Source organism: Sciurus carolinensis, chromosome 4, assembly GCF_902686445.1.
Source record: "Sciurus carolinensis chromosome 4, mSciCar1.2, whole genome shotgun sequence".
NCBI lineage: Eukaryota > Metazoa > Chordata > Mammalia > Rodentia > Sciuridae > Sciurus > Sciurus carolinensis.
In genome coordinates this window covers 123,158,293-123,710,285 of record NC_062216.1, presented here as the reverse complement: position 1 = coordinate 123,710,285, position 551,993 = coordinate 123,158,293, and the positions used below count along the sequence as shown (strand labels likewise).

General features: G+C 37.1%; 3 protein-coding genes and 1 pseudogene across 6 annotated transcripts; 2 read left to right on the top strand and 2 right to left on the bottom strand.

Annotated features, from left to right (window-relative positions):
* The first annotated feature begins 41,235 nt into the window (after positions 1–41,235).
* Positions 41,236–66,384, top strand: Kics2 (KICSTOR subunit 2). 2 transcript variants are annotated; one of them, XM_047551290.1, is made up of 4 exons: positions 41,236–41,754; positions 47,756–48,041; positions 60,003–60,814; positions 64,704–66,384. In XM_047551290.1, exons 1-4 carry the CDS (start codon positions 41,520–41,522, stop codon positions 64,727–64,729), a joined length of 1,359 nt encoding a protein of 452 aa, XP_047407246.1. In that variant the 5' UTR covers positions 41,236–41,519; the 3' UTR covers positions 64,730–66,384. The 2 variants fall into 2 exon arrangements, with proteins under 2 accessions (XP_047407246.1, XP_047407248.1); XM_047551292.1 differs by lacking the exon at positions 64,704–66,384 and having other exon boundaries at positions 41,238–41,754; positions 60,003–63,164.
* A 25,447-nt stretch (positions 66,385–91,831) lies between these two features.
* Positions 91,832–370,022, bottom strand: Srgap1 (SLIT-ROBO Rho GTPase activating protein 1). Of its 3 annotated transcripts, none has more exons than XM_047549489.1 (22): positions 369,097–370,021; positions 243,437–243,632; positions 237,717–237,879; positions 212,960–213,022; positions 188,353–188,535; positions 187,748–187,876; positions 173,432–173,653; positions 171,222–171,323; positions 159,281–159,478; positions 158,721–158,805; positions 152,211–152,238; positions 148,073–148,175; positions 144,412–144,472; positions 144,182–144,259; positions 142,042–142,176; positions 121,117–121,222; positions 118,027–118,251; positions 114,911–114,990; positions 108,477–108,657; positions 107,173–107,307; positions 106,703–107,042; positions 91,832–93,709 (listed from the first exon to the last, which is right to left on the bottom strand). In XM_047549489.1, the coding sequence occupies exons 1-22, from the start codon at positions 369,161–369,163 to the stop codon at positions 93,332–93,334; spliced, it is 3,258 nt and encodes a 1,085-aa protein (XP_047405445.1). In that variant the 5' UTR covers positions 369,164–370,021; the 3' UTR covers positions 91,832–93,331. The 3 variants fall into 3 exon arrangements, with proteins under 3 accessions (XP_047405445.1, XP_047405447.1, XP_047405448.1); XM_047549491.1 differs by lacking the exon at positions 148,073–148,175 and adding an exon at positions 147,525–147,558 and having other exon boundaries at positions 369,097–370,020; XM_047549492.1 differs by lacking the exons at positions 91,832–93,709; positions 106,703–107,042; positions 107,173–107,307; ... (6 more) ...; positions 144,412–144,472; positions 148,073–148,175 and adding an exon at positions 147,594–147,711 and having other exon boundaries at positions 369,097–370,022.
* Positions 370,023–409,120: 39,098 nt separating this feature from the next.
* Positions 409,121–426,448, bottom strand: Rxylt1 (ribitol xylosyltransferase 1). Its single transcript, XM_047549904.1, has 6 exons — positions 426,133–426,448; positions 425,128–425,286; positions 422,718–422,820; positions 415,386–415,700; positions 412,832–413,002; positions 409,121–409,550 (listed from the first exon to the last, which is right to left on the bottom strand). The coding sequence occupies exons 1-6, from the start codon at positions 426,299–426,301 to the stop codon at positions 409,133–409,135; spliced, it is 1,335 nt and encodes a 444-aa protein (XP_047405860.1). The 5' UTR covers positions 426,302–426,448; the 3' UTR covers positions 409,121–409,132.
* A 33,319-nt stretch (positions 426,449–459,767) lies between these two features.
* On the top strand, positions 459,768–541,437 carry LOC124982931 (protein FAM76A-like; annotated as a pseudogene).
* The last annotated feature ends 10,556 nt before the right edge of the window (positions 541,438–551,993 follow it).

Sequence of the window (551,993 nt, the reverse complement as noted above, 5' to 3'; positions counted from 1 at the left end):
AGCTAGATTTGCCTTCGTTGTATAGTATAAGTATAGTTACAAAATTTGTTGAGGATTTTTAGCAGATTCTTATCACTAATGTTCTGCAATATTTAAACTATTCTATAATTTCAAATTTCATAGACATAACATTTGTATTGTTTTTTACTGATTTCCAAGGCATTTCTTAGATTTAACATTTACATAGCTTTCTATACAGTCTATGTAAAAATAGACCTGCTCTGAACATAAGACTTTATGTGAAAATTGTACACACACATATGCTGTTAGTTTTTAAAATTTCTATGCTGAGGGGCTGGTCAGCAGATAAGATGAAAGTTTATACATTGTTCTGCCTCTCAGACGCATCAAAGATGCACATGTTCCTGCTCTTAGCAGTGTCAGCTGTGGCCTCAATCATGGACACCCTGTAGGCTGTCCCTACAGAAATGACTTAATCTGCCAGCAATACAGGTTCCCATCATTTATAAGCTCTTATATGTTTGTATTGTTTTTAGGCCAGTATTTAATGCATAAAGGCAGAATTATAAGATTTTTCAAAAAAATGTAAACATAAATGAAGTACTGACTTAAAACTAAGACTGGTGTAATGTTACTTTCAAAAACAATGGTAAATTATTTTTTGTATATTGTTTTGTTTACAAATTATCTGTTACTCTTGTTTGTTTCTATGAGATGATTATAGTGTGACTTTTAAAAATGTCTTAATAATGAAAGTTTTGCAAAAAGTAAGAGGAAAAATATTAGGATATCTTATTTCTTATTCCTGGTTCTAAGCCAAAAAAAAAAAAAAAAAAAAAAAGATTTTACTTCAAGCAAGTTCAATCCTCTTTCCAGGTCTTACCCACTTCTTTCTGGGCTTCCTTCTGATATGTGGAATGGTGGAGATGGATGCTAAGTTCCCTTCCAGCTCTAACCTTCTCTGCAAAACAATTTTTGACACTCTGAAATGGGATAGTGTTTTTCTCTGCTATCCTGGCTCAGTAGATATCACACCGATTCCAAATAATCCTGCTTTCTTTGTGTCACCAACATCGTCCCACAAAGTTTTCAAGTCTTCTCCTTCTCACCCAATAAAGAGTCCAAGGCATCTACTTTGGGGGCTGGAAAGAGAGCAAAATGAGCATCCCAGGCTGCTAGATGAAGGATTATTCCCAAGAGATGGTCAGTCAGAGGACTATGACAAGATTCTTAGGACACCAGCATGCATCACTGTAAACTAGACAAATGATATATTGGTGAATGGTGGAACCCACAGGACACCACCAAGAGGATCAACTCAAGTCTGCTTCATCTTCTAGAAATGCCCTGGCTAGGAGGGTGCTTCTACCTGGGGTGGGAGTAGTGCACTCTGCCGAGGGCCTGGAGTTTCTCTCCCATGTGCTGTCCTGCTGCTATGCAGCTCCTCTCCCACTGGAATCATACTTTGTCTAATTTCTGGTGACAAAAGTTCTGTCAGAATGTATATGAATTTTTCCATGTAGGGCTAAAGTCAGTGGCTTTTTTGAGAGCTAATGGTTGGATTTGTCACCTTGATTTTCTTCAGTTTACTCTGTATGATTCATGTGTATTCATTTGAGAGTCAGAGAAGCAGGAAGGAACCAGAATTTAAAAAAAAATTTGTTTAGTTTTAGATAGACACAATACCTTTATTTTTAATGTGGTGGTAAGGATTGAACCCAGTGCCCCACATATGCAAGGCAAGTGCTGTACCACTGGGCTACAACCCCAGCCCCAGGAACCATAAATTTTAATAACTTTAAAGGGTTATTCTTCCATATTTCTTTTGTGCTTGTGAGTTTTGTTTGCATTGTTGCCCAATGCAAGAAAATCACCTAATAAGCCATTTCTGTTGGTGATCAGACACATTTAACATTTTAACTTAACATTGACCTCAAGCACAAAAAAACTTGCATATGGAAATCACATATATTTTTAAGAATACAAATGTCGCCAGAAAGGCAAGCATACAGAGCTAGTTTTCAGGCTGGGTTCAAGATTCTAGATCCTTAGAACACCTTAATGATATGAGTGTAGTCATTTGCCACCCCTATTGCCACAAAGACAATACCTTTAGAATGGTATTCTTTTAAGTTTATTTTTTCATTTTAGATATAAATGACAGTACAGTGTATTTTGACATATTATATATACATAGAGTATAACTTATTCTACTTAGTATCCCATTCTTGTGGTTGTACATGATGTGGTGTCTCACTGGACATGTATTCATATACGAACATAGGAAAGTTATGTCTGGTTCATTCTATGTCTTTCCTATTCCTATCCCCTACTCCCTTCCCTTCATCACTCCCCTTTGTCTAATCCAATGAACTTCTATTCTCCCCCCCTCCACTCCACCCCTTATTGTTCATTAGCATCTGCATATTAGTCAGAACATTTGGTCTTTGGTTTTGTTGGATTGGTTTATTTCACTTAGTATGATAGTCTCCAGTTCCATCCATTTGCCAGCAAACGTCCTACAGTCATTTTTTTTTTGTTTTCTTGATTCAGTGAATTTTTTTTTTATTGTAAACAAATGGGATACATGTTGTTTCTCTGTTTGTACATGGCATAAAGGCATACCATTTGTGTAATCATAAATTTACATAGGGTAATGTTATTTGATTCATTCTGTTATTTTTTCCCTTCCCCCCCACCACTCCCACCCCTCTTTTCCCTCTATACAGTCCTTCCTTCCTCCATTCTTGCCCCCCTCCCTAACCCTAACTCTAACCCTAACACTAACCCCTCCCACCCACCATTATGTGTCATCATCCACTTATTAGTGATATCATTCGTCCTTTGGTTTTTTGAGATTGGCTTATCTCACTTAGCATGATATTCTCCAGTTTCATCCATTTGCCTGCAAATGCCATAATTTTATCATTCTTTATGGCTGAGTGATATTCCATTGTATATATATACCACAGTTTCTTTATCCATTCATCAATTGAAGGACATCTAGGTTGGTTCCACAATCTGGCTATTGTGAACTGAGCAGCTATGAACATTGATGTGGCTGTATCTCTGTAATATGCTGATTTTAAGTCCTTTGGGTAATGGCCAAGAAGTGGGATAGCTGGGTCAAATGGTGGTTCCATTCCAAGTTTTCTAAGGAGTCTCCACACTGCTTTCCAGAGTGGCTGCACTAATTTGCAGCCCACCAGCAATGTATGAGTGTACCTTTCTCCCCACATCCTCGCCAACACCTGTTGTTGCTTGTATTCTTGATAATCGCCATTCTAATTGGGGTGAGATGGAATCTTAGGGTGGTTTTGATTTGCATTTCTCTTATTACTAGAGATGTTGAACATTTTCCCATATGTTTGTTGATTGCTTGTAGATCTTCTGTGAAGTGTCTATTCATTTCCTTAGCCCATTTGTTGATTGGATTATTTGCATTCTTGGTGTAGAGTTTTTTGAGTTCTTTATAGATTCTGGAGATTAGTGCTCTATCTGAAGTATGATTGGCAAAGATTTTCTCCCACTCTGTAGGCTCTTTCTTCGCATTGCTGATAGTTTCCTTTGCTGAGAGAAAGTTTTTAGTTTGAATCTATCCCAGTTATTAATTTTTGCTTTTATTTCTTGTGCTATGGGTGTCTTGTTGAGGAAGTCTGGTCCTAAGCTGACATGTTGAAGCTCTGGACCTACTTTTTCTTCCATAAGATGCAAGGTCTCTGGTCTGATTCCGAGATCCTTAATCCATTTTGAGTTTAGTTTTGTGCATGGTGAGAGATATGGGTTTAGTTTCATTCTGTTGCATATGGATTTCCAATTCTCCCAGCACCATTTGTTGAAGAGGCTATCTTTTCTCCATTGCATATTTTTGGCCCCTTTGTCGAGTATGAGAAAATTGTATTGATTTGGATTTGTATCCATGTCCTCTATTCCATTGATCCACCTTTCTATTTTGGTACCAATACCATGCCGTTTTTGTTACTATTGCTTTGTAGTAGAGTTGAAGATCTGGTATTGCGATACCCCTGCTTCACTCTTTCTGCCAAGGATTGCTTTAGCTATTCTGGGTTTTTTATTCTTCCAGATGAATTTCATAATTGCTTGCTCTATTTCTGTAAGGAACATCATTGGGATTTTAATTGGAATTGCATTGAATCTGTATAGAACTTTTGGTAGTATGGCCATTTTGACAATATTAATTCTTCCTATCCAAGAACATGGGAGATCTTTCCATCTTCTAAGGTTTTCTTTAATTTCTTTCTTTAGTGTTCTGTAGTTTTCATTGTAGAGGTCTTTCACCTCTTTTGTGAGATTGATTCCCAAGTATTTTATTTTTTTCGAAGCTATTGTGAATGGGGTAGTTTTCCTCATTTCTCTTTCTGAAGATTCATCGCTTATGTATAAAAATGCCTTAGATTTATGTGCATTGATCTTATATCCCGCTACTTTACTGAATTCACTTATGAGATCTAAAAGTTTTCTGGTGGAATTTCCTGGTTCCTCTAAGTATACAATCATATCATCAGCAAATAGGGATAGTTTGAGTTCTTCTTTTCCTATTCGTATCCCTTTAATTTCTTTGGTCTGTCTAATTGCTCTGGCTAGAGTTTCAAGGACGATATTGAAAAGAAGTGGTGAAAGAGGGCATCCCTGCCTTGTTCCAGTTTTTAGGGGGAATGCTTTCAGTTTTTCACCATTTAGAATGATATTAGCCATGGGCTTAGCATAGATGGCCTTTACAATGTTAAGGAATGTTCCCTCTATCCCTTTTTTTCTAGTGTTTTGAGCATGAAGGGGTGCTGTATTTTATCAAATGCTTTCTCTGCATCTATTGAAATAATCATGTGATTCTTGACTTTAAGTCTATTGATACGGTGAATTACATTTATTGAGTTTCTGATGTTGAACCAACCTTGCATCCCTGGGATGAAACCCACTTGATCATGGTGCACTATCTTTTTAATATGTTTTTGTATGCAATTTGCTAAAATTTTGTTTAGAATTTTTGCATCGATGTTCATTAAGGATATTGGTCTGAAATTTTCTTTCCTCGATGTGTCTCTGTCTGGTTTAGGTATCAGGGTAATATTGGCTTCATAGAATGAGTTTGGGAGGGTTCCCTCCTCTTCTATTTCATGAAATACTTTGAGAAGTATTGGAATGAGCTCTTCTTTAAAGGTTTTGTAGAACTCGGCTGAGAACCCATCTGGTCCTGGACTTTTCTTTGTTGGTAGGCTTTTGATGACTTCTTCTATTTCATTACTTGAAATTGGTCTATTTAAATTGTGTATGTCCTCCTCGTTCAGTTTAGGCAATTCATATGTCTCTAGAAACCTGTTGATGTCTTCGAAATTTTCTATTTTGTTGGAGTATAGATTTTCAAAATAGCTTCTAATTATGTTTTGTATTTCAGTCATGTCTGTTGTGATATTTCCTTGTTAATTCCGAATTTTAGTGATTTGGGTTTTCTCTCGTCTTCTCTTTGTTAGTGTGGCTAAAGGTTTATCAATTTTGTTTATTTTTTCGAAGAACCAACTATTTATTTTGTCAATTTTTTGTATTGTTTCTTTTGTTTCAATTTTGTTGATTTCAGCTCTGAGTTTAACTATTTCCTGTCTTCTACTACTTTTGGTGTTGGTCTGTTCTTCTTTTTCTAGGGCTTTGAGCTGTAGTGTTAGGTCGTTTATTTGTTGAGTTTTGCTTCTTTTATTAAATGCGCTCCATGAAATAAATTTTCCTCCAAGTACTGCTTTCATAGTGTCCCAGAGATTTTGATATGATGTTTCTTTGTTCTCATTGACCTCTAAGAATTTTTTAATTTCCTTCCTAATATCTTCTGTTATCCATTCATCATATAATAGTATATTGTTTAATCTCCAGGTGTTGGAGTAGTTTCTGTATTTTACTCTTTCATTTATTTCTAACTTCAATCCATTATGATCTGATAGAATACAAGGTAGTGTCTCTATCTTCTTGTATTTGCTGACATTAGCTTTGTGACATAATATATGGTCTATTTTAGAGAAGGATCCATGTGCTGCTGAGAAGAAAGTGTATTCGCTCTTGGTTGGATGGTATATTCTATAAATGTCTGTTAAGTCTAAATTATTGATTGTGTTATTGAGATCTATGGTTTCTTTGTTCAATTTTTGTTTGGAAGATCTGTCCAGTGGTGAGAAAGGCGTGTTAAAATCACCTAGTATTACTGAGTTATGGTCTATTTGGTTTCTAAAATTGAGAAGGATTTGTTTGACATACATGGATGAGCCACTGTTTGGGGCATAGATGTTTATGATTGTTATATCTTGCTGATTTATGCTTCCCTTGAGCAGTATGAAATGTCCTTCTTTATCCCTTCTGACTAACATTGGCTTGAAGTCCACATTATCTGAAATGAGGATGGATACTCCAGCTTTTCTGCTGAGTCCATGTGCATGGTATGTTTTTCCCCATCCTTTCACCTTTAGTCTATGGGTATCTCTTTCTATGAGGTGAGTCTCTTGCAGGCAACATATTGTTGGATCTTTCTTTTTAATACAATCTGCCAGTCTATGTCTTTTGATTGATGAATTCAGGCCATTAACATTCAGGGTTATTATTGAGATATGATTTGTATTCCCAGTCATTTGGTTCATATTTAAAATTTTATTTATTTATTTATTTATTTATTTTTTGACACAACTTGGTTCCTCCTTTATTTGACAGTTCCGTTAGGATGATTCCTCCCTTTGCTGATTTGCTTCTTTGTTTTTTATCTCTTCCTCATGGAATATTTTGCTGAGAATGTTCTGTAATGCTGGCTTTCTTTTTGTAAATTCTTTTAGCTTTTGTTTATCATGGAATGATTTTATTTCATCGTCAAATTTGAAGGTAAGTTTTGCTGTGTATAAGATTCTTGGTTGGCATCCATTTTCTTTCAGAGCTTGAAAAATGTTGTTCCAGGCCCTTCTAGCTTTTAGGGTCTGGATTGAAAAATCTGCTGATATCTGTATTGGTTTCCCCCTGAATGTAATTTGGTTCTTTTCTCTCACAGCCTTTAAAATTCTGTCTTTATTTTGTATGTTAGGTATTCTCATTATGTGCCTTGGTGTGGGTCTGTTGTAATTTTGTGTATTTGGAGTCCTATAAGCCTCTTGGACTTGATTTTCCATTTCATTCTTCAGATTTGGGAAATTTTCTGATATTATTTCATTGAATAGTTTGTTCATTCCTTTGGTTTGTTTCTCTAAGCCTTCCTCAATCCCAATAATTCTCAAATTTGGCCTTTTCATGCTATCCCATAGTTCTTGCAGATTCTGTTCATGATTTCTTACCATCTTCTCTGTTTGGTCAACTTTGTTTTCGAGGCTAAATATTTTGTCTTCAATATCTGAAGTTCTGTCTTCCAGGTGTTCTATCCTATTGGTTATGCTTTCTATGGAGTTCTTAATTTGGTTTATTGTTTCCTTCATTTCAAGGATTTCTGTTTGGTTTTTTTTCAATATCTCTAACTCTTTATTGAAATGATCTTTTGCTTCCTGTATTTGCTCTGTTAACTGTCGATTGGTGCGATCATTCAATGCCTGCATTTGCTCTTTCATCTCATCGTTTGCTTCCCTAATCATTTTAATTATGTACATTCTGAACTCCCTTTCTGTCATTTCTTCTGCCATGCTGTCATTGGATTTTATTGATGTAACATCTAGATTTGTTTGGGGCATTTTCTTCCCTTGTTTTCTCTTATTGTTCAGGAATCAGTGGGTCATTACGATATTGCAGATTTCCTCTATCGACTTATAATGTCCCTGAAGATTGCTAGTATATCCCCTCTTATCCTTCAGTAGCCTGAAGTCTTGGAGGAAGTTGATAATGCAGAGCTCCACGAAGAAGCTGCCTCTCTAGGGGTGGTGACCCTCAGGTGGGGTATATTCCCTGCTAGTGGGCAGAGGTGCCTCCACTTGTTGACCAATGGTCATCCAAAGGGGAACTAGGCTGCGGGCTGAGGCAAGGCCTGTTTGTTCCTGTGTGTCTGGTTTTACCGTCCCTGTGGGAAAACCTCACCTGGCAGGGAAGACTCACCCAGTGGGGAGGTCTCACTGGTCAGTTCCCCTCTTAGAGGTCCCCTCAATCTACAACTACCGCCTGGGCTGGGCTGTCTTTCTCTGCAACGTTCCCAGGGGCCCGGACCTACGTCCTGGGCCTGGGAGCGTCACCCTTCGCAGGGAGTCTCCTTAGGCTGCCCCTCCTCAGAGAATCTGCCCACAGTCCTGGAAACTTCGCTCCGCCCCTAGGCGTGTCTCTGTGCGGCTCTCCCAGCAAGAAGCCGCCTAGCTCCTGGGACCCTGCTCTGCACCTAATCGCCTGGCTATGCGGCCCCTCCTCTGAGCCGCCACCTGGAGCCCCGTACAATAGCTCTGAGACCCAGAGACCCGCCACACACCTCTTCCTACGGATAGCCGCCCGGTGTTCCGACTCAGTCACTAGGAGTCCAAGCAACTCACTTCACGTCTCCTCCTCCCACCAACCACCCGTAGCCCTAGGCAGTCACTCCGAGTCCAAGTGACCCGCCCTGTTCCTCCTCCTCCTCCTCGGGGTAGTCCCCCGGGTGTTCAGGAGCGGTGGCTCCGAGACCAAGTGACCCACCACGCTCCTCCTCCAGGCAGGCCACCGGTGTTCAGGAGCGGTCGTTTTTAGTCCAATCAACTCACCACTCACCTCCTCCTCTGGCAACCACCTGTGGCTCTGATGCAGTCAATCCTAGACCAAGTGACCCACCACACTTCTCTTCCTCCGGCCACCCCCCCCCCCCCAGTGTTCAGAAGTGGTCGTTCTGAGTTCAAACAGCTCGCCACGCAGCTTCTCCTCTGGCAACCGCCTGTGGCTCTGATGCAGTCACTCCTAGACCAAGCGACCTGCTGTGCTCCTCCTCTTTCTCCGGGCTGCCCCTCGGTGTTCAGAAGTGGTCGTTCTGAGTCCAAACAGCTCGCCACTCAGCTCCTCCTCAGGCAGCTGCCCGTAGCCCCAGTGGTTGCTCTAAGTCCAAGCGCTGTGCTGAGCCGCCTCCTCTACGATGATCCTAGTGGTCTGTGTTTACCGCTCCAATGGGGGGAGGGGCGTCTCGCCGAGCAACTCTACTTCACAAAGTTCCCTGCGTTCCGAGGCTACTGCCCCATCCGGGACGCCTCTCCAATGGGAGAGACTCACCCAGCAGCTTTGAGTTGGTCCCAAACCTCTCACTATCTCCTCTTTTGAATCTTGCATCCTGGAGCAATGCGAAATGCAGCCGCCCTCTAGTCTGCCATCTTGAAAAACTCCATAAAGTCATTTTTTAAAAAGTATTTTTGAGGGCTGGAGTTGTGACTCAGTGGTAGAGGCACTAGGTTTGATTCTCAGCACCACATAAACAGATAAACAAACAAACAAATAAATGGTATTGTGTTCATCTACAACTAAAAATGTTTTTTAAAAAAGTATTTTTGAAAGTACACACACATACACAATTTGTATGTGTAACTTAAAGAGTATTATTGATTTTGAAGGTAAAATAGATGAGTTTAAATCCCAGCTCTGCACCTGATGTGGAAGATATGTCATCTCCAAACTTCAGTTAAAACATAATAATACAACCTACTGCAAAGAGTTATATGAGACTTGACTGAAAAGTTGTTGGTGAAGCACTAATTATAGTGTCTCGCATGTAGTAAGAACTCAGTAAATAGTATTCTTTTTTTTTTTTTTTGTACTGGGAATCAAATCCAGGGTTGTGATACTACTAAGCCACCTTTTTTATTTTTTTTTTTATTTTGAGACAGTGTCTCACTAAGTTGCTTAGGACCTACGCTAAGTTGCTGAGGCTGACTTTGGATTTGTGATCCTCAGCCTCCTAAGCCATTAGGATTACAGGTGTGTGCCACTGAGTCCAGCTTAGTATTTATTCTTATTATTAAAATATACCAAAGGTGGCTGAGAATTTAGAGACTAATAAGTTCTGCCCCTTTTGTGGGTCTACTCTAGAGACCAGTCACTACAATCAGAGAACTCCTGGCCTATATAGCATTGGAGACAAGATTCATTTGAATATTAAAAATTCAACTTTGTGTTAGTAGGAGTGTGATTTAACTGGCAATTTCTTCTGCTTAGTGAGAACCTGTCTCAAAATAAAAAAATAAAAAAGGGCTAGGGATGTAGCTCAGTGGTAAAGTGACCCTGGGTTCAATCCCCAGTACCAAAAACCAAAACAAAACAAATAAAAACAAAACCCAAAATGTGTATTTTATACATTTCTATATTGAATCTTACTCCTTGCTAATGCTGTCTTTAATTGTGACAGGAGATTTATGATTACATTAATAAATGAGCTATAAAGCAGTTGATGAGAGTAATTAAACTTGTTAACTGCTGATATGCTCCAACCACTGGTGTTCTATTTTGCTTTTCTGAGTCTAGAACCACTTGTTTTATATTTAACACATTTGCAGAGTAGAGAGGTTTAATGATAAATATGGAAAATAAGCTGGAAATTTTTTAAAGAGATGAATTTGACAGAAAATATTGAGGAACCCATAATAGTGTTAAGCCACTGATTTCTCTTTGGTTGCTGTATTTACTTATAAATGCAGTACAGGCTTGTAAGGTCAACTTGAATTTGCCTCTCTACTGGAAGGAAACTACAATTCTCCATCCAGTCAACACTTTTGCGTTGGTATATCTGTGTCTTTTGGATCTGAAGCTTTTCCTATTTCAAGGAGGCAGTGTGATTTCTTGGTTAGAAATCTGACTACTATAATTTTGTGGATGAGTACAAATGCTATGTAAGACCTTGTTTTGAGTCTTGCCTACCTACCTACTTCTCATAACTCAGAGCCTCTGTATAACCAATTATGCAATAATAAAATGCCTATCTTTAGGGTTTTTATGAATATTAATTTTAATATAAACATCTAGTTTTTGTGGATAGTTTAAAGTAGGATGAAATATATGACATTGCCATTTTCTGGTCCAATACTGCTGAGATCTGCAATCCCATATGGCTTAAACAAATAGAAACCACTCAATAAATGGTAGCTATTACCTTAACAGAAACACTAACTTACTTAATGCCCTTGTATTTTAATGTATACAATTTATTCTAATTTCCCAGGTAGCATGGCACTTTGCTATAACATTACTTATTCTTGCACAGATTTGGATAAACCACAAATCAAGTCAAATCATTTAGTTATAAGTTACTGCATAGGCAAACTATATGTAAACATGTTCAAAACAGAATTTTTAAGGACATATTAGTTATACAGAAGAGTGGGTTTCATTATGGCATATTTGTACATGCACATAACATACTTTGATCGTTTCCGCCCTTCATTACCTCTTCCTGTTGGTCCTCTTCCTCTTCTCTTAGTCTCCCTTCTCCTTTGATGTCCTTTCCTCCCTAGATTCCACATTTGACTAAAATGATATTAATTTTCTTGATTGTCTTACTCAACAATAAAAGTCTGTTCTTCAACCAATCTTCTTCCCCTTCTATTTAATCCGCTGCTCAAGAGACACCTGAGAGATTTGTTTTTTCCATTCTATTCATCCCATAAATATAATCCATATGAAGTACTTATTAGCAGTCTCTTCAAAATATATTCCTGACCTGCTGGTTTTCCATAATCTTGGCTATCACTCTAGCTTAAACCATCATCACCTACTCTAATAGCTTATTTAGTCACCCTGCTCTTATCCTTGACTCCTACAATCCATTCTTTAAAATGGGAGTGATATTTTGAATTAGAGAATCAATAAAATTTCTACCCGAAACCTTTGTATTGGCTCAATGGTGGAGTACACCTGGGTTTAATCGCTAGTACTGCAAAAACAAAACAAAAACAAAAACCTTTGTATGCTTTCTACCTCACAGCATTAAATCCAAAGTTCTTACCAAGGACCTTCATGACCTGGACTACTGACTATCTCTGTGACCAAATCATTCTCCTTACTGGTTATTCTCCAAACATATTGGCTTCTGTGCCATGCCTTCAAATGAACCCCGAGCTCTTTCAGACTGTGGAAATTTATAGTAGCAAATGCCTTTCCTCCAAATTGTGAAATGTCACTTAAAAGAGGTCTTCTGCGAGCACTCTGAAGTAGCCTCCAACTCACATACATCACCTTTTAATATGTCCTGATTCCCAAACACCTAGAATAGTGCCTGGCATGAAGCACTACATTGAATAAATGAATAGATTAAAAAAACACTAATCAGGTGGAGAATTACTGGCTTAATATTTCATTATAATTGTTTTTAAAAAGTCAATGTAGGGGCTGCGATTGTGGTTCAGTGGTAGAGCACCTGCCCGGTATGTGTAAGGCAGTAGATTCAATTCTCAGCACCATATAAAAATACATAAATAAAAGATATTGTGTCCATCTACAACTAAAAAAAAATTTTTAAAAGTTAACGTAACAGTTGATCTCAAAAGATATCTCAACAATGCCACCCCCTCCCCTTTCATTTGGGCTGGTCTAGAACACTCTGACCAAGAGAATGTGGAGGAAGTAAAGTTCTAGGACTTCTGAGCTCAGACAGTTTTTGCTTTTCCCCCTTGGAGTGCGAGCCACCGTAGGTTTGACACCATGTGCAGAGCGAGATCACACAGAGGAGCACCAGGACCAGCTGCCTTTTCATAGCAAATGTGTGAAAGACCCCAAGCTAAAGATCCCATAGAACTGTTTAGCCAATCCAAAGAATTGTGAGTATGATAAAGGGTTGTCTTATGCCTGCAAGTCTTGGGATCATTTATTATACAACAATAAACAAAACAGTCAAGAACAATTATTAAAAGTATATTTGTAGCAATGTTAGAGTAATTCCAAATTAAATAATTCACACCACCATCAGGTCACCGTAATGAATCCAAGTGTTTTACTTGTTCATGTTTTTTCCCATATTGCTAAAATCATGATATAGATTTTTTTCTTTTATCACTTTGAATAGATTTGATAACCTTCCACAGAGTTTTTCTAGTCTCTTTAAGATGGGACTTCCTTTTAAAAATATCTGTTTAGACACAGTGGGGTCCCTGTCATCACTGTCTCTTACTGAGAAGAGGGGTCCTAAGAATTAGAAAACACAATAGCAGCTGACCATGTTAGGTAATCAGGGGATGATTTTATGTGATGTGCACCAAATAGGCTAGGATTGCTCCTTTTTTGCAATCCTTCTTTCTTTCCCAGCCCTAGGCAAAGCTGATAGGGAAAGTTTTATGGAGCTGGGAAGAAACAGTCTTTAGAGGTTTTTTGGTTGTAAATCTGAGACATTTCTGGGTATGGGGAGACCTTAGGTTGAAGCGTTTCTCTCCTCTTTCCTCACCTGCATCCCTGGCCTCTACTTCCTTTTTTGTTGCCTTCTTGGAAGGTGATTTTTGTCTCTGCACAGGGCAAGAAAGATGAAAACAAGATTTGCTAATATTTGCTCCAGGATTCTGAAAGAGGCAAAGAAGACCTTTAAGTCTCCTTCAAGGTGGTCCACTCCCTTGAAGGCCAAGGATGGGTGTAGGGTTTCCGAACAGGTCTGATGAAACCACAAACCCTCTTTCTTTCTCTCCTCTTTCTACTTCTGGTGGTAATGGAATCAGAGTAGTCGTGGCGGTAGTAGTAACTGTGTATGGCTATTGTTTTTGTTTTACCAAAAAGGAAAGACAGTGGAAGAGGGAAAAGGGCGGTGTAAATCAACCACATGGTGCTAGTATCAATACTATTTATATGGGTTTGGGTGGGCTGTTCTGAAATATATGCCATTATGTATAACACTGTTTCTACAGGGGATTTATCCTATTCCACACTGCTGACCTACAAATGAATTTGGAAAGGGAACATTTTACTTCTATTAGAAACTATAACCACCAGAGGGCATAGTTGTATTAGAGAAGAAAAGGCAAAATTATGGTCTAACCATGGACCATATTTTTTTAAGTGTAAAAAAATAACACTGGATATGTTAATTTGATCCAGTCATAACCATTTACACACACATATTTGTAGAAACTATTTTACTATATATATATACATATATACATGCATTTGTATATATATTTTCTTTATATGTAGTTTATCTTATATATGTCTTATAACATCATGCTGAATATCTTAAATATATACAATAAAATTTTTAAATAACATGAGATTTACCCTCAATGTTTTATGTATATACTATTTTTAACCGTATGCATCCTATTATGTGCCAGAACTTTTTCTTTTACATGACTGAAACCCTTTAACCAATGAGTAGTAACTAATTTCTTCAGTCCCTGGCATTCTTGTTCTACATTTTGCTTCTGAGTTTGATTATTTTAGATACTTTATATAAGTGGAATCCTGTAATATTTGTCATTTTTTGACTGGCTTATTTCACTTAGCACATTGTCTTCAAAATCTATGTTGGAGAATAAAACAGGAATTCCTTCTCTTTTAAGATTGAATAATATTTCATTGTATTTGCATATCATATTTTCGTTATTTACTCATTCAATCATGGACATTCAGGTGTTGCTACATCTTAACCACTGTAAATAATGCTGTACTGAACAGGGGAATACAAATGTATTCTCAAAACCGCTTTTCAATTCTTTTGGATCCATACCCAGAAGTGGTATTGTTGGGTCATATGGTAGTTCAACTTCTTTGAGGAACCTCCATTATTTTCTATAATAGTTACACCATTATTTTGTCATGTTGATAAATATAAAGAGAGATCTCATTGTGATTTTTACGTTTCTAATGATTAGTGATGTTGGGTATCTTTTCAGATATCTATTGTCATTTATATGACGTTTTTGGGATAATGTCTATTGAGGTCTTTTGACTGTTCTGATTTTTTTTTTTTCTCGCTTTTGAACTATGTGTTTATTTTCTTGTATCTTTTCTCCCATTCAGTGGTTGCCTTTCCATTTTAGTGTTTTGTTGTGTGGAAGCTTTTTAGTTTGATGTCATTTTACTTTTCTATTGTTGCATTTGTTGCTATGCTTTTAATATCACAGCAATGTGGATTCTTAAAATTCAAGCAAACCTTTAAAATGATTTTTCTCTCATTCTTTTAAAATATGTACTAACATAAATCTGGATGTAAGAAAACTCCTTATGCTATTATAAAAACAAATTTATAATTTAAGTTTATGCAATTAAATGCAAATTAATGTCAATGTAATAAATGATGTGTTGCTGAAACTGTCTCTTGTAAAGTGAATATAACAGAATGCTGTAATATGGATTCTTGAATTCAGCATCCTGCTATCATGTTGCACTTTTTCAGACCACTGCAAGTCTTTGACTCACTTCTCTTGAACATTTCACTGTGTCAGTTTTACCTGTTTTCTGTCTGGACCAAGGACAATTAAAGTTTTCCCATGTAAGGACAAATAACAGACCAATGTAAACAATGAAAACAGAGGTACTTAAATCACAGGCATTTCACTGCAATGAAAATAAAAGTTTAATTTTCAGATTAACCTCGCAGACTTTCAAGCTGAAATCTACAGATCCTAATTTGAAGGCTTGGCCATAGAAGATAAGAACTCAAGTGTTTTATATATGGTGACCTAACATCATGTTTTGCCTATATGGGCCTTGATTTATGCCTTTTTTTCCCCCCAGCACTTCCTTTCAAATTTCCAGTGTCCTGATTTGGGTATAAAGTATAAGATTATACACTCTGGTTATAACCAGTCCTGTCCTACGAATTTTCTTTTTTTTTGACTAAGTCTTGCTAAGTTGCCTAGGTTGGCCTTGAACTCATGACCCTCTTCCTTAGCTTCCTGAGTAGCTGGAATTACCCAGCTGACCTAGGGTTTTAATATCAGGAAATACCTGTGTCATAGCAGTAGGAAATAAGAAACAGAGAATAAAAAGTCATTTATAGAAATTTCATAGCTCTCCCTCAGGAAGTACATCTATACCAAACTGAGAGATGCTTTGGGGGTCAATACAAACTTCAGAAATATTGTTCTGATCTCTTTTTTGTGGCTCAGAGACCTAAATGGTTCCCCCTACTCCAAAACATCCCTCAAAATGCAGGATCTAAATAAGAAAATAAATTAAAAGTTTTTTTGCAGTTAGGTTCCTCTAATAACTGAGAACATATAAAGTCATTTTAGGGTAGCAAACAACCTCTGAAAGGGTCACATTTACTGACAAAAGCTGGAATATAGTGCAGCAGTTTTGTAACCATATGACATAATTTAGCTGACATTGAAGATAGGGGTTGCTACACAACAAAATGACTCCTCGATGCCAAGTCTCAAGACCAAATCAGTTGCCAGCATGACTTCAGATGGCTCAGTGTGAACAACAATGAGAAGATGGCATGAAATAGTGATTTTTAAGGAGATCAAGAAAGATTTCTCTAAAAAATGTATAAAGATTTATGAGAAAAACTGTGTGGGTGTGTATCTGTGTGTGGGTGTGGAAACTGGACCAAATCCAAGAATCCAAGTGGTTCACAAACTGAAATATGCTGAGACTGGTTTGTTGGAGCAAAACTAATGTGAGCATTCTGGCAATATTGAGTCCTCATTCCTTCAGAGGATGACTATTATTAGTATTATTTTGTGTTTATCAAGCTCCAAACTGGGGCAACTTGTCATAATGGGCAGGGAAGAAAGAGGGGGAAGTGCACCATCTGTCCCTGGCACTGGCATTCAGTGCATGGAAAATATTTAAAAGTTGTCAGTCACAAGGTTTGGGAACTTTCATGATTTCCAAAGGTCTTACTGCCCTAGAGAGAAATCAATTCAATTCAATAAACATCTATTCTGACTTTGTTGGATGCTTGCAGGATACAAAAATAAATAAAACTGGGTCTGTTGGCAAGGATTTGCATTTTAGTAAGCTAAATTTTTCTATGTGCAATTACTTGAGCACAACCTTCAAAATTTTTGTCATATCATCTCTATTCTTCACTCAATATTTTTCTAATATTATTTACTCAATATTTTTTCTAATATCTATATCTACTTTATCTTTTTCCTAAAGAATATCTGGGAAATCCCCGAATTTATGTTTTAGAAATATATTATTAAGTATATGTGTATACATACTTCCAATGTATATTTATAAATAAAACTTTAAAAAACATTTAAATGTCTTTCCTTGGATTATCTAAAATTATTTTTGCACTATTCTATGGGAATGATCATGGTAATGAAACCTGAGTTTGAGGTTAAACTAGATTCTCCACTTCTGTTGGTGGGTGAGGTCTGCATAAACTGCAGGCCTCTGCAGCTGAGAAATATGTTGCAGCTCTTAACGATAGGCAGGCTATGCCATCCAGTGTTGCATAGGAGACCACTGCCAATTTCTTCTTTCTGGGTTCTTGTCTTGCAAATTTGAAAAATGAAACCCACAAATGAGGATGAGTGAGTGTAAGAGTAGGACTTATTCAAGGGGGAATAGAAACAGAATTCCCAAAGGGTGAGAGGGGTCCCAAGAGGAGTTGCCCCTTGTGTGCTAATCTAGGGTTATATATAGCAAGTGGGTCAACACTATTGGCCTAAATTTTTGCTAATCAGGGTTTGGAAAGTACCAATGCTATAGATCCAAAGGTATGCTAATCAGGATTTGGAAAAGTTCCAACACAACTGGTTCAAATTTATGCTAATCAAGGCTTGGAAAAGTACCAACGCTATTAGTTAGCCCTGCAATCCCATTTAGGTCTGGCCCATTTCCACTTTCCTGCCTGCTTGTAAGGGAGGCAGAAGTTGAGGTCATCATGGATAGGAATGCTAGTGGAGTTCTGGAACACTGTGCTATGTGGAGCAGGCATCTGCACTGGACCAGCTGGGCTGCCTCTGCATGACAGGTTGACAGGCTTGCTGCAGGTCCATACTGGCATGGTGGGCTCTGCTTGGCCTTAGCCCTTACTCTTTGCCCATGTTCCAGTCTGCTGGAGCTGCCACTCTGCTGCTCCAGGATAAGGGTTTGGCTTCAGTAAAGAACACTTGTAGAAAACATGCAAGAGCAGAGCAAGTCAGATGTTATAGGTACAAAGAAAGTGTTACAAGAAACCACAGGAAGTACAGTTTAACTCTGACGAAATAGATCAAGGAGACCTACTCAGAAGATTTGGTATTTGAGGAAGTTTTTAAGAAATATTAAAGTCTGTGATATTTTTAAAAACTAAAGCACCATGGAAAAATTGTAAGATTTGACAGAGCTTGGTGGTGAGTTCATAGATATTTCTATATTAGTCTCTTTACTTCTCTGTATGCTTGAAATATTTCACAGTAACAATAAAATGTGTCTATAATTTAGAGAAGACAAAAACATTACATTCCAAGTGGAAGAGAAGGTATGAACAAAAACACAGAATCCTAAAATTCAGGGTTAGGTGTCTGTTCTACTGCAGATGAGTGCTGGGAAGCAACTAGAGTGGTAAGATAAAGTCAAATCATGCATCATCCTAGCTAAGTGGTTCTGGATGAGAGGTTTGTAGTACAAGGAGGGGACCACTGAAAGTTTTTCATGAATAAGACAATATGATCAGAGCAGTAGATTAAGATTTGCAGCACAGGAAGAGCTCAGAGTCGAAAGGATTTTATAATAGTTCAGGTCAAAATGTGGTGATCTATCTAAGTTCCATAACATCTTGATTTTCTCCCTTGCTCTGTTTGCTCACATTGTTTTTATAGGAAAAAAAAAAAAAAAAAAAAAAAAAAACATTTCCACTGGGCAGTCACATTTCTTTCTTTCTATCCCAGATCCTTGTAGTCTCATCCATCTATACTATAGAACAGGGATTGGTAAACTTTTGCAAGATAGTAAATATTTAAGCTTTGCATGCAGTATGGGCTCTGCTGCTACTACTCAACTCTGTCACTGTAGCAAGAAACGCAACTAAAGAAGATTCAAAATGAACGGATGTAGGAAGCCATTTTTATTTAGGCTCAGACTAGGTTGAGCCATGGGACACAGAGGCCTGGCTAGGAACTGCCAAGAAGCATGTGGCGCTGCATGGAGTGGTTCCCTGTCTCCTTCTGAAATTTTCCCCCTTAAGAGAATGGTTCTCCTAACTCTACCCTAGCCTGTCCATCACAGAAGAAGCTCCTCCTGGTCCTGGCCTCCTTTATCTGTGTGTCTATAAATGAAAGAGAGTTGGGTGAGTTGTAAGAGACCAGAGCTGGTATGGCCAGACCCGTCATGCCCCCTCTCATTTAAAAAGAATATTGGCTCTTGTGTGTTTATTAAGTAGAAAAGTTTTTTGGGTAATTGAGTGAAAACCGCCAACATCCTCCTCCAGCAGTTAACCCTTTTCTCATCTACGCAGGAAGTGGCAGAGAGGACCCCCACAAGTGGATATAGCTGTTTTCTGATAAAATTTTATTTATAGTCACTGAAATTTAAATTTCAGATAATTTTCATGTGTCATGAAACACTTTTTTATTTTTTTGCCAATAATTAAAAAATTGTAAAAAGAATTCTCAGTTTTCAAGTGGTATAGAAACAGGTTAGGAAAATGCAAAACAAAAATTGCAGGGTTGGGGGTATAGTTCAATAGTAGAGCACTTTTCTGTGTGCACAAGGTCCTGAGTTCAATCCCTAGCACTGCAAAAACCAAAAAGAACCCACGAGTGTGTTAGTAAATTTTGTTACTGTAACAAAATACCTGGTATAATTAAATTTATAAAACTGGTTTATTTTGGCTCATAGTTTTGGAGGTTCCAGTCCATGACCAGTTGGTCTCATTGCTTTGGGTTTGTGGCAAGACAACACATCATGGAGGAAGTGTGTGTCTGAGTAAACTGCTCAACTCATTGCCAGGAAGCAAGAGTGAGAAGGGTGCTGGGGGTCTCACAATCCCTTTCAAGGGCATGTTCCCAGTAACCTAAAGATCTGTCACTAGGGGATTAAAAAAAAAAAAAAAAGGTCTCTCACTAGGCCCTCCACCACCATCTAATAGCACCACTGTGAGGACCAAGCCTATAACACTTGGACTCTTGGGGGACATTTAGGATCCAAACTGTAATGAGATACAAATTCTCATCTTGGATGACTGTAATTAAAAAATGTGGGTAATAAAAAATGTTGGCAAGAATAAGAAGAAATTATAACCTTCGCATATTACTCATGGGAATATAAAATGTCACAGCTGCCTCAGAAAAAATTTGGAAGCTCCTCAAACAGTTAAACAGAGCTATCATATGCACTAGCAACTCTACTCCTAGGTATATATTGAAGAAAAATGGAAACATTGTCAAACAAAAACCTGGACATGAATATTCACAGCAATGTTATTCCTAATAACCCCCAAAGTGGAAATAACCTACAGGGCTATCAACTGATGAATGGGTAAAGTAAATGTGAAATATCTATATAGTGGAATATTATTTGGCATAAAAAAAGAAATGACACATTGATGTGCCACAACATGGAGAATCAAAAAACCATGCTAAGTGAAAGAAGCATCACAAAGATCACTTATTATATAATTTCATTTATATGAAATGAACAGAATGGACAAATCTATCAAGATACAAAGTAGATTAGCTAGGGCTGAGCAGATTGTGGGGACAGGGGAATAACTGAAAATGGGTGTAAGGATTCTGGGGGTATGTGGCATGAAAATATAAAATTGATTGTGATGGTTGCCCAAGTCAGTGAACATAGTAAAAACTATTGAACTCTACACTTTAAAAGGGTGAATTGTGTAGTATGTGAATTATATATCACTAAAGCTGCTAAAAAATAAATAACAGGTTGTAGGTCAATTAGTCATATACACAACAGTTTGCCAGCCTCTCTTGTAGACCCATTCATGCCAGATGAACTCTGAGAGAGCTTACTGGTGGATTCAATTTAAATTCAATTTAAACTTGAAAAATTCAGTTTAGGATATCTGGAAGATGGCTATAGTCATAAAAGCTTTTGTTCTTGGGTCTTACTGGTGAGGGGATCTGTATGTTTTATAGATGTGTGAATTCTCATTTACTTGGTGGCTTTAAACCAGTTCAGCAAACAAACCCAGAGACACAGTGTTATGATTTGGATGTGAGGTGTCCCCCAAAATATCATGTGTGAGACAATGCAAGAAGGTTCAGAGGAGAAATGATTGGGTTGTGAGAGTCTTAACACAATCAGTGAATTAATCCCCTGATAGGGATTAACCGAGTGGTAACTTAAGTGGTAGGGTGTGGCTAGAAGAAGAGGGAATTAGGCGTGGCTTTGGGTACATATTTGTATCTGGCAAGTGGAGACCTCTCTCTCTGCTTGCTGATCATGATGTGAGCTGTTTCCCTGTGCCACATTCTCCCGCCATGTTGCTCAGCCTCACCTTGAGCCCTGAGGAATAGTGCCAGACTTCTGTGGACTAAGACCTATGAAACTGTGACCCCTAAATAGACTTTTCTACCTCTACAGTTGTTCTAGTCAGGTCTTTCAGTCCCAGAAGCAAAAAAAGCTGACTATAACACTCAGACTGACTGTGATTTCCAGTATTGGGTTCTTACATAGCCACTAGGTTGTGAAGACTTTTTCTTAGTCCCAGCCAAGCTTCCCCCAGACATGCAATCACTTTCTCCATCTCTCTTTTTATAGACTACTTGGTTAATATTTTAGTCCATTGAGGCTACTATATCAAAAACACCATAGACTGAATGGCTTACAAACAACAAACATTTATTTCTCACAGTTCTAGGGGATGGAAGTCCAAGATCATGGCATATGAAGATTTGGTGTCTGCAGGGAGCCTTAACAGGCCCACACATGTCCATCATCTCCCTGTGTCCTGACATTGTGGATGGAGGGTGAAGGAACTCTCTGGGATCTCTAAGGGTATCCCTGTGGTTTGTTCCCTCTGAAATTCATGTTGAAGTTTAATTTCCATTGAGAGGTATCAAGAGGGTAGAAACTTATCAGACCTTGGTATTTAGAGGTAAGGCCTTTGCAAGGTGATTAGATTAGATAAAGTCATAAGATTGGAGTCTCCATAAGTATTTCTGGCCTCCTAGGAGGAGAGAGAACAGAAGATACACAGATATGAGCTCCCCGTCTGTTGTTAGTTGACACTGCACCACCTTAGGACTCTACTAGCAAGAAGGTCATCACTGGATATGGCCTTGAACTTGGATAACTATGAGCCCTAATAAACCCGTTTTCTTTATAACTTATCCACTTTATGTTTGCAACAGAAAATGGATTAATACAGGTGCTATTCCATTTATGAGGGCTCTGCCCACATGACCAAATTGCCTTTTGAAGGCACCACCTCCACACCATCACACCGGGTTTAGGTTTAACATTTGAATTTGTGGTGATGGGGTGTGGGGCAAACATTCATAGCATAGCAGCTATTTAATTTAATCCTAAACTTTTTGCCAGTTTCAAACTTTCCAGGTTTGAAAAAAGAAGTTTCATCTCATTGTCCTCTTGGAGAGTTAATGTGAGGAGTTGGTGGAAGAGTTCACTCTAAAATTTTCTTTTGAAATCAGTCTTGGGCAAGGCAACTTAGCCTCTGTATTGCACTGGAGCTTATGCATTCATTCCATTAATACTTATGTAGTGCCTACTTTGTGTTAGGCACTATTCCAGGTACTGGAGATATAGTAGTGAACAAGAAATAAAAACCCCTGATCTGGTGGATTTATACTCTAATAGTTAATCTTCCTTTATCTGCTTTTTTCATAATGAAATACTACATTATCAAGACTTAGCTTTGAATCAGGCTCCTATGTTCCATAAGAGGCTGCTTCATCTCTTCCTCTAGGCAGGATAGATCCAAACTCATCCCAGATTAAACTGTAAAGTTCTGTGAATTCTGTCCACAGTATGGTTAAAAAACACTAATTTTTCTCCAACTCTAAGTCTGAGCCAACATCATTACACATTAAGACTATAGCAATATATATTTTTAATGGTCTCTGAATCTTTGGTTACCCCAAATTATTAAAATAATCAAACCTTTTTTTTTTTTTTTTTTTTTTTTTTTTTTTTTTTGTGGTGCTGGGGATCAAACCCAGGGCCTTGTGCTTGCAAGGCAAGCACTCTACTGACTGAGCTATCTCCCCAGCTCACCATTTAAAAAAAAAAAAATTTTTTTTTTTTAGTGGTAGGTAGACATCTTTATTTTTATTTCTTTATTTTTATGTGTTGCTGAGGATCGAACCCAGCGCCCCACATACTGGGGCACTCTACCGCTGAGTCATAACCCCAGTCCCATCATATGTTTTCTTTACTTACAACCTTTCAGAAGCTCTTCTAATTTTCTTAGGATTAAGTCCAAAACAATGAATGTGGTTCTTGGTAGCATTCCATGTATTGGTTTTTTGGTTTACCTAACCTCAAATCACTCTACCATTAGCTTGCCTACATCATTCCTTCCACACTGGTCTTTCCTCTTCACCTTGAACATGCCAAGACCCTTCACAACTCAACTTTATTGTACACTTGCTGTGACCCCCTTCCTTAAATGCTCTTACTACCTTCACTGGGTTTATTTCCATTTGAATCCACAAGATGAAACTTAAATGTCACTTTCTCAATAAGGCTACTCTGATTCCACTCTATTATACACTGAGTTACTACATGGCTATTTATGTTATTATTTAATGAATATCACCTCCCATCAACTAAGAGTTCCATGAAGCAGGGCCATGTGTGATTTGTTTATCACTGTACCTCTTTACCTAGACCACAAGTTGGCTGATAGCAGATGCTCAATAGTTATTATTAATGAGAAACATGTTCTGAAAAAGCTCAATTAGAAGATGATGACTAAGAAATTACCTTAAAAAGTAAGAAAGTATTTTGTGGCTAAATATTATGATACAGTAGAAATTAGAATAAAAAGATGAAAAAAAGAAGGATATGATTAGGGTGGAGAGGGGAGTGACAAAGACACAGGAAAGAAACTGGCAGAATCGGAGTTATTTTGCAAGAGGAGGAGATGGGGAAAATAATTACATTTAATATAAAAACTGGTGATATCTCGACTGGAAGAGCATTTATTTTAGAAATAAAACTTTCAGGAGACCTGGAAAGTTGAAATCCAGGGCTGCTACTCACACATGAGCCAGAGTAGAGTTCCAAATTTTCTTTTTATATTTATTTTTATTTTTTGCAGTGCTGGGGATTGAACCCAGAGCCTTGTGCTTGTGAGATAAGCACTCTACCAACTGAGTTATCTCCCCAGCCCAAAATTGAGTACAAGGGAGGGATCTCCCCAGCCCAAAATTGAGCACAAGGGAGGGAGGGCAGGCTCACCTGCTCACCTCGCCAGCGCCAGGGACTCAAACCCGGGTCCGTGCACGCGCTGGGCGAGCACTCTACAGGATGAGCTATTTGCCCTCCAAACTTTCTAAGGACAATTTTGTCCACTTCTATCTTTTGCCTTGAGCCCTTAAAATATTCCCAGTGACATATTACAAACCCCCGTCAGGAAGACATTTCAGGAAATAAAGCATATAGCAGTTTCTCTGTTTTCGTGAGTGAAGCTTCTCAGTAATTCACTGACAGGCTCAATTCTAGGAAAATTTATTTCATCTCTTCCCTCTTTATGCTGCACAGGTGGTGATAGCCAATTAAAAACAAAAAAGGAAAAGGATCTTTGGTTTCATCATTAAGTGTCAGGAAGAGGACATTTCTAGAAAGAAATGTTTAATAACATGCAGAAAGCAAGGCCCCAAGGGTCAATGCAGACCTTTGTCTCGTATGTAAATAGATGAATGAATGGAAATGCCACCCTTTAGTAAAGCAGATAAGAACGATAAGGGCAAGTGTTCAGAGGAATTAAGAATTTAATGATATATCCATGCTTAAAAAATACTCAAAAGATCTCAGAAGTGCACGATATGAATTTTAATGATGTTACTAAAAAAAAAAAAATCCGTGATCATTTAAAGCACAAAGGGAGTCCTAATGAATGCTCCAATCTTCTATAGAAATAATTGTTAAGAAAATGTTGACAAAGGTTTATTTCCAATACAGTACTGAAGTTCAAATAATGTCTGTATATGAGAATAACACTCATATTTTAAGAAAAAGACGAAAACAAGTGTTATTTGCTAGGGTACCATAGTACAGCACTAGCAAAACAGATTGCTATAATTACTTCAATGGCTAATTCCAGAGCTGTGTTAGGCACTTCAAAAACTGGTAAGACCCAGGGACTATCTGTAAGAAGTTTCCAGTGTAGCAAGGTGAATAAGTTAATCACAAAATGTAACAATAACACATGACCAGGTGATTCATAGTTTTATGAGAAATAGCTTACACTTCATTCAGACAAACAGTAACATTTTCATGAAGGAGGTAACCCTGGAGATGAGGCTTAAAAATTAGTAACATATTCAAAGTTTGGGATATGAGGAAGAGCATTCTAGGTGGTATGCAACTGCAAAGGTATGGAAGTGAAAAAGCAGGAGACATTTTTAGGAAACTCAACAGTTATTTTATGACACTATAAATTACATGTATTTGGGAAGGAAGGTAGTAGAAACTACAACTGGATAGGTAGGAATTGGACTGCGAAGAGCTTTTCATTCATTTGTTCATTCACTCGTTCAACAAATATTCACTAAGCATTTGTGCCTAGCACTGTGCTAAATGTAGGGAAAAAGTAAAAAGCACCGAGTGCCAGAACCACAACTGTGTATTCAGACTTTTACAACTAGAAGCTTTCACATTTCTTTTGATAAAGCAAAGTCATATTATTTGTCTCCTCCCCAACTTAATATTAAATTGAACTTATCGGTGGTGGAGGTAAGGTCATGTAAAGAGAAATACCTTCTCCCTGTCTCATAGGGGTTCAAAAGCACACATTTGCAACCAGTTTTACTTTCAAGTAACATTCTAGTTTCAAAGAACTAGGTCAAATTTCTTAGCAGGTTTGCAAGGATTTAACCTGTTCCTTTCTAGGAAAAGTAGCTTCTCCAACTTGTTCTGTAAGAGGCTGATCTGGTTTAGTTTGTCCCAGTGAGGGTGATAATATGCTGAGGATACTAACCCAGTGGCTGATCCACTAGACTGGCCAAATTTTGCAATGGAAACTACTTCTCAAGAATTCCAAGGACAAATTCTTATAGCTGTTTTCAACCTTGAACATGACTAGAATATCAATCTATAAGCTGGTTATGGCACAGCCTGAGGGTCTTTTGAAACTACAGAAGCCCAGATCTCAAAATAGCAAATAAAGGTGCTACTAAAATAAAGAGGGTGTGTATACATTTAAGCTCTTTTAAAAAGAAATGTGAAACAAAATACTAAAAATAGATATGGAAGTAACTGAAATGTTGAACAATTATATACCTAACAATTAAAAATGAAATGTAAGAACATATTAGGGAAAAGGCTATATAAGAGATGATCATTAACTCTAGGAGATATAATGGGGAGGCTTCCCAGGCTGAGTGCTAATTGGACATAAGACAGAGGCAGGGGCATAAAAAGTTTTCTCAGTTTGAAGTCCTAGTGGTAGAACTCCTTGTCCTTAAGATTTTAACTCAGGCCTGATATTAAGCACTTCAGAAACTGATGCCAAACTTGTCACAAGTCCTTACACAAAGTTTCTGGGCCTTGAATGGCCTGATGACTGTGAATTTAATTACTATTTGACTTACCACTTACATGTGAGCTTTCCAATACAGTATTTCTGAGTACCTAATTGCTGTCCTTTTTTAAAAATATTCTTTTTAGAGGTTGATAGACCTTTATTTTATTAATTTATTTATATGTGGTGCTGAAAATGGAACCTGGTGCCTCACACATGCTAGGCAAGCACTCTATCACTAAACCACACCCCCAACCCCTAATTGCTATCCTTTTAACCCCTCAACATGAAATCCATGTTGGGTCAGTCAGGAAAATGATTTGATATGATCCCCCAGACAAGTGTAGGAGCCATTTTTAAAAATCAAACTGCTGCCCAGGTAGCTTGGAAAGGAAGACAGCAGAAACAATCATTCATTTAATTCAGTCAGTAAGTATATATATTGAATGTCAACATATTCTTAGTACCATGCTTGATGGTATAAGAAGTGTCAGAGTCTAACAGTCAAAGATAAAGGATCAACACAATTTCATAAAAGTATAAATAGTACACAATTAGCTGTTAATCTTGCTTCTTTGTATGCACTGTGCTAAAAGGCACCCTTATCAAATTGCCCTGCTACCATGGTGACAGTTACTAAGAGATGCACATATGAACAAGTTACAGAGTTTTTTTTTTTAATATGTAGTTTTTTCCAGTCAAATGAATAATTCTCTTGTTTATTTGCTTGTCTTTTTTGTGCTGTTGTGAATCAAACTTGGTACCTCACGCAAGCCAGGCAAGCACTCTACTACTGAGCCACATCTCCAGTTCAAATGAAAGGTTCTTAGTGTCAGTTTCCAATTTCCTTTATGGATTCTCTATATTCAACTTAAGATGAAGGGCATGTGGATCCACCCATGCTAACTCTACACAGTTTGGGGCTTTTGCTGCAGGGTTTTAACACTTTAGGTTAATTCAGGTTAGAAAAACCACCGAAAATTTTGTGATTCTCTGATTGTTCTATGATGGGAGGCAGAGAATTGATTCCCTGTAGAAAATTCCCTACTATATCTTCATTGTCCACAGGCTGGGACCCTTTTACTTGCACTCAGAATAACCATTTCCAAAAAGGAAATCTTTCTGCATTCAGTTACAGGGCTAGATGCTTGGGCAAAGATAACAGCTCTGCTTTAAGGATAAGAATCTATAACTCTAGAATAAAGGTTTCCAAAAGTGCTGAGTGCTGATTTAAATTATATTTGAATGTCATTCCAAAAGGAAGGTAACATGACAATAACACAGCTTCTTATGAGATGGTACTTCCTTGACAAATCTCAAACTATATCTATATAATTACATATATACACCTATCATGAGAATGTTATATACTATACAGAGCAGTGGATGAGGTATCAGGGAAGATGTGAGAAAACTATAAAACAAAATCAAGATCCCATAGGAGCTCATAATTCAGAGGGTGAGTCAAGTTATCCTTATATGGAAATAATAATTATGTAGTAAAAAACAAAGTAGAATTCAGAGTTCTAAATTTTTAGAACTAAAAGTACTTTAAGGATTATTCTGTTTTGCCTAGGAGAAAATTATAGCCCAGTAAGATCAGTAGTTTACCTGAGGTCACAAAGTAAATTAGTGGTAGAGTCAGGAATAGATCACAGATATCAAGAGCTGTGTTTACCTCACTGTATATAACAACTATTAACCATTAGTTCTATCCAAGGTCTGAAATCATTGGTCGTGATCACAATCATCATCATCATAATGGTGAAGAGTATAAATCTGTATTAGCCAGATCCTGATGTGAGTCCAGTTTTTGTCATTTACTCTATAATTATAGATAGGCTACTTCTCTAAGGCCTAGTTCCTTAATCTACAAAATGGGAATAAAAATAGTATCTACTTATATGGTGTATATATCACATGAGATTTAAATTTAGTACATTACATGTATATTACATGTTGAAACTGTTCAAACATTAGCTCTTTCATAGCATTTAACCTAAATAGATATAGAAAGTCAAAAACACACATACACAGAGCATTGGTGGAACATCTCTTTGCCATGCCAAAAAAGAAGCCAATCAGTTAACATTTACTGAGCTTTCACTATATACAGATATCATCATGCAATTATATAAAACAAAGAACACAGGGGAAGAAAAGTTATTTGGGATGTTATAATACAGTAACTATCATTCTTAACAAGTGCAAAACCAATCACCTACATAATGATGTCAGTTCACTGTGAGGAAAGAGCCAGTTCAGTGGAGTAAACAGCAGAAACCAGGTAATTATGATATGGAACGACAGGCCCATAGTAGAGCTAGAGCTAAGAACTAAGTTATGAAGTTCACAAAAGGGCAGCCAATCCTGTAAGGGTGGAAGTGATGAAGGGAGTGTTAGGGAAGGCTTCTCAAATGAAAGGGTATGGAGTTAGCCAAAGATGAGACCTGAAAAGAGCCTAAAGTCACAAACCAATTGTGTTGTTCCCTATAGACTGGATCTCAGCATCCATGTCAATCTTCAATGTGCTTTCTATTTCTCTCTCTTCTTCTTTGTGGTACTGGAGATTGAACCCAGGGGTTCCTTACCACTGAGTCACATCTCCAGCCCCTTTTAAATTTTTAAAAAATTTTTTTATTTTGAGAAAGGGTCTTGCTGAGTTGTTGAGGCTGTCCTCAAATCTGCAATCCTTCTGTCTCAGCCTCCTGAGTTGCTGGGATTCAAGGCCTGTGTTCTTTCTTACACTGCAGAGGCCAAAAGAGGGAAAAGCAACATTTCCTTCCTTTGGAGTTCTGCTTCTGCCAATTAGATGCACTTGGAAGGTGAATCCCAGGCCCAGCCATCTGTTAGGTTTCTGCTGGAAAACTCAATTATAGACACATTGGGCTTTTCTGTAATAGTATTTTGGTGTCCAAGTACTAACTCTGTGGGTGCTGAGAGGTCATTGTAGGGCAGAAATGATTCCCTTATTTAACTTAGATCACTGCTATAGTGTGGGGAACTCAACAGTCCAGTGTATAACCCTGATTCCCTGCCATTCTAATTATCATAGAGGTAGCAGCTCCCCAAGGAGACCATCCAGCAGTATTGTCTTAGAAATAATTTCCGGAAGCTTGTTAAATGATCATTCCTTTAAACTTTCCAATAATTTTGTAAGCTCCTGATTTCTTTTATCAAATCTCCTTTTGCTGAAAGTGGTTTTGAGTTTTTCCTACTTCTTCACCTAATACACTAACAATAAAAAGATGCAAATGTATTATAAATAACATAGTCTTCAGGGGTCAGAAAACTAGAAAATTTTTTCTACAAAGAGCCAAGACGATAAATAGTTTAGGCTTTGTGGGCCATGTGAGATTTCTTCTCCTCCTTCCTCTTCCTTTTTCTCTTCTTTGTAAATAACCTTTTACAATATAAAACCATTCTTAAACCCTGCAACCCAACAGGTTGTAGTTTGCTGACCCGTGATGAGTGTTGAGAGCATGATAAAATGTCAAAAATTCAAATACTGAAGGGAAAAGCTCCTATTTTTTCAACCTGAAGATAACGTTTAATGACGTTACCATGCTAGGATGCACATCACCAAGTCCAAGAGCATGATCAACAGGTGCAGAGGCAACAGAGTCAGGTAAAGAAGTTGCCCTCTGCCTACCCAACTCTGATGCCCCAGCTAATTATTTTTTAAAATAAAATTTTAAATTTCTGATTATAAAAACTACATAAAATTTGTCATTCTAATCATGTTTAAATGTATAGTTGTAAAGCATATTTGCGTTTTTGCAAAACATATCTACAGAATTTTTTTTTAATCTTGTAAAACTGAAAACACTAAACCCATTAAACAACTTCCCATTTCCCCCTCCCTCTAGCCCAGCCCCTGGCAACCACTATTCAACTCTGCATCAATAATCTGATTACTGTAGATACCTCATATAAGTGATACCTAATTTTTGCCTTTTTGTGATTGGCTTAATTTAGCATAAATTCAAGGTTCATACATCTGTAACATGTGACAGAATTTCTTTCCTTTTTAAGGCTAAACAGCATTCCATTGTATGTAAATACCATGTCATTCATTTCTTGAAAGGACAAGCGGGTTGTTTCTGGCTCTTGAGTATTATGGATATCAGTGTCTTACGAACATAGGTGTGCCAAGTACTTCTTCGAGATCACGCTCTCAATTCTTTTGGCTATCTACCCCAAAGTGGAATTGCTGGATCATATGATAGTTCTATTATTAAATTTTTGAAGAACCTCTGTACTGTTTTTCCACAGTGGCTGCACCAACTTACAGTGCACAGAAGTTCCAGTCTTTCCACATTTTTGCCAACGCTTGTTTTTTTTTTTTTTAATAGTAGCTATCTTAATGGATGTGAGGAAGTATCTCATTGTAGTTTTGATCCCCATTTCCTAAGTGATTAGATATGTTGAACATCTTCGCAAATTCTTGTTCATGTGTATATCCTCTCTGGAGACATATCCATTCAAGTCCTTTGTCCATTTTTTTTTTTTGATTCAGGTTATATTTTGTTGAATTGTATGATTTTTCTAATATGTTTTGGTATTAATCAGTTGTCAGATATATGATTTGCAAATAAATTTTCTCCCATTCTGTAGGTTGCTTTTCCTCCCTCCCTTCTTTCTGTGGTGCTGGGGACCAAATCCATGGTCTCATGCACGCTAAGTAAGAATCTACCACAGAGCTACCCTCCTGGGCCAGGTTGCTTTTTCACTCTATTGACTGTGCTAGTCCAGTTTTAATCTGTGCTCATGAGTGAAAGCCTACAGTCTGGAGCAACTTCCTGGCAGTCTGGCAGGACTGTAGCTGTCTCTGTCCTAAAGACATCAGCAGGAATGAGCCAGCAGCACCTCTATCTTGGAAGCTTCAAGTCTAGACACTTGGATTCCATACACTATCTGAAAGCATCCCATGCCTTTCCTTTGGATCAGAATAGCCAACTTAACATTTCTGGGGCTGCAGAATTAGAAGCAGCTTCAAGACTGGATGAGGAAGTGGGAGGTATGGAGGTATATTCAGGTTTTGCATTGTCAAATGCCTGCTAGTTACCCAAAATCAAATAATTTCAGTATCTCTTTGTCAATCTGGCACTGTTCCTTTTTAATTCAAATAGTTGTTTAGCTCAGATTCTTTGATTCACCATAATTATCCTAAAAAACAAAACATCCCAACCCTGACAATTTATTGATCCCAGGCAAATAAATGAAGAGCTCACTCATGACTTAGTCTAGAATGTAATCCAGTTCACACAATACTTGCTTCAAAACAAACACCTTGCTGATTATGTCCTAGTATACATGAATACCCATGGTGTCAAATATTTGCTAAAAGACTATTTGAAGAGAAAGGTTCTGATTTACAAAAGGTCTACTTCCTCTTCCAATCACTATGACCTTTTGGAAGTACAAAATTGGAGAAGCTAAGTATATTGACTTCAATACTACACAGAAAAAAAGTTTTTTATTTATATAAAAAAAGACCGATTAGCTAGCTAGGTATGGTGGCACACGCCTATAATATCAGTGACTTGAGAGGCTGAGGCAGGAGGATAATAAGTTCAAGGCCAGACTCAGCAACTTAGCAAGACCCTATCTCAAAAAGGGGAGGGGTTTTGCTGGGGACGTAGCTTGGTAAAGTACCCCAGGGTTCAATCCCCAGTACCAACCAAACAACAAATAAAACAAAAAATGATTAATTGCCTCACTATTCAGAATATTATTCCTATCTAGATTTAATTTGTCCAACACAGCTTACAGAAATAGAAAATTTTAGGAAAACTTGTGTGCCCTATTTTTCTGACCCCATTCCTAGGAAAAAGAAAATATGAAGGTTAAGGACAGAGCTGCACAAAATCACAGAGAAATGCTGGAAATGTGCAATCCTAAAACTTTAATGACTTTTATGTTAAGTTGACTTTTATGTTAAGTTGTTGCCATTTAAGTATTTATGTACACTGATGCTCAGTGCTGAATTACTTCTATAAATGAAGGTTAGGAACAGTGAAATTTAAGCTTCAAATAACATGAAATCTAAACAAAGTAGGCTAAAGGATATTCTCATCCTAACAAGAAATACAGAGGTAGGCAGCTGCTGGTACTGGTTTAAATGCTCAAGGATCTTATCAAGGCCAACTGTCTAATCTTGACTTTTCTCTCACAGTTTAAAGACGGGTATTACAACTCCAAACACCACACTTCTTACCAAGAAAAAAATAAATAAATAAGAGATGATACCCAGCTTTGGCTGTCCCATTTTATATGGAAGGCAAACAGTTTTCTGGAACTTCTCACTCAAGCCTCAGAAAACTTCAGCTTACCTCTCAATTGCTTTAACTTGTAAGTGAGGCCATGAAAACTAAACACTTGGGTATATTTCATTTCCTATTTCAGAGGCAGGCAAGTGGGAAGAAGGGTGGGAATGGTGTTTGTCTGACAAGATTCAGGGTCTGCCACAGTGTAAACCAGGACATTTCAAAACTGCTAATAATACAAGATTGACTGAATATGATGTGCCATATGAATTGCAGGTGGCTGTTAAAAATTCCACTGTAGAAAAATACTTACCTACAAAGTTATTCATAAAATATTCTCAACTAAAAATCAACTTACAAAACAATAAACAGATAAGAAAATTTCCAACCTGTGGGTTGGAGTAAAAGAAATTTAGATTTTAAAATTTAAAATACATACATGCAAAAAGATAAAATTGGAACTTATATCCCCCAAGTGTTGGAAATTTCCAGGAAACAGATTGTGAGGAAGAAATTTGCATGCAGGTGGTTTACTGGGGAATGTGTTCGGGAACGGCACCTGTAAGAAAAGCAGAATGGGGCAGAGGGAGAGGGTGAATTGCACTGTAATTGCTATAGAGGTTTCAACTGGTCTCATGAGATGCTCTAACACTGGGATGTTTTGTATTGTCTCATTTGAGGGACTGCAACTTTGTACTTCCAAAAATGACCAGACATTGGATTTGGGCTCTCCCCAAGGAAAGGATATAACCTTAGGTGAGGTAGTTTCCTTTACCCAAGGCAATTCTGGAGAAGAATTCAACTGAGCCATCAACAGCAAACATTCCTGGCAGCTTCCCTACATCTTGGGATGTAGGGAGCATACCATAGCATCTACTTAGAAACATCAATAGTGATAATCTTTGAATTTAGAGATTAAGGGTATTTTTCTTTTTTCCCCCAAATTTGATATAAAAAACACAGAATTGTCCTAAGAATTGAGTTGATTCATATGAAGCACTTAGAACAATTCATGGAATTTATTATGTACTCACTACATTAATCTATAATTATTTTGTATTAAAAAAATTTTTTTTTTGATGGTACCAGGGACAGAACCCAGGGCTTTATGCATGCTAGGCAAGTATTATACCACTGAGCTATATCCCCACTCCTACTTTGTATTTAGACTTATAAATACAAAATAATCATAGGTACATTTATTGAGTACTTAATAAATGTATACTCACACATAGATGATGTATAAAGAAAACACATGTAGATACCGTCAAGAAGAATGAGAGTATTAAGATAGAATTCAAAATAATACACAGACTTCACTGTTATCATTTTGATTTATTTTGTTTTATCTGACCTGCTAAATTCTTTGTTATAACATTGTTTTTTTCCAGCACTGTCCTACAGAATGTTTTATAATGAAGGAAATTTTTATATCTGTGTTGTTCAATATTAAACATCTATACCCACATTTACCTTGACTCATAGAAAGATTAGTGATATGTAAAACACCTGGCGCATAGTAAATGCTAAAGCAGTGACAGTTTTATTACTATTAGTATTATGTTCACAAAATAAATCGGGGGGAAAAAAGAAGCAAGTCTAAATAACATAAAATTTCAGTGGTAATTAACTGTCATAATTATTAAATTGTAAAATCATTTGTGACATATGTTACCTTTGTAAAATGACCACAAATAAAACTTGGCCCATTATTTTCAAACAAATGGTAGTTGGAACACCTTTCTCTGTTCTTAATGTCCCTTTGCCCCTGAAATGGATTGTTGCTAACTAAAATTATTTTGTCACTGGTATTGTCACTATGGATATTTTCAAAGACTTGTAAAAAAAATCGTTAAATCAATGATAGTGAGCAGAATTGTCTTCTAGACTTAAGAGATTTTAGTTAAAATTAAGAAAATTCTATTTTATTTTATACCATTTTATCTTATTTTTTGGTGCTGGAGATTGAACCCAGGGATGCTTTACTACTGAGCGACATTCCCAGTCCCTTTTATTTTTTTATTTTGAGATAAGGTCTTGCTAAATTGTTGAGTCTGGCCTTGAACTTGAGATCCTCTTGCTTCAGCCTCCCCAGACACTTGGGATTACAGGAACAAGTCACTGTGCCCAGCAAGAAACAACATTTAAAAATGCTACTGAAGAAGAAGTTAAAGTTTCAATCCTAGATATTCTTAAGATGACAGACAATTTCTGCGTTGGAAATTCTATCATCTGCAGTAGCCAGTCTCAGAGACAGCCTCCAGTGATATTGGCTTCCTAGCATTCATGACCTTCAACAGTCTCCTGCTTAAATTCAGTTAAGGCTGGCCCTAAATACAGTAGAGATGATATGTGAATTCTAAGGCTAAGTCATAAGAGGCAGTGCAGCTCCTACTGTTGTGTTGGAGATTAATCACTTGTTCCAGGATAAGTCAGTGGCCATGCTGTGAGAACACTCAAGCAGTCCTGTGGAGAAGCCCATGTGGCCAACAGCCTGTGCCAACTCACCAAACATGTGAGAGTTAGTCACCTTGGAAGGAGCTTCTTTAGCTCCAGTCAAGCCTTCAAATAACTACAGCTCTCATCAATATCTAATTGCAACCTTTTAATCTTTTACAACTGCCTAACTGAGGCACTCATGAATTCCTGACTCAGTGAAATTGTGAGAGATAATAAACCATTTTTATTGTCTTAAGTCACTAAGAATTTGGGGTTGTTTTATGACAATAGATACCTAACACATCATCAATAACAAATATTTACTGCTGCTTTTCAAAGTAACCTGCTTATTGACTAAATCATATGATCATTCAATGTAACCTCTTTCTTTATAATGTTAATGTTTTAACAGCTTAATATATCAACTCTATATCTTTTATTATAACATTCTCACAAAGAATCAAATATTTAATGAACATCCATTAAATTCAAGATATTATTCTAATTCCTAGAAACATATGGCCTCCTAAGACTGAATCATGAAGAAATAGAAACTGTGAATATACCAACAGAGTAAGGAGATTGAAGAAGTAATCAAAAACCTGCCAGTAAAGAATGATCCCAGGACCAGATGGTTTTATAAGTGAATTCTACCAAGCAATAAAGAATAACGCAAATCCTTCTCAAACTCTTCTAAAAAAACTGAAGAGGAGGGAACACCTTCAAACTTACATTATGAAGCCAATATTACTACTACATCAAAGTAAGACAAGAGATACTATAAAAAATTACAAGCAAATATCCCTAATGAACATAGATGCAACAGTTTTTTTTTTTAATAGGTAGATGCAACAGTTTTTAACAAAATACTAACAAACTAAATTCAATACCACATTAAAAAGATCATACACCATGATCAAGTGGGATCCCTAAAATAAAAAGATAGTTCAAGCTAGGCACACGCCTGTAATCCCAGCAGCCTGGGAGCCTGAGGCAGGAGGAATGTGAGTTCAAAGCCAGCCTTGGCAGAAATGAGGCACTAAGCAACTTAGTGAGGCCTTGTCTCTAAACAAAACACAAAATAGGGCTGGGGATGTAGCTCTGTGTTCAAGTGCTCCTGAGTTCAATCCCTGGTACCAAAAAAGAAAAGAAAAAAAAAAAAAAAAGACAGTTTAACATACAGAAAATGTTATATCGTACTGATAGATATAAGGATAAAAATCATACAATCAATTCAATCAATGTAAAAAAGGTATTTGACAAAGTTCAATATCCTTTCATGATAAAAAATTTTTAAATGAATTAGATATGGAAGGAATGTACCACAACAATTAAGCAAGAAAAAGAAATAATAATCAAGTCAGAAGGAATTTAAATTGTCTCTAAAAATGGCATATATAATGAAAACTCTGGGCTCACCAAGAAACTTGTTAGAACTAATTAATTCAGGAAAACTGCAGGATTCAAAATCAACATACAAAAATTGGTTGTGATTCTATACACTAATAACAAACTATCTGAATGAATAAGAAATTAAGGAAACAATTTCACTTATAATACTACCAAAAATAAAAATATAATACTTAGGAATAAATTTACCTAAGAGGGTATACACTAGAAACTATAAGACACTGATTAAAAAAACTGAAGAAAACACAAATAAATGAAAGATTTTCCATGTTTGTGGATTGAAAAAATTAATATTGTTAAAATATATATACTACCCAAAGTAGTCTCCAGATTGATTGCAATCACCATCAAAATTCTAATTGTGCTTTTTCACAGAATAGAAAAACAATCCTAAAATTTGTATGGAACCACAAAATACCTGAAATAAACAAAGCAATCTTGAGAAAGAAGAACAAGGGTAGAGTTGCCATACTTATTGATTTCAAATTATAGTACACAAAGCTATATTAATCAAAATAGTACAGTAGGAGATATTGAGGAATGAAATTGACCAAATTATGTTGTGTGAATGTATAAACATCTAATAACAAATCCCACTGTTATGTGTAATTATAATGCTCTGATAAAAATTTTTTTGCCAATATGTCTATCTAGAGGCCTGTTGCCATTTCTGTCTTCAGTGAAATTTTTGTCCCCAAGAAAGGATAAGAGATTGAGTTGGTATAGTGTATTCTTGGTTATCAAAAATACTCATGTAGCTTTGAGATTTTGAATTGGAGAATATTCATGATGTGTGGAAAAGCATGATACACACTATAATCTCAATCACACAAAATGGAATATAGTATATATATGCATTATCTGGAGGGATATGTCCAACTAAGCTGCTTGTGACTGGATAGACTTTGTTCTTTGTTTGTGTTTTTATTTTTCCTGTAATGTACACATTAACTTTTAAAAAATAAATGCCATTTTAAAACAAAGCAAAAAAAAATAGCATGGTACTATCAAAAGCACATATATGAACCAATAGAACAAAAAAAGAGCCCAAAAATAAACCCCCAAATATAGGTCGGTTACTCTTTTGACAAGGGCACCAAAGTATACAATGAGGAAGGAAAAGTTTCTTCAATAAATGAGTGATATTAAAAAACTGCATCACAGGAGTGAAAATGTACCCTTATATAACACAACAAAAATCAACTTGAAGTGCATTAAAAACTTAAATTTAAGACCCAAAATCATAAAACTTATAGAAGATAACATAGGGATAAAGTTCCCTTACTTTGGTTTTGCCAAAAATTTTTCTGAAAATGAAACCAAAAGCACAGGCAACAAAAACAAAAATAAGTAAGTGAGGATATATCAAACTCATGAAAACAAGAAAAAGAAATAATAATCAAGTCAGACAGGAAAAATTTCATTAGCAAAAGAACCTCAACAATATGAAAATGCAACTCACAGCATGGGAGAAAATATTTGCAAACCATATTATCTCATAAGGGGTTAATATCCAAAATAAATGAAGAACTCATACAACTTAATAGTAAAAATATAAATAACCTGATTAAAAAAATGGGCAAAGGACCTAAGTATAATTCTCCAAATAAGACATCTAAAGGGACAATATGTACATGAAAACATGCTATACATTACTGATCTTCAGAAAAATACAAATCAAAACCTGAGCTATCATCCCACATCTGTCAGACTGGGTACTATCAAAAACATAACAAGTATTGAGGGTGTGGAGAAAAACCCTTGTGCACTGTTGGTGGGAATGTAAACAGGTATGATGAAAAACTGAATGGAGGTTCCTCAAAATATTAAAAGTGAAAAGACAGGTGTGGTGGTGTACACCTGTAATTTCAGTTATTTGGGAGGCTAAGGCAAGAAGATCAAAAGTTTAAGGCCAGCCTTGGCAACACAGTAGTGAGACCAAACCAATCAAACACAAAGACCACAAAGAGATGGAGATGTAGTTCAGTGGTAAAGTACTTGCCTAGTATGTGCAAGGCCCTGAGTTCAATCCCCAGTAATACAAAAAAATGAACAAAAATGAAATAAAAATATAAAAAATAGAATTATCATATGACTCAGCAATCCCACTTCTACGAATATATCCAAAGGAAATCAATATCTTGAGAAGATATCCATACCCCTAAGTTGCAGCCTTATTCACAACAGGTTGAGATAAGGAAACGATGTAAGTGTATAGAGATGGATGAACAGATAAAGAAAATGTGGTGTATATATATACATACACACATATATATAATTGGATATTATTCATACAAAAGAGGAAATCTTACTATTTGCAATAAGAGTGAACCCTAAAGGATATTATACTACATAAAATAAGCCAGACACAGAAAGGAAAATATGTGTGATCTGATTTATACATGGAATCTAAAAAAGCTGAACTCAGAAGTAGAGAGTAGAATGATTGTCAGAGTTGTAGGGTGGGGGAAATGGGAATATGGTGGTTCAAGGGTATTAACTTTCACTTATAAGATGAATAAGGTCTAGAGATCTGATGTGAATCATGTAATCTACAATTAATACTGTATTATATAAACACTTGAAATTTGCTAAGAATATAGATTTTAAGTGTTTTCTCTACACACACACAAGATAACTATATGAGGTGATGGATATATTAATTCACTACATATATTTTATATATGCATACATGAACATACACATATACACAAACAAAGAAAGGTAGACTGCTTTGCTGAATGAAAGGTCTGATGTTAATAATAAAAAATAATAGGAATGATAGGTATTACTGATATTGGTTAAGCATCTACTTTGCTTTACTCTTTCAGATACTTACATGCATTCTCATTTATTGATATGCATTGCCAAATGTTTTCCAGAAAGTTTGTATCAAATCATATTCATAACTTTAGTATAAAAGAACAGATTCACTGCATGCTTATCACTTTAAAATGTTTCTTTTGCTAATCTGATAGTTTAATCTGCATTTCTTTGATTACTAGTGATGTTGGGCATTTAAAAGAATTAAGATTTTGTATTTCCTTTAGGGACCTGTATATCCATGTCCTTTTAATCTTACTGATTAGAAAGAGATCTTGATGTGTTAACACATTAAACTTTTGTTTGATATATATTACAAATACCTTTCCCATACTGACATTGTTTTCTTTGACATGTAAAAATCATAAATTTTTATTTAGTGAAGTCAATCAGTTTCTTTGTAAGTTCTACTAATTCTTTCATGATTATAATATGACTTTTCTCCATCTCTAGACCAATGAAATATACACTTGCAATTTTTTTAGTTTCTTTTTTTTAACTTCATGTGTTGCTGAGGATTGAACACAGTGCCTAGTGTGTTCTAGGCAAGTGCTCTACCACTGAACCACAACCCCAGTTCCTTTTTTAGTTTCTTTATGGTGCTTTTAAAATACATTTAATTTTTTTTTTGTTGAGGAAACAAGTTGATAGTCCCTTTTTTCATATAATCATGTCTCTTTCACTATTAATTGAATAGGTTTCTTTTAACCACTTATTTATTATGCCACCTTTACTATCTAAGGAATTCTTATTTACATGGGTAGGCTTAAGAGCTTTGTAATCTCTTTGTTAGTTTGGGGGCTAGCACTATGCTTTCTTTGATTACTAACTTCTATTCATTCATTAACAACCACATTCTCTTTCAGGAAGCTTCCCAGATTCTTCCAAAAAGGTATGATTGCTCTCCAAATGGAAAATCACCTTTAGCAGGTACAACATTTTGCCCTATAAACACAGTTAATAGTACTGATCTTATCCAATTACATTTTTGGTGGGCGGGTAACAGGTGCACAACATGCACAACAAATGTGCATTAAAATTTAAATTAGTGGGACTTGGATTGAAAGTTAGTGATGGCAGCACAGCTCTAGTTTAAGTGGAAAAAAACGAAGAGTCAGTTCTCTCATTTACTCAACAAACATCACTGTGCTGTCTGTTACACAAGGATTGTAATAGTTAAGTGAACTCAGTCTCTGTTCTAGATAGCTCACTAACTAGAGAAAAGACAAATGTACTCATTTAAAGGCAGTGTGACTAATAAGATAAGCATGTACAAGGAAGGAATGAGAAAAATCAGTGAGTAGTGGGCAGTGTTTCAAAGAAGTGGACATAAATATGGGGCGGGTTCGTAGTTACCCACAAATGCCAAAGGAACTTGCAATTAGTCTTAACGACAAGGTGCACCAATTTACTTAATTTATCCTTCATTCTGAGAACTCCTCGAGGAAGCTTGATGGATTTTGGGTAGGATGGGCAAGCCTAACAGACGCGTCTGGGAGCACTCCGTGGGAGCTGGTTGACACAAAGCTGACACCACGACAGAGAGCGGGGTTAAGGGGTTAACCCATGGTGTGTGACGGGATGGAAACTGGACGATGGGGACAAGACAGAAACCTTTACCTGTCGGGCTTCTCATCTGCAAGCCACTTACTTGAGTTGGTTTAACGGCAATACATACTGACAAACGACCTTATTATATAAGTGAGCACAATTCCAGGCACAATTCTTGTCTTCCGGCTCCGCCCCTCAGAGTTCTGGCCAGATGTTAACGCAAGAACTGACGTCACGTTAGCGTGGCGTCATCAGCACGACGCAGGCTCACAGGAAGGGGCCTCCGGCTCACCTCAGAACGTGGTCGGCTCCACGCAGCAGCGAATTAGCTGCCTTGCATACTAGAAGGTCCGACCGGTCAGAGCCGCGGCGAAGGTGCTCAGGGGCTGCTTTCTCCCTCTCTCTTTGGCTCTCGCGCGTGTCCTCCCTGAGGGCCAGGAGGAACCTCGGCAGCGGCGCGCTCAGCGGGGGGCGGTCACGCGCACGCACGCTGTTGCGCACGCTCGTTCCTTCAGAACCCGGAAGTGCGAGGGGGAGGACAGCCACGTGGGTTGAGCTGCGGCGCAGCTCGCATGGGGGAGTCTATCCCGCTGGCCGCCCCGGTCCCCGTGGAACAGGCGGTGTTGGAGACGTTCTTCTCTCACCTGGGTATCTTCTCTTACGACAAGGCCAAGGACAATGTGGAGAAGGAACGAGAGGCCAACAAGAGCGCGGGGGGCAGCTGGCTGTCGCTGCTGGCGGCCTTGGCGCACCTGGCCGCGGCCGAGAAGGTCTATCACAGCCTCACCTACCTGGGGCAGAAACTAGGTACCTCCGCCCCGCCCCTGTTCCCCTTGAGGAGGAAGGAACGGGGGTATATTCCCCATTTGGCAGTGGCTTGGGTTTCCTGTCTCGCTCCTAGCGACAGGCTCAACTAGGCACTCCCAGGTCTCCTCCCACTGTTTCTTTCCTTTCCTTCCCTGTCTTCCACAAACCCCGCCCACCGACCTGCGTCGCATGTAGATTGACCCTCTGGGCAGTTGTTCGTAGCAGAGCTGTGCTTCAAACCGATGAGTTTACCATTTTGCTTCGTGCTTGGATAGGTCCCATAAATGAGAAGTTAACCAAACTCCTTTACCCTCGTTCTTCCAACTAGTGACACTGCAGTTAGTGGAGCAAAACTTGGCAATACAACCATATTATGTTAATGAACACTATTTGGCCTCTTAAGGGTAAGGCTCCGAGTGTTTTGCAGAGTCCTATCCCTTCTTCGTAGTCACTCAGTACATATTTAATGAATGAAGAATAGATGAGTATTGGGCAGGAAAGGCAAGAAATACGCCAAACGCTAGCAAGAGGAGACTTAAGAGGAAAATGGTAAATACTCCATTTAACTCTTGCGTCTTAGAATAGATGCAAAAGCAAATTCAACTCATTTTCAGTAGTAGAAAAAAATATAGGTCTGAGTAGATATGGAAATAATAGATGTAAGAGCTAAAGGCTGTATGTACAAAGTATTACTTGAGATACTTTGGGGTGTGTTAGTACTTGGGGTATTTTACTCTATTTAATTATGGGAGGCAAAGGGGGTCTGGTATGAATGAAGGATATACGTATACAATATAAAGAATAGAAAGGTAAATTTGCGTGTAAATTCCATTTTGATTTACCCCTATATTGTCTGAAGGTCTCTACATATTGAGCTTTTGGTACACACTCAAGGGACAGGGCTTTGTGAGATCCTTAAGCTGTTGCTATTCAAATATTTAGCATGTTGATTTGTTGGCAAAAACTGGTCAGGTAGTTTGACCTTGTGTGATTTTTTTTGCAGTGGCACCTTTCTAAATTGCTGTTACAGTGTTATTTCACTTTTTACAGATGAACAAATTGTATGCCATTGTTCGTAGGAGAGTCCAAACCTGAACTGCCTTTGAACTGTCAGATTGAGCTATCCTTACAATGTGTTAAAAATATGTATGTTATGATTTGTACATATTATGTCATATAGACATGTATATATCTATGTTTATGAAAATGGGGGAGAATTCTAGCTATAATACTCAAGGTAGGTAATATTTTGACAGTTTTGGTTGTTTTCTGACTCTCCCACCTAAACAAAATAGTGATTGATCCAAGTGCCATGATTCTTTAAACTTTTTTTTTTTTAAGCTCATCCATGGGAATTTGATGAAAGCTATGGCCTTATAACAGAAAAATATGTGTGTACATAAAAGTTTGCATATAATCTGAGAGGGTGCAGTTGGATTTCCTGAAACCTACTTGTGGACTTCAGTTTTAAAAAATCTTGTATTCTAGTTATTCATTGTATAAACCAGGTTTTATGTAAACAGATGTGGCTGCCCTATGTGTAAGAACATGTGTATGAGTCTTCTACTGTTTCTTACTTGGGTTCTCTGAAGTGGCCCTTTTATAAAGTGAAGAGTTCTGCTTGAACTCCACTTGGAATGGATGAACCTGAGGACTGTCGTTGGAATTGACCTACCCAACAGTTCACACTATGTGACATGCCCAATCACTGTTAAACTGCCAGGCGATGGCTTCACTTCTGAAAATGGTGTGTTTAACTTTAATTCTTGATAACTTACATGTACAAGTAATAGCGCAGTAAATGTAAGTTATAGAATTTAAATTTTAACTTTGTGAATAGCTTAATTTTTTGTACATATTTATGAACATATGTGATGTCAGTGTAATTATAATAGGACCTCATAATTATTAGTTTGTCCATTTTCTTAAAAATTAGGAAAAGAATTGTGTTTCAATTTAAAACATTTCCATGTTCTGCAACTATTGTGCTAATTAGAAGATTTATATGATTTTCTTCATAAAGTAAAACAAAAAGATTATACATAAGTCTTTTTTCAACTTTATTGAGGTATAATTCACAAATAAAAATTGTATATAATGAAGATGTATTACTTGATGTTTTGATATACATAAACATTGTGAAATGATCACAGTTAAGTTAATTAATGTATATCACCTCACATGCTTTCTCTTCTTTATTGTGGTGAGAACAATTAAGATCTATTGTCTTAGCAAGTTCCAGATAAAAAAAAGTGACCTGTCTTGTGACTGGTGTTTGTCTGAAGCTATAGCAGTGAATTCTGACAAAGGAAGCCTGTGGACAAAGGACAGACCTGACAGAGGCTTTGTGTTCTCGTTGTGGCTGTTACTGAAAAACTTTGGGTGGGCTCCTTATCTTAGCACCTCCTCTTTCCTTTGAGGAAAGAATAATACCTGTTTGGGGAAGGATAAATGATTAAAATGTGATGACTCAATGCCTGTGGAGGATTTTAGAAGGCCATACTTTACTTCCCTTTGTTTTGTTACTAGAGCCTTTCCTCAAATCTGATTGCTAAAATTTGGCATAGTAGTAAATGATTTGAAAACTGATTTTTAAAAATTATCATTAGCAAAAAGTTATAGAGTAAAATACACAGGATTTTTTTTTACATACTCCTTTTTTAAAAAAAAATATATTTAGTTGTTCATGGACCCTTATTTATTTATGTGCAATCTGAGAATCAAACCTAGTGCCTCACATGTTAGGAAATCACTCTACCACTGAGCTACAACCCCAGCCCTACTACATACTCTTAATGTTCTTGAAATTTCATAATGAAAAATGAACTGTTGGGGGAAAAAAAAACAAAGATGAACTGTTGGAATCTTGAAAAATATTAAACATTCATAACTAGAGTCCCCTGGGAATAATTCAAAACAATCATATTTTGTAAATTTAAAATAGTGGCAAGATAAATCAGGTGTTTCTTCCTGGTGTGGAGGAACACCAGACCTGATTGGATATTCCAAACCAGGATACATAGGACTATATTCCTGAGAGTTTTGAGAGAAGAATCCCTTTTAAAAGAAATGCATTGTTGGTCTCTTTCTTCCTTATAGTGGTTTTAATTTACTTGGTTTCATGTACTGGTGGTTTTTGTATATTTATAAGATTTTTAAAATATTTGTTTTTATGTAGTCTTTCCATTCTCCCCGATAAGGGTAATCTGATGAAGGTATGTATGTTTTTCAATGAAAAGTTAAAATTTTCACCAAGCCCATCTGTTTAATACTGGAAGTGAGTACACAGTTAAGGTCATCTGGCTATTTGTCCAATAGTAATTTGCCATAGAGCCTTCAAAACTCAGTAATACATTATTGGGAGTTTTCTTATATCAGTTATAAGTGGAAGGGAAAGAGACTAGCATTATTGAGTATGTTTTCCAAGCATTTTACAAATGTTATTTCATTTTGTCTTTTTAATAGTTTTGCTAGTTTTATGTTAACAACAATAATTAAGGCTCTGAGTGGCTAGGTAGTTTGAACATCACACAGCATTTTAAGCTTGGGAGCTGGGATCTGAAACCAAGTCTTTCAGACTTCCAGAGATTTGTTGGTTTATATGATACTTTTATTACCTTCCTAACCTAAGAGAGTTTGTCCTACACACAGACACAGAGGCCTATTTATTTCTTCTCATCACTATAGAAAATCAGAACTAGACTGAAAATGAGCATGGGAGGAATACAGACCCTCCAGGGTATAGTCCTGTATGAAATGCTTAGTGTGATGATTGATCTTACTTGTATCATGTGGCCTTTGCAGCTATTAGTAGGAGAAAAGATGTGCGTGATCCTCCTTGTTTTTAGACAGTATTAGCAGTAGAGTTAGTATTAATAAGGGTGGCTACCATTAAGTTTGTCCAGAACCAAGGATTCTCAGAAGTCAGGACTTGGTTTTAAAACCTAGACTTAAGCTGAGTGTGGTGGCCCACACCTGCCCAGCTAGCTACTCAGGAGGCTGAGGTGGGAAGATCGCCTGGGCCCATGAGTTTGAGACTATCCTGGACAACATAGCCTGATTGTCTCAAAAAACCAATACCTGGACTAAGAGTCTCCCCGGAAACCAAACTTTCAGTGCTAAACTGAAAAGGTCCTGGGTAAGCTGTGACAAGTTGGTCACCCAACTTGGTAGTGAGGGATGTTAAGATTCATTTTGTAGCCAGGCATGGTGCCACATACCTGTAATTCCAGTGACTGGGGAAGCTAAGGCAGGAGGATCACAAGTTTGAGTATAGACTGGACAACTTAGACCCTGTCTCAAAGAAAGGGGTAAGGGACTGGAGATGTAGCTAAGTGGTAAAGTACCCCTCTAATGCTTCTAACTCCTTGACAGGGTGCTGAATTGCTTAATAAAACATCCCCAAAGCTGACTTTATAATTAGAAATATAATTGATAATTATAAATACAGAAGTAAGTAAATGGTATCTATGCTGTTTGAGCCTTTTTGACTGATATATAGACTGTAGTTAGTCTTAATTTCTGCTTATTTCTTTGGAATCTCTGAATTACAGCAGCAGTTACTTATAATTGGTTCCCGGTCTTAATAATTCAGTGTGTGGTGCTTATCATATCATAACCTAGTACTCTCCCTAGTACTACAAAAACAAAACAAAAAAAGATTCTTTTTCTTCTCTTTTTGTTACTGGGGATTGAACCAAGGTGCACCAAACCACTGAGCCACATCCCCAGCCATTTTTTATATATATATATATATATGTGTGTGTGTGTGTGTGTGTGTGTGTGTGTGTGTAATTTTGAGAGATGGTGTCACCAAGTTCCTGAGTCTGGCTTTGAACTCATAGTCCTCCTGCCTCAGCCTCCTGAGCTGCTGGTATTATAGTCATGCACCACCAGCAAAGATTCATTTCTTGAAGCATATACAATGCAGTGAACTAAAAACAATACTGTGACATGGTTTATTTATTAAGTGAGTATTTTACAAATTTCTTGATAAATGATTTTTACCCCTATTTAATATGTTTAGAATAGTACTTCATTCATTATAACATTCTGGGTTTATCAGAAATTTTCAACTTACCCATCTCTGAATTTAAAAAAAAAAAATATTCCTATAAGTCATTGTTTTAAACACGACTTGCCTCTAACTCCTTGATGGGGTGCTGAATTGCTTAATAAAACATCCCCAAAGCTGACTTTATAATTAGAAATATAATTGATAATTATAAATACAGAAGTAAGTAAATGGTATCTATGCTGTTTGAGCCTTTTTGACTGATTCATAGACTGTGGTTAGTCTTAATTTCTGCTTATTTCCTTTGGAATCTGAATTACAGCAGCAGTTACTTATAATTGGTTCCCGGTCTTAATAATTCAGAGTGTGGTGCTTATCATTATCATAACCTATATTATCTAGAGTGCTAAGATTTTCTTTTCTCCCCCTGGGATTCCAATAGGTGTTCATGCAGAAAAGGGATATATATGTGGGTATTCCATTTTGTGGTACAGCCTAAAAAATAAGAGTCAAAGGAAAATGGAACTCTAAAGCAGAAACAGAAAATTCTAATGTCCCACAAATAACAAAAGTGTTAAATGAATGATTCAGGTGTTTTGTTTTTGATTTATATATATATATATTTATGTGAGAGGAGGGCTTTTTAGGTTCAAGTCAATATTATTTTTAGGTTAATTATGCTCTGAAATAAATCTGAGTGCTTATTGAAATGGAATGGTAGAATGGGAGAATTGGAATGTGGGTGAAAAAATCCTGTATAGGTCCATTGCTACACCAGTGAATTGCACAAGATATTCATTTAACTTATTCCTCAGTGAAATTATGAATCATGAAGAATTTGTATCTCAACGTAAAGTCAGAAAATGGTAGATGCAAACTCGTTGAATTCTGTGGGTTCTGGTTCTTTCCTTTTGGATGCTGGGAGGTGATTGGCACTTTTGGTTTATCTTCTTTATCTGTCACGTGCTTATGTCTTTTGCCTGCCAGGGGGCCAGTCTTTCTTCAGTCGGAAGGATTCCATCCGCACCATCTATACTTCCCTGCATAATGAGCTGAAGAAGGTGGTGACTGGCCGTGGGGCCCTAGGGGGGACTGTGCCTCACTTGGAAGAACTCCTATCCCATCTGTCAGAGCAGCTCTGCTTCTTCGTTCAGGCTCGGATGGAAATTGCAGACTTCTATGAGAAGATGTACATGCTTAGCACGCAGAAATTCATCAATGCCGAAGAGCTTGTTGGCCTTTTGGATACCATCCTCAAGAAATACAGCTCCAGGTCAGTGTAGGGCAGGAGGGAGGGAGAGAATGTAGTAGCTCTCCCAATACCACATAGGCTCTGAATTTTTTTCCCACTCTTAAGAAGATCTATGGAGAAATAACTGTATCACATTTTATTCATACTATGAATCAACAGGAATACATTAGGCACCTTTGGACTTAACACCATGTTGGATGGATATTTCTCTAATCAATAGCAAAAACTGAGAATGAGTAATCCTTAAAGGTGTATGATAAATTGATTTTACTGCTTATGAAATAGTTCTCAGAGTAAGAGAATTGCATGTAAAATAATGTGACTTTTTAACATACTATGTATTGTCCTTTTCAAAGTAAACAGCTCGGTTAATTATCTACTTGTTACTCCTTTGTAGCTATTACTTAACACGTGTTGGGATCTCTTTTGTATTTGCTTTCAGAGTCTGGTGTATAGTTTTTTTTTTTTTTTTTCAAACTTCCTTAGCATAGGCAAGCATCTGTTTTTGAGGGGGGCATACTTATTTTTTTTTTTGATAACTAAAAAGTTATTTGGAGGAGAATATTGTTTTTTTTAAAAGATGTTGACCATTTGGAAAATTACTTTTGTTTGAAGGAAACTGCTCTTTATACAGAAATGAAACCAGTTGTGTTGCATTGCTCTCTGCAAAAGGACCTGAAATGCAATGCCAAAAGAATTTTAGAAGCATTGTGAATATCACTGAAGCAAATAACCCAATTTTATTTTTGTTTCCCTGAAACCTGGCATAGTGCCTTTCACATAATAACTGCTTGATAATTGTATATTGGAGTGATTGGAAGTGAATTCTTTGAAGGATGCCACTCCTTTGGATATATGAATTCAGAGGTTTGCTTAAAAAAGAAAGGTGGATTTTTAAAAATTGTGAATTAGTTTTAATTTCAAGCAAAAAGTAGACATCTTACAAGTTCAGGTAGAATATCTAGATTACCTGGAAATGAAAATAATTAAGGCATCATTTTTTTCCTTTCTTAATTTTAAACTCTAGAAGAAAATGCCCAAGAGCCTGTTTCTGGGGTTGGGGGCTATAGTGCACATGAGAAAATTGCACAAAACCATCCCATTACAAGCAAATACTTAACGTCCATCTACACTGTCCTTCTTAAAACACAATTGTGATGAATCCTTCTACCCACCAAATAAAGATTTGAAAAATAAAAATCCCAAAGCCTGAGGAGATGTCATATGTAAGAAGAGGCAAAGAGTACTGTAGGGTGAGTGTGAACCTGAGAAGAAGGAACAGGCTCACAAAGCTAAGCAGTGGTCACAGGATGTTTTGGTGACAGAGGTGGTCTGTTTACACTCCACTAAAATTTATTATGTCTGTCAGTTACCAAATGCCCATTGTGCAACTGATATCTGTCTAAAATAATGTGCTCACTCCCACATTGTCCTCTTAGTAACCCTGATGATGAGGTACTTGCCTCCTCCATGTTACCAAGTAGGAAACCAAGGTTGAGAGCAGGTTTTTTCAACTTTAGCACTATTGACATTTGAGGCCAGATAATTGTTTTGAGAGGGGTTGTCCTGTACATGGTAGTATGTTCAGCAACATCCCTAGCACTACATCAGGAGTATTTCCAGACGTTAGAAAGGTGGATATGTTAATTGATTTTACAGCTTGTAGGAATGAGGGTGGGGATATTTATATATATTTATAGTTTAAGGAGACTGGCACATATTGAGCAACTACTCTGTGCCAGTCACTAAGGTATACTAGATTCTCTTATATATTAGTAAAGAACATTTGATTAATGGACTAGGAATTTTGAGAAAATTGGGAAAGTTAAAAGAGACGATCTTTTTTTGTTGTTGTTTCCCTTTAATGGGGATTCTGAGAATTGAACTTAGAGGTGCTCTACCATTGAGCTGTATCCCTAGCCCTTTTTATTTTTTATTTTTGCACAGGGTCCTCCTAAATCGCTTAGGCCACAAATTTGTGATCCTCCTGCCTCAGTCTCCCCAGTAGCTGAAATTACAACCATGTAATGACATGCCCAGCTCAGATGAGCATTTAAGGGCAAGTAGGATTTTGAAAGCAAAAACAGGAAAGAAGAGAACAGGTGCTCAGAAATGAAAGAGTGTTTTCAGAATGCAGAAAGGCCTCAGGGATTTGGTACTTCGGTGCTCTTTCTTCCTGAAATGTTCTTGCCCTAATTGTCCTCTCATCTTTAAATCTTGGTTCAAATGTCACAGAAGCCTTTTCTTAATATTGTAGCAGAATTATCACGCTTTTAGTCACTGTCCTGTTCCCTGTTCTGTATTCTTCACAGTACTGATTGCCATCTTAAATTACTGCTATTTGCTTAGAGTGTTTCTCTTCCTCTAAACTAGAATGTGAGCTCTGTGACAGCACCTGGAACACAACCTAGCACAGTAGGTGCTTAGTAGATGTTTGCTGAATGAATGAGTGCATAGTTGTTTTCCTGATTGAGAGTTTATACTTTAAAGTAGTGGATAACTGTGAAAAGTTTTTCGAATGGATAAGTATAATGCCCTTATCTTTATCTTAGACTAATGACGGTGGCACTGGAGTGTGTAATGGGATGGTGAAAGTGTGATTTCAGAAGAAAAGGGTAGAGTAGTAGGCCATTGGGGTAGATAGTCTGATAAGTTGTAGTGGTTTTACATGGTTGCAAGACAATAGGAAATAAGAGGATGACAAGTCATCTTTGGCTATCTAAAGATGATTTGGAGGTTTTGCTCCAACAATAATGATATCATTTACCAGATTGAGAAGTCAAGAGGGGTGGCAGTTTAGAAAGAAAAGCAACAATTCAGGGCAAGTTGAGTTAGAGTTACATATTTTCAAGTAGAAATTCAGCAGGCAGTTGGAAATTAGGGTCTAGGGCTCAGATGAAAGGCCAGAATTGGAGAAAACAATTTGAAAGTAGATCTATGCATTTTTTTTCTGTTTCAAAACTAAAATGTCAATGTTTCTTTAAAGCAGCAACTGATTCTACAGCTTGTACAAATGGAGGGTGGAAAAATTTTTTTTTTTCGAAGGAATCTGGCATATATTGAGCAACTGCTGTGTGACAGGTACTATGATATATATTATATATATTATCTGATTTAAATCTTAGGGATAGATAATGATCCTTTTATGGAATCTCATAGAAATTAAGCACTCCCCCCCCTTCTGCCTTTAGAATCATATTCTATTTTTCTTTTTTTCTTTTCCTTTTTGGAGCTAGGAATTAATCCTAGATTCTTCTGCATGCTAAGTATGCACTCTTTGGGATGCTGAGCCACATCCCAAATAGAGCTTATATTCTTTTATGGATGCATCATTGCCTGTATAAAATAATTAAGATGTTTCTTATCCAGTCCAAATAAGTAATTTCCCTCTTGATCATTTTGCAAGTCACTAAATAAAATTGATTCTTCAGGAGTCATAGTAATCACTTACTACATTCCCTTGCTAGGAGTAAGAGTTGTATACTACATAGAATCATGTAATGTACATATTGTCAGAGCACAAGATGGTTTCGTTAATGTATTTTTAATTCTTACTATTTCTTTTCTTTTTTTTTGAGAGATGGTACTGGGGATTGAAATCAGCTCTATTTTATAATTTATTTTAGAGGCAGGGTCTTACTGAGTTGCTTAGTTTCTTGCTTTTGCTGAGGCTGGCTTTGAACTTGTGATCCTCCAGCCTCAGCCTCCCAAGCTGCTGGGATTACAGGTGTGTGCTTATTATTTCTTTATAAAATTTTCCCCTGATTTTTTATTTTGAAGTTTTTAATCCAATAGAAAAATTGCAAGCATAGTGTAGTGACCACGATTACCATATGGCTAGCAATTCCTCTCTGAGGTATATACCCAAGAAGAATTAATTGTGGTGATGGTTGCACAGTTCTATGAATATTTTAAACCATTTAATTATATACTCTTAAAGGGTGAATTTTATGGTATTTTTATGGTCCATGAATGAAATACCAGTAAAGCTGTTATTAAAACTACAAGCAGTTGTACCATGCACGTAAAAATCTTTCTTTTAAATTTCCATATTGTTAAAATTTTCCATTTTGTTTTCTCTCTGTATATAATTTTAGTGTTGTTTAGGAGAGACAATCATCATCTTGTATCTTATTTCCAAACAACAATAAAATTATGTACAAGAGATAGAAATAATCAGGGGCAAGGAATGTAGGCCAGAGGTAGATCATTACCTAGCATGTGCAAGGCTCAGGTTTCAAACTACAGTTACTGGGAAAAAAAATCAAATTTTATCTGATAAATATGTGTCATACGATGATAGAAAACCAGTGTTGATAGCATACGTCTATAATCCCAGCTATTCAGGAGGCTGAGGCAGAGGGATTGCAAGTTCAAGTCGAGGCTGGGCAACATAGACAAGAACCCTGTCTCAATGTTAAAAAAAAAAAAAAAGGAAGAAAATCAGTGTTGAATTTCCTGAGTATAAAAACTTTGTTATGTTTACATATGCTTCTTAGAACATAAAATATATTTCTATAGGTTTCTTTTATAAAGATGTAAGCATATAATAAAATAGTTCATATTCACATTTTCCCAGCTGTCCCACAGATGTCCTTTACAGTTGGCTTTTATTTTTAATTTTCATATCTCTTGATCTTTATTACAGTTGTAAATTTTCTTTTTATTATTGTTCAGTAGGTAATATGTTCACATGACTCAAAATTTATGAAGTACTGAAGAACACATAGCACAATCTTTCTCCTGTCCCTGAATCTTAGCCACTTAGTTCCCCTCTAAAGGGGCAGCAGATGTTAGCGAGTTCTTTTATTTCTGAGATATAGTCTATGCCTACAAATATATGCACTTTCTTTTTTAAATATTTACAAATTTTACATTTTTTAGAATATTCACTTATTTACTTCTTCCATGAATCTGATTAATACATATTTTCTTTTAGTAATTTTTTTTTGGCAAAACCAAAAACTTATATAGTTGGGAATGTGATACTAAGAAGAAATGTCATGTGGAGATGTCCAAATGCTAATGTGATGTGCAGAAGTATCGGGGAAGCTTAAGAAAAATAACCACTCTTGGGCCCTTTTCCTTTTCCCCAAGAGGGTAAAATTTAATGTTTCTGGGTTTTGTGTCCAGAAGCCTGTGTTTTCAGAGTTCCCAGTGATACATAGTTTGCACAAATAGATAAGAGAAAGGTGTCAACTCTAGGATCTACTGGGTATTAAGCCCCTTAGTATTATGAAAGCATGTGTGTATCTCCTATGAATGATTATTGTTATTTAACCATTTTCATTTGATTAGATTTAAAAAAAAATTTGTTTTTTAGTTGTAGAGGATACAATACCTTGATTTCATTTTTACATGGTGCTGAGGATAGAACCCAGGGCCTCATACATACTAGGTGAGCGCTGTACCACTGAGCCACAACCCTAGCCCTGATTAGATTTTTAATCTGTTTTCTTTGAACTTTCTTGGAAACCCTCCATTTTCCAGAGACTTAAAATTTCTGATGCAAGCCCAGATTTCATTCTTGAAGCTCTTAGGGTACTGCTTGGTTGTACCTTTCATCTTTTTGAGTGGATATTGATGGAATCTGATGGAATTGGATTGCAGTATAGCATATGCCAATAGATATTTTCTTTTCCAGTCTCTTTCACCCATGTTACCTTTCTCTAATTAATAGGGAATTTGTGATCACAGACACATGCTAGTTTGAAAATGGTCTAAGTTCGGGGGTTTGAGTTAATTTGAACAACATAAATTCCTTAGTAAAGAAATTCTGAGAAGTTGAGATTCTGTATTGATTCTCTTTGAGAAGTAGGATTAATTAGGTGCAAATTAACATGGTTTCCATTGTTAACAAGGTTAGCATCCTTTTTTTCTATAGGCTTTTTGATTTGTTATCTGTACCACATCAAACACATTTCTTTTGTGGTTCCAGAGCTCTAGAGAAATAATTCATATCTTGGTGATCTCTTGTATTTAAAGAGTTAATCTTCCCAAAGGATCTGTTTCTCTGACAAGGAAGGTTTATTTGCCCCAGCATAATTAATACACGTCAGAACTCTCATAAAATTTTTTGTGAATAGGGTTATCTTTCAAACAATAAAATGTCTTTGTATTAAAAAATTAACAAGTGTGAGGAATAACATGGAATCTAATCCTCTGGCCTTGATTTGAGACCTATGAGTTATTACAGTGTCTAATCTGCTTTCAAAGATGAATGGAAAGCAGGTTTTTTTCTTTTTTTTCTTTTGGGAACCAGTTGTGTTCAGAGTACAATGGTATTAAAAGTTTCCTCTTTTGGTAAACCTATGTTATTAATCAAAAGTAAATTCTTATTTTAAGAATCACATTCCTTTGTGATGGTGCATTTTAAATGAGATTATTAACAAGTCGTGTTATATTAATAATTATTAATGACACAAGAGTTTCATTGTGTTCCAGTTAGAAGAAGAAATATGAATTCTGCTCTTCCTTGAATATTTTGGAGAAGAGGTAGAACTTGGTTCTATCTCCTGATGCTGTAGAATTTGTTTTGAATTTACCTACCTGTTTTGTACAGTGGGCGTAAAAGAAAATTTTACCTAGCTAATATTTCTGTTTCATGGTTAAAAATGGAAGATGAATTATAAATGGAAATTAATATGTACTGTCCTAAATCAAAAATATAATTTTAAGAAATAATGCTTGAAAAGAAAGAAGTTAACTATCACTTATGCATTCTAAATAGTTTTTTTTTTTTTTTTTTCCAGTCCTAGGGATTGAATCCAGAGCCACCCACATACTAGGCAAGTGCTCTACCACTGAGCTGTATCTCCAACCTGGCTTTTTGTTTGTTTTGTTTTGTTTTTTGTTTCTCTTGAGACAGGGATTTACTAAGTTGCCCAGGCTGGCCTACTGCTTCAGCCTTCTGAGTATCTGGGATTATGGGCATACATCACTGTGCCTGGCTTCTAGATAACTTTTTTTTTTTTTTTCTTAATTTTTAGTTGTAGATGGACACAATATCTTTATTTTATTTATTTTTATGTGGTGCAGAGGATCAAACCCAGTGCCTCATACCTGTGAGGCAAGCACTGTCACTGAGCCACAACCTCAACCTCTAGATAGCATTTTATGAAATCCTGGGGCTAGGGATATAGATTAGTGGTAGAGCTAGCATGCATGAGGCCTTGAGTTCAATCCCTAATACTGAAAACCAACCAACCAACCAACTTCTGGTATGGGGATAATACATCATTCTGTGGTTTATATTCTGTAATCATACATTTATAGGTAGAATTTAAAAAATTTGTTTAAAATATTGACCTATATAAGTTTTTATTTCATTTTAGGAAGCATAGGTTCTTGATCTTACTTAGGGCAGAACTATGATTTATTTAGGCTTTTATTTAGACTTTATGTCCTTTTTTCTTCAAAAATGATTTGTGGTGATAAGACTGTTAATGAAATAGTTTGTTAGTTTCATGTGTATAGTTCAACATGATCAATTGTTGCCCACTAAAAACTCCGTAAGCAAAACCAATAATAGTACCATTTCTGTGGTAAGCATCTCTCTAGGCATTTGACATGCCTAGATCTTAACATGAAGAATTAAGCAAGTATTCTGTGATTTTGTCCAAGTTTACCTTTCCAAGTCCATTTACTACTGTCCATCAAATGCCTTAAATTCCAGCAAAATTCTTTTTTAAAATTTTTAAAAAATATTATAGACCTTACATTACTCATTTATTTTTTTGTGGTACTGAGGATTGAACTCACTGCCTCACACTTACTAGGCAAGTGCTCTATCACTGAGCCATAACCCCAGCTCCTGCAGCAAAATTCTTAAAGAAACAAGTTACAAAAAGAAGTTATTGAAGATTTTAAGAAGTCAAGAAACAATCCATAATCTAATGTTTCTCATAATTATTTGTCATTTCCTATCTCTGTTTTAGCTCCTTTTTTTGTTGTTGTGTTTATAATGTATATTCATTTTCTGTAGTCTATCAGTTAGCTATTGCCACAATAATTTCGTGTAACAAGCCACCCCCAAATTCACATGTAGTTCTGCCCCTAGAGGGATTGTCTGAACTGGGTTCTTCTGTGTAGTTCTGCTTATTAACACTGTTGGTGTTACTGGGCTTATTTCTTTGCTGTGAGCTTTGGGCTTAAGTCCCTTCCACATGTGTTCATTCTGAGTCCAGGGTTGGAGGGGACACTTCTGACCAGGAGCAGTGTTTGTGCAAAAGAATAAATTCAACCAAACTCATTAAAGCCTTTGCTTGCATTGGATCTGTTAATATCTCTTTGACCAAAGCAAGTCACATGACCTAGTAGTCATAGGAAGTCAGAGTAAGATAGTACTCTCCCTTGCTGTTGGAAATAGCTGCAGAGTTATGTGGCAAAGGGTGTGGAATCAAGGGTGGTAAGAATTGGGGCCAGAAAAGCAAGGCTCCATCTTCATATGGCTAAATCCTACCTATTCTTTTTGTTTCCCCATTTTTTATTATGGTTTAAAAAAAACATAACATAAAATTTACCATCTTAATCTTTCTTAAGTTTACAACTCAGTAATGTTAAGAATATTCTCATTCTTACACAATAACTCTTTGGGATTTTTTTTTTCCCCCAACATTGCTGGCTGGGGATTGAACCCAGGGCTTCCTACCATTGAACTATGCCTCCAGTCCCTAGAATTTTTTTATCTTATAAAACTGAAACCCTAAACTCATTGCACAGAGCCTCCTCATGCCGGGCATTGCCATGCAGCTAAGCATCCTGTGCCCTTGACAGAAACATTCACAGGCACCAGGCACATCACAACCATGAGGTCATCAGAAACCCCAAATCTCAAGTCTCTGCTTTCCTATCCTCTGTCACCGCTCTCCACATACCTCTTAGATGCTTCTACCTATTTAAACATGGCAGAATTCAAATGCCATTTCCTCTATGGCCTCTATACTCATTCAGCAGAAAGGAATTAGTCTTTCCTCTAAATTATTATTTTACTTATATTCCTCATTATAAAGATATTAGTTTCTACTTTGTATTATAAATACCTCCTTCCTGTGGAAGGTCCTGTAGGGCAAACCTCTGGCTAATTCTTCTTTGGTAGTCCCTCCTTTTCCATGGTTTTGCCTTCAATTGCCCATGGGTCAGTCATGATCTAAAAATATTAAATGGAAAACTCCAGAAATAAACAGTTTTTAAGTTTTGACTTGCATGCTATTCTGTGTAGCATGATGAAATTTCTCATTATCTGCCTGGAATGAGATTCATCCCTTTTCCCCCACATATCCATACTGTATAAGCTACCCACCCTTTGGCAATTGAGAGAGAGCAATAACATTTACGTGATTTGTGTTATGGTATATTGTTATATTTGTTCTATTTTAATATTAGTTGTTGTTATTATCTTGCTGTGCCTAGTTTATAAATCAAACTTTTATCATAGGTATATATAGGAGAAAACAGTATACATAGAGTTCAGTACTATCTGAGGTTTCAGGCATCCACTGGGGGTCTTGGAACATAAGCCCCACAGCTAGAGAAACTACTGTATCTTCAATGTTTTGACTTCCAAAAATCAATAAACTAGTCATTTTAAATGAAAAGAGGTTGTAGATTTCTTTTTATTATAGCAAAATGGACATAACATAAAACTTACTATTTTAACCATTTTTAAGTATGTAGTTTTATGGCATTTAGTATATTTATATTTGTACTGTAGATTTATTTTTATTGGACTTCTGACTTCTCACATGCATGAGACCATCAAAGATCTTTTGAAAGGAACTCCATGATGTAGATTTGTGAAGGAAAAAGGTAATGTTTCTCAAGTGTAGTTTTTTTTCTTAATAGAATATTACATAAACCTTTTTTATACTTTCCTCTATTTGTGGAGCATGCCAGCTCACCCTCCCTCATCCCTTTCCTCCCTTCTTCAGAGCAAATGTTTTCTGCAAATAATTGTCAGTTTCTTCTGTATCCAGACTCTTTTCAAGCTTGCTGCTGTAGCTTAGGTGTCTATTTTTGGATTACAACCATTTAACAGATTCCCCTATGAGTTGTGAATAACTATGAGGCACACAGAGTAGAAACAGGGAAATGATGCATCATAATACTAATCTCTGTGTCTTGGCAGACTAATATTAACATGAATTTTTAGCTCTTCTTGAAAATGAAAAATAGCTTTGACATTCACATTCATCTTTAATAAATGTTGAACATTTAAACACTTTTAGTGTGTTTGTGAAAGATCTTGTTCAGAATTCTTTCTGAAGGTTATACAGAGAATCCATGTCCTTTCAAGGACAGCTTTGGATATAAATGATGACTTCCAACTGAAAATAGAAGAAAAGTATCAGAAATATTGTTTTATAGATGGTTCCTGAGTTATAGTGATTTGATTTGACTTGTGATTCTTTAACTTTACACTGATGCAAAAGTGATGCACATTCACTGGAAACCATATTTCAAATTTTGGATTTTGATCTTTTCCCAGGCTGGTAATATATAGTATAGTACTCTCTTGTGCTGGACACTGGCAGCTTGCCACAGTCTCAGCCAGCCACATGGTCACAAGGTAAAAACCTATACTTGACAGTACACTGTTACATAGAGGTGATACTCTATAGGTTAGATGTATTGAATGCATTTTTGACTTAAGATATTTTCAATTTAGGATGAATTTACTGGGATATTGACACTGTAATTCAGGGAACATCTGTAGTAGGGTTTTCTCCAATGGCATACGATTTTCTTCTGATTAACTGTTCTGTGTTCATAATTCCTTGGCAGATTTTTCTTGTAGCCGTGTATAGAATATTGTGATATTTAATGCTCATAAGCATCAAGGGACCTGAAGACTGAGGTGATAGGAGCCTTTCTTAGAATTCAAAACTTTTGAGACTTATTCTACTATGTGTGTGTGTGTGTGTGTGTGTGTGTGTATGTGTGTTTGACTTCCTGAGTGTTTATTCCCAAACATATAATGTTTGAAGAATACAAATTAATTAAGCATGTGAGCTAAAAGACTTTGAAATCTGGTTTATCTTTATAATTATTCTAGTATATTATTAGACTTGACCCTCCATTTGTGTTTTAACTTCTACATTTTGAAGGATGTTGAGGATAAGTGTGAATAATAAATGAAAGTAATGTTATTTTTATATGAATAACTATTCTGTTTTGATATGAAAATCAGTGTCTATTTTATAATGTCCAAACTGGTATGTGATTCTCTTAATCATAATCCCTTTAATGAGTATATAAATAGAATTTTAAAAAACTCCAGATATGCTTGTGATGATTTTCTTCCAGTTAATTTGTGATTGTTAGAGATCTCTCATTTGATCACTGTTTAGCTTTTATCCAGGATTAAATATGAAGGGAATTTGGAACTAGGATTGAATAAGGGCTGACTGGTAAATATTGTCTGTTTTTCTTTAATAAACATGATTGTCTGCTAAGTTACATGTATTGGTTTATGGCATATACTCTTATTTGCACAGTGGGTTTAATAATGCCTTGTGGAGTTACTGTGAACAATAAATGACTTTATCTATTTTATGTATGCACTCAACAGATATTTTAGTCACATTTAAAAAAAAAAAATTCTACCTCTTCAGAACCACACTCTGAAAAGAGGATGCCTTGTTTTGATGATGTTTGTCATACAATTCCACAATAAATAAGAAAGAATAATAGCAAATTTGATTTCTCTATATTTCTAAAAAGGGTAGTCACTGCTCTCATTAAAAAAAACAAAAAACAAAAAACCAAAAACCAAAAAATAAAACTCCAGGCTATTTCCATAGAATATGATATTAACATAATTCTGAAGTGGTGAAGTTATATCAGAATTTTAAAATAAATCAATGTGGAATTATTCCATCTTTCTTCCCATGCCCTCATGTCTGACCAAGTGAGCTTTTTTTTCAAGGTAGGATATATCAATGTGGAGTAACATTCCCCTTATTTCTAATCTCTTTCCTGTAGGTTTCATCACCCAATCCTCAGTCCTTTGGAGAGCAGTTTCCAGCTGGAAGTTGATGTCCTGAGCCATCTTCTGAAGGCCCAGGCCCAGGTCTCAGAGTGGAAGTTCCTCCCATCTCTGGTTAACTTGCACAGTGCTCACACTAAGCTACAGACTTGGGGCCAGATCTTTGAAAAGCAGCGGGAGACCAAGAAACATCTGTTTGGAGGACAGTCTCAGAAGGCTGTTCAGCCCCCACACCTTTTCCTTTGGCTGATGAAACTCAAAAACATGCTACTGGCCAAGTTTAGCTTTTACTTTCATGAGGCACTGAGCCGACAGACAACAGCTTCAGAAATGAAAGCCTTGACTGCAAAGGCTAACCCAGACCTTTTTGGAAAGATTTGCAGCTTCATCAGGAAATATGATGCTGCCAATGTGTCCTTAATTTTTGATAACCGAGGTTCAGAGAGCTTTCAGGGTCATGGCTATCACCACCCCCATTCCTACAGAGAGGCCCCTAAGGGTGTGGACCAGTATCCAGCCGTGGTGTCTCTGCCCAGCGACAGACCGGTCATGCATTGGCCCAATGTCATCATGATCATGACAGACCGGACAACAGACTTGAACAGCTTGGAGAAAGTGGTTCACTTCTATGATGACAAAGTTCAGAGTACTTACTTCCTAACCCGCCCAGAACCTCACTTTACCATTGTTGTCATTTTTGAGTCAAAGAAATCTGAACGAGACTCCCACTTTATTTCCTTCCTCAATGAACTCTCACTTGCCCTTAAGAACCCCAAAGTTTTTGCAAGTCTGAAACCTGGATCCAAAGGTTAGCTAGTGATTTGCATGAAAGATTTTCAAGACTGCAAATTGTGTTCTTAATTGCTCTGATGATCTGTCGTGGTCTGTGACTAGAATTTACATCCATTCATACTTCTTTCAGAGTAAAATTAAAGACAACTCCTCCCTGTGTTGCACACTTTGTAAGCAATTAAGGCCAATTGAATTAAGTATCCAAAGAGTAATCTGGGAAGTGATCATGGGCTACCATGTATCTTCATGGTGCAGCAGAGTAATTCTGGTATTTTCTCCTGTATTTTTCCTTTATTTCATGTATACCGAACATTTATTGGTCTTTGGTTTTTCTTTCCAGATATTTTATTATTCTAAATATTGAGTTCTAATGCACTTCCAAACACCCTCTCTTTTCTTCGTTCTTGGAAGAGTAAACTGGGATAAGATATTAAATGGGTATGTTTTCTTTCTCATGAATTAGCCAGTTAACATGGAGTTATTTGTTTTATAATTCTGATATACAAATTAATTTTTTAATGTCAAAATTAGGATCTTGGTAAGAAATTTCTGCCATTGAAGTTAAAGGTGAATCAGTGGTAGTGTAATGTTAGGTTTTAACAGTTCAGATGACCCTCATGGCACCTGTAATGGCCATCGGTCCTTTTAGGGTGATCTTTATGCCTAACTACATTTGTTTTTATCTTTTTAAAGTTTGAATTTTTCACCATTTAAAAGTCAGCATAAGCCATCATGTGGGGTTTCTTCCTCCTTCTGTGTACTATCTCCTTGACTCTGTCACTTTTTTGCTGAAATCTGTGTTCATCTTTGGCTCCACTCCTTGGTTATTTTTAGGCTCAGAAAGCATCACTGTTGGTTTTTCAGCCACTTTTAGTTTCTCATACAATGTAGCCTGCTTTTTTAAAATCAAAATGAATTGATTTTGCTAAAAATCAATTATGCTTTCAGAAGACCTCTTCATAGTTGAGTAATCAGCTCAGTACTTAGTACACCTGAACTTGGGTTTCATGCCTGCCTCCTGCAAATTATGTTCAGTAGCAGTGCTACATCTTAGAACTTTCTTAGTTTCTTTCTTAAAACTTTCATTTTTCCTTTAGTAGGTGTTCATGGGGAAGTAGGTGGAACAGTGAAGGCATAATGGACTGTGAAGACCTTCATTTCTGTTACTAATTCAGAGTAAAAAGAAACAGCAAAGAATAACTGAATTGTTACTACTTGGTAATTCTTTCAAAGTTTGTGTAAAATGTAACAGCCAGATGAGTCCTGTTTCTCATGATTCTGCAAACCCACTGTTGAACTGGTGTCCATAGCAGCCACACCAGCAACATCAGCAGATCCAGGGAACCTCCGAGTCAGTGGGAGGACTGCCCACCTAGTCTGGACTGCTTGCTCAAAGAACACACCCGCTTACTTTCTGGGGAAAACGTGTTTTTATTTCTCTCTCATCATATGATTTGTAAAAAGCCAGTTTGCTTTAAATAGAAAGTAGTGATTTATCTTTACATTTTATTCACTCAGGTTCTATAAAAATATGAACAGATTTTACAACATTGACCTTACTTAAAAAATTGAAAACAGTTGGAACTAAAAAGTCAAATCATTTTTCTTCCCTTTTGTGCTTTGCCAAGGAACTGAAAAATATTCCTCAGTGTTTGTATATATTTTTCCCCCTAGATAAAACCACCATTAGCCTTAATGATAGGATCCCCTATGTACCTAAAAGAAAGTGTGCTTCAGTGGAACACAGGGGGGTGTAAATAAAACATATGCAACACTTAAACGGTCAAAGGTATAATACATCTTTGAATTGTGTATTTTTTAAACAAAAAAATTTACTAGGAACAGAAGGCAGATGTAAATACTAAAACTCTAAGACAACATGATTCATAAATTACTGTAACTATCATAGACTGAAGGAGTCTGAAGATTAACTATTGATATTCTAGTCATTTCTTAAGCCCATTTAATAAAGTTTTCTTACTAAAAAACATTTGGTTCAAGTGAAGAAGCAGTCATTTTTACTCTCAGGTTTATTCTGTAAGTACAGTAAGAAGATGATCTCTAACACCTGTGTTTTTCTAATTGAAAGAGTAAATCTGCACATTCCCTGTAGACTGCCTACTTTGAAATTCATTTCTAAAACCACAACCTTATAGATTTTCTGAGTAGCTGGGAGCATGATCAGCGCCTAGTCTGCCAGAGGAGTCCCTCAGGAAGTGTTTCTTTTGAGGCTGCTCTTTGGACATGGGGTGAATGTTTACAGCTTTGTCCTCTCTGGGTCCAACCTGGTATCTGATATGTCATTTTGGGGAATGTGAAAAAAAAAAAAAAAAAAAAAAAAGAAAAAGGAAAAGCTTGCTTTCTAACTGAGGAGCCAATACCCTTTTTATAATTGCTTTGTATTTTTGGATATGTTGGGGGAAATTTGCTTTCAAGAAACAATTGATTCTTCACTGTATTCCCAGTGGATTCAGTCAGGTCATCTTTAAACCATGTCCACCCTTTTGATCTAGCAGCTGACTTGTGGGTTGTAATTCTTTGGCAAGTTAGCCTCTGAGTGCAATTTTTCTATCTGTAAAATGGGGATATGAAAACATGGGTTGCCTTTTTCAAAGGATAGTGTAAGACTGTCATGAGATCATACATATAAAAAAGACTTTGGAAACTTAACTGGGGTTCAAAAGCTGTATAAATAAATAAAAGATGAGCCATTCTTCTCTTAAACTTGATGCCTCTCCTGTTCTTTCTCTTTAAGTTCCTGATCAACCTATGCTTAGATATGAATTTCAAGTAGCACTTAAAGAGCTTGTTTAGAAGAGGAGGCAGATAAATACCTAACCAACACATCTGCTCTTCCTTTTAGAGTCTTTGTGGTTCTTTGTTCCCAATTTTTGTGGTTGGTTGATAGCATCATTTCAGTTCTCTGTTAACTCATTTTGGGGGGTTTCTGATTGCTCTATCAATTGTTGAGAGAAGTGTGTTAAAATCTTCAACTGTGATTATGGATATGTGTCTTCTAGCTAGTTTATATCAGCTACAAACTGGTTATGTTCTAATTACATTTTTCCTTTTTTATTAGCCAGAATATATTTACAAAGAAATTTTATTTCCCAATATTTGGTTACCTTCAAGTACAATTATATAGAAATGGCTCTATAAATCTGATTTTTATTTTTGCCCTTTAAAAATCAGCTTTAAAAGTAAGTAGTGAATTAGTTTCTTAGCATCTTCCAGAGAAGCTGTAGAATTTTAAAAGATATATATGTATCTTTTAAATATATATGAGTATAAATATATATGAATTTATAAGGATTTTTGCCTTATGTTAACCTCAAATTTGAAGCAAAGCAGCCGTTTCCCCCACAAGATACTTCTATGTAAATATTATGACTTTCCCTTTTTTTTTTCTCTTCATTACTGTTGACTATTTTCTTCCACATTTTCCCTTTCCTCTCTCCTTCTCCCTTATCCTTCCCTTTCTCTCTTAGTTTCTGATATTGCCCTCATCAATTACACTTCACTCACCCCACCCCCCTCTATGTCTCAGGGAGCCAGAACATGCCCCAGTGGTCTCTGACCCACTTTGGGGAAGTAGCATTTGGAAGTATTCATTTTGATTGTTTTTACAATCAGTCTTTTTCAGTAAGGCAAGAATATGTATGGGGGTGGGGCAGTTGATTTTGACATTAATGGGGTGACCACAATGAAGCCTAGCCACTTCATGAAAATACAGCCAACTAAGCCAAGCAGGCTGTTTCTAACTAGCAGATAATTTGGCCAAATAAATATTTCCAAGAGTAGTTTTACTATGTAATGTTTTACTTAAAATCATTCTTAGTCTATTTGTTTTAATTAGGGTGTAAAAGCATTAAATTAACTCCTGATTTTTTTTTTTTTTTTTTAAGGAAAAAGATATTTTTCTCCTTTCTAAGTGAGGAAGAAGGAACATACCATGTGACTCACCAAGAAAGCCCTATAGGTAGAGTTTAATTTAGCAATTTCCTCTCTACTTTTCTACCAGGTTCCTGTTACCAATGCAATTATTTCATGGCCTTTTGCCTGAATTATTCTAAGTAGCTTCTCCAGAGGAAATGAGTCAGAAGAAATAGGCTTGATGTGCACTTCTACCTTTGGAGACTTCTCTTGGTATTATGTAAATCCATAGGTTTCATTAATGCAAGTATTTTGACTTGTCTGCATATTTTTTCAATCTGCTTTTGATGACAAGGTGTTTTGGGAGTGCTTTACATTTAAAACCATATGGTATGTGTAAGATATAAGGTTAGAAAATGGAGAGGCAATTGGGTTCCCTATCATTTAAGCCTGGGGGCAGTACTCTGAGCCTTGGTATAACTCAGGGAGGGTTCTGAGGAGCAACTGCTTGGGAGTGCAGTCTGAGAGGAGTGCTTAGCACACAGTGGCAGCAGCAGAGGAATGTAAGATGGCATCTGACATTGACATAGGAGAGGAAGATTGGGGTTTTTACTAACTTTGGCCCTAAGGTGAATTCTGCTTTTCCTTGTCTGGGAACAGTACAGAATGCAGTTAAATTAGAAAATCTGATGACTGGTGTGATCTAAGACATATAGTGACTCAGCTGGTTGACATTCTAGGTTAGGTATTGGCTCATTTCCTATTTGAACTGACATGCAATAGAGGACACTCCTTTCCTCTAGGGTCATCCTGCTCTCAGTCACTCCAGGTAGGCCAGTGTTGGAGCTGTCCCTCCAGCAGAAGATAGGATATGAACGACTCCTTCCTAGTATTCAGCATTCATTCATTTAACAACTGTTCAAAATTGACTATGTGAAGGGTGGTGATAAAAGTTAACCAAGACCAATGTGCCACTTTGCTGTTGATGCTTGTAGTTAGGGGGTCTGGCTCTAACCACCCAGGTAGCCAGGAGTGGTGAGGGCTATAACCAGTGAGGTGCTGAGTAGCCTTTATTATTTTTTAAATTTTTATTTGTTCATTTTAGTTATACATTACAGTAGGATCTATTTTGATATACAAACATGGAATATATCTTATTCTAATTAGGATGTACATGATGTTGAGATTGACTGTGGTATTTTCATATATGTACATAGGAAAGTTATGTCAGATTCATTCTACTGTCTTTCCTATTCCTATCTCCCCTCCCTTCCCTTTATTCGCCTTTGTCTAATCCACAGAACTTCTATTCTATTACTCAGTCATGGAAAAGAATGACTTTATGACATTTGCAGGTAAATGGATGGATCTGGAGACTATCATGCTAAGTGAAAAAAACCAAATCCCCACAAATCAAAGGTTGAATGTTCTCTCTGATATTTGGATACTAACACACTGAATAGTCTTTAACTTTGTGGCACTTGTATACCTTACTAGGAATTTTGGCAAAACTGTCATATGCTGATATAAAAAAAACAAAACTAAAATCTTCATTTTGTTTAGTGGTTATGTTGTGTCTCAATGGTAGATTGCATGCATGAAGCCCTGGGTATAATCCCCAGCACTGTCAAAAAAATGAAATAATTTTGTTTAGCTCCCAAAGATGTATTTTATTATATACTGCAAATATTGACTTTAAAATAAAATGTTAGTTGCCCTTCTAAATGTGTGTGTATGTGTGTATACATATATGTGTGTGTGTGTATACACATATGTTTGTTGTGTTACCATAGGTTCTAAGAGTTTAATGACTAAATAATACATATACATTAAATATACATATACATTAAATAATACATATACATTAAATACATTTAATATATACTGAGCATAAAAAGTTACATTTAATTTGAAATATATCTTTCAATGAAATGAATAGGTATGTTTTTATGGTGACTTGTTTAAAGAAATTGTCTCAGTGTTCCTTTCTTTGGCGAACAGAAATTTTTACACCTTGCAGTAAAACCCCATATTCAGGACATGGGTTCTTTGTTTCTTGATGTCCCACTACTTGTTGGCTAACAAGTTGTCCTGCCACAAACATGGATGTTGGCAGACGACAAGATAATTATTATAGTCCCAGTAGCAGGAATGTCTCTTTAGGGAAGAATGACCCTCTTCCAAGGATGCTCACTATACAGACATCCTTGAAGGATGGTCCAGAACCAAGGATGATTAGTGCTTCACTCTCAAGACCTACAGGAACATAAAAACCGCATGAAAAATTGTCAGCACATGCATCATCATAAGCTTATGGGTGAGAGGTAAACTTGCATTCGTGTGGGAAAAGGACTGTTATTAAAGGAGAAGGTAGAAAACATATCCATGAACAGCACCTTCACAGGCTTGTTTTAGGAAAGAGTTCATATGGAAGTTGAGGATGTGAAATTGATCTCCTTAAACTGATCCCTATTCTTGTATCTTGGAAAGTGTTCACATACCCCGAAATAGGTTTGTGATTTGAAGTTTACTATTATGAGGCACTTAGAAGTGAATCTGGGCTGCTGGTCTCCAAGAGTTTCACATCCATTGCAGTTTTGAGGTATTCTTGGTTTTGGGAAACTTCTGTGCTAGGTTCCTGAACTTTCAGAGAAGTATGCTTATCAGATGGTGATGATGCCATACATTTATCACTATATGTATTGATTACATAGGAAGGGGATGATGGAAAGAAAGCCCAAACGTGATGAGTCTTCTAAGTTTCAATGCCAAGGTAAGCCAAAGGTAAGGCATTTCCTGGATTAAAAAAAGGGGTGGGGGACCAATAAAGGGAAAGATTAAAGTACAACTGTCTTCTTTTACCTTTCTTTGTGCCATTACAAGGATTATAATGTAGATGTGGGGATAGATGCAATTTAAAGAGAAAAGAAAAAAAAAAGTTAAAATAAGTGGAGGAGGAGGAGAAAGTGACACTAGAGTAGTGAAGAGTTGCTGTGGCATTAGGAGACAAAGGCACTCTGCTGTCCTGGTCAGAGCCATGGCCTCAGGAAGCAAGGCCCAAGACTCTTTCGTTCTAGTGCTTTGCGGTTACAAAGAGACAAGAGAATCCCTTGCTAGGTATGCAAGAACCCATTCAATTCTAGCTCTCCAGTTACTCAGTCACGATCTCTGGCATTAAGTTTCCTAAGTTTACTGTGAACACCACTTTCCACACCATCTAATAAAAGTAATTATTTTTATTAAAATCAACCAAATATTTTAAAGGTTATTATTGAAAAATGAAAAGGCACCCAGACAAACCAGTCCAGATGCGGGAACTCATGCAAGAGATTTTATTAGGCAGACGAACAGCGTCTGCTCCGAAGAGAGAGAACAAGCACATGAGAGAGCATGGCGCGGGAGCTTCGCTTAAGTAGTTGAATTTCCCAGGCTAAAGACCATCGGGCCAATTGCTTAGCAGTTAAAATTCCCGGGCTAGGGACTAAGCCAATGGCTGCCAGCACAAGCTGACAAGTGGACCAATGGCTGGCTAGGATCTCAGACTGACAGCTGGGGGTGCTGTCATGCTCCCTTGCCTTTCCCCGCAGGTGTGTCCCGCGCTGGACCGCCCAGGAAGGAGACCCAGGAGGTCGTAGGGTGCGCTGGTCATAGGCAGTCCAAGGCCGGAATGGAAAGCCAGACTGTAGGGCAAACCCAGCTCCCGCTGGCTGCCTGCTGCGACCAGGCTGACACCCGGCGTGTTCACGCGAACAGAGCACTGCTTTGGCAGCTGCGGACCTCCGCTGCATCCCCTGGGCAGCCCACAGAGCACTACAATTATGTCCCCATTCCATTTTGTGGACATAATTTTAAATTTTCTAATATCTTGACCTCCTCTGTTTTATTCATTATCACTTCATATATATCACACTAAAGGCATCCTTTTTCTTAATTTAGTGACCATCCATAATGTACTATATGAGTTGATGCTGTAGTTTCCTAATGTTTACATTTTCATGTTGTTTTATTTTGGTTTTGGAGATGGTACAGTTCTGTTTAATTTTGGGGGGAACTTCTTTGGGGGGTCTGAACTTTCCAGAGATGCTCTATATCAAAATAGCAGCATTAAAAGAAAATAAAAAGCAGCCTAATTGCAAAATCTCCTTTGGCAAGATTGGGAATGAGAGTTTCTGGAATTAGTCAGTAGGGGGCAATCTGAAAGCAAAACATACTTCCTAAACTGTGGCTTCCTTTCCATCCTGGCATAATTGGAATTGCTTGGCTTATTCCAACAGAGGACAACTGAGCAGTGTAGGAGTTGTTATAAAAATGACCATTTTTAGTGTTTACAGTTGGGGTTTTCATGACTGCTCTTGTAGAGACAGGTATTCAGGCAATTGACTCAAGAGATGAGTCAGAAACTATACTGTCATTTCCATTGAATTTTAACCAAGACATTCCAAACTCTTTCCTCATCTGGTGACTGTGCAGTGAATTGCTACTGACTCAGAACCATTCAAAAATGACTGTAATCTTGCTGTCACTTCATTCCTGAGACTTTTTTGGTTTGTCTTGAGACTCGTGTTCCCTCCTCAAAGCTTCAGACATAAGTCTTACCTTGTTCTATTGTTTGGATCTTAAATGACCCCCAAAGGCCCATATGCTAAATGCTTGGTTGCCAATTTGTGATGGAACCTTAGGAAGTGGGGCCTAATGGAAGGAAATCGTGTCATAGGGGCATGCCTTTGAAGGAGATATTGGGATCCCTGCCCCTTCCCCTCTGTCTTTGCTTCCTACCCACCATGAAGTAGGCAGCTTTGCCCTACTATGCCTTCCCTACCATGACATTCTCCCTCAACACAGGCCCCAAAATAATGGAGTCAACTGACCAGGGACTGAAACCATAAACCAAAATAAGCATTCCCTCCTTTTAAGCTCTCTATTTCCAGTATTTGTCTTGGTGACAGAAAGCTGACTAGCTTATCTTGCTTGGTGTGTTTAGCGAATGAATTAAGCACTTCACATTTTTGTGGAAGAAGAAGGATTCACATGCCCGTTGAGTTTATATTGAAAGTACACACCTCTTCCCAAATGTCCACACAAACGAAATTTGCTATTGCAATTTCAGGGATTCATTGAATCCCCTGTGGGTCCATGGGCCCCCAGTATAAAAATCTGTTGAGGAGATGCTCTCAAAGTTTAAATAAGCTGTTCAGGAGATGTAGTAAGTTTGGAAAATTAGAGTCTTATAAATAAATGCTGAAGGTTTTCACCTGGATATCCTGTAGCCCACTCAGTGCTTTACCTCCCCAAACTTGCTCTACCTGGCATCCTTAGTTTCTCCCTGGTGTGGCTCTTGTTCCACTGACTCTCACTTTAACTTTGGAGTCATCTTTGATTCTTCTCTTAATGTTAACTCCTTGGAGCACCCTCCTAACTCAACCTTGCCTTTCCATTCTCATTGTTGCCCTCTTTCCTTATTTTGAGTTTTTGTTAGTCAAGTCTGTTAGAAATCTTGTGTTAGGTAGGGGCTCAGATCCAGAAAACAGATTCAGGATCCCAGCAGGTGGAAGAAGAGGCAAGATGCAGTTGGGAGAGTAGACATGCTTTATTTGGAGGCAGCAATAACCCTTAGCCAGCCTCCAGCTTCAACCTTCAACCAGTTCCATTTAGCCCCTGAGTCCTGTCCATAGGCCTTTTTTATTTGCAGGTCAGACAAAGAAGGCACAATGCCAATAGGTTACATCAGTGGGCACCTGCACACAAGCAAATGTTTACGACCTTGAATTCATAGGCTGAATCAGAGTGTTTATGATCTTGACTACACACTAAAAACATAGTCAGCCAGATGGAAGCTTTTGTGAGGGAGCTTAACCACAACCATTTTGGGCTTGCTCTACATCTTGTATCTGCTTTCTCAGTCTCTTTGTTTATATTCCAACAATCCTTTTTACCTTTATCAGGTAAGTCTTTATAAACGTGGATTTGGTTGTATCTCTTTGCTTTGCTTTTTGCCCCTATTTAAAAGATGTCTTGTCTTCTGAAGTAGCTCCATGGAAAAGATTTCACATCTGATGGTCAGGTTCAAACTTTGCATTTTTTTCTTTTTTGCTATTTCTTTGCTTTAATTCAAGCTTCAGTCAAAATGGAATGCTTGCCCTGCATTGTATTTGCTGAGCTTTCTTTGTCTGGAATCCTTCAAGACTAGGGGTTCTTTACACTGTATAGTAGGATCTCTTTGACATTCTATAAAGCCTATGGACACTTTCTTAGAATGTTTTCAATGCATAAAGTGACATACACAAAATTACAAGGGAAACCAATTATAGTAAAATAAGGTCATAAAAATATTTTTGAAACTGATACTTGCTTGTGTTCCTTATTAATGCATTGAATAACAAGATCTAGCATTGATCTTAATAATTAGCATAGTAGTTTATTGGCTACATCTACAATGGAAGGAAGTGCTAATATTCTGTTGAAGTTTAGGGAAAATAAAGATGTGTTTTTTACTTATTCAAGTTCATAGAGCCCAGGTTGAGAAACTTATATCTAAATAATTGATCTTCAAACTAAAGTATGTATCAGAATAACATGGATGCCAAACAATACTAAGATTCATTTCTGATTTAGTAGATCAGGGGCAGATTCTAAAATCTGCATTCCTAGTACGTTCTCTGGTATTGCTGACACTGGAAAGCCAAGAATTGTACTTTGAAAACCTTTGATCTAGAATAGATCATCATCTTGTGCCATTTGTACCTGCCAAAATCATTTGCCTCCCTGAAGACCCAGAACATCCCTTAGTACACTACTGGGAGAAATTTCTTCCCCTTCAAGACTGCTGTCTCAATTTGTTTGTACCATTCTTATGGCATTTACCTTTCTGCATTGTACTACAGTCACTGGGGTACAATGTGGTGGGGTCCAGCCATCTAAACTATGCATGATAAGAAAAATGCCATGATATTTCAAACCTCCACAAAGGAGAAAATGACTTCTCCATTTATTAGATTTGTGATCTCTTCTAAGGTATGAGATGTGTCTTACAATTCGTAAAAGAAAGGAGGGACAAAGCAGGGGACTGAGAGAAACTTCAGTGGAAAACTTCTCATTAGGGAAATTTAGCTAGCAGCATAGAAATTAGTCATGGAAGAGAACACCTAGTTTTTTTCACTTAATACCCTTCCTGAGTGCTATAAACTGAAATATCCTTTATCCTGATTTTAAAATTTACATTTAAAAAGTAGGTTACATACTGGCCCTCCAGAAAAATTTCAGAAAGATAACCATTGGCTCATGGTAATTACATAGTGTATATAATCTAGGTCACTGATAAGAATGTTGTATAGGTCAGGGCCCTGGGGTACAGATGGATCTTCTACAAAGGCTTTGATGTAGTACCATAGAGTTATTGTTAAAGATAGGATGAACTCATTGTGGCCTTTGGAACAGTGCAATTTATTTACACCTCATCAGACCTACTAAACAGTGAGGGAGGTGAAACAGAATGAGTTGTTGAATTGCAGGAATCTCATTTCACCCTGTAGCCATTTAATTCATTCAAATTCTTCCTCCATCTCTCCTTTCCCCTTCTATTCTTCCTTTCTCCTTTTCTTCCTCCCTCTACCATTCTTCCCTTCATTTTTTAATCCAGAGACTAGGACAGAGATTATGTAGGTTGGAGGTTGATCTACAGAGACTTGTAAGTTTCCTCCTCAATTGCAAACTCTGCAACCCTGTAAACAGATCCATAGAACAAGTTCTTCCTTGCCATGTAGAATATTATGTTTTTGGTACTTAGATTCAGAGGTTGTACCTTTGTGAAGTAGCAGCATGTTCTAAGCTTCCAGTTTAGGTCTTCTGTCTCTACCTTACTGTGCTTGTATGAATTGTGGAATCTGTAACTTTCACCATGTTCAGATAATGAATGTCAAAGCAAAATAGTAATTATTTTATTTATTTATTATTTTATTGTAAACAAATGGGATACATGTTGTTTCTCTGTTTGTACATGGCATAAAGGCATACCATTTGTGTAATCATTAATTTACATAGGGTAATGCTGTTTGATTCATTCTGTTATTTTTTACCTTCCCCCCACCCCTCCCACCCCTCTTTTCCCTCTATACAGTCCTTCCTTCCTCCATTCTTGCCCCCCTCCCTAACCCTAACTCTAAACCTAACACTAACCCCTCCCACCCCCCATTATGTGTCATCATCCACTTATTAGCGAGATCATTCGTCCTTTGTTTTTTTGAGATTGGCTTATCTCACTTAGCATGATATTCTCCAATTTCATCCATTTGCCTGCAAATGCCATAATTTTATCATTCTTTATGGCTGAGTAATATTCCATTGTGTATATATATCACAGTTTCTTTATCCATTCATCAATTGAAGGACATCTAGGTTGGTTCCACAATCTGGCTATTGTGAACTGAGCAGCTATGAACGTTGCTGTGGCTGTATCTCTGTAATATGCTGATTTTAAGTCCTTTGGGTACAGGCCAAGGAGTGGGATAGCTGGGTCAAATGGTGGTTCCATTCCAAGTCAAAATAGTAATTATTAACAGTGATGATGATAAATATTTGCATGCAGTGCTTTTCATTTTTAAATGGCTTGGAGGAGACCAAATGCATCTGTTAATATTAGTCATTCTTCCTGAGGGATTCCTCATCTTGGGTTAGAGAGTAGACAAAGACTTATTTCAGTAGCCATAGCACTTCTCTCCCCCTTAAAGAAGACATAGTCCTAAACTTTTTACTCACTTCTTATGGGTTATATCTGTTCTCTTGTTGTTAGTGGTGCTGGTATTTCTGTTCTCATATATGCATTAAAAATGAATAAATCCCACTACTGTGGCTAGATAGGCAACTACTATTACTAAATTTTTTTCTTGGAGGGAGAAACTGAATTTTCTTTGGAGGCTCAGAACAGATCTGCAAATAAAACCTTAACCTTCACAGTGGCACCATGCCAGGTGACTCAGTGGATACTTTGACCACCTGCTTCCCCAAGACAGGGTTCTAGCAGCAGTCCCTAACATTTCTCCTCTATTTGTCTAGTAGCAAATGTTGTTCCAGGCACACTCCTCTCTCTGATCACCTTCTGAATATTCTGGATGAACAGTTTTGTATGTATGCTAGACCACGAGTGTTTCAGTCTGCTCTTTCTCTGCTGTGACTAAAAGACCCAACCAGAATAACTGTAAGGGAGGGAAAGTTTATTTGAGGGCTCACAGTTTCAGAGGTCTTGGTCCATAGAAGGTGGGGTCCATTCCTCCAGGGTTCAAGATGAGGCAGAACATTATGTCGGGAGAGAGTGTCAGAGGGAAGCATCTCACATGATGATCAGAAAGCAGAGAGAGACCCCACTCTCCAGATACAAATATGTACCCAAACCCATGCCCCCAATGACCCACCTCCTCCAGCCACAACCCACCTGCCTCCAGGTACCACTCAATTAATCCCATCAGGGGATGATTTGCTCATTGAGATAAGGCTCTCATAACCCAATAATTTCTTCTCTCAACCTTCTTACATTGTCTCACATGTGAGCTTTTGGGGGACACCTCACGTTCAAACCATAACAACAAAGATCAGGTATTGGTTCTTATATCTCTTTTTGCTTAGCACCTGGTAAGTAAATGGTGCTCAAGAATTGTTTGTTGAGTTGAAATCTCCTTTATTCTAATCTAAATTAAGTCAAATTCCTTTTTGAAATCTCCTTTATTCTAATCTCAAACCAAACCAAATTCCTTTTATTATAATCCCCAACCAAAAACAAAAGTTAGCCAGGCATGGTGGCACACACCTGTGATCCCAGTGACTCAGGGCACTGAGGCAGCAGGATCTCAAGTTCAAGGCCAGCCTCAGCCATTTAGCAAGGCCCTTAACAATTTAGTGAGATCTTGTCTCAACAAATAAAAAGGGTTGGGGATGTGACTCAGTGGTTAATTGACCCTGGGTTCAATCCCTAGTACCAAAGTAAATAAATAAATAAATAAATAAATAAATAAATTTTCCACCTATAGATTTAAACTAAAATCATATTAAATTAACTAAGGAGTATAGTCTGATTTAGCATGTAGGTTAATGATCTTAAAGTGTATCTTGTAATGAAAGCTGCAGTGTGGGTGTTGTCAGGGGTGTGCAATCCTGCCCTCTCCCCTGGCCTCCTCTTACACAGTCTTCCCTGTCTCTCTCTGGGCCTCTGGAATGGCCCATGCTGTGCCCCATGACTTTAAAGCTTTTCTCACCCTCCATCTTATGTCATCCCCTTCCCCCTTTAACCTGTATCCTTCATCCCTCGTTGTAAGCATCACTTCCTCGGGAAGTCCAAATCCCTCCCTGCCCAGCCTTGCCAATCTCCTTTGACTGAGGGCTCTTAGGTTCCTTTCCTTTGAAGGTCTGATTGTGGTTGTAAGTGGATGGTCATTCATCCTGAGCAACCCTCCCCTTCTCTGTTCTGCCAGAGCCCATACTTGTTTTTGCTAATCTTCCTATTTCCAGCCTTTAGCATCAGGACTGGGACAACAGAGCACCATGGCAAAGCCAAGGAATGCTCCGGGTTGGGGCTCCCCCATAGTTGCTGTTAACCCACACAGAATAGTTCTGTTCTTGGATATGAATAATTGCCATTTGCTCAATCTTATGTAAAGCATGAATGTGAACTCCACAAGAGCAGGGTTTGTTATCTGTTCACTTATATATCTTGAGCATTTAGAAGAGTATCTCCTATGTAGCAGGTGCTCAGAAATATTTACTGGATTTTTAAAGACATCTTGAGAAAGCTTAATTTTCATTGATCTGAAATAGTTGGATGTGCATGCTCTGCAAACCCAGTTTTGAGGAAAGTTCGTCCCTTTTTCTCCCAACTCCCTACCTTCTACCTAGATTGCCCTTTCAAGTCAATTGCTTTAGCAAGTCTGATGCCACCTGCTGATAGGTTCTCAATATCTATTTTATGAGAGCCCACAGCTGGACATTTCAGGCAAGTTTCTTGACAGGACACACCCAGCAAAATGTGGCCAATTAGAAGGAGAGGTGGGGGTTGGAATAGATCCCTGAAGGTATGCCTGCTTTCGACAACATTCTAGAATGTTCTTGAATATATAAGCAATTTGCAATAAGCAAGTACCAAGCAATTTATCAGCTAGGAAAAAAATGTTTCTCTTTAAAAAGCTCTATAGTTTTTGGGAGCACAGCATTAAAAAAAAAATTCACATTTTAAATACTAGTTTATGCATATGCACAAATAGGAGCACTGCCACGTGCAGGAATCCTTCCCCTCTGTTATTTTACAGTACCGTGAGTCCCTGCCCTCAAAATTTCCTTGCCATTCAGCTTGCCAGCAGCCTTATCAAAAAAAGACAACAGCTTGTTGTTAACCAAAATCAACATCTGGTTTTAGATGTGGCTAGCATGCTCTGTTGTTATAACAGAGGGGAGATCATGATTAAATTGCAAGGCAGGGCGGTGGGTGTGGCTCTCGTACATTGCCACACTACTAGGGTACTAGACAACAAATGGTCTTGGATTTAGCAGTGGCTTGTTGGAATACAAGTATTACACACTTTTAGAGACCTAAGCATTGGAGAACTGAAGCACACTGGAAGCTAGAAATAGGTCAATGTGATTGCAGACAGCCTTTCCAGCATTGCTGTGTGGCTCCTAATGGTCACCCAATCAGAAAGCTCGTCTTTAGACTAATGCTATTCAGCTGGTTACTACGGCAACGATGGAGTACTAGTTGTCATGGTGATGAAATGGAAATTTGGGGGACCAGTTTCTTAGGAGGTAGATTCATTAAGCCCTGTCTTTCTCTCCTTCCTTAAAACTTGACCATGCTGTATACTACTTTTGAAGGGGATCTATTTTCATCCTCTCTGCATACATCTCAGGATTTATATAATCTTTTCTTAATCTTGGATCACCTTCCTGGCTTAAATCTTTTCAACTCTGCGATGTGAGTAGACAACCCCTGCCCCCCAATAGTCTTTTATGGCTCATATTAAAGAACCACAGTGCAGCAGCTAGGTTTCTTTTTATCTCCCACAAGTGTCTGCCAAACTCTATTTGCATTCCTACAAAGTTATTCTGGTGTGAAATAGTGTAGGTCAGGATAAATATAATGGGTTGTAAATGATAAAGGAGACTTTCACCAATGAACTGCAATCACCTATTCCTCACTGATGTGTTTGCTAGACTCATTCTCTGGGGCCCATCCTTTTGAGGAGCAGCAGAAGCTGGGCTCCTTTCCCTCTCTGTGCTGATGGAGGCTCCATTCCTCTTTGCTGAGAGGTCACTGTCCTGGCCTGTCAATGGGAGACATGATATTTACATGTTCATAGCCAAGGAATTAATTCAACTGGTCATTTTGGGGTGCTGAAAAAGAAAGAGTGGTCATATTAACAGTTTGGCTAAATTGGGGGTTCATTAGAGAATTTAGAGACCATATATTGAAACAAACCTGAATTCATGGACCTCTCAATTTATCTGAGTTTACTTTTGGTATGTTGACGTGTACTCTTTGGAAAAGACCTTTTGGCACATTTTTATTTTAAGAGTTTGCTGCTGTAGAATTTCTGCATATTTGTGATAATGATTCTCAAACTCCATTGTGCTGAAAAATCTCCTGGGGGTTTAAGAAGATACCTCAAACAGCACTCCCTATAATTTGTAACTAGCCGTCAATGCCGATACACTACTTCACTTGAGATCCTATGGCAAGGCTCTGGAGGGCTTTTGGATTAAAACCCTCCTATATCCCTGCATGACTGTAATCCCAGTGCCTTGGGAGGCCAAGGCAGGAGGATTGCAAGTTTGAAGACAGCCTCCACCAGCTAGTGAGGCCCTATGCAACTTAGTAAGATCCTGTATCAAAATAAAAAAATAAAAGGGCTGGGAATGTGGCTCAGTGGTTAAATGCCCCTGGGTTCAATCCCCAGTAGAAAACCAAATGTAAACCCTCCTATATCCAAGCTCAGGCACCATGACCGTAGGGTTTACAATCCTGCATACAGCAGTGGCTGGGCTTTTATCTGAGGTTCCCCCACTCTCTATTGCTTAATGTTTCCTTTCAGTGCCTGTGGATTAGTCTACTAGGGCTGCTACAACCAAGGATCACAGGCTGTGGCCCAAATAACATAAGTTTATTTTCTCCCAGTTCTGAGCTTGGAAGTGCAACATCAAGGTGTCAGCAGATTTGATTTCTCCTGAGGTCTCTTCCCTTGGCCTGCAGATGGCTACTTTCTCTCTGTGTCCTCACATGGCCTTTCCTTTATGCATATACATCCCTGGTGTCTCCTCTGTGTGTCCAGATTTCCTCTTCTTATAAGGATATCAGTCAGGTTGGATTAGGGCTCACTCTGCTGGTCTCGTTTGAACTTAATCACCTCTTTAAAGGTCCTATCTCTAAATACAGTCACATTCTGAGATGAATATATATATATTCATAGGATATATATATTAGGATATATAGGATATATATATTCATATATATACATATATATGTATATTTATATATACGTATATATGTGTATATATATAAAATTTTGGGGGGATACTTGGAGTTGAACCCAGGGTCACTTTACCACTGAGCTATATCCCAGCCCTTTTTATTTCTTATTTTGAGATGGAGTCTCACTGAATTGCTTAGGGCCTTGCTAAGTTGCTGAGTCTGGCCTCCAACTTGCAATCCTCTTGCCTCAGTCTCCCATGTCACTGAGATTACAGATGTGCACCATCAAGCTCCACCATATATCATTTTCATCATTGATTGTTTTCAACAACTGTCTGGATAGAAACTAAAAGAAATTGGTGTCAAGCTTCAGGAAATCCGACAGAGTGAAAGACTTTATCGTTCTCTGTACAGTGTAGGGGTACAGGAGTCGTCAAAGGGATGGGAAGAAATCTCTGAATGTAGTTGAGAGCATGGTTGGGTTTCCTTGCCCTAGTGAAATGTACACCCAGGAAGGATTTGTGAGAAGAGAGTTACTAAATGAAGACAGTGAGAGCAGATGGGAGAGTGTAGGTTTTTTAGACTTCTTCTTGGACTAAGTATCCAGTTCCCTTTAGGGGCTACACATTAAATGCCAATGTGCAGGCTGGAATAATCTTCAAATTTAGATAGAAGTCTAGATTTCTAGGTTTTCTTAGAAGATCTGATAACAGAGCTCACATTCCTGTGCAGAAACAATTTCTTACTAATCTCCTTAGGTTTTATTAAAATTGTTTGCTTTGTCTTCAAAGACACTCTGGCAGGTGGGCTTTAGCCAAAGGAGGTGAAGCCAGTGACGGTTGTATGACTCTCTGCCGCAAGGGCCTGGCAGCGGGGTGAAAACTGCTCACCTGGCTTGGAGTAGACATGGTGTGTTCAGGGCTCCCCATTGATCTATAAACCGCAAATTGGCAAAGGTGTCACAAGCGATGTGCACAGCAGGGAAGAAGGAGTTCAAGGTGTCACCACTGATGGGCTTGGCATTCCAGTTAGGCTCTCTTTTCCCTTCCTGCCCATCTTTCAAGTGACAGTGTTGGAGGGTGGTTGGTATGGGCTGTAGAGTCTGGAGCCAGGAATAGTGGAAGAAGCCAAGGTCTCTTCCAGTTATTTCTATGGCATGCCTCTGAGGAAGTTCCTAGCTAGGTGACCTTTACGGCTCATTTTCTGGCTTTTCTGAGGTTTCTCCAAAGTTGACTATCAGGGTATAAGAAAATTTACATTTTGTTTGAACTGTCCAGAATCAGTTAGTTGTGCTTGTAGTCATGAACACTAATTGACACCCTCCATACTCTGCATGAAGAATATTGGTGGTGGGGGTGGGAGTGAGGTCAGGTGACTTAGCTCTAGAAAAATTAATTTCCAAATTTCTGGACAGACCCAGAGCTAGCTATCTTATGAAGCCCCTGAGGAGTCACTCCCAAGATTCATCCCATGACTGCCTTTGGTAATAGCATCACTTCCTTGACTAAGGAGCTAGAGTTTTTCTTTAACAATTTCCTCCAGCAGCAAATTAAGTCCATGTCCCTTTGCTTTTTACAAGGGGAACACACTCACCATGTTCAAACCAACTTTAAGGAGTTTCTTTTTAATAGTGTCCTCTCTTTCTTTAAGTAAGCATGAAAGTGTTTACTGGCAAGAAAAAAGAATTTCTCATGTCCTCTGTTTTTCTCTTGCAAAGAATCAAGTTAGAATCAAATTATTACCTAAACAAGAATAGAGGTCATTCTGAAAATCACAGACTTGGCAGAGACTTTTGGAAGTCATTAGTGCCATTCCCCTACTTCTGGATTTTGTAAAGTATATTATGCAAGTAACATGAATGAGGGGGGCACAGAAGAAGCCTGGAAGTGGAACAGGGAGTGGAGATTGCCACCAAGTATCCACTGTCCTTTCTTTGATGGAGTATCTGTCAAGTTTCCAACCTCAAAGACATTCTCTTTCTCTCCTTCATACACTAAAATAATACTTTAGTTTTTCTTTTATTGCAAAGTTAGTAAATTTGTTGTCAATGCTAAAAAACCACACATACATAAACAGAAAGGAAAATAAATCACCTGTAATCTCTCCATCTGAAGATAATTAATGTTAATAATTCAGTGTCTATTAATCTGAACTCTTACTAGTGTAATAAAACCAACTTAAACTACCTTAGTTTTAAAAAGGAAATATGTTGGGATAAATAACTCCTAAGCAAAGCTAAATCTAGTTTTAAGGCTCATCTGCATTTAAGGGTTCAAACAATGTCATAGGAAGTTTAAGTGGGCAAGTGAGGTGATGTGCTTTTCTTCACTTTAGAAGATTATTGGCTTTATTTATTTATTTGTTTGGTCTTTAACTGTCCTTCTTGCTCATCGGAGCAGACAAAACCCTCTCTTAAGTGCAGCATAAACATCTTTCCTAAAAGCCTGTTCCCAGCAAAGATCTAAGAAAGCTGCAGATGCCTGGGGGACTAAGACAAACGGACTGTTGTGAGGTGCTAAGAGCCAAATCACAATGTAGATCCAGACTATGTACATTTTTAAAAAGGAAAAGGATGCTCATATAAATGACAGAGTCCTGAACCGTTAAGAATGCTGTCTTGCTTCTAACTGCATGCAGAAACAACATTGATTTTTTGCGGGGAGATACTTGGGATTGAATCCAAGGGTATGCTACCACTAAGCTGCATCCCCAGTCCTTTTTATTTTGAGAGAGAGTCTCCCTAAGTTGTCAAGGTTGGTCTCAAACTTATGATCCTCTTGCCTCTGCCTCCTGAGTTACTGGGATTACAAGTGTGTGTCACCATGCTGGGAAGTATTAATTTTTTTTTTTATGATTCATTCCTTAGGTTCCATATTCTTTAACTCAGGAAGAAGGCAGGGATTTTCTGGTTCATGGGAATGCTTGAACAAACATAATTCTTTTGTTTCCTATGTTCATGACATATAAAGGGACTAGTAGAAATTTACATGTTAACCAGGTAACTTAATATACCTTGCTTAGTTTAAAATACCATCAAATTTTCTGTGGCTTTTTTGGATTACATATTTTATTTGTTCTTTTTAGATATACATGGCAGTAGAGTGTATTTTGACATATTATACACACATAGAGTATAACTTATTTTAATTAGGATCCCATTCTTATGGTTGAACATGTGTGGAGTTTCACTGGTGGTGTATTCATATATGAACATAGGAAAGTTATGTCTGATTCATTCTACTGTCTTTCCTATTCCCATCCTTTTCAACATCACATTTTAACTCAACTCTCTCTAGTGATTTCCCTAAAATAACTGGAAATGAGAAAATGGTTTCATTTGTGCTGTTTGTTGAACTAGCAAATAACTGCTACCAAATAAATGCTGAAGGGGAAGGTACTTTCTTCACCCAATAGGCCATTATAGTGCATGATGTAATGTGCATTTCCTTTAGCATCTGCTTTTACTGAAATGCTTATTTACTCCTTTGGTGAAGCCGTTTGGGCATCTCAGTCATCTGCCAACATGAGCCTGTTTCTTTGAGTCAGCATTGCCCATTTTAGATTAGCTACTTCAGAGCATGCTGCTGCCTGAGCACCTGTGTCTGCTCAGAGCAGGGACTTAGTCCACCTCTGCTCTGGACACAGCCTTCAAAGACCAGCAACTACTCAAGCTGTTGGTACTTCTGTGGCACCCTCAACATATTGATACAGGATGGGTCCAGACAGATGAAGCATCCCCGTGAGGTGTTTAGAAGCAAGAAGGAATGTCTTGGCCCGTGTTATGGGAGGAATGAGAGAGTCTGGGAGGGAATATGGAGGCTTTTGGAAATTTTGCTGTGACCAGCTCTTACAGGCTGGGGCTCAGGAACTCCTTTCTAAGAATGTAACAAGGGTGAATTGTACAACAACCCAGGAGGCGGAATACATCCTCTTGTCTTCCGTGTGACCAGTGCTTTCTCATGTCTAGAACTTCCTGGTGATTATTTTATAGACTCCTTTCCAATCATCTTGCACTATCAAGATTCAATTACAATATCTTCATTCTAAATATACTTCTCAATTTAGTAGATTTAAAAAACTTGTGACTTGCAAGTAGCATACCTCTATATTCCCAGGGATTCCGGATGTTGAGGCCAGAGGATTATAAATTCCAGGTCAATCTTTGCAATTTAGTGAAACCCTTAGCAACTTAGTGAGAACCTGTTTCAAAAATATAAAATAAAAAGGACTGGGGATGTAGCTCTGTGGTAAAGTATTTCCGGGTTCAATTCCCAGTACAAAAACAAAAAACAAAAACTTTGGATGTGCATTTGGGTTACATATAAATTCCCTGGGGCATTTTACCACTGAGCTACATTCTCAGTCAGTCCTTTTTTATTTTTTATTTTGAGACAGGGTCTTGCTGAATTGCCAAGACTGGTCTCAACCTTGCTATCCTCCTGCCTCAGCCTCCTGAGTCACTGGGATTACAGGCATGCACCCCTGGATCCAGCTAGAATGAGCTTTTAAAATCATAGATGATGTCACATTTCCGCTTGGAAACTTACAATGGCTTTCCTTGCACTTGGAACAACATTGGTCCCTGAGTTTGTCTGGTCTCTGTTCCCTCTCAAGCCTTCATTTTAATCTCAGTTCTTCTTGTGTATAGTGCACCAGTCACAGTGACAATCTTCTGACTCCTTAACCACTCTGAGCATGGCATTGACTTTGTCATATAGTCCTCTCTGCCAGGCTGAGTCTTTCTCTTCCTTTGCACATGGTTGGTTTCTTCTCATCATTCTGTTCTTGGCTCTCCCTGAGAGGTGACACCCGAGTCATTCCATCTAAAATCTCCTCTCAGACTCTCTGACTTGTATACCCTGTTCTGTTTCATTTTTGCATTCTTAGCAGCTATCAGCACCTGAAAAGTGATCTTGCCAATTTAGTTGTTGGCTTGTTTGGTGCTTCTTTTTTTTTTTTTTTTTTTTTAATCTAAATAGGAAGCAGACTTCCCGAGACCAGGAACTGTGTGTGTCTTGTTCACAGCTTTTTCTCCAGAAGAGAGCCTGATTGAACGAAAGTGAAGTGCAAAGGAAGCATGGAGGAGGGAGGGAGCAATTAACGCCAGCTGGGAGGTTTGGTGAAGGCTTCATGGAGGATGTGAACATTTTAGTTGGGTTTTTGAAGGCTGAGTATTATATTTACAGGCAGATATCAGGATGAGATAGGGGACATTTTGAACTGAGGAGTGAATGTATTGAGGGAGCATGTTCTGGGAAAGGTAACTTGGAACAGCTGAAACTAATGGTTCACAGAAGGAAGTGATGCACAGGAAGGCCGATGTGGCAGGCAGAGGTCTGAGGTGGTAGTCCTTGAATTTGTTTCTGTTTCACTGAGTCTCTATTTAGTTAGCAGTGTGTTAGGTTTGAGGATATGAAGGTGAATGAGATACATGCTGGCCTTGCAGCTGTGGGGAGCCACTTGGGGCTTTTGAGCACAGGATTTACAGGGGTCAGAATATAGCTGTTGTTACAAGCACAGGCTCTAGGATCAGGAGACTTGGAATCAAATCCTGGCTCTGCTGTTAACTAGATCTTTGATGTCAGCAAGTTCTGATCTGATCTCTGATGTCAGCTACTCTGTGGCTTAATTTTCTCCTGTGCAAGTGTGATAATAATAATAATTGTATTTTTCTCTAGATTTTCTTGTGAGGATTGAATGTATTAAAATTTGTAGCATGAGTCTGGCCCTCAATATATGTTAGCTATTATTATGTAACATGTTTAAAACAATGCCTATTACTTGGTCATGTTGGATTTTGGTTCTGTTTTGGTTGATTGGTTGTTTGGTTGGTTGGTATTGGGGATTGAACCCAGGGGTGCTATACCACCGAGCTATACACCAACCCTTTTTATTTTTTATTTTGAGACAGGGTCTTGTTAAGTTGCTGAGTCTAGCCTTGAACTTCTGATCCTCCTGCCTCAGACTCCTGAGTAGCTGGAATTACAGGTGTGTGCCCCAGTGCCTGTCTTTGTTCTGTCTTTAAGAAAGAGGATTATCAGGAATTTAGATAATCATTGCAAGGGGGAGATGATAGACTCAGGAACTCTTGTAGTTCACTGCAATAGCTGAGGCAAAAAGGAAGGAAGCAATGAGCTAGGTTAAAGTGAAGATAAAAGCCAGTAGATTGGACCTGGAGGGTGCAAATTATGTTTTGGAATGAAAAATGGATTTAGTTTTTGGTTCTGTTGAGTTTAACATACCTAAGGAAAATCCATATTTGCTGATGTTCATTTGAGGCAATAGGGAGAAGTCTGAGGTTTAGGATACCAAGGTAAGTAAAATGGGAATTTGCATGTTGGCAATGTGGGTGTGTAAATTACATTTGGACTGCTAAGAGTTTAGGTTGAACATATCATTTCCCAATTCCATTGGCAAAGAGACAAATGATAATATTTTATACTTGTATATGCTTATACACTGCTGGTAGGAGTGCAAATTTGTGAAATCTTTCTGGAAAACAGGTTGGTAATAGTTATCATGACCCTGTGTTTTCACTTTCGGGAGTCAATATTAAATTAATGATTTAAATTCATATTATGTATAGACCTACTCACCACATGCTAACATTCCATAAAAAAAGTAAGATCTGCAAACAGGCTTACTTGATGATAGGAAAATGATAAAATAAATTATGGGTTTGTTCATTTATTAGACTATTATGCAGCTGATAAAAAAATTATGTTTCCTGGGTTGGAGATGTAGTTCACTAATAGAGTGCTTGCCTAGCATCTGCAAGACTCTGGGTTTGATCCCTAGAAAAGAAAAAAAAATATCATTTTCTGAGATTTCTAAAGTGAACTACTGTGAGGGAGAAAAAACCAACAAGGATACACAATTCCTTGCCAAATATGAGTCTCAACTCTGTTAAAAATAAATATAGCCTTCAGATTGGAAGACAACTTTAGTAAAAATGTCCCTGTGGATTTTTTTCTGTTTGGGAAATTGAGGCATGGCTTGGTAATTTGTTGGAGGTTAGTAACTGAGTTTGAATTCAGACCAGATAATAGATTTTGGCTTGTTAAATTGCCCCCCCCCCCACTTTTCCTAATGCATCCGCTGATATTCAGTTATAAATGCCGTAACAATCTTTGACTCATAGACCAAAATTCAAATTCTAATTTGTATTCCAAATCTTGACTATGTTGCCTTTTTAAAAAATGGATGCAATCCATTAAAGGTGTAGCAATTCAAACTTCATTTTCAAGCTAATGTCACATCATTGTACAATTCTGAATATTTCACCAGACTACTGATGATGCTTCTCTGACCTTTAGTTTACAGACATTATCATCCACTTTTTTTTTTTTTTAACTTTCTTGTAAATGGGCAATTTTTTACACAAGGGATTCTCTAGACAAAAGATGAGTATGATGTGGCATTGTTGAGAGGATTCTTCCTTTCAGCTGTTCACCCAGGCAGCAAAGAGGAAACCTTTCTCTCTCAGGAGTATCCCTGATAGAGAGCTGGTGCTTACTTGGAGGGCAAATATCCAAGAGCTGGAGAGCTCTTGGATCATGCTATAACTTTCTTCAAGATATTCATGTTGAATAAGGCATGTTGTTTCTAATTCCAGGAGCAGCAATCTCTCCCTTCCCCACGCTCTGTCAGTCTGTCTGTCTGTCTGTCTGTCTGTCTGTCTGTCTGTCTCTCTCTCTCTCTCTCTCTCTCTCTCTCTCTCACACACACACACACACACACACACACACACACACACTCAATATCCAGCCCAGTCCCAGCAAGAGAGGCAGAATTGACCTTGAGAGAACTGGTTTTCACCATAGAAGGCAAGTTTTCTATCCACCATATAAAAACAGATTAAAGGTCACAAAAGGCTTGATGAACTTCACAGTGATTGCTTCCCAAAGGTATATTAACCTTGTCTTCCAAAATCCAGATGGGGATAGAAAGCCTATGGAATAGAATTTACCATAGTTTTTGGTTTTCCAGGACCTTTTGGATACTCTAGATCAAACTTGGGGAATTTTTCTCCTTAGGTGTCCCAACTACCTAAGGCAGAAGGTAGAAAACGTCTTTCCCTGATTGCCTAGATTCTTACCAGTCATATGAACCCTGGTTCTGATAACCAGACCCAACCCAAGGGACTCTGATCCCACTGTAAGGGATAGGGACACGCGGGCAGTGGCAAGCAACCCTCTGGATTGAAGGGTGACATAAGGGAGGTGCAGAGCAGTGGGGCGTTTGCTAAAGCAAGTCTTCAGTCTGATTTAGGCATTTGCTCTTGGTGGGAAGCCTCTAAATCCAGCTTTCTGGTCCCAAAAGGGGGCAATGAAGAAACTAGTTTCAGTGTCATCTGGAACTATTTCTTGCTTCTTTCTGGGTTGGACAGTGTTTTATTTTTTATTTATTTTTTAAAATAAACACAACCAAACTTGCCTTCAGGTAGGTCTTCTAGTAAATGGCTTACTTGAATATCTTTCCATTAGGGTTTGGGAAAACAATTCCTTAACCTTTAACAGGTGGGGGTTTAATGATTTTTGCATACAGTATCCAAAGGTTAATTTGGAAGTACTAAAATACACATAACATTGAGCTTATTCCTGTGGTAGAATTCTGTAGAGCAAGAAAAATGGAGAAACTGCCAGTTCAAAAATGCTGACTCGTGGGCAGGGCTGCGGCCATGGTCCAGAGTAGCCTGGAAAGCACCCTTAGGGTGGTCTTTCGCGGCGTCCACAGGTGCCCTTGGAAGCGATGCCACCGTCCAGGCTTTGCTGGTACCCTGGGACAGGTGTCAGTGCACTTCCCAAACAGATGAGACACTGAGTTAAGATGAGGGAAGGACAGTTAGTCAGTCTTGTAGCTAGATCATCCAAGAAGAGAGATTCCAAAGAAGAAAACATTACAATTTGGGACACTTATTTGCAACTGGAAATGGGGACTGGACTGTCAGATCAGACTTCCATCCTGTCCAGCCTCCCTTCTTTCAGTCCTTTTGTATTGTTATTCTGGGTTTGGACTGTGCTGGATAGACAACGGTTTTATACAGGCTGCAGTTCAGTGAATTTGTAAATACTGTACCTACCAAAGGATTTAACACTGAGAAAATTAAGGTAACCTTGGGAAACTAATCTGATTTTGACAAATGGAAGAATGTCTACAGTCTGGTTTGCATGTCTGCCTTCCTGGATGCTATTAAAGCTTTGTTTTGTTGAACAACAACAACAACAACAACAAATGATAACTCTCACAAACATAAATTTCTTTTCTTCTTCTTTTTTTTTTTTGCAGTGCTGGGGACTGAACTCAGAACCTTGCACTTGATGGGTAAGTAGTGCTTGCTCTACCACCAAGCTACATTCATAGCCCCAAACATAAATTTCAACAAAGGAGCCAGGCACTAATACTATACCTGAATGAGCCCTTTTATAGAAGGTTTAAATAAGAGGAAAACCAAACCAGGATGATTCCTCAGGATACTTTGTAGAGGCATGAGCACAGTCATTTATGGGATCTGTTGGTGAGCTGTTTCTTCATCTGGATGGTGGATATGTTAGTGAGTTTCCTTCCTCTCTCTCTCTCTCTCTTCCTTCCTTCCTTTTTTCCTTCTTTTCTTTCTCTCTCTCTCTTTCTTTCCCTCATTTGTTTTTAGTGCTGGGAACTGGTGAAAATGATTGCACTAATGATTTGTGCACTTTTCTGTATATATTTTATACTTCAATCAAAAGTTAATTTTGGGGCTGGGGATATAGCTCAGTTGGTAGAGTGCTTGCAAGCACAAGGCCCTGGGTTCAATCCCCAGCACTGCCAAAAAAAAAAAAAAAAAAAAAAAAGTTAATTTTGATTTATATGTCCCTCTTTGAAACTGTACAACTCTTAACAACATTCAATCTGGCATACAATTGACAAAGGTTTACTGAACTATTTATGCATTACCTGATCTAAAGAGTTAGCCTTAATGATCAAAGAAAAAATATCAATACCTAGGAAATTCTAAACAGAGTCAATACGTAAGGGTTGTACTCCAATATATTCAGATAAAATAAAAGATTAGCCTGACAAGTTTTATTATGCCAATAAGCTGTTTTCAAAGGAAAGATCAATGTGCTGTGTGTTTAGGACTGTGTTCTCAAGTCTATAAGTTCAGGCTACCCCAATGCCTTTTCCTTTGCTACATGGGAGTCCCCTAACCATGACTTCAAAAAACTACAGCCTTTTGGAAAAGGTCCTGTGCATGACCATTCTTTTTAAAATATACAAACGAAAATGAGATTAAAAAATGTTTTTTGAAGGTTAAGAGTTCACATTATTTAATGCCACCCAGATCTCTGGGGGAAATAATGATGAGAAAAAAAGAAAAGAACAAAGACACCATGGATAATTACACCAAGTAGACAAAGGTGGCCAGAACTATCTTATTTATTATAAAGATACACCGTGAAGAACAAACCCGACTGTATACTGAAGCCTGTAATGGTACATGCCAAAATGTACAGTACTATACATAAAAGTGCATCGTCACAACAGATTAACAAACATTTTTGTTTCTTCTTCCAGAACTGTAAAAGCATCCCCCTTAATTTTCGCCTCAGAGAGGAGGGAATGTGATGGTAAGAGGCAGTACAGAGCATGGGCGAACACAATGGCAGGCAGCAGCGCGTGAGCGGGGCATGGACAGGTGGATGGGAGGAGACGGCGTCACTGCTGGGCGAGAAAGGCACAGCCACGTCTAGGAGGAACACGAGACAGTCTGATGACCCGCAAGGACTAAAGACAGACACCACTGAGCACTGAGGCACAGAGAGGCGGGTGGAAAAGGGGTGGGGAGGGATGAAGGACGTTTCCAAACACTCAAGTGGGCAGCAGGAATTGCAGGGAGGAGGAGGTGGGCAGGGCAGAGAGCCGGGTGACAGTACAAGAGCAAGGCTAAACTCCTCTAAAATAGAAAGGCACTTTCACATGTACATACTACAGATGTACATTGACACAAGTAGGTAACAGTCACAAGCAGGAAGCTACCAGTACTGCAATTGGTCAAACTGACAGGAAAGGACAATACTGATTTAATGACATGGGCAGGAGTTACCCTTAAGTATGCAGGTAAATAGCAGTCTCTCTTGTTACACAGCCACTTACTATACTTTAAATATCTATACCATCACACTACACATTGAACTTGGATGAATGCTCTAACAGGGGCATTCACAAATGCACAGTTTATATATTTTTCTTTTACTAAACAGTTTCTAAGATAAGCATTATGGAACCCAGTACAATTATTTAAACATACAAAATTCCCTACGTAATTTAAAGATACAGGTACCCTTCTCAAATATGCCACATAGATTATTTTCTTTCTTTCTTTTTAAAGAAAGTATACTAGGGTAAGTGAAAGCTCAGATTCCAGCTTGTTTTACCCATCTGTGCCAAAATCACCCTGTACCAAGTCCCATGCTCCAGCCCAGCTGGAAGTTGGGTTCTCAGCCCTGTGGGTGATCTGGAGTAGCAGGGCTCTACGCATGGAAAGAGCCTTCAGTTCTAAGCTGCTGTATGCCTCAGGGCCTCTGTGGTGGACACTGCAAGCAACACTAAGTCCCAAATGCAATTTCTGCATTCATAGCCTCTCACTGCTATGGTCAGGAATAAGTATCAAGCTGCATCTGAAGTCTTCTTACCCACCTAACAAACACCTAGGTTTCTTAACATTGGATTTCAGAGTCTGTAATCATCAGATGATCGTTTCTTCAGTTAGTAGACTTCAGAGGCTGTGTCACTCCTAAAAGCTAAGGACACCACTACCAACCCATCCCCTTTTTTCTTTTCACTAAATTATAAACCCTTTTTGGGAATGGTAAAAGTACACAGAAAGTTCTTATAGGATACAGTTTGACCCTTGGAGCTCTATATCCTTTCATAACCCTTCATGACTAAGGTGGTAGATTACATGGGACACTGCTGTAAATTAGTCTATGGATGACCCAAGGAGCCCCAAAGTCAGATTCCGTTGCGTGAAAACATGTAAAACTACTGAATGATGGCATTGGCGCTGAACATGAACATGGAGCTCCACAAAGTGCCACTCAACAGGTTGAAACAGTTTACTACCACTCATCAAAAAATGTGCACTAAGTACCTTCATCTATCCTAACACTCCACTTCCCAAGCCCCTAACCAAACCGAAAAGCTGACTGGGCACATCTACTACTCTGCGTTCTATGAATGGGACATGAACACAGTTCATGCTGTGACTCAGCTGTGAATATGTGTACTTGTATAGGTGGAATATAGTTAATATTTATAGAATTATAATTTATCCATCATCAAAATAATCACCTCCCAAACTGCAAGTGAAGACTGCTAAGACCCTTGAAAAGGGGAGGGAGGCATGCATCTCCAAGAATTGTTTTCTTTTTTCTCTCTCTTCCCTGTACCTTCCCTCGGTGTGCTGCACCTGTGGCCCTAAAGAAGGCCATGATCCAGGTGAAGCATCTCAGCTGCTGCAGCTTTTAATGAGCTTTACTGGGTATCATTTTGGATTCTTTGCAAAATGAAAATCTGAAGACTGATTAAACAAAGTAAGGAGAGGTCAGAACTTACTGAGTCCTTGCTCACTTCGAGGTCACATGCTTTGCTTGCTATTGAAGAAAAAAGTCTGGAGGTGACAATAGGAATATAGGGAAAAAAGGTGGAGACAAGCAGAGAAAGGGAGTGATGGGGTGCAGTAGGAGCTGTTTCCTGAGAGAAGGCACAGTCTCCGGGACTCTACAGTAGCATGTCCTCTGTCAACCAAGGTAGCAGAGGCCTGATTTGGGGGGCAGAAAGGCATCTGTTATTCCATTATAGTGGACACACCAGGAGAGAAGACCCTGGGGAAGAAAACCAGGGAGATGAAGGAATGAACTTGAGTGGGTAAGACCTAAAAGTTACAACCAGAAGCTCATAGAAGGAATTTAAAAATAAATTCAGAACACCTGTGTCCTTCTCATGCCTTTTGTTACCATCTTACTCTTCCATTAGGGTAGGAAAATGGTTTTAAGAATCCTGATTACTGGGGCGGGGGTGTGGCTCAGTGGTAGAGCGCTTGCCTAGCATGTGTGAGGCACTGGGTTTGGTTCTCAGCACCACATACGAATAAACAAAAGTTCACCAATGGCTAATGAAAATATTTTAAAAAATTCCTGATTATTCTAAAGAACTGGGGGATTACATGAGAAAGTTGAAACTTGTCAGAGAATTTAAGGAAGTACTGTTTAAAAAGGTGGGTGCTATTCAAAACTCAGTCCCAACTGGGTCTCTGTGGTGTTCAAAGGTCTGAACAACCACTGAACTTAGGAGAAATGACCTTAGGCTGAGCTGGGCCTTTTCTTCAATGTGGCAAAAAAAAAAAAAAAAAAAAAAAAATGGTTATGGAAATTCTAATGCTTATAACTTAACCATACCTGGAAATAACTTGGGGGATGAAAAATCCCACAATTCAGTCCATTTGTGAAATTAGGCCTCAGGCAAGCAGTCGGCAGTGTGACTTGAAAGGTAATAATACTTCATTAACTTTATCTCTTTCTGCAAATAGAATAGGCTGGCAAATTGAGGTAGAAATCAAAGAAATTATTTTAGTACAGATCTGATTTCTTTCTGCATGATGCATTTACCAATGGGTTGAAGAGTTAAAGTCCACACTGTGCAGCTTTTAGGTGGACATGCAATTGGTTGCCAGTTTGAAACTAGACCTAGAAGGCAATCAAGGGGTGACCAGCAGGATTGTTTCCTTTTTTTTTTTTTTTTTTCAATGACAATGTAGGTAAAATGCTCAGAGCTCTATAGATGATATCAGCTCTGATAGAAGGACAATGGTGATTTGTACTTTCGTAAGAACAATGCATTCAAGACAATTTGGGGAGGGCCTGGGGATTAGCTCAGTGGTAAAGTGTGTGTTTAGCATGCATGAGGCCCCAGCATCAAAACAAAAAGAAACAAAAAACAAAACAGACTCTGATTTTTAAGATAGAGAAATATAGTAAAAACAGGGGCTAAGGATGATGGAGAAAGAGGGTCCCTAGTTGAGCTCACTTGATTATGTGAGTTATATAGAGATTACATGCATAAAGAAAAAATCATGGTTCCAAGGTAAAAAATTGTGAGGAAATCATCCTGGAACCACGAGGTAATCTTCCCATGATGGCCCAGCATGGCTCTTGAACTCAAGTACCATAGCCAGTGCTGGGTTGGCTCAAAGGGAAAAATGAAGAGGAGAGCTGGAATTTCAAATGCAGGCTCATCAGGCCTTTGTGGTATATTCAAAGGAAGCAAGGTAATTTTGTCAGACAAGAACAAATAGTGAATCAAGGATTCATGTCCAGTCTGCTCTCTCCATTTCCAAAGAGGAGAACATAAGAATTTAGGAAAGACACATATTTTGTAGGTATTATTGAACAACAGATCTTTTTAGGGGTTTGTGGTATAACCAGAAAGTCTTTAAAACTAGAGTGTTCTAGTCCTTTCTAGTCCCTGATGGACTGGGAAATCTCTGGGGCCTGATCATGCTCATGGATGGATTCACATCCATAGCTTTGAGACGGCATCTCCCTTTCCTTTCCCAGGTTCAGTTCAAGCAATAACTGTGAGGTTCTACCTCCTTCACTGGACTTTAAACTGAACCCAAAGAAATGACTGTTACACAAAAGGTAAACATTCAACCCATTCAAGGCATGGGCTGAAGTTCCCACTGTGACAACTCTTAAGTTTTTAGCAGGAGCTGGATCCCTATTCTGAATGGAATCAGAGGTGCTCACTGTCAGCTACTAAATAGTGCCATAATCTTTCAGCTATTACACAGACCAACACTGGTTCTACTCCAATAAGACCTGGCACTCGGATTCTCCTGCTTTCAGGAGACCCACCTGGGCTCCACGAAGCCTGAAGCACTGGACTATGCGGGGAGTGGTGTTGCCTTCATTACAAGTGGTGCAGCATTGGATTTTCAAGTAAGTCTAAGTGTTTCTATTGTCTTTAAAATGACATATGTCCAGTTCTTTAAAAAATTACAAAATACAAATGCCCGTGTTAATTTAGCTAGTCGCAGACATTACATTCGACAACATAGAAAAGCCAAAAGATCTCCAGTTATAAGCACAAAACTAAGGAAAGTTATGGATCACTGACTTTTGTCACTAATCCGTTTCTTTTAAATCACCTCCCCATATGCCCTTGCTCGGCTGGTTTTTACATCGTGCAAGACTTGTCTGTTGGACCCTGGGAAGGTGGGGCAGGTCCTATGGTAGGATTTGTTTTTGGAAGAACAGCAGGTTTTGGCCTAAGGGCTGGGGGCTTCAGCTGCACGCCCATTCTGGGTGCCACCATAGGCTTGAAAGTACTCATTGTGTCACTGGAGGAGCTAGTGCTGCGACGAATCTGAGGCTCTGAGCTCCTGAGGGCAACATTGTGCAAAGGGCTGAGAGATTCCGTGGAAGTAGCAGGCGTGGGAGAGTTTTTCACTTGTTCCAAGGTATCCAGCACCACATCGGGGGCATGCTTTGCTGTGCTCTGTCTTTCCAGTTCCCGGAGTTCATTCAAAGCAGTGTTCATCGTCTCTTCAATATCCTATTGCAAAAGAGAAGGGAGAACACACTGAAAATGAATACTAATATATAGAAGCCCACAGATTTCATTTCAAAGAAAACAGGCCAGCAGAGTCATCCAGTGCAATCAGTTTGACTAAATGTTTAGGAGATTGATATGGGGCTCAAACATTTGCCATTCTAAGGTACTAGGCAGCCTTTTGGTATTTTCTACCTTGCATGCTGACTTATTTTTTTACAGTGATTTTTTTATTAGAGTATTATAGTTACACATGGTAACTGGGTTCATTTTCACAAAACCATACGTGCATGTAATTTGATTTCAATCCCCATTCCCCCACCTACCTCCCAGCTCTCTCCCCTTATTCTCCTTCCTCTACTCCACTTATCTTCCTTTCACTACTTTATTTATTTATTTATTTATGGTGCTGGGGATCGAACCCAGGACCTTGTGCTTGCAAGGCAAGCCCTCTACCAACTGAGCAATCTCCCCAGTCCCTCCTTTATTTATTTTTGATTGGTACTTTCTACGTACACATAAAGGTGAAATTTCCTGTGACATATTTATATATGTATAGAATGTGATTTTGTTAAATTGATTCCTGTCCTCCCCTCCCTCATGATCTCCTTCTTCTACTCCACTGATCTTCCTTTTATCTTTATGATACGTGATCCCTCTCCTAATCTTCTTTCCCTTATTTTTCTCTAGCTTCCACATATGACAGAAAACATTCGACCCTTGATTTCCTGAGTCTGGCTCATTTCACTTAGCATGATGTTCTCCATTTCCATTCATTTACCAGCAAATGCCATAATTTCATTCTTCTTTATGGCTGAGTAAAACCCCATGTGGTGTATATATACCACATTTTCTTGATCCATTCATCTATTGACGGGTATCTGGGCTGATTCCATAATTTGACCATTGTGCTGCTATAAATATTGAAGTGGCTGTATCACTATAGTATGCTGATTTTGGTTCTTTTGGATAAATACCAAGGAGTGAGACATCTGGAACAGATGGTGGTTCCATTTCTAGTTTTTTTGAGGAACCTCCATACTGCTTTCCAGAATGGTTATTTTAATTTGTGGTCCCACCAACAATGTATGAGTTTATCCTCCCCCACAACCTCTCCAGTACTTATTATTGTGTACTTGATAATTGACATTCTGACTGGAATGAAATGAATCTTGGTGTAGTTTTGATTTGCATTTCCCTGTTAGAGATGTTGAACATTTTTTTCTTATATTTCTTGGTCATTTGTGTTTTCTTCTTTTGAGAAGTTTCTGTTTAGCTCTTTTGCCTATTTATTTTTTGTTTTTTTTTTCATGTTAAGTTTTTTGAGTTCTTTATATATTCTGGATATTAATATCTGGTCAGAGGAGCAGTGGGCAAAAATTGACTCCCTTCACACTCTTAATTGTTGCCTTCGCCCATGCAGAACCTTTTTAATTTGATGATATCCTACTTAATGATTCTTGGTTTTACTTCTTGAGCTTTAGGGGTCTTGTTAAGGAAGTTGGTGGCTGCACCTTTATCATGAAGTGCTGACCTTATGTTTTCTTCCAGCAGTTGCAGAGTTTCTGGTCTAATTCCTAAGTCTTTGACCCATTTTGACTTGACTTTTGTGCAGGGTGAGAGAGAGGAATCTAATTTCATTCTTCTATATATGGGTATCCAGTTTTCCCTTCACCATTTGTATTTTTATAGGAATTACATTGAATTAGGGTGGCATGAACATTTTAATAATACTTATTCTTCCAATCCATGAACATAGGATATCTTTCCATTTTTTGGTGCCCTCTTCAATTTATTTCCCCAGTGTTTTCACATAAACTATGTTATTCTAACTGTACTTTACCTATGGGTTTGCCATACATGGCCTTGGTTTTTTATTTATTTACTTATTGTGGTACTAGGGATTGAATCTAAGGCTTTGCACATACTAGGTAAGTGCTCTAGCACTGAGCTATATCCCCCAGTCCCTTTCATTTTTCATTCTGAGACAGGGTCTTGCTAAGTTACCCAGACTGGCCTGAAACTCATGATCCTCTTGCCTCAGTTTCCTGAGTAGCTAGAATTGAGGATGTGCATCATCACACCTGAATATGACCTTGTTTTTTCAAAAAATATTTGTTTTTTAAATGATATATAAAGATATAAAATTATACTTGCTAGTGAGGTACCATGTCAGGATACATATATCTATATATCTATATCTATACACACACATATATAACATATATATATATATATATATATATATATATATATCCTTAAACATTTATCATTGCTTTATGGTAAAACTTTCAAAATTCTTTATTTTAGCTTTTTTCAATGTACAATACATTGTTGTTATCCACAGTCAACTTACAGTGCAAGAGCACACCAGCATTTCTTCCTCCTATAGAATCTTAACTTATTACCCATTAATGAACTTTTCTCCTTCCCTCCCCCTTATTTGTGTTGAGCTATGTTCCTTCTGCATAGCTCATTCTCACATATGTTGAGTTTTTATCATGAAGGGATTACATGCCTTGTCTGTGTCTTTGAGATGATCATATGGTTTTTGTCCTTCATTTTATGAATGTGATATATCACATTTGTTGATTTGCCTATGGTGAACCATCCTTGCATATCTTGGATAAATTCCACTTGACTAAGGTGCATAATCTTTGTGATGTGCTGTCAAATTTGGTTTGCTAGTATTTTGATGAGAACCTCTGCACCTATGTTGATTAGGAATATTGGTCTGCAATTTTTTTTTTTTTTTTTGGTGCTGGGGATTGAACCCAGGGCCTTGTGCTTACAAGGCAAGCACTCTACCGACTGAGCTATCTCCCCAGCCCCTGGTCTGCAATTTTTTAAAATTATTGTGTCCTTGTCTGGTTTTGGTGTTAGGGTAAGGCTGGAATCACAGAATAAGTTTGGAAGATTTCTTTCCTTATCAGTTTTTTGGAATAATTTGAGAAAAATTGGTAATAATTCCTCTTTAAGCATTTGGTAATTTTCAGCAGTGAAGCCATCAGGTCCTGGGATTTTCTTTGATGGGAGACATTACTGTTTCAATTTCATAACCTGTTACTGGCCTGTTTAGATATTCTATTTCTTCATGGTTCAGTCTTGGTAGATATTAAGCATCCAGGAATTTATCCTTTTCTTCCAGATGTTCCAGTTTGTTGGTGTATAGTTGACTTTACCTAATGATCCTTTGTATTTCTGTGATATCAGTTACAATGTCTTTTTATTTTCATCTTTCATTTTATTTATTTGATCCTGCTCTTTTTTCAGCTAGCTACAGTTTGTTAATTTTGTTTATCTTTTCAAAAAATAAACTTTTTTATTGATATTTATCTTTTAGTCTCACTTTCATTTATTTTCACTCTGATATTTATTACTGCCTTTCTTCTACTCATAATAGATTTGGGCTGTTATTGCTTTTATAGTTTACATGTGTGTTTGTTACTTTTTCATTGCTGTGACAAAAATACCTGCGACAAAAACTAACACAGAGAAGGAAAGATTTATTTTGACTCATGGTTTAAGAAGTTTCAGTCTGTGGTTCCATTACTTGGCCTGAGTTGAGGCAGAACATCATGGCAGATGGGTGTGGCAGAGGAAAGCTGCTCAGCTCATGGCAGTAAGGAGGCAGAAAGAGAGTGAGGGAGGAAAGGGTCAGTGACAAGAAAGACCCTCCCAGGGCACACCTTCAGTGACCTACTCTCTCCAACTATGCCCCATTGCCTACAAGTTTCCACTACCTTCCAGTAGTCCATTCAGTTATCAACAGACTAATCCACTAATAAGGTCAAAGCCCGCTTGATTCAATCACTTCTCAAAAGCCCTGCCTCTGAACATTGCTGCGTCAGGGACCAAGCTTACAACACATGAGACTTTGGGGGACATTTTCGATCCAAACCATAACACATTGTAAGGTTGTTTATGTAAAATATACTTTTTTGATGTAACATTCATTGCTATAAATTTCTCTCTCACTCTGGCTTCTAAAGTGGACCAGTTGGAAGGTATGCTGAAGATGCTTCAAGAAGATTTGAAGAAGGAAAAGGAGGACAAAGCCCACCCGCAGGCAGAAGTGCAGCACTTGGGGGAAGACAACCTGAGGCTGCAGGAGTCCCAGAACGCCTCGGACAAGATGAAGAAGTTCACTGAGTGGGTCTTCAACACCATGGACATGAGCTAGGGACAGCAGGAGAGAGGAGGGCACCTGAAGCCCCTCCTCCTGCCTTCAGGAGCCTCCTCTGCACCTTCCCCAGCCTCCCACCCCCTCGGGAGTGTACAACAGACATTTGCAGATCAACAATCAATATCTGCCTTTTGTAGAAAAGAAAAAACAAGTAAATAAAAATTTTAAAAAGTAAAACAAAAGTTTAACTGCTAAAAAAAAAAAAATTTCTCTCTCAGTACAGTTCTTGTTATACCCCGTAGGTTCTGGTATGTTGTGTTCCAATTTTCATTTATTTTAAGACATTTTAAAGTTCCCCTAATTGTTTCCTTATTGATCCACTTCATTCAGGAGCATGCTTTTAAATTGAAATATATTGCATGTGTATGATATCTTCAGTTCCTCTTGATTTTTAAATTTTATGTCACATGGGAAGAGAAGATACATGATATGAGTTCAAATTTTTTGAATTTGCTGAGGCTTATTTTTTGGCCTAACAAATGGTCTATTCTGGAGAATGTTCCATGTACTGAAGAGAAGAATGTGTATTCTGTAGCTGTTGAATGAAATGGTTTGTAAGTATATGATAGGTCATTTAGTCTATAGTATAGTTCAGCTCAGCTATTTCTTTGTTGATTTTCTGTCTGAATGATCTGTCCACTGATGGAAGTGGGGTGTTGAAATCCCCATTTATTATTGTTTTGGAGACTATTGCTTACTTTAGATCTAATAATACTTGCTTTGTACATTTGGGTGGGTTGGTGTTGGGTGCATTTATATTTAAAATTATTATATGCTTTTGCTTAGTTGATTCTTTTATCATTATATAATGGCTTTGTTTCTTTTTACAGTTTTTGATATAAAGTATCTTTTCATCTGAGTATAGCTACTTCTGCTTGCTATTAGTTTGTTTGAATAGAATATCTTTTTCCATTCCTTCATTTTCAGCCTGTATCTTTACTGGTGAGGTCAGTTTCTTTTAGGCAGCTTACACTTGAGTCTTGTTTTTTTAAAAATTTATTTATTTATTTATTTTTATTAATTCTGTCAGTCTTTACTTTTTAATTGAGGAATTTAATTTGTTTACACTAGAGGTTATTATTGGCAGGTAAGGACTTATTTCTGCCATTTTAATTGTTTTCTGATTGTTTATGTTTGTATTTTTTCTTCTCGATTTTGTGGTTTGGTGGGATTCTGTAGTGGTAACGTTTGATTCCCTTCTTTTTCTTCTATGTATATCTAAGCTATCAGTTAGCTTTAGATTTTCACATGTTGCCATGATAATGGTTATCACCATTTCACTACTAGATTTGGGACTCCCTTAGCATTTTTTGTAGGACTGGTCTAGTAGTGATAAATTTCCTCAGTTTTTGCTTCTCTAAGAAAGATATTTTTCCTGAAGGATAACTTTGCTGGGTATAATAATCTTTTCTGTAAGTGTTTTCTTCCAGCACTTTTAATATATCATTCTATTCATTCCTGGCTTTTAAGGTTTCTGTTGAGAAATCAGCTGTTAGTCTAATTGGGATTCCTTTAGATGTGACTTGATGTTATTCTTTGGCTGCAATTAGCATTCTTTGAATTTGACTTTTGACCATTTAATTAATAGTGTGCCTTGCTCTGAGTCTAACTGGTGTTCTTTGAACTTCATGTATCTGGATGTCCATTGTCAAGACTTGGGTAGTTTCACCTATTATTCCATTAAATATGCTTTCTCTGCCTTAGATATAGAGATATCTTCTCCTTCTGGAATCCATACATTGTGAATATCTGTTACTTACTGGTGTCCCACTGTTTTTCTCACTTTTTATTCTATTCCTCTCTCTTGCTTTTGTTGTTGTTGATTTTTTGTTTTTTAAACTCTGAGTTGATTCAAATTCAATGATTCTTTTGCTTCATTTAGTTTCTTATTCTGGCTCTCAATTGTATCTTTTTACTCCTTTCATTGAATTCTTCAGTTGCAAGAATTATGATATCTGTTAAATTTCTCATTCAGATTATGACTAGTTTTCCTGATTCAGTGGAATTTTTTTCTCTTGTATGTCATTGAGCTTCCTTAGGATTATGATTTTTCAATTTGTTTTCAGACATTTTGTAAATTTCCTTTTTTTTCTTGGGCCTGCTACTGAAGAATTATTGTGTTCTACTTATTTTGTTTCTATGTTGATACCTGCACACCCACTGCAATAGTCACCTCTTCCAATTTTATAATTTTTTTTGCAGAGAGAGAGAGAGTTTTTTTTCTTATGGATAGGTTTTATAGTTTTGGTTGGGTATGGTATGTTAGCTTTGATTCTGAGTAGACTCAGTAGTATGATTTCTGTGCAGTTTCTGTGGTTGCTTTATTGTTCTAGGCTTCAGGTGTTTCTGACTCCAGAGATATGACACAGTTTTGCTGGGGAGTGGAGTTACCACTCGGCTCACTGTTTGGCCAGGGCATAGGTGCAAGCCGACACTATGGGCTGTAGCTGTGTGGCAGGTTTTTCAGTGGGTGGGGCTGCCGTCTGACTTTCTGTTGGACCGGGTACCAGCATAGGTAGATACTGCAGGCTGGTCAACTGTGTGTTGGGCTCACCAGGGGAGCAGGCCTGTCAGCTGTCTGGTTGTGCAGCAGGCTCCTGGGAAAGAGATCAGAGCCCTGCCTTGAAAGCTCGAAGGCCAAGCAGAGGTGCACATACTCCTGCAGCTGTGTGGTTTCCTCTCTGTGCAGGACCACTTGCTCCCTGGGGTTTGAAGCACATATGGGTTTAGAATCTGGGATGCTGACCCTTCTTGCTTGGCCAAGCCCCTGAGCAGCCAAGGTTGTGGTGCTATAGCACTTATGTGAGAATGATGGAATGATAACAGAGACTCAAAAATGGAGGAATTCTGGGGCTGTTAACCCCAAGAGCAGAACACACTGAAGCAGTGGGCCCAGTTTTAAGAGGATACTAAGCCACAGTGGCTGAGCTCACAGTGCTTAACATCGTGTGGTCCTACTCTGGCAGTACAACACTTGTACTCTGGGTAACTCTCCAAATGTATTTGGAACCTCTGAGGGCTGCAGGAGTCTCCAGGCAGGGGAGGTGGTGTGAGAGAGGCAGGGTCCCTTCCTCTCTTCTCTATAGTGCGATCTTCGTTTTTCATGCTTCAAGGGATCATGCCACTTCCCAGCTACTCTCTAGTATACTTTTTCATTCACTTCAGTTGGATTATGATTATTTATTAAATTAAATTAAATTAAATTTAAAATTTATTTATTTGGTACTGGGGATTGAACCCAGAGGGTATTTTACCACTGAGTTTATTCCCAGTTGTTTTATTTTTTATTTTGAGACAGGGTCTCACTAAGTTCCTGAGGCTGGCCTTATCTTGTGATCCTCTTGCCTCAGCCTCTGGAGTCACTAGAATTACAGGTGTGTGCCACTGTGTCTGACTGTTCTTTACTGTGGCCCCTTTTTGTGGGAGGGACAAGTTATCATTTTGCTCACATCAATGTCTCATTCTTTTTTATATTGTGAAAGTTGTCAAAACAAAACCTCTTTTGTTATGTCCTAACCAAAAAAGTAAATGAAGCCAGGTTATATAGGAGGGGATCTCATGCATTTATACCTGATAACAAAACTATTCACAAAAGACTCTGCCAGAACTACAACCTTGTACAAAGGCCACTGTAACCTTACACAAAAAATACTTCTGCAAGGACATCTGTACAGCAACTGTCTATTCAACCTTGGACTGGCACCTCCCCGGCTATTAGTCCTTGTAGCCAGTGATTACTATTTCATAATAATGTAGTGCTCCTCATTTCATCTTTAAAAGTGTCTGCTTCCCTTAACCTCTTTGAATATTCTCACAATTTACTGCAGCACACAAGTTCCATTTGCAATGTTCTGCTATTCCTGAATAAATATCATTATTCTTTGGAGAATGTCTCTCTGTTATTTAGGTTGACAATATAGAAAGGCAAAATATTTTTTCACGGTGCTAAATTTCCCAGGAGTGTAACTACTGCCTAAATTATTGTTTGCTTTGACTGGAACTGTATGGCCAAGAGGTGTTCACCCTTTTGGAAAAAATTATATAACTAATGGGAATGCCTTTTAGAGAATGTAACTTAACTAAATTAACTTGATTCTTCCATATTAATGTACATTTTTAATCACTGCATTTATGGAAATTCTACATGTAGGTGAAAGCATTTACCACTTTGTCTTCTGGTATAGTTGGCAACACACATAGGAGGAATAAGTTCTAGTGTCCTAGAGCACACAGTAGGACAACTATAGTTCACAATTCATGTTATATTTTATTAAGAACTAGAAGAGAGGAGTTCAAAGGATCCTGACATAAAGAAATGCTAACTATCTAAGGAAATGGAAATGTTAATTACCTTCATTTGATCATTACACTTTGTATACATATATTAAGTTAACATATTATACCCCATAAATATGTACAATTATTATATGTTGACTTAAAAAGTAAACTGAGCCTATATGCTGGAGAGTTGGGCCTAAACTTATTCATAGCAAAGGAAACAATAAAGAACATGAACACAGAGTCTACAGGGAGAAAATCTTTGCCACCTGCACCTCTGATAGAGCATTAATCTCCAGGATATACAAAGAACTAAAAAACAACACCCAAAAAACAAATAACCTAATCAATAAATGGGCAAAGGAACTGAACAGACACTTCACAGAAGAAATACAAATGGTCAACAAATACATGAAAAAGTGTTCAACATCACTAGCAATTAGAGAAATGCAAATTAAAACTACACCAAGATTTCATCTCACTCCAGTCAGAGTGGCAATTATCAAGAATATAAGTAACGATGAATGTTGGCAAGGATGTGGGGGAAAAGGCACATTGATACATTGCTGGTGGGACTGTAAACTGGTGCAACCACTCTGGAAAGCAGTATGGTGACTCCTCAGAAAACTTGGAATGGAACCACCATTTGACCTAGTTGTCCCACTCCTTGGCTTAAACCCCAAGAACCTAAAATCAACATACTATAGTGACACCGCCACATCAATGTTTATAGCAGCTCAATTTGCAATAGCCAATCTATGGAACCAAACTAGGTGACCTTCAACAGATGACTGGATAAAGAAAATGTGGTTCATACATAGTGGAATATTACTCAGCCATAAAGAAGAATGAAATTATGGCATTTGCTGATAAATGGATGGAACTGGAGACTATCATGATAAGTGAAATAAGCAAGTTCAAAAAAACCCCAAAAAACCAAAGGTCAAATATTATCTCTGATACGTGGATGCTAACCATAAAAAGAGAGGGTAGGTAGGGGAAGTATAGAAGTTCATTGAAGTAGACAAAGGGGAATGAAGGGAAGGGAGTGGGGATGGGAATAGGAAAGACTGTAAAATGAAGCAGACATAATTCTCCTATATTCCTACGCTCACAACGAGTGTAACTTCACATCATGTTCAACCATAAGAATGGGATCAAAATTGTAATAGGTTGGTATGTACCCCAGGTATGTATAATATGTCAAAATATACCCTACTGTCATGTATATCTAAAAACAACAAATAAATAAAAAAGAACTGTTTTAGTCAGTTTTTTTTCTGCTGTGACTAAATGACCTGACCAGTACAATTGTACAGGAGAAAAGGTTTATTTGAGGGCTCATGGTTTCAGAGGTCTTAGTCCATAGAAGGCCGGCTCCATTTCTTGGGGCTTGAGGTGAGGCTGAACATTGTGGGAGAGTGTGTGGCAGAGGGAAGCAGCTCACATGGTGATCAGGAAGCAGAGAGAGAGAGAGTATCCACTCTCCAGATATAAAATATATACCCAAAGCCACACCCCAATTCCCACCTCCTCCAGCCACACCCTCCCACTTCAGTTACCACTCAGTTAATCCCTATCAGGGGATTAAATCACTGATTGGGTTAAGACTCTTACAACCCAATCATTTCTCCTCTGAACTTTCTTTCATTGTCTCACATGTGAGCTTTTGGGGGACAGCTTATATCCAAACCATAACAAGAACAAAAGAAAAAAAATAGGAAAAAAGTCACCTGAAATATATTTTTTAGATACTTTATTTTTCTTTTATCTCTCCTTTATGGTATACTTAGAGATTTATATTATTTTTCAAATTCGGTATATCACCATTCAATTTATTTCAAACAATAAAGTGAGAATTACAAAATATTTGTTTCCAAAGGTAAAGTGTGCACCAGTGGAGAATGAATGGATAAATAAAATGTGGTATATAGTGGAATATAATTCAGTCTTAAAAAGGAAGGAAATTTTGTAACATCCTATAACACATGTGCACCTTGAGGACATTATGCTAAATGAAATAAGCCTGTCACAAAAATACAAATATTGTATGATTCTACTCATATGCAGTATCTGAAGTAGTCACATTCATAGAAACAGAAAGGGATATAGTTGCCAGGAGCCAGGGGAAGGAGAAGTGGGAAATTATTGTTTAATGAGGAGAGAGTTTCAGGTTTTTTGTTTGTTTGTTTTGTACCAGGAATTGAACCCAGGGGCACTTGACCGCTGAGCCACATCCCCAGCCCTTTTTATTTTTATTTTTAGACAGGGTCTCATTAAGTTGCTGAGGGCTGGCCTTGAACTTGTGATCCTCCTGTCTCAGCCTCCCAAGTTGCTGGGATTACAGGTATGAGCAACCAAGCAGGGCTGAGAATTTCAGCTTTGAAAGACAAAGAAGTTCTGGAGAATTTTTCACAAGAATGTAAATATACTTTACTGAAGTATATACTTAACAATGGTTAAGATGGCAAAGTTTATGATTTTTAAAAAAAATTTTTTTTTTTTTTTGGGTGCTGGGGATCGAACCCAGGGCCTTGTGCTTGCAAGGCAAGCACTCTACTGACTGAGCTATCTCTCCAGTCCCAAAGTTTATGATTTTTAACGACAACAACAACAATAACAACAACAGAGTATTAGGTGAAATGGTGTAGAAAACCTGCTCTGGTATGATTGAGATGTCTCTTTTCCACATTCCTGGTATTTCTTCCATTCATAGAATAATCTCTGGACCACAGTACAGTGTAATTAATTTTCATATCCTTCTTCCCACCATAGTGGAAGCACCTTGAAGAAGCAGCTATTGTTTAACATTTTTATCTATAAAGCCTATCATGGGGCCTGGTATACAGTAAGTGCTCAATAAGGGTTTTCTAAATAAACAAGCCAAGACATGATATTAAAGTAGTCTCCAAGAATGAATAGGCTAAGGCATGATGATCCCATATGGATACTATATCCTTTTAAAAAATCTCTATATCAGGGATTCCACTGATTTGTTTAATAAAAGAATTTGCATGTTTTTGTGTATTCATTTGTCCTCAAGGGAAAATCTGAAGACTAGACATGGAAAGATAAACAGAGGACAAATCTGGGAGCCATTCTGTGAGGGTGACATCACTTTTCAAGCAATTACTTTCATATGTGATTTCCATTTACTGCTAAGCATATGCATTTTTTTTTTACATTTGTCCCAGAGAGAATGTGTAGAGCCTGGTATATCTAATGAGTTTTTGTTTTTATGATTAATAATTAGAGGGTTTCCCGGTTCTAGAAACAAAGGGGTTAAACAGACTTTATTATGACCACCTACCTCCAGACTCCTCTACCTTTGTCTTCCTTACAGATTGCTGCTTATTATCAGCAATGATGTTATGGGTTTCTCAAATCATTAAATCAAGCTATAATCAAATATCATTGGTTCTAAATATGTCTCAAAGGGTCTTGTGTAATGCTTAAATAGAAAAAACCCAAAAGGTCTAAAAGATGTTTTAGATTTTTGCTGGGAAATTGTTGTGCACTTAAAATTCATTTAATTAGAAAAAAAAAAAAAACACATTAAACTCCTCACACAATCTAATTTGCTATCCAGAATTCTTTTTCATTAGGATACTCAAAATAGCTCAGAAATGTGTCATATTAGGGCAGATTTCCTTGGGTGCTTTTTGTTAAGGGTAATCCATCTTTACCACTTCCCTATGTTTGTTTCATTCATTTCTCATTTACTTTTTTGATCTATTTAGATGTTTTTAAGCTTCAGTGATATCTGAAAGATGCTTTAGATTACTCAAATGTCAAACCCTGTATCTATTTAACTTACTCTGTTACTAATATAAACATATTTTCTGAGGTCGTAGGCTATAAAAAGAACCAGAAGGCAATATGGTAGAAGAATGGGAAAATTCATTAATATCACTTTAGTTTTTTACTTTGTTAATTCTAATCAATAGAAGCAAACTACAGAGTCCCTCTCTGCAGCCAGTGTTGGGCATACAAGGAACGTATGGAGAGGTTGGAGAGGTACAAGGGATCCAGTTTTGCTGTTCTTCAAATGACTAACCATTGTTAATCCTATTATATATTTACTAATCCATTGATTACTAGGTTGTAAGCTTCATTTTTACCATGTACTAAAGTTTTTATGTTTCTGGGCTCTCTGTTATGTTTCATCCATTTGTCTGTTTTGCTAGTTTCAGAATGTATTTATTTAGGATTGCTAGGGCTAGTCCCTTCTTATTCTTCTTTTTCACAAGTTTCCTGCTATTCTCCAACATTGAGTTTGAATGTCCTGGCTCCTACATTTCTGCCTTGTCTTTGTTTAAATCAATATGAACCTAATACACTTGGGCCCTTCCAATAACAAATGGTTCTACAAAAGAGACTCACAGCCAGGCCCTAAAAAAACAATAAATCTCCCGTTTTCTTTAGTTGGCCCTATACAAAAACATAGTTACAGAATATAAATCCTTCATATCACCTTCATCATGCATCATGCCACGGTACTTAAATGCAGTGTTCCATTAAAATCACTGTACCTGAGCAATTGTCTCTGGGTCCAGTGGCTTGTGGTCATTGAAGCCGGTGTATTGCCCTGATGATGTGGACCTTCTGATAGGAGGGCTGTCAATCTTCTTGAGGGAGTCATGCCGGCTGATGTTGGTCAGGCTGCCATGGCCAGGTCGACGCCTCCTCTCAGGACTGTCATTGTTGAAGCCACGATTCTGCAGTAGGCCCCGGGGGTGACTGCCCAGGCTTGGGGACCCCAGATCAACTGAGGAGTTGGAAAGAGCATGTGGGGGGTGGAGGGGACAGTGGCCATCACTGGTCCTGCCAGGACGCCTTACTGGAGGGGGTGGCTCTCCTCTTTTTCTTTGTCTGGATATCCACAGAAAGAGAGAAGATAGGAGAGCTTAGCATATTGGGAAAGCTGTGAGGCTGGGTTGTGATGGCTCCTCAGCCCCTGGACAAGTGGAGGTTTAGGAGGTGGTGACCAAACTCCACTTACCTGGCTAAGTAGCCATCGGAATGGCGGTCTGTTGGGGAGTTCATGTCCTTGGATGAAGACTTGTCTTCAGTGACCGGCCCACTGCTGGCTTCACTGTCAGCTTTTTGGCTCAGGGTATCTGAAAATGTATCATCCCTGAAATGAGGAGAATCAACAGTGAGGGACTTTTGATAGATGAATAGGACCCAAAAAAAAAAAAAAAAGTAAATAAGGAATGGCATTTATGTAACTAAGCCTTTCTTTTATTAATGCAGCTTTTCCTTATAAAAATAGTATGGTTTTGTTGCAGGTAAATTGGAAATTTCAGATATCTATACATCATATATATATATGTGTGTTTTATATATATATGTGTGTGTGTGTGTGTGTATATACACACACACACAAAATAACAATGACCTATAATGTAATATCCAGAGACAACAGTAAACATTTTAGGATCCTTCTCTACTTTTTTCCTATGCCTGGAATACAGATGTGTGAGTGTGTGTGTGTGTGTGTGTGTGTGCATGTGTGCATGTATTATGTGCAGTATTTATGACATGGATGTCTATGTTTAGGGAGTTTAGAAATTTATGACAGCAGGTCTACACATGCATATAATATTTTCTGGATTCTAATCTGCATATTTAGCATTTCTAAAATTATGCTAAATCATTAAATCATTGTATACAATTTATATAGTGTATTTATCTTTCCCTTGAAAAGCTACTCTTGATTTGGTAATGCATTCTGAAACGCTATACTCAGAAAACAGGGATTATACTGTACATATTACTTTATAACCTGCTTTTTTAATGTGTCATGACCATCTTCCTATGTCTTTAAGTATTTTTGAAATCAGAGCTTTCTCATCAGCAAAACTAAAATAATAACAAACACCTAGAGGTAATTCTCTTAGACTGTAAAAGTCAATATCCTCCCCAAGGGAGCCTAGAATTAAAACAGTAGACAGACGTCAAGGAAGATCACAGCTGTTTTTGGAATTATTAGTGTCACTGCAGCTCTTAAAGCCATTTTCTCTGCAGAGATTACTTTTCTAAGAACCTGAAAACTTCTAAAGATGTTTCCCACCAATTCTTGCTCCATCCCCTCTTGGTAGAGTTTGGAAAGTAAGTATCTGCTGGTCCTTAAAGAACCATTAGCCAGGAGCCACTCGGAAGGTGAAGAACAGTGTCCAGCTCAGAAATTTGATCTCTGTAGCCTCTTTGGTTCTTTTCTCACAAGACCAAAGTCAGTTTAAGAGCCGCAGCTCTGGAATCCTCTACCAGGAGCACCCAGGCAGTCGAATTTGGACTACTCACATATCCTGCACCACTATATACTGGTGAGGCACAAGGCCGTCAATCCCGTTGTGCCTGCCTTCCCACCAGTCCTCGGATGCACGGTGATACAGCAGCAGGGAGGCACCCTTCTTGAAGGACAGTTCTCTGGCAGACCGCCCAACATAGTCAAACTTGGCTATTGCTTCTATTGGCTCACATTCTACAAAGAACACACCAGAAGATGGAGAGGGACAGGGTTGTTAGGAAGGTCTTAAACAGGATCTGAAAGCTCTATAGGAGACTTTAGAAATAAGTAGGTTACTTTCATATCCAGACCCAACAGGGTAATAAACAAATGGTCAAGGCGGGAAGAAATACGGGCAGTTAAACAGAAAAAGAAAAACCTTCCGTAGCTGTCATCAGTTTTCATGCTCAGAAAAAACCAGAACACTAGATCTTAATTTCCATAGCTTTTTACTTGAGATATAATGACAGTCTAATAAAAATAGTTTAACTTTGCGGTATCATGTATGAAATCTCTCCTTTGTTGGAATATCCTCCACAGTTGCTCCAATATTTATTTTTGACACTGAAGGAGTTTCCTTGTAATATGTTAAGACCATTTATAACCTGGAAAAATCACCATTCCAGAAAACACTAGGAAGTTTATGCTTTGTTAGCTTAGTTTTAAAAAGTCAAGTAAAATCATCACAATAAATACTATTTGAATACGTTCACTTTCCTGATGGGCTTTTTTGGTACTATCAGTTTTTCAAACTACCATCAAATGTAATGACAACTTTTTCTTCTACATCAGTAAACAATTCTGGATCTTAATTATGAACCAAGCAGACTGCCCTCCACCCAAATTAAAAGATCAGATTCAAAAATTATATCTTCTAGAGATTAAAAGATATTCAAGGGAAAAACAGTTTATTACAAAAGTCAAAATTCAAAACTTTGCATGCTGTATAATTCCACTTATATAGCATTCTTTGACTGACTTAAGAGAATAGGTTCATGGTTGCCAGTGGTGGGGGAAGTGATGGCAGAGGTAGTAGTGGCTATAAAGGGGAATAGGAGGAATTCTAGAAATGGAACTCTTCATCTTGACTATGACTGTGGTCTGTACATGCGGTAGAACTGTACAGAACTAAGTAAACATGCAAATAAGTGCAGGTAAATCTGGGGAAATGTGAATATGGTGAATGTATTATATACTATATATAAATTTGTGTATATATATATATATATATATATATATATATATATATATTATATATCCGGGTGGTTGGTGATATCACACAATACTTAGGTAGGTATTGCCACTTAGGGAAACTGAGAGAAGATACAGGGGACCTCTCTATATCATTACTTTGAAAAATTTTTTATTTGTTCTTTTCAGATATACATGACAATAGAGTGTATTTTGACATATTACACATATGTGAAGTATAAATTCCCATTCTTGTGGCTGTACATGATGTGGAGTTACACTGGTCGTGCATTCATATATAAACATAGGAAAGTTATGTCCAATTCATTCTACTGTCTTTCCTAGTCCCCACTCCTTTCCCTTCATTCCCCTTTGTCTAATCCAATGAACTCGTATTCTTCCCCTCCCCACCCTCCCTTGTTATGTGTTAGCATCCACATAGGATGTTATATGTTAGTATCCTTTGGTTTTTTTTTTTTTTTTTTTTTTGGATTGGCTTATTTCACTTAGTTTGATAGTCTCCAGTTCCATCTGTTTACCAGCAAAGGTCATAATTTCATTTTTCTTTATGGCTGAGTAATATTCCATTGTATACATATACCTCTGGATCATTTCTTACAACTGCATACAAATCTATAATGCCTTTTAAAAGTTAAAAATAAAGCTTGAAATCTGAGCCTAAAATTGAAATTCAGGTCTGATCTGTGATCAAATATTGAAGATAAATAAGGGTACAAACTAAACCACTATATGAGAGGTGCTTTTTGTAATTTAACTTATTGCAAAAAGGTCCTTAATTCAAGGCCTTATGATCTTTTCTCTTCTCATTCCTATTATCAATACAGGTGAATAAACTTCTAATCAATCTAAGAAGAAATTAAAAGGACCAAGGCAAGGGATATGTGCTTATAGAAAATATTTACACAATAAACAATACCTCATTTGCATGTATTAATTACAAAATACTCTAGAATATGTATGTACATAACAGATAGAACCTACCTGTCAAAAATCCTTCAGGAAATTGTTTTCTATTTTCTTCGGTAACAAATCATCCCATCTAAGAGTTTATTCTTCCCAAAGTTTACTGCAATACCTTAAATATCTATTATGTTTGTATGTAATTACTGAATGAGCAATTTTTGGATAGACAGCTAGGCTTCTTCTTTACTTGATAAACTCAAAGTTCTCTGAGATACATAAGGTAAAAGCATAAAGATCAATGTAAACACTGAAAAAGTATAGGCTTCATCTTATATGAAGGGTCTCGATAAATTTCAGCAAAACATTTTAAAAATGAAAAATACACCATTTTTTTTGCTAGTGGACAATGTTTGAGGTAAGTAGTATTTCATACCTCAGTACCACAACACTCTGATTTACATGTAAAATAATAATTTTTAAAACAACAATTGAAGTCTTTTAGCAATTGAATATAACTTTCAACTCATAAGGTAATAGTCTGGTGTTCCTTCCTAAAATCATATTTTATTAAAACTATATGAATGACAGTTTCATTAAATACTACAAGTCTGCTTCTTAGAGGAGGGGAGATAACTTTACATTTAAAAGGAATGACTTTATAGTTTGTTCTAAACTTGCAGATAAAGAATCAATTCTGGTTGAGATAACAGAGCAAAACTTGTTCTTTAGTTCTCCCGAAAAGTAAAAATAGACATAGATGAATGAAAAATGCTAATTTATTAAAAATAACCTCATGACGTATAAGTTTGGAAGTTCCTGTATGAACACACCCATTTTACTAAAAAAATTAGAAAATACTAGCACATGACATGATATATAATCTACATATATTATGTCCAAGAGAAAAAAGAGAACCATTAATGTGTCATGGTTAACTTTATATTTAATGTCATTCAATCATATACTGTTAATGCTGACCAAGAGCTATTTAATACAATTTAACATAAATATGTATATATATAATACATTTTATAATAATTTCATAATCATTATTTCCATGATCATCATCTCTTCTTTTTATTATTTTTTTGAAACAGCTAGCAACAGAATGATCAGACTCAGCTTATTTTACTGAAATGTGGCTAGGTTATGAAAGAATGACCAAATGAATAAAAAATGTTGTATTGGTAATCCTGGTACATCAACTAGTAATTCTGAGCAATTTCATTATTTTGACTCTTTCTACTCCCCTGAGAACCATTTCACAGTCAAGTATCAATCAATAAGCTATTTACACACCTCTTAGTCTAGGCATTGCATGGCAAATCAATCTCAGGGCATGGTGCACATGCCCTTTTCCTAAGGAGAGCTTCACAGTCTTTTAATGTCCTGCAGAGACTGCATAGGATGCTGTTACCACTGATATCAATAACAATAATAGTAAGGGTATAACATGATCATTTAGTTTTCCTGCTTGGCTACTGTAATTTTGTGGAAAGAGGAAGAAAATTCAGCAGTGCCGTTAGATAGTGCTTGACTACCTGGTACTATCAAATCTTGTATTTCCATGTCTCATTGTTTTACATAAAACATTATTACATCATACTTTCTGTTGGGGACTTTATTAGCCCTGACACTTTTCCTCTTTGATCTGCTGCCTACTGCCCTTGCAGAGGATGGTTTAGTTCTGTGATAGCCTGTCTTTGAAAAACAAATGCTGCTCTCTCTGGAGATACTATTACAGAGTTACCCGACAATTGAAAACGTAATCAATATTCTAGTTAATATAGTTACAGGATCTTGGAGGTTGGCTGTGGGCGAGAATATCTGTCCTTGTAAGCAATGCTTTTCTTTTGGCAAAATCAGGTGAATGTGATCAAAACGATATCTACACAGAGCACTCAATGCAGCTTCTCTTAAGTCATGAGGTAAGAATGATTGACAGATGGCATGGTGGTGAGACTAACATTTGGGAATAGAGATGGGTGGGGCTTTGTCTTGGCTTTTCCTTTCATTGGAGAAAGCAAGGAAACAGAAATCCGCAGAGAAAAAGGAATGAACCATATAGAGAAACAAAGAAACCCATAATAGAAAGGAGGGTGCGGAAGAAGGACTCAGAGATTTTCAAAAGCAACATCATAGAAACAGAAACTCTCATTTTAAAGAATGTCTTCTAACTTTAATTCAGAAAACATAAAATTATTTTGCTTTTAAAGACACAAGGAGTTGGTTTTTTTTTTTTAAGCAGAGAGTAAGACACTACAGACCCTAACTGCCCTCTAGCTAAAATCAACTGAAAATGCTATATTTAAAAAACCAAAACTTTGTAATTGCATTAATAAGCTACAATGACAGGAAAGAATACTAAAGACCAAAAATTCAATAAAAATGGGAACCCAGAGAGGTAAATAGAACATTAGAATATATGAGTCAGATTTTGGCATTGAGGGTATTTTTCTAGTCTAGTTAATTTAAGCTTTTGTTTTTTCATAGGAGACCAAGTTGAGCCTGCTTAGCATGAGGCATCTAAGCATCCTCCTTTCCCACCAAAAGAATCAAATTCTTGGTGTTCCAGAGAACCTCACTGTAATGTTCTAGAAGTTTCCATAATACATTTAGTTCTTCTAGAACTTTTAGTTTTAGAACTCTCCCAGCCACCCCACTTCCTAAGCAAATAATCTGTCTCAAACCTTGGAATACATCATCTCTGAGAATACCAGTCACATTCAAGCCCTCAAACAGGTCTGCAATTTAGATTCACAATACCTGGGTGATCTGGAAAACCTCAAACTAAAAATGATGGTGTCCCAGGCTGGTTGTGCCCAAGGTAGAAGTAAATGAAAACCCTCTCTGGTGGAACCTATCTTCAAATGAGCCTAATACGTAAAAAAATTTACAAAATTTACAAAATAAGACCCAATGAGTAAGAGCCAACAAAAATCCAGGAATATATATTAGAATTATGAGACACATAAAGAGAAACAATGGAAAGGATTAATATTATGAGCAAAAATCAAGAGATTGTTAAAAATGGCCAAACAGTATATAGAACATATAGAATTAAAAATAAATAATAAAAGTAAAAATTCACTTGATGATTTTGAAACAGATATAGAAGGAAGAAAAGAATTTGTGTGTATAGCTGAAGAGGTACTAAGAGAAGAGAGATAGTTTATATGTCAATATTAAAAATTAAAAAATGAAGTACTGAAAATATGAAGTATTAAACTTAAAAAGGTAGAAAAGTTAAAAAAAAATCTCTACAGAAAGTCTAAAGTTTCTTTTTTTTTTTTATGGACACAATATCTTTACTCATTTATTTTTATGTGGTGCTGAGGATTAAACCCAGTGCCTTACACATGCAAGGCAAGTGCTCTACCACTGAGCTACAGTCCTGGTACCAGAAAGTCTAAAGTTATTTGGGAGACATTTAATAACTGGAAACATGTTCATGGACTGGAAGGCTGAATATGGTAAAGATATCAGTTCTCTTCATGTTAATATATATAAAATCAGTACAACTGCAATCAAAGCCCTAACAGGTTTTCAGGGATTTTTAAAATTGCTTTTTACGAACTTGAAAAGCTGAGTCTAAAATTTAAGTGGAATTACAAAGGGGCAAGAATGGTAATGAAGGAAAAAGTCAGAGATCCTACCTTGCTAACTATTCAGATTTATTAAAAGGTATCAAATGATGTAGGGACAGACAGGTAGAACAGGGGAAAAGAACACTGGTGGTTCTAGGAGTTGAGGGGAGAGAAAGTCAGGAGTTACTAATCAACAGAAATAAAGTTTCACTAAGGTAAGGTGAAGAAGTTCTAGAGATCTGCTGAATAAAACTGGACAACAACAATGTATGGTACATGTAAATTTTTTTGAACAGGGCAGAGCTCATGTTATGTGTTCTTATCACAATAAAATAAGAGACTATAGGAGAATTATCTTCATTATCTTAGGGTACAGAAGGATTTCTTAAAGATAACACATAGTGAAATAACCATGAGGGAAAAGACTGATAAATTCACCAGCTTTAAAATTAAGAACCTCTGTGTAGCAAAAGGCAGAAGAAGCATATGAAAAAAATAAGCTTCAGAACAGAAGATTTTTTGCAAAGTCACCCATCAAGGGCCACAAGAACACTTACACAGAGGATCCAGACCCACAGAGAACTCTTCCACATTAAATAAGGAAAATGCAAAATCAACCCCCCCCACCACACCGCAAACTAAAGCCAAACTAAACCAAACCAAAGAAGCCTGGGGCACCCAATTGTTTTTTAAAAAAAAGTACAGAAAAACTGGTTTTATAGTAGCATGAGCACAACAGGGCATACCATCTTCGCTGGTGTGGGGCTCTGTACCAGCATCCTGGTCCACTTCCTCCAATGTACCATGCTCACTGTATGGGCTGTCACTGTGGAGCAGAAATAGGAATTCATGTGAAACAAAAGTGGGGAGAATTTTAAAAAATGAGTAACTGCTGCTTCAAGGAAAAATATGACTTTTAATGGCAAAGAATTTACTGGATTGGGTAGAGGTGAGTGAAGGGAGGGGAGGGGATATGGGGATGGGAAGGATACTAGAATGAATCGGACATTATTACCCCATGTACATATATAACTATATGACTGGTGGGATTCTATATTGTATATAGCCAGGACAATGAGAAATTATACTCCATTATATATGCTGTTTCAAAGTGCATCCTATTATCATGTATAACTAATTTAAAAAATTTAAAAATTCAAAACAAAACAAAACAAAAAATTTTACTGGATAATCTGTCAGTGGAATACTAGAGCTTCCATTGATTATCTGATTCTATGGTGATATCTATCCATTCATCCACATTTATCTTTGACTAGATTATTTTACAATTCTATTAAGACAGAAGCTATAGAAAACTGATGATATTACAAATAACTCTTATCCAAAGAAAGCAAATTAGTTGAATTCAGGCAGAAGCTGTTTGATTATTGCCCCACAGATAGGCCTGTATTTGCAAATTCAATTCTTTGTTTTACTACATATAAATTGATGACTCTTTGACTTCTTCTTTGAACTAACTATAGCATCTTTCTCATCATTTCTCGACATGTGTTAAACTATATAAGAATTATTATTTTTATCCTCTTTTAGAACTTATCCTTTAACACTACCACTACCTTTCCTCAAATATAAGCTGATAGGTAAAAATGCATTGGTCACAAATACAAAACTGATGTAACTGTGAAATCCCATTTATTTGCTGATGTTGGGGGACAAGGATAACTATTGTATTATTGATTTTCTGTTTAAAATGAACAATGCCCTAGACAACACTATGTATAAGCAAAAGGACATACTCAAGTCCACATTACTGGCTGCAAGGTTATAATACAGGCTTTACCCAGTTTGGAAAAGCAGTGACCACAAAATGTCCTAGTTTACAACACATCAAATACTATTGACCTTATCTCTGCATACTTGGTCTTTGAAAAAATGAGTAAGATAGCAGAGCTTACTGATACAGCCCAAATATCTGGGAATGCTAAATATGCCTTTGACACTGACTTTAAAACAAAGATGATTCTGAAAATAAAATCATATATCTCAGCAGGGCTGAGTTTTATTCATTTACTTTGCCAGAGCCAAGCTTTAGTCAGGTACCTTGCACATAATAAGTACTCAAGTGAATATTACTAAATTGAATTTCATGTGTAAAATTGCTGGATACACTACAGAACTGGAATTTAGCATGGTTTGTGGCTAATTTAGGAAGCAATACGTCTGGAAATAACACCCAGTTTTCTTAACAGTCATACTATCTTTCAAGTAAAAATGCTTCCAGTTATTTTTGATCTTTCAGCTATGGATTCCACTTTTACTTAATCCTCTGCAAGGAAAGGGGAAACACAGTGTCCTAAGAATGGTCCAGAATGAAGAATTTAGACAAGTTTATTTCCAGCTGCTGCTGAGTCCTAGCTGCTCAGACAGTTCTTGAAGGAGGCTGCTATGTGGAAAGACTTCAGTGGGCTTTGGAATCAGATGTACCTGGTGCTATGATTTGAGTGTGTCCCCCAAAGTTCATGTGTTGGAAACAATCCCCAAATTCACATGTTGATGGTGTTTGTAGAAGGGGCCTATGGAAAGTAGTTAGGGTTCATGAGGTGATGGGAGGGCATGATGGAATTAGTGGCTTTACAAGAAGAGGAAGAGAGAACTGATCACACCTACTCCTTTGCTTCTGTCATTGATGCCTTCCACCATGTGCAGCAAGAAGGCCCTTAACAGATACCAGGATCTTGATGTTAGATTTTCCAGTCTCCAGAACTGTGAGAAGTAAATTTCTTTTCTTTATAAGTTACCCAATCTGTGGCATTCTGTTACAGCAGCAGAATGGACTAGGACAGCTGGATTCTTCCAGTTACTGCTTATCACTGGGCAGGCTTACTAGCCTCTCTAAGTTAACATGGTAGAATGTTTATGATAAATACAAGAGATCATGTACACTGAGTAACTGGCATATAACAGGGGTTCAAGGAATATAATTTAATATAATTTCTCAGAAACTTGTTAAAACTCACATTTCAAGTATCAAATAGCACAAACATTTCAGGGTTTCTTACCTTTGGGATTATTCAATTGACTATACTTTCTCCATATCTATACTTTACTAGGGGGTGCTTATACTGTCATATTAAAATTTTTTATTCCCCAAATATATGAATATAATAAATTTAACCTTTATTACTATAATTGATTAGAATAATATTTATTAGTAAGGGTGAAAGTGAAAATAAGAATAAATATCCACTTCATTGACAAAGCCCCTTTAAAATGAGTCTAAAATATGTTATATGGAATCTAAAATACATGATTAAGAATAAAAAATGTGCCAGATGCAGTGGAGAACAGCTATAATTCCAGAGGCTTGGGAGGTTGAGGCAGAAGGATCAAAAGTTCAAAGCCAGTAACTTAGTGAGGGCTTGTCTCTAATAAAATACAAAAAAGGGGTGGGGATGTGGTTCAGTGGTTAAGTGTGCTCCTGGGTTCCATCCCTGGTACCAAAAAAAAAAAAAAAAAAAAAAAAAAAGAAAAATGTAATCTGCTAATTTAATCAGTCATCTTTCTGGACTTAATGTAATAATAAAAATTAATAAAGTTCTCTATAGCATCAAAACCTTTATTATTTACAAAATTCACAAGAATAAGGTAGGTTTATCTAAGAAAATGTAAGATTTGGGGAAAAGAGAGGGATGACTATGAATTTCCCTAGTAAAAAGCCAGTGTTGCTGTGGATTTTGGTAGACTAACATTGTGAATGTTACTGCTACTGCTTCTTCCTTTTCTTTTCCCTTTTTAAAATTGGTGATTTATAGGCAATTCATTTACCTAATTCAGATGATCGATATCTATACTTTTTTCCTTTTTTTTTTTGGTGGGGAAAGACTAAAATGCTTGGACTTACCAGTAGTCATCTCCAGCCATACATTTCTCATAAACAGGGCCATCCAGTTCTTTAGTGTCTGGGAATATAGTCTCATGGTGGATGATGATGGTCTTGATGATTTCATTCACATGAGCCTGGCAAGACACTTGATCCTGTATTTCTGGGACGGGCATCAATGTTGGGCCAAAGCAAATGGCCAGGTTGTAAGGGTCCATCATGTTCTCATCGCTATACTGTGAAAGACTGAAGGAAAGCAAGAAAGAAGTTGTAAAGTAACAAGGGGAAGAAAGAAAACAGGGATCTAAAATATTTTACTTGGGTTTTGTTATCGGAATAAAATGAAAAAAAAAAAAGAATAAAATGATATTTCAACTGACTTAAAGTTGACTCACTGAACTCTAAGGAAAGTAAAATGAGGTATGATCTTCTACTAGGTAAAAACTGGGAGGGGAAAATTTACTTAATTTTAAGTGGTGTTTTTCCACATCATAAGAGAGTTTTGTATAGTATTCACTTCAATGGCGACCAGAATCGAGTCCATGAGTTTTATTTGTAAGTACATGGTCAGGCTCTGAATGCTGTTAAAGTAAATTTGGGAGAGACAGTACGGTATCCATAAAACTTTATGTATGCCTTGAAATTTGCCTTCACACCACTTAAAAATACCTCAGATTTCAGTTTTCTTCTATAAACCTTGAGGAAAGCCTAGTAGAAAACAAAGTCCCTTTTCTTTGTAACTACCGAAAGGAAACAAATAACTCCAGGCTTTCAAATCTGCTGTTGGCTAAGTCTACCAACACTAACTGACAACCAGTGTCACAAAAACACTGACGTGCCAGAAAAGGGGAACAGAATCCTTGATTCTCTCATTCCATGGGAGGGGGCAAACTTTGGGGAAATTTCCGGTGTTCAGTACCAATTTATAAACAAAATCCAATGGACATTTATGAAATACTTTTTACAGGCAGGTCAAAATACGCCAGCTCTTTAACACCATGCCTCTAATCCACGGGCAAGATGCTGTTCTAGGGAGAGTTTTGAGATGCTCTCTCTCAGTATATAGAATGTCAACCTTGAAAGGAAATGTAAAATCCAGGTGAACAGATGACAGATGGGAGGAGAAAAAGGAGACTCAACTACCTTTGTGAGATGATGACAGACACAAAGAAACGGAGACACCACCTGACACGATACTTTACCCTTTCTCGGAAATAAGATAGTCTAGAAAGTAGAAAATACAAAGGCATAATTTCCATAGCTAACATATGTCTTTCCCTTCTGCCATTTCTCAAACATTCAATCTTACAAAAAGTTCACAGTAACAGAGCAAATGATCATGTTACACACCATCTTAAAAACGGGGGCAGGATGGAGAGGTGAGATTCAGAACAAGAATGGTCTAATTTTCAAGAGACACACTTGAGCTCAGCAGGGAGACTCATACTTAATCTTTCTTTTAGTGCTGGCTGGAAGAGAAAAATCTGATATAAAGAAATGCTATTTTCAAGTTTTGATTTTACAGTGAAAAAGAATGGCTAATCTTTCTTTTTGTTGCTTTTTTTTCTTTTTTGATTCTTTGCAGTGGTGGATATTGAACCCAGGGTCTTCCACATACTAGGCAAGCATCCTAGCACTGAGTTAAACCCCTACCCTACAATCTCTTTTTCCCTTCTTCCTGTTCCAAGCATCCTACCCTAGACCCTGGACCCCTGTTTCCACAGGAAGGCAGGTTCAGGAAGCCAGGAACAACTGCAGGGAGAATCACTACAAGCAATGCCAGCTGATTGACCCCTGCTGCAATTGTCTTTCTGGTGAGACTCATGATGCGTTAGATTCAGGTTTTGAGAACTTTCTTAACTAACAGACTGCTTTCCTAGTTCATTGTGGCTCATTGGTTCACAGGGAAATTTGGTAGGAACAGCATGGGGAGGGCCAGCAGTAATGTAGGGCAGGCCATCCTGGGGGTACAGGTGAGGGGGCGTACAACATATGCAATTAAAAGTAAAGAAGGCAAGGCCCCGGGTTTTTACAGCTGCCTGGGTGACTAGGCTTATTTAAAGGTTAAATGGAGAGCCTCTACCTAACCTAAATATAGTTGTTTGCATCTCTCTGAATACCATTAATTTCCAGGAGTGACTTTTTTTTTTAGTAGTGACTTCTGTACATGGGTTCTATGTCATTTGGGAATGTTCTAGGCACGATAGGGTCAGCAGTAGAGCCCCCTTCTGTTTGGTTCCCTGTCAGCATTGTATGGAATTTGGTTCTTGGGGTCAACCTGAGTGGGTGTGATTTCAGGACTAGTCAGTAGGGTTGTAGAACATCTCGATGGCTTTTGAGGATGCAAAACCTCCAGTGAAATAGAGATGAGAAAATATCCTAATTTTAGGAAGGGAGAATGCATGCCAGCTTACTCAACATGTTGACTCCCCCTGGATTTCTTTATTTCCAACTGCTTCAATGAAATGCTGCACAGCAAGGGGGCTCTTCAATAGAACTCCTGGAAGATATTCTTATAATGGAGCCTATACATCAGGAAATAACAACTGAAAATCAAGTTGCCTAAATTAAGAGTAAAGTTTCTCTGACAATTGTGCAGAGACTTTTAAGATTTGTTACATTACTTTAGAGAATATTTTAGAAATATTTTTCTTCTTGACAAGGTCTTATTATAGTGCATTTGCAGAAATTCTTCTTTGGTTCTATGTATAAGTCTCATCTATGATTTTCTTATATCTTTGACTATGACATTAAAAAATCACAGAAACTTTCTGGAATGAGCAGGCAGTTTACATCATTTTGACAAAAAAAATACCAGTTTTGGGTGGAGGTTGAAAAAACATACATTTCACTAGAAGTTTTTTTTTTTTTTTTTTTTTTTTTTTTAGTAGTGTTTGGATATTTTTGCATTAGTTTTTGGATCTGAGGTAGATTTTTCATCTGTCTATCACACAAAGACTTTGATCTGTTGAGAAAAATGTACCTTCAGTCTATAGTCAATCATTTTCTCTTCTACTCTGCTGATAAATGGAACCCAACGTACATTTTATAGGATTCAGGAACACATACAGAATTCAGATGGGCATTTTGACAGAGCATTAGGGTACTTACTGATTGAGGAAGGCAAAGAGGTACCTCATCACTATAAGGACCGACCTGGGCAAGGTCAGGAGGAGTTTGCGGATGTGAAGCGCCCTCTCATAGAGATTATCTATTCCTACAGACAGAAGATGACATGGTCAGGCTCCTTTAACTTCCACATTTAAAGCAGATCATTGTAGTTCACATGTGAACATAAACAGTACCTTGCCCTTGGGAAGATGCGATCATAACCAATACCGTGAAAAAATGACCAGTTTGGGTGTGCCACTGTTTTTGAGGGTGTTTTCTCTCACCCATTGCTGTTTGATTGCTGTGGCCTTAGTCTTGAGGAGTTTAGAGTCTTCTAGGTTTAAAAATAATCTTCCCCCTTGTTGCTAATTTAAAATTTTGCATCTCACATGATTTCAACTCCTTTTTGCTGAAGTTTTATTGTGGGGGCATCATAATACTCTCCTCAGTTTCCCTTTTCCATTCCTCTTTAGCCTGTGGTGTTTAGCCTTGACTTGGGTTCACTTGGGGAGATTTAAAAATGCTGATGCCTGGGATTCTTTTATGCAGCCAAGGTTGAAAACTGTTGCCTTAATTACTCATGCCAAGCTGATTTTCCTGGAATTCTGAGTGCTGACTCCAGCTGCTTTCTACTTATTATCAAATGGGGTCATTTTATTTGTTCCTTTGCATGGCTGAAAAGGTACGAAAATGTATTAAGAATATTCTTACCTAACCACAAGTAAGTTTGCAAAATAGCAAATAATGTATCAGGATTCCTGGGAAAGAACACTTCCATTTCTGTCTTTAAGTATTCCATGTTTGGAATTGTAGGTCTGTCATCTCACAGAAAATATAATTTCAGAAGCTCTTTAACCAGAATTTAAGTAAAATATAATCACACATTAAACATTCCTGTGACATTTTTATTCTGTAAATGTAAACCTCTGATTAAAAATAGCATGACTGTAGTAACTATGAATTGGAAACGTTATATTTGGCCTTTTTATTTGTAAAGTATTTCAGAACAGAAAACCCTCCCACTATGAACAAGACAGGTTAGTGTCACATCTATTGAGGATAAAGTAGTATGCTTAATACACTTTCTAGGCAGTGGTCTTTGTTTTTCTTTCCTGAAAAAGAGGGGGTAAGTTATTAAACTGGGACATAAATTCACTCAGGCCACAAGAACTCAGAAATTGAATTATCAACATTTCCTCCCAATTTAGACCCAGAATGCCAGTAGGATCAAAATATGATGTAGAGTAAGCTGTTTGCCTACCATGACAATCTCCAGGACACTGGGGAACCTACACTGTATACAGAAAAATACCTATGGATGAAGAAATGTGAAAGTCACTGAGAACCATTTTTTACCTATTATTTCATATCAGAATTAACTGGTTAAAAGTTTATTATCTGAAATAGCTGACTTTAAAAAAAAGTATCTGATGGCTGTTGCTGGTTTATATTAAAGAGTGAAAAGATAATTTGGCACACTGGTATCAGTTAACATTGAAATTTAGTAGCATGTGTCCCCTTCTTCATTAGTTAATTGTGTTTGCATTAGTGATTTTATGTTCATGCTTGAAAGCAGTTACAAAGTTTAATATACTCATATAAATATATATCGTAAAGACGAATGATCTCAACAACAGTCTTTTGTTGGCAAAAATCCCTCCTCTTTACTGGCCATATATGAAGGCATACGTGAGGATAAAAAACAAAACAATGCCAAAATGCTTCTGCCCTAAACGCTTCTTGGTATTTTGAGAATTAAGTCTCCTGATTTTCCAAGTTAGTCCTTACTTTAAAGGTAAGGTCAACTACCAGGGACAGGATTTCAGCAGCTAGTTTTTTATAAATTATTTGTTCTTTTTAGTTATACATGGTAGTAGAATGTATTTTGACATATCATACATACTTTCCATTGTATTACTTTCGATGGAGTATTACTTTCCATTCTTGTGGTTGTACATGATGTGGAGTTACACTGGTTGTGTATTCATATAAGAATATAGCAAAGTTATTCATTCTACTGTCTTTCCCATTCACATCTTCCCTCTCTCCCATTCTCCCCTGTCCGATTTGGTGAAACTCCATTCCACCCTCCCCTTGACCCAGTCTATTGTCAGTCAGCATCTGCACATCAGAGAGAACATTCAGCCTTTGACTTTTGAGATTGGCTTATTTCACTTAACATGATAATCTCCAGTTCCATCCATTTATCAGCAAATGCCATAATTTCCTTCTTCTTTATGGTTGAGTAATTTTCCATTGTGTGTATGTACCACATCTTCTTTATCCATTCATCTGTTGAAGGGTACTCAGTTTAGTTCCACAGCTTAGTTTTTGTGAATTGAACTGCTATGAACATTGATGTGGCTGTGTCATTATAGCAAGCTGATTTTAAGTCCTTGGACTTATACTGAGGAGTGGGATAATTGGGTCAAATGGTGGTTCCATTCCAAGTTTTCTGAGGAATCACCATACTGCTTTTCAGAGTGGTTGCACCAATTTGCAGTCCTACCAGCAATGTATGAATGTACCTTTTCCCCCACATCCTTGCCAACATTTATCATTACTTGTATTCTCAATATTGCCATTCTGACTAGTGTAGTTTTAATTTGCATTTCTCTAATTGCTAGTGATGTTGAACATTTTTAAATATATTTGTTGACTATTTGTATATCTTCTTCTGTGAAGTGTCTGTTCAGTTCCTTTGCCCATTTATGATTGGGTTATTTGTTTTTTTGGTGTTAAGCTTTTTGAGTTCTTTGTATATCCTGGAATTAATGCTGTATTAGAGAGGCAGGTGGGAAGGATTTTCTCCCATTCTGTAGGCTCTCTGTTCATGTTCTTGATTGTATCCTTTGCTATGAAGAAGCCTTTTAGTTTGATACAATCCCATTTTTGATTCTTGATTTTACTTCTTGCATTTTAGAAGTCTTGTTGAAGAATTTGGTTCCTAAGCTGACATGATGGAGATATGGGCCTACCTTTTTTTCTAGAAGGCACAGGGTCTCTGGTCTAATGCCTAGGTCCTAGAACCACTTTGAGTTGAGTTTTGTGCAGGGTGAGAGATAGGGGCCTAATTTCATTTTATTACATATGGATTTGCAATTTCCCAGCACCATTTGTTGAATAGGCTATCTTTTCTCCAATAAATGTTTATGGTGCCTTTGTCTAGTATGAGATAACTCTATTTATGTGGGTTTGTTTCTGTGTCTTCTGTTCTGTTCCACTGGTCTTCATGTCTGTTTTGGTGACAATATCATGCCATTTTTGTTACTATAACTCTTTGGCTTAATTTAAGGTCTGGTTTTGTGATGCCTCCTGTTTCACTTTTCTTGATGAGGATTTCTTGGGCTATTCTGGGCCTCTTATTTTTCCAAATGAATTTCATGACTGCATTTTCTATTTTTATGAAGAATGTCATCAAAACCTTAATAGGAACTGAATTAAATATGTGTAGTGCTTTTGGTAGTATGGTCATTTTGACAATACTAATTCTGTCTATCCAAGAGCATGGGAGATATTTCCATCTTCTAAGGTCTTCTTCAATTTCTTTCTGTAGTGTTCTGTAGTCTTTCACCTCTTTTGTTAGATTGGTTCTCAAATTATTTTTATTATTATTTTATTTTCTTTGAGGCTACTGCATATGGGATAGTTTTTCTAATTTCTCTTTCAGTTGATTCATCTCTGATGTATCAGAATGCAATTGATTTATGGGTATTAAATTTATATCCTGCTACCTTCTGAATTCATTTATGATTTCTAGAAATTTTCTGGTGGAGTTTTTTGGGTCTTCTAAATATAATAATGTCATCAGCAAATAGGGATAGTTTGAGTTCTTCTTTTCCTATTTGTATCCCTTTCTTTCTTCTGTCTAATTGCTGTGGCTAGAGTTTCAAGGATGATGTTGAATGCAAGTGGTGAAAAGGGCATCCATGTCTTGTTCCAGTTTTTAGAGGGAATGCTTTCAATTTTTCTCCATTTAGAATGATGTTGACCTTTACTTAGCACAGATAGCTTTTACCGTGTTGAGGTATGTTCCTACTAGCCCTAGTTTTTCTAGTGTTTTAAAAATGAATGGATGCTGTATTTTGTCAAACCAGCAGCTAGTTTGGAGATCCTAGAGTAGAAAAGGATAGGAAAGAATGTAGATGAAACCCCTCCTTCTATATTACTGACTTTTGATATTGTCAAGTCCTGTAAAGGGAAGTAGCTCAGGAGGCCAGGTTGGGACACAGGCATGACCTCTAGCAGCTTTATCCTCACCTCAGGATGCTCTAGTTTTCACTCTCAGTTCTAGCCTTAGTCCTCCTTCCCCTCAAAAGCAGCTTCAAAATTTACATCAACTTCACAGCAGCATTCTTCATAAAAGCCAAAAGATGGAACCAACTCAAATGCTCATGGATGAATGAATGGATAAACATGTGGTAGATACACATACTGGAACATTTTTCAGTCTTAAAAAGGGAGGTCATTTTATACAGGCTACAACATGGATGAACCCTGAGGAAATCTTGCTACGTACAATAAGCCACCCACTAAGGGACAGATATGATGTGATTCCACTCACACGAGGCACCTAGAGAGACAGAAAGGAGAACAGACAGTCTAAGGGCCTGGAGGGAGTGGGCAGATGAGCAGTTAGTATTTTTTTTTAATTTTTTTTTTGTTGTTGTTGTTGTAGGCAATGGACCTTTATTTTCTTTAATTTTATGTGGTGCTGAGAATCGAACCCAGTGCCTTGCATGTGCTAGGCAAGCATTCTGCCACTGAGCCACAACCCTAGCCCAGGAGTTAGTATTTTAATGGGTATAGTTTCTGTTTGGGAAGAAGGACAAGTTCTGAAATATGGATAAAGGTTGTACAATAATGTGCATATAACTGTACACTTAAAAGTGGTAATTTTTTTTTTTTTGTACTGGGGATTGAAGTCAGGGGCACTCAGTCACTGAGCCACATCCCCAGCCCTATTTTATAGTTTTTTTAGAGACAGGGTCTCTCTGAGTTGCTTAGCACCTTCCTTTTGCTGAGGCTGGCTTTGGACTCTTGATCCTCCTGCCTCAGCCTCCCAAGCAGCTAGGATTACAGGCGTGTACCACCGCACCCAGCTAAAAGTGGTACATTTTTTTTGTCACGTATACTTTGCCACAATAAAACAAAAAAGAATTGGGGAGGCTCTGGGATAAGAATGAAAGACAAGTGAAAAGCAACGGGGGTAGAAAAGAACGACACCAAAAAAGACTGAATAAAATGATGTAAGACAAGTATGTATTCTCTACGCCATAGTAAACATATATCCAAGCAAAACAGAATCGCTGGCATGCCTGAAGTAGCAGCAAACCTATCTGTCCCAAAGGCCTCAGTCCTGTGAGAGGCCTAGGCTTCTACCTGGCATTCTGCTCAAACGGCTTGCAGCAAGCATCCTACAGGAGCTCTGCTCTGGTACAAATGACTCATTTACTCTCCTGAGGCCAGTTAGCAGGTCAAAATTTATGATTGCTACTGACACTCTGATTAATGTGCATTCCTTGTGTGCAATTCATGGGCTTCCATAGTTTCCTGCTGGAGGTAAAGATGGATCTTTTCTTCCCCTCCAAAAGGGTGTCAGTGAGGAAAATCTGTATTTTATTTTGATTTCTTTTAAACTGGGCTTTGTTTCCACAATTCAGGATCTCATGTAATTAGGTAAAAGTGGCATTCATCCAATCCTGGTCACAGTGCTCAAAGCTCCTAAGGTTCATTTATGTTCTTTTCCCAGCAGTGCAAGGCTCTCGCATCAGAGGCTCAACTTCCCAGCATGGGGGTGGGACAGCTCCATGAAAGTGCATGTGAGATGCACCACAAAATGCAAGTTACTCCAGAAAACAGCAAAAAATTCAAATGGTCATTATCCTCAAAACACAAATTCTTCTGCAGTACTGTTTGTGAAAGTATTTGTTTGCCAGAAAACAAATAATAAATGACAAGGTGCAAATTTATCCTTAAGAATGTAGACAAAGGAAAAGAAAGTCCTTGGTGGCCACATTTAGAAACTTTTGCAGTGGGCGCACAGGTATTTCAGAGTTCCCTAGCCCGACCTCAGCATTAATGGTGAATTTACCAGTCCTGGGGTGTTTTTAATTTCATTGTAACAACATCAAGGTGTTATGCAATTGCATATAGTAGTGTGTGTGTGTGTGTGTGTGTGTGTGTGTGTGTGAATAAAAAGGAAAGAGAAAAATAGAGGATGTTTTGGTACATTTGGACCTGAGCCTTGTCTTGACAGAAGTCACTAGTTGGTCTCTTAGTTAAGAAATAATTGCTTGGCAGTTCAGAATAGCTGTTATAGAACCAACCTAGGTGCCCTACAACAGATGAATGGATAAAGAAAACTTAGTACATATACATAATAGAATATATGGCCATAAAGGAGAATGAAATTATGGCATTTTCTAGTAAATGGATGGAACTGGAGATTATTATGCTAAGTGAAATAAGCCAATCCCAAAAACCCAACAGCCAAATGTTCTCTCTGATATGCGGATGCAATCTCACAATAGGCTAGGCAGGAGATGGGAGGGAGGTGTAGAGGTTCACCTGGAGGGAATGTGGGGGGGTAGAGAAAAGGGGGATGGGAATGGGAAAGACAGTAGAATGAATCAGACATAACGTCCCTATGTTCACATATGAATATACGACCAGGTACAACTGCAAGAATAGGTTCCTACTTAGAAAAAGTTATACTCCACATATGTATAAAATGTCAAAATACACTCTACTGTTATGTATATCTAAAAAGAACAAATAAAAAGTTTAAAAAAAGAAATAATTGTGTGGATACTCCTACCGTTAACTGATAACAAATTGTCTTCTGTGAATTAAATGATTGCTTTCACTCTTAAATAACGGTACTAGACAACTAAATGTATAAATAATATTTCCTATTTTGCTGAATATCATATTGAGGTGAGTAAAGAAAGTTAGCCTAGGAAGCTTTACCTATTCAGATACTCAACCTAGTAAAGTTTTCTTTTTAAGGATACAAGAAATCCTAAGAACATTATTATAAAGATATCAAACAGAAATTTAGAATTCAGAGAGAAAACCATCAGGTAGGTCAATGAAGCTTTTATAGTAATAATACACATTATAGCACCAGGAAGAGCTCAAAGCCTTTTTTTCAAGGAACAGTCAGAAACAGGCAAAAAGATACAGGCACTGAGAGGGGCACCATGGTATTCTTATGATTACCAAATCATTGGGAACAATCTGGAGGTAAGAGACTAGGAGATCTTTCACATTAAAAAAAAATTATATGGCCACAAAACTACATTTAGAAAAATACATATTGATATGATAAAATGTTAATAACAACATTAAGTTTAATGGCTTTTTGAAGAGCCTTTATGACATAATTTTATTTACAACAGCTTTATTGAGATATAACCCATATGCCATATCATTAACCCCTTTAAATTATATAATTCAACGATCTTTAGCATACTTAGAATTGTACATTACCTCAATCAATTTTGGAATATTTTCATCAACTCAAAAAGAAGCCTCATATCCATTTGCAGTAAACTAGTATGATGTAATTTTTTATTAAAAGCAATGTAGGAGTGGTATATCTGTGCAAAATATTATTTGGCAATAAAATGGTATTAAGTACTGGCACAAACTATACCATGAAGTATGATATATGATAAACATTACGCTAAGTGAAAGTTAGTTATAAAACATTATAGATTGTATAATTCATTTCTATGAAATGGCAAGAACAGGCAAATCTATAGACACATAAAGTAGATTAGTGGTTGCCTAGGGCTGGGGGTGGTGGTGGTTACAGGTAAATGGAAAGAGATTGCTAATGTTTGATAATTGGGGTTTCTTTTGAAATAATGAAAATGTCCTAAAATTGATTATGATAATGGTGGCATAATTCTGTGAATAGACTAAAACCTTTGAATTGTACTTTTTTTTTTTTTTCAAACCCAGGGGTGCTTTGCCATTGAGCCACATTAAGACAATGTCTTAATGAGATACTGTCTCATTAAGTTGCCATTAAGACCTTGAACTTGTGATTCTCATGTTTCAGCCTCCTGAGTCACTGGGATTACAGGCAAGTGCCATCATGCCAGGTTAAATTGTACACTTTAATGGATGAATTGTATGAGAACTATATCTCAATAATGCTGCTTTTAAAGAAACAAGTGCATGTATAAATAAACTCCAGAAAATGGTCTGGAGATGTAGTTCAGTAGTAGAGAGTTTGCCTAGCATGTGTGTGTGGGCAAGGCCCTGTGTTTGAATCCCAGCACCACAAAGAAAAGAAAAAAAATCTGCTGGAAAGAAATTTAAAAAGTTATATTATCTCCATGCAGAGGAATTATAATTTTTCTACAATGATCACATATCAATTACATAATAAACAACTGTTTAAAAAAAGTACCAACTGCCTATTTAATGATTTTAAGGAATTATTAACTTTATAGGGCATAATAATGATATTGTGGTTGTGTTGTACATTAAAATACAACATAATATTATTGTTTATTATACACAAAAATGTATCACACCATTGTTTTTCTTTGGGTGTACACTTTAATGGATGAATTGTATGAGAATTATATCATAAGGCATCATGAAGTATAGTTTTTGTTTTATGTGCTTCTACATTTTCCAAGTATTCTTTAATGACTGCATATTGTTTTGTGATAAGAAATGTGATAGGGAAAAAAAGAAGAAACCCTCTGGAGGTTCAAGATGGCGGACTAGAGGGCGGCTGCATTTCATGTTGCTCCAGGACTCAAGATTCAAAAGAGGAGATAGTGACTTGGGACCAACTCAAAGCCGCCCGGGGAGTTTCTCCCATAGGGGAGGCGTCCCCGAAGGGGCAGTAGCCCTGGAACGCAGAGAACTTTGTGAAGTACAGTGACTCGGCGGGTCGCCCCTCCCCCGCCGGAGCGGTAAAAACGGACAGCGAAGCGGAGCGAAAAATGGCGGATTGAAGTTTCCAGGACCGCGGGCAGATTCTCTAACCTAAGGAGACTCGTCTGCGAAGGGTGAGGCTCTCAAGCCCAGGAGGGAGGTCCGGGCCCCTGGGAACGTTGCCTGCAAAGGCTGCCCCTGCCCAGGCGGCAAGACACACCTCCCCTGCTGGAGCAGTGAACTCGGAAAGCGGGGAACTTTGCAAGGGAGGTTGTGCGACACACTGCTTGGTTTTGAAGCGATCTGCCAGGGCTCCAGCGGCTGCCAGAGAAAGAGTGGGGCGGCGAGTTGTTTGGATCCAGCAACCGCCTGAGCAACGGGGAGGGGGCTGCCCAGAGGAGGTGGAGGTACGCAGTGAGTGCCTTGGTCTCCAAGCGCCCACACCTGGAGGAAGAGACGAGCGACGGGTCACTGGGGCTTGGAGCATATGTACGAGGCTCCAAGTGACTGCTCAGAGGGCGGGTCGCATAGCCAGGCGATTAGGTGCATAGCAAGGTCCGGTCCAGGGACCTAGGCACCTTTTCTTGAATGAACTACACAGAGACAAACTGAGGGGCGAAGTGAAGGTTCCAGGACTTCAGGCAGCGTCTCTGAGAAGGGACAACCTAAGGAGACTCGTCTACGAAGGGTGAGGCTCCCAGGCCCAGGAGGTAGGTCTGGGCCCCTGGGAAGGCTGCCCTGCCCAGGCAGTAAGACACATCTACCCTCATTGGAACAGTGAGCTCGGAAAGTGGGAGACCTTGCAGAGGAGGCCGAGCAGCACACCGCTTGGTTTTTTGGTTTTTTGGACCAATCTGCCAGGGCTCCGGGGGCTGCCAGAGAAAGAGTTGGGTGGCGAACTATTTGGATTCAGCAACTGCCTGAACAACGGGGAGGGGGCTGTCCTGAGGAGGTGGAGGTGCGCAGTGAGTGGCTTGGTCTCCAAGCGCCCACACAGAACACCTGCCTGGAGGAAGAGACGAGTGACGGGTCACTGGGGCTTGGAGCATATGTACGAGGCTCCAAGTGACTCTTCAGAGGAGGGGTCGCATAGCCAAGTGATTAGGTGCAAAGCACGGTCTGAGCCGGGGATCTAAGCACCTTTTCTTGAAAGAGCTACACAGAGACCAGCTGAGGGGTGGAGCGAAGGTTCCAGGACTGTGGGCAGCTTCTCTGAGGAGGGGCCACCAAAGGAGACTCGTCTGCGAAGGGCAGGGCTCCCAAGCCCAGGAGGTAGGTCCAGGCCCCTGGAAACGCTGCTTGGGAAGGCTGCCCTGCACAGGCGGTAGTTGTGGACTGAGGAGAACCTCTAGGAGGGGAACGGACTAGTGAGACCTCCCCACCGGGTGGGTCTTCCCCGCAGAGTGAGGTTTTCCCACAAAGACAGTAAAACCAGAGACACAGGCCCAAACAGGCATTGCCTTAGCCCGCAGTCTAGCTCCCCTTTGGATGACCATTGGTCAACAAGTAGAGGCACCTCTGCCCTCTAGCAGGGAATATACCCCACCTGAAGACCACCACCCCTAGAGAGGCAGCTACCTAGGGGAACACCGAAGTATCAACTTCCTCTAAGACTTCAGGCTACTGAAGGATAAGAGGGGATACACTAGCAATCTTCAGGGACATTATAAGTCAATAGAGGAAATCTGCAACATCTCTGCAGTCCACTGATACCTGAACAATATGAGAAAACAAGGGAAGAAAATGCCTCAAACAAATCTGGATGTTATATCAATAAAATCCAATGACAGCATGGCAGAAGAAATGTCAGAAAGGGAGTTCAGAATGTACATAATCAACATGATAAGGGAAGCAAACGATGAAATGAAAGAGCAAATGCAGGCATTGAATGAACGCACCAATAGACAGTTAAAAGAGCAAATACAGGAAGCAAAAGACCATTTCAATAAAGAGTTAGAGATATTGAAAAAAAACCAAACAGAAATCCTTGAAATGAAGGAAACAATAAACCAAATTAAGAACTCCATAGAAAGCACAACCAATAGGATAGAACACCTGGAAGACAGAACCTCAGATATTGAAGACAAAATATTTAACCTCGAAAACAAAGTCGAACAAACAGAGAAGATGGTAAGAAATCATGAACAGAATCTGCAAGAACTATGGGATATCATGAAAAGGCCAAATTTGAGAATTATTGGGATTGAGGAAGGCTTAGAGAAACAAACCAAAGGAATGAACAACCTATTCAATGAGATAATTTCAGAAAATTTCCCAAATCTGAAGAACGAAATGGAAAATCAAGTTCAAGAGGCTTACAGGACTCCAAATACACAAAATTACAACAGACCCACACCAAGGCACATTATAATGAAAATACCTAACATACAAAATAAAGACAGAATCTTAAAGGCTGTGAGAGAAAAGAACCAAATTACATTCAGGGGGAAGCCAATACGGATATCAGCAGATTTTTCAATCCAGACCCTAAAAGCTAGAAGGGCCTGGAATAACATTTTTCAAGCCCTAAAAGAAAATGGATGCCAACCAAGAATCTTATACCCAGCAAAACTTACCTTCAGATTTGACAACGAAATAAAATCCTTCCATGATAAACAAAAGCTAAAAGAATATACAAAAAGAAAGCCAGCATTACAGAACATTCTCAGCAAAATATTCCATGAAGAAGAAATGAAAAACAAAGAAGCAAATCAGCAAAGGGAGGAGATATCCTAAAGGAACTCTCAAATAAAGAGGAACCAAGTCGTGTCAAAAATAAGCAAATAAATGAATAAAATGAGTCAAATGACCGGGAATACAAATCATATCTCAATAATTACCCTGAATATTAACGGCCTGAATTCATCAATCAAAAGACATAGACTGGCAGATTGGATAAAAAGAAAGATCCAACAATATGTTGCCTGCAAGAGACTCATCTCTTAGAAAGAGATACCCAAAGACTAAAGGTGAAAGGATGGGAAAAAACTTACCATGCACATGGACCCAGCAAAAAAGCTGGGGTATCCATCCTCATTTCAGATAAAGTGGACTTCAAGCCAAAGTTAATCAGAAGGGATAAAGAAGGACATTTCATAATGCTTAAGGGAACCATAAATCAGCAAGACATAACAATCATAAATATCTATGCCCCAAACAGTGGCTCACCCATGTATGTCAAACAAATCCTTCTCAATCTCAGAAACCAAATAGACCACAATACAATAATACTAGGTGATTTTAACACGCCTCTCTCTCCACTGGACAGATCTTCCAAACAAAAATTGAATAAAGAAACCTTAGATCTCAATAACACAATCAATAATTTAGACTTAACAGACATTTATAGAATATACCATCCAACGAAGAGTGAATACACTTTCTTCTCAGCAGCACATGGATCCTTCTCTAAAATAGACCATATATTATGCCACAAAGCTAATGTTAGCAAATACAAGAAGATAGAGACACTTCCTTGTATTTTATCAGACCATAATGGATTGAAACTAGAAATAAATGAAAGAGCAAAAAACAGAAATTACTCCAACACCTGGAGATTAAACAATATGCTATTATATGAGGAATGGATAACAGAAGATATTAGGAAGGAAATTAAAAAATTCTTAGAGGTAAACGAGAACAAAGAAACATCGTATCAAAATCTCTGGGACACTATGAAAGCCGTACTTAGAGGAAGATTTATTTCATGGAGCGCATTTAATAAAAGAAGTAAAACTCAAAAAATAAATGAACTAACACTACAGCTCAAAGCCCTAGAAAAAGAAGAACAGACCAACACCAGAAGTAGTAGAAGACAGGAAATAGTTAAACTCAGAGCTGAAATCAACGAAATTGAAACGAAAGAAACAATACAAAAAATTGACAAAATAAATAGTTGGTTCTTCGAAAAAATAAACAAAATTGATAAACCTTTAGCCACACTAACAAAGAGAAGACGAGAGAAAACCCAAATCACCAAAATTCGGAATGAACAAGGAAGTATCACAACAGACACGACTGAAATACAAAACATAATTAGAAGCTATTTTGAAAATCTATATTCCAACAAAATAGAAAATTTCGAAGATATCAACAAGTTTCTAGAGACCTATGAATTGCCTAAACTAAACGAGGAGGACATGCACAATTTAAATAGACCAATTTCAAGTAATGAAATAGAAGAAGTCATCAAAAGCCTACCAACAAAGAAAAGTCCAGGACCTGATGGTTTCTCAGCCGAGTTCTACAAAACCTTTAAAGAAGAGCTCATTCCAATACTTTTCAAAGTATTCCATGAAATAGAAGAGGAGGGAACCCTCCCAAACTCATTCTACGAAGCCAATATCACCCTGATACCTAAACCAGACAGAGACACATCGAGGAAAGAAAATTTCAGACCAATTTCCTTAATGAACATCGACGCAAAAATTCTCAACAAAATTTTAGCAAATCGCATACAAAAATGTATTAAAAAGATAGTGCATCATGATCAAGTGGGTTTCATCCCAGGGATGCAAGGTTGGTTCAACATCAGGAAATCAATAAATGTAATTCACCATATCAACAGACTTAAAGTCAAGAACCACATGATTATTTCAATAGATGCAGAAAAAGCATTTGATAAAATACAGCACCCCTTCATGCTCAAAACACTAGAAAAAATAGGGATAGTGGGAACGTTCCTTAACATTGTAAAGGCCATCTATGCTAAGCCCATGGCTAATATTATTCTTAATGGTGAAAAACTGAAAGCATTCCCCCTAAAATCTGGAACAAGGCAGGGATGCCCTCTCTCACCACTCCTATTCAATATCGTCCTTGAAACTCTAGCCAGAGCAATTAGACAGACCAAAGAAATTAAAGGGATACGAATTGGAAAAGAAGAACTCAAACTATCCCTATTTGCTGATGATATGATTGTATACTTAGAGGAACCAGAAAATTCCACCAGAAAACTCTTAGAACTCATAAGTGAATTCAGTAAAGTAGCAGGATACAAGATCAATGCTCATAAATCCAATGCATTTTTATACATAAGTGATGAATCTTCAGAAAGAGAAGTTAGGAAAACTACTCCATTCACAATAGCCTCAAAAAAAATAAAATACTTGGGAATCAATCTCACAAAAGAGGTGAAAGACCTCTACAATGAGAACTACAGAACACTAAAGAAAGAAATTAAAGAACACCTTAGAAGATGGAAAGATCTCCCATGTTCCTGGATAGGCAGAATTAATATTGTCAAAATGGCCATACTACCAAAAGTGCTATACAGATTCAATGCAATTCCAATTAAAATCCCAATGATGTACCTTGCAGAAATAGAGCAAGCAATTATGAAATTCATCTGGAAGAATAAGAAACCCAGAATTGCTAAAGCAATCCTTCGCAGGAAAAATGAAGCAGGGGGTATTGCAATACCTGAACTTCAACTTTACTACAAAGCAATAGTAACAAAAACGGCATGGTATTGGTACCAAAATAGACAGGTAGATCAATGGTACAGAATAGAAGACACGGACACAAACCCAAACAAATATAATTTCCTCATACTAGACAAAGGGGCCAAAAATATGCAATGGAGAAAAGATAGCCTCTTCAACAAATGGTGCTGGGAGAATTGGAAATCCATATGCAACAAAATGAAAATAAACCCATATCTCTCACCGTGCACAAAACTAAACTCAAAATGGATTAAGGACCTCGGAATCAGACCAGAGACCCTGCATCTTATAGAAGAAAATGTAGGTCCAGATCTTCAACATGTCGGCTTAGGACCAGACTTTCTCAACAGGACTCCCATAGCACAAGAAATAAAAGTAAGAATCAACAACTGGGATAGATTCAAACTAAAAAGCTTTCTCTCAGCAAAGGAAACTATCAGCAATGTGAAGAAAGAGCCTACAGAGTGGGAGAAAATCTTTGCCAATCATACTTCAGATAGAGCACTAATCTCCAGAATCTATAAAGAACTCAAAAAACTCAACACCAAGACTACAAATAATCCAATCGACAAATGGTCTAAGGAAATGAACAGACACTTCACAGAAGAAGACCTACAAACAATCAACAAACATATGGAAAAATGTTCAACATCTCTAGTAATAAAAGAAATGCAAATCAAAACTACCCTAAGATTCCATCTCACCCCAATCAGAATGGCGATTATCAAGAACACAAGCAACAACAGGTGTTGGCGAGGATGTGGGGAAAAAGGTACACTCATACATTGCTGGTGGGGTTGCAAATTAGTGCAACCACTCTGGAAGGCAGTATGGAGATTCCTTAAAAAACTTGGAATGGAACTACCATTTGACCCAGCTATCCCACTCCTTGGCCTATACCCAAAGGACTTAAAATCAGCATACTACAGAGATACAGCCACATCAATGTTCATTGCTGCTCAATTCACCATAGCCAGATTGTGGAACCAACCTAGATGCCCTTCAGTTGATGAATGGATAAAGAAACTGTGGCATATATATACAATGGAATATTACTCAGCCATAAAGAATGATAAAATTATGGCATTTGCAAGCAAATGGACGAAATTGGAGAATATCATGCTAAGTGAGATAAGCCAATCTCAAAAAACCAAAGGAAGAATGATCTCGCTGATAAGTGGATGATGATACATAATGGGGTGTGGGAGGGGTTAGTTTTAGGGTTAGAGTGAGGGTTAGGGAAGGGGGCAAGAATGGGGGAAGGAAGGACTGTATAGAGGGAAAAGAGGGATGGGAGGGGTGGGGGGAAGGGGAAAAAAATAACAGAATGAATCAACCAACATCACCCTATGTAAACGTATGATTACACAAATGGTATGCCTTTACTCTATGTACAAACAGTGAAAGAACATGTATCCCATTTGTTCACAATAAAAAATAAAAAAAAAAAAAAAAAAAAAAAAAAAAAAAAAGAAGAAACCCTCATTTTCCAGAGATACATACACACAGATGAACGATGGGATGGTATACAGGTGACTAAGAAACGAAAACTGTTAAAGATGGGTGATTAATTATGTGGGAGTTCATTATATTATTCTGTCTCCTTCTGTAGATGTCTGAAATTTTCTATAATATAACAGTTAAAAAGAAGGTGGGTTACAAATAGTATGGACAGTACAGTTCTACTTTGCTTCAAAAAATGTGGTGTGCACATGAATATAAAACAAACCTAGAAGAAAATGCAATGCCATGGGTTCTCCTTGGGAAGTGGCTTTATGGCGGATGGAACTTTGCCATGTGAGCTTCTGTATATATTTCAAGAACTCTACAATGACTAAATGTTGGTTCTATGAGAGGGGAAAAAAAGTCTTCCTCTGTAAAAAGGTTTCCTCATATCCAAGTAGTTGCCAAAATAATAACACAGTATGCAAAATGAAGTGCAAATGTATCATTTGGGCTCACAGCTCTAAGGAAGCCAGGAAAAACCATGACTTACTTGAGTAATTACTTGGACTTATGCCCTACGAAGTCTCAGAGCCATGATACATGGACTTGCTGGAAGCTGCCCAGACTCTGTGGGTATGACCTGGAGCATTCTCAAAACCATTCATAAAGTGGATGGTTTAAAAAAGTCCCCCAAACAAACAAAACAAAACAAAACAAAACAAAACAAAACAAAACAAAGCTAAACAACCTTTGGGTGAGAAACTATCAAGTTTGTCATTTCTAACTTATATTGCATTTGATTCTACAATGTCTTTATCCAGACAAGTAATTCTTAAAAGAAATTTGCATCTTTTGGGAAATGAATAGTGTACATTTAAAAGAGAGAGAGAATGTTAAGATAAATTCCCTCTTACTACATATATTTGTAAGAATGTACTCCAAAGAATGAGGTCATTTAGGGGCACGAAAATGGCAGGATAATAACTCAGCTGCTCTACAATTCTCTCCCAAAATAATCTAAAAATAGGTAAGTCAAAAGTAATGGGTATTCCAAGGACTTATGTAAGCTCTTAGAAAAGATGTAAAAGGGAAGATTTTTTTATACAAAATAACTGTCATATTAAATTACCTTAATGGGGAAAATCAAACCCAATTATGGCAATGCTACAAGATGACATGGGTAAAAACAATCTATTATTCTGAGATCTCTCCTCACATTTCTAAATCTGATGTTAGAATGTGATGTGTTTCTATCACATTCTAACCTAGACTGCTTTTATTCATAAACATCTTTTCATTCCTGCTAGATTTTAAGCCTCTTATATGCAAGAATCAAGTCTTTGAATGATATTGATGAGTGATATGTTAGTCTCAAATAATTTATTGGAAACTATGAAGATACATCATCATGAAGGTAAGATATATTGTTACACTGGTAAGAGCAAATGCTTGCATGGAGGTAAATCAAGAACATCAGGAATCCCGTCTTTTTAAAGAGGTAACATGTTAGAGGAAAAGGGGATTGGGAGTTACATAAAGAGACTGTTAATAAATATTCTGAAAAAACTATTATGGAAAATTGTGCACTAAAAATAACATGACTAATGGGGAGTAATAGGGTCAGGGCAGATTGCTTGACACCTATCAAACCTTGTGTCAGAGCACTAAAATGTTAGCAATTTGATTAAAAATTCTAGCACAGTTAAATCTCAACTGAAGTGTGCACCTAGCACCCTTTGCACTCCTTGGGCCTCCTGCTTCTTCCTTCAAGATGTAGGTCCCGGAGGTTACTCATTTCACCAAAATTAACCAAATATCATGAATTAACTGATTTCCAGTAATCTACTGTTTTCCTACAAGAGGAAATGAATTTGCAGCCTCTTCATTTGCACTTGCAGCATACCAGGCACTGCTGGCACAAACGGAAGATGCCACACGAATGCTGTGACTACATCATGTACAACCAGAGAAATGGAAAGGTGTACCCCATTTGTGTACAATGAATCAAAATGCATTCTGCCATTCTGCTGACATGTATAACTAAATAGAACGACAATAATAAAAAAAAATGAAACGATGCTCCTGTGTGTTTCAGTCTACATACTTTGCTAAGCCCGACTTCAATTGTAAGAAAGTTTGACTTTGTTAGAAAACATTTAGTGTGCTGGGAAAAATCATGCTGGAACCAATACAACTTCTGAGTTATACCAACATCATTTTCTAAAAGCATCCAAGGTAATTATGTCAAAAACCCAGGTGTATAGCAGAACAGATAGAGCGGTAAATGCTAACCCAGGTGTTGGCATATGTAAACTGAGTTTACACAGAAGTAGCTGTAAAAGTAGTAATGATGATAGCTAGCAATATCTATTGAAGGCTTACTGTGTGACAGGCATATGATGTTAAACACTTTACATAAATTATTTCATTTATTCTTCACACAGACTCTATGCAGCAGTAGATGAAGCAACAGCAAATAAATAAGATTAAGTATTCATCTTTGCCCAAGTTTACAAAGCTGGTAAAGCTAGGTTTGGAACCCAGATCTCTCTGACCCTATGGTCTCAGTTATTAATAGAAATAAATAATATTTCTCATCCATGAAATGTGATATGATTCTGTAGTACTAACTGACAATGCTCTTTATCCAACTGATAGATGTGAACGTTAAAGTTGACATAGACCTAGAAAACCACTAAGCATTTGTAGAGTACTCATTATTTTTCCAGACTTAACTCTTCTGGCTAGCATGTGAGGGAAATCTTTGGACATGGCCAAAGGAGAATTCCAGAAGGGAGACACCTCCTTTGCAATTCTTTCCAGCTGGGTCAGAGGTCTGCTGTGATGACTCAGGCTATGCGAGAACTTGGAATGGACACACAGGCATACTTCTACATTTCAGACAGATCTGACTGTGGGGAGGGAACTGTGGGGAATTTATATCCAGCTAGAGCCAGGACTTTAGGCACAGATACCAGTAAAAGAACTTTTGGTAGAATCTTAACTCTTCATTTCATTTAAAATCTATTCAACAAGTATGTATTAAATTACCATGCACTTGAAATTATGCCAAGTGTTAGGTTATGAAACTGAATAACCCATCAAGACTTCCAAGGCCTGTGGAGCCAAGTGCAGGCATGTCATTGAGCATGCTCTGTGCCAGGGACTCTTCTTGGTACTTCATATATGTTAACTCATTCAGTTCTTACAACCCTATGATGTACAGACTAATGTTCTACCTCTTTTATAGATGGGAAATCTGGGGTGCTTGGTGCTTAAGAAACTTGCCCAACTGTTACACAGCTGGTGAGCAAGTGGCAGAGCTAGGATTTGAATCTAGGTTGAGTCCAGAGCCTGCATTCTTGACCTCTTCTCTGAACTCCCTATGTTGTGGAAGGACACAGAAGGATTAAAACAATTATAATGGGGAGTAATAAGCAAAATACAGACATATTTACACAGTAGAATATTAATAGAGGAGAAAGTGATGAATTTCACTTGGTAGGGGGGATAGCATTCTGGGAGGAGTGCCAATTCAGCAAAGTCTTCATAGCAGATGTCTACAGCTACTGGGGACAGCACTGGAATTAACCTGGGCAAAGGCATGGTGGTGGGGATGGGCATGTGTGCAGTTTGCTATGTTCCCTGCATATTTCAACAGTAGCAAAAAATAGGGTAGGGGAGGCAGAAGATGACTGCACAGCAGAAGGACAAGCTCAGAGAGAGGGAAAGGTAAGAAAGACAAAGAATCATTTCTATGAATTGGACATACCAAGATGTGTTTTTATGTGAGAAATAATGAAGTAAGTTTTGAAAAGGGGACAGAGCAAATAACCTGATTTTATCTTTTGAATCTACTGACAGTGTAGGGGTAGGGTGGGGAGAGAGGGAAAAATCTAGAAGTAGGGAGTCTATTCAAGAGACTGTAACAGTGTCAATGAGAAACCAAGGTGATGGAGGTGGGAAAGGAGGGATGAGAAGAAATATTTTTACATTTTTGAGGTCAAGTCAATGGGACTGGTTAATTCTCAAGGTGGGCGTGGGGGTGGGGCTGGGGGAGGTTCCTTCATCAAGGGTAAAGTTTGATTCTTAAGAAAGTCTAAGTGGTTGAAGTTAGCTCTAGACTCTTGCTTGGGAACATGGACTTACAGGGATGCTACATTTTTAGATGCACAGAACCCGACTGTGGTTAATGACTAATTCTTGGTATGACCATTTTCACCTTCCTTTGTATAGTGTCAAAAGCCTCTACTGAAGAAAATAGCAATGCTTTACTTTGTTGATGATTATTAGTTTTGTAATACATTGTACACAACCCTAGAACACTCTACCCATGACTTGGAATGCCAATGACAGATGATTACTATTATTATTATTATTAATTTGTTTTCATTTTTGTTTTTGCTGTCTGGGGATTGGGCCCAGAGCCTCATGCATGTTAGAAGGCACTCTACCACTGAGCCACACCCCAACCCCTCCACTGACAGATTATCACCACCTGGTGTTCCGGTACCAAAACAATAATCTTCTATACCATTTAACTTGTTTCTTTTTTTAAAATATTTTTTAAGATGTTGATAGACCTTTATTTTATTCATTTATTTTTATGTGGTGCTGAGAATCAAATCTGGTGCCTCACACAAGCTAGGCAAGTGCTCTACCACTGAGCCACAACCACAGCCCATTTAACTTGTTTCTTAAAGTAACATTCAGAAATAAATGGGGTAAATTATCCCATTTTTAAAAATCAAGAAAAATCAAGAACCAAAAGCAAAAAAAAAAAAAAAAAAAAAAAAAAAAGAGGTGAATGTCCATGCCTACAGCTTTCTCATCTCCCTTAGGCAGCTGGCACCTGCTTTTCTGCTTTATTCCTGTGACTAAGGGGTCAGCTCCTTCCTGGTCCTATGGAGCCTGAGACGTTGGAAGCAAAGCCTGCTCAGCCAAGGGTGAGGCCACAGCTGGGAGGATGACTCACTGGACCCAGAAAGAAAACAAATGGCCTCAGAAGTGTGGTGGTCATGGGGTAGTGGAGGAGTACTTGGAGGAGGTCCACGTCCTTTTCCAGGAAGTTGGTTAGTGTAATAATTCTGGTGGTAAAAGACCAAGGCAAAAAAAAGAAAAGTCCACTTACTGATACAAGAAATCAGATCATTAAATCTTTCCTTAGGAAAGAGGGGGTTTTCCAGCCCACGGAAATAGAGCTTCAGAACACCAGCCACTGAGTTAATATCATGGTTACTCTGGTCATCAGCCAGAGGATTTTCACCTAAAAAACAACAACAACAAAAAGAATGTTTCTATGCACACACACTGCTACATATACATGAATCTTTTAATTATGCTTTATGAAAGATTATATGGTACTAAAATTAAAATAATTGGTTTAGATATCCCACCCCATGATTAACCTAAAAATAGTTGACTAAAATAAAGCTTTTTTTTAAAAAAAGTCTTAAGCTACCAAATACTCTCTTACAAGTTACCCAAATCTTAAAATAAAATACTGTGGGATTTGTAATTTTACCCAACATTTTTTAAAGTAAAAATCAGTAATCTTAGTTTGACATGAATTCAAAAACTACATTCTGTGTTTCTTATCCTACTGGGAAAAACACCCGGTAGAATTTTTCTGGTTAAGCTATATAGGTCAGCAAAATTTATCATAAATATCAAATATAAATTGTGAACACCTACAAGTAAATAAACTGCCTCCCAAGATGAAATGATGGTGTTCATAGTACATTTGAAAGTCACCTTGAACACTGGAAGATTCTGAAGCCAGGAGAAGGAATCTGAAAATGTCCCCTTAATGATACCTACCAGAGAGCTTTATGAAAAATCGATATTTGAAAAACATATTGCAAATATAAAATTTTTATTTTTGGTAAGAAGCTTTAAAATATTAGGAAACTGGGCTGGCTAGCCCGTCTCCCTGAGAATTAAACAGATAAAATAAGCTTAACATAATAACATGCAGTCTTAAATCACAGGTCTACTTATTTCACAAGTCTACTCTTTCTAAAGTTCATGAAAAGTAGGTTTTAGATTTTAACCTATTGTTTGCCTTTTGAGGCAGTTTATTTTCAGGAACCGATTGTTCTTTTTTTTTTTTCTCTGCTTCTAGGGCAGAAAATCATTGAACGCAAATTCACCAGAATTATTACTATTATCGTTTTTGCCCGCTGTGAGAAAACTTCAGCCCAACAAATTACAAACAAATAATTAATACCAGGGGAATTTCCAAGGAAAAATAGAGCATTTGCCTGCTGTGGCTGGCTCGGGAACCTGATGCTTCACTACATTTCAACCTGTCATTCTGAAAATGGTCAATGTCAGGGATGTGGCACACACAGTCACTGATAGGGGAGGCTGCTCTGCTCCTCTACATCATATTGGCTAAAGAATTTGGAACTGGAAAAAACAGTGTGGTCCCAAGTCTACTCTTCAACAGGGCTTCGAATTTTAAATGGCTCTGCACCAGGTCTAGGCCAGGGGAAATGAGACAGAGGGAGGGGAAGGTGGGAACTGTGGTAACTGCTCCGCATTTTCACCTTGGCCTCTAAGCAGGTGAAGGAAAGCAAAGATGTACCCAGAAGTAAATGCATTCTAATTGGCGGGCATTAATGAATAATAGCTATCTTTAAAGAGTTGGGCATTCTCACAGATCATATCTAATCTTCACAACAATCCTACAATTTTGCAGATGAGGACACTGGAGCCAGAGTAAGAACTGAGTCACTTGACCCAAATCCCATGATTTGATTCGAGGTCTTCCTGACATTGAAATGTAGGATTTTTGCTGATCATAATGCTTTCATTAATAGTTTAGTAGAATTTAGGTGACAGCCAATTGTGAACACAAGAAAGGAAACAGAGTCAGTCACACAGGAAGGAGTCTGGGGATGGTAATGAGAGGAAGGAAAGAGCTCTTGATAAAGGAAGGAGAGGGAGGGGCAGTTGGGGAGGAGCCATCTCATACACCTCTGTGTAGGCCAGGGCCACCTGCTTCTTCTGCAACCCCTTCAGGTGCATCTTTGACACAAGTCATGGGGGATCACTGTTAGTCCTCAACCAGGATGCAAAGCTCATATGCTTTTCTACATTTAATAACATGATTTGGGCCTGTTCCTCAGCTATTTTGAATAGATTCTGACCCCAGAAGCCACAGCGAAGTAAAGGTTTTGAGGATATACAGAGTGAGTATACCACTGCAGGACAGAAAATGATGACTTTTTAACATGTTTTGCTTATAGATATAGACACACAATTACCTCTCTCAAATGAATTTTTAATATCATTGACTTCCACCTGGGAGCCAGACACTCTGAAAATCCCCTGATGCTGAAGACCTAAAGGCAACAGAAGGGAAAAGTGAATGAGACACCCCATCACATCCTGTAGGTCTCCTTTTCCCAAGAATTCAACAGTAAGCACAACAAAATGTTCACTGAAACACTCCCAGTGATGATTTTTTGTAAGAATTCTGTAGTTTATAGCTTACCATAGAGATTGATGAACCGAATGCAGCTTTCCACAATGAGGGGGATGACCTGTCCTGAGTCCTGGTAAAGAGATAGAAATTAGTAAACTTCAAAGGCAAGGTCTAAATCACACATAAAAATAAAGCTCATGGTTCAACAGTAATTAGAGTGTTTCTATCCTTTTAGATGATCATTTCCAAATCCACCCCTTCTAAAATCTACAACACCAAAATAAATAAATAAATAAAAAGTGAACGGATTTATATTTAAGCAAAGGTATATTTCAGTTCTGAAGCAAACTAAATTAAATACATTTAACACAAGAAAGCAACACTGGCTTCAATTTATCCTGCTATGCCTAGAGACATCAAAAGCTAACTCATCTCTTTTACTTAGGCTTACATACCAAAATGAATAACTCACTTTTTGAAAGGTTCCTGATACAAAGGGTCAATCTCTGATGGACTTTAAAGGAACAATAGTCATTGTAATCATAGCACCTTAGAACTGACTAGTCACCAAAGTCATCTTCTAGCTATCTTTCTGCCACACCCTGGAAAGTTTGCCTAGATGATGAGTGACAAAAAGGGCTTCCATGGTTACAGATGCCTGCTATGGGAACTGTTCACAGGTAATAAACATGTGTTATGTATTTACTTAGTTTGCATCAGAACTTACTCATCCTTTTAGATCCTTCCTCTTTTTCATATTTGAAGGATTAAGGAAAAAGATCACACAAATGTCCATCCCATTAGATCTCATTTTGTTAGGAAGGTTTTTTTAATCCTTTTTTTCTCCAGGTGTTATAAAATAGTCACTGCCCTTAACTGAACATGTGTGAATTCTGAATATGCTTTAAAAAACACAGAGGATGACAAATGAGATGAAGGAGCTGTCGCGGCCACAGTTAAAAATGTATCAATGCCATGCACTCTGCGGAGTTAAATCAAGTTATTGAGTATGGAATTATTCTTCATGTACTTTTAAGACTCTGATCTTTCAGGAATTAGAACTTTAAGGGAAACATGGGATTTAAAAATGATTAGCTGACTTCAGGTCTACTACATTCATGAGAAATTTTACTCTGAGACACAAGAACAAGAAGAACTTGTTCTTGATATACTCGAACAATTCAGAATCCACTAACCTTTCCAATTAAGCAGTGGGGGAAAAGATTGGGAATAATACAGATCAGCAATTTAAGCTCTTTACTATTTCTGGAATGGGTAATGTACTTCTTAAAGAATAGTTTCATTTTAAGTTTTAAGACAATCTAATCAGTGTATAAACCTGTTAATGGTTCAATTATTTCTGGAGCCTGCATTAAGTTTATCTGATTAGTTAATTTGGTTTGGGAACATACATTTTATTAATTCCTTAAAGAAGAGCCTTAAGAATAAAAGCACATCTTCATGTGGACTAGTTGGCTCAAAAACAGCAATGTAATTACATCAAATTTTACTCAATACCCAAAGGGATTTTTCTTTAAAACACAAGCATGTTTTTTTAGTGGGACTAACTGTCATATGAACATTTCATGTAACTATGTAACATAAAAGAACAACAAATACTTAAACATAAGTGATGGAAGGAGAATATTAGTTTACATCTCTGTAGAACTTAGTATCAAAACAAAAAGAAAAACAAAGAATGAAAGATTATTAAAAGAAAAATGTTTGCACTAAGAAATTGCTAAATACAAAATTAAGTTTATATGTTATCTAAAATATTTTTATCTTTACATTCACTCAGGTGATCTGTAGTCTGTGATTGGTATTTCATTCAGATAAAATGAACTTTGTAGTCAAAAAGTAATGAGTGTGTTTGAATTTAATTTCATGGGTGACATGAAATATTTTCTAAGGAGTGAAACAATCAATGGGTTGCACTCCAGTTTGCCATTTAAACAAATCTCTTTGTGTCTCAGTTTCTCTATAGGAAAAATGGCTTTGCTCTTGCAGCCTCACAGCGATACTGCAGAGATCTCAACTGGGCAGGCCCTTTTCAGATGTGCAGAGAGAGACCTCTGCACACTCTCCTTGTTATAGTCACTGCTAAAGATCCTCAATCCATCATCTGGGATGGTGGAGAGCTCACAGAAGTGAATTCCCACAACTGCTTTGTTCCTTCTTTAGTACCTCAGTTTGGTTTCTTTTAACTAGTCTTAAATAGAAAATCTTTTAAAATATCATATGTGCTTTCCTATCATCTTAAGCACCCATTCACATATCACATCAGCAAATAGGACAGAATCCTACAGCTGCTTCCTGGAGCTTTCCCGCATTCTCTTTCCCTGCCAGGCCATCAGCTGCACATCTGGCTGCTTTCATTTTATTGTTTCCCTCTTTCCATCTAATTTGCCCCTGCTTATATGCCATGGGCTGGGAAACTACATAATCAAATTTGACAATAATTTTACATTAAATTAGAGCCAATAAGGCTCTTCTGGGTTTAAAGCTCAAGGCAATGGATTTGTGATTGCTATTTAGGTTGCTCAGTGGCTTTTCACTTAATTTCAGGGTTAGGGCTCATTTTTAAAGCAGATAGAGGTTTCTAATCCCTCTCCCTTTCCATGTATATAGATATGTCTATCTGTCCATAGACATGGTGCATGCATACACTTGTCTTTTAGTCATTAGTGCATGCATTCAGTAGACAGATCTATCTTTAAAGAAAGTAAAATGTCTGTAACACACCAATTAAGGGTTATTAACGATATAGTTCCCCACAGAGATTGAGTCTTCAAAAACACTGCATAAAATGTGAACTATGCAGGTGAAAGCTCCTTTTTTGTATGTATAATTTACATTAGGATCCACAATCTATATGAAATGTATTTTGGTATTTAACATTCACTTTCCTTAATAAAAGCCCTGGCCTCAAATTTGATACATCTTCCAAACACATAATGTAAAAATCAAGAGTTTATCTACTTTTACCAGAGCAGACTATTCCTCTTACATTAGCGTTCCTTCTTAAATAAAGCCTATTTATAAATCTGTCTAATTTCCTACTGCAAACATTTTTCTTTGAAAGCCCTTAAAAACTCTAATTAAAGCCAAGCAGGAGTAGGACTCGGAAATGAGACCAGCAGCGGGAGAGGCTGAGCCCTCACTTCCATCTAGCACTATACCTGGTGCCTCGCGTGCGAGTTCCTTCGTCCTCGGCTAGAAGCATTATCAGAAACACAGATGAAAAAGAAGACAGAGTAAACGCAGCAGAGATACAAGACACAGACCACAGGGTCTTACAATTGATCCAATATAATTTATTCCTCAAGTCATCAGAAGTCAAAACTCTGGCTGTGCTTCAGAGTGCGCCTAACAAATGGATTTTTAAAAATATATTTGGTGCCATCTCTTTGCACAAGGAAAAAGAAAAAAACATTTTATCAGATTTCTCATTTCCTTTTTGTACAAATCATGGCTTTTTTTTTTTAATAAAGAAGAGAGCTCTCTTTTTTGCTCACATGATAACATCCACATTTATTTCTTCTTTTGAAGGTATCCAACATAAATATTCTTTCCTCTCTGACTTCAGGAAATATTATATTGATTTTCTGGGAAAGCAAAGAGCCCCAGGATAGACTTGGACATAATGACCTGCCCCCCTTTTATGAGAGGCTGAGACCATTATAGTGAGAAGCGTGGAGATCAGCCACCCAGATGGCTGGTGCGGTACCTTGACGAATGTTTCCAAATCCCCATTAAACAACTTAGCATTATACTGTGAGCGGGGTCTGGACTTCCTGTGTTTCTGGGGCTTAGGGGGAACATTTGGAGGCCTAAGGGAAGGGAATATAATTACTGAGCATGGCAGAAATCAAACAATAAATGAAACACCCGTAGGTCACATTAGAATTACAAAACATGGGATCTTGGGTTCATTCCCCACCCTCACCCACAGGGAAAACAGTCCCACCCCTTCCCATTTTTTACTTTTACTTATGTATCAAAAAACATACAAACTATTCCTTTAGATTATGTTTTCTCATATGTCATAGCTGGTATTTGTTTGCCAGTTCATTTAAGGATGATAAGCATTACCAAATGGAATTGTGAACTATTTGGGCGAATGTTATAAAGTAAGGTTCTTATGATTTGGTTTACAAGTCACATAGTAACACACAATTGGTCATAAAAATTAGGGCTCTCATATGTACCAAAATGAGAAATTAAATATAAAATTTTCAGCTACAACATAGTTTTTCAATGTAAGTGTTATCACATTTGTTCAGTACCCTTAAAGTATTAATAGGATTTTATGTTAACTATCAATGGGTCACAGATGAGGAAAAAAAATAGTTTGGCATCAGTGCTGATTCTGATTGGGGACACAGGCTCACATGAATAATTATTCCTGTAGAACAAATTGTCCTATCACCTAAATTTCTGTAAATCATTAGGATGCACTCATTTATGCTGTTCCCTACTCTTTCCATCTGTCTGTCTGCCTGCTTTGCATATGCACATGCCAGTCTATCTGATAAATGCACATGCGGTGCACAGGTACTGTATTTGGAAACCCTGCACTGTATTTGGAGGGAGGGACTCTTTTCTGCCCTCTTCCTCTAGAGCAAAGAGGGACAGGATTACCTGACCCAACTTCTATATCTGTACACAAAAAAACATGTGGAAGAAGAGTCCCATGACCTCTTTCCAGATATTCCAATTTAAACCTCTTAAACATGAGGTTTCTAGGAGGATGCATACCACAGTGGGAAACAGTGTAAAACTCTTCATTAAACTATAGACTCTCTAGGAATTATTACCTTTTTAGTTCATTTTGTTCAAATTCAGAAAGTCTGGTTTAGAAACAAAATCCCAAAAATTTATGTCGAACCCCAAATAGCTTCAAAAAGTACTACTACAGCAATCAAGAGATGCAGAGAAATTAACCTGCTGAGAAAGCCTTTCATAGCTAAATTCTAAGACTCTCACAGCAGGTGGGCTCATATGACTAATGGGGTATACAGCCAGCAGTACCGAGGGTCCCAGGGTGCCTCAGAGCTCAAGAGGAGCCATTGCAAATACTTTAAAGTGAATATGGAAACTTCTACCAAGCAACAAGTCATGACCTACCACAGCTGAAATTTTGAAATCTTTTATACACTAAATTCAGTGCCATCCATGGGGTAAGAGATCTGATAGGTGCAAAAACACAAAACAACAAACCACGAAGGAATTTAACCACATAGGTTTGATATAAAATAACATTTCATTATTTTGTAAAGGTTTTAAAATGTAGGTATGGCGAGGCCAACAGATCAAGAAGCAATTGCCTTTGAAAACATAGTTGTCACTCCAGCTGCCAGAAGAGGGCTCACATTCTGCTGCTTTGCCTCAGGGGTTGGGAGAGGCACAAGTAGATGCAGCAGCCTTGGTCCAGAGGCAGAGGGAGCGAGGGGGAAATGTGGGCAAGGGACATTGTTGTGGTTTGCATGGGAAGGAAGGGGAGAAACAGGATAAGCAGGTTTCAGACAGGTGGATTTGAATCATTTCCATGGCCTCTGTGGTACTGGGGCTAACCCCTAGTAGTCCATTTCTGGCCCTGAGGCAAGGTGAAACAGTGGTCCTGGGTGAGAATCTGATGAAGGAGGTGGATTCTGGTACTGGCTCTGGATTGGCTGGTTGCATAGGAAAGACTCACTTGCAATCAGTCTTTACTATTACTGAGAGAGGTAGTCCCCCTATGCTTAACAAGGACCTCAGATATCAAAGCATGAAATATAGAAACTAGAAAACGTAATTATTATAAGATCCAACAGAGTTGTAAGTTTGGTGATATCTAGAGTACCTGACAAAACTAAGGGGAACAGAATTTGTTTGTTCACTGATTCATGAGATGACCCAATTTTGCAGCTGGAGCCAAAGCCTTCAGTGGCATTGGATTTTGTTCCTGAATGGCTGGAAGACACAAGGTAATCTTGGCTGGGGCTAACAGGGATGTCTTGATATTTCTACTAAAGACCTGCAAGTTGTCTGTCCCAAAGGTTCTAATGAGGTAAATGTGAAGAAACTAAAGATATGAGAGGGACTTGGATTAAAATGAACTTCCTAAACGCCTATCAAAGTGATTTTCTTGGCAGAGGTAGGTTATTCAGGAGACTAGGGTGCCCACGGTTCTGGCTCCACTATGCCCACATCAGATGAACAGAGTCAGGGCTATTCAGCTTCCAGCTGCATGACTCATTTTGGCTCTGTGCCTATCACACAACTTCAACTTCCTGGCAATTTGATTTCCTGTATGGGATGTCCACATGAGAGGAAGTATTGAAGTGAATATCTGGCTTATTTGGCACTTAGAGTTCTTGTTGCAAATTATTATATTTGCAGCCTTTTTTAAAAGATATTTTTAAAATCTTACTTTAATTATAACTTAGAAACAGCAGGAAAAAATTGACGGTGCAAATAGATACTATATGTGAAAAAAAAGTATCATAAGCTACATATTACTAACAGAAGCAATATTCCTTTTTGTCACTGACAAATCAAAGAAAAACCACAGTAGTTTTTTCTTTTATTAAATTTAGAAAAGTCAGTAGCTGTATCTTTTCAGTTAGTTCACTGTGAAGTAAGAGGAACTTCCTTATGAATCAATTATCTAACAGTATAGAACCTTGACAACCAAATTGCCAGATACATCAATGTTCTAAATACCTCTTACTTCAAACAGAACAGCCTTTGGAAGTTCAGTCTTGCTAGTCAACTAGAATAATTTCTGGCTGTTGTACAAATGGTGTCATAGAAACATAAAAGTTGACACAAAAGTTCTCCAATCCAAATCAGAATCAACTTCCAAAGTGACTTTTCTTTCCTAGTGGTAACTTCAAAATCCTTCTATGAAAGGTAAGAAAAAAAAAAAAAAAAAAAAAAAAGAATATGCAATGTGGTTGTAGGTGTCAAAAGTTCAACTTTTTTTTTTTCTTTTTTCTTTTTTTTTTTTTTTTAACCAGGGATTGAACCCTAGGGCACATCTCCAGTTTTTTTTTTTTTTTTTTAATGTTTTATATTTTGAGAAAGGGTCTCACTAAGTTGCTTACGGCCCCTCTAAGTTGCTGAGGCTGGCTTTGAATTTGTGATCCTCCTACCTTGCTGCCCCCCCTCCCCCCAGCTGCTGGCATTTACAGGCACCACCATGCCCAGCCAAAATTTCAGTTTTTAAAATGAACCATAGAGGGTTTAGCAGAAAGCTAAAATCCTGAGTATTCAATATAGTTCTATTTTTTATCGGATAAAAGACAAAAGAAGCACAAAGGTACAGTTCTTTTCGTTCCCTCCCTTTCTTCCTTTTTCCTTTGTTTTTTCTTTTTTGTAGTGTTAGGTATTGAACTCAGGGGTTTTGCACATGCTAGGCAAGTGCTCTGCCACTGACCTATGTCCATGGTCCTTTTAAATTTTATTTTCAGACAGGGTGTCACTAAGCTGCCCAGGCTGGTTCAAACTTTCCATCCTCCTGCCTCAGCCTCCCAAGTAGCTGGGATTATAGGCATGTACCACCAAGTCTGTCTGTAACTAATATTTTCTACTTACTACTGCAGTAGATATACATATCATATATATGTTGACTAAATTATCGTATCAAAAGTCTTGTCATAATATTTTTAAAAACTTAATGTGTTTGGATTAGATAAACCAAAACTGTTCAACTTAGGTCTTTGTTACTGGCTCTGTTTATTAAGGAGATTTACAATTCCACTTGGGAAACCCTCAGATATTCCAGAGCATATCTGATCTGATAAGAATCCCAAGCAGTTGCTCCTTGTTAAATAGAAAATAAAGTAAGATATGCTATGAATTATAATAAAATATCTTCCTACCTTGTGGTCATATATTCAGCTCTATGACCTGCAGAAACAGAAAATAAAATCAGTAAATTCAATGGAATCAGTAGAATGCATTTGATAGTCTTTTGTATCATCTGTCCCTTATTTTAAGATGCTGAGTTTACAACTCACACATTTTATGGTAGAAAATATGAGTATGAGTATACCATAAAGGTTGACAAATAAGTCAAAGTCAGTATTTCATAAAATTTACACAATTTTAATAAATTCTATAGAGAAACATTTCATTTGATAAAATGAGGTAGTTTTTTTTTTAACAAATAAGAAATAGCTGCTGGATTTTAGTTGTAATTTTAAACACAAAATACAAATATAATATATCCAAGATTTGCACGTTAGTTATTCTGTCTTGAATGATACTTGGGGAGGAGTAGGAGGTCAAACGGCTGGGACAACTTCATGTCCTTTAGACAAAATTGGTATATTTTCTGTGACATGAAATTGGGGCACTGTGAGAAAAGTTGCCTTCTCTAATCAGAAATGACATTTGCAGATACTAATGTACAAGAACATTAAATTATACTGCATTCCAGCAACTTGTAAGCTAAAAGCCTTTCACAGAGTTCTGCCACTTAAAGCATGAGTTTCTTCTTCGACATTTGGGTTTCTTGTTTTAAATAACAGAGCTGAATTTTCATAGCACTCCCATGATCTGCTCTAATTTCAAGCTTATATGTGTCAATGGCTGCTGTCTGCTTTTTCTTACATTCTGGGTGGAGAAGAGGTATGGGAGACCTGAACCATTCAGCTGGTTTGTCTGCAAAATAATGATTGGTCCTGAAATAGCTTGAACATATAGCTGGCAGAGGAAGGTCATGTTGCAGCACAAATGGATGGGCTCAGGTCATCATATCACAATGCAGTGATTCAGACTTAAAGGCAAAACCCCATAAGTATATGACATAGAATACTTTTGTATTACAGATTCAATATGTTATATAATATAACATATTGCAGAGAAATTTGGCTTCTTGAATGAATACTCCAGGCTGCAACAGAGCCTGCTACTCTATCTGTTCTTGAATAAAAAGTGACACGAAGTATTTGATTCATATCTAGTGATTAATCAGGGAGCAACAGATAATATCAGAAAACACCTTTTTCAACATAGATACAGGCTGCTATAAATATTGGCAGGATCAGTTCTTGGCTAGAGTTGGAGTGGAAATGAGGGGAAGGGGAAGAACCTGATTGCTTTCCTTCTCTACCTGGTTCTGTCTTTTAACTATCCATCCTTTTTGGCTTTATCTTTTAACTATAAGTTCTTTTCTTTTGATGATCTTCTGCTACTTGGGAGAAGAACAAAGGGAAAATGTACACAGAACTACAGAAAGATGCATAGATATTCATGAATGGACAAGATCTACCGGGAAGGAGAGGGGCAGACAGTGAGCTGATTGATATTTGGGGTCTTGCCCAGCAGGAATCTGGCCAGATAAGGTTAGGGCACAGAGAAGACAGGGCTGGAGGAAAGATCTGATCATCACTACCAGTTAGGTTGTGCTGGGACCATAAGAGCTGGCTGAGATCACCAAGGGTGAACCAGTAGAATGAGTGAAGGGTTGAGGTTCAAGAAACTATGTGGCTTGTGCTGTTCTGCATTGTCATGTTGCATGCCTTATTATGACATAAAAGTCTGATATATATTGTTAAAAATAAAAATAGCAAAATGTCTAATATTTATTAGACTTTTTATTAGATAATAAAAGTTCTAAGTAGTAATTAAGCAATGAATATTATAAAGTACACTAAGCACTTTATATTAAATATTCTAACATAATTTTCACAATAAACTTATGAGGTAGCTTCTTTTATTATTTTTCTTTTACAAAAGAGATTGAGTATATATGGAAGGGATTAATCCATGGCATTGCTATTAGTAAGGGGTAGACTTGGCTCTAGGGTCCAGGTTTGTTTTAATTCTAATTCTGAGCTCCCAAGCACCAGACTGTACTACCTTTAAAAATGTAAGTCTTGGGTTGTGGCTCAGTGGTAGAGAGCTTGCCTGGCATGTATAAGGCACTGGGTTCAATTTTCAGCACCACATATAAATACATGAATAAAATAAAGGTCTATCAACATCTAAAAAATATATTAAAAAAATGTAAGTCTTGGGCTGGGGACATAGCTCTCAGTAGTATAGCACTTACTTAGCATGCATTAGGGTCCTGAGCTCTGTCCTAGCACCACAAACAAACAAACAACAACAACCAAAAAACAAAAAAAAAGGAAAAAGAAAAAAAAATATGAGTCTTTTTTCCTGGAAAACACTTTGAGTAAGCCTAGAGGAAAAGTATGAACCATGGCTTATACTTCTGTCTGTCCCAGAAGAATACAAAATCATAAAGATTTTCATAAATCTGAAAAATTACATCAATATGGAAATTATTAAATAGTAAATGTCTGAAACCTTAAACTGAATAATACAGGCTAATTACTTTCAAGTGAATCAATGTTAATGATGTTGATGGTAATTTCTTAGTAGTGAAATGTTTTAGAACTTGAATATTTTTCTTATTTTTTTTTTTTGTTAAAATATCCCAACCAATTATTCCCTGGATTTAGAAATGGATGCTATATCAAATAACTTAAAATTATTTTGCTCCATCCATCTATAGTTAATAGTATGATAAAAAATTAAAAACCTATAAAAGGTAAGTTTTGAGTAATGAACCAAGAGCAAGCTTCGCAAGAACTATCACTCACAGCCTAACTGTACCACCATATCCATCGTTTTCTCAGCTAATAGACCTCAGTGTGTCTCGGCTGATGAATGAGGTTTTATTTTTTAATCAGTATCATCATTAATAGATCAATAACACACAGGCTTTGAAGACACTCCTTCCCAGAGAAATGTAAAAGCTTCCAGTGGTCTGAAGATTAGATTTCAAGCATATTCTTTGGAGGTCTATTTAATTATTGAAAACTACAGAGCTACACTGCCTTCCCTCCCATACGAGTCATTTGGAGGAAATAAAATGACCCAGGATTAACTTTTTCTTGATATAAACACTCGTTTTGATTACTCTTAAATTTTGCTTGAGAATTATGAAGTGAATTATTTTTCACATCTAAATGCATTTTGTCTCTATATAGTAAAAGGTGAAAACAAAGCATAATTTGGTGGCGACTTGAGATTAAAAAAAAAAACGCTAGAGAAAAATATTTAAAATATGCACAGCTCAAACTGGACTGAACACCACGGATGTGTCCTAATGAATGACTGATGAGGATTCCTGGCGTCACTTCCCAGTCTTTTTCTTCCTTAAGAATACCAACTACTGCAGTGCTTTTCGAAGAGGACATAATTATTCACAATCAGCTTTTCTTTAGAAAGTATATTTGTGCTTCTACTCAAAGATAGATAATGGATTACGTGAAGATACTCCATTTAATTCCTTAGGCCTGGGGCAGAAAACAGTGTAACACAGAAGTCAGCTTTCACTGTCAGATCTTCTGTGTTTAGCAAAAGATTTTTACAGATATTTACACCCTCTTAGCTCCAAATGTACACAAAGAAGCCAATGTGAACATTAAGGCTTGTTCCTGAAAAAGTGCCTCAGTTTTACAGATGTATATTTCATTTACTATCATCAATCAAACTGATTTAAAAACAAATGATATCACAAAAAGATACAGTGGTGTTGCTGAAGGATGAAGAAGGTGATGATGAGTGTGGCTTTAAGAGCTTATTATGTGTTTCTTTCTATATCAATACTTTTCGAAGATTTAGAATTCTGAATTTTGACAGTGTCACTTTAAGAGCCCCACGTAGTCATTTCAGAATGTTGTAAAGCACAGAACTTACTGGGCCACTGGTAGCCTGCCAAAAGCGAGCAGTACAGCAGGCCAAACACATGTCTGTAGTTAGAGTCTCAGCTGTGCATGATCAACTGCTAAATCCTGGGGTTAGGCTCTATTTGTTTTACTATGAAGGCAGTTTTTGCAGCAGTGAGTCTAGTATAATTCATAGAGGTGATTTCTATCTAAAAAGTCAAGACTGTCCTCAAACACGCCACTTAATCCTGTCCTACTAACCTTATTTAACCAAATCAGCACTTGGATCCCTTCCTAAGGGCTCACCATTGGATTACTTCACTGTGGGACAGGTGCCATTAACTCTCCTGGTCTTCTTTAGTATAAGCCTATTAACATGAATAGGGCTTGCATGGAAAGCCAGCAGACTCACAATGGTCATAACTAAAAGGTGGAGCACGTCTCCCTTGTTCAGCTTTTCCCTGGGTGACAAACGCGGCCACTGACCAGCAACTGGTGTGTTGCCAAGCCTGCTTGAGGGACAGGGCTGGGGAATACAGAGATCTGCAACCAGTGGGCAGAGCCCAGTGTGTCTGTAACCACCATATGAAAGTCATTCAGTTTCTTCTGTAGAAGAAACTGAGTGTGGTGAAGATCTCAGACACCTGAACATAGTTGTGTCACAATGGGACACTGGAACCCATTGAAAGAAATTCCAAGATAAGGAAATCCTGGCTTAGGGTTCACGGGATATAATGTGGCTTTATATAGAACAGCAGCTAGAGACAGAATCTGGCATATGGACTCAGCACATTGGCCAAAGTGCTCTATCCAAGAATGACATGTAAAATAGTGTTAACTATTGGGGCTTTCTCTCTAGGAGACACAGGAGAAATTATGTTGAATGAATACCATAAAAGTTTCAGAATGTGGTTCCAAGTCACATTAACACGTGTCTGACTGCAGTGCCAAGAATGAATTCATACTTAATTCTCTCAAACTCACAATTTCTAAAGATGGGAGGACTTCAGACTTGTAGGGAAGAACTTTGTGTCTTTCAGCATTCATCTATACTTGATAATTTATGCTTTGGGGCTGGTAATTGACCTTGAAGATGTTCTTAAAATATCAGGCATTTGTGATAAATGAGAAGTGGGGGTGGAGTTTATATGACACTATGAGGGAAAAAGAAAAAAAAATTGTGACACAATTGTTCAGTAAGAAAACTAATGAGGTATAAAAAGCTTTTTTTTTTTTTTTTTTTTTTTTAAAATTCAAACCTGTAGAAGAGAAGGAATATCCTATGTCCTTTGTTTAGATTTTCCAATTGTTAACACTTACCAAATTGATTTTATCTTCTATGTTTTTCTGAACCATTTAAAAGTAATGATACTAAAGTGAGTGCTTTTAACAATAAGACCATTCTTCTTTATAATCATAGTACCTTTATCATACTTAAGAAAATTAACATTAATTCAATAATGCCATTTAATACAATTTATATTTATTTTCCCATTTGTGCTTAAGATGTCCTTCATAACCTTTGTTTAATGATTCAGAATTTAATGAATCATTACATTTAGTTATTTTATTTTTTAGACACCTTTTAGTAGTTTAAATGTTTTGTCTCTTAGGTAAAATTGGCCTTTTGTTTTTGGAATAGCATATCTTAATTGTGTAATACGTGGGGGCGTAGGTCATGATAACCTTTCTGCATGTGGTCATGCCCTGATGATGACGGGTTCTTTAGAGGAAAGCATGAGACAGGATGGGAACATTGCTTTCTGAGCTAGAAAGATTCCAGAATGGTAGGCGGCCAGGTACAGGTCTCTATGTGTGGCAATCTCTTTTTGACTGGACCATTCCACTCATTTCTCTCATTTTTCACCCTCTTCTAAATTTTCTTTTACTTTTTATAATGTCTAGCAGGATCTAGTGTAAATAAAAGATAATTAAAGTTACATACTCGGAGGCACTTAAAACAGGGCCTTTGTATTAACTTTTTTCCTTTTAAATTTCATGAAGACAAAAAGAGAAAGAAAAGCATTTACACAGTCCCCTTTGTATTTACTCCATTTTGTTCATTTGTAAAAATGAAGAAACTAATAGTGCTCAGTTAAGAATATAGTTCAAAACAATGTCCCTCCCAGAGAAAGTCTTATATATACATTAACCCTTGTATTTGTTTTTATTATTAGACACAGCAATTTACTTATACTACTAGATTATTTTTCAACTACCAACAATGCTAATGAAAGAGAAAAAAAAAAATCACCCCAACTGGTTTAGCTGGTTTCTAGAGTCCAAATAGTCAATAGACAGAACAACAAAGACCAGCCCATTAAAACAAACAGGGGTGGGACTGGAGAAGCCCAAGAAAGGAAGGATAAGTGACTGGGGTCAGCAGGTGGCAGCAGGTATGGCTCTTCCACCAGCCCCTACCCCCATCACTAGCACCATGCTCTGAAGATCCCACAGGACCTGTGTGTTAGTTTGTCAGCTCTCCCTAGATTGATATTCTTCTTTGAGTTCACCACCAAGCTTAAAAATTAAAAAAAAAAAAAAAAAGAAATGAGGGGAGAACTTGATCATCACAGACACAGATAAAAACAATTCTAAACACATAGTGTTGTTTCTTAAATCACATATAGGATTCATTCTTTACAGAATATGCTCATGCACAATACAAAATCCACATCATCTTTCCACCTAGTCTGAATAACAGACCTTCTCCAAGAGTCCTCTGCAGCAAGTCATGTTTGGCTTGAAGTTTTGTGATGAGATTACTGCCTTCCAAATATTCTCTGAGTTTCTGCAAAAGGCAATTAAAAGGTAAAAATAATTTTTAATTTTTCAAACTATTCAATGTCAAGGTACTTTTCATAAGAGATCTAAAGCTCAGTCACTTTTATCTTCTAGATTCTAGAATTGTGCTACTCAAAGTGTGGTCTGTAGTCTGGCAGTATCAGTCATCACTTGGGAGCCTATTCCAGGTACAGACTCTCAGACCCCTTCCTCCCCAGACCCATAGAAATCAAACCTGCATTTTAAAAAGTTCTCATGGTGATATGTATACAGTTAAAGATTAAAGGTCCTGTTTTTCGAGTAGTCCTAACGTCTAAGTGAACTCCTAAACTCTACCCAGACTGAATGAATCAGGAACTCTGAGCGCAGACAGGAGTCCATATCTTAATTAAGATCCCAGATGATTCAGGTGCAGTTATGGAAGCAGCACTAGGGAACTGTGGATCTGTCAAGAGTGGCTGTAGGAGCAACAGGCATAGTACCATGAAGTAAAATTGCTCGGTTTCCTGCTGGTTGGCTCTTCTCTTGGCAATGCTGGGCTTGCTCAGGTAGGTTTCAGAGACAGTGGACTTCACAGACTCTGTGGAACGGCTGTGCTGGAAACATTCAGATACATCGTAGTCCTCAATGGTGACCATATCTTGTATTGTCTGCAAGGTGGCTTCAGTAGTTTTCTTAACCTGGGAACAGAAATATATTTCTCAGGTTTAGTACATTGTTTCACAAATCCCACATCTACTCAATGCGAGTCCATTGTGTCAAGCACAGATGAGGACAGGAAGCTTGCTGCTGAGGGGTTCAGAGCCTACGGGTCATCCATATCCCATATCACCCAGGGCATCGATATCCCATATCACCCAGGGCATCGATATCCCATATCATCCAGGGCATCCATATCCCATATCACCAAAGTGAGGCGAGGATTCCTTTGAAGGAAGATATCACTTAATTTTTAACTACTTATAAATCTCAGAGATCACAGGATCTACCAATTACTCCTTTGCTTTAAATAACCTTTTTACCTGAAGTGAAACTACATATTGAAAAATAGAGGCCATATGTGTACAGCCTGATCAGAGTGAACAACCGATGTGAACATAACACTCAGACAAGAAACCTGTTGCCCGACTTTCACACACTCTTCCTTCTTCCTCCAAGGTTCCCACTACCCTGATTTCTAACAACATATTAGTTTGTCCATTTTTGTACTTTACATAAGTAGAATCCTATAGCATGTATTCTTTGTCTTGCTTCTACTGTTCAATGTTAGTGAGAGTCATTCATTTCTTATGAGTATGGTACTTTATAGATGAATACTGAATAAGACCACATTATAACACCTTCCTTAATTTATTTATTTTTTGTGGTACTGGGCCTCAGGCATGCTAGGCAAGTGCTCTATCCCTTAGCTATTGATAGAGAACTTATTTTTAGTTTTTGGTGATTATGAACAATGCTGCCTTGAACACGATTTTGTTGGGTCTCAGATACAGGGATAGAATTTCTGCTCAGGAGTATTGCCAGAACGTTTTCTAAAATGATTGTCGAAATTTATATTTTCACCAGCAGGTCAGAGAATTCCTATTACTGCACATCCTCATCAACAGTTAGTATTGTTGGTTTTTTTCAATTTTAACCACTGAGCAGTGGTATCTCCCTGGGGTTTCAACATGTTTTTTCCCTGATGTATGTGAGTGAACAAAGTATCATAGTTTGGTTTAAGGCAGTTTGGATCTCCTTCCTTGGGAATGGTTTGTTCTAATCTCTTACTGTTTTCTCCTGTGATGAGTCTTTTTCTTACTGATTTATAGGTATGGATATAAGTCTTTTGTTAATTATGCATGTTATAAATGTCTTTTCCCACTCCATGCCATGGCTTGTCACAATTTTGTTATCATCCAGACGAACAGGCTCCAATTTTAATGTAATCAATTTATTGATTCTTTCCTTTATGATTGGTGCTTTCTGTGTCCCATTTAAAAAATATTTTCCTATCTCATGGTCAGGAAGATACTGTTCTGTTATCTTCTAGGAACCTTTTCATTTATTTATCTTCCAGGAGTTTTAAAAACTTATCATATTTATCAAAGGTCATAGCCTGCCTTTGCTTATCAAAGTTTAATGTAAATTGATAGTTTTATCTTCCTTCCACAATGTAAAGCATTTAGAATATCTTAACACCATTTCCTCCTCTTGATTTATATGCTATTTCTTGTAATGGATTGCATACCATATACAGGTAAATATTTTTATATATTTAAATAAGACATTACTAGTTATCATTATATACAATCAGTATTCACTCTTTATTAGCTCTTTATTCATGTATTTATTACATTCTTTGATCTCCATTTCTTATATTTTGAATATCCTTTAAAAATTCTTTTAGTATGAGTCTAGTTTTTGCTTGAAAATATCCTTTATTTCACCTTCATTTATGAAAGATATTTTTCTACTTGGCAGTTATTTTCTTTCTGTATGTGGAAGGTACGGCTGCACTTTTGTGTGGCTTCCATGTTCTTTGAGTGACATGTTTACTATCAGTCTGTCATTACTTTGAATGAAACCTTTTTTTTCTCCAGCAGCTTTTAAGTTTTCAGTTCATCTTTGGATGTCTACAGACAGTTTCAACATGGTACATCTAGGTAAGGGTTTAAAAAATATATTTTGCCTAGTATCCTATATCAGAAAAATTAAAATAAAATAAAAATAAAAACCATATATGCTGCCTGGAAATTTTTGGATTTCTTGAATCTGAGTGATATTTTTCATAAACTCTGGTAAGTTTGCAGCCTTTATATTTTCAATTATACACTACATTTTTGGGGAGTGGGGAGTTCAATTATATTAGACTTCATTGTGTTCTCTAAATTTCTTATCTTTGTTTCCCATATTTATATCATTTGATTTTTACATGCTTCATTTTGATTATTTTCTTTTGATTTTTCTTCTACTTTGACAATTCACTCCTTAGCTGTATCTAATCTGAAGTTAAAAACATTCACTGGTTTCTTTGCTTATTGTACTTTCCAGTTCTCTAATTCCTCTGTAGTTCATTTTCAAATCTTTTATTTTACTGCTATGTTCCCTGTTGAAATCTAAGCTCAGTTTTTTTTTTTTTTACCTCCTTGAATACTTCATAAGCAGCCCTTTTTAGTTTGTGTCTAATAATCCCAATATTTGAAGCTTCTGTGGATCTTAATTCTCTGTTATTCTTCTGGATATAACTCATAATACTGTTTCCTCTTGTGCTTTATTATATTTATTGGACATTTTTGTACAGTTATTTGAGGTCTAATGTGAGCTTATCAGTCTCCAAAGAGAATATTTATTTTCCCAAAACACTGGGGACACTAGTGGTTCAGAATCACTGATTTTATTACTATTTGAAATATTGGATGAACTTCCTTTGGGAAGATGTAGTTCCCTGTGTCCTGGGCTTCAGGTTTGGCACTTTGTTCTGGATAATAAAATGTGAAAGGAAGAACTAGATGAGTGAACCAGACTTACAGACTTTCTGTAAGTCTGCCCTTACAGAAGTGGAAATCTTTTTGATTACTTTTTTTTTAAGATAGCCTCATATTATTTGGTGAAGAAACAATAGCAATCAGTACTAGTTTGTACATTTAAAAAGGTCATTATGATAGGATTACTAAAAAGGGGAAAAAGAAATCTAATAAGTTAATTATTTCTGGGAGTAAGCACAATGCAAAAGACAGATATTGTTGGGTAAAAGCATACTCGAAATCAGTTTAAAAATAATGCTATAAATAATTACTTTAAGGAGGTCATGATTAAATATCAATAGTCAAATGGGTTCTTGGGGCTTATGGGAAAATTTCCAATGATGTATCATGCATGAGTTTTTAATGTATAATATCTCAAACAAACAGATGTGAAGAAGGTATACTCTGGTAAGAGTATTCCTGATCACTCAAAATGTGGCTCTTGTAATGACAAATACAGTATCAGAAAATATAAAAAGTCTCCATAAAATTGTGAGAATGACAAATAAGTCATATTTCTAAATTAGAACATAATTTTATATGTGATTTTAAATACTTATACATAATTAATAATTAATAATTGAAGGTATCTATTCGACTACTTTACAGCTCTGTAAGTTTTATATTCACATTAGAAAAATGAAAGTCTTTCACTAAAGCCTATGTACAGGGAGGAGTACCCTTAACTAAGCATGATTACTGCTTTATTCAACTAACTCTTTTTTTTTTTTGCAGTACTGGGGTTCGAACTCAGGGCCTTGTGCTTGCGAGGCAAGCACTCTACCAGCTGAGCTATCTCCCCAGCCCTATTCAACTAACTCTTGATACTTACAAATGTGTAAGAAAACACTGGTGAGAGAATAGACTGTACCATCTGAGGAGGTCACAGAAGACACAACTGAAGAGGTGAGTTCTGAGCCAGGTGTTGAAGGACAAGTAGAAAGTCAGTGGAAAAAAGGGTGCTCCCGGTAGAAGAAAGGGTGGGAAGAGAGAAGCCCCTGCAGCTCCTTTGGGTTACAATGAGTAGTTTTATATGAGTAATAGGAGAAGATATAGAGGAGGTAAATTGCTACAATAAAGCCCAAATACATCACTCTCCACTGGGAATCACTAGGAGCCACTGATATCTGCGAGGAATGGGAGCGACAGAATCCCTGACCTCAGGAACAATAAAAGGGAAAGAGACAGAAGGCGGAAAAGGGAGTCAGGAGACCTTGGTTAAGAGATGATCATAAGCACCCGTGGGACTGAAGATGCCAGGACACATTTGAAAAGCACTGAAGCAGCAGAAGTGGAGGGATTATCTTTTTTTGGAAATGGCTTACATGAAAAATAAACAAACAAGCAAACAAACCAACCAGAAATAACTTCATAAGGCAGAGCAAAACTTCAAAGGATACAGGAAGTTGAAAAGTACATAATGTTCTTAAGATTTTGGTGGCGTGTAAAAACAAAATTATGTAAGGTGTGTTAAGGTTAATTAGGTTTCTAATTAAAATATGGTGCTAATTAAGACAAAAGAGAAAGCACCCAAAACCAAAAATAGAAAAAAAAGAAAAAAGAAAAATCACACAAACAAAACAAAACAAAAAGCCATCATGGCCTAAAATAAAAATCTGCATTTGTAGTTTGGTTAAAATAATCTATAAACTTTTGGAATTTGGCAGTTAAGATATATTCACTGGGCAGGTGGGGTGGCAAATATCTGTAATCTCAGCTACTGGGAGGCTGGTTGCAGGAGGATAGAAAGTTCAAGACCAGACTGAGCAGCCTAGTGATACCCTGTATCAAAATTTAAAAATTCAACAAAACAAAAGGGTTGGGGATGCAGTTCAGTGATAGAGCAACTCTGGGTTCAATCTCTAGTACCTCCCAAATAAAGTATGTTCACTTAGTTTATGAGACAGATGGGCACGGAAAAGGAATTCAAATATTATGTCACCAAATACTATGAACTAGACTACATATCATTCCATGGGATGCTCTCGAAGATAATACCAGTTCCTGACACCATCTTAATGGGTGGGGTGGGGACCAATGAAGCAAATTAGAAACAGCTAATATGAGGTTTGTGGTGACTCCACATCAGCAGAAGGAAAATTCAGTTGGCTTTGGTTGAGGGAGAGGTCAAAGACTTGACAAGGAATTCATGAAAACCCAAGGCGTGTGTCTACTGCACCAAGGAGCTGCCCAGGCAGCCTGCACTCTAACTGGGCATGGAAAGGAACGATGGAGAAGAGGTGACTTCCTCTGGGCTTTTATAGACTGGCTCTCCCCCCACCCAGGACATTACAACTTTTGGAGAGAACAAGAAAGTCACTTTGGGGTCTCATTCCCCAAACACATTGTATTAGTTTGGTAGGACGAAACCATGGACTTGAACGACAGAAATCTTTTGTCTCACAGTTCTGGAGGCTAAATGTTCAAAATCAAGGTGTGCCTCTGGGTTGGTTCCTTTGGATTCTGAGAGGGAGGGATGAGCCTCAGGCCTCTTTCCTTGGCTTATAGATGACCACCTTCTCCCTATCCACGTGTCTCTTCACATCATCTTCTTTTTATCTGTGTCTGTGTCCAAATTGTCCCCTTTTTATAGGGATACCAGTCATACTGGGTTAAATACTTACCCTAATGACCTAACTCTAATTTGGTGACCTCTGTCAAGACCTTTTCTTTTTTTGGGGGGCAGGGTACCAGGGATTGAATGTAAGGGGATTCAACCACTGAGTCACATCCCCAGCCCTTTTTCTGTATTTTATTTAGAGACAAGGTCTCACTGAGTTGCTTAGGGCCTCACTTTTGCTGAGACTGGCTTTGAACTCATGATCCTCCTGCCTCAGCCTCCTGAGCTCCTGGGATTATAGGTGTGTGCCACCACGCCTTTTTTTTTTTTTTTTTTTTTTTAAGGTTGCATTCTGAGTCACTGGGGGCTAAGATTTTCATATGTGAATTTGGGGGTAACACAATTGGTGCCATGACACACACAACACTACTTGATGGCACTGTGCCCTGAACCCTGCATCAGATGCAGGCCTATTCATCCTCTAAGATCCATGTAAATGGATGTTTACAAATACTGTCTCTGCGAAGGTGACCCTTATCCTTCCTTACACTCCCCACTTAATTACTCCCTCCTCACCATCACTGACCTTGTATGTATTTCAATTACAGCACTGTGTCATTTCAGATGTATTAAAAATTAGCAGAAAGGGACCATACACATATGCACAAACACCCAGAGATTGGATTAATACCATAGTTAATTAGCTTAGGGTAAACAAACTTAGTGCTAGTATAAGCCACAGATGGCAAAATGGCAAGAGCAGAGAGAGAGCATCTTGTTGTGGCCTTCCTTTGCTCCTCAGTCCTGTGACACGGGTGCAGATGCCTGTGTTGTGTAAGGTGTTACCGGATCTGGAAAAGCTGCCCTACAAATTTGGGGGTGGGGGTCACATCACCATTCCAGAGGAATTCACACTATTAATCTATGTTCCTGCATTTAAATGGATGTTTACAAATACTGAGCTCTCCTAATTTTTGGAACAAAATTCATTTTCTCAGCAATGATACAACTTAAGGAACAAAACAGCTTCATTGCCCAGGGGCTCTCTGAACAAAACCTCTGTCTTTAGTTGAGTCTCTGAAAATCTGTTTTCCTGCAGTCCCCCCTGATTCTGATGTAATGGCCCAAGGGGTATACCCAATACTGACTGTGATTTGAGAAGCATGATCCCAAATCCATTTCTCACAAGTTTAGAGGTCAATTTTCCACCTACACTGGGTTCAACCTGAAATCAGAGATAGCTTATTAATCTAGCTCCAGTGACCAGCACAGTGCTTGGACCACATTAGATAATCAGAAAATGTTTGTTGAAAGAATGGTGAAAGTTAAAATCATCCTCCTTTCCAATTCATGGATGCCAAAGAATGCCAACATACCAGCAATGTGTGGTTTCTCTGCTGAGAGTCATCCTGAGCTCTGCCACTTTCTTTGGGGTGCTAGATGACTTTTATACCCTTTCTAGAAATTTTCCTCATTCCCCTTGGGGTTCTTCTGGATTATGGCCCTCCCTTCAGTGAGTTAAAGCTTAATTGAAACCAAAAATATAAATATGTGTTTGCAGTGAAAGTCAATCCTGTTTTCAATTTTGGCCAAGATAATGATATCACTCAGGGGATGAATGGCAGTTATCTTTCAGTTAGATTCTCATGTTCCCCCATTAGTGGAAGGTTGCAGGCAAGTCAGAGATGCTTAAATAAGTATAACCGGAGTTGAAGGCCTCAGAGAAGATCCAAAACAGCCATTACAACTAAGTAGTTTACAAGCTCTGTATCTCACACTGTTTTAAAAGACTTTGAGAATTTCCCATGAGGGTTTGTGATTTACGTGACCTGGGATTGTACTGTAGTCATTGGTAAGAAAGGGAAATGTGATTTTTCTACTCTAGATAGTGAGTATAAAACTGAAATATCTCTTACTTCCCTCAATTACCCATGTCATGAAAACTGTCTGTGTTTGCCTAAAATCCTGCTCATTATTGTTGAAAATATTTCATAGGAATATATATTTGGAACAGTCTGTGAAACATTACTTAGCACACCGCCGGTGAAAGATTTTAAGTGGTGCTATGAAAATATATGTGGGGATATCAGTTCATTAAACACTTTTGCAAATTGGGGAATCGCAAGTTTCTTTTTTTCCAAGGTGGTAAATCTATTGGTATAATTTAAGAATCCAGTTGTTTCACCTGTGAGATTTTACTCACAGCAAAGAAGTGATATGCTGATGAAAACTCTATTTTCTGAACCAAATATTGGGACAAATGGTTCAAAAATGGGACAAAGTACTTAAAACCGACATTGTCCTAAGAAATCCGGAGGACAGAGTTGCTTTACTTAATGTAATTCATTTTCTTCTTTCTTTGGCTGTGTATGCAAGATGGAAGGAAGGAGGAATTCTAAGAAAAGGGAGCTGTAATATCCGGGTAATTGCTCCAGAGGTTAGCTTTAAAAAGAAGCAGCAACAGGAATGACCCCTCAGCAGAAATCCCTATGACAAAACTTAAAAGCAAACTTTGAGAAGGCAGACAGGAGACTGCGTAACAGGTCGGAAAGAGTTTTGAAAATGTTTATAGTGAGAACAGTATCAATGATTGCTTAGATTTAGTTTGCTTTTAAAGTGTTGACTTTAGGGGTAATGTTTATTAGTGTTTCAGTTTTAATAAAAGGTTATTATCTTAAGTAAATAAAAAGAAAACCAAAAATTGGGCAGAAGCTGGGAGGCAGCAGACCTGCTCCACTTCTATCTACCAATACTCACTGACTGAGTTACCATGGATGCAAATTTACCACATAATGAAACTGAAAGCTCATTAAAAAAAAAATTTAGGGCTGGGGAGATAGCTCAGTCGGTAGAGTGCTTGCTTTGCAAGCATAAGGCCCTGGGTTCGATCCCAAGCACCACAAAAAAAAAAAAAAAAAAAAAAAAAAAAAAAAAAAAAATTAACAGGAAAAGGTAAAGTTGTGAAGTGACAATAAATGTCAATCCATTCTGAATTTTCATTCTCAAATTTAATTAAGTCCTTTGAAAACCTTTGGGTCATTTAAGCTTTTACTGCTTAGGAGTATTTTGAGCTCATTTAAAAAATGTTTATAGTTCTCTTTGTTTTTAAGCAGGTTTTGCAAACTTGAATATCTTTAAGAGTCAACCAAGTAATAAATGAGGCAAATGGGCTGGGTGGAGAGCACGGCAAAGGGGAAGTGCATCCTCTGTCTGAGGGGAGTATTTCTTGATCAGCTTCAACCTGTTATCCTCCTGGAGAAATGCAGACCTAGTGTAATTTGATTTTCTTTTTTATGAGTTGTATGCAAAACCCCCCATTTTTAAATGACAGAGCCAACTTTAAACAAGGAAGCACAGTAGAATAAAGAAAATTTACCCACAGGCCAAAAATGATCTGGGAGCTTTCAGTATAGAAACTCCCTTGACAGGGACCCCCTACAGTCCAGTCTTGGTGAAAAGTTTCATGTTCTGCTTAACTTCAGTGTCCCTGTTTTTGTATATTGGATGAAATTATTCCTCAATGTTGATCTTTTTGCTGGGCAGTTGTAATTGTTTTTAGTTAATCAAAGTCTTTCTAGTAAATTTTGGACAGAGGTAGAGAATTATACAGGTGCTTCTTTACTTGCAATTTTGATTTGATACCAATGTGTCAATTTTCTGCCCTTGCTTGTATCAGAGGAAGCGAGAGGCAAATCCCTCATTTATGGTAGAGAAAAGAGTTACCCAGGGACTCTGAATCAGCATTGATGGCTATGTTGTTTCCAAGCAAATTACTTGTTGCAGGGCTCTCTTAATCTAGTCATTGTGACTTATGTATCTCTGTGTTCCCCACACCTCACAAAATACATGGAATGCCAAAGGTGCTTGACAAATATTCTTGCACCAAAATGAACTGGACCACAGTAACAAAACTCCTTAACTTGGCTCTCAAACCCTCCTGTCATGTGACTTTGCCTTCACCATTCGCTCATCCCCATGGAGATCCAGGCTGACAATTGCTCTATCTGCCCAGAATACCTGGAGATATACTGAAGCAGCTTTTCCTCCTTCTCTATCTGGGGAAATCTATTGATTGCCAAAAACACAATTAAATTTTCCTTTCTTTGAAAATATTTCATTTCAGTAAATTTTGTTCTATATCCAATAAATCATAAACCACTGGTCATGCTTGCAGGGAATGTCAGGATAATCCAATTCATTTGTCTCTCCAGCTAATTTTTAAAAGTTAACTCAAAAAGTACTGCCTGACTCTACCAGTTTATAGGGCCATTGTGCTTCTCCATATTAAGTTTATCATGGTGTACATCAAGGGTTACAAGCTCTAAGGCTTACAAAAGCCAGAGAGAGAAAATAAATAGAATAGTAATGTAAGAAAATTGGGAGTTGAATGACTACAGACAAGTGAATTCAGACACCCTAGCTCTTTAGTTCATGAGGCAACACAGGGCCAGAGTTGCCAGATTTTCTGTGCTTTTTTTTCTTTTATAAGTCAAAACTTTGGAAGCCAAACAAAACAGGTCTGTGGGTTGCCAGTGTTGACCTTGGGTATAACACATTATTTTCCTAGAGTTTAGGAATGTTTTTCAAATAAAACAGCAGGAGGATATGCTTGAAAAACATTGGAAGCCACTAAACATACAAACTAGATCTTCCAGGATCCAGTGAACTGCATTAGGCAAGTATTTTGTGCTGCCTAGCCCAAACCCTAAGCTCTAAAACACTACTTCAAGGGGCAATACTTTCCTGTTGGAAAGGCTCATTTGTGGTACTTTATTACATAGAGATCACATTGGTTGCACCTTAAGTAAGGGTTGGTTTGGTTCCTCTAGTAAGAACAGAAGCCTGAAAGCTATAATGGGTTTTGATCAAATTATAAAGGCCTAGAACCAATCACTCTTTCTTAATACACATAGCTCAAAACATTCCAGCTGAATTAAAATAAAACGGGGTACTAAAGAGAATTTTGACAATTAATTTTACCTATGTGAGTTTGTTTTTCTGCTCTACATTCCTTCTTTTTGGGAATTGTGTGTCTCTAGAAATATGTTATTTCTGTTAGGGTTGTCAATCAAAGGAGTCTATGAGTAGCACAATATTTAGGCTGGCAAAACAAGAGAATCAAGTATGCATGACTTAAGTCCAGCCCATGAAGAGGCAACTTTTTTTTTTCAGAGATAAGGATGTGGCCTGGGGTGAGATGACAAGCTGTAAGTGACTATGTAGTTTCGGATATATGCCCCCAACCCCACCAATGCATATGAACAAATCACTGCAGACAGAGAGAGAGAGAGGGGGGTTGGGGGGGGGGGGGGAGAGAGAGAGAGAGAGAGAGAGAGGAGAGAGAGAGAGAGAGGGAGGGAGAGAGGGAGAGGGAGGGAGGGAGAGGGAGAGAGAGAGAGAGAGATCTTCTTACATTAGTATATCTTTTTTTAAATATATTTTTTAAATGTTGATAGACCTTTATTTTTATTCATTTATTTCTATGTGATGCTGAGAATTGAATTCAGCACCTTACACATGCTGGGCAAATGCTCTACCACTGAGCCACAACCCCAGCCCCACGTTAATATATCTTTAACATAAATCTAATAATGTCTGAGGCTACTGCAAACATTGACAAACAAGTTAACTATTTAACTTGAGTAATGTCGACTGATTCCTATAAATTATAACTGAAAGCCTTGACTAATATAAGAAACATTTGTGGTTCATATTTTTATTTTAGCAAAATGTGGATCCAATTAAGTTAATTTCAGAAATAGGCATCTGAATATCTGGATTGTACAACTGCATCCCCCCATATATATTCTTAAGTCACATTTGCATATTCTATCCTTTTAAATACATGAATGTCAGCAAATAAATACTTTTCTCTCCCCTTCAAGTACTATTTCAAAAACATGATCTTTGTACTAATTTTACAAGTAGTGCCATAGTTCGTACCCAACATTTGGAGACTACAGAAAAGCATAAAGAAAAATAAAACAATAACTACTGATTTCAAAAGTTAGGATTAAATTAATTTGTCAGTCAAAAGTTGCATCTACACATGACTACATATTTTTTGACATATATATAGAATTAGATATTCTGTGGAGGTATTTTCAGTATGAATTACAATTTAGGAAAACAAGGTATGTTTTACACATATGGGCAGTGAATCTCTTTAAAGTATTGATCTATGGAAGGGTATAGAATCTCTGCTTTTAACCTTTATAAAGAGTTTCGTAGGAACCCTGGTGGCTCCAAGGACGTGATGCAGACTGCACTTGGAGCAGCAGATGTGCCTAGGTCACGTGACAGGGCCTTCTGCTTTACCCTGAGCTCCAGTACTGGTGGGGCAGAACGAATGCTCACCTCCTCGTTCTCGATTTTGAGCGTGGCCAGGCGCGACTGCAGTTGTTGGTACCTGAGCATGAGCTCTGCCTGGACCGGCTGCTGGGCGCTGACCTGACATACCTGATGGAGAATCAGAAACTGCAGTTACAAGGGGCACCACCAACCAGAGGCACAGGAGTCACGCCGATTCTCTCAAGATTCCAATTATATCTTTCTCTTTCTTTTTTCTTTTTGGTTCCAGGGATTGAACCCAGGGGGCACTTAACAATGGATCCACATCCCTAGCCCTTTTTATTTTTTATTTTGAGACAGGGTCTCACTCAGTTGCTGAGGTTGTCCTCGAACTTGCCATCCTCTTGCCTCACCCTCCCAAGTCTCTGGTATTACCGGTGTGCACCCTGTGCCTGGCACATCTTTACTTTTAACAGCCACCTAAAACTTCAGTCTTAAATACAGAGGTGGACATAAGTGGCAAGTGTGGAAAGCAGCTGCCTGGCTTGGCTATTACTAGGAAGACAGCAGCTGTAGGAAGCCCTGCTCTGAGAACAGGCTGTCCTGGGATGGAACTCTGATGCTGGAGCCTGGCTCGTGGAATCCTAATGACCACTGGGCAGAGGGCAGAGGGCAAAGGATGATCCAGGGGACTTACAGGTGAAGTAATGAAGGCAGCAGGGCTTGCTGGATAGTGGGCTTTGGAGATAGCCAGTTGTGCTTGGATCCCAGCTCTGCCATCAACTAGCTAAGTGACTGTGGTAAGTTATAAAACCTCATTTTCCTCATCTGTCAAATGGAGATAATAGGAGTTCCTGTACTACAGAGCTGGTATGAGAATGAGACAATGTATTCAAACACACTTAGAGTGGGGCCTGGCCCATAGTAAAGACTGAGAAGATGTGGAGGACTATTTTTAGCATCTTTCAACCATAGCTTCCCTGGCTAATATCAGCCAAATCACATTATTTACCATTAAATTGAAGAGGCAACTCGCTATACTCTTTGGTAGAACATAATTCGGCCATGATTTCAGTTATGGAAAAAAATCAAAATTAGAATATTACTACAATGATACCAGGAACAATTTCTTTTTATCATCTTTGTCATAGTTTGATGGTACATCCCAAACATCATAGAGATTACTGGTCCCTGGAAGAACTGACCATAAAAAAAGTAACAGACCCACTTTATTAAAATACTAATTAATCCATTGACATATAGTCAAACTCAGTTATCTATGATATTTTATCATTCTATGTTTAACATATGCACAACTGAAAAAAATAAAAACAACAATTTGATTTGAGAAGATAATGCTGGGTGGGATAAACCACTCATCTTGTTAAAATTCATGTATTACTGATAAGAACTACAGGTTCAGTATTCTTTATCTGAAATGTGTGGGACTAGAATTGTTTCAGACTTCAGTTCTTCAGATTTTGGGATATTTTCATAATTCTTACCTGTTGAGCATTCCTAATGTCAAAATCCTACATCTAACATGCTCCAAAATCTGGATCTTTCTGAGCACTGGCACTCCAAAAGGTTCAGATTTTGAAGCATTTCAGATTTTTGGATTAAGGATGCTTGACCTATGCTTACCAATTATGGTCAAGTAATTTACTCTACTTAACAAAAGTAAAATTAGGTTAGAAATACAGCAGGCACACATACATAAATCTTATATATCTAAGTACTTAGTGTTTCAAATAAAGACATGAAATAAATCTTTCATGAATATTATAATTGCATCTATTTTTAAAAACAGATCATTGCTACCAATAAGCTAAAATTGAGTCAACTTGAGTCTTAAAACATATTTGTACTTTTTCCTCCCTTTTCCTTTATTCAGTCATTTTTAATTAGTTTTCTTTATAGAGATCTTTAAATCAGTATTATAAGGAATCTTCAGAGAGATACTATTGGGTCTGTAAAATGTTTGGTTTTTAATTTAAATTTGAATGTTTTGAGGTAGAGGAAGAACTCCTCAACTATTCTGGAATGATTTGGGACTTACACCTAGTGTGTACCTTTATCTGCTTGGCATTTGAGTGTTCAACCCTTGTTTGAAAAGGTGGTAGTGGTTGGTCTTAGCATAATATTATACTGAGATCTTGTGCAAAGGCAAAAGAGAGAAAATGAATTGGAAATTTTACAACTGTAGGGTTATAGCAGGTGAGGAGCAGTATAAATGAAGAGATAATTCATTAATTTAAAAATAATCAGTTACTGACCTCATCACCCATGTGAGACTGAAACTCAAACTTCATTGGTGGACAGAACGCAGCAGGGTACATCTCCATGAATCTCTGCTTATCACTCCTTGGCTCTAAATTGTCAACTGCATTCTCGATGATGTCTAAGCCCTCGTGTCTGGAGGTTTCAAGGTTATATTCCGCAGAGAGATATGTTCTTAGCGCTCTGTTCAGACTTGCATGATAGCCAAGATCACAGCACTTAAAAAAAAAAAAGAAGAACACAATATATAAAAGTTAGCCTACTATTGATCAAAGACCTAAATGTGAGACCTATAAGCATAGGCTCTTAGAAGAAAACAGGGGTAAACCTCATGACATTGAGTTAGACATTGTTTGCTTGGATGTGACATCAAAAGTGCAAGCAACCAAAGAAAAAAAAGAAATGCTTGATTTCTTCAAAAGGGACAATTTTTGTGCTTTAAAAGACACCATCAGGAAATTGAAAGATAACCCATGGAATGGTAAATATGTTGGCAAATCGTATATCTAATAACACCCTAACTAAAATGGGGGCAATGGATTTGAAGAGACATTTCTACAAAGGAGTATATATAGAAATGGTCAACCATATGACAAAATGGTCAAAGTCATTGTCAGCGAGATGCAAATCAAAACCACAAGATACCACTTAACACTCCTCAGGATAGCTATAATCAAAAAGACAGATACCAGCAGGTGTTAGAAAGAATGTGGAGGAGCTGCAACCCTTGTACACTGCTGATGGGAGTGTAAAATAGTACTGACACTCTGCAAAGCAGTCTGACAGTTCCTCAAAAGGCTACCATTACCGTAGGACTCAGCAAATTTATTCCTAGGTATATATCTAAGAGAAATGAAAATATATTTCCACATGAGAACTTGTACATGAACATTTGTAACAGTTTTATTCATAATAGCTGAAAAGCTGAAATGGCCTAAATATCCACCAACCACTGAATGAATAAATTGTGGTACAGTCATACAGTAAAACATTATTCATCCACAAAAGGAAAAAAGTCCTGATACATGCCACATGGATCAACTTTGAATACATTATGCTATGTGAAAAAGATCGCTGCAAAAGACCATGCATTGTATGAATCCATTTATATGGTATAGAATAGGCAAATCTATGGGAACAGAAAGTAGATTCTAGGTTGTCTAGGGATGGGGGCGTTGAAGAATGGTATGGGAGAGGGTGATGACTGAGGGGTGCAAAATTTCTTATTGGAGTAATGAAAAGGTTCTAAAATTGTGGTGATGGATACATACACTGTGAATATAGCAAAAGTTACTTGTAGATTTAATAGATGAACTATATGGTATGTGAATTATATCTCAATAAAGCTATTAAAAATTCAAAATGTAACATCAAATACTGAAGGAAACAATGAAACATGGTATTCAAGTTTCATTCATGAAATACTATGACTGATACAATAATTTATTCAAATTCTTCCAAGCTGCAAATATACTAATTGGAATCTTTTGGAATGTGTATGCTTTATAGAAGACGCAAGAATAATTTGTACCCTCTTAGAAGTAGAAGAAGAGGTTTGGATCTGTCACAATAATCTACAAATGTTTTCCCTCCTATTCCCAGAATATAATTCTTAAATAGAAAATAATTTTTGAAGTCCTCTTATTGCAGAAAGAATTTTGTTCAGTATGCCTGAGAATAAAAGAATTTTGAGATTCTTGAGTCTTCATTACTTTTATTTTGTATTTATACTTAATTTTTCATGTTGCATTTTAAGCAAATATGGTTTAAAAAGAGTGTATAACTTGAAATTAGTTATCAATTTCTAGCAGCAGAATTTTAAATTTGAATATAAAAGAAGTATAAATCCCTTAAAGAGAAAACAAGTGGTTTTAAATGGACAAAACCAGGTCATCTCCATACTGTTCTAATGAAGTTCAATCAATTCAATTTGATTCAATTCAACTCATTAATTGGCCAGGAGCCAGGGAATATGCTCGGCTCCAGGCATATTAAGACTGGAACACAGTAAAATACCTCCATCCTCAAGAAAATTGAATATAGGCTGTTCATTAGTTTGCTACTAAAACAGGAATAGAAGGGGGCCCAGGGGAAGCAGCCTTTGTACAAAGGATGCATCCTCCAGGATGTGCACCAGGAAAGCAGCCTTTCTGAAGGTCCATGTTTGACCACTGACCTGTCCTTAGACAAACCAAATGCCATCCTACTGAATTCTACACTCTACCTTCCAATTTCCAAATTATTGCATTTGGAATTTTTATGTAAGATACTCTAAAATACTGCTATTCACAGTTTGGTCTGTGGTCAGCAGCAACAGCATTGCCAGGGGCTTATGAAAAATGCAGAATTTTGGTTCACACCACCGACCTACCAATTCAGGATCTAAAGTTTTTAAAAGAATTCACAGGTTAATCATATGCACAAAGTCTGAGAGGAGTTGCCCTAAAATGATTAAGAGAAAGCTTCCTGCAATCCACTTCTTTGGGGTTGTTATTTCCCTATGCAAGCAAGAGGATTTGATTAAAGCTTGCTAGATTTGAACAATCAGAAAGTAGCTATGACATCACAATTACGAATACAAGCAAAATACAATTGTGAAATGCAGTGACCAGTCTCACCATTAATATATTTCCAAAGAAATCAGCTGCATTCAAACAGAAAATGATTCATTTTGGGGGTTAATTTAGAAATTCTCATCTCAAGTGAACAAAGTTCCCTTTTATTCTTTTTGCTCCTCACAATCCATAATGGTTCTATGTAACAGTTTCATACACATCAGAAGGACTGAAAGAGTATTCTATTTTCAGTAACACCTTATTTTATGAAAACAAGAACTTGTAAAGGAAACAGCCTAATTTTTTTTTTTTTTGAGATGTACTGGTACTTAAAAACAAAACACCATGCCAAAAGAAGACAGATCCACTTGATTATAAGGAAGCAGATGAGACAAGTTGATTTATTTTATGAGTATTGATCCTGATGGGACTTAATAACAAGGTGAAATTGAGGGGAAAGAAAGTCAGAGAAAAATTTATTTTCCCCTTAGAAAAAGCCAAGTCTCTTATAACTCAAAGATAGAAGGAAAAAGAGGGAGAATAAAAAGAAGGCAATCTAATCCCAATTCCCTGACTTGGAGTTTTGAAAAATACCTACTAAGTTTTCATTAATCCCAGACTTAAAGAGTTTGCTCCACAAATATCTGAATGTGGCTTCTTTGGGGAAGAAATGTCAAGACTGCTGAAGCATCTGTGTGTGTTTCCATACCCAGTGTGCCAGGTAGGTTCTGTCTATCTGGACCCAGTGAGAGTCCTGATTTCACTGGGGCTTCCTAGTAGGCTGGGAGGAGCCCACATGTGGCTTAGTAACTCATTTAGGCATCTCTCCAGGAATCTTTTGGACTTGCACTGCTATATGGAAGAGGTTTCTGTGATGAGCTTTGATGGGCAGTTTCCTTCTCTGATCTCCATGGTTCTTGTAAGTCTTTAAGGCCACTTAATTGCCATGATTTTATTACTTCTGATACACTGCATTTTTACATTCTAGGTTTTTAAAGCATTTTTTTTTTTTTTCAGTGCTTGGTATTTGAACCCAGTGACTTGTGCTTGCGAGGCAAGCACTCTACCAACTGAGCTATATCGCCAGCCCATCTTGAATGTAAAAAGAAACCAGAAATGGGAAAATGTTATTTTTTGATGTCCTCTGAGACAGCAAAGCTAGCCACAGAATCATCTTTTTTCTAAACTGGAAGCTGAAGTGACACTGGATATGTAAGATTCAAGATATTTGGTTAAAAGGTCTAAAACAATTTTATGGAATTTATGAATTATTAATAGGAATATGAAAAGTCAGTTTCTGCATAAAGAGTTCAGTTGTAACCCAAGTACATTTAATGATGAAAATACATAAGAAACCAATAAAATATTTAATGCAAACAAAACTGTTATTCTGATGGATGAAAAATTCTGAATGAATACATAAAATTATGGATCAAAACTGGAAGAGGAAAGATCGTTGGAAGCAGTAGAGTGTATTTTTTTTTTTAATATCTCAAGAGCTGCCAAGATAAATCCCACAAAATATTAGTCTAAATCATCACAATAAGCTAATTTTGTTAGGCAAAAGAGTTGAAAATAGTATCAAAATGAAGATGAAATCCAAGTATTGAGAGCTGTGACAAACCCTTCATCTTGTCCCAAACCCTGAGGGCCAGCTGAAATTTACATGGTAGGTATCATGTTAGGGACAGCTGGATCACAGTCCGTCAGAAGGGCACCTTTCCTTTTCTTTTTGCGTAACTGCATAACATGAGTAGCCCTGGTGAGGTAGAAGTTTTCTAGTCATACGGGAGTTGCTATAGTGGAAATGCAGAGGAAAGAAGTCCAACATTTATATTTCTAGAATGCTAAAAGTCAATGCTATTTGCCAGGGCAGTCCTAGAAATGCCTGGAGGGCAGCCCTAAGCTCCCACATGACCCCAGAATTAAGCAGTGTCATGAGAATGGAAGTGTTCCACTTTTTCTTTAAAAACATTTTTTTAAAAAATTTGTTCTTTTTAGTGGAAGTGTTGCACTTTTTTTCTACAGAGATATTTTACCTTCACTTCTGTGTTCTGACCTCTGAGGGACTCGACTAGTTTTTTCCTTCTGGGTCCTATCTCTGGGTATTAATAAGCTTGTCCTGGACCATTGCAGAGCCCTGGATATTGGATAAAGATTTTGTCCACCCCTTATTTTGTATTTTTTTGAAAAATAGTGTAACCAAAGCAAATTGAATTGTACAAATGGATGGCTTTCACATGACCACAAGTGACTTCAAAGGACCAGAAGAGGTTAAGTTCAGAACATTTTTTTTGTACTAGTGATTTAACCTAGGGGTGCTTTACCACTGAGTCACATCCCCAGCCCTTTTTTACTTTGAAACAGAGTCTTGCTAAGTTGCTGAGGACCTCCCTAAATGCTGAGGCTGGCCTCAAAATTTCCATCCTCCTGCTTCAGCCTCCCAAGTTGCTGGGATTACAGATGTGCACCACTCTACCCAGCCCAGAGCTTTAATTTTAGTAGTCAGATGAAGAAAGTGTACTTCTTCCAAATAAATTAACTTTTTATCCTCCACTATTTTCCTCTCTAACCATTTAGTATTTTACCCAAGAAACCACAAACACATTTGGTGAGAGACAGGCATCTCAGGACTAAGCTGGATATCTAAACTCCTACAGGTCACTTTCACACACCCCTTTTCATGTCTGTGTTCCTGATGGTTCACAGACAGCTGGCAGTTCATTTCTCGCTGCTACTTTAACTGTAGCCAAGCATTTAGAAAAAAATGTTTTGGGTTTTTCCTTGAGCACTGAAAAGGTCATAATGGTACATCCGTGTGATAGAAGACACAAAGCCAAGCCGGAAAGATGTAGCTCATTCCTGAGCCAATGAGTGAGCTGAACAATCGCGTGTTGCTTAATGCACCTCCCAACCATCGGATTCATTTTTCCCAGGCCAAATCTTGGTAACCAGCCTGAATCAAATTAAGAGAGAAGAGAGAGAACAAACAAAGCAAGTCAAAGTAAATACAGACCATATGGTAAAAGCATGGAGAAAATAAAAGGTTAGAGGAAGAGGGAGTGCTAAGGGAAAAGGGCGTTGGTGCCTTTATATAAGACAGTTAAGGTGTAACGTGAATAAGAAGGAATCAGACTTCTAAGGTGCTGGAGGAAAAGTGTTGTAGCAAAAAGCACAAAGACTCCAAGCAAGAAAATGCATGGTGGTTCTGTGGAATAGAGAGAAGGCAAGTGTACCAGAAGCATCGTGATGGAGACAAAGTTGGAGGCAATGGCAGTGAGGGGCAGGTGGGTACCAGTTCATACGGGGTCTTGGTGAACAGTTTGGAATTATTCTAAGGATAAGAGGAGGCCTTTGGAGAAGCATAAATAGGATGTAGCACATCTGAGTTCTGTTTGCCAATACTCTGGCTGCTTGGGAAGGAAATAGATTTTTGGAAGCTACGGGTGGCAGTGGGAGACAGCTACTTCAATTCAAGCAAGAGAAGAAGAGCCTTTGTCTAGGAAATAGTGCAGGCAATGAAAAACAGCAAGGTCTGGGATATTCAGGAGTTAGGAATGACAGGCTTTGCTGATGCATTTATATATGGGGATGAGAGAAGTGGGTTTTTGGCTTGTGGAAGTGGGTGGAAAGTGGTAGCATTTTCTGGAAAATGGGTAAGAAGAAAATTACATGTGTGGAGAGTGATGAGATATGGCCAGATATAAGAAGTTGTGTTTTGGAAGCCTGAGATGATCAAGAGGCCTATAAAACATCCAGTAAGAGGTGTCCAGTAGACATTTGGGTATACAAGTCTGAAGCTCAGGAGGATGATCAAGACTGGTGATAAAAATCTAAGAGCCAACAGATGGTATTTAAGCCAAGGGACAAAACAAAAGAAAGTGGAGGATCATTCTTCAGGAGACTTCCAATATTCAGAGGTTCAGTCAAGTATGGGGGATCAAAAAAAAAAAAAAAAAAAAAAAAAAAGAACAGCTCATGCTGCAGGAAGAAAACAGGTATGTGCAATTTCCTTTGCATGAAGACCCATGGCATCTCCATTGGAAATGCCAACTACTTCAGTCATCCAACTCATTAAAGTTTTAAAATATCCTTTCTATCAGAATGGGATAAAAACATGCCTAAATTAGTTTACATGATCACTACAATATCCTAACCCATTTAACATGATCTCTCTATAATCTTCCTAATAAGAGCTCAGGTCTAATGGAGACTACAGTATCACAATTTGGCAGGTTTTCATGGATAAATCTTAATACCCTTGGGTATGGGGAAAAGTCAAACTAATTAAGAAAATCCTGAACTCGAGTAAGTTGCTTTTTAATTAAATGCATATCCCAAGAGACAAAAAGATAAGGCTAAAAGCTTTAGCATAGCTGATTATTCAGAAATGATAAAAAAGATGGCATGGGATGTATGATACGATCTAATTTCACTCTCATCCTGTGTAAATGGCCAATAAAACATGTGTGACAGATATCCCTATGAAGAAAAGTGGCTAGAGTGGGGGATTATTCCCTGGCAATATTCCACAACAGTAACAAAGATTTATCCTTCAAGCTCAAAAGTGACCTGCAAAACCTTTATAGGGAAAAATTGGAGACCATGAAACTGTAGTGAAAGGAGGACAAATACTACTGGGCAGGAGCTCTGGAACAAAGCACCAATAAAGTTTTATTGTGGAGGACTTCGTTTCTCTGAATGCATTTTGAAGATGTGAAACTGGCTATGTTACCAGCAATGCAATCTTAAAACCATTTGTTTTACAATTCCAAATTTGCAGACTGATGTATATGATTACAGTTTAGGGAATCCTAGCATTAAGACTTGTAATCTTTTCTAACTATGTACCTTAGCAAATCATAATCTCTGGAAATTCTTAGCATTCAATTACAAATATCTGTTTCCCAAATGACTTTTCTTCTGCATGTAACATATCCTAATTCTTAAAGGGTAAGTTATAGGCTCTTTTGCATTTAATATTTGGGACATCAATGATCATAGATAAGAAACTATGATCTGCAAAACTAGAATCCTCTACAATGATGTCTTTATTCTTCCAACATAATTAAACTTTGGTTAATACTTGCAACATATTTCTTGCAATTCATATTTACTCTTTAGAATGACATAATAAAAATCCTTATTTGTTGTGAAATTAACACTTTACTCCACTTAAGTTGTTGATCTACAACTAAAATTTACTTAGGACTTTCTTTAGAGACAGGAGAGAATCCCTCTTAATCAGTCTTTTGCTTAAGCGACTCTCTGGCTCAACTAATACTTGGTTTACTCTGTAAAGCAAGAGTCAGTAAACTATGGTTTGTAAGCCAAATCCCTCCCATGGTCTCACTTGTCAAGTCTTATTGCAACACAACCACACCCATTTTCGTACTTAAAATCTATGGTTACTTTTGTATGAGAGGTGAATAATTGTCCGGACCACATGGCTCACAAATCTTCAAATATTTACCTTCTAGCTCCTTCCAGAAAAAGCTGATCAACTCTAGCTCTAAAGTACAGTGACTATTGTCAATGACACTTCAACACGCACAGCAACTTAAATGGTCTCTAATATTCCTGTACATTTCTGCTCCAACAACTAATTTGTAGTAAGTTGTGAAATATTTGTACCATTTATGTTTATTATATTATAATCAAATTATAATATTAATTATAATTTGATTATAATATAATATTAATACTATAATTAATTAAATATTAAGTAAATGATGAAATAAGTGTGAAGGGAGTTGTTGGAAAGACTTAAGAGTAAACAAAATCACTATCAAATGAGGCAAAGTTGTGACAGCTTTACCAGATTGTAAGGCATTGTAAATGTCCAGAATATTGCTTCTTCTACAGGAGAGAACTCAAGATTAGAAGTCACAGATAATACATAGTAGAAGTGATTTGTGCTAAGTAATAGTACTTAAAATTCTATACAAAAGATAAATCACAATATTGAAAGACTGGTAAATATAAATATGATAGTGAGCTTTCAGCTAAAAATATTTTTAAGGTATACATCTTTATAATTTCCTATTTTTTTCTTTTTAAATATAAAAATACACCATACTTAATAGAATATTATAAAACATACATGCTTCCTTTAAATAAATAAAATATCATTCATATTTCAAAAGTTTTCCAAGTCTTCCCCAGGCACAACCCCTTTCCTTCTTACTAGAGTTTAGAACCTGGAGCACCCAGAAATTTCTAAAATGTGTTTGGTACACTGCATTTAAATATTTTCAGTCAAAATAAAAGAATAAATACTTGGTTGGCAACTAAGCTATAATTTTCTTCAATATATTATCCTCAACAAACTTTAGAGTTCTGATATTTAATGCCTTAAATAAGGACTTAAGAAATTCATTTACCTACAAAGTTTTTTAAAGTGTTGTTTCGGTGATAGAACTCATTATAAAATTAATTCATTCCAAAAGGTACAATAAAAAACTTAAGTTGTACTAAAAATAAATTCTAGTAAACCTCCAATAACTACTTTTTGTAAATGATTAACACTGAGAGAAAACAAGAGAGAGGGGGGAGAGAGAGAGAGGGAGAGAGAGAGAGAGAGAGAGAGAGAGAGAGAGAAAGAGAGAAGAGAGCGATAGAGGGGGGAAGCAAATAAGTGAGCTAATTCAAGGTAATATTGAAAAGCAAGATAAAGTTTATCTAAATTAGAAATAATATTAAAATTAAATATTTTGAAAACCAATAGATCACCTCCAAATATATAGAAAAGACTTGAACTATTCTATCAAAGTGTTGAATCATTAAAGTTTTTAGTTGTAGCAGTTAACAAAAGGGGATTCTATTAATGAAGGTGTCACTAGTGTATATGTGAATATATTAAAATATTTTACAGACTGTTATAGTCCTTTAATTCACCTAAGTAATTTACACTCTATGAAAGGATTTGTTGACCAAGAGCAAGTTAAAGCTCAGACATAGCTGAGTTTCAAATTAGTCAATTCCCAATTTAATAAAATCCAAATTCAAGAGGTTTTAAAATATTCATAATCTGTTATTACTATATGATGGAAGAATCAGAGTCACATCATGCCAAGCCAGTTAATTTTACATTTGCTGCAGGGGGTTAAAACAGATGTTGTTATGTGCCCACACAAAATACAGAGACAATCATCTGCGATGTATCCTATGGCAAAGTGGTTAACTTGAATTCATCAGGCCTTTATCTGAAGTTCACTTTGTGGCAAATGTGACAGGGATAAAGAAACAGGATAAGTGATGGAACAAAGAGGTATTTAGACAAATCCAGAAGCTGGGGCAATCCAAGGAACAACTGTTCATGTCTCTTCAACAAGGGACTTTGCTTGATTAAAAAACAAAATAGGACAAAACAAAAAACTTAGGGCCTATGTCCTCCAGGTGCAATCAATGATCCTAAATTTGGTCTGATATAGACATACCAGCCTTGAAACATATTTTTGGGTCAGAAATTGTAATAAGATCTGGTTATTAGATGACAGAAAATCTATTGAGATGGAAAGTTGGAGATCATGAAAAAGAAGGTTAATGAGCTATACGTCAAATGTGATGGACACAGAGAAAGTCTATGTTTTAACAGTAATGATGTCAGGTGGTAAGAATGTGAGTATTCTATTTTGGCATGTAGTATTCTTAGTTTTCTGTAATTTACATGTGTTACTTCTATAATAATGAAATAATAGTTTGAAAACACATATTCTATGGAAAATTTGTATGACTTTTTGTGATATCATAGTAAGTTTGTTAGAAAAGAGATATGGACATGAATAGAAGCTAAGGAGAGACTAGAGATTTATATAAAAAGGTCTCAACTTGAATTCTCTATAATGCTTTGATTTCATCAAGAAACATTTACTGCCTTTCATGTCATCTCTTATACAAAAATGCTGTGCATTAAAAAGGTTGCTTGCCTTTTTCTCACTGGAGGTATAGAAATTCTTTTCATTATTATTAGATAGCTTGATATCAAATGCATTTTGTTAAATAAATCCACAGAGTGGATTCTAGGTACCTTTGCATAATAATCAACCTGTTTCTTTTTCACCAGGAAGGGTCAAGCTTAATGGATTTTAGGATCACCACTATATATGCAAATTGGATTCCTCAAAATAAGCAGCCATTTTAGAATGTACATATTCACAGTCTGATTGCCTTAAAAGTGAATCAAGGAACAGAAAAATTATTTTCACTAAGAGAGTGCTCAATTTCAGTTAACTATGACAGAAAATCAATTTCATGTCATTTCTTTCAAAATTCACATTTAAGTCATATTACTTGAGAATTGTTCACATTTTAAATTTAAGACAGATCTTTAAATTTTTGACTTTTTAAAAAATTGAAAATCACTTGATAGATTTAACTGTTACTTATTTATATCAGAGTTAATTAGATCTGCAGGTAAAGATGTCTGAGTTTGAAGTCTACCACTTGCTATTATTGTAACCTTGGGCAAGAAATATACTCTGGCTAAGCCTCAGATCTTATGCTTTCTGTTGTTTAATCTATAAATGGAGAAGATAGTATTCACCTCATAGGGGTGCAATGCTTTGGTGAGATTATGCTTAGAAACCTGCCTGACACATAGTAAGAGCTCAATATCCATGAATGTGATGGAGACTCTCCTAGTTCTGACTTGCTCTTCCTGACCTGTATATTCCAAGAACATTGAGGATGCTCCTCTGCATCTCCCCACAGATGCAGTAGATATCTATCTCAATCATGCTAGATGAAACAGGACTATAGCTCTCGCACTTCAATATTTTAGTAAACAGCATCATCATTAAACTAGTGTCATTTCTTTCTTCTTTCTCTTCCTCTTCCTTCTTATTCTTTCTTCCTTGGTACTGGGGATTGAGCCCAGGGGTGTTTTGCCACTGAGCTACATCCCCAGTCCTTTTTATTTTTTTAAGTTTTGAAACAGGGTCCTGCTATGTTGCTGAGTCTGGCCTCAAATTTGTGATCCTCTTGCCTCAAACTCCCAAATCCCTGGGAGTTTGATTCCTAAAAGTCATTTCTCTGCACGTGAATCTTAAGTCATTTCTATCCTCTTTTTCATCCACTATATCAGATTTTCATCTTCAATATATTTTGCATCCTACCACTAAAAGTCTATCTCTCCACACTAGTCCAAGCCAGATCATCTTTAGCCTGGCCAACTGCAAAAGACTCTTGATAAAGCTTTTGCATTCATATTTAACCTCTTGAGTCATTTTTTTCCTTTCAGCTGCCCAGAGTCTTTAAAATGTAATCCAGGTGATGTCATTTCCTGCTCAAAACCATATTAGAATAAAATACAAACCCTTCCACTGTCCAGAAGACCCTGTGATGGGTCTTCTGCTGATCTTCTCTCCTAACATGTCCCTTCTCCTTGACTCAGTTTTGGCCAGAATGGACTCCTTTGCTATCCTGTGAACATCTTGAGCTTCTGGAACATTCTACCTCTGCAGCTTTTGCCTTGCCAGCTCTTCCCTTGGAGAGTCTCCTTCCCCAGATGGCTATGTGGCTCTCCAGCTCAATTCTCTATTCAAAAACCAGGATTTTCCTGATCACTCCATCAAAAGAAGCACTCTCAAAACCCTGTTTTATTTTTCTTTTTGGCACTGTCACTACATATGTGTATATGCATGCGTGTGTAGATGTAACTTTGTTTAGAGTCTATTTCCCACCATATAGATAAACTTCATGACAGTGGGGACTTTGTTTTACTTTGCTGGATTCCCGTTGTCAAGAATGGTGCTTGAGGAGGCTGAGGTAGAGCTCCCTGGCTCCAATATGCAATATTAGCTGCGGACTAAGCATTTAGCACTAACACCTTAAGCACTAAGCACTTAGCTCGGTGGTAGAGTGCATACTCAGCAATTTCAAGGTGCTGGGTTCCATTCCCAGTATTGCTTCCCCTCTAATATATACCTATGTGTGTGTGTGTATATGTGTATGTATGTGTGTATATTTTATATCTATGGGCTGGACTATAGCTCAGTGGTGGAGCACTTGCCTAGCATGTGTGAAGCCCTCCGTGCCAGCCCTGGAACTGCAAAGAACAATCAATCGAAATGGTACTTGGTAGGTATGAAAGAAATGCTTTTGAATACATGGAAAGTTTTCTTTGTGTAAAAATTAGCTTAAGTTTTAAATGAAAAATTATGCAGAGAAGTTACATAGAATTAGTTCTCCTATATTTCAGATACTTTACAGAAACCTTATAGATCTGAATTTGTAAATAAGGGGTCATAAAATTCTTTTTTATAGCAACTATTAGCATATATTAGTTGTATGAAATAATGGTTTTTTGGTGACATTTCCATACATGCATATAATGTGCTTTGATAGTATTCACCTTCTCTATTACTCTTTCTTAGTCGTATTAGTTTTTATTTTTATCCAGGAAATCTATGAAATTTTTTTTTATTTAGGAAATCTAGCAGTACTCTGAGAAGTTCCTTGTATTTCATCAGAATGCAGGAAGAAAAAAGTCTTAAAAATATCCACAAAAAAGTTTCTGCATTGAAAACAATGAAGGGATGAGTTACTCGATTGAAATACTAGTAAGAAATAAAAAGAGAAAACATGTTTTCCTTGATTTTACCTATTACTCTATGGTTCTATAGAAAGAAATTATATTATAAGATAAAGTTGTTTGAAGACTAAAATAAAAGGGAAAAATCATCACAGTGTTGATGAGCTAAAAAATAATTCCCTCTTGACAATTCTTTTGTAAAAGTCTCAAATTATAGCTCTAAAATAATAGCTAATTACATTAGGCTTAAACTCACCATAAAAATAAGGTTGCTTTAACTTACATTATGACAACACTGTGAACCATATCATATAATTTTGTAACATCATAAGACTGTTGGATGCAATTAATACAAGGGAGCATATGAGTGAGGCCCCAGCAGCCAACCTTCAGAATCCTTTACCACCCTATCTGTACTTTTCTTATGGTACTTACCACTTTTTATCTTTTAAATGCAGGTACTGGCAATTTGGGCACACAGGGGTTTTGTTCATTTCATCTTTTTGTCTCCTACAGTGTTGGCATGATCACTAGGCTATATTTTCTTGAATGAAAGAATGATGCAGAGGACTAACACTGTGGAATAATGGCAGTGAATACTGCATAAATGTAATTGTGGGTATATATATTTGGAGAATTCTACATGAGTCCATTTACTGTTTTTTGTTTTTTTTTTTAAATTTCATATCCCAGGAAAGCACAGAGATATGGAACAATCTATCAGAGTGGTTTGTGTGCACAGTTTTGCTTCCCGGTATTTGTCACGACTGTCAGAGAGCAATCACTTATTTAGTCATTTGCTTAACACCTGTCTTCTCCATTTTATTTTCCAGAGGCTAAGCATTCTACATGGCTTCTTAGAGTCTCAGCATATCACAAAAGTAGAGGCCCAATAAATATGTTTTGAATGAATGAACAGTTGGGGTTATGTCACTGCATAATTTGAAAATGACTGGGTCTCTTTCCTGGCTAAGCTCACCAGGCACTGGCAGCTTCAAAGACCCTAACCGCCTGATTCTCACTGGTTTTAGGATACATCTCTTTTCACAAGCATCTTAGAATCTGTAGTGTCTAAGCATCACATATTGTTGAATGGGAAGTATTTTTCTGAATATTATATAAAATAACATTATTTTAATCAAGAATGGTGTTTCCTAATTAATGAACAAAAGCTATTGTTAATTCTGCCTTAATATGGAAACATAAAAATCTCAAGTACTTACATCAATTAAATCCGAAAGATCATGAATATAGTATTTGAAAACTGAGGCATTAGTTGCTTCAAGTGTTAGGAGATATTCATTCCGTGCCTTAATCGATTTTAGCTTATTTTCTGAATACTTTGCTTGTCTCTGGAAAGGAAGAAGATACAAGCATTGGGAGACAAAGCAAAGTCATTTTCAAATAAGACAGAGAAACATACGTGAATTTTTATAACCTAAACAATTTACTCCACATATACAAATGACCCTTTAAGTCCTTTGTGAAAAGTACATTCTGAAATTGATTTAAATAACAAGCTAAAATTACCCAGCTATGGGGAATAACAACAATGTATTTGGGCTTCAAGCCCATTTGCAATGAAATCTCTTTGTTACTGTTCAAGTTCTCCACATTTGTACTCAATACTTGGCATCCACCACTAAATGATGTCCAGCTGCTATTACATGATTTTTATGTGTCTTAAACATTTTTTTCCCATGGGAGGAAATGCGTGTCATTTCACAATAATTTATAATATGCACAGATCAGTGATTGCAGCAGTGTTTTTAGTGCATTATTAACTCCTTGCTGAAGACAGAGGGCTCTGCAATGCATTCTCACATACCTTTTCTTTCATTTTTTCAATTTTCTTTACAGAGCTTCGCCGCTGATGTCTCTCTTCTAGTCTAATATGGAAGACTGGATCACCAGATCTTCCAATTTGCTTCTCCTCTTGTTTCTCAGCCTCTTTCAGCTTGCTCTCTGCACTGATGCTCTCTGCATGATACATGTGGTATGTTTTCATCACCTGTGAAAAAGGGATCCAAATTGTTAAAAGATGTCTGCCTATAACTTACAGGGTGAATGGGAACCATTACATGAAGTGTATGTTAAAAATATCACCTTCGAACTGGCAGGGGAAAGCCAGATTGTTAGTAAAATAGATGAATTATGGCTATCATTTTTACATAAACCAAACAAATATGCAAATTAACCTGCCAGGAAGAGGCACTTGGGGAACAGGCTTTGATGAAAAAATGATTTAAGAGTCTTTTGCAAACTTTTCAACTTACTCAAAAAGTTCTCTTAAGCTTGAAAGTGTTTCTCTAAAATCACATCTGCATTATAATTTGCAGAATAAACTATTTATTCATGGTTAAGTTTTAACCCAATGAAAACTCCAGCTTAGTACAGTCCTTACTAAAGGAATTTATTGCACAAAATCTACTTGTCAAAATACCAAATTTAGGAGCTGGGGTTGTGGCTTAGTGGTAGAGTACTCATCTAGCATGTATGAGGCACTGGGTTCAATCCTCAGGACCATATAAAAATAAATAAATAAAACAAAAAGGTATTGTGTCCATCTATAACTAAAAACATTTTAAAAAATACCAAATTTAAATATTGAGGTTCATACATAGTTGTAGTTTAAAAAACGTTGTTTTTCTGATCACAAAGTAATACTTAAAATTTCAATGTAGAAAACATATGATACAAAGCAGGAAATAAAATATAAAGCAAACCATGGTTAAGATTTGGTATACACAGAACACTAAAGAAAGAAATTAAAGAAAACCTTAGAAGATGGAAAGATCTCCCGTGTTCTTGGATAGGCAGAATTAATATTGTCAAAATGGCCATACTACCTAAAGTGCTATACAGATTCAATGCAATTCCAATTAAAATCCCAATGACGTACCTTACAGAAATAGAGCAAGCAATCATGAAATTCATCTGGAAGAATAAGAAACCCAGAATAGCTAAAGCAATCCTTAGGAGAAAGAGCGAAGCAGTGGGTATTGCAATACCAGATCTTCAACTCTACTACAAAGCAATAGTAACAAAAAAGGCATGGTATTGGTACCAAAATAGACAGGTAGATCAATGATACAGAATAGAGGACATGGACACAAACCCAAATAAATATAATTTTCTCATACTAGACAAAGGTGCCAAAAATATGCAATGGAGAAAAGATAGCCTCTTCAACAAATGGTGCTGGGAGAATTGGAAATCCATATGCAACAGAATGAAATTAAACCCCTATCTCTCACCCTGCACAAAACTCAACTCAAAATGGACCATGGACCTTGGAATCAGACCAGAGACCCTGCATCTTAAAGAAGAAAAAGTAGGTCCAAATCTTCAACATGTCGGCTTAGGATCAGCCTTCCTTAACAGGTCTCCCATAGCACAAGAAATAAAAGCAAGAATCAACAACTGGGATAGATTCAAACTAAAAAGCTTTCTCTCAGCAAAGGAAACTATCAGTAATGTGAAGAGAGAGCCTACAGATGGGAGAAAATCTTTGCCACTCATACCACAGATAGAGCGCTAATTTCCAGAATATATAAAGAACTCAAAAAACTCTACACCAAGAATACAAATAATCCAATCAACAAATGGGCTAAGGAAATGAACAGACATTTCACAGAAGAAGATGTACAAGCAATCAACAGATATATGAAAAATTGTTCAACATCTCTAGTAATAAGAGAAATGCAAATCAAAACTACCCTAAGATTCCATCTCACCCCAATTAGAATGGCGATTATCAAGAACACAAGCAACAATAGGTGTCGGAGAGGATGTGGGGAAAAAGGTACACTCATACATTGCTGGTGGGGTTGCAAATTTGTGCAGGCACTCTGGAAAGCAGTATGGAGATTCCTCAGAAAGCTTAGAATGGAACCACCATTTGACCCAGCTATCCCACTCCTTGGCCTATACCCAAAGGACTTAAAATCAGCATACTACAGAGATACAGCCACATCAATGTTCATTGCTGCTCAATTCACCATAGCCAGATTGTGGAACCAACCTAGATGTCCTTCAATTGATGAATGGATAAAGAAACTGTGGCATATATATATACAATGGAATATTACTCTGCCATAAAGAATGACAAAATTATGGCATTTGCAGGCAAATGAATGAAATTGGGGAATATCATGCTAAGTGAGATAAGCCAATCTCAGAAAACCAAAGGATGAATGATCTCGCTGATAAGTGGATGATGACATATAATGGGGGGTGGGAGGGGTTAGAGTTAGGGTTAGGGTTAGGTTTAGGGTTAGGATTAGGGAGGTTGGCAAGAATGGAGGAAGGAAGGACTGTATAGAGGAAAAAGAGGGGTGGGGAGGTGGGGGGAGGGAAAAAATGGCAGAATGAATCAAACAACATTGCCCTGTGTAAATTTATGATTACATGAATGGTATGCCTTTACTCCATGTACAAAGAAGCAAAATGTATCCTATTTGTTTACAAAAAAAAAAAAAAAAAAAGATTTGGTATACATTCTTCTATTCTTTTACCTATGAAAACACACACCCCCATCTCTTCATTTAAAAATGCCATATATTCACATATTTCCCTTTAAATATTTGGGATCATCCTGTATGTACAAGTTTTAATGTCTCTTTTATTTATGTATCAGAACGTTTTTCTATATCACTAAATATTCTAAATAATGAGAAGGTCTGTATAGTAATTACTTCTTTATATAACTGCCATAATTACTTAACTAATACAGTATTGTTGAATATTTTAGGATCATTTCAACTTTTTGGTCTATAAATAAAGCTGTGCTGAAAACCCTTCATGTATATCTCATCTTATTTCTTTTCTTGGAAATGAATTATACATAACATATTTTAATAACATTGAGGAATATATGGAACATAAACATTTGGTAAAGTATCTTTTCCATGCATGTTGTTAATCTGTATCATGAATCCTCAATTATTAAAAACTTTGGTTATATTATTGTTACAAAAATGTTTGTGGACAAAATTGTGTCATGATTCCTTGGAGACGTTTTTAGAAGCAGAATTGCAGAGTTAGAGAATATGCAAATTTTTGAGGCTCTGCCAATTTTACACTCTGCTAATGAAAACAGAAACAAAATAAAACTGATCTATCTCTAAAGTACTTTAGATAATATAGGTACTTAATATTTTCTCAAATAATGAGTAAAGGTATTCACTAATTATTCTTGCAACATTTATATATAATCTCTGTATTCTTATACACAGAAGAATAAAACAATCAGGTTTTCTGAGATTTTACCTAAAAATCACAGTTTTCCAGTATAATTCTAATGTGCACATCTGGGAAAATTCTGAAATCTGTGTATTTTGTATTTCTTAAAAGAAACAACATACATAGGTGTGAAACATCAACATACCAAGGAAGGTATTGGAATTAGAATCCAATGCCAAGCATCTCAGAATATGTCAAACTGTAATCCACAGAAGGCAGATATGAGTCATTAGCAAGTAGCCAAAAGTTATTCAGATTCAATTTTATAGCTAAAGTATAGCTATTAAGCAAAGACTAATATAATATTTTAAAATAATAAATTTTATTTCTCTCACTTCAAAACATGAGTTTTCAAATAATTTGAAGCCTGTAAGCATCACTGGAACAAATGTTATTTAGTTAGGCTGAACTACAGAAAATTGCTGTTTCTGTAGGTTATTAAAAATTTTCACACTGCTCAACAACATACATTTTTAAGATTGCTATTTTGAAAAGTAAAAATTGGGTTTGGTAAAGAGACTTTATTTATTTTTATAAAAAATCTAATGATGTCTTTTCTTAAAAATGCAAAGGTAGTACTAAACAAAAACAGAGTAAAGGCTAAACTTTACAGCAATGGTAGCTTTTTTCTGAGCTGTCACTGGAAAGTTGTCTGTTTTTAGTAATTATCAAACCTATTCAGGGGAAATTTGGTTGGCTCCTCCAGTTTAAAAGAAAATAAAACAGCAGTAGGAAGGAGCTGGGCAGCTGGGGAATGAAAGGGAGTCACCCTGCAGCTGGGCAAACAGGGAGGTCAATGAATCCACTACACACCTTGCATTGCTAGGCTTGGCTCTGTTTATATTCTCTGCCTGAAGCAAACCCACATACCATTTAGGTCCTGGTTCCAGTTACATCTAAAAATGAGAGGGTGAAAAAACTCAAACACACACACACAGATACCCCACTCACAGAGTTGTTTAGCTGTTTGTATTCTTCTTGCTAACTGACAGGCAGGAAGAAATGAGAGCATATGACTCCCATCACACTTGGATGAAAAGACATCCCAGATAGTCCTTAATATCTGAGAAATATTTCCTTTCAATACATCACAAAGATTTAGTCCTCCAGACTCTTGTTTTTCTTGGATACTGAGCACTAGTATAAGCAGGTCATTTGTACAAACTAAGCCTTAGTATAAGAGAAAGACCGGGCTGATGGCTGGCATAGGATTTCTTATTAACTAATGTGGGTTAAAAAAAGTCATTAGAGTCTGACCCAACACTATCATGAAAAGGGTGTAAATATCTTACTATAATGGGGTTCAGCACAATAGCTGAGGAGTCTCTAGCTAGCTCAGTGGTAATTTGCATACTGCAAATTTCTTTGTTTAGTTTTCCCATTTGACTTAGGATTTCACTATTCTCTAAAATGTTAACAGTAATGATGAATGAATTTAAAAAGTTCAGGAGAAAAATGCTAAAAGCTTTTCAAGAATTCTAATTTGAGATAATGAATGCAAGTACAAATGACATTATTAAAATGTAAGCTGTTGACAGAAGTCAAATGTGTCTTGTATTTAAAATGAAATAACCATTTTTTTTTTTCAGAGAAGAAAAAATGCTTTTATTTTTTAAAGGTGCATTTTGAATATATACTGCCAGGAAAATAACTGCTTCTCCCTCAGTTTAATGCAAACACAAGACTTTGCATACCAATGGTGTGGTAGACATATATCCATTTAAATATAGTCCAACAGCCTATTTTCCAATTTGAATTCTTCTCTACTAAAACTTCAAGCATAATTCCCCACTCAACACACTCAATTTATCTTTCCTTAACTGTAGGAAAAATATAGTCAAATACAAAGTGACCCACATCATGAATTTCTTTGTGAAACTGGGAAGTCCCATAGAAATAACTTTCATAGAATCTATTTATTTTTATTTTTATTTATTTATTGAAAGACCCATATCCTGTATCTGACACAATTCTTGTACTTTAACTCAAAGTAATTAAAATACTTATAGTAAATTTCAACAGTTGGTGTTAAGAAATAATTATGAATCTAAAAACTACATGTTTTGGAGAAGATCAATGGATAAAAGCTATAGTTTCTACTTTTTGATTTCTGGTTCAGAAATTAGAAGACATGGATTAGAGGATGATCAACCAATTACTAAGTGTGAGGAAATTATTTAATATCTCTGCTTATCTTATGAAATTATTATGGATGCCAAATTGTGTGTCCACAATTGCTTAACTTAAACTTTACTGAGTACATGTGTCTATGTATATGATCCATATCAGCAATATAGATATGTACACATGTGTATGAATATATTTAGTTTGACAAGCATTATGTAATGCTTACTACGTGCTAAACATTATTCTAAGCACTTTACAAAATAACTTATTTAAATCCTTCTAGTAACTCTTATGAGGTAGGTACCTTTATTTTCAAGGTACCTTATTATTATTTTAAAAATGAGAAAGCAGAGGTAGAAAGAGGTTAGGGAACTTGTCTAAGGACACCCAGATGGTAACTGGCTGAACAATGGTTGGAAGTCAGACAGTCTGACTTCAGATTAAGCATTCTGAACTGCTATGCCAGAAACTTTGGGAAGTCTAAAGCATTACCCAGTTGGAAGGCCTCTTCATTTTGGGGATATAGTTACTCTGTTTCCATAGGAGGAAGACAGATCATAAAAAATAATTATTGATCCCACATTTGCTTGGTGCTCATCACCTGTAAGGCACTGATGGTTACTCTTTTACAAAGACCTGCTTCCCATCTTTTAAGAGTTTACATTTTTGGAGTTTGCGACATAGGCCTAAGATATTCCCTGGTGGGAACAGACACAGGGAGAGGGCATTTAGGCAGCAAGGATGGTATTATCAGCAAAGGCATAGTGGGAAGGGAGGATGCCAAGACTTAACTTATTGAGAGCACTTCAGAGCCTGCCACATGTTACAACAAACTCCCAGGTACCTTTAGATTCTTAATATTGCTTTATAGACTGTATGGACATAATAGAAACTAGGTGAGAAACAAATGAAGGCCAGGAACTCATTTCACAGTCAGTTTGCCCACTCATTTAACAAATACTTATTAAATATCTACTATGTACCTGGCATTGTTTTTCTCCATCCCTGGCATCCAAAAATAGCACCATCATTAAACACCTGCCATTGCACTAATGGGATGACAAATAGTTTTATTTCACTAACTGGAAAATACAGTTGGTGTTGGAATTTATGGCTCCACAAAATAAAAAGGTATGGTGGGGGGCCAGGGATGTTACTCAGTGGTGGAGTGCTTGCCGACCAAGCATGATGCTCTGGGTTGGATCGCTAGCACCAAAAAAAAGTGGGGGAATGGTATCGTGGTTTGGCAGGGGAAGGGATGAGAAGTAATATGTTCCTGACAATATTTCCTAACTCCGTAGCCTGCTGCTTCACTAAATGCATCAATCACCAAAAGCCCTTTGGAGAAATGACATTCTTTAGTTTTTCTTAATTCTCAACAATCAAGATAAATATCTACTTTCTACAGTCAATGTATTGAGGGTTCTAATTGTAACTGTGTTTCTGCAAGTACCATTTTAACAATACCACCTGGGTAGGATCACAGCCTTGGAAACCCATTTGTACTGTTTCCCAGGAGGTGCTAAGGTTCAAGGAGAAAGAAGGGCCACAGGACACCCTTAGGGGAGCCCCAGGAGCTGCAATGCAAGGAACCTAATTCTTTTCAGAGGCCTGCACAGCCTTAGTCCCTTCCTCCAGGTTATGGCCTCTGCTCAACCACCCTATGATTCTGGGGGCTTATTACAGACCAAAGCAGCAGCAGGAATTCACTCAAGAGCACTCAGAAGGCGGTGTGCCAGAATTTTTATGCCTGCCATCTCTAGCCTCTTGCTCTTTGGTAACTGAGCCAACTCTGGTGAGGAACATGGCTTCTGGAGTTCTTGGCTTTGAGTTTCAGGACTGCAGCCTAATTGGGCAGTTTCTTAGCCTCCTTAAATCTTGTTCCTCCAAGGCAAAATGGGGATTAATTGATAATGCAGGGAAGCACACAGCAGGGTAGATAGTCCTCATTCTTGGAAGTTTCTAAGGTCTGATGTAGAAGTAAGAGCACAGGCTTTGGGACCAGACTACCTGATTTCACACAGGTGCCCACCACTATCTCCCAAAGGCAGCTGGGAAATCTGAGGTGCAACCAAGGCAGACAAATGGAGGCTTTTCCCATTATTTCCCACTAAGATTCAGGCTGGCAAAAAACATCTTAAAAATGGACATCACAAACCAATGAGAAAGGTCTAGGAGTTCAATGCTTAGATTCCTATATGTTCATAAAACACATGAATTCATATTTTGAAAAAGCTTCCAGCCTATTTGGAATGCACAACCCATAACTGGCACCCTTTCCAATATAAAATGACAGTTATTGTTGAATTACATGAATATCAGACAATTATTATTAAATTAGGTGGACATCAGCACAAGTTTAGGGGGGCAATATATGCTGACGTGCATTTATTCATCTACTAATAAGCCCCTGAGCGTCCATATGCCAGGCACTATGCTAGGCTTCCCAAGTGGAAGACACAAGAGCAAGATTACTCTCACTGTAAAACAGAGATGGGAGTGGGGCAGTTGTGGACTTTAGGGTAGGCTGAATGGGTTTTAGGAGAAGGATTTCAGGCTTATTTTTAATCAACTTATATTTAAGTTTAGGGGAAAAAATGGTGGGGGAGTATATTTTATTTATATAAAGAATGTAAAGGCAGGAGAAACCAACCATTAACATGAATGCTACTCAGCCAATACTACAATGGATCTCTGTCTTCCACCCCTCATCTCCCACTTAAGGCCTGTGAATGAACCAGACAGCAATTTTTATTCTCATTTGTGGCATCTGGGCTAAAAAAGGTGCTGATCCCTGAGACCACAAGTAGTTAGTAGGACTGTCACAATGATGAAGTTTCATAAACCCATCTCCTCTCCCTTGGCCTGTATGTTCTTCCTAAGTCAATGAAAGCAGAGTTCACAAAACCTAATTGAATTTGCAAAGTAACATTCATAGAAGTTATTTTCTGAGACATTAGACTGATGGTTAAGAGTTCAGACCCATAAGATAGACTGTCTGGGCTCGAATTCTGCCTCTGCACTTTCTTGCTGTGGGATTGTGGGCAAGTAACTGTTGAGGATCAGAAAAATGATACCCAAAATATGCTGCTTGGGATTTCAAACTGAGAGCACCTGGGTCGCAGCACCTGCAGGGAAGGACTTTCTCTGAAGCTCCCTTGTTACCTGAAGACCGGATGCACCAAAAGGGAACTATGGACTTGCCTTCTATCTCCTTGTTATTTTGTCAATGAGGAACATTAAAGTCACATCAAAGAAGGGACTGAAAGTCAAACATCACACCTAGAGCCCAGATGGACTTTGTGCCACACCATATCTGTTCCTCAGACCCACTCATTTCTCTCCCTCTAAAATTGCCTACAGGCCCCTAAAATTCCCTTTCTCCTATGAAGAAGGTATTAAAGCTTTAACCATCTGGTCTGATTTTGAATTTGCATACTTCATGTGATTCTCAGGTGCTCTCCTATTGATTTGTCTGTTTTATAGACTCAAATTATTGAATATCCAAAGAATAGAAAGTTCTTTTCACCTGAACACAATTTAATCTTTCTGTGCTTCAATTTCCTCACTGTGAGACTGAACTTACAGCATTACTGTGTGGGGTAGTTGGGAGGACTAAATGTGTTAACACACTTAAAGAGCACAGAAGAAAGAGGTTAACACATAATAACGGCACAATAAATGCCAACTACTGAAATTTGAAAAAAACTGCCATAAAACAATTCCTTTTAATAATAGATAATAATTTCTCCATGATTGGGAGGATTATTGTTTCTAAAGAGGTAAATTAGTGATATTTCCTTTTATATATATATTAGGAATTTTAGCAAAGTTCTCTAGAATGAGTGTTTTAGTGAGTTTTTTCACTGCTGCAACCAAAAGACCTGACAAAAACAATTAGAGGAGGAAAAGTTTATTTTGGGGCTTTTGATTTCAGAAGTCTCAGTCCACAGATGGCAGATCCATTCCTTAGGGCCTGAGATGAGGTAGAAAATCATGGTGGAAAAGCATGGCAGAGGAAAGCAGCTGGGGACATGGCACCAGGAAGGACAGAGAGAGAGAGAGCTCCACTTGCCAGGAACAAATATATACTCCAAAAATATAAGCCGCCAATGACCCGCCTCCTCTAGCCACACCCTACCTACCTTAGCTACCAGCCAGTTAATCCCTATCAGTGGACTAATGCACTGATTAGGTTAAGACTCTCATTACCCAATCATTTCACCTCTAAACTTTCCTGCATTGTCTCACACATCACCTTACATCTGAACCATAACAATGAGCAAATAGGCCAACATGACGATCAAATAAGATGAAATGTTGTCTTTACAGCTTGTTTATCAAAGAAAACTTAAGGTACCTTGTGGCTCCATTGAAATGAAATCAGCACAACAGTCTGAATTTATCATCAAATTATATTTATAGTCGAAACAAATGCTTAGAACAAAAGGCACTGTCTGGGTCTCTGGATCTTGCTGTTCAGGGACTGCCAACCAACCAAATAACAGGGCAACGGAGATGCAGAGAATGAACAAAACACAGGGAAGGACAGAGAACACGGCAAAGGGAGGAAGTCAGGGTGATAAAAGTCATGAAAACAATTATATTCTGTTCATGTAGTGTTAAGGATTTTGTTTCAGGAGTAATTATACACAGTCGCATTTTTAAAGGAAAGGGCTTTGGTCTACAAAACAGCACACCTGGATTCTGGCCCTGGTTATGTTGCAAAATAGCTCTGTAAACTCTGCCTTTCTGATGCTCAGTATGGCCTCATCTATTAGAGATGACAACAGGCGATCTCTCTATAGGGCCGCAATGTGGGAGATAATCAAACCAAATTATACAGCTCAGATCCATTGGCAAGTGTGGAATGAAAGACGAAGAACAAAGTAGAGCCACAATCACTGAAGGAAAGATCCATCACATAACTTCTGGTACCAGAAGGCTTCTTTCCAAGAGAATTTTAATATATCCTCTAAAAAGGGAATATTTGATAAAGTTTAGAGGAAATGGAGCAGGATGGTATTAAGGAGTAGTATAGATGATCCTCAACTTATAAAATGGTTACATCCTTATAAACTTATATGTTCAAAATATCACAAGTCAGTAATAAATAATACACCTAACCTCTGAATGAATGTCACAGCTCAGCCTGGCCTGCTCAGGACACTTACATCAGCCTGCAGTTGTGCAAAATCATCTCACACAAAGCCCATTTTATAATCGAGTGTTGAAGATCTCATATACACAGACAGATGGGCACTTTGTAGTCATGATGCGATGTGAAAACAAAACACAATATCCCCCAAACTCTAGCAACACAGTACCCCATAGAGAATTGGTTGTTTCCCTTCTTGATCTTAAGGCTGACTGGGGTGAAGGCTTGTTTCTGCTGCCCAGCATCACCAGAGAAGATCACACTGCATGTTGCTAGTAAGGGAAAACATCAACATCCAAAATTTAAAGTACAGTTTGTACTAAATGCCTATTGTTTCTGCACTGTCAAAAAGTCAAAAATCAAGTCAAACCATCACAAGCCGGGAACTGCCTGCAGATGAACGTGCCAGTCAGGCTGTCTTTCCTTTTTTTTCTCTGCTAGAGATGACTGTTTCTGTCCCCATCTTCAGGAGCCAGTGTTCCTGCAAGGCACCCCTGTGTTAGATTTCTGAGGGTGTAGGTAGCCCTCAATCCACTGTGCATGACTGTGTGATCCCGGGCAAGGCTTTCCTGTGGGCCCAGGGCTCTCTCACCTACATGGAGGTGAAATGGAATGAGCTGTGGTTGGTCCACGTAATCTCTCAGGCCTTTTCCAACTCTAAAGTTCTATTGACTCCAGATATGAATCTGGATTATAACAATACTATACATATTTATTATTTGGGGAAACACATATACTTCAAAGTGGTTAAAAGGGGCCAATTTATTTATTTTTTCAGTGTCAGGGTAGATGGCAGATAAATTTTAACCTAAAGGAAACACAAGTGTAACAACAAATTATACTAATTATCTCTTTCGGCTTCTGTTGACTTGAGACAGCAAGCAGTACACCATGCTATGCCAGGGAGGAAAGATTCTCTAGAATTCTCCATGGGGCTCTGAGACCATAACTCAGCTGCTTTGCCTTACAGAAAATACTCCAAATGAACAATGTCCCCATAGTCTGTCTAGCACACTGCTGCTATATTGATGAATCTTACACGGGGCCATCTATCACTCTAGTGGCTTTAATTAGCTCCCCAACTGATTATTGATCAATCATCAAGTGCTCATTAAGGAGGAAAACTCAGGAAGACTCTGCTGGGTGTAGGGCTGACATACCGGTATGTAACATGCTTCTATTTTTGATTTATTAAATTTAAGGTAAAATAAGGCATCAGTCATTTTTGAAATGTTAAACTGAACAATAATTTTGAAACATTAATATAAATTATAATTATCATAAGATCATTTGCTACTTTAATAAAAACTATTTAATGAAATGATTTTATACCTCATTAAAAGAAAATGTTTCTATTTGTAATGAGTAAACTGTATTTATTAATCTTAATCTAAACCTGCTCTATTTCTAACAGTTCTAGAGGCAGTTTCTAATTTAAGGTTTTGAGTCATGAATGGGGTTATTAGTTTTGTTTATCTCTAAGGAACTTTGGATGGACATAAATATTCAGCAAAAAAATTCCTGAAGCTCCCTATTAAGTACCACAAATAGGCCTTGTCCTATATGATTTCATTAATATTATACTAATAGAAGTCCAATTATGTTTTTTCTTTATTAGTTTATGCTAGTTCCTTGGTTCAAAAGACAACTTTGCATAAGCATAATTAACAATTTGGCATAATACTACAATGTGTACCTGTATTACAATTATGAGAGACTTCCATGTGAAATAAATGTTATTCTATCCAATACATTCTAATTTTGTGAAAGATTATGTTCCTTTACTTGTCTCTCAAGATTTCACCGTGGTGGGGTTAAAAAGAGGGCGCAAGGGCAGGGGACTTTGAATACCCAGTGTAATGGTCCATTTATTTTTTTCATTCGCTCATATTTGTGAATACCAAAGTGATGAAGTTCCCTGCACAGGCACACGACTGTGCTTTCCTTCACACTCTTCTCCTCTTCTGAATGCCCGTCTGCCTGTCCTTTATCACTGAATTCAGAAGTCTGCTTCTTCTGGAAGCCTCGGGAATGGAGACCTCTATGTGGCCTGGCACCCAGCACTGTGCCTGGGACTGTCTCCCTGATGGTGGGACTCTATGTGGGTCTGTGTTATTTCCAGGACGTTCATATTTGCTGAAAGAATCAAATCCAGTCATTTGGTGTATATAACTTAGATGTAGTAGAGATGATCCTGTAATAATTTTAGAGTAGAGACAGCCATATTTTTAGTATTTAACTGACTTAGAGAACAGGGTACCAATTCTGAGATTTGGGACAAAGGCTACATAATTGAATTCCATAAATCTTAGAACCTTATAACTTGCAACCCCTTTTCCATACCTGCTGGGTATCCACCCTCCAAAAAAGTACACTGTCTTAGAAGATAGTCAATTCTTCTTCAGAACAACTTTAGTAATTAAACTAGAAATCAGGTTGCTTGGGTTCAAATTCCAGTCTTGCCTTTTACCATGCTGCTTAGTTTTCTCATCTCTGAATTAGGAATAGGCATAGTAACTATAAGGTTGTTATGGAGCTAAAATGAATGAATCCATGTCAAGTACTTATAATGGTAATTGGCACAGAGTGATGACTTCATGAATGCAATTACACTTAATAAAATGCCCAGCCTTCCATCATATTTGCTATGGTCTGAATATGAATGATATTAGAGCCTTTACAAAAGAGGCCTGTGATTGATCTCTTTCACCTTCCCTGTGAGGACATAGCAAGAAGGTGCTAAGTGCCAGAAAGCAGATCCTCTCCAGACACTAAAACTGCTAATGTCTTGATTTTGGACTTCCCAAGACTCCAGAACTGTGAACAATAAATTTCTTTTGTTTATAAGCTCCTAGTCTATGGCAGTTTGTTGCAGCAGCCTGAATAGACTAAAATATCTTTTAAGTGTATAATAGCCCTACCCAGCAATGCTCACTTGCTTATTCTTACACACCTGAGAGGCTGGGAGCAAAGGTATGGTCTTTGTTTCATGCATCAAAGAAACTAAGCTACAAAGACACTTAATCCTTGCCCAAAAAGTCAATAGAGAAAGTTAATGATACAGAATATTGTTGAGGAAGTTCCCACAGCAAAAAGGAGTTTTCATATTAATTCTGCAGAGGCAACGATATACACTGAAAAAATGCCTGAGTGGGCACATGGAATACACACTGATCAGGGCCACAATAAGCAGAATGGCAGCAGAGACCAAACAATAGCCTTTGGTGGTAAAGGAGAAGTTTTAAGCATTTAGCAATGTGGAAGGGAAAAGCACATGCATAATGAAAGGCCACCAAATTACTAGAATCTCAAAGTCACCCGCAACTTTAAGTATTTAGTTATTTTCAGGAAAATGTTTCACACATCTTGAATGTTCCGTGTGTGTATCAGACATCTAAGTTACAAGGTTTAGTCTATGAAATATTTAAACAGAGGACATAAGACACTTAGAATCCTAAAATCAAAAAGCCTCACACCCTTAGAATTACAGGTTGGAACTGGGTATGGGTGGCGCATGCCTGTAATCCCAGCTACTCAGGAAGCTGAGGCAGGAGGATTGCAAGTTTGAGGACAGGCTCAGCAATTTAGCAAGACCCTAAGTGACCTAGTGAGATCCTGCTTTAAAAAAAAAAAAAAGAATCGCAACTTTGACTATGGAAATTCCAAAGGAATCCTTTTCTTCCAATGAATAATAGTTGGGAATTTGAGACATTCTTACTTCATGTATTAAAAAGAAGAAAAAGAAGAAAAGTGAGAGGCCTTTGTTAATCTGTGCAAGAAGCTTTTTGAGTTCTCAAACCGTTTTTGACTGCATGTCTAGCCATATGATGGCTGTTTTTTACAATCTCATTTTGGTAACTGTCTTGAATGTATTCAACTCCTGATGTTCTCCCTCCATGTGGCTCCACAGGGAAATTCTATGAATGCGTCTTGTGCTTTTTCTCACTCTGTGCCTTGGTTCAGGCTGCTCCTTCGATGCCTTTGCCCATCTTTCATCTCTACTGTTACTGAAAGCCTGGCTGTCCTTTGAAGTCCATTTTCAGACTCTTTCCTTCCTGCTTTTTTCCTCAATCCTCAATGTATATCTCTCTCTCCACAGCCCTCTGGCTGAACTGTCTATTTGTGTGTGACAATTATACGCAGGGGCTTGGTTCCACAACCCCTTCCAGGTAACAAAATCTATGCAGATGCTCAATTCTCTTATGTAAAATGGCACAGTATTCTCATATACCTACACATATCCTCCTGTATACTTTAAATCATCTCTAGATAACTTACAATACCTAATATGATGTAATGCTATGTAAATGGTTACACTGTATTGTTTAGGAAATTACAAGAGCACAAAGTTTGTACATGTTCAGTAGAGATGCTATGTTTTTTTCCAAATATTTTTGCTCTATGGTTGGTTGATTGACAGGTACAGAACCCATGGATATTTAGGGATAACTGTAATGATCTGCTTTACCTTATACTCACTAATAAAAAGAGAGTAAAATAGTGGGCTAAGAGCACAGACTCAGCCTAGTCTGAAACTTCTTCACTGTGTGACCTTGGGCAAGGTACCAAGTATCTCTGTGCCTCACCTGCCTCATAGGACTACTGCAAGAATTTTAGGAACTAATTATGTAAAATGCTTAAAACAGTACCTGGCACAATGGTTAGCTGTTACTACAACCTGGCTTTAGCACTTCTGCTGTTGGGAAAGCCCTGAACTGGTACTGTCACAGCAGCACACACCTCCCAGGAAGCTACTTACTAGCCTGGATTAAAATAAAGGCAGAGTTCAGTTCCATCCTGGTCATGAATTAATTCTGGGGTTTTAGTAAATCACTTAATATCTCTGGGCTTTGTGATATTCTTCCAAAATGATGAGGTTAATTTGCTAATTTCTAAAGGCCCATTTAATGCTAAAATTCTAATGGCCTACAACTATTTATTAAATTCAGATAATCACATGAATTAGAAAATCATGAATTAAGAGAGGCTTAATTGGATCCTCTGATATATCTGATTTAGATCTTGATTTGCTTCACATGATTTTTTTTTCATTTCTATTGGTCAACATCCCTGGCCTATTTTGAGATATTAAATTCAAGGAAAATGTTCATAATTTATTCTTTGTTTTGGCAAGTATCATATATATTTAGTATTATATTTAAAACAGATATATTATATACATATACATGTACAGCTTTGATGAATAATGGTAAACAAAGTTAAGAATCTTAACTATCCAATGAAAACAAATCATTCTGATTAAAATGCCCAATAATAAAGCATTCTAATTGTTTAAAAGTCATAATACTGTATTTTAGAACATAACCGTTGGGGTAAAATACTTTGTTGACAAAGATTCTTTTTTTTTTTTTTGGATCAGGGACTGAACCCAGAAGTGCTTTACCACTGAGCCACATCCCCAGCTCCTTTTTAAAAAAGAATTTTAAAATTTTGAGACAGGGTCTCACTGGGTTACTTAGGACCTCACTAAGGCTGAGGGTGGCTGTGATCTTCCTGCCTTCGCCTCCCAAGCTACTGGGATTACAAGCATGTTCCACTGTGCCCGGCAACAAAGATTCTTAATATGAAATATTTTGTAGAATTTTTATTTATTTATTTATTTATTTATTTATTTGGTTTTAGTAGACTATTTGAACACTTTTCATTTTTAAGTCAAAATTTTTTTAGGGAGGGAGTTCATATTTCATTTATAAAAGCAATCATACCTGAGGTTCAAAAGCACCAACCCTAACTAAGTCTCAAAGCTTATCAAGAAAATAACTCTAAGCAGGAGCCAGGGAGCAGTTGGCATCATTAATTAACAAGATGTCCTAAAAGACATATAAAGTTATATAAAGTTCTTATCAAACAGCTGTCATTATGGTTCCTTGAAATGGTAATTTTATAAAATCCAATCATTTGGATAAGGAAAAGGAAACTGATTAAATTCCCTAACATGGTCTCCAAAGTCAGTCTGTGTCAAAGCCAAGATTAGAATTCGGAGGTTGTTGGCAGGGAGTCATATGATGCTCTTTCTTTCCATCCAAGTGTCTGGCAATCAAAGCCAGTGGAAGGGTGTATGGAAACACTTCGTCCATCCATAATCTCAAAATAGATGGGTTTGTAAAAAAGTTTCCCAGGTGGCATCATGGAGAATGTGGTATTCCAAAGAGGTTTGCAATTTGGGAGTTTTTTATGTAGCTTTTACTCTGTATTCCCCTTTGTTCAGTGTTTTGTTCTGAGAGTCAGACATTTTTGCAGTTCTCTCTAAGGAGTGAATTTTCATTTCCACTACAGAAAATATATATTTCAAATACTCAAAATGCCCTTGAGCTAAAATAAATACTTAACTAAAAATAAAAAAATAAAAACCTCTTGGAGGCTCACTCAGAGAAAAATCTTCTGATATGAGGTGGCAAGTGTCTTGGGCTCTTTCACAGTGACTTTTCAACCTTGCCTTGGGGCTGTTACCTCTTTAGAGAGGAATCCTTAGCACCTGGTTTGTGGGAGGCTCACAGACCCCGATGGAAAGCTGTCCTTGGCAGTCCTCTGAGCCTGAGTTTTCAAGGAAGAGCTCAAAATAATAAGCAGCATCTTCCCTCTCTTTCCCTCTAAAAAATAAGTAGCTCTTTTTATGTTGTAAAGGCTAGAGTGGATTCTGAGCTCACTGGCAATTCTGTTTTCCAGACAGCTCCTCTCACAAATTGCTGGGCAGCCTCTGGGTTTGAAGCTGCCTCAGGAATGGCTTCTACCCACCATTTACATTTGTTAGGCAAAATGGTGTTAGCTCAGAAGGAGGAAGCAGGCAACTGGAATAAAACAATGGATTCTCAGCAGTAACCACTGACAAGTAGCTTTCACACCTAACAGTAAAGCTAGATGAATGATATGTCTTTAAGAGGTGCTCAAAATTAACATATCCTAACATTAAACCCAAACAGGCAAAACCACATGGGTTTGTCCATTTTCTGACCCATAGAACAGACTGGAAGGCTTCATTAAGATTTTACAAGCAAAAGGTGTTTTACCTGAGAATCCCATCTGTTCTTTAGATCAGTTTCCATCCACCCATGCTCCTCTCTCTTCTCCTGCACAGCCTTCCCTAGATAGCTGTCCAGTGGGGAGCTGATGAGCTTTGGAAACAGAGCTGGGTTTAGATTTTTAGATAAGTCATTTATTGCCTAGGTGATCCTGAGCTAATTATGCAGAGTCCCCGTTCCTGTTTGTAAAACTGGAATTAGGATATCTGCCTCTTAGGGCTGGTATGAGAAATGAACAGATAAGGTGCGTGCTTGATGGTAAGGGTGGAATAAATCTTCCTGTTCTCAGTTCTTTTCCTTGTGATTTAATGGAACTTGAGGATGGATTACCTCACGTCTGGCTAGCCATGAGTGCCAGCGATGCACAGAGGGTGTGATAATCAATGACATGTAATGAACAATCAATTTCATGTGCATTTATCATGACGTCTGTGTTAATCTCTATTAGAATTAGCTTACTGAGGACATAAACTCTATTTTGTAAAATGCTGTAGAGCCTAGACAAGAAAAAGAATTAATGGAGGGCAAATAATTGTAAATTACCATTTGTAATTAAAAGAATATTGAATACCCTGTTGAGATTTTGATATTGGGACAAGCTGAAAATCATTGTTTAAAAATCTCTCTGTTCTTTTTTTTTTGTTCCCATGATGAATGCTTTACTGGGATAATTGAAGGAAAATTTTGGTTTGAATGCTCCTTCTGATCTTTGTGTCATCATTTTCTGTTTTTACTTTTCAATCTCCCACTCCCCCAGAGTCCTATTAACATTTACTATTTTTAAAAAAATATTTTTTAGTTGTCAGTGGACCTTGATTTTACTTATTGATATGTGGTGCTGAGAATCGAACCGTGTGCCTCACACATGCTCGGCAACTGCTCTACCACTGAGCCACAACCCCAGCCCTAACATCTACTATTGATTCGTTTTTTTTTTTTTTAGGATAGTTATCTTCCTTGTTTTTTTTGAACAAATATTCATTGAAGCAAAAAACCAAACCAAAACAAAACAACAAAACCACATGCACACACAGGTTGAGAATCTTTCCTGTGAAAATCCAAAATCTGAAATTCCAAAGTTTTTGAGTGCTGACAAGATGCTCAAAAATTTTGGATTTGAGGGCATTTGGGATTTTAGACTTGGGGATTAAAGATGTTTATAAGTAAAGTCTATGCAACTATTTCAAAATCAGCAAAATCCCCAAATCTGAAAAACTTCTGGTCCAAGCATTTTGGATAAGGAATACTCTGCCTGTCTTTACATGAAAACCATCTTAATTAATGTTAACATCAGCCCTGATCTCTGCATTTACTCTGTGAGTTGGTACCATCCTCACTCCACTGAGAGTGAAGAAGAGATGGTGAGAATAACACTAACTACTAACGTTTGATAAGCATTTACTATGTGCCAGGCACTGTTCTGGATGTTTAATCTGCATTAACTCAGCTTTGTTTTCCTCTTAGTACTTACACTTGCCATATTAGACTTTGTTTGTTTGTTTACTGTCTATCTCTTCTCATTGGACTATAAAAGCCTGCACGGAAGTACTTGGTCTGTTTTTATTCACAGCTATATTGCCAGTACATTGAACAGTGCCTGGCACAGGAAGCATTCAAAAATGTGTGTTGAATGAATGAATGAGTCTTCACAACATTTATTCTTTTACTAACTCTTAAGAGTTGGTCATTATTACGAGCTCTACTTTATGGATGAAAAGTTGAGGAAAGGGTCACCACACCCAGAAAGTGGCAGGGCTGTGATTTAAGCCTAGGCCCTTCCCTTTCTCTGATGTCGCATCCAATGCCATGATGGATAATCCTATGTGTCAACTTGACTAGGCCTTGGGGTGCCTGATTATTTGGTCAAAGATATTCGGGGTCTGTACATAAGAATGTTTCTGAACGAGCTTGACTTCTGGATCAGTAGACTGAGTAAAGCAGACTGTCCTCCCAATGTAGCTGGGCCTTATGCAATTCGCTAATGGCCTGCATTGAACATAAAAGTTGGCTAAGAGACAAGTCACTTTCTCCATGGAAAGATCTTTGAGCTGGGACACTGGTTTTCTGACTTGGAGTTGGACTGGAACTTAACACCACTACTCTCCTGGTTCCCCAGATTGCCAACTGCAGATCCTGAGACTTTTCATCCTCTATAGCTGTGAGAGCCAGCTCCTTATAATACATTACTTTGTACACACACTCACATTCACATACTCTATTTGGTTCTGTTTCTCTGGAGAACCCAGATAATACAGATGCCCAGTAAGGATAAATGACCTTCCAGAGCCACATAGCTAGCTGTCACTGTAGCTGGGATTCATTCAAGTTTGCTGACTTCCAGTTCATTCATTTCTGTTTCATTATAGCATAACACTCTCCCTGGCTTCTTTATTCTCAAACTAGCTAATACTACCCTTTAGCTCTCATTTAAATATTCAACTCAAAAGGAAGTGAATTAGAAGATTTGACTCAAAAGGGAGTCTGCCAATCTTGGTTTACTCTTTCACTTTTTAGCACACTGAGTTCCATCTGTTAGACATCTAAATTAACATTTCTAAGAAGTACAGGTTGCCACTGAGCCACATGTTCAAATTTTCACTTAAAACATTTTTGCTACAGCAATATTAATGCCATTGATACTAAAAAATACAAATAAGCAGGAGATAAACTGCTTAATTATTCTTTTGTTATGGGGGAGATATTAAGATTTAGAGGTCTTATTTAGAAATGGTCCCCCAAAACTACAACAACAGAAATAAAATAACAGTAAAGGACATTGGCTCTGGAGCCAGATCCGGACTTGAAATTCTATTTTCCTATATACTGTACGACCTAGGGCAAGACTCTCTTAGCTCTCTTCTTCTTAGGTTCTTCATCTGTAGAATGAGGACACAAGAGTAGCCATCTCCTAGTGACGCTATGTCATTTAAGATAGTGTAAGTAATGTGCTCAGCACAATAACCAGCACATACATAATAAACATGCAGTCAATGTTATCCACTCTAGCAGGTATGACTAGTTACCTATAAATAACTTCCATTCCTTTTCAAATTATCAGAACTTCTATTTTTTTTTTAAAAAAGTAGTTAGCAATGAGCTAGCTAGCTAAAAATTGTAATTTCCAGATCTCCTTGTAGCCTGGTAGGACCATATTCTAAATTCTGATCAATAAGCTTTTGTGAAAGTGTAATGTAAGACTTACATCAAGTCTCCTTGAAAGACAAGGGGCCAGCCCTCTTTCCTTTCTCCATTGTTTCAGGGAACACAGAAGTAATGGCTGGAACTCTAGAAACTATATTGAATTATAAGGACAAATGTTGCAATTGGGCTTCTCTGAAGAGTGAATTAAGAGAAACTTGATTATTTTTTTTAAAAAATTTATTTGTTCTTTTTAGTTATACATGACAGTAGAATGTGTTTTGACATATACATACATGGAGTACAACTTCCTATTTTTGTGATTGTACATGATGTGGAGTTATACTGGTCATGTATTCATATACGAACATAGTAAAGTTATATCTGATTCATTTTATTCCCATCCCTTCTCCCTTCCCTTCATTCCCCTTTGACTAATCTATTCTTTAGGGTGTTAGCATCTGTATATCAGAGAGAGGAGCCCGATTCTTGAATGGCTTTATGTAACTTCCACACCAGCTCTGGGTTGCCCATCTTGGGACTTTTCTTAAGTGTGAGAGCATATAAACTACTTTTCTCATGCCATTATTTTGAGTACCTCTGTTACTCGAGGCCAATCTAATCTTAACTGCTTTGGCTGTCCCTGGTGGTAGTTTAAAAATTCTAATGGAGGCCTGACACCATCCTGAGGCTTTTCTTTTTTCCCCCAAATAAAAGCAAAAATATTCGAAAGGAGGTGAATGCCTTCAAAGCCTTTCCATCCCTTTCAGAAGCCACTCTGATGCTACCACCTTCTCTTTCCTGCTCACAAGCCCACACATCATGCTGTATTATATATCCTGTAATTCATCACACCATACATCTATCACATCATCTCTACAACCTGAACTAATCAAACTCAGTTCGCTCTAAAGTAGAAGTGATCCTAAATCATTTCTTTCCATTTACCTTCCTGGGCATTTTGATGGAAAATTTGGAATAGCAATGATTGTGATGGAAGCCATATTTTGGAGTAAAGAAGTCTACACCAAAGACCAACACCTACCACTAAGGTTGATCATAACTTTAAATATTCCACTGGTATAAAGCAGCTAATATATTTCTCAATGTTCACCTGCAACTCACAAGGAGTTTCAAGGGTTGAGAGTGAGCAGTGAATATTTCTCTGTTGAGGCAATTAAATGGCATCTTCATTTCCCAGAGGATACATGGTTTATATCTGTTATTTCAGCATCATCAGTTGCATAAAATTCTATGTGTGATGCAAACAGGTTATTTGTTTATAACCAGAATATGAGTCAGAGGTTGAGTAAGGAGCCTAAATCACACTCCTTGAACTTTTGGTCTACTGTTCAAACATACCTCACCTTACTCTTCTAGTGTAAAATGAGTATGTACAATGTATAAATTTCATCTGAACAAGACAGAATCTGTGTATCTGGATAAAAAAGACCAAAAGAGCATTTCCTTTTAGAGCAACAAGAGTCTATGTGTATGAGGGAGGGAGGGAGGAAGAAAGAGAGGGAGGGTTTAAGGGAGAGGGGTAGGTAGGTAGGCAAGGTAATTTTTTCTCCATCCAACGTGATCTCTGGTCTTGGCTGAGCAGTATCTCTGGTTAAAGTAAAAAATTTTCCCCAGGAGCTCAAAGTGATCCACATATGACATAATTAAAACCTCTCTGCCTTTCTTCTCTATTTCTTAATTCCTCCACTGATTCTGAGAGGTTAAATGACTCTTACAGGGTCACTCAAATCCTGGTAGCCTTTCCAAGAACCTGGATCCTTCAGGCTTTCAGACTGATGTTGACTAGAGTTTTGAGAAAGTGTTATTGAACTTGATCCAACTATATGGAGTCTGCTAAATGTCTAAGTCCAATCAACGGGATGAATCTAGGAGAAATTTTACTCTACATATCCCTCACTGACATATAATTCTCATGCCATCCTCCTGACTTTCCTTGCATGCAGTGATCAAGTTTGCCTTGATGTTCTGATACTCTGACTAGTGTGACTAGTTTCAGATCATTAGCAACAGCTTTTTTCCATAATGCTGTGATAACCAGCAGACTTGATATTTTTGAAGTATTAAGGACTTGTTTCTATTCTAGATGAAACAACGTTCTCAAAAAGAACCACAAGGAAAGTACCATGAAGACCTCATTGTAAAATAATTCAATGACAGATAACAGAGAATTTGTTTGTTTTCCTTTGAAGTCTCAGAGGCACAATGCTTATTTAACTTTTAAATTATAACATTTCTAGAAATGGCTTATATCTTGGGTTGTCAGAAATTAATAAGTCATATAAAGTATGGACAGGTAATTGGCCTTTATAATCCAAAACTCTATTTTTAAAGTTAACTGGACTCTAGACACAAGGGATTTGTAGGTTACATGTAAAATTTAACATTTCTGAAGCAGAATTAACACTCAGAAATCATCAATTCAATTCATAACATGGAGGTAGCAAATGTGCTTTATAAAAAATACAGATTTATTATACATACACAAAAAAATAAAGTCCATTCTGTAAAAATATAACTCCTCTTATGGAAGTTTAATTTATAACTTAATTTAGCAAGTATCAGTGGAACATTAAAAATTTAATTCACTAAATTACATTTTATACACATATATTTTTAGGAACAAATGGAATTTGAAAATCAAGAATCACACTTTAATAAGCTTTCAGTTTTAATTTTTCTTAAAGAAAAATTCAAGTAATCTTGTGCAATGAAAATATAAATATTTATCATTAGGATAAATTATATTACTCATTTCTCATGTTATTTTTTTTTAAATAAAAAGTGCCCAAAAACCTCTGAAAGGGATATGTGTTTAAAAATATGATTATTCAGTATAAAAAATTTAAAGGCATATCATTAATTCTACCTTGCAACATCATTGGTATTAACTTTAAAAGTAACTATTTTTTATTTAAAAATGTTTTATTATAATTATCAATATTTCAACTGTACAGTTAAATGGGATTCACATTGTGAATTGTTAATGTCCATTTTCTATTCCCCACACCCTTCCCAGACCCTAATAATATTTTTTCTAAAGTCATTTTAAATAATTTAATTTCTTAAGATCATATGGAATACCCTAAATAAAATATTTTTAATAAAAGCAAATTATCACGAGGAAGGAAAAATAGCTCTACAAAAAAGTAATTTTAATAAATTAAATAAATAAATTAAATTCACCAAATAATTAATTGAACTGAAGTGGGAGGGGTAGCGGAAGAAAAGAAAAAGAAAGAAAGAAATTAAAACACCCAGAATAAAGCAACTCTAAATTTTTCAAGTCCCGAATGGCAACAATTTTAACAAAATATTCTGGAACTGAATATGTGTACAGGTCCCATATAATCCAACCATGTTTATAATATAAACATGTCTTACTGATGTCCTATCAAGGTGCCTATGCTCTGGTTTCTTAAAGTATGTGAACTGTGTGTGTGTATCTGTGTGTGTGTGTGTGTGTGTGTGTATGTGTGTGTGTGTGTGTGTGTGTGTGTGTGTAGTCTTTCCAAATCAGGAGGGAGAGGCAAAGGAATATAGTACGTGCATATGGCAGTATGCACGCATCCACCTGGTCCCATATTTTAACCAGATGAGCACCCACCAGCATTCTGGCTTGGATTGAGTTATAAAATGAACAGTGTTTCTCCAAACCAGAAGCTTAACTGAGAATTCTTGCAAAAGAAGAAAAATTAAGTGCTTACCGTGTAAAGCTCATTAAGAACCTTCATTAAATCCTCATGAAGTTGAAATGCAATCTCTTTGCTCTGTAATTAGGAAGAAATAAGGAAAGAATATTTGAAAATGTAATAGAAACATTTATAAATTGTTTATATCTTAAAAAATCCCATTGACTGAAATAGGATATATATATATATTTATATCTATAGCTATATATATCTCTCTATATCTCTCTATATATCTGCATACCTATATATAGATAGATCTCTCTATATATCTACAGAGAGATCTATCTGATACAATAAATATCTTCAACCAAATGGCCTTTCCTAATATTAAGCAATGTCTACCCGTGGTAGCAAATGGACAGCCAGGATGGCTCCCCTCCCATGCACATCAGATTTCCAAAAGAGAGATAAAAAGCAAGCAGAGCGAGGCATCAAGCTGGCTTCGAAGTTGAGCTGCAGGGCTAAAGTCATTAAAGATGACCTCGAGCATCCAGTTTCTTCCTCCTTAGTATCATCACAAAGGAATTTTGCAGTGTGAGTCTCAAAAAGCTAAGTTAGAAAACAAAGGGGACATTAACTCTCCTGTCCAAAATGATTTCACAGACTATAATCTGAAGAAAGCACTTTCAAAGTAGTAAGATGGTAAGTTCACTTAAAATCCACATATTTTACCTCCGCAATATTATTTTTTATTAAGACACAAAAGCAGAGAGTTGCATTCTTCTACCCTGTTAGTGAAAAACAGTATTTAAAATATTCTTCCCTAGGTTCATTCTGAGAGTTTGATAGCAGAGTATTTGAATATTGTTTTCAGCACAATCTGTAAGTTATTTTAAAGAATATCCATACGTTCATTTATGTGCCTCCCACTGGACCATCAGTTTGAAGGTAAGGGCCATATCTATCCATTCTGCTTTGGCAAGTAAGCATCTAGGACATAGAATTTAAGATGGCTGTTGGTCTCACCTACCTCTGGACTTGCTTTGCATAAGAAGATTCTAATATTTGTTAAATGAATCTAAGGACAAGCTGAAATACCATGTGCCTAAAATAACTCAAATAGTACAGCATTTGCTAAAGTGGTCTGCTGGCCACCACTGAAAGGTAGAATGGAAAGGCCATAGACCACCCTTAAAAAAATTACTGGGCCTCAGAGGAAACTGAGTCCATCTGCCAATATATGGTCTTTGGGTCAAGACTCAGTAAAAGGCCAAATGTGATGAATTGGAGATTCATGGAAGATAAAATACTGTGGGAAGATGATACCAGAATAGTACCTGTATAAGAGAAATTCAAATTTATTGGCAGCATTTGTCACTGGGTTCTTCTGGGGGTACTGAAGACAGTGCTGCTGTTTTCCAAGCTTTGACAGCTTCTAAAATCCCTCAATTGGACATAATAGGAGTTTTATATTTTGCTGTGTTCCTGATATGTGAGATTGTGGACTAAGAATCACTTCAGAGTGTAAGGAAAGTCACAAGTGGGCAAATGAAGCCAACTGAAACTCATTTTATTTTCCCCAAGTCTGTTATATGCATTATACTATAATCTACTATGATTTCAGTTTGGTGTTATTTTAATATCAGATTTCATTCAAGGATCTGGGCCACCAATTTAGAACTCTCTAATGGGATCAAAGGCCATCAGGTAACTCTGCTCAGTTACCCACGTTTCAGGTAGCAATTCCAAAAAGAAAATATTTCTTGGCTAAGATTTCAGAACATAACAACAAAAATCTCTTGGGTTCAATTAACCTCAAACCAAGAATATTTAGGGTCAGATTAAAGACTTGGGTTTGTGGTCACAAGTATCCTCCAAACTACCGTGGGCCAAATATAATAAGCAAGACAATTCTTTGTATGTTCCACATTTCACAAGACGTCGGGTAGTGAGGTAGAAGAAATCTAGCATTAGAGAAAGACTACACATTTCCAAGCATATATTTATATTTTTCTTTCCCCTTTCCCCTAATGTATATTGTTTGTCTGAAGGTATTATAGCATAATGTTTAAAATCAAGGATTCTGGATATCCCTGTATCCCAGTTTCCTGTCTGTAAAATAAATACAGCCATTGCACCTACCTCAGAGGGTTATTATAAGCATGAATGAGACAAAATATACATTGCACTTAGGATGGGACCTAACATGCATAGACACTCCATAAATGTTATACTTATTTATTTTTTCCCCAGTTTGCAGTGACCACATCAGACCTTCCCTTGTTTTGGTCTCGTAGGGCATTTATTCATTAATTTTTCTGCAAGAGGTGCTTGGTAGAAACTGTTTGATTTGATTCTGATGACCCGCCCCATTGCCCTGGGCCTTTAGATGTCCTCTAACTTTGAAGGGCCTCCAAGTATTATGCTCTCACCTTTGGACTTTTCTTATGTCTGTATTCCTGCACCATGTATATATCTAAACTTACCTTCCGATGTTCCATTTGCTTGGGGATTCTACTACTAGTAGTGAAGAATAAATTAATGAAACGCATTAGGAAATGGACAATTCCTCAAGCCAACATGGTAAGATACATGCAATTTATAAAAGGGGCCCTTAAGGAGCTCCAATGGGAGTTTTAGATTTTGTGAAAAGTTGGTGGGGAATTTTTCTCCTCAGGGAAAACCCTGATACCCTCCTGACACAGAACTCAGTTTCTGTCCTTATGTTCACTTCAAGTCACAATCCAAACCTGCCATGGTCTAATAGGTTACCTAGAAATTAACCACTTTCTTCCCACCACCACTCCTGTAGTTTATAAAGGTTGTTAAAAACTGGACTGAGCTCTAAGAAAGACTTGTTTATATGTTATGTGAAACCTGATTTCACATGTTCTTGTATTCACAAATACTTGGGATGGACACAATATAAGTGATCACCAAATGCTGGGGGCCAGGGCTATATTTTCATGACATGGGAACAGTAAAGAGACCAACATGTACCTTACCCCCAGTTTAGATATGGCTCCAATTTATTATAGTAGCAATGAGACACAATAATTTCTTTTAAAGAATACTCTAGACCTCAAAAGAAGCAATCTTTAAGCCAAAACACAGTTGCTATAGCACTTAGGATCCAGGCGTACCAAACTAGTGAACTGAAATCTAACTAGAAAATACCTGGATTGTCAAAGTTCATCAAAACATAAGAGGGTGCACATGCCTCTGGATTCTATTTCATTGAAAATTGGAAACAGTGTGAGTAGACCCTGGACCCTTTAAATAAGAACTGCCATGGCAAAAAAAATGATAATGATCTGAAGGAAGCAATGAATGTTCCTTGTGTATAAGAGAAAAAAAAATTATGAAATGGTATATTTGAAGTAAAGTATTTTCTATGTTATTTGAGATTAGCTGATTAAAATTACTCTTATACTTTTATAAGAGACTCTCAATTGCTTAAGGGACAAAGTTGGCGAAGAGGAGGGATTTCCCCCCCTCCATTAACATGAGGCTACAGAAGTTGAAATTGTGGTAAAACTTTTAATATGTTTCATAAGGATTTTGACCCAAGGGGAAATAAAATGGTTAACTTTAATTTAATTAACATTGTATCTGCAGTAAAAAAGCCCAGGATGAAATTTCAGACCTATTTCCAATTATTTACTATTTATTGCCACATTGATGTTTCAGATATCTCAAACTTTAGTTCAAAATTAAGAGTTCTAAAATGTTTATCTTTGTCCATTATGAAAATATATTAAGTATATTGAAGAATACTAGAAAAACTGGGAAGAGAGGAACAAAATGATCATCATTGTGACTTGGTGTATATCTTTCAAGTTAGCTTATCTAAACATAAGTCTCAGCCATTCCATTATAGCCAAATGTATTTTGTATTCTTTTTCCTAATTACCATAAATTTTTTAATGAATTTATACAATTTTCAGGCAACTACAATTTGCTTTACAAAACTATCCAGTGAATAACTACTCATACTATTATTTTCACTATTTGCCAGTCAGTAATTTATTTATTCATTAAATTTTACCAATTTTTGCACTTTAAATTCTTTATTTTATATGCTCATTTTATCAGTACTTAAATACAAATTTCTCATACATGCTATCACTTTTTGTAGATTTGTAATATGAAATATTGAATAAATATTACAAATCATAACATTATCAAACTTTACAACAAAATACCAAAGAACACAAAAGACTTAAGGACTACTATTTTAAATTTCTAGTGAAAACATGAAACAAGAATAAAGAATATCAATTGTAATCCCAGGGGTTTGGGAGGCTGAGGCAGGAGGATCACAAGTTTCGCTAAGTTCAGCATGAATTCAGCAACATGGCTGGGGATGTGGCTCAGTGGTTCAGTGCCCCTGGGTTCAATCCCTGGGACAAAAACAAATAAATAAATAAATAAATAAATAAATAAATAAATAAATAAATAAAATCATTCCTCTGCTTCTGTTTCCCTCCTACCTCACAATCATTATAAACTGGGAGTCCAGAAACCACAATAACAAATGGGATGATAATCTATACATTTCTCTTTACAGGTATAATCTATCACCTGTAAGTCGTTGAAAAAGTAACTCCATAAGCAACAACAACAAAAAATCTCCATGCTCCAAGACAGTCTGAAGTACAGGATGGCTGCAGAGAAATGTGGACTATTCAGTGAATACAAAAGTCAATGGTAAGAAATAGAATGATATTTTCAAGGTCATTAAAGTGGGCTTTTGTTATACATTCCACTTTATCATCTGTTCAAAGGTATTTCTTGGCACTTTCTACCTTGCCAAGGCATGTGCAATCTTCTGGGTTGGCAAAAACCTTTCTTGTCATTCTTTAGAGTGTAGTTGCAGTACTCATAAATATCATTTTTGAAGGAACAGTCATCGCACAGGAGGCAAAGCCATGAATATTTCATTTCCATTAGCTGGGTGAAGTCAACCATTTTTCAACTTTGGTCTAGAATGGTGAATCCAAGGAAGAGGGGGTCAGCAAACCTGTCCCAGCCAGCATGCAGCATGGCACTGCAGTTCACCAATATGCTTTAAGCACTCTGAACTGTCGTCACGAATGTTTGTCCAAAGACATACCTTGTGCTTTGTGCTATTTGCTTAAATTATTTTCTAGACATGAAATGATGAGGATAAAACTATGAACATTTTTTGGCTAAGAGTGTAGCTCAGTGATAGAGCTCTTGCCTAGCATGTATAAAGCCCTGGTTCACTTTCCAGCACTGCCAAAAAAACCTAAAAACCAAGCAACAACAAAAAACCCCACAATGTTTTTAGTCCCTTGACATATGTTAGAAAATTATTTTTAAGAAGTTCATTGTGAGTTAATATGGCTTCCAGAACCACAATGTTATTAAGTCAGAAATCTGAGGTTCATTCAAGCCTAGACTAGATGCTTTTCTTTGAAGAAGTCACCAATCCTCTCCATTAGCTTTTTCCTGCAGTTCCATTTTTCTGTATGTTATTAGACTTTTTAAAAATCCAATTACACTTTATCTGACTAAAATCCTTTACAGGCTTGCTATATTTTTAAGGATAGAGCTCAAATTTCTTAATTTTCCCATAACTACCCATGAATAACTCATTTCCTTCATGTGGTACAAATCTCAAACCCTGCCCTTCAGCCTGGTCATCAGTTACTGACTCCCAGGTCCAGCTTTGACATCCTTGTGCTTTCCCAGGTTCTCTCCTCTGCTGGACTCACCTCCTCCCCTGTACCTGAAGCAATCCTACATGCCACCCTGTGACATCTCTTTCGTAAGTTCATCTTGTCACCCAGAGAAAAAAAATAGAAACTCCCTTTATTGTGATTTTATAATACATTCATTTATTACCACCCCTAGGCTGTATAATTTAGTGATTAAGAGTTCAAACTGTAAAATCAAACTGCCTGTGTTCAAACTATCTTGTTACAATTTGTGTACAAGTTAAATAACTTTGTGAGGCCTCAATTTTCTCACTGGCAAAAAAGAAATGCTTAATAGTCTTAATGTCACAGAGTTTTAAGGGAAAGGTCCTTATTAAAAACTTAACACAAAATATTATTATTTTGATTATCACATTTATTTTTCTCCTTATAGAGAGCTTCTTTGAAAGTAGGGACCACATCCTACTTGTCTTTGTATTTCCAGGGTCTACTTTGGTGCTTGGCACATGGTAGGCACTGGATATGTTTGTGGAATGAAGGGGATCCAGAGCTGATTCAAGTCTGGCCTGCGTCCTACAGAATTCACCACCTCACAGAGAAGCCAGACAGGTTTTATTAGCCCATGTTTTGTTGCTACAGGTTGTTGTTACCTGAGGTTGGGCAACTTTAAAAAGATAAGAGGTTTATTTAGCTAAGTTCTGGAGGTTCAAGGGAACATGATACAGCATTGGCTTATCTCTGGTAAAGATTTCGTGATGGATGGAGTGTATGTGTAGAAAGAGATCACATAGCTAAATAAATAAGAATCTAGACAGTGATTCAGGAGTCGAACTTGCTCTTGTAACAACTTGCTTTTGCAAGAGCTCAGGGATCCTAGAGGAGCTACCTTAATCCCTTCTGAGGGCAGCTTCCCCAGTGATCTCAGGATCTTCCAGTAGGCCCCACCTCTTAAAGGTCCCACCTCCTTTCATCTCTACACTGGGACCAAGCTTCTAAAACATGAACCGAACCATGGGGGACAAACTCCAACTCTGGCACCTGCCAGAATAGCTTTCTATAAGGAGTGCTATAGTAAGAGCTACTCTGGGTGGATCCTGGTCAGACTGGTTAATACAGACCTGCTGGTTTGCTCCCTGGAACCTTCCAGAAGGAGAGAGAGGACAGAACAAAGAGCATAATTAATACAACCACATGTGAGTACACTGAGCAATCAATCAAGTGATCTATGTGGTTGGGTTAAATGACCAACCCCAGAGGCTCACAAAGGTATTTTTAAAGTAAATCTATTGTGATCACCAGTCAAGGACTTCTGATCTTATGCTGAGTCAGAGTGGGGGTAAGAGAGAAAGAGGAAAACCAGATTAAATATTTAATAACTGCATCTCAAGTGATTTTAGTGTCTTATGGTCAGTTAGTTTTGGATATAAATTCTGGTTGAAGGGGTCAAGCCATACCTCCATTGTGTGTGTGCTTTAAAGTTTTCAAAGCTCATGTTCATGTGTCTTTATAATAATAGATTTATTTAATTCAAGTAAACCCTGAAGACAGAGGCAACAGTTTCTTCCAAATGCCTGGGTTGGGTTTAATGCTCTGAGCCAGGTTTCTGGATAATATGTAGTGTCTCTGCACATTTTCCTTCTATCTATCAAGGGACATGGTTTTATAATTATTGAAATCAAAACTAAATATCAGATCATAAAATAAGCCTCACAATATACTCTATCCCAAGGCAGGGGTGGGGTCGAGGGGACTGATATTATTTTAGACAAACTGCTATACCACCAGAAAATATGGAAAAATCAGAATCCTAAACACACAGAACTAGAACTTCATTTTTGAAACCAAGCTAATTTAATTCTAAAGGAAAATATGTGGGGCATCTCCTAGAATGCCTGCTAATGTAATTGATGGGCAAACATGGCCTACTGCATATGGAGGGGAAAATGCTCATGTAAGCTGATGGGTTCAGTCTATAAATGGCAATGTGAAAGATGTATGGTCACCTAACTCAAAGTCACTTGTGACCTCCCAGGTACAAACAGAACCTGGACAGATAGATTTAAAAACTCGAGACTGAAATTTAAAATCCTATTTTCATTTTCTCAACTCTTCAAGAAGCACAAGTTAGGGTTACTTATTCAAAATGGCAATAAGTTGGAAATACCTTTTCAGTGCCACCAAATGAAGAATTAGTTAAGTATAAACTCTCAGTGACTGATGTAAAGAAACCTACCCAATTAAAATCAGAATGAGTTTTAACATAATTGAATAAAAAAACTGAAAATATTTCCAGATCATTTTTCAATACATTAAACTTTATAAAAATTTTATAACTCTGCTTTCTTAGTAATTTCTTATTCTTTCTGTAATATATTTTCTTTAGTACAAGAACCTGAGTTCACTAAATTATCAATAAAGCCAAATAGATTTCTCTCCTGAAGCAGTTGTAACTGTGCAGAGACCCTGCCACACTGCTCCCCAGGGGACTAAGGGCTCACATCTATGGCACAGTTGGCTGGGGTTATGAGTGTAGTCTGGGGTGAAGCAAACTGAGTCACATGTGTAGGAAGCCCATGACCTTAATCTTACTTAGTACTGTAACAGACTATCTACAAAAATAAATCAATAAGTTCCTTTAAAAGTCATACTTTGAATTAGTAAGAAAAAGGTGGAGATTCTTTGAGATAGAAATAAATTCATTCATTCACATACTCATACATTTACCCCCTCCTACCAGGTCTTCCTGAGTGCCTTTCAAGTACCAAACATAGAAAAGTGACTTTACAGTCTAACAGGAGAGGTGAGCAAAGCAATTTCAATCCTATCTGGATTATTCTTATTCAGACAACTTAAACGAAACAAAATATATAAGTCCTGAATCAAACTCTCAATTTCTTCTTTACAAATGAATTCATCTTTAAGAATTTAACCTGTGTCGGAAACTTCCTTCAAAGGTTGATAGTTAGCCTAAAAGCACCATCTCAGAATTATAGTTAATTTACCAATCTACCAAACTAACATTAAATATCAGTAAAGGTAGGAAAGGAACAGAAAAAGAAATCCCTAGAGAGTAAGTAATCCTTTTCACCGAGAACTTGGCTTGCTGAGTACAATCAGAAGAGTTCAAACAACTAAAAACCAAAAATAAAAATCCTTGTGGCTTGCAGGGAAATACACATGGAATTTTCATGTGCATATTTGTCTATTTGGTAGGCAGAAAAACCTTGGACCTTCAAGATAGGACCAGGGCCAGATTAAATATCTAACTTCCCTAAGTTATTTCCTCATCTGTAATATGGAGAAGATTATAGTATGTACTCCACAGGGCTGTTATGAGGATTAAACATGGTTATGTACCATTAAACATGTTAAGCACCATTATGTGCTTAACAGGGTGCATGGTACACATGAAGTGTTCCATAAATGTTAGTTCTTACTACTATTGTGATGTTATTATCAGTTCAGCATCATATGTTTGGTTTACCTTGTTAAGTCACTTTCTGTTTTTCTAAATTCCAATACAATAGTCTTTATTTCAGCTTTCAAATTGGAATGTCTAAGTCAATTCTAAGTCAAAACTTGCATTCTGAAGTACCTAACTGCATTTGTGATATGATATTAAGGAGGATAAAGTCCATTTCTGAGAATATCTCAGAACTACAACAAAGCAGATTCTTAATTCTGAGTCAGCACTTGCTGACTACAGATTGCAAAGCTGTTAGAAGATCTGTCTTAGGATAAAGTACAAACCTGTCTCCATTTAAGTTCTACCAACTCTTCTTCATGCCTGTACCCTTACAGAGTTAGTGTGCCTATGCCATCTTCCATAGGACAGGACTCCAAATATTTGAAGACAGCTGTTGTGTTCCAGCTAGAACTTAACTTTTTCCGTACTACATATTCCCAATGTCTTCAACTATTTCTTCTATGACACAGTTCAAAGAAATCAGAATGACTTCTTGCCTCCCAGGTAACTGTTTATTGGTTTGTAGCTAGGGGTTATTCCCTTTTCCTTATACTACCAGGGGTGGAGGCTAAGGTCTTGGGAGGACTAGGAGGTAACACACAATTCTTTATGACTTGTAGTCACTTGCAATGGCCCTGCTCTGCAGAATCTGTCCAAACCCATATCTCTATAGTTACTGTAAACCCAAGAATCTTGAAATCCTGGTTAGATACGCCCCTGCCCCCATCCCTACCCCAATAGGCCAGAGAGCCATCAGCTAAAGGAGTACAATTCTTAAGAAAATTTAATTTGGATGGACTGAATAGCAATATTCTGGATTTTAATTACTGGTAGGAATCCATTCAGTTCATTCTTAATCTACATGGATGAGAACTTTCTGAAGACAACGTCATTCCAAGTATGGAACTATGCTTTGGATATAATTCACATGACAGAGTAAACATCACCACCCAGATTACTAATCCTACAACCTCCTTACTAGGTTCCCCAAGACAAGATTCTTCCCATTCCAAGCTGAGTGTGTTCTATTTCTGCTTAAACACTTCTCCCAGCATTCTTAGTTGCTTAGATGACAATATACCAATTTCTCAAATTGAGACCCAAAATTCCTGCACCCTCCCATGGCCTGCCCCTCTAGATCAGAAATCCAGGACCTTGTCCTTACTAGTCTCTTTGTACAGAAGAATTTACTTCCCCCAATTCCTCTGTAAAACTTCAAGTTGAAAAGCTTGATTGAATTTTCTTCTGTGAAGACTTTCTTCTTGTCCTTAGCAGAAGGCCTCACTCAGTCCTCTGTGATCTTATGCCCTATCTTTGTAAGAGCAGTTACCAGTTTAGAATGTGATTTTTATATCCTCACTTCCTTCCCTTATTACATTCTAAGCTCCTGTTGGGTACGAATTGAAGATTTCCATCTTACCTTAATGTACTTAGCACCCACCTGCCACGGTGCCTGTCACAAAAAGGTAATCAACAAAGGTTTGCTAAATGTGTAAAGAAATAGAATGTCTGCTCTGTTTTGGAGAAGAAAGCTGATTTCAGTGAAGTTAGGCTTCATTTCAGAAAAAAATGAATAAAGAAATCAGAATGGCTTTTCCTTGTCTCCCAGATAATTGTTCACTGGTAATGAAGTATACTTTCTTTATCTTCCAGGGCAGGAGGTTAAGATCTTGGGAGGATTAGGAAGCAACACATGCTTTGTGGTGACTGGCTGTTACCTGCAATGGCTCTGTTCTGTGGAGTTGGTCCAAACCCACATAGAGGTTACAGTGGATTTGTCTTGATGGTTCAGCAGAATGATTAGACCTTGCTGAGTAACACAAATTATTATTTTAGTAGACTCCTCCAATCTCCATCTTTAAAATTAAAGAGATAAAAAGTTTACTTCATGTTTACTCTAATGAAGCTAGTGTACTAGCCAATTATGATTCTCTGTGCTCACTTAGAATGATTAAAGTATAAAAATTAAAAATGCTACACGTATTTCTTTTCTATTGCTTATTGATCATTACTGGGTTTTTTTTTCAATCTAAATAGTTCCTATATTCAGTGTCAAAATATTTTATTTTTATAGATTTCTAGGTTGATCTGACAACAGAATTGGTTGGTAAAGTTTCTTGTTTCTATTTAACTACTTCTCTAATAGCAAGAAATTTCTTTTCTTTGAGATCCAAAAGGAACTAAAATAAATCTGACAGTCATATACAGTATCTAATCTGTAAATGCATGTCAGGTTTGCTATAATCCAAGATATCACAAGTGTTCCTTAATGCAAATATTTGCTATATGTGCAATCTCCCCCAATATGGCATTTCTTGCAGCTGCTGGAAATCTTTTAGAATCCTACCATGCAGAATTAAACACAGTCTTCAACTATAAAAAAACCTTGGCTAGCAACCAGAATACTGTTCTTAGGTCTCTCTAGAAGTTGTTGATCCCAACTGCAGACACCTCAACATATGTCAGAAATGTTCTCTCCTCATTATTTCCTTTCTTACAGCAGCAAATTCCTTCTTGGATGAGAAGGACGGGTAAGGATTCAGTGTGTCTATGGCTCTTTAGAAATGAACTTTAAATTAAGTCCCGATCTTTTATTAATAATTGAACCCAGATAAACTTGGTAATGAACAATATTTCTTACTCCTTTTTTATAGGAAGTGAAATACTAAGTAAAGTTTGACCTACCCATATTTGTTAAATTTATAAACCCTATGATTGAAAAACAAATCAAATGGGGACATTTCTTTTAAAGAAATCTGTTTGGGAAGATGGGACTTGATTAATTTAGATCCATATTTCTTAAGTGGGGTCAATTTTGCCAGCAGAAAACACATGGTAATGTCTACAAACAGTTTTGGTTGTCACGACCATGAGGTACTGGTAGCCTTTAGTGGGTAGAGAATTCCACAGCCATGTGAACTGAAGCCCTCTCCCATAAATAATGTATTATTTTTCACTGGTGCTTTTAATAAGTTTTTTCTTTGTCTTTATTTTTTAGTTTAATTAGGATGTATCTGGGTGTGAGTGTCTTTGAGTTTATCTAGTTTGACTTTGATGAACTTCTTGACTGTGTAACCACGTCATTTGCTAAATTTGGGAAGATTTCTTGCAATCATTTTTCAAATACTTTTTTCTGCACCACAGTCTTTTTCTTCTCTTTCAGAAAAACTGATAATACAAACATTAGATTTTCTGGTATTATCTTAAAAGTCCCCAGCTCGGTTCATTCTCTTCTTTCAGTCCTTTTTCCCTCTCTTTTGTTCAGATTGGATAATTTTTGTTAATCTAACTTCAGGTTCACTGATTTCTTCCCTCTGTTAGTTTCACTCTGCTATTGAGCCCATCTAGTGAGTTTTAAAATGTTCAGTTATTGTATTTTTCAGTTCAAAATTTCCATTTGGTTCTTCTTTATATCCTTTATTTTCTTTGCTGACACTTTCTATCTTTTCCTTCATTTCAAAAGCATTTGTTCTTACTTCTTGGAACATTTTTACTATACACACTTTTAAAAATCTTCATTAAATAATTCAAACATTTGTGTCATTTCAAAATTTCTATCTGTTCGTTGTTTTTCCATTGAGTTGAGGCTCAAACCATCATGACAAATCCACTGTAACCTCTATGTGGGTTTGGACCAACTCCATAGAACAGAGTCATTGCAGGTAATAGCACTTAATTTAAAGTTCATTTCCAAAGAGCCATAGACACACTGAATCCTTACCCGTCCTCATCCAAGAAGGAATTTGCTGGTTCTTTGTGTCTTGAGTAATTTTGGCTTGTAGTCTTATATTTTGAATGTTATATTATGAGACATGGGGTCATGTTTGAATCACGTATAAAATGTGGCATTTTCATTTTATCAGGAAATAAACTGGTTGGATTCAGGATACAAATTCTGATTAGTCTTCTATGGGTTGTGGTTTTAATGTCAGTTCTATTTCCAATGTCTCTGCAGTGCTTATAGATCTTCCCTGCATATGCGATACCTACTGGTCAGTCTGGAATTCAAACAATGGTCCTATCCTTTAGTTTAGTTTTCATATCTGTGGCAGGTATACTATTTAAGATCAGACCTGTTCATTTACAAATTAGGGGTTCAGCAGCTCATGAAGAAATTTATGGAGGTAAGTGGCAGTGGATGCATAGAAAAAAATAGAATAATAGGTATTTACTCCAACTTCTTAGACCACAGCTCCTCTGATAGGGGAGAAAAGTTCCTCCCTTAGAGAGTTTAGCTTATGGGCTCCCATTGTTGTCCCTACTGCTACTGCCATTGCCATTGTGGGATGTCTGGGGACTAGAGCACGAGGAATTGAAGGAAAGAAAAAGATTGGGAATATTCTTTACTCTCTCTTTCCTGCTCTTTGAGTCACAATGCAAGGCTTCTCCTAGAGTTCCCTATGTTCATGTCTGATGTCTACTTTCAGGTTCCCAGCTGCCTTGCTCCTAGGCTGAAGGATAATGAAGCAGGGAAAAATGGGAAACCTACTGCTGATCTTGTAGGATTTAAAGATCTGCTTTTCTTCCCTAATTCAGGCTACTATTTAATTTTTAGAGTTTTCAAACTGTTGATTCAGACATTGTGTTTAGGTTTCATAGATGCATTTAGTGGAAAAGACATAGTGACCTATGCTGACTCCATTTACTCAGAACCTCTGCTTATCTTTTGATTCTTTTCTTTCTGGCAAAAACGGGTCTTCACGTAGTGTATCATTTAGTTTTTGCTGTGTAACAAAGCACCTAAAACTTAGTGGCTTAAAACATCATGTGACTGAGCTCATCATTCTATAGGTCAGCTGGGGGATTCTTCTGTTCTGGGCCAGCTTGGCTGTGTTCTCTCTTGCATTTGTGGTCAGCTGGGGTCAGGTGGCAAGTGAATGATCTAATATGTCTTCATTCATATGTCTCGTAGTTGACCAGCTATCACTTCGGATGTCTCAGTTGCCTTTCATGCAGTTGCCTTTCATGTCGTCTTGTTTCTCACTTAGCAAGCTAACTAGGACGTGCTTACATTTTGGTCTCGGGTTCCAAAAGCATCAAAGAAGGCTAGTTCCAATGTGAAAGGACTTTTCGGGAATCTGCTTGTTTCATATTTATTATCATAATATTGACCAAAGCAAGGCATAGGGCCAAGCCAAAAGTCAATGTAGGTGAGGGCTGCTTAAAAGACTAGGGAAAAGATCACTTGGGTCCATATTGAACACGATCTACCATAACAAGTATATATTCAAGATACTATAGCATATGTTTAAGATTATTCAACTGCTTTTTAAAATGAGTAACAACTTGACAGCACAGAGAAGCTTAGGGTTATAAACTTTTCCTTCAGTTGCTTTTGTAGGTTTGGCTCCATTGCTTTCTGACATTTGTTTTCTTTTTGGGAAAGCATGTGTTTATGTGATACTTGTAGAATCCATTCAAGCTTGAAGCTCAGAAATACTATTAAGATATATTTATGTGTTTCTTCAGTATGTTTGTTTGAAACTCATAATCTATTTTCAGACCATTATATCTTCTGAAGTGGTAATTTTTTCTTCTACTACATTAATTTTTTTTTTTTTTAATCTTCAGTTTCTCCAAGGGGTTGTTTAGAATCTTCTCAACTTTTTGCAAATCTTATGCTCCCCATTGGGAGCACTCTTCTCTTGCTTATCAGAGGGCATCACTTCCAAAGTCACAAAGAATCCCACAGCACCCTGCTACCTCAACTACAAAGCCATCTGCAGCATCACCAGCTCTCATTTCTTCTCTCCTAATAGAGTCTCTTGCCAAAGGCTAATTCCTCTGCCTGCCCTTTGGATACCATTACTTAACACTTTTGTAGGGTTTTGGATCAATCAATTATACCTGTTCTCTTCTAGCCCTTGAAGTTCTCCCTTTTTCTGATTTCTTCCTTCCAACATTTTAAATTAGTTCTGTTCTCACATTTTAAAACAAACAACTCCCCCCCAAAAAAACCCCACCAAAAACCAAAACCCAAACCAAAAACTTACCATGAATAAGTCTCTTTTGACCCTGTATTCTTCCAAATACCTCCCATTATTTCTCTTCTTCACAGGCAAATTTCTAGATGATACTATCCACAATTTCTTTCTCACCTTTTTTTCTGACTACTCAACCCCCTACTCTTCTACTTAGATTGCTGTAGTCAAGGTTTTCAATAACCTTTATGGCTAAAATCAATGGACATGCCTCAGTCCTTGTCATACTGACCATTCCTCCTTGCCACAATTTCTTTGCTAAACTTCTCAGACTTCACTCTCCTGGGTTTCTTCCTACTTCTTTGGTTGCCCCTTCTCTGTCACTTTGTAGAATACTTTTATTCTTCTTACCCTTTAATTCCTGGTTTCTCTGAGACCTTTTCTTATTCTTCCCTTCCATCCCACAGGTTCTCCTTGGTTACCTCAAGTACTTTCAAGACTTAATTGACAGCCACATATTAAAGATTCCCAACTCTCTAGGTTTGATCTATTCTGAAGTTCTTAGTCTGCTTATGGGACTTCTACCCAGTTAGGCACAGGCACATCCAAAACTAACATATTATCTTCTCCACCATCATTTTTCCATCATGGTCTCTATGCCCAAAACCTCCTCCTCCCATGTATATTCCATCGTCCTGATAAATGCAAAATCCTAGATGTCTCCTTTGCTACCTCTTCATCCCTTCTTTTCTCTCACCCCAGCCAATCAATTACTAGGTCCTACAGATTCTATCTCTAACACACTGCTCAAAATCTATATAAACTTCTATATCCATTAACACACCCAATGGAAAACATCCTCCTCGCCCATCTGGATTCATCTGAACAGCTTCAAAATCAGTATCTAAAGACTGTAATCTTATCACTTTTCAATGCACTCTCTATACTCCAGGCACATTGAAAGTTGGTCATCTCACCACCATATTTAACTTGTGAATGTTTTCCTGCTAATCTTAGGATAGATTCAAGCTGCTCAACATGATCTTTAACCTCTGCTCCTTCTTACCTCTCCAGTTATATAACTTGCCATGTACCTGCCCATTCTTTCAGTCACCCATGAGAACAGCCCATTTCCCCTTAACATCTTTGTTCTTTAATGCATCTGGTTCTTTACACATGTTGTTTCATCCTGGAACAGTTTTCTACTCCTCTGTTTCTCTGGCTCTATCCAGCTAACTCTCAACAATCTATTGAAGTTTTAGTCCTCCTGACACCTAAGTCATAAGAAGCAATGGGCTTCTCTATATATCTGAACAGTTAACATGCTGCTAAGAAATTAAGATTTTAATTGTCTATTCAAGGGTCAGGAACAATGTGTGTCTTAGTCACTTCTGTTATCTTGAATGTCTGAGATGAAGAAAGCTATAATAAGCATTTATTAATAAATGAATGAATAAACTACAGCATATTTTAAAGGAATTATTATTCTTCTGTTTTTATTCATACTCATCACTATAAATATATACCTAATGCATGGTATTGTCATAAGAATCAAATAGGAGATAGAACTTGACTTTGAGAGACAGTTCTTGATTGGTTTTTATGCAGAATGGGTCTCCAAATATCTCAGCGAATTGATGAAAAAGGATCTGAATAATCCTAAGAGCAACTTTCAGTTGGGAGAGTTAAGTGAGAGCCAAACAAATCTTACTGTGAGTTCCAGGTGCCTACGGATGCTTGGCGCCAACTACAGTGTTCCCGACCAGTGTGCCAGGGTTACCACTCCATCAAAAAACAGAGAGGATATTCCAGTGATGGATCTCATCAGTCCTTCTAGCTGAACCTTGCCTCTGAAGATGGATTACTGCTAGGACCACCTCTGATTTCTCTCTTTTGGAAAATAGTTTTACATTATGGTGTTGCTTAAATCTGGCCCTGCTAATACCACATCTTTATGAATTGTCCTGAAATTTCTGTTATGTGTATGTCATAACAGTTTCTAATCTCTGGTTTCTAATACAGATGTAAATCTTTATTCACTACTTATTCATTGAAGAAGTATATATGTGCTTACTATGCAACAGAACCTGTTTCAGTGATCAACACAAGTTCCTTCCCTCAGGAACTTATGTTGAAACTGAGAGGTAACAGAAAGTGAACAAATAATTAAGTAAATATATAATTAAGTAACACACATAGAAAGGAATGAGTGATATTGAGAAAAATAAAGTTGTGGAAGGGAAATGGGGTATAGACTTTACTCTGAGTGAGATGGCAGACTTCAGAGAGTTTCAGCAAAGGAGTCAAGAGAGCTTCTTGAAGTTGAAAGGATCATCCTGGTTTTTTATGTATCTTATTCATTATTCCACAGATAATTTGGGAGGTGAGGCAGCTGGAGCCCAGGTACAAGCTGCTATCTTGTTCAGAAGGCCCCCATTTCACCTCTTCTTATTCAAATCATCCTAATACTGAAAATTCAAGTGTATTTTTCAACTAGACCCAGAGAATAGGCCAATTCTTCCTTAATAAATGGTGTTTGGGAACGTTTTACTTATTTTTCCACCTCTTTACACTAAACACTGATATATTCCATGCCCAATTTTTCTTCTTTAAGGCTTTAGTTTACAATAGGAAATCGTTTTATTGTGTAACTTATTATGTAATCTGTTTATATACAAAAATCAGAAGTTACAGATAAGAAAATAGAAGAAAATTAAAGCAGAGATACCTGTTTAAAATAATTTAAAGTTCTAGGTTTTTTGTTGTTGTTGTTGTTAAAAATAGGTTTTCAGATACTTTTTTTTTTCTTTTTTGTGGTGCTGGGGATCAAACCCAGGGTCTTGTGCTTGCAAGGCAAGCACTCTACTGATTGAGCTATCTTCCCAGCCCTCAGATACCTTTTTGACAACTATTCTAAATGTAATTATGAGTTTAACTAACTAATATTAGAGCATTGGTACAAAAGTATCATAATGCAAGACAAAAAATGTTCAACTTTGCTGACATGAATTTTTTTTTTATTATTGTTTTAACTAATTTTTAAGGAGTCACATATAGCATCGGCTTCTTGTCCTGCTTGTAAGCCTTGGATAAAGTTTCTAAACAGATTGTCAATGGCTTTTTATAGCACCTCATCTGCTAAATTTGTAGCCAGGCCAATCATGCATGTCCTATTGTTACTAAGTAATAAAGGCAAGAATATAAATACCAGAACAGCAGTATCAACCACTGCTATTCATTGAGCACTTACTATGGGCCTGACAATCTGATATCCTATTTATGAAAACACATTAAAAATATTTTCTAAAATAATTCAGAAAATTGTATCATTATAAGAAACAAAAGTTTGGTTTTAATTTGTTTCTAGAAAAACAAGCTAGCCATATGGTGATAAAATTCAAGAGAACCAGTTAGAAGTGTTAGCTTGAGCTATTCTTACTTATTTATCCAGGTCCTATCAATAATTAAGCTGTCCCTCGAGGCTACCAGAGTACCATTTAATTCTTCTGCTACAGTACACTAAAATGCTTTGAAAAAGTTCCTCTTGTTATATTATTTACCACTGTTGCATAAGCACACTGAATCACATCTGGTTGTTCTCTCTAATAAAATAGTCCATTTATTTTTCAGGGAATATATTACTAGTTGGTAAATCACAGCCATGACCATCATTACTTTAAAAAGGTAAAAAGTAAGAATTGCTTCAAAAGCATGAAATTCTAAGACCACACTTTGACCCAACAATTCTACCCCCAGGAATGTAGCATAAGAAAAATATCACTGATGTGTGAAACATTTAAATGTCAAATAATAACATGGGGCCATGCAGAGAGTGGAACACTATATAGGCATGAAGTATCATATTCTGAAAAATTATTTCTAGACATGAAAAAGGCTAATTAGGTTTTATATGGAAAGGCAGATTTCCAAGCTACATGCAATGGTATATCAATTTTGTAAAATACATATGTATGCTTGTATATTATCCATTTATAGTATATACATATAAACATTTAAAAAAGAGCCCAAAATATTAATAGTAAATAGTGTTGATATGGATAATTGTTATTCTCTATGTCTCTTAGCATTTTCAAAATTTCTATACTGAATATATATTTTATATTAAAAAAGAAACTCTTCTTATATACATACAGATTGGTAGTTTTCAATGCTTTAAATTTATGCACTTTTTTCAATACAAGGTCAGAGTCTTAGAGACCTTTAATAGACTAGTATCTTTTATTAACTTTGACTAAGCATCTGTTTACATATTAACTTAGTCTAAATGGTCTATTTGAAAAAAGGAGCTTTATCCCTATAAAATATCTTTCTTTTTTCATATTGGGGTATTTAAATAGAATGTGGCTGACTTCAGTAAAAATAAAAAAAAAAATGATTATCTTTTTAAACTTAAAAAAATTTTAGTTGTAGATGGACAAAATACCTTTCTTTCATTTATTTTATTTATTTATGTGATGCTGAGGATCGAACCCAGTGTCCTATGCATGCAAGGCAAGCGCTCTACCACTAAGCCACAACCCCAGCCCTGATTATGAATTTTACTAGTTATCTCCCTTTCTTTTCAAATTAATTCACAGAATCAGTAATACCAAAAGTGTGTTAATTTAATTCCTATGAATCTAAATCTGATAATCTATGCATTTATACCAGAGGAGGATAATTCTCAGTGGCTTGGGGTCAGTCTCTGTGGTTTTGAAACCCTGTCTATAAAGAGGATGACTGACATTTTTCTGTCTCAATCTACAATAGCTTTGTTTAGGATTTTCATAAGACCTGAACAGGACCAAGAACCTAGCGTCCTATTTCCTAGAAGTTGCTGACCCTATGCATTGACCCTATACATCTCCAATTATGACCAAAGAAATGCCAACATAGTCCCTAACAGTTATGAACTATCTAAAATATGGGTGAAGAGAAGAATATATACTAGGCAGCCTGGTTCTGCAGATCATATCCCGGAGCATTTTATTTCTTTATCCTTAAAATGTGGATCCAATAATACCTATCCATTGGGCAGCTGTGAGGATGTGTGAGCTAATATGAGGAGAAGGCAGACCTTGGCACACAGTTAAACATCAGCAAGTGATATTTACAGATGCCATTGTTGTTGGAAGATAAAAATAATCATCTATACTTGTACATGTATTTATTCAAAAAACAGAGGGAAAAGTATATTAATAATTTTAGAATCGTTCATGGAAAATGACAACCTTCAAGATAATTTAAAGCACAGGGATAAATTTGACATATTCAAATGGCACCATTTTATGGTGCTCCCTCTAAATTACATATCTCTATTAACATTCTTAAAATTGGTAAGTCATATCTAGTGACTAGGTATTTAAATAGAATGGTTACTGTGATCTGGCTGTAGCCTGCCCTGCAACGGAGACTGCTGGCATTAATTACATTTTTATGTGTAGCATATGAATTGCACATTTTCTGGCTCTAGCACCGAACCAGATGTAGAACATTCTCTTTCAGTATGAGTAATGGAAAGAAGCAGAATCTCGTGACTCTGGGAGGCAGGGCTGGAGAACAGGGTGATGGGCACATCACCAGCTCTTATTCTTTGGGGAAAATGTGGGGCTTGATAATGAAACAAACCTTTATGTGTAAGGAGCCCTGGAAGTCTGACCTGTTCATAAAACGGTGAAGCAGGACTTAAGAGAGTAAAGGCAGCTCTCTCTTATCCCTTTCTGCATGGTTCATATTTGACTGAAGGTCTGGAATTGAGTAATTCATCCTGTTGAATAAATGAACCATCAATGTAACCTCAAAGGTAGGGCTGTCAATGTGGAAAGGCAATTAGGGATCTGAGAGGCAAGGAGTGTTAACCAACTCAGGCATTCATTTGGTTATTCACTAACTGTTGAAACTGGAGGACAAAAAGTTTAATTCAGCTACAAGCAATGATGTTATGAGGGTATTTCTCAGAGTTGGCTTATAAATATGGTTTGGTACTTCATAACAAGTGATAGATGATGATCTAAAAGTGTACATCACAAAGTTGCCTCATACATTCTCCTTAGAATGAGGACACATTTATTTAATGTGAGATTAATGAATAATCTCAAATTGCATAATTATTACAGGTATATGGAATTAATTATTACAATATCAATGATAATAAAGATACTAGTTATTTAGGACAGATTAAGTCTAGATACTGGCCTAAGTTGCTTTTCATATATGACTCATGAATCCTCCATACAACTATTGGGAATAGGTTATTATACCCACTTTATAGATGTGGAAACTGAGGCTTATGAGGTTTACAAATACTCTCAAGTCTATATAACTACTAACAGTGACAAAGTCAAGGTTTTTACCCCAAATATCTTATTTCAGAATCTAAAAGCTGAATCACTGTGTTATACTGACCAACACACCTTAAAGGTCTATGTCTAAAATAATTAACATTTGAATGATTGTTTTTTAAAAAGTTTCCCTTTTTCAACCCGTTGAAAATTTTTTGGTAAGCTAAGGCAACTATGTCTGTAATTGTATCTAATGTGATTAAGACTTAAATCTTGAAGCTCTTTCCTACCACTATGCATGCAATTAGGTATTTTTATAAGTGTCTTCTTGATAATTGTATACATTTGGGCACAAGAATATGGCTGGAATTAATCTGGTCTAAACTCCTTATTTGATATAATACTCTGAGTAAAAGGATTCTCTGTCATTGAATAAATTGAGTAAGATGTAGCTGTTTAACAGATCAAAACTCTCAAGAACACAGCATCTATCTGAATCTCCAAATAGACATGGGAATGGTTTTGAAAAGAGTCTCAAGATCCCTTCCCAAGAAACCTATGCCCCAAGGACTCCACAGGGGTTGTAAAGGCCTTATTGGACCAACCCATGATTTCTTCCCATTTGAAAATAAATTAGTCCTCTAACCTAGAACCATAACAATGGAAGATGAGTTGTATAAAAGAAAACTAGAAAATATTAGTGTTCCTTTCTAATATAAAGGAACATGAAAATCTTTTGGACTTGAACTATGTAGATTCTGCCTTTCTTTGCATTCAGATACAAATGTGTTCTTTTGGTTTAATTAATCTTTCTCCTCAATAACTTCTGGGCTTCCTTTTTCCTTCTGCCTCTTGGTCTTCCTTTTTTCCAGCAAGATGGAAAGGTGAGGTGTGCAGTCTGCTTGTTGACATGAGGAAGGTAGACTCTGACATCTGCAATTGTGATGAGCATTGCTTTTCCAGCTGGTCAACAATGGATAAGAGAGAAAGGCTGTGCAGGAGACATGAATTGCTCTCCCGCTAAATGCTAAAGTGATCAGGAATCCACTGTAAATTCTTTGAGTCTCAGAAAATCTGGATAAGAGAATGCTAGATAACAAACAAAGAGACATGTCTGTCTGTGTCTTTCTGTAATTATTGTACATTACCTGAATCTCTCTTCAACAGCCAGGAATTCATTCCCCTAACTTCTGGGAATACTGGCTGCTAAAGCTTACAGCTGATTCCTCTCTGAGAATTGTCCTTGGGAGTTACCCTCTACCAAAGGGAACTGCCTCACCCCAACATTGTGGATCCCTCCCCAAGAGCAGTTCAAAACCAGTGACTGCAAAACAAAGGCCAGGCTTCCTTGTATGGATATGAGACAACCCTAAAGGCCATCCTGCCCCTGAGTTCCATAAATTCAGCTTCTCCCTCTGTCCAGACTTGCCTTTTTTCCCTCCCTTAAGAGCAGAGAACATTTCACTTCAACCTTGTGAATTATCTCCCAGGAGTACAAAGCAAGTAAGCAGAAGAGAGGGAATTCAAATCCAAATCCATTTGACTCTCATTCCTAGGATTCTACCCACTTTACCAAGCTCTTGACTCTGACTCTCAAAATATGAATTCTTACATCTTAGTAAGACACACAAAGTCCCTCCTTATTTGACTGTCCTTTCTAGTCTCACCGCCCATCACCCACTCCCTGGTCCAATCACATCAAACTTCCCCAGAGCACAGGCTGTGGCTTCCCCCAGGAGAGCTCCTTGTCCTTGTCTGCCTGATGAATGCCTGCTTCTCCTAGAAGCCTCACTTCAAGGGTTCCCTCTTGCGTGAAGCATTTCCTGATCCCTTGGTAAAACTAAGATTCCCCAGCCTCAGGCTCCCATAGTGGGTTGTGCATCTCTGGAGTGTGGTAATCCTTAATTATTGAAATGAGCTTCTAACAGGCAGGGACATGTCTTTTAACTCTGGTTTACCAGGCATTTAAAAAATGTTTTGTTAAATGGATAAATGAACTCTATTGAGGTGCTGGTCCTAGAGGCCCTGACTGAATCCCTGCCAGCGCCCCAAGACTGAAAAGCATCTCTTAATGTCATCCAAATTTGGCTCAACTGCAACATCCTTGAAGATGAGGACTAGTTTTCCTTATCTCTGTATGCTTTCTGACACCTAATATCCCAATCTCCTGCTCATGGGAGATGCTCATGAACACCAACTGATCCAAAGAGGGTCTCAGCAGAAAGGGCCAATAAACAAGAAATCTACTTTCTTTTCCCAGCTCAGTTTGAACTCCTTTTTGTAATCTCCATACCTAAGATACTAGGATATTTCTCTTTCTATTCTCTTCTTAATTAATATGCTCCTCAGTCCCAATGTTTTAGGAATTCTCCTTGGTTTGAAACACTTTTTTCCTCCTATTAAATAGAACACATGATAACTTAGGGCTTGCTAAATTCCATTTCTAGGTCAGAAATCAAATGTAATGTGGATACATCACACACAACTAAAAAGTTTTCCAGCTGGCCTGCTTAACACTACGTCTTTGTTTTAAGAGTCCCCTTTGAAACATAAATATATCATTAATCTACAGGGTGGTTCTCCTGCCCTGTTTTCTTTCTGAGACTAATAATTACTTACTGAAGAGTAAGTATAGGTATAAATATTGACGCTAAATACTATTAATGCAAAGCTGAGAGGGCTGGGGAGGCTCTTGACTTACAAACATAAAAGCCAAAGACCAGTCTTGTTGGTCAAGTAGCTGCATTTTCTGTACAGGAAATGGTCCAATTTTGTTATTGTTCTCAACAAAAATGTCCAAACAACAAAAAAAATTGCCAAGAGTTGGCTGAGGCTAATAAGGAGACTTCAAGGCCCATTTTTTTTTTTTTTTAATGGATTTGGGAAAGAGGAAGTTCTCGGGTGTGTAAGGAACTGAATTTTCTGTGCCCTGTGGAATTTTCTTCTCATTGCTTTCTCACAGCTTCTGCTGCTGGTTTGGTGGGAGTAAGAAAAAAATTGTGATAACATTTTTCCAAGAGAGCAGCACATGTGGTAATCTCATTCTTCACAAGTCTGATCATGTGTGAATCAGGAAAGGTTTTTCTTTTCTTTTCTTTCTTTCTTTCTTTTTTTTTTTTTTTGGTTTTTATTTTCCCATCTTATTTTTCTTAAGCTCAGGCAGTCAGTTCCTAAGGCCAGAAGTGCAATTTGCAAGTACATCTTTTTCAAAATTTTGTTCACATTGTTCAGGTCATAGATCCAGTAATTTATTGAATATAACTACATTTAGTATATAATACCATATACATACTATACATGCATGATACATATATACATATACATATCCACATATAAACTATAGGTATGCTTCTTCAAGGTTAACTTTTTATTCTGTGTCTTTAAAATACTCCTTTAATATTTTCAGACACTGTTTTCACTGCTGGTTCTAGACAAGGCAGTTATCAGAAAACGTGCAGTAGGAGGATTTACGGGGTGTACCTTTTTAAACATCCTGGTGGAATCCTCACTTATCTGCATGAACCGCATAATCACATTGTTCAGATAGATGTCACTCAAGGTTGCATGGTCTTTGCTTTCTCTCCTCACTTGGTTCAGGAGCAAATACCAGCAGTTCACTGGAGACAATAGGTTTTGGTCTTTCCTGAGAGGTGAAGAAAGACAGAGTTACTATCAATTTCAGAGTTGCCCTAATCAGTTGAGTGATGTCACTCTGGTCAACTAAGGTGCCACAACAGATCAGGATTCTGAGTGTTACTTAGACCAGGACATTCAGCCCTCTAAACAGTCTTTCAGCCTGCACACAGTACAGAGCCAGGAATTTGCCAGGCTTGGGAGGAAACCTTGACCATGAACACCAATGAAAACCTGCACTCCTGACCAGCCTTGCAGGACCCTGACATACAAGGTGCTCAGGCAGCCCTTCAGCTTTAAACACACCATTGAGGAAGGCAATTTATGTTTATATAAAAATCTACCAACTACTGTGTCTTAGATAGAGTGTGGTTTGCCACTGCACAAAGTCTGCTTTGAATGTTCAGTCTGCAAAGAAATTTGGCTAGTTATCCTTTCCACAGAACATAAATTTGAAGGTTATTTATTAGTCCCCTGATACATAACCTTTAGCTTTCCAAACAGTGTTCCTGGGGAATCAGAACTCTATAGCACTACCTTGAAACTCATGAATAGACCAAGAACTTTGCTACCTTATGACTTCTCACAAGTCCTGTTAAAACCCATTAAGCATTTCAAATTTGTAACTGCTACTTGTTTTATTCTGGATAATAAAGCTAAAAGTGACAATAAACCACTAAGGAGACATTTTAAGAAATTTCAAAGAAAAACTCCAAACAAAAGCATAACTGGGATGTTGCTGCTTAAAATAAAAAGTCAAAGTACAATGTTTACTTTTGGTTTTTCACTTTAAAAACTAACTGTAAAATGACAAAATGGCATAGTGTTTATCCTAACTTGGGGATAGAAGTACCCTTTAATTGGAAGTGTTATTTTATTATTCATGATCATTTATGACCCTACATATTAATAACATTGGGAAAGAAATGATTAAGTTAGGTCTTTGTGCCACTAAGTCTCTCAGGTTCTAGATTTAATACTGCATCAACTCTAAACCCTTACTAGCAGAAAAAGCAGAAATAGGCTTGGGGAAGAGATGCCGGATGTCAGGTCTTGGCACATGCACTTCCAGAGCAGCTCCTCCCTCTTCCTGTGGCACACTGAGCCTTATGCCCCCCACCTGGGAAGCTCCCATTTATTCTCAAAGTCATCCGGGAAGGAAAGTGGTTCCATGGCAGGTAACTGGAGACAGTCTATTGACATTCTCTATCTATCCAGCCTCACAGGTCAATGTTACCTTCTTCACATCAACATCTATGTTGATCATTTATTTTAATATACCTCATAAATTCACTGAGGGTATTTTAAGCTTTTTTGTATCCTCAGTGTTCTGCCACATTGTCAGCATTAAATAAGTGCTATTTCATTCATTGAATAAACACATTATTATTGCCTTATTATTGCTACTATTAGTAATAATGGGGAAGTACTGGGGAATGATATCTACCAATTCATGCTGTGTCCATGTTCTAATATATCACAAAGAATCATATATATATTTTCCCATATGTATACATATATGCATACATATATACATATATAATTATAATGTATTAATTCAAATAATAATGCTGCTGGGTGCAGTGGCCCATGCCTGTAATCCCAGTGACTCAGGAGGCTGAGGTAGGAGGATTGCAAGTTCAAAGACTGCCTCAGCAATTTAAGGAGGCCCTAAGCAAATCAGCAAGACCTGTCTCAAAATAAAATATAAAAAGTGCTGGGGATGTGGCTCAGTGGTTAAGTGCCCCTGGGTTCAATACCTGATAACAAATGATGATGATGATGATGATGATGATGATGATAATAATAATAATAATAATAAAAATAGAAGGGAGATCAGTAGAGTAGAGCAAGACAATTGGGGGAGGGAGAAGAAAGGTTGTGTGGAATGAGATTGATCAAATTATGTAAATGTGCATGCACAAACATGGCATACTGAATCCCTCTATTAGATATAATTATAATGCACCAAGAGAAAAATATAAGAATGGAAAATATCATTTACTGAGTGAGAAGCAGTATACAGGTCAAGATAACAAACTCCGGAGCAATGCTCTGTAGGTTCTCATTCCATATACCATTACTAGCAAAATAGTTGGGGGCAAATGACTTTAACCTCTCTGTGTTTCAGTTATTTTGCAGAATGAGTAAAATTATAATATTCATCTCCTAAGATTATTATGAGGATGATTTGAACTAATATATACTTTTAAATGCTTACAATAATGCCTTGAGCACATAGTTAGTGCTATATAAAGTTAGCTATGATTAACCAGGGTTGCTCTAAAGAGTTGACATTAATTCCACTTAATCCTTACCACTACCATTTAAGGCAGAGATTCTTTGTGTCCTTCCTGTCAATGAGAGAACTGAAGCTTAGCAAGGCACTGTGATTTGATAAAGACCAAAGCTAGTGTCAAAGTGAGCCTTTGTGTTCAGGGAGGCTGATCCAAGCCTTGGTCTTTCTATTATGCAGTGGAAACTTCAGGCTGAGGAGTGTTCTGCACAATAAGCATCCTCAAACTGAATAAGAGCAGACTCCAGAGTCCAGCTTCAATGGATAGTAACATTTCTGTGCTAAAGATACAGCATTTTTTTTTTTTTTTTTTTGGCAAAGGGAAAAAGAAATGCTACGTGCATATCCGCTGTCAGTTATCAATCAAAACAGTGACTTAGTCATGTTTCTCTCTTAGTGGTAGTAAAACACCATTTTATGTATTAAGAAACCAAGCCTCAGAGAGGGTATGTCACTTAACTAAAGTTGCACAGTGAAGCCATTATTCAAACCCAGGTCTGGATGATTCTAATAAAGCCTGTCTTCTAGTTTTGCCTAATTGTAGTTTAACCTTTCTACAGATTAATTGTCTATTTCATCTTTAATCCCATATTCAATAATAAACTTAGTCAAGTCAAAGACAATTTTAAGCTGTTTATCTTTTGAAGAAAACCATCAAACAAAACCTGGAAAAACAGAAACGTGGCATTGGATTCACTAAGGGGCCAGATTCTGGAGCATGGGCCCATCCATATTTTCAGTTTACAATCAATTACTAAGTACAAACACAGAAAAAAGACACTCAGGTATATTTGTTGAATGGATGGGTGGGCAGTCTTATTTGCAATTGCTTTTAAAAAGGAACAATTACTATACATGTGAATCTAGTACTGGCTCTAGTCTCCTCTTTGCGGCCTCAGTTTCTGCAAGTGCATTAGACGTTTTTACCCTGGGAATCATCATGAAGATTTATTTGTATGCTGGACCAAAACTAGAGGCTGAAGTCACCCATAAAAGAAAAAAGAAGAGTGAAAAAAATAAAAAAGATATTCCTTATGCAGAATAGCTTTACATTCGCTTCTGCAAATGTAGCCCACCCTACTTTTTATGTAGGATCTAAGGTCAGGGAGGGGTGTACAATGGCACTGCAAAACCAATGTTGAAGAAAAAGGCCTGGCTTCCAGTGGCCCAGCCGGAGCACACTGCTCTCCTTGTCCCCCTGTGCAGGTAGGCAGATGTTTTGTCCCCAGGTGGGATTAAAGGGTGGTACCACTGCCACTTAGGTTTTCACTTCCCTCTTCCTTTTTCAGTCCTTAAAAATCTCCCTTACTTTCCCACGGGGGCAGTTGTACATTGCAAAGGATGCCTATTATATTTTAACCAGCATTTCTAGCAGTTTTGTGGCAGAAGTGGTTTCCAGATAATCTGGTCCACTGTAGTTCCAGAAATGGACGTCTCTGTTGCCTTTTTACTATCTCCCAAACAAGGTCCATTTCTCTCTACTTGTGGGGTGGCTGGTTCTCGTCCTTTCTGTGAGAGGACCTCGGGTGTTCTTTCTCCCTCTGTTTTCTTCCAGTCTACTATTCTTGGTCTTTGTGTGAGGGTGGGTCACACTTTTACTTAAAATTCTCCAAAGGCTTCTCATGACCTCAGAATAAAGTCAAAACTGCCCAGAAAGATGGTAAGAATTCCATGATCGGCCCCAGTTTATGTCTGGAGCCACTTTGTCCACCCCTCACTACTCACTCCTATTGCACTTTCACTGCAAACCTACCCTCCACTCCTTCCATTCTGGTCCCTTAACCATGAAGCTCCCCTGGCCTGGAGTACCCTCCTCAGTTCCTCAGCTGGCCAATGAGTCCTTCAGGTCTCTGCTGAGACACAGCTTCTTCCAAAACCTTCCCCTACCTCCACTGCAGAGTGGATCTCATCCTATCTGTCTATGGTGTCCTGTGCTTCCCCCGCTTCCCCTGCTGGAGCATGTGTACTGGAGCTGTGTGCCTTCTCTATCTCCAGGGTTTAAACTATGAAGAAAAATTCATTAATAGAATTACCTGCATGTATTTGTTAAACAAATGGAGTACAATCAATGTTAAGGTTTAGTTATGCTCACTCAAGCATGTTGCTAAAAGCTCTTTTTTTTTTTGTACTGGGGATTGAACCCAGGGGCCCTTAACTACAGAGTCAGATCCTCAGCTCTTGTTGTTTTTTGTTTTGAGACAGGATCCTGCTAAGTTACTGAGGCTGGCTTTGAACTTGTGATCCTCCTGCCTCAGCCTCCTGAGTTGTGGGATTACAGGAGTGAGCCACCTCACTTGGCTAAATTCTTTTTTTAAATCAGTTTCAATCGCAATGATCACAAACATGTTGGGTGGGGTGGGGTGGGAAGCATTAAACAAACCCTTATTGCTTCATTCATATAAATCATTACAGAAATCTTCAGGTCTTTCCTTGAAGAGCAGTTATTTCAAATATCTACCTGTGACTGATTTTAACTCCCGGTTTCCTGTAATCAAGAATTTTACTGCCAGGTGTGGTGGTGCATGCTTATAATCCGGCTACTCAGGAGGCTGAGATGGAAGGATCAGAAGTCAAGGCCAGCCTTGCCAACACAGTGAAACCCCATCTCAAAAAAGAAAAAGAGAACTCAAAGAAACAAAATAAGAATTTTACAAACATGTTTCCTTCTTATATAAAAATTTATCCATAAATATATGTATGTGTATAGGAGGCTGGGCACAGTGGCACTTGCCTATAATCCCAGCCCCTTGGGAGGCTGAGGCAGGAGGATCACTTGAACCCAAGAGGCTGAGGCCAGACTGGAAAACTTAATGAGACCCTATCTCAAAAATAAACTAAAAAAAAAACCAAGATGTAGTTCAGTGATAGAGCTCTTGCCTAGCATGCCTGGGCCCTGGGTTTAATTCCTAGTGCTGAAAAAGAAAAGAAAAAAAAAAAAAAAAAAAAATATATATATATAATATACACACATAACACCTTATTATAAGGGTTTTTAGCAAAATGATTATGAGTGAGCATATATATGTATGTATGTATGTATGTGCACATATATGTATATGTATTGACAATAGAATAATTTCAGGAGAATATCATTAGTTTAAAATATGGTAAAATGATGTCCATGACCTATAAATGCAAAGGGTTGCTTTTATTTATGGAGATATGTCTACCAATATCTTCTCAGATAAAAATAAAAAAGTCCAAAAACAAGATTTGTTAAAAAGGCAGGATATCCTCTTGAAAAGATGCATTTGAGTCAAGTCTCTCTTACTTGTACTGCTGATGATCCTTGGTGCTTCTCGTTTTTGCCATGAACCTTTCGGCCAACTTCTCCAGGTTCCGAGAGTATTCTGTCTCGATTTCGGCTTTTTTCCGGAAGAAGTCTTGCAGGTCCTGGAGGAGCTGCACTCGCATCTCTGTTTGCTGCTCCAGGCATTTTTGTTGTTCTACCAGTTGAGCTCGGATTTCTAAGAAAAGAAGAGAACCCACTGGATAAGTTTCTGAAAACTATTGAGGTGTGCTGATGTGCAAGGGACAAGGATTGAATCCTATCATATATTTAGGTCTCTGTTAGACCTCTGTTCTAGTGCTGGGTCCAGGTCGGTTCCTTAAATGAAATGTCTACTGACCCTTTAAAAGTATGAGATGAGACTCAGGAAAGAATGCAGTAAATTAGAATAGAAATGTGGGTCACATCTGTAATGCTACAAAAACGCACGGAGTCATGAGGGGGAAAATTAAAGCCTTTCAGATAACAATTCATAACATAGGACAGCTTTGGTAGCTGAGTATGCTATAATTTTTTCAGCGGTATTTTACCCCAACTATCCCTGTTGAGTTGAAATAGCAAAGAAATGAGCATCATTTCTTCAAGATTCTGAACCACTACACATTGTCAGTCGCACAGAGGCTGGCATCTGGTAATTTTTATTTGGTGCATCAACTTCTCATTTGTAAAACCCACAGCTTCAGGGTTTATAGGAATGCCATGCCTAAAAATAACTTCTTTCTCTATCTAAATAATCCATTCATAATGGGGTACCCTCAGATTCCACTTTATCATTCTGTTCACAACTGCAAGGCCTGTTCACTTGGCCTTCACTGTTATCAAACTCACACCCTTATCGGCACATGAAAATGAGAAAGAATCCTTTTTAATATATTAGGAACAGGAAGGTTTAGTCATTCAGTGAATTTTACAAAAGCATAAAGGCAAAAATGTGGCATGCAAAAATATCTCTAAATGACTATTACAAAGAAACTGTTTTGGAAAGTGAGATATAGTAACTAGTAACTACTGACTTGTTTTTGTTCTGAGATGCAAGGCTCACATCCAAAGAAAGAATATTCATACTGCAAAGCTTCTTTACCTCATTTTCCCTAGGGTCAATGCATATCCCCTGTAAGAGGGCACAGAATCTAATTTGGTGGATTTAGTAGAAATCAATGTCCAAATAATACTTCTTCAATTTCTCCCTATTATCTTTCTTCAATAGAGAATGACTGAGCTGATGATACATACTCATGAAGCCTAGACATACTAATCAGGCCTGTGACAGCTGGTCAAGTCCTGGTGGAAGAGATGGTCAGGAAATTTGCTGAGTTTAACAATAATTAATTGAAATGCAGTATTTGCTATCCTACTAGTAAGGACTAGCATTACCTTCCATTTTTACAAAGAGTACACTAAAATTTAATGAGATTAAACACTTTAAGAACTTTAGTTAGTAAGTATTACCCCCAGAACCTCCAACTCTGATCTCTGACTAAACAAATGCTTCCCCCGCCCCCTCCCATACCATTTTGAGTAACTGTACAGTGCCTGGCTTATATTCTGGGAAAGAGGACATGAAATCTCACCCTCCCTAACCTTATGCTACAGCCAGTGCTCTTCTGGGGGCCTGAGGCAAAGACAGGGAAGCATTTCCCATTCTTCTCTTGGTTTCTCCACCTCAGATTGAGGAATACTCTTAGTAAACTCAAGTGTGTGGACACCAGTTAACACATTATCATTGGCTTTTAACTACCACAAACTGCATCTGGTTTTCAGTCAATCGAAGTAAGTGTTTTCCAATACAGTATTATAATCAGCCTGTCTGCCAAACTCTTTCTCCCAAAAATACAGAACTATTTTTGTTTCATAAAGGGAAAAATAAAGGGTGGGGGTGGGGGTATTTCTCACTCAGGAATTCCAGTAAGTCTTTTGAGATGAAGTAATTTTAGCACATCTTGCTGTGCTAAGAGAAAATAAATCAATCATCTTAGGCTATCAACTAGTTCTCTCCCTCTATCCCTCACTGTGTGTGTGTGTGTGTGTGTGTGTGTGTGTGTGTGTGTGTGTGTGTTTAAGCTGCCTTGTTGCTAAATAGGAAATAAAAGTAGTTGAGAGTACAAATCTCAAATCTCATCAAAAATTATATAGGCTTTCTTACTGAGTCTCATTTTAAAATATTCTTTTGTTTGTTTCTACCAGGATTTAAAATTAAGAACTAGAGTTCTGAGAAGGACTGATTTTAAACAATTAAATCCTCATCTTTGTTTTATGGAGAGTAAATGTTACTTCATATTATCATAATTTTCCAATCAAAGTAAAGACCCTCGCACCATTTTCAACAAGAGCAAAAATGTACAGTGATAGAATCTAGAGAATCTTTGTGAGAGCATAAAATACATCCAGAATATGGAAGAGAACCATTTGATTACCTTTTCAATTTGGAAAAGTTCTAGACAAACAAGGAAAGGATGTTTAAACAGATCATTTTTTAAAAAAAGAAATTGATAAACAAACTACTACCATAGGAAATACCTTGTTAGAAGAGAAAACTGGATTCCTTAGACCACATCAGAGCCACAAGGTAGCAAGTTCCACCATGAATTTTAAATAAATGTCTATATGAGTAAAATAAATGCTTAGTCATGTGAATGTCAGCCTGCTGTTCAGAACAGGGAGCGGCAGTCCCTGGGCACTGAGGCCCACACCACAGGAATCCCACAGTGGGGCCGGACATAGGCCTTTGCAGCTAGAAACTCCACTGTCACGGTACCACAGAACTGTTAGGGTTGGAACTAGTGAAACCTCAAGGGGTGATTTCTAGAAATATACTCTTGTTTCTATGCCAGGGATTGCAGCTTCCCACCCCACCCTAGATTCTCTGATAGTCTATTAAGACCTTTTCTATCAGCTTTCTAGGATTAGTATTGATCTGGATCATTGGGGAAAAAAATTCAAGGTTCAATGTACTTTAGTTGAACAAGCAATTATGGTGTTCCCATTTTGTGTGAGGCAGAGTCCCAGGCTATGGAAATAAAAGGATTTATAAGACAAAGCTCCATCTTATAGGGAAGATAAATTCTAGAATTGTGCTACCAATACACTGTGACTAGTACAATAACAAAGGGACTACAGAAAGAGGAGCTGAAACTGGCCCACACTTGGAGTTTGGAGTTCATAATGCTCCCAGAGGTAAGGAGGCTACAAAATATACAGCTGTAGCTACTAAGAAGATAAAAAGACACCCCATAGTATATCTGATTAGGGACTTGTATATAGAATAGGGGAAGAACTTTTGTAAATCAATAAAAACAAAAACAATTTAAAAAGTAGGCAACAGGTATCAATAAATAATTGTTTCTTCCAAGATACACAAATAGGCAATAGCATATGAAAGGTTGCTCAATGTCATTAGCCATCCGGGAAATGCAAATTCAAAGCAGGATGAGACTATACTTCATACCCATCAGGATGACTGCCCCAAGAAAGACAATAACAGGTGCTGGGGAGGATGTGGAGAAATTGGCATCCTCATACACTGCTGGTAGGAATGAAAATGATACAGTTAGACAGGAAAACTTTTTGGCAGTTGCTCAAAAGGTTAAACATGGAGTTAGCAGATGATTCAGGTTTTCTACTCCTAGGTATACATCAAGAGAAACGAAAATATATTCCTACACAAAAAGTTGTACATCAATGTGTATAGCAGCCTTATTCATAATGGCTGAATAATGGAAGTAACCCAAATGTCTATCAACAGTGAACAGTTAAACAAAACATGGCATAGCCATATAATGGCAAATTGTTTAACCATTAAAAGGAATGAAGTATTGATTTATGCCACAGCCTGGATGAATCCTGAAAACTTAAGCTTAGTGACTGAAACCACTCTCAAAAGACCACATGATCTATGATTCCATTCATGTGAAATGTTCAGAATAGACTAATCCATACAGACAGAAAGATTAGTGGTTATTCAGGGTTGGGAGACTTGGGGAGAAATGGGAAGTTACTACTGATGAATGCAGGGTTTTGCTGGGAGTGGGTGAAGAAAATGATTCAAAATTCATTTTGATAATGGTTGCAGAACTCTGAATACACCAAAAATCACAGAGTTGGTAAATTATCTGATATATGAATTATAACTAAAAACAGCTGTTATATTAAAAAAAGCCATATTATAATTCCATAAAATTTTAGTTGTTGATACATTTCTGATAATGATGATGATCATCATAATAACAAGTTCACATTTCCACACCTAGAACTTTTTGGATACTTTTTATCAAATTAGATAATATATCAATAAGCCCTTATAAATGATGTCTGTATAAAGTGACTCTTGCCTCAATATTTTTATTTATTTCATCTTGAATTTACTCATAAACCAAACAGTAAATTTACTTATTGGCCAACACCATCTGTACATTAGTTGTTACAATGTCTAATGGCATGGAAAAGATTTACCAAATGGAATATTAGGAAGGACTTCCACTATAACTCCCACATACCTGCATAGAGTGGTGCAACCTCTTTTAGGCAGAAAAATGTGATCTTGAAGGAGGTTGTAAACAGTCATTATTTAAATCTAGGTCAGGACCCACTAAATAATCATAATGGTTGTTATAATGGGGGCTAAAATTTCTTTGTAAAAAAAAAAAAATTCAGTGTTAAGTCTTTCTTGTTTTACCAGAGCATCAACAGAATCAATCAATCAACATCAATAATTGAACAAGAACAACACACATGCGTGCTTTCAAACCATTACGATTTGTAAAAATAAATAAGGATTTAAAAATTGAAATGTTCCTCAAAACTATAAAAATCAGATGACTAATCCTTACTGAATAAAATGGAATTGCCCAGAAATAGAGGAAATGGTGGAGTTTCTTGTTATTGCTCCAATAAAGGGAAGTCTTAACTCTTAAAATAAATTGGTGCAAAACCACAGACTGATATAAATTGCATGGAAAGATAGGTCCTGCCTGCCTGTTTCTTGAATGTGTTACTGAAATGAGTAAGACTAGAGCACATAAGTGATAGGCTTGTGTGATCCTCTTGATCATCCAGGAAATAGTAGTTCTAAAGGGTCACAAGCCATCTCAGTTATTTTATTTTCTCATTTGGCCAGTAAGTCCACATAGCAAAAGTCTACACTCTGTTAATATGTATTAGTACTTTGATCCAAAGGATGTAAGGAATTTCCCCAAATGACAGGGGAGAGCACTGAAATGTCTTCAAGAAAGTAACAACTGAATGCGATTCTTACTAGTTCCATTGATTATTCACATGCTCATTGCTCATGTGAATATTTATACAACCTGGTGACTGCCAGTTAATTAAACACCAGGTGCAACTTTGTGAAATATGCTTCTTAGGCCAAAAATTTGGAGCAGAAAAAATCCATAAAGGCAAGCTTTGATTTTTTTTTTAAGTGAATGGACTGAATAAGCAAAGGTCATTTTTATGCTTCACTAGAATTCTGAAAAATTTATGCTCCTCTTACACTCTGCGCAGAAATTAGGTAATACCAGAAAGGGTCCAGGCTGGAGTTACAGTGTCACCTATTAAAATTCATGTGGTGTGGAGCAAGTTACTTAACCTTTCAAAATTTCTTCTTGTAGGATAATCATTCCCACCTCATAAGACTGTGGTAAAAATTAAATGAGATGATATCAGCAAAAAGCATGCTGCCTCTGGAAACCGCTTTGAAACAGGTGAACATACTGCCACTAGTACCAATAGACTTTCATTAGAAAAAGTACTTCTGAGTATTTCCTTGGGCCACACTCCTTACTAGTGACTTTAAATAACAGAGTGAATGAAAGTCATGAGTCCTATCCTCAATGAGGAAGCACAAACCGGTAAGAGAGTTAGTGATCCTCAGAACCTTAATGTAGGAAAGTCAAGGAGAAATGAAAAGTGTGGAGAGAAGAAGTGTTCATGGTTGAGTAAAGAGGCAAGCACTCAGGAGGCCATCCTGAGATTGACCAATCAGAAGTCTGTTGTCAGACCCAAGGGAGAAGAGCATCCGAGGCTGAAGCAGGTGGGAGAGAAAAGAACTACAAGAACATCTGTGCTGCAGAAGTCCAGCTGTGGTTGGGAGACAGTTCTAGTCATGGACTCAGTGAATCAGAAAGGACCTCATGTGGCACGCTGAAGAGTAAAATCTTACTTAAGTTCCCCATCAATCTTTTTACCAGGTAACTTCTGGAACTCTGGTGGGGAAGAACTGAACAATTCTGATCAAGGAAGATAAATATTTGGATTTGCAGTCCAGAAAATAACAAATAAATACATAAATAAATAAATAAAATGTTAAGTATTCTGCACCTCATGAAGTAAGAGTTTCCTTTGTAAATTTATGGCTCCTCTTTTAAATGATGAATTACTGGGCAAACAAACCACAAACAATAACAGTAAAAAACCCTCATCAGAATGAATGGTATCCATGTTTACCCCATGCCTCCTATATTTTAGGTATGAGTCACTTATTTCTGTCTTCTGTTGTGGAACTAATGATTGCCGTATTTTATTTAATTTGTTATTGAGGCATAGAGTGTTTCAACTGCATTATGAAGAAATCTTATGAGCTGTCCATTCAATACATAGTCACTAGTCAGCATTTGAAATATGGCCCGTCTGTGAGTGCAAAATACATACTAGATTCAAAATCTTAGTATGACTAAAAGAATGTCAGGGATTTTTATATTAATTAATGTTGAAATTATAAAATTCTGGATATATCGTTTTATGCAAAGTTATTAAAGTTAATTTTACCCTGAGATGGGAATTTGGGGATACAGAGAAAGAAAGCTATACTGAGTCTCAAAAGAGAAGCACCCATGAACGGCTGGAATGTACAACCAGCAACTCCTGGACAACCCAGCCTGAGTTCTTGGCGCTGGTCCTTGGCCTTAGTCCCTGACCTGCATCCTTGCCCTCAAAAAGTAAAATGATGTGAGGGAAATGCGCAAGCAGGAGAAAAACTGACGCGACATTATGTAACTCTGCCCTGACTCCACCTCTAGTTAAGCCTCTAGCCACAGACCAAGGGATTGCTTTGTCTTGCTCTGAAATGGCCTGCTTTCTCTGTTGAATGCATCTCTGCTTTATTTTTTTTTTTTAAAGTTTTTCAATGTAGATGGACACAGTATGTTTCTTTTATTTGTGTATGGGGTACTGAGGATTGAACCCAGTTCCTCAATGTGCTAGGCAAGCACTCCACCACTGAGCCACAACCCCAGCTGGCATCTCTGCTTTCTTAAATAAACCTAGTCTGTGCCTCTATCTGATGTGTCCTTTAATTAATTAATTAAAGTATCAGGGACTGAACCCAAGGACACTTTACACTGAGGCATATTTTATTTTTTATTTTGAGACAGGGTCTAAATTGCCCAGGCTAGTCTTGAATTTTCCATCCTCCTGTGTTAGCCTGCTGGTTGCTGGGATTAAAGGCAATGCCAACACTCCTGACTCTCCTTAAATTCATTTCTGTGATGTGTTTCAAGATCCCTGCTTATCCTCTTTCCCTGGGAACTCCTCCCACCTTCTCAAACTACCAAAAAAAATATATATATCTAAAATTACCAATGTGACCCATCTATTTGACAGTGACCCTGTAGAATATAAGTAAATTAACAACTAACTGTCTCTTAAGAGGAATCTGGAATGTAGAGTTCCCACTAAAACAGGTCTTTGGTTGGGCACAGTGGCACACACCTGTAATCCCAGCAGCTTGGGAGACTGAGGCAGGAGGATTGTGAGTTCAAAGCCAGCCTCAGCAGCTTAGCAAGGCCCTAAGCAACTCAGTGAGACCCTGTCTCCAAATAAGATACAAAAAAAGGCTGGGGATGTGGCTCAGTGGTTAAAAGACCCTGGGTTCAATCCCTGGTACAAAAAAAACAAAAACAAAAAGAGGTCTTTGAAGAGTTGACTGGCTTGATCAGAAGGCAAGACCTACCTATGAGGCAAACAGTACAGATACAAAGTATTAGCACAATAGTTCTAGTTAGAAGAGTGATGATCCCTGAACAACCCATGTTTCCTCAATGGCAAAATGGTCACTACTAGTCATTATATTCCACTTCCAAATGCACAAGGAGATGAGATAGAAAAATACTTTCCCATAGTGTAAAGCACAGTATTGGCTGATTATCACTAAACAAGTAACGAAAAAAATACAAGTTCTAGGTTCGATGGTATAGACGACCAGGATAAAGGACTTCTATAAAAGACTGAACACTGGTCAACTGGAGATCATCAGGACAATTACAGAGGGGTTGGCCCTACACTACCTTTAAAGATTAGGTAAGATTTGAAAGGTTTATAAATTTGGAGAATGGAAATATAGTTCCTTAAGTAAACTCAAAATGGTATTTTTGATACCCTGGCCCAGATGGTTAGATTCTGGGGAAGGAAGTCTAGGGTGGCTGGACTAAAAATAACCTTCCAGATCACTGCCTCAAGGAACCTAAAATTCCCTGAAGTATTCTTCTACTTTAAGATCATGTTATCACCAATAGTTTAAGCAAAGTGCATAGTACAACAGACCTATATGAAATCAAGTTGCTTATATCCCAAGCTCAAAAATCACAGTTTCATCCTAGAACTCTGGAGGTGATAAGCATATTTGGAGGTAGTAGTTATGGGAAAATCCTCTTCTGGATTAAAATAAGGGCAGAAACTGTCTTTGCAGTGGAGTTAATCTTCATTATTTCCAAAGTGAAAGTAAATTTCATGAAATATCTGACACTGAGAGGTTGTATTCATTTTTCTAAGTCTTCACTTTAATACCTTCATATGAAAAGATGTAAACCTCAGTATTATTTTAGAATAAAAGCTTACTACAAAGGCATCCATTTTTATAGCCAAATACTATATTTGGCTATAAAATACAATATTTTGAAAGCCAAATATTGTATTTTGACTCATTAACATTTGCAGATAAAGTATGTGAAACAAATTTGCATTTTTTTTTCAAATGAAAGCTGACCAAGATAAAAGGGCAATAAATTAAGGTTACCAATGATTATAGTTTAACTACCTGGTAGGAAAAGACTGTTTAAGGAAGCTCAGATTTGAATGATCCACTGCAGTGCTGTTATTTAGAATGCACAAGAGGCAGAGTTTCATTAGCTTCGCTATAATTAAGTGAGGACATTTAAGAACTTAATAGTAGATTGATTTTCACTACCAGAAAAAGACAGTGTGTAGAAATCACTGATCTGTAGAGAATAAAAAATTTACATTTTGGAACGACTATATTACTGACAGAATCAAGGCATTCTCTAAACATTGACTTTCTTTCCTGATATAATTCAACATAAAGTCTTAGGAAGTACACACAAAAGTTTACACGTTTTTCTCTAAGTTTTAAGAATGGAAAACTTTTAAACTACTTTAAATCTTTTGTACTAAATTAATTGTAAATTGAGGCTTTTTCAAATTAAAGCTATTTCCCTTACTGCAGTAATTACAATTTTAAAGTGTCTACTAGAAAACAATTTAGACTCCCAAGCAATTTACCATGTACATTTAACAAGAGGATACTTATTTAGTTCCTACTACGTTCCAGGCCCTGTAGTAAGTACTTGATATTTCTTATCTCATGCAATTCTGACAGCAATTCCATTATGTAGTACCCTCCATTACAGAGATCATGATATTAAAACGGAAAGAGTCTAAGTATTTTGTTCAGAGTTAGACAACTACTAAGTACCACAGCTTGGATTCCCATTCAGGTTTGTCTGACTCTAGGGTTCATGCTGCAAAACTGTTGAACAATTACACATAGTGGGTAATCACACAAAACAAGTTTCATTGAGTCAGGTCTGAATTTCTAGATACTTTATTTAAAATATATTAGAATGTACATCTATTAATCAAAGAGTTCATGCATCAAATAAATATCAAGTGTCTCATGTCATTTCTATAACTTTCTTAAAATTAAAACCAAAAGACCTCCCCCTCACCAATTCAAATATTTGTCAAAAACTAGGTAAGTGCCTAAAGTTAATTTCCTGACTGTCATGGCTTTCTAGAAAACGACATATTTAAGTCATTCATTTTGTTTCAAAATCATTATACTATTGTTATTATACTCCATTTACTGTAAAGTTTTGAACTATATGTGTTATAAACTGCTTGAACACAAATTACATGCTTCTAGGTTTCCACATAGAAGTTACTAGGTACTAAATAACTCTGTGTCATATATTTGACTCAGTAAACAGCATAAGAAATCAAAATGCTTAGTTATGCACTTATGGGCTTAGAATCAAATTTTGCTAATTCACAAAATGACTTTCCTTCCCTCTCTGAGGGTGACCCACTCTCACTGTGACTTCTTTATTCTTTGTTCCCTGTGCTCCTTCTAGAAATGCCCCTTAAGAAGCTTTGGCCATAAAATATATTTTATTTAGTCCAGTTAATTTATTAGATATCGTGATGCTTTATACTTCTCTCAAATAGGTATATTTTATATGTCCACTTCTGCCCTAAGAGAATACTTTAATCTAGGAAATTGACAGAGGAAATACTAATCATTTTGCTAAATTTTCTTTAGGCCTCTGTTAGAGACTTTGGGTTGTAATGCCAATTTTATTTCTCATTTTGATTTAATGACATTTCAATAAATGAGGGCTCCAACAACTTCAGCTTCAAACGAGTCACCTGGGTTTTGGCTCAGGAGCTCATAAAAAGGAAAGGCCTGAGAGTAGTCCAGTTACTTGTGTTTCCTCATCATCCATGTTACAACAGAAAGTCACAATTCTGGGTCATAAAGAAAAAATGCCTTTCAAGCTTTAGGCTGCAAAACAACAAAATTCTTACAGAGAGGATGGCAATTTTATATATACATTATTATTCACACCCCTACATACACACCTTTTAAGATTTTTCAGACCCTTAGCAAACACTGAGCATCAACCAAATTTGCTGAAATGTCAGAAATATTAATTCTCTTCTTCACTATCTTTTCTCTCCAAAACACCAAAGAAGTAGACAATCTGTGTAGTGAGTCCTCTATTTTATCTTCAGATATGAACCAAACTCGATAATCAAAGCATACTTATAGTCCTGCATGAACATCCAGCTTTTACCCACACGATCTGAAAAAAACTGAATTCAACAAAGGTCATGCAACATGTCTACTCAACAGGGAGCAAGTGAATATGAAAATACTTAAGTGAATCATCTGAGAGCATCTTCCAGGTTCTGGGCTCTGGCACACCTCAGGGCCTTCGAGTCCAGCTCCCTGTCTACAGATATGAAAACATGTAACTGCCATTATTTTTGTGGGGTGGAGGGTACTGGGGATTGAACTTGGAGGCACTCCACCACTGAGTCACAACCCCAGCCCTTTTTACAGTTTATTTAGAGACAGGGTCTCGCTAAGTTGCTGAGGCTTGAACTTGCAATCCTCCTGCCTCAGCCTCCTGAGCTGCTGGGATTATAGGCTTGCTACACCATGCCCTGCTGTAACTGCCACTTTTATAGTTAACATCAATTACAATACAATGTAATAAGCCCTACAGTGGAAGCATGGAGAAAAATACTATGCGACCAATAAGTTCTGCCCATGTAAATAAGGGAGGACTCAGAAGTGACATCGAAGCTGCTCAGCTAAGCAGGAATCTTCCCAGTTGGGGCAGGTTCAGGAAGGGTATTATGGACAGAGTAGCTTATGCAAAGGTCCACGGCTGTGACTGTCTGGAGGGGTCAGGGTGTTACATGGATGGCAGTTTGCTGTATTGCAGGTGGTGATAAGGTAGGCGGGCTGGGACAATTATTGGGGATTAAGTAAATATTCTAAAGTTTTGAGGGATGGTATCCTGATTTAGCCCTTCATTCACTATTATAGGAAATATCTCAATTTATTTACTTAACAAGTTAGAAACAAATGCAGATTATTCACGTGTAGGAAAGAGCTGTAGAACTATGTTCTAGCTAATGAAATTATCAGGAAATGACATTTCCTATCAAATCTTGGATGACAGATTGTTAACATCATTTTATGCTGATTTAGAGAAGGAAAGGCAGTGTCAGCACCATAATCTCACTGAAATTATAAGCATCATATCACTGAAATTGTCTTTTGTGTCAATATAATCAGATTTAAATTTTGAGTTAAAGTGGCTTAAAATTACAAATGATTCAACTTGTGATTTCTTTTCAAAAGGTACATTTAAAAGACATAAATACATCGTACCATTAAATCTCTACAACAAAACATCATTTCAAAAAGGTGAAAATGCCAGCATTTTCTAGTCTCACACCTCTACTTCTTGTAAACCCTTAATTAGATCTCAAGTACAATATTAGCAGTTGCCTCTGCCACACCCACTCTGTTCTTATCTGGAAGAGATTCATTTTAAAACATGATCAAATGCACAAACAGCTCTTAGCACACTGCTGGAGAAATGCTGTCCTCCTCCATCCAAATCCTTGGTACCCAATAGTTCTCCCCACCTCTCCCCCTAATTATGTATCTACAATCTAAATACTGCCTTTTCATTTAATGCCTCCTTCCCGGTTCTCTGCCCACACTGTATGCGCCCTCTCTCAGATTCCCTGTGTCTTGGGTAAGAGTGGAATAGTAAATATATGAAAAAACAGGAGACAATGGACCCATAGATGGCAGGGAGAGGGCAGCTGGAAGTAAGAAAATGATAAATGGAAAACCAAAGAGAAAAGAATCCAGGAGAGCAAGAGAAATTAGAAGACATCAGGAAGGACACATGAGGTGAGGGGGTGGAAACAAATGTGAAGTAGGTTATGGAGGTGTCAGGAAGTCACCAAATTAGACCCAGGGGGGTGGGGCAGGAGAGGTTTAGTCTACTCAAACTCTTAGAATTTTAAAGAGTACATTCTGCTATTAACAAGTTCCAAGTATCAGACTTCAGTCTTGGGCCAGTGTGAGAATAAAACTGCAAGGTCAAACATAAAGCACAAATTCTTTTTCTCTTAGAACCAATGTGTAGGTTGATGGGTTGTAAGATGATCCACCCTTCGAAATCTAGGTGCAATCAGAATGGATCCTGAATGTACAACTACAAGTCTCCATGGAATCTGCCCTAAGATTCATTCACGATCTTCTTTTCCAGAACCCTAATTCTAAAGTAGCTCTGAGACCAAACAGAAATTCTTTGTATTCATTTTATTTACATGGCTAGGTATTAAATGCAGCTACTCTGGCTTCTTAATTATCTTGGCAGCTCAGCTGTAGAGTGGAAGGCCATCCAAAACAGGTAGAGTCCAACAGAAAGCTCTGCACCCTCTTCCTTCTCTGTACAAATGGGCCCAATTCAGTATCACCAAAAGCCTTCCACGTTGGCCCACAGTACAATTTTTTCTCTTTGAAGTTTAGATGTTTCTGGCAGGGACCCACACTACTCACAGGCACAGCTGATGTTCTCTTGGCTGCCGGCATTCAGAAAGCTGTGTGAATGGATGGAACGGAGCCTGCTGCCACTCCACTGGATGCTTCCCCCTGTGCAGGTGCCAAGTAACCGTGAGCTTAGGCGAGCAAGCAGCCTGCAGGGCACTTCAGACCCTGTGGCCTAGACCAGGGTCCTCCTGACACCAGCAGTGCAGCACAGAAGGAATACATTTTCTTCTTCACTCTGGTTACATGGTTGGCTGGCTGGGATCATCCCAAAGGCAGAACACTCTGCCCAAATCCAATGAAACACTCTACGTTGTTTAGCAGTTCCCTTGTGGGAGGAAATAATAGCCACTGAATAGTCTAAAGACTTGCCTGTGAGCATGACATACAGAGCCAGGGTCACGAACTCAAATGCCCTCAGAGGACAGACAGGCCCCATCAACGAGAGAAGCAGGCAGGGTATAAAATAACAAGACTGTTAAGATGACTGTGGCTAAGTGGCCGCATAGGCCTCATTTAGCCTGATATAGTTATGCCAATTCTATATTTTCTTTTTGAGTAAGAAGAAAGAAGTCTAGATTTGGGGGTAAAATCTCCAAAATTTTAAACCCATGCAACCAGTTAAATTAAAACAACATACTGCACAGGCCAAACACATTTTTGCACCAGATTTTGGCCTAACATTTTTCAACCTCTGATAAATAGAAATTCTAAGTTTATTGGGCAAAATCAATACATTTTTTAATTGTCATAAATATAAGAGGAAGAAAATTTAGATCAATGATAATTTGGGGGACCTTTGAATAATTGGTGATGTAAATAGGTATGGAAAGCTAAATAAAACAATTTAAGGTGACATCTTTAATGAGTCCTATTATTTTCTATAGTTTTTTTTTTTTTTTTTTTTTTTTTTTTTTTTTGCTCCAATATACTGGGGATTTAACCCATGTTGCTCCACCACTGAGCAACATGCCCAGCCCTTTTAATTTTTACTTTGAGACAGGTCTTGCTAAGTTCTAAGGCTGGTCTTGAACTTATAGCCCTCCTGCCCCAGTATCAGAGTACCTAGGAGTACAGGTGGGCACTACTACATCTGACTATTTTTTGTCTTTTAAGTAAATTTACTTGTAACGTGGATGCCAATGACTTGACTTATTTTAAATTTTCTTATACTAGGTTTTTGGGCATTGAAAATACTAGAACAGTTTTCTCTCCCTCACATTGTCTCCTGGGGCTCAGCCCAACTTTCAATAATAACCTGAAAGTCCTCTTATAGGAACCATTTCTCAAGATGGACACTACTCATACTAACCCCAGAAATTAGATAAAGTCCTCTGCTCCCAGTGCTGCCACAAAACCCATTAACTATGGTTGCCAACAAAGGCCTTATGGGGTAATCTGCAGTCCAATAAACATTTTTTCTCTCCTCTTTTCACATGTTAGAGAAATAGGGGAATCACAGACTCTCAAATTTACAAGCCTTAGACATTGGTCTGATCTACTGCTTACGTGTCAAAAATCCCCAAGTCCTTGCCTGCCTGGGATTCACTATCCTCCAGAACAACGTGCCTGTGCCACCATCAGGCAATTCCAATCTAGAAAAATTTCCCTACATGGCAACAAAGGCCCAATCACTGGCTCAACAAAAATGTATCAAGTGCCAACAATATGACTCATGCTGGTTGCTTTCATGTGAAGATGAATAAGCTAAGACATTGTCCCCTTCCAAGAGCCCAAGAAATGATTTTTAAATTAAATACAAAAAAGAAAGTTGCAAGCACTCTCAAGAGTAGACAAGGCCAACCAATCAAAAATCCCAGGATATAAGAAAATTCATTAGAAGTGAATATAGAAGTACTTATAAGGAAGAAAAGATTTAATAATTACAAAGAAATATTAATACTCATTTCATATATGAAAATTCCTTCAAAACAAACCTAATATCTGTTTCTAATCTGAGAAGGCAAGGAGGAAGATGGCTGCCAAGTTCATTGCCTGCTACAGAACAGGAGAGGTTCACTCACCCACAGCTTCAAGTACAAAGTGGAACAGAGCCAGGTTTCAGTATTACCACCTATTTTCACTTAACAAATCTCTCCCTTTATTGACATCTGACTGCACATTTCTCCTATACCATCCCTTATGCCTAAATTAAGAAAAAGATATTGATCACAACCACCTCCATTCATTCCCACAACCTCAAGTAGCCCATAAAAAATTTTAAAAGAAATTCTATAAAGAATATTCAGAATATGGACTGGTAGTTTAGGTGTGCATGACAGCTCACAGTTGAAAAAACTTGGTCTGAGGTGAGTTTGGTCATAAATTCTGTGGAAAGCTTTGTTTCTCTAGCAGAGCATAAGATTTTCTCTGTTACCAGGACTGGGACTTTTTCCTACTCTGAAAGCACAAGTTTAAATTCTAAGTCCTGCTTCAGTAATTTACATAGTCTTAAACCTCAATTGAAATCAGCTGTTGTGAGGATTAAATTAGATAATACACACAAACATTCAAATATAGAGCCTCATGTAGAAAATAATAAATGGTAAGTATTGTTACTAAAATATTATGTCTTTAGTCCTGAAACATCTTCACATATTTCCCCCCAAATCCATATTTTTATGAGTTCTAGTGCACTTATAGATCCTATTTTGGAATGGTGATTACACCTATTAAAATGTACTTTTGGGGCTGGGGAGATAGCTCAGTCGGTAGAGTGCTTGCCTTGTAAGCACAAGGCCCTGAGTTCGATCCCCAGCACCCCCCCCCCCAAAATGTACTTTCATTTATCCATCTTTCATGCAAGTATACTTACCTTAGAAAATTAGAAAAATACAAAGAATGGGGGCTTACCCATCCAGACAACATAAATGTTCATACGATCCAAATGCTTTCTGTGGTTTTAAAAAATATATGTGACTCTCTTAGTTTAAAAAATTATCTTTCATTGCTACAAAAGCAGACCTGTATGTTATAAATAATTAGAAAACATGGCAGGAAAAAAATTTTTTTAATCTTTTATCATCACCAAGAGATTAATGCTCATACCATTTTGTTCCATATCTTTCCAATTATTTTTCTAATGTGCAAAGTTCTAGTTTATATACATTTTGAGTTTACAACACCTAATGATTTATTCACATACTGACTTTGGTGTGGAAGATATGACCCTAGTGGTCTACACAGGCAGAATTTCCAGGGCTTCAGAACTACATCACTGGTCCCCTCCTGAGAACTATGGTCTCTATTAGCTTATCTCTAATCCTTAGAGCAGTCCCCAAATGTACATTTCAACAGACCTATTTTATAGATGATAAAACTATAATTCAGAAAGGTTAGGCACCTAGTCCAATGACATGAAACATTAAGTGAAAGAGCTAGGTTTCAATCCATGAGCTGGGTTTGTATGGTTCCAAAGCCTATATCTTCTACACTGGTACTAGCCTAAAGTTAAGTAAGATTACAGATTCTATATCTGAAAATGATCAAAAGACTTCAACTGATTCAGTTCTTTATTTTGGAAGGAAAGTAGTATTTTCATTCTACAAAAGAACAAAAATTTGTCAATGTCACATCGTGAACAAGGGTAAATGGAGCCTCGAACACAGTTAAGACAGATGAGTACACTGTCATTTTAATACAGTTAACCCTGTGCTGTGCAATGTTTAGATTTAGAGTTTGCTAGGGTTTTATTTAGGTAAAATAAACACATCCTTAAGACACTCAAAAGTAATCACCGGTGAGCTATTTTTGACATACAATTTAAAGAGGAAAACCCACAAAGTAACTATGGAGTTAGGCTTCAATGTATATATACGACATCAGTAAAGTATATGAATAGTTTTCCTGAGGTTTAATAAGGCCTCCTTCTTGGGCTACTGTGAAGAATACAGTGGAAATTCATAGGCCTGCCTGGTTGGGATTCCCAGCTATGTTGCTAAATGTAATTACTGACCCTTTGTAGAACTCAAGTTATTTTATCCCTACAACAGGTAAAATAAACATCCACTCTTAGGTATTCACACAAAGGTGTTAATGAATGAAGGGTCCTACATTCACATGAATGAATGAATGAAGAACAGAAGGTATGAATGACAAAGGTCTTAGAAAACTTAAATTTTCCATTAAAATGTAAGATATCCAATAGCAGCAATAACAACTATAATAACAATGTATCGCTATAGCTAAATATGAATGAGTATAAAGTGTTATGTACTCTTCTATTTTATATGAATTACCTTATTTAATTTCTCATACCAATCCTATTAGGTAAGTACATTATCTCTGTTTTACAGTTGGGTAAACTAAGACAACAAGAGATTAAGAACTTGACTATGGCCAATTGGTCAGGCAGCCTGGCTTTTCCCGTCTCTGCTTTTTACCTACATGAATAGGAGGTTCCTAGAATCCTTTGCTTCTTCTTTTCTCACTTGCAATAGCACTTGCTCCAACCTCCTGGGAGTGGGGGAATTAATACCAAAATACATTCTGTTCTCACAGCAATTTTTGTGGTTTCCAAGTATATGATTTTGTTTATGAAAAAAAAGAAACAAAAACAAAAATTACCTTGAAGCTATAATATTCTCACAAAGCTGTTGATTACAAAAAAAAAAAGACTGTGCATTTCAGTAATGCCATATTTAGACATACCAGGTGATTTTGTAAGAAAGTTTCAAAAGGTTTATAATTCTTCCAAATACTAAATGTAAATATTTTAAAGAAGTTTCTTAGTAAAACCTCCTTCCAATGATCCTGAAAAATAAGACCTTCCTCTTAAAGAAATTACACTTGCTAACTTAAAATTTCAGTTCTGAAGAAAATGTTAAAAAGAAGAATAATACACCATTGATAAAATTCTAAAGTATATGGTATTGACATTGAAAAGAAATTTCATTAATATACTGAATAGTGCACTCTCTTGGTTCTTCCTTCTGAACTAGTGGTTCCTGTGGGGTTAAATGTTATATCACATGAATATGGGTCCGTGGCTCTTGGAGAGTATATTCTACCCATACATTTTTATTTTCTTGCCAAAGAATCACACCCACATGACATGCCCCAGCTGGAGAATAGAATATGAACCACAAATGTAGGCCACACATGCAATTTACAAGTTTCTAGTGGACATATTAAAGCAAGTAAAACAAACAGATGAATATTAATTTTAATATGTTTAATTCTTTCCATGAAATACTATAATTTCACTGTGTAATCAATATTTAAAAGTTAATAATGAAGCAATTTTACAATTTCTTATACTAGGTCTTTAAAATCCTGTGTTTTAATCTGCCAGTACATCTTAGCTTGGACCAGCTACCTCTTGAGTACTGATAGCCACATACACTGGTAGCTACCATATTGGACAGTGTGGTTCCATGGAGTACTTTGAAGAGTATAAAGAGGATGAGAGAATCAACCAGCTTCTCACCTCCATCACCAAAGTATTGGCAAAGTTAAAAATTACAACTGCTTGATAATTTTGCATAGTTAAGCCATATACAGCATTTTAGTATAAAGGTCCCCTTTATGTTAGAATTTAAATAACAGCCCAGATTATAAACAAAGAAAATTCTCAACGGATAATACAAGACAAGTATCAGAATCCCTGCAACATGTAGTTTGAAAAATGAATATTTAGTATTATAGTGCAATTCTATATTTGGAAATAAAGGTAATATAGATAGATATATGCAATTTTCAATGTCTAAACAATAATGATCAAGAAAATCTTGTGTGTGGATAACCAGTGTGGTCACAGAAAGGGAAGCAGTGGAAGAGAATGGGTGGATCTAAGGTTCTGAACAGCAATGAAACTAAAACTGAAGCCATCTATATTACTTTCCTCCTTTCCTTTCTTCTCTTCCATCTCACCTACCTTCTGCACTTGATTGAGATCTCTAATTCTCTTCTTCTGAAAGGTTTTATTCAATCACCGATCTAAAATACACTCCTGGGGGATAGCTCAGTGGTAGAGGGCATTCTTAGCACATGGGAGGCCCTGGGTTCAATCCCTAGCACCAAAAAGAGTAAAATAAACACACTGGTTCCCACCTCCATCAAAATATACCAATACTATGGTTATTTTCTTCACAGCACTTATCACTTCCTGAAGAAGTATATGAAATCTATTTATTAGTTAATTATTCATTTATTCATCTGGAATGGAAGCTCCATAAGGATATCGAAGTTGTTATTCACTGCAAAAACCTAGTACTCACATAAAGCAGGGCATTAATACATTTTTAATAAATTTGTTTATGTGTTAATACTGTACTTCCACTGTCAACTCATTATTAGGCATTATAATACATGCAAAGAGGACACCCTCCAACTTGGACAAATGGGGACTCTCAAAATTTTTATTCCCTGAGGGCCAAAGGAATATGGGCCAGGTCTTGACTCACACTTAAGAGTATGCCCTACATAGAAAGTCAGTCCTTGGTCTCTACAGAGGAGGGTTCCATGATGACCCTCAAATACCAAAATCTGAGGGTGCTTAAGTCCCTCATGTAAAAAAGGTAACATCTGCATATGACTTATGCACATCCTTCCATACTTTTAATGTGTCTGTATGACTTACAATACCTCAAACAATGTAAGTGCTATACAATTATATACTGTTTAAGGAATAAGGATGCCAAATACGTCTTTACGTGTTCAGTACAGGTGGAATTTAAAAATTTTTTTTGATTGGTACTTGATTGAACCACAGATGCAGAAATCCATGCACACGGAGGGCCAACTATACATGATCTGCAATTTCCCCATCAACATAGATGGAGCCTGCTTCCAGGGCAGGTCCAGCTTCTGCTCTGTGCAGGGCCAGAGCTGGGGGTGAGAAGAGAGAGGGTGAAGCTTCCATGATTTCAACTGACAGATTCAAAGCTCCTGTGGATGTTAGGGCCAGGCCTAGCCCTAAATTTGTAAGGCCCAAATCTTGTCTTCAGCAGTACTATCCCCAGAATGTGGGGCAGCTATGGAAATGCTCTCTGCCTATACTGCCCAACAGAGCAGGCACTGGCCACATGTGGCTCCTGAGCACTTGAAATGTGGTGATGTGACTGAGGAACTGCAACTTTAATTTTCATATCTAAGTTTAATTCAATTTAAATTTAAAGATTAGTGTCAACTGCCTTGGACAGCACAAGTCTAGGGGGAAAAATCAACAATTACTGAACAGGTTTGTATCTGTTTTCTATTGCTGCTGTAACAAATTCACACAAATTTGTAGACTAGAACAACACAAATTTATTGTGTTACATTTCTGAAAGAAGTCCAAATGAACCTTAAGGGGTGAACATCAAGGTGGTGTTAGGGCTAGTGCCGCTGGAAGCTCTAAAGGAGATTTTTCCTGGCTCTAATCAGCCTCTAGAGCCGGCTGACATTCCTTGGCCCTGGACTGGAAGCACACTACAATCTGTACTGTCACATCGCCACCTTCTCTTCCAATCACCCTCCCCACATCCCTCTTACAAGGATCTTGTGATTGCACTAGATCCACCTAGATAGTCCAGGATTACCTCATCTCTACATCCTTAACTTGATCACATCAGCATGTGATTCATTCTAGGATTAGGATGTGGACATTTGAGGGGGTTATTATTCCGCCTACTACAGGTTACTACTACAGGTTACTGAGTGCAATAGGATAAAAGGAGACTGAGAAAGCAAGAGCAAGAGAGGCGGGTGGAGGCATCGTAGAAGGATTTTCCTCAAAAACATGACAAGAAAAAAGACCATCTTGGTGACTGCCCTGGGAAGTCAGATTGAAAGAGAAAAGACCCATGAAGAAGTTCCCTGGAAATAAAGACCAGGGTGAAAGGGAGAAAAAGCCTAAAACCAGGTTGTAGTGTTGGGCAAGAAGAGGAAAGGACAAAGTATTAAGGTGGCAGAATCCACAGGCCCTCTGGAGGGCAACCCTTAGCCTGTGAGGATGCTGGCAGGAAGAACAAGGGGAGTCGGAATTTCAATGCTCACCTTCAGGAATTCTAGTTGGTGATTTAGAATGTTTGTGTAATTTCCGTGTTTATCGATGTTACTTTAAGTTGATTCTACTCATGGGTCAAAACAAGAGGGCATTTTCCACAATGAGAGTGTTAGAAAAAGGGGGTCCACAGGTAGGACTCCATAGACTGCTCATCAGATGTTCAAAGATGTGGAGGCCACGTGAACAAGGAGGCAAGTGGTTCAGCCTGGCCTCCCGAGGATTTCTGGTCATTTGACCTTTAATGCCCAAGTATGTTCATCAGGAATTGGGGGCTTTAAAAGCAATAAAGAAATGGGCTTGGAAGTTTCAAAGCCAGAAGAGAAATCTGATGGGTTCATCTGAATATAGTATAGTGAATAAGCCTATGGGCTTTGTTGCCTTAAAGACTTGGCTTCAAATACTGCCTCTGCTACTTTACTAGCTTTGTGACCCTAGAGGAACCTATCTCACTCCCCGAACACCAGTTTCTTCATTGCTAAAGGAAAGATAATGCATATTATAAAGGCTATATAGGCTGTTAAAAAGGTTAAATGATATCCTATTTCATTTCAAATAAGAGAAAATATTATTATTAAAGGTTATATAGTTTGCTATAAAGGTTAAATGATATCCTATTTCATTTCCAATAAAAGAAAATATTATTATTAACTGAAAGTCTTGTTTGGAAGAATCATAATAATCAAACATTCTGTTTATTACTAATAAAGCCAATAAGGTTTCCCCAGATAGTTTTAAAAAAACCACACAAGTAAGGATTTCAAATCTGGAAAGAAAGACACTAGTAAATCCTCATAAAATAACTATGGATAATCCAATGACATGGAGTTTTAAATCTTCAAGATAAATGCCAGTTGAACTGGATTTCTTTGGTTTATATTCTAGCTTCAAATGTTCTTCTGGGCTTCACCACTGTCTTAAAGAACATAGTAAAACTTACTCCAAGTTTAACCAGCTGTCCTGACATCCATACTGAATAGAGAAACAAATAGAAAAATAACCAAATGTACAGGAATCCTCAATTTATGAATTACCTATGAGCCTGAAGGAATATATCTGTTCAAAATAGATTTTTGAAGTTGGAGCTTATTTTCCCAATAATAATTCAGGGAAATGTATTTCTTGGAAAAAGCAAGGAAATTTTCTGGCGGGGGCAGGCAGCCATAGGATTAGGACAGACGGTATTTTGGTTTTCTGGCATGGATGAAATTCAACAGATTGCTCAATGCTAGATTTTTGTGTCTTGCTAGGATTATTTGACCACAGTGGCAAAGTAATCCCCACCTTCCGGTAATTAAAAAACATACCCTGTCCTATCATTGACAAACTGAAAGATGGTCTATCTGAAGTACAGTGAAATGATTTGTACTTTACTGGGGCAAGACATTTTGTTTATGTAAAAGATAACAATTATCCAAGTTCCATAGATGCTTTGGGTAAATGGGATAACTTTATGAATAGATACACCATTAGTCAGATACATAAAGAAAGAGAAGACTAAGGAAAAACTGGAGCTTAAAAATAAGAAATTACTATGTATTGGCATTCTGTTGATATGGCCTACAGTATTAGGAATGGATTCAATCCATAGTTTGCTTTTTGTTTTTTAAATAGCACTTAGAACAGGAAAACAATTTTAAGATATAGATTGCTTGAAGTAATGCAATTTGAACAATTGGCCTCTTATTTGCAGACTCTACCAAAGGACAGCAAATTCAATGCTAATCTTCACTGTCCAGAAATGGTATTTCTAAAATGCTATCTTCTGGATGTGACTTCACCTTATTAAACACTCAATAAAGTCAAATTGTTCAACAAGGATGGTTTATCATAGTTAATGGTCACTAGGGAAACCAGCCTGCAGCACCTAATGGAGAATTTGTAACTAAGAGCAAGTGTGGGAAGCAGCCTTCTAGTGAGGTGACTCTCATTCTGAAGTCTTCCAGGGAGCGAGAGGGAAGACTGGGGAGCAGGGAACCATAGCATTCATGCCAGACAGCTGCACAAGTCCACACAGAGGGAGACAGCATTCGGAGGATGGGGGAGGTGTAACTTTTGGGGGCCCATTTAGTTTCTGAGAAAGAAACTAAAGGACATAATAATACCACTGGGTGCCAGAGTATTTTCTTGGAGCTGCTACTCATCTCCTACCAAGCATGCCTGAACCATTTTAGTAATATTCTGGGAAAACTCAGTTCCCTTATTTTAATCTTGCCCTTGTGTAAATTTGGAGGCAGAGAAGCAGCTACCTTCAAAGGCAGCAAATAGACACTTAGAGGCTGTCTTGGATTCTCTCCCTGAGATGCTGCCTTCATTACTGGGGACACAGAGTATCCATAAGTGACACCATGCCCTTTGCACTCTTGGTGACTCACACTGACCACTGTATTTATTATTCTCCAAGACTTGGTACCCTGTGAGGCTTAGAGGACAGAGATGCAGGTCTGGGCAAGAAATAATTTCTGAAGACTTTTTATATCCCTCATCTCATTCAAGATAAAATCATGCATAGACCAGAAAAAAAAAAAAAAAAAAAAAAAGAAAAAGGAAAAAAAGCAAATCTTCCAAGAAGAAAATTGATGAGAAGAAAAAGAACACATTAAGAAGCAACTAGACAAGTAACAAAGACAAGCAGACGGGTAGGGTAGGCACGCTTCTATCTGCCCGTATGTTTTATCTCACATCCATATGTTCACTCTCAGTTCCCATATGGTTTTTCTCTCTCAATACAAAATTGGGGATGGGGTGAGGGCAAAAATGAGCACACATTGACTTCATATCTATAAAAGTTGCTGCAGACATGAAGGATCCTAGAACATGCTAGAAGTGAAAGCTGAGTTGAAGGAGGCCCCTGTCATGCTGGGGTATGCTCTGGACTCAGGCTACTTTTTTCTGTCTTCTTTGTAGGGTCAGGTACTTCTGGATGTCCAAACACTGTATAGTTATGGGCTCTCTAGTCCAACTGTGGTCATTTGCTCCTATTCATGTTGTTCTCTTGCCAGAGGCCTGACCCTGAGATCTTCAAATATGTTTGCCAAGGACGCAAAAGCCCAGGAATGCCCTAGTGCCAAATTGCCTGATGTCTGGTTCCTCACCTGGACCAGTTGAGTAATTATGAGGATGTGGCCTATCATTCTAGCAGGAGAGGAGTCTGTAATTCATTCATTAACCTCAATGATAATGTTTGAAAAGATTCAAAACATCCTTATTCATCACAACTAAAAGGTGAAAACAACTCAAAAGCCCATCAACTAAGGAATGGATAAAGTATAGTATATCCAAACAATGGAATATCATTCAGAAATAAAAAGGAATGACATGCTGGTGCATGCCACATGGGTGAGTTTGAAAACATGCTAAGTGAAAGAAGCCAGACACAACAGGGCAGATAAGATCTCGTTTATATAAAGTGGTCAGAACAGGCAGATCTACAAAGGCAAGAAGAAGATTAGTGGCTACTTAAGGCTGGGAATAAGGGGAGAATGGTGGAAATGGTTAATGGGTATGGAGTATTTGGGGGGTGATGATGAAAGTACCTAAAACTGATTATAACTGATTATAGTGAGGTTTAGTACACTAAAAACCACTGAATTTGCTATGGTTTGGCTAAGTGGCCCCCAAAGGCCCATGGCTTCATCACTAGTCCATGGTGATATTGGGAGGTGGTGGAGCACTCTAAGAGATGAGGCCTAGTGGGACTCATTGAGGTCACTGAGGGTATGCCTTTTAAGGAGATATTAGGACACCAGCTCCTTTTTCTTCCTGTTTTCCAGCTACCATGAAGTAAATAGCTTCCTCTACTACCTGATCCCACCATGATGTATGGTGATACCCCAGACTCAGTGGCAACAATGGACCGAAACCTCTGAAACCATGAGCCAAAATAAACATTTCCTCCTTATAAGCTGATTATCTCAGGTATTTTGTCACAAAGACAGGAAGTCAACTAACACAGAATTGTACACTAAATATGCTGAAGTGTATGGTATATGGATCAGAGCTCAATAAGACTGCTACAAAAAATTTTGCCTTGCTTATTGATCCTCAAAAGACAAATATATCTTAACAATTATGGGGACTTGCCCATAACATGGGGTCAGATGGTGGGAGCTCCATTATATTTTTATTGTATTAAGAAATATTACTGGGCTAGGGAGATAGCTCAGTTGGTAGAGTGCTTGCCTTGCAAGCACAAGGCCCTGGGTTCAATCCCCAGCACCGCAAAAAAAAAAAAAAATAAATAATTACCTTAGTGGAGGGGATTGAGGAGGAGGAAGAAGGGAAGGGAAAAGGGAAGAAGAGTGGAATGAATCTGACCTAACTCTCATATGTACACATATGGACGTGGCCCAGTAGGTCATGGTATCATGTGTATTCACAGGACATTAATTAAAAAAAAAAAAAAAGTAAACTGTAAATGGATTGAAGTGGGATTTGATGGATGGAGGAATGGAGGGAGGGGAGCAGTGGGGTGGGAAGTGCTAGGGACTGAATGAAGCAGGTTGTGTTCCATGCTTTTGTGATTATATCAACATGCATACTGGTGTTGTATATAACTAAAAATAATAGAAAGAAAGAGAAAGAAAAAGAAAGAAGGAACGAAAGAGAAAGATTGACTGACTAATAACTTTAAGTCAGGCACAATGGCACATGCCTGTAATCCCAGTGACTCAGGAGACTGAGGTAGGAGGATTACCAAATTGGAGGCCAACCTCAGCAACTCAGCAAGGCCCTCAGTGACTTAGCAAGACCCTGTCTCAAAATTAAAAAAAAAAAAAAAAAAAAAGCGGTGGGGATGTGGCTTAGTGGTAAAAGTACCTCTGAATTTAATCCCCAGTACCAAAAAACAAAACCAAAAAAACTAGTTTAAAAATAATTGTCCTGTTTTTCTTCTAGAACACCTCTTGTATATATGCTACTCTACTTATCAGCTTCTAGCACTAACTGTCTTGAACTAGATATTTTTTTCCTTTTTCTTTTTGGTACTGGGGATTAAACTCAGAGGTACTTTTACCACTGAGTCACATCCCCAGTCCTTTTTAAAATATTTTATTTAGAGACAGGGTCTTGCTAAATTGCTGAGGCTGGCTTTGGATTTGTAATCCTCCTGAGCCATGGATATCTTTTTTTCTTTTTAAATGAGTTTATACTATTTGGAATGGCTATTTTTATAGCCTTTGTTTTAACCAACCATAATGCCTCTTTGGACAATTTACGCATCTCCATCTTTGACAATTGAACAGTTCTATCTAGTGTCTACGCCATGGATCAAAACTTTAATGATATTTTCTACTGTGAAAAATGACCTAATGAAGATCTAAAAATGTCACACTAGACTAGATCCTTGCCCTCTAAGGTCTTCCCAATTTGAATGATGTCCCCCTATGACTCTTCCATTTACTTCCATTTGGATCTCCATGAGGGCCTGCACTGCAGTTGCTGTGGGTTGAAATTAATGTGCATGTGTCTTCTCCCTAAACCCTGAGCTCCAAGAAGTCAGGAGCTACTGCTCAATCATCTATGTCTTCTACATCAGGCGTAGTGCCTGAAACACAGTGAGAATTCAGCAAATGCTTGCTAGATTGGCATGGCTGTGCCACTGCTGTTCATGAATGGTGTATATAACTTGTAACAACAACAAAGTAAAAAAAAATAAGCTACTTACATCCACAACTATATTGTGGAATCTTGACTATCTAAACCTAGGAAACCAAGAACTTCAATTTTATTTAATTTTTTTTCTGAACTTTACTTTTAGAAATGGTAAATTCAGATTTACCATTTCTAAAAGTAAAGTAAAATTTAAAAAGCGATGCAAAACAAAACCCTTTCCAGGGAAGTCCTGCAGTCAGTCAAACTCATGTTGACCTCCGTACCATTTCCAAATCCCATACCTGAAAGTACCTTCTGAGGTTAACATATAATGCCTAGCAAATAGCACATGCTCAATAAAAACTTGTCGAATAAACAAATGCACAAGGAAAACTGAGTTTCTGGCCAATCTATGAGGTGCGGCAATTTTTTAAAACTCACTTGCCTAGTTTTCAAAGATGCTTCGTTAAAGAAACAACTGCCTATTTTCACTATAATTATAATTAGTAAAGCAAGAAAGTACCCCTTCTCTGGTCCTTGTTCCCTCTGGTCCATTTTAAACAAAAAAGTCAGTGATCCTTTCTAGCAGAAAGCAAGACCACATTCCCCCTTTACTCTGAAGCCACCCAGTGCAGAAACCAAGACTGGTCCCATCCACTGTCCTACAACATCATTTACTCTGACCTTCCTCTGTTGCTCCCCATTCTCTTCCCTTCAGGCACACACCCCAGGGGTGCTCCAGCCTAGGGGTCTTTTTCCTGGCTGCTCCCAAGACACCCCAAGCTTGCCTTTTCTTTTTTTAACATATCTACTCAAACTCTACCTTTTCAGTGGGCCTTTGCTGTCCCCATTGCATCTAAAATGCATCAAAACTCCTATCTACAGGGACTCTTCAAACCTGCCCCTGTGTTTAATTTGTTTCCATAGTGCTTAGCACCGATTGACATGCCGTATATGTTACTTAGGTATCTGTTTATTGTCCATTCTACTCCTTCTGGAGTATAACCTCAAGAAGGCAGGAATATTTTTCTGTTTTGTTCACTTTTTCTGCCTCAGAGTCTAGAACACTGCCTGCCACACAGCAGGCCCTCAGAAAATACTTTCCGAATGAGTTGATCAATACATTTTTGTGAGGAATTTCAAACATGGAAGAAGTATTCTGAAGCCCAAGAGAGGGTTCTGGTAAATTTCCTGGTTCAAATTTAAACATCGTTAGAAAAATTTACAAAGCAGCTGGGTTCAGTGGTGCATGTCTGTAATCCCAGGTACTCAGAAGGCTGAGGCAGGAGAAGCCCAATCTCAAGAGGAGTCTGGGAAACTTTGCAAGACCCTGTCTCAAAATAAAAAAATAAAGGGCTGGGGGATATAGATCAGTGGTAGTGCACCCCTGGGTTCAGTCCACAGTATTGGTTTCCATTTCTTACAGATAAAAGTTGCCCAAGAGTCTTAATCATTGTTATGTCATGCAACTGGAGCTGAGAGACATCAGTGACTCGTCAAAGTCATATTGCACAATCGACCACTCAATCCTAACAGACTCTGAAGCACATGTTCATTTTGGGGCAGAGCTTTTCTGGAGAGGTCTATGATCTTCTGCCTTCTTCAGAGAACACAGTTCTTTTATGGTAGTGAGCTGTGTTCAAATGATTTTAAATAATGGATAAAGGCAGGTTATTAATAACCAGAAGGAAAAAAAAAAAACTAATATTCTAAGAGGTTTTTTACTTTTTAATCCCAAAATCAAATGTCCACTGATAGCTCATTATTTTAATTTAAATACAACTTAGGGGCTGGGGAGATAGCTCAGTCAGTAGAGCGCTTGCATTGCAGCACAAGGCCCTGGGTTCGATCCCCAGCACCGAAAAAAAAAAAAAAAAAATATATATATATATATATATATATATACACACACAACTCAGTTTTAGGTATTTCTTTAAAAAAATTCTTCAAAAGAAAAAAATAAAGAAAATTAAGAACTTCATATTCACTATGGTGCCCGAAGAGCAGATTATTTAAGAAAAAAACTGACAGAACAGTCTCCCTTTTTACCAGTTTGTCTTATTTTGTGCCTTGTTTTTCTTAAAGTTCCATTTAACTTATTCAGTAAGGGAGGTATTTATAAAGTTTCTTTATAAATGCAAAGAGCTAGGCATGAAATGTTAAGTCTGACTAAATTATTTAAGAAGGGCCACAAGAGTGAGAGATATATGAGGCATGCATGTGTTAATTAGCTTGATTTAGTCATTCAGCAACGTAGATCAAAGGATCATGTTGTACACTATAAGTACACACAATTTTTGTCAGTTTGAAACATTTTTAAAAGCACATAAAAATAAAAAATAATTGTAAAATCTTTTATGCAAGTTTTTAAAAAGTAAAGAGGAAGAAAGATAAGAAATTAACTATATTTCCTCACTTTAAGTTATAACCCCCATTTCATGGATACAAAACACCAACCCAAGAGCAGAAATAACTTGCTCAAGGCCCCAGGAACTAGAAAGCAGCAGAGTTGGGGGCCAAGCCCAGACCTATGTGACCTGAGGTTTTCCATAGATCAAATCACCTCTACTAACCTTTCTTTTTTCAAAAAAATGAGAAACATAGGGCAATCCCACTAAAATTGGGCAAAAAAAAAAAAAAAAAAAAAAAAAAAAAAAGGAAAAAGAAAGGAAATTACTCTGAAAATTCCTATATCAAAGAACACTTTCAGGGAAAGCAATTATATAAGCAACATGTGACAATGTTAAATTTCCTATGACTAATATGTTGAGCCTCTAAGGTATCTTCCTTATCAAAGGTATAAAAACACTTCTTTTTTTTCCTAGAAGGGGAGTTTTTGTTTCTTTTTTGTTTGTTTGTTTTAACTATGGAGCTACTCTCAAACCACATTTTGTTAAAAAAAACATAATATGAAAAATACTTTTGAAAACTTTTAGGGAAGAAACATTCAGACATGTATATGAGGACCTGTGTTAGCAGGATGACACATCTGCAATATCAAAAAGGATTAGTGAAATGTTTTACATTAAAAAAAATAGCCAATAGTGAAAAAATATATTTCTGGGTTGGAGATGTAGCTCAGTGGTAGAAAGTGCACTTAGCATGCATGAAGCCCTGGGATTAATCCCCAGCACACACGTGTGTGCACAGGTGCAACATTTTTACGTATACATTGGGAAGACTGGTCAGTGATAGTGCAGAGCTAAGAAATAGTCAATGATAAATTCTCCAAGGCGTTCACACTGTAACAGCAGTCTTATTGATGGAAGTACTGTCATAAAATTGGTTCCATATTATATTTTATAAATCCTGGATGGCAGTGATAAAATGCAAGTCTGAAATCCCTTTAATTTTAAATCATGAACTTTAAATCAATTAAGAAACTTAATTGAAGACCTGAGCAAAAGAGAATAAGGCAAAGACATTATGAAGTGATACGATGTTTTCTGTCTTATCTTTCTGTATGAAGGGGGGAAAATTGAATGTCAAATGTTCCCCATGTGGTTCCCTTTCTGTCTCCCAACCCTTGGCACACAGCACTAATTGACAGAGGCATCCTTTCTCTCCATTTCCCAAACAGTCTTACCACACACTATAAACAACCACTAACAAGCCATTAGGCGAATTACTGCAATGGAAAGAGTGCAGGCAGGAGTCTCAGGGATCTAAGTTGGAGCTCCCCTCCTCCACTTACTAGCTGTGTGACTTCATATAAAATTCTTATCAACTGGGTGTGTAAGTTTTTCTTCTGTAGATTGGGAACAATACCTACCTTCAAGTTATTTTAAAGGTTAGATGAGATGATATATGCAAAGTGTTTTTTCTTTTTTCTTTTCTTTCTTTTTCTCTCCCCCCGACCCCCACTCTCTCTAAGACCAGTCCCATTAAGTTGCTTAGAGTCATGCTATATTGCTGAGGCTAGCCTTAAACTTGCCTCCTGCCTCACCCTCCAGAGCTGCAGACATTACAAGCATACGCCACCACTCCTGGCTTATGCAAAGTACTTTAAAAAATGCTAGCACCTTTACCTCCTCCTCTTTTTCCCCTGTTAAACACCTAATTTAGCTTTATTCAATACTCCAGGTAGAGTTCTTTCTAAAGCCTTAATTTATATATTCCCCACCCCCCAAAGTTATATAACACAAACGGCGCATGTGGCCCTCTGAGTTGAGCACTCTAGGACTAACTTCCATTTGGTGTGCCAAATGCATCATGCTTCTCACACTCATCCAGAAATCAGAATTGCAGGCCCAGCAATCTGCCAATTTTGGTTTACCAGGACAGTGGGGGAAGAGGACAGTGTGTGTTCAAAATCAGGAGAATGCAGGCCCTGACACTGTCCCATGTCCTAGATGATAAATATGCAGGCCATTCAGGTAGCAAGGTCATTTTCTGCAGGAGGCATACGTTATAAGCTGCCCCTTGCCACTCTCCATCACATACAGAGAAGTTGGCTAAATCCCACATAACCTCCAGAAAACAAGAAACGAGTCACCTGGATCCAATGAATACTGGTATAGCCTTCCCAAGAGGTAAAATGTTTTCATAATTTCTATAGTTACACAAGATTATCAGTTACTAAATCTGAAAAGCAGACCCCTCCCACCATTTATTTTTTTTTCATTTAGAGCATTTAAATGAGAAAACCAGGAGCATGCTGAGGAACTAAAATGATGTAATCTTAAGAAAGTTCATCTTTGTTCCATCAACATAAACATTCTAAAGACTAAAGAAAAAGTATAAATTCTGCTGCAATGAAGCACCACAGTGGAAGCTTTCTCTTTAAGCTGTCTCTCTTTTTTTAAAAAATATGTGCCAAAATTGGGGCAAGAACACCATCCAAATCCTGATAAACAGAACAGTTTTTTTCAGATCAGTTTCATTGCTGTGGCTGCTGGAATATATTCTGAACTCTGTATACAAAGTGAGTGCAGTAATTACACTAGTTCTAAATGGCAAGGACTGGTCCATTCATAAATGTAAATTAAAAACCTGCTACATGTCAGTTAATTAGATTAGGCATCTGAGATAAAATAAGAATATGAATGGGTTTGTCCTGGTCCTCTAGAAGTTCTTGTAACTAAAAACAAACAAACAAAACAAAAACAAAAACAAAAAGCCCAAACCAAAACAGACAACTGTCTTACTATAGGGTAAGCACCATGACAGCCACCAGCAGAAAATTCTAAGTAAACACTAATGTGGGTGGGCACCTAATGCAGAGTGGGAGAGGCAGACACACTGCATAAGGAGCATTTTGGAATCATTGGCTCACTGTTTGAAATGATCAGTCCCAGTTAAGGTTTGCAACACATCTCAAATGCTTCAGATGGAATGCCAACAATTCTATAGAATGTAAAAGTTTGTACAGCTTTGATCACCTTCTCACTTGAAAATTCAAAGACTTCGGTTAAAATGGCAAACTCTGAGGCAAAGAGAGAACATGGAGAGATACAGAAACAATTCTGTGGAGATTGATAATATGCTGCCCCAAAGTCCATCATGGTAGAAAATCACAGGCATGATATGAGTTGGTGACATGGGGCCAATATACCACGTGCTGCACAGTAAAGCCATTACCACCCCTGGAGACAGAGATGGATCTTCATAAAGACCAAAGATAAACAGCTGAGTTACCCAAAGCATAAAAGTCTTGCAGTATTTGCACAGTTCTTTAAAGAGGGAGATGTCAGAAGGAAAACTACACTCTTTATGCAGGGATTTCACAAGGAATAAATCTGTCAGGATGAGGATTACAAAGGAGCAATACTGTTGAGTTTCTTTTTTGGAGTGTTGATACATCTAAAAACATCTCTTTCTGATACTTGAAGATGCTTTCAAAAGAGGTAAGTGGAGGCTGGGGGCTGGCAGAAAGAGGGAGGGTTATTAGGTTGAGGGTTTTATTTCTCTCCTTATTTGAGAAGATATGTCTCTCTTCCAATAAGAAGTTTATTCACATTCTAGCCAGCTGCAAAACAGGGTTGAGAGCCAAGTTCGTATTGCCAAAGTTCACTCTTCAAAACGGCAGCCTGAGGTCTGATAACCAGTTAAAATGCTCAACACAATCACTGCCTTTTGGTGGAAAACAGAGGCTCCATTGTTTGGAGATACATTTTCAAGTTTAACTCTTCTAGAATTATGAAATTCAAAACAAGAGCTATTAGGTTCAATCAGTATCAGAGTGAAGGGAATTTTTGTGTGTGTCAGTTTGAATTCTTTTCTTGAATCTCACTCCAGCCCCAAAGAATAATTGGACTCCTCTGGTAATGGTCAGAAAAGCAAATTATCAGTAACTATGAGTACTGAGAAACTGAAAAACTGCTTCAAACTTATAAAATTCCATGGGTGTGATCCACTGCATTTCTATAATATACTATACTCTTTAAAATACAAAAAAAAAAAAAAAAGCCTCTGATCTAAGACTCTAGGTTTCCCAGAAACAAATAGCAAAAAAAAAAAAAAAAAAAAAAAAAAAAGACAAAACAAACAAAACCCCACTGATCCAGAAGCTATCATAGAATTAAAGGGCACTGATAACAGTGGAAGTGAAAAACTTATTCATTTGTATCAAAAATATATTCTCTTATTTGATATTTAATATCCATTTGTGGAAACTGTATAATTATGGTCATTGATTTGTTCAATAACACATGTAAGATGCCTGCCTTACACAAAGCACCATAGTAAGGAAGCACTATGGGCATGTGAAAATAAATACAGCATGGCTGGAATCCTTAGGTGCTTACAATCTTGTGGGAAATGAGAAATATGAGAAAATGAAGGAGAAAAAACAAAACAAAACAAAACAAAAAAACCTAAGTGTTCAGAGGCATAAGAACATAGGTATGGGAAGTGAGAGAATTTAGATCAGGTAAAGAAGAAGGGTATCCCTAGATACCTTTGTATCAGTGGAACATTCATAGTCCATCCATGAGTCAACAAGAGGACATCCTTTGAGAGAGATGGGTAAATATAAGATGTTGGGTTGTGGGAGACATTAACATCCCTACTGAGCAGATGAATCTTATTCTGAGGGTAATAAGGTCTCAGGGATGGATTTTGTTAAAAGAACAACAAACATCATGGCCAAAAGTGTTCTTTAGGTAGCTTTTTCTCAAATCATGACAAGAAGAGAGAGAGAGAGAGAGAGAGAGAGAGAGAGAGAGAGAGAGAGACTGGGTGGGAATAACAATTAAGAAGCCTGTCTACTCATCAAAGTTAGAGATCATTGAGACCAAAAGTAGGATGTTAACCTCAGTAACTAAAGGAGAAAGTGAAATCCAGATTTCCACTGTTGGTTTTTCATTATGTAGATCTCCATTTTTCATTATGTAATTTAGGACAAAAGAAACAAGGTTTTGTTTTCAGTTGAAATGCACTTTTTGGTTAAAGACTGGAGGTTTATTCCCTGAGATCAGGACCTGAGATCACCACCTCTGCTCAACATTGAACTAGATGTCAGTGCAATGAGCTACCTCTAAAAATTACTAATGAGGAAATGCAAAGGACCTCATATAGTCAATGATTTTAAAAGAAAAAATAAAAGATGAAGAAAATTACTACCTAAAATTTTTAGTACTTACAATAAAGTTAAACTAATCAATAAAGTGTGGTATCAACATAGAGATAACATACAGATCAATGCAACAGAAAAGAGTCCAGAAATAGGCACATATGTATATAGTCAATTTTTTTTCAAGTACTGAAAACTGAACCCAGGTGTGCTCTACCACTAAGTTACACCCCAAGTCCCTTTTTTTATTTAAAGACAGGGTCTGGCTAAGTTGCCTAGGCTGGCCTCAAACTTTTAATCCTCCTGCCTCAGCCTCCTAAATTGCTGGGATTTTAGGCATGAGCTACTGTGCCCAGCTCAACTGGTTTTTAATAAACTTTCAATGGATGAAGAAAAGTTCATTCAACAAATAGTACTGCAACAACAATCAATCTACATATAAAAAATTAAACCCTTACCTAATACCATAAATCAAAATTAACTCTAAATGAGCCACAGAACTAAATATAAGAGCTGAACCATTTTAAAAAAGAACTTTTTAAAGAAAACACAAGAGAAAAATTTTAGTGATCTTGGACTTAAGAAAATGCAAATTAAAACCACACTGAGATGTTACTACGTATGCACCAGATTGACTTAAATTTAAAAGAACCAAAATACCACATTGATGATGATGTGGCACAAGTATAACTTCCTAATAGACTACAAGTGAGATTGTAAAATGGTACTACCACTTTGGAAAACAATTTGGCATGGCAGTTTCTGAAGTTAAACATAAATCTGCATGATCCAGTCATCCCACTCCTAAGTACCCAAGTGAAATGAAAGAGGATTTGTGCAGTCTGACATGTTCTCAAATGATCATAGCACCTTTATTTATAATAGTAAAAGCTGGAAACGATTCAAATGCCCACCAACCAGATCAATAGAAGACAATTCGTGATGTGTCTGTACAATGGAATAGAACTCAACAACAAAAAGAAAACAACTATTGATATACAAAACATCATGAATGAATCTCAAAATAGGTATACCAAATGAAAGAAGCAGACCACCACCAAAAAGGGTATGTACTCTATGATCCCATTTCCTAAACCCAGAAATCCAAACTAATCTAGTGACAGAAAAGAGATCAGTGGTTGCCTGGGGAAGATAGTGCCAGGAAGACACAGGAAGAACTACAAAGGGGCATGACAACATTAGGAATGGTGGCTTCATAGGTATAGACGTGTGAGAACTCATCAAATCGTGCACTTTAAATATTTGTGGTGTTTATCGTATGTCAGTTATACCTCAAAAAAAACTTAAAAAAAAAAGAAGCCAATCATATATTCAAATAGAGATAATTAAGAGCAAAATTAGTATGGTAAGAATGGAAATAGAAAGGGGAAAATATAAACCAGATTCTCCCATTATTACGTTGCTTATCTCTATAGTTCATTACCAAGACTTCTGTTTCATAAAGCAGTCCAGGGCCAAAACAAAGACAAACAAACAAAACACAGGAGGTATTTTAGTTGAATAAGTTTCCTCATTGCCAGGGTGATTTTTACAAAAAAAAAGACATCAGAGCAGGAACATTTCAGGGTGTGGCCAACCCAGACAGAGGGTATTGCAATGGAGGCTGTGGTCCTTTACAGATCTCTGCACTGGGACCTACATGCTCACTCCTCCAGCAGCCCAATGTGCTGACTGTGGATGGCTCACACCTGAGTCCCTCCCTAGTAACTGCCCTTGGCTAAACGGAGCCACTTCACCCAAGATTCCTTCCCAAGGGCCATCCCAGTTCCAGAACTCCACTGTGGAATCAACCTAAGCCTCTTAAGAGGTGTCATTCCCAAAGGACTTCCCAATAACCTATCTGCACACAGACTCAAGGTTACTCAGGGAGTTAAAACTACCTAATTCAGCTTAATATAGAAAGCTGAAAGATTCTCAATGAATAAGGACACAAGCAAGGGTTAAAGATTAAAAGGAAGAATTTCCGGAGTTGGTCGGAGAAAAGGAAAAACATTCCAGAAAGTGCTGTTTCAACAGAGAAAATAAGTTGTCATTATTATAACTGACAGATAATAACAACCAAGTCCATAGAAATAAATTTCCATATACTATGATGGGACAGTATCCTACAATATTTATACCTCTCTAGAATATTAATAAGAATAAAAACCCTTAGAAGTTATGGAATCCATAAGATAAGTAGCTGAGATGTAGAGGAATAATAAAAATACTGGGAAGAAGATGGTTGTCAAGAACTTAGCTAAATATCAAAAATTACAAAAAGGGAAGGAGAAGAAGTTTTAGGTTCACAAGAAGAATATCTCATTAATATTAATGTCAAGAAAGAGTTAAAAGTAAAAGTGCTGAGTCCAAATTTCTGCTGTTGGTCTTGGTGGGGAGAGGTGGGCAGAAAGAGGATGTTAAAATAAGGGAATAGGAAGAGCTGTATTTGTTTTGTTTCCTGAGGCTGGGGGGCACTTCCTGAGAGCTCTGACAGGAAGTCATCTTTTCTGCCTGAATAGCTGGATTTCACAAGAGGGGACCACTGGCCTATCCACATCACCATACAGTCCTGGAGGGAGGGAGGCCAAGGAAGACTACCTAGGGCCAGTGCTTGCTGCCATGGTGGACATGGCAGCTTAGGGCAGGTGAGGGAGCTACCCAGCATGCACCTAGGTTCCTGCCCTGCTCCAAAGTGGATCTTTACTAGAGCTGTTCTCAGGTTCTTTCATCAGAATGATGGTGCGGGACAAACACTCTTCAGATTGGGCTATTTCTTTCATGTAGTACCAAAGGCAACCATGAGCTTTCAGTGTATGTCTGGTTACACATTTGTGAGTTCCAAGCCTGTTTGGCAGACCGTTCTTCCTAGCAAAGCTTTCATACCCACTGCTGAGAGACACAGGGCAGTCACAAAGCCTAACTTTAATATGGATACAAAAACTGCATGTTTGTGCCCCTCCTCAAATCCATAGGCTAAATCCCAATATCCAACGTGATGTGCGTTTGAAGATGGTGCCTTTGGGATGTGACTGGGTTATAAGGGCATTAGTGTCCTTAAAAAAGAGGCCCCAGAGAGTTTCCCCACTCTTGCCATGCAAAGCTGCATTAAGAGGATGACATTTATGAACCAGAAAGCAGGCCCTCACCAGAACCCGTACCTGCTGGTGCCTTGAGTTGGATTTTCCAGTCTCCAGAACTGTGAGAAATAAATGCCTGCTGTTTATAAGCCACCTAGTCTATGGATGTTTGTTATAGCAGCCCAAATGACTAAGACACAACCCTTGCTGTGGCATTTACTCTCATGCACACTTGACCCATTACTTAATTTTCTGGACGTTAGTGTCCATAACTATAAAATGGGGATAACAGCACATTCATACACATCTCACTGTGTTTCCAAGGCTGGCTCTGAATTCCTGTGCTCAAGTGAACCTCCTTCCTCAGACTTCTGAGTACCTGGAACTACAGGCATATGCAACCATGCTTGGCTCTCAATATATTTTTTTGACTGAGAAAAAAATTTCTGCAGCCTATTGTAAAATTACTATGAAAGAGACTCGATTATTTTGTTTCATGAACGACCACTTATAAGAAACAAGTACTAAGAAAAAAAATATTGGGTCTCCTGATTCACTAGCATGCTTCCTTTCACCAAATAATAAGTGATAGACAACTCATTGTTTCCCTTTCTGAAAATGTTAATAAATAGAGTTAAATTAGGAACCAATTTGTACCAACTAGACTTAGCCTAGATTTTCTGACACCTATAAGACCTCTATACCTCTATCATAATGCTTCTATTAGAAATTGGCTAAAATAGTTTTTGGATCCTATCTATCTAATGAGCACTTTAGTCAAGCATTGTGCAAAGAACTATAATGAATGGGTGAACAAGGGAAGGAGTCTGAGTTGGGAGATGGCATCTGGAGAAGAATCAGATGGAAAACAATGTGCAGAACAGGTTGAGTGTCCCTTTCTGAAATGGAGGATAAGCAGTGTCTCAAATTTTGGATTTGTTTCACATTTTAGACTATTTGCATATACATTATGAGATATCTTGGGGAATGGAACTCAATTCTAAACACAAAATTCATTTCTATTTCATATATACCTTATACACATAGCCTAAAAATAGTTTTAAGCAATATGGCCTGTTACGTGAAGTCAGATATGGAATTTTCCACTTATGGCACCTTGTTGGCCCTTAAAATCTTCAGATTTTGGATTTCAGATTAGGGATGCTCAATCTGTAGTACAGTGGATAGGAAAGAGATCAGACTCAGAGAAGGAAAAAAAAAAAAAAAAGAAAAAGAAACAGCAGAAGCAAAGTATAATACCAGTGCTCACTGGAAGTGCTGGGGTAACTACTGAACAATTATAACATTCCAAAGGGATAAGACTCTTCTGGACACCCAGACCAGTTGAGCCAACCAGCAAAATCAGTGTGCCTAAGTAGGACTGAAAGAGAACAACAGTATGTCAACAGGGATCAGAAGCAACGAACAAGAGAAAAGAATGTCATACTATCTAACACCCTCTTACCAAATCTTCTAGATAACTTAAGATGGCTTGAATTAAAAGGCAATAAATAAATATTATGTCACAATCATATACTTTAATTATTATCTGTTATTTAATACATGTGGCTAATTTGATTGTGTGGAAAGTCTACATGAAAGTCATACTATATATAGTTATCCTCAAGTATGCCCTGTTTCATTAAGGAACTATAATAATGTATTTTTCTTATCATGTAAATGATAGTGTTACATCAGTGCCCACAGAGAATCTTTTCAAGAAGATGGCCTTCATCCCTTCACTTAAGTGCAAGGAAAGGGGGTGGAGAGGAAGAGAGATTTATAGATTGACAGAGTGGTTACAGATGCAAGAACCGCAGGTTCTTCCTTCAAAGAAGGTCCCTTCAGGTCATAATTATCATGCATTTCCTCCTATTTTAAATTCTAATATACTCAGAGATTTAATTCCCAAACCTGCACTGGGGACAAGTTAAATGTGGAAAGAGTCAGGAAGTGCCAACAAGGAAAGATAACATACTATACTTCCTTAAGAAGCAGACAGAAAAACTAAAAATCCACAGCCAGGAGGGATCGTTCCATTCAACAGAATCCAGGCTTGGTGGCATCACCATACCAGGGAACAGGGTTAAATTATTATCAATAAAATTTGAGATAGTGGCCATGGAAATGCTAGAAATATGCTAGAAAGGCTTTCCACTCAAAAGAGTGTTTGTTAATGGGTATATTGAAAGAAGATGCTATAAATCCTTCTCTATGAAAATACTAGGTATATTGAGGATTTTCTGAAGAATGTTCACACATTTTACTGTTAAGGGACAACTTTGGTAAGATCTAAGTATAATTCTGAAATAAAAATGCCAATTACCGTTTTAAGGAAAACCATGAGCTTCACTCCTACATATTTAGCTTATTGATTAGCTACAGGTCATGTAGCCAACAGATATTCCCCAGATACATTGCTCATTGAGCTGGTGTCAAAACCAATGGACTTGACTGATATTTCTTAACCATGAAAGCCCTATTCTATTATCTACTTTCCCATTTTAAAAAGGATAATTAGTTCATTTTTTGGCATGGTGATAAGACTCAACAGTCACTCCAACAATCCTCTTTTTTTTTTAAATGGAAGGACAAGGGATTATTGTTACTCTTGACAGATGTACTAAATTGCAAAAGTAGGAGAAAATGTGTATGAGGGAGAGGGAATGAACTAATTTAGTATGTGTTTAGCAGGTAATAACTCTACCTCAAATATCTTATTTACTACAATAAATTTATCTGTCATAGACCAGCAACACTAAATGATACCAGAACATGACTTCCATTCAGAAGCCATTAAGCTTCTGACATTTGGTCTCTGGAGAAGAACTGGGAGCAACAATCACAGCCTCCATTTCTAGAATTGCCACCATCAGGTCACAGGGTGGCAACGGCAAATACTGCAACAATAAGGGTGCAGTCAACTCTTAGGCAGCCTCCATCTCCATATGCCCACTATGCATGATTCATAGGGGATGCCATGTGTCACCCAAGCCTTCCTGGCGACAATTTGAAGCACGTTGCCTCCAACTATGATAACGCTGGAATGTAAGAGGAGGCACCAAGAATTCCCCTAAACACTGTTTTTAAGCTGATATTGCAGTTAGTGATGCTGAACACAATACAATTAAGAACAATTAGCCCTTCAGCGGCAGAACCACAGGCAGGTCTCCTTGTGGCCTGTATTCTAAACAAAAAGCCAAGCTTCCAAGTGGAATCCTTGACCATCCTGAGAGCGAAGGAAGTATAAAAACTGCTTCCTATTTCCTGGCTGACCTCAGCTCAGACAGTGCTCCCCACCCCACCAACTCAGTCCGCCCCCTTCCTCCCCGACACAAACACCCCTTAGTCACAGCTCTTGTACTCAGTGTTTCTATTTTCTTCAAAAGGAAAACGGACAAGCAGCTACCTGGGAAAGACAAGTTGGACAGAATACCAGGTGGGCAACAGAAAAAGGAAGGTTGGAGTTGGGGATGAATGCAAACTAAATGTGCAATATGGTTTGAGCATCCCCAATCTGAAAATCCAAAATTCAAAATTTCTTGAGTGCTAACATGAGGTCACAAGTGAAAAATCCCACAACCGATTTCACACGGTGGGTCACAGTCAAAATGCACAAAATTATTTAAAATATTGTACAGAATTACTTTCAGGCCAAATGTATTAAAGGTATATAAACAAATGAATTTTGCATGTAGACTTGGGTTCCATCTTCAAGAGATCTCACTGTATATTATGTAGACATTTCAGACTCTGAAAAAGTCAGAAATCTGAAAACACTCTGGTCCCAAGCATTTCTAATAAGGGTTACTTAGCCCGTAGCGAGAAATAGGAGACAAAAGAATTTTATTTTCTGAGGAGAAATGATTAAGAAGGAAGAGCGCACACTCACTGAACTGGAGTCACAGTGACACTGGATCTTTTAGTTCAATTTCTCCTTTATTTCACAGGGAGGAAATAAAGGTTTGGAGCCATTAAACTACCTTCCCAGGGTCATAATGTTAGGTGGTTAGCATAATTAGAGCTTCTCTAACTGTGAGCACCCTTGGGAGAAACTGCTATCTTAACATTAGGAATCATTGTTTTTCTCCTGAGAAACAACTTGTTTTTCTATTTCGCGGTTACTGTGAAGTGTTTAACAGACCAGCTTCCCTTTTCATGGAAAGAAACACACTTCTACAAAAGGTTTCATGGGGCCACTCATTAACCTGCATCCTAAGTGGCCCAGGAAACTTTTCTCTTAACCTCATTTTTAGCTCCCTTTAATGCTTTCTTTCTTTCTTTCTTTTTTCTTCTTTCTTTCAGTTCTTTCTTTTAACACATTTGTTACCTCCCTTAAGTTGTTTCTTGAAAAACAACAGTAAATGTCAAATACCTTAGATAACATATGTCACCCCCCAAACTTGAGGTATCTCACAGGTATTTGTTCTTCTAGTCTCACTGGTGCTTACTGAGGAGAGAGCTGGAGAATTAGCTACACTTCTACCTCACCTGGTCTCGCTGAGTCTTGGGATTGGTACTCTCATATTTATCTCCTCAGAATATACTTTCTCTTAAGTAAGAGCAGTTGGTATACTAATTGATCACTCAGTTCAGATTTTTTTGTATCAAAAAAGCATATTACGTTTTACTCAGATGAAACCTGAGAAGTACATTAACAAACTTTATGCCACTAAAGCATGTTTTTATTCAAATTAAAAAAATTTCCGTCACATTTATCAAGGAATTTCACAAACGTTAGCAAAAAATACCAACATGGTGAAAATTATTGCTTCATTCCATCTCCATATGTGCACAAATGGCATAATATTTTATACCACCTTCCAGCTATTCAAAGCGCTCAAGGTGTCATTTTTATTTGGACAATATTACTGAGAAAAGAAGAAAAAAGAAGGGAATGGGGAAATCAATCAAAAGTTCTTTTCGATTCAATTTCCTGTGAGAATGGGATTGGGTTTGGGGTGAGAGGTCTTTCTTCAGTTTCAGGACACAACCAACCAGAAAGTCACTGCACACCATGGCTCAGCAGGAACAGGTGACAGGCGAGCAAAACCAGACACCTTTTCAAGCCTGGAAGATTCCACCCAAAACCAGAGTGGCATCTGCTCTCCCACATCTACAAGGGCTCTTAAAAGTCCCTACATAATTTATGTGGCTCAAGAAGTGAAATGTGAACTGGCTAAAATGTAAGCATTTAAATTTAGAAGCAGAGAAAGCACAAAGCCCAGCTTAGACACACAAAAAGAACAGGCCTTCCACAAGGCCCCCCCTACTCCCACCTCTAATCTCCTGTGCGTCTCCATTGTTCTGGGTTCTTTAAGGAGGCAGCCATCCCAGGCCACACAGTGCTTTCCGTCCTCCTGGTGCACTCATCTCAGTAGAGAGCGCCATGGTTTATCTCTGGAGATGACTGCATACTGCTCAGTCCATATACGTGGTGTGCTAATGTGTAAAACACTCAGCTTGCTTTTTGGCTGACCTGGTAATCCAAGCCCGCCTGCTGCTACGTGGGAGATCACTGGAGATTCATGCCAAAGACTGTTTCTAGACCAGGTGTGCTGTTTCCATATTCTGTGAAGGGGGACTCAATTCCAGGAAAAAACAAAGACTCCTGCTGTGGGAAAAAAGAATGAAGAAAAAGAAAGCACCGTGGCTTTGCATTTAGAGTGCACCCGTTTTATTAGTTCCTAATGAGGGAGAGCAGTTTTAGGCAAGCTCCTGGGTGTTAATATAACACACTACATGTCTCATTAAAAAGCTACAAAAGGCTGTTTATTGTTCTCATGCTAAAGGTCCCTGTATGCAGAGGAATCAAAATGTCAGGATTTTCCTGTCTTAGTCTTAAGGGAGATCAGTCTTTGAAGAGGATATCAAACTATCCAAATTCAGCATCCCTGCTTTAATTAATCTACCATATGGGGCCCAGATGTCATAGCCAAGTTTGATTTGAACTAAGTAATTCACAAAATAATGCAGCACTAAATTTCCATTTGAGGTATGAACAAAGTTTAAGTTATTCATATCTAAAAAGAAATGTGCTTAATGGTTTCTGGATTTCCTTTGTTTCAAATTCTGTGGTAGATGATATAGAAAATGGTATACATACAGATACAGAATTTGCAAGCAAAATAAAAAGGACTTTAAAACCGCTCCTCTCTTTTTGTTCTGATTCTGGAATTTTGTTATCAACACCATAGCTTTTCCCACTCGATAAAGAATTAACTGTAACCTGTAATTCTTAGGTCTCCACAATCTGGTCCTAACTTCACTTTTTGATCCAGTTATCCCTGTACACCCAAACACAAGATCCACTAAAGTCAACACAGGATTCATATGCCAAATGCCAAAGTCACTCTTTTTTTTGGGGAGGGGGTACATTCGACCACTGAGCCACATCCCCAGTCCTATTTTGTATTTTATTTAGAGACAAAGAGTTGCTTAGTGCCTTGCTTTTGCTGAGGCTGGCTTTGGACTCGTGATCCTCCTGTATCTGTCTCCCAAGTCACTGGGTTTATAGGTGTGTACCACTGTGCCTGGCTTGCTTTATGGTTGTCTTCCCCTCCTCCTCCTCCACTCCAGATTCTCAGCTCCTACATCATTGCTAAGTATACAGCCATCCCAAACTGATGAACTGTAAACACTTCTCTCCATTTGCATGGAGGTATCCATGTGAAAGAGCATAGAGAAGGTAGAAAAATTTAGAATCAATAAACTTGGATTTTAGCCCTCAGGCAACTTGCATGCTTTTAACTTTAGTTTCATCATTAGTGTATGGGAATAATTACACATATCTCATCTGCCTCACAGAGTTGTTCAGATCAAAGTATTTGTAGAACTGTATCAATGAGGATGTTTTCATCCCTGCTCAAACTAGAAAATTAGTTATTTCACATTCCTTTAAGTAGAGGAAAAGAAAGTAGTTCCTCAAGACACAGTGGTGGATAATGGCATTTACCAATTGTCCTGATAACTCTGGATTCTTCTATGTCTATGTGGTTCCAAGTCTGGTTTCTCCAGGTGTCATATCAGACTAAAGTCCACAGGCAATAGAAGATCATTCATTTAACTTTTGCTGTATCATTGTAAAGCTGTATTTCTTACACCAATTCCTGATAACTGGAAAGAAACTACCATAACTGAATAAAATTAGGACTCTTCTCAATAAAGAAAGGAAGAATGGTTAGTGAGGAAACAAGAGTTAAACCACAATGTCATCACCGTGCTAGTATCTATTCTTCCTGACTCAGCTCAAGTGTATCCTCACTACCCAGACCAGATGAGTTCACTCTGGATTCCTGCAGCCCTTTCTACGCATACCTCTCATCTGGTACTCACTGCACATTGTTGGACAGTTTCTTTTCAAATAATTTATTTTTATTATATTCATAATATGTATTCGTGAAGGAAAATTCAGGAATATTTAAAGAAAATCAAATCACTCCTAGCCTCATTATGAATGATGAACATTATCAATATTTTGAAATATCATCTTTTACCCTTTTTCTATTTATGCATGTTTATGTGTGAGAGAAGTTTTTGTTTTGTTTTGTTTTGTTTTTTGTGTGTTTTTTTTTTTTTTTTGGTTTAAGTGTTTCTGGCTTTCCCAAGTAAAATTTATTTTAACTGGTGCATTGTGTTGTACATATTCATATATGTACACAATACCAAGTAAAATGTAAACTCCTGAGAGCTGGATTCTCTGTGGTTCTTTCTAAACCCCATAAAAGTTATAGGATCTTAAAAGGTACTTGATGATTCATATTTCTGTAAATCACAATAGAAAGTTCTTTTTGTTTAGCAGTTTAAGAAGGAAAATGTAATAAAAGTAATACCCTAAAACAAGTCCACTAAATTTTCATAACCTCCTTTTCACCAATATGTATAAGAAAGCTACTGAGCTGTCTGGTAATAAGATACCTAGTAATGTACTGTTTTGTGTGAGTAAATGTTGTTTTTAGACCAGAAAATATTATGTAATCCTGATGTTTGGCAATTTCATTTTTATTTTTAATTGAAGCCATATTTCCACTTAAAGATATGATACAAACTAGGTAGAATAAATATAATTTTAGGAAGCACAATTCTCAAATAATCCACTTCATAAAAGATAAGCTCAGCTGGGGGGTGTAGCTCAGTGATAGAGCAAATGCTTAGCAAGTGGGAAGCCCTGGGTTTGATCCCTAGCATCATTATATAATGAAACAAATAAATTCACCAAAACTTTTATGCAAAGCTGTTTCTATACACCTAAATTATATCTTTGAAACTTTGGAAAAAGTGACTACTTGAAGGAAATACAGTATAAATATTATAATAAACAGCCTTCTACTAATTTATCTACTTTTGGTCTAAAATTTTGCCAACAAGAGCTTACGTTAAGGCACAATTCTCATATGATAAGATTCATATGATAAACTCTACACTGCTCAGACCCTCCATAGGACATCTTTGGGTTATTTTTATTTAAAAAAAAAATACTTGAATGTCTACTGTACACAGGCCCTGAACCAGTCCTTGAGAATTGAGTAATGTGCAAAAACAAAGACATGACCTGTCCTTGTGGAGTTCACAGGCTGGTGGCAAGCCAAGGACACTGCTGGGAGGATTTATGGGAAATTTCCGCAATGACAAGGTATTTGGTTCTCACCATCATCATTTTGCCTTTCTATTCTCCATCTTCGCTAACTAAATGATGGCAGGCAAGCCTAAATAGAGATTTATATTAAAGGAATTTATATCAAAGCAAAAATTGGGCACAAGTGGTGTGGGGTAGGTAATTTGAAAATGCCAGGGGATGGTGTAGAGCCTCCTCCAGGGAATGTGTGAAAACAGCACAGCAAGCAGAAATCCCAGGAGGAAAGGGCCAGGCGGTGGCTGAGATGATCCCTCAAATTTTCTTCCAGTCTTGTTAGTTAAATTATTGCAGTGAGTGCTATTAGTATCTTTATGGTATCCAGGGGATCTGTCAGGCTACAGATATCTACTGAACACACGAAGGGGTGTATGCTCAGATTTTGGCAGAATCAGAGATGACGAGAGCATAAGAGGAAAACAGTAATGTATGGGACTAGATAAAAAAAAAAAAGTGGTCGCAAAGCGGGACGCTTTGGATGAGTTCTGAAGAAGGGAGAACTCCAGAGGACCAGTGCATATTCCAAGGACTTAATGGAAATGCCAGTTCTTCTAGGCTGGGTGGAATAGCAGTAGTTGGAGAAACGCAGAAGCCACTCTCGGCAAGAGGAATGGTTTGGGAAGGCCAACCCAATGGAACAGATTAAATGTAGCTGGCAATATGGAAGGACAGCTCAGTCTGGAGGTCAGACCCAGGTTTACTAACTGGGAGGTTTGTGCAAGGGATGGGCTTAAGCCTTGCCATGCCTAGAGCTTCCCTGTGGGCAATCATTAACTAACGTAAGTATAAAGAGTCTCCTCATGTCTTTTCAAGTTAACGTTTCTAACTCATGAGGGGTCTATCTTATGATATTGGATATTAGAAATATCCAATATTTCTAAGGACTTCGGTTACAACTTTTCTACCTGAAGTTTTACTTTGGTTTAAAGTTATTTTCAAGTGGCAATGATGGTTTTTCCTTGGTGCCTTCCTCACATATGCCAGAGTTACTTATATTTATAGTGGGTGGCTTGTCATTTTTATTAACATTGCTGAGGTGCTGCTGATTTCAGTTTTATCCTGTGCCAACACTAAGAGCTTCTACAAATTATCACTGGTTCACTTAAAACTGCAAGCCTGCTTCATTACAGCTGGGGTTATGTATTAAAGTTTTAAAAGCTCCATGAGTTTCCTCACATTAGATTCAAGCTCTAACTACTCAAGACTTTTGTCCTAAATAGTTTGCTTCTAGTGTACTTAGGCATCTCTTTTTAAAAGAAATGGGAAGAGAGCTCTTTTAACATAGTTCTTTAAATAGTCCACAAATGTGGCAGAATATTATCTTCTTTTCCAGTTCTACATCTTCTTCTAAATAGCACTGACTAGATAGGACATTCTTAATACTGACTAGACTAACTAGCTTTTTTTTTTTTTTTTTTTTTTACATTAAATGTTTCTAATCCCAGCTAAGGGATATGGGTTCACAGACACTGGTATTTCCCCCATGCCTCTATTTACTGTAGGGAATGTTGTTTCCCTTTCCCCTGCCTTTAGGCATCCCTACCACTTATAATTTAGGCACACACCTATTGTCCTTCTACTTATGCATTCTTTGGATACCAATGAATCAATCCCTCTTCCAAAATATGCTCTCTGAGATTAGCAAATCTACCACTCGGTCTGTAAGTAAATGTGCTTCTTTCTAGTAATAACACAGGCATGTAGTTGGCTATTAAGTGATTGTCCATTTCAACCAGGCTCATATCAGAATGGAAGGAAAAATGCAAAAGAACACAGGGAAGTGAGCAGGGGCAAAGAATGTAGGCTCATTTCCCATGACAGTATAACACAAGGGCAATCCTGAACACCAATGGTGAAATCAACCTCCTTGGGTCTTTTCTGACTAATATGTTATTAACTTCATCAGCAGTGTCTAAAGGTTCCTATGAGTACATTTCAAGAACTTTGGAACACAACTCCAAAGAGTCTTTCTTTAAAAGAACAAAAATTTAAAATTTATTTACTTATTATTTTTTATTAAAAGAATCTATTAATCTGCTAAAAGAATTAGTGATGAATATTTCTTGGCATGGCTATCATATATATCCACCAAAGACTGAAATTTAATTTAAATTTGTATAGGGTCTGATAGAAAATACTCATAGCTGTATACTACATTTCTTTGTATGGTTTTTTTTTTTTTTTTTTTTTTTTTGCCAGTCTAAAAAATGTTTAGAAGATCTAAAGAAAAATCCCCAAACTTCATATGGTTAGAACAGATCATATGTCTGATTTGACAAAGTCAAATGTTTTCAAACTCAGAATCTTAGGAGAAGCTTCCTTAACCTTTACTACTACCTGTTCCAGTGCTTTTGATGATATCTCACATAGACGGGTAGATATTTATCCATACTCTTTGTATGGACAGCATTCAAGGCATTTAATAAGCTGCTCTCCCCTTCCCATTAGCCTGTTAGTGTTATGAGCATGCTCTGAACTCCTGACCCACCGTATACTAGACTCCCTGTGTACATCAGACTCCCTGTCTAGTGTCCTGATCTCTAGCTCCCATTCATTTGCCTGTGCTCTTCCTTCTAAAATGCATGCTCCATATGCAACTGTTAAAACACTTACCTTATTCTACATCTTACCTATACTATAAAACAGTCCCTGAGCGAGACAGTATGATCTCTGTTTTTCTGAACACTTATAGCACTTCAGTTTTATTTGTCTTGATAAGAACCACATGCCTGGCACTGTTCTGTCACTGGTAGGTACAATAACATCTGCTGAACAAATAAAAGAATAATTCTGGTGATTCAAGCAGAAAATCTCTCAACTGGCATCAACACAGCACTTTGTTCGTATGTGGTAGTGGGCATTCAATAAATATTTGTGAATGGAAGGAGAAAAAAGCAAAAAAAAAATTATCTTTTAACTATTGAATGGAAATGCGCTCAAATGGGAGACATGGCCATAGTCAGTTGCAAAGGTTTTTTAAAAAGTTGTCCCATGAAATCGTTTCACAAATCAATCAACATTAATTTGGTTATTATCTTCTTTTGTTAAAAATACAGGCAACCTTAATCCATTTTAAGGCTGTATAAACTGAGGTCCAGAGAAAAGAAGAAAAGCAGGGAAAGACCACTGGTCTCATCTCATCAGTTCTTGCCCATAAATGATCAATTTTTGAGTTAGCCCAGACACAGAACAAATGGCAATCATCTGCCAAAACCACAAAAATACTCAACTTACTTCTTTATTGATTCTTTATTGATAAAGGAACACCTAACAATCATAAAAGATTTCCTTTGCATGACTGCATTCTCTCTCACTCAAAAGCAAAGGTAGGAAGGTTGCAGACACACTGGCTGTACAGTTCAACAGGGATTAGGTTGTTAGAACCAGAAACTGCTCCACCAGCAACTCCTTATCAGTGAGAGACATGTAAGTATAAACAAAAAATAGTTTTATAAGGAGAAGAAAATTACACATTTATTCAAAAACTCATCTGGCGATGTTCAGCTTCCAAAGTAAAAATAGCATTATAATGATAACCAAAAGTGTCTATGTGCCATATGTGGCTTTTTCATTATTGACACTCTTGACACTTTTTGAATTTTTTCCTTCTGATCTCAATGAATAAGATTATCTTTTCCATTAATGCAAGCCCAAAACAATTCATTGAGTCACTCTCAACAAAAGTCAGGTCCATTTGGTTTCTTTTCTCAGACACAGAGTTGATGTATCCCATTTCCACATATTAATCAGAGACGCTTGTTCTGCCAGCACTGCCTGCATTCACCACTAAACAGAGAGAAAAGTGACATCTAACACTTACAGAGCTCTGAATGGCAGGGCCAAGAGTCTTATGTCTGCATTTTGGGTTTCTTGCTGCCATCTTTTAAAGTTTCTCAGCTTTATCCTCCCAGCTTTGAGCAGTGTGGTTTTCCCCCCTCAAGCTCTGTAGAGATTTTAGTATTTCTCACTGATGAAAGGGAAAAAATGTATTGAATAGAAAGAGGTGATATCAGGGCTCCCTCTTGAATGTTAGAATTTCCTGTAATTCCCCTATGAAAATCAAATGAAATGAACATCAATAATTCTTATGGTAATTCATTACTAAGTTGATCTTTTTAATTTTCTCTGGGAAGGCTTTTAATACTATTGGAAATGGAACAAATACAGTCTACCTGTCAGGAAGTATCATAATTATTGGATATTGAGAATATAATTATGATACCATATAGCATACAACATTACTCATCAAAACACAGTTAAAAACAAAAACAAAAACTCATGTAATAACTTTAAAAATATTACAAAGTCCAGATCATTCCCCAAGTCAATTAGATCAGAATGCCTGGGAATGCAGCCTGGGTATTATTTTATAAAATCATCCCTGGTGATTCTCCTGTGCCACCAAGAATGAGTACAGAAGGATTGTCATGGTGATCAGAGCAGAGTGTTTTACTTTAAAACTTTTTAAAATGAGAACTTAGCACAAACCAACCAATGTATTTAATTCTCATGGCAACTTATAAGGTAGATGCTAATTTCATTTACATTTGATAAGAAAACTAAAGCAGACACATGGGCAAGTTGCCAAAGATCCCCAGAGACAGTAAGTGACAGAACCAAGATTGGCATTGGGCTCCAAATTCCAGACTCGACTTCAGTGCTGGCTCGATTCTCCCAGAGAAAAGATACCTCAATACAACACACAAGCCTAGAGGCCATGGTGGGCACACACCTGTAATCCTCATGACTTGGGATGTGAGGCAAGTGAATCTCAAGTTTGAGGCTGGCTTCAGCTACTTAATGAGGCCCTAAGCAACTTAGTGAGACTCGTCTCAAAATAAAAAATAAAAAGTGTTGGGGATGTAGCTTAGTAGTAAAGTCCCCCTAGATTAAATCCCTAGTACCAGAAAAACAAACTAACAAAAAAAAAAAAAAAAAAAAATCCCATGGGCCTCAGGTTTAATGAATTTAGACAACACCTGTGTATACCTGCATAACTAACATGCAGATTAAGATTGAGAATGTTTCCTTGGTTTTGAGATTGATTCATGTTGTGGTTTATATGAGTAGGATTCCCCCACTTCACCCTTCCCCATGCCCCTGCCCTCAACTGGGAAGTAGACTGGTATAGATAAAGCAAAATTTGTTTATCCAGTCAACTGTTTTGTGTTCAGGGTCTCATGCGTGTTAGGTAAGTGCTCTTCCACTCAGCTGTATTCTCAGCACTTTTTAATTTTCAGACATGTTTTGCTTAGTTGCCTAGAATGACTTCAAACTTGCGATCTTCCTGCCTCACTCTCCTGTCACTGGGATGGCAGGTGTGTGCCAATATGTTTGGTTTATTCGGTCAACTATTGATGAACATTTGAGTTTTTCTAATTGAGTTTTTCTAATCTATTATGAAGATGGCTACCATGAATATTTTTTCAAGGTTTTATATGTTTTATTTCTCTTGGCTAAATGCATCAGAGTGGAACTGCTAGATCATAGGGTAGATACATATCTATCCAGATGAGCAGCTATCGAATGATTTTCCGTTTACACTGCCCTAAGCAATATGCATCCCAGAGTGCCTTTTAGGAACAGCATGCTACAATTTTCATAATGCATTCATCCAGAAGAAGATGAAATCTGGAATTTGACAAGGACTTTTTGACCAAAAAAAAAAAAAAAAAAAAGAAAAGTAAACACCAGCAAAAACAATAGGTGTTTGCCTTATAGCAACATATCCTGGGTGGGTACAATATTCTGCTAGACATCAAGGCAGACAAAACATAGGAGCAAAAACCACCTTATATATACATGCCCTGACTTGAAAACTCACAACGCATTCTAGCACAGTGACTGCATACTGGCTCTGAGAATTCTCAAAGAATCAGTGAGGAGATTGTGAACTGCTGAATCATGTTTAACCCAGTTGTTCTCAAGGATCCCCAGTTCTCCAAAATAAGAAATGGAATAAGAAGCACAAATGCATATGATATTGCCAATACTACAACATTTGCAGAACACAGATGCGAACTGCCTTTGAGAACAGATCTGACGCACTGTATAGGTGTCTCATTGGACAATAAGGTTTTAGGCTTGGGACATGGATGGAGAGAGCAGAAGAAAAGTTTTCATTCTGGGTTTAGGGTTGAATGTGAACTAAAGAACAGAATGGGAAGTGTGAAAAGCATTAAATAAAAAACTGTGCCAAAAGGATCTGACCTCCATATGATTAGGTTAAGGGAGGGTGGGGTCAGATCCAGGGAATTTGCATCTTCACATGTAAATGAGTGGAGGCTGTCTCCGTTGATTGGTTGGCCTGCTGGTTGGCAACAGCATAAAGTTAGCCATTAGCCGATAAATATTTATGAAGTTCCCAATCTGGGCCAGCCGGAGCTGCACCAGACACCAGGACATAGTGATATTCTGACAGATGCAGTGTCTGCTCTTGTGAAGCTTGCAGTCTCGCAGGGATGTGCAGCTGCTTACAAACAGCAAGTTCCAGAACTCTAGAACAGGAACAGATGACTATCCAAAAATCCCTCCAGCCATGGGAACAAAGTCTATTTAATTCAAGAATTTCACTAAATGATATTAACCAAGATGTAAAAATGAAGCTTCTATTTAATAGTTAAACCCTCATTACTATATAATATATTTTGAGGTGTGGTATATTGAGAAGAATTTGAGATATTAGAAAGGTATTTGGTAGCAATGATAGGGAAATAGAATATAACTCTAGATAAAAGGTTTGGATTTATTAATATGCAATATGGCAAATGGAATAATCTCAAAATTACTCTCAGATGTAAATCGTAAGAAAGCCAGGATGATATTAGGTACTATAAACAAAAAGAGAAACAGCCCTACCCTGAAAGAAAGCAGAGCTCAGAATTCGTAGGTAGATAAAATTAGTCCAACTAACTGGACCACTTGCAACTTGGGTGACTTTGGCCAGGGAACTACCCTCTCTGAGTCTCACGTTCCTCACTTGTGAAATTGGGATGATAATGGTGTTCACTTCCCCCCAGGGGTGTTATCAACACTGAATGACATAGAATAGAAATGTGCCCAACACCTAGTATAGGCTCAGAAACTCCTTGCTATTATTATTTATATCAAAAAATCCATATTTGCTTGCTGTTAAGACATTAAATGAGAAAGGCAGTTTTGGAATATCCAAAAAGATAGGTATGAGAAGGAGAGAATAGAAGTCCTTAAACCAATGGTATAGTATCAAGGTACTTTAAATAAATACTTTCCAATAACTTTTAGAATATAAAATAAAAGTATGGATCTGGAAAAAAGGATAAAAAAGGATATCCTCTTGAATCTGCAGTCAAATTGTAGTCCTCTTGGTCCAAATTCATTTTTCACTTGCCACAAGGGACCATCTTATGGTTCTTGAAATATGGATGCAAAAGATTATTCTTTTGTGTGTGTGTGTGTGTGTGTGTGTGTGTGTGTGTGTGCGCGCGCCAGGGTAGTGTACACAGGGATGCTCAAAAACTGAGCTATATCCCCAGACTTTTTTATTTTTTATTTTGATACAGAGTCTTATTAAGTTGCTTAGGACTTCACTAAGTTGCTGAGGCTGGCCTTGAACTTGCAATCTTCCTGTCTCAGCTTCCTGAGCCACTGGGATTACAGGCATGCACATGGTACCCATCAAAAGATTATTCTTGAGTGACATCAATAAGATAGCCTAATAGAGTTGCCTGTCACTTGAAACCTACCCCCCCGACACACAAAGGGACCACAACAAAGAAGAAAGAGCTATATTATGATGGGAGCAACCAAGGAAGTATGCTGGAGAGCAGCACAGGAGTAGTGAGATCCCTGTGTAGCCTAAGGGCCCAGGATGGTACCACAGAAGTAAGAGTGAGGCATCCCATCTCTCTCAGACTGTCTCCCCTGCCCAGAGTTACTCAGAGCCAAGGACTTCTCCTTATGGGGAAAAGATAAGATGGAGACCTCCAACTGTCCATATTATTACTATAGACACTCACAATCTTTACCACTGTAGACTTCTGTAGTCCTCACATGCTCCAAACACAGTTTGGAGAATTGCCTAGTGTACACAACTTATATTGTACCTTAATTGCACGTCTCTGACCAGTCATGACCTAAAATGTAAAGATTCAGTGCCATCTTAAAACTGGACCTCTACTAGAGTGTGTACCACACTGGAGGCTGGCATCTATGTCATATCCCCATTCTTATGAGTCTATGGTCAACTACCGTGCTCTCCCAGGTAGTTGGAGTCCTACAACTTCAACTGCTCAGAGTGTAGGCCCAGCAGAAAAGCTGAGTCCTAACCCATGTTACCCCATCTCCCATGGAAGAGGCAGACGTGCACAGAGGAAATGGACACACAGCCTTATGTGCCCATGTGTGCCCATACCTGGTCTGACAGCCACCCAGGCAGTGGTCTCACCCCCTCTAGTGAGCCCAGTGCATCGCCATTTTATCTGCAATGCCAGGGCCCATGAGTAGAGCCTGGAAACCATCCAGGTGGCAGCCCTGCACTCAGTGCGCTTACCACACAGGGAGCTGGCTTGCAGAAACCATGTGCACATTAACCCAGTCAGAAAACTATCCAGGTAAGCAGCTCCATTCCACTGAGTGAGCCTGATTCACAGTTGCCAAGCCTGCAACACCCATGTGCATGAGCCCAGCTCACCAGCCAGTTAGAGAGTGGCTCTGACTACTACAGAAGTTGCTACTAACCACACTGCTGGCTGACTCACACAACCTGCAGGTGCCCGTGCCTGGCTCAAGAGCAGGTGATGGTCCTGTCCCTGGCATAACCGCATCAAATCACCACAGTCACAAATATCTGCAACTATAAACTAAAGCAAACACAGACATTACTGACAAAGGTTATAGCTAAAGAAACTGCACAGATACCTTATTACTGAGTATACCCAGAACAATATATAACACGTCACACTCAATCTATACCCTGGTACCACTCCACAGGAAAAAGTCTCTCCAAACAAACAAAAAACACACCACAAAATTGGAAAATGATGCTGTTCCATAAGGTGCATAGACATTAATATAAGGACACAAAAAAGATGAAAATCAAAGAAACAAGACACTCCCAAGGAAACACAATAATTTTCTAGTAACCACAAAAAAAAGAAAATTTTATGGAATGCCTGAAAATAACTTTAAAATAATGATTTAAAAGAAGCTCAGAAAGATACAATATTAACAAACAATTCAATGAAATCAGAAAAACAATTCAAGATCTGAACAGGAAATTCAACCAAAAAAGATGGAGAAAACTAAAAATAATCACATGAAAATATTTCAGTGGGAGAATTTCATGAATAAAATAAAAATATAATTGAAAGTCACACAACAGACTACATAAAGTAGATGAAAAAATGTCTGAACTTGAAGACATTTTTTTTGAATTAACCAAGAAGAGGAAAATAAAAGAATGAAAATGGGCAAAGAAAGCCTGTGGGATCTATGAGATACCATTAAGTTAACAAACTTTTGCATCATAAGAGTCATAGAGGGAGAAAAGATAAAGACACAGTAAGCATTTAAAAAATTTTTTTAGTTGTTGATGGACCTTTATTTTATTCACGTATTTATATGTGGTGCTGAGAACTGAACCCAGTGCCTCACATGTGTTATGAAAGCACTCTACCACTGAGCCAAAACCCCAGCCCACAGAAAGCATTTTTAATAAAACAGTAGCTCAAAATGCCCCAAGTCCTAGAAGAGATATGACATCTAGATTTGCCAAATTGAAAGAAGAACAAGTAGATTCAACCCAAAGAGATCTCTGTGAAGCACATCTTAATAAAGCTGTCAAAATTCAAAGATATAAGCTGAGGAAATAGCTTAGTAGTAGAGTGCTTGTCTAACATGCACCAGACTCAAGGTTTGATAACAACCACTGCAAAAAGTCAAAATAAAACAACAATTAAAACAGAAAAACTCAAAGAAAAAGAATTCTAAAAGCAAAAAGAGAAAAATGTCAAGTCACATATAAAGAAATCTCCATAAGATAAAAAGTATATTTTTTAGCAGAACCCTCATAGACCAGGAGAGAATGATATATTAAAACTCCCAAAAGAAAAGAATTTCCTCCCTCCAGAATTCTACACCCAGCAAAACTAACCTTCAGAAATAAAGAAAAAAATCTTTTTCAGATAAGCAAAAACTGAGGGAATTCATCACCATTAGACTAGCCTTGCAAGAAATGCTTAAAGAAGTCCTACATCTAGAAGCAAAAGGAAGATAACTATCATCATGAAAACATGAGACAGTATACATACAGGTTATTAGTACAGTGATACACGAATGAGACAAAGAATCAAACCTTATTACTGTAGAACACCACCAAGCACAAAAATTAACAATAAGAGGAAGAAAGAACAAAGGACATACAAAATAACCAAAGAAAATTGAAATAACAGGAGCCCTCTTCAATAATCTTGAATGCAAATGGATTAAGTTCTCCAATTAAAAATATAGACTCAAAAAATGGAGGAAAGAAACAAACATGACCCAATTATATGTTGCCTACAAGAAAATTATCTTACCAGTGAAAACACACAAACTGAAAGTGAAGGAGTGGAAAAAGATATTCTATGCAAAGAGACATCAATGGCAAGCAGGAATAGCTATCCTCACATCAGATCAAAACAGATTTTACATCCAAAATTGTAAAAACAAACAACAAAGGTCATAATATAATGATAAAAGAATCATGCCGGCAGGAGGATATAACAATTTTGGTGTGGAAAGGCAAAGTTAATTTTTTTTTCCTTTTCTCTTTCCACCTTTTTTTTTTAAATTGGCACATTATAGTTGAGGATACAATAATTACACACACACACAAACACACACACACACACACAAAACACACCCAATACCAAACCACACAAATATATATTAGATCTAAAGGCAGAGATAAATCCCAATATAATAACAGATGTGGACATAAACACCCTACTTATAGCAATGGGTCTACCATTCAGAAAGAAAATCCGCAAAGAAACAGTGAAGTTTACTTCAAACTACTATAGATCAAATGCAGCTAGAAGATATTTACAGGCATTTCAACCAAGAGTTGCAGAATAGATATTATTCTCATCAGAAATACAGAAAATACAACATTCTCCAGGGCAAATTATACCTTAAGCCACAAAAAAGCCTCAAATTTTTAAACAAATTAAAATCATCTTCTGGGAGCATAATGAAATAAAATTAGGAACCACCAACAAAATAAAACCGTACAAATACATGAAAATTAAACAACATGATACTGAATGACCATATGGTCAATGAAGATTTTCAAAGGGACATTTAAAAATCTTGAAACAAATAAAAATGGAAACATAACACACTAAAACCTATGAGACACAGAAAAATAAGTACTAAGTGGTAAGTTTATAGCAATAAATACCTACAATGCAAAAGTAGAAAGACTTCAAATAAATTACTTCCTAGTAACCCAAGGAACTAGAAAAGCAGGGAAAATCCAAACCCAAAATTGGTAGAAGGAAATATTTTTAAATAATACAGTAAAAGTAAATGAGATTAAGAACAAAAAAATTGCAAAAGATTAATGAAACAAAATGTAGGTTTTGAAAAGATAATCAAAACAGACCAACCTTCAGTTAGACTAAGAAAGAAAAGACCCAAATTAATAAAGTCAGAGACACAAAAAGAGACATCGATACCCAGAAATAAAAAGAATTAGAGTGTATGAACAACCACACACAGGCTGGAAAAAACAAATCAGAAAACCTAGAAGAAAGGTATAAATTCCTAGACACATAAAATCACCAAGATTGAATGATGAAGAAAAAGAAAACAGATCAACTAATGATCAACAAAGCTGAATCAATAATAAAATTTTCCCATCAAAGAAAACCCTAGGACCATACATCTTCATTGCTGAATCATACCAAACTTTTAAAGGAGAACTAATACCAGTTGGGTGCAACGGTTCATGGCCATAATCCCAGCGACTCAGGAGGCTGAGGCAGGAAGATCACCAGTTTGAGTCCTATCTAGACAACTTAGTAAGACCCTATCTCAAAAAAAAATTTAAAAACTCTGAAACTATGAGAAAACATAGGAGAAACACTTCAGGACAATGGTATGGGCAAAGACGTTTTGGAGATGACTCCAAAAGCACAGGTAACAAAAGCAAAAACTGACAAAAGGAATTTCATCAAACTAAAAACCTTCTACCCAGCAAAGGGAATAATCAGAGAATAAAGACAGAATGTACAGAATTGGGAGAAAATATTTGTAAAATATTCACCTGGCAAATGATTAATATCCAGAATATATAAGGAATTCTAACATCTCAACATCAAAACAACAAGAAGAACAAATAATCTGGCTTTAAAAAATGAACAAATTGAACAGACATTTCTCAAAAAACATATACAAATGGTCAACAAATATAAGAAAAAATGTATATCACTAATCATTAGAAAAATGCAATTGAAAACCACAGTCATCTTCTCAACCCAGTAGAAATGGTTATTATTGAAAAGACAAAAAATAGCAAATGGTGGTGAAGATGCAAAGGGAACTTCTATACACTATGGATGGAAACGTATATTAGTATAGTCATTATGGAAAAAAGCATGGGGTTCCTCAGAAAAACTACAACAGAATTACCATATGATTCAGCACTTCCAGTCTTAAATGTTATCCTAAGGTCCATAGGCAAATAATGGCTTGGTCACCAGCCTATGGTGTTATTGGGAGGTGGTAGAAACTTTAAGAGGTGGGCCCTAGTGGGAGTTAGTTAGTCATTGAGAATGCCCTTGAAAGGGATATTGGGACCCTGGTCTCTTTCTCCTCTCTTTCTTTGCTTCCCAGCTGCAATTAGGTAGGCAGCTTTGCTCCACTGTACACTCACTATGACAGTGTCCTGCTTCACTACAGGCCCCAAAGCAGCAGAGGCAATCAACCAAAGACAGATAACTCTGAAACCATGAGCCAAATGAACTCTTCCTCTTTTTAAGTTGATTTATCTCAGGTGTTTGTTACAGTGAAGGAAAGCTGACTAAAATAGTATATATATCCAAATGAAAGGAAATCAGGATGTTGAGGAGATATTCATACTCTCATATTATAATGGAATATCATTCAGCCACAAAAAAGAATGAAATCCTATTCAATGATGGCAACATAGATGGAGTTGAAAGATATGTTAAATGAAATAAGTCAGGTACAGAAAGACAATTACCATGTATTCTCATGCAGATGTGGAAATTAAATAAGTTGAATTCATAGATGTATAAAGGAGAATAGTGGTTAGCAGAGCCTGGTGTGGGGTGTGGGGGGATGGGGAAAGGATGGTTAACAGGTGTAAGTGAAGGTGGGAGGAAAACTTCTGATGTTCTCTAGTAGAGTAGGATAACCACGAGAGACAATAATTAATTGAATACTTCAAAATATTGCAGAGAGAGGATTTTGAATGCTTCAAACACAAAGAAATAATCATATCTGAGGTGATATATATACCCATTACCCTGAATTACTCATAACACGTTGTACACCCATTGAAATATCACACTGTACTTCATGACTATATGCAATTATGTGTCAATTTTTAAAATATTTTTTAAGTTTTAAAATTATTCATTTTCTTTTTGCCTCACGTGGCTTTCCTTCTTTCTCTCCCCTTTGCTACAGTTTTCTCCTTTTTTGAGCTAACACGTTGATGAGTGTGCAAATTAAGTAACAAATGCTCAGTAAATGGTAGTAGTACTTTCATTCATCCACTTTTTTTGTTTGTTTGTTTGTTTTGTACTGGGGATTGAATCCAGGGACACTTAACCACTAAGCTCCACCCCTTTTTATATTTTTATTTTGAGCCAGGGTCTTGCTAAGTTGCTCAGGGTCTTGCTAAGTTGCTGAGGCTGGCTTTGAATTCACAATTCTTCTGCCTCAGCCTCCTGAGCCATTGTGATTACAGGCTTGTGTCACCACACTCTCCTCCTCCACTTTTCTTTGCTGTAACACTTTTCCAGAAAATTTCAATTCTAGGACACATAACGTGGTATAAGATGTCACTTATAAATTTTAATTTTGTATTGCAAATATATCCTCCTAATTGGCATAATTTAAATAATGAAGTTATTAAATGTACACAATATTTTGTCTTCTAGAAATTTAACTTAAAAAACCCATCAAAATTAAGAACTAATACATCTCATTTGTTTTCCCAAATAGCCATAAAATATAAAGACCTGGCATTAACCTGCTATGATGAGATGCTAAGTCACTGACATTCCAAGTAAATAGTTAATAATAAAATAAGCAAGTAATGGCCACAGTGGATTCACCTTGAATGTGAATGCTGGTATCATTTGCATCCACCATAACCTATCTTTAGTTCTAGGAAAGAGAAGGTGGGCCACTTATTCTAAAAGAGTTTCTGCTAGTAAATCAGGATCAAGGTAACAAATCACACCACTTTAACTCTTCTGTTCTTGCAAGCCTCATGGACACACAGGATAACACCCAAAGCAGCATCAGTCATCCCTCATATACCATGGCAAAATGACACTGCTTAAGTTATAAATAGCCATCTACCAGATGGCATGGCTTGGCTCAAGTTGTGATCTCATCTTTTTAAACAAAAAAAATCTAAATTAATTCATTCCTTAATTCAATCATCCACTTGGCAAATACATATTGCCTTAATACTATGTGCCAGGGTCTGCCAGGCACTGGCAAGACAGTGCCCAAAGATGAGCACTCTCTTGGAGATAGTCACACATTTTATTGCTTTTACATCTTCAGACTGGTTGTCAAGGACCAAGTCACAAAGCAACAAAGTAACCCCTAGGAGGACAGGTGATCCCTGTGGATGTTCCCCAAACTGCCCCCCTCTCAATTATCAATAAAAGATGGTTTTAATGTAATAACAAAGTTAGGAAAGTTCCCAGTCACCTAAGGAATGAAGTATGTAAGTATGAATTTGCTCATTTATGATGCATTCTATGTTGTCAGAGTGATTACAAATATTCTATTTGAAAAAAATCATACAATAATTCAGCTAGTGGTCATTTAAAAAATCCTGATGTTCCTCCAAAAATTCTTCATGTAATGCCTAAATTAGATGATCTATTAAATTATGGAATCAGAAAACTCATTATAATCACAAAAGTTAATGGAGAATCTATTTGTGATCTGCTTTATCCTTGATGAAATAAGGTAGGGTTATGATGTGCTTTATAGAAACCTAACTTATCCATAATTGAGGCCAATAGAATGATGATACCCACTTTCTATAAGACTTAAAAGAATCTAATAAACTGAAAGACCTCAGAAGAGAACTAATGTGGCTACAAAAATCTAAAGACAAAGGTTTTATAGTAACAAAGTTTTCAAGTAACTTCTTACTGGAATTAACAATTTTTTGTCAGTCATCATTCATACTTCTTGTATAAAATTAAGGAACTCAAAAGGAGACTTATCCAAGTGTCTCACTTAGCCTAATAGGAGAGGAAATTATCTTGATTATATTATGCAACCAAGGAATTTTTAAATGGGCATTTGGAGGTAGATAATTTTGATTACAGAGATGGAATAAGGCTAGCTATTAAATACCACTTTAATTATGTACGGAAATAGCTATAATCTCAAACTTTTTTCCGTTATATAAAACCATGTGAAATTTCTTTGATATGACTGGTTAAATTTTTTAGAGAACTATTTCCTCATCCTAATTACCTCTTAAATTATAAAGTACCAAATTAAAATGCTAAAGTATGCACAAACAATTTAGAAGTTTTTACAAAATGATATTGTAAGAGTGGAAGAATATAAAGTAAAAGCTGGATGTGGTGGTGCACACCTGTAATCTCAGTTTTTCAGTAGGCTGAGGCAGAAGGATTGCAAGTTCAAGGTTAGCCTGGAAAATTTAGGGAGACCCTCAGCAACTTAGGGAGACCTTGCCTCAAAATAAAAGATAACAAGGTCTCAGTAGTTAAGTGCTCCAGGGCTTAATTCCCACTACCAAAAGAAAAAAAAAAAAAAAAAAAACGGAGGTGGAGGGGGAAGAGGAAGAGGAGCAGAAGAAGAAGATTATAAAGTAACATGAATAAGATTCTATAAGATTCTGGGGCTGGGGTTGTAGCTCAGTGGTAGAGCACTTGCCTAGCACATGTAAGGCACTGGGTTTGATCCTCAGCACCACATAAAATAAATAAATAAACAAAGATATTGTGTCTATCTACAACTAAAAAAATTTTTTAAATCTATAAGATTCTATCTATATCTACTTACCTACTTACCTTTCTATCTATGTCTATAGAAAGTATGTTACCAGAAAAAAGAATATAGAGTAACATAAATACGATTCATTCTATCATCTATGTATGTATGTATGTATGTATCTATCTATCTATCTATATCTACCTACCTACATATGTATTTAGAGAGAGAAAGTATGTTACCAAAGAAAAAAGTGGCACTGTTTGATTCCATTTTAGGAAAATAATACATATAGACACAGTTAAGAGTGGTAAGGTATTACAAAGCATTAATGGTGTTTACTTCAGAGTGTTAGGGTTATCATTCAGTTTACAGATCGGTCAGCATATGATTTCAGACTTAAATAGATGAGTAGGAAAGGTGATAAAAAGTCTTCTCATTTTTACCACCGGTGAGATGGCCTAGCACAGATTTACAAAATGTTCTGCTATTGCTGTCTTCTTGTGTGTTTGGGTTGATCTACTTTCTAAATAGGACCTCAATGAGGTCTGGTCCCATGGCCCAGAGCAAAGGCTTATTGCTTACTACTATACTCCTTTACATCTAGGCATTTGCTTTGGATTTGAACAGGATAGTCTCAGTTGGGTTAAACTTCTGTCCACAAATTCCTTAGACTGGATCAGACTGGAAATCAGATTCCTAATTATGAGTAATTAAATCTTGACTTCATCTATAATAAGCAGTGGATGCACTGTAGTGACTACTAAGAAGACTGAAATGGAACCAGGATACTTTAAAGCAAGATTTTTTTGGATGATGGGTATCAGGGATTGAACTCAGGGGCACTCAACCACTTAGTCACATTCCTAGTCCTGTTATGTATTTTATTTAGAGACATGTTCTCACTGAGTTGCTTAGTGCCTCACTTTGGCTTTGAACTCACGATCCTCCTGTCTCAGCCTCCCAAACCCCTGGGATTACAGGCATGTGCCACCACACCTGACTTAAAGCAAGTTTAAAAGGACCTATCACAAAACATTTCTCTTATAAAATCAAATATTATATTTGATTCACTTGACCAATGTTCATTAAATGTTTTCTATGTACCAGACTGAGGATAGACACAATAGTGAACAAAACAGAATTTTATGGCCCTCATAGAGTTTATATTCTGGGGAAAGAGAAAGATACTAGCAATTATGCAAAAACAATAACTATGCAAATATCTACATATATATTATGCTAAGTGCCATGAAAGAAAAGTGTGAAGTTATACTTTTTAAGAAAACATAACTAGGAGCCTAACCAAGTTGTAGCAAGTCGCTTCTCTAGGGAACTATTATTTGAGCTCAGATCTGAAGGATGTGTTACTTACTTAGAGTTACATTCCAGGAATAACCTGTACAAAGGCTGAGGAAGGAAAGAGACTGGAACTTTCAAGGGACTATAAGATGATCAGAGAGGAGGGAATGGTTAGAAATGCAACTGGAGACATGGGCAGTGGCTTGCTCACCATGGCTTTTTTTCTTTTTCACTGCCAATACTGGAGATTAAACCCAAGGCCTTGTGTGGACTAGGCAAGTGTTCTACCACTGAGCCACACCTCGGCCCTTAAACTTTTTTCTTTTTAATCTTGAGACAGAGTCTGGTTATGTTGCTTAGGATATCCTCAAACTTGAGATTCTCCTGCCTCAGCCTTCTCAGTGTGTGGGACTACATGTGCATGCTATGGCTCCCAGCTCAGGGCCTTTTGTTATATTATGGATGTATCATAAAAGTAATAAAAATGCCTTTGAAGGGGTTTGAACTTGGAGGTTCAAAGTGAGCAGGTTGCGGAGTGGACAGTGGGTTGGGGAAAATAGTTAGGAGGCTATGGCAGCATTCATGGTCATAACCCTGACCTGGCACTGGTAGCTAGCACTAGGGTGGCTGTGGTAGAAATAAATATATATTCTCCACAACAAAGAACCTTCTTTTCTCCCACTGCTGTTTTTCCCCTCAGTGTCCTTTCCATTTCAGTTAATGGACCTACATTCTCTGTTATTCACTGTTGGTCTCACAGCCATATTGCCTTCAATTATGCCTCTTTGCGAACTCACTGATAGAAGACAGAGCCAAACAGCTCTTACCTTTGGCATGTCCACCTCATCTCAATGTCCCATTCTCATTGTCCCCTTGAGTCTATTCACACAGAAGTCAAAGTGTGATTTTTGAAATCTTAATCAAATCCTACTGTCCCTCTAATAGCCTCCCCATAATTCTTGGAATAAAACCCAAGGTATAGTGTCCACCATGGATTTCCAGGTCCTAGAACTAGCCTCAGCCTTCTCTCATTCTCATCTCCTCTTTGAATCACAAGGACTCTCTTCCTGCTCTGTGGATACCTCTAGAAAATTTCAGCCTCTAAAATTCTGCCTTGGAACATTCTACCACCAAGGTCATGCACGGTTAGCTCCTTCATTTCATTCAGGTTTCTGTCCAAAAGTCATGTCCTCAGAGGCTCATTTTCATTAGTTATCTGGAAAATGTCAATGAAGTCAAAAATGAAACATGATTCTACACCCAGTAGACTGGAAAAAATTAAGATGTGTTATAATACCAAGAGCTGATAAAAAGTGGATCAACTGGAACTCTTAATCACCTGTGGGTGGGAATGTAAACTGGTACCACTCCTTTGGAAAACAATATGATAATCTCATAAGAAGCTGAACATTGATATATCCTATGACCCAGTAATTCCACTCCTAGAAACTAGCCATGGAGGAACTCTAGTGTATGTGCACCAACAGACACACACAAAAATTTTAGCAGCACTGTTCAAATAGCAAAAAGCTGGAAACAATCCAAATATCCATCAACAAGGGTATGACTCAATTGATTTTGCACATTCACACAACAGAACATAATTCAGCTGTTAGAGTGAATTAACTATAGCTACATGCCACAGCGTGGAGCAATGATACCATTTTTACAAATCCAAATAAACAATAAAGAAGGCTTAGTGTAACACTAATTTTTAAATTAAAGGCAAGAGAAAGAAACACAAGACATTTAGGAATGAGTTGCTTCAAAAGATAGGCAGGTAGAAGGTGCAAGAGAACCAGTAATGCTTAATTGTTAGACTAGATGGTAGGTTCATAGGTGTTCCCTCGTTATGCTTCATAGTTGAAACACATTAGTATGTGTATGTTAACTGTTAATAAGAAAAAATAAATTAAAAAGTGATAGCTGAACCCAAATGAGGGAAAAGTTACTATTGAAGGCAACTTTTTTCCCCCTAAATACATAAAATAGCATCTACACCTCTTCTTTGGACCTTACTTTTCTTTATAGCATGTATCACTACCAAAAGTATATATGAAAAAAGTATATATGCATGTACACATACACACACACACACACACACACACATATTAGTTCCTCCTTTAAGTCTCTCCCCCTAGAATGTAAATTCCATAGCTGTGGGACCTTTGTCTTTCTTGTCCACCACAGTATTCTCAGGTCTCAAAGGGTACCTAGAATACACAATAAATGCTTATGGAATGAATGAATACATAGGTGAAGGAATGGTCTAGCAGGTAGAAGCAAAGCACTACAGCATAAAAGATTGTGCCTGGACTCTGAAGACAGACACCTCTGGGTTCAAATCCAAGCTCTAAACAGTCTTTTTAACTGGGTGACCTTAAGGGAATTACTTCTCTGAATCTCAGATTCCTTATTTATAAAACTGGGTAATGGGGGTGATTGCAATGATTAAAGAAGGGATTTAGCACTTTGCCCAGCAAAGACTATTATTATTAGGCAATAACAACATAATTTCCCCATAAAAGATAGCCTTTCTTGGTGTCTTTGAGCTATTTGAATTTTTCAGGCAGTTTTCTATGACCAATTTCCTCCACACCCAATTTTGAAACATGGACCAATTTGGGATGCTATAATTATTTCTGAAGTTTGGGCAGACTAAAGAGACGTGCCAGAGAAACCATAAAACCACTAAATTTCCAGTGAGAATGGCACAATATAATCTTGCATCTGCCCTAGCCACCAGCTTACAAGAACAGTAAGGTGAGAACATTAAAAATAGCACCTGCTGCTCATTGAGGGTGCTCTACATAAAAATTGATATAGACCTATCTTCCCATTAATTTCTCACAGCTAGCTGGGAAGTTGGTGCACATAGGAATTCCAGAAAGCAGCTTATTGTCAACTGTTGTCAATTGAGGCCTGACCAGGTTCTGGGATGGAAGTGATAATCCAATGGCAATCAGCAATTCTTGGGAGTAGATTTACTCTGAACTGTAATACAGCTTTTAAAAACAAAACCAAAACACAAAAATCAAAATCATTCATATCCAAAAATATTGTTTTATTTTATAGTAGTAAAATCCAGCCTGTAGTGCTGACTTCCCTAAAAACTAATATAACAGCACTTGTACCTTAAAAAGACCAAACTGCAGAACTGCTGGCCAGCACTGCTCCCAGCATGCTCACAGTAAAAACAAACTTGTCTGTGAACTGACCCATGCTTTCCCACCTGGACTCTAGCCAAAGGCCCAGGTATCCCTCCTTCCAGATGCACATACCCTCCTGGAGAATTCTAAGTCCTACTGAAAGACCTGTCACAGGACACCAGGGGTTCTAATAACTTGGGAGGATCCCAGATTAATAATAACGACACATAATAGTACATCAATTAATAAATCAACAGTGGGTTACTCTGTATCAGGTGGTATTTATTCTAAGTGTTTTACACATATTTCACTCATTTAATCTGCATAACTATTCTATGAGGTAGGTATAAAGCTGGCAATATGACTAAACCCCACAAGTGAGACTCCTGAACGTCGGCACAGAACATCTACATGCAACCTGACTTTTCAGAAAAATGTGAAACTAGAGCAGAAATCAGCCAGTCCATCCCAAATGTGCAAATGGTCCCCAGCAGTAGAAAATTAGTGGCTCCCAATGGTTTGGCCTCATGATTTTGATCAAGTAGGCCACCCCATCTCCACTCCAAATTATAATTTCCCAGAATTAATTGATCAGAAATAAATGAGGGTGGGAATGGGGACGGGACAATTATTTTGTCACATCCCATGACTACCTCTCATCAAGTCTTGTGGCCTGCATGCAATTCTCAGATCTTTCTTAAATCCCATTGCCTTCCATGCCATTGAAATTCCTTTATCCCCCTTCTCAGTTTTCAACATACCCACACTTCCTCTTGGAATTTCTTCCTAACTTAAACATCTTCCTGGCATTTCTCTTCAGCCTCTCTATGCTCACAACACTCTACGGATGTTTCCTATACATGTAATTAGTATTTTCATTTTTTGTTTCATTTTGTCCTTCTCCTCTTTTAGCATCTTGAGCCCAAGGGTGACATTTTCCCCAGTTTCTGACAGTGCTGTCTGAGCGGCAGTAGACAAGCAATCCATGCTTACTGAATGACTGAAGGTGGGAAACCACTGCTCCTCAAAGCCCCATGTAATTCCTTATCATACTCCTAAACAATGCCCTTGTAGAACAAGCAGGATGGAAAAATTAGAAAAGGAAGTAGTCTTACTCTGATGGGGATCTGCTTGATTTGTAATGAAGAAATTATAAGAGAGTCCTTTCTGGGATGTTTGCTTCCAGCCCCAGAATTTAAGCTTGCACTGTTTTCAGTAAAACAATAACCAGCACTCCCACCTATGACCAAGCCTTGTATTTAATCCTTTGGACTTCTCACTTCATTAATTTCCAAGTTTCTGAATAGCTTTTGAAGTTTAGTGAAAGGCTGTTCACAACGTTCTGAGCGGAGTTTCTGTTCTGAGAATTACTCTTTCTTTTCAGGGCAAATCTCATTTGGTTTTCCTTTATCGTTCTAATAAATGCTGTTTAAAAGGTTGGAGGCATTGAAGGTGACGAGAGAAAGATACATCTAGAAGTTGTTAATCAATATGAAATTTCTCTGGGCGTCTGTGTGACCTCAACGTTTTTCACATTTCCACAGGTTTCCTTGGAGATGGTTGCTATGATCACTCAGTGTCCCCAGCTAAAAATCTTCAAAATGTGGATCGCTGCTTTTATTCTCTTGTCTCCTCTTTATTAGCTGTTTTTGCCTCACACAGTTTATTTCTTCATGAATGCAGTCTGCTCCTAATTTTTTTTTATTACATTATATTACAGCACAGACGGATATCCCCATTCTTTTGGTTCCTCTGGAAATGGTTTATTTGGATTGTAACATTGGACAGTCCAGTCCATTAGAAATACCATTTATATTTTTACCTTTTCTGGTTCCCTGAAAGTAAATTATTCATGTGGCAGTTGGTCCTGCCTACCTCTTTTGCAAAAACACTAATCTGCACTGGAAAAAACTGAACACTGACAATAAAAACGCCCAACCTGGTTGATTCTTTTCATGTTGCTTATTTAACAAGCTCTTGGCTTGAAATATCCCAAGATTAATTTTAAATGTATGCAACTTTTGTATCCCCTTCTTTACTAAAGTTAATGTAAATATACTTTTTATTGATTCTATATTTGTTATTCACATTTTATATATCTGAATTATTTCAGGATGGAGGTTTCTCACAAATACATAAGAAGAGAAAGAACTCCAAATGCTGAGTAGATGAAAACAAATTTAAATACAACAGTCACAAACAATCTTAGCACACTCCAAGCATGGTTAGATACTTTGCTGAAATTCACAACTCAAAAGTAAGTTGTAAAATGGAAGAGTCTGGGAGTTCCCGAAGTCCAAATTATGTAGATCTGATTAACAAGGTCTATATTTAAGAGATAAAAGGAAAAAAAAAATAGTTAATGAATCACGGGGATGGTTGTTACACAGAAACCCATAGAGTTTTCAGTTAGTTACTGTTTCTCTAGAAACGAGAAACACCTCAGGGGCAAATACCAAAATTCAAACCTGCCCATGAGGGCATTCTTGTGCAACAAGATCACAATAATGTCAATCTGTGGTGACATGACACATGTAGCTTCGGGTAGTACAAGTAAGAAGTAAATGAATGCAAATCCCATTTTGTGCATGTGGGGGTAAAAACCGTGCTACCAAAATTTATGCTAACAATTCTTGTTTTTAGCAATATTAAATTGTAGTTGATTTTGTAATTAAATGTCAGAAATTAATTCTTGTAATGGAGGCACTTTGGATTGGATAGAGGGAAATGGGGGGAGGGATGGAAGAAGGAAAGAAAGTGGACTGAGACAGACATCATTACCCTATGCACATGTATGATTACACGAATGGTGTGACTCCACATCTTGTATGACAGTAGAAATGAAGAGTTGTGCCCCATTTGTGTACAATGACTCAAAATGCAGTCTGTAAAAATGAAAAAAAAATTTTAAAAATTCAAAAAATAAAAAAAGAAATTCATTCTTCAGTACCCATCTTAAATATTTCCTTAAACTGTATCTTAATGAGTCGAGCAGGGACACTAAAAACAGAAGAGCTAACAGCTAGAACACATACATTTGTTCTTCAATCAATACTCATCGAGGGTTCATTTTATCCTGGGCACTATGGTTGGTGTTTGGAATACAAAAATTGAGTGAGGGCCACTTGCAACTACCCTTAAGGATTTAGAGGGAAAGATGGAACCATAAACAGATAATTAAAGTCCGATCTGGTAAGCATAATAATTGAGGCATAAAACAGTATATCAGCCTTCACCAAAGGACAAGTGCCAAGTGGTGGGTACAGAAGCAGTTTCATGAAAGTTACAGTGTCACTATTCTGGATGCCAAATTCACTATTATTTGTATACCAAAATACTGTTCAAAGAACTTTGCCTTCATGGTACTTTCAGTGTAGCACAAAACAGATAAGAAAAATAATCACTACTTCTCAAACTATCCGGTTTACAAAAAAATATATAAATTCTTTCCAGACAGATATTTTGCAAAAATTTTTTTTCTTTTTTTTTTCGTGGTGCTAGGGATTGAACCCAGGGCCTTGTGCGTGCGAGGCAAGCACTCTACCGACTGAGCTATATCCCCAGCTCCTGCAAAATTTTTTAGAAAGTAAAACAAAATTATAAGATGTGAAGACATAAAAATGTGATCTCTATAAAATAACTTTGTCAAATTGCTATACAGTTTGATGCTGGGCACAGTGGCACAAGCCTGTAATACTAGTGACTTGGGAGGCTGAGGCAGGGGGATTGCAAGTTTGAAGCCAACCTCAATAACTTAGTGAGGCCCTAAGCAACTTAGTGAGACCCTGTCTCAAAATAAAAAATAAAAAGAGCTTGGGATGCAGCTCAGTGGCAAAGCACCCCTGGGTTTAATTTCCAGTATAAAAAAATTGCTATATAGTTTCCAAGTGCTTTACCTTCAATGTTTGTGCTTATTTCATAGAGGACTGGTAACATCCATGGCAGTCAATGGAGAAGTACTGCAATAAAGTATTTTAGGTACTAAAATAAAAGTATATATGCTATTGTCACATAAAAGGAAATGATCAGTTTATGGAGAAAGGGACAGAGTCAATCTAAGGAAAAGCTTTATAGAAGATGTGACCCTTGAACAAAATCTTAAAAGAGAGAGAGAAGGATTTGCTAGAAAAATACAGTGAGGGCAGAAGGAACAGCATTACAGGTAGAAAGAATAAAAACAGAGGTGGGGAAAGTAAGAATTTGTGTGTCATTGCATAAGAGAAAGGCAGATCAAAGAGGGCCTGACTAAAGTGAGGATGAGCCTTGGATGTGTCTAGCTCCCTATCTGGTGAAATGTCATAAAGAGAACTGAAAAAAGACAAGTAGTTGATTCTTCTACTGGGTATTTAAGATGTCGTTACAAACAACTCCAGTGATACAAGTGAATTTAAATCTTCTGGGTGGTGTGCCTGTGTTCAAGTAACCCTTGGTTTACTTAATAATGTTACCAGGGCACAAGAGAGATGGTGCTGGCAATTCAGAAAGTACATAAGATATTTAGAGTGCTACGAGGCGCGGGCAGGTGCGGTGTAGGTGTGCCTGTCCGTGTGTGTCTAGTGTATTGTTTCTGAGAGAGAGAAGCTCATGCACATAACTTTTACCATAATATAGTTATAATTGTCCTATTTTATTATTAGTTACTGCTATTTATCGTTTATGTGCCTAGTTCATAAATTAAACTTTACAGTAGGCAGGTTTGTATAGGGAACATAATGTCTATCTAAGGTTCAGTGCTGTCTGCAATTCCATGTACCCACTGGGGTCTTTGATGGTTTTCCCTGTAGGTGAGGGAACTGCTCTCTCCCCCTCCCTCCCAGGTTCATTCATATAAGTATCCAAAAGCAGGACCAAGTAGACTCCCTAGTTTCTAACCCTGCACATCATCCACTCTTTCTCCAACATCGTTGTAAACCTAAACATGTATTATAGGTGGAGAAAATAGAGCTAATTATAGGCCTCTGGAGTAAAATGACTAAGGAAAATCAATAGGGAAGAGCTTATTTTCTTTCTTGAGCCTACCTTCGTTATCCCTAAAATTAGAAACCGGTAGTTTTGGGTTATGGAAAGACACTTCCTTTGTGAGAGGAAATGGGAATGAGACAAGACAATTAGGGCAGGCCTTATTTAAAACACTTAGCGCCTCATAGAAATGTAAAGTAATCAAGAAGAAGCTTAAATATTTTAAGGTCTGAGACGACTGTGGAGGGTTCACCCAGAGTTTGACAACAACTGGGGGTTGTGGAATAGGCAGAGGGTACTGCTTCACACAGGGTCCTAGCAATCAGATAGAGTAATTTGGGGTCAGGAATGTAAGAGTTTATCTTAACTTAGTAGCTGCAGAGCCAGCAGTAGCCAAATCTAGTGAGGCCTTTTCAGGGAGATCAGCTTAGGGCACAGCCGTCTAGACAAAGTGACACCACTAAGGCATGGCTGGTGCATGGGTTCCCCAATATCAATCAGCAAACACAGACAGGACCAAGCAGATGTGGCCAACAGGTCAGCAGGTACTTGAAGACATCCAGAGGCCAACTGAAAACAGTATTCCCCAAATTATTTTAAAGTTTTTAAAATGTTTTTTTCCTTTCCATTTCAAATGCGTTGTCTAGCATATTGTTTCTGAGACCCACCCCTTCCCCCCTTTATTTCCCCAAACATTTCATTATCATCACCCTATAGCTGCCAGGATACATGGGGAAGCATTTCAACCCTGGAGGTGGCTTTTAAAGACCAGGATAGGAGGACTTCACCTCTCCCAAAAGGCTCTGTTCCTTCAACACAAAAAGTTAATATTTGTTTTACTGTCACCTGCAGAGAAAGTAAAAGCACAAGAAAAAATATCATTATGGTTCCTATACCCCCTACTAACTAACAGACCCCTCCACCCATATCTGCTTCCATTGTTTTAAACTTCTGCTTTGCCTCCAAGTCTTATAGATATTATTAAGACATTACTACAGCCAGGCACATGCTTATAATCCCAGTTAACTTGGAAAACTGAAACAAGAGGATTGCAAGTTCAAGGCTAACCTGGGCAACTTTGTGGGACACTGTCTCAAAAATAAAAATGAAAAGGACTAGAGATGCAGCTTAGTGATAAAGGGCCCTGGTTCAACTCCCAGATCCCCAATACAAAAAAAAGAAAATTACTGTAAGCTTAGGCAATTTTCACCCTAATAACAAAGTACCATGACTTCAGGGTGTTTTAAAATACCCCATACTGTCCAGCATGGTGGCACATGCCTGTAATCCCAGTTACTAGAGAGGCTGAGGCAGGAGGATGGCAAACTCAAGGTTGGCCTGGGCAGCTTAGTGAGATCATGTCTCAAAATAAGAAATAATAATTTTTAAAAAGGCTGAGGATGTAGATCAGTGGTGGAGCACTTACACAGTACATATGAGGCCCTGGGTTTAATTTCCTGTACAAAAACAAAACAATGCAAAGCAAGATTACTGTTCCTGGAGGGAGATATATAGGCAGAGGCATCCCAAAGCTTGCATTTCAAAATGGGGCAGAAGAGGGAAGAAAAGGAATTGGGTCATACTGCATTACCCTTGAATACTACATTTACTTAATAGTCAAGCAGAGTTGGAAGGATACTCAGCTAAAGAAAATAAAATAGTAGTTCATATATCAGTGACAAGAAGTAGGAATCAACTCAGAACAGAAGGCATGGCATATTTAGTTAAAATAATTGGGCTGCCAGAGAGATTGGGGAAAACAATTTCCTGCTAATAATATCTAACAATAAAAAACACCTGCTAAGCAGAAATCATCTTGCCAAAATTATAACTCTCAATTCGTCAGGCTAGATTTGGACTTAACCTTGTTCAAGTCATTCAATGATTCAGTTACGCTTTTTAAGACACCTGTCAATTACAAAGCATTGCATTTGATGCTTTGAATAGAGAAACAAGAAGCAGAAGACAGCTCCTTCCTTACAGAAAACCTATATTCTGGTGCTTAGTTTTATGTGTCATCTTGGCTAAACTTTATGTATCATCTTTCTAGAACATAGAAACAGAACCAACAGAATGGATTGATACTCTCTTTTATAAATACAAAAAATAGTAAATAGGAAGAAAAAATTCATTCAAAGATGTCTTTCAAATCATGACTAAAATTGCAGACACACAGACCATTTTGCTATTAATACAATAACTAGAGATAAGTCAAGAAAGGACAGAGAAGAAGAGGTGTATTTGCCTGGAGCAATCACTGACAAAAATATTTAGGATTTAAAAGAAAGAAACACAGAGCTGAGTACAGTGGTGCATGCCTGTAATCAGCAGCTTGAGAGGATGAGGCAGGAGGATCTCAAGTTCAAAGACAACCTCAGCAATTTAGCAAGGCACTAAGTAACTCAAGCAAGACACTGTCTCAAAATAAAAATTAAAAGGGTTGGGGACATGGCTCAGTGCTTAAGTGCCCCTGGGTTCAATCCCTGGTACCAAAAATAAAATAAAAGACACATGGAGAATTTTCTACAGGGAAAGGAAAAAGCATACATTTTATGAAAAGAGATTTTTAACTGCAAAGTCAACATGTTAGAGCATAAAGTGAAAAGATAGGGTTTGAGGTCAAGGGATAGATCCAGTGAGGTAGTAAAAGATAAAATAGGATGCAGAGGTAGAAAGGGACATGTCTACACATGAGTCAAGATTATAAGGGCCCTGGAGGACAGGGCCCAGATTGTTGAATGCCTGCATATCATTTTTGTTGATTTCACAAAGGAATAAATGAATATAAGTGAATTACATTAGGATTTCTCTTGTAAAGATATGTAATCACACAGAAAAGTGGAATGAGTTCAGCAATATGATAGTATACAGAAGCAGAATATGAGAATAAATCTTATTTGTGTAAACTAATAATGAAATAATATTGAAAATAAAATTTTAAAAAATCACATTTACAATATTATGAAGCAAAAAAGAATGAAATACCTGGGAGAAACTTCTACAAAAGAAGTACAACATTTATACAATGAAAAGTAAAAACCATTGTTGAAGAATATTGAAGAAGCTCTAAATAAATGGTATCTCATGGTCATAGATCAGATAACTTAAACATTGTTCGGAATGCAATGGTCTCCAAATTTAACTACAGATTCAACGTAACCGCTATTAAAATCTCAGCTACTTTGATTTTTTTTGCGTTTGCAAAATTGACAAGTTACCCCCAAATTCATGTGGAAACATAAGCTATCCAGAATGCGGGAGGGGAGGAAAAAGAAAAAGAAAAATCTTGAAAAGAACAAAGTTGGAGGACTCACATATCAAAATCTGCTACAAAGATAAAGTAATCAAAAAAGTGTGGTAACGACAGAAGGGTAAACAAATATATCAATATGCATCAGTAGAGTATGATTGAGAGATAAACCTCCACATTTGAGAGGTTAATGAATTTCCAACAGGGATATCCAAACAACTCAATGGGTGAAGAAAACTTGTCTTTAACAAATGGTGCTGGACATTCAGTATCCAAATGCAAAAGTATACATTTGGACCCATATCTCATAACGAATGCAAGAATTAACACTAAATGTTAGGGCTAAAAATCACATAAATCCTAGAAGAGAACACACAAGTAAATATTTATGACATTGGGTTAGGCAATGTTCCTTAGATATGACATCAAAACCACAAAGACAGAAGAAAAATGGTAAACTGGATTTCATCAAAATTAGAAACAGGATCATGAAGGAAGTGAAAAGACAAGCCACAGGGACTGGGGTTGTGGCTCAGCGGTGGAGCGCTTGCCTAGCACGTGGGAGGCCCTGGGTTCGATCCTCAGCACCACATACAAAAGTAAATGAATAAACAAAATAAAATTATAAAAAAGAAAAGACAATCCACAGAATGGGAGAAAATATTTGCATACATCTGAAAAGAGATTTATACCCAGGATATGTAAAGAATTCTTAGAACTCTAATAATGAAGGCAAATAACTTAGTTTAAGAATGGGTAAAGAATTTGAATACATATTTCTCCAAAGACACACCAATGACCACTAAACATATGAAAAGAGGTTCAACACCATTAACTGTCAGGAAAAGGCAAGTCAAAATAACAACAAGATACCACTTCACACTCATTAGGATGGCGGAAACAAAAAAGTCTGATAGTAATGGGTGGTGCTGAGACTATAGAGAAATTAGTACACTCACATCTTGCTGGTAGGAACATAAAATCATGTGGAAAACAGTTTGACAGGTCTTCAAAATGCTAAACAAAGCTCTACTCCTATGTATATGCTCAAAAGAAATGAAAACTTGTTCATATAAAATCTGTACACAAATGCTCATAGCAGCGCCACTCACAATAGCACCACAGTGGAAACAACCCTAATGTCCATCAACTGGGCAGATAAACAAAATGTTGTTTATCTATACAATGGAATATTATTTGGTCATTACAAAGATGAAGTACTGATTCATGCCACAACATGGATGGATAGAGAACATACGCTTAGTGAATGAAGACAGTCATAAGAGACTGTCACTGTATGATTCTATATGTGTAATGTCCAGAATAGACTAGTCCACAGAGACAGAACAGATTAGTGATTGCTTAAGACTTGATGGGGTGGTGGGTGTGGTGGGTGGAGAGCAGGAAGTAAGGCAAGTGCTTAGGGGGAAGGGGCATGAAAAATGTCATAAAATTAGATTGTGGTGATTGCTGCAGTTGTCTGTGAATATTCTGAAAATTTTCTGGTATGTGAAATATATATCAATAAAGCTGCAAAAAGCATGAGATGGGGGGAAGTTGTTGAATGATCGAACTGGAATAAATAAAAGTCTTTTCACAGCAGAGAAGACCTGATCCAGGAAATGTGCTCCTGGGAAAGGAGCCACTGTGTGGGGCCTGAAGTTTCCCAAGGCCAGTCTCCTGTGGCCACACTCCATGCTCCACCCTCAGGGATAAACAGGTAGCTGACCTTCCAGGAATTCAGCGTTGAGCAGAATCCCACAGGACCAAAGACTTTTGGAGCTAAGTTATTTCAATGCCAGCACAACAATTTTCATAACTTACTTCCCAGAGCTACCCTGGATCCTGCTTGTTCAACACTCTTTGATTCTGTCTTCCATTACTAGAATTCCATAACTCCAATAAATTCCCCTTTTCTTGCTTCAGTGATCTCATCAGCTTCTGCTGGGAAGACAGAGTCTTTTGGATGTCCAGGGAAGGTCAGAGGATAAGTACTTGTACCATGAGATCCCATGGAGTCCAAACTCATTTTCCTCTGAAGAACTTCTCATAGAGAATAAATTTTCCTTTACAGATCCACATAATGATATTGATAAGATTACTATAACGAATTGTTGTAACTTTACTAAGCAAAGATCAGGAGATTTCTTTTTCTCAGTGATATATTTTTTATTTGTTATACATTTAACAAATCATGGAGCGATATAAATATTATTTATCTGACACTTTAGAAAGTGAGTCACTGGGATACTGTGGATAAATTTTACATACCTAACCAATGTTTATTAAATCTGAATACTGGAGGGACCCTTTCATAGTAAAGAGATTCGGGGAATAATTTTAAAAATCTCGAAGTAAGAAATCTTGTGTTGTAATTTTTGCTCCATGATTTTACTTGGTGCTAATTTAACTATAAACACAAAAGTAAATGTCACTGAAAAAAAAAAAATCCAATGCCTGTAATTAGGTAAATGAATAAACAAAATGTGTAATCTACACAACTGGAAAACTACTCAACAATTAAAAACACAAACCATTAATTTGTGTTACAGTATGACACATGACAAAATCATTATGAGAACTGAAAGAAGCCAGGCGCAAAATAATATATATTGCTTAACTTCATTTACATGAAATGTCCAGAAAAGGCAAATTCATAGAAACAGATAGCAGATCCTAGGTTGCCTGGGGCAGGAGGTAGCATTGGAAATCACCTGCATATCTACGTGAAGGAACAGCTTTGGGGATGATGGAGATGTTTTAAACTTGGCCTGCAGTGATGGCTACGTAACTACAAATTTACTGAAATCATTGAAATCCACAGTTATCATGGGTGAATTTTAGGGTATGTGAATAGAGCTGAAAGCAAATGGGAAGCAATAACCTGATGGGAGATCATTACCAGATAACCAAAATATGCCTTCTTAAGAACACAGAGAAAACTTATAAAGTATTTCAATTAAAATTTCTATAGCATTCAGACACCTCTCAGATCCCTGCACAGTTATTGAGGGAAAATTTCCCAAAAGGTAGAAGGCGGGCTTGGCAGTAGTTTCTGGGAACCTAGTAATTCTCAGTCTTTTTGCATGTACACAAAAAGACAAAGAAGTCAGAAATGCCTCATTTTGATGATACTTTCAAGAAAGCCTTATACAAACCCTGCTCCCTTCCTATTGTAATTTTGTTTATCCTCGTCTGCCTTTACTAAAAAAAAAAAAATTATAAAAATACACATTTTAAAAAATAACGATGGTTCTATGGCTTTTGATTGAACTGTTCCCCCCTTTAAAAAAAAAGTCACCAATTATATGAATCCTTCTTTTCCTCTTTTTCTAATTAAAAACTCTGGACTACAGCTTAAAATATCAACCCTTTGCCTATTACAAATAGTAAAACAAGTCTTGCTATTTTCCTTCTTGCTTTTTTTTTTTTGAGTGTAAAAGTTACTGATTTTGACAGTTGAACCCATCAGTCTTCTCAGCCTGTTTCCAAGGCTGCAAGTTATCATTCCTCCGTGAGTCAGGTGGATTCCAAGCTTTTCAAGTACAGTGCACCTCAGCACTGCTGTGATGACTCCAGTTTGTCCCCCTACACACTCCTTGCTGCATTTTGATGTGCTATAGCTCCAATGGAGCAAAATGACTTCCTGGGTTATGTGAGATAGTCTGTCCCTTCATTTAGTGGCCCTAGACTATGGTGGCTTAAGTTCTTCCTTGTCATCTGTCTGTTGCTTTTTCCCACTTCTGTCTTTGGGCTTGCTTCTAGCAAGCACTTTTTCCCCTGTTGCCAAAATACTGACTCCAGTGCTTTGTGAATTTGGAAGCTGACTTATTGAACTTGCTAGTTGAGAACTGTGAATGAATCAAGTCCAAAGAGGTTAAGAGCAGAGCTTTTGGATACCTCGATCTGTAAAGTGCATAAGCTTTGGAGCACGCATGCCATTGGCTTTTTCTAAGGGTGCTGGTCCTTTCCTGAAGTTCAGAGAGTAGGACCAGCAGATATTACTGTGCTGAAACTCCTGTCTGTTCAGCTCTCATCAACCAAGCTCTTAAAGAACTCAAGGAGAATGGCAGCTTAGTCATCACATAACCTGGACACATGCAGCCACTGTCCCCTCCTGTGACCAAAGCAGACTTTGACAAATAACCATGATGTTTGTTTTTTAAGTGAACACAACAGGCCGCAGGGTTCTTTCTGGCAGCCTTTTAGTAAGACATTACCAATATCAGGATTGTCACCTAAGGTAAAACTCAGAACCAAGGACAAAAGAAGGATCTTATATATTTCTAAATAATAATTATAGCTATTTCCTAATTTTATATAATCTAATTAATTATACTTAAAATATATAACACTATGAAAATTTCCCTGTAAGGATATAAAAGGAATTGGCAGTACTATTTGCCTTTCCAGGACAAGGGCACAGATAGCAGGGGTAAAAGGAAAACTTGTCACTCTTCACCTTCAGGATTTTGAACATTTGACTATTTATATTTTTTCAAATTTCATAATAGAAGTGAAACTTACCAAGGCATATTGCAAATTGCTTTATGGTTTGAATCTGGAATTCCCCCCAAAGGCTCATGTGCTGAAGGTCTGGCTCTCAATGCAGCAATGGGAAGTGATTAGGTCATGAGGACTCTGATCTTATCACTGTTTAATTCATGGACAGACTCATAGCTGTATGGATTCCTGGGAGGTGGGGTGGACACTGTAGGAGGGGGGAACCTAGTTGAAGGGAGTAGGTCTTTAGGGACACGCTCTTGGGGACTATATCTTGTCACTGACCCCTATCTCTCCCCCTGCTTCCCAGCTATCATGAGATGAGCAGCTTTCTTCCTCCATGTTCTTCCATCTGATGTTCTGCCTCACCTTAGATCCATAGCAATGGAGCAGCTGTTCATGGACTGAAACCTCTGAAACAGTGAGCCAAAATAAATCTTTCCACCATTCAGTTGTTTTTCTCAGGTATTTTGTCACAAAGACAAAAAGCTGAATAACACAGAAGTCACATGATCAGGGCAATACCAAGTAAATCCTAATCTCCTTTTTGCTTTACGTCCTTAACACCTAGATTCTGTCTCTAAAACATGGCTTCAGGTCCTGCCATTATATCCACATTCCAACCAACAGAAGAGGGGAGAGAGGAGGGCACAATCCTTAGATAGTGTCCTTACCATTCCTGCTTGCATCAGTGGTCAGAACTTAGATATGTGACAATGTGTTACTACAAAGGAACTTGAGAAATACTGTCTTTAGAAGGTATGTGTCCAGCTAAAGCTTGGGGAAAAGGAAGGCAGGTGTTGGTGTCCAAACAAATGTGGAAATCTCAGCCACAAAGGCTTAATACAAAATTCAGGGTAGAAGTTTTTTCTGGTGGTGGTGGGGGATAATATGCCAGGAACTTTGGGAGTATTGATAACATTTTATTTCCTATGCCAGGTGATTACAACATTGGGTTTATTTTTGCACTGTTATTTCTTTAAACACACATACACATACACACACAAACAATATCCATTATATGTATTTCATAATTTTAAAAAATTATTAGAGTTAGTGAAGCTGGGTATGGGTACATGGGAATTTGTTATACTCTCTCTACTTTTGAGTATGCTAAAAAATGTTCAGAAATACAGAGGTTACACATAAAAATTTTTTTCTATACATACATATACAAAGTTTCATCTTAATATTCTTTCAGATACGTAGTCCTTTAAAAAAACCTACTTTATACAAATTATTGTCCTAAATGTTATGTTATTCATATATGAGAAATAAAGGCCTGTGTCATCCTTAACATGTTTAAAATCTAATTGAGAGTCAAGACTAAAATAATAGAGTGACCAAATGAGAAGCACAGACAGAATCCAGAGAAAGATCAGTTTGGCTTAGGAAGAATGAGGTTGCTACACCCTAGGAAATGAGCCAATGTGACAAAAATAGTAAACAGTTAATCAAAATTGTAATAAATACACAAACTAAATTTATGTAATTAGATTTGTGCAGCCTTCTTTATGCAGCTGTGGGTTTGTTTCCAAGTTTAGAACCAAGTTAAATGCAAACTGAGGAAACAGAAAAATAAGCTCCTGTTCCACTTTCTCACATTACCATGCATTTAGTTGCTTTATAAATAAATCTAGTCTGTGATTTTAGGGAAGACTTTTGAACAACTAACCTCGGTCCCTCTGAAAAGACAGGAAAGCATAATGGTTATGGACATGTGCAGTCAGCCTGGAGGTGTGACTCTCCATTCCATCCCGAACTGCGAGCTGGGTCATGCTGAGACAAGTTGCTTAACCTCTCTGCCTGTTTCCTCATCTGTAATATAAGGATTGTAATAGTATCCACTTACCAAGATACAGTGAGGGTTAACACTGTTCTTGGAACAGACCTGGAACATTCAATACATTGTTGTTGATGTTGTTATTATCTGTCTCTTCCACCCTCTTTGAAAATGAACTCATTTATTTACTTTCCCCTAGAGTTCACTGGGGTGGAGATAGTTACTTCAGAAATAACAGAGATCTGAATTTTTGTGAAATGTTTTAATTTTTCAAATGCCATAAAAACCAAATAAGGCAGGTTTGTAAGCTAACTCTAGTAAGCCACCAATCCATGATTTAAATTTTCATGGAGAACAAAGTTAGGTGATTTACTGCATAAAATGATCTTAAAATAAATGGCAAGTTGGAATGTTAAAATAATTCTGAGAGTCCAAACTTAGTTATTTCTCAAATGGGCTATATTCCTTGGTGATAATCCAGTTAATTTTTAAATCTCAGGCTTTTTCTTGACAGCCATCAAATGCTGGAGTCCAGCTTTCTTCCTTGAGCAGTTGGACATCCAAGTTGTATAGCTCCCAGCAAAGCTCAGACAATCGAGTTGGAGAGTTGAACTAAAAACCTACTGTGCAAAACAATGTGTGATTAAGTGCTAAACTGTGTGATTCTGACTCTGGATTCAAGGATTATGGTGAGATCAGCGTGAGTAGGAACAACCAGAAAGAAACAGTGTTGTGTACAAAGAGTTTGCTCAGCCTTCTAGCATAAGTACAATGCAGATGGAAAAGAGGAATAAACTGTAGAAAGGCAGAAAGACAGGGGTGAGCTCAGCATGGATGGCAATTAAACCAGACAATACAACTCAATAAGAAGAGCTTTCGTTATAGAGAACTGGGAAAAATAACTGCGTAGTTATACATAGGAACAGAGTTTGAACAGCTCTTTTTTTTTTTTTTTCCTTTAAGGATTTTTCCATTATTGGAATTATTTGTTCTAAGGTTCCTCATCTCTTAGTATGGAGTAGTTAAGAATAAGTCACGTAAGAAATAGTGCTTTAGAAGAACAACTATGAGATTTTGTGGGCAAGGATCTTCATTCTATTCATTTTTTAATTCTTAGAACCTAGGGCAGTAACTAGCAACAAGAGTTTTCAAAATGCCTGGAAATAAATGACTGAACAGCCATATAGCAATAGCCCAAACCAGCAGACCAAGACTGTCTCTAATTTAAAAAAAGAAAAAAAAAAAAAGTGTACTTTAGAGTTCCCAATCTATAAATGTCCATAAAAGATGTGTCTCATCACCTCTATCACTCATTCCTATTATCTTTAAGCCTTTTCTTTAGTATGCATGATTCCTTATTTAGGCTTGAGAGGGAAAAATTCTAAATACTAGCTTTTTGTTTTTGTAATTTAGTTTACTTTGGCTTAGGGAAAAAAAAAAAAAAAGCAAACAGAGATATGAGGCATTGCTTAGTTTGCAACTACAGAGCATTCACATCATTTATTTACCAACCAGAGGGAGAATGGTCCACTGGAGACATCAGGGAGCCCTTTGGTATGTCATTTTAGACCATCATTTATTACATGTTTCCCCCAACCTGCCTTCCTGCCCCCAAAATAAAATAAAATAAAATAAAAAATTCTCTTAAGTGCTCTGTTGAGATTTTTAGAAAGTCCTCTGACGCTAATACTTTTCTCTGCTTTGAGTTCAATGACTCACATTTATTAATGAGTTTTTCTAAAGTCTGACATACTGGTACAAAGATATTTTAAATTTATTATATAAGAAGCCATTTCATAGCTCCTGTGTAGACTCCTATAAACACAGAAAACATAGATATTAATAAAAATCATGTGCACACACCAATAAAATGCAATTCGTAGATTATGTAGCAAATTTCATTCTACTTTTGTGAAAGTAAACTTTATTCTTCAGGAAGTTTTAGGTAGAGCATATTATACTTTAGTAATTCTATTTTTTCCCCCTGTGGATTGAACCCAGAGGTACCTAGGCAGGTCTCGAACTTACTATCCTCCTGCTTTACCCTCTCCAAGCAGCTGGGATTATAGGTCACTGTGCCAGGCTGTACTTAAATAATTTGTAATGTAATCATGGTAAATCAGCATTTCTGAATGAGGTGACCAAAAAAACAGTAAAACTTGATCAATGACATGGGTCAGTGAGGAGGGAAATGAAGTGTGAGTCAAATCTCTTCCAAACACTTCTACACAGGACCAATTTAAAACCAAAGAGTCAAACACATGAGGCTCCCTTAGCATTCATTTTGCCAAAGATATATGTGGATTCAAACTGGCATATTTTCATCTTTTAAAAAAAAATTAGCCAGGCACATTGGTGCATACCTGTAATCCCAGGTACTTAGGAGGCTAACACAGGAGGACAACAAGGTAGAGGCCAGCCTGGGTAAATTAATGAGAACTTACCTCAAAATGAAAAATAAAAAGGGCTGGGGATGTAGCTAAGTAGTTCAGCACCGTGGGTTCAATCACCAGTCCCACAAAAAAAGAAAATTAAATTAAAATAATATCCAACAAGTGCAAATGAGAAGACACCAAAGAGATTAACTAAAATAACATTAACATATACTTAAAAACTCATAACTTTTGCTTTGAGTTTTAATTTATACTCTTATTCCAAATGATTCTGGACTGAATAATTCCAAACTGATTATGATGTCTCCTTCAGTTCTATATTTATGCAATATAAATCTCCCAAAAGTTGTAGCAACTTATCCTGTATAAATTCCACCATAATTCAAATTGTAATTTGAAGAAATTTCCCACATTGGAATACAGACTGAAATGCCCAGTACAGTGTCCGTTCTATCTGGCAGAATTACATTTTGAAATTGTCAGAAGGGAAGACATTAAGCATTCAAGGAAAATGTTCTCATTCAAGATAACAATACGACAACTTTGAGTACAGAATGCATACTTTTCTTGTAACTTAGAAATTGAATTTCTTGAGCTGATTGTATGATGTTTAGATGCCATAGCTGTAAAACCAAGTTCTCAGCCATATTGGTCTGCACATTTCTGAATGAATCAAAATGCTTCCAGCCAGTTCCTGTCCAGCACAGGAAATCCTGTTGGAGTCCCCTTTGCAAGTACGCATCATGTGCACAGTTTTTCTTTTTGTGCCCTTTGAAAGACCAACATTAGCTGTATTTCACAGGAAGTTCTTCCTCCACCCTCCACCCCTCACCCTCCACCAATAGTTTGTAGGGTAAACTGGTTGGATGCAAAGTTGGCATAAATTGAACTCTGCTTTCTTATCACAGTGAAGCAGCTGTGCTGCGGTATGAAACACTGCTTCTCAGCCCACTCAAACCTGTCTTTTTCCTGAGCACTTAAAATATAATCAGCTTCAGGTGAGTGGGTCTTTTGTGCCTTCTTGTTCGCTGATTTCTATATTAATATCTAGAAATACCTCTGAAAAACATCAAGAAAAAATCTATTTCTCTCCCCAAAATCCAAATGCTAACCAAAATAAAACCCCCAGAAAGATTCGTATTAGTTAACTGTGTTCCCAAATGGAATTTGAGCCTCCAAATGAAGACACATGAAAATGTAATTAAAAGAACTCTAATGCAGAAACTTTTACTAAGTGTTGAAGCACCACAATTTCAATAGGACTGTGGGAAATCATGCTATTTTAAGATACATCTGAAGTAGCAGGAAAGGTAAATTGAGGTTGTTACCAAAGGAATTCTTGAGAGCATGTTAAAGAGTTGCTGCCTAAATAGAAGGCTCACTGAATTCCTTTGAGAGCATTTTTTTTCACCTCCTGCCATAGACTGTGCACAGATTTCATTGATGAAAGTGAAAATATCACTTTGTTCCAAATAACCAAGCTGTTAAAATAATGTAGGAGTATGAACATTGAGAGTACAGTTGGCATGTCCAAACAGTGTTCTCCTAAGTATTGCTCTAGTTGCTTTCGTTCTCATACTATTATCTATCCTAAATTTGGCAGCACAGATTCTTACGCTAGCACAGTGGCCTAATTCCCAAACAAAAGCAGACTTCTCAATATTTATTCCTACAGAAACCACACCAAATAGCACACATGTTCTAGCAATAGGCTTCATAGTGATAAAATCTTTTATTTAAAAACAAAGAATGTGACCCTGTCCAAATAGACCAACCAGGGGTTCCATTTACATCACAAAAGAGTTAGTACCTTATGATGATGATTTCTTCCTTCATGTTAGCTAAGTCTTATGTCTAGTATAAAGAGAGGTCCACCAGATCTGTCCACTCTCCAGAAAACTGACACCCCATGAAGAATTTCTGTACACATTCTTTGGGCACAGCATCTTCTAACCAAATAAAATCAGGGAATCAAATCCAATATGAAATATTTTCTACATGTAACTGGACACAGAACCAAAGTTCTCCCAATTATTTGACTATAGAAGCTTCTTTTCAAATAATTCCAATATAATAACAAAGTTTGCATTCCTGAGAAGACACAGGGACAGATGGTTTTAAAGAAAAGATCACAAAATGGTGACCCATGGACAGCTCCTATCCACAGACACATTTTGTCTGGTATGCATAGAGTTTTAAACAAAAATTAAGCCAATACTGAGCATTTGGAGATTTTGCATAAACATCTCGATTTGCTAACACTCCATTCCTACATGGTCATAACAGGCTGAGGCACAGCTATGGATTTAGACCACTTGAGGCACATGCTGTCCAGTCTGACAGTCATTTCTACCCTGTACAATATCTCACCCACAGTCTGCCTTATGCACAGGAATTACCCACCTACTTCTCCTAGGCATTTATTTGCCTTAGAAACCTTGTTCAGAGGATAAGAAAACATAGAGAAAGAATCACATGCCTATTCCCCAGAATCAATCAACTGTAGATAGAGTGAGAAAGTCCATCTCTACTAAATCTCACAATGTCCGACATCACACCTTGTCTCCTTTAGCGCTCAAGATCTGTACATGGACTTTGTACTCCTACCAGATAATTCAACTAGAATGTTCTGCAATGTGTTTTCTGTACTATCAATAGTTATTATCAATGGGCATGATCTGCATTATCAGTAGATCATCATCTTATTATTGCTGACAAGAAGAGTAACTGAGCACCTAACTAAGTTCTAGGCACTAGGCTAAGTACACGGGTAACAGATCATTTAACCCCTAGAGCAACTCTATAGCACATGTTCTTTTATTTACACTTCACCGTCTCCCAGAATGATGGAAGCAGCCAACCATGGACTGAACCTCTGAAACCATGAGCACAAAATAAACTTTTCTTCCTTTAAGTTGGTCTTATCAGATGTTTGGTCACAGAAATGAAAAGCTAACACACCAATTCAACAACCCCAACTTCCACCTTTTTCTATGTAAGTACTTGAGGCACAACAGAAAATATTTCATAGATATTGTAGGTTATGTAATCTCATTTTACCCAAAGGAAACCAGAACTCTAGGTTAAGGGCCTGCCTGAGACCTTTATATAAAATGGTGAGTGGTGAATGCAGAGTTTGAATTTAGGTCTTTGGATTCCAGGTCTACACTTACATTAAGTGATTTTGGCATGGATGGGGACGGGATGGTACTGTCTAATAGACTTCTCTATGATCATGGAAACCTTGTAGACATCTAATCTGCCCAATACACACGTACATTTGGTTGTGTGACTGAAGAATTGAGTTTTTAGTTACATTTATTTTTAAATTTAATTGTAACTTAAATAGTCAAATGTGTCTACTTGCTACTGTATTGGACAGCACAAGACCTAAAGTTCCATAAACCTTTTCAACCATACTTCCTGTGTGTGTATCATGGAATATTATTTCCTATGAAGGCTCAGTAACTTCCATATGGGATAAGTTTCAGATCTGAAAGAGCCAAAGAAAGGCTCTAGTCTTGGTTTGAACACTAACTTTTTTATCAAGCTACCAAGTCATATCTCAAAAAACAAGAGAGTGCCTGGAACATCGAAAAATGTTTGAGTAAACAAATGGCTTTTGTTTCCCAATGTGCAAAAGAACTCTACAGTAATGTTAGATGTAGCTGCAGTAACAAAGTTCTAAAGAATGGTGGATATTAAATTGAAACGTTCAGATCTAACAGAAGTAAAATGTAGCAGACTTAGATGTGCAGGGATATGGCCAAGGTCACATAGTGAGGGTCTTCAGGAGGTCACTTGGCCTCAATAGTTTGTTTTCTTATCTGTAGAACGAGGGGATTGGACCATTGATTCCTAACCATTTTCAGCTATCACATCTTAGCTGTCAGACGTGTCATGGGCACTCAGTCAACCTATTCCATTCAATGACAATAGCTGAGAACAGCTCAAAAATAAAACAGTCATATCCAGAACTTATTTTATTCTTTTCACTAAAACCCTTGCAACTAATAGCATTATTAATACAGAAAAGTGCATTTCTGTGCCTTCTTAGCCAGAAATGTCCCCTGCTGCCCACCACAAATAGAATGACTACTAAGCTCTATATTGTCAAGCCTGGTTTTCTTATGATAATGGGCCCAGCACTGTTCTTCTCAGATCTTCAATTTCCTTTTCTTTATTTACTTCAGCTTGAAATAAAAGCCTCATTCATTTAAGTTTTAAAAAAATAACACCCCATTTTCAGTTGACATATATAACATGTATTTTCCAATAAACTAAATAACACCTGATTGGGAAGCAGGAAAAACAGTATAATCACCGTCAAAATAATGATAGGAGCAAACAATTGGGATTCACTTAGCAATAACTTAGCTGGTAGAACAGAATTGCAAAGATCCTAATTTTATACTTGGATTTACTGTATTGCTTGTCTTCAAAATACCTACATAACTGAACAGCTAGCTCCATCTCAGATGGCATGCAATCAAGGAAAATAATGGGACATAGCAAACAACTTCAAAGCCTCGGTACCACTTAGGTTAATAATATATAATTGCTACAATTTCTTTTCACACAGTACTTTTAATTAAATGCACTGAAGTCTCTACCTACCAACTTATTTTCCACCACAGGCAGCTGTTTTGTACTCTGAATTGAGGCATCTAGATTGTGTCCTTTTTCAAAAAGCACACCTCTCCTCAGTAACATTTCCTGGAACAGGGTTTTAGGGTAGAGACACAGCTGCTTTCTAAGTCCACCTTCAGAGAGAGGTTTCAAAGATAGAGCAAGGTATAGCTTCAAAGAGCAACATGAAGTGCTTATCAAAGTTTTGTAAACCAAGTGCTATAAATCTTCTATATGTATTCCCACAAGAGGCAAAGAACAGAAGAAACCAAGGGGCAAGGAGAAAACACCATTTTTATTCTATTAAATAATACAAGCATTTAAAAAAAAATTCCATTCCTAACACTAAAAGATAAAGAGTGAGAGATGAACTTTTTGATACAACAATATCATGACTTATGAGCATTTCTCTAGAATATTTTTTCGATGATTTTCATAATGAAATTGGTAATAATGATTCAGTGTTACATATTTTATGATTTCATTATTTTTAGGGGCTTATTTTTCACTAGCCCTACTTGAGATTAAATCATAGAATTTAGAGATATGGTAGTAATTACCTGAAAAACTTAAAGCAGAGCTACTTAATGATTTGCCCTGTCATTCAAGACTGGAGTTAAGGATATCGCAGACAGAACTAGACCCTTACCTAGTTCAGAGGAACAGAGGCCAGACACAGAAGTGTCCAGAGAAGGGAGTGATCTGCTTTAACAGTGGACACAAATAACTTTAAGAAAAAGGGGTGAACTAATGACCAGGGGTGTGGAGAAAATGGGGAAGGAGAGTGGTGGGTCCATGGCTTGTAGAATGGGTATGCTGGAGCCCAGCAAGCAACACACTGGAAGGACAGGCAGTGACAGGATGGGCCACTGCTGCTAGCAGTGAGGAGTTTCCTCTAATAACAACTCAGGTGTGGCAGGGGAGGCCACTGGACCTGACAGTGAGGGTGTCTATGAATGGCATCAAAGGCCTCCAGGAGAGAGGCGGAGTGAACCAGAACAACATGTGAGAGTGGCAAGGAGCCAGAGAGGGTGTGGTCCAGGCAGGTGGCCTGACCCTGCAGAGGAAGGGCTTCCAGCCCCTAAATGAAAAGGTATCTGGAATCAGTGATGTGGAGCCAGGCAAGGCATTTGTCCCCTCCCACCTGAGAGTGCACAGTTTCCTCGAGAAAAGGTTACATGATATGTTTTGTTCTTGTGGGGCCAAGGGTTATCGGACAAGGAGGTGGAAACAAACTTCTGAAGGAGGCATCTGTGAATAGAATCCAAAAGGCTGGTGCACTTAACGTTCAATGCAACCAGTGAAAGATGGCAGGAGGGCACATAGTAGCCTGTGGAGGGGCTCCAGTGGGGCCACTCAGACCTGCTCCCCTCTCAGGCTCCGTCATCCTGGCTGCAGCAGGCCCCTGTCGCGGGTGGGCAGAGGCCACACCTTCAGCTTAACCACACACTGCTCACACCACATACCCCCTCAATAGCTCCAATTTCATTGGTCCATCACTTTTCTAATTTCTCACAATAAAAAAAACCCTGCAACCTTACAAATTAACATGGATTTCTTTTTCTACTGTGGAACCCAAACTCAAACCTCTGCTAGTGGCTATGGCGGCTGGTGGCAAAAGGAGGAGAAACACACACCTTGAAGAGAAATGTCCATTCACATCTTCCACTCTCCCATGCCCTCCCTACCAGCTCCCCTCCCCTACTCTTTGGCCTCTGGCTTTATGAAAGTATAAGCATGGCTAAAGAATGAGCACAACCCTTTAAATACAAGTTATTTCACTCTTTTATGGTAAAATCACCATTGGCTTCTTGGGGTTGGGAAGGAGAGGGGTGATCTAAGATTAACATTGAGTTATTTCTTCCTGCCTCTGGGCTAGGAAGCAGGGTACAGGTCAGATGCTTGGACTGGCTGAAACTACTCAATTAGACACAGACAGAGTATGCGCCATATCTTGTCTTTACGGGGAAAATCCAGGCTGGTTGTTATTAGCTATGTTCTTCCCAACCCTATCCACTCGTGGCCAATTAACAAGCAATTTTTTTAAAAAGTCCTCTAAGGCCATTGATAGTCTTTCTGTAGCATAAGCTCAACTGCATTGCATTCCATTGCTTCTACACAGTAAACCTCTCCAAAGTTGTGCAGCATTACAGATTCTAACAGTAGCAGCAGCTGCTCCTGTGACCTATGACCTAGACTGGGGAATTCACACAAGATATGCAGCTTTCCAATCCACTGGAGTAATGAGGTGGGGCAGGGGAGCAGAAGCCAGGGCCACAACTGCCACTGCTTCTTTTCTCCGCCTCCCAGCAGAATTCTGGAAGGAGTTAAAAACTCTCCCACAGGCACTGTGATGAGTCAGCAGGGCATTATGTGTGAGTCTCCAGGGAGGGCAAATGTGGCTTTGTCCCTCTCTCACTCACTTGCACCTTTTTTCCTTCCACAACTATGTGTGGGACCTTGAACACTTACTCTGTGCCTGGGCCTGCCCTGGTCTCCAGGGCCACTGGGGTGAGGAGGCTGCAGAATGTGTGCACACAGAAGCAGGGTCTCTCTGGGCAGAGGGAAGTGTGTACAGAAATGGGGTGAAGCCTCAAGGGCCAAAGAAAGCAAAGTTTAAGAAAAGGAAAGAAGGAGATGTGGGTAGGGTTAGGGGTGTGAGCTCTTTTGGGATGATGCCTGCACCCCACCTCCTCCCCTCTCATGCTCCATCCTGGCTGCCAGGTGCAAACATGGTTTGGAGCAGATCCCTGCCTAGCATTCACATGGCATGGTGTGGTACAGCTGCCCTGAAGGCTGCAGGGGCTCTTTGGCAGCTTGGGGTATCATAGGAGTATGTTGTCCTGCCACAACCTGAACTTCTGGCCAATCTGTGAGACACTACATTGTTCTGTGGCAAAATGGCTTAATAATGTGGGACCGAGTCTTGGCCTCCCTGAATATTAACAAAGGTGGTGGTTTGTGCTGGGATGTGTAAACAGTTCCCTTAGTTTAGGCAGAATTTTTCTGTTAGTGAAAAAAAAATAAAAGCCTTTCTATATAGAAAGACAAGAAACATGCCCTTAAGAGCTCAGCATTACATCTAGGAAAACAAAACACTTCTTGTCAAGTTTTACACTGTGAGGGAAGAATATGAAAATCCAGAATACCCAAGGCCTTGAACATTGCAATTCTATGATCTGGTCCATAGTATGCTTTAAACAAACCAATTTGGGAAAGAAAAACTGCAATGTTCAGATTAAGATGACTTGATGTCTGATACCGAAGGAAAGAGTTAATCTCCACAAGCAGAATCTAAATCCATGAAGACACAGTGGGGTTGGGGGTGCAGCTCAGTAGTAGAGTACATGCCTCATGTGCACATAACCCCAGATTCAATCCCTAGTACCAAAAAAGAGGAAGAAAAAAATCTTTGAGACATACACAGTAAGAGCTACAAAAAATTAACACTGTTAATTTTTTTTTTCTTTTTTTTTGCGGTGCTGGGGATCGAATCCAGGGCCTTGTGCTTGCAAGACAAGCACTCTACCAACTGAGCTATCTTCCCAGCCCTTCACTGTTAATTTAATGGCAACGGAAAAAACACATCAGGATCTCCACTGAGAACTCCAGAAACTCTGAAAAGCCAGTTGAAGATCTGGAGGGATGTGTAGGAAAGGTTGAACCCAAGCACTCCCTTTGGATAACATGATCATTTGGAAACTGAGGGATGGAGACTGTGCTGATGACCAGGCAAGAGAAGCCAGGAGGAAATCCACCGAGGTTGCACAGTTCAGTACACACCTCAACACCCAGAATGGAGAGAGAAAGCTATTCTCCAGAACATCTCTAAAGAAAACACAAAAGCTGACGTGACAGGTCATCCTACAAGTCTCCAGAGTCAGCAAGCATCAAATGAAAGCAGTTCCAAATCTTTAGGAGGGGAAATGAAATGATAGAATTTTGTTAGGAGAAACAGAGCTTCTCAGGATATGAACTGTCAAGGCAGATCAGGACTTGGAGCAAGAAAAGGACAGTTCTGAAGCAAATGACAAGATGCACCATGAGGATAAAATGCTGGAAACCTGAAAAAGCAATTCAAACACCTTGAAGAACCATCCAAGGTTCTTCTTGGAGAAAGCCATTTCTGTGTCTCAAAGTAGATTCTGTTCCTTGAATGAAAAGCTGTGACTACTAGGAAGAAGTGTGGGAAACTGGACAAAACCTCCTCATCTCAAGACAGGTGGCTGCAGGTTGAGACAACTCAGATAGCCCTAGAAACTAGAGCTTCTAGAAGTTGATCCTCAGGCACCTAATGATCCAGGTGGCACAGGTGACAGGGGACATTTACTCCTCAGTTTCTGAACAATGGGTGCTACTTCTTCTGAAATAGATGCCCTCCCCCTCACACTCTCTTCTTGGCCACCACATTTTTTCTTCTTCCTCCATTGCCAAATCCAGTGTTTCCAGTGACTCCAAATGGAGATTTTATGGCAAGAGGGTTTCCTCTTCCTTCCTCTCCTTCAGAAAGCATGGGTAAACACCACCTATCACCACCATCTCCTCCCACCTTTGCCTGAGCTGGCTCTCTATCAGAGGGTTCTTGTCCTTATCCTCCCCCAAGGCCTGGGGGTTCCCTGGATACCTCAAGCAGAAAATAGAAGGGAGCTAATTTGGGGGCTCCCTGAGGTTCCAATGGTCAAAATCCTTAAGGCAGAGTCTTCAGTCATTTAGCTCCTCACTTTTTCTTCTAAAGTATTTTTTAATTATTTATATTTAACAACAACAAAAAAGCTCGTGTAGGCTGAGGATGTAACTCAGTGGTAGAGTACCTGCTCAGCATGTGCCAGGTCCTAGTTCAATGCCCAGCACAAAAAAAAAAAAAAAAAAAAAAAAAAAATTTAAATAAGTGTTTTTATTTTTTCTTCAAATTACAACTTCATATAAATTTTAGAAAGCTTTTAGCAAAAAGGGATGATTTAGATTACATTTACTATTGCATATTCTAGAAAACAGAGTTAGCACATTTTAATAGAATGAGCCAGAACACCATTCCCTAAATGATATATTATCCCTGAGAATTTCAGGTATAATGGCACTTGAAACAGCAAAATGCTATTTCCTGCCAATGGCTCTATGTGGCACAGAAGCAGGAGAAAGTTGAAAGTTCTCTATTATCTCCATAAGATTTAGTTGATTTTTAAAAGTCTAGTTGATCCCCAGCTACTGGGATGCTGAAGCAAGAGGATTGCAAGTTTGAGGCCAACCTTGACAACTGTGAGATACTGATTTCAAAAAATATAAAAAAGGAAAAAAATACCTACTCAAATTAGTGAACCAAAACTAACTATGATTGTCAACTATGACATATACACATCTCAGTGACTAATCCTCTCCTTGCTTCCTACTGTACACCTTCAGAAGATTCTCTTTAAAGGAAATGTCACAGTGAGGGTACACCTGTTTAATGAGCAAGTCCTGGGTCGGGCTGTCAGTGTGAAGACAGATGCTGGTACTAGAGGCATCTTTACATGATCGACTGTTTTATATATGCAAAATGTCATCAACTTTTTCTCAGAATATTTACTTTTAAAAAACTTTCAATTGAGGCAGACATTTGGTCATAAGAACAAGAACATTTGCTGTGTCAGAATTTACCATATGAGGCACTTCAAACAAAGACAGGTTTTCTTCTCACTTTCTGGTGAAAAGACTTACCTTGGTAAATTACTGTAGATATTGTACAAATGTGTTCAGTGTTAGGAGAAGCTTTGGGGTGGACAAAGGGCAGGCCTATCTGCGACCCAGGCACAGTCCTATCATGCAGTAAGCCGCAGGGGTTCAACCACAGTGGCCATGCGTCCTGCAGCATCTTTGATTCTGCTTTGAAAGGTCACAAAAGTGAAAACATTCAGGGTTGAAGAAGAAAGGTCCCTGTTGACCTGACCCTAGATGGTAATAATGGGGCAGGCAGGTGGGCTTGCCTTCCTGCGTGGCAGACGTGAGCATGGCGGGCTGTCCCTGCCAACTGCAATGACATAATGAACCAGATCTGCTTGTTCCCCGGATGGTAATTGGATACATCCACACGCACTTTGGGAGCCAGGCATGATCTCTGGGGATTCCCTTAACCAAACACAAAAGAACTTTGTGCTGCTGACTTCTCACTGGCCTTGAAAACATCCTTTATAAAATATCTACAGAGAGTCCCAGACTGAGCGTTTCAAGAGAATTGTTTGTGGTCCTGTGAAGATAACACAGGTTCTGTGTCAAAATTAATATTTGGGGCACTTAAAGATCTGTTTGTTCTCAGCCATCTAGGAAACTAATTTATAAAGCAGTTACTTGATTTTAACCAATATTTTATAGGTAAAGTCAATAAATTTGCTATTTATAATAAATGATATTCTTAAATTCAATATGATTTTGTTAATGTCTACCATTTTAAGCAATTAAAGTAAATAACACATTTGTTTTTTAAAGTTTTTATTTAGCTGGATGTGGAGGCACATTCCTCTAATCCTAGTGGCTCAGAAGGCTGAGGCAGAAGGATAGGGAGTTCAAAGCCAGTATCAGCAAGTTAGTGAGTCCCTAAGGACTTTAGTGAGACCCTGTCTCAAAATTTAAAAAATAAAAATAAAAGGACTGGGGATGTGGCTCAGTGGTTAAGTGCCCCCTGGGTTCAATTCTTGGTACAAAATAAAATTTATTTATAAAGATCTCACAGAAGGGCTACAAATACTGGGGAATGGAGGGGGAAAAAAGAGTTATTCTTAGTTCCAACACTAAAATATAGCTATTATTTATCTATTCACAAACAAAACATAACCAAAAACCTAATCCATTAGTACAGACTATCAAATTTATTTTTAGTAAGATCTTTTTTCCTTGCAAATGTATGCAGATGAACTTGTGGTATAGTTTTCTATCCCCATCATAGTGATATGTGTCTGTCATATGTATCTGTCATAAAATATCCATACATGGTTTATTATAATGCATCAGTGATCTATAATATCCCATGTAAACATTTTCACATATTCCAACCCAGTCATATGTTCACACCCCATTGTGTCTACTCCAGAAAATTACTATCTATAATCTCAAGGGCTCAGTGCCATTGAATTTCAACTAAGGTAAGGTGTGGCCTTGATAGTTTCCAGAAAGTCAATGTGACAGCTTTGAAGGTGGTAGCACCATTGTTGGCTGCTTTCCTACAAAGCTATTATACAATCAGCAACCAAAAAAATAAGGGATGAGAAAAACGGTTGACTTCCTAAAATACATTGTACATGTTTACAGGCATTGAAAAAAGTGTTGACAGCAATGTGTTCTTCTGGAACAACTCTCCAGGCCCTCCCCCCAGCCCCATGCCCAATCTGGCTATATTTTTGAGAGGGACCCTCACAAAGTGAAGAGTATGCAGATAAAGGATGGCAGGCTGGTGAGAGGCCTGGCAAGCATCACCCACTCATCCATCCACACATCAACACATGTTCAAGGTGCACCTAGGCTGTAGCAGTATCCAGGGAGCCAAAAGGAAAATAAAACAGTCCCTGTACTTGCAAAGCCATAGTTTCATGGAGGAGTCAGAGAAAATAATGGTAACAAAATTCATGATTTAACAGGTTAAGGGGAGGTGCTACCAGAAAAACAAAGGTGGAGGGAATCCTGAGGACCCAAAAGTCCTACAGCTCCGCCTATGAGGTCTGGGCCCTCAGGTCAGTGGCAGAACCATGGGGACTCTGTAGATGGGCATAATTCAACTAAGGACCAGCTTGGTGTGAAGCAAACCACTGAGGCCTGTTCCCCTATATGAGTCTCCAGTTACCTCACACCAAACTATGGCATCGTGAGGAGTGGGAAGCATTGGACGTGGACTTGGGTGGGTAAATAACACAACTGTTAATGCTTTTAAGGATGGGACAAAGTCATTTCTTTAGTGACTAATTCTATCCAAGAGTGACTGATATGGATACATGAAATGAATTCCCATGAACTTCCTACCCCTAGTCAAGTGCTCTCAAACGTGCGTTCCGCAGACCAGTACCAGTGAGCCCTGGATTTTAAATGCATGGATTCATTCAAACTTCACAGCAACCCAACAAGGTTAAAAATTATTACTATTTTACCAATGAGAAAACTGAGCCCTCTAAAGTCACCTCACAATCTAATGACTCTGCAACTAGGAGATGGGCAAGTGTGATGTGAAACTATTCAGGTACAAAGCCAGGGTTGGACACTGTCCATTATAATGCAAAATCTACTTAATTACAAATAAAAAGGTGTAATGGTCCTTATAACCCCTACTTTGTTCCTAGAGGTGAACAGAGGAAACAAATAATGCACAATTATGACTTTGGGGCAAGAATTTATTTCTGATTTTAAAAAGGAGAAGCCAACATACTCTCAATTATCTGCACTTGGGATCAGCAAGCTACCAGTAGTTTTCTGTAAACACAGTTTCACTAGAACACTGCTAATCCACTCTTGAAATATTATGTAGGAGACTGGTCTTGGCTGCAGTGGTAGAGTAGTTGTGACAGAGAATGAGTAGCCCACAAAGCCTAAAATATTTACTCTCCGGCCCTCTACAGAAAAAGTTCACTGACGCCTGCTCCATACTAATAAGGCAGTAACAACACAGATCCATAAACAAATGCACAGTCTCAGTTAGGCAATAGGATCAGGCGTCTGATAGAGCAAAACAACACTAATATTGTAATCAGACAGACAAAGAGTCAGATTTGAGTTCTTGATATCTTTTCCCTTGTCAACTTTTTGAAGGATGTGTACTGATTAGTTAGTTAATCCTCCCAAATGTGAATGGTGGAAAGGCAAAGGAAAGTACCCCTAACATCAATTATGTAATAATGTACCCAAATTTTCATTAACCCCAGGAACGACAGTATTGGCACTGCCCATGTCCATGTATTGTGAAGAGTTCAGAGAATTCTCCCAACACCCCACTAAGGCAAGGTCACTGAGGCACTGAGATTTATTAGCCTGATAGAATGATGGTTTCTTGTTCAGTGGTGCTGGATCAAAGATCTGGCCTTAACACTGACCCCTCCTAATCACCCTTCAGTGGTCACCAGCAGACACCACCATGAATCTAAATTAACCCCAAAAATAAAATATTAAAAAATATGCCCAAATTTAATTAAATTGCTAATGTTTTAGACAATCAAAATGAAGTAAACAGGTAGATATAGCATTACTATAACTTTGGAAACAATGTCTCACCCACCCAACAATTTTATTTACTTGAATAAGTCTCTGTTTCTATTTTAACAAAAGACTGGGGGAAAAATGACTGAGATATGTCTTAATTATAGGTTTTGTGGGTTCTAATATGTATTTTACTATTATATTTTCCAGGAAAAGCACACATTTAAATCCTTCCAAAAGGAAAAGATGCCTTTAGTGGGCTTATATTTGCAAAGAAGTGAGAATGCAAAGTCAAATTTTTCCAAAATATATACACATACAAAATAAGTATAAACTACAAAACTAAAGAGGCAGTCCCACCTATTATTTTCATTTTCAACATAACTCTGTCTGTAGGAGGATCTGTCCAATTCCAAAGTCCAGTTCATATTTAAAAAAAGTTTCATTAAGAATGTCTAAGCAGGTAAGGAGGTAGTCAACCAAAACGATATAAATTATATTGAAAAAAGTTAAATTTCACTTGGTCCTAAAAGTTAAAAAGGCTCCGTTGGTGATCTATATTTGCATACACAATTAATTATCTAAATCACATTGGTCTTTGAAGTCAAGTTTTGCATACACCGTTTTGTCTGTCACAGTATTTTATTCAGAAAAAATGCTTGTTCCACACGATACAAAATACTGCTAAGTGGTAGAAACATCTTGAATTTTGCAGTATTTAAACATAATTCTTCTCCATCAAAGGGTTGCATGCTTTTAGGAATTTGAGTTCCATAAACACTGTAATTTTACTGTTAAACATATTTGCAGGGTCATAAATATTCAAATTATGTAATAAAGATAGTACAAGCGGCTGATAAAATGCGATTAACATTCATTTACAGTAGCTTAGCTGGCTTTGCCAAATGCTCCTTCCCATAACAGGCTATGAGGTTCTGATTGCATTAGCCTCCCGATTATTCCTTTCTATCCTATGATATTTCAACACTATTTCTGAGATTTCAAAAACCACCATCACATGGATATTGAGGTCTTTTGAAGTTCCCGAGATCTAAGTTTTGTGAAATTAATGTTTTCCCCAAATGTGTTTTCTTCATTTGTATTTATAAATTTTTTTTATTTCTAAACATGATAGTTACTTTCCATATCTACAAATCTTCCAAGTTCAACTACAAAACTGAGGCCTTTGTTAAAGGGATCCTGAAACTTTTTATGTTGGTTTTATGTAAATAAATATACATTTCTTTTAAAAAAGCATATTACTCTGGATTTCCTCTGGTACATTTAAGACCTTCTGGAAAGTTGCCTCAGATATAAGAAACATTATTATTATGTTTTAAACAGTAAACACTACTGTCAGCACATTACTTTCATTAAGGGAATTTTATTGTTGGGTTTTATAAACAGCAGCTGGTAATTCTTGCTGAGTTTCATTACTTCCTCATAGTGATCAGCAAGCCATAGAATAACTATTTACTATTAAGAAACCTTGTGTATTGCTGAGACCTTTAAACTGTGATCAACTGTGGATTTAAATGTTGTCTTTCCACAGAACTATGGATCCTTCTATAACCACATATACTCCTATGTTTCTATCCAAACACCCTCCAGGCGGTTAAAGAGTGCATATCCTTGCTTAAGGTTGTAACCTTAAAGACAAGTCAAAAGGATGTCTGAAGTAGCTCTGTCATAATTTTATTGAGTTCTTCTTATTCTAAATTTTGAAAATTAGGCCAGGGATTTAGCTCAATGGTAGAGCACTTGCCTAGCCCTGGGCTCAATCTCCTAAAAAAAAAAAAAAAAAAAAAAGAATAAAAAATAAATAAAATGTGAAAACCATAACTTTTGAAAAAAATTTAAAACAACATCTCAGTGCCACTGTACATATGATATGCCAATAAACACAACACACCACATAGCACCATGCAATTTCCTCATTTACATATATTTCGATTCTGATAAAAACACAAAAATTTTCATTTGGAAGAGCTAACATTTTAACAGCTTTCTTATTGGTGTTCTTCCTGCTAAGAAGCTGAAAAAATAGAAAGAATTAGAAACCTAACCCTTGTGAATCCAAACCAATGTGGAATGAACCTTACTAGAAGTACCATGCTCCATATAGGTATGTGACAGATGTGACCACAATCTCTGGAGGGCAGAGACTAAGAACATGGTTATAAAATAATTACAATTAAGGTGGGTTTAACAAAAATATATTTCCCAGCTGGGTGTAGTGGCACACACCCATAATCCCAGCTACTGGGGAGACTGAGGCAGGAAGATTGAAAGTTTAAGGCCAGCTTTGGCCACTTAGTGAGAGCCTGCCTCAAAATAAAATTTTAAAGAAGGACCAGGGATGCAGCTCAGTGGTAGAGCCCTTGCCTAGCATGCAGGAGGCTTTGAGTTGGATCCCCAGCACCACATGAAAGAAAGAACAAATGAAAAGAAAAGGAAGGAAGAAAGAAAGAAAATTCCTTCTTACAAAACTGACATTGACATTGCAGCAACTGTAACAGTACACATTTGAGAGCTGCCTCTGGGGCCCAGTATCATTCTAATGGGTTGTATGTGCTCATTCACGGATTCATCAATGTAATAACACACTTGTTAGAGAAAATCTGGAAAATATAAGCAAGCACAAAGAGGATATTTTTTAATTGCCCACCCTTAGAAATAAAATAATGACTGTAATGTAATACAATAAAATATTGTATTCTTTTTCCCACTTAATGGGATATCCTGAAGAGATTTCTTGTCCTTAGTTACTCTTTCAAAGTCATAATTTTTAATAGTTCGATAATATTCTAACACTTTTACATATCAAATTTGATTTAACTATGCTTGACTCTTGGGTATTTATGTGGCTTATAATCTTCATTTTAAAAGAAAACCATGATGAGCCCCGTTCTGTATGAATCCTTATCCTCTTCTCTGAGCATTTCCTTCAGATAAACACTTTATTTTTTTCCAATGGTGCTAGAGATAGAACCCAGGGCCTCACCCATCCTAAACACATGCTCTACCACTAAGCTATACCTCCAGCCTCTGCACACACTTCTAAAAGTGAGACTTACAGGTTCAAATTACACTCCAAAAATATTGTATCAATTTCTACCCAGTGAGAAATTCTGTTTATTACACCACATCCTCAACTGTGTCAACTATTATTCTTCAAAACAAAAATCCAAGGCTGGGCTTGTGGTTCAGTGGAAGAGTGCTTGCCTAGCATGTGTGAGGCAATGGGTTCAATCCTCAGCACCATATTTAAATGAATAAAGTAAAAATCCATCTACAACTAAAAAAAAAAAAAAAAATTCAATTGGAAAGTAAAATCATCCCACTGCACGTGGTCAATCAGTGCAACAAACATTTCTCAGCTATGGTGACATGTAATTATTAAAAAAAAAAAAAAAAGACAGTTTAATTACATGTAATAGGATTTATATTTAGAAAACCTCAAGTAGCAAACATGAGACATGTATTTTTCTAGAACTTAGGGGTCAGTCAATAAAACTGGAATTTCCTAATGCCAGAAATCTGGACATTAGGATTTTTTCCTCAGATAAAATTCATGTTGAGGCCCAAAATGGTAGAAGAAAACGAAAAGATTAGTGATTCAGAATACAGAACATAATGATTTAGAAATAGTGACAAAAAAGAAACAGAGGGAGCATTTACCAGAGAATTGATCATAGTAAAAATCAGATACACAAGCAACTCCACCCTGGAGCGGAGAAAGGCAAAAAATACCTAATCCATGATCCTCAAATGAATCAGTACTACATTTGGAAAAATGCCAGATTCACAACCAGAGACCCTCACCCAGACTGTGCCTGGTCTTGGGTTCTTCCAAGTGTAATGTCCCTCAAGAGACAAGAAAATTGCTTAAAAATAAATAAATAAATAAGAAAGGGATAGTTGATCTTACTGGGGGGAAATTTTTAAAATTGTTTAAATAAGAGATGGCAAAAGATTTCATATTTTGAGAAAGTGATACTAGATTCAATTTGAAGGGGTGATATGAAATATCATAAAATACACACACATACACATATTCATTCATTGTTACCTGAAGAAGTGACTGTGAGATTGGAATCCTGGACACTGACAGGGTGTATATGCCCTAGACTTAGTGAGTTTGGTCAGGACTCTTGGCACCACCCTCATTACCAACATGTTAGGGGAACAATGAAATATGCATCTTTCAGAAGAAAAATCTTCAAGAGGCCCAAAGAACAATTATCATCAATAACCACAGCATTTGTTCTATTTTCTCTGTCTGTATATAAAGGTAATCAAAGCCAGATGCGGTAGTACCCACCTGTAATTCCAGCTACTTTGAAGGCTAAGGAAGGAGGATTACAAGTTGGAGGCCAGTCTAGGCCACTTAGGGGGACCCTGACCCAAAATAAAAAATGAAAAGGGCTAGGGTTGTAGCTCAGTGGTACAGTGCCCCTAAGTTCAATCCCCTGTACTGGAAAAAGAAGTTTTTTAAAAGGGAGGGAGTTAGAGAGAAAGAGAATATATACTTCTGCACATTATGAAGAAACTATTTCTTTCTTCTGAATTTATGTGTTCTATCTTGTGTGTATTTTTCTAATAAAAATATATAGCAGTAAACTATCAGGATGTACCAATAAATCAGTACACACTAAATTGCAGCAGATACAGAAACAAGTAACATTTCATTCAGTGAGCAGATAGCTATTATTTCATTATAAGTGTCAGGCACTGTGTTGTGTGCCAGTAACAGTGAAAATTCTGACTGGATCTCAGTTCTCAGAAAGGTCACATTTTGGCAGACTAAACATGCTATTAAATGCAAGCAAGTATCAGCGGACTTTGACTTCTATCAGAATGTAAAACTCCTTGATGAAAATGGTTCATTTTCCTTCCAGACAGAACATAAAAATGAAGGCCAAGGATGGAACTGAGGCCACAGGAGAGTCCAAGAAGACTAGCCTCCCTCCACTCAGGGTTTCTAAATCTATCCTGCACACTCATACCTGACTATACCAACCTCAGTGGCTCCCCAGGGTCCACGAAGTCTAAACTACTTATGTGGACTCACACAAGGCATACATAAACCTAATTGCTGTCATCTCACTAGTGATGTGATTTCTGGGAAATTAAACCTTTCTCGATTATTTTCTCATTTGGGAAATGGGATTAGCAGTGTCTATCTCCTGTGTTTCTTGTGAGATTTAAACAACGTGTGCAAAATGCACTTACACTGCCAGGCACATAATACATACCCAATAGCTATTAGCTATTATGGTATTACCTTTCTATTCTCATCTCAGCTCAAAGCATTAAACACTAAGCTAATGATTCCTAAAAAGGAGATGCATTAGAATCTTTGGAGGAACCTCCTTTTTACCTGGAATGCCCTTCCTGTCCTAGAGAACTCCTACTCATCCATCAAAGTCTAGCTCAAATGTCTCTCCTGTGAATCTACATCATACTCCCCCGAGCAGAACTAACTTCTGCCTCCACAATGCTACCAGGAATTGAAGACACTTCTAACACACTATAGAGCTCATCCTTGTTTACTTCTCCATCTCTACAACTAGGACATGAGCCACAAAGACATGGATTTTCCCCTAATTTGTCATCTAGCAAATGCTGCTTGAGCAACTTCTATAAACCAAATCTGGTGGCTTGATAAAAAATAAATTGCTGCCCTTCAGCAGCCTCAGTTTGGTAAAGGAGGCATTCAATGGCTGTTGAATAAATGGATGAACTATATAATATCTAATTCCAGCATGAAGTTAAAAAAAAAAAAAAAAAAGACAAGTGGCTCAGAACCGAGTTGTCTTAACAATATAGTAAAGTCACATTACAAGCACATTTAACTTATTGGAATTTAACTACAAGTCTTGTTTACTTGGGAGGGGTTGAAGGAGGAAGGGGAAATTTTTATTTTTCCAAACATCGATTATCTCTTGCGGGGACTGAACCCAAGTGTGCTTTATCACTGAGTTACATCCCCAGTTCTTTATTATCTTTTATTTTGAGACAGGGTCTTGTTAAATGATGAAGGCTGGTCTCCAACTTGGAATCCTCCTGTCTTAGCCTCCCAAGTTACTAGGATTACAGGTGTGTGTCACTGTGCCTGGCCCATCTTTCAACGAACTAAACATTGGCCCTATGGACATATGAGACATAGTCTATAAACAAAGAGAAATATAAGTTAATTTCTGGCTTTTGAGCTTTCATGAATGCAGTTCTTGGTGACCTGGGAATTTCTTTTTCCTTTTTGAAATGGGGTCTTGCTACATGACGAAGGCAGGGTCTTGAACTCCTGGGCTCAAGTAATCTTCCTGCCTCAGTCTCCAGAGTAGTTGGGACTACTCGTGCTACCATGCCCAGCTCCGTGAGGATTTTCAAGGGTATGAAATTGTCTCCTTATTGTCTGACTTGAGACCCTAACCCTTACATACATTGTAATTCCACTGTAATTATTACTAAAGCAATTCAATATCAGTGGCCCTGGGATTTTAAAAAATAAGTCAAATAAAAGCTTCCATAAAATATAATAAAATTTCTTGTTTATAGAAAAGCTCCTGCCCTTGCTCTAACACGAAGGAGCCATAATCCAGAAAAACATCTGCCCATTAGTTATTCCAGCGCAGATGTCAGGCTGCCGACTATCCTAAGAGTTGGTGGTGACAGTGGGAAAGCAAAACCTTGTGAGGAGGTCTGTGGAGGTACAGTGCCCTGCCTTCCTTCTTGGTTCAAATGCATATGCACGTTTACAGGGGAGCTGAGGCTTTATTCCTCAAGGGCTCACCTCATTATGTTCCCACTTTAGTTTTCAACTTAGCCAGGTGTGATGTGAAAAGGCTTTTACAATTTGAGGAAGTAACAAAATATGAAAATGGAGGGAGAAAGGCAAAGCAGGAGCCAGGGATGCATGCATTTTCTATGATCTGAATTTAAATTGCCATGATTGGACGTCCATTTACAGGAATTGAGAGCAATTGTAAGAAAGGTAAAGATCTCAGGGAAATTGGGAGGAAAATTAGCATCTAAATTGGCTAATTTGAAAAAATTACCAAATGACTTTGATTTTTATAGCAATGGTCTCCAAAGTGTGGTCTGTGACCTACTGGTAACAACATCACCTAGGAATTGGTGAGAAATGCAAATTGGGGGGTTGGGTAAGGCCCAGCAAGCTGCTTGAACAGTCCCCAGGTGATTCTCCAGGTGATTCTTGTGTGGCTAAGTGATTCTACTTGAGTCCTCACAGCATGCAAAAAGGAACAATAAAATGTGAAGATGTAGGTAAAATGAAAAGAACAAGAGAAAAAGATACAACTTCCTTCCCCCAAAAGTCCAAACACAAGGGGTCTCTCCAGTTGAAAACTAGCAAAACCATTTGTTGAGAGTAACAAAGGAGCTGAGGCAGAGACTTTTATTATCCCCAGCAGCAGGACCCTAAATTTAGCAAGAGTATTCATACTTATTTTTCAGATTAAAAAACAGGTTCCAGATCAGTCATAATTCATATTGGGTTTATCCAAGATCTCAACCTCTATACCATGTTTCCTCTCTAAAGGAATTCTGATCCCAGAAACTGATGCAGATTAAAGGACAGAGTGACCACTGGTGAATGCTACCACCATTCCCTTTGAAGGACAATCTTGATAGTCAATCAACAAAGCATAACAGGTTAACAGTAATAGCCAACAAGGGATAAGGCAGTCCTTAACGTATTTCTATGGATAGTGAAAACCAATACTACTCAAAGAAAGGTTAGTGAACTGATCATTACCAATCCACAATAAGATGAGGAGCTTGGGCCAGACTCTGAAGAGTCTTACCACTAAGCACTGTTTGGTTTAGCTGACATTCATTTGCAGCAGGACTTTCTTGATAAAAGCAGCATTATCACAATTTACCTTATCTCTTCGTGTCCTGGTAACAAATAGCTTGTTGACCAGCAATGGACCATACACCATATCTGAATAGCACTAATATAGATGGTATATTGTTAATCCCCCACAAAATGGTCTACATTAACTAATCTTCAAATGATCCCATCATTTGTTCAATAAGTAAATTAATAGATTACACAGTAAATAAACAAATATAAACAAATAAAAACGGCATGATTAAAATGATGTACTACAAACCATTTAGAATTCTTATCTTTGGAAAGAGGGGGAACTTTCATTTTCTGCCTTACCAATTTTGTATTTCTGTCAATAAGGGACCCTAAAATGTGACACCCGAAGATTCATTTGTTTGGCATATTTCAAGATGGCTATTTAGAGAAACTGTAGACCTCTCAGACATAAGATTAAATCTGAAAGGCTGTGTGTGCCTTCATATATATAAAAAAAGTTACAACTATGAAGGAAATCTACCTTAGTGAAGTAAATATCCAGGGGATATAAAGGAACTGATATTCCCTTTTCTGCCCAGGAAATAACTTTTCATAAGAAGAAGAGATTGGAGATCTGACACCAACCCAGAGAGAGACTGCCATAGGAAGCTGTTACTACACAGGAGTCTTCATCTTCTTAAGAAGACAAAATTCTTCCTTGCTGGGCACCTTCTCCCCTGACTTTCCATAGCCTGCCACCACCTGCCTTCCCCAAGAAGTCCATCTCCCTTCCCCCCTGTTTAGCTCTATATGAGGTTCAGCCATCACACTCCTCCTTGAGTCCCATACTGAATATGTATGGCTTCTGTGTTGGGCAACAAATCATGTTTATTACTGTTGTTTTTTTTTGTTGTTAATCCATCTATTGTCAGCTCATTTCAAATAGTGTAAACTTATCAAAACTTCAGAGACGAATGGAAAAATATTAAACTACCCCATGTTATGGAAAACTCAGTCCTTGTTCCCGATGCCAATCCAACAACTAGGACACCATTTTGAGAAAAAGGAAAAAGAAATTTCATTGCTTTGTTAGCAAAGGAGAAGCACAGGGGACTCCTGTCCCAGAGGCTGTGATTCTGCCCATCAGGGGGAACAGAGGGTTTTTAAAGAGGTGATTCAAAGGCTGCATTCCCTGTATTCTCTGTTGGGAGTTGTGATTCACTTGTTCATTTGGGAAATAATTATTTTTGAGATCTTCGGGTACCATACCCAAGTCTGAATTACTTGGTTTCTGTGCCTAGGATGGGGAAGAAAGGTAATCCTATTTCCCCTGAGATTAGGGAGGTGGGAGAAATTAGGGAGGAGGGGGGAGAGAGAGGATGAAAAAGAAATGTGTCCTTTTAAAAATAAGTTGCAGTGGAAGAACAGGAAGGGCTGTATTCAAAGTATACAGTGGACCACAGGTACACCCACACAAGATTTTTTTATAACCATAAAAGTTATCTGAGTGGGATATTTTAAAACATTTTATTTTCCCAGACTCACTAAGTATTTTTTAACATTAATAAAAGTCTACACTTTATTTGGGGGGTCACTTAGATATTATCTGATGCCCCTTTCCTGTGGCAGGATTTCATCTTGCATTTAGTTATCATGTCCTCCCTGAGCTCCTCTTGGCTAAGTCTTTTGTAACCTAAACTGTATTATTATTGCCTCCAGAGCTTTAATGCATAAAAGTGGCAATGCATTCACATATTTTATACACTTATTGTGTGAGTTTGTCCCCTCAACAATGCTCTGAGTAGGTACTATTATTATCAGTATTTTAATAGCAAGGAAAGTAAGGAGGGGAGATGAAGTAATTTTCCCCAGTTAAATTGCTGGGAAGTGGCTGAGCCAGGATTCAGACCTAGCACTTTGATTCCTGAGGCCATGCTATAAACTACCAAGTCACATGAAAAATACATAAATCTACACGAGTGTGCTTGTTTCAGAGTGTTATATGGCATTTGAAAAAGGGATACACCATTATAAGAATGTCAGAAATATCCAAAAGATGAATGACCACAAAGGCAACAAAAGTAATTTTTATTTTCACAGTACACGTGCTTTCTGTACATTATTTCACAGTTTAATTCCAAGACTGCTGAAGGAAATGAGATGCCTGACAGAAAAGAGAATAAATACTAGACTAAGTATAAGGAAAACAGATTTCCCAGTTCCAAAGAAGATTTTTTTTTTTTTTTTTTTTTGTGGTGCTGGGGATTGAACCCAGGGCCTTGTGCTTGCAAGGCAAGCACTCTACCAACCATGAGCTATCTCCCCAGCCCAAGACATATTTTTGTAGATTAAGTATTTGGAAAATACATAGAGATGTATATAATTAAACTCTAACCTCCAGAAAATACAGTCTGTAAATCTTTCAAATACAGACTTTTGGTAACAGATCCGGGAATGTCCATAAACACCATCAATACAACTGCAAGAGAAGTTCAATTAACAATGGAGAGAAAAGTTGACTTTCATTAACTTTCCCTTTATGTAAGACCGTACTTAGAAAACTCTCTTTTCTAAGGGGCACAAAAACTTATAAATGCTCCCCAAATTCTCAAAACCTACTACCTTTCTGTACAACACTATAAGCAAGGAATGCATCCATTGTCAATAATGTTGAAGATAAAGGTAAAAACAGGGATGGTCAAAGATGACAGCTAATTAATCAAGCCCTGGAGTCAATGAAAAAGCAGTTCTCACATTTTCTAGTATTGCTCAACCTGTGCCTTTCTGCAAAGGTGCTTTTCACCTACTTGTTTTTAATCTACCTCTTCTATAAAGACATGGAAAGTGCAGAACTCAGTCCCACAGCACTGATCAAAACTGGATTACTAGTGCATGGATTTGGTTTGACAACTCTCCACCATCTTGGATTATAACTGCCATGACTGCCCCAAAATGACCTTAGCTGGGTTTTCCTGCATAGTTTACTACCAAACTATCAATATACAAAATCATTAGAGTGGAATGTAAAACTTTACAACTGGACTTTAGCTCCAGGGACGGGCCTTTTTGATATTATCTTAAGATAAACCATGTACATTCCAGTCAGGATGAAATGACTTTCATCCAAACTCACAAATACACCCCTCTCTCTGATGCAAACTGTAGGCATCTGGTTGTCTTGCTGCTATCCAGGACCACTAAGTCCCTCAATAAATTGCCATTTTAGATCTGTCTGCCTCTTTGGGCTTACAGCACATCTCATACACTAGGGCAGAGTTGTACTGAAACAACTAAATTCTGGATTTTCTCTCCTGGTACCTCGGGATTATTATTTGACTGAACTGTACTTGAACTGTGGGTAATCGATATGAGTGAAATGATAAAGTCATCACTGATCTTTCCAAGAGAACTTTTGTGAACTGCATTGACAAGACATGAAAAGACAAGGCAGGCAGCCCCATTATAAATGTAAAACCGGATGAGCAAACTGACTTCCCCTGACTCCTCTCCTTGGTAAATAACGTTTAAAAGCTTAATTCCATTGTTAAAGCATACTAATTTCACAGACAGACATCCAAAGTGAAAATGATCTGACTTACAATAAGCAGACACCTATTATTCCACCTTAACTGCTGGAGGTCTGTGGGAGGAAGCTGTTTTTGTAAACTACACCTTCAGAATTATAAAAGCAAAGAGCCAAAGTCCAGAGGTCTTCCACAGACCAACTGAGAAGGGAACAGAAATGATAGTCCAAAAACTGGGACAAGAAGCACTTTGAAAATGCTCTTAAGTCAAGTTGGTCATTTTGCCTGAGACCCACAAGCCAGGAGGACACTACCACCCCAGGGGCCTTGTGTTGTTATGGAGCCCTACAACCAGTCTTGAAAGGGAAGTGAAGCAGCTCCTGAAGGGAGGAAAGCTGTCCAAGCATTTTGCCGTAAGGTCATGCTCTGGATGATTGCAAGAGCAAGTCCTCAGAGATTTCCCAACAGCATCTCAGATGGTTCAGATGTTTTCATTTCATTTCTAAAATCCTTATGTTCTGAATTTTTCCATGTGTACAAATCAGTAAATGAACAACTTAAAAGTGTTGCTACAACACTACTTTGCTCTTTTGTGCACATCCTCAGTGTTTAACTCCTGCTTTACACACTGTTCTAGATGGCAAAGGCCAAAGCTATGTGGTTCTCTTTAGGAATAAAACAGGCTTCCTGCAAGCACAAGGCCCTGGGTTCGATGCCCAGCACCCAAAAAAAAAAAAAAAAAAAAAAAAACAGGCTTCCTCTCCCTGAAATAGCTTAGACTATGGACTATATAAACTGTGGGTTCTCTGTTAAAATAAAACTAGATAAGTTTGAAATGATTACAATGAATTGACAGGTTCAACATCAGAGAGAGAGAGAGAAAGAGGGAGAGGAAGGGGGAGAGAGAGAGAGAGAGAGAAAGAGAGAGAGAGAGACAGAGAGAGAGACAGAGAGAGAGAGAGACAGAGAAAGAGAAAGAAAGGGGCTATGGTATAGCTCATTGGTGACCTTGGGTTTTATCTACAGCATCAGAGAGAAAGAAACAAACAAAAAAACAAGATAGAGTCTTTGTATGACTCTCCTGGTTAAAAATAAAATAATAAAATGATGGATAAGATTTTTATTTTGTTTCTTATTTATTTATTCATTTATTTCAGAACTGGGGATTGAACCCAGGGGCATTATACCACTGAGCTACATTCCCAGCTCTTTTTATTTTTGAGAGAGGGTTGCTAAGTTGCCCAGGCTGGCCTCAAACTTGTCATCCTCCTACCTCAGCCTCCTAAGTAGCTAGGATTACAGGCATGTGCCACCACAAAAGACTGGATAAAATATTTTTGAAATATGATTTTAATCACACCCCTGAACTTTTATATAAATAAGGAATTTTTAGAGCTCCAAAATAAACTAAAATAAGAATAAAATGAATCAAATGATATTAAATGCTATGGAGATAAATAAAACAAAAGGGAAATAAGAGTCACAGAGGTTAAGAACAGATACCTTTGTTATGAATAATGCTTATACTGGAAGAAATAGTTTTATTGGAAATATATATTATGTTTAAAAGGAATTTTGTTGTTTCTAAAGCTGATGTTAAAATGAGAAAAGTGCTCATGTTAGAAATATTATATCTTAAAAGATGCTTATATTCTAAGTGTTTATATTAGAAATTGTATTTATATTGAAAAAATACATTTATTGCCTTGAATGCTTACAGTAGAAAAGAAGGCTAAAATGACTGAGGGGTGTGTCTAACTTAAGAAAATGGGTAAAGAATAAACTCAAAAAATTAGAAAGGTACTAGTAAAGAGAACAGAAAAATCAACAAAATAGAAATGAAAAAATTAACAAAATTAGACAAACACCTTTTAAGATTTAGCAAGAAAAAGAAATGAGGCAAAACATTTTTAAATATTCTAAGCTCAATACAGATCAGACCATTTTTAAAAGTAAGATAATACTATCATCAGTTATATAAATCTACTTAAAAACTCATGCAAAATGGACAAATTTCTAAAATATATATATATAATTATTATCAAAACTGATTTCAGAAGAAATAGAAAGTGAACATAATCCTATCACAATTGTATTAGTTTTTCATTATTATAATAGAATACCTGAGGCTCAGTACTTTATAAGGAAAAGAGACTTATTAAGGACACAATTCTCAAGGTTAAGAGCATGATATTAGCATTAGTTCAGTTCTAGTTAGGACCTCATGGTAGATGGCATCACAAAAGTACGAAAGCTATACAAGGGCATGCATTGCCAGATAGGAAGCCAGAGTGAGGGAATGGGGTCAGGGTTTCTCCTTTTATAATAATCCTCTCCAGAACTAACTCTGGGTCCCCTGAAAACTACTTTAATTCCTTCTGGGGGCAGGGCCCAGTGACCTCCCACTAAGTCTCACTTCTTAAAGATTCTATCGCTTCAACACCATCACGTAGAGGACCAAGCCTCCAATATATGAACCTTTGGGGCATTCACTCAAACATTTCCAAACCATAGCACTAATAAAAATGATTAGCAATTAAAAATATTGTTCACACAAAGAAAATGATTAGACTTAGTTCAATAGCTCCATCAAATTTTCTAGTGAAGAAATATTCCAAAGTTTCAAAGTCCCTCACAAAATAGAAAAGGGGCTGGGTTGTGAATCAGTGGTAGAGCACTTGCCTAGCAAATGTGAGGCACTGGGTGCAATCCTCAGCACCACGTAAAAACAAATAAGTAAAAGGAAGGGTAAATTCTTAAAAAAAAAAAAAAGCAATATTCTCCAATTCATTTGGTAAGGCCAGTATAACTTAGATAAGAATCCCGGCAAAGACATTATCAGAAAGGAAAACCAGAGGCTTGTTTCCTCAAAGAATTTAGAGACAAACTAAAAATTGGAGACCTGCATCAACTGTGTTACACACACACCCCTGCAATGAGGAAGATAGGTTTATTGAACAGATGATTTAATATTAAGAAATCTATAAATATTACTCATATTGACAGATTAAAAAAAGAAAAAAAATATCAATAGATTTTTAAAAAGAGAGCAAGAAGCAATGGAGCACACCTGTAATTCCAGGTACTGGGAGGCTAAGATAGGAGGATCACAAGTTTGAGGCCCGTTCAGGCAATTTAGTGAGATCCTGTCTCAAAAAAATTAAAAAAGGCTTGGAATGCAGCTCTGTGGTAGAGCAATTGCCCAGCATACCTGAGGCCCTGGGTTCAATTCCTAGCACTAAAAGATCTAAAAAGACAATATTCAACCACCTATCAATGATTTAAACTTGCCGTAAAGGATAAATACAAAAGGTTTTTTTTACCCCACTCTGGCCTAGTACTGCCTGGGTGGCCTCCCTGAATTTTGCCCTACCCTAACCATTCTGGGTAGGGCAGGATTCCTGAAGGCCAAAAGTTCCTCTCCAGGTGGGCTGGCAGAAACAAGCTGATCTAAGAGGGCTGCCAGAACTACCCTGAGAACCTATAACTTTATTATAATGAAAGACATTAATATTCCTCCCTTTACCAGTCTATTCTTCCCCTCAGTTCTTTTACCCAGTAACTGTAACCTCCTGAGCCCCCAAGGGGTAGGAAGTTGATTTTCGAGTTTATCTCCCCTTTCCCCTATTCTCGACCAAGAATAAGTCTTCACAGTTCAGTCAGTGCTTGGTCTTCTTATTGACTCCAAAAACAAATAGAAAAAAGGCCCCCATCTTTGGGACCAAAAATTGGTGAAATTTTATTTAACCTGATAAAGAGTATCTATAATAAACAGAAAAGAATCATCAACCTTAAAGAAAATACCAATATCAGTATTATTATTAATTTACAATCAAAATTCTGCCTATAGCCAGGCAAGGTGGTGCAGCCCTATAATCCCAGCTGCTCAGGAGACTGAGGCAGGAGGATCATGAGTTCAAAGCCAGCCTCAGCAAAGGGGAGGCACTAAGCAACTCAGTGAGACCCTGTCTTTAAATAAAATGCAAAATAAGGCTGGGGATGTAGCTCAGTGGTTGAGTGCCTCTGAGTTCAATCCCAGGTGTACTCCCCCCCCAAAAAAAAATTCTGCCTACAGCAAAAATACAAGAAAAATAAGTTAAATTCATAGGTTTTACAAAGGAAGAAATAAATTATCTCTCTATAAATTATGAGTTTCTTTTTGTTTTTGTTTTACAAAAATAATTATTTGAAATTGTTGGTGAAGAAAAATTTTCCTATCTTCTTAAGTTTCTCTGATATGTACAGACAATGCAGATTAATAGGAGAAAAAGGCATAAAATTTTATTAATGTGCCCAGCAGGGGTTGGGGGGGAATCACAGAATGGTAGTCATACACAGAGTATGAGCCTCCAGGAACGGCCAGATCATTGAGGCTTTCATACCATCCTGAGTTACAAAAAAGAATGAAAGCTTACAGGGGGCTTGGGTCTACTGGAGGGTGGCCACAAGTTACAGGAGGGATGAAGGAAGAAACTCACAGCTGAACAAGGACTGTCTTACAAGGCAGATACTATCCTTAGGTAACAGTCCTCAGAAGAATAGATGACAAGTCTGTCTGGGTGGGGTGCCCTGGAAATGAAGACGTCTCTCTTCTTTCCTGACAGTTACTCTTGCCTGGATGATAAGAATGTTAAGTGCATTCCTCCTGCGAGGGAGATTCTCAAGGTAGAAAGTTCCCACTTTGCATTTCCAGAAAGAAAAGAGGATTACGATAGAGTGGTGGGAGGGAGGGAAGTCAGCAATAACTTGAAGCTCATCCTTTGGGCCAAAGTCACCATACTTTGGGGGCTGGGGTACCATTTTCTGAGTTCCAATAAAATAATAATAGACTGTAGCTTGACATAGCCCATAGCAAAAGTAAACTTCATTTCTGAATAGCAAAAATAGCAAGAAAACAACTTAAGAGATCTCATGAACATTAGTAACAAAAATTAGACTGTGGTATAAATTTAATAAAAACTATAGAAAGTAGGGCTTGGGTTGTAAGTTCAGTGAAAGAGCATTTGCTTAGCATGTGTGAAGCACTGGGTTCAACTCTCAGAACTACATGTGAATAAGTAAAATAAAAGTCCATTGACAACTAAAAATATTTTTAAAGATTTAAAAAAAACAGAAAATAGAAAAATTTACAGTAAGATACTTAACAATTAAATAATTGGTGATATGTTCTCATTCATGGATAGGAAGAACAAATATCATTTAGATGCCAATTCTCCTTTAGTGGATTTATAACTTCATGCCATCCCAATCAAAATGCCATTGGGTTTTTAATGTATTTGATTAAAATGTATTCGGAAGAAAACAAACAAAGATCACCAAGATACTCCTGAAAGAGAATAAAGAGGGAAAATTTAGCCTACTAGATAAAAAAGGTTTCTTATAAAGCTATAGTAATTAAGATAGTGTGGTATTGGGGCAAGAATAAATTAACCAATGGAACACTACAGTGTGTCCAGAAACCGGGTCACACATACTATGAAACTACAATCAAGATGGAAGCAGCTGGCATATCATTTTTAAGAGAGGGAACAATTTAGCAAATGGGAAAAAAGAAGGTAATCCATATGAAAAAATATTACAAATGTATCCCTAATTCACACAATATGAAAAGTAAACCAATTGAATCAAATTTTACATGTCAAAAGCAAAATTTTAAAAGTTTAGAAAATGATATAGGCACAAAGTAGGGAAGGATTACTTAAACATCAAACTAAAATAATTTATACAGCTGAACAAATTAAAATAAAAAACCTGTTTCCCAGGAGATATCTTTTTTATAATAATTAGCACATGCTAATTGTACAAAATAATGGATTTCACTGTGACATTTTCATAATGCATATAAAGTGCTTTGATTGCATCAATATTTCCCATTACCCTGTCTTAACCACCCCCATCCCTTATCCCCTACCCTAAGAGTCTCCCTTCTACATTCATGTCATCTTTTTTCCTCCCAGATTCCACATATAATGGAAAACATGTGATACTTGTGTGAATCTGGCTTATAACATTTAACAAGATGATCTCCAGTTCCATCCATTTCCTGCAAATGACAAAATTTCATTCCTGATGGCTGAATAATGTTCCCTCGTGTCTATCATTCATTCATTGATGGGCGTCTAGGTTGATTCCATAACTTGGCTATTGTGAACAGTGCCATGATAAACATATGTATTATGGTTTGGATGTCAAGCATTCCCCAAGGACTCGTGTGTTGAGGACTTGGTTCCCAATGTAGCAACGTTCAGAAGTGGGGTTTTGGGGAAGTGACCGGAAACATAAGGGTGCCATAATCTGACCATAATCCAAATGGACCCTTGGTAAGTGGTAGAAACTATAGCAGGCGGAACCTATTTGGAGAGAATGCGTCTTTGAGGATATGGCTCTGAGGACTCTATCATGTCTCAAGCCCTTTACTCTCTCTCCACTTCCCAGCTGCCAAGAGCTGAACAGAGCTCTACTCCTCCCTTCCATTGTGATGTTTCTGCCTTGGAGTCAGTTGACCAAGGGCTAAAACCTCTGAACCATGAGCCAAAAATAAGCTTTTACTCTTCACATATCTGTGAAGAAATACTCCTCAGGTATTTCTTCACAGATATGAAAAGCTGGCTAGCACAATGGATGTACAAGTATCTCCACTGTGTGCTAACTGTGATTCCTTCAGGTCGATAACCCAAAGTGGTATTGCTGGATCATATGGTAGTTCCTTTTTTTGTTTGTTTGTTGAGGAACCTCTACACTGATTTCAATAGTGGCTATGTTTTCCCCTGCATTGTCACCAGCATTTGTTACTTTTTGTTTTCTTGATAATAACCATTCTGACTGGGTGAGATGGAATCTCACTGTAGCTTTGCTTTGCATTTTCCTGAAGGTACCTTTTTGCAAGTGAAAACGCAAGCTACAAACTGGGAGAAGATAATTGTAATAGATACAGCTGAGAAGAGATTAATATCGAGAACACATTTTTTAAAACCCCACAAAACTCATAAATCATTAAGAAGACAAGTTAATAAATGGGCAAAGATATGAATAAGAATTTTAGCTACAAAAACAAATGGTCCATAAACATGTAAAAAGATGCTATCTCATAGCAATCAGAGATATACAAATGAAAACAAAATACCATTTCTGTCTTTATAGTAACCCCTGGTTGTCCACTTAAATCTGTTCTGTCCTGCCACAGTCATGGAGTCACAGCTAGAAACAGGGCCCACCAGAGAGACTACATTTCCCAGCCTCCCTTGCAGCAAGATGTGTTCATGTGACTAGCTTCTCATCAGTTGTATCAGCAGAAATGATATGTGCTGCTAAGGGCCCGGGTTTTAAAACACTGGATGTGTGCTTTTCCTCCCACACAGACATACTTAAGACTCGGTTTCAAACGGGTAGACAAGTTCAATTTTCTAGGTGATGGCAATACCTCAAGATGGAAGAAACCTAAATAATTTAATGGGGCAAAGCTATCCTGGTGGCCTGGATTGCACACCTCTAGGGTGTTGAATAAGAAAGAAAGAAACCCCTATATTTTTAAGCTATTGCTTTTTTGTTTGTTTATTTCACTATAAGAGTTTTTGTCTCTACCATAACTAAAACATTGGTCAGTTCTAAGTGTTTGTTAGTATGTTGGACTCTCATTCCCTTCTGGTAAGAATATAAATACCAACCACTTTGAGAAAAGTCTGACATTACTCAGTAAAGTTAAACAGACACATTCCCTATAACCCAACAAGCATACTAGAGAAATCCTTGTATATGTACACCAAGAGACAACTACAACATTTTATATGCTATTATTATTAGTGGTAGCAAAAAACCACAAATGACCCAAATATCATAAAGAATAAATACCTTGTAGTATTTTCGTGCACTAGAATACTATATACCAGTGAAAATACAGTGTAGTAGTGAAATTACAGATACAAACATTAATGTAGATCAATCTTTTTTGTTTGTTTTTGGTGGCAGGGATTGAACCCAGGGCCTTTCACATGCTAGGCAAGCACTCTACCACTGAGCTACACCTCCAGTTTAATCTTTTCATCATATTCTTGAGTAAAAAAAATGATAGTTATAAGAATCTGTAGTAATCTTTCATTTTTTATTAGGGAAAAATCTCAAACATGCAAAAGTAGAGAGACTAGTACAAGGAACCTTATGCATTCAATGATTATCAATTTATGACCAATTTTATTTTATCTGTATCTCTACCTACTTCCTGTAACTCCAAGATTATCATGAAGAAAATTCCAAATGTCATATTTTCACCCATAAATACATCAGCATATGTCTTTAAAAGCTAAGGATGTGTTAAACATGCCAAAATACTATTATTCTTTTTTTTTTTTTTTTGGTGGGAGGGGTGGGTGGGTGGAGGATTGAACCCAGGGGTGCTATGGCACTGAGCCACATCCTCAGTCCTTTCAACTTATTTTTTAAATATTATTATCTTATTTTACTTATTTACTTTGGATTGGGAATTGAACCTAGGACCTAACAAATGTAGTACCAGCCCAGTCCCTCAAGACTTTTTTTTGCAATGCTGGGGATTAAACCTGGGGCCCTATGTATGCTAGGCAAGCACTCTACCACTGAGCCACATCCCCAGCCCTTTATTTTTTATTTTGAGATGATAGGGTCTCACTAAGTTGTTTAGGGCCATGCTAAATTGCTGAGGCTGGCTTTCAACTTGTAATCTTCCTGACTTAGCCTCCTCAGTCTCTGAGATTACCATGCCCAGCTATTAATCCATTTTTTAAACATAAAATTCCTCAATAGCATTGAAAATCCAGTACATATTCAAAGACTATATTCTGGATATATGAATATATGGTACATGAAAACTACATATTAGACATAAAACTATAATGAAGTTTTTAATACAAGTGAATGATTAATACTAAATTCAAAATTGTTGGGTGGCAGTCGAAGGAGGGACATTTGTCAGAAAGGGGCAAATGTGGGAGTTTCTAAGGTACTGGTAATGTTTTATTTCTTTGACTGGATGTCTGTCATGATAGTCTGTTAATTATAAATAATTGCCTTCTTACATCCATTTGGATGGGAGAGAGTGAAAGAGGGAGGGAGGAAAGAGGGCGAGAAGAGGGAAAGAAGAAAGGAAGGGAAAGAGAAGGAAAGGAGAGAAGGCAGGAAGGTTTGCCCTCCAAAGATGAATACACCCTTGCTGCTTGAACTCAAAGTAAGGAAAAACCGAAGTATATTATGAGTTGTAAGCCAGCAAGAAATGGGGACCATCCTGTGGACAAATCTGATTATCTGGTTATTAGAGGTTCAACCAAGAGACAGCTTTGCTTAGACCTACCTTACCAACTCCCATCCTTCATGAAGGAAAGGTTGAAAGTGAAGATTCCCTCACTGAGTCTGAAAACCTACCAAGAGCCAGATACATCATGGCCCCCAAATACAGGAACTGTGAACCACCAAGCAGGAAAAAACAGATTCCTCCTGCCATGTATTACAGCTACTTACATTCATGTAAAATTCAGTGTACCCTTGCCAAGAGCCACAACAGTTTCAGGCATACTGTGAGTGCCCAATAATACCAGCTGGAGTTATGATTATCTGTAGTTCATATTACATCATCCTTTTATAGGTTGCTTCTTTTCAATTATTATAACTCACCATGTCATGTCATAAAATGTTCTTCAAAACCCATTGTTAGCAATTGTGCAACATTCCATGTGTACAAGGTAGTTGACTACTCCCCAGTAAAATTTAGGTAACCGTTAGCCATCCATGGACACCTAGACTATTTTCAGATTTATGTTTTTCTGAAGAAGTTACAATTTTAATCCAAAAATGCTGTGATCATACTTGACTGGAAACCCTGGAAAAATTTAAATGACTGTCATGTTAATTTGCACTATAAAAGAATAATTATTCCACACTCTTACTCTATTCATTCAATAAATATTTAATGAAGCCCTATACTAGGGGGTGTGGGAGATACATAGAAATGATTTCTAATATCAAATTGCTTTCTAGTGAAGCAGAAGCAAATTAGCAGTGATAAGTGAATTTTTCATTTCTACATTAGTGCATATTAATTATACAGACTAATGAGTTTTATTGTGGCATATTCCTACATGTACATAACATACTGATTATATCCACCCTCCCCCAATCCTCTTCCTCTTCTGTAATGGTCTCCTTTGTACTTTCATATTGTCCACACACCCCTGCCCCAGAGTCCACATAGGAGAGAAAACATGTGATATTTGTCTATGTCTGGCTTATTTCACTTAACATGATGATCGCCAATCCATCCATTTTCCTGCAAATGGCATGATTTTGTTCTTCTTTATGGCTGAATAATTCTCCACTTTGTGTGCATACGTATGTATGTATGTATGTGTGTATATGTACATGTGTGTACATATATATTACATTTTATATGTTTGCACATATATAGATATCACATTTGTTCTATCCATTCATCGGCTGACCAACACCTAGGCTGATTCCATAACCTGGCTAGTGTGAATTACATCATAATAAACAAGGTGTACATGTGTCTCAAAAATATTCTCACTTTGATTCCTTCCAGTAAACAGAGTGGAGTAGTATAGCTGAATCATACGTCAGATCTATAGTTTTTTTTTTTTTTTTAGGAAATTCCATACTGATTTCTATGGTGGTGTACTTATGTACATTCCCCCAACAGTGTGTAAGAGTTCCTTTTTCCCACATCCTCGCTAGCATTTATTGTTATTCATATTCTTGATGATTGCCATTCTGACAGGGCTGGGATGGAATCTTAATATCATGTTGATTTGCCTTTCTACATTGATTTAAAAATATTTTTCTAAGGACTGTGAAATTAAATCAATGACTATTGATGTCATAAGAATCCTTTCATCAACAGGTAAATAAAATGTACTGTGTGGTCTATTGTTTTTGTTTTCCATATAGAATCACTGGACAGAGGTGGAGAAAATTTAAAACAGAGGTTGTAAGCAAATATATGGCAGCCCAGATTCAGGGAATGTATTTTTAGGCTTAGTTACTTGCACCTGGATAAAAAATAATGACACAATATAAAATCTAGTTTATGAGGATCTGGGAATCTGTCTTGTCTATAATATTTTCCTCCTTAATTCCACCACAGGAAATTCATCCCTTCTAAAAGTACATAGCATTTTCTGACAATAACTCAAGATCCTCCCACTTTGGAATCCATTTGGGTAGCAAGATTGCCAAGATCTGGATTTCAAAAAACTTATCTAAATCAGAATGTAACAAGAAGCAACTAAGACACACACACACACACACATACACACAAATCCCAAATTAATCAGATAACAATAATTAGCATGTATTGAGTATTTATTATGTGCCAAGACTGTGATAAATGTTTTCCACAAATCACCTCATGGCAGCCTTACAAAGACAGCAAGGTAAACACTATTATTACCCCTGTTTTATTACCCCTATTTTACAGATGAAGAAATTGAGTCTTGGAAGGAAGTCACACATCTAATTAGTGGCAAGGCTAAATAACTAAGACCAAAGTTCCTGCTCTTCTTTTTTTCTTTTCTACACCCCCCCCCCAGTATTGGGGCTCAAACCCAAGCCTCTCACACAATTGGAAAGTGCTCTATCACTGAGCTACATCCCCAGCTCTAAAGTTTCTGCTCTTGAAGACCATGTTCTATTTCTTCCCATTCTGAGAGGTCAACAGGGAAACATATATGTGCTGTTGATAGACTGGGAAATAGTTCTGGACCCAGAAATAAAAAACCCTCACATAAGTGCCTCTAATTCCAATGTCTACCTTCAGACCACTAAAACAAAACTAAGCTAGACATATATTTCATTTCTTATTTATCTTAATTTTTAGTTGTCTGAATTGAAGTGAAACTAGGTAGCATGAATGAAATAAGAAAAGGGTCTAGCAAAGCCAGAGCGTAGACTCTACAACCTGAAACAGAGCTGAAGATGTCTGCCTCCTAAACTGGTCAACACAGACACAGCACAGGAATAAACTCAGGGATCTAGATTGTTAGAGCCGAGATTTACCAACCTGTGTTATACTCCAACCCTCGCTATGTTTCAAAAGGACATGCTTTGCTCAAAAACTTCTCCAGAATATTCCTTCATATATTTTACAGTTTATGAAAACAAATCAGGTAAATGGCTTGTTGTAGCAGCTGCAATTAGTTTCACCAAAATAGAGAGCAAATTACATTTGTGCATGTTCACATGTTGTTTTCCTGGACCTTAAAAGCCATCGCATGAAGCTGTTGTCTGAGCACTGTGGTCGGTCCCTTGAAATTATCTTAGTGAGTGGTCCCTCCCTACTGCAAAATAAAACTTAGTTATAATCAACTCCTGTTCACAGACTAGAGTTTCTATTCTCTCGTAGGTCCAAATAAGATTCCTTCAAAGTCTAAATAGGTAATTATTATAACTTCTATTTAGGTATCTACATTTTGAGAAATTCAAAAGCAAATCACCACAAAGCAGATACCTAGGTTATCCTCTCAAGGATGTTAAAGTTAATTGTGCAATTATACATCTGTCATTAAGACTCCCTGCATCACATAATAAGTGGGTTGGACAAGAAATGTTTCGAGTCCCTCCCAGCTATAAAGTTTTGTTCATAACTTAAATTGTTGCCATTTTCCTTTCTGGGCTATATCAAAGTAATAAAAGTACACAGAATTTCCACTTTAGCAGTAGTAGTATTTTAACTTCCCCATTAAAAACATATGGCATGAAAGGGGTCATCAAATTAAATTTGCATTTTCTTAGGTTCCAAATGTACTATTTGTATTTCAGGCAACAGAGTGATCAAGAGCAACAGGTTTTCTTGACGCTTCCTGTACATATCCCAAGGAGTCAAGGAGTGTGAGGCTGTCCCCAGTAAAATACTGCACGTAATAGCTGTCAATCCTTAGCAACTAACAGTATACATTATTAAAATAAACATAACCTCTTATCCAAGAGTTACAGTTCATAAAGTGTGCCTTTTAACTCTTTTGCTTCCAAATGTATAGCTCCACAATACTTTTGCTGCAGATTACAGAAATTGCACAGATCACTAAAAGCCTCAGATAATCCCCAAACCTTCTGTTAGCCAATTATTCAGTCTCTTCCACTTCTCAGGTTTTGCCAGCAATGCAGTATAGTCAGCTGGTTTGAGTTTCATACACTTTGCCGGCCACACTTGATTTTTAACAGCTCATACAAATGAGAGATTTATTTCTCTTGATTCTAAATCTTTCAACAGAAACTGACCAACATTTTTGAAATGGCCAATCTCTCTACTCAAAAGTTGGCACATTCCTTTAAATTGTAGTTGGGGTCATTTGGTCCCTAACTCAAACTTTTCTACTAACAGCTTGTATTGGTTGTTTTCAATTTTTGAGACAGGGTCTTGCTAAGTTGACCAGGCTGGCCCAGAACTCCATCCTCCTCCTTCAGCCTCAGGAATAGCAGGGATTACAAAGTACACCACCACCTGATTGATGATTTGTATAATTTCTGATTTTCCCTGTCTTACAACTCTGTGCTATACTTATCTGAACATGGTTTTGATTATTTTCTGTATTCTTTATTTCATTACATTTTAATTTGCAAAGAATTAAATTGATTCATCATCAGAAAGAGTGAAAGCAAAAATGATTCCCCCACCTCAAAAACAAAAAACAAAAAACAAAAAACAAAAAAACAAAAAAAACAAAAAACAAAAATCAAAAAACAAAAAACAGGGCAGCCAGGACAAACTGAAAAGCCTAAACATTTTATGAAGAAATTAATATGAATTGACATGACACCTTTAATGAGATTCATAAACCCTAAAAACTGAGAGTCCAAATTCCTTACCTTATAGATAAGTAAACCAAAACCCAGAAAGAAGCTAAATGACTTGCCCAGAATGATACATGTAACTAGACACAGTTATAGTCTCATACATAAAATTACACATTGTTGCCAGGGATGGTTCTTTTCACAGTTGAATATGGCCACATGAAGACTGTTCCTAAAACCTTGGCAGGAAGTCACAGTGGTAAAATCCCATTTCTGAGATCATTCCTTTAGATCAAAATATTTATCTCAGAAATTCTAAGATAAATCAATTGTTATCAGGGACATGGGAAAGAGTAAGAAGAGCCAACACTCCAGAGTATTAAGTTCTAAGTTGGAAGGTGAAAAGATAATTACTCATAATTAAAATGATTCTTAAAATCACCTATACATCTAAACCACCTAGAGTCCAACATACATGGCTTTAATTCATTGGGAACAGACCAGTGTCATTAAGAAATGTTTTCAAAGGAAAAAAAAAAAAAAAAAAAAAAAGGAAATGTTTTCTTTCAGTAATAGAACAGTCCAGTTTCTCATACATGGCTTTCATTGGGAACAGACCAGTCTCATTAAGAAATGTTTTCAAAAAAAAAAAAGAAAAGAAATGTTTTCCTTCAGTAATAGAACAGTCCAGTTTCTTTTGCTTATCATTAGATAAAGTATAAGACTAGAATTAAGAGTAGACTATTCCAAATCACAAATCGTTAAATACTATTCCAATCACAAATTGGTGCTCTCTCTGCAAGGGTAAGATGCCTACCCTTGAAGAGGCATTCAAGAAATATAACAGAAAAACAGAGTCTTGTATCCCATGCTATCCTCGCTAAGGGGCCTGTTCTCAATGCACAGGACAGCTGGCCTCAAGCATTACCGAATTGGCAATTCTCTCCCATTCTCCTCTTGATTTTGCCTAGAAGTATGGGTCAACTTGTGCTATTTAATCAAATTATATGATCTGAGTCCACCGAAGTACTCTATTCCCATGTTTGCCCATGGAGGTAATGATGCAGGTGAGACACCAAATGTGTAAGTACTAGAGAGGAGAAGGTAAAGTCTGGTTACAAGTCAGGACAGGTACAATGAAGAGTTCTAAAGCTGCCTAAGGACTTTTGAATGTACAAAAGGGAAGAAGGTTGAAGGGAATTAGGTGGAGGTCACTTTTTGAGGGATAAAATTAGTTTCAAAAACCATTTTTGCCAGATTCCTAATTTTTCCTTATCTAGATTTGAGAGATCGTAACACATCCCATTTAACTGATTTTTAATCAATGTAAAGGGCATCTATAACACATATCAACAAAATTTCATACACCAGAAGAAATTAATCAAGAAAAAAATATATATTTTTTTGCGAATAAGGACATGATCATAGGAAGATGACCTTAAAGCAGAGATAACTAAACCAGTACTAGGAAGTGCATTCTGCCAATCAGTGCTCCAGGCAACAAGAAAACCAGACCTCCACCTCTCAAAGACCTGCCACAAAGAGCCATGTGGAAAAACTGCCCAGGGAAATGGTGACTGAACAAGAGTGGTGCCTTAGAATGGAAGGTTTTAGGTTGTACGGGACTCATTAAGAAAAGAAAGGTTACCCCCTTTAGAAAGTTTATCTTGTTCTAAGAAAATAATTACTTTCCTGCTAATATAACTTCCATATCAGTTTAATAAGTTCTTTTAAGTATAAATTATCTTAATTCCAGACAGGAAAAAAATTTCTGTGTTTCTTAAACGACGCTTAGCTTAGCTCCACTCTAGGGGACACCCTGAAGGAAACCTAAGTCTGGGTTGAGCTCATGAGTTGGTCCCCATTTACACTTATCCTCAGGTAAACCAGGACCCTGGCCCCCACCAGGTGTCTCACAGGACTCCAGGTCTTTCCACAACTTGACCACACAAAAGAACAGTCAGGTGCTCCTGCCTTTCCCAAGGCAAGTACAGTAATGCCTGTCTCAGCAGCCCTTTCATAAGACTGTGTACAGACAAACACAGGTGTCGACATAACAATCTTTTTGAACTTTGCATTGAATATGCCAAAGAACAACAGTGATCTCAAGGCTCCATCCATTGTCTCCATCAGGAAAGCCACCTTAGAGACCACACAAGAGGAGGAAAAACCCCAACAAACACATATATGTTTATTAAACACTTCAACAGCAAAACAAAATACTTGGAGAGAAAATATTTAAAAAACAAACAAACAAACAAAAAAAAAACCACAAGGCACACAGAGTAAAAAGAGCTTAACCAACCTTAATTAGGTTTCCTTCATTAGTTGACAATGTGAATGGATTGAAACTACTACTCAAATATTCAAACCATTTTACATCCGAGTGGCTTCCAAATGATAAAGCGATATCCTCATGTGAGTGTGAAAGATGGCACTGAATTCTAGCCCATTATAAAGGAGGAGTCAGATCCCACTAGTCTGCTTGGTTTAACTGCCAGGCTTTTAGTGAGCTATTTGATAAAAGAGGAACCGGCCTTAATAAATTAATAGTGAAGAGTGTAAATGTTTGAAATAGCCTTCACTCCGTGAAGCCCTAGACCACTTGGCGTTGAGACTTTACAAAATGACTCCATAGAAATATTATGTTGTGACAATGATTTCATCTAAAAAGAATTATGATGATGATGTCGAGCATAACTGAGCTGGAACCACCAGCGCTGCCGGCCTGCGCGTGTAAATTGCCAGCTGAAGGTGGTTAACTTCCAGCCAATTCTCTCCCTGTTGGAGGTGCGGCTGGCAGCCCTGGGAAGCCACTCAGTGTCTAGCTCCCTGTAGGTTTGACGGGACTAGGGCTGAAACTGCGACTGGCATGTAGGAAGCCCTGGGCGGCTCAGCCAGGGCTCAAGTTGCCCCTCGCCACCCTTCTCCTACCCAGACACCAAGTTAGCAACGCAACTCCACGAGCACAATGACAAGAAGGCACACAAAAGGAGCAAGGCAGCCGCTCCCATCCTTACCTTTGACTTGACTTTCATACTCGGCTATGATCTCTTTGTCCTTTTTGAATCTGCTGGGGGTGGACATTATCCAGCTGTTCCGGGTTTGCTTTCAATGAATAAGTTCTTTTCAGTGGTCACAAGCCGGTCTCCTTGCACAGGCAGAGTTGTACTCCCACACGCCGGGAACCCAGAGGCAGCACCGGCAGGAGGGAAAGGAGGAGGGAGAGAAGGAGGAGGAGGAGGAGAAGGAGGAGGAGGAGGAAAAAGGAGCGAACGGAGAACTAGATTAACCCAGGCGCTGGCACCATGCTCTCGGGATTGAGCCGCCGTCGATGATCTCGAAAGGAACCCGAGGCCGTAGAGGCCAGCCGCTCAAACTCCTGCGAGCGAGTGGCGGGGGGCGTCTCCCTGCCCACCCCACCCGAAGCCCGGCCACTTCCTCTACGATCGCTGGGCGGACGCGGGGCTCGCGCCGACGCTCCGCACCATTGTTAGAAACCTGCACCGGGCGCCCGGGGAAGGGCCAGCTGCGGAGGACCAGCGCCCGGGAACGCACTCAGATCGCGGCCACGACCCTCCCTTCCTGCCTGCAGCCGCCGGCTCCGGCGCTCAATGGTCCCACCCGGGTTGGGGATGCTGCTGCCGCGGCTGCTGCTTCTTCGCCTGCAAATTCTGTTGCTATCGCCGGGGCAGGCAAAAGGAATCGAAGTCCTAAAGCGAGTCACCGCTGTTGGACATGGAGGGTGCCTGCTGCGATGTTCGAACGCGCTCCGGGCACAGCCCCGGCGGAGTTTAGGTCTCGTGAGCCGGCGCCGCGAGGGTCCTCTGCCTCCTTGGCCACCGTGCGCCAAGGCTACCTCTTTCTCCTGGTCCCCTTTTCCGCTGCTGCCCCCAGGAGGCCGCCGGTGACATGCACACTCGCACAAGAACCAAGGAGAGCCGCGCCCCCGGCGGCCGCAAAGTTGTCGCCGCGCGTACGGCCCGCGGCTTAGAGGCTCCCAACGAGCCAAGTGCGGGCGGCGGCCGCGCGGGTGGCAATTCTGGGCTCTGCGAGGCGGGGCTAGGCTCGCGGGAGGAGACAAAGCTCTTGTCGGTGCCCTTCTCCGCCCTCGCCCCTGTTCCTACTAGCTGAGGAAACGCCGGGCTCGTCCCGGAAGATGGATGCCTCTTGTGGCCAACCGCAGCCCGGCCCCGCGCGCCGAGCCCAGGCAGGCGTGGGCGGCGCCCCCTGTGTCTGCCTAGGCTGAGGCTCCACTCCGCTTGCTGGCCGCGATCGCGGCTCCAGCTGCTGGAAAGCCCCTTCCTGAGCAGGAAGATATCTTCGGCCGAGAGTGGGGGCGTTTGTGAGGCTCTTTTCAGAACCCGTCCAGAGCTGGATGTCTCCGTAACAGAAAGGGATGTGACTCCAAGATGTTGAACCCCAGTACGAAGACTGAACACTGTATTGTGAATGATCTAGTTGTGAAAAATTAGAGGGTGAAGCTCTTCAGTGGAAGAGACAGAAACACCCATTTTGAACAGTATCTTCCGCATCCTGGAAGTAGCTGGAGGTTCTAGGATGGTGGCAAAGGCATGGTATAGGAATCAGTCACTCAGTGGGTATCGCTGGCTTCCCCCTACCCCACTCCCAGACCCGTTTACCGCTTGGCACCTTTTGTGGCTGCTATCAAATCCCTTCTCAAATACTATGACCCTGATTTATTGAAGTGATGTGTCCAAAGGCGTGTCCAGTGACAAAATGTTTTCCCTGCGAGATCCGAAGAGAGTGAAGACTTTCAGACTTTGATCATTCGTTCATGTATCCAGTGATGAACTTCTGAGTTCTCACAGCCAGCCAAGCACCTAAGAGCTAGGAATTCAGAGATTAGGAATCTCCCCCCAACCGTCTACTGTTGAGAAATAATTACAGGCAATACAATAATTCTTTCTGTAAGAGAGAAAATACTCTCTCTTGCAAGTATAGGGGCTCGGGAGCCCTGAGAAGGAAAAAAAGGGATTGCATAAGAGGTTTGGGAAGTAAGAGTTCACAGAGTGATGGTACTTGAGCAGGGTTTAAATGGCATTTTTGTTTGTTTCTTTGAGGTGGATGGTGGAAGCAGATCCATGGCCACATGCATGGAGGCAAGCTTTCTACCACTGAGCCACACTACAAGCCTCTGAATCTAAAAGATAAATATTAAGGAGTTAGCTTTCCTCAGTGAGAGAAAGGAATACATTTTAGGGTAAAGGAGCATTGTACTCTGGGGATCTGTGAATAGGGTTACAAGATATTTTTACCCAAATACCAGTCAGAGAGAAGGTGAAAAATAACAATATTTCAAAAGTGTGGACATTGTTTCTTAATTGCACAACTTTTAAAAATTTTAATTTTTAGCAAGTCTTTTAACTCTGTAACAACAAAATAGAATGTAAGGGGGGAACTCCAAACAAACTTTTTAAAGTTTATTTATTTATTTTTATATTATCACACAGAAGGTCTTATTGTGGCATCCCAGGCTGCCCTAATTGTGTGTGGAGCTGTCTTACATAAGAGTATACAATAAAGAGCCAGAATGCCCAAAGCAGAGGTTAGAAAGGAAGGTCAGGGCCAGCTGGAAAAGGCTGCATGTGTCATGCTGAGCTCTTGGACACAGTTCTACAGACAGTAGAGAGTCTTTTAAGTAGAGAAGTGTCATGATTAGGTTTGTGTTGTATGAAGATAACTGTTGGCAGTGGGGAAGGATAGGTTAGCCATGAGGAGAGACCACAAGAGGCAGTAGCCCACTTAGGTGATAATCGTAGTCAAACCTAAACAGGATTTATATATAATTCATGGTGTTTTGGGATTTTGTTCATATATGTGTCTGGGAAATACAATGTAGAATTAGAGATTGCAGTCCCTAGAACTGAGTCATTGACTGAGTCTAGATCTGAACTAGTGTGGTCCAAACAAGGCCCAGAGACAGGGTGCACAGAGGTGAATCTTAGCTCTACTGCTTCCTGAATGGTAAAAGTACTGCACTTCCTTAGGCCTCAGTTTCCTCATCTATAAAATGGTTTAATTCCTTTCTCCTGGGGATGTGGTACTTATTTTCTGAGATAATCCTTTGAAAGTGCTTATAAGCTGGGCATTATAGTTCAGGACTGTCATCCCAACTACTTGGGAGAATTGTTTCAGTCCAGGAGTTTGAGGCCAGTCTGAGCAATAAAGAAAGACCCCATGTCGGGAAAAAAAAAAAAATTGCTTATAAGCTATTTTACACACTAAAATTAATTTTGGTTATTTTAATTGTGTCTAGTAAAAAGGTACTTTAAAATCAGAGACAGTATCTTAATCATCTATGATTTCATCATGGTGACCAATAAGCAGTCAATAAAATGTGTTGAATAGTAATGTTTTAATATTAGTAAGCTACCATTTTATTCTTATTGAAAATTGGCATTACTTGTTAAGGTGGGCATTTTGTGGGCATTCTCACAAGAACCCTACAAGGTGGACAGCACTCATTTTGCATAAAAACGTCTGGACACTTAGAAAGTTCAGTGAATGTCTTAAGACCTAGCAAGGCCAGAATTCCAGTGCACATCTGCCTGCATCCAAATTGGATACTATTTCCAATTTTTCATTCCACTTCCCATTGGACTTATGATTCCATGTGAACTTGTGAAGCAGTTTCACATATAATAAAATGTGTGACAACTAATCATGATTTTTTGTTGATGGATCTTTTTTTCTCATTCAGAGTATAATTAACAAGTCAATTATTCTTTTAATAATTTCCTATTTTCAGGTTCTCCTTATCTTCCTTATATTTAAGAGACCCCCTTAACCTCATAAAGTTGAATGTGACCAATGCCTATGAGTTAAAATTCAGAAAGCCAGGGTGAAGTGGAGTTCAGGAGACAGGCAACAACCAGTATTAGAGTTCTCACACCAGTTCTCTATTACTTTGCTCCACCTTGTGGCAGCTGTTCTCTTAACTATAAAAAGGACTGATTGTCCTTTGCCCCCTCAAGCCTACCTCTGCCCTGCTATAGTTTCATTCTTTAGGTGCATGTTGTGATAAATGCACTAGGGTCCTTGCAGTCACAAAATAGATTGTGTGCCTTACAACAACATCATCTGGACCAGTGGTAATTATTTTAATCTTTTTTTTTTTTTTTTTTTTTGGAACTGGGGATTGAACTCAAAGACAATCTACCACTGAGGTATATCCCCAGTCCTTTTAATTTTACTTTGAGACAGGGTCCTGCTAAGTAGCCAAGCTGGCCTTGAACTTGCAATTCTCTTGTCTCAGTCTCCCAAGTAGCTGGGATTGTAGGCATGTGTCACTGCTTCCTGGCTATATTTAAATCATATTTTAAAAATTAAACAGAAATATATCAAGGAGTCAATGCTACATTCGCTCAGAGTTTAGCTATATTTTGGCTTCTAATAAATAGTTTTACGTCTGAGATGGGCCACTCTGATACTTCCCTTAGTTTAAAGGATACATTCTTCTCTTCACAGGAGAATGAAAAGTAGGGAAGCCCTGCCAAATCCTGGGTTTAATTCTTGGATTCACCTAGAGCATCAGAACACACACTGCTCCACCCACCCATTTTATATGGTCTGAACTCTGCAATCACTGGATTCTCAAACTACTTGCAGTAATGCTTTCTGTGGCTTGCATTTTGGTATCAAATCCTGGGACAATGTTTTATAGAGTGTGATCTTGTTACTAATCACCTGCATCAAAATCACTTTGGGGATACCTTTAAAATTCAGACACCTGGAACCTACTTTACACTGAAAGTGACACTTCTCAACTTTAATGCACAGTACAAATCACTTGGGGATCTTGTTAAAATGCATATTTGATTCCTTCAGAGTGAGGCATCAGATTTTGCATTTCTAATAAGCTCCTAGGCCATGTCAAGAGTGCTGTCATAAGAACCAAATGTTGAGGAACAAGGAAATCATAAGGTTCAAATTTGATGTGGGTGGGAAGTCTCCAGCTAATTATTATGCATGAGAATCTTTGCTCAAGGCCAAAAGATATTAAAAGAATATCCTTATGAAAAACCTGCTACATTTATTCAGGTAACATTGAAGACATTACCAAGATTGTTTTCATTTTAATGTGTCTCTAAGAAACTGGACTACTTTCTCAAAGACAATAAAAACTTTTAACCTTTTTAATCTTTAACATTGAGACAATTACTCTAATAGGTCTATGTTAGGGATCAAAGAAAGTATATATAAAATGCTTAGTATCAAATTTGATACATAGTAAGTGCTAAATGTTGGTTTTTTTCATTGTCATTGTTATTTTGGTACAGAAAGCTAAGATCCAAATTTATAGAAAAATCATTGCAATTGTGGAAAACTTTATAGATTTTCTCTGTGTCCTTTATACCTCCTGTTGAAACTTATAAGATTAGATGAGAATTTCTTTAGTCTTAATGAGAGTCGTTTGGTAGTTTATTAGTAATTGCTGCATTTTTGCACCTATACACCACTTCAAGTCTTCTACAGAATAATTTCTATAATCTATTCAATTCTAATCAACAGATATTTTTGAGTATCTACTAGGCAGAATCATAGGACATTGCTGATATTTGATTACTTTTGACATAGAAATGGCAATGTCATATGGTTCAACCTAATATCATGAGCCTCATACTCCATGGTTGGTGTAAACCAAATCCAAACATGAAAACCTACTTCTGAGTATCCACCTGAAGACTGTTGAACCCTGTCCAAATCTCGGAAAATTCCATTCACTCATAGGTTGGATCAGTCCAGTGCAGTTTTCCAAGTGATCAATCAAGAAATATTAATCATTGTTTTAAAAGATGGTTGGCCCACAATTTAATAGCAGCTTGTTGAAATGGACCGTATAAATACCCATTTTCACTTTTTTGGCAGCAGAGACTGAAGACAAGCTGTCAAAAGATCTTGCCAATTTCATCCGGATGCACATTCTCTGGCAGAGAAGAGGACAGAATGAAACAATAAAGGTGAGTTTAGCTAAATCCCTGGATGGATCAGTGCAGGAGAGACTAATGAGAGACAGAAGGAGAGAAAGGACAGAAAAGAAAGAAGCAAGGAAATGGAACATCTCAGGGAGAGAAGAGGCAAAAAAAAAAAATAATAATAATAATGAAATGTATAAATATTTCAAGATGTTCAATGGTTGATGGTTAATTTAGTTCCCCTCTCCCCAAAAATTTGTCTGTGATTTTGAAGAGAAGTGTTTAAAAATAAAGATAAATCAGGGCTTTCAACTTTTTATTTTCATTGAATAAAAGACACTTTATAATATTTTTAGCCATCTGTTCAAAGTCACCTGTTTCCATTTTGTACAAATCATTAAAGCAGAATTTGCTCGCTTTCTTTCATCTCATATTCTCAATTTCCAAACACCCACACCTAACAGCCTTCTCATCAGAGCTACTATTTTCTGCTTTTGAAATCCTACTACGATTTCCCACGTGGTTGCTGCACAATATAAGCAGAATATGAATGGTAAATGAACCCATCCTGATGAAAGTATTAAATCCATACAAAAAGAAAAAAGTTGGTATTCTTATACAGAAAGAAAGTTGGGCAAAAAAAAAAATGTCACTTGCAATTTGATTGTCCAAATCAAAAGATGGATTAGTATGTAGAGTAAACTGTAACAAAAATATTTATTACGCCAAAGAATACATGTATCTTTAATGTTTATATTTTAGGAAGAAATGATGAAGTCCTCCATTTCTTGCCATTGTACTCCAGCAGCCGTTATAAATCAGGACATTTTGAGGCTATCTGATTTGTCATTTTTTTCTCCAGAGACACGGTCTGTAGAGTTATTAATCTTTTATGCTCCTGATTAGACACTCCTAGTGAGTGCACAAAGTAAGTCTAAGGTTGGGAAACAGAGTCCTATTTAAATAGATTAGAGACAGTTGCTATTTAAAAGAATCCCGTGGTATGACTTTTTGTAAAGCAAAGAACAGTTTTGAAAAACAATTATCATCTGTTCTAATTTTTTGGTTTAAATTTGAATTTTTATGAACTAGGTCTTTCTTTAAAGCAGCAACTCTCAAGTTAATCAAAATGACTGTCTTTTTAAAAAAAAACTTTAAAAATTTGCTTCATGAGCAGTTTTAAGTTTATAAAAAATATTGGGCAGTGAGTTCCCATAGAATTCCCCATTTCATTAATTTCCCCTGTTATTAACACTGTGTGTTTGAGTAGTATGCTAGTTACACTTGATGACCAATATTGATATATATTGTTATTGACATATATTGTTATTGACTAAAGTCCATAGTGTATGGTTAAGGATCACTCTGCATTGTATATTCCATGTTTTTTAAATTTTGTTTTGTTTTTAGTACTAAGGATTGAACCCAGGGATTTGGTACTTTACTACTGAGCTATATCCCCAACCCCTTTTTATTTGAGAAAGGGTCTCACTAAATTACTTAGAGTCTTGCTAAGTTACTGAGGCTGGCCTCAATTTGTGATCCTTCTGCCTCAGCCTCCCAAGTTGTTGGGATTGCAGGCATGCATTCCATGGATTTTGACAAGTGTGTAATGATATGCAAGACAGTATCATACAGAATAGTTTCACTGCCCTAATTGCCTCCTTCTATAAAACAAATATTTATAACACCTCATTTACTATCCCTAAAGAAAATTTATGGAATATAAAATGTACCTGCATGCTATGGTTTGGATATGGTTCGAATGTCCCCAAAGGGGACTGTATTAAAATTAAGCTCCCATTGTGAGGTATTAGGAAGGTGGAAAAGTCTACTATGGTGTTTAGAGGTAGGGCCTTTGGGAGGTGAGAACCATTGTTAAGGTAATCAGGCTGAAACCCATGATTGAATCCTGGTAGTTTTGAATCCTACAAGACATAATGAAGTAGTCAGAGGCATACACCTACTTATAATGAATAAATGAAGATATAAGAAAAACCAGAAGACATTTCATACAAGATGTATAAGACAATACAACAGAGGCATGCATAAATGTTACAATAAAAACTAGTGTAGTTTATATATATCAAAATCTTGAAAAAATAACATAAAACATGTAGAAAGGAGTAAGTCTAAAGGCTCAGATGATTTAAACCTATATTTCCACTTGTGAATTTCTGGTGGGACAATCCCTTATTTATGAGACTGGCCTGGGCAATATAGGACACCTAGCATTGGGCCAGTCCACTAAATGCTAATGTCCTCCCCCTCAAATACTGAGGCCAAAATACCCTCTCATGTGTCCTTGAGAAGAAATTCAGTTTCCACTGAGGACCACATTGTTAAAAGTCTAGTGCAACCAGAGAGACTACTGTCACTATGGTCTCCCTGGGGCTTTTTTCCTGGACAACTTTTCCTGTCCCATCTTCTGGGTTTTCTATGAAAGACCACAGAATGAGAGGTATGTCTTATTTCATATGCTGTAGACCAGCATTCTCCACCCCAAGAGGCTGCAAGATAATTTGTTGTTGGGATTTGGAAAGGCAACATTATAATGGCTATATATTCTTTTTTTCCATTTCTATTTTGAGCATGTTATATTTTTCAAATGAAGCATTACTATAGTAGTATATGTATATAATTTATAAAAATAAATAAATAGATACTGGAGCTCTTGCTCAAAACTTTTACTGTTGGGGTTAAAATTTAAAAAAGGTTTGCCAATCCCTGTCTATAAGGACAAGTCGTTTGCAGAGCAGCAGACTCAACTTGTCTTTGCTTTTGGCTATAGCTTATATCTTTCCAAATCCCAAGGTCCTAGGAGTGATTCTTATTATTTTGAATAAAGTGCATTTGTGACAGACCTGAGGACCCTTCATGACTGACCTTCTTGGCAACACAGCTTCATCTCTGGCCACGAACCCTCCCTGCATTTGTTTCAGCCACACTCGGCTCTTGCTACTCCCCAGATGCATCTCACCGCTCCCTTGCAACATCTCACTTCTGCATGTGCCTTTCCCCTGCTTAAAACTTTCAGAGAGGAAAAACTTTTCCTTATCCTTGGAGGTTTATTCTCTGTGTGAATTAAACTGACAAAATACAGTTTGTGGTGATGCTTGGGCAGGTGCAAGTAACCCAAAGTAACCTTTCCATCTTCTTTATGACCATGACGCCCTCCCCACCCCCACAGAAGTTACTGGTTTTAGTCTGCTAAGCGAAGCTCCAAGAGGGCTTCTTTCTGCATCCATTGAATCTCGAAAGACTTCTACATGGAAAAAAAAAAAAAACCAAAAAAACCTGCTTGCCATATCTGGGGCTCTGAATGGCTCCTCACAGTACATCCACGCCCATCCACACGTGTGTGTACAGGTTCACTATCCTCATCATCCTTTTCTCTGGCTTCTCAGCCTTTAAAACTCAGCTGTGGCATCATTCCAGGAAAACTGCCCTCAACACCCTCTCTTGGGCCACGTTAAGTGCCCTCCCTAAGCACCCCGGATTCCGCATCATCTTGTGTCATTTGGCCAGAGCATTGCTGTACAGTGTCCTCATTATCTATTTGTCTGGTCCAATTTCTGACCTGTAAGTAGACTCAGCATGCTTGAGTGCTGATCCTGGAATACAGAAACGCTTAATGACTGTCTATGGAAAGACCTGAATGAACAGTGACATCATTTTGGCAAGCTATGCAGTTTGAAAATTAGATTCCTAGTCTTATGAGAAGTCTTCTTAATTATATTCTTCTGTTTTATAAAAAATTGTAAAACACACATAAAGTGTAACCTTTTTTTTTTTTTTTTTTTTTTTTTTTTTTGTGGTGCTGGGGATTGAACTCAGGACCTTGTACTTGCAAGGCAAGCACTCTACCAGCTGAGCTATCTCCCCAGCCCAAGTGCAGCCATTTTTAAGCATATAATTCATTAGCTATATTAACATTGCTGTGGAGCCTCATCACCATCCATCTCCATGATTCTTATAAAACCAAAGCTCTATGCCCATTAAACAATATGAAATAATATAGTGTTTGGGTTTGCATTTTACTAATGATTAGGGATGTTGATTATCATTTCATGTATTTATTGATTATTTGTATACCTATTTTAGGGAAATATCTGTGTTAGTCTTTTGCCCATCAATGAAACAGGGTGTTTGTTTTGTTGTTGACGAGTTTTAGAAGTTGTTTATATATTCTGCATATTGATCCCATATCGGATATATGATTTGCATAAATTTTCTCCTGTCCTGTGTGTTGCCTTTTTACTGCACTGATAGTGTCTTTTGATGCATAGATTGAAAAATTTGAATAAAGTTCCATATGTCTGTGTTCTTTTGTTCCCTACTGCAGAAGAGTTGAATAGACATATTTTTTGGCCATTGCTTCCTTAAATATTCTTTCTATCCCTTTATCTGTCTCTTCCTCCTGGAACTCTCACAGTGCATATATTGGTCTGCTCGATGATATGCCAGAGGTCTCTTGGGTGTGTTCAGTTTTCTTCAGTCTTTTTTTTCTCTGTTCCTTAGACTCAATAATTTTCATTGTACCAACCAGTTCACTGATTCTTTTATCTGCTCAAATCTGAATTTGAATCTGTTAGTGGATTTTTCACTTCAGTTGTTGTACTTTCAACTCTAAAATTTCTTTTTAGTTTTTAAAAATATTTTAATCTCTATTAATATTTCCAAATTCTTCAGACATTGTTTTCTTGACTTTCTGTGCATATTCTTTAGTTCTCTGTGCATCTTCAAGACTATTGTTTTAAAGTCTTTGTCTTATAAATCTGCCATCATGTCTTTTCAGGGAAAGTTTCTGACCATTTATTTTTTTCCTTCAAATGGGCCACACTTTCTTGTATTTTGTTTGTTTGTTTGTTTTTTGTTTTGTATCTCCTGTGATTTTTTGTTGTTGAAAACTGGACATTTGAATCAATAATGTGGCAAGTCCAGACTGGTGTACAAAGTATAGTTCTTCTCAGTCTTCTCTGAGCCTGAACTTCTTTCTGGACAAGTACAATCACTTTTTAATTTTCCCCAGATAAATAGTTGTTTTTGAATGCACCAGAATTTAACATCTAGCTCCCAAAAGGAGAGAAAAGAAAAATTAGGAGGGATGGAGTAAAGATGGGGTAAGAATACAGGATACTTAAATTCCCTGGAAGTTGCCTCATCTTGAGGAAACAGGCTTGCAACAATGTAGTGAGTGCAACAATGGCTGCCCTCTCTTTGCAGCATTGTGATCAGAAGCAACAACCAGTAAGCAGAGAACAGATCCCCAATATTTGGAGGAGAGGGTCCTTTTTGTCCACTTTGGCTACCATAAGCTGTGTGTGAGCTGCTTCAGAAGCATGTACACAGATGCCTGGCAAAGGGCTGAGTGTGGGGTTAGGGAGTAACCCTGAGAAAAGAGATGAAATTGACCACATTGACCGCAGTTCATTGTCTAGCCTTCCCCAGGAAGCTGCAAGCCTTTGATATACTCCAGGGCTCCAAGTTAGTTACATCACACAGTCTTCTTTCTATAGTTTTATTGAGGGAAAATTGACTGTATATTGTCCACATTAAATTTATACATTTTATTTACATATTGGTTGTGAAATATTTTATATACATACATACATACATTGAGATATACTGTATTGTGAAATGTTTTATATATATGTGTAGATAGTCCTGATTTTTGAGTGTTTAACTTATAATTTTTTGACTTTACAATGGTACCAAAAATAGCAATATATTTTATTTTTCACTTTCCAGATGGTATTCAAAAATTATGTGAGATAACCAACTTTATTATTTTTTAAATTTATTTTTATTATCAAATTGGCTTTCTGTTAGACTATTTTGCCCAACTATAAGCCATATAAGTTTTCTGAGCACGTTTAAGTTAAGCTGGGCTGAGCTATGATGTTCAGTAGGTTAGGTGTAACACTTCTTTTATTGTTGTTACTGGGGATTTAACTTAGGCACTGTACCTGTCTCCAGTTATTTTATTATTATGATTATTATTTTTAAATTTTTGAGACAGGGTCTCACTAAATTGCTCAGGCTAGCCTTGAACTTGTAATCTTCCTACCTTAGCCTCCTAGTAGCTGGGATTATAGGTGTGCACCACTATGCCTGGTTTAGACACATATTTAACTTACAATAATTTCACATCGTGATGGATTTATTTGGATATAACCCTACTGTGAATCAAAGAACATGTCTGTGTTGATATTTCATAAATGATATGTTGTAAAACAATTACTACAGTCAAAATTAGGTCAACATATCCACCACCTCCCATAAATACCTTTTTTCTTCTCATGAGAACACTTAAGATTTACTCTCGACTGGGGAGATAGCTCAGTTGGTAGAGTGCTTGCCTTGCACTCTGGGTTCAATCCCCAGCACCACAAAAAAAAAAAAAAAAAAAAAGGAAATTACTCTTTTAGCAAATTTTAAGAATTCTGTTGGGAGCCACGAATGAATTGTGGACTTGTCTGAGTCATCTCTAAGCAGAGATGTGACCCTCGGAGAACTTTGGGTGTCGCCGCACCAATCTGAGACTGCTCCATTGTCTTGGCAACGACCTGCTCAAAGAGAATTCTGTGATACCTCAGAATTCATTGGTTCAAACAAACCTAGGTTCAAATGCAACTCCCCAGAAGTGGAAAGAGATACCAGTGCACCCAAATAGCTTTGAGGTGCCAGTTGCCTAGAGGAGGAGGATTACTACACAAGGATAAGTTCTCAATCAGGCCGATTTCCCACAGCCTCTTACTTCTTGTTTATCTTGAAAAATGTTTTTCTCATGATAAATCCCCCTTTGATGTGTTTCAGTATAAATAAAGCATTTGTGGGCCTTTTTCCTTTGTTAGGATCAGACCCATCACGTCTTTTCCACCCATCAAGCCCCTGCTTACACTATATTTTTTGTGTCCTCTGTCTTTATTTCTTAATACTACTTTTTCAACCTTTTATTTTCAGCTGGCCCACACCTCCCTATGGTTTACTGATTCCCTTGCTGCACAGTCGCCGCAAGAGTATGCAGTATAATATTATTAATTGCAATCACCATTCTAGGTATATTTTATTATTCTAGGGATATTGCATCCCTAGAATATGTTCAAACCTTTTCATCTGCATCTCCTCAGTCTCTCCATACCTTTGGCAAGTACCCTTCTATTCACTGTTTCTATTAGTTTGACCATAAGTGAGATCATTTGGTATTTGTATGGTTTGTTTTACTTAGCATAATGTCCTCCAGGCTCATCTATGTTGTCTCAAATGGCAGGCTTTCCTTTTTAATGGCTGAATCATATTTCTTGGTGTACACTGACATCAAATTTTGAAAAACCTCAATAACTGATCAACTGACAATTAAGTTGTGGCCATGATTAAGCCATTGTGAATAACACTATAATGAACACGGGAGTGCAGTTATCTCTTCAACATAGGGATTCCAGTTCCTTCAGATACGTACCCAGTTATGGGAATGCTGAACCATATGGCAGTTTTATTTTTAATTTTCTGAGGCATCTCCATGTTGTTTTCCATAGTGGCTATACCTATCTACATTCCCACCAACAGAGCACCAGGGCCCCCCTTTCTCTGCATCATTTTGCATTACTAGTTACCTCTTGTCTTTTTTTTCTCATAGCCGTTCTGACAGTATGTGGTGATATCTCATTGTGGTTTTGGTTGGTGATTCCCTGATGATTAGTGATGTTCAGTATCTTTTCATGTACCTAATGGCCATTTGTATGTCTACACTGTGACCAGTGCAGCACGAAACAGCTCCCTGAAGACAGGCAGTGGTCGGATTAAGAAAGTAAGAAATTATAAGAAATGAAGGCAAAAACTCAATTATGAGTAGGATTCAGTGGGTGATCCAGCTCTGATGGAGTCTGGTTCTAACAATGAGTGTCTAATAATGAGCCAATCGCCATGTGTTTATTTTAGAGGTTTTAAACATCAAAGGGATTCACTGTGAAAAGGCTTCTTTGAGGTAAACAGGATGAAGTTTGTGAGCAAAACAGCTTAGTTGGGGCTTATCAGTTCACACCCATCTCTTCTACCTCCAGCAGCTGGAATTTGAATTCAAGGCTTTTGAACTAGTAAAGTCCATGACAAGCACAGAATTCTCCCAGTCCACAGGAGTCATCTGCAAATGGGTGTTCCCTGAGGCATCTCACTATCCAGGGTTACAGAGTTAAAAGCAATAATTCATTCACAGCTCCTGACATATGTCTTTGGAAAAATAGCCCATTTTGTAATTGAGTTATTTGTTTTTTTGGTTTTTTTTTTTTTTTTTTTTTTTGTTCATTTGTTTTCAGGTATTAAGATGTATGAATTTCTTATATATTTTGATTATTACTCCAGACATATGGTAATACTCAAAATATATGGTTTGCAAGTATTTTCTCCTGTTCTGTAGATTGCCTTTTCATTTTGTTGGTTGTTTCCTTTAGATTTGCTGTTGTTGCCTGTGTTCTCCAAGAAACCATTGCCAAGACCCATGCCAAGGAGCTTTCTCACTGCTTCCTTAGGAATCATACATTTCAGAGCTTGCGTTCAAGTCTTCAGTCCACATCAAGTCAGTTTTTACAGGTGGTTTAGATCAGCCAAACAGACTCTGCCAGGGTAGTTGTTTTCTGGTGTTTCCTCCCCTGCCATTTTTCTAGACTCTCCCTTAATTAATTTTTTTTTCATGGTGCTGGGGATTGAACCCAGGGCATTATGCATATGAGACAAGCACTCAACCAACTGAGCTATATCCCCAGCCCCTCCCTTAATTAATTTTGATGAAGCTAACTTATCAAAATTAAGATTGATGAAGAAAAGTAAACTATAAAGAGTTATGACATTTAGGATGAAAATAAGATGGATTATGTTTTAGCTGAAATATCTTAGCAGAAGGCTCTGAGGGTAAGATCTATTAGATTTGAGGCAACTGAGGCAGAGTAGAAACAGCCCTGTGTTTGGAGGTTGAGTTGCATCTCTTGCCACTTTACTTATTTGACCTTTCCCCCACTTGCCTGTAAAATAGGGAAAGGAGTATATAATTTAAGAGCTGGAGGTATGAAGGGAAGGAGAGAGGGAGAAAGAAAGAGAGAGAGAGAGAGAGAGGGAGGAAGAGGGAGGGAGAGGGAGAGGGAAGGAGGGAATCTATTTGAAGTGGCATTGTGAATTTCAGAGCCCTGTTTATTTGAAGAGCTTTGGGAAGGTGGCTTTGGAGAACCTGATTCAACCAAAGGCAGATATTCCAGTCTGTTCTGGCAGGGGGAGCATCTCCTGTGAAGAGTACCTGGGGCTCCTCAGACCCTTCAGCCACACACCTGAATGTGAATGCAGTCTTCCCAATTTGATTTGGAACCCCTGATTTGCTGCAAGTTCTAGTTGAGTTTCATAATCCCAGTATGGGCTATTTGAATGAAGTGGGGTGTCCAGTTTCATTAGTTTACACCATATGAGCACAGCTATAAGCTGTGGATTAGGACCAGAACTCACAGTGGAGTATGAGGAAGCAAATTAAATAATGGCTCAAGTGGTGCGACAGGAGGGCTCTGAGAAGTCCTTGAGCCCAAATAACATTCCAGTTGGCCTCTCCCCAGTTCTTGGATTATCTGTATTGCTCAATCTCTTTGAGGGACTTGGAATTTAATTTGGAATAAGAAATTGTGATTACTTTCTATTATTTTAACTAAAGTTCCATAGGGATCTGTCATTTTCTTCCCAGAACAACAATAAAAACAGTGGGCGTTTGTCTAGATGTACGTACATGCACACATGCAGTTCCAAGCACGTTACACAAGTTGCTCATTAAATCTTCATGGCAGCCCTGGGCTATCATCACCCCTATTTCAGAGATGAAGGTGTTAAGGTGCAGAAGGTGACAGACCTTTCCTAAGAACATAACTGGAGAACTTAGCAAAGCCAGACTCAGAATCAGGGCAGTCTAGCTCCTGAGTCTAATACTTAACCACTGTGTTGTTGGCTATGTATTTGTGATAATGAAACAGAATATGTATTCATTTACTGCTTCTTTTAGGAATATGTACCTGATCTTCTTTTACTTAAGAGATTATGTTTGTTTGATTGTTAGTGTTTCTATTGCAGAATTGGGGGGAATAAGCCTTCCCTCTGTGCTCCCAGTAAGACAGGAGTTGTGAGTTGAGGTAAAGGTCAGCTGTAGAGCACTTGCCTAGGAGGCACAAGGCCCTGAATTTGATCCCCAGCACTGAAAAAAACAAAACAAAACAAAAACAAACAAAAAACCCCAAATAACTATGAGGAGATGTTACTAATTAGCCCACAAAATCTTCTCCCATGAAAGTGAAATAGGCCAGAACATCTTGCCACCACCACAGCCTCCAACAGTTTTTCTCCTGTTGAATGGTCACCCAGATGTACCGGCTGTGGTTCAGGGGGTAGGAAGAAAACAGCCCTTCCTTTATCTGCTCCCGAAGGCCCTATAAGGAGCCAGTCCTGAGCCCTGGACCATCTGGATCACTGGAGGCAGAAGGTGGGAGCCGAGCAGATAATCCCCTCTGGTTTTTGGTGTTCTTATTTCAAAAGACAATGGGAGGCTGAAACCTTTTGTCTGGTCTGTGATTTTTTTTTCTATCTCTTAGTTTTTCTCTAATTGCAATTTTTAAAAAACCAAAGTAATGTCTGGCAGATCCTGAAATGTTTGGATTAAGGCACAAGAAGTCCTTATTGAAGTGTCATTACACAGGAGCAGGACACTGAACCATAGCAGCTATTCATAGCTATTAGAGCTTAGCTCTGATTCATCTATCACACTGCTGAGTCTTCCAGGCCAGGACAGATTCCAGGCAAAGCCCTTTGCCTGGGAGGGCTGCTACAAAAGAGCTAGTTTGGGAAGCAGAACACCGACGGCAGGGTGGTACAACCTGTGCACAAGAGCAGAGGAGGCTGCTGCCAACTTCTCATCCTGTAAGGGTTTAGATGAGCTTAGAAGTCATTTCACCTAAAATATATCAGATTAAATGCACTAATGTGCATAAAACCCTTTGTAAATTTAAGCGCTTGTCATTATTGTCATTAGATAAGACTTAGGATATATAGATCCATAACCAATTAAAGGAAGTTTCAGACAGACAGACAGACACAGGCATCCATGGAAATTAGATTTAGATAGGTTTAAGATTTTATTCTGTGACCCACGAATATGATGTCATAAGAATGTGGGTTTAGGATGACAGTGCACACTTGAGAAACTTACATGAAGAGACAAAGAGGTGCTTATCCTAATGAGATTACAAGAAAATGCAAGCACAGGAGCCGTCAGAAACCCCATTTGTCTGTTTGGCATTTTCTTTGAGACACATCGTTGATCATGTGTTTCACTTGGGGTCTTTGGCTTATTGTCTGACTTGCTGTCTTGTACCAGAGGATCAGATGACAATTTATCTCAGCTATTGATTGTGTGTGATCCTGACAGGCCAACAGAGCTGTCTGCAAACTTGGAGCTGCAGATGGGGGAAAACCGAAGTGGGACTTTCTGCCCTTATTTGCAACATTGCCAAATTTACCCATTCTCTTAGAATTGAATTATTACAGACAGAGTGACATATGAAGGAATTTTTAAGAGAAGGGGAAAATGAATACAAAAGGAGTTGGTGGGAATTTGAAGGGCAGTCTAGAATGCTTGAATAACCTTTTTTCTTTCTTTCTTTGTTTTGTACTGGGATGGGGGGCATTGAACCCAGGGGCACTGTATCACTCAACTACATCCCCAGACCTTTTATATTTTTTGAGTTGCTGAGGCTGGTCTCACACTTGTGGCCCTCTTGCCCCAGCCTCCTGAGTCACTGGGATTACAGATGTATACCACCCCACCTGACCAGAATAAGCTTTTTGCTCATGGAAACACCTGTCACATTTGCTCCAAGACACAGTGACTGGATTAAGGACATTGTCTATAATAGCCTGAAGAAAATGCATTCATCCATTCATCTATTTAGTAGATCTTTTTTTGGGGGTGGGGTATTGGGGATTGAATTCAAGGGTAGTTGACCACTGAGCCACATACCCAGCCCTATTTTGTATTTTATTTAGAGACAGGGTCTCACTGAGATGCTCAGTGCTTCACTTTTGCTGAGGCTGGCTTTGAACTTGTGATCCTTCTGCCTCAGCCTCCTGATTTGCTGGGATTACAGATTTGTGCCGCCATGCCCATCTATTCAGTAGATCTTTATGGAGATGAAACTATGTATCAGGCACTGTGCTTCACACTGGGCATATGTAGGTGAACAGTGAGTCTGTTCACTTCTCCCCTTTAAGGAGATTACAAACTAGTGTGGAATACAGACCCAATAAGACCCAGGAAACCAATGCATAACTCCTAAACCTGAAAAGCTCTGCAGGGTTCTGGGACAGTGTTAGGCAGCCTTACAGAGGATGACTATCATAGCCTTTGCAAAGAAGTGACATCTCAGCAGGAACCAGAAGCATGGGCTAATAATCTGTGGGGGTCAGGGAAGATGGCTTCTCAAGCAGAGGGAAAAGACTTGAAGAAGAGATGAAGATCAACATTCAACTGACATCTTGCCTTTAGCACTAGGCAAGAAGTGGGGCTTCAAGAATACTCATACTTTAGTGGCAAATAGAAAACCTTTCCTACTCCTTGGAAATTTAGCTAACTCAAGAGAAAACACAAGTGACAAGTTATTCAAGAAAATAGTCCTCTGGGAGTGTAAATTAGTACAATTACCTTGGAAAATAACTTGGACTTATCTGATAAAGTCTGACTCTTTAATACCTTGGGACCCAGCAATTCCACACTATTGCCTTGGTGGCTGCAAGTGTTGCTCCTGTGTCTCTACCTGGCTGTACCTTTGTTGACCATAATCCCCAACGTCTGTGGCAGGGATCAATAGATGCCACTCTGGTTTGAGGATTATTTTGAGGTGAAGCCATCTGAGAAAACGCAGACAGGAAAAACTTTCTGCCTTTTTTCCATCTGCCTGTATCGGGAAACTACCCTAATTTCTTAAGGCCGAGATGGTACCTGGAGAGTCCACATAAACAAACCTTACTAGCTTTCCCTAATCTATCAGTAGTTTCTTCCATATATTTACCTTCCCACCGTTTATCACTCCTAGAATGCTCTGAAACACTTCCCTTTGCCTTTTCACTTCTCCACAAATTTATCAACTTTCGAATGGGGTAAAGGCTTCCAGACCCAGCTGCTTATTTATTTATTTATGTATTGATTTTCCTTATCTATGAGTCACCCTCTCCACCCTTGTGTCACATAAAACTTTTAAGATCTATGAAATTTGTATTCTGTTCTTCCACTAATTTTTTTTTTTTTAAATAAATTTATTTTGCAGGTTTGGCCACTGAGCCTAAAAAGGTAAAGGAAAAAAAATTTCCTTCTCTATACTATGTTACCTAACATGGCAAAGGGGAATTAAAGTTGCACATGGAATTGATGGGTTTGAAGATGAAGGATGGGGCCACAAGCCAAGGAAGGCGAGGGGCCTCTGGAAGTTGGAAATGGCAAGGAAATGAATTCTTTCACAAAACCTTCAGAAAGGCACATGGCTGTACTGACACCTGGAGTGTAGTCCTGGGAGTCTCATTTTGGGTTTCTGATCTCTAAAAATGTAAGATAATAAATTTATGTTATTGTAAGCCATTAAGTTTTAAGTCATTTTTATGGCAGCCTTGGGAATCTAGTACAAGATTCATGTACAGGTTACCTCATTCATTTGCACTACTATGTAGAATACCATTGCATGTGTGTTTTGCCTACTCTCAGAACGATATTAGGGAGATTCAATCAGGTTGTTGCATGTACCTGTAGTCTGCAGAATTTCATTAATTTTTGACCAAAAGACTATTCCACATTTTATTTCTGTAGGCTCCTATTGAGGGACATTATGTTGTTTCCAATTTTTTCTTATTATAAATAATGTTGCTATGAATGTTTTTGAATTTGTTTCCTTGTGCACATGTGCAAGCGTTCCTTACAGGAGGGCGAGTTGATAAGGCACTGGAATAATGAGTCTAATGTGATGCCAGGTTTTCAACTTAAGGGGAGTGGAATTGCGGGACTGCAGTGTATGCATCATTAACTTTATTATATGTGTTAAATTGCTTTCCAAATGTGGTTCTAATAACTTAAACTCCTCCAGCAGTGCATGAAGGTGCCCACTTTCCTATAAACTCAAATTTGACTTAAATTTTTGTCAATACGATGAGTCTAGAATGGCATCTCTTTTTAATTTTAATTTGCATTTCTCTGATGACTAGAGAGGATGGACACACTTACATGTTTATTGGCTCTTTGTCTTTCCTCTTCCTTGAATTGTCTGGATAACGTGGAACAATACAGGAGAGAGGTCTGATGAGCCCAGGACCACGTCCCATAGGAAAATGGGATTACCTCCCCATCAGCCTTCATGGTTATTTACGTAGGATTTATTAAATTTAAGTAACTTTAAATCAAATTTTCATGAAGATCTAATGAAAGTATCACATTGAATACAATATAAGTAATCGTATTTCTCTTCATATCAAGAAGAATGTCTCATACTAGACAAAGGGGTCAAAAATATGCAATGGAGAAAAGATAGCCTCTTCAACAAATGGTGCTGGGAGAATTGGAAATCCATATGCAGCAGAATGAAACTAAACCCATATCTCTCACCATGCACGAAACTAAACTCAAAATGGATCAAGGACCTTGGAATCAGACCAGAGACCCTGCAGATTATAGAAGAAAAAGTAGGTCCAGAGCTTCAACATGTTGGCTTAGGACCAGACTTCCTCAACAGGACTCCAATAGCACAAAAAATAAAAGCAAGAATCAATAAGTGGGATAGATTCAAACTAAAAAGCTTTCTCTCAGCAAAGGAAACTATCAGCAATGTGAAGAAAGAGCCTACAGAGTGGGAGAAAATCTTTGCCAATCATACTTCAGATAGAGCACTAATCTCCAGAATCTATAAAGAACTCAAAAAACTCTACACCAAGAATGTAAATAATCCAATCGACAAATGGGCTAAGGAAATGAATAGACACTTCACAGAAGAAGATCTACAAGCAATCAACAAACATATGGGAAAATGTTCAACATCTCTAGTAATAAGAGAAATGCAAATCAAAACCACCTTAAGATTCCATCTCACCCCAATTAGAATGGCGATTATCAAGAATACAAGCAACAACAGGTGTTGGCGAGGATGTGGGGAGAAAGGTACACTCTTACATTGCTGGTGGGGCTGCAAATTAGTGCAGCCAGTCTGGAAAGCAGTGTGGAGATTCCTTAGAAAACTTGGAATGGAACCACCATTTGACCCAGCTATCCCACTCCTTGGCCTATACCCAAAGGACTTAAAATCAGCATACTACAGAGATACAGCCACATCAATGTTCATAGCTGCTCAATTCACAATAGCCAGATTGTGGAACCAAACTAGATGTCCTTCAATTGATGAATGGATAAAGAAACTGTGGCATATATATACAATGGAATATTACTCAGCCATAAAGAATGATAAAATTATGGCATTTGCAGGCAAATGGATGAAATTGGAGAATATCATGCTAAGTGAGATAAGTCAATCTCAAAAAACCAAAGAACGAATGATCTCGCTAATAAGTGGATGATGACACATAATGGGAGGTGGGAGGGGTTAGTGTTAGTGTTAGAGTTAGGGTTAGGGAGGGGGGCAAGAATGGAGGAAGGAAGGACTGTATAGAGGGAAAAGAGGGGTGGGAGGGGTGGGGGGAAGGGAAAAATAACAGAATGAATCAAACAACATTACCCTATGTAAATTTATGATTACACAAATGGTATGCCTTTACGCCATGTACAAACAGAGAAACAACATGTATCCCATTTGTTTACAATAATAAAAAAAAAAGAATGGAAAGCTTCAAATAAGAGATAATGTCCTGATAATGTTTACAAGTATTTAATTCTTAAGTTGTAAAGGAAATGTACTTGATAGAAAATTACACGTGGGCGGTGGTACCGGGATGCTCTGTTCCCTGCTTCTAAAGCTGCTCTGTGCTTACCTCTCCAAATGCCTTGTTCTCTTTTTCCAGTCCTCTACTCTTCTGCTGAGAGGTACCTGATTTAGGAAAATGACCACGCTCTCTGTGGTTTCATGGTGCCCTCGTGTGGAAATGATGTGAACGTGCACCGTGAAAGGCACACCCACTTTAAACTGTGAAACAATAAAAATGATGGGTATTTGTATTTCTACTTTGTTAACTATGAAATTATATTTAGCATATGAAGATTACAAGTGCATAGATTTTTATGTCTATCTATTTATCTATCTATTCATCTACCCCTCCATCCCAGTCTATCTTTATCTATTTTTCGTAAGTACATAAATAAAACTACAGACAAATAAAGACATAAATAGGTTATAGTCTTCTTTTCCTTCTCACTTCTAGGTATTTCTGACATGGAAATAGCCTCAGTAAAATATTTTTAAGTGTTGTTATCAATTGATAATTTGCCTTTTACTTGACATCTTTTCCTCAAATTTTACTCTGTTCCTTTTAATCATGATCTTTATTTAGTTCTCCAATGTGATCTTTTCCTCCTAAAAGAGAAACTGGCTCAGCATAAATCACAGCCTTTATTATAACAGCCATATTTCTTTCCTTTCCCTTACACTCTCCCCTCTCTTCCTTCCTGCCTTTCCTCCTAGTCCCCACCTTTTGTGATCTTGTGTAACTGCTCAGATGAATTTTCTGACATCGCAGTACTGGTTCTGTTTTGCCACACTGACATCCACAGTTAGTGGTGCCTTTGGACATCTGAGTGATCTATAAATGTCATTTGAAAGGTGAACTGAATGAATGAGTGAACGAATGCAGGCTCTCTGTAGCCGTTTATCATGGAAGGGCAGAGCTGAGTCAGAAATGTGCTTCTCAATCACTAAGCAATGGCACAAATGGAGAATCAAGGCTTCAGGGCATCCAGCAAGATTGTGTTCACGGTCTTACTGGAAAACTACACCATCTGGGGTTTAGCGATTTTATTACTTTCTGGCTCTATGGTATTTCTAAGAGACTCCTTCAAAATTACTGTCGCTACTGTCAGTCTAAAATTTGCTCCTTAAAAAATTTGCATCGCATCCCTTATCTAATTTAAGTAAAAATAATTATACTTGTTTATTGATTTGTAGGCTGAATAGAGCATCATGGTTGGCAGTAAGCTCTGGAGCCCCACTTTCTTGGTATGAATCCATGTTCTTCTGGTTCATAGTGGTGAACCTGGGAGGGGTGTGCAGATTTGTGAAGTACTGAAGACCTCCTGATTATTTTGGAGGTTTGTGGACATTTATCTTTCTTCTGGATCATTGCCATATGTGTATTCTGCTCATTTTTCTGTTAGGTTGCTTTTTTTCTTTTTGAATTGCAGTTATTCATATATTCTGAATTCCAAATCTTTGTCAGTTATAGTCACTTCCTAAATTTTCTATTTGTGGCTGGTCTCCCCTGTTAGCTCAAAAAGATTGGACAGGACGCAAGCCTCACGAGTCATCTCAGCTGTTTATTCAGGAACAGTTTCACATGGGAACAGGGAATCAGGGATGAAATGGTGTCTGTGGACTCACTTTCCTGGTAGAAAATGAACCACTGAAAAAAGAAAGGGATGGGGTTTATACAGGTTATTTTGAGGGGTAGTCTAGTGAAACTATCAGCTTCCTTGGGCACTAAGGAATTCGAACTTTTTTGGGTCGGGTGTGTGGGCAGTGTGTGGGCAGTGTCTGGAGAGGATTTACTTTGGAGGATAGTAACACCTCCTAGAGAGGTTTCTTTAAGGGTGATAAAACACCTCCTCCCTGTTTGCAGCTGCACCTGGAAAACATTTGTCTTGGGAGATGAAAGCTGTCAGTGCATGGCCTTCTTTTTCACTCCCTTTCCTCAGGCCTTATTATCTTGGGGATTTCTCATTCTGCATATCTATTATTCCTCCTCTCATTTTGGTGTCGAATTTATCAACTTTTCCTATGACTTCTTCGTGTGTGTGTGTGTGTGTGTGTGTGTGTGTGTGTGTGTGTGTTTTGGCTTTTGTTTTTGTTTTTGCTGTGTTGGGGATTGAACCCAGGGTCTTGCAAATGCTAAGCAGGCACTTTACCATGCTACCCTCCTGGTCTTCCTAGAATTTATATTTGTATATGCTGTGAGGAATGGTTTAATTTCATTTTTTCCCCATGTGGGTAGTTGTCCCAGAACCACTCACTGGAATGTATATTGTTTCCAAATGATCTCCAATGTCTCTGTGTCACATAAATTTCCACATACTATATTTCTTATTCATTTGTGTCTGGATACTGTTAGCCATTTGCTATTTTTAATAATGTCCTCCAATGTGGTTCTTTCTAGTGTTTTCTTGGGATTAGATTTGAGGTATGTATTTTTCCCAGAATTGCCACAGAAGTGATATTTGTGTTTATCAATGTGTTGTATCAAGAGACATATGATATACTTATTACTGATAATGCAGTCATCACTTGGTAAGTTGGTGTCTGTCAGTTTTCATAACTGTGAGCTTCTATTTTTCCTTTGTATCAGGTATATATATTGTGCAGAGATACTTTGAAGTATGTAAATCTCCTTTTACCCATTGGATTTACACCTACTAGCTTTAGAAACACTGGATTCCCTATCAGGGGAAAGCAGTTATCTTTTGTTTTCTATAAATGCATATGGTGGATAAGAAAGAGAATCATTCCTAAAATCCCAATGGGTTAGTCAGTATGGGCTAGGTTATGCTGTGACATAAGCGAGCCTCTATCCTTTTGGCTTAGCACAGCCAAAGATTTATTTATCTCCTTCTCCACATTCATTGTGTGTTGTCAAGGGAATTTTGCTCACTCAAGGATGCAGGCTGACTGAAGTCCATCTTGACATAGCTGCCATAAACAGGGAATGAGGTGAATTGTTTGTCGACTCTTAACACTTCTTCCTGGAAGTGAAACATGTCACCTATGCTCCATCGGTCAAAGTAAACCACATAACTAGACTAACAGAGTGCAAAGAGTGTGATCCTGCCACATGCTCAGGAGCGTGGAACTGGAATACTTGAGAATAGCCCCAGGTATCCAATACTATGTCTCCTAGAACTCAGATTTCAGTCAAATAAGGTGTGGTAAATTGGATATTCTTCCCAAAGTTTTCTCTCAGAAGACAGAACATATACCTTCATCACTTTGAGTTCAGGTTTATTCCTGTGACTATGCTGGTCACTGGAATATGAGCAGAATATTCCAGAAGGCACTGGTTCTGGGTAGAAGTGTTAAAATCCAAGCCATGAATATGTTGTGTGTCAGTAATTTCCCTTTGTCTTCTGGCACTCCACCATGAAAACAAAATATCCTAGAGAGGGTCCCCTCTTTCCTCCAGGCTCTAGAAGGAGAAGACAGCTGGAGCCAAGTTGAGCAGAGATCGGTGGAACCCTGCACAGTTGCAGCTGAGTGTTGCTTCAATGAAATGTGGATAAGAAATAAATATCTATAAATCAGTGAGATATAGGTGGGTTAATATCGGGACCAGGACTTGGGTGTTCGAGTGAAGCACCCTCCTGGAATATAACATTTAGGGGGTGCCAAACAGCTCAGTAATCCTTTTAGGGAGTGATATCTTCATGGAAAGTTTTTTAAAAACATCAAAGTTAATTTGAAAGAGTCTATGAGGAAGAAAGTGTCAAACTTTTGAGTGGAGGTAACATGAGCAGAATAACCCACCTGTAGCCCTCTAAAGGGAAGAGTTTAATGCAACTGAACACAGATCCCAACTGGAGTTTCAGCAAAGGAAAGTGAAGAACAGAAAACTAATGGAATATAACAAATATAATGCTGGCATCAGTTAGAAGTCTGCCCTGAGTTAATGATCCATTACCACATGTCCTGCTTTGATTTTAGTGAACACATCAAGCATCTCAAGTAACACACTGTCAAAGAAGAGCTTATGTATAAAAAAGAAGGAACAAATAAACAAGGAACATTTTAGAAATCTAGACCCAAATCTGGAAGGGATCAGGGGCCAATTTGGAGAAAGATGTAGTGGTTGAAGTGTTACAGGGCTGGGGTCTTCTGGGAAACCAGGGCAGCATGGAGACCCCCATCCACACCCTGAATCTTGAGGACAGGCTGGAAAGCTTTCAGACTTGTCACTCAGAGTAGCAGGAATGAGTTTATTAGAAGGAATAGGAAAGGGGAAAAGGAGACACTGTCAAGGGAGAGAGGGGGTTCTCTCAGAGAGGAGAGGGACAGCATGCCCCTCTTGACATCTAGTTTTAATGGGGGACCCAGGGAAGTTTCCAGAGAGTTCCATCCAGGTCCACCTTTTGACTTTTGACTGACAGCAGGATAACATCAGACTTTCAAACCCCCACTGCCATGACAACTGTGGTGGGCGAGACCCGGGGCCCAGGGTTACGCCACATGCATCTAAGATGGCGACTGGGAGAGAGCCAAAGGGCATGCTGAATGCGCCTTGAGAAAAACAGGAAGCGTTTACCATCAGCCGATATGATAATTATGATAATTAGTTCAGCCGCTTAGCATGTGGACAGATATATCTTACATGTATGCTTGAACTCGTGATCGTTTGACCTTTAATAGGATTGGATGGACATATCTGATTACAATTGCTTATGCATGAGACTGCTTATATATTGAGGGTGTTATCTGAATAAAGCGGAAGCTGCTTTATGAACTTCTGAAGTGTACCTGTCGTTTGTCCTGCTGATCGGCGGCAAGCAGCAAGTGGTGGCCCGTATGGGGAACGGTGAGCACTCAGGTAAGTAATAAAGAAGAAAATTTTTCACTAGCACAGTCAACTAGCAGTCAACTAGCAGGTTTCCCTATTTGAGGAAATGGTAGCCTTAAGGTTTAATGGAAGGTTCCCCTAGTGAGGGAACGTAACGGAAGGTTCCCCTAGTGAGGGAATGTAACGAAAGGCTGTCCCAAGAGACAGCAAAGGAGATCCTGTAGTAAATGAATATGTGTAAGGTGTTATTTGTGTTACCTTTTCTTGTTTGGTTTGTTTGTTGTTGCTGTGGCGATATGGACATCAGTTCATTTCTGTCTGACTTCCAAAAAACCAAAATTTCAAGAACAGTTAAGAGAAGGGGTAAAGATTAGAAACTGTAAAAGAAGAACAATCAAGTCGAGCTTCAGAAAGAGAAAGTAGATGTTCAGACTCAGAACAGGGATGTGACTCTGAAGAACAGGAGCTATCTGAGACAGAGCTAGAAAAGAAGTTCTCTCAGTGGCATTTAACCCCTACCGTGCCATGCCCTCCGGCATATAATCCAGGTCACCACTCTTTTCCAAGTTGTAGGGGCGCATGTACTTGCTGCACAGGGGTGGCCCCCAGACAGTGGGTTGATGTAGAATCTCGATCAGTGTTCCCAATATTCCTGGTATTTGAAGATCAAAACAATTAGAGATATCATCGAATATTAGATATAAAATTAGTAAAATAGTTAAAAGAGGCAGTTATGTCCTATGGAGTACAAGCTGCACTTATCATTTCTTTATTACAGAATGTTGCAAGTCAAAATCTTACTCTGACTGATTGGGGTAATTTAGCAAAGGCATGCTTATCTGGGGGAAAATATCTCATGTGGAAGGTGGCTAACCAGGAGTTATGTTCTGATACTGCCTGACGAAATGCAGTTGTGGGCAATCCTCAATGGAATCTAAACATGCTGACAGGCCAAGGACCATATGAAGGGCAAGGTAATCAGATTAATTTCCACCCGGTGTGTATCAACAAATTAGTGCTGCTGCCACTAAAACTTGGAAAACGCTTTCAGGTGCTGGCGATCTTCAAGGACAGTTATCTAAAGTTATTCAAGGCAACAATGAGCCCTATGCTGATTTTGTAGACAGATTGATTCAAACAGCAGGATGTATATTTGGAGATGTGGACCAGGCTATGCCTTTAGTCAAACAGCTTGCATATGAGCAAGCAAATAAATGATGTAAAGAAGCAATTGGAAAAACAAAGACCTTGGAGCCTAATTAAAGGCTTGTAGGGACATTAATGAGACTTTTATTCAAGGTCAGGTGATGGCTGCAGCACTTGCACAGGGTTTTAGAGGTAATACCAGCTCCTGCCCAGGCCAACAGTGTTATCAATGTAAACAATTTGGACACATGAAAAAGGACTGCCCCCAAGGTTCTGTGCCAAAACTATGTCCCCGATGTAAAAAAGGGAAACACTGGGCAAGTGACTGTAAATCAACTAGAGACAAAGACGGTAACCCTTTACCTTCAAAAAACGGGAATCAGGGCCCCTGGCCTCGGGGCCCACAAATATACGGGGCTATCCAGTCTGTGCCTCGGACCCATTACCCCTTGACTCCCCAACTAGACAAACAAGAAGAAGCGCAGGATTGGACCTCTGTGCCTCCGCCAGAGCAGTATTAACTCCAGAGATGGGAGTACAACCAATACCAACTTCGGTTGTCGGCCCATTACCTAAAGGAACAGTGGGACTAGTTCTGGGGAGGAGTTCTGCTTTATAAGGATTAAATATTGTCCCTGGAGTTATAGACCCTGATTTTACAGGAGAAATAAAAATCCTTGCTTCTTCACCAAGAGGTGTAGCAATAATAGCTCAGGGTGATCGCATAGCACAATTGTTGGTCTTACCCAGCTGCCATGATCAATATCCATCAAAGAATATTATTAGGGGAGATAAAGGATTAAGTTCTACTGGCCAAAATAGGGTCATGTTAACATTGGATTTAAAAGATAGACCTATGACAAAGTTAGTGATAGAAAGCAAAAGTTTTGAGGGCTTATTAGATACCGGGGCTGACAAAAGTATTATCAAAATTACAGAATGGCCCAAAGCCTGGCCACTTCAACAGGCAGATCAGACTTTAAGGGGATTGGGTATAGCTTCCAATCCTAACAAGAATGCAGCCATATTAAAATGGAAGGATGAGGAAGGTCATAATGGTACCATCCAACCTTATGTCCTTGAACATCTCCCAGTAAACTTGTAGGGGAGAGATATCATGGAACAGATGGATTTACATCTCATATCCGAGATCCCATACAGTAATCTAAAAGCTAATCAAATGATGTTAGCCCAAGGACACATACGGGGAAAAGATCTTAGGAAAAATAGTCAAGGACCTACTTCACCCATTTTAATTACTCCAAAACAAATAAAAAGGGATTGGATTTTCATTATGGGCCACTGAAGCAATTAAAATAACATGGAAATCTGATAAACCTGTCTGAGTCCCTCAGTGGCCCCTCTCAAAAGAAAAATTAGAAGTGGCCTAGCAATTGGTTAAAGAACAACTAGAGGCTGGACACATCAAACCATTCACCTCTCCTTTCAACACACCAATATTCATAATAAAAAAGAAACCAGGAAAATGGAGGCTATTACATGACCTAAGAACAGTAAATTCTATAATGGAGCCCATGGGACCTATTCAATTAGGATTACCTACTTTATCGACTATCCCAGTTAATTGGCCCTCCATTGTAATTGACATAAAAGATTGCTTCTTTTCCATTCCGTTACATCCCTGAGACATCAAAAGGTTCTCATTTACTGTGCCCTCACTTAGTAATAGCTCTCCTAATAAAAGATATGAATGGGTAGTCCTCCCACAAGGCATGGCCAATAGCCCCACTATGTGTCAAATATATGTAGGCAAGGCTATTGAACCCATATGCCTAGCAAACCCTCAACTTTTAATCTATCATTATATGGATGATATTTTGCTAGCTCATAAGGAAAAACCTGTCTTAGAGCAATGTTATAATTCCTTACTAAAGCCAATGGAAAGATGGGGCTTACATATTGCCATTGATAAAGTATCAATGATAAAGTATCATGATAAAGTTTTTGGTGACAGACACCAAAAACTTCCTGGGATCTATTATAAATGCAACTATGGTTAAACCCATAAAAATTACCATTCGGGTGGACAAACTTAGAACTTTAAATGATTTTCAAAAACTTTTGAATGATATTAATTGGATTAGACCTTACCTTCATTTACCCACCTCAAGTTTGCGCCCCCTGTTTGATATTCTTAAAGGTGATTCTGACCCCCTTTCTAAGTGGGTGCTTACCCCTAAGGCTCGAACAGCTCTCAAACTTGTTGAAACAGCTACGGAAAAGGTTCATCTTGATCGTATTGACCTAGCTAAGCCTTTATCATTCATTGTCTTGGCCACAAATAAGTTACCCACAGGAGTGTTTTGGCAAAAGCGTCCTATTCTATGGGTTCACATGAATTATGCCCCTAACAAGGTCTTATCCTTGTTTACTGAATCTGTGGCAGAATTAATCCTTGAGGTGTTAAAAGTATCCCTTTCCACCTTTGGATCACATCCCTCAACAATCACTACTCCATATACTACTGATCAGATATAGTATCTTATCAATAATTCAAATTCATTGGCTATCGTCTTTACTAGTACTTCTGCTGTGTTTGACAATCATTTGCCATCTGATCCTGTTCTCCAATTTTGGAGTCAACATCCTATAATTTTCCCCAAAGTCACCTGAAAAGAACCTATTATAGGAGCTACCCTTATATTTACTGTTGGATCAAAAAATGGTACGGGTGCTATTACTATAGATGATGTTTACAGAAACATTGCTGTTTAATACTCTATCTGCACAACAAACAGAACTATTAGTAGTTATTTAAGTATTCAAAACCCATCATGAGCCTTTTAACCTATTCTCTGATAGCAAATACGTTGTTAAGGCTGTTCAAAATTTAGAATTAACTGGTCTGATTTCCCTCACCTCCACTATTACTAAATATTTACAATGCTTACAAAAACTTATCTGGGACAGAAAAGATCCTTTTTTTATTGGGCATGTTCGGGCTCATACTGGCCTTCCAGGTCCTCTAAGTTTACACAATGATTTAACAGACACGGCCACCAGAGACCCACACATCTTCAATATGCTTGAAAATGCAAAAACTTTTCATTCCAAATTTCACATAAATGCTTCCACTCTATGTACACGCTATAAAATTACTGAGGCAACAGCTCGGGACATAGTCAAGTCTTGTGCTAAATGTACTACACTTATTCCTAACCCCTCGTTAGGAGTAAATCCAAAAGGACTTCAGCCCAATCATATTTGGCAAATGGATGTAACTCATTATTCAAAATTTGGAAAACTACAATTCACTCATGTGTCTATTGATACCTTTTCAGGATTTATTATGGCCTCTGCTCATTCTGGAGAAAAAACTAAAGATGTGATAACACACTGTTTGCATTCTTTCTCCATCCTAGGGGTCCCCAAACAAATTAAAACAGATAATCGTCCTGGATATACGTCCCAGGCCTTTAAATAATTTTGTTCCACCTTTGGTATTCAACATGTCACAGGAATTCCCTATAATCCTACTGGACAAAGCATTGTTGAGCGTGCCCATTTAATGCTTAAAAACATGTTTTATAAACAAAAAGGGGGAATAGCGGCATCATACAGATCCCCAAAAGACGAATTATCTGTTGCCTTGTTCATCTTAAATTTTTAAAATCTCGATTCTGAGGGCCGATCAGCTGCTGACCATCATTCAGAACCTAATAAAAAACATCTACCTCAAGTGCTCTGGAAGGATATTCTATCGGGACAATGGAAAGGCCTGGATCCGGTGTTAATCTGAACCCGAGGATCTGTTCGTGTTTTCCCACAGGACACACAGTCGCCAATTTGGGTGCCTGAGAGATTGGTCAAGGTCTCAACAGAGACCCCAAAACAGGAAGAAGATGAGGAGGCTTCTCCCGCTGATGGTGTTGGCGATTTCTCACCAAGTTAATGGAGGAGACTCGCGTGAACTATGGGGGATAGTAAAGACGTGGCCCTATCCTGTACCCCTTACCAACTCTTCTATTCTTTATCCTCCTATTTTTACAACAATTGGCCACATTTCTCCAGTCCACTGTTCAATGGGGAAAAGAATGGTTTGGATTTTTGTCCGTGGGAGGTCTATTGTGTGTTGTATCTGTTCTGTGCATATAGTGTTTATACAAAATGCGTACACATCGGCGCAGAGAAACAGCCATTATTCGCCAAGCTCCCCATTGAACAGTGGACTGGAGAAATGTGGCCAATTGTTGTAAAAATAGGAGGATATAGAATAGAAGAGTTGGTAAGGGGTACAGGATAGGGCCACGTCTTTACTATCCCCCATAGTTCACGCGAGTCTCCTCCATTAACTTGGTGAGAAATCGCCAACACCATCAGCGGGAGAAGCCTCCTCATCTTCTTCCTGTTTTGGGGTCTCTGTTGAGACCTTGACCAATCTCTCAGGCACCCAAATTGGCGACTGTGTGTCCTGTGGGAAAATACGAACAGATCCTCGGGTTCACATTATTTGTCACAATTGATGCTGGCTCATCCCCCCAAGTCTGGTTAAATATGCTGGACCGGTAGTCAAAGATGGGTAAGATTCATGGGGAGCTCATATCAACCTAAGACAGGAAATGAGGGCTAGAGACTCATTGTCCAATGAGTAAGGATGTGGCTCTGCCTTGGACAACCTAAGACAGGCACGGTCTCTTTTATAAACAGAAAGGGGGAAATGTGGCGGGCGAGACCCGGGGCCCAGGGTTACGCCACATGCATCCAAGATGGCGACTGGCAGAGAGCCAAAGGGCATGCTGAATGCGCCTTGAGAAAAACAGGAAGCATTTACCATTGGCTGTATGATAATTAGTTCAGCCGCCTAGCGCGTGGACAGATATATCTTACATGTATGCTTGAGCTCGTGATCGCTTGACCTTTAATAGGATTGGATGGACATATCTGATTACAATTGCTTATGCATGAGACTGCTTATATATTGAGGGTGTTATCCAAATAAAGCGGAAGCGCTTCATGAACTTCTGACGTGTATGTGTTGTTTGTCCCGCTGGTCGGCGGCAAGCGGCAACTGCCATGATAACTTCAGGTCACTTAGACCCATGCTGGAAGATTCTAATGGGAACCTGTTCTTACAGATTTTATGGTTAGGAAAAATTATCCTTATCTTCCTGAGCTCTCAGTTCTGGGTTGTCACAAAAATCCCCCCTTGAGGGTCCTGCATTTCTCCTGCTAACAGAGAGTTTGCTGAGTGAGGAATGTAACATATCCTGTTGACTTAGGCCAGGCAGGGCTGCAGGTAAGTTGCTTTTTAAAAGCAAAAGTACGTGGGGGTCAGCACAGTGGGCCCATTTTATAGAATTTCCCCTGTAGCCTCATGTTACCCTCGCTTCTTACATCTGTCTGTCCCTATTAGAAGGAGGCCCCTGCAACCTGGCAGGGCAATTCCTGTTCTGTTGTGTGATTTTCAAAACTAAGCCTTCAACACAGGCCTTCCCAGGAAGTGCAGTTGTAACAACTGTGTTTTCCATTTTCATCTTAGAAAGGTAAATAAGATAATATCTTCAAAGCAATTCAAATCTATTTTAAACAAGAAAGATGCATGGAAATCATGGTCGAATCTAAGATAATTTTAAATACCAGGTTGATGAAGCCCTGAAGATTTTGACTGATGGACAAACTGAAGCTTGTTTAACTTATCTCAGCAAACAGTCTGAGAATCTTTCAGTTACATTGGGATTGATAAAACCTATTATTGACCGTTATCATAATGGAAGAGACAAAATGTATACTCTAGAAAACAAATAAACGACAAAGGCAGCAGTATCAGAATATTTTCAAGTGTTTAATATGTGGTTTTTTTAAAAGCATTTGCAGACTATGCAAAATTCACAGTCTGACAGTGAGATTCATTCCTAGAATCTGTGGTCTGCAGCCTAGACCGGGGCCTTTGATATGGTGGGTGTTCAATGGATCTGTGTGCAATGAGTGCTTCAGTGAAGTTTCAATGGAGGTTCGTTGCCTACAAGACTTCAAAAAGTATTCTCTATTCACTTGCATAATTTGCTCCTTTTGGAAGTCATTTTAGCAATAAATCAGGACACATATGAAACATTGCAATAGAATTATTTCAACAAAGATACATCCTGACAGTTGAACAGCCTATACCATAATTTTCCATAGTGGAAGGGAGACTGCAAGTCAGAAAGAGAAAGGATGATTTCCCTTTAACTGGTAACTTTAAAAAATACCTTTCTGCTGCCAAAAATGACTAAAAGTCTAAAGTGTCTAAAGCTCAAACATATATTTTTGTCTAATTGGCTTACTTAAATTCTGTTCACATAGTATCTTAATTAGTTTTCTTCATAACAAATATAATTCATAATTATGGGAGATGCTTGTGAAAACTAATTCCCAGATATTAAGCAATTGTTCTGTATTTATGGGGGACTTATTAGAAATTATTGATACTGTATTAAACAATATTTCAGAGGTTCTACTTGCCAGGAAGGTTTTCAACCTTAAATTATTTTGTAAGTCATAAGACATAATTTATTAGTAAAACTTTATACACGGTATTTCATGGTTTCTTAAATGTGGAATTAATTTCAGTAACATTAACGTGCTTCTGTTGTAGAAATTTAATACCTGAAAAAAGATGACTTCTTTTTTTCTAAATGGATTAAATAAAATGTAAAATTGAAAAGTAGCAAAAGTACAAATTTTCATCAATTTAAATGTATGGATGCTGAACAAAAACAAAAAGTTTTCTGGGTTGATTATAAGGAAGAATCAAAAGAAAGAGCTGTTGGAGTCATTTTTTCACTCTAGTACAAAATAGGCTCTGTTTTGACGTGAGTTCATTCATAGTATGGACATTTTGATTTACATTTCTTTTTACATGTATAAGATAGGATTTTGATCCTATTGCTCTGAGTCTTCAAGTAACAGTGACTTTTACAAGACAGAAGTTCGTTCTGCAAGTAAAAGCAAAGTTCCTTCTCTGACAGATTTTATATTATGGTGAGAGAAGGTATATTAACAATAAAGAAAACTGTTTTCCAGTACTTGAATTAAAGAAATATTATTTTAGTTGCTAAAATAATGCTATGAATGACACATTTTTATTGCTGCTGCAGAAGCTACAGGGGTAGGAAGTAGAGTGAGGAGCTTTCCAGAAAGAGAAAGAGAGAAAAAAACAAAACAAAACAAAACAAAAACAACCCAACTGTTTAAAAGCAGGACCAGGACAGCCTTTACTGAGTAGTGAGGGTAGGCTAGAAGCATCTGTTGGGAAGGAGGGAAACGTGGCTGGAGAAACAATTTGGAGTCAGACTGTGAAGGACCTTGGAGTAACAATCTACAAAAAGTTAATTTTATTCTATAGACAGCAAAATGCAACAGATGCTTTTAAGTAGAATTGTGATGAATAGGTTTTATGCTGTAGAGTATGTAGGGGTGGGTCTCTATGCCTATGTATAGAGCTTTTTCTTTAAAGAACTTGAAATTTCAGATTTACTTTTAAAAGTTTGTTGAAACAAGAAACCACTAATTTGTACCAGTGACACCAAGAGGTGGTGAGAGTTGGAGAGGCAGAGGAGGCACATGGTTGTGGTTTTCCTGCTGAGATGAGACCAAGTTTGCAGTTCAGGAAGAGGAAGGGGTGGTGGGGATGGACAGGTAGGGCCTTCTTCCAGGGAGAGTTGGGGGAGGGGTGAAGGGCACAGAACTTGTGAGTAACTGGAGGACTGTGGAGTGAATAGGAATTGAAAGATTCTGGGGTGGGACAGCAAGGCTGGTGACACCATTTTCTGAGATAGAGAAAAGATGTGCCCTATTTGTGTATGATGAATCAAAATGCAGTCTGTAAAAATAAAAAAAATTTAAAAAAAGTATGAGAGGAAGTAGGTTTACATGTGTATATTTTGCAAGAAGACAATAATGAATACAGCTTTAGTTATGTAATTTAAGGTGCACAAAAGACATACAGAGGGGCCTAAATGAAGTCTTCTGAAGACCCATGACACATAGAAAATGCCAAATCACGTACCGGACAACTCGCAGCAAATGGGACTAGGTTTCTGAGAAAACCAAGAACCCTGACAGTCCCTCCTTATCCGTGGTTTTGCTTTCCGAGGTTTCAGCTACTGGTGACTGACTTCTGTCTGAAAATACTATCTAGAAAATTCTGGAACTAATTCAAAAGTTTGGGGTAGCATGATCACACAGTCCCACTTTATCCTGCCTGGAACATGAATCATCCCATTTTCCATGTTGTATACACTCCTTGCCTGTTAGTCATTTAGTACTGGTCTTAGTTATCAGGTCAACTGTCAAGTAGTATAGTGATGTGTTCAAGTAACTCTTATTTTATTCAATAATGGTCCAAGAATGCAAGAGTAGTGATGCTGGGAATTCGAACACAACAAAGAGAAACTATAAAGTGCTTCCCTTAAGCCAAAAGGTGAAAGTTCTTCACTTGGTTACAGGTATGTATACATAGGAAAATCATAGTACTATATTTAATACCATCTGTGGTTTGAGGCATCCATTGGAACATATCCCATGCATAAAGGGGTGCCACTATGTACAAAAATGAATTGGTTTTCAGTGATTCCCTCTGTGATGAGTTTATCTGATGGATGGAGATGACAAGACTCTGCCTGCACTGACTAGTTAACCTGAGACCCCTATTCTCATCTGTAAAAGCCTCAGTCTCCTGAACCTACATGCCTGGAAGGTCTCAGTCCCAGTTGATTTTAGAGGAGAGAGAGAGAGAGAGAGAGAGAGAGAGAGAGAGAGAGAGAGAGAGAGAGAGAGAGAGAGAAAGAGAGAGAGAGAGAGAGAGAGAGAGAGAGAGAGAGAGAAAGAAACAGGGGTAGTGGTAGGAGGGTAGGAGTGGGGTGGGCAGGAGGAAGCTATCCTTTGGCTGCTACTGAAAGATGAAATTTTATCTGTTCACCCTTTAAATCCTAAGTCTCCAAGTTATAGCCCTGAACAGGCCTTTTCCTGAATTTCCAGAGCTCTTTATAAATGTCCATTGGAATTGTAAGCATAAACATTTGGTAACTACTTATGTAACTATCTCCCTCATTAGGCTGTGAATACTTGAGGAAAGGACTTGATTTTTGATTTCTGGTTTTATAAATTTCTAACATTTAATGAAGTTCCTTGTTCGTATCATATGTTAGAAAATATTCGATGTATGAATGAATCTTATCACCTGGTAACATTTCCTGAGGCTCTGGTTTAGACAGAAAAGGAACCTGAAACATGGGGTCCATTTCAGTATTGACCTTAGACTATACTTCTGACTTAATGAAGATATATATTCTAAATAATTATGAGCATTGAATCCAGATCTTGATAGGTTTTGGGGGTTTTAATTTTATGGACTCCTGCTTTGTGTTACAAATCCCAAAACTATGTATGTAGATTTCTCACTCCTTCTGGAGACAACTCATGGCCTAGAGTTGACCTCTTAGTAAGTTACTCAGAAACTCTGTATGGCTAAGAAAGGATATTGGGGAACATTGAGACATTTGTTTTGATTCATTTATCTCTTGCCCCATGGACTTGACTTTCCAAAGGCCTGGCTGGCAACAAATACATCAATGCAGAAAGCATTCTTGAAAGGATTATGGGAAATAATGAGTCCCACATAAAGAGAAAGATGGTGCCATCTTGTAAAATACAGTTTATAGACTTCTTTAGTCGAAAGAGCTGGTATGCAAAATCTCAGACCTGGTATACACTCTTGTCCAAGGACAAGGCAAAATGTTAACTCTGGAAGATAAAGCGTTTTGTTATTGTCTTGGTTAGGTTCTTTTGGTTTAGAACTCAGCTAAGTAGCTAGGGCAAGGAGTAGTGAGCAGGGGTTGGGGTGGGGCAGAACAGATAAATCTAAGGATACATATGGGGTCAAAAAATGGTAATCTCAAACTCATGAGAGCTTGAGCTGTTAAGCCGTCAGGAACCACTGGGGCAGCTCTGGGGATGGGAATGTCTCTCTTTTTGAGAATGTTTTTAGCATCTTTGCTTCTCTCATAACCTCACTGTTGGTTCATAACTCCTATTCCATGGCATCTACTGTGTTCTATTTTTACATAAAATTGACTTCCAAGTTCTCAGTATTTCCTGGTTCAGAAATACCTTGAACTAAATATTTGCCTTAGTTCTCTTTCAATTTTATTTTAATACCAATGTCTAGGATCACTAGGAAGCCTATCAATAAGGTACCCTGAATCAAATGCCCACAGCAATTCCCCAAAGCGAGGGACAGAAGCAGAAGTCACATGGTCTAACATGGCTACGTGAGGACTTTAACTGGGCATTTTCCCTTAGAGTTACATAGGCTTGTGACAGGCACCCTGATTCTCCAACACAGCTGCCAGTCCTTTATATCCAGGCTGCCAGACCTTCTGATGATGTTGTCACACTTGTGGGAGCTCCAGGTCTAAGAAAGTGCAGGGCAATTTCCACTTGTTGACTATCTATGGCATTCATGTAATGAGGAAACAAAAGGCTTCCTGAAGGGCACAATGGTGTTAAATCCCCAATGTCATAGGAGTTAAGTCATAGCCAAGGCTTAATTAAGGAGTCCTCAGTAAACTGAGGAGTCCTGAGATAATAATAAGCCAGGCAAGACAAGTGATTGAGCCCAACGACCTGATAATAAAAATTCAGGGTTTAATCAAAACCACATCTCTCCCAGGATATCAGGCAGGCTTTCCTTGAAGCCCTCTCATTTTGATGTCAAGAAGAGATAAGGCTGGGAGGAAGGGAGACAGGCCCCTGGGTAACTTCCTAGGTAGTAGAGCACAAATAGTACCTGCAGATGTTTGCTAAGAAACTTACAAAAAGGCTATTTTAAAATCAGGACCTAAGCGACTGGGATCTATGCCACTCCAAAGAAGGAAAAATGCTTGATTGATAATTTGATTGGACTAAAGGCTGCATGAATACCTCGTGGACACTGACTGCCTTACCCAAGATTGGGCAGGGGGCTGACTTCCTTCAACCTATAGATCTATATAAACCCCTAGACAATAGCACCCTTGGGGTATCCCTCACTTGGGACCCCTCCCTCTTTGGAAGCTCTGCTTCCCTTTTATTACTCTAATAAATCCTGTTACTTTGCTCTTACCCTTGTGTCTACGAATTTTATTCTTCAAATTCATGAAACAAAGAATCCAACCTGATGCTCTGTGCTACAATTAGAGTTGGCTAAAGTCTTATTCTCTATTTCCATGGCTATTACTGTTGAGTTTAGGTACTAACAGGGTTCCAGCTGCTCTTGTTCATGGTTTTATATGAATTATGACCAAATTCTGCATCCAGGTAACCGTCTTAAACAGATGTAAAAAAAGTTCTAACTGAAAAGATTTGTCCACATACATTCCTAGCATGACATTTGATTACTTCCAGATTATATAAATGAGCATGTGTTAAATTAGCCAAAATTAAATGCTTATTAACAGATTAAATAGTATGTATATTAGTACCTTATGTATTTCATATTTACAACTGAACCTGTGAGATGCCATTTTCACCATTTCACACTGAAAGCCACCATGACTCAGAATGAAGAGGTGGCCTGCTCAGGTGCCGAGCTGGAAGGTCAGAAGCAAGATCTGAATCTTGGTTTTGTCAGACTCCAAATCACTGTCTTTTGACTACATAAGAATGCTTCCTAGAGTGTGGTTATTCTATTTTTGTCAATTTTTTAAATTGATAGATAAAATTATACATACTTGTCACTTAGGGTTTGAAGGAAATTTATATTGTAGAGTGACTTTAGCTAACCAGCATCAGCACTACCTCATAGTTACCACTTGTGTGATGAAAACACTTAACAGCTACTCTTTGCATTTAAAGGTTTTTGATATATTATTAGCTATAGTCATCATGTTGTACAATAGTTTTTGAACTTATTCTTTCTATCTAGTTGAAATTTTGTATCCTTTTATTGCCAGCTTTCCCAGTCTCTGATAATTACTATTTGACAAAGTGGGTTTACATGGATGAGAAAAATTGAGAGATGTTGAAATATTCAAATGTAGAAATGAATCTTAGTGACTTTACCTTCATTTATAGCTTGTACACAGGAGTGGCCCAATAAGGGTAGCACTTGGTCAGTGTAAATACATAATCCAGAATTTATAACAGTACCTTAAAGAACATTTATCAATATGTACACATACTTAGTAATGGAAATGATCTAAAAAAATCATGTCTTAATTCAAAAGATAATTAATAGTTAACGTTTATTATTCATTGAAAATGAACTTTCTAAAGCATCAGTAAATTCCGTTTTTAGCTCTGTTTTGAATTGTTGATACCACTGAAGTAATTCTTTTCTTCTTTGAACCTTTTCTTTTAAAACTATAGTTTTCTCTTTTTCTAAAATGGCAGGAAGTTCCTTCCAGTTCTTAATAAAGATGAAGGGAGCACCCCTGGACTTGAGTAACTGCAGAGGAGCATTGTGGTGAACAGAAGAATTTCCACATCTGCCTGCTGTCATCACGTCTTCCACCACAGGAATGGAGCCGTAGGAGCAGGCCTCATATATTCTATAACATTCTGTGTTGACTCCTACTGGGCACAAAGTGAGGTCACTATGAAGCAAAGCATCTTGGTAATTCTTAAGACTTTCATTTGTTTCTCGAGGCTGCCACCTAGAGAACCAGAAAAATAACTGTAGGTTTCATTTTACTAAGCAAATCTTTTATGCAAGAAAATACTTTATCTTTTCATGTCATTTATCAGAAATGGTGAAGACATTATAGGGATGATAGACATAAAAGATATCTAAAATCTTGGCCCAAATACATTTCTTAAAATTATTTAAAAATTTGAACATTTTATTTTATTTTCATCTTTAGTTGTAGATGGGCATGAAATCTTAATTTTATTTATTTTTATGTGGTGCTGGGGATACAAGTTAGTGCCTCACACGTGTGAGGCAAATGCTCCACCACTGAGCTACAACCTCAGCTCCAAAATTTGAACATTTTATAGATGCACATTTAAAATAATCTATTGGGTTAGGGATCTAGCTCAGTTGGTAGAGTGCTTGCCTTGCAAGCACAAGGCCCTGGGTTCTAATCCCCAGCACTGCAAAAAAAAAAAAAAAATAATAATAAAAATGATTAAAATAAAATAAAATAAGATAATCTATTAGTCACTGAAAGATTCCTGAATGAGTATTATTAATTGAATCTCTATTTTCTGAATGCCAAGTCCTCTCTTCCCTCCCTTCTTCTCATGGCATTCTAGTTCTAGTGGTGGACATGGACAGTATGAAGGTCAAGTCAGGCAAGGTACTAAAGCAACTCAGTGAGACCCTGTCTCTAAATAAAATATAAAAAATGGGCTGGGGATGTGGTTTACTGGTGAAGCACCACTGGGTTCAATCCCTGGTACAAAAAAACAAAAAAGTCAAATCAATTAAGTTTTCTAGACTGTGTTAAATGCGGTATGAAAAAATTAAGAGAGAAGCTCTAAGGCGATAGGGTAGCAATCTGAAATTAGCAACTAGGGTATTTCACTGTAGTGGCCTCTGAGCATAGAGTTGGAAGTAAAGGAGCAGCCCATGCAGATCTTGGGAGAGCAGAGTACAGAGCAAGCCAAAATGAAGGCCATGCAACAGTGTGCCTGGTTTATTCCAGGAACAGCTGGAGGCCAGCTGGGAGGCTGAAGAAGAGGAACTGAAGAAGAAAATAGGAGATAAGGTCTGAATGGTCACAGGGGTGTCTCTCATGTAGGGACTGATCAGAGGGTGACATGACCTGATGATGTAGATTTTATCAGCATCAGTCTGGTTGTGGGGTTGAGGATGGACTGTGGGGGAAAAGGGGAGAAGCTGGGCGATCAGTTAGGAATCTAGACTCTTTTCTGTTTTTATTTTCTCAGTGATATTAAAAAAAAAGGGTAATAAAGTAAAAGAGATGGGGAGGAGAGAGCAGGGATGAAACAGTCTTCCAGGAGAGTGGTAGAATGCATGGATAAGGAAAAGGAATGATTGCCGGGTACTTCAGGTTCAAAGTCATATACATAAATCAGATTATGTTCAGTTTGTGGGTGCAGGTATGGAGTAGGCTGAGAGCTGGATTTAATCAGAGTTGGGATTTGCCACTTTAGGGAACTGGGGAGTTGAAGGGATATGTAGTCCTGGCTGATTATAAAATTGTTAGGTATACAATAAAGTAAATGGAGGGGAGTGAAGGACAATAACAAGGTAGCAGGAGCAATGGATTGTCAATTCTAGCTGAATTGTTGGAGTCAGATTATTACAGGGAATGAGGTAAAAATGGTAGAATTTGAGGTCGTTTTGAGGGAATGTGGTATGTGTAACGATAATGTATAAAAAATGACCATGAAAGGAAATGGTTGAGGTCATCTGGGAGCCCAGACCTAGGAGGAAAAGGAGTAAAGGAACTGCAAGATCAAGGTGATGGAAGAACCATCTAACTAGATTTGGAAACCATCACACTAGTGTCAGACAAGGTAAGTGTGTGCCAGAAACTAAACTCCTCAAGGGATTAGGAGGATGAACTCAAGGGCCAGTATATGATTTCAGAGCGTAAAAGTAATCGCAGTTTTGTCTGTTGGCATGAGATTCAAAGTTGGGAGTACTAAGGAGGGAAAGGAGAGAATGGTCTGGATGCATCAATGAGAAGCAGATACCTACTTGACATTGGGCTCAATGGAATGAGAGGAGTTATAAGAGTAATTTTCTTTCTCCCGGAAGCCTTTGTTATTTTACACAGTCTTCATCCACTCCTCTGTATACATATTGGCCCTTGTGGAAAGTGCATTCCTGCCTTCTGACCTTTGCATTTGCCCTTCCCTCTGCCTGAATATTCTTCTCTCAAATATACACAAGGCTCACCCCTTTACCTTCTGTGGGTACGTGCTTAAATGTAACCTTCTAATTAATGACTCCCTTGCTTATGTGAAAACACCAAGTGATCCATCCTCTATAGATAGTTCTCTCTATGCCTCTCTCAGCCTAATTATTTCTCATAATAATTTCTCATCTTCTGTGCTTGTTTCTTCCAAAAATCATGTAAGTGCCAGGAAGGCATAGATTTGGATTGTTTTGTTCACTGTTACATTTATGACAAAACAGTTTCCAGCATACAGCAGTTACTTGATAAGTGTTGAGTGAATATAATGACTACTTTCACGATAGAATGGGGAGTCATGGATTCTAGAAGAGAGTATCTGGTACAATCAAAAAAATAAATTCCTAGATCTAGAAAGACATTTTTAAGGTATTACTTCCTTAATGGATGTGCTTTATATTCTACTTATTTTAAAACTCCATTCATTTATTTAAAAACAACATAAATGATTCCAAAGTTACTTCCTTCAATCCAGGAACATCTGTTTTCTATGTAAAAGATGGAAGAAAGTTAATCTTATTAAGTGTCCCCATGCACATGCATGTATGCACCCATCCAATCACTATTTATCCTAGGTCTACCTTGTTCAAGGCCCTATATTAGAGTAGAAGATTCAAAGAAGAATACATAATCCCTGTCCTCAGGATGGTGTCAGGATCCTGATTATGTAAAGGATACAGCAGGCAACTCTTGGCAAACCAAATTGGTCTGTTGAACGTCTCAGGGAGTTAACCACCTTACTGACATTTACAGTCTCTTGTGCGTCAAATCAGAATAACAGGTATTATTGAGGAAACCCTAAAATGACATTTGCAAATGACAGATATGAGTATTTTTCTTCAAGATGGACTATAGCTATAGGAGAGTCTCCCTATTTTAAATGTATACCACCTAATCTCTTCACAGTTTTAATTACCAATGTATCTTCTTGGGAAAGACTGATATAAATAGAGATAATAATGCTTCAATGGAAACCTTTTGTGCTTGTATATAAAGTTATGCTCAGACTGAAGAACAGAATGGATGAATCAAGTAAACACAGAACTTACTGTTCTCTTGCTGAAATCCAACAAAGCTTATCATTCCCATCTTGTTTCAAAATGTTCATTAGTGCCTGCCTAGATGAATTTTCATAAATAGTTCCTAAGAAATTACATAAATATGGCCTCTCATCATGCAGCATTGACCAACTTGCTTCTACCACAGGAAAATTCCTATATCTAAAAAAATAAGTACATATGAGTTAATATATGACATATAATTGGCAAAAGTTATCATATCCCATCTCCTTAGGTAGCACTATATATAGAAAAGACACTTAAAATAGGATTTCTACATCTAAAGTTGTTAACTTTCTATTCTTACTTCAAAAAAGTCAAGTGACTTGAAAAAAATTCACATTGATATCTCTGAGAAAAATGTCATTGAGGTTTTATGCCTAAAGTTCTTTGTTTTTGATTTTTACTTCTACTATTCACCTACAGTTGTTAGGTTTATTGAATTCAAGAACTTCAAAGCATGACTCATCCACATTCATTATATTCATGATTTAACTAAGGTTTTAGCTAGGTGCTGGGAAGATCACAGAATACTTCTGGTAGGGAGATAGTGATCAAAGGGTGTGAAGTTTCAGCTAACAGGAGGAATAAGATTAAATGTTCTGTCACAGAATGGTGACTATAATAAATAATGCACTGTATATTTCAACATTGCTAAAAGAATAGATTTTTAAATGGTTTAAATGATAAGTATGTGAGCTGATGGATTTGTTATTTAGCCTGAATTAATTGTTCCATATTGTAAACACATATACAGACATCACACTGTACTCCATATATATGTATATTCCATCATTTATAATCATTATTCATTAATAAAAAAGAAAAATGGAAAGATTACATAACATGTCGCTACAGCAAAGAGTTCTGAAAATTAATTCTAAGGACATTTCAAGTAGATTAAAACAAATACAAAAATCTTTTATGCCACATAAGGAAGGCCTACTGCAAGTGAGTCGTTCTTATGGGCATTTGGGGATAACAAGGATCAAACTGTGCCTGAAATATAACCTTCACATGAGAGCAAAGCTTTATAATAACTTGTTACAGTTAGTCTATAATGAGGTTTCCCAACCTCAGCATTATGGATGTTTTTGGGTCAGATAACTCTTTATTCTGGAGGCTGTCCTACACTTTGTGGGATGTTCAGCAGTATCCTTGGGCTCTACCTGTTAGACACCAGTTTTCACAACCACCTCCCGCCAGTTGCAGCAACCAAAATATTTCTAGACCCTGTCAAATGTCTCCTGGCAGGATGGGGGGGTGGGGTGGAGTGGGGAATTGCCCCTGGTTGAGAACTACTGGTCTATAAGAAATATACTAGCCTAGTCCAACAATACCAGAATTACCACAAGTATCCATCTTATGTGAATAGGTTATGCAATGCTACTGTGAAAAAGTAAAGTGTTTAAAAGCATTTTACAAATATGGGTTCTTCTCAAGGGACAGATTTTTTTCAGAGGCTCTTAAATCTGGCTATACTTAACCAAAAATCTACTGAGTCAGAATATTGGAAAAGTAGTTCTGGGAATACGTCTCATTAGCATGCTTTCTTGCTGACATTTGTGCAGCTAACTATACAATATTCCAAGGCTACATCTGGCAACCAGTGACTGAATAATGAATATCTGATTAAAAAATCATGTCCAATAATTTGTCCACTTAACTAATATTTATTGAGTGCCTACTACATAAGGCACTATTTTAGGCACTGCAGACAGAGCAGTGAACAAAAGAGATAACAATACATGTCCTCAGGTTTATGTTCTATTCTAGTGGAAACTTACCTTTTTTGTGTGTGTGTGGTACTGGGGACAGAACCCAGGGGTGCTCCACCACTGAGCTACAGCCCCAGACCTTTTTATTTTTTATTTTGAGACAGGGTCTTACTAAGTTTCCCAGACTGGCCTTGAACTTGTGATTCTCCTGCCTACCCTCCCAAGTAGCTGGGATTACAGGTATGCACTATTGCACCAAAGATGGCAATTACCTCAAAGCTACTTTAATCTTAATTAAAACCTTCAATTAACAGAGAGATAAAAAATGTTTTGTATTTTATAGCTGGAGAAAGACTATATACTGAGAAACATTAGCTATCATTTAATTAATCTTCCCTTTTATGGAAGATATTTGTGCAAATTCAACCAGCCTCAAACCCAAGGGCATGGTGTGCTCTTGATATAAAAATATTTAGCCTTACAAGTAATTTTGTTTTTTCTAGTTAAATAGAGTCTATCATTATTCATTTTTTGCTAAACATCTCTTTAGGGTACTCCTAATAAAACTTGAAGATCCATCCTACATCTCAAAACAAAATAAGCTTATCTATTCTCATAAAAAAATATAATACTCTGAAAACATCATTGTTGTCACTGAAGCATGAGACCATACCCTAATTTTGCCTTTAGGAAAGATTGTCCTTGGCTTCAATGATCCAAGAAAAATTAGATTTATTGTAATTTTATATGATTTATTATAATTTAAAACATTCTTCCTTCCTTTAGGTCTTAGAGTCTAGAAAAGTGTAATCAAGTTTTATACTTACGTTGCTACTCCTAAAGGCCACTGAAAAATATCCACGTTGTTAATCCAGGGGCTGTCATATGTTATGAAAAGCAGCTCCACTACACCTCCATTTCTTTTGAGGAATTGGAGTATCCAGTCATTATCACAATGTTCATTTCCAAGCAAAACCACAGCAAGATGCTGGAGTTTTTGAGTTTTCTTTAAAGTCTGTGCAAAAAATAACCACTGGGTGGCATGAGAGATCTTTGCCTTTTCTCTTCCATTTAAAACAAGCACCACATTACTCACATCAGTGGGGAAGTACCCTGGGACTACAGATGGACCAGTGAGGAAGCTGATGAAAACAACAAATGAAAAACAAGAGACAGACAAAAATAGGATAAAGGTATTTGGTATCAGAAGTTTTAAATCATTTTATATAAAATCTACAATGAACTTTAATCCATATTTCCTCTAGAAATGAAAATTTTACATATTTAATATAATACAAGTTCTTTTAAATAAGTTTAGATGATGGGATATGGTTGAAGATCAATAGGAAGTTTTGGCTGGAGATAGTTCAATTTGCATACAATAATCAGAAGTGTGGGTATCTTTTATTTTGATTCTTTAATCACATTTAAACATTCCATGAAAATTAGACCTCAAAATATAAGGGAAAACAAACCTTTTTTTGTAAAATGATAATCTTATGTAAATTTCAAAGCACACAGAAAAAAAGATTTATACTTACATATCTAGTATCAGAATATGTGTAAATACATATTTACACATATAAATATGTATATCACACACAGGTATATCAGAAATTCCTAGCATCTTTAGAGTTTCATTAACTTTTTCAGTAATTCCCAAACCAAAAGAAATGCCTAACAGTTCTATTTTAAAAAGTAATTAGGTCTTTTCCCCCAACACCCTTACTAGCATTTATTGTTATTTGTATTCTTGATGACTATCATTCTAACTGGAGTCAGATGACATTTCAGTGTAGTTTGTTTTTTTTTTTTTTTGGTTAAACCCAGGGGTGCTTAACTACCGAGTCAAATTTTCAGTCCTTTGAAAATATTTTACATAAAGAAAGGGTCTCACTGAGTTGCTTAGGGTCTTGTTAAGTTGCTGAGGCTGGCTTTGAACTTGGGATCCTCCTGCCTAGCCTCCTGAGCCACAGATTACAGACTGTGCACCACCACACCTGGTTCAATGTAATTTTGATTTGCATTTCCCTAATTGCTAAAGATGTTGTACATTTTTTCACATAATTGTTGGTCTTTTGTATTCTTTTGGGAAGTGTCTGTTTAGTTCATTTGCCCATTTATTGATTGGGTTATTTGTTTTTTAAGTGTTAAGATTTTTGTTATGTATATATTCCAAATATTAATCCCCAATCAGAGAGTAGCTGGCAAAGATTTCCTCTCATTCTGTAAGTTCTCTCTTCACATTCTTAATTGTCTCCTTTGCTTATAAATTATTGGTGGGACTGCAATTTAGTACAACCACTTTGGAAAGCAGTATGGTAATTCCTCAAAAGCCCTGGAATGCAACCACCATATGGCCCATCTATTCTACTCCTGGGTATTTATCCAATGGAAATAAAGCATAGTAGAGTTATATGCGTGCCAGGGTTTATAGCAGTGCAATTCACAACAGTCAAGTTATGGAACCAGCCTAGGTACCCATCAACAGACAAATGGATAAAAAAAAAATGTGGCATATATATACAATGGCAATTTACTCAGCCATAAAGAAGAATGAAATTATGTCATTTGTTGGTAAATGGATGGAACTAGAGACCATCATGCTAAGTGAAATAAGTCACTTAGAATGGTCAAATGTTTTTTATCATATTTGGAAGCTAGAGAAGGAGAAAAAAAGAAAGGAATTTTAAAAAGGTAGGGAAATCTCATGAAAATTGAAGGAAGAATAATAGAGTAGAGGAAGGGGTTTGAGCAGAAGGGAAAAAGGGAGGGCATAGGAAGTACTGGGGAAGAAAATCTATTAAATTATGCTATGTCCACATACAAACATGCCACAAAGAATCCCACATATATAATGATAATTCATCATCATCATCATCATCATCATCATCATCATAACAATAGAAGAGAGATCAGTAGAGTGTAGCAAGTGGATCGGGGGAGGGAAAGGGAAGGTACTAGGGAATGAGATTGATCAAATTATGTCATGTACATGTACTACGGCATAGTGAATCCCACGATTATGCATAATTATAATACACCAAGAAAATATAAATTTAAAAAAGATTATGAAAAAAATTGATTAGGTCAAGTGACAATATACTTTTCCTAACAGTTTAGAAGTCATTTAAAAAATAACACATAAATTGGAATAAAAAATAATATTCCTTTTTCATTCTTAACTAATCACAAATACTTAATAATGGGATGTGTGCATCTGAGTCATGCACAACTTCTCAAATCCTGGAATCAAAATGATACTGCCACTTTCATTTTTTGTTTACCCTGATTTTTATGTGGTACTTTCATTTAATTGTAGCAACCATGGGAAACCCAGCTTCACAAAGGTGAAACATCATTAAAATAAATATAGATTAATCTAGGGTTTATACCGTGAACCACCTTCAGCTAGTAGTTAGCATGGTGTCTGACAGATGTCAAATGTTGTTGTGTTTCCTTGTCTCTGTATACAGCCTGGGAATCACAGATAGAGGTAATAAATTTTTAAGGGAAAAGAAAAAAGACTGCATAAGATTCAGGTAGTTGGGTGGGTATATGTGTTTTGTTGGGAGGTCAGTCAAACTGCAGTGGGTTGAGAAGTTGGAACTGGAGACTGTGAGTGTAGACAACTATTTTTAAAGTTTGGATGGGACAGTAAGAAAGAAACAGTAAAAAGTGGAGTGAAAAGTAGAGAATAAAGGAGAGCAAGAAAGTAACTGACCAAGCAAGGTCCTGGAAGAGGCAGATGGGATGTAGAAGTGAGGTGAACTAGGAAAGATCACCTCATTGTTTGAGAGCTCAGGAAAGAGTAAGGATGGGTGAGTGATGAGGTAGAGAGTAGGTGAACGCTACAGCAGTTAGTAAAGGGAGATGATGATGGATGCCTCAATTATTGTGATGAAGCTGAAGGCAGGACTGTCTGCTTAGAATGAGGGCAGACAGGTGTTAAGCAGTGCGCTAGCAGAGTGGACAAAATTTCAGTTCACATCTGGTCTGCCTGCACCCAGTTGTTTCCTTCAAACAATTTTTTCACATGGCTGTTAGAGAATTAAAAAAAAAAATCTGCTTTCAGGTTTTGCTGACAAACTAGATATTTTAGTATTAGGAAAAGCTATGAAAAGCACTGCTGGGAACATGAAGTTACCATTTGTGGTTCTAAGAAGTGCATAACCAATTTATAAATAAGTGTACTACCACCTTCAGCTACTGGTTTATGAAGTTTGAGAAGAAACATTCACACACATTTCCATAGACTAGGGAGGATGAAAAGGGAAACAGGACACTAGGAGGGACTTAGTAATTATTTGGTTGAGAATAAATTACTTTATTGCTAGGTCTCTAGTTATTTAATATTTTAAATTTTGAAGAATTATACATTGTTTGCCATATATACATTTTCTAAAGCTAGGTAGCAATGATATTTTGGCAGTAATATGACTGACAATTTATAGCAAGAAACTATAAACAAGAACTGTGGAAAGCTGGGTATGGTGGCTCATGCCTGTAATCCCAGACGCTTGGGAGGCTAAGGCAGAAGGATTGAGAGTTCAAAGCCAGCCCCAGCAAAAGCAAGGTGCTAAGCAACTCAGTGAAACCCTGTCTCTAAATAAAATACAAAATAGGGCTGGGGATATGGCTCAGAGGATGGAGTGCCCCTAAGTTCAATCTTGGTCATCCCCCCGCCAAAAAAAAAAAAAAAAAAAAAAGAACTGTGGAAAACCAATTTGTCTTTTCTTGTAATGAACAGAAGAAAGACTGTATCTTGGGATCTGGATGTTCTAAAATTGTTAAGCATAGATATAAAGTGATAATGGGAGTCAGGACTATAGCTCTGGCTGTAAATACTGTCATGCTGTGATAATCAGAATTCATGCTTAGTTGGATTTACCTGATGCCACAGAATCCTATTGGAACTAAGGCGAAAAATTATTACCTGAGGAATGATATGAGAAAGACCTTTGTCTAATGGGGAGTGCCTTTGTCTTAAGTAATATGTATTCTTCTGAGTGAGGACTTACTTGCCCTGGAGTTGAGGCCTAATTTAAGAGACATGTCATCTGATGACTGATTAAAAGACTGGCATTTCTGCTATTCAAACAGTTTTTGGGTATTAGAAGTTATTTACTTGCTGTTCTAACTGTCTATCCAAAAACTCTTTTTTTTAGGTAAGGATGATTAACCTACAAAAATTACTGCTTTCATTCAGATTACTTGATTCATTATAGGACAAACTGTTTTGAAGAGAAAATAATATACCACTATCCTATATGAATCAGTTTTACCTTTTCAAAGACAGCTAAGTTCTTATTCCTTTTGGTTTTAAAAATCTGTTTTCTACCTTGTTTCTATCTATATCTACTAATATTTAGGCAGTGTACCTGCAGCTAAGTGCAGTTTTAGTCTCCTAAGAATATAAAACCTCCTAAATATATCACTAAGAGATTAATTTGTATTATAGTATCACATTAGATTTAGGGAGGAAAAGGTATTTTTTCTTTTAAAATTGGCTTTATCATAATTTTTTAGTGAGGAATACTTCTTTATGGCCCTTCACTTTTTATAAAATAATTATGAATACAATAAATAATAAAATAGCAACAAGACTTCTATAGTGATTACTACATGCCATATACTATTCTAAGCACTGTACATTTATTAATGCATTTAATATTTAAAGCAATCCTGTGAAATAAGAACTTTTTTGCCATATTATAATCTGGAGGAAACTCAGGCACAGAGAGTTAAGAAACTTGCTTGAGATCAGACATTTAAGTACTAGAACTGCAATTCGAACTGCAATAGTCTGGTTTCAGAGGTTGTACTCTTAACTCAGCTACATTGCTATACTGCCCAAAGGTGTCAAGGGCTTCACTGGGCTAACCAGGAGTTCAGTTTGCCCCGCATGTGTTCAGATGCTGAGCACAGACTATGTATGCTGTTACTGACTCATATGATGAGTAAGGAGTCATATCAGAAGATAAGGAGTTTCTTATCTTCTGAAACACATAAATTGGAAGAACTACCCATAATTAAGTCCAGTGCTTTGATTCCATGTTTAATCAAATAACCCTCAAGGTATCACCTGTAGCCTGCCTGTATAGAAAGAAATATGTCAGTGAAGCCAATACAAGCAAGTTGCCTGACTGATAGATCCCTTCCCTTTTGAGTTATTTACTTGGTCTTCTAGGTTGCATTCTTGGGATTTATGAGTTGATAAGAATTAGCATTCCTGAGCCTCAAGAACTTGAGAACACTGTTAATATCTTTATACTATTGCCTGAGAACTGTAATGAGTCTAAAATTAAATGACATAAACTCTAAATGTAAATATTTATTTAAACAAAACATATTTTACTTATTTAAAACAAATATCCTGGTACTTCGAAACTCTTCCAATATCTTCAAGGTGAGTCATTACTTTTGATTCATTTTTGGTCAACTAAGGATGGTGAATGTGTTCAAGCATTTAAGTTAGTACTCACATAACCTTATTCAATTCAAAACTTATAATTCCACAAAGCTTCATTAATTTTGGATAAATGACATATGCTACTTTTCATAAGCCTAAAACTTTAAAAAGTTGCCTTAAAAAAATTGGTACAATAGTGAACCTTCTTGAATATACAGTTCTCTTAAATCCTAAGAGAAAATAGCATTGTTCTTTGATGATACCATAAAATCCTGCATAAAAATTTCAAAAGGGAGGGGTAGGTTGGGTTTTCTTTTGAGAGTTATTGTTGTTTGCTTAATCCTTTGCTACCATTGCAGTAATACCATATTCTTTTAAGCTTAAAGATACTAATTCTTTGAGAATTTTTCTGAAAATTCTATATATTATAGCTAGAACTACTAGACTTCTATGCCTAATCCATGGTTTCTTTTTGTTTTGTTTTCTTTTTTTTTTCGTGCTTCTAGTGATCAAACTCGGGTCCTCAAAAGGCAAGCATTCTACCACTGACCTTTTCAGACACCAAATATTAGATTACACATATTACACATAAAAATCATTTACACCAAATATTAGATTACACATATTACACATAAAAATCATTTACACCAAATATTAGATTACACATAAAAATCATTTACTTTCCAACATCCAAATCCTAGTATTAAGTTCAGAACTGTGTTTAAGATTTTGGAATGGAATTAGAGCAACAGAAGCCTGAAGATGAAAGAAAAAAATAATACTTATCAATGATGATTTTTAAAAATTGGTTTAATTTTCAAATACGATTACTTTGAGAAGACAGAATGAAACTGCTTTTCAAGTATGTATAAAGTAAATAAAGAATAAGAACAGCAGTAAAATTCAAATGAAATTAAGCCTAACTGTAGCTTTTCCTTTCCTAATTTCAGTGGGAAAGAAATGAAATTTTAATAGAAATTAGAAAATATGGTTCATATTTTTCACTCTAATAATACAATTGTTACATGAAATAAGCATTTTAAAATACTTTTATTTTTTATTTCATTAAGAAAGCAAAATCTAATAAAAATAGCATTTTCATGATAAATTATAATTTTTTATAATTTTTCTAAATAAAATTATCTTAATTCTAGTCAAAATATTCAGAAAATATGCAGTTATAGATAAGGATTTTATAAAAATATAATCTAAAAAAGTATTAAAAATACACTGGCTTTATTGAATGTAAAAGGAAGATTTCTAAGTATTGCTGAAAATTAGTAATCTATACCATTAAATATGACAACTCATACATGCAGTATGTTTTAATTAATAAAAATTTCAAAAGTGATAGCAAGAGCTTTAATACCACCTGAATATTATAAAAAGTAAACATGACTATTATATGAAGAAAAAATGAAAATATTTTGAGGTTTACATATTACTCCCCCAAATATGGAATATTAAATGTTCATCATCAGACAAATGTTACAAAATATATGGCATAAACTTTTTCACATAATCTGATACAACAGACATATAATTCCAAAAAAAAGGTATTTTTTAACATCCAATTTCAAAGGTCAATGTTCAAATCAGCTTTAATTATGAATACTTATGATAAGATTTCTCCATTTTTCACATGGAAGTGAAATGGAAGTGTTCTATAAAAATATACTTTTCTTTTAGTATTTATATAAACTATTGTACAGTAGCACAACAAAGGTCAAAGTTGCACAACTAATACCTGTAATGTGTGTTTCCCACAATTGACTTTCCTTCTCTCCACTGAGCGGTCACATCAGTGGGCTCAAGCAAGCCTTCAAAAATATGCTCCCAAAGATACAAACCTGGCAATTAAAAATAAATAAATAAACATAAAACATTTACTCTCTTTTATACTCTAGTGTGTGAGAAAAGTTTATGTTCTGTTCCTTTGTATCTTTGACTATGAAACCAGAATCTTCCCCCTTTTGGTTGGCTGGCAGGCAGTGCTACCACCAAGCAAATGCCCACAATTGTCTACGGGCAACTAATGTATGATAGAGACAACTCAGAAGCTGTCAGTGTAAAATGTGGCTAACTATGGGTTATATGAAAGACAATAACCTCCCTTCGTCTAACCCCTAGTATTTGAGAAACCTCTAGTATCACTGGTTCCCAATTACTTATCTTACTTTGAAATGAAATGTATTAACATTACAAAGTAAACTATCATATGATCAGAACTGGTTTTTATGTTATAATAAACTGGGGGGATTAAACTATTTTGTTCAGACACAACCAGAAGAGCTCATACATACACAATTCAATACGTCAAGAGGATTTTACCTCCTCTTCACTTGAACACACTTCCCTGACTGCATGATGCCCTTTGCAGACAAATGCCACTTCATCTTTTCTCCTTAGGGTAGTCCCTGAAGTTTTATCATGATTTCATCTGAATGAAAGCTTTAAAAGTAAAAGAGAATAGCATCACACAATGAGGTAATGTGGAGACCATACAACAACTTTGGGAACCTTATTGTGGTTATGCTGAAAGATGTGTTTTGTTCCATTTTCATTATACTCTGTCTCATTAAAGGACACCCAAACAACCAAAACCAATAAATATGGGTAAGGATGTGAGGAGAAAGGTTCATTCATACATTGTGGTGGGACTGCAAATTGGTGTGACCACTATGGAAAGGAGTATGGAGATTCCTCAGAATATTTGGAATGGAACCACCATTTGACTCAGTTATCCCACTCCTTTGTATATACTCCAAAGACTTAAAATCAACATACTACAGTGACACAGTCACATCAAAGTTTATAGCAGCTCAATTCAGGTTTGAGTCATATGAAGCTAAAAGTTAAGGAATATGGGTAGTATCTAGAAACTGTGAAAGGGAATGAAATAGATTTTTTCCTCTAGAGTCTCCAAAAGTAACACAGCTTTGCATAGTAAAAATCTGTTAAGAGATAATGTCAATTAAAACTATAATGGGGATGTGGAGATTTAATGGAAGAAATCAATATTAGAAAGATTTTTTTTTTTTTAAATCACTAGATCTTGGTTGATTTAGAGGCCTGCTTCTGGTGTCTAAAATTTAAAGGTCAGTAGTGGTCTTCGAGGATGCATACTTGTATGTAAGTATGAAGAACTTATGAAACACAATGAGCCAGACACTATACTCTGTTCACTTTCCTCTCATCTGGTACTTTTTATATCCATATCCTTTATCTTAATAAATCCAACCTACATTGAAAGGCCAAATAAAGGCCCTTGTATTTCATCAAATCCTTTCTAACTATTGTATCCATAACCGAAGGCTTTGTTTTCTAATTGAGCATAATATATATCCTGGGGCACTAGACTCTTACAATACACAGAGAAAAAATACTTCTATGAGCAATTAAGTTTAATCAACTATATACTATATCTGCTTATTGGACATTTACAGTGAAGAGTATCATATTGAAAGCTTTGACAAAAGCTTGAAATGAAGAACCTTATTTAACTTTTTCTGTTCAGCATTTTTCAAACTTGTTAGGCTATTAAGGGCAGGGTCACACCAGATATATATATATATATATATATATATATATATATATATATATATATATATATCTTATATATTAAGTGTCCAATAAATAATGAGAATTCAGGCTGACATTACATTTCAATATAATGATTCTATATACTCTGCTCTTTGTAGCTACAAATGAAGGTGTGTTCTGCTAAGAACCAATGATGGAGAATATATATGTGTGTAGTTGTGTGTGGGTGTGTGTATGTGTGTATGTATGTGTTTACACAGATGTTATTTAATGGCAAGGAGAATGAAATACTAACAAAATGAAAGACATGCATGATTCCTTAATGAACAATGATGAATAAATTCAATTAAAGTGAATTTAATAACAGTAAAGTTAATTTTATAATGCTTTTTTTTTTTTTTGGTGCTGGGGATTGAACCTAGGTGTACTTTACTACTGAGCTACATCCCCAGATCTTTTTTAAATTTTGAGACAGGGTCTTGCTAAGTTGCTGAAGCTGGCCTTGATCTTGTGATCCTCCTGCAGTCTCCTGAATTGCTGGGATTACAGATGCATGCCAACACAACTGAATTTATAATGCTTTTTATATGTCTTTGCTCTATATGTTAACTTACCAATGGCAGCTTTGCCCCAGATTTGTACATGGGGGTCTGTTTTTCCTCCCTTTGTAGATTTATTTAATATTTGAAGGCTAGTTTTAACTCTGTGTTGTTGCTCATTTTTTTCATCTTCTTCCCAAGGATTCCATTCTTCACTCCCCAGGGTAGATTGTTCTGTTTTAAAAAGAGTAACAGTGCTTAACAGTAAGGTGTAACTGAAGTTGTAGATAAATTCAAGTTTTATAAATTAGATGTTAGAATTTTAATTTCATCCTAAATTCAATTTTTTCAGAGAGATGAGGCAACTGAAATTGAATTGGTTAAACACAATTTAAAACAAGTAATCAGTAGCTTAATGAACAATTAATTGAACCATTAATCTGAAAGATTTTACAAATAAAATGTTAATGTGAGACAAGTATCTCAACCAAAACAAAACCTTTAAAATAATGGAATAATATGTATCAATTTACATGTTTAACTTTCCCGATTTTTTATATAAAGATAACTATATGAATAATGCAGATGTAGTGTTCATCTGTTTTGGATACTATTGTGCAAAATTCTGAATAAAAGGAGAGATACTGCTGAGTTGGATCCTAATATAACTAACAATACAGGACAGGGGACCAGAACTTGTAGGTAAAGTGCAGCGGCAATCCGAAGTCACTGCATGATTAGAGAAGACTCTGAATATGGACATAGATGTTTTAGACCCAGTGGTCCTCTTGCAGCATTCTCACAAATCCTGGCAGTTGAGCCCGTCTTGGATATTATTTAAACGTGTTTTAAAGGGAGTCCGAGCTTGTCAGCCTCGGGGTGGGAAGTAGGGGCGGCCAGTGATATCCGGACAAAGATAAGGAGGCCTGGTAAAGCAGGCTGAAGGAGAAAAAGCGCACCCTGGGCCTTGGGAGGAATCCCGGACCTGCGGGCAGGGAGCCAGGGAGCCCGGGAACCCGGGACCCCCGGAGCCCCGCTTCCAGGCGCGCGGCGACAAAGGGGACTCTGCCTCAGTCCTACCTCGGCCGCGCCTCTCCCGCGCTGGAGCCGCCCCCTTCCTGAGGCCCCGAGAGGTAGCAGTCGGCACTCGGCTGCGGCGCCCGAAGAAGACGAGGTAGGCGGCGTAGAGAGAGAAGAGGCAGTACAGGGCGATGAGAAACGAGCAGAACCGCTTCCGCGTCAGCCTCATCCCACTCAGTCTTCCGGTCAGGCCGCCGCGGCCACAGAGCCGCGCGGGGAGAGAAGCCAAAACGCCTAGCCGTGGTCCTGGCAGCGCCAGGAGCAGGCCCAGGCCAGCCAGCAGGGAGTCATCCGAACAGTCCTCGGCCACGGCCCCCACGCCCCGCCCAAGCCCCGCCCAAGCCCCGCCCACGAGGCAGTCGCGGAATGGGCCCCGCCCTCTGCCCCGCCCACTACGCTGGTCCCGCCTACCTCCCGGTCTCCTCCTCCTCAGGAGTGCGGAGGTTCTGCCTGTTTTAGAACCTAGAATAGCGATTGAAGGAGGCGGTGCTTAGTGGGACCGGGTGGGAGCCTCAGACTTCAGTGTTGCCCTCACTTCATCTTTCAACCCTGGCCATTTGTATGTAAAGACTTCGGAAAACAGCAGCACCTGCCATGGCCGTGAAGGCCACATGAAGGCACAGACCTTGTAATTGTTTGTTCAACACAAAATCCCCAGCACCTAGGACAGGGACTGCTACGTTGATAGATGAGTGAATATAAATATTGTTTTTAAAAATAAATAGGTGATGATGGTTGCACAATATCCTGAATGTAACGAATGACCCTCAACAGTATGTTTGGAAATTATTCGAATGGTGAACTTGTTTATATACACCTTACCACAATAAAAACATTTAAAATTTTATTACTGTGAAATGAGTTGAATGCACCACAGGAATGCAAATAGAAGCTGTAAAATGGAATGTTGGCAATAAACTCTCTAAGACAAACTTTGAAAGTTGCGTCCTTTTCAGTTGCGTCTGGCATTTCAGTTCAAAAGTCTAGCAGAATTGGCAGACAGAAAATTTGTAGGACAGAACTATGGAGTTGCTGTGTATTGACTGGTTCAGTTTTCTATTATGATGCACAGTCCTCTTAACAATTTTGAATAGTTTTCCCCCTCCTCTTTAGCAAAAACTTACATTTCCTGAATATTTTGCTCTTGAGGTTAAGTTCTCTGACTTCCAAGTGACAACTAGATAATTGATAAAGAGAATTCTATGGAGGGAAATTTAGATCTAGAAGGTGAGGTGACAGGCCAAAAGTGTTTACTTTGTTCATGACTCAACTGGGACTAGAATTCCTTGGTCTAGTCTCAGTTCTTTATTCTTGCCACTGAGTAGTATTATCTGACTTTATTTAACTTTGTTGAATTTACCATGCTTTTTTTTTTTTTTTTTTTTTTTTTGGTACTGGGGATTGACCCTAGGGAACTTAACCACTGACCCACATCCCCTGCCCTTTATATTTTTTATTTTGAGACAGGGTCTTGCTAAGTTGCTTAGGGCCTTGCTAAATTGCTGAGATTTGAACTTGTAATCCTCCCGCCTCAGCCTCCCAAGTTGCTGGCTAGTCACATATTTTAATTATCTGATTTGACCATGAATAATATTGTTTCTTCTTCCAAGTTAAAATATTATCAAAGGACAAAACTGTGCTGTTGTTAAGGATATTAAAACAATGTACTTCTGAAGGCAGTTCCAAGGGAATCCCCCAATGTTTTGAGCACAAACATTATGGTGATGATGATGATATGGAATAACCACATATATCTGTTAAAGACTGTAGAACTCCTAACCTCCAAGGTGATGGTATTAGGAAGAGGATCTTTGGGAGATGATTAGGTCACGAGGATGTAATCATCATAAATAGGAATAGTGTTCTGATTTAAAAAATAAAATTCCAGAGAATTTGCTTTACCAATTTATGTCAAGACTTATACTCAGATGTAGGTAGATCTATTAAGAACAGAGACCATTTATATTTACATGGCTTATGTATAAGGACTGGGAACTCAAGTTGACTGTAAAAATACTACTTTTCTACTTGTTTTAGTAATTCCTGCCCTTAAACTAAAAACTAAATTCATTGTTTGTTTTAGAAAATTGCTGCAAACTATTCTGAACAGTTTGCTCTTCTGGGCAAATGACTATTCTAGCTGAAATAGATGGTTCCTAGCAAATATGTCACTTATGAAAGGACAATTTAGTTATCATGACTTGCAATGGTATGTTCACCAATTAAGGTGGCCAGTTGTCCCTGGATTGAATTAGTACCTGGGATGTAGGACTTACACTGTTAAAACTGGGAAAATCCCAGGTAAATTAGAATAAGTTGGTCACCTTACTACAACCCTAAACTGTTATGTTATAAACTTTGCCCAATTTCCAGAATAATTCCCTGCTTTGAAAACCCTGTTCTAAACCATTTGTCAGATTCCTGAATCCTATAAATACCAACCTGAATCCTTTTCCTTCTGATACTACCAAGCTTTTGTCAAAGGATTGTTCTTCCTCACTGTGGAAGATCTAATATCTTTAATTCTCCCTGATCAATAGGTTAGTCCAATGACCTCTTGGGGAGATGGTACTTGTTTTATGTATACAGTTGTTTGGCCTATCTTTTCTGTGGAAATGACAATTGAAGCCATATGCTGAATAATGATGATTCCATCAGTAACAGATGGTATATATGACAATGATCCTATAAGACTGTAATGGAGCTGACAACTTCCTATTGCCTAGGGACATAAGAGCATAACATCCCTGCTAAACTGGTAACTCATGCGTATGTGGTGATGCTGATATAAACAAACCCATTGCACTGCCAGTCACACAAAAGCATAGCACATACAATTATACATAGCACAAAACACTCCACAATAATAAACAAGTCTGTTACTGGCTTATGTATTTACTATGTTATACTTTGTAATCATAGTTTGTTGTTTTTTTTTTTTTTTGTGATGCTGGGGATCTAATCCAGGGCCTTGCATGTGCTAGGCACTCTATCATTGAGCTACACATGTAGCCCTACTATTATTATAGAGTGTACTCCTACTTACAAAAAAAGTGTGCTGTCCAACAGGAGGTCATGTTATATATATTGTCTGCAGTGCACACATTTCATGTTTACTAAATCTCTTGAATGCATCAAGAGGCATGTAGAGCAATTGACCTGGATCATCTAGGTCTATATAAGTTTGCTCTATGGTGTTAGCAAAATGACAAAATCACCTAGCAAACACCTCTCAGAATTTGTCCCCATTATTAGACAATGCTTGACTTTAAAGATAGGGAGTATTTATTTTATAATTTATTTTACAAAATACCCATTACATCAGCATATGCTCAAATGCTACTGAATGGTTTTACTCTTGAGAGTAGTATGTGAGATAAAACTAACATTAGGATGATGTTATATTGGGTAGAGAAAGAAATAGAAATGAAGGTGTTTATTCTACTTCAGACTACAAATGACTGCATAATAATTTGATGATATTATTTATATTATTATTATTAGGCACTAGGGGGTGAACCCAGGGGCACTCAATCATTGAGCCATATCCCCCGCCCTTTTTAGTTTTTATTTTGGGACAGGGTCTCACTAAGTTGCTTAGGGCCTTGCTATGTTGGTGAGACTGGCAATTTAGCCTCCAAATTGCTGGGATTACAGGCCTCCACCATTGCACACCTAGCTTTATTATGTATTTAGGTTATTCAGGAATCTACTGGTTGATCTTAGTTCAGCAGTGTTTATTTTCCTTTCTCTTGGTTTTTAGTGGTTGATTTTCCCTTAAGAGCAGCTTTCTGAATATTGTTCTAATCTCCTCAGATTGGGGTGGGTGGACAGAGAGAGAAAACAAAGGGAGAGAAAGAGAAGTGGTGGGAAACACCACAAACCAAGGAACATGAGATGAATTAAATTAAAATAGGGACAAAGTTTTTATGTATTAAAAATCTCCGCAAATGGGAGAACAGATGCTAATAAAATAGTATTGATGCTCTGATGTTTTCTGCTGATTACGAAAAGGTAACATTTATTCTTAGATGTCTACAAGTACAAAATTCTTGAAACACCTAACCAAAATTTCCCCATAGTTTACTGAGTTTCTGGGAATACTGAACAAGTATATTAAATACTTTCAGAGATTTTTTTCACAGCTTGGCCGAGCCTTTGTTTCAAACCCTTCATGAGGTACTTCTGGCAGGGCTTAACTACACAGGGCTTATGTCATTAACTACAGCTGCAATATTATGATACAATGAGTCTTTGTGCATGGTTCATGGTTTATAATTCCCTTTGTGTCCCTTGTTACTTTGTATATGACTAGAACAATAAGCATGTCTTTATTATAATGTTGGAGCATTTTTTGTGGTCTGAAGCAGCCTCAGGCAGCAAAATCTATCTTTGAATTTCCCTTACCTCCTTTCACCTGCACCTGCTTCCTTGCCCCTGCAAAGGCAGTTCATAAAAACCAGAATTTCTCTTCCCCAATATGAGTCATAGGAACTCTAACAATCCCCTACCTTTTCTGTATTGGAGATGGCCACCAAAGAAATTCTCTGCTCTGCCTTATCAGAGAGTAGATCATATGACTCATTTCAGAACAGTTGTTCCATGCCCAGGAGGAAGAAATGATGCACAGGGAGGCCAAAAAGAATTGGAGTGGACAAGCCTTGCTGGGTTTCCCCCTTCCATCTATAAGCATTAGACCATGCTTTTTGTCCAACCATATTTCTACATTCTTGTCTATACTCCAATCATACCTATGCAATAAAGTCTCTATAAAACCTCCAAAGGACAGGGTTCAGGACAACTGAACACAACACAGCACTCACTCACATGCTGGGAGGGTGGTGCACCCCATCTCCAAGGGGATGGAAGCCGGTGCTTGGGACCCTTCTAGATCTCACCTTATATATCTCTTCATCTGAATGTATCTATACTTTTAAAACATCTTTTATAGTAAACCAGTAAATGTAAGTATAATGTTTCCCTGAGTTCTACAACCCACTCTAGCAAATCGGTAGAACTTGAGAAGGGGGTGCTGGAAACCTCAGCTTCTAGTGGGTTGATCAGCAGTTTCAGAGCTTGATACTTCTGATAGGGTCTGAAGTGGGAGTAATCTTGGGGACTGAGCCCTCAATTTCTGAGATCTGATGTTATCTCCAGGTAGATGATGTCAGAACTCAATTAGAGGATACCCAGCTAGTGTCCACTGCAAAATTACTTGCTTGCTGGTGGGGAGAATCCCTACATTTTTTGAAGTCACACAAGTGCTCTGTGCTGTGACTGTATAGTAGGAGAGTTTTGGCTGTTTGTCTTCTCTATATAATCAATAGCCATATTACATTTATAAGAATCATGAGTAAGATGCATTTTGTTTCCATGTACAATGTTGAACAAAAATAAGTGAAGAAACTCTATAGGATTTTATTGGCATTGGGAAATAGAAAGTAAATTGCATTTTTTTTTTTTTTTTTTTTAAACAACCACCTATACAACCACCAGAACATGTTAGGGCTTAAAGCTTAGAGATAGCACCACCTAGAGGTGACAATCAAGTAGGTATATAGAAACAAAATCTGTGTAAGCATGATTTCCTCTGTCAGTCTTTCATTCATGGTCCCCTCTCTGCCATAGCCTCTAAGTTCTAGACACAGTTTCCTCACTATTGTAATGTTTTATCAAAATTTTCGTTTGTGTATTACCTGTGATCCACCTGCTTTCGCAAAAGTGATTGAAGGTGATTACTTACACATTAGCCCCATCAAGGAGGATTTTGTTTTATTACAAACCTTTCTGAATGCGTACCATCCTGGGTGGTAGCCTTAGAAAGAGATTCGTGAACCATAGGAAATAATTTGTGACATCTAGAACCTTTGTGACTCTGCCTCTAAGTTACCTCTGACTTCATTTGCATTTGCTATTTTTCTAAAGATATTTTCATCCTTTTGGGGAAGAAGTCTGCAGCAGAGCCCAAGGAGTGATCCAAACATTTCAACCTCTTTAATTCTCATTTAGTGAAACATTTCTTGCTTTTTGTTCACCTCAATTTTTTTTTTGGTTGCAAGGACCTAAACCTTTGGTGTATTCTTCCTCCTAATTTTGACTTTGCATCTTATGGTCTTGATGACTTACACAAATTCCCTTGCATTCATCAACATCACACATTTATATTTCTTTTAGCTTATTGAGAGGTTTCTTCTTTTCCAATAGAAAAGATACTTCTGATTAATACTGCACATTCAATAGTTTGAGGTTTATTTTTATTTTCATAAACTCTGCTATTTATGTCAAAGTTGTTGCTAAGTGCCACAAATGAATTGGGCAGCATTGCTACTTTTTTAAGGCCCTAGGAAAGTTTACATAGCATGGAAATTACTCAGTCTTTGAAAATTTGACTGCACTTTACCTAATATTAATCAGTCCTAGAGCTATTTTTGGAGATAATTTTTTAAATAATAGTTCATTGGTTTATTCATGTTTGTAATACATCCTGAATTTGTTTTGAAAATTTTCATTTTCTAAGAGAGCATTTTATTTCATCAGGATTCAGAACTATTCAGATACATTCTGTCTGTCTTTCCTAATTTTATGTTTTATTCTTTCTTTGTATATTAAATTTGCCAAATTTTATATTTAACTTGATTGTTTTATTATTTGATTTCCTTCCTATTCCAACAATCTTTGGATTTCTCTTCCTCTGTTTAGCAATTACTAAATTCTGCATTCCTTTTCATTATTTTGTTCCTTCTGTTTTCCGTTTGATCTTTTTCCTAATTCTTTAATTGGATAGTTGGTTTAATTTTTTTTATCATTTCTTCTTACAATAATATCATAGAAAGTACTAATTCACCTCTACACACTGGTCACATTCTGAAAGTGAAATATTTTTGCTCTTTGACATTTGAGTTTCTTATTTGATAAGAGATTATAGGAGAGAAGGTATGTGGTATTTTAAATACCAAGTGGTAAGGATTTTGTGATTAAGTTTCTTTAATTTTACCACTGTGATGATTGAAATGATATTTTGTTGTTTTATTTCATTTCCTTGGTTAATAGTGAACTGGAGTATATTTTAATATATTTATTGTTTTTTATTTTTCTCCTCTGTGAATTATTAGTTCATATGTTTTGTAATTTTCCATCAAGACCATGAAGATGGAGTTAGAGGAAAACATTTGAAGTTAGTTACTAAGGCAGGTTCAAAAGAGGTTTTTTAGCAGCTGCAGAAAACTTGCACAATAGTATGCTTAACCATGATAACTTTAACACACTTTACTTTTTAAGAACATACTTTCTAAAGATCAAGTTATATGTCATTTTCAATAATTCATGATAACTATTTCTTTATTTTATTTAAAATTTGTTACTAATTTTGAAAACTATTTTTATTACGATTTGTCAAGAATTTATATTTTAATATAATATATTTTTGCCAGGTGTGGTGGTACATACCTGTAAGCCCAGTGACTCAGGAGACTGAGGCAGAGGATCACAACTTCCAAGGCCAGCTTGAACACTTAGTGAGACCCTGTCTCAAAATAAAAAATACAAAGGTCTAGGGATGAGGTTAGTAACAACAACAACAACAACAAAAAAAAAAAAAACAAAAAAACAAAACAAAACAAAACAAAACAAAAAAAATCCAGTTAATATTACTTGTTAATTTTCATTTTTACTATGTTATAAATTTTTCCTTTTTGGTATTTGAAAATACCATTTTGTATTTAGAATATTCATTGTGTATTTATACATATCATTTCATGTTTGAAAACTCATTTTTGTATTTGAAAATATAAGTATACTTCACTGAAAACAACATACTTTTCCGCCTCTGTGCTATTCATTTTTGGACCTAATCATACTTTTCTGTTTTTGACTAATACATACTAGATCAGTCTAACATAACTTAATTACTTGCTCCAGGAAATACTGGTTCCTGGAAGTTAAGACTATAAGCCAAGAGAAATAGCTTACCTATGAAGAACTCACATTAAGATCTACTCTCCCTGTGTTCACCTCTCCAGAGCTATAATGCCACACATACATTTGTCCACTCCCATCCACATCCCTGCCTTCAAGGCTCACCTTGAAATCACCTAGCCCTATGACCTGTAAGTACCCTGTCTCGATTTTGCTTTTCCGACATACTATGTAGGCTGTCTAGTTTGTGTCTGTCCTTGCTATAGTAACCAGATTACACTTAACTTTTATTAATTGAAACATTTTTTCCTGGGATTTTTGGGAACTGAACACAATCTGAAAATTTTATTTACAAAATAATATTATTGATACTACCATTGATATTTGTATGTTGCCACTTTTTTCTTGAGAGTTTACCATCGGTAATGATTATTTACTTTTTCGGGAGGGAAATTCCTTTGTCCTGTTTCAAGTACAAGTAAAAATTGCCTTGAGTAGTAAAAGTGTCTTTGAGGCATGTGTTTTGTTTTTCAATCAGGTTCAATAGATGAGGACCAGTTTCCCTCCCTGTTTATTGAAGTAGATACCTAATACTATACTAATTTTATTTAATATTTGTTACTAATTTGGAAAGCTATTTTATTATGATTTCTCAAGAATTTATATTTTAATATAATGGAGTTTACTAATATACTAATTATACTATAATTTTAATGTGGGAAAAGTAATATCCATATAGAAAAGGGCATTTGTCACTGTGATTACTATGTTCTAGATTGTTTGTGTTCACTCAGCTATGGTGCTGCTGGACTGAGGGGTATTATTATGAATAAAGTCTCTTTACTGATTACCTGTGGACATATTCTATGAAGGAAAAAATTAGCCTCAGTTTTTATAGGTCATTAAGACTTTAGGATTTTTTTTTTTTTTACCTCAGTATTACTTAACTTCCTCTGACTGATACAATGAAGTATCTGACAAAAACTTGCAAGTGAGTTTGTTCTCTGAAAATTAATCTACTGAAATCTACATACTATGTGGTGATCTATCTAGTTTAGTGGTCAAGGAAGAGATCATTTGTAAATATGTTTCTGGAATGTCCAATGACTGTTATTGAGTAAGGCAATTCTGCTTCTTAGGACAGAAATTAATAGAATCTTCAAGATGGAGTTACAAAGTCACTTTGAGAGGCATGTATTCAATAATTAAGAACTCTGTCTTTACTTAGGAGACAGTGGGAAACTGATGGATGGTATTAAGCACTCAACAAATATTTATTGAACAATGACTATGTGCTAATCACTATTTTTAAAAATAGGGCACTAACTCTGAGCAAACAGAGTTCCTGCTCAAATGGACCTTCTTTGTGTAAATGACAAGCTATGTTCCTGGCACCATAGTAATAACAGCATCTTCAACTTTGACAGGACTATTTTTTTGTCTTTTGTCTTGAAAGTTATTATGAGCAATTTTTGATCAACATTTGGTGGTATGGTCTATTTAACAAATATGTATTGAGCTGGGAAATACAGCTTGGAAAAACAACATCTGAATTAAATATCTCAATTTCCTAGTTTAAATAAATAAAAATATTATGGGTTTGAAATAAGGAGTTTTGGTGAAAGGAATTTAAACAATTTTTGTAATAGATTTTGTGCTCTTTGCTGTGAGATTGTAACTGATTAATTTAGCAACAAACAAACAAAATCCCCAGTTACTTAATAGAAATGAAACTGTTCAAAAAGTTCTCTGAAAAATTTGAGATAAAACAATTCTGTCAAGATGCATTATTCTAGGGCTGGGGATATGGTTCAGATGGTAGAGTGCTTGCCTCGAAAGCACAAGGCCCTGGGTTCAATCCCCAGCACCGCAAAAAAAAAAAAAAAAAAAAGATGCATTATTCTAAAAGGCAGAAGGGAAACTGCATTTAAAGAGAGTGAACAGAAGAGGGAGCTGCAGGTAGGATTTTAACTATATGCACACAGCTATGTTGGTGTTAGATATTTCTGATATATGCTAATAGAAATGATTACATGCTTTTTAAAAAAACATGTCACACCAAAAGTCATATGTTTATATATCTTTGAATTGGTATTGTTTTCTTGGGAATAAAAAAAAAAGAATGTTACAATATCGCGTTCCCTCTGCCCGCAGAGAGAGACACGACAAACGTCTGAAGCTTTGGAAGTTTATTGTGCACAGTCTTCCTTTCTTTCCCTCTTTTCTATCCCCTTCTCTCTTTTCTTTCTCTCGCTCTCTTTCCCTCTGCTTAACTCTCGCCTGCTTCGGCCACTCCGCTTCTCCCACTCGGCTCTCGCCCTCGCTCGCACTCTTCTTCCTCGCTTCTACTACACCCTCCCAGGAAGTTACCAAGCTTATATACACTTCAACCAATCAAGGGAGAGTACACGAGGTAAACGGCGAACAGCTGTAGGTATAGAATAGGCACACGAGAGAGGCATGCACTAATCACATTGTTAACTAGCTAATACTGTATAGCCAACCGCTTTTGGCTCAGCGCCAGGCGCCATCTTGACCGTGCCCAAGGCTGGGAGTCCCGGGTACCCCGACATTACAAAGTCAATTCTAGGTTTGCTATTAAAGATATCTGTATTCACAAATGAGGTCACTCTTTCATACATAGATCATGTTCCTCATATTACTCTACTCAGGGGGGCAAAATAGAAAAATGATAGTTTTTAAAAGGAAAGCTTTATCTGACTCCTCACCATCCACTTTGTACTGACATGTGTTTCCTTGATATTCCTGCTAAAATTGTCTGACATTTGTGGTGTTCGTAATTTGCCTTTTCTGATATGTGTGTCAAGGGTCCCCTGTCACTGCCAGCATTGCTGGTATATATCTGTCAGCTTACATTATTTTGTCACCACTGTTGCTTATGTACAGCTCCCTTATCCTCTACTCATTTTCCATCCTAAGTAGAGCTCTTTAGCCTTTTTTCTAACAGGCCTCAAAGTATGTCCAATCTTGCTGATATTCTAGAATAAAGCTTGGATCTAGAAAAACGTTAGGGCAATTATACTGCTATTCTTTGCAAAAGCCAGAGATGGATGGGAGGCTCCTAGTACCACATATGAGATCATATAATCTAGTTTGAACATGTTCATGAAAGTGAAGATTAATGTATCTCCAGTGGTTATTTCTCAAATAACCTAATCTCCAAAAAATTTTCCTGTCATCCAAATACACGAACAGAGCTGGGCTGTATTGCTCTAAGTTCTAACACCAGTTCTATGTATAAGAAGAAGTTCAAATTAGGAAACTTTAATCTCTAGAGAAAATTTGTCCTCTTTAGAATGTGTATACAAAACACTTTAAAATACTGTCCTCCCTCCCTTCTTTCCTCTCTTTTGACAATGCTCCATGGCTCTCTCACATTTCTGCTGTTTTATGAGTGAAGGTATTGGACCATCTTTGTTCTGGATTATCCTTTCAAGGATTTTATATAGCAAGCATTCTTGGAAGATGAAGGTAGTGCTTTCCTCTTGAGAAAAAAGTAGTTATTTACTGTCCAGTATTATAAAAATAATAACTTTCTTTGGGACAAAATGTCCAGGCAGGCTTATAGTTCATTACAAAAGATCTGAACTCTGTAAGTTCAAAGATCCTCAGGGGTGACAAAAACCTACTTCATGTACAGCTCCTGCTTAGGCCCCTTCTGTGTCTCCCCTGCCAGATGTAGGGGCAGCAATGGTACAGACATGATCCTCAGGCTTCTTACTGTGCCTTTGGGTCAGACCCAGGAGGCTGTGTCTCCTGCCAGCTCTGTGAAACTGTGGCAGGTATTAGCATAGAAGCAGGTACCATGTCCAACTCTTCATAATTCCTGACTTTTTCTTATAGAAAGAGATGTAAGTGTCTCAGTATTAACATCCCTTTTAAAGGAATCTTAGTCAATATGACAGGTAATAAATAATAATGAATAAATATTTCTAAAAACTTTAATATATATAGGATATTTAATTGTGGCTGACTTATGATCAGAAAAACTGTGATAACGCATTCATAGATATGTTTCTTAAAGAGCAATTTAGTTTACAACAAATTGATTTTTAGAAATATTGGGTTGTAAAATCTTGATTGTTCTCACTTATTAGTTTTAAACACCTTTGGGACTTATCAATATAAAATAAATACATAACTCTTAAAGTTACACTCTATATTTCAATTCTTTTTTTTTTTTTTGTGGTGCTGGGGATTGAACCCAGGGCCTTGTGCTTGCAAGACAAGCACTCTACCATCTGAGCTATCTTCCCAGCCCTCAATTTTTTGGGGGGAGTAAAAAACCTATCAAATAATCACATAAATAGACACAAGATTTTGATTGAATGTTGTGTGGCTATTTAAAATTTTTAAAATAATTGTAAAATTATAATCACAATGGGTATTTAAAATGTATGATATAAAAGTACTAAGTATAGTCCCTACTTGATAAAAGCAAATTCACGTTTACCTTCGTACAGGAAAGCTGGTTACACTGAACAGTGGGTATCTCTTGTGATGAGATTAGGAAGCACAGAACCTGTTCTTCTGAAAAAAAGAATGCTTTTAACCAACTTTGTTTTTCCATTGTTTGAGTCGACAATTAGATGCTCCACATGCTTTAAAAGAAATGAATATTTTATCATGTGTTCTTTCTCTCACTTTGGGTGTTTTTATTTAGATTTTGCTGAGGCAGGGAATAAGAGGAAGTCTCAGAGGGCTCTTCTTGTTACATGGGATACCTGCTATCCTAGTGAAAGTGCCCATACAAAGGGCTCTAATTTCCTATGAGCACTAATTAAGATATTAATTACCTGCAAACTGATATATAGTTTTAAATAAATTCAGGGAAACGGCCAAGCAGGATGTTTTATAGACACAGACAAGTTGATTCTAAAGTTACATGGAAAAAATTAAGGAATTATAATAGTTAAAACCATGAAAAAATAACAGAAACAAGATACTTGATTTTAAGATGTATCATAAAACCACAGCCTGGTATTGGTGAACCTATGGACCAACAGATCAATGCATGGAGTAGAGAGCCAAAAAGTATGAATAAATAGGCAGTTGGTTTCTGATAAAGATATCAAGCAATTCAATAAAGAAAAGGTACTTCTTTCAACAAATCGTGTTGGAATAATTGGGTGTCCATGTGCAAAAAAAGGTCTTACTTTTCACATCGTATGGAAAAGTTGTCTTGAAATGAATTATGGATATAAATCTAAATGGATAAATCTTTAAGAAGAAAGCATAGTGAAAAATCTATATTACTTTGGGGATGGCAAAGAATTTTTAGATATGACACTGTAGATGTTCAGAGACGGGTTTGCTGAGGGTGAGGACGAACAATGCCTACCCTTCCTAGCCTTACCCAGCGCGCTTACCCAGGCATCGGAGATTGAGCTCTGAAGGCACGGATCTAATTTTATTTAGGGTTGCACAGGACATATATAGACACATTATCCAATCAGTTAACACACTTGTTAAAGTCTAACAGAGTCAGCCTATAGGTGAACTATACGTCGAGGGTCCAGTAGTGTAAACAAACCAAGCATGCCTAAGCAATTCTGCCCAGCAACAGGTCTGAGACAAAGGACTGGGGGAATGGCAAGCTCCGGCACACAGCATGAGGCAAAGCAGCGCGTGGGTGAGCTCACATCACAGTTTTCTGTGATGCATGTCAGAACAAGGCCTCCCCTCAGCTCAAACTCAGCCTCAACAACTGCAAAGACCTTCATTCCATGGCGAGTCTTTACCATTACCTCAGTTTCTCTGTTCAGGCTGTTTGGCTTACTTAGACCATGGTGTCAGTGACTGCTGTCAGATAAGCTTGAGGAATGTTCCCTACATGACACCAAAAGTGCAATCTTTACAAAAAAAAAAAAAAAAAGAGATAATTTAGACTTCATTCAAATTTAAACATTTTGTTCTGTGAAAAGACACCATTAACATAATGAAAATACAATCTACAAACTGGAAGAAAATATTTGCAAATCTTATAGGTGAAAAAACAATGTATGTATTATATATGTAGAACTCTCACAACTCGATGGCAAGGAAGCAACCATGCAGTGAAGAGATGGCAAAATATTTGAGCAAGTATTTCTTCAAATAAAATATTCAGGTGGCAAACGTGAAAAGATGCTCAATGTCATTACCCATTACATTTCTCTAAAATGTAAATGAAAACCACAGTCATGGGCTGGGCTTGTGGCTCAGTGGTAGAGCGCTTGCCTAGCATGTGTGAGGTCCTGGGTTCATAAATAAATAAGTAAATAAATAAATAAATAAATAAATAATATAATATAAAGGTATTGTGTCCATCTACAACAACAACAACAACAACAACAAAACCAAACAAAGCTTTTGTGTTGTTTTGTTTTTGTAATGTTGGGGATCAAACTCAGGGTCTTGTGCATGCTAGGCATAAACTCTACCACTAAGCTACACTCCCAGTTTTCAAAACAAAGCTTTTGAATCACAAATTCCTTCCAGGGGGAACCATGGGAGTCTATTAATGCGAATACTTTTAACTACCTTCAACAAAAATTTTTCACATTAACTGTAGACAACTTTGCTAGGCAAGGTCATTGTTGTTGAAACTGGTGGAGTTTTGTGTTTATAAGAAATAGCATAGCCAGATTGTGGAAACAACCTAGGTGCCCTTCAATTGATGAATGGATAAAGAAACTGTGATATATATATATATATATATCAATGTGTATATATATATATATACAATGGAATATTACTCAGCCATAAAGAATAATAAAATTATGGCATTTGCAGGCAAATGGATGAAATTGGAGAATATCATGCTAAGTGAGATAAGTCAATCTCAGAAAACCAAAGGACGAATGATCTCGCTGATAGGTGGATGATGACACATAATGGGGGGTGGGAGGGGGGCAAGAATGGAGGAAGGAGGGACCGTATAGAAAGAACAGAGGGGTGGGAGGGGTGGGGGGGAAGAAAAAAAATGACAGAATGAGTCAAAAACTATTACCCTATGTAAATATATGATTACACAAATGGTATGTCTCTACTCCATGTTCAGAGAAACAAGATGTATCCCATTTGTTTACAATAAAAATAAATTTAAAAAAAAAGAAATAGCAGACTTTACAGCTTATATCCCGAACATATATTACATATGTTATACTAAAGATATGTTTTGTGCAATTCTTGGGCACTGGGAAATAGATGTTGTGAACTGGAGCAAAGGGGACTTGCTGTGAATGTAAAAGGAAGAAAAATTACGTGTCAGAATTCACCACAGGGAAAAAATGATGAGTAACATCTCTTGGAGGACTTGTTCTGACCATATTGCCTTCTTGGGAAAAAGTTTTGATAACCATCTGTTTTGCATTAGTATGTATAGGAATAATGAGATGTTGAACTTATTTATAGCTAAGATTCCATTTTGTTTCTTGAGAAGTTTTGAAAACTGGTCAATTTCCCTTTTGTTGGCCAGCGAGATGACTTGAAAGATGAACAAAATTCGGTGACTTTCTAGGGAAAAAATGAAAAATACTTTATAGAAATTTTAATAAAAAACTGAATCTACATCATGTATAACCATAGAAACGAAAAGTTGTACCCCATTTGTGTATGATGAATCAAAATATAGTCTGTAAAAATAAAAAAAAAAAAGAAAAAAAGAAAAAAACTTAATTGTCTTAAATCCTTCTATTAAACATTTTAGCAAGTTGATCTATGGTTCATATTCCATTTTACATTATATAAATATAAATTACCTGAAATACAGAATCTTCAGCTGGGTGCTAACTTAGACACTAATGAAACACCCAATTTCACAACTGAAAAGATTAGGATCAGAGTTCTTAAACGATTTGGTCATACAGATGGTTTAGAGCAGAATTCATGCTGAAATTTACATGTCTGTTTGTCCTATCTGTTTTCTCCAGTATTACATTGATTCTCTGTATGTTTTTACACTCAGACAAAAAACTCACATGTAGTCCAATTGTTACACATAGTCACAGGTAGTCAAACACACATAATGCCTTATTTGGAATATTGACTTTGTTATTTTAATTTGCATATGACCCAATTGCGGTATTTTTGATAAAATATGTTGGATTAGAAAGTGTAAATATACTATTGTTTTGCAGCAACTTTAACTTTTGACAGATAAATTTTGTTTTTCAGGGATCTGATTCAACACTTGTGAATGAACAGATTTCCACCCCGCCCCCCCCCCCCCCCCCCCCCCCCCCCCCCCCGTCTGCTGTATGTCCTGAAAGTGGGTACTCCAGCTAGAAGTTCTCATTTTCAGACAGATGTGATTGTGGTAGGCAGAATGAAGGCCCCAAGAAGAGTCCATCATCCCTAATCCCTGAGTCTATGAATATATTACCTTATATAGCAATTATTTGATCTTAAATTAGGGAGAGTCCTGGATTTTCTGGGTAGACCCAATGTAATAACATGAGCCCTTACCAGAAGTCAAAAACGGAAAGCAAGAGAGCAAGTCAGAGAGATGCAGCAGAGATGTCACATAGATTTGACATACAAGAAGCACTGTTGCTGGCTTTGAAGTGGAGGGCATAAACCAAAGCACAGCAGGTCCTAGAAACTAGCAATGACCCTTGACTGAGAGCCAGCGTGGAAATATGATCAGTTGTGTCAGTAACCTGAGTGAGCCTGGAAGTGGATTCTTCTTCAGAGTCTCCAGATAAGGGTTCAGGCTGGCAAGCACCTTGATGAGATTTTGACCAGAGGGCTCACTAGGGCCTCCCCTGGAATTTGCATATATAACTGTTAAATAATACAGTGGTGCTGTTTTAAGGTACTACGTTTGTGGTGATTTGTTATAACAGCAATAGAAAAGGAATATACTGTTCAACTGTGGAGGTTGGGAAGAAGGTCGATCAAGGGTGTTATGACAAGACGCTTCCTGTAAATGAACCAGAGAGTCGGGGTCCTTAGGGTTTTCATTTAGCTGTGTGTCAGTATCAGGAGACAGAGACAATTTTGAGCAATAGCTTTGTGTATTTACTCAAATTACTTGCCAGCTCAGCCCCTTGCACTCATGCTTAAATCTTGGTCTTCAAGAGAGTAGGAGTTAAAAATAAAACCTGAGCAATTTCACAAAATTTTACATACTGAAACTCTCAGTGCTACTAAAAAAAAAAAAGAACTTGTAACAAAAGTTAGTGAAAAACTGAACTAAGGTTACTTTTCTAAGCTAAGATTACTTTTATAACACAAAGTTTCTCCTGAAGCCTGCTGGCACCCAGTGTTCGGAGTGGCTTGGCCAATGGAAGAGCCACTTCAGTGAAGACAGAGTACAAGAACATATTTCTAGACTTCCTATCAAATCCATGGCAACTTCAGTGGTTTTAGAATTACAGTATTTTTATGTTGCTGATTTTTACTTAAAATGTATAATTTACTCAGTTAGTTTACAGTACTTGCCTAAGATCATTGAACAAAATGGTATCAAAATGTACAATTTTAGGTCTTAAAATAAATTACATGAATGTAGATTGTGGCCCATTCCCTAATTCAAATTACAGGGTATAGAAATTCAGCATTATTTAAACATTTAAATCTTGAAGCACTTACATACTTGGTCTTAATCGGCTTCTTTTGATTCAAAGTATTGTATTCTCCAAGGAGAGTATACAGTTAGGCTTAAAGCTATTTGTATGTTGAACTTGGGGCTGTATAGAATTTTCTTTTACCAGATGTAAGAGACATTAAATAAAGATTGAAAAGTCTTCCAGAATGCTGTGAAGAAGATCTCTGAGTTACAGTATGATTTTTTGGAAATCTCAAAATGATTCATGAAGTCTTGGCTAGATTGTGAGTTTATGTACATAAACTTGTGTAATCCTTTAAAAAACCTGGTAATTTTTTGTCAAAAATTAATGTTTTCTTATTAAAATCTTTTTATTTTTACAGACTGCATTTTGATTCATTGTACATAAATGGGGTACAACTTTTCATTTCTATGGTTGTACACAATGTAGATTCACACCATTCATGTAATCATACATATACATAGGGTAATACTGTCTGTCTCATTCTACTATCTCCTCCACCTCCTTCCAGAAAATAATCAATAATGTGAAAAGAGAGCCTACAGAGTGGGAGAAAATCTTTTCCACACACACTTCAGACAGAGCACTCATCTCCAAAGCTTATAAAGAACTTAAAAAACTTTACACCCAAAATACAAAGAACCCAGTCAATAAATGGGCTAAGGAAATGGGCAAACACTTCACAGAAGAAGATATACAGGTGATCAACAAATATATGAAAAAGTGCTCATCATCCCTAGTAATTAGAGAAATACAAAATTAATGTTTTTAATAGATCTAATAGAAAGGGTTTTTATTTGATATATAACTGTATATGAAGAGAGGAAATTTCTAAAAGGCAATTTCACATAGGAGATTTGGGGTTACAGGAGTCATTCTAGAGAAGAAGAATTGAGGAGGAGATGGCCCAAAAGGAGAGAGTGAGGAAAGCAGGGAAGCAGCTTGATGGGGTAATAGAGTTTAAATCCGGAGAAATAAAAGTAATACTGGAACTGGTTACATTATCATTGTTCAGTGTGGGAAACAGGAACATTCTAGGCAGTTGAAGCAGTTAGGAATTTAATACAGGGAATTGGATATTTATAATTTTTTAAAGAAGGGATGGCTGAACCTCCAGCAACATCTTCAGAGCAGTAGAGAAAGGATATTCAGGGGTACCATCACTCTTGAGGGCACATAAAGGCTGTGCCAAAGTCAAGACTGACACCAAAGCTTTTACTACTGCTGTGCTTTTGTTTCTGAATATCCGGGAAGCCAAGGAACAGATGTTTGTGGCTACTATATGGAACCAACTTACGATGTTGCTGCTTTTTCATAACCACTTTTCAATACCCAGGAATTGGAAACATGGTCATTTCTAAGGGGATGTGTGCTACCGCAGGCTGTTGATAATTGACTGATGCCTGCATTTCAAATCTTGTCCACAGCATGGCTTGCATGGAGGGTGTTAGCTGTAAGGGAGTCTGATAAATGATATTTTTAGTTTCCCAGTTTCTTCAAATATGAGACAAATGGAGAAGATTTTGTGAATCATCCCACAATTTCCATCATATTTGAGTATCTCATGGAAGTCTGGGACCATGAAACTAAGGAATTTGACTAAATCTTAGAAAGAAAAATAGGTGCATATATTGAGTGCTTATCACACTCCAGAAAGAGTTCAAACCACTTTTATAAATGGCCTCTTGTTCAGTTTTCTCTGTAACCTCATAGGAAATTATTCTTAATCTTCACATGAGGAAATGGATGTACAGAGAAGTTAAATTCCTTGACCAATGTCATAGAGCCAAGAGCTTGAACTCATGAACCCGTGTTCCTAAATGCTATATTATATTGCTTCCTGGGAGTTGAATCAAGATAGGATTCCTAAAGATGGTAATACCTCAATTAATTATTGAAGCATAGAATACTATTGCAGATTTATATCATCATTATCATCATCACCAGCAGCAGCACCACCACCAACAAAAAGTATTGAAGCATGAATAATAGTTTTCTACATTAAGATAGAAAAGGTCTTTTTAGGGAAAGCTATGATGCAGCATGACATTTTCAGTCAATTACTGGTAGTTTTATTCAGCTTCTCTGTAGGGTACAAATGAAGTAGCAGGAGATGGATTAGAGAGGCAATCACAGCATAGAACCAAGCAGGCCTTTGCTTCTGTATTAAAAGACTTCAATGAAATTGATCAGATTTTTATTTTAAAAGGTTAACCTCACTACATCAAAGAATATGCATCAGTTGTGTACAAGACAATGATTTAGCAATTGCTGTAGTCCAGGAAAGAAATAGGAAAGAAATGAGAAAGAAAGAATGAACAAGACACAAGAAATCATGTGACATAGTGGTAGAATCATGATGACATAGTGACCAAATAGGATATGGAGGGAGGAGTGTGAGATAATTCCCAGACCTCTGATTCTGGTACCATTCATTGAGCTATAGAAGTGTGGGGAAATAGTTTCCATTTTGAACATAGAAATGCTCCTTGATTTATGATGGAGTTGCATCTTGATAAACTCATCATAGTTGAAACTGTAAGCCTAAATTGCTTTTACCCTAACACACTGAACATCTTAGAGTTTAGCCTAACCTGCCTTAAGTGTGCTAAGAGCAGTTACATTAGCCTGTAGTTGGGCGAAAATACCTAACATGAAGCTTATTTTACAATAAGGTGTTGAATATTTCATGTACTGAATTGAATACTGTACAGCACACTGTAGGATACTGGTTATTTTTCTTTGGAGATCACATGACTGGTGGAAATGCCACTTGCTGAGGCTGTCCAGCATCATGAAAGTATTATACTGCATATTGCTGGCCTGAGAAAAGATCAAAATTCAAAATGTGAAGTCAAGTTTCTACTGAATGGGCATTGCTTTCACACCATCATGAAGTCAAAAAATTTAAGTCAGTCCTTTGTAAGCCAACGAATGTCTGTATTGAGATTGAAGTCCTTCTGAGGTGCTAGTAGAAAATGGTTTCAGACTCCAGACTCCTGCTACTGAAACTGAGAAATCAAACTGGACACATTCTGATTTGTAAAAACCCCTGCTGTGCACTGCCTCAGGGGGAAAATATATTTTTTTCAGGCAACCTGTGACTTAAGGAGAGACTAGCAGGTAAACACTTTAGGAGTACTACACACTTGTATGTGGATGAAGGGGGATATTCATCACCCGTTTGAAGAACTGTGGAGACTCAATGGTCATTATTTTTTAGCTGATGAGGGACTAATTCCTTACATTCTTGGAGAACCTCTTTCTGCACTCTCCTTTGCTTGAATGGTAACTATGCTCTTGGAATGGCCCTGGGGCAGCCATCCCACGTCTGTCACTGACAGTTTTCTAGAAGAAGAGAATTTCCCCTCACATCCTTTGCTATAACGTAGAGTTAGGGTCATATGATCCTGGTATTTTCTTCAGCACTGCGGAACCTAGAAGGAATTGGTTTTCAGCTCTTGGTAATAGAGAATGACTATAGTGACCTAAATATATAAAGATTTATTCTTTGATGTAAAAAGTCCAAATATAGACATTCTAGTGCTAGCGAAGCAGCTTCATGTAGTTCTTACCTAAGCATGTGACTGTCTTTCTCAAAGTAGATCCATGGTCCCACATGGCTGTTGACTCTCTAGCCATCATATTCACATTTCCAGGAAGCAGGAAGGAACAATGAAGTGTCCTCCCTAAACCTTCCTAATCACCTCTGCTTACATATCTTTGGCCAAATTTGACCATGCACCTAAACCTAGCTGCCAAGAGACTGGGAAATGTAATCTTTTAGTTACTATTCTGAATAATATCAGAAAAAAACCTAGAATTCATATTGGCTAGATAACTAGCTCTCTGTGCCACAAAATGGTTCTGAAGAACAGTAGTACTTGTGGGCTGTCACTGATGAATCAGTGACTAAAACAAAGAAAATAAAAAATGTGAGTTTTAAATAAAAAATATTAATTTCCCTGCATTTGGTAACAGCTTTTGCCTAAAAAAATAGGTTATTAACACAAGAATCTATGAGCCCCCATCCATGAATGGGCTCCAGGGAATTTTCGAAATACTTAGAAGTTTTTTGGAGATTTTAAAGCCTATGGCAGTATGTGCCATTTTCTAGAGGAGGATTTATAATGTTTCTCATAGTCTCAAAAATGTCCCTGGTCTCCAAAAGGGTAAGAAATATTTGACTTGAACCTAACCAAGCAAGTGCATAGCTCTTTATGTTTAGATTCCAAAATACTTTCCACCATCCCCTTTCTCATATGCTTATGATTCTCATATGCACACATGCACACACACACACACACAAACACACACACAACATGCATCTTGATTGTGGTATATATTTTTAGTCCTGTGTCCCTCAGTGTAAATTCTCTCTACCAATTCTCCATTTAGAGCAGTGTTTTTGACCAAAATATTAAAGCTGGATATAAAGCTATAACCAGTAGAAGATGCATGGAGGAATGAGACTGAGTATGGATCAGATGGAAATGAAGAGAGGTTTGGATATAGAGTAAGTCTTATTCTTAGGAGCACAGGACTCTGGCTCCTACTAAAATATGATTGAGTGTGGCTTAGATGACTGGAACCTGTCAGTCTGATAATTTTTAAACTATTTCTCATTTGGAAATTCTTGATCCACTCTACCAAAGCCCTATAAACAAAATCATGATAATAATAATATTTTATGTATAAATATGGTTCAGTTCTATTAAGTAAAACTAATTAGTTTTAAGATTCTCTTCTAAGCATCACAGAAAGACAAAGGTATTAAGACATAATAAATCCTTAAGAAGCTTAGAGTGTAAGACATGAGGACCTCAAACAAATATGTAAAACTGTAATGCAAGACAGAATATAACCAACAACATTAAGTGAAAGTTCTAACAAAGTAGATTGGGGATGCAACAGGAAAAGGTATCATACCCCAGCATGAGAACTGTGAACATTTTCATGGAAGAAGCAACATTTTCATGAGATAGACTTTCAAGAACGAGCAAGATCACAGGAGTAAAATGTTCTAGAAGATGAGTCAGCAAAAGCAAGAACAGAGAAAAAGTGTGAATTTAAGAAAACTAATTGTGAGTCCTCTAGTTTGGTTGTATTTTAGAATATGAGTGTAGGAATCATGGAATTATGACTGGAAAAATTGATCTGGTTATATTTTGGAGGAACTTGAAAGATAACTCTAAGGAGTTTATACTTCATCTGGAAAATAAGTTATAGTGAATATTTGTCTCTGATTTTGCCTGCCTACTACTTAAATCTTTTTCTCTTTAGAGAATTCTCCTTATGAGGCTTTGTGAAGGGCAAAGACCTGTAGCTCACATAAATACTAAATTTTTACTTTTTCAGTCTCCTTTGCAGTTAGAGTTAGGATAGGTGCTTTAGGTTCTATCCTGTGACACCAGACGTAGTATTGGAAACTGGTGTCACAGGAAGGCAGAGTCAGGAGTTCTCTTTCTTCTGTCAGGAGTGATGAGGGCTGTCAGGTCAAGCTCCTACCACAGCCATGACAGTGAGTGCAGTTCTGGAAGGTAGGCATTGTTCCTGGCGGCTTGGTTTTGAGAACTTTCAAAATTTCAATCAGCCCACCCATATCCTTTAAAAACTTTTGGTTGTAGAAAAGTTCAAATTCACCAAAGTAGAGATCAGATTCAGATTGGATGCTTGGCAAGAACACTTTGTAGTTGTTACTTTTATGATTGCAACAGATCAGGAGGCACATAAGGGCCAGTTGTTTCTCTTTTTGTGTTCTTCAGATGGACCAGGTGGATTCAGGTATAATCAACCTGGTCCACCTAGTATGAAATTCCAGTCAGTCTTCTTCCTGGTCGTATTGTTTGGTACTACAGAATAGCAGGGGGTAGAATAGGGAAATAAGGTTATCTAAGGACAGGAGATTTATGGGACTAACTACAGCCTGTTTGTGAAGCTCCCTTCATCTCTTCAGCATCAGAACGGATGGCCCCTTCTTTGTTGTAAACGATTCCTACAAATATCAGGGCAAACAAGATATTTTAGAAGTTTATAATGGCAAACAACAAGTATTGTATGTTTGCCAGTGTTGCACGTTTGAAATAGATCTTTTGAATTACAGTATACTAAGAAAAGTGGAAATAGAATAGTATAAGGACATGATCTTATTGATTAGCTACATGAAGGGGAGATGATTAAAAATCTGCTCTGCTGTTGTTTTGTATAATGTGGATTTCCTTAGGAAGAGTGTCAACTTTAAAAAATGCAAATATTTTCCTCATGAGTAAAATGATACATTCTCATATAAAATAATTGGAATAAAATTTGAAAATTCTTGAAAAGTCAAAGGAGAAAATGAAATTATTCATAATTTTAGTGAAGGACAAAGAACTGTAGCTCACACAAAGGCTAACCATTTACTTGCCCAGTTTCCTTTGCAGTGAGGGCTCATCTCTGTGTTGTGGGCTCTATTCCATGAACCTATATGACTGTATGACTCAGAGACCCTTTCTGACATTTTTGGTGAATTTCTAATCCCATTTCTCTAAGTGCTCTAAGTGTATTTCTTGCCATAGTTAATATTCTTCTGCATGTAAAGCACCTGGAACAATATTTAATACTTATTAGGTGTTGAATGAAGATTAGTTATTACACTGTCACGTACTATTTGAAATCCTCTTAACTTTTTTTGAGAACAAAAATATTTCCTTATGTTAAAACTAATACTTTATAAAATATTTTGTGCTACGTGAATATTTATTGTATTGATGTGTCATAATTGATTAAACTTTTTCTTAATTTTTGGATATGTAGACAATTTCACATTTTATTATCTTATTTTATTACATTATATCATACTGGTGTATCTGTATAATCCATCTTCCTAGCCTAGAATTCTTGTAGTGTTTAGCAACCAGGCTCATAGTCTGTGTACAGGGCATTCTGTCCTATGGCAATGCTTTTGTTAGTGAAATATCACTTATTTGGGTAGCTCAGCTAGTTGGAGTGCACTTCAGTGGTAGGAATTAGTCAATAAAATTTTCCAAGCAGTCAAATAGGATGTCATTCAATCCGAGCACTAAAGTTACTATATCTAGCATAAGAGAGTGTACTGGAACTTTCTTAGAGCTTATTCATTCTCCATTTATGTGCAATTCAACAAGTTTTTTAAATGATTTCCCAACCTTAGTAAAGGAGAAGTGGGAAATAAGAAGGCAATTGAGAAAAGCTACCAAAGTCATGCTTTGAAGCAGGAACTTGAAGGGTGAGTAGGTTTGGTTGGATGGAGGTGGGGTCGGTCACCTCAGGAAGAAACCGTACTGGTGAATTTTGAGGAAAAAAATAATTCTACTTTGTTTTCTCCAGGTTTTTCCTCATTTCTTTCTTTGGCTCCTTTTTAAAAAAGAATTTTGTTATCATCAGTTACTCTAAATTTAATATAATTACAGATTCATTTAATACCAATGAATTAGTGTTATAAACAAAGCAATTTATTTCCTGACCATTGAGCTGGCTAACTAAATCAAATTGGTGAACATGGATATTTGATTTTTGCTCAGTGTTATGTCACAAATTAAATCCTCAAACTGTTTGATTTACTATTCTCAGAACTTTAAAATAATCTAGTGCCTTAAACTCCTTGTTGTATGAAGAAGTTCATTAATATTGATTGAATGGTAATAATTTCATGGTCATTTTCCTATCCCAGCACACTGTTATTAAATTAGCTCTATTTCAGTTGTCACTTTCAGTTATAGAAAATTAGATCTTCCATTTTCACTTTCTACTTCTTTTAAAGCAAACTGTTTAGATTTGCTTTCTGCAGTGTGAGATTCCCTCTAATGTGAATTTCATAACCTATTATCTATGGTTCCTGGTTAAAACATCATCTTCATCTATAACCACCAAGGCTTGATTAGAACACATAGAACACCAAATAGAAAATTACACTAGAACTAATAAGATGCCAGCCCATGCTAATACTGCATCAGATTTGGGTTATCATTTTGTGTTAAGTAAGTAATCCTCTGAATTGTGGTTTCTTCATTTTCACCATTATTCTTACTTTGTTTGTGGGAATAATGGGAGGGTTAGAAGCATTTTTAAAAGTCTTGGTTTGTTCTTTTAATTTCTGTTGTTTTGAAAACGTAATCACTTATTCAGAATTGAGTAATACATAATTTGATCCTGGAAATTACTGCTTGGTGACCAGAGCCAACTATTTTAGACACATGAAATGAATTCAAATAAAATTTCAAATGCAGTCATGTCTCCCTCCATATCTGTGGGCTCCGAATCTGATTCAACCAACTGTGGATCAAAAATATTTGAAAAATATCATCCATACTGAACATATTCAGACTATTTTCTTGATGTTCCCCAAACAATATAACAATTATTTACATACCATTTACACTGTATTAGGTAATATAAATTACCTAGAGATAATTTGAAGTTTATGGGAAGATTACATGCAAATACTACTTGATTTTATACAAGGGATTTGAGCATCCATGAATTTTGGCATTAGAGTGGGGTCTTAAAACCAGTCTCCAGTTGATATCCAGGGGCAGCAGTTTAAGTTTTATTTATTGTAGTCAGGTAGGTGTTACTTTCTTTGTGAAGACTTTCCTGTTATCCCAGACATTTAATTTCCCCTTTCTCATCCTGTATCTTGTATAGCTAATGTGGCATATATGATATTATATTGTAATTCATTGTCTGGGTTCGTTGCTGGACTTGAAATTCCTTAATAGGGACTAGACCTCATTCATCCTCAGAGATGGTAGAGTGGAGAACAAGTGAGAAAGTCACTAACTCAAAAGCCAACCTGACTGGATTTAAATCCATGATCAACCACTTGCTATCTCTGTGGCCTTACTCTTGTTTTCCCTCAGTTTTCTCAGCTCTAAAATGGAGACACAAATAATGGCATATCATCAATGTAGGATAAACTGAGTGAATATATATGAGTGGGGCCAATGAAAAATTTATGGACCTACAGTTAAAACAATTTTGTAGTACTTTTTAAGAGAAAAACAAAATTTAGTGTGAAATTAAAAATATCTAAAATGAAGAAAGAAAGAAAAAATTATTTAAAAAATTATAAAATACAAAAAAGCATTAACATACCATAAGAAAATTATCAGCTTAATATACCTCCAAATTCTGGCTTAACTGACTTAGCAATAGTCTTGCTAGAATTATACTCTATAAGGAAGAATAGGAGCTAAAATCTGATTCAGTCAAAAGAGAGTTCAGAAAAGCCTGACCTAAGTTTGGTCAGTGAAAGAATCTTTGTAACAAATCACCCCAAAACATAGTGACTTCAAACAACAATTTTATTGTTCACAATTTTGTGGGTTGGGAGTTAGGTCAGGGTTCACTGGGTAGGACTCTTCTCTCCATGTGGTGTTAGCTGGGATCACACAAGTAGTAGCACTCAGGTGGAAGCTCATTTGGTTTGTATCCAACATGGCTTTACTCAGGTCACCTACGTCAATGGTGTCTGGAATACCTGAGTGCTGGCCTGATATTCAAATCGACTATTATTTAATAACCTAACTCTTGCTTCTTCCCATGCTGACTAGTCCGAAGACAATGATCATGGAAGCCACTAGGTCTATAAAAGGAAAGACTCAAATGAATACTGAATTATTGCAGCTACATCCTGTTGGTCAAAATAATTCACAAATAAACTCAGATTCAAAGGCAAGGAAAACAGTACCTTTTGATGGGAGAGGCAACAAACATGCTGGTGATCATCTTTGTAGACAACTTTTACAATCTATTCTTTGCCCACAAGAATTCATATTTCTCCCACTGCAAACTACACCCAAATTTCTCTCCCTCTTAATACCTTATAAAGACTCATCCAATTATCAATTGTACTCCAAGTCCAGTTTACTGTGATCTACATAAAGTCCTAAGGTAGTTCTGTCTATCCATAAAGAATAAGACAGTATGTGAAGAGAAAGAGAGAAAGGCCAAGCAGAGAAGAAGGGAAGACCTAGGTTAGCAGCCACCCCCAAGTCCCAGATGTATGACTGAGGCCATCTTAGATCCTCTAGTCCTAGTTGAGTATTCTTAGCTCCATGTGGAGTAGACAGGAACCACCACAGCGGGTCCCTGCTTGAATTTTTGACCCACAGAATGATGAGTAAAGAAATTATTCTAAGACATTAAACTTTTGGATGGTTTATTATACAAGATTCTACTTACATTTTATCCTCATTTATTTATTGTTTCTTTTACCACCCAAGGCTTTGCCTTGGATTTACCTTTTGACTTTGAGTAGAGTCTGAAATTGAGTTTCATACTTACACCCCATCTCTTCAGTTTGTTGGCTCCCAATTCCTCATTATCTGCATCAGTCTATATGGCCAAATTCTTCAGGTATTTCATGCCCAAACAATTTCATAAATCATTATAGATTTGTGATAAAGAGATCATGTATAAGCTTTGTGATGAGGAGACCATGTATAAGCTTCCAGAGATCAGTGCCATGACAATATGTGAACAGGAGCTGAGTTGTGGGACTAAGAAGTGGGGATGAAACAAAAGCATCCTGTGTAAAGCTGGGTGCAGTGGCACATGCCTGTAATCCCAGTGCCTTGGGAGGCTGAGGCAGGAGGATCGTTAGTTCAAAGCCAGCCTCAGCAAAAGTGAAGTGCTAAGCAATTCAGTGAGACCCTGTCTCTAAATAAATTACAAAATAGGCCTGGGGATGTGGCTCAGTGGTTGAGTGCCGCTGAGTTCAATCCCTGGTATCTCACCCCCTACAACCCTAAAAAAAAGTATCCTGTGAAAACTTTTAAAGTTTGGGGATAAACAGAAGACAAAGTATGAGAGATAGAGTTAGGAGAACAGGAGTGAAGCTAAAATAGAAAAAAGCCATAAACATTAATTATATATATATAGACTTATGCATCTCTAAGTGTGAATCTATGTGTCTCTCTATGTCTGTGTTAATGTCTGTGTCTGTCTCTTTCCCAGACCAGATGTGGCTATTTGAAGACCTGAAGTAATTATGAGAAATTTTAAGAAATGTAAGTTCAGGGTGTCTTAAAAAGCCATAATGTTACCAAGAATAACATTTGAGGAAAGCATAGAGAGCATAATTATAAGTTAGAAATACAAGATCTTTTTGTAAGTGGACTAAAACCAATTTTCCATATAGTGTCACATTATGCTGGAAAAGCTGGATTAAAAAATTACATCATATGCAATGGAAAACTGTGACTTGGCCTCTTCTCTATCTCCAAACAAGTTAATGCTAAAGCTGGAAGATCAAGGAAGGAGAAAAGGTGTTGTAAGCTCCATAAGAGACCTTGTGGTAAAGCTGCTATGTGAAGTGGTTATGATCTTGTATTTACTGATATTACTGTCTCAACAAACTCCTACTTGGTAGTCTCCACCATTGCCTTGGGGCAGAAATCAAAAAGTAAATTGTCCTTAAATTTACCACCACATATTCTGAATGAGAAAGAGTTTAAAGAGACAATTATATATTCAGCATCTTCAATTGATAAAAACACCTGTTGAATTGACTTACTTCTAGTATTGTGCTTTCTTCTAATTATTTGGACTATATTGATGGGTAAAACAAAGCCTTATCTCATGAGGCTTGTATAATTTGATTAATTAGTTAATTATTTTCACAGTGCTTGGGGTTGAACCCAGGCCCTCCTGGATGCTAGATAAGCACTCTACACTGAGCTACACTGCAAACTCTTTGAGTCATTATTTTAAAATAGAATATCAGAATTTGTACTTCAGGGCTATTTATGATTGCTCATCCAGAAGTTAGTTAGGTTCAGTGGCAACTCATTGTCAGAATGCTCTTTTCTTTATTTTAAAAGTAATTCTCCTTGTGGATCAGCAACACTGTTTATGAACACTATGAAGTAGAAAGCTATATGTCAGGTTATAATTACATGACTTTGTATGAATTCTCTACAATGTTGCCAGGTGATGTTATATAAAAATGTGAAGTAAAAATTGGGAGCTGAAATAACGCAGACAGAAAGTATCTCATGCTGACAAAAAATACAAAAAGAAAGAAAGAAGCAAGAAGGGAAGAAGAATACAAAACAAGATAAAACACAAAAGACACCATCTGTAAAGACAGGGATCTAATAAGCAGAGAAGATGAGGATCTATAGAATTCACTTTCCAAGTTCATTTCTGAGTCAGACATTCACTTGTTATTCAATTATTTTACCTCACAATGATTCGTTCATCTCCTTCTGTGCTGCAAGATCTGCTGTAGGTATGGGAATGCTGTAGTATACAAGAGACAAATATTCTTGACTTCATGGAACTTTACTGAAGGGAGAAAAACAATAAGACATAAGTAAAATATACAAGATATGTCAAATGATGCAGCAGCTAAAAGAAGGAAGTGTCATAGTCAAACTGCACAGCGGAGAAGAATTTGACAAGGGCTAATAACTTGATATGGCTAACAGATAATCGACAGTTTAATCAAGTCTAGTAATTGAAAGTTAGTAAAAGGGTTAGTAATAAGGCAGGGCTTAATGCACAGGCTATGCTGTGTCCTGGGGCCTGAAAGTTATGGAGGAATAAGTTATTAGAACCCAGGGAGGAGAGCTGCACGGAGAGGGCCGGACAGGGTTGCAGCCCCTCACTAGAGAGAGACAGCTGACCCCTAGGGCCATGGCAGAAACAGAACTGGGGAAGAAATCTGGAATCTCTTTCTCTTCTTCCCTCTGATCTCTTTCTACTGCCTCCCATTGGTTAGACCCACCAAGAAGCCAGAGGATAAGGGAGTTGTTGATGGTGTTCCTTGGCCAGCCCCTTATACAGTCCGCAAGACTCATAAGATGGAAGGGGGAAGTGGATCATGGATTGGAAGGCATCCAGGGCAGGTGGTGATAATGCTATGGAGAAAAATAGAGGAGAGGAAGAGATGGAGGAAACAGGGTAGGGAATTGGAAAGTTTAAATAAGAGACCAGCAAAGGCCTCAAGAAGATAGTGACATTTAAGGAAAGACTTATTAGAGGAATGGATGGAGTGAGCCCTGTGGGATCTGTGGGAAGAATATTCCAGGCAAGGGAAAGCAGATGCAATGTCTCTGAGGCATTTTTCTGGTGGTTGGAATGGTCTAACTTCCTTGGGCGAGGTGAGGGGAATAAAAGTGGTAAATGAACTGCTCCAGGGTAGATCAGCTGCACCCACTCCTCCATTTTAAGTGCTGGGTGGGCACCCACTTACTTGCCCTGCTGCCTGGGATTGCTCCAGGGTGTGTCTGAGGAGGGCCTGTGGGGTGCTCTATCTTTTGTGCTGTGACCCTGAAGAAAAGAGTCTTTGTCTTTTTTCTCCCTTTAACTGTCTTTTAAATTCTTCTTGGTTAATGAAGGCTGAAGAAAGAATAAAGCAATCTTAGAGAGGCAGTATTTCTGAATTTCCTTCTTAATTCCTAAGCAGATTTGAAACAAACATTTCCCTGCTTTAAAGGGAAATATTGAGAAACTTCGAGTTTTAAAGGGCTGCCTGAACATGTATATGAGAAAAAAAAAAAACTATAGAAATTTCATTCTGTCTGTTGCTCCATGGTGTGTATATGCCATTTTTCTAAAACAAAAATAAGAATTGGACTGAGAGATGTAGCAACATGGGAAAAAGTTTTTGAATTAACTTTTCCATGGGTAAAAAAGTGAATAGGATAAAATTGCAAAAGGAACAGAGTAATTCTGAACTGCTGACCCTGTCTTTAGAGAAAATAAAGTCATTTTATTCATCTGTTTCCTCTGCTTAGGTACATGGGATGAAATTACTTGTCAGAAGCCATCATGAGGATGAATGCCTACTAAATAGAAAGTGACAACTCTGTGACTGTGAGGAGATTTTTAAAGGGATTTTGTGTTATTACTCATGGTTCCTGTGAGTCTACCCAAATGTTGTTATTAATACTTCACCAGCGGGAAAGTAAAATCAGCAGCAGTGGAGACACATAGAAAAAATGGTCTTTATGAATTATGAAGTATGCCCCAATAAAGTTTAGGATATGATCTACTAATAGTAAATCTAAAAAGTTAGATTTTCTTGCAGTGATTTCCCTAAGACAATAATGAATCTGATTTTTCAATATTTTGAATTTCTGATTTTTGATTCTTTAGAATGCAGTGATAATAACAAAAATAACTTACCCCTTTAAAAAATGAAAAGTCAGTGTATAAATTTGTTTTCTTTTGAATTCTTGAGTAAATTACAGTGAAAAGTATATTATGACTTTGATTTCTGCCCGGGAAAGAAACATGTTCAATGTTAAAAAGAGAAACTGAAGGAGGATGTCAGAGAATATATTTGATCTGTGACTATCTTGGATTTGGCAACAAGGGAGATGAATATTTCATCCTGAGATTTCTTTTAAGCTTTTGAAGGTGCACTTGCTTTTATGCCTGTAATAATGCCTTCTCAGAAGAGCATAGAGGAATGCAAGCTCTCTTGGAGTCATGTAAAGCGAGACATTGCTATTAAAATGTCTGAGCTATCTCAGTAATGCATATTAAAAATTGTCATGAAATCTATAAAGCAAATAATTACTAGAGCAGATAAATTTCTGGAAACTTCCTAATTATTCTTTTCTCACATGGAATAATTGAACCATGACTAAGAATTAGAGGGCACACTTTATTTCATTGAAACTGCATTTGGATTAAGAAGACTGGGGAAAATGCTGTCTAAAAATAAGTAGGCATAGGACACTATCATCTTGCAAACCGACCCAAATCTTTTGGGCATTTGCAATTCTTAGATAAGATTTGGTAGAGATAGATTATATATAATATTGGAAGATAGATGACAGTTACAGGTGTCCTCCTTGACTCTATCTCCTCAACCAGGTAATGTTACAACAAAAACACACACTGCCTATTATAGGTATTAGCAGAAGACATAGATCGTCTCACGACCTGTTCTGTCAGTTAAATTAAGTCCTAGTGTTTGTTTCTTTGACGATTCAGAAGTACTTGCAGGAAAGGATCATCAAATCACGGTGGTCTGTACTGACTATTTTCTAGTGGCAGGATTAGACTGTCCTAATTTGGATGAGGTGACAAATATCATTCAGCGTGAGGAAAAAATAAACTTATTGTTAGGCCATTAGTGTTTAGGTTTACTTTTTGTAGTTGATGGCATACTCTGATGCATACACAATTTTTTGCAGATTAGGGTTATTATTGCTTTCTTAGGGTTAGCAACGCTTTCTCCATTTCATAGAGTAGGAAGTAAATAACTAGAGCTTCATTAATCACATGCATAAAGAAATTGGTCAGGTATGAAGGGTATTTATGAGTATGCATAATAAATACTCTATGGGTCATTCAAATAATACACATAATTATTTTCTTTTACAAGTAGCCTGTTTCACATGACATTGATAGTTTCAGAAGATACGTGTGACATCCGTATCCAGTTTAAACATCATCTGGGAGAAAGGCTGCATTGAAAAGTTTGAGTCCTAAAAGTTTGAATTACTGATTTTTTTTTTTTTTACCAAGTAATCTATACCTCTTCCCTCAAAGTATCTTATTTCTTCTATACTGCTCCATTAGGCAAGTTTAATTTATTAAAATTGAAGTATTAAAAGACAGAACAAAAGCAATGCAAAACCCTGAAGCTCTGTAAGTCACACTTGAACTGACTCATTGTTTCCATTCTATCCCTGAAACCCACGTATTAGCATTTTACTTCAAGAAGGTGCCTAAGTTACATTCTGACTTCTAGTAATGCATTTAATTTGATCGAAATTCATTAATAGGGTGTTTGGAGTAGCTAGCAAGAAATAGAAACACTGTATAAGATTTGCTTGAGTCAAGATTAAATTAAATTTTGACTTTTGTTTTCAGTACATTAAGCATTTTAAATGTGACTTCGTGTGTCATTAGAGTATGAACTGTGCTGCATGAGCCTTGGCTATTCCTGTTGTTGTATGTGGGAGTCAGCTTCTACCCTGGCTCTCAATGATCCACATCTTGGTCCTCATACCCTTGTGAAATTCTCTTCCCTTCAGCATGGGTTGGCCTAGTGACTTGCTCCTAGTAGAATATGGAAACTGGGATGTCTATCACTTCTGAGATTAAAAGCACAGAATGATTCTGGTTTCTTCCTTGCTCTCTCTGTCTCTCTTACCTGCTGAGATGGAAGTGTGCTCTGTTGGAGCTGCTGTTCGGAGAGACTCAGGTGATGAGAAACTAAGGTAGGTCCTGAGCCAATAGCCCACGAGGAACTGAATCCTGCCAGCAGACATGTGAGTGAGCTTGGAAGCAGATCCTTCCCCTACTGAGCCTTCAGATGACTTCAGATCCAGCTAACACCTTGACTGTAGCCTTGTAAGAGATCCTGAGCTGAAAGCCTGGCTAAGTCATACCAAGATTCCTGATCCATCCAAATTGTTAGTCACTAAATGTTTGTTGATTTAAATTACTATGGTTTGGAGTAACTTGTTAAGCAACAATAGACAACTAATATAGTGGATAAAATTATAGATGGAGAGATGAAGAGTACAAGGCTAATAATAAAGATAAATGAAGGCTTGAATATGAAATGTAAATGAAAAACACCTTTTTTGAAATTGTTTTCATAGATCGATGCTACTTTAAAGAGTATGTGATGACTACTGGGACAATGTATAATTTGATGGTCCTGAAGTCTAAAGAAGTCTAGGCCAGGAAATTAGCAAGTATACAACCTGCATTTATATTACTTATTTGTTGTATAATTCTTTGACTATAAGGTATATTTTCTAGGGGAATAAAAACTCTTAAATTTATCCTTCATTTATGACTGTGAACATAAATAATACTCTTTCTTATAACAATTAGTTTTTATTAATATAAACTGGATAAAATGATGACATTCATCATTTAAAAATAATACATGAAAGGATTGGTCTTATTTAAACATTGATATACTGCTTTTTTCTTCAGTTACTCTCCTTTTTTCTTTTTTTAATAATTTTTTTATTTTTACAAACTGAAGTTTGATTCATTGTGCATAAATGGGGTACATCTTTTTGTTTCTATGGTTGTGCATGATGTAGATGCACACCATTCATGTAATCATACATGTATACAGGGTAATGATGTTCTGTAGGGGCATGACTCAGTTGTGTAGCTGTTGTCTAATTTCCACAAATATTATGTATTAACCATCATATTTTAGTCCAAAGAGGTCTACTACTTCCCATGGTATAAGTTGGATGGTTACTAACTTCAGTTCAGGTCTGGGCTCACCACATGACCTCGCATGGCCACTGGATATTTTTATGAGTGAAAGAGATTAATGTTAAATTCTGTAGTAATGCAATTCTTATTCAATCTAAACTATTCAAATTTTTTCTTAACAGTTAATTAATGACTGTTTAATTCAGTTTTATAATAAGTACAATACAAGTAGTTGAAAAATTTGTGTAAGTAATTGATGTTATAAGCCTGTACATAATAAGCCATGTAATGTCGTTAATATGATTAGTCTCTCAATCACTATATTATTGGCCATTTAAAGTATTCCAATAACCTGGAAACAGTGCTGCATCTAACTGGAACCAATGTAAAACTACTCCAGGGAAAAAGGAGACAATAATCAATCACTGATTGACTTTGACAAGATGTTGATTTCATTCCATCAAGATTTCTGGGAAAAGTCCATCCCTGTGGGTCCATAATAACTTGTGGAAATAAGGCTATCAAGATTCCAAGGCATCTGGACTCTCTCCCTTGGGTCTTTCAAGATTGGTACTGTGGAAGCTTCCTTGTTATCTGTGGATCTGAGCCAGAAGATTTTAAGTTAGTAGTTTGCTTTTCATTAGCCAGATGACTTTTACTAGTAGGTGTCTTGTTTTTAGACCACTTGCCAGAAGTTAGAGTTTGTACTGTATTTTAGTTGGAGGGAAGAGAGAATAAAGTGGCATGTTCTTGGCAGCATAGCTTTTGTGGCATTGCTGAACTCTTGTCTTACATAAATGCCAGGGTAAAAAGTTACATTTTCCATGAAGACACACCTTCTCTGTTTCCTCACTGGTGCTCTATCTGGAAATTTAGAGAGCATCTCCTTCTGAATGACCTTGTCACAAATGCCATGGCTCATGTGACTCACAGGCTCTGGCATGTCTCTGCTTGACAGTGAGAGATGCCAGTGAGAGGCTTAGTGAGGTTATCTGGAGGATGTTGTTAACATGTCTAGGAAATGAGAGCAGAGAGACCCATGTGCATATCTTTGTTCACAGTATTCCACTTTTGAGATCCCATTCTTCGCGAAAGTACTCTAAGGGAAGTAGCATTTTGTGGAAATGATGTAGAACTGGGAGTCAGATAAAATGTACTTCAAACCCTGAATTTTCCAAATATGAGCTACTTGACCTTCAGCAAATTGCCAAATGCCCATAGGTCTCAATTCTCTAATTTGTAAAAGGGTAATATTTACATAAATCATGTAGGATTGTATATCTAGTACAGTGCGTGGTGTATATTAAGCATGCAATGAATGCTGTTATATAGAATGACTCCTTCATGAAATTGCTGGCCATACCCAGTTCATAGCAGTAACTGGTAACTAATGTCTGTGTTGTGCCTTCTAGTTCACATTAGGCTTTCAACTTCATTGTCTCATTTGGTACAGCAGGAGAGAAGGGGTAGTCATTAAGAAATGTGGCAGAATTAAAATAGAAAGTGTGAGAAAGTGTGAGAATTGGGACTTAAAGCATATTGTCCCACTCCAATTTCCATATTTTGCACAATAAAGCCTTTCCTCTCAGAAATATATTTCTCCTCTGAACCCCTGTAGAATATTGTTTTCACTACTCATTTGATACTTATTATCCATTGCCTTCTATAGTAATTTCTTTTAATGGGTCTATGTTCTTCTTCCCCAGTGAGTTAGGAACAGGCACCATGCTTTATGAATCTCTGTAGCTCCCACAATGTTCTAGCTTAGTGCCTGCTCTGAGAAAACACTCAATAAAATTGCATTGATGTAGAAGTGGGGTCTCTGGTTGTAAACAACAGAAATAGATGATTCTGGTTAATCTAAGCAAAGGAAACTTACTGAAAGGCTTTTATGGGCTCACATAATTCATAGGAAGCTGAGGAACTACAGAGAAACAGGTTCATCCAAGGCTGCTCTGGAGATGAAACACAGCATTAGGCTTATAATAGGAAAAGTGTAGTCAGGACTGTAACCTTTTCCAATTTCTGTCACCCCACTTAAGAATTGTATTTCAGGAAAGGAGTGTTTGAATGTTGCTCTTTGGGAGTGTAGTTCTGTACCTTGTCTAGGGGAAGCTAAGCATCTAGTTATAGACTGAGTGGAGATAGAATTAATTCCTTGACATGAAATTTGGGTGCTCCTACCTGACCACTTTGAGCTGGGACATTGATCTTTTCTTTCCTTCAACTCAAACTGAGACATTTGTTCTTTTGTTTCAGGTATGCTGACTTTCATGCTTTGGAAGAAAGCCTTGGGACTTGGGACACAGAATGGAACTATACATCAACTCTCCTGGGTTGTCTCTGGCTTCCCACATACAGATCTTGGAACGTATGTGTTATTTGTGTAATCCCTAAAGAGTAAAAAGCAACTTTCCTTTAATGGATCAGGCTATGTGAGAACATTATCCAAGGACACATCTAGAAAAAAATGGACTTGGGATTTGAATCCAGGTCTGTCTGACTCCATTTCTAAAAATAAATGTAACATAGTACATGCTGTACATTCAGTTGTTAAATCCCTTACATCACTGGACAAACTGTTTTTTTTTTTTTTTTTTTGTGATTCCTGGAAATATTGAGTTGGGTGTTTCTCTCCTCAGCTGCTACAAAACATAACACATTCAAAAAGTTTCTGAGAGAACTTTCTTAATGGAAATAAGCCTTATAAATAAAGATGCTTTATCAATTAAAATGAAGCCTCAAGCGTGTAGCTTTTAATTTATCAGTATCTCTAGGGATTAGGCAAGTTTAGGTGTGTAACCCTGGTAAAGAATTAATTTTCTAGTATCAGAGGGGGATGTTAGCAGCCGATTCTCTCTCTCCTTGAATGAGTATGCCTTTACTCAGAAATACCAACCCACAAGATATGGATGAAATGAGTGGCTTCTTTGTTTCAGCTGTCCTCTTTGAGTCTCTTTGAGACCTAGTGGAGAAGGAAGATCAGAGTGCTAGCTAAAGAAGGGAAATGAAGGCTACAGTGTCTTTTTACTCTGGGAGAATTCAGTCCATGCCATTTATGGAAGAAAGTTGGGTCCTTTTAGGAGTTTGTGAGTCTCTAAAGGAAATTGAGACTTCTTAGGTGGCTCATGGTATTCCCTTCCATCAGAGATGGAGAAGCATTGACTTGACAGTAGAGGTGCTGCTAACATGCGTTAATGCTCAGGTTCACCAGGGTGTGGTCCCCAAGTATTCTCTGATATGGGGCCAGTCAGAAAGTGTCCTTCCTGACACTTATTTAGACTAGTCAGGCATTTAAGGACATATATTTATGTGTGTGTGTGTGTGTGTGTGTGTGTGTGTGTGTGAAATAAGGATAAGAAGAATGCAACAAAAAAATTCTTCAGAAAAAGGATTTATAAAAATAGAGGTGCATCCAGGATGGGTTCAGTGATCCCTAAGGGCCATTTGACTTGAACAAGCTTGCTTAATATATGATCAAAAATATTGATTTAGGTAATACTGACTCTTCTAGAAGGAGGGGTATTTTTCTTCTTCTTTTTTTTATTAACATACAAGTCAGAATGTTCTTTTGAGAGTCGCAAAATACCTTAGTATTTCTAGTGACAGCGAGGTGTAGGAAATGTCAGAAATAAGAAAACCATTCCGACTACCTATTAAATATGGTATCTCATCTCTGCGGTGGCACTGATTACATCAATCTTGAGAAGTTCAAATCATGTAGGGGTGGAAATTAGTTATTTCATATGATGGGGCAGTGGGAAAATGCTTTTTGTTTGGCTCCTAATATACTTCATATACCCTATTGCTGAATAAATACTTTTTGAGGTAGGGATAGTCCAAAAAGAGGGGATATTGCCCAACATGAGAGAGTTGCAAACAAATTTTGGAAATGAGTTGTTCTTCTTATTTTTAATGATGCTGTTTTAAAAAGAGATGATACAATTTTTATTTTATAGGTTCATCCCTCAGAACATACTTTCACTTTAAAAAGGCTCTGTTGATGCTTTCATTACTATTGTCTTCTAAAACTGTTTTTAATAAACAATTACATATAACCAAAGGGAAATCATCCCACAGTTTAAGGTTTGTTAAGTTTTATTACTACCATATCTTTCTTAAGTAGTATCCTTATTAAAAATACCAATTAACAGAGACATAAAAAGTCTAAATACAATATTTTGATTAACTCCAGGTCTCATTCAACCTAAGCTTCTTATTGAAATTTATAATTACCCTTTCAGTTTTATCATTATGAATAAGATATAAATCAAGTATTTAAAAAATGACTACTATTCATGCCATTCCACATTTGCTTTGCAAGCTCATTTAAAAGATTTTTTCTTATATTTTTTATTGCTGCCTTATAGTTGCGCATAAAAGTGGGATTTGTTGTTACATATTACATATTTATACATGTACATAATGTAACAATATAATTGGGCCAAGATCATTTCCTAGTATTTCACCTTTTCCTCCCCTCTTCCTTCTTCATCGTCCCTTTCCTACACTCTACTCATCTCCCATCGATTTTTTTATAAGATCTGCCCTCTCCACTTTCTTTACATTTTTCCTTTCTAACTTTCACATATGATGGAAAACAGATGACCCTAGACCTGAGTTTGACTTTAACTAATGGTCTCCAGTTTCATCTATTTTCCTTCAAATGACAATTTTGTTTTCCTTTATGGCTGAATAAAACTCCATTGTGGATATATACCACATTTTCTTTGTCCATTCATCTAGGCAGACACCTAGGCTGGTTCCATAATTTGGCTATTATGAATTATGCTGCTGTAAACATGGGTATGCATGTTTCACTATAATATGATGACTTGAATTCTTCAGCATATATACTGAGTAGTGGTGTAGTTGGATCACATGGTGGTTCTATTTCTTGTTTTTTGAAAAAACTCCATGCTGATTTCTAGCACAACTTTTAAAATTTATAACCCACTAACTGTAAAAGTGTTCCTTTTTCTCCACATCCTCGCCAGCATTTATCATTGCTTGTATTCTTGATGGCTGCCATTCTGACTTATTTTTCTTTTTGTGGTGCTGGGGATTGAACCCAGGGCCTTGCACATGATTGGCAAGTGCTCTACCAGGGAGCCACATCCCCAGCCCATGGCTGCCATTCTGCCGGGAGTGAAATGAAATTTCATGGTAGTTTTTTGATTTGCATCTCCATAATGGTTAGTGATGTTGAACATTTTTTCATATATTTGTTGGCCATTTCATTTGTCCATTTATTAATTGTTTTATTATGTTAAATTTTTTGACTTCTTTTGGCTATTAATCCTCTGTCAGAAAAGTAAGTTGTAAAGATTTTCTCCCCTTTTGTACACTCTCTGCCCATTCTTAAATATTGGTTGAGCAGAAGCTTTTTGATTTGAAGCCATGCCATTTATCAACTCTTGGCATTGTTTCCTGAACTTTAGGGGTCTTATTGAAAATATTGTTGCCTGTGCTTATATGTTGGAGTGTTGACCCTATGTTTTCTTGTAGAAGTTGCATAGTTTGTGGTCTAATTCCTAGTGTTTGATCCATTTTGAGTTGATTTTTGTTCAGGGTTAGAGGTAGGGGTCTAGTTTCATTCTTCTACATATGGATAACCAGTTGTCCCAGCAACATTTGCTAAAAAGACTGTCTTTTCTCCAGTGTGTATTTTTGGCACATTTGTCAAGGACCATATGACTATAGATGTGTGGGTTTGTCCCTGTGTCTTCTATTCTGTATAACTGGTCTATGTATCTGTTTTTTATGCTAGTACCATGCAGTTTTTGTTACTATATCTCTGTATAATAATTTGAAGACAAGCAATCAATACCTCCAGCATTTTTGTTTGTCTTACAATTGCTTGGACTATTCGGGGTCTTTTACTCTTTCCAGTGAATTTTAGGACTATTTTTTTTTCTAGTTCTGTGAAGAATGGTATTGGTATTTTGATGGGGATTGCCTTGAATCTATGTATTGCTTTTGGTAATATGGCTATTTTAACACTATTAATCCTGGCTATCCATGAGCATGGGAGGTCCTGCCATCTTAAATTTCTTTCTTCAGTGTTGTATAGTTTTCATCATAGAGGTCTTTCAGCTCCTTGTTTAGATTTACACCTGTGTATTTTATTTTATTTAATATTTTGAGTTTATTGTGAATGGGATTGTTTTCCTGATTATTTTCTCGGCAGATTCGTTATTGGTATGTAGGAAAGCTATTGACTTTTGTAGGTTGATTTTATAATCTACAACTCTGCTGAATTTGAGTATTAGTTCTAGCAGTCTTTTGTGAAGTTTTTTTTTTTTCATTTGGCTCTTCTAATTATAGGATCCTATTATCTGAAAACAGTGATAATTTGGATTCTTTCTTTCCTATTTTTATTTCCTTTATTTCCTTCTCTTGTCTAATTACTGTGGCTAGAATTTCTAGTGCCATATTAAATAGGAGTGGTGAAAGTGGGCATCCTTGTCCCCAGACTTAAAGGAAATACCATTAACTATGAGGTTGGTTTGAGTTTTTGTATGTAGCCTTTATGATGTTGAGGTATATTCCTTCTATCCTCACTTTATCCTGAATGGGTATGAATTTTTTCAAGGGTTTTCTCTGCATATATTGATATGACTGTTTTTTGTCTTTAATTCTATTTATGTGATGAATTACTTTTGATTTGTGTGTATTAAACCACTCTTGCACCCTTAGGTTAAAACCAACTTAATCATGATGTACACTCCTCTTAATATGTTGTTGAATATGATTTATTAATATTTTATTAAAGATTCTTCCATCTAAGTTTATCAGGGATATTGTTCTATAGTTTTCTTTCCTTGGTATGTCCTTATCTGGTTCTGATATGAGTGTGATATTGTCTTCATAGAATGAATTTGGAAGTGTTCTGTGCCTTTCTAATTCATGGAATAATTTGAAGAGTTTTGGCATTAGTTTTTCTTTAAAGATTTTGAAGAGTTCAACTGAGAATATATCTGGTCCTTGGTTTTTCTTTGCTGTAAGACTTTTTATTACTGCACATGTCATTGCTAGTAATTGGTCAGTTTAGGTTTTTTTTTATTTTAAAAAATTTATTTATTTATTTATTTTTGTGGTGCTGGGGATTGAACCCAGGGCCTTGAGCTTGCAAGGCCAGCACTCTACCAACTGAGCTATCTCCCCGTCCCTATGTAAATTTTTGAAAATTTTCTCCTAATTAAAACATTGCTATTGTTGTTTATAGCTTAATGATCATTTAGATTTACCCATCTATTTACCCCTTCCACTGCTCTTGACTCCTTCCTTCATTTTTTGTGCTTCTGTCTGGGATAATTTTCTTTTTTTTTTATTGTAAACAAATGGGATACATGTTGTTTCTCTGTTTGTACTCCATAGTAAAGGTATACCATTTGTGTAATCATAAATTTACATAGGATAATGTTGGTTGATTCATTCTGTTATTTTTTCCCTTCCCCCCACCCCTCCCACCCCTCTTTTCCCTCTATACAGTCCTTCCTTCCCCCATTCTTGCCCCCCTCCCTAACCCTAACTCTAAACCTAACACTAACCCCTCCCACACCCCATTATGTGTCATCATCCACTTATCAGCGAGATCATTCGTCCTTTGGTTTTTTGAGATTGGCTTATCTCACTTAGCATGATATTCTCCAATTTCATCCATTTGCCTGCATATGCCATGATTTTATCATTCTTTATGGCTGAGTAATATTCCATTGTATATATATGCCACAGTTTCTTTATCCATTCATCAACTGAAGGACATCTAGGTTGGTTCCACAATTTGGCTATGGTGAATTGAGCTGCTATGAACATTGATGTGGCTGTATCTCTGTAGTATGCTGATTTTAAGTCCTTGGGTATAGGCCAAGGAGTGGGATAGCTGGGTCAAATGGTGGTTCCATTCCAAGTTTTCTAAGGAATCTCCATACTGCTTTCCAGACTGGCTGCACTAATTTGCAACCCCACCAGCAATGTATGAGTGTACCTTTTTCCCCACATCCTCGCCAACACCTGTTGTTGCTTGTGTTCTTGATAATCGCCATTCTAATTGGGGTGAGATGGAATCTTAGGGTGGTTTTGATTTGCATTTCTCTTATTACTAGAGATGTTGAACATTTTCCCATATGTTTGTTGATTGCTTGTAGGTCTTCTTCTGTGAAGTGTCTGTTCATTTCCTTAGACCATTTGTTGATTGGGTTATTTGTAATCTTGGTGTTGAGTTTTTTGAGTTCTTTATAGATTCTGGAGATTAGTGCTCTATCTGAAGTATGATTGGCAAAGATCTTCTCCCACTCTGTAGGCTCTTTCTTCGCATTGCTGATAGTTTCCTTTGCTGAGAGAAAGCTTTTTAGTTTGAATCTATCCCACTTATTGATTCTTGCTTTTATTTCTTGTGCTATGGGAGTCCTGTTGAGGAAGTCTGGTCCTAAGCTAACATGTTGAAGATCTGGACCTACTTTTTCTTCTATAAGATGCAGGGTCTCTGGTCTGATTCTGAGGTCCTTAATCCATTTTGAGTTTAGTTTCGTGCATGGTGAGAGATATGGGTTTAGTTTCATTCTGTTGCCTATGGATTTCCAATTTTTCCTGTACCATTTGTTGAAGAGGCTATCTTTTCTCCATTGCATATTTTTGGCACCTTTGTCTAGTATGAGGAAATTGTATTTATTTGGGTTTGTGTCCGTGTCCTCTATTCTGTACCATTGATCTACCTGTATATTTTGGTACCAATGCCATGCCGTTTTTGTTACTATTGCTTTGTAGTATAGTTGAAGTTCTGGTATTGGAATACCCCCAGCTTCATTTTTCCTGCGAAGAATTGCTTTAGCTATTCTGAATTTCTTATTCTTCCAGATGAATTTCACGATTACTTGTTCTATTTCTGTAAGGTACGTCATTGGGATTTTAATTGGAATTGCATTGAATCTGTATAGCACTTTTGGTAGTATGGCCATTTTGACAATATTAATTCTTCCTATCCAAGAACATGGGAGATCTTTCCATCTTCTAAGGTGTTCTTTAATTTCTTTCTTTAGTGTTCTGTAGTTCTCATTGTAGAGGTCTTTCACCTCTTTTGTGAGATTGATTCCCAAATACTTTATTTTTTTCGAAGCTATTGTGAATGGGGTAGTTTTCCTAATTTCTCTTTCTGAAGATTCATCGCTTATGTATAAAAATGCCTTAGATTTATGTGCATTGATCTTATATCCCGCTACTTTACTGAATTCACTTATGAGATCTAAAAGTTTTCTGGTGGAATTTCCTGGTTCCTCTAAGAATACCATCATATCATCAACAAATAGGGATAGTTTGAGTTCTTCTTTTCCTATTCGTATCCCTTTAATTTCTTTGGTCTGTCTAATTGCTCTGGCTAGAGTTTGAAGGACGATATTGAATAGAAGTGGTGAAAGAGGGCATCCCTGCCTTGTTCCAGTTTTTAGGGGGAATGCTTTCAGTTTTTCACCATTTAGAATGATATTAGCCATGGGCTTAGCATAGATGGCCTTTACAATGTTAAGGAATGTTCCCACTATCCCTATTTTTTCTAGTGTTTTGAACATGAAGGGGTGCTGTATTTTATCAAATGCTTTTTCTGCATCTATTGAAATAATCATGTGATTCTTGACTTTAAGTCTGTTGATATGGTGAATTACATTTATTGATTTCTGGATGTTGAACCAACCTTGCATCCCTGGGATGAAACCCACTTGATCATGGTGCACTATCTTTTTAATATGTTTTTGTATGCGATTTGCTAAAATTTTGTTGAGAATTTTTGCATTGATGCTTATTAAGGATATTGGTCTGAAATTTTCTTTCCTCGATGTGTCTCTGTCTGGTTTAGGTATCAGGGTGATATTGGCTTCATAGAATGAGTTTGGGAGAGTTCCCTCCTCTTCTATTTCATGGAATAGTTTGAAAAATATTGGAATGAGCTCTTCTTTAAAGGTTTTGTAGAACTCGGCTGAGAACCCATCTGGTCCTGGACTTTTCTTTGTTGGTAGACTTTTGATGACCTCTTCTATTTCATTACTTGAAATTGGTCTATTTAAATTGTGTATGTCCTCTTCGTTCAGTTTAGGCAATTCATATGTCTCTAGAAACTTGTTGATATCTTCGAAATTTTCTATTTTGTTGTTGTATAGATTTTCAAAATAGCTTCTAATTATGTTTTGTATTTCAATCGTGTCTGTTCTGATATTTCCTTGTTCATTCTGAATTTTAGTGATTTGGGTTTTCTCTCATCTTCTCTTTGTTAGTGTGGCCAAGGGTTTATCAATTTTGTTTATTTTTTTGAAGAACCAACTGTTTATTTTGTCAATTTTTGTATTGTTTCTTTTGTTTCAATTTCGTTGATTTCAGCTCTGAGTTTAACTATTTCCTGTCTTCTACTACTTTTGGTGTTGGTCTGTTGTTCTTTTTCTAGGGCTTTGAGCTGTAGTGTTAGATCATTTATTTGTTGATTTTTACTTCTTTTATTGAATGCGCTCCATGAAATAAATTTTCCTCTAAGTACTGCTTTCATAGTGTCCCAGAGATTTTGATATGATGTTTCTTTGTTCTCATTTACCTCTAAGAATTTTTTAATTACCTTCCTAATATCTCCTGTTATCCATTCATCATATAATAGCATATTGTTCAATCTCCAGGAGTTGGAGTAGTTTCTGTTTTTTACTCTTTCATTTATTTCTAACTTCAATCCATTATAATCTGATAGAATATAAGGTAGTGTCTCTATCTTCTTGTATTTGCTAATATTAGCTTTGTGGCATAATATATGGTCTATTTTAGAGAAGGATCCATGTACTGCTGAGAAGAAAGTGTATTCACTCTTCGTTGGATGGTATATTCTATAAATGCCTGTTAAGTCTAAATTATTGATTGTGTTATTGGGATCTATGGTTTCTTTGTTCAATTTTTGTTTGGAAGATCTGTCCAGTGGTGAGAGAGGCGTGTTAAAATCACCTAGTATTATTGTATTATGGTCTATTTGGTTTCTGAGATTGAGAAGGATTTGTTTGACATACATGGATGAGCCACTGTTTGGGGCATAGATATTTATGATTGTTATGTCTTGCTGATTTATGGTTCCCTTAAGCAGTATGACATGTCCTTCTTTATCCCTTCTGACTAACTTTTCTTGAAGTCCACATTATCTGAAATGAAGATGGTTACTCCAGCTTTTTTGCTGAGTCCATGTGCATGGTATGTTTTTTCCCATCCTTTCAGCTTTAGTCTATCGGTATCTCTTTCTATGAGATGAGTCTCTTGTAGGCGACATATTGTTGGAGTTTTCTTTTTGATCCAATCTGCCAGTCTATGTCTTTTGATTGATGAATTCAGGCCATTAATATTCAGGGTTATTATTGAGATATGATTTGTATTCCCAGTCATTTCACTCATTTTATTTATTTATTTGTTTATTTTTGACTTGATTTGGTTCCTCTTTATTTGAGAGTTCCTTTAGGATAGCTCCTCCCTTTGCTGATTTGCTTCTTTGTTTTTCATCTCTTCCTCATGGAATATTTTGCTGAGAATGTTCTGTAATGGTGGCTTTCTTTTTGTATATTCTTTTAGCTTTTGTTTATCATGGAAGGATTTTATTTCATCGTCTAATCTGAAGGTAAGTTTTGCTGGGTATAAGATTTTTGGTTGGCATCCATTTTCTTTCAGGGCTTGAAAAATGTTGTTCCAGGCCCTTGTAGCTTTTAAGGTCTGGATTGAAAAATCTGCTCATATCCATATTGGCTTCCCCTGAATGTAATTTGGTTCTTTTCTCTCACAGTCTTTAAAATTCTGTCTTTATTTTGTATGTTAGGTATTTTCATTATAATGTGTCTTGGTTCAGTTTAGGTTTTCTATGTCTTCTTGATTCAGTTTTGGAAGGTAATATTTGTTTAGAAATGTATCCATTTCTTCTAGGTTTTCCAATTTATTAGAGTGAAAGTTTTCAAAATAATCTTTAATGATCCTCTGGATTTCTGTGATATCTGTGGTGATTTCTCCTTTTTTTAATTCATAATTTTATTAATTTGGGTGTTCTTTCTTTTCTTTTGGTTAGTTTGGTTAAGGGTTTATTAATCTTGTTTTCTTTTCAAAGAACCAACTTATTGTTTCATTGATCCTTTGAATTATTTTTTATTGTCAATTTCATCAGTTTTGGTGCTATTCTTAATTATTTTCTTCCTTCTACTGGTTTTGGAATTTGGTTTGTGCCACAACCTGCATGGCTCCTAATTCAGAAACTGGTGAGGGGTGGTGGGGGATTAAGAAAGACAAGCAACATATATATAGAGAAAGCTGGAACCAGGTGGGACACTGTCCTCTGATGGAGGAACAGTGACCCAGAGCTAGAACAGCACATTTATTATCATCAAAAGGTTATTTGTGGGAAAGTTTCTGCAAAGCAGACAGACTTGAAGGTTGTGGTCACTTGTGAGAGATTGTGGTTATCTTATTATGCCAGAATTCTCTATCCCCAGGAACTGATGCCTGAGCTCAAGTTCCAGACTAATAAAGCTTGATACCTATGCCAAGAGCCTCCTCAGGCTGTCCATCACCATAGCAACTGGGCAATCTTGATCTGCACCTTTGCATAGGAAACACAGCCATGAGGCAGTCATAGACCATGATCCAAGTCACTGCTCTCCATATTCCTGTTATTCTTTCTCAAGGGTCTTGAGATGCATCATTAGGTTGTTTATATTGGATCTTTCTGATTTTCTTACATAGACACTCATAGCTATAAACTTTCCTCTCAGAACTACCTTCATAGTGTTCCAGAGATTCTAATAAGTGGTATCACTGTTTTCATTTGATTCTAAGAATTTTTAAATTTCTCCCTTGATTTCTTTGAATGATTCATCTTTCAAAAGCATATTATTCAGCTAGACTTGGTGGCACACATCTGTAATTGTAGTGGCTCAGGAGGCTGAGGCAGGAGGTTTGTGAGTTCAAAGCCAGCCTCAGCAAAAATGAGGTGCTAAGCAACTCATAGAGACTCTATCACTAAATAAAGCACAAAATGAGTTTGGGGATGTGGCTTAGTGGTTGAGTGCCCCTGAGTTTAATCTCTGATTCCCCTCAAAAATAAAAAAAAAAAACAAGTGTGCTATTCAATCTCCACATATATTTATATTTTTTGTAGGATTTTTTGGTATTGATTTCTTCTCCTTTTCTTTTTTCTTTTGGTACCTGGGATTGAACCCAGGATGCTTAACCTCTGAGCCATGTGCCCAGCACTTTTTATATTTTATTTAGAGACAGGGTCTTGCTAAGTTGCTTAGGTTCTTGCTACATTGCTGAGGTTGGCTTTGAACTCATGATCCTCCTGCCTCAGTCTCCTGAGTCACTGGGATTAGAGGCATGTGCCACCATACCCAGCTTGGTGTTAATTCCTAATTGCATTCTATTGTGATCTGATAAGATGCAAGGAATTATATTGGTTTTCTTGTATGTGCTAAGAGTTGCTCTGTGGATTAAAATATGGTATATTTTGGAGAAGGTTATATGAGCAGCTAAGAAAAGATTTATTCAGCTATTGTTGGATGAAATATTCTATAGATGTCTGCTAAATCCATTTAATTTACATTATTTTTCAGGTCCAAAGAGTCTTTACTGAGTTTTCATCTGGATGACCTACCTATTGGTGAGAGAGTTATTTTTAATTCACTCAGTATTATTGGACTGGTGTTTCTGAGACTTTAAGTAGTGCCTGTTTTATGTGATTAGGTTCACCAATGTTTGGGGCATAAATATTAACTATCATTATGTTTTCTTGTTGGATTGTTCCCTTTCCCAGTATGAAATGACCTTCCTTGTCTCTTCTGATTAATTTTGACTTGAAGTGTGCTTTGCTGGCTACAAGAGTTGCTACTTTTGCTTCTTTTGGGGTTCCATTGGCATGGTATATCAATTTCTATCTTTTCACTTTCAGCCTGAATATGCCTTTGCTTGTAAGGTAAGTTTCTTGCAAGTAACATATAGTCAGGTCTTGTTTTTTAATCCATTCTGCTAGTCTGTCTTTTAATTGGAGAGTTGAAACCATTAACATTAAATGTTATTATGGAGAGCTGTTTATTAATTCCTCCCATTTTGATTTACTTATAATGTTTAATTTGATCCTGTTTCCCTTTTGCTTAGCTACTCTTAAAATGAGACTTGTTCATTTGTGAACTCTGGGGTTTGTTTTTGATTTCTTCTGTGTAGTATTTCTTTAAGTAAGTTCTATAGTGCTGTCTTAGTGGTCATGAATTCTTTTAGTTTTTGCTTATCTTGGAAGGCTTTTATTTCTTTTTTGATTTTGAAGGATAGCTTTGCTGGATGTAGCAACTGTTGACTGACAGGACTTGGAACTCATCATTCCATGACCTTCTTGTTTTTATAGTTTGTGTCAATTGGAGTTTTGTTTGGACAGACCAGATTTGTGCACTCCCAGGATGAGGTTGCTGCAGTGTTGTATGAGGGGAGGTTCTGTGCCTAGGGCTTAATTATAATTAGGACTTTGGGGCTCCATTGTATTGTATATGCTTTGGAGATATTAGATTAACACACCCCTAGAGCCTGGTAGATGCTGATCTCTATTACAATTCTGGATCTCAGGGAGCTTCCCAAGAATTCTACTCACAGGGCAGGGAGGCAATCCTCCTCATACTCTGATACCCAGGCTTAGTCCCTGAGTGTATTTACACCCACTTGTTCAAAATTCCCACTAGACTCAAAAAGAAATTGAATTGGATTCCCCTTTGTTTTTCTGATATGAATTCCCCTCAGTACAACCTTCTCTGTACCTGTTTAATCCACCTTCTGCCAGGTACATCATAGGCCACATTAGGTACTTGCTAGGAAAGTATGACAATGTTGGCTATGATCTTCTGGGATACCGTAGTAGCAAGTTGCAGCATGGCCTTTTAAAGATGGCTCCCACCTCGGTTCTTCATTTGCCAGTTGAGAAACATAGAGCACTTTTCAAACACCAATTTGTTGTGTAGCCTCTAGTTCAGTTAAGTTCAGGCTCTTTTTCTGATCTACAGATTTTTCCTTGTCAAATCTTTCCACTGTTTTCCTCTCTGTCTCTCTGTTATGCCTACCCTCTGTGGTAATCAGTGCCTCTGCCTCCACCACTGCCATTGACACAACAACAATGTACTCTTCTGGTTCTTTGATCAATGCAAATTTCTGAGTCTCTAAGACTCTCTGACTATCCAATATTGAAATTTAGTGAAATCCCTCTTTCAACCACCTCTCTGAGAAGCTGTACTCCTCTGCTTGAATCTTAAGCCAGGGAGCAACTGGAAATGCAGCCTTCCTCTGATCTGCCATCTTGAATCAAGTGGAATTCTTAATAAATAATCTTACCTTCAGAGATTTGATATAATTTAGGAAACTTTCATTATCACACATTTTGCCCAGTGCCTCATGTTAAAACTATCCAAATATCTTCATGTTAAAACTATCATGGGCTAGCTAGCACCATGATAAATTATGACCAATTATATTTGAGCCTTGACCCACTTCATAACCTTGATTCTGGATCAAAGGAGCCTCCCAAGAATTCTACTTACAGGGCAGGGAGGTAATCCTCCTCACACTCTGCTACCCATGAACACAACCTTTCCAGGCTTAGTCCCTGAGTATATACCAAGCAAGGTATAATAAATTTACCCATGATTGTGGCTTACATTTTTATATGCATCTTTATAGGTAAGTATTACTCTATTGGATTTATCACAATATTTTGAAATACATTTCTTTATAAGTAAGATATCTATTAAAATGCCTTATATGCTTTAAAAAAGTTACCAAGATGTAAATATGTTCATTTCATAGACTTAGAAAAGCCAATGTTTTCTCTTTATCTCCTGTTTGGTCTTGGGCTTTCCTGTCCCTTCATCCTTTACATTAACTCCTCCACCACCTTCAGGATAACTCATATTAATAACTTGGTATAAATTATTCTAGTGTTTCCTATGAATCAATTCAATAAATCAATTTATAGTTTTTTTTTGCACTCATATACTGACCTGTACAAGATCTCTAAATTTGAAGATCTTGCTCTCTTTTGCTCTCTCTCTCCCTCTCCAAAATTATGACTTTATCTACAATTTTCTTTTTCACTCAGTATGCCTCTTGGAAATCTCTCCAAATCACATGATCTTCTGTTTTGTTATTTATAATAGCTATATAAAAACCTGATATGTGATTTTTTGCTCATTCATCTGTTGATGGGTATTTTGTTCCATACTTCAGTTTTTCTGATAAATGTTGCAATCATCATCTTTATAAGCATGCTCTCACAAACTGACTTTTATGTCTATAGGATAGGTTCCCAGGGGTGCAACTGCTGTGTTAAAGGATATATATGGTTTTAATTTTACCAGTTTGCAAAATTGTTTTCCTTAGAGGGTGAAATACTACAAATGTCTAGCAATTCTGGAAATACACCTGGTCCTGTGTTTCTACCAGTGATACATTATACAGTTAAAATTTTTTTCTTGGGTCTATGGGTGGAAAATGATATCTCACTCTTTAATTTGCATTTTCCTAACTACTGATAGACTTAAGTCTCTCCTTATAAATCATTGTTTTCCATTATTCTCCATCATTTTTGCTTACTTTTTCTTCATTGAATTTTGTGTGCGCGCGCGTGTGTGTGTTCATGGTTTGTGTATAAATTATAAAACTTCATTATATATCATAGATATTAGCAGATATTAGCCTTGTGTTTTGTTGATTTTTCTTTTGTAATTGGAATTTGGTTGTTATATTTTTGTTACATAATTTTTATATGGTCAAATGTGGTGACCACAAAATGATAAAGACTGTAAGAATATATACAAACTCAACATGTTTTATTGATGTGTGTAATATAAATAATGAAAGTATTTGCCTTTGACCTTACAATTCCATGCTTCAGAAATAACCACCATCAACATTTTGGAATGTAGTCATCCAATTTTTAATCTATGCATATAGAAACCTAAGTGTTTATGTCTTTCTTATGAAGAGGTGACATAAAGTATTTGTTTGGTTTCTTTGGTTGTTTAATATACTCAATCTTTCAACCTTGTTAAAGACATGTATGTTCTTAGTAAGAATAACAGGTATAAAAAATATTTGTTCATTTATTTTTTTTCTCCTTTGACCTAGTAGGAGAGACAATTATTCTTCTGGCCTGATATTGAAGTAAAAAGAATCAGAGAGGAACTGTGATAGTTAGCCTTGACTATGTGGGGGGTCTCTGAGAAATTGGCCTAGAACTTTGACTCCTCCTTTTGGGTAAAATATCCTTTGGGAGTTATAAAACCTTCATAAAACTTTGAGGATATAAAAATAGAGGGGCCCTGGGTCTTGCTTCCAATAGGAGCAGAATTCCCATTCTGCAAAGGCGTGGGTAGGTACAGTTGAGCTGCCCAGGGTTCAGGAGATATGCAGACTCTCAGTGGATATCAGTAGAGCATCAGCAGGGACTGTGTATTCTCAGTTTATTCAAAGTGGAAAGATGGCAACCCTTCAACAGGGGATGATCCTATAATATCATAAGAATAAGAGTGCATCCAGAATCTTTGAAACCTTCACAACATGCAGGGGTAGGGCAAATTCCAAAACTGACTGAGATTAAACATGAAGTTGACTGGAATTGTGAGATGTTAACTGATATTAGAATAGGAGATAGAAATTCAGATGAGCCATAGAAAAGTAAAGTTGAATTATAGTTTTTATCTAAAGTATACTTGATGGTCCACTGAAATTTGTCACTACATATGCATAGTTATATATTTTTGATAAAATAAGCTATAGCTATCTCTGTACTTAACTACTTATATAAAGCTTGATTTTTTCCACTAAACTTTATATCCCAATTAAAGTTTATTTTCTTCAAATAATGCTTTTAATGCTTGCTTAGTGACCACCACATGAAAACTCCACACTCCGTTTTTTTCTCCAGTTGATAAACATTTTAGGTTGTTTACTTTTTTTGTTATTGTAAACAATGCTGTGAGAAACATCCTTAGCATGTACTGTGGCATGTGTGGTAATTCTGTAGCTGGAATCTTCAAAGTAGACATTAAACCACAGGATATGTGCAGTCTAGGTAATACCTCTCCCCAAGAGATCAACCTATGGACACTTCTATTTTAGATGGAATGTCTTTGTGGCAGGCACATGAAATGTTAAGATATCTTCTTGGACTGTAATCAGTCCATACTTATGCTGAAACAAGAGGGATGTAACCCAAGAGTAGTAAGAATGGTCACTTCTTAACTTCCTATAGTTGTCACCTGTTCCTAGCTAGCCATATGGAACAGAAGTAGACTGACTCCCTTAGGCATTACATCACGAGCTGCTGTTGTGATGTGTTCCTTTTGGTTACTTCTACATTTAAGACTTCTTCAGGGGACAGAGTCTAGTTAGCTTTTGGTTAACTGCTCTATCTTATTTAGAAAGCTCAGTAACAAGTCAGAACATTTTCTGGCTAGAGCATATTGTTTTGTACAAAGTCATATTTATTTCATGAATCAAAATAAGCCCATTGTAGAAAAAAATAATTGCTAAACTTAGCTTTTATTTCCTAAGATGAAGAGATCATAGAACTTTGGTGTAGAAAAATTTTGAAACTCAGATCACTCACTGCATTATTTTATTTTATTTTTTTAGGGATTTCTTTCTTTTTTCTTTTTTAGTTGTAGATGGACACAATACCTTTATTTTACTTATTTACTTATTCTTATGTGGTGCTGAGGATTGAACTCAGTGCTTCACATGTGCTAGACAAGCCCTCTACCACTGAGCCATAGCTACAGACCCTTGTTTTACTTTTTCATTGAAATAACCAAGGTTTTATCATGAAAAATAATTTGTTAGGTACCAAATAGAATCTCAGAAATTGCATTAAGTTTGATAAACTGACTTGTGAAAAATTGATATTATATTTAATCTCCCAATCCAAAATATCAACAGATTTTCCCATTTAAGTTTTGAATTGTATATAGGTTGCACAGATTTTAAATTAAGGTCATTCATCAGTACTGTGAATCAAATCTTTTTTTCCCAATGTATATTCTTCATTGCTGCTATTCAGGAAAACATTGATTTTTATATAGTTACATCTTATCTGATCACTCAAAGTCAGTATAAGGAACACATTATTATGCTAGAAGTTTATTCAAGAGTGTTCTGGCTCTACACCAGTGGAGGTGGTAGAAGGAAGCCAGTTGCACAGGAGGAGTAGTTGGGTGTTGGTCCAACCAAGGCCAGCTCTGAAGCAGGGAGGCTCCTGCAGAGCTTTCCTGACTGAGAGGGTACAGGGTCTTTCAATCCCTGTGGAAACTTGTCATTAGTGAGGCATCTTTCTTCTCAGTCACAGCCGTCAGTGCTTGTACCCATTAATCCTTTAGTCTTGAGGGGCCAGGGCTCTGGGCGGCACCGCTAGGAGTGTGAGAAGTTCTAGTTGTGAGTAAAGTGTGACCATTTGAAAAACAGTCTAACCATTCATGACATTTCTGTATTTTCCTTTCTAGTTTCCAAGGCAATGAAAATATGCCTCTTTCCGCCCCAACTCCTCCCCACTTTCCTTTTTCTGTGTGTGCTGGGTGTACTTACTGTTTAATTTAGTAGAAAGATGCATTTAGCCTGGGAATATTTGAAATGGCTGTCTTCCAATCACTCAGGTAAGCTGAGAAGCCATCTAAATCCACCTGAAAGAAAAGAAATAGGAAGAATAACCAAGAAATGTTGGAGAAAGAATGATTATAGAGATTATCTCACCACATATTAAAGGATGTTGTGAAAAATCAGTAATTAAAACTGAGGTTTAGATGCAAAATAAACAGATCAGTGGAAGAATGCATAGTATACAAATGTATGCTAATTCAATCAGAACTTAAAAGAAGTATCAGAAAAGAAGAGGAAAGGGGTGAGTAATTAACAAATGATGTTTGGGAAACTATTGCTATACTTTGAATTCAGGGATTTATTTCTATCTCACATAATATTTTAAAAATATAGTTCAGATATATGAATAACTAAATAGAAAAGAAGTTATAAAAAGCAACATAAAATATGTCGATATATATGAAAGTCCAAGTAACAAACTATTTTGTTAATATGAAAAACTTACAAAATTTGAAAAGAAAATGATATATTTGTCTAGATTACAAAAAAACACATGCCAAAGACATATAGAAGTATAGACAACTGAAAATCAAATGATTGGCCTTAACATATTTGATACGGAATGAACTCTAACTCTTACAAATGAATACAAAATCAACACTTCTATAAACATGGACCATAGATATCAACAACCTATTCATAGAACTAGAAATCCAGATGATTAATACTTTTATAAATATATTTATATATTACATAAATACATGAGATTTTGGAAAGGAGGAGTGTCCAGCTTTTACCTAAACTGTTTCCATTGGAACTTGGAAATACCAGTGGATGATGAAGTGAATTAACCATTATCTATGTGAATGTGAAGAGCCTTGGGAAGGAAGAACTGAGAACTCATCTTGAAGAAGAGAATTAAAAAGCAAAAACTTAAATCATTGGAGGGGTTAGGGACAATTCTGAGCCTAGTTTGCACTTCTGATGTTTAAATCTCTGTCTCCCTAGGACTTTCTGTCTGTTTCTGAATGTATGTGTCTGAAGGGGTTGGACAATGTAGGTGATCATGAAAGGGTTTGTGTTGCTAAAAGGGGCTCAGCTCCATTACTTTTCTATATAATTCAATATAACTGTGGAACACCTTGAAGTTTTGCACCTCTGCCCTCAGAGCATCAGTATCAGCAGGGCCAGCAGAGGTGGTGATACCTTGTAAAAATGGCATCAGTAGCAAGAATCCTCACCTGTCACTGAGTAGTACCTAGTAGAAATGGCAAAGGCAATTTAGGGAGGGTAGTATGTTATGAGAAAAGAAAATCTAGACAAAACCACTAAACTTCACTAGTATTCAAAGAAGTTCAAATTTAAACAATAATAAAAATTTACCATTCTTCATGTTTCAAGTTGGCAGACACTGAACAAAGGTCATATTCAATGCATTCAAGGGTGGGCCATTCTCTTATGCTGCTGCTATATCCATACATTGGCACAACTTTTCTGGATGACAATTTGAGAATACATAAAAATATTCTCTGTCAGGAATGGTTACTCACACCTGTAATCCCAGTGACATGGGAGACTGAGGAAGGAAGATCGTAAGTCTAAGGTCAGTCTTAGCAATTATTAAGACCCTGTCTCAAAAAAAAAAAAATATATATATATACATTTAAAAAAGGGCCAGGGATATAGCTTATTAGTAGGGCTCCCCTAGGTTTAATCCACAGTACCAGAAATAAAATGGGATCATTGCTGAATCACATACCTAAGGCCTAAATGAATAGTGTGTTTGCATTGCTAAAATAAGCACAAAAGACAGTTCTTCAGGATATTGTAGTGTTTATTTAGAAGGACATGTCAGATGATAAATTTCATTTTGATAATCACAACGAAATCAGAGAAATTTTCCACCCCTTCAATTTTCTGTTTACACAATTTCACCATTTTAATTGGCTGTAACATTCAGATGCACTGAAGAATGTTATTTCTTTTCTTCAGTATGTCTAGTAAATTACTTTAGATCCCATGTAAACTTCTTACATTAAATTAAAAAACCAACACATTGGAGCCTTCTGAAAAAAAGGGAAAGGTGACTGAGGGGAGGGGAATCTAGTCTGATAGTTAAAAGAAACAAAAAAGAAGAGAGGAACTTGCAAGGAATAGAGTTATTTAATTAAAAAAATCACATTAGGTTCTGATCCTAAAATGAGTTAAAATTATCTTTTATGTAAATGATACCTTAATAAAATTTTGAGTGAAGCTACTTTAATAATGTTGTTGGACTTATGAAGAAAGTATTTGTAAACCTCTGTCCTCTTTTATACAAAATCCATAGTGCCCTGGCTACAACAGTTTGTCTATTTCATTCCTAAATGTTCATCAAATCATTTTGCTGCTTTCCATTTTTTCCCTTTACTACCATAGGTCCAAGCTGCAATATCTCTTATTTGCCATCTACAAAATCTCCCAAGTAGAGTTTGTGCAGTCACTGGACACCATTATTATTTTAAAAATAACTTTATTTTGTTTGTTTATTTTTATGTGATGCTTAGGATCGAACTCAGTGCCTCACACATGCTAGGCAAGCACTCTATTACTGAGCTCCAACTCACGCCTGTGGGCACCATTGTTAATCCATCTTTACAATGCATATAGATTGATGCTTTAAATGAGCAAATCCAATAAATTTGACTTCTTGCTTTAAACTTAAATTGCACACTAGTTTGAAGGTGAAGACAGCATCGATGAATGTGACCTATATGTTCAGTCTTTCCCTGCAGTGGTTTGGATATCGTTTTTCCACCAAAGGTTCATGTGCTGGAATATGGTCCCTAGTTTGGTAGTGAAAACTTTAAGAGATAGGGCCTAGTGGAAGCTAATTAGGTACAGGATCTCCACTCTCATGAATGGATCAATGCTGTCTTGTGGGAATGAGTCAGGTCTCATAGGAGTGGATTATTCCCCACCAGAGTAGGTTGTTATTAAAGAGCAAACCTGGCCCCTCCCTACTGTCTTGCTTCCTTGCTCTCACGTGTGCTCCTTCTGCATGCAATCAGTTCCATTTTTGTTTCTTACTGTGTTGTGACACAGCCAACAGGCTTGTTCCAGGATGCCAGTGCTGCATTGGGGCCTTCATTTTTAACACATGGGACTTTGGGAGACATTCCTCATCTAAGTCATAGCACTAACTAAAGTGGTTACCACAGATGAACTGATGTTTCCCTAAAACGTGGGGACAAATAATATCACATTGGAATTGGGTGGGCATTAAAAAAAAGTGAGTACAATACCTTATATGTAGTAGTTATTCTTTCTTCACATCTGGAAAAATTCATTTGTCTCTCTCCTTTGTTACTTCTTATTATCATAGTGACCTCTTAGTGGAATTGGAATACCTTTTTTTTCTTTGTTGTTGTTGTTCATTAGAGCAGAAACAGTACTCACAGGATTTTAAAGAGATTTATAACAAAGTTCTGACTTGTCTCTTAATAGAGCCTGTGTAGGAGGTGACTACAATGGTTTGATTCTTCAAATACCTGTCTGTTTGCAAAGGTGTCATTTGTCTCTTCATAGAATTTCTAAGTGAGTTCTGGTATGGACTTAGCTATTAGGAAAGGATGAGGTGATTCTTCTCAGAATCAACCCAGGGACTCCATTTGTAGTGGTTATTAATGCAAGAGAGCAGCAAAAGAAAAGAGACACTTTTTGTAACAATTATTTTGGGACGTACACTGGGTTTGTCCCTGTTTCCTTTTCTGCCTAGAGATTTAACTTTTCTATGAAGAACATTCCTGAAACGTCACTGAGCTTCCTGGACTTTGTCTCACACGCAAGCCTGAACTGTTGGAATTTATCCAACATATACTTTTTCCCCCTCAGAATTGATCAACAGCCAATGATGTGAGCAGAGACCAAATATGGGGAACAAAACTCAATCTACTGAATCTCATCTGAAGATTGTTCTTGCCCTTTGCTCCATGGAAACAAACACATCTTTCCAAAGCTCATTTGGGAAACTGTTCATTGTTAACACAACCCTCTAGGGGAAAGCACACCTGTTTGACATAGCAGTTAGGGGTGATTATTCAAGAATTATTTCTGGTTATGATAATTCGTTGCTTTTGCTGAATTGTGACTTAAATAAAATCTTGTATAGACAATTATTAAGATACAGTAGTTTCAAGGCATTTAATATATCTTGAATTTAGGAATGACTTAGACTGTGAGAGAGTTTTAATTCTTCTTTTCTTTGCAGATGTTCAGGCTGCTAGGTTTTAATTAAGCTGTCTTTCATTTTAAGAACCAGTCTAGTGCATCTTACTCTAGTATCATTTCTAAACTGATTTGGGAATTTTGTGGTGATTTTCATCTTATAAATTTTTATGAGTTGTATAATTTTAAAAGTAATAATGATGATAATCATAGCTAGTCTATTATGTGTCAGGTTCTGTGTGATAGTTAGAAATAAAGTAATTGGCTCTACTGTGTTATTTAATATAAAATGGCCTACAAATGGCATCCATTCAAATGAACTAAATTACGTATAATTCATTTATTGAAACTTTCTAACACTTAACTGCTTAGTAGTTACCAAAAAGGAAATAGAAGGCCTGCTTCCAGTTCCATAGTTAATGACCTTTTCTGATTTTCTCTTTCTTTGCTTACATAGCAAGTGAAAAAGCAAGTTTAGAATAGTCAAGGTCAGTCTACCTCAAGGTCACACAACTTTTAAGGGCTGGAGGTGGGAGATAAATTCATTTTAGTGCACACATTTTTAGATACATGGACTTTCACATATGCATTTAAAAATAAGATTGTAGAATGAATTCTATTTTGTAATTTGAGTCTACAATATGTTTCACTATCTTTTCATGGTAGTAAATATGATTCTATAAATACGTGGGTGCCTCATATTCTGTCATAGCCCCTAAGTTGTCCATACAGGTCTTGGTGTACTTTGGGTACACCAAATTGGAAAACCAATTTCCAGCGATAAAAAGACAATTGAGTTATCTTTCCACATGTGGATGTTCAATTGGAAATATGTTTTCTAAAACTGAATGGCTGATGTGAACCTTCTAGAAGACATGGTCCACTCTTTCAGAATGAAGGCAGGTTGTTGCTGTGTTTCTGTGGTTATGGGAGTTCTAACCCTTTTCATTACAGTTTTTAAGGTTTAATATGACACTAAGTGTAAAGTCAGAAATTAGTGTGGCATTAAATTAGCACTGAACCCAAAGTTTCTCCTTGGCTTCTGGACTGTCATGAAATACCTATGAGAATTGGAAAAATTCCTTTCTGGCTGAGTGAAATAATGTTCTCTGTGGGAAAATACCCCTTACCAAAGAAAGATAAAAATCTTTGATTGAATTCCACAGGCAATGACTTCAAAGATCTCACCAAAAAAACCAAGAACCTAGAACCAAAACCAAAACCAAACCAAAACCAAATAAAACTAATAATTTCCCAGATTCATTAAACTGTTTTTACTAGACTTCAGAATTTAAAAAAGGTATTTGATTTAAAAGGGCCCAAAAGAGAAAAATAATTTTGAGAAAATAAAATAAATATATGCATGTGTATGTTTTTACTTTTAATTTTTTAAAGAAATGGAGAGAGTGGTCACTTTGATCTCCATCCTTCAAGAATGCAGCTTTTGGTATCTCATGATTTTCAACTACCATTTTTGGTAGTTAACTTCCAGACTGTGGGGTAGTAAAGCTTTTAGTACTTCTTGTTGTTTTTCTTATCAGTCCCTAGTTAAGCTCCTCTTTTTTATTTTCCATATATTTTTTATTGGTGTTAAACTCCTCTTTTTAAGTTTAAGACTAAGAAAAGAGACAATTATTAGTTTTAAAATGCCAGTTCCTGAAATTTTAGCTTTATAAACACATATATCATTATGAACATTGTATATTTTTGGAAATATACAATTTTGGAATTGTATATTTTTGGAAATAGTCACAAAAACCCTTCCAAGTAATTCAAACACGCACGTACACATACATAGTACCTTCTCAATTCAACATAATTTTGAAAATATTTTTTCAACAAAATGTTCATGTCAAGTTAAGCCTTTAGAAATTGGAGGGTACCTTTCAAGGAGACCATTATCACTGGAAATCTGAAAGCTCTGAACAATTGTCTCTTTCAGTGAACATGTCACATGTCTATATGAATACAGCAGCTCAGTAACTTTTAGCAGACAGTAAAATTTTTATTGTGTATGATGAATATACCTAACGATGTGCAAGAAATGCTTACACTTGTACACATCTAAATGTTAGTCTTCACATCATGCGTCCTTCAACAGATCTGTAATTCTAGTCTAGACAATCCCCTACCTTCTGGCCTTTAGCAATGAAGGTTTTCTCTGAGGGAAGTTACTCCATTCTGATCTATTTCCAGTTTCTGAAGTTAAAAAGTTTGGTTAGTGGAAGAGTTGCTTTAAGTGAAATAGATTTCCCCTAGGATAATTTCCTTAGCCTACTTATAAGAATTAAAACTTTTAATTCACTGAAAAAGAGAATGTTTTTTAAATGGCATTGTGTGTTTTAAATTCATAATTTATAGGATGTGTCTTCCTGAGGTTCAGGAATTTAGCAACTTTTGCAGTGAAGCAATTTGATGAAAGAGTCTGTGGCATCCTGTGGATGGATGGACAGATGAATTGTGTGTGTGTGTATACTTGGCACAAGTGTATTAAAGGAGGGTATTAGTATTAGATGTGTTAGTAATAGGAGTATAGAATTAGGTGATTAAATTATATATTAGCTAAAAAATTGATATTAAGTTAGTTATTAGTATTAGCTTGGTATTAGTATGAGATTTAGTAACAGTAAAAATATTGGTACTGGATAGTAGAAGATGGTAGTAGATAACGTCAGTAGCAGAGGGAAAAGAGGGATCTAATAGTGATTGGACAACCCTTTCCATGTGGAGACATTTGGTAGATCGTGGTAGGATTTTGAATTTTTTTCAATAACTTGGGTTCCACAAATATTTGTTGCACAGGATCAGTTCTGCCTTCTATCTGATTAGAAAGAATTGTCCCACCTAAAATGCCAGTAGCACTACACTAAAAACTTTAAAAGATCGTAGACTCTGCAAGGACAAATACTAATAAAAATAAGAGACTTTCCAGGTACTATAATACTCTTCTTTAAAAAGAAATGTGCTATCAGGCCATGAAAACACATGGAAGAATCTTGAATGTGTATTACTAAGTGAAAGAAGCCAATTGGACAAGGCTACATATATATGGTTTCAAGTATATGACATTCTGGGAAAAGGCAAAACTATGGAGACAGTAAAAAAATCAGTGGCAAGTGGGGAGGCAAGAAGGAGTAGGCAAAGCACACAGAATTTTTATGGCAGTGAAACTGTTCTATATAATAAGGTAATGGTAGGTATATATCATTATATATTTGTCAAAACCCATAGACTGTACACCAAGAGTGAACCCTAATGTAGACTATGGACTGACTTTGTAGGATAATGATGTACCAGTGTTGCATTTGTACTGTAACAAATGTACCACTGTGGTGTAGAGGTATCTAGTGGGGGAGTTTTTTTAGGTAAGTGAAGTCAATCTGCTAATGCAGTTTGTCACCATAATCCCGCTAATGGTAGGATGAACTGTGTGGGATAAGAAGTGCCGTCTAGTTCTCTTACTTGAGGACTAGTTATTATTTATCTTGAAAATATGCATGTTGTTTTAGTCAACTTTTCATTGCTGTCACCAAAATATCTGACAAGAACAACTCAGAGGAGGAAAAGTTTATTTGGGGCTTGTGCTTTTAGAGGTCCCAGTCCAACTCCATGCTCTGGGCCCCAGGTGAGACAGCATTTCACGGTGGAAGGGCCCAGCAGAGGAAAGCTGCTCAGCTTGTGGCATGGTCAGGAAGGAGAAGAGTGTGCAGAGTAGGGCCCATAGGGAAGATGTGCTCTTCCAGAGCATGATCCCAGTGACCTACCTGTTCCAGCAACACCACACCTGCCTATGATTACTACCCAGGCATTCAAACTGGGGTGAACTGATTAATATTCAACTTTTGCAATCCAATCACTTTACCTATGAACATTCCTGCATTAACATAGGAGCTTTCTGAAGGCCAACTCACCTCAAAACCATAACATATGTAATGAATTGTATTTGCTTGCTGTATAGGCAGTAAGTTTTCCTATCTTTGCAATCTCTTGGCAGATTACCTATGACATGTGCTATATTAAGATCTAATGCTTATGTAGTAATGAAAGTGTTCTGTTTCTCTATTTTTTTGGTGGAGAGTACGTATACCTTGGAAATGGAGAAAATATTATTTTTAATTACATTTCTCTAAAATTTCCTATGGTAATGGGGAAACCCAAGTGCATCATCATTCTTGTTATGAGTCTGGGGAAGAGGCTGGCAGTTGCTGACTCATTTGTCCAATGGTTGCTTATTTTTAAACAGTATTAATTTTTAGGTTTAGAATAACATAAAGGGGTTGGGAGTTGTGATTTCTTTTTGAACTTTTGGATTTTTGTTTTGGGAGAATTTTTGTATTCTTTAAGTTAGAAGGAGAAATCCATTTACAAATCTTTAGAGTCCAAAATCCAATCATGTTATGGGTCTCAGTCACACATTTATGAATGTAAACAAAAGAACCATTGAGTACTTATATAAACTGAATCCAAGGATATGGGCCCAAGTCCTGTTAAGGCAACCTCTATTTTTATTTGAACGTCTAGGTTTTGAGCATATGATGTAAGCATATTGATACATAGAGCTTAGTGAGTTCCATCAGTGTCACCACCAATAATCTTATTAGTGTCTTGATCTAAGTCTCTTGTTATTGGTAATTTCAAGTATGATCTAAGTCTCTTGTTATTGGTAATTTCAAGTATGCTGAGAAAGTCATTCTAATACTTGGGATGATATCAGAGTTTTTCTGATAAAAGTTGCCTTGGAGACTGTGTCTTGTTTTCTTGAAAAATTCTCAAGTAAATGACTTTAATTAACTTTATGAAAATTATGTGCATTAATGGCTATGCTTTCCCTAGTTGTAGAAAGAATTAAGTACAGAAGGGCTAAAACAAACAAACAAAAATGTTTGTATTTTGCTAGTTTATAGGTTTTGAACAATGTTTGGCATAAAACAGGTACTGTGTAAGTGCGTTTTAATCACTTTCAATACTTGTCATATGTAAAAAAAAACTTGATAGTCAGTCTTATAACTCTGATTTGAAGTAATCAATTAAATAATTGGTTGAGATTCATGATCTCAAGTTGAAATCTTACTAAATTTATGATTAACATAAAGGCAAATAAGAAGTTTAGGTTCATCTTGTTAAAAGTTTAATTGTTCAATATATTAATATTATTTGATATTATGGAGAATTTAGTTGATGAGCAAAGTAGTTAAAATGCAAATCAAATTAATAAAAATAATTTACGACATCATAATGTTTTTAAATAAAGTTTGCAAATAGGCCCAAAATTTATGCAAAGGCCCCTTGAGAATTACTATAAAAATTTTGAATGGATGAAAGAATATATTTTGCCAGTGAAGCCTAATTTAGATGGTAGTCTCCAGTTTCACCTCCTTTTTACTGCTTCAACTCAGAGTGGGGAGGGCATTCCAGTGGCATAGGAATAGTGAGGACACACAAGGAATATTGGAGAACTGCATGGAGATTCTCTCAAATAAACTTATGACTTCTGATCTGGACTATAAAATTTGGAGGAACTGACTTCCCATGTTCCTCTCTTTCAAGTGTCTTTTGCTAGGATGATGAACATTCATAGGTTGGGCAAAGCAAGGGCAGTCCATGTACACACGGGCATTCATGGAACCAACTCTACCCTCCCCAAAGTGGAAAACTTCCCAGGCATGGAATAACTTGCCAGCTAGAAAAATATAGTGAGTCTTAACAAATTATAGATCCCTTATGTTTTACTAGACAAACATGATGGCCTTTTGCAACCCTGTTATCATACCCACAAAACAAATTTTTGAAATTTGTTGACTTAAGTTGATACTTCCCTTGAGTATCAACTTATTTCCCATTTGCCACTTTGTGAACATCCTTCAGTGAGGACCCACCACAAGGCAATTTTCTGAGAAGGGTTATATTTTAACTGTATACAAAGGAAAAATAATTCTGAGGCTTTAAGGTACTGGAAATGATAGCTATCCAGTTATTAGTGGATGATTAATTTCTTCAATTCTTTATGTAATACTATTCTTTTTATTTTATTCTTTTCAGTTTTTTCCCATGTTTTATTGGTGCATTATAATTGCACATAATGGTGGGACGTGTTGTATATTCATACGTACACATACAATACAATATAATTCGACCAATATCCTTCCCAGTAATTGCCCTGTCCCGTATTTTTCCTTTCCTTGGTCCCTCTTCTTTACTCCACTGGTCTCCCTTTACTTATCACAAGATACCCTCCTCCCTTTCTTTTCCTTTATCCTCTCTAGGTTCTACATATTATGAGAAAAAATTACTTTTTTGAGTTTGGCTTATTTCACTTAACAAAATGGTCTCAAGTTCCACCCACTTTTCTACAAATTATATAGTTTCATTCTCCTTTATGACTTAATAAGACTCCAATGTGTATATATATACCACATTTTATTATCCGTTTATGCATTGACAAATACCTAGGCTGGTTCCATAGTTTGGCTATTGTGAATTGTGCTGCTATAAACAGGGGTATGCTAGTATTGCTATAGAATGCTGACTAATTCTTCAGGATAAAAATCAAGGAGTGGTACATATGGGTCATATGGTGGTTCTGTTCCTAATTTTTTTTTTGAGGACTCTCCATACTGATTTCCATTTGTTATTTTTTAATGTTAAGTGTTTAGAGTTCTTTATATATATTCTGAATTTTTTTTGTTTTTAAAATAAAATTTATTGGAATATGGCCATGTCCATTTATTTAAACATTATCCTTAGTTGCTTTCATGCTCCAACAGTAGAGTTTACCAGTTGCAACTTAAACTTCATGGCCTGCAAAGCTGAACATTATTTTTACTACATATTTTTACTACATGACCCTTTACAGAAAAAATGTGTGAATACCTGAATTAAAAAGTTAACTAACTTTAAATATATAAGATCCTTTTTAAAGATATGTAATTGACTTATAGTATTTATATGACCATGGTCACTAGTTAGTTAATTGGTAAAATTCTTAAATAAAGTTATTTGTGAGGATTTAAAAAATCTAAGTTAGCATTTTCCTTTGAAAGGTAATATTCTATCAAATATTCCCTCCTCCAACTTTTCCCACCATCTCTAAAGCAGCAGGAAGTGATCTTGATTTAAACATCTTAATTATATCACCAAAGAAAGAAACATGATCATTTTTTCCCAACTGTTCAGCAAAATCATTTTCTTTTCAATAAGTATACTAAAGTAATTGCTACAAAGGATAAAAAATGGTGGGTATAAAATATCATCAAATTAAATTACATATTTTACAATTTTGGCATAACTCAACCTAAAGTTTGATATAGACTATGCCTTAAACTTGAAAACCCCAAATACTATAAGGAAAATTATCATTCTCTTTAATGGAATGTAAGTATAAAATTTCCACAATAATCACAAACTATTCTGGGTAAAAAGTACAGTTGTAGTCAGTGCTTTTGAAAAGAGAAAGTCAGTGCTTTTTGAAAAGCAGATTTTTCTGTTCAGTCCATAGCTACTCCACAGAGAGTAATTTAATATGGTAAAAGCAGAAGTTTTTTTTTTTTTTTTTTTAAAGAGGATGATTTATTTGCCAAGTGAATCAATGCATCATCGCACCACTTAGTTTATGTAATTCACAAAATGAATGCATCATTTGTTTATGGGCTCATGAAGACTTCCTTTGTTCTACAAATATTTCCAATGTATCTGTGAACCCTAGTATAGATACATATCAGGTAGATGTTGGATAACGAAGTGAGATATCCTCTTGACTTTGGTCAACTAGGCTTGCCTAATTATCCTTCTACATCAATAACTTGCTCTTTGCCTCAATTCATCTTCTCTTTTTCCTAAAGGTGCTTCTTTAAAACTTTCCCAGTTTCAAACAACTTTGATTTTCCCATAATTTCAAACTTTTAGAACAGTTACCAAAAAAAAAAAAAATTCCACATACAATTGTTTACATTCTACTCCACTTGCTTTATTATTTTTTTCTCTGACCCTGTTTATTTGTTTTAGTGTGTGTGTGTGTGTGTGCACGCACATGTACACACAGATTATTATTTTGGGGATTATTTAATGGTAAGTTGGAAACTTTGCTCCCCCTTACCCTTACAATCTTCAATGTGTATCTTCTAAGAACAAAAGCCTTCTCTTACATAACCATATTATGTAATTGAAATCAGGACATTCAACATTAATGTGATAATATCTAATCCACAGCTCAGATTCAAATTTCATCAGTTGTCCCAATAATAGCCATTTTTCCAGTGTAGTCTCTAAATATAGAATCATGTGTTACATTTAGCCATCATGTCTCTGATTCCTTTTAATCTGACATAGTCATTCAGCTTTATGTATTCTTGACCTGGACATTTTTAAAGAGTATAAGGTTTTTTTGTAGACTGTCCTTCAATTTGGGTTTGTCAGATATCTTCTCTCTAGCCAACATTTTATTCCTTCTTTTTTTTATTTTCATTGTAAACAAATGGGATACATGTTATTTCTCTGTTAGTACATGGAGTCAAGGCATACCATTTGTGTAATCATAAATTTACAAAGGGTAATGTTTGATTCATTCTGTTATTTTTTTTCCTTCCCCCAACCCTCCCACCCCTCTTTTCCCTCTATACAGTCCTTCCTTCCTCCATTTTTACCACCCTCCTTATCCCTAACTCTAAACCTAACCCTAACCCTAACGCTAACCCCTCCTACCCCCCATTATATATCCTCATCCGCTTATCAGCGAGATCATTCGTCCTTTGGTTTTTCGATTGGCTTATCTCACTTATCATGATATTCTCCAATTTCATCCATTTGCCTGCAAATGCCATAATTTTATCATTCTTTATGGTGGAGTAATATTCCATTGTATATATATACCACAGTTTCTTCATCCATTCATCAATTGAAGGACATCTAGGTTGGTTCCACAATCTGGCTATGGTGAATTGAGCAGCTATGAACATTGATGTGGCTGTATCTCTGTAATATGCTGATTTTAAGTCCTTTGGGTATAGGCCAAGGAGTGGGATAGCTGGGTCAAATGGTGGTTCCATTCCAAGTTTTCTAAGGAATCTCCACACTGCTTTCCAGAGTGGCTGCACTAATTTGCAACCCCACCAGCAATGTATACCTTTCTCCCCACATCTTCGCCAACACCTATTGTTGCTTGTGTTCTTCATAATTGCCATTCTAATTGGGGTGAGATGGAATCTTAGGGTAGTTTTGATTTGCATTTCTCTTACTACTAGAGATGGTGAACATTTTTTCATATATCTGTTGATTGCTTGTGAAGTGTCTGTTCATTTCCCTTAGCACTTTTGTTGATTGGGTTATTTGTATTCTTGGTGTAGAGTTTTTTGAGTTCTTCATATATTCTGGAAATTAGCGCTCTATCTGAAGTATGAGTGGCAAAGATATTATCCCACTCTTAGGCTCTCTCTTCACATTACTGATAGTTTCCTTTGCTGAGAGAAAGCTTTTTAGTTTGAATCTATCCCAGTTGTTGATTCTTGCTTTTATTTCTTGTGCTATGGGAGTCCTGTTAAGGAAGTCTGATCATAAAGCAACAAGTTGAAGATTTGGACATACTTTTTTTTCTATAAGATGCAGGGTCTCAGGTCTGATTCCAAGGTTCTTGATCCATTTTGAGGTGAGTTTTGTGCAGGGTGAGAGATGGGGGTTTAATTTCATTCTGTTGCATATGATTTTCCAGTTTTCCCGGCACCATTTGTTTAAGAGGCTATCTTTTCTCCATTGCATATTTTTGGACCCTTTGTCTAGTATGAGAAAATTGTATTTATTTGGGTTTGTGTCCATGTCCTCTATTGTGTACCATTGACCTACCTATTTTGGTACCAATACCATGCCATTTTTGTTACTATTGCTTTGTAGTAGAGTTGAAGATCTGGTATTGCCATACCCCCTGCTTTGCTCTTTCTACTGAGGATTGCTTTAGCTATTCTGGGTTTTTTATTCTTCCAGATGAATTTCATAATTGCTTGCTCTATTTCTGTAAGGTACATCATTGGGATTTTAATTGGAATTGCATTGAATCTGTATAGCACTTTAGGTAGTATGGTCATTTTGACAATATTAATTCTGCCTATCCAAGAACGTGGGAGATCTTTCCATCTTCTAAGGTTTTCTTTCATTTCTTTGTTTAGTTTTCTGTAGTTCTCATTGTAGAGGTCTTTCACCTCTTTTGTGAGATTGATTCCCAAGTATTTTATTTTTTTTGATGCTATTGTGAATGGGGTAGTTTTCCTAATTTCTCTTTCTGAAGATTCCTCACTTATGCATAAAAATGTATTGGATTTATGAGCATTGATCTTGTAACCTGCTACTTTACTGAATTCACTTATGAGTTCTAAAAGTTTTCTGGTGGAATTTCCTGGTTCCTCTAAATATATAATCATGTCATCAGCGAACAGAGAGATAGTTTGAGTTCTTCTTTTCCAATTTGTATCCCTTTAATTTCTTTGGTTTGTGTAATTGCTCTGGCTAGAGTTTCAAGGATGATGTTGAACAGAAGTGGTGAAAAAGGGCATGCCTGCCTTGTTCCAGTTTTTAGGGGGAATTCTTTCAGTTTTTCACCATTTAGAATGATATTGGCCATGGGCTTAGCGTAGATGGCCTTTACAATGTTAAGGAATGTTCCCACTACCCCAATTTTTTCTAGTGTTCTGAGCATGAAGGGATGCTGTATTTTATTGAATGTTTTCTCTGCATCTATCGAAATAATCATGTGATTCTTGACTTTAAGTCTGTTGATATGGTGAATGACAGTTATTGATTTCCGGATGTTGAACCAACCTTGCATCCCTGGGATAAAACCCACTTGATCGTGGTGCACTATCTTTTTAATATATTTTTGTATGCAATTTGCTAAAATTTTGTTGAGAATTTTTGCATCGATGTTCATTAAGGATATTGGTCTGAAATTTTCTTTCCTCGATGTGTCTCTGTCTGGTTTAGGTATCAGGGTGATAATGGCTTCATAGAATGAGTTTTGGAGGGTTCCCTCCTCTTCTATTTTATGGAATACTTTGAGAAGTATTGGAATGAGCTCTTCTTTAAAGGTTTTGTAGAACTCGGCTGACAACCCATGTGGTCCTGGACTTTTCTTTTTCGGTGGGTTTTTGATGACCTCTTCTATTTCATTACTTGAAATTGATTTATTTAAGTTGTGTATATCCTCCTCGTTCAGTTTAGGTAATTCATATGTCTCTAGACACTTGTTGATTTCTTCGAGGTTTTCTGTTTTGTTGTAGTATAGATTTTCAAAATAGCTTCTAATTATGTTTTGTATTTCAGTTGTGTCTGTTGTGATATTTCCTTGTTCATTCCGAATTTTAGTAATCTGAATTTTCTCCCTCTTTCTCTTTGTTAGGGTGGCTAAGGGTTTATCAATTTTGTTTATTTTTTCAAAGAACCAACTCTTTATTTTGTTAATTTTTTGAATTGTTTCTTTTGTTTCAATTTCATTGATTTTGGCTCTGATTTTAACTATTTCCTGTCTTCTACTATTGTTGGTGTTGGTCTGCTCTTCTTTTTCTAGGCTTTGAGCTGTAGTGTTAAGTCGTTTATTTGTTGATTTTTACTTCTTTTGTTGAATGCTCCCCATGAAATAAATCTTCCTCTAAGTACTGCTTTCATATTGTGCCAGAGATTTTGATATGATGTGTCTTTGTTCTCGTTTACTCCTAAGAATTTTTTTATTTCCCTCCTGATGTCTTCTGTTATCCATTCATCATATAATAGCGTATTATTTAATCTCCAGGTATTGGAGAAGTTTCTGTTTTTTATTCTATTATTTATTTCTAATTTCAATCCATTATGATCTGATAGAATACAAGGTAGTGTCTCTATCTTTTTGTATTTGCTAACAGTAGCTTTGTGGCATAAAATATGTCTATTTTAGAGAAGGATCCATGTGCTGCTGAGAAGAAAGTGTATTTGTTCTTTGTTGGATGGTATATTCTATATGTCTGTTAAGTCTAAATTGTTGATTATGTTATTTTGAGATCTATGGTTTGTTTATTCAATTTTTGTTTGGAGGATCTATCCAGTGGTGAGAGAGGTGTGTTAAAATCGCCTAGTATTATTGTGTTGTGGTCTATTTGATTTCTGGAATTAAGAAGGATTTGTTTGACGTACATGGATGAGCCAATGTTCGGGGCATAGATATTTATGATTGTTATGTCTTGCTGATTTATGCTTCCCTTAAGCAGTATGTAATGTCCTTCTTTATCCCTTCTGACTAGTTTTAGCTTGAAGTCCACATTATCTGAAATGAGGATGGATACTTCAACTTTTGTGCTGTGTCCATGTGCAAGGTTTTTTTTTTCCCATCCTTTCACCTTTAGTCTATGGGTATCTCTTTCTATGAGATGAGTCTCTTGCAGGCAGCTTATTGTTGGATTTTTCTTTTTAATCCAATCTGCCAGTCTATGTCTTTTGATTGATGAGTTCAGGCCATTAACATTCAGGGTTATTATTGAGATATGATTTGTATTCCCAGTCATTTGACTCATTTTTGTTTTTTGACATGATTTGGTTTCTCCTTTATTTGGCTATTCCTTTGGGCTAGTTCCTCCCGTTGCTGATTTGCATCGTTGTTTTTCATCTCTTCCTCATGGAATATTTTGCTGAGAATGTTCTGTAATACCGGCTTTCTTTTTGTAAATTCCTTTAGCTTTTGTTTATCATGGAAGGATCTTATTTTGTCGTCAAATCTGAAAGTAAGTTTTGCTGCATATAAGATTCTTGGTTGGCATTCGTTTTCTTTCAGGGCTTGGTAAATGTTGTTCCAGGCCCTTCTAGCTTTTAGGGTCTCGGTTGAAAAATCTGCTGATATTCTTATTGGTTTCCCCATGAATGTAATTTGATTCTTTTCTCTTGCAGCCTTTAAAATTCTGTCTTTATTTTGTATGTTAGGTATTTTCATAATAATTTGCCTTGGTGTGGGTCTGTTGTAATTTTGTATATTTGGAGTCCTATAAGGCTCTTGTACTTGGTTTTCCATTTCATTCTTCAGATTTGGAAAATTTTCTGATATTATTTCATTGAATAGATTGTTCATTCCTTTGGTTTGTTTCTCTAAGCCTTCCTCAATCCCAATAATTCTTAAATTTGGCCTTTTCATGATATCCCATAATTCTTGTAGATTCTGTTCATGATTTCTTACCATCTTCTCTGTTTGGTCAACTTTGTTTTCAAGATTAAATATTTTTTCTTCAATGTCTGAGGTTCTGTCTTCCAGGTGTTCTATCCTATTGGTTATGCTTTCTATGGAGTTTTTAACTTGGTTTATTGTTTCCTTCAAGGATTTCTGTTTGTTTTTTCTTCAGTATCTCTAACTCTTTATTGAAATGATCTTTTGCTTCCCATATTTGCTCTTTTAACTGTTGATTGGTGCAATCATTTAATGCCTGCATTTGCTCTTTCATCTCCTCCTTCAATGTCTGTATTTGCTCTTTCATCTCCTTGTTTGCTTCCCTGATTGTTTTAATTATGTACATTCTGAACTCCCTTTCTGACATTTCTTCTGCTGTGCTGTCATTGGGTTTTATTGATATAGTATCTATGTTTGTTTGGTACATTTTCTTCCTTTGTTTTCTCATATTGGTCAGATGTCTGTGGGACACTGAGATATTGCAGATTTCCTCTATTGGCTTATAGTGTCCCTGTAAATTTCCAGTGTATCACCTCCCAGCCTTCAGTAGCCTGATGTCTTGGAGGAATTTGATAATGTAGTGCTTCTGAAGAAAGCTGCCCCTAGCCCGCTACTGGTTCCAGGGCTTGGAGCTGGCTCTGTGCAGAAAGGCTCTCACTGGGCGGTCTACTCCGAGAAGCTGGCCGTGAACGGAGCCTGCTGCCTGGAGGGAGCAGGGCTGCTTGGGGAATTCCCTGGCTGCCCTGTTTTGGTCCCCGTAGCTGCCTGCAGGGCTGGAACTCGCTGCTGGCTCCAGGACTTGGAGCTGGTTCTGTGCAGAAAGGTTATCACTTGGGGGCCTGCTCTGAGAAGCTGGCCGTGTGGAAGGAGCCTGCCGCCGGAGGGAGCAGGGCTCCCTGGGGAAGACTCTAGCTCCCCTTCCCTGCATTGAGAATCCACCCCTGTCCGGGCCTGCCGCCCGGGCCGAGCTTCACCTGGTGTGGGCAACTCACCCTGTGGCTCTATTTTAGTCTGAGTCTCTCAATGCCTCACCTTCTTGTATCCTGGGTTCTGGAGCGACAGGAGATGCAGTTACCCTCTAGTTCGCCATCTTGGATCACCCTATGGAAAGAGCCTGCCGCCGGAGGGAGCAGGGCTGCTTGGAGAAGTCTCTGGCTGCCCTGCCCTGGTCCCACAGGCTGCCTGTGGGCCGGAGTTCTCCGCTGGCTCTGGAACTTGTGGCTGGCTCTGTGTAGAAAGGCTCTCACTGGGGGGCCTGCTCCGAGAAGCTAGTCGTGAAAGGAGCCTGCTGCCGGAGGGAGCAGGGCTGCTTGGGGAATTCCCTGGCTGCCCTGTCCTGATCCCTGAAGTTGCCTGCGGGTGTAGTTTGCCACTGACTCCGGGACTTGTGGCTGGCTCTGTGTAGAAAGGCTCTCACTTGGGGGCCTGCTCCGAGAAGCTGGCTGTGTGGTAGGAGCCCACCACTGGAGGGAGCAGAGCTACCTGGGGAAGACTCTAGCTCCCCTGCCCTGCTCTGAGAAGCCGCCCCTGTCCGGGCCTCCTACCCAGATCCAACTTCACCCTGTGGGGGAGACTCACCCCGTGGCTCTATTTTAGTCTGAGTCTCTCAATGCCTCCCTTTCTTGAATCCTGGGTTCTGGTGTGACAGGAGATGTAGTCACCCTCTAGTCCGCCATCTTGGATAGCCCCCTATATTCTGGATATTAATCCTCTCTCAGAAGAGTAGCTAGCAAAATTCTGTTCCACTCTGTACATTCTCTCTTTTCATTCTTGTTTCCTTTCATTTGCAGAAGATTTTTAACTTGATGCCATACCATTTATTAGCTCTTGGCATTATTTCCTGAGCTTTACAATCCTACTGAGAAAATCATCACCTACTCCTAAGTGCTGAAAGTGTTGACCCTATGTTTCCTTGTAGGAGTTGCCTAGTTTCTCTTCTAATTCCTAGTGTTTGGTCCATTTTGAGTTGATTTTTGTGCAAGGTGAGAGATAAGGGACTAATTTCATTCTTCTACATATGGATAACCAGTTTCCCCAGCACCATTTGTTAAAAAGTCTGCCTTTTCTCTGGTGTATGTTTTTGGCACCTTTGTTAAGGATCAAATGACTGTAGATATGTGGGTTTGTCTCTGTTTTCTGTTCTGTACCATTGATCTATGTGTCTGTTTTAATGCCAGTACCATAGGCAACACCATTCCTAATAGATGAGAAAAGTTTGTTTTGAATTCCATGACTGTACTATATAACATGAAAAGTTTGCCTAAATCTTGAACATTTTGTGATAAGAAAAATAAAGAATTACTATACCAACTTATAAAAGCATGCATATTTTCATTTCCATTGTGAATATTGCTATTTCACTATTTTTGTTTGGATAAGAAAAGATCAGCTAATTTTGTTGCTGTGCATTTCTCACCATTTAGTGTATGAAAAATTATAGCTTTTTTAGTTTGAAATGATTTAAGATTTGCTGTTGATTTTGTTTATAGGTTGTTATTTGTCTAGATATTAGCCAAACATAAAATTTGATGCCAGATATGTTTCTGACCCTTTTTTGATTTTGCAAAATTTAAATTAAACTTAGTCTGTTAAAACATAAGTGTTTTAAAAATAAGATCACTGAATTAATACATAGTTAAATATACTTAAAATTCTAACATCGCAATCAACTGAGTTATAGTTGGTGGCATTATGGTATAATCAAACAGCTATTTGACAACTTCTCAAAACAAATGGAGAGTAGTTCATTGCTCAATGGCAATTAGAGAAGAAATTGAAATATGTGACTTAATAAATGTATTGAAAATTAATCCAAAGTTTCCATATGCTCTGCAATAGAGGATTCTCTTGTCAGTTAGTGTAATCTTGCAAAGATACTTGTTTCTTTCTCATCATCATTTGCTGTACTCTATATTCTCCTTAGATTTATTTTTCTTCTTGACATAAATTATTACTTAATAACTTTTCTAAAGACAAATCATGGGTACTAAATTAAATAGTAGTTGAATGTTTGAAAATATCTGTATTTCAATAGTTTGGTTAAGTACCGAACTCTGAGTTCACAGTTATGGTAGTTCAAAAAAAAAAAAATAATGGCCCTACTTCTTAATCCTTAACTAAACCAAGATTGATACCTGATTCTAGACTTAGGACCCATGACTTGTTTTGGTAAATGAGATGTTGCGATGGTTCATGTACATTGTCGACTTGATTGTATTGAGGCTTTGTGTAGGTTGATGAGGGTGTTTCAGAGATTATTGACATGTGGAACAGCAAATGGAGGCGGGTAGACCCACCCTGAATGTGGGCAGTGCAGAACAATGGGCTGGGAGTCTGGACAGAAGTGGGGTGGAGGAAAGAGAAAACCAGTGCAAATGCAGGTGCCATTTTCTTTTTTGGGAGGGTGCTTTGATTGCTGTTGGGTATATGTCTTTTGATTGATGAGTTTAGGCCATTAACATTCAGGGTTATTATTGAGATATGATTTGTATTCCCAGTCATTTGGCTCATTTTTTTTTTTTTTGACATGACTTGATTTCTCCTTTATTTAGCTATTCCTTTAGGGAAGTTCCTTCCTTTTCTGATTTACATCATTGTTTTTCTTCTCTTCCTCATGGGATATTTTGCTGAGAATGTTCTGTAACGCTGGCCTTCTTTTTGTAAGTTCTTTTAACTTTTGTTCATTATGGAAGGATTTTATTTCATCTTCAAATCTGAAGGTAAGTTTTGCTGGGTGTAAGATTCTTGATTCGCATCCATTTTCTTTCAGAACTTGAAAAATGTTGTTCTAGGCCCTTCTAGCTTTTAGGGTCTCGGTTGAAAACTCTGCTAATATATGTGTTGGATTCCCCCTGAAAGTAATTTGATTCTTTTTTCTCGCAGCCTTTAAAATTCTGTCTTTATTTTGTATGTTAGGTATTTTCATTATAATGTGCCTTGGTGTGGTTCTGTTGTAATTTTGTGTATTTGGGGTCCTATAAGCCTCTTGTACTTGATTTTCCATTTCATTCTTCATATTTGGGAAATTTTCTGATATTATTTTCATTGAATAGATTGTTCATTCCTTTGGTTTGTTTCTCTGTGCCTTCCTCAATCCCAATAATTCTTAAATTTGGCCTTTTCATGATATCCCATAATTCTTTTAGATTCTCTTCATGATTTCTTACCATCTTCTCTGTTTGGTCAACTTTTTTTCAAGATTACATAATTTGTCTTCCATGTCTGAGGTTCTGTCTTCCAGGTGTTCTATCCTATTGGTTGTGCTTTCTATGGAGTTTTTAACTTGGTTTATTGTTTCCTTCATTTCAAGGATTTCTGTGTTTTTTTTTTTTTTTTTTTTTCAGTATCTCTGTTTATTGAAATGATCTTTTGCTTCCTGCATTTGCTCTTTTAACTGTTGAGTGGTGCGATCATTCAAAGCCTGCATTTGCTCTTTCATCTCATCGTTTGCTTCTCTGATCATTTTAATTATGTACATTTTGAACTCCCTTTCTGTCATTTCTTCTGCCATGCTGTCATTGGATTTTATTGATGTAGCATCTAGGCTTGTTTGGGACATTTTCTTCCCTTGTTTTCTCATATTGGTCAGGTATCTTCCCCTCTAGTAGTGAAACTCTGAGATATTGCAGTTTTCCTTTATTGACTAATAGTGTCCTTGTAGATTTCCAATAACTCACCTCCTAGCTGTCAGTAGTCTTGGAGGAACTTAATAATGCTGTGCTCCACAAGGAAGCTGCCCTTCTAGAGGTGGTGGCCTTCAGGTGGGGTATATTTCCTGCTGGTGGGCAGAGGCACCTCCACTAGTTGACAGATGGTCAGCCAAAGGGGTACTAGACTGCGGGCTGGGGCATGGCAGGTCTGGGCCTGGGTCTCTGGTTCTACCACTCCAGTGGGAAAGCCTCTCCTGGTGGGGAAAACTCTCTCGGTGGGGAAGTCTCATTGGGTAGCTCTCCTCTGAGAAGTTCCCTTCAGTCCGGAACTACCACCTGGTCCAGGGAGCATCGCCCTACAAGTGAGTCTCTCTTGACAGCCCTCCTCTGCGACGTTCCCTGTGGTCCGGAACTACTCCCTGGGCTGGGGAGCCTGTCTCTGTGAGGGAGTCTCCCGCTGGGCAGCCCTGCTCTGAGAAGCTGCCTGTGGTTTGGGCCGCCCAGTCTGGGCCTGCCGCCCAGTCTGGGGTACCCTCGCCCAGTAGGAGAGACTCACCTGGTGGCTCTGAGTTGGTCCTGAGTCTCTTAATGCCTCCTCTTCTTGAATCCTGAATTCTGGAGCAACATGAGATGCAGTCACCCTCTAGTCCGCCATCTTGCTCTCTCTGTGATTTCATTTTTTTTGTATGTGTACCCAGTAGTGTGATTGCTGAGTCATATGGTAGCTCTATTTTGAATTTTTTTTTGAGAACTTCCATACCATTTCCCATAATGGCTATACTAATTTACACACCCACCAATAGTGTACAATGATTCCCTTTTCCCTATAACATCACCAATATTTCTATCTTTTATCTTTTTGAAAATAGCCACTGTAACAGGGGAGAATTGAAACCTCCTTGTGATTGTGGTTTACTTTGCCTACCTAGTTTTGCTGAGCATCTTTTTCATATACTTTTTGGCCATTTGTGTATCTTCCTTAGATAAATGTTTCTTTAGGACTTTTGCCTATTTCTAAATCAGTCATTAAAAAGGAATAGAATTCTGCCATTTACAACAACATGGATGAACTGGAATAACATTAAGTTAGTGGAATATGCCAGGCATGAGATGATAAAAATCAAATAATCATACACAGAATCTAAAGAAGTTGTTCTCACAGAAGTAGAGAGTAGAATACTGGTTACCAGAGGCTAGCATGAAGAGAGGGGAGGCAGAAATGGGGAGACGTTGGTTAAAGGATACATACTTACAGTTATGTAGGAGGGATAAATTTCAAGAGATCTTTCGTACAATAAGGTGACCATAGTTAATGATGATATAGTCTTGAAAAATATAGAAAGATGGGGACTCTCACCATAAAATGATGACCACATGAGGCAATGCATTTGGTAATTAGCTTGATTTAACCTTTTCAAAATGTATATACATGTCAGAAGATCATGTTGTAAATGATAGAACCATACGATATCTGTGAATTAAAAAAAAAAAAAAGGAACAATGAACAAGGTCAATCTTCCTAGAGAGCAGAACTAAGGAAGTCATATGGGTTCCCACTCATTATTTGTACCTTTCTCCTCTTTGCTAAGTCAATAACTAGTTCTGTAACCACTTTCTGGTTCCCCAAAATTTTGACAACTGTAATCCTTTAAAGAATTAGTTTCTAGATTTAATAGATCATGTGTTCCATTAAGAGGAAAAATACATCAAAGAGGAATTAAACATTAAATGACAAACAAAGCAAAACCATATTTCGGTGCTTGTCTTTTATGAAAAAATTGAACTTGTTGAATTTTCCTTGTTACTTTATTTTACTGGTTTTACAAATATGTTGTATTGAAAGTCAATAAATCATAATATTTGATACCTCAGATCTCTTTCCTCACCACTAATAATAACGAGTGTTTATTGAATAAGAGATGCTCTGGACTTGAGAATATCGAATTCAGAATGGAGAAACCATCAACTCTTATCTTACATTCTGATTTCTGAGCTTCATAGCAAGTTCTATGCTCTCCTTTGCCAATGATATTATAAGTTATCATCAGTTGTTTACTTTGCCAATTATTAATTGTTTTTACCCAGGCAGGAGATTAGTACATTATCTTCTTGAGAAAAGACTTGCAAATATTTAGGGTACCTCAGGGAAAATGAGTACTGACTTCTCATTTGATCCATGATGAAGCCCAGGGATTAACTAAATCACATACCAAGAATGTAGAGCTTCCAAAATGCTGTTTTAATGTTTTAACCTCCCTACTTTAAGGTCATTAAAAAATATTGTTCCATTATAATTCCCCTCCTTTTGATATGGGGTCTTATTATGTTGCCCAGGCTAGACTTGAATGGACAATTCTCCTGCCTCAGCCTTCCCAGTAGCTGTAATTACAGGATTATGACACCATGCTCACCTTATATCACTCTTAAATACAAACACTTAACTAGATAGTGAGGGAATGGTTCCAGATTGAAGATTAAAATAAATAGGCAAATGTGGAAAAATGTGATCTTTAAATTACTGAAGAGGTCTGGATACATCCATAAATGAAGTGCTCAGAGAGATAATAAACATTCTGCAAACATAAAATAATAACAGGAAACCCTGAAAAAGAAACAACCAAAGTACAAGAAATTCTTAAAGAATGAAATGTGAGGTCAGCAGGATAGAAGAATACATAGAATGATTGTTAAGTAAAGTTGAAGAAATCTCTCAGAAAGTCAGACAAATGCCAAATAGATTGGGACATAAGAAAGAATAGGTAGGGAAAATTAGAGGGTTAATCTTGGAGGGCCAATCTGTGATCAGTAGCAGTTCTAGGAATTAAGGACAGAGGAAAGTTTAGGGAAGAAAACAATTTACAAGAAAAATTCCAAAAACTTAAGGGTACCTAAGTCAAGACTGAAGGGGCATAACAAATATTTGCAACAATAAAATTTTTAAAAAGGTCATATCAATTGTACATAATGTGACCTTTCAGAGAAACAAGGATAAGATGAAGATCTTAATATCTTCCAAGGAAAAATAAACTAGTATACTCAAATAAATTAGAATGACTTGAGATTTCTCAATATCAATACAGGAAATTAGAAGATAGTAGGGCAAAGTCTTTCAAAATTCTGAAAGAAAATATTCCCCAAGTCTGAATCCTATACTCAGAGAAACTATTAATGAAGTGTAATGAGGATAAAAAAGTATATATTTTTATATGTAAAAACTTGAAAAATTAGCTGATCTATATTCAGGGAGTTACTAGATTTAATGCTTTTGCAAAATGAGAGAAGCAGCTCAGTTATTGAAAGTGAACAAAATAGAGAATTCAGCATAGCTGAGGCTCAGAAAAAGGTCCTGCCTGAAGAAGGATGGAAGTTTCCAGGATGGAGGGCAACAAGAAAAAAAGGTGAAATTGCTGTATTTTTGAGCACTAGGGAGAAAATTAGAGTTGAAGTTCTATAAATCAAGGAAAGCAGTCACAGCACCAACACTTATAACTCCTGACAAAGTAAATACCAACTATGACTCCACTGTATGATGGGAAAGGGGATTGAGGTGAGGGAGACCATGTTAAGGAGTCAAAAATAATGACAAAACTGATAAATTGAGAAGTTGGCAGCAAACACATATTTGCTGCATTCAAAATAGCAAAAAATTTAAAAATGGTTGTCCACTGGAGATGGTAAGGGATTGGAGACAGAAATACTCCTTTGGATGTTTTAAAATTTTTATGTTTTTATTAGTGCATAATAAGCATACATAATATTGATTCATTTTGACATAGTTCCAGTACACCCTTTTCCTTCCCCTCTTCTCTTACCTTATTCTCTTTTCTTTATTTTACTGGTTTGGCTTCTATTTGTTTTTAGTTATTTTTAAACTAGTGCTTTATAGATATACATAAGACTAAAATTACTGGGTTATATTCATATATGTACATAGCATAACTGGTCAATTTCATTCCACTGTTTCTCCCTTTTCCCATCCTTCCTCCTTCTCCCCTCAATCCCTTTCCTTCACTTCACTGATCTCCCTTCTATGGAATTCACCTTCCCCATGTCCTTCCCTCCCCAAATAAAGCTCCCGCCCCCAGTTTTTCCTTTATTTTGGTCTGACTTTTGAATATAAGAGAAAACATTCAACTCTTGACTTTCTTACTCTGGCTTATTTCATTTAGCATGATGTTCTCCAATTCCATACATTTACCAGCAAATGCCATAATTTCATTCTTTTATATGACTGAACAAAAAAACTCCATTGTGTATATATGCCACGTTTATTTATCCATTCATCTGTTGATGGGTACGTAGTCTGGTTCTACAACTTGACTATTGTGAATTGTGTTGCTATAAACATTGGTATACATATGTTACTATACTGTGCTATTATTTTTAGATCTTTTGCTTAAATTCCAAGTAGTGGGATACCTGGATCATATGATGATTCTATTATTCTACTCCTAGTCTTTTGAGGAATTTCTATACTGCTTCCCACAGTGGTTGGACTAACTTGTAGTCCCAGCAAGAATGTATGAATGTACCTTCCCCCCACAACCTCATCAACACTTACTGTTTGTATTCTTGATGACTGTCATTCTAATTGGGGTGAGATGAAATCTCTGTATAGTTTTGATTTGCATTTCCTTGATTGCTACAGATGTTGAACATTTTTACATATATTTGTTGGCCATTTGTATTTCTTCTTCTGAAAAGAATCTGTTTAGTTCTTTTGCCTTTTATTAACTGTATTAATTGTGGGGGTTTTGGGGGTAAATGGTTTTTTTTTTTAGCTCTATGGACATTCTGGATATTAACTATGCTATGTCCATGAATGTATTTATAAAATGAAATACACACACATGCCCATGCACACACCCACACACCCACACATCCCCACTACCCCTCCACACTATAAAACAACAATAGTAGAAGGGAGATCAGCAGAGTAGAGCAAGAGATTCTGGGAAGGGAGAAGGAGAGGCAAAGGGAAAGTCCTGGGGAATGATTTTGATCAAAGTATGTTATATGCATATATAAATATAACAATTATTTCACTTTTATGTATAATTACAATGCACCAGTAAAAAATATAACAAATGATATGGATCATGAAATAATTTGTGTTAGTAATGTATGTATAGTAGAAGCAATGAAAAATATTTTAAAAATTGGAATGATATTCCTTTTGAGCCATTCATCCATCCTCCCACTTACTAAAGCATCTATTTGTTATAAGCCAAGAATTATTTATTCTCCCCTAAAGTTGTAATGACATTGAGTACAACTAAATAAAAATGGCATCTCAAGAGTTTAAAAAAAACAGTCTTTCAGATAAAAATAGTAATACATCAAAAGACATATCACAACTTAATTTTATAAAGGAACCTGAAGATGACAGAGAAGAAAGAAAATTATTATCATAAACCTTAAAGCAAATGAAAAAAGTAATTAGAATGGACAAGGATTTATATTTAAAGTATAAAATAGAAATCCAGTTCTAAGCATAATTTTATCCCCATAAAATTGGCACTCTGGAGATTTAGTTTTAGTAAAACGATTGAGTAGAAGAAAGCAAAAAAAAAAAAAAAAAAGAAAAAAAGAAAAAAATGATACTAACATTTCTTTTTCATCAATTAAGAACTAAGGTTGTTAACATTGTTTTGAAGAAAATTTATTTGACAATTACTTCATTTAGGTTTTATCTAAAGGTACTTTAGGACAATTCAAAGTCAGTTTGTCCTTCAATATCTTTAGGTTATTATACATACATGGAAAAAAGAAAATAAACAAACAGAAAACTAAAACCAAGCATTTGCTCCTTTGAAGGGGGAGCATTATTAACAGCCAATAATACTATATTCATCTTTTCTTTTAATTGATATAATCACTTTGAAATCTTGTAGATGTTATTAATATTTATAGATTCTGAAGCTAATGGATCTAAACTAGTCGTTGTTTATGGTGAGTATTCTATATAAACTTCTTAGAAACAAACTACATTAAATTTTACAATGATAATTTGGATATGGACGTACTTACTTTTTTAACAGGTATTTATATAGATCAGAATAACTCCAGCTTTATTAGAGATATCTAGGAACTAAAAATCCTGTATGTTAAAGAGACCTTAAAAACTCTTTTGATTCAGTTGTATGTCTCTACACAGAGGTCATTACTACCATTTTATTTCTGGAGGAACTGCACCCCAGAATGTTTACTGAATATCTCACCACAAATAGAAGGGAAAGGGGCACCACAATTTTCTTCCCCTAAAATGTGCTAATCATATTTTTGGTGCACTTCAGATCACAAATCAGGATGAAGAGCAAACAGTTTTAGTTAAGCACTTGGATTTCTCTTTTTCCATATTTTTGAAGTCACTATACCATAAAGCATTATATCCCTCCCCCAAAATAGAAGAAAAGACACATACCCCTTAGAGAAAATAGTTTCAATAAAAATTAGAATTTCATAATTTTCATTCTTCTCCTGGCATTTATCGATGCATTAACTAGGGAAGAAGGATAAGACCAGGATGGGGTTTATTTTCAGATGTGTTGATACAATTCCTTCAATTCTACTTCCAGTCTCGTGGGTGGGAGCTTCATAATTAAATCCATCATGTGCAGTTTAATACTTCAGCACATTCTAATATACAGGTGTTTTAAACAGAAACTAACACAACTCTGAAGAACAAATTAATGGTCTTATTTTCAGCATATGTGTCTGCAATTCCACTAGTGAGTAGAGACTCAATTTTAATGTGTCATTTCACTTTGATTTACTCACTCGCACAGAAAAAATCAACACAGAAAAGAAGATGCAGTTCAAAATTGGGGGAATGAATAATACTCAATTTATCTAAGCTTATTCACAAATAAAAAAGATCTACTTGGATTTCAGTTTCATTCTGTACTAGGCTACCCTTGGGAAATGTGCTTTAAAAGTTCTGCTCCATTAAGCACTATTTTTTAGTGGCCTGGAAATTTATATATGCCAATAGTTTTTATATTTATTTTGGTCTGGAATGAGAAAATCCCAAGTTGAGGTATTAATATCTTTGTGAAATGTTTTTATTAGTGCTAAAGATTAACAAACTGCTGTAGTGGATGATTCCATCTTCCCATAGTAAATCAGCTTTTAGTACTAAATATCACATCCCTAACACTGTTGACACTTATTGCCATCCCCATAAAATCTATTTCGATATTCTCTTCACATTTTGACCTTGTCTGGGCTACAATAGTGTCATTTATGGATGTAATAAAATATTCCAAGATTTTGAGATTAGTTCTTTACTGGTGTGGCCTACTAGGCTATTTTTCAAACTAGAATCCCAGACTGCTGTGGTCCAGAGATATATTCTTTATTAGTTCTTGAATTTTGTATTTTCTGTCATTGATAATCTTGAAAAAGTAATACTAGTATTCTTGGATTATCTGCATGTCTACTTCATCACCAATTGTGGCAAATTAGTGCTTCTTTGGTTTTGAGTAGATCAGGGTATCTTAAGCTATGTGCAAGTGTTGATGGGAGATTAATCTTTTCAGATCACTGTGGTCATTTGATATCTTTTGAAAACCAAAGAATTCTCAAGTCTGAGTTGTGCTGGTTTGGTTCATCAGAAATGAGGACAAAATTCAACAAACCTTGCAAGTTGTTTTATTCTCTTAAGTTGTTAGAACTCCTTATGCACATCTTATATCAGTCTGTTATCAGACACATGGTTTGCAAATATTTTGTCCCATTCTAGAAGTTGTCTCGTCACTGTTGTTTCCTTTTCTGTGTAGAAGTTTTTCAGTTTGATGTGATCTCATTTGTCTATTTTTGCTTTTGCTACCTTTGCTTTTGGGATCAGATTAAAAAAAATCATTTTCCTGATCAATATCATGAAGTTTTTCCTCTATTATTTTCCCTAGTAGTTTGCATTTAAAAAATGGGTAAAGAATCTGAATAGACATTTCTCAAAAAACATTCAGACATATAAATGGCAACACGTATATGAAACAAAATTAACATCACTAATCAGGAAAATGCAAACCAAAATCACAATGAGATATCCCCTCATTCCAGTTAGAATGGTTATTAAATACAGAAGATATAGGTGAGGATGTGGAGAAAAGGGAACTCTTGTAAACTATTGGTGGGAATGTAAATTAGTAAAAACATTATGAAAAACTGTATACTGGTTCCTGCAAAATCTGAAAATAGAACTACCACAGGATCTAACAATCTCAATAGTGGGTATGTATCCAATGGAAATGAAAATCACTAAGTCAAAGAGTTATCTGCACTTCCATGATCATTGCAGCATTAGTTTCAGAAAGATCAAGTCAGTGTCCATCAGTTGACAAGTAGATTAAAAAGAATGTGGAATATACAGAGAATGGAATACAATTAAGCCTTTAAAAAGAAGAAAATGCCATTTGCCACAACTTAGGAAGCCATAGGACATTAGGGTAAATGAGATAAGTCAGGTATAAAAAGACAAGTCCTGCACAATCTCACTTATATGTGGAATCTAAAAAAAAGTCAATCTCAGAAAAGGAGAGTAGAATGGTGTTCCCAGGGGCTGGAGATAGGGCAACTGCAGAGATGTTCAAAGGACAAAAAAATTTCACCTAGACCTGAGGAATAAGTCCAAGTTATCTATTTTACATGTGACTAGAATTAATAATAATATATCATACCCTTGAAAGTTGTTAAAAGAGATTTTAAGTGTTCTGCATGAGAAAAAAATAAAAGGTTAAAGTAAGTGAGGGCAAAACTATTGCTTTCTGCACAGAACAACACTTCTTTGGAGAGTAGGAATTGTTAAGTATGTAGTCACACATTTTTAGGGTATTTTTTCTGATAATTTTTTCAAACATCTTTTTATGGAACCATGTAAAATTGAAAGTCTGAATCTGTTCTCAGTTTATATCATTCTTCCACATTGAACATGCTATTTCTAAATTTTTTTTATGGGTGCAATATAACTATACATAATAGTGAGATTCATTATGCCATACTCACACATGCACATAACATAATTTGATCAATCTCACTCCCCAGTACCTTTCTTTTCCTTCCCCTCCTCCTTACCCCAACCCCCAATATGCATATATATATATATATTTATTTATATAGGATTTATATGTGTATTTATATAGGATTCATTGATTGTAATTGTACATGGACAAAGCAGAATTTGGTGGATGTCATTTCCTGGTACTTCCTCATTCTCTCCCTTCCTTCCTCCTCAATCCCCTTCCTTGACTCTCTTGGTCTTTTCTTGAGTTCCCTCTTTTTGTTTTTGTTTTTTATTCCTTTCTTGTTTTCTCTCTGTCTAGCTTTTGTCTATAAGAGGTTATCTTCAACCCTTTACTTTCTCAATTTGGCTTATTTCATTTAGCATGTTCTCCAGTTCTATCCATTGACTGGCAAATGTCATAATTTCATTCTTATTTATGACTGAGTAAAATTCCATTGTGTGGGTGTATATATATATATATATATATATATATATATATATATCTCACATTTTCTTTATTCATTTGTCCGTTGACAGATACCTAGACTGGTTCCATAAGTTGGATATTGTGAATTGTGCTGATATAAATATTAGTATGTGTAGTATGCTGAGTTTAGACCTTTTGGATAAATACCAAGGAGTAAAATAGCTGGGTCATATAGTGGTTCCATTTCTAGTTTTAATTTTAATTGTTTTTTTTGAGGACTCTCCATACTGCTTTTCAAAGTGGTTGTACTAATTTGCAGCATGTATACCCCCTTCCCTCTAAAGTTTACCCATTATTTAAGTCTACCTTTTGCTCCTAATTTTTCTAAGTGAATCTAGGTAAAAGTTATCTTTCCTTTATTTTGTCCTGTAACCATTTTCATAATATCCTGAATTCCATTTTCTTCAAAATCAAAGTATATTCTACTAAGTTATTTGTCTCCCCTGTTATAAAATAGTTAATGTTCTGCTTGGTGATATTTATTCAGGGAAATCACAGAAGGAATAGATTCATCAAATGATTTGATTTAGTTCACTGTCCGATAAGTGATCATCAATCCCATTCAATTCCTGAGAGTCTTTCCCAAAGCCAGAAGTTAAGAGCAAGAACTCACATCCATAGCTTTCTTGCATAGCAGAACGCTTTCTGTGGTATCTTGTTCCTAGTCTGGGTATCTTCAACAAGGAGTCAAAACATTTTTACCACCTCGGTTAACATTTATTGCCATTTGCTAAAGTTAAGTCCCTGAGCTTAGTGTTTTTTGGGTATAATCAAATATAATATTCACAATAATCCCATGAAGAGTCAGCACTCTGTGATCTTACCTTTTTCGAATCATTCTAATACCTTTACTGTTTTGTGCATGGACAGTTTTGCTTATAACTATAAATATATGGTGGAGAAAAATTCAGATAAAGGTTGTTTGTTGATTGTCACTGTTTTTCAGGTCTTCCTTCTCCTCTCCCTGTTTCATCCAAGTCATAACTTAATATTTCAGGGAAGCTTCATAAGAGTGACTTTAGAGTAGTGCTCTTTCTTAGTCAGTTTATAACAATAAGATGCAAAGGGCTAATGTTTTCAAAGCAACATCATATTGTAAAATGTGATTTATGAAATTTCACATTACTTAGCAGACTTAACCAGTTGTGTTGAATTGAAGCAGATGTATTATGTTGCTTACAGATTGATAGTGGTTATTTAATAATTTATATTTTAAAATCTGAGCCATAGTCCATATTTATTGTTTAATTAGGATGAAGAGTGTTGCTATTTCTTTATTCTAACTCATACAAAGCTTCAGCTCCCAAGGAACAGCCTCTGTCAATATAATTGATATGCTTTTAAATTTGCTTTAGAACAAATATTTCTCAAATCCATAGTGGCAAATCAAGAAAAATAATTTTATTCCTCACTAACAATTCTAGATACTTCCTAGGTGTTTATTTGTCTTTGTATTTTATTTGCACTTGGCTCTACTATTATACATGTCAATTTCAAAATATTTTATAAATCAATAAAGCTTTTGAGGATCCTCTTTTAACTCCAAAATATAGAGGACTCTTTACTTATTGCATCTAAATTGTAGTAGAAAAATTCTATGTCCTTTCTTCTTCAGAAATTTCTTTAAAATACTTTTTAAATGATTGTATTAGAAAATCACATTACATTTTTTGTTTAAAATACTTTAATAAACATTATTTTATAGGTCTTTGAATTCCTAATTTTTCTTTATTACCTTTTAAATTTATGTCAGTATTGTTTATTAAATTTTCTGTCAATTTGTAGTCTAATTAGCTAATTATAATAAAAACTTTCCATAAGTTTTAGTAATTTTAATTGATTATCTCCTAATTTTAATTGATTGTCTCCTATATGGAACTTTCTGCAATTAATGCAAAAAGCTTGTCTCTGACATCTATAAGTTTTTGGTATCTTTATAATTCTCTTGATTTATCATTTTTAGTGGATTGGAATATCTTTTCTCACACCTAAATTTGAATAAATTTGAGAAAAAAATCTACTCTGACCTTTACTTTTGTTTCTCTCTTGCTTGGGTTGGGATATAAGTATATATAGTAGGTTGGATAATGATACCCAAAGATTTTAGGTCCTAATTGTTGGAACCTGCATGACCTCGTTTGGAATAAGAGACTTTGCAGATGTGATTCAGTTAAGGGTTTTGAGATGAGGAGATCCAGAGGAGGATTATCCAAGTGAGCCCTAACTGTAATCACATGTATCCTTATAAAAGAGAGGAGAAGGGAGCTTTGAAACACACAGACATACCAAGAAGAGATTTGGATGCAAAGGCAGAGATTGGAGTGACACGGCCGTGAATCTGGGAATGCCAGAAGCCACCAGAAAGCTGCAAGGCATAGAGGAGGAAGGAAAAGGACAGGTTCTCCCCAAACACCTCTGGAGATAGTGTGGCCCTGTGGCCACCTTTATTTCATCTCAGTAATATTGATTTTGAACTTCCGGCCTGCAGAACTATAAGAGAATAAAATTCTACTCAATGTCGTACAATAGATAGGACTTATTTGCAGCGGGTGTAGGTAACTGATACAGTAGATAAACCACTTAATGGCAATGGGCAGGCTATGGGTAGCACAGAAACAGTTTGAGAATGCAAATCCCAACACACCTAAATTTGCTCTTTGGCTCTGCCATTTTCTAGAGCAAGACACTTGAAACTCCTTCTAGGTCCTTGTTTGTAAAAATAGGGATAGTTAAATCATTCTATGTGCTTGTAGTAATTTAATGATTTAAGAATCCTTAGAAGAGCACCTGGAATTGAGAAGAGTTTCAGTTGATCATAATTCTAATCATTATGATTGTTAATACTTAAAACCAGATGGTATATAAAATCTGACTCTCATGCATAGAACTTGACACTTGGTTTCTTGCCTTCAAGTGACATGACATAGAGTAGAGTCATAGAGAACCATGTGTAAAAATCGATCAAACTGAAAGCCAGAACCTCCTATTCTTGGCTGGACTCCTGAAGTGCCCACCTCTATTGTTAATGAAATTCTATGGTTAATGAAATTCTGCTCTTCCAATAAGTCAAAATGCTACTATCTGAAGTAAAGACTTAATGAGCATTAGTCAATATGAATCATACTTTTTGAAATGTTAAATCATTGGGCTTGGATAGTGAGTTTGAAATAAGCAAAATTTAATGTTTTCTATTTAAAGACAAATACATGTAAACCTGAGAGTTGGTAAAACAAAAATACTAAAGAAGAGGGTACAGGTGGTCACTCACTCCTTAAAGTGGAATTTAGTTTAGATGTCCTGTGGTGTGGGTTAGGTGAGGTTGGGTGGGGAGTACAGTGGGAGTTTGGAAGGACAACCCATTGAAAGATAATACTTCTTACATTTCTCTGCTCAGAAATGCTCTTTCAAAGGATGAATTTCTCAGTAATTTTCTGAAATTACACTGTGCTTAATTCTGAATTAAATTTGAATAATCTAAGCTATTAAACAATAGCATAACTGAAAGCACTATAGAATGTCCCTTCTATGTTTTTCTTTCTATATGTTAAAAAAACTTTATTAAAGAACATAGAAGTATCTCTGATTGTGGAGCTATAATGGGTTCAGGTTTCTGGGTGTAAAGATTTATCACTGTAAATATCAAGTCTATATTCAATGTAACTACAAAAAAAAAAAGAGAAATCTTTATGGGACTTAAATATAGTATTTACAAACAAATGCTAAAGACCATCTGTTAGGAGTAAAAGCTTGTGAATTTTTAAGAAACTCCTGAAAAGTGAAAAAAGAACAAGGAGGATATAGTTGTTCTATTAGATGTCCAAATGTGCTGCAAAGCTAGAAATTTGTTAGTTATTCTCCATTCACAACAGGTGATAGAGACAAGATAAGAATGTATGGGAGCACATCTACATATGGGGAGATGTAGTAAATGATAAAGTTGACATATAGTGGTGAACTAATTAGCAACTGACACTAAAACATTAGCTGTAGATCTGAAAAGAAAATGGTTTGAATGTGAGGTATCCCCCTCACATCCAAATAATGCAGGAATATTATGGGAATAGTCAGTGGTGAAATAATTGGATTATGAGAGTGGTAACATAATCAAGTCATTCTAGTTTGAACAGACTGTCTGGGTGATAACTGTAGGCAGGTGGGGGCATGGCTGGAGGAGGTAGGTCACTGGGGGCATGCCGTGGAAGCATCCTACTTCCCTATGGTAACTTCTCATCTTCTCTCTCTCTCTCTTTCCCTCTCTCACTCACTCACTCTAATTTCTGGTCAAAATTAGTTGAGTATTTTTCCTTTGCTGGACCCTTCCACCATAATGTGCTGCCTCACCTTTGGCCTAAAGCAATGGAGTTTGCTGGCTATGAACTGAGACCTCTGAAAGTGTGAGCCCCAAATAAACTTTTCCTCCTCTAAGTTGTTATTTGTTGGTATTTTGGTCATAGCAATGAAGAGTTGATTAAAATATATGCCATATGAATTCTAGACAATCTATACATAACAAAACTAAAACAAAATGCTAGAAGAAAACAGAAAAATACTTAACAAATTTTGTGTTGGAAAATGATCCTATTAAGCAATAAACAAACACCTGAAGTGATAGAGGGTAACCTAGATTACTGCTAATCTAAAATTTTAAAAAAAGTTAGATCTTAAGACTTAATAAGTGAAGTTAAAGGCAAACAACAAACAGCATTCTTGGAACATTTATGAGAAAAGGAAAAGATCTATAAACTATAAAGTTAAAAGAGTGAATAAGAGTGAAGTCAATAAGCCATCAGTAAATTCAATAAATGATAAAGATTCTAAAGTATGTATGTATGCTGATGGGAATTGTCCATCAGAGAGGAAAAACACTGATAGTGCATGAGATAGGAGAGTGACCTGAGGTTTAACATTCTTACAAAGTATTCAAGTGGGAGGTTCTGCAAAATAAACAGACTAGTCCTTACTAGATGTTATAGATTTAAAAAAAAAATGCAAAAGACGAGCTTAGTTGCAGGTTAATGGAGTTGATGGTTGCAAGATGAAGGATCTGCCATTTTATAGCTTTAGTTTTTGTAATAATGTAGAAGAGGTGAAGTTATTAGCTGAGAACAAGGAGAGGGGAAGATAACTAAGTGGTATGAGGAGAAAATACAAGCTTACTTGACAGATAAAGTAGGATAAATTTGTCAGACCCTATGAAATTTGAAATAGTATGAAGTGAAAACAGTATATCCAAGTATGTATTTTTTCCCAACTATTTTCAGATGCTCAAGTATAAATAAAAGAGAAGGCAGAGGGTTCAGACAACTAAAGAACATGTTCAAATTGTCTCCATCGGAAGTTTACTAGTTAATAATTATCTGTGAGTCATTCTATTTGGGACATTGTGTTTAGCATTAGGAAAAGTATAAAATAGAAGACTTAACTATAAAGATATCAGTCTAAATGAGAGATAAGTCCTATCTAGGAAATAAACAACAAAGCAGCAGTGCAAGGACATGTTCCTAGTGATAGGCACAGTGAATTTGGGGGTTCACTGCACAGTTAAGATAATATTCACTGGAAATTCTTCCTGAGTTTTTAGGGAGTCAGTGACAGCAGAAACTGTTTTTCTGAGCTCCCAACAGAATCATTCATTAAGTTATTCTTACAACATTCTGAAACTTCTCCAACCTGCATCTCCAAACTGTTCCAAACTCCTCCCACAAAGCAGCTCTTAAACCTCTGAAACACATGGTCAGTTTAGTCACAGCAGTGACCCCACTTCTCAGTACCAAGTTCTGTGTTAGTCAGCTGTAAGTCATTGTGAATGAAATACCTGATGAGACAACTTCGAGGAGGAAAAGTGTATTTTGACTCATGGTTTCAGTGGTTCAGTCCATGGTTGACCAGTTCTATCACTTTGGGCCCAAAATGCAGCAGAACATCATGGCAGAAGGGCAGGGCAAAGAAAAGCAGCTCAGTTCATGGTGGGGTCAGGAAACAGAGAGAAAGGGAAAGGGAAAGGGACCACAGGGAAGATGAACTCTTCCAGAGCTTGCCAGCAGAAATCCCATGTCATACCTGCCTGTGGTTGTACTCAGTCCATTCCAATTAGGATGGATTGATTAGGTTACAGCTCTCATAATCTAACCATTTACCTCTGAATATTTCTCCATTAAACAGGAGCTTTTGGGAGACATCTCATATCCAAACCATAACACCCAGTTAAGTTGAAGATGCATATAAATATGATCCAGCAATTTCACTTCTAGCCATATACCCTTGAGAAACTTATCCAGAATAACTGTATAAAAATGTTTATAGAAACAGTTACCAAAAGATATTTACAGAAACTATATCAAAATTGATAATCCAAACCCATTAACATTGAAATGGACAAAATATTTTTTATATATTTTAGAATTGAATACCATATAGCAATAAAAATGAACCAAGTAGAACTATGTAAAAGAACACAAAAGAATCTAAAAAATATGATGTTCATAATAAGAAGCAAAACATAAAATACAAACATGATTTCATCTGTCTGAAAATCAGAAACAGGCAAATTAAGCAACATTGTTTAAGGGTATGTCAATAGAATTAAATTTAAGAACTGATTAAAATGATAATCACGAAAATTAGAATAGTGGTTAATTTCATGGAGGAGAAAATGTGCTCTGATCTAGGATACAGGAAAACAGTTCCCTTTTTTGAACTGGGGTTGGTGGGGTTGATGAATGGGCTTCATTTTATAATAGTGACAATGTGTATAAATGCCATATGCACCTTTCTATATCACTGTTTTAATGATATTATGGTTTTAAAATTTTTTTTGGTGAATTGGTTTCCTTTCCCCATATTTCTCTTCATTTCATGTATATTCTCCCTTGTATTTTAGACACTGGACATCTAATAATTAAATTTTCCAGAATCCCCTGCTAGGGATCTGAATCTAAAAGTATTCCTTTTAGGTTCTGCCAATGAGAAACATCCATAAGATGTAGAAGGCAGAAAAGAAGTTGTTGCTCTTTGAAGTCACATGTACACGCAAGGACTTCAGGGGATAGTCAATACAAGGTTCTGCAGTTGCTATCAGGGGTTCTGTGAGTCATTCACTTCAATGATACTGGCAACCAAGGTAAAAGATGACAGTTTTCAACTTTCTCTGCAGTTTTCTGGTTTCTCAAAAGCTAACAGTATCTCTCTCTGACTTTTACTGACCCAGCCTTCCCAATGGTGCTTTATTTCCCTATTTCAAGTTCACTCTTGCTTGGAATACACAGGGATGTTTTGTTTCCCTGACAAAACTTTGCTTATATAATACTATATTTCAAGTATTTTTTTAAGTAAACAAAAAGTGGGTTTCTCTGTACCAATTGTGCATGGGCGTGATATTCAGTATTTCTGCAGTCTCCATAATAATCTAGATTTAATGATTTGTAATTTTCATGATATTCTTTCATTGTCTCATTTACATGGCAGAATTATTCCTTTTCAGAACAATTTATTTCTTAAAACATAAAATGGCAATTCTGTAAAAGTTTGCAATATACAAAGTCCTCTCTCTCTCAATCGGTTCTACCAATATTACTCTAAGGCATGTACTATCATTTTCTCCATTTGTAGCTGAGAAAATTGAACTTATTTATACCATAATTTATATTATTTGGGTGAGCAAATAAATGGTGTCTCCTGCTGTTTCTCTTTTGTGGCAATGTATTTATGTGTGCATTTTAATCAACTTTAACTTTTAGATAGTCCTCCTGGTATTTTAAACTGTGAAATAAAATTTGGCATGGATATTAATAAATTATGAATATTTTAAACATAAAAGAATTTAAAAATTCATTTTGGCCTTTTGACTCTAAGCCCATACTCCTATACCTATACAATAGTGAGTTATGACAAAGTTATACCTGGGTTTCTTTCCAGTTCTCTACATTATTCAGGCTCTGAGTGAAAATGACTTTAACTCAGAGATAAGAAATACTGAAAGGGTCAAATAAGTAAGGACTCTTTAAAAGATATGAATAATAGTAGAAGAGAAATGTAAGAGGGAGATGAAAGTTCAAAAATATATGTATCCATTTCATTCTCTCAAGAATGGGCCCTAATTCTGGTTGAGGGGAAAGGGACACTGATATTTGAGGGTACAGTCTGCTTGCTGTAAATAATAATAATAAATTGCAGGACAATTTCACACATTAGCTGATTTAATGACAATATTAGCTGATAAAATAATACTTCAGAATGGTTATTATTTCTATTTTACAGATCAGAGAACCAAGGCAAAAGTACTCTGTGTGCAGAACTCCAGTTTCATTTATCCCTCTGAATGCTCACTATTTGAAGTATCTATATTCTGTAAATTCTGTGATAATTGTGGGGAATTACTTTGAGAAAGTAAACTTGTTCACTAAAGGTGTTGAGAGACAATTCTCAATGTGTTTCTCAGTTCTGCATGTCTTCTGAACAAAGGCATTGGTAATTGTCTTTTAAAAAATGTATAGTAAATGACCTTGGAAGTTGGGACAGAGGATGGCTTTGATTGTCCCGGATAATAAAAGAAATGTTATTCTCTGGAGCAAAAGTTGGGCAGGCTTTCTGACAGTCCTTCTACAGAACACTTAGGTTTTCTAAGCTCAGGATTCCTCAGTTAAGATACAAACTACAGGGACTATTCAGTGTTACCCTCTTGGGTCTTGGTAGCAAGGGAGAACATGTATTAGCATGAAGATCATGCTGTCAGCTTGCTATAAATAATAAAGATTTTGCCTGTGTTTCAAGAGTCTCATGTTTTCTCTCAGTCTACATAAAATCGTGACAGGCTAACTTGTTAGCTTCAAAGTGATATAAAATCTCAAACTCTCCTTGGTTTTTGATACAAGTTTTATCAATTAATAAGCAGTGAATTTGGGTTGAACCTAGACATGTCCAACCTAAAATCTGTGCACTTAACCAAAACATGGCACAATTCTAAGCTGGCAGTAAGAGGGATAATCTTGTTGCAAATACATTGACTAATATATATATTTCAGTAGTAATCTAGTGCTGGAAAATGACAGTCATTCAAAAACATTTTTCTTCTACTTAGGTGTGATTGTTAAAGGGATTATAGTCCCTGAAGAGATGCTAAATGCTTTGCACAGAGACACTAGAATAGATGGCTTGAGGGTATCTCAGCAATTTGCAAAGCTACACCCATTTTAGGCATAAGGGTCTGGAAGGGAAAATTCCTTTGAGAAGAGATTGTGGGGGAGCCCTGCTCACACAGGGGGACCCAGAAAACTGTTTCCTTAGGATTCGTTTCACCATGTTCATTGACCCAGACACTCAGGCTGCTTAAGCCAGCTCAGCTACTGCACAAGTCAGCAACAGACCTTGGCATTAAGCACATGTTGATGGTTCTGCAGGAATGCACAATACTGAAGGTAGGGGTCATGAAGGACTCCACAAAGGTTTCAAAGGAAGGCCTGTGATTCCAGAAAAAGTGTAGCAGGGTGGAAAAGTCCTGCAGGCTGCCCCTGATAGGGCAATGTGAATGAAGTTGTGAAGATGAAGATGAAGTTGGAATGGTGACCCCAGGAATTAAGAGGTGCCAGTAATGTGAACTGTCTACCAAGAATTCAGCTAGGTGTGGACAGACCCAGGTTAAAAGAGTCCAGGTGTACTAGAACCAGCAAGGACAAACTAGCAAGACTACCCAAACACCTGGAGAGTACATCCCCTGCCGTATGTCCTAGATGCTATAGGTGCAGTTGTGGAACCTGTTTGCCTGTCTGGGTCCCATACCGTATTTCTATGCCTGCATTCCTCTGTTTTGGAATGGGAATGTTTACTGTGTGCTACTATATTTTGGATATACATATAACTTGCTTTTGATATTTACAGGGGCTCATAGTCAAGAGTTTGCCTTGAGTCTCAGATGAGACTTTGGACTTGTACTTTAGGGCAGTGCTGGAACTGATAAGACTGGGGTTCTTGGGGATGAGCTAAATGCATTTTGCATTGTGAGATGGACATGGAAACCATCCAGGCCCATGTGGCTCTGGATGTCAGGGATGGAATGTTATGGGTTAGTTATGAGGTGACCCTACAGAACCCCTATGTTAATGCAGGAATATTCTGAATTAAATGACTAGAGTATGAGATTTGTAACCTAACCAGTCCATCCTAGTTTGAATGGACTGACTGGAAGTAATTGCAGGCAGGTAGAAATTGACTGGAAGAGGTTAGTCACTGCAGGGGCCTAGAAGATTTCATCTTCCCCATGCTTCCTACCCTCTGATTCCTGTCTGCCATGAAGTGATCAATTTTCTTTCTCCATGGCCAATCTGCCATGATATTCTGCCTCACCTTGGAGCCAGAGTATTGAAATCAGCTGACCATGGACTATATCTCTGAAACTGTGAGGCAAAACAAACTTACCCTCTAAGTTGTTATTTTCAGGTATTTTTGTCACAGAGATGTAAAACTGACTTGCACATCAGATAATGCCAACTCTTTTCTAAAGTGATAGGTTTATCTGTTAATAAGTAGGGTTAGAAAGAGCAGCCAGGTGTGGTGGCACATGCCTGTATTCCCAGTGGTTCAGGAGGATTGTGAGTTCAAAGCTAGCCTGAGCAACTTAGTGAGGCACTAAACAACTCAGTGAGAGCCTGTCTCTAAATAAAATAGAAAAAAAGGACTGGAGATGTGACTCAGTGGTTAAGTGTCCCTGAGTTCAATTCCTGGTTCCAATTAAAAAAGAAAGAAAGAAAGAAAGAAAGAAAGAAAGAAAGAAAGAAAGAAAGAAAGAAAGAAAGAAAGAAAGAAAGAAGGAAAGGAAGGAAGGAAGGAAGGAAGGAAGGAAGGAAGGAAGGAAGGAAGGAAGGAAGGAAGGAAACAGGGAAAGAGCATTCACATTGTTCCACATTCTTAAAAAAATATTTAAGAGTTTAAAATGTGGCTTAGTATAATGTGATCTAATTGTGGGTTTAATTTGTATTATCCTGATTGCTAATAAGTAAAAGATATCTCAGTAGAACAATGAGTAAAAGTCCTCATTAGATACTTCAAAAAGAAAAAATCTAAATGACTTCTTGAACTTGGATTTTTGCTGTTTTTCATCCTTTGCAGAATTTGTTTTCACAATCCAGCATGCACTTTCTTCTCTATGCATAGTTGTTTTTCTCTTGTTCTCAAAATTTCAGCTCTTTCTGTGAAAGTCCATGGAAATCGTTTACAGTTCATGATCTCCCCTTTCCTTCCTTTTCTCCCTCCCCCTCCCTTTCTCCTTCTTGTACTTGACTAGACTTCCCTTTTCTCATCAATCACTTTTTGACATTCTGTGAAGAATGTCATTGATATTTTGATAGAGTTTACATTAAATTTGTATATTGTTTTTGGTAGTATGGCCATTTTGACAATATTAATTCTGTCTACCCAGGAAATTGGGAAGTCTTTCCATCTTCTAAGATCTTCAAATTCTTTCTTCAGTGTTCTATCATTTTTGTTGTAAAGCTCTTTTACTTCCTTAGTTAGATTAATTCCCACATATTTTATCTTTTTTTTTTGAGATTATTGTGAATGGGATGGTTTTCTGATTTCTTACTTGGCTGAAACACTGTTGGAGTATAGGAAAACTATTGATTTGTGAGTGTTGATCTTGTATCCTGCTACTTTGCTGAACTCATTTATAAGCTCTAGAAGTTTTCTAGTGGAGTTTCTTTGATCTTCTAGATATAGGATCATATCATCAATAAATGGAGGTGGTTTGACTTCCTCTTTTCCTATTTTTATCACTTTGATTTTCTTCTCCTGTCAGATCACGCTAGCTAATGTTTCATGGTCTATATTGGATACAACCGGTGACAGTGGACAACCTTGTCTTGTTATTGAATTTAGAGGAAATGCTTTTAGTTTTTCTCCATGTAGAATGATGTTGGTTTTGGGTTTGTCATAAAAACATTTACAATGTTGAGGTAAGTTTCTTCCATTTATAGCTTCTCCAGAGTTTTTAGCATGAATGGGGGTTGAAATTTATCAAAGGTCTTTTCTGCATCTATTTAGGCATTCAGGGACTTTAATCCTCAATTTTCTTTAAGTGATGAGTTACATTTATTGATTTGTGTATGTTGTACCAACCTTGCATCCTTGGAATGAACCCCACTTGATCATGGTGCATTATCCTTTTGATGTGTTTTGACTGTGGTCAAATATTTTATTAAGAATTTTTGCCAACTATGTTCATTGGAGATATTGTCTGTAGTTTTCTTCCCTTCATGCCTTTGTCTGGTTTTGATAGCCGGGTTGTAATGGTTTCATAGAATGTATTTGAGAGTATTCCCTCTCTTTCAATTTCATGTAATAATTTGAGAAAGACTGGTGTTCATTCTTCTGTAAAGGTCTGGTAGAACTCAGCTGAGAATACTTCAGGTCCTGTGCTTTCTTTTTTGGATAGCTTTGAATTGACATTTCAATTTTGTTACTTGATATTGGTATGTTTAGGTGTTGTATATATTTCTGATTCAATTTGGTAGGTCAAATGTGTCTAGAAATTTGTCAGTGTCTTCTAGATTTTTATTGGTATATACATTTTCAAAATAAGTTCTGATAATCCTCTGGATTTCAGAAGGGTCTATGGTGATATCTCCTTTTTCATCTTTGATCTTGTTGATTTGTATCTTCTCAATCTTTCTTTTGGCTAATTTGACTAAGTGTTTGTCAATCTTATCTTTTCAAGAACCAAGTTTTTGTTACATTGATTTTGTGTTCTGTTTTCTTATTCTCAATTTCATTGATTTCAGCTCTTATCTTCATTCTTTCCTGTATTCTACTGGTTTTGGGGGTCTTCTTTTTCAAAGACCTTGGGATGAATCATAAACATTTATTTGGGATCTTTATAATTTTTTTTTTGTACAGGGGATTGAATTTATGGACATTCAACCACCAAGCAACATCCCCAATCTTTTTAAAAATTTTAGACAGGGTCTTTCTAAGTTGCTGAGGTCCTCACTAAATTGCTGATGCTAGCATTGAACTTGCAATCTTCTTGCCTCCACCTCCTGAGTTGCTGGGATTACAGGTGTGCATCACTGTGCCCAGCTCTAATATTTTTAATATATGTACTAAAAATTATACGGTGCTAAAAATTTTCCTCTTAGAACTGTTTTCATACTGTTCCAGAGATTATGATATTTTGTACCTGTTCTCATTTGTTTCTAAAAATTTCTTAACTTCTATTTTCAGTTCTTCTTTGATCCATTCTTCATTTAGAAGAGTATTGTTCAATCTTCCTGTATTTATGTGGTTTCTATTATTTTTATTGCTGTTGATTTCTAGCTTCATTCTATTATGATCTTACAGGATACATGGGATTATATCAATTTTTTTATTTGCTAAGAATGACTTTGTGGCCTAGAATATGATCTATTTTGGAAAAAAATTCATGTACAGCTAAGAAGAAGGTAAATTCAGCTGTTTGTTCATGGAATATTCTGTAGATGTCTGTTAGGTCCATGTTATTTATAGTGTTGTTTAGATTGGAGATACTGTTATTGATTTTATGTTTTAATGACCTGCCCATTGGTGGTAAGGTTGTATTGAAATCCCCCACTATTATTGTACTGGGGTTTATGTGGGATTTAATGTCATGTAGTATTTTTCCATGTAATTTGATGTGTTGACATTGGGGTATAAATATTACTATTGCTTTATCTTATTTTTGGATCGTTCCCTTTACTAGGATGTAGTAGCCATCTTTGCCTCTTGTGATTAATTTTTGCTTGAAATCTGCTTTGTCGGACATGAGAAGGCCTACTCCTGCTTATGTTCTTGGACTATATGCCTGGAATATTTTTGTCATCCTTTTGCCTTCAGCCTATGGATGTCTTTTCCTATAGATAAGTTCCTTGTAAATAGCATATTGTTGGATCTTGCTTTTTGACCCATTCTACTAATCTATTTATTTTAATTGGGGAGTTGAGACTGTATGGATATGTGTTTGTGGTTTCCTACAATTTTTTTTTTTTTTTGCTATATTTTATCCTGTCTCAATAGTCCTTTTGTGGATTATTCTTCTATTGAACCTCCTCTGTTTGGGAGTTTTGGAAATAGTTTTTAGTTACTCTGTGTGCCGTTTACTTTTTATATTCTTTGTAATGCTGGCATGGTGCTCATGAATTCTTTTAGTTTATTCTTGTCATGGAAAGTCTTTATTTTGCCTTGAATTTGAAAGGGAGTTTAGCTGGGTACAGTAATATCTCATTCCAGGCCCTTCTTGATTTTAGGGTTTGAGCTGAGAAAATAGAAGTGAATCTTACTGGTTTGCCTCTAAATATGACCTGATAGTTCTCTCTTGTGGCTTTTAATATTCTTTCCTTATTTTCTATTTTAGTCATGTATTTTAGTAGGTCTATTTGGGGTCCTTTAAATCTCCTGTTTTTGGATGTCTATCACATTTCTGATATGGGAGAAGTTTTCTGTAACTATCTCATAGAAAATGTTTTTTATGCCCTTAGTTTGTATCTTCATGTTCTCTTCTATCATAATGATTCTCAGGTTTGGTTTTTTAATGTTGTCCCAGTGTTCTTGTAAATTCTAGTCTTGTTCTATAATTTTTCCCCTTTATTGCCTTCTGTGTACTCAAGATCATATAGCCAATTTTCAATACCTAATGTTTTATCTTCAAGGGCTGAGGTTTTATTTTCTATAAAACTAATCTGCTAGTGTTGCCTTAAAGAGAGCTTCTAATTTGAATGGTTGTGCCTTTACTTCATGGAAACTCTGCTTGGTTTCTTTTCACTATTTTTATTTCTTTATTAAAAGTGGTCAAACATCTCCTGTAATTGCTCTCTTAATTCCTTCCTTAGGTCTTTTAGTTCATTGGACATTTTGATAATCAGCTTTTCAATAATATTTCTCTGGGATTTCATCTACTTTACTCTCAGTGGAATCCTTTGTTGGGGGATTGTAGTTTTTGGGGGAGGATTTGTTTTCCTGTTATGTTTTCAGAAGTCTGGATCTAATACATCAATTGAGGTGAATTTCTCTCTCTCTCTCTCTCTCTCTCTCTCTCTCTCTCTTTTTACATGTGTCATTTTGTGAGTAATTATCTTACTTGCTCTGTTTCTTGTATCTGACTTCTCTCTGCTTTTGATGTATGCATAGATGCCAAGGAGTGGAACCTGAGGTCCAACTCTGATTATTGCTCCTTGGGTCCTTGTTGTTGGTTTGGAGCTTTGTCTCCTTACTTACTTGAGTTGCAGTAATGTCAGGGGATGAGTACACTCATCCATTGCTGGTGGGACTGCAAGTTGGTGCACCACTCTGGAGAGCAGTATGAAGATTCCTCAAAAAACTCAGAATGGAACCACCATTGGACTCAGAAGCAGAGTCTCTAACCTTTGAACTTTTAGTGTCCCTGTAAGTTCCAGCACATTGCAGAATGGAGGTGAAATAAGCAATAGTAACAACTTCTGCAAGCAACAATAAACAGTGTCAAAGTAAGTATCCAGATCCTACATGACATTAGCTGCCACCAATGAAAAGGAATGATGGATTCAGCAATTGTCAAGAGTGAAAACAACAGCCACAAACTAGCTCTGGCTTTAAAGCAAATGGCAGGTGTAACTATATTGTCCCCAACAGTAATGATTGTAGCATCATTTGTGGGGCAGGAGTTATAAAAGCCGATTGTTTCTGAATGATGGTGAAAATAGTTAATTAGGGGAAAGGGAAATGTGTTAGGAAGTTTGAAAAGACTTTACAGTTTCAGAAAGTGAAGAGAAAGAATGTAGAAGAGATGTAGCCTGTTTCAAGAGCATGACAAGCAAGCCTGTAGAATGAGAGAAAATCTTTACTGTCCGCTCCTCAGATAGGGTATTAATATCCAGGATATATAAAGGACTCAAAAAACTTAAAACTAAAAAATCTGATAATACAATCAATAAATGGGCAGAGGAACTAAACAGACACTTCTCAAAAGAAGAAATACAAATGGTCAACAAATACATGAAAACATGTTCAACATCTCTAGCAATTAGAGGAATGCAAATTAAAACTACACCGAGATGTCATCTTACTCCAGTCAGAATGAAAATTATGAAGAATGCAGGCAACAATAAATGTTGGAGAAGATAAGGGGAAAAGAGTACACTCATCCATTGCTGGTGGGACTGCAAATTGGTGCACCACTCTGGAAAGCAGTATAAAGATTCCTCAAAAAACTCAGAATGGAACCACCATTTGACCTAGATATCCAACTCTTTGGTATGTATCCAAAGTTTTTAAATTCAGCATACTACAGAGACACAGCCACATCAATGTTTATAGCAGCACAATTCACAGTATATAAGCTATGAAATCAACCTTGGTGCCCTTCAACAGGTGAATGGATAAAGAAAATGTGGTATATATATATATATATATATATATATATATATATGATATTTATATATGATATATAAATGTGATATATATATCTCATCTTTTATATGTATACACACACACACACACACACTCTCTCATACAGTGGAGTATTAGTCAGCCAAAAAGAAGAATGACTTTATGGCGTTTGCCAGTACATGGATGGGATTGTATACTATCATACTAAGTGAAATAAGCCAGTCCTCAAAAGTCAGAAGTTGAATTTTTTTTTCTCTGACATGCAGAAGTTAATCCAAAATAAGGTAGGGGGATGAAAAAAATAGGGGAAAGATCAGTGGAAAAATCAGGGGAGGGAAGGAGGGGAGGAAGGATGGGATGGGGAAGGATGATGGAATGAATCTGACCTAATATTCCTTTTGCACGTGTGAATATTCCTAGTTGAATCTTGATATCATGTACATCCACTAGATACTAAAAAGCAAAGCAAAACAAACAAAACTATGGGTAGATGGCAGAAGATCAGTGGAGTGGAGGGAGGGGAGTGAGAGTTGGGAGGAGGTGGGGGGAAGTATTGGGGACTGAATTACAACAAATCGTATTTCATACTTTTATAATTATGTCAAAATGAATTCTATCGTCATTATAACTAAAAAGAACCAATAAAAATGAAAAAAAGTACAAAATCAATCCAAGATATACAATCCCCCCAAAACTGAATCATCACAAGACAATGCTAGGAAAAATGATTCCATTAAAAATGCTAAATATGAGAGAAAAAGAGGCAAATAAGCATAGGTATACATGTTCCTGACCCAATCAGCACAGCCTGAATTCACACACACCACACACCTTCTCACACACACGCTCATACACACACAGGCATGCATGGAAGGAATTAGAAAAAATTAAAAAAATAAAAAGGCACAAAATCTTAGTGAAGACTGAAGGAAACTTCTCCACGGAGGTGGACAAAATAGTTGACCAGAATGGGTGGTCCTTGTCTATGTCTAATAGAAATAATTTGTAATATTGGTTTATATGGAGAGGTCCAGTTTATTTACATGGGCTGCTCCTGATAAACTATATGTAACTTCCATTACCAGATGGAATGTAAAGTCTTTTGTTTCCCGATGTCCATCAGTACTGAAAAGGTCTTTTACTTATAAAGAAAAACCAGGTGAAGTTGACTGGCTCACAAAAGAGTTGTTTTATAGAGAAAACAAAAAAAATGTTGTAGGAACAAGTATTTACCAAAGCCTTATCAGGAGCCAGGGATATACTTTAATCTGATCAGAGGCTGTTGGGAGAATAGCTTTAATGATGGGGAGAGAGAACCTTGAAAAGTAACTTGGTTCATACTCTAGGAATATAGACATTTTAGAATTGGAATAGCATTGTCTTTTTGCAGGTTAAAATTTTTTTTAAGTAACTCTGGTTTAGATAAAGATGACTAAAATTTTATATGTTCCTTTTCTCCTAAAGTTATAGAGTACTTTCATCTTATGCTAGTGGTTCTTTTTATAAATCGTTTCAATCTAATCTTGGAAAATATGTGCTCATTTCATCAAATAGTAAATATAAAAGTATACCATATTTTAATAATAATAATAATTTTAAAAGTATACCACATTTTATATAAATATAATATTTTAGAATTGCTCTTGAATTCTATTGGTACAATCTAATAAATCCAAAGAAGGGTTATTAAGAAGAGTAAATATTTTTATAAGTTTCAAAATAAATTGAGCTGACAGCTAATATAAAAATAAAATCTTTGCCAAGTTGGTGATAGATGATTGAAAGAACCAGCCTACTACAATTAAAAAGCAAAAGATAGAAGACTTGTTAAGAACTGGAAGGTAAATAATACTTCTTTCTTCCCAATAACTTTTGGCCAAAGTAATAAAGTCTTAAAAGTAATAAAACCAGCATGGTATTGGCACCAAAACAGACATGAAGGCCAATGGAACAGATTAGAAAACACAGAGACAAACCACATAAATACAGTTACCTCATACTAGACAAAGGCCCCATAAATATACATTGGAAAAAAGATATCTTCTTCAACAAATGGTGCTGGGAAAACTGGAAATTCATATGTAGTAGAATGAAATTGAACCTCTATCTATGCAGAAAATTGAACTCAAAGGGGACCAAGGACATAGGCATTAGACCAGAGATTCTGTGCCTACTGTAAGAAAAAGTAGGTCCAACTCTCTATCATGTCTGCTGAAGAACTGGCTTCCTCAAAAAGACTCCTAAAGGACAAGAAGTAAAATCAGAAATCAATACATGGGATGGTATCAAACTAAAAATCTTCTTCTCAGCAAAGGGAATAATCAAGAAGTGAACAAAGAGCCTATGATGAGAGAAAGTCTTTACCCCCAGCACCTCAGATAGAACATTAATCTCCAGGATATACAAGGAACTCAAAAAACATAACACCTGAACAACAAATAACCCAATCAACAAATGGGCTATGAAACTGAACAGGCACTTGTCAGAAGAAGAAATACAAATATATGAAAAAAATGTTCAACTTCTCTAGCAATTAGAGAAATACAAATCAAAACTACATTGAGACTCCATCTCACCCCAGTAAAAATAGCAAGTATCAAGAAAACAAGCAACAATAAATGTTGGCGAAGATGTGGGGGAAGAGGTTGACTTATACATTGTTGGTGGGACTTCAAATTGGTGCAACGACTCTGAAAAGCAGTAGGGAAATTCCTTAGAAAACTTAAAATGGAACCACCATTTGACCTTGTTATCACACTCCTTAGTTTATACCCAAGAGACTTAAAATCAGCATACTAAAGTGATGCAGCCACTTCAATATTAATAGCAGCTCAATTCACAATAGCCAAGCTATGGAACCAACCTAGGTGCTCTACAACAGATGAATGGTTTCTCTTTTTTAATGAGTGAAGTTAACCATCTTGTTTATTAATAGCAAATTTTATTTCCTTTTTCTATGTTTTGAAAATAATATTGTCAATTTAATGTTAGGAAGGATAGCTGCTTGTGATATGAGCTGTAAATATCTCCCTTAGTTGTCTTTTTAAAAAGTTTGTTTATGATGCTTCTTTCCATAAAAAAATTGATTTTTATGCAACAAAAAGTACCAGTGAAATAACTTAAGATGGGGAGTTTGAGTCATGAAAAGTTAGATTGTTCTTGCTAACTACAGATTTGTAAAGTAAAAATTTCAAGTTTTCTTCTTATTTAAGGTTGTGTTATTTAAAGAATATCTTTGGTGCGTATGGAATTTATCATGGCATATGAGGTAAGGCAGGGATATTACTTTATTTATCTCTATAACAATTATTGACTACTTCTTTTTCCCAGTGATTTGAGATGATGTCATCTTTATACATTCAGTTTCTATATGTATCTGAGTGTACTTACTTCTGAGCATTCTGTTTTGCTAATAGACCAGTATGATACTTTTTAATTATTTAGGCTTTTAAAAATACCTTAATGTGTTTTAGTTCTGGTCCCACTTCCATGTTTATTGTTTTTCCACTAAATTTAGCATTAGGTGATATAGGTTAAAACTGTTAAGTTTTCATTGAGATTTTGTTAAATTTACAAATTAATTTACACAATAATGGGTCCTTCTGTTTGTAGAAAGGCTATATTTTTTTTGCCTTCAGTGGTATTTTAATTTTTATTTTTAATAGGTCTCACATTTTTATTGACAAACATATTAATGTATTTTTGTTACTGTTATATATGAAATCTTTTCTTCCATGAAATCTTCCAAAAGATTGTTTGAATATATGTAAACTACTGCTTTTTGTATGTTGATTTTGTACTTGGTAATCTGAGTTATCTTACTGTTTGTAGTAGCTGTTAATAAAATATCTTGAATCTTCAAAAAAAAAAAAAAAAGAATTATGGTTGCACACAAGTCAGCTACCAGAATATTTATTGCTACCTATTTATATAATAATAAATTGGAAACCAAATAGATCAATACGTGACTGGCTAAATATTATTATAATACCATTCCATAGTGGTTTACTATGGAATCATTAAAATTATATAGTGTAAGAATACTTAATATAAAAAAATGAAACATGTTGACAGGGAAAAACAAGTTACAAAATACTATAATAGTGTGATCCTATTTATGTAAAAGAGAAAAATTGTGCGCATTTGTATGCATTTCTGCTTGTAACTTGTAAATTGAATAAAGATGACACAATTTTGAAAAAAATGTGGTATATAGGCACAATGGGATATTACTTAACTTTAAAGAAGAGTAAAATTATGGAATTTGCTGGTAAAATAGATGGAACTGGAGACTCTCATGCTAAGTGAAATAAGTCAGTCCCCCAAAACCAAAGACAGAATGTTCTCTCTGATATGTGTATGCTAACCAACAACAAGGGAGGGGAAGATTAGAAGTTCATTGGACTAGACCAAGGGAAATGAAGGGAAGGGGGGATAATAATAGGAAAGACAGTAGAATGAATCAAACATATCTTTCCTGTCCTTATATATAAATACATGACCAATGTAACTCCACATCATGTACAACCTCAATATTGTGATCCTAACTGGAACAAATTATACTTATTCTATGTATGTATAATATTTCAAAATATATTCTACTATCATGTAAAAAGTAAAAATAAAAAAATAAAAAAATAAAAAACTAAGTACAATATATGAAAATGATAAATGATTATGTAATAATTTCTCTTTCCTACTCATCATTACTTTCAAGTAGCCTTTTGTAATACCTCAATGGAGAGCTTCCTTTCAGAGAACTTCTGAATCTCTTTTTTTTTTTTTTTATTTATTTTTTTACGTTTACATAGGGTAATGATGTTTATTTTTTTTCCCTTCCTCCCCACCCCTCCCACCCTTTTCCCTTTATACAGTCCTTCTTTCCTTCATTCTTACCGCTCTCCTTAGCCTAACTCTAAACCTAACCCTAAACCTAATGCTAACCCCTCCCACCCCCATTATATGTCCTCATCCGCTTATCAGCGAGATCATTCGTCCTTTAGTTTTTTGAGATTGGCTTATCTCACTTAGCATGATATTCTCCAATTTCGACCATTTGCCTACAAATGCCATAATTTTATCATTCTTCATTGCGGAGTAATATTCCATTGTATAAATATGCCACAGTTTCTTTATCCATTCATCAACTGAAGGGCATCTAGGTTGGTTCCACAATCTGGCTATGGTGAATTGAGCAGCAATGAACATTGATGTGGCTGTATCTCTGTAGTATGCTGATTTTAAGTCCTTTGGGTATAGACCAAGGAGTGGGATAGCTGGGTCAAATGGTGGTTCCATTCCAAGCTTTCTGAGGAATCTCCACACTGCTTTCCAGAGTGGCTGCACTAATTTGCAACCCAACCAGCAATGTATGAGTGTTCCTTTTTCACCACATCCTCGCCAACACCTATTGTTGCTTGTATTCTTGATAATCGCCATTCTAATTGGGGTGAGATGAAATCTTAGGGTAGTTTTGATTTGCATTTCCCTTATTACTAGGGATGTTGAACATTTTTTCATATATCTGTTGATTACTTGTACATCTTCTTCTGTGAAGTGTCTGTTCATTTCCTTAGCCCATTTGTGGATTGGATTATTTGTATTCTTCGTGTAGAGTTTTTTGAGTTCTTTATAGATTCTGGAAATTAGCGCTCTATCTGAGGTATGGTTGGCAAAGATATTCTCCCACTCTGTAGGCTCTCTCTTCACATTTCTGATAGTTTCCTTTGCTGAGAGAAAGCTTTTTAGTTTGAATCTATCCCAGTTGTTGATTCTTGCTTTTATTTCTTGTGCTATGGGAGTCCTGTTAAGGAAGTCTGATCCTAAGCCAACAAGTTGAAGATTTGGACCTACTTTTTCTTCTATAAGGTGCAGGGTCTCTGGTCTGATTCCAAGGTCCTTGATCCTTTTTGAGTTGAGTTTTGTGTAGGGTGAGAGATAGGGGTTTAATTTCATTCTATTGCATATGGTTTTCCAGTTTTCCCAGCACCATTTGTTGAAGAGGCTATCTTTTCTCCATTGCATATTTTTGGCACCTTTGTCTAGTATGAGAAAATTGTATTTATTTGGGTTTGTGTCCATGTCCTCTATTCTGTACCATTGATCTACCTGTCTATTTTGGTACCAATACCATGCTGTTTTTGTTACTATTGCTTTGTAGTAGAGTTGAAGATCTGGTATTGCAATACCCCCTGCTTCGCTCTTGCTACTGAGGATTGCTTTAGCTATTCTAGGTTTTTTATTCTTCCAGATGAATTTCATAATTGCTTGCTCTATTTCTGCAAGGTACATCATTGGGATTTTAATTGGAATTGCATTGAATCTGTATAGCACTTTAGGTAGTATAGCCATTTTGACAATATTAATTCTTCCTATCCAGGAACATGGGAGATCTTTCCATCTTCTAAGGTGCTCTTTAATTTCTTTCTTTAGTGTTCTGTAGTTCTCATTGTAGAGGTCTTTCACCTCTTTTGTGAGATTGATTCCCAAGTATTTATTTTTTTCGATGCTATTGTGAATGGGGTAGTTTTCCTAATTTCTCTTTCTGAAGATTCATCACTTATGTATAAAAATGCATTGGATTTATGAGCATTGATCTTGTAACCTGCTACTTTACTGAATTCACTTATGAGTTCTAAAAGTTTTCTGGTGGAATTTCCAGGTTCCTCTAAATATATAATCATGTCATCAGCGAACAGGGATAGTTTGAGTTCTTCTTTTCCTATTCGTATCCCTTTAATTTCTTTGGTTTGTCTGATTGCTCTGGCTAGAGTCTCAAGGACGATGTTGAATAGAAGTGGTGAAAGAGGGCATCCCTGCCTTGTTCCAGTTTTTAGGGGGAACGCTTTCAGTTTTTCACCATTTAGAATGATATTAGCCATGGGCTTAGCGTAGATTGCCTTTATAATGTTTAGGAATGTTCCCACTACCCCAATTTTTTCTAGTGTTTTGAGCATGAAGGGATGCTGTATTTTATCGAATGCTTTTTCTACATCTATTGAAATAATCATGTGATTCTTAACTTTAAGTCTGTTGATATGGTGAATGACATTTATTGTTTTCCGAATGTTGAACCAACCTTGCATCCCTGGGATAAAACCCACTTGATCGTGGTGCACTATCTTTTTAATATATATTTGTATGCGATTTGCTAAAATTTTGTTGAGAATTTTTGCTTCGATGTTCATTAAGGATATTGGTCTGAAATTTTCTTTCCTCGATGTGTCTCTGTCTGGTTTAGGTCTCAGGGTGATATTGGCTTCATAGAACGAGTTTGGTAGGGTTCCCTCCTCTTCTATTTCATGGAATAGTTTGAGGAGTATTGGAATGAGCTCTTCTTTAAAGGTTTTGTAGAACTCAGCTAAGAACCCATCTGGTCCTGGACTTTTCTTTGTTGGTAGGCTTTTGATGACCTCTTCTATTTCATTGCTTGAAATTGGTTTATTTAGGTTGTGTATGTCCTCCTCGTTCAGTTTAGGTAATTCATATGTCTCTAGAAATTTGTTGATGTCTTCAAGGTTTTCTGTTTTGTTGGAGTATAGATTTTCGAAATAGCTTCTAATTATGTTTTGTATTTCACTCATGTCTGTTGTGATGTTTCCTTGTTCATTCCGAATTTTAGTAATTTGAGTTTTCTCCCTCTTTCTCTTTGTTAGTGTGGCTAAGGGTTTATCAATTTTATTTATTTTTTCAAAGAACCAACTGTTTATTTTGTTAATTTTTCCAGTTGTTTCTTTTGTTTCAATTTTGTTGATTTCAGCTCTGATTTTAACTATTTCCTGTCTTCTACTATTGTTGGTGTTGGTCTGCTCTTCTTTTTCTAGTGCTTTGAGCTGTAGTGTTAAGTCGTTTATTTGTTGATTTCTACTTCTTTTTTTGAATGCTCCCCATGAAATAAATCTTCCTCTAAGTACTGCTTTCATAGTGTCCCAGAGATTTTGATATGATGTGTCTTTGTTCTCGTTTACTTCTAAGAATTTTTTTATTTCCCTCCTGATGTCTTCTGTTATCCATTCATCATATAATAGTGTATTATTTAGTCTCCAAGTATTGGGGAAGTTTCTGTTTTTTATTCTGTCATTTATTTCTAATTTCAATCCATTATGATCTGATAGAGTACAAGGTAGTATCTCTATCTTCTTGTATTTGCTAACAGTAGCTTTGTGGCATAAAATATGGTCTATTTTAGAGAAGGATCCATGTGCTGCTGAGAAGAAAGTGTATTCGTTCTTTGTTGGATGGTATATTCTATATATGTCTGTTAAGTCTAAATTGCTGATTGTGTTGTTGAGATCTATAGTTTCTTTATTCAATTTTTGTTTGGAAGATCTATCCAGTGGTGAGAGAGGTGTGTTAAAATCGCCTAGTATGATTGTGTTGTGGTCTATTTGATTTCTGGAATTGAGAAGGATTTGTTTGACGTACGTGGATGAGCCAATGTTTGGGGCATAGATATTTATGATTGTTAAGTCTTGCTGATTTATGCTTCCCTTAAGCAGCATGTAATGTCCTTCTTTATCCCTTCTGACTAGTTTTGGTTTGAAGTCCACATTATCTGAGATGAGGATGGATACTCCAGCTTTTTTGCTGTGTCCGTGTGCATGGTATGTTTTTCCCCATCCTTTCACCTTTAGTCTATGGGTGTCTCTTTCTATGAGATGAGTCTCTAGCAGGCAGCATATTGTTGGATTTTTCTTTTTAATCCAATCTGCCAGTCTGTGTCTTTTGATTGATGAATTCAGGCCATTAACATTTAGGGTTATTATTGTGATATGATTTGTATTCCCAGTCAATTGACTCATATTTGTTTTTGACATGATTTGGTTTCTCCTTTATTTGGCTATTCCTTTGGGCTAGTTCCTCCCGTTGCTGATTTGCATCATTGTTTTTCATCTCTTCCTCATGGAATATTTTGCTGAGAATGTTCTGTAATGCTGGCTTTCTTTTTGTAAATTCCTTTAGCTTTTGTTTATCATGGAAGGATCTTATTTCATCGTCAAATTTGAAGGTAAGTTTTGCTGGGTATAAGATTCTTGGTTGGCATCCGTTTTCTTTCAGGGCTTGGTATATGTTGTTCCAGGCCCTTCTAGCTTTTAGGGTCTGGATTGAAAAATCTGCTGATATTCTTATTGGTTTCCCTCTGAATGTAATTTGATTCTTTTCTCTTGCGGCCTTTAAAATTCTGTCTTTATTTTGTATGTTAGGTATTTTCATAATAATGTGCCTTGGTGTGGGTCTGTTGTAATTTTGTATGTTTGGAGTTCTATAAGCCTCTTGTATTTGGTTTTCCATTTCATTCTTCAGATTTGGGAAATTTTCTGATATTATTTCATTGAATAGATTGTTCATTCCTTTGGTTTGTTTCTCTAAGCCTTCCTCAATCCCAATAATTCTTAAATTTGGTCTTTTCATGATGTCCCATAATTCTTGTAGATTCTGTTCATGATTTCTTACCATCTTTTCTGTTTGGTCAACTTTGCTTTCAAGATTAAATAATTTGTCTTCAATGTCTGAGGTTCTGTCTTCCAGGTGCTCCATTCTATTGGTTATGCTTTCCATGGAGTTTTTAACTTGGTTTATTGTTTCCTTCATTTCAAGTATTTCAGTTTGGTTTTTTTTCAGTATCTCTAACTCTTTATTGAAATGATCTCTTGCTTCCCGTATTTGGTCTTTTAACTGTTGATTGGTGCGATCATTTAATGCCTGCATTTGCTCTTTCATCTCCTCCTTCAATGCCTGCATTTGCTCTTTCATCTCCTCATTTGCTTCCCTGATCGTTTTAATTACGTACATTCTGAACTCCCTTTCTGACATTTCTTCTGCTGTGCTGTCATTGGGTTTTATTGATGTAGTATCTAGGTTTGTTTGGGACATTTTCTTCCCTTGTTTTCTCATATTGGTCAGTTGTCAGTGGGACCCTGAGATATTGCAATTTTCCGCTATTGGCTTATAGTGTCCCAGTAGATTTCCAGCGTATCACCTCCCAGCCTTCAGTAGCCTGATGTCTTGGAGGAATCTGATAAAGCAGCGTATCCGAAGAAAACTGCCCCTAGCCCCCTACTGGTTCCACGATTTGGAACTGGCTCTGTGCTGAAATGCTCTCACTGTGGGCCTGCACCATGCAGCTGGCCGTGTGGGAGGAGCTCACTGCCGGAGTGTGGAAGGCTACCTTGGGAAGACTCTAGCTGCCCTGCCCAGCTCCAATAAGCCATCTCTATCTGGGCCTGCCCCCCGGGCCGAGCTTTACCCAGTGGGCAGACTCACCCGTGGCTCTATTTCAGTCCGAGTCTCTCAATGCCTCCCCTTCTTAACTCCTGGGTTCTGGAGCGACAGGGGGTGCAGTCTCCCTCTAGGCCGCCATCTTGGATCGCCCCGAGAAGAGAGCCTTCAGCCGGAGTGGGCAGAGCCGCCTGAAGAGGTCTCTGGCTGCCCTGCCCTGATCCCAGAGGCTGTTTGCGGATCGAGGCTCTCTGTTGGTTCGGGGGCTTGTGGCTGGTTCTATGTAGAAAGTCTCTCACTGGGCGGTCAGCTCCGAGAAGCTAGCCTTGAACGGCACCTCCCACTGCAGGGGTCCAGGCTAATTGGGGAAGTCTCTGGCTGCCCTATCTGGACCCTGAATCTGCTTGCGTGCCAGAGTACGCTGAGCTGCACTGGCTCCGGGACTCGGAGCTTGTTCTGGTCAGAAAGGCTCTCACTAGCGGGCCAGTTCCGTTCCGAGAACCTGGAGAAGTTGGCTGGGTGGGCGGGGCCCACCGCCGGAGTGCGCAGGGCTGCCTGTGGATGACTCTAGCTGCCCTGCCCTGCTCCGATAAGCCACCTCTATCTGGGCCTGCCCCCCCGGGCCGAGCTTTACCCAGTGGGCAGACTCACCCGTGGCTCTATTTCAGTCCGAGTCTCTCAATGCCTCCCCTTCTTAACTCCTGGGTTCTGGAGCGACAGGGGGTGCAGTCTCCCTTTAGGCCGCCATCTTGGATCGCCGAACTTCTGAATTTCTTAAAGTTAATAAGTTCTTTTCTAGATATTTGAAAAGCTCAGTGACACGATTCTAGTTACTACAGATGTTAGAATAAGAAAAAACAATGAAATCTCCGTTTTTTTCATCCTTCTGTTGAGTGTGAATGAAATGTAGTTTCTTCTATGTATTATATTATAGAATCAGTTTTATTTTCTATAGTGATGGGACCATTCTCCCTAAACAAATAAAGCTAAATAAAGATTTTCTAATTCCGAGATATGTGGAAGATATTGTTGTTTCTCCTTGTTTGGGAATTTATCATTAACACCTCAGTTTTAAACAACACACACATTCACATTCTTTTCAGAGTTACTGCTTGAATTATCATTTTATATGAAAACAGGACTCAATTCAAGTTCCTCATTTCTGTCAGTAATTTTCCAACCTAAAAATGTCCTATGTGATACATGGCATTAAGCATTTATATAAAGATTGTTTATGTAGCACTCTGCTCTCCAATATAATAGATAGTAGATACACATGGTTATGTGTGTTAATTGAAATTAAATAAAATTAGAAATTTCGTTTCTTATTCACATTAGCTATCTGTTAAGTGCTCAGTGGCCACATGTGGTTAATAGTTACCATACTGAACTGGACAGACTTAGAACATGTTTAGTCCTGTCAGTTCAATACTGCTGATTTGAGGATGATATGAGTCATTGTTTTGTAATCACTGACTTTGAAATGAGACAAGAATGCTGTAAATCTCGGTTATTCTGTTTACTGTGTGATCTTGGATAAACAATTGAAATGTGATGAGCCTAAACATCTAATTTCTAAATACTGATACTGACCACAAACTTTTGGGCCAAAGTGATACTCCTACTTCAGTTTCCCAAGTAATTTGTGAGTACAGGAGCATAACACTGTATCTGACTCTTATATTTGCTTTTAAATGATTATGTTGAATGCATTCATTATGAAAATTTATGGAAATTAATAATAATAAAACACCCTGAATACAGTCCTTGCTTCTTAAAGAATAGCCTTACTACTATTAAACTAGAACCAATGAGAAATATAATAATAGAGATTGCACAGATCCTTGAGAAAGAACTCTATCCAATCACTAGCTACTCAATTGTTACCTCATGCAGGGATGGTTATGCTGATTGGGTCATTCATGTTTTTTTTTTTTTTTCTTTTCATCAGAGTTAGCTTAGAATCATCAGAGATGATTATTAGCAATAAAACTGCCTAGAAGTCCGCAGCCCGCAGCCTGCCGCCACCACCAGGAATGTCGGATTGCACACCCAGTTGTGAAGTGCACCTAGTGCAGGACTGAGTACCAACAGGAGAGCAAAACCAATACAATTTGCAAGAAATGTGCTCAGAATGTGCAATTATATGGAACGCCCAAACCTTGCCAGTATTGCAACATAATTGCAGCATTTATTGGCAATAAATGTCAGCGTTGCACAAATTCAGAGAAGAAGTATGGACCACCATATTCTTGTGAGCAGTGCAAGCAGCAGTGTGCATTTGACAGGAAGGTGATAGAAAGAAGGTAGATGGGAAATTGCTGTGCTGGTTGTGCACACTTTCATACAAACGTGTCCTCCAGAAGACCAAAGAGCAAAGGAAGCACCTGAGCAGCTCTTCTCGTGCAGGCCACCAGGAGAAGGAACAGTACAGCCGCCTGAGTGGTGGCAGCCATTATAACAGCCAGAAAACACTTTCTACATCTTCAATTCAAAATGAAATCCCAAAGAAAAAATCCAAGTTTGATTCAATCACAACAAATGGAGACAGCTTTTCCCCAGACCTGGCTCTGGATTCACCAGGCACTGACCACTTTGTCATCATTGCTCAACTAAAAGAAGAGGTAGCTACTCTGAAGAAGATGTTGCATCAAAAGGATCAAATGATCTTAGAGAAAGAAAAAAAGATTACAGAATTGAAGGCTGATTTTCAGTACCAGGAATCTCAGATGAGAGCCAAAATGAACCAAATGGAGAAAACTCACAAAGAAGTCACAGAACAATTGCAGGCCAAAAATCGAGAACTCCTGAAGCAGGCAGCTGCCTTGTCCAAGAGCAAGAAGTCTGAGAAGTCAGGAGCCATAACCTCCCCATGACAGACCACAGGAGGCTCCTCAGCAACAGTGATGGGCTCATCCTGGGTTAGGGTTGGAGACCTGGCTGTTCTCTGGGAATTGCAAACTTTCTTAAGAAATCTCTATTTTATTACAGTTATCCTTTGTGCGATTGCAGTGAGCTGAATGGAAACACCTAGTTTGTGCTGTGTTGACTGCATGCTTGAGTGTTTGGGATTTCAGGTTTGTTCTCCTTCTCTTTATCTCACACTGCTCCTTCTGTGTTTTTCTTTCTCCTCTACCACCTCCTTCTCTCTTCTCTCCCTTCCCTTCCCTTCTTCTCTGTGTATTTTGGTTCTACTCTTTTTTTTGTCACCACTGCTCAGTGTTATGTGCAGAATGATTTTTTTATGTCCATATCCATGAGCAAATAGTTTGGTATTAATTGTATATCACTGCCACTCTCTAACTTTAAAAACTGCCACCTTTTGGTACAATGAGAGAGGCTTTCTCTCTCCAATAAACCTTTTGCTTCAGGGTATACTTTTGGGTTTTTTTCCAGGTATATTATGTATGAACTTTGTACTATGTATAGCCAGAGTTTTATTTATTTTTTAAAAAAGAAACTTTTTCTTGATAAAGGAATAATGGTAGCCTAGCTAGTTGTTCTTGTAAAAGCGATGCCTCTTGGGGAAAAAAAAAAGTCCTATTCTCTAGCTTTTAGTAAATGAATCAGATCTCTTTCTTGTTACCTTAGAGTCTTAAAAACCAATTACTAAGGTGAAATATTTCAATGTATAAGTATGGAGTTAAGTGCCTTTTGGAGGATTTCTTGGAAGAACATTGAAGGAGATACTTAAGGGAGATTGCAAAGATTTTAAACAGTCTGTCTTTTTAAGTAAGGGCAGAAAGAAAGGTTGTCCAGGTTATACTGGACACTTCCCTTTCCCACCACTTTCCTTATTCTTTTATGTCATTGATTTTAAATTCTCACACTGCCACTTCTTTAAAAAAAAATACCCTTCACTTATATCAGTTGTCATACTGGGCTATTATTGTCTGAAAACATTTTTCTTTAACAGGAGCAGATTCAAAATGTTTGAACTATAGGACATTCTAGGATCAGTACAGATTACTCAAGTATGGACTGTGTGTCCAAATGGGAGAAATAATATCACTGTACTTTTCCTGTTTGTCTTCACCTACCCAGCCTGCACTCTCCCTGCTTTTAATGGAAAGGTATTGAATACATGTGCTTCTCAGAAGCAGCTTGACCTCAGCCAGAAATGTGTGTGCCCTGTCTTCCCTTCTTGACTCAATAGGCACATGGATTCACTTTTCCAGAAAAGGGGTTAGATATGTATTTCTAGCCATACTCTCAGGTCCTCTCTGTGGTCTTTTGAAATAAGTTGGGGTTGTGTAGTATGTGTCATGAAATAATGAAATCAACTACCCTGGAATCATTAATGCAGGGGATTACTAGAGTTAAAGGTAATTGTGAGGACAGATGACATTTGTACCTCAGTCTACCAAAATTATAGCAGTAAATTTGGCTTATTAAAAAAACAGATGTTCTGTAATCTGTAATAGCATTCTCATAAGTGGAGCCATGCACATAATTGGACAGAGATGTGGAAAGAGTGGCTTCCTTCTGATAAGAGATACAGTGGACCATGTTGCTTAGATATCACCCTGGTAGGGGATGTAATTTTCCCTTCTAAGCAAGGGGAACTGCAGTGCTAAATAGTTTTGTAACTTTTTGAATGAGAAACTTTTAAGTAAAGATAAACTGTCAGATAATATTTTTTAGATGCATTTGCATTGGCTATGGGGAAAAGATTGAGGAAAATGACAGTCATGGTTTTTTTTTTTAATTTTAAAGACTGAGAAACTCTGTTATCTGAAGTATGATAATATAAAAACATTTAGTTTTATACTAAATCTTTAAGGTCTTGGCATTTAATATAAAGCAAACCCACACATTTTCTAACTTTCCATAAGTTCTTAAAAGGGAAAGAAGAGTCCTGAGTCTTGAAATTTTAATTTTTAAAAATCATGACACTGTTTTGCCATGAAATTGAGTAGCTAACTTTGGGTAACACCTTTTGTTTCTTTGTATGTTTGTAATAATGGACATTTTAAAACAGGAATGTTTTGGTTTGTACAGATTTTGAAAAATGTGTGTTAATAAAAATTCATATTGACTCAAAAAAAAAAACTGCCTAGAAAATTAATGATGTGGAGACCTCTTTAATTTATGGTATCAAGGAAATTTAACTGATGTATTTTAGAAGAGGGCAAAAGTCATGCCCAAAACAATTATTTGAGAAATGCTTCCTGAAATTGAAATCTAGGGCAAATAATGACAAATCTTCAGGATCCCAATATTAATTTTAATTAGATAAAATAATTATAGAAGAGAATGGCCATGTTCCCTCATCGTCTGTTCATTCCCTTTTCCTTTTATAGGAAAACCTTCAAATTTCAGATGGACACATTATCATAATTGTTAGCATCCGTTGATGCTAGCTGTGACCATCTAAACTTTGTCAATATGATGTAAGCAAGAGTGACATGTGAAACTGCCTTTTTCTTCCCCTTTCTTTCAAAGTCTTTGTGAGTGAGGATGACCCTCAAGTACGGTCAGAACAACCAGAGAGAAGGAGCCTTAGGCTTTAGCACTGTGTTAATCCTTAGTTGCTCATGTTCAGATACATACATGAAAGAGACATTTCTATCTAGTCATTATTGAATTTTGTAGTAGCAGCTAATACAATAGAACTAATATAACGATTAATAGAACACATAGATTAAAAAATGGAACTAATATAATGATTCATACATTAGTGGAGTAGAGTGGGAAAATAATGGAAAAAATTTCAGATTTTAAAATGTATCTATCCTTATTGTTCCTTGTTAATTTCATTAATCAAATTACAAAAGAAAAAAATTTAATCTATTACAGTTGCATCTAATATATCTAATCAAGATAGATTCTCCTTATGCATATGTACAAGTAAAGTTCTTTTTCAGCTTAAAAAGTCACTTTTATATTCATTATTCTAATTAGTCTTTGTCTGAATTTCATGAGAAGTTGAGTGACTTACAAAGTACATCCATAGCTAGGAAGCGGCAGGACTGAGACCACAAGTCAGAGATGAAGCCTATTAATGAATCCAATTAATGTGTAATGACATTTGTGTGTTTCTGTAAGTGAATTCATGGTTGTGAATTAGACCTGTTATTTGGGGATGGAAATATAGGAATCTTTCTAATGTGGAGATCATGGCTTCTATCTCAATAGTTAATGTGTCTAAAAGATTGCTTGGAGCATTAGCGACTACCTTACAAAGGATCTGTGTGAATTGCTATAGTCTATTCTGTCCAAAACTTTCATAATTCACACTTGCATTTTAAAGACCTTGAGAAATTTCATTGTAAAGAGGCCCACTTAACTTGAACTTGTTCAAAATTATTCACAGAAAACCACCTTTTATGTACATATTAAAGAACAACAATCTTAAAGAAGTCTTCCCTTTTTACTTGCTGGTCATTCATTTCTGGTCAGGGATATATAATAGTAGTCTAAAACTTGAAGGCCTTTTATACATAATAATTTAGTGAGTTTCTTAAACCACAAAGTCATGTACCCACAAAGAAGCTTAGGGATTTGAGGTATGTGGGAAGCAGACAACTCATTCTTTCTTGGACTTTTATGGACCCCAATTCTTGGAAAGTTCAGTTATTCCACAGGGAGGTTGTTTCTGCTATACATCCAATTCTGGATTGTTATCCTTTTTAGACTTCTCTGACTCAGAACAAGGCAAATGGGTTTCAGGTTGCTGGATGGGAAAAAGTCTTATAATTATATATACACTACATAGGGCTATGAGAAAGGACACTAGGGATCATGGGAAATGGCAAAATATTGTAAAAATTTCCCACTTTTATATCAATGATGTAAAATAACAACTCTGCTTTAAGAGAATTAAAAAAACAACTTATTGTGAGCCAAGTGTAATTGATCATGGCCCAGGAACATGGATTCAAGTTACCCTGAGTTGATGTATTGAACATTTTACGTTAACTTTTATGTAAAAGAACAGAGAAAGTCATAAATTGATACATTCAACAAAGACATTGATGGGAATTTTAGTTAAGTGGGCTATGGCAAAGTGGGGAAAGATTTCCTATAGGTATCAGATGCCATTTTATAGCATTGTTAGCTTCAGGGTTGGTGGAGCCTAAAGGGCTGCTAAACTTAATATGTTCTAAGAGGTTTACCTAAGAGTTATGAGAAAGTCAGATCTCACTTCTTCCTTCCCTGACAACCACCATTCTACTGATTCTATGGGTTTGACTATTTTAGTACCTCATGTAAATGGAAACATGCATTATTCGTTCTTCTATAATTGGCTGGTTTTGTTTGGCATAGTATCTTCAACATAATCCACATTGTTGGAGGATTCCCTTCATTTTTAAGGCAGAATATTTCATTGTATACATATACCACATTTTCTTTATTGACTCATCTTTTGATGGATTAGAAGGTTAAAGGTGAGTGACCATTTTCTTAAGGGCCTAAGATAACTTATAATATTTTTTGCATGTTACCTGAAATATTGCATCTGTTCACAAAGGTCACTCAGTAAAGGTCACTTTTCAGGATCTTTAATATAGATGTAGTTTCTTCAGAGAAACTTTGTTTCCATATACTTAGGAAAAGACCAAAAGACCACTAGTTTCTTTCAAAATTCTCTAAACTGGGAAATGCTTAATGACTTTATTTTAGATTATTAGCTACCTGATGTGTTATTTACAGATTAGATTCTTTATCACCAAAAAATATGGAGTTTCTGCATTTTAATTTTAGGTAGATTACATTGAAACCAACCTGCATAAAGATAAAACCACCCGATTATTATAATTATTTATTACTATCCTTTGCTGTAATGAATGAGAAGTACCTGGCAATAACCATGTGTATTACAGTCAGAGACAGTCCTGTGAAATATTACCTGGGAAGTTTCAATTTAAGCTTGTAGATTTAAAAAAATAGTTCTGAATTGGTATAAAATGGGTTAGGGTGTAATATTAGTAAGGAATCCCAGGAGACCAACTATATTAAGAATGTCATTCTTAGCAAAATAATTTGTATGCTTACTATAATTCTAATAAAAATCTTGGTTGACTTACAGTATAAAATCATCTGGAAGAATAAATGGATGAATATGTTGACAACATTGTGAGGAAGAATTTTGTGCGGGAACTTTCAGTATCAAATATGAAAACATACTATAATAAAACTTTAATAATGATTGTATCATAGTGACAGAACAAATCAAACATACGTGTGTGTATGTGCACACACATATCTATAGAGAGAAAGAGGGGGGATAGAAAGGCAAAAAATAATCTTTAAAATATATAGATATTTATTCCAAGAAAAAAGTGGAATTTGGTAGTGAACAGCATTATTGTTCAGTGAACAGGGAATATTATGGCATCTTATTTGCATCTTATGTAATTGAAATTTAGCAATTTCCTATTGATTAGCATTTGCTAGTTCTCCCTCCACAGCAAGTGATAACCACCATACTCTATAATTCTGAGTTCGACTATTTTAGACACCTCCTCTAAGGGAAATCATGCATTATTTGTTCTTCTGTAATCAGTTAGTTTTGCTTAGCATAATATCCTCAACATAACATGTTGTTGCATATTGCAGGATTTTCTTCATTTTTTAAGACAGAATATTCCACTGTGGGTATATATACCTCATTTTCTTTATACTCTCATCTTTTGATGGGCATTCAGATTTTTGGATTTTGTGAATAATGACTATAATGGTTACTGGAAAGCAGATATCTCTTTGAGATTCTGATTTAAATTCTTTTGGATAGATACCCAGAAGTAGGATTGCTGGATCATATACATTTTTTTCATATACATTTTTATTTTTAATTTTTTGAATAATGTCCATATTGTTTTCCATAGTGGCTACACTGTTTTGCATTCCCACCAACAATAAAAAAGGTATCAATTTCTTCACACTTTTGCTAAACTTATCTTTTCATAGGTTGCTTGTTTTCAACAATTTAAGAAATTGTTTATATATTAATCAGGATGGGTACTTTCTTTTATCACAGCATTTTTATAATCTATGGAATTTTCTAACATACTGACACAAGAAACAAACAAAGAAAATATACCTCCCACCACATTCTTTACATTAATTACTGTACAAAAAAAACCATTTGAAGAGCTAGTTCACAAATCTATAACAGCTGGGATTAATCCTGTCATGCAGAAATAGCAAACATCCTTCAATAACTCAATAACTTAAAACCACAAGAGGTTCATTTTTTGGGTCCTGCTACATGTTCAATGAAGATTCAGCACAAGTGGCCTCTGTGTTAGTCATTGAGATCAACAGGTTTTGGGGGGCTTCTATCCCTCTAATGCAAAGAGAAGATAAATACAATAAAGCATTAAGTATCAACAATTGAACACTTCTACATATAATGACATACATCATTTTGTTCAAGTTCATTGACCATAGCATATCATGATAGCAGAGAAGTATAATTCTCTCATTTGACCAAGGGAGAGAGGAATCCTATTTTGTTGATAATAAGGTCTACAACACATGTTTAATAATATTAATGCATCTCTCTTAACGTGATTTATAATCTTCAAAATCAAGTGGGGAGAAGGAGGTTATTGGAAGAAAGTAATAGATTGCTTTTCTAGATTTATGGCTAACTTGAAAAATGAAGCATTATTTCAAGATATAGTTGATCAAATGTAGCTATCATGCATTCCAATGTTAATAAAAACTTGTTAATGCTTTTACATTATAAAAGTACATGTTATATATTCTGCAGAAAGAGATTTTTCAATACCAAATTTAACAGCAAGACAAAAACCAATAAACTAGCAACACACAGAGAAGACATTGTGTGTGAATGTGTGAGTGTGTGTGAATTTTCATAGTTGCCCTCTGTGAGTTTCATGCTTGCCTTCTGGCTATTTGAAACCAGGAGATGGAGCCAGACTACTGAAGACATTGTAGCACTCAGTTTCTCTGGATGTTTCAGAGGAAAATCTTCCCACTATTTAAGAGAAACATTTTACCTACAAGACTCCGAGGACAAAATGTTTTATACCAATGCCTAATTCTCTTTAAACATAAATTAATTTACATTAGATATAAAACTAATGTGTCATAAGATTTAAGAGTTGCTTTCTAAGAATAGTTTGTTCTTCACAATGCTTCATCTATACTCCTAGTTATGCAAATTTATATATGTATTTCACACTCATTTTATTCTACCTGGTTCCATGGACAATATGTATTCATCTGTACTGAACATCAAGACCACTCTAGTTGAATCATAATAAAATCTGACATTTGAATCAAGTCTTAAATTGAGAGGTATCATGTATGTTGTCAAGGGTTGGGATTGTGCACTGATGGATGATGTGGGTTGGGTGGCAATGTTACAAATAGACATTTTAAGAATGTACAACAATTGGGGCTGTTATCCATACCAAGCCATTGTGGCTATGGGGGAAAAACAAATCATCTACTGACAGACTTTCCTATTTTATTTTATTTTATATATTTTTTAGAATTTCCTATTTTAAAGAGAAACTCAAATCCCATGTTTTGTCTGAAATATTCTGATTATTAAAATTTAAGCTACTTTTAAAATTTCACAAAAACTGTCCAGGCTAAACAAATTCCTTGGGGTTTCCAGTTTATGATCTTGCTTTAAATTGTTTATATTTATTTTTACCTTTATAGTCTCATTGAGTACTAAGAAGAATGCTATAAACTAATTGTTATTATTGCTATTTTATAATTCAGTATTATGAGGCAAAGAGCAATCAAGCAATTTAATTTAATTTAATTTGTGTCTGAAGTCACAAAGCTGGTATGTGGGTTCTTTTAATACAATTTTTATCTAATGTTCTGTCTACTTTCTAGAGCATTTTTAGTAAGTGCTTTCTGAATATGGAAATGGGCAGGGGATCAGACATTTTGATATCACCCTTCTGGACCCAGTTTCTGCTATTCTGCATGTGACTTTGATCTTTCTTATTTCCTTTTATTTGCCAAATGGGAGTACTACTAGACCTTGTGGCTTTTCTGGCCATTTTATGATATAGATATGAAGTGTCCTGCAAAAGCTCATAGAGGAGACAATGCAAAAATGTTCACAGGTGAAATGATTGGTTTATGAGAGCCTTAACCTAGTCAGTGCACTAATCCACTTGAATGGATTAACTGGGTGCCAACTATAGGTGGGCAGGGTGTGGCTGGAGAAGACAGGTCACAGGGGGCATGCCTTTGGGGTTTTATATTTTATTCCTGCTGGGTGGAGCTCTCTGCTTCTTGATTGCCTGGTTTTGAGCTCTTTTTCTCCTCCCCACAATGTTCCGCCTCATCTGGGGCCCAGAGCAATGGAGTTGGCCATCTATGGACTGAGACCTCTGAAATCACGAGCCCTGAATAAATTTTCCTCCTCTAATTGTTCTTGTCAGGTCTTTTGGTCACAGTAGTGAAGAATGGACTAAAACAGGTCACCTGCAGCTGTAAAACCCCATTGCTACTAGGCGAATAAGCTCATTGCAGAGGCTCAGGTCACCAAATTATTTCATAATGGTTATAGTGATGACTCAGCAGACATGGAATACCCCTCTTGCTCATGCTTTTTACATTTTTGGTATTTGTTTCCACAGAGTCTAAAAAGACCAGATCTGCGATCTGAGTTAATCTGGGCACTATTTTTTTTTTTAATTTATTTTTATTGTAAACAAATGGGATACATGTTGTTTCTGTTTGTACATGGAGTAACAGCATACCATTTGCGTAATCATACATTTACATAGGGTAATGATGTTTGATTCATTCTGTTATTGTTTCCTTCCCTCCCAACCCTCCCACCCCTCTTTTCCCTCTATACAGTCCCTCCTTCCCTCATTACTGACTTCCTCCCACCCCCCATTATGTGTCATCATCCACTTATTAGCGATATCATTTGTCCTTTGGTTTTTTGAGATTGGCTTATCTCACTTAGCATGATATTCTCCAATTCCATCCATTTGCCTGCAAATGCCATAATTTTATTATTCTTTATAGTTGAGTAATATTCCATTGTATATGTATATACCCAGTTTCTTTATCCGTTCATCAACTGAAGGACATCTAGGTTGGTACCACAATCTGGCTATGGTGAATTGAGCAGCTATGAACATTGATGTGGCTATATCTCTGTAGTATGCTGATTTTAAGTCCTTTGGGTATAGGCCAAGGAGTGGGATAGCTGGGTCAAATGGTGTTTCCATTTCAAGTTTTCTAAGGAATCTCCACACTGCTTTCCAGAGTGGCTGCACTAATTTTCATCCCCACCAGCAATGTATGAGTGTACCTTTTTCCCCACATCCTCTCCAAAATCTATTATTGCTTGTATTCTTGATAATTGCCATTCTAATTGGGGTGAGATGGAATCTTAGTGTAGGTTTGATTTGCATTTCTCTTATTACTAAAGATGGTGAACATTTTTTCATATATTTGTTGATTGCTTGTAGATCTCTTCTGTGAAGTGTCTGTTCATATCTTTAGCCCATTTGTTGATTGGGTTATTTGTATTCTTGGTGCAGAGTTTTTTGAGTTCTTTATATATTCTGGAGATTAGTGCTCTATCTGAAGTATGAGTGGCAAAGATATTCTCCCACTCTGTAGGCTTTCTCTTCACATTGCTGATAGTGTCCTTTGCTGAGAGAAAGCTATTTAGTTTGAATCTATCCCAGTTGTATATTCTTGCTTTTATTTCTTGTGCTGTGGGAGTCCTGTTAAGGAAGTCTGATCCTAAGCCAACAAGTTGAAGATTTGGACCTACTTTTTCTTCTGTAAGATGCAGGGTCTCTGGTCTGATTCTGAGGTCCTTGATCCATTGTGAGTTGATTTTTGTGCAGGATGAGAGATAGGGGTTTATTTTCATTCTGTTGCATATGGATTTCCAGTTTTCCCAGCACCATTTGTTGAAGAGGCTACCTTTTCTTCATTGCATATTTTTGGACCCTTTGTCTAGTATGAGAAAATTGTATTTATTTGGGTTTGTGTCCATGTCCTCTATTCTGTTCCATTGATCTACCTGTCTATTTTGGTGCCAATACCATGCCATTTTTGTTACTATTGCTTTGTAGTATAGTTGAAGATCTGGTATTGCAATACCCCCTGTTTCATTCTTCCTGCTAAGGATTGCTTTAGTTATTCTGGGTTTCTTATTCTTCCAGATGAATTTCATGATTGCTTGCTCTATTTCTGTAAGGTACATCATTGGGATTTTAATTGGAATTGCATTGAATCTGTATAGCACTTTTGGTAGTATGGCCATTTTGACAATATTAATTCTTTCTATCCAAGAACATGGGAGATCTTTCCATCTTCTAAGGTCTTCCTCAATTTCTTTCTTCAATGTTTTGTAGTTTTCATTGTAGAGATCTTTTACCTCTTTGGTTAGATTGATTCCCAAGTATTTTATTTGTTTTGAGGCTCTTGCAAATGGAGTTGTTTTCCTCATTTCCCTTTCAGCTGTTTCGTCGCTTGTGTATAAAAATGCTTTAGATTTATGCGTGTTGAT

Excerpts from the sequence above, each read along its gene's own strand:
- Kics2 (XM_047551290.1), top strand. The coding sequence starts at position 41,520 with ATGGGGGAGTCTATCCCGCTGGCCGCCCCGGTCCCCGTGGAACAGGCG. Across the intron at positions 48,042-60,002 it reads CTCAAGAAATACAGCTCCAG|GTTTCATCACCCAATCCTCA; the intron begins GTCAGTGTAGGG and ends TCTTTCCTGTAG. Across the intron at positions 60,815-64,703 it reads TCTGAAACCTGGATCCAAAG|GAAAAAGATATTTTTCTCCT; the intron begins GTTAGCTAGTGA and ends TTTTTTTTTAAG.
- Srgap1 (XM_047549489.1), bottom strand. The coding sequence starts at position 369,163 with ATGTCCACCCCCAGCAGATTCAAAAAGGACAAAGAGATCATAGCCGAG. Across the intron at positions 158,806-159,280 it reads CCGAGCAATTTTACTTCATG|AAACTCAGAGAATATTTGGA; the intron begins GTACTATGCCTG and ends TGCCTTTTGCAG. Across the intron at positions 93,710-106,702 it reads ACCCAGAGACAATTGCTCAG|GATATTGAAGAGACGATGAA; the intron begins GTACAGTGATTT and ends CTTTTGCAATAG.
- Rxylt1 (XM_047549904.1), bottom strand. The coding sequence starts at position 426,301 with ATGAGGCTGACGCGGAAGCGGTTCTGCTCGTTTCTCATCGCCCTGTAC. Across the intron at positions 425,287-426,132 it reads GCGGGAGAGGCGCGGCCGAG|AACAATCTACCCTGGGGAGT; the intron begins GTAGGACTGAGG and ends TTTTTAAAACAG. Across the intron at positions 413,003-415,385 it reads TGGCCTTTAGGAGTAGCAAC|ATATAGGAATTTTCCTGTGG; the intron begins GTAAGTATAAAA and ends TTATTTTTTTAG.